Below are 576,716 nucleotides of genomic sequence, written 5' to 3'. Positions count from 1 at the left end.
GTCAGCTCTAACCCCTGCCCTTCTCAAATCCTGGATGTCAGCTCTTCCTTGCTTATGTGACCTACTCCAATATCTTTCCAGTAAACTCCTCTTTTTGGCTTAAACTAGTTCAAATTGGGTTTCTGTCACTTGTAATTAAAAGATTCCTGTCTGCCCAGCTCAACTGGCATAACATAGTTTATAAAGAAAATGTTCTACATCCTACTTTAGTGAGTAGCATCTGGGGTCTTAAAAGCTTGTGAGTGACCATCTAAGATACGTCTACTGTTCCCATATTATCTGGAGCAAGGGAGAATGAAGAAAACCAAAGACACAAGGGAAAGATTAGTCCAAAGGACGAATGGACCACAACTACCACAGCCTCCACCAGCCTGAGTCCAGCACAACTAGATGGTGCCCACCTACCACCACTGACCGTTCTGACAGAGATCACAATAGAGAGTTCTGGATAGAGTGGGAGATAAATGTAGAACAAAATTCAAAGTCACAAAAAAAGACCAGACTTACTAGTCTGACAGAGACTGGAGAAACCCCAAGAGTATGGCACCGGATACCCTTTTAACTCAGTACTGAAGTCATTCCTGATGTTCACCCTTCAGCCAAAGATTAAACAGGCCTCCAAAACAAACAATAGCACATGTAGTTCAACCATGTGTAGGATATTCAATGTTCACATCAGCCCAGGAGCAAGGACAAGAAGGCAGGGGAGGACACAAAAGCTGGACAAATGGAAATGGGGAACCCAAGGTCAAGAAGGGGAGAGTGTTGACACATCACAGGGTTGTCAACCAATGTCGTGAAACAATATATGTATTAAATGCATGATGAGAAACTAATATGCTCTGTAAACTTTCACCTAAAGCACAATAAAAATATATGTATATATTAGAAAAACTAATACAGTTACTCTATTCAACAAGCACAAAAAATAAAATAAATAAAAAATTCCTAATTAAAAATAGGCTCTCCTGTTATACTCCTTAAAACACCCTGTGCTTTTCCTTCATAGCCCCTACCAGATTTATAAGCATGTATTCTTTTGTATGCTTATTTGTTTAATGGCTGTGTCCCCTGTCATGTTTGGTAGAGGGTCAGCGAAAAAGAGAAAGACCTTCAATGAGGTGGATTGACACAGTGGCTGCAACAATGCACTCAAACATAGGAATGATTGTGAGGATGGTTCAGAACGGGATAGTGTTTCTTTCTGTTGTACATAGGGTCGCTATGAGTCGAAAGCAACTCAATGGCATCTAATGACAACAACTTCCATAGTTGATAGCAAACCAAACAAACCAAAGCCAGTGCCATCGAGTCAATTCCGATTCATAGCGATCCTATAGGACAGAGTAGAACTGCCCCATAGAGTTTCCAAGGAGCGCCTGGCGGATTTGAACTGCCGACCCTTTGGTTAACAGCCGTAGCACTTAACTACTACGCCAGCAGGGTTTCCATAGATGATAGAGAACATGTTAATTTTGTTCATTACCTTTTACCCAGCACATAGTGTAGTCTTTACCTATAACAAATCCTCAGTAAATATTTGTTGAATTAATGAGTAAATGAATAAATGTGATTATTGACAAGATATAAAGGGGGACCAGGAAGGGGGGAGGCTTAGGATGGCTCCATATTTTCTGGCTTTACCAAGAGGGTGGGAGATGACATCACTCACTCATATTGGGGGCATATGTGGAGAAGCCAATGTGGGAGAGGAGGATATGAGTTGAGTTGTGGACATGACTTTAGGATGCCCATGTATCTACAGTGGAGCTTTCTAGCAAGTAGGGGTCTCTCTGTCTCCAGTTTAGAAGAGAGGCCTGGGTTGGATATCTTATTTGGGAGGCCTCAGATAATAGAAGTAAATGAGATCCTCCAGGGAGCATGTAATATAGAAGAAGAACTGAGGACTTTAGGAAGGGGCCAGGAGAAACAAACCCTCAGGTAGGCTAGGTCCAGACCTGTTCAGTGGTCCTCGGGGTCTGCTTCATTCCTGGCTTCCAAGTGGGCCAGAAAAGCCTCTTAGTCTAGTCCTGGGTTTGAGGGAGTCTCTGAAAGAAAGGGGATGTCAAACTGAGTCCAATATCCTGGACCTCTTTGGCAGATTGAAGCCTGTAGAGCAAGGCAAAGCTGCCCACCTAGACACATAGGCTCCTGGAGCTGCTCAGAACCATGCATCCTCCATCCAGGAACTTCCCTAGGGCATCTGACACATGCCAGGAGCTTTTAAAACATTTCCATATAAGATCTCATTTAACCTTTAACCCTCTGAGGTATGAACTATTATTATGTTCATTTTACAGAAGAAGGATCAGAGACTTGGGAAGGTAAAATCCTTGCCCCAGGTCCAGCATCTAGGTAGTGCTCAGGCCAGGATTTGAGCAACAAGATCTTTCCATGTTCCAGGCTTCCTCCTCATCGCAATTTGTGCCATATGGAAAGCAAATCTGTCACACAGAGCTGTAGGAACAAAAAGCCCCAGAAGGCAAAATCAGCAGCCTGAATATTAACTGACTGCCAACTCTTGCCAAACCCACCTCTCATAGGAGAGTGAGGTCAAGGCCTGTAAGCCCACCTGATGCTGGAATCACTCCCTTCAGTGCTACCAGCTAGATTATTAGTATGGCAACTCCCAGTGGCCCCTGCTTCAGGGCAGGTCCTCTGACTAGGCCTCCTTCTCCCTAGCTTTCCAGGCTTCTCACTGCTAGCTGGCCTTTCCACAGCACCTTGGGGGATCTCCTTGGTTTCCTCCTGGGAAGATCATGGAAGATCATGGAGATTGGGCACTCTGAGCTGAGCTGTGCTAATTCTGGGAGTTGAATCATTTAGCTAGAAAAGCAAAGTTTCTGGAAATTTAAACACAAAAGACCAAAAAAAAAAAAAAAAAATCCTTTTAAAAGAAAAAAAACAAGCAAATTTAGGAAAAATTAGCACACTTTCAAGTTCTTTTTGGATACCATTGCTGATCTAAAGCCATTTTATTAGTTTGGAGTCATAAACCATATTATGTATAACTCAGTTTGCTCCAAAAATTATCACATCTGGTATATTTGGAGACAAGCAGACCTGGAAAAAAGTGGACAAAATACAGGAGAGAGAATGGGGATTCCCACATTTCCCCTTGAATTTTCCGAGAAAACAAAAATGATTCTCAGAAAAAAAAAGTTTTCCCCCCACATTTTCCCAGCATTTGTTGTGACCCAGAAAAGTATGCTCACAAAAGCTATCTCTCCTAGTCAAAGCCTGCCACATATTTCCACACCGAAGGGAATATTATGCCATTCGCTTCCTCTCCCCCTTCAATAAATTCATATCCTTATTTTATAGAGTCATAATTCGACAAACATTTACTGGTTTTCTTCCATGCTAGGAGCCAAACTAAGTGATGGAAGTGTGACGGTGACTGGGCCACAGTTCTCTCCCTGAAGGAGCTCATGGACAAATGGACGACACTAACGAGCAGAATAGCAGTGCTGGTGCAGGGTGGTGAGTGCCGAGGTGTAGGTTTGCACAGGAGGTTCCCCCTGCATGTAAACCTGACAGGGTGCAGTGGGGTGGAGTCATGGAAGACTTCCTGGAGAAGATTCTACCTGAATTGAGTCCTGTTAGATCAAAAGGAATTAGCCAAGCACATTGGAGAGAAGGGCATTCCAGGCAGAGGGAGCAGCAGGTCAAACTAGAAATGAGCAAAATGGGGTGCACTTGGCACTTTCTGGTGCTCTAAGTAGATCAGCACGACTTGAGCAATCAGAGTTAAGAAGGGAAGAGTAGAGATGAGGCTGGAGAGGAAGGCAATGTCCTCATGATGAAGGGATGGAATTGTTAAAATTTATCCTATAAGTCAGGGGTCATCAAACTTCTGTAAAGGAACAAATGATACATATTTTAGGCTTTGTGAGTCATACAATTTCTGTCACAGCTACTCAACTCTGCCGTTGTAGCATAAAAACAGCCATAGATAATTTGTAAATGAGTGGGCGTGGATATGTTCCAATAAAACTTTATTTACAAAAACAGGCAGCGGACCATACGGGCCAGCCAACTGTGGTTTTCCGACCACTGCTGTAAATCACTATCACCCAGAAACAGGGTGACCAATCCCTCCAGGTTTGCCTAGAATTTTCCAGAATATAGCACTAAAAGCCCTGTGTCCTGGGAAACCCCTCAGTCCCAGGCAAACCAGTACAGTTCGTCACCTTACTTAGGAAGATTGTTAAAAATACAGAGTCCTGACCCCACTCCTGACGTCATAAATCAAAATTCACTAAGGTGGAGAGAGCTATAGGTGATGGGGCCCCATCTATAGGCAAAAGAATGAGAAGGCCAGATTGCATCTCAGACGGTTTGCCTTCAAGGCAGGAATATGCACCCAATGCCCCCACCCCAGAGGGCCCCAGAACAAAGTCAACAGGGCCCTTTAAGAGGATAGATTCAGCCCGGTAGCAGAACCTGGGCTAAGACTGGACATTGACTAGATTATTCAAATCGTTTTTTCTCTGAGTAATCAATCAATCGCTCCCCTCTGGGGATGGTGGGTCCACAGATTCCAACTATCAAGACCCTTGGCCAGATCATAGGAGGGTAAGGACCAGAGGAACCTCTCCCTTTGGCTCCCCCCAGCAAAGGCCAGGGCTTACCAGGCCAAGGGGAGCCTCACTGTTTGCCTAGAGCAGCCACACCCAAACCAATGACCCTTCCAGAAGTGAAGAAGGGAGTGAGTCCTGGATGAAAGTCAGAATCCAAGTTTCCAGCTAAGGCACGCGTACAGATAAAGAAAATAAGCAGAGGGAAAGATAAACTTTTGGGCCCAGATGTTAATTTTTGGAAGCTTTTCATGGTCAGCCTTTATCAGCAATAGCTCTGAAAAGCGAAGTCTGAAATTTTCCTTTCTGAAGCAACAGGTGTTTGACTTCTGCTCAGAAATGGCGACTGTTTGGCTTGGGCAAACAAAGAGTTTGCACTAAAAGGACTAATAGCACTCTCTTTACTTTCCTTAATCAGTCCCTTTTTAACTTCACAGCCATGGGGGAATTTTCCATTTAATTGCAACTAGGGCTCATTCTGAACTGCTCATTTCCAAAACAGGTGGGTCTTGCTCCAAAAACATCAATATATGAAACCCCATGTTCACAGTAAGGGTAATTTGAACTACATAAATATCCTTAATGCTTAAAGTAGATGCTCCTTACTACACCATAAAGTTTGTTTATGAATCATTAAGTCTGTTAACCGTTTGGCCAGGATTCTCCAGCAATTGCCAAATGAAGACCAAACAGAAATTAAGATAAAAAATATTTTTAATCCAACAGGAAAAATAAATAGCCTTGTAGTTTTAGGCACCAGAGTTGGTGGTTAAATGAAGCAGCTCTTGAGTCAAATTGTCTCAGTTGGAATCTCTGTTATGTGACGTTGGGCATATTAATTCATCTCGCCAGAGCTCAACTTCTTCATCTGTGAACCAAGAAGGCTGATAATACTTACCCAGAGAGTTGTTGTGAGGAATAAATAGGGTAACATGTGTGAAGTGCTTACCATAGTAAGCACATCATAAATGCTACCTGTTCTTACTGACATTAGGCAAGTCATCTTCTCTCTGTGGGTCTAGGTTTTCTCATTAGTGAAACGAGGGAGTGGACTTCTAAAGCCTCTCTATTAGTTACCAATTCCAGCCAAAAAACAAACAAAAATCAGATGCTGTAGAGTCAATTCTGACTCATTGAGACCCCGCATGTGTTCCAAAGGGTTTCTAATGGCTGATTTTTCAGAAGTAGATTAAAAATACTAGACCTTTTTTTGAGGTGCCTCTGGGTGGGCTTGAACCTCCAACCTTTCAGTTAGCAGCCAAGCACATTAACCATTTGCACTACCCAGAGACTCCCAATTCTCCACTACGTGTAGAAAAATCAGCAAAGAAGGGAGTGCAGATTATGTGGGTACAAAAATTCCCTCTGAAAAGCAACAAGGTGTTAGGAGGCTATATTCACAGGGATGGAGTATTTATCTGATAATAAAAGGAGAGCAATTGCGGGGATTTACTACATAGTGCCTTGCCAGAAGATGGACATAGATATTTTCCTAGTACATATTTTAACACTATCTCAGAAGTTAAGATATTAGAAATGACTGGGAGGTACCTCTGCTGGATATCTCGTTCTGCTAAAAGGGAGGCATCTGAGAAGTCTCCAACCTACTTCACTGGCATTTTTATTGTATAGAATTTGGATACATTAGCAAAGGTGACTAATATACTGGACTTCACTCATCATTAAAAAGAAACATGTTGGTGCTACCAAAATGGAAGGAATTTTGGGGAGAAAATGCCTGTCATCTCACAAAGTTATAATCACAAAGGAAAGGAATGCTGTGCATTTAAGACAGTAATCCAAATAATGGTGATTTAAACATGAAGTTGTACAATAACAAATTCTACCCGTGGGGAAAGAGAGAGTATGAGTGTTGTTGCTGGTACTAATTTACTTCAGGCATTTATTGAGCACTTGCTACATACTGGAGAAACAGATTAAAAAAAGACCCTTGTCCCAAGGGAGCCCATAAGTTCACACAGAGTATAGTTTATGGGGATGACAGTCACATACACAATTTTAATATGGTTTCATTTTTGCTAAGATAGAGGTATGCGTAGGCTGCTATGGAAGACTTGTGAGAGGCACCTGGTCAGACTGGGAGTGGTCAGCTCTTCCGCTACAACTTCTACATCAATATTTGGTTTCAAACTGTACCTGACATTTTAATTCAACTCAAGTCAATTAATACAATGTTCATTGAGTGCATATAGTTTTGAGGCAATCATTTCGCTGAATTGTGAAGGATGAATAGAAGTTAACCAGGTAAGAAGGAGGTTGGAAGTGTTCTCATTCCAAAGAAACAGTGTCTGAAAGAGATCATAGTAAAACCTAGAAAAAATTTGCTGTTAGTTGCCAGCAAGTGGATTCTGATTTATGGTGACCCCGTGTGTGCAGAGTAGAACAGCTACATTGGGTTTTCAAGGCTCCAACCTTTCAGAAGCAGATCTTCAGGCCTGGCTTCTGTGGTGCCTCTAGATGGGCTTGAACTGTCAAACTTCTGGCTAGAAGTCCAGTGCTTAACTGCTCGCACCACCCAAGAACTCCCAGAAACAACTTAGTATTTCTCTAAGGCTGAATTTAAAGTAGAAAATGAAGGGAGATGAGCCTGGAGAGGTAAAGAAAGCCAGGTCATGGTGGGCCTTGTATAAGGAGAAACTTGAATAAAGGCCTTGCTAATTTTTAACGAGCTTAGATGTTATTCTGCAGACAGCAGACACACAGAAACTTTGAATCATGAGAATGACATGGTGTAATTTATATTTTAGCTCTGTGGTATTGTGCAGGATGAATTTTATAGGATCAAGGCTGCAAACAAAGAAACCAGTGGTGATGGTGTGGCAGAAATCTAAGAGATATAAATTAGGGAATGGCAAGGAACTAGAGAAGAGGCAGTGTATTTAAGTGATTTTAAGGAGGTAATTCATTGAAGTTCATAGGTGGTGCACATCGTTAATGTGCTCAGCTGCTAACTGAAAGGTTGGTGGTTTGAGACCACCCAAAAACTCCTTGGAAGAAAGGTCTGATGATCTATTTCCAAAAAATCACCCACTGAAAACCCTATGGAACCTAGTTCTATTCTGACACACATGGGTTTTCCACGAGTCAGAGCCTGTTTCCTATTTTTTTGGGGGGGAGGTAAAGTTGACATAATTTTGTTATGGATTTGATATAGGAGATAAGGGAGAGGACTTAATGCTAATGATAACATAAAGGATACGTTGATAGTTGAAGATATAAGAGTAGGTGAGATGGTCCAGTGAGAGCAGATGAAAAGAAAATGGAGAAAATGGAGAGGAACAATTCAAGAAGAAGTAGTCCAGTCAGTAAGAAGAAAGCCAGAAAAGAGGATTGTCATAAAAATCAAGAAAGAGAAGAGTTTCAAGTAGGAAGTCAACAGTGTTTAAGTATTGGACTTAGCAATAAAGAAGCAGTGTTTGATCCAGTAAACAGCAGTGTCCGTGGAGTGGTGAGGACGTAAGCCAGTTAACATGGGAGGTGAGCATGTAGAGACAGAAGATGGACTGTTCTCAAAAGGCCTGTCTGAAAAAAACAGGCCATATTGAAAGATGTCAGAATGAAGAATAAATTTTGTTTAAAACATAGAAAGACCTGAGCACATTTATATGGAGAAGGGAAAGAGTCACCTGAGAGGGAGCAGTTAAAAATAGAGGCTGTATATAAGGGATTGCTGCCTGGCCATGGCCCCTGCTCCCGCACAAAGGAGTGAATGCTATGTCATTTTTAGAGCAGACCCTCTGTTGGGGACGCTAGAGCAAGGGCTCTTCCTTGGATCAGCCTCCCTCAACCCAATGGAACTGTCTTACTCTAAGGTTCTTCATGTTAATATCATCTTTCTTGTCTGTTCGTATTGCCATACACTGACCCAGGTGGGAGTTTAGATATATTGAAGCTACATCATGGATTAAATCATTCATTTCTACAGTAGTGGCTATTGACCACTTGGACACTTCACAGCTCTCCCTGATTCAGAGATCAGAATGGCTCATCTCAGGAATCCTTCAGCAGAGAGGTGGTCATCAGGTAAGCCATCTCCTTAGGTGGAGCCTGGGTGAAAAACCTGGTAAGGCCACTTTTCTAACTTATACAGCAACATCTGACTTCAACTTCTACCTTTCATTTTAATTTAACTCAACTCAAGCCAATTAATCCAACATTCATTGAATACTGTTTGCCAAGCTGTGTGATGATAAGAACATTGTTCCTGCCCTCTCTCTCACCCCAAAACTCAGTCCTTCCCAGTTTTTGGCCTTTTCTGAGAACTGAGTTAAAGAGGACTTAATATAACCACCAGGGTAGTGTTTTTCAAATTATGTTTATAGAGCCTGTCTTAGTCATCTAGTGCTGCTATAACAGAAATACCACAAGTGGACGACTTCAACAAAGAGAAATGTATTCTTTCATAGTCCAGTAGGCTACAGGTCCGAATTCAGGGCATCAGCTCCAGGGGAGGGCTTTCTCGGTCAGCTCTGAAGGAAGGTTTTTGTCATCAATCTTCCCCTGGACTAGGAGCTTCTCTGTGCAGGAAACCTGGGTCTCAAGGATGCTCTCTGCTCCCAGAACTGCTTTCTTGGTGGTATGAGGTCCTCTCTCTCTGCTCACTTCCCTTTCCTTTTTATCTCTTGAGAGATAAAGGGTGGTACAGATCACACCCCAGTGATTACATTGGATCAGGGACATGACCTTAGTAAGGGTGTTACATCCCACCCTAATCCTCTTTAACATAAAATCACAATCACAAAATGGAGGACAACTGCACAATAGTGGGAATCAGGGCCCACCCAAATTGATACACACATTTTTGGCGGGACATGATTCCATCCATGACAGAGCCCTAGAGCTGCAAGGAAGTGTTCCGTGACCAAGGAAGAGGGTGGAGGATAGGAGAGGGATAGGTTCCAGGTCTTCGCATCTCAGCTTCCATTCAAACAGGTCCACTATCATTTGTTTATATATCGGGCTGTCAGAAAATTTTTGTTTGTATCAAGAGTTCCACTGCTAGAGAAGATTAAAGCCTACCAAAGTAATGCATGCCGATCATACTTAAATACTAAGAATTACCAAAAAAGGGGATCAAAATCATCAAATAAAGGGGTTAATATGGTCTTCTTAAATGCTATTCATGAATTGATTTATCCAAAAAACAAATGTTGAACAGCAGATATTGTGCCAGTCACATGTTTGTCATTGGGAAAACAGAGGTGAAGAAAACCTGGCCTCCGCACTCTGTCCAGTAAGGGAGGCAGAAGGGAAAATGATCACTCTCTGGGGAAACTCTATGGGGCAGTTCTACTCTGTCCTACAGGGTCGCTATGAGTCAGAATCGACTTGACAGCACTGGGTTTTACTGGGTCTGGGGTAGTAAGCACTACAGTCAAAATGTGGATTAAGGATGGTGAGGCCACTGAGACAAGAAGGATCAACCTTGTCTGAAAAATAGGGGAGAGAGAATTCGTTAGGGAAAGCTTCACAAAAGACCTCTTTGAGCTGAGCCCTAAAGGATGTCTAGGGTTTTCCCCAGAGAGGGAGGAGAAAGGGCTTTCCAGGCCCTGGGAAGCTCATGTGCAAGCCCACAGTGGACTGAGTGAGCAGAATTTTCCGTTCCTATGGCTGGAACAGGGGGTGCAGGCAGAGGAAGGACAGGTGATGGCCAAGCGCTGGTGCTTAGTGAATGCGTGGGGACAAGCTGAGTGAGCAATCCTGGCAGTGTCCCTGAACATGGGCATCTCTGAGGCCATAAATTCTTCAGAACATGTCGAGAGCTCTGGCCCTGTGTCCTTCAGGCTACTGCCACCTAGTGGCCATCTTCGATTCTCACATTTCCCTAGAGAGTCTTGAAATCTGGATGTGAATTTGGAGTCCTCTCTGACTTCCCACTGATTTTAAAGTTGAGGAAACAGTGGCCCAAAAAGGACAAGTGACTTCCTGGCACGTACAGTGTCTAAAAGCTAGAGCTAAAGTAGAACCAAACTCTTGTGACTCCATGACCAGGTCTGGTATGACCTAGTTTTTCCCAGGCCACACTCAGGCTCTGGCTGACTCATGTTGAAGGTTGTGTGAGCCTCAACTTAGCGACCTCCTGGGGAGTACACCTAAAACCCTCATCCCAGACTTTGATGGGTGTGGGGACACTTTCAGAGAGAAGGAACTTGGGAATAAGTATCTGAGCCAGAAAGAAAGGAAGAGGACATATTCTCCCCACCTGCCTCTACCTAGCCAGCCCTCAAATCTGTCTCCACAGTGAGAAAAGGTAGCTAGTGATGTTCTGGGGATGCATCGAAATGGCACACTTCAGGCTTTGAGGAGCCACGGTGTCAAAGAGAGAAGGGGAGAGGGCTCTCCAGTTATCTCCTTTCTGAGGAATGGGTGGGGGTGGAGGAATCCTATGGCTAAAGGCAAAGGAGAACAAAAGCAGATTCCCAGAGATAGGGCTAAAGTCCTCTGAAAACACCTGTCAGCTGCTGGATGCCCAAAAAAGTGCATTCAAATAAGATTCTCTGTTTAAGGAGACTATTTACATGCATCTTGTTTCAGAAGCCCATCTGGGGCTCCAGAATCCACTGTGGTTTCAATCTATCCTGTGACAAAGCCATAAATCAACTTTCTTATGTGTATGTGTGGACATGATGCATGCTGTTTGAGCATGTGAAACTCACCCACAGCCATCGAGTCGATTCCAACTCGTAGTGACCCTATAGGACAGAGTAGGTCTGCCCCATAGAGTTTCCAAGGAGCACCTGGAAGATTTGAACTGCTGACCTCTCTGTTAGCAGCTGTGGTACTTAACCACTACACCACCAGGGTTTCCTTGAACATGTTATATCTGTAAAATATGTATTTTGCATAAGTAGGTATACATATATATATATATATGTACACATACATGCATATGGAAACTCTGGTGGTGTAGTGGTTAAGAGCTTGGCTGCTCACCAAAAGGTTGGCAGTTCAGATTCACCAGCCGCTCGTTGGAAACTCTATGGGGCAGTTCTACCATGTCCTATAAGGTCACTATGAGTTGGAATCTACTCAACGGCAACACATTTGATTTTTTTTGTTTGTTTGTTTTATATATGTATATAGGATCCCTGGGTGGCACAAATGGTTAGGCACTTGACTACTAGCTGAAAGATGGTCAGTTTGAACCTACTCAGGGGTGCCTTGGAAGATAGGCCTGGAGATCTGCTTCCAAAAGGTCACAGCCTTGAAAACCCTATGAAACAGTTCTACTCTCTACACACGTGGGATTGCCATGAGTTGGAATCAACTCGACAGCAACTAACAAGACGATTATATATATATCAGATATGTATATACAGACACGTATATATGATTGTTTTGTACCTAGAAGCTAATGGAATATGGATTTTAAAAAGTTTACAATAAAATTCATAGAAACAGCAAGACTAATGTGATTCACACAGCCAAAAAAAAATAAACAGGAACTAGACAGGAAAGGGAATGGGAGAAGAAAAACTGTATATTAACTGGGGAAGCCAGCACAACTTGTCCAAGGTGAGGTCGTGGAAACTCCATAGACACATCCAAACCCCCTGAGGGACCAAATTACTGGGCTGAGGGCTGTAGGGACCACGGTCTTGGGGACCATCTAGCTCAATTGGTGTAACATAGTTTATAAAGAAATTCTTCTATATTCTACTTTGGTGAGTAGTATCTGGGGTCTTAAAAGCTTGTGAGAAGCCATCTGAGATACCCCACTAGCCTCACCCTGTCTAGGATAAGAAAGAATGAAGAAAACCAAAGACACAAAGGAAAGATTAGTCCAAAGGACTAATGGACCACAACTACCACAGCCTCCACCAGATAGTCTAGCACAACTAGATGTTGCCCAGCTACCACCACCGATTGCTGTGACAGGGATTACGATAGTGGGTCCCAGACAGAGCTGGAAAGAAATGTAGAGCAAAATTTTAATGCACAAAAAAAAGACCAGACTTACTGGGTTGACCAAAAATCCATTGCCATCGAGTTGATTCTGACTCATAGTGACTCTGGGGGCATAGAGGTTAAGAGTTCAGCTGCTAACCAAAAGGTTGGCAGTTCGAATCCACCAGGTGCTCCTTGGAAACCCTATGGGGCAGTTCTACTCTGTCCTATAGGGCCGCTATGAGTCAGAATTGACTCACCAGCACCGGGTTTGGTTTTTTTTCAACAGTCCTGACAGAGACTCGAGAAACCCTGAGAGCATGGTCCCTGGACATCCTTTTAGCTCAATAAGGAAGTCATTCCTGAGGTTCATCCTTCAGCCAAAGATTAGACAGGCCCATAAAACAAAACAAGACTAAATGGGCACACCAGCCCAGGCGCAAGGACTAGAAGGCAGGAGGAGACAGAAAAGCCGGTAATAGGAAACCCAAGGTCAAGAAGGGGAGAGTGTTGACATGTCATGGGGCTGGTAACCAATGTCACAAAACAATATGTGTACTAATAGTTTAATGAGAAGCTAGTTTGTTCTGTAGACCTTCATCTAAAGTACAATTAAAAAAGAAAACTATACATTAAATAGCAACAACTTTGGGCAGAGGAAGACTACAAGTTTGAAACTAAACTTTGTTCTCAGCATTCCGTCAGCCTGGGAGAGAATGTTCACCAGACATTCTGGAAGCCACTTTCCATACGCTATTGCATAACATACTATCAGGTAGGAAGAAACCGAGGCTCATAAGGGTTATCTGAATTTTCAGAAGTCATAAAGCTATGACATAGCAAAGTTACTCTATGAAATGGTAGAGTTTTAAAGTATTTCATTGGCACCCCCATCTGTTTATCTCCAAAACCCTGAGCTTTCTCCAACTCCCTCTTGCTTTTTTTTTTTTTGAGCATCTTCAGCTTGAAGGCTTCTGGTACAAGGACAGAATGTTTTCGGGCTGGAAGTGGGACAGCTGGGCATGCCGATGATTCATGAGAGAGCCCTGGCCAAGGTAGGCTCACAGAGGATTTCTCTTCCTCGTCCCTAACCAAAAAATTCCTGAGTTGTTTCTGAATGTCCCATAATTGTCTCATTCATACTTGGATGGCATGACTTGGGATCAAAGCCCTGGAACCTCTCCTCCTATCCACCGAGCTAAACTCACAGACAGAGGGAGGGAAGAAGGGAGGAGTGACTGGGGGCTGCTTCTGATTAGCCTTCTTTCTATGCCAAAGTGAGATGTCCTCTGTCTGTGGACAATTAAATGGTTCTCACGGACCCACCATCTGGGCTCAGCAAAATGCAGAGTGGCTGCTCTTACTCTCCACCCTACCCCACCCCTGGCTCGAAGGCCAGGCCAGTAAGATTCAGAGAATCTAGCCCTTTCCCCATTGTCTACACTTCCTCCCTTCATAGGATAGCTGCTGCAAACACAGTCCTCCAGCCTACCACCTCTTAGTGGGTAAAGCCAGCCCAGGGCTACAACCCTCTCGGTGGTCCAAAAAAGAGACAGGGAGCCACCACTGTCACTGTTTTGGGTCTTGGAACAAAGATTGGCAACTTCAAAGATGAAAGAAAGCAGCATTAACTTCCTTAGCCCCTCCCAGGGAAAAAGTTCTTGGAGAAGTCCTGACTCAGTCGCAGTTTGCAGAACAGACTCTTGCCTTCCTGTTGTTGTGTTGTAAGTGGATAGACATATGGGCTGTGGAGAAGGCCAGCAATGGAATGTGCCAGCAGAGCCAGACTCTGACAAAATCATGAAATAGGGAGCATATGACTCTATTGTCCCTTCTTCTCAGGCCTAGATTTCCTCACCTTCAGTCCTTGGGTCCATCAAACATTTACTTTGCTTATCTACTGCAAGCTAGGCACTGCCCCTGACCTGGAAGATCTCCTGCCAGGGAGGGGAGACCCCAGGTAGATAGACAGTGAGACATCTGTTTAGATTTATAGAGCGAGTGCTATGAGAACACGGAGGGGAGGTGCCAGGTCTTGAAGGTGCAGGGGAGTTTTTCTGGTTCAGAAAGGGAGAGAAAAGTACAAGAAGACAAAAACATAACAGCTGCTCGCTTGATAAAATGCTTTCTCCTAAGTAATCTCATTTGATTCACTAAAGAACACTTCTAAGTAGAAAGGAAAGTATAATAGTTCTGGCCCTTAGTAGAAATCTCATAAAAGTTTTTCAAATGAGCAGTTCTCCCTGTTAGAGGTGAGGAAACAGAGGCTCCAGAGAAGGGAAATGCTTTGCCTGAGGTCATAGCAGGAAATGAAGAGCCCAGCTCTTCTGACTCCGAATGTTGTGTGCTTCCCACCTCGTCAGTGGTTTTCAGTCTGAGGTCCACAGACCCTTGAACACCTCTTAGAGGGACATGAGTTCTCATTTTTATTTTTTTTTTACATTAAAAAAATTTTTTATTGGACTTTAGATGAAGATTTACAGAGCTAACTAGGTTCTCAGTAAAAAATTAATACACATATTGTTTTGTGACATTGGTAGCCATCCCCACTACATGTCAATACTCTCCCCTTCTCGACCTTGGGTTCCCCATTACCAGCTTTTCTGTCCCCTCCTGCCTTCTAGTCCTTACCCTTGGGCTGGTGTGCCCATTTAGTCTTGTTTTGTTTTATGGGCCTGTCTAATCTTTGGCTGGATGGTGAACCTCAGGAGTGACTTCATTACTGAGCTATAGGGGTGTTCAGGGGCCATATTGGGACATGAGTTCTCTGTGACACTTTTCAAATGTGTTTATTTCATTGATAATTTAACACATAAATGTAGATATGTTCTGGGTCAACACGATAGCACTTTATGACTGAGAACACACAGGGTTTCAATGCTGGCATTGAAATCAGAGACAGCAGGGAGTACTCCAGTAATTGCTAATGAGAAAAAAAGAAGTAGACTTAATGCATAAATGAAGCCTCCTTACCCCCCAAAGTTGAGTACCCCACTATACAGCAAATGTTTCACAGGAGTTTGAATAGAGAAAAATGGTAGAAGTAGTACAAGGGTGGAGTCTGTGTGTGGTACAAATGTTTATGGCACTTGGCTGCTAACCAAAAGATTGGCAGTTCGAGTCCACCCAGAAGTACTTCTGAAGAAAGACCTGGTGATCTATTTCCAAAAAATCAGCCATTGAAAACCCTAAGGAGCACAGTTCTACTCTGACATACATGGGGTTGCCACGAGTCGGAATTGACTCGAATGGCAACTGGAATGCAAGAGTAACACAGGCATGCTGAACTCATAAAGTCTGTACCATAGCAGTAAATAATATATTTATGTGACAAAGGACATTTTAATTTTTGCAAAACAACATAATCAGTTACTTTAAATTAACTTGAACAGGATTAAACAAGAGAGATTTTTTTTTTTTTTTCCACATAACTGAAAACTGCCAAGGCATTATGGCCTTCAGGAACAATTTGATCAGGTCTCCAGCTCTATTTCTCTGTAATACTCTTGGCTCTGCCCTCTTCTGTGTGTCTACTTTGACCTCAGGCTCTCTCTATCATGATTACAATATGCTCACTAGTAGTAACTGGGCCATGTGCTTCTTTATACCCACCTATAAGAAACCCTGGTGGCATAGTGGTTATGTGTTATGGCTGCTAACCGAAGGGTCAGCAGTTTGAATCTGCCAGGCGCTCCTTGGGAACTCTGTGGGGCAGTTCTACTCTGTCTCTACTCTGTCCTATAGGGTCACTATGAGTTGGAATCGATTTGATGGCACTGGGTTTGGTTTTTTTTTAATAAGAAAGAGAGAGAGGAGACACCTCTCCTCAAATATTGAATGAAAGCCCTGAATTTTACACTAATTGGACCACACCGAACCAATTCCTGTGGTTGAAGGAATGCCATGAGCTGATTGATTCAGGCCTGGCTACCTGAACCAATAATTATAGCAAGAGGGATGGGTTTAATCTTGGTTGGCATAAACCAAGCAGGGCCACGCTTACCTCAGGGCAATAGTCTCAGGGGTTCCTCTAGTCTGTACAGGTTCAGTATGTCTAGCCTCTTTTTTTTTTTTTTTTTAAGAATTTGAGTTTCATTCTATAATTTTTTCCTGTTCTACTTGACACCATCTACTGACACAATACAACGGTCAGTAGTGGTAGCCAGGCACCATCTATCTAGTTCAGTGGCGTCACTAGGGTTGGTGTCAGCTAGTGTAAGAAATTCATGGTGTCACCACCCTCACCATGGACCTCCTCCCGTACCAGACTATTTGGGATCCTTAGTAATGTTTGTTGTCAATTTTAATCATAGAATAATATGTGATAGTTAAATATTGCTTAAATATAATATTTCTTAGATTGTATGAATACTAACAACAAAATTGTTTTGTAAAATCTTTCTACATTGAGTTGCAACATTATTAGGTACTACATTATCAGTAACTGAGCAGAAGCCTTTTCTGATTTTTGTCCTTTTTCTTTAGTTCGCCATTTATGTTGGTGAAAGAAGGTATTTGCAATGAAGAAGTCGTTGGTCTTGCAAAATTCTATCATTCAATCCCCAGCATTTTTTCTATTACCAAGGCCATATTTTCCAACTATTGATCCTTCTTCTTTGTTTTCAACTTTCTCAGTCCAATCACCAGTAATTATCAATGCATCTTGATTGCATGTTCGATTAATTTCAGACTGCAGCAACTGATAAAAATCTTCTATTTCTTCATCTTTGGCCCCAGTGGTTGGTGCGTGAATTTGAATAATAGTCATATTAACTGGTCTTCCTTGTAGGCGTATAGATATTATCCTATCACTTCAAGATAGATCTAGAAATGTTCTTTTTGACGATGAATGCAACACCATTCCTCTTCAAGTTGTCATTCCCAGCACAGTAGACTATATGATTGTCCAATTCAAAATGGCCAACACCGGTCCGTTTCAGCTCACTAATGCCTAGGATATTGATGTTTATGCATTCCATTTCATTTTTGATGATTTCCAATTTTGCTAGGTTCATATTTCGTACATTCCAGGTTCCAATTATTAAAGGATGTTTGAACCTGTTTCTTCTCATTTTGGGTCATGCCAGTTCAGCAAATGAAGGTCCCGAATGCTTTACACCAACCACATCATTAAGGTCGACTCTACTTTGAGGCAGCAGCTCTTCTCCATTCATCTTCTGAGTGTCTTCCAACCAGGGGGGCTCATCTTCCAGCACTATATCAGACAATGTTCCACTGCTATTCATAAGATTTTTGCCAGCTAATGCTTTTCAGAAGGACACCGCCAGGTCCTTCTTCCTAGTCTGTCTTAGTGTGGAAGTTCACCTGAAACCTGTCCTCCATGGGTGATGCTGCTGTTATCTGAATACTGGTGGCATAGCTTCCAGCATCACAGCAACACACAAGCCCCCACAGTACAACAAACTGACAGACAAGTGGGGGATATCATTGCTGATCTCAGATGGATCCTGGCTGAAGGCAGAGAGTACCAGAAGGATGTTTTCCTGTGTATTATCGACTGTGCAAAGGCATTCAACTGTGTGGATCACAGCAAATTATGGATAACATTGCGAAGAATGGGAATTCCAGAACACTTAAATGTGCTCATGAGGAACATTTACATAGATCAAGAGGCAGTTGTTTGGACAGAACAAGGGGATATCGATTGGTTTAAAGTCAGGAAAGGTGTGCATTATGGTTGTATTCTTTCACCATACCTATTCAATCTGTATGCTGAGCAAATAATACGAGAAGCTGGACTATATGAAGAATGGGTCATCAGGATTGGAGGAAGACTCATTAACAACCTACGTTATGCAGATGACACAACCTTGCCTGCTGAAAGTGAAAGGGACTTGAAACACTTACTAATGAAGATCAAAGACCACAGCCTTCAGTATGGCTTGCACCTCAGCATAAAGAAAACAAAAATCCTCACAACTAGACCAATGGGCAACACCATGACAAATGGAGAAAAGATTGAAGTTATAAAGGATTTCATTTTACTTGGATCCACAATCAACAGCCATGGAAGCAGCAGTCAAGAAATCAAGAGATGCATTGCATTGGGTAAATCTGCTGCAAAGCACCCTTTAAAGTGTTGAACAGCAAAGATGTCACCTTGAAGACTAAGGTGCGCCTGACCCAAGCCATGGTACTTTCAATAGCATCACATGCGTGGGAAAGATGGGCAATGAATAATGGAGACTGAAGAAGAATTGACAGTTTTGAATTGTGGTGTTGGCGAAGTATATATTGAATGTACCGTGGACTGCCGAAAGAATGAACAAATCTGTCTTAGAAGAAGTACAACCAGAACACTCCTTAGAAACAAGGATGGTGAGACTACATCTTACATACATTGGACATGGTGTCGGAAGGAATCAGTCCCTGCAGAAGGACATCATGCTTGGCAAAGTACAGGGTCAGTGGAAAAAAGGAAGACCCTCAACAAGGTGGATTGACACAGTGGCTGCAACAATGAGCTCAAGCATAACAAGGATTGTAAGGATGGTGCAGGACCAGGCAGTGTTTCGTTCTGTTGTGCATAGGGTCGCTATGAGTCGGAGCCGACTCGGCCGCACCTAACAACACAATTTCCTTTAATTACTACTTCATTCTCAAAAAAAGTTTTTGATATAGTTTTACAAATACTAATTACCACAATATTGTAGCTAAGGCACCAGAAAATTTGACAAAATCAGCAAGCATAAAAACACCAGCAGCAACAAAAACAACACTATGTGCTTGTAGCAGTGCAGACAAAAACCACGATTTCCTTTTTTTAAATTGTGCTTTAAGTAAAAGTTTACAGTTCTAGCTTCTCATACAAAAACTTATACATATGTTGCCATGCGACCTTAGTTGCTGTCCCTATAATGTGACAGCACACTCTTTCCTTCCACCCCAGATTTCCCGTGTCCACTCAACCAGCTCCTGTCCCTTTCTGGCTTCTCATTTCACCTCCGGACAAGAGTTGCCCATTTAGTCTCATGTATCTACTTGAGATAAGATGCGCACTCTTCACAGGTATCATTTTATGTCCAGTCCAACTTTTGTCTGAAGAGTTGGCTTCGGGAATGGTTTCAGTTCTGGGTTAACGGAGCTTCCAGTGTCCCTCCAGTCTCAGTCAGGCCATTAAGTCTGGTCTTTTTACTAGAATTTGAGCTCTGTACCCCACTTTTCTCCTGCTCTATCAGGGACTCTTTGTTGTGTTCCCTGTCAGGGCAGTGATTGATGGTAGCCGAGCACCATGTAGTTCTTCCGGTCTCAGGCTGATGGAGTTTCTGGTTTATGTGGCCCTTCCTGTCTCTTGGGCTCATAATTACCTTGTGTCTTTGGTGGTCTTCATTCTCCTTTGCTCCAGGTGGGTTGGGACCAATTGATGCATCTTGGTTGGCCACTCCCTAGCTTTTAGGACCCAGTGCCACTTACCAAAGTGGGATGCAGAACATTTTCTTCATAAACTTTGTCATGCCAATTGATCTAGATGTCCCCTGAAACCATGGTCCCCAGACTCCTGCCCCTGCTACCCTGACCCTGTATTGTGTGTTGTCCTTCCCTTCATCTAGGATAATTCATATCTACTATCTAGTTAGTGAATACCCTTCTCCCTCCCTCCACACATTCAAAACCATCAAAGAATATTTTCTTCTGCGTTTAAGCCTTTTTTTAAGTTCATATAATAATGCCCTCACTCAATATTTGTCCTTTTGCAACTGACTAGTTTCGCTCAGCATAATGCCTTCTTGATTCAGCCATGTTATGAGATGTTCCACAGATTCATTGTTGTTCTTTATCATTGCATAGTGCTCCATTGTGTGAATATACCATAATAGGTTTAGCCATTAGTCCGTTGATGGGCATCTAGGTTGTTTCCATCTTTTTGTGAACAGTGCTGCAATGAACATGGGTGTGCATATATCTATTCGTGTGATAGCTCTTATTTCTCTAGGATATATCCGAGGAGTGGGATTGCTGAATCCTTTGGTACTTCTATTTCCAGCTTTTTAAGGAGGTGGCAAATCAATTTCCAAAGTGCTTGTACGATTTTACAATGCTAGTGTCTAAGTATTCCAGTCTCTCCACAACCTCTCCAACATTTATTATTTTGGGTTTTTTTGAGTTAATTCTAGCCTTGTTGGGGTGAGATGGTATCTCGTTGTAGTTTTGATTTGCATTTCTCTAATGGCTAATGATTGTGGGCATTTCCTCACGTGTCTGGTAACCACCTGAATGTCTTCTTTGGTGAAGTGCCTGTTCATATCCTTTGTCCGTTTTTTAATTGGGTTATTTGCCTTTTTGTTGTTGAGGTTTTGCAGTATCTTGTAGGGTTTAGAGATTAGAAGCTGATTGGATTCGTTGTAGCCAAACATTTTTTTTTTCCAGTCTATATGTTGTCTTTTTACTCTTTTGGTGAAGTCTTTGGATGAGCATAAGTGTTTGATTTTTAGGAGCTCCCAGTTATCTAGCTTCTCTTCTGGTGTTTGTGCATTGTTAGTAATGTTTTGTATTCTGTTTATGCCATGTATTAGGGCTCCTAGTGTGGTCCCTATTTTTTCTTCCATGATCTTTACCGTTTTAGATTGTATATTTAGGTCTTTGATCCATTTTGAGTTAGTTTTTGTGCATGGTGTGAGGTGTGGGTCTTGTTTTATTTTTTTTTTTTGCAGATGGATATCCAATTATGCCAGCACCATTTTTTAAAGAGACTGTCTTTTCCCCATTTATCGGACGTTGGGACTTTGTCAAGTATCAGCTGCTCATAGATGGATCAATTTACGGCTGGATTCTCAATTCTGTTCCATCGGTCTATGTGTCTGTTGTTATACCAGTACCAGGTTGTTTTGGCTATCATGGTGGTAAAATAGGTTCTAAAATCAGGTAATGTGAGGCCTCCCACTTTGTTCTTCATCTTCAGTAATGCTTTACTTAGCCAGGACCTCTTCCCTTTCCATACAAAGTTAGTGATTTTTTTCTCCATCTCGTTAAAAAATGCCATTGGAAGTTGGATCAATATTGCATTGTATCTATAGATTGCTTTGGGTAGAATTGATATTTTCACAATGTTGAGTCTTCGTATTCACGAGGAAGGTATATTTTTTCACTTATGTGGGTCTCTTTGGTTTCTTCAGTAGTGTCTTGTAGTTTTCTTTGTATAGGTCTTTTGTCTCTGGCTAGATGTAGTCCTAAGCATTTTATCTTTTGGAAACACTGGTGGCATGGTGGTTAAGTGCTATAACTGCTAACCAAAAGGTCGGCAGTTCGAATCCACCAGGCACTGCATGGAAGCTCTATAGGGCAGTTCTACTCTGTCCTATAGGGTCACTATGAGTCAGAATTGACTCGCCAGCAATGGGTTTGGTTTGGTTTTATTTTATCTTCTTGGGGGCTATTGTAAATTACATTGATTTGGTGATTTCCTCTTCAAGTTCCCTTTGTTGTGGTAGAGGAATCCAACTGATTTTTGTATGTTTATCTTGTATCCTGATAGATACTTTGCTGAAATCTTCTATTAGTTCCAGTAGCTTTCTTGTGGACTTTTTGGGGTTTTCTGTGTATGAGTTCATATCATCTGCAAATAGAGATACTTTTACTTCTTCCTTACCAATTTGGATGCCCTTCTTTTCTTTTTCTAGCCTAATTGCTCTGGCTAGTACCTTCAGCTCAATGTTGAGTTAAGAATGGTGATAAGGGATGTCCTTTTCTGGCTTCTGTTCTCGAGGGAAATGCTTTCAGACTCTCTCCATTTAGGATGATGTTGGCTGTTGGCTTTGTATAAATGCCCTTTGTTATGCTGAGGAATTTCCCTTCTATTCCTATTTTGCTGAGAATTTTTTTTTTCAGTAGGCGTCGGACTTTGTCTAATGCCTTTTCTGCAGCAATTGATAAGATCATGTAGTTCCTGTCTTTTGTTTTATTGATGTGATGGTGTGATGGTTAAGGTTGTGTGTCAACTTGGCTGGGCCACGATTCTCAGTGTTTTGGCAGTTGTATAATGTTGTGATCAGTTTCCCATTAAAATTTGTTATGTGATCACCCCCATGGTTGAATCTGTGGAGTGGTACCAGTGGAGGTGGTGCCTGTGGCTTCTCACTGCCCCCTCAGCCTTCATCTCTACACCTTCTGCCAACTACTTCCTTCCTGCTCACCTTGCAAATGTTGTTGGCTTGTTCTGGATCCAGCAGCTGTCTCTTGTCTGACCTTTGGTCCTTGGGACTTGAGCTAGCAGCTTACCTGTCCATCTTGGGATTCGCCGATCTTCACAGCCTGAAAGCAAGAGTCCTGCTCCCTGGCCAGCCTGTCTTGGGTTCACCAGCCCCTGCAGCTAAGTGACTCAGGAGAAACCCTACGGTTTTGCCTGCCGACCTTGGGGATTCCTCAACCGGTACAAACTGCGAGCAGAATCCCTGCTCTCCAACCCTCTCATTTTGGGTTCACCAGCTTCTGTGGCTCCATGAATTGGGAAAGGACTATCCTGATCCAAGGACTGGGGACATTCCAACCCCTACAATCATGTGAGCTGCTTCCTTAATATAAATCTCTCTGTATATATTTATTCGCATTATGGGTTTTGCTTCTCTAGAAAACCCAGCCTAAGACAGATGGGTTACATTGATTGTTCTTCTCATGTTGAACCACCCCTGCATACCTAGTATGAATCCCACTTGGTCATGGTGAATTATCTTTTTGATATATTGTTAAATTCTATTGGCTAGAATTTTGTTGAGGATTTTTGCATCTAAGTTCACGAGGGATATTTGTCCGTAATTTTCTTTTTTTGTGGTGTCTTTACCTGCTTTTGGTATCAGGGTTATGCTGGCTTCATGGAATGAGTTTGGGAGTATTCCATCCTTTTCTATGCTCTGAAATACCTTTAGTAGTAGTGGTGTTAACTCTTATCTGAAAGTTTGATAGAATTTTCCAGTGAAGCTGTCAAGGCCAGGGCATTTTTTTTTTGTTGGGAGTTTTTTAAATTTCCTTTTCAATCTCTTCTTTTGTTACAGGTTTATTTAGTTGTTCTACCACTGTATGTGATGGCACTGGGTTTGGTTTAGGTAGGTGGTGTGTTTCTAGAAATGTGGCCATTTCCTCTAGGTTTTCAAATTTGTTAGAGTACAAGTTTTCATAGTATTTTGTTAATGATTCTTTTTATTTTAGTTGGGTCTCTTGTGATATTGCCCATTCTCATTTCTTATTCAGGTTATTTGCTTACTGTCCTGTTTTTCTTTTGTCACTTTGGCCAACAGTTTATTGATTTTGTTTGTCTTTTCAAAGAACCAGCTTTTGGTCTTGTTAACTCTTTCAATTTTTTTTCTATTCTCTATTTCATTTAATTCTGCTCTAATTTTTGTTATTTGCTTTCTTCTGGTGCCTGAGGGCTTCTTTTGCTGTTCTCTTTCTATTTGTTTGAGTTATAGGGTTAATTCTTAGATTTTGACCCTTTCTCCTTTTTGGATGTGTGCATTTATTGCTATGACCTCCGAGCACTACTTTTGCTATATAACAAAGGTTTGGGTAGGACATGTTTCATCCTCATTTGATTCTGTGAATTTCTTTATTCCGTCCTTAATTTCTTCCATAACCCATGGTTTTTTAGCAAGGTGTTCAGTTTCCATGTGTTTGCTTTTTTATTTTCCTTCCTTTTTCTGTTATTGATTTCTACCTTTATGGCTTTATGGTGAGAAAAAAATGCTTTGTAATATTTCAACACTTTAGATTCTGTTAAGTTTTGTTTTATGGCCTAATATGTGGTCTATTCTGGAGAATGATCCATGTGTGTTGGAAAAGAAAGTACACTCAGCTGCTGTTGGATGGAGTGTTCTGTATATGCTATGAGATCAAGTTGGTTGATTGTGGCATTTAGATCTTCCATGTCTTTATTGAGTTTCTGTCTGGATGTTCTGTCCTTCACTGAAAGTGATGTGTTGAAGTCTCCTACTATTATTGTGGAGCTATCTATCTCTCTTTTCAATGCTGTTAGAGTTTGGTTTAGTGTTTTGGAGCCCTGTCACTGGGTGCATAAATATTTATTATGGTTATGTCCTCCTCCTGGTATAATGACCCTTTAATCATTATATAGCATCCTTCCTTATCCTTTGTGGTGGATTTTACCTTAAGTCTATTTTGTCAGAGATTAATATTGCCACTCTTGCTCTTCTTTCATTGTCGTTTGCTTGATATGTTTTTTTCCATCCTTTGAATGTTAGCTTGTTTGTGTCTTTAAGTCTAAGGTATGTGTCTTGTAGACAGCATATAGACAGATCATGTTTTTTTATCCATTATTCCACTGTCCGTCTCTTTATTGGTTCACTTGGTCTATTTACATTCAGCATAATTATTGATAGGTATGAGTATAATGCTGTCATTTTGATGTCTTTTTTTGTGTGTGTTGCTGACAGTTTCTTTGTTCCTCTTAATTTTCTGTGCTGAATCATTTTTCTTTATGTATTTTCTTTTCATCTTTTTCATTGTTGTTGATTTTGTATTTGCTGAGTCTGTATGTTTTTCTTGTTTTTTATTTTGCTGTATAGGATTGTTCATTTCCTTTGTGGTTACCTTAATATTTACCCCTATTTTTCTAAGTTTAAGCCAGTCTTTTATTTCTTTATATCGCCTTTGCTTCTTCTCTACATGAAAGATCTATGGCTATATTTTTTGTTTTACCGTTGTCATCTTTTACATATTGACATCTCTGTTTCCCTATTTTCAGCATTTTAGCTTTATTTTTGTAAATTCTCTTTCTGGGTGTATATCTGATTGCTCTGTCCTGTTGTCTAGTCTTGGATTGTTGTTATCTGATGTTATTGATTTTCTAACTGGGGGACTCCTTTTAGTATTTCTTGTAATTTTGGTTTTTTTTTTGTAAATTCCCTGAACTTCTGTTTATCTGGGAATGCCCTAATTTTGTCATCATATTTGAGGGGCAATTTTGCGGATATATATTTCTTGGCTGGCAGTTTTTTTACTTCAAGGTATTATATATGTCATCCCATTGCTTTCTTGCCTACATGGTTTCTGCTGAGTAGTCCGAGCTTAGCCTTTTTGACTCTCCTTCGTAGATGACTTTTCATGTATCCTTAGCTGCTCTTAAAATTTTCTCTTTATCTTTAGTTTTGGCAAGTTTGGTTATAATATGTCTTGGTGACTTTCTTTTGGGATCTACCTTGTGTGGGGTTCAACGAGCATCTTGAATAGATATCTTCTTATCTTTCATGCTATCAGGAAAGTTTTCTGCCAACAAATCTTCAACAATTCTCTCTATATTTTCTGTTATCCACTCCCCACCCCCCATTGTGGTAGTCCAATCACTTATAGGTTATTCTTCTTGATAGAGTCCCACATAATTCTTTGGGTTCTTCATTTTTTTAGATTCTTTTGTCTGGTTTTTCCTCAAATAAGTTGGCATCAAGTGCTTTATCTTCTATCTCACTAATTCTGACTTCCATTGCCTCAATTCTGCTCCTATGACTTTCTTTTGAGTTGTCTGATTCAGAAATTTTATTGTTAAACTCCTGGATTCCTGTTTGCTGTCTCTCTATGGATTCTTGTAACCTGTTAAATTTGTCATTGTGCTCTTCTATAATCTTCGTAATTTCCTTTATTACTTTGTCTGTGTGTTCCTTGGCTTGTCCTGCATTTTGCCTGATCTCCTTCCTGATCTCTTGAAGAGTTCTGTATATTAATCTTGTGTATTCTACCACCAGTAATTCTAGGAAGTTCTCTTCATCTGGAAGATTTCTTGATTCTTTGTTTTGGGAGCATCCTGAAGCCATCATCATCTGCCTCTTTATGTGATTTGATATTAACTGTTGTCTCTGAGCCATCAATAAGTTATTACATTTATTCATTTTATGGTTGCTTGCTGTGTCCTAGTGTCTTGTTTTGTTTTGTTTTGATACACCCAGATAGGCTGGTTGTGTGAGCTACTTGATTATTGGTGTTTTTGAAGCTCTCATGTCCTGTTACCAGGTGGTTAGAGCTGTTACTAGGTATGTGAGTCCAGGAGATCATTCACCTCTCTTGCATGTACTCAGCTCAGGTGTTCAGGTAGTCAGTCACCAAGTGTGTGGTGCATGCTCTCACCCACAGCTGTAGTTGGGCAGGAGTGATTGGAGTAGGCACAGGTATCTCGCTGCAGTAGGGGGTCAAATGCTGAGCAAGGTAGGGGGCTGATGGCTGCCCCTGAGTGTCTGGGAGGAAAGCGTGTCCCTATTCCCTAGAGTTTGTAGCTGGGTGGATTTTTTCAGCTGGACTATGGGCACCCAAGGCTGTTGTTTGTAAGGACTGATAGGCACCACTTATTCTTGGGCCCCTGTCTCAGGTGACTAGGTGGCATGAGTGGGACCACCAGTCCTCAGACCCCTGGAGTGGGTAGGTGAGGACACTTCTTAATGGACAAAGGGATGTCAAATGTTACGAACCTACCACTCCACCATATAGCTGATACAATGTTGCTCCTGCTGAATAGAGAACAATTGTACCTTGGATCACTGCTTACAAGCTTTTAAGACCCCAGACACTACGAGACAAACTAGGAGACAGAACAGAAACACAACATGTTATTAGGCCAATTAACTGTGATGTTCCATGAAACCATGACCCTAAACCTCCGAATCAAGAAACCAAATCCTATGGGGTGTTTGGTTGTACATAAGCAGCCTCAGTAACTACTCTCTTTTGTTGTTGTTGCTGTCATTATTGTAAATATATCTATCACACAACTTTTGCCAATTCACCCTTTATAGGTGTACAGCTTATTAACAGCAATTACAGTAATTGGCTATGCAACCCTACCCTTAACCAATATAACTTCTCCATCACCGTTAACAACCATTTTCCCCCTCCTTCTCACCTGTGGTTACCATTAATAAACTTTGGTCTCTATACATTTGTCTTTTTATATAAGTGAAGTCATAACAGTATTTGTCCTTTTGTGATTGGCTTATTTCCCTCAGCATAATGTCTTCAAGCTCCAGCCATACTGTAGTATGTATCAGGATTTCATTTCTCCTGTTGGCTGAGTAGTATTTCATTGGATGCATGTCCCACATTTTGTTTACCCATTCATCTGTTGATGGGCATTTATGTTGTTTCTACCTTTTGGCTGTTGTGAATAGCGCTGCAATGAACACTGGTATACAAGTCTCTTTTTAAGTCTCTACGTTCAAGTTTTCTGGGTATATACCTAGGAGTGGAATTGCTGGGTCATATGGCAGTTCTGGTGGCACAGTCGTTAAGAGTTTGGCTGCTAACCAAAAAGTTGGCAGTTTGAATACACCAGCTGCTCCTAGGAAACCCTATGGGGCAGTTCTACTCTGTTCTATAGGGTCACTATGAGTCGTAATCAACTCGACTGTGAAGGGTATGGTAGTTCTATTTTCTTTTTTTGAGGAACCACCACACTGTTTTCCACAACCGCTTACTATTTTGCATCCCCATCAGCAATGGATAAGGGTTCCAATTTCCCTACATCCTTGCCAACATTTGTTACTTTCTTTTTCCTTTTTTTTAATCTTAGCCATCCTAGTGGGAGTGAAACGGTAGAGCTCATTGTGGTTTTGATTCACATCTCTCTGATGGCTAATGACACTAATGACGCTGAGCATCTTTTCATATGTTTGGTAGCCATTTGAATGTCCTCTTTGGTGAAATGTCTATTCAAGACCTTTGCCCATTTATAATTGGCTTATTTGTCTTTTTGTTGTTAAGTTGTCAAAAGTTTTATATATATTTTGGTTATTGGATTCTTGTCAAATATATGTTTTCTGAAGATATTCTTCCAGTCAGTAACTTGTCTTTTCACTTTTTTTGGTAAAGCCTTTTGTTGAACAAAAGTTTTTAATTTTTATGAGGCCCCATTTACTGATTTTGTCTTTTGCCATTTGCACTTTTGTTATTATATTAGATAATTCATTGTTGAAAGCTAGGCCTGACAGTGTTGCCTCTCATTGTTCTTCCTAGAATTTTTTGGTTTTAGTTTGCACACTTAGGTCCTTAATCCATTTTGAATTTGTTTTTGTGTATGGTGTGAGGCAAGGGTCCTGTTTCATTTTTATGAATGTGGAAATTCAATTTTCCCATCACCATTTATTCAAGAGGCTCTGCTTTCCCTGTCAAATGAACTTAGCACCCTCATCAAAAACCAGTTGAGCATAGATGTGTGGATTTATTTCTGGACTTTCAGTTCTATTCCATTGGCCTGTCTATTTTTATACAGTAATCAAAACAGTGCCAGGCTGTTTTGATTACTATAGCTGTATAGTATGTTTTAAAATCAGGAAGTGCAAGGCCTCCTACCTTGTTCTCCTCTTTCAAATTTATTTTAGCTATCCAGGGCCTCTTGCCCATCCACATGAAGTTGATCTTTCTATTTCTGTAAAGAAGGCTGTTAGAATTTTGATCGGAATTGCTTTGAATCTATAGATTGCTTTGGTAGTATTGATAGCTTAACAATGTTAAGTCTTCCAATCTACGAACACGGAACATCTTTCCATTTATTTAAGTCTTCCTTAATCTCTTTCAGCACTGTTTTATAGTTTTCATTGTATAAATTCTTCATGTCCCTGATTACATTTAGTCCTCGATATTTTATTCTCTTAGATGCAGAATGACTGGCTTTTTGTTTAAGATTAGTTTCCTAGGCTGCTTTGATCTCAGTTATTTTGACCTAGTTATTTCCAGCTCACTTTCATAATTATTCTCCATCCTCTTGAGTAGCCTTCTTGCCTGTTGGTGTGTGTGCCTTGACCCTAGTTGATGTCCTTTGCAAATTTTCTTGGCATTCACTTGTTCCTACTTTCAAATCATTAGCAAAGATGTTAAATAAAACCAGACCTGACCCTGCTCTGGTCAGCCCCCCACTCAACCCCCCACTTCCCCCGCTGGAGCTGTTTCTGGGCTCTTATATCACTATCCTTTATTTATGACCTTTCACCAAGTTGTAGAGTCCATTGTGACCATGTTCTTTTCCAAGGCAATCTGAACTGTCCGTAGAGTAGAAATGGCATGGCATGCTGAGCAAAATCCTTTACCCAAGTTCCAAATCCTTTACTAAAGACCTGGCTGTGCTCTGACTTTCTCCTCTGCCAAGTCTCTTGAACTCACTTCTTTCCATAAATTCTTTGTGATGTTATCCTTTCCAGATGTTGATAGATTTTCACTGTTAACATCTGTTTTTATTACTAGGACTATCCAATGTATTAACCAGTAATTTCCACAATTAGCTTTCTTTTGCTTTCCTTTTTGAATATTAGCACCATATTTATGGCCTCCTCTCACTCTGTGCCTTTGATTTTCAACTCCCTCTTTGGTTTGCCAATAGTTTTTCAAATGTTTATGTTTTAATCCAGGATGGTGATGACTAATGGTCCACCTCCTTGGGGGCACATTTGAGCCTCAGAATTGAGGTGTGACTTAACCTGAGTCTGGAGCTATTGTTACTTAAACCTATGTCACCAGGAATTATCCTGGTTTTTAAAAATCTTATCCAGATAAAAAGAGATAGGAATAATTGAGATGATGGCAGGAATAACAACTACTATCCAGAATTCAGAGTCCTGGTGGTGCAGTTGTTAAGAGCTATGGTGAGTTATGGCTGCTAATCAAAAGGTGGGCAGTTCAAATCCACCAGCCACTCCTTGGAAACCCTATGGAGTAGCTCTACTCTGTCCTATTAAGTTGCTTTTAGTTGAAATTGACTTGATGGCAGTAGGTAGGTAGGTATCTAGAATCTACTTGTTCAGTTTATCAGGAGGTATCTAGAGTGTCACAAAAACAAAACCACCCAAAAAAACAAAAACAAAGACACAAATAAAAGCAGAAACAAACAAACAAAAAAAGTAAGCAAAAAGACCACAAAGAGGTTAAAAAAAAAAAAAAAGGACGTGACGAAGTCCATACACTGAATAATACCAAACTTCCACACTTTGAGTTCCTAGATCTAACATTAGAAGTTTTTCTGTGTCCTCCATGGAGAGCAATGTACAGGTTCTCTCTAGTTTTCAGAGGCATTACATCTAGCAGCACCCTGGTAATCAGGTATCTACTTTGGTGTCTATCAGGCCTGCCTGGCACCATAAGATTTTGAGTCAGAGAGAAGTAAACCTGGTAGTATTACAACTCCATTCAGTTAAATCCACTCTAGTAAATCCTTAGTCCACATAGCTGGTAGCATTTTTTTTTTTTTTAACTCCTGGAATTCCGTTCTTCCCATTTCCATGTCATGAATCCTATTTATCATTTGAGACCATTTGACTTCCTGATGATATAATTAACAATAGGAGTAAATTAGAGGGAGGTGGTGGTTGCTGTCAGCAGTAACAACAAGAAATAGCTGCCGGGGAGAGATAAAAGACCAAAAAAAAAAAAAAAAAAGAACAAAATCCAAAAACTCTGGAGGCTTATCCATTTAGTGTAAGAGCAAATAACTCTGTAAAGTTTTAACTTCCTCAGTTAGAACCATGCTATTCAGGAGCAAGACAATAAGTAACATTTATAGTGATGAACTTAATTCAGAAAGGAAGGTTAAATTATGTTCAGCAACTATATTTGAAAAAATAGTGAAAAAAATAGTGAAGTGTATCATCAATTTTAAATTAATACTGAACATGGTTCAAAATTCAACTGGTACAAAAGGATGCCTAGTGAAAAGTAGGTTTCCCTTCCACCTCTATCCCCAGACCTCTCAGTTATTTCCTTGAATGCAACCACTATAACCAATCACTTTTGGAATTTTGCAAAGATACTCTAAATGTCTTTAGAAGAATGTGTATTGTAAATGCGTTCTAAAATTTTGGATTCTAATAAGTAAGGTCCAGTGATCTGGAAAATTTACTTAGGTAGAGCTGCTTATTTTCCAACAAAGAGGGTGAATTATGCATCACTGAGTTTAGTTTTCTAATTTTTTAGGGTCTTGGGGCAGAAAAGGCTATTGTAGGCCTTAGAGAGACTAGGAGAGGACTGATCTTACCTGCCGCATGAAAGGAAAGGTACTAACTGCTACCACTGATAGCTAGAAAGGCTGTTTTCTCAACTTTATTCCCCCCAAATTTTATTAACCTTACTCTGTGGAAATGCAGGGTGATTGGAGGGAAAATGCAGGGCTTTAGGTGCATGATGAGATACAAAGAAGAATAAAATATGATCCCTGTACATAAGGTACTTGGAATTTAATTGAAAAAATGCAAGACATGCACAAATTGCCATAAATTTAAGGTATGATTTTTGCTATAAAATTTTTTTTGATGCTATGAGAAGAGATTCCTTTGAGCTGAAGGAATCTCAGAAAGCTTCATGAAAGAAGCAGCACTTGAGATAACCCTCGAAAGAAAAGTCAGAATTGAACAGAAGAGGAGGCAGAGAGAATTTGAGGAAGAGTAAAAAGGTCTGGGCAAAATTGTTAATAGAATGATGGTTTGGTGTTCATTCATTTCCTTCTCTGAAACTTTTCAAGCCTGTTTCCAGAGTTTGATATTAGAGATGGGAGTGGACTTAGGCCTGCAGACCCAAGTGACATCTTTGGGAAGGAACAGTGACGACCATGTCTAATAAGGCAGGGAGAATTTAACTGATAAGTTTGCAGAACAAGCCAACAGTCTCCCCCACCCTGACTCCAGCAAGTCTGCTTGTGGGGACAAATGCCTTTTTGTTGGTCTAGTGTCCCTAATCCACAAATCTAGAAATGATTCCTTGTTTTCCTGGAACAGTCCTTCATTTGTGTGGTAGTTCTTGGAGGAATATGCCTAGAACGTTCCCAGAAAGCCAGGCCATCTGCTCACTCTCACTTGGATTGGCTTAAGGCTGTCTCACTTTCCCCCAAAGCAGAGTCCCCGAAGTAGTATCCAGAGCCAGAGGAAGGAGACAATGCCAGAAGGTGAACTTTCCTGGAAATGGGTTTACATTTTCTGACATATTCCCTTCCAAGCTTTCCTGGGGGTAAGATGGTCTGAGAGCATGCGTTTGACATTTCCCTCTGGCAGACACTGGCAAGAGCTGTCATGTGCAAGACGGATTTGATTATTGAGGGAGACAGGCAAATTCTTTTGTTTCAGGCCAGAAGGGTGCTGTTGTAGGTGTCAGAGTTCTTTATTCATTCACACTCAGTCTACCATTGTCAAGCCTCAGACTGGGAGGCACAAGAGGAGCATTGCCTTATTAGAAGATGGAGTTTTTTGTTGTTGTTTTGTTTTTCCCCTTGAATATAGATTTATTAACCTCCAAAAAAGAACTCTAAGGTCATCTAGTTCAAATCTCTACTCAGTGTAGAAATCTCCAGTATTCTGGACATGCTACTAGATTATAAGGCCCAGGAGAACAGGGGCTATATTTGACTTCTTTACCGCTGTATTTCTAGTGTCTGGTTCATGGCAGGTGTTCTGTGAATAAGTGTTGAATAATGATAGTCTAACCAACCACCAACCAGTTGTCATAGAGTCGGCTCTGATTCACAGTGACCTCATGTGTGTCAGAGTAGAATTGTGCTCCACAGGCTTTTCGATGACTGATGTTTCGGAACTACATTGCCAAGCCTTTCTTTCAAGGTGCTTCTGGCTGGACTTGAACCTCCAAAGTTTCAGTTAACTGAAAGTATGTTAACCATTTGTACCACCCTGAGCTCTGAAAATTAGTCTAGTCTCTCTCTGGAATGCTTCCAGGGACTGAGAATTCATGCTCTTCCAAAAAAGACCATTCGATGTTTTTAACCATTCTTTTTCATGTGATGGGGAAAGTATTTTGAAGTTAATAAAATCTTGTATCTTTAATTTCCTATTATAATTAATCATGTTTCCTTGCAGCCACCATTATTGTTCTAGGGAAACGAGGAAGCAAAATGCCATCTTGGCAAGGTGGAGAAGATGATGCAGTAGGGTTTTCTGTTAGACTGAAATAAAAATGAAAGGAAAAAACCCAGATTAAGGGCAGGGGTGTGGAGGAGAAAAATGTTGCATATAAATTTTGAATCAGCATGTCAACTGTCAACTTCTACAAAATATCTTGCTGGAATTTTGACTGAGATTGTGTTGAATCTATAGATCAATTTGGGGAGAATTGAAATAATAATGATATTGAATCTTCTAATTCATGAGCGTGGTATATCTCTTTAGTTATGTAGGTCTCTAATTTTGCCCAGCAGTGCTTTAGAGTTTTCAGTGCACGGATTGCACATATTTTGTCAGATTTATTCCATAAGGAATAAATTGCATAATTTTGATGCTATCATAAATGGTATTTTTTATTTCAGTTTCTGATTTTTGTTGTCGTTAGGTGCTGTCAAGTCAGTTCTGGCTCATAGCAACCATATGTACAACAGAATGAAACATTGCCGTTCCTGCGTCATCCTCACAATCGTTGTTATGCTTGAGCCCATTGTTGCAGCCACTGTGTCAGTCCATCTCCTTGTGGGTCTTCCTCTTTGTCACTGACTGTATTAATCATCTAGCGCTGCTGTAACGTAAATACCACAAGTGGATGACTTTAATAAAGAGAAGTTTATTCTCTCACGATCCAGTACGCTAGAAGTCCAAATTCAGGGCATCAGCTCCAGGGGAAGGTTTTCTCTCTCTGTTGGCTCTGGAGGAAGGTCCTTGTCATCAGTCTTCTCTTGGTCTGGGAGCATATCAGTGCAGGAACCTCAGGTCCAAAGGATGTGCTCTGCTCCCGGCACTGCTTTCTTGGTGGTATGAGGTCCCCAACTCTCTGCTTGCTTCCCTTTCCTTTTATTTCTTGAGAGATAAAAGGTGGTACAGGTCACACCCCAGGGAAACTCTGTTTACGTTGGATCAGGGATGTGAACTGGTAAGGGTGTTACAATCCCACCCTAATCCTCTTTCACATAAAATTACAATCACAAAATTAAGGACAACCACAGAATACTGGGAATCATGGCATAACCAAGTTGATACATACATTTTTGGGGGGACATAATTCAATCCATGACTCTGACCCTGTACTGTACCAAGCTTTGATGTCCTTCTCTAGGGACTGATCCCTCCTGATAACATGTCCAAAGTATGTGAGATGTACTCTAGCCATCCTTGCTTCTAAGGAGCGTTCTGGCTGTACTTCTTCTAAGACAGACTTGTTTGTTCTTCTGGCAGCCCATAGTATATGCAACATTATTCACCAACACTGTAATTCAAAGGCATCAATTCTTCTTCAGTCTTCCTCATTCATTGTCCAGGTTTTGTATGTTTATGAGGTGAATGACAACACCATGGCTTGGGTCAGGCGCACCTTATTCTTCAAAGTGACATCTTTGCTTTTTAACACTTTAAAGAGGTCTTTTGCAGCAGATTTGCCCAATGCAAAAAGTGTCTTTTGATTTTTTGACTGCTGCTTCCATGGGTGTTGATTGTGGATCCAAGAAAAATGAAATCCTTGACAATTTCAAACTTTTCTCCATTTATCATGATGTTGCTTATTGGTCCAGTTGTGAGTATTTTTGTTTTCTTTATGTTGAGGTGTAATCCATACTGAAGTCTGTGGTCTTTGATCTTCATCAGTAAGTGCTTCAAGTCCTCTTCACTTTCAGCAAGCAAGGTTGTGTCATCTGCATAATGCAGATTGTTAATGAATCTTTTCCTTCAATCCTGATGCCGAGTTCTTCTTCATATAGTCCAGCTTCTTGGATTATTTGTTCAGCATATAGATTGAATAACTATGGTGAAAGAATACAAACCTGACGCATGCCTTTCCTGATTTTAAAGCACGCAGTACCTCCTTGTTCTGTTTGAATGACTGCCTCTTAGAAAAACAGCAGATTTTTGTAAATTAACCATATATACTACAAACTGGATAAACTGACTTATTAGTTCCAGTAGTTTTTTATTATTATTTAAATAGTTTCTTCAGGATTTTGTACATGGGTGATTGATCATATAATTTATGAATTAGACAGCTTTACATCTTTCTTAAAAGGCAAACTCTATGCCGTTTAGTTATTTTTCTCATCTTATTGCACTAGGTACAACCTCCACTACAATGTTGAAGTAGTGGAAGAGAATAAGTCTTATCTTTTCCCCAGTTTCGGGGGAGAAGCATTCAGTCTTCTACCGTTAAGTAAAATGTTTGCTGTATGTTTTTGTAAATACTCCTTTCAGGTTGAGGAAGCTCCCTTCTATTCTTAGTTTGCTGGGAGTTTTAAATCATAGCTAGATGTTAAATTTTTTAAAAGCTTTCTTTGTATTTATAAACATATAGATTTTTTAGTTTAATATTATGAATTACAGTAGTTGATTTTCAAATACTAAATCACCCCTGCATTCTTGGGATAAACCTTACTTCATCTTGCTGTATTAATATTTTAATATATTGTTGCTAAAATTTTGTTAAAAATTTTCTATTTATGTTTGTGAGGGGTCTTGGTATGTAGTTTTCTTTTCTTATAGTGTATTTTCCTGTTTTGTACCCAAGTAATGTTGGCATTGTAACATGAATTGGGAAGTATTCCCTACTCTTCTATTTTTCAAAAGAGTATGTATAAAATTGGTATTATTTCTTCCTTAATTATTTGGTAGAATTCACCAGTAAAGCCATCTGGGCCTGGAGTCTTCTTTGTGTGGAAGGTGTTAATGGCAAATTCAATTTCTTTAACAAATATAAGGTTATTCATTTTTCTTCTTAAGTTTTGGCAGCTTGTGTCTTTCAAGGAATTTGCCCATTTCATCTAAGTTGTCAATTTATTTGCCATGAAATTGTTCATAATATTCATAATATTCCTCTATCTTTTTAATATATATAGCATCTGTAGTGATATACCCTTTTTCCTTCCTAGTTGGTATCTTTTCTCTGTGTGTTTTCTGAGCAGCCTATGAATTTATCAATCATAAGTAACTGATTTTTGGGTTCCTTGATTTTTCTCTATTGTTTTACCGTTTTCTAATTTATTAATTTCTGTTTTTATCTCATTATTTTCTTTGTTCTTCTTACTTTGGGTATAATTTTCTCTTCTCTTCCTAATTTCTTACTCTGGAAATTAAGTCACTAATTTTAAACTTTTCTACTTTTCTAATATAGCATTTGATGCTATAAATTTTCCTCTAACCACTACTTTAGCCTTATCCCATGAATTTTGAAATGTTGGGAATGTGAGACAGCTTGCCATATGCAAAATTTATAAAGGAAATGATCAAGAATAAATTTCACAGCTCACAAACTTCTCATTGACTTAAGAGTCTAGAGCAAGTAAGGAAGAGAAGATCTGTGAGATTTTCTTTGGAGAGATCTCCAAAAAATTGTAGTTCACTTTTGGATATGAATCCCCACTCTCCTTTAAGGAGGAAGAGAATTTTAGTCTGTTAGTATGGTAAATTATATTGATTGACTTTTGGATATTAAACCAATTCTGCATTCCTGGGCATATTAGTGTTCTACTGTGGTGTAACAAATTGCCACAAATTGAGTCACTTAAAATAGCACAAGCCTATTATATTACTGTAGGTCATAAGCTTGGGTGTGGCTCAGTTGGATCCTTTGCTCAGAGTCTCATAATGTTATAATCAAAATGCTGACTGGGTTGCATTCATATCTGGAACTTGGAGTCTTTTTCCAGGTTCACATGGTCGTTTGCAGAACTCAGTTCCTATGGCTGTAAGAACTTGGGCTGAGTTCCTCATTTTTCAAGGTACGCTTTTTCTTGCTGGCTGTTGGCTGGAGGCCACTCTTAGTTCCTAAGGAAAAAAAAAAATTAATTCTTTTCCACAAAGCCCTCTCACAGGCTCTTTTACAACATGGTAGCTTTCTTCTTAAAGACAGAAGAAAATTTAATCTCTAGTTTGCTAAGAAAGGAGCCCCAATGGTGCAATGGTTAAGCACTGGGCTGCTCGGCAGTTAGAACCCACCAGTGACTCCATGGGAGAAAAGAACTGGACACTGGACATCTGCTCCTGTAAAGATTGTGGTGGTTGTTATTGTTATGTGCCTCAGAGTCAATTTCTACTTATAGCAAGCCCGTGTGACACAGTAGAACTACCCCGTAGGGTTTTCCTTAGCTTTAGTCTTTGTAGAGCAAGATCTCCAGGTCTTTCTCCCATGCCGCTGCTGGGTATGCTCAATCTGCCAAATTTTCAATTAGCAGCTGAGTACTAAACCCTTTGTCATGGAGTCATTTTCAACTATATGACAGAGTAGAACTGCTTGCCCCACAGGGTTTTCAAGGAGTGACTGGTGGATTTGAACTGCCAACTTTTTGGTTAGCAGCCAGCTCTCAGTCACTGCGCCACTAGGGCTCCATGTAAAGATTACAGAAAAAAAAAATCCTGTGGCACACCTACTCTGTCACATGGGTTTGCTATGAATGGGAATCGAGTTGATGGAGCCCAACAACAGCAACAATTGGCTAAGATAGTCTCACAGCACATAACATAATCATGGGTATAAAAATCACAACACCTTTGCCATACTCTATTGGCTAGAAACAAGTTACATAGTCTGCCTACACTTAAGAGAAAGATTATAAAGGGTAGAGCTCTGGTGGCAAAGTGGTTGACAGCTCAGCTGCTAACCAAAAGGTCAGCAGTGTGGATCTGTCAGCTGCTCCTTGGAAACCCTATGGGGCAGTTCTTCTCTGTCCTACAGGGTTGCTGTGAGTCGGAATCAACTCAATGATGGCAACCGGTTTGGGGTTTTTTTTTTTTTTTTTGGACACCAGGGAATGGGATATCCCGGACTTAGAATCTACAACACTGAGATAACCCCACTTAATCATGTTTTCTTTTTTTATGTATTATTGTTTTTCATTTGCTTAAATTTCGTTAAGAATTTGTCTGTGTTCATGAGAAATACTGATATTCGTTTGTTGATTTTCTTTCTCTGCCTTTCATTTACGTCATGTTTGCTTTGAACATTTTTACTTCTTTATCTTATTTTCATTCTCTTAGTTGTTTTCATGCCTTTTGTTTTAAATGTGCTTTATCAAACTTTCATTTGAATCTATTTTCCTGTGGCCTATCTTGTAATTTGTCTATATTTCTGAGATTTTTTTTCTGTAATTTCTTTCTATTTTTGTCAATGTCTCTTCCTCCTTCCTGAATTTTTGATTCAAGGTATTTTCTCATACTTCCAAACACTTGTTTGATGATATTTAGTTTAGAGTATTATGTCTCATTTTCTTTTTCCTTTGTGTTTTTATTTTAGTGAAGGAGGGAGTTTCATTACTTAAAATGTTTTGATTTTTGTTTTCTTTTTTAAAAACAGTAGTTTCCTATAGCTTAAGACTGCTTTTGTTTATTTTATTGAATTTTGTTGAATTATTTTGTGTCAGTTGTGTTTGGGGTGGTGTATAAGAGCTCTAGTTCAAGAACACTCTTCTGTCAGTGTAGTAAAAGTGCAGTTTTTTTTGTGTGTGTGTGCACAAGCACGCTAGGTGAAACTTCACAGCTCTATTTCTTATTCAAAAATTTATACACATATTGTTTTGTGACATTGTTTGCAATCCCCACAATGTGACAGCATGCTACCCCTTTCCACCCTAGGTTCCTTTTATCCATTTATCCAATTGCTGTCCCTTTCTGCCATCTCTTCTTACTTTTGGACAGGAGTTGCCCATTTGGTCTCATGTATTTGGTTGAACTAAGAAGCATCTTCCTCACATGTGTCATGTTTTGTTTTGTAGGCCTGTCTAATCTTTGTCTGAAAAGTGGGCTTTGGGAATGGATTAGCAGAGCAATCAGGAGCCATAGTTTCTGGGGTTCCTCCAGTCTCTGTCAAACCAGTAAGTCTGATCTTTTTTAGTGAATTTGAATTTTCTCCGGCTCTGTCTGGGACTCATTCTCTCTTGTGATCCTTGTCAGAGAGGTCCTTGGTGGTAGCTGGGTGCCATCTAGTTCTTCTGGGTTCAGGCTGGTGGAGTCTCTGGTCCATGTGGTCCTTTAGTCTTTTGAGCTAATATTTTCCTCACGTCTTTGGTTTTCTTCATTCTCTTTTGCTATGGATGGGAGGGGACCAATAGATATATCTTAGCCACTTGCAAGCTTTTAAGACCCAGGTGGCACTCACCAAAATGGGATGTAGAACATTTTCTTTAGGAACTATATTATGCCAATTGACCTAAATGTCCCCCAAGACTATCGTCCCCAGCCCCCAGCCCCAACTATTTGGTGTCCCTCCAAGTGTTTGGATGTGTTTGGGAAACTTTTATGCTTTTGTTTTGTCCAGTTGTGCCGAGTTCCACTATATTGCTCGTTGTCCTTTCCTTTACCGAAGTGACACTTGTCTACTATCTAGTTAGTGATTTCCCCTCCTGCTTTCTCCTCACCCTCATAACCATGAAAGAATGCTTTTTTTCTGCCTGAAACATTTTCTTGAGTTCTTATAATGCTGGTATCATACAATATTTGTCCTTTTGTGACTGACTTATTTCACTCAGCAAAATGTCCTCCAGATTCATCTATGTTGTGAGATGTTTTGAGGATTCATCATTGCTCTTTATTGTTGACCTGTATTCCATTGTGTGTATGTATCATATTTTTTTTTAACCGTTTATGTGTTGATGGGCTTTTAGGTTGTTTCCATCTTTTTGCTGTTGTGAATAGTGCTGTAATGAGCATGGGTATGCATATGTCTATTTCTGTGACAGCTCTTATTTCTCTAGGGTATACTATTGCTAGGAGTAAGATTGCTGAATTTTATGGTATTTCTATTTCTGGCTTTTTAAGGAAGCACCACATCACTTTCCAAAGTGGTTATACCATTTTGCATTCCCACCAGCAGTGAATAAGTGTTCCAATCTCCCCACAACCTCTTCTACATTTGCTATTTTGTGTTTTTTGGATTAGTGCTAGTATTGTCAGGGTGAGATGACATCTCAATGTTGTTTGGATTTGCATTTCTGTCATGGCTAATGATCGAGAGCAATTTCTCATTTGTCTGTTAGCCACTTGAATGTCTTCTTTGTTGAAATGTTTGTTCATATCCTTGGCCCATTTTTTAATTGGATTGTCTTTTTGTTGTTGAGGTGTTGCAGTATCTTGTAGATTTTAGAGATTATACCTTTATAGAATATGTCACAGCCAAAAATTTTTCCAGTCTGTAGGTTCTCTTTTTACTCTTTTGGTGAAGTTTTTTGATGAGCATAAGGGTTTAATTTTTAGGAAACCCCATTTATCCAGTTTCTCTTCTGGCATTGTTAATTATGGTTTCTATCCTATTTATGTTGTATATTAGGGCCCCTATTTTTGTCCTCTACCACATGTCTGTCAGTTTGTCATACTGTGGTGGCTTGTGTGTTGCTGTGATACTGGAAGCTTTGCCACTGGTATTTAAAATACCATCAGTGTAACCCTTGGCGATAGGATTCAGCAAAGCTTCCAGACTAAGACAGACTAGGAAGAAGGGGCTGGTGGTCTACTTGTGAAAAAAAATGACCAGTGAAAACCTTATGAATTGCAGCAGAACATTGTCTGATGTAGTGCCGAATATGGAGCCCATCAGGTTGGAAGGCTCCCAAAATATGACTGAGGAAGAGCTGCCTCCTCAAAGTAGAGTCAACGTTTATGATGTGGATGGAGTCAAGCTATTGGGACCTTCATTTGCTGATGTGGCACAACTTGAAATGAGAAGAAATAGCTGCAAACATCCATTAATAATCAGAACATGGAATGTACAAAGTATGAAGCTAGGAAAATTGGAAGTCAGCAAAAATCAAATGGAGGATGTAGGGCCAAGATAGCAGAGTAGTCAGATGCTTCCTATGGTCCCTCTTATAACAAAGACTCAAAACAACAAGTGAATCAAGTATATATGATAATCTAGGGGCCCTGAACATAAAAGACAAAGCTGAAGAATCAGACTGAGCAGCAGGGTGGGGAGAGATGGTTTAGAAGCAGCAAGGAGTTGCCAGACCTGACCTGGCTGGAACCAGGACCCTGAAGGCTGGATCGGCTGGCACAAGCAATGAGGCAAGCAGTGGCACTCAGGATGCATTCTCCACATAGAGAGAGACCGAACAGCAGAGAGTCTGCTCAAATCTGCAGAACCAGTGAGAAATGGTGCTCAATAAGTGACAGGTAAGTACAAGTGCCTAACCTACTGCTTGGATTAAAAAAAGCAAATAAATAAGTAATTCCCTTTTGGGAAGTACCTCTCTCCCATTTACCTGTCCCCTCCCCACTCTACTCCAGGTTCCAGTCTACTTCAGCAATTGCTGCTCTCTCTGGACTGGAAGTAGGACTCATCATGTGTCCTGAGTCATTCTACCAGCTTTGGAGAGGGAACAAATTAACAAACAGGAAAAAATTATCTGCCAGCAACCTTAAGCTGGGAACTCAGGGCAGGCGCAGCCCCTTTACTAGGCACAGGCATAAGGGGTCCTTGGACTTTGAATGCCTTTCACCCCTGCATAGACATGTGTAGGCCCATTTCAACAGGTTAGGCCCTCATTATCACAGTGTAACAAGGTATATGCCTAAAGCACATTTTCATCTGTATCTGCTATAAGGGGGAGTGGCAGATTCATGCATTTTGACACCACCTTGCCCATTAAGCAGGGTCCTCACTTACACACATCAAGGGCCTGAGGACTGGTGGTTCCACCCACTCCACTGAGCCACCCACGACAGAGGCCCAAGAATAAGTGGTGCCTCCCAGTCCTTACGCTCAACAGCATTGGGTGCCCATTGTTTGGCTGCAAAACCCAACTACCTATGCGCTCTAGGGAACAGGGATATGCCTTCCACTCGACACTCGGGGACAGCAGTCAGCCCACTGCCTTGATCAGCGCTTGACCCACTACTGCAGCCAGATACCTGTGCCTACTCCAATCACCTCTGTCCATCTAGGACTGTAGGGGAGAGCCTGCACCACATGCTCAGGGACAGACAATCTGGACATGACCTGAATCCACACAAGAAAAGTAAACAAATTCCTAGGCTCACATACCTAGTAACAGTTCTAGTCATCTGAACACAGGACTAAGGGCTTCAAAGACACCAATGATCAAAGTAGCTCAAATGACCAGCCTATTTGGCCATATTAAAACAAAACAAAACAAGAAGCTAGGACATGGTAAGTAAACATAAAATAAATAAATATAACTTATTGATTACTCAGAGACAACAATCAGTATTGAATAACATAAAGAGGCAGACCATGATGGCTTAAGCAAGCCACCAAAACAAATATTCAAGAAAACTTCTGGAGGAAGAATATTTCTTGGAATTACCAGAGGTAGAATTCAAAAGACTAACACACAAACATCCAAGAGATGGGGAAGGAGATCAGAAAAAATGCAGAATAAGCCAAGAAACACACAAAGTAATAGAGGAACTTAAGAAGGTTATACAAGAGCATGATGACAAATTTAACTGGCTACAAAAATCCATAGAGACACCAAACAGAAATCCAGGAGTTAAACAATAAAATTTCAGAATTAGACAACTCAAAAGAAAGTCATAGGAGCAGAATCAAGGCAATGGAAGTCAGAATTAGTGAGACAGAATTTACAGGACTTGACACCAACATATTTGATGAAAAATTGGGTAAAAGAATTTTTTTAAAACGAAGAAACCCTAAGAATTATGGGGAACCCTATCAAGAGGAATAACCTATGAGTGATTGGAATATCAGAGCAGGGGGATAATGAAGAAAATTGTTGAAGATTTGTTGGCAGAAAACTTCCCTGATATCGTGAAAGTTGAGAAGATATCTATCCAAGAAACTTGCTGAACCCCTCGCAAGGTAGATCCCCCAAAAAAGTCACCAAGACATACTATAATCAAACTTTCCAATACCAAAGATAAAGAGAGAATTTTAAAAGAAGCTAGATAAACAAAAAGTCACCTACAAAGGAGAGTCAATAAGACTAAGCTCAGACTAATCAGCAGAAACCACACAGGCAAGAAGGCAATGGGATAACATATATAAAGCCTTGAAGGAAAAAAAAATTCCAGCCAAGAGCTAAATGTTCAGCAGAACTGTCTCTCAAAAATGATTGCAAAATTAGGGCATTTCCAGAGAAACAATTTAGGGAATTTGTAAAAATCAAAAGAAAATTACAAGAAATGCTAAAAGGAGTCCTCCAGTTAGAAAATCAATAACATTAGATAACAACCAAAGACTACAACACAGGACAGAACAACAAGATATCAACCAGAAAGGAAGTCAAAAAATAAATCAAAGCTAAAACACTGAAAATAGGGAAACAGAGACATCAATATGTAAAAGATGAGAACATTAAAACAAAAAAGAAGGACTAAAAAATGTAGTCATAAATCTTTTATATGGAAAGGAAGTGAAGGTGATGTAAAGAAATAAAAGATTCATTTAAACTTAGAAAAATAGGGGTAAATATTAAGGTTGCCACAAAGGAAACTAACAATTCTACACATCAAAATGAAAAAAAAAAAAAGTAAAGACTCAACAAATACAAAATCAACAACCGTGAAAAAGATAAAAAGAAAAAACATAAAGAAAAATGACTCGGCAAAGAAAATTAAGCAGAACAAAGAAACTGTCAACAACACATACAAAAAAAGACAAAAATAACTTATAACTATCAGTAATTACACTGAATGTAAATGGACTAAATGCACCAATAAAGAGACAGAGAGTGGCAGAATGAATAAAAGAACCAACCCATCTATATGCTGCCTACAAGAGACACACCTTAGACTTAAAGACACAAAAAAACTAAAACTCAAAGGATGGAGAAAATATATCAAGTAAACACCAATAAAAAAGAGCAGCAGTGGTAATATTAATCTCTAACAAAATAAACTTTAAAGCAAAACCTACCACAAAAGATAAAAAAGGACATTACATAATGATTAAAGGGCCAATACATCAGGAGAACATAACCACAATAAATACTAATGCATCCAATGACAGGGCTCCAAAATACTCAAAACAAACTCTAATAGCATCCAAAAAAAAAAAAATAGACAACTCCACAATAATAGTAGGAGGTTTCAACACACTGCTTTTGGTGAAAGACAGAAAATTCAGAAAGAAGCTCAATAAAAACAGGGAAGATCTAAATGCTACAATCACCTTACTTAATCTCATAGACATATACAGAACACTCCACCCAACAACAGCTGAGTATACTTTCTTTTGCAATGCACTTGGAACATTTTCCAGAATAGGCCACATATTAGGCCACGAAACGTGCCTTAACAGAATCCAAAACAATGAAATATTACAAAGCATCTTTTCTGGCCGTAAAGCCATAAAAGTAGAAATTAATAACAAGAAAGCAAGGAAAAAATCTCAAGTACATGGAAACTAAAAACACCTTGCTCAAAAACTATCAGGTTATAGAAGAAATTAAGGTCAGAATAAAGACATGAACAGAATTAAATGAGATTGAAAACATACCCTACCAGAACCTTTGGGACACAGCAAAAGCAGTGCTCAGAGGTCAATTTATAGCAATAAACGCACACATCCAAAAAGAAGAAAGGGCCAAAATCAAAACACTAACTCTACAACTTGAACAAGTAGAAAGAAAGCAACAAAAGAAGCCCTCGGATACCAGAAGAAAGCAAATAATAAGAAATTAAAGCAGGATTAAATGAAATAGAAACCAGAAAAACAATTGAAAGAGTTAACAAAACCAAACACTGGTTCTTTGAAAAGATTAACAAAATCTATACACCATTGGCCAAACTGACAAAAGAAAAACAGGAGACAAAGCAAATAACCTGAGTAAGAAATGAGGTGGGCAATACCACAATAGACCCAACTGAAATTAGAAGAATCATAACAGAATACTATGGAAAATTGTACTCCAACAAATTTGAAAACCCAGAAGAAATGGACAAATTTCTGGAAACACATTACCTACCTAAATTAACACAAACAAAGGTAGAACAATCTGATAGACATATAACAAAAAAAGAGATGGAAGAGGTAATTTAAAAAACTCCCAACATGAGAAAGCCCTGGGCATGAAGGCTTCGATAGAGAATTCTACCAAACATTAAGAGAAGAGTTAACAGGCATTTCAGAGAATAGAAAAGGAGAGAATACTACAAAACTCATTCTATGAAGCCAGAATAACCCTGATGACAAAACCAGGTAAAGACACCACAAAAAAACTGCAGACCAATATCTCTCATGAACATAGATACAAAAGTCCTCAACAAAATTCCAGCCAATAGAATTCAACAACATATCAAAAAAATAATTCACCATGACCAAGTGGGATTCATACCGGGTATGCAGGGATGGTTCAACATTAAAAGAACAATCAATGTAATCCATCACATAAATAAAACAAAAGACAAGAACCTCATGATCTTATCAATCGATGCAGAAAAGGCATTTGACAAAGTCAACACCCATTCATGATAAAAATACTCTCAGCAAAATAGGAATAGAAGGTAAATTCCTCAACAAAATAAAGGGCATTTATACAAAGCCAACAGCCAAAATCATTCTAATTGGAGTCTGAAAGCATTTCCCTTGAGAACAGGAACCAGAAAAGAATGCCCTTTGTCATCGCTCTTATTCAACATTGTGCTGGAGGTAGTAAGCACACCAATTAGGCTAGAAAATAAATACAGGGCATCCAAATTGGTAAGGAAGAATTAAAAGTATCCCTATTTGTAGATAATACGATCTTATACACAGAAAACCCCAGAAAATCTACAACAAAACTACTGGAACTAATAAAAGATTTCAGCAAAGCATCAGGATACAAATAAAACATACAAAAATCAGTTGGATTCCTCTACACCAACAAAGGGAACTTTGAAGAGGAAATCCCCAAATCGATACCATTTACAATAGCCTCCAAAAAGATAAAATACTCAGGAATAAATCTAACCAGAGATGTAAAAGACCTATACAAAGAAAGCTATAAGACACTACCGCAAGAAATCAAAAGAGACTTACATAAGTGGAAAAACATAACTTGCTCATGGATAGGAAGGCTTAACATTGTGAATATGTCTGTTATACTCAAAGCTAGCTACAGATACAATGCAATCCTGACCCAAATTTCAACATTTTTTAATGAGATGGGAAAACAAATCACCAACTTCGTATGGAAAGGGAGGAGGCCCTGATAAGTAAAGTATTACTGAGAAGAAGAAGAAAGTAAGAGGTCTCACATTACCTGATTTTAGAGCCTAATATACTGCTACTGTAGTCAAAACAGCATGGTGGGGGCCAAGATGGCTGACTAGGTAGAAGCTACCTTGGATCCCTCTTGCAACAAAGACTCGGAAAAACAAGTGAATCGATCACATACATGACAATCTATGAACCCTGACCATCAAACACAGATCTAAAGAGTTGACCTGAGTGACAGAGACTGAGAACGAACAACCACGGGGAAGTAGTGACTGTTTTCGGAGCCTGAAGCCAGCTTCCCAGGCAGGAAACCTTGGTGCCGGGCTTTAGACTGGGCACAGGGTAGCTAAGCATGGCATCCTGAGACGGTGCAAACACGGGGCACAGCCCTAGCCCCCTGAACTGACCTCGGGGGAAGCCCAGCCAGTGCACGCAGGCAGTGCAGCGACGTGGCTGAGAGGAGGAGAAGTCACCGGGAAGCAGCGACAGGTTTTGGAGATGGGAGTGTGGCGTCCCAGCCGGGGAACCTTGGCGCTGGGCTTTGGACTGGGAGAGGAGGAACTAACCGCGGCTTCTGAGATAGCACAAGCACGGGATGCGGGCCTGACCCTCAGGGGCAATCTCTACCCAGCCAGCGCACACAGTGGACGCACCCCTCGGGAATCTCAGATAAAACAGTCATCCCAAGCAAGATAAGTAACTTTGTCTATATTCCGGGGTGCTACTCTCTCCTATTTGTCTGAACCCTCCCCTCCCCTTCCCAAGTGGCTTCATTAACATTGGAATTTCCTGAGCCAGAGAGTGAACTGTTTGCGGTTTCTCTTTCTTTTCGGTCTTTTCCTAACCCATTCTCCTGGCCTGAAAGAAGCAGCTATAAAAAACTCAGGGACCAAAAATCCTTCCCTAATTGGACTAAAAACACAGAACCAGCTCCAGCCAAGCATATGTGATCCACAGTCTCGGGCTTTCATCCCTACAGGGGACAAGGTGGCTATTATAGTGCAAAGGCATTTCTGATAGGGATCTGACTGTAATTGTTTTAGCGGATTACTGGAAAGACAAGTTTCCCAGGTCTGATATCTCTGCATATTCAACAGAGCCCTCGCTGACCCACAACAGGGAACTGAGAGCTGAAGCTCCCCTCAGACCACCTAGCCTCCTGCCTTAGGGGTCTAAGGAGGGTGACACCTACCAATCTGTAGAGGTACTTGCATTGGGGGCCTAAGGTACAGCTGCAGAGCCCACCCACCAAAGTGCTTTAGGAATAGAGACACACCTACCACACTGGCACTTGAGGGAAGCCTGTCAGCATCCTGCCCCCCCCTGGAGTGTGAACTCCTGCTGCTACTAGAATCTGGTGCACACAACTATCACCACTACTTCTCTAGAAGGATAGGTGACAGCCTGCTCTACACACTTGATGACCCAAAATCAGATTCTACTCGATAATAGTGAAAGGACTCAGGCTTATATATCTGGTAACAGCCCAAACAAGCTGGTACTAGGACATAAGTGAGTCAACGGCTACAACAATCAAGAGAGCTCAATCTAGTAGCCCATCCACGTATACTGAAAGAAAACAAAACAAGATAAGACTGAGTGAGCAAATATAGAATAAATCACTGCAATATCTTAGTGATGGCTCGGAGACAGCAGTGGATATCAAACCACATAAAGAAGCAGACCATGATTGCTTCTACAACTCCCCAAACTAAAGAATCAAAATCTTTCCCAAATGAAGATACAATCCTGGAATTGCCAGATACAGAATATAAAAAACTAATTTACAGAATGCTTCAAGACATCAGGGATGACCTCATAAAGGAAATATGGCAATCTACAGAAAAAGCCAAGGAACACACTGATAAAGCAGTTGAGGAACTCAAAAAGATTATTCAAGAACATAGTGGAAAAATTAATAAGTTGCAAGAATCCGTACAGAGACAGCATTCAGAAATCCAAAAGATCAACAATAAAATTACAGAATTAGACAACGCAATAGGAAGTCAGAGGAGCAGACTCGAGCAATTAGAATGCAGAGTGGGAGATCTGGAGGACCAGGGAATTTACATCAATATAGCTGAAAAAAAATCAGATAAAAGAATTAAAAAAAAAAAGAAGAAACCCTAAGAATCATGTGGGACTCTATCAAGAAGAATAACTTGCATGTGATTGGAGTCCCAGAACAGGGAGGGATACCAGAAAACACAAAGAGAATAGTTGAAGATTTGTTGGCAGAAAACTTCCCTGACATCATGAAAGACAAAAGGATATCTATCCAAGCTGCTCATCAAACCCCATTTAAGATTGATCCAAAAAGAAAATCACCAAGACATATCATCAAACTTGCCAAAACCAAAGATAAAGAGAAAATTTTAAAAGCACCCAGGGATAAAAGAAAGGTCTCCTACAAAGGAGAATCAATAAGAATAAGTTCAGACTACTCAGCAGAAACCATGCAGGCAAGAAGGCAATGGGATGACATATAGAGCACTGAAGGAGAAAAACTGCCAGCCAAGGATCATATATCCAGCAAAACTCTCTCTGAAATATGAAGGTGAACACAAGCTTAGAGAATTTCCAAAAACCAAACCAAAGCTACAAGAAATACTAAAGGAAATTGTTTGGTCAGAAAACCAATAATATCAGGTACCAGCACAACACAAGGTCACAGAACAGAACATCCTGATACCAACTCAAGTAGGGAAATCCCAAAAACAAATTAAGATAAATTTTAAAAAGAAAAAAACGCTCAAAACAGGGAATCATTGAAGTCAATATGTAAAAGATCATAATAGTCAAAAAGAGGGACTAAATACAGGTGGCATAGAACTGCCATGTGGAGAGGGATACAAGGCAATACAGGACAATACAACTTAGGTTTTTACTTAGAAAAATAGGGGTAAAGATTAAGGTAACCACAAAGAGGTATAACAACTCCATAACTCAAAATAAAAACCAAGAAAAACATAATGACTCAGCAAACATAAAGTCAAATACTATGAAAAAGAGGGACGCACAATTTACAAAGAAAAACATCTCAGCACAAAAAAGTAAGTGGAAAAATGAAATTGTCAACAACACATATAAAAAGGCATCAAAATGACAGCACTAAACACATACTTATCTATAATTACGCTGAATGTAAATGGACTAAGTGCACAAATAAAGAGACACAGAGTCTCAGACTGGATAAAGAAACACGATCCATCTATATGCTGCCTACCAGAGACACACCTTAGACTTAGAGACACAAACAAACTAAAACTCAAAGGATGGAAAAAAATATATCAAGCAAACAATAAGCAAAAAAGAAGAGGAGTAGCAATATTAATTTCTGACAAAATAGACTTTAAAGTTAAATCCACCACAAAGGATAAAGAAGGACACTACATAATGATTAAAGGGACAATTGACAAGGAAGATATAACCATATTAAATATTTATGCACCCAATGACAGGGTTGCAAGATACATAAAACAAACTTTAACAGAACTGAAAAGTGAGATAGACACCTCCACAATTATAGTAGGAGACTTCAACACACCACTTTTGAAGAAGGACAGGACATCCAGTAAGAAGCTCAATAGAGATACGGAAGACCTAATTGCTGCCATCAACCAACTTGACCGCATTGACTTATACAGAACACTCCACCCAACTGCTGCAAAGTATACTTTTTTTCTAGCGCACATGGAACATTCTCTAGAATAGACCACATATTCGGTCATAAAACAAACCTTTGCAGAATCCAAAACATTGAAATATTACAAAGCATCTTCTCAGACCACAAGGCCATAAAAGTGGAAATCAATAACAGGAAAATGAGGGAAAAGATATCAAATACTTGGCAACTGAACAATACCTTGCTGAAAAAAGACTGGGTTATAGAATACATTAAGGAGGGAATAAAGAAATTCATAGAATGCAAAGAGAATGAAAATGCTTCCTATCAAAACCTCTGGGACACAGCAAAAGCAGTGCTCAGAGGTCAATTTATATCGATAAATGCACACATACAAAAAGAAGAAAGAGCCAAAATCAGAGAACTGTCCCTACAACTTGAACAAATAGAAAGCAAGTGACAAAAGAATCCATCAGGCACCAGAAGAAAACAAATAATAAAAATTAGAACTGAACTAAATGAATTAGAGAACAGGAAAACAAATGAAAGAATTAACAAAGTCAAAAGCTGGTTCTTTGAAAAAATTAACAAAATTGATAAGCCATTGGCCAGACTGACTAAAGAAATACAGGAAAGGAAATAACTCGAATAAGAAACGAGATGGGCCATATCACAACAGACCCAACTGAAATTAAAAGAATCATATCAGATTATTATGAAAAATTGTACTCTAACAAATTGGCAAACCTAGAAGAAATGGATGAATTCCTAGAAAAACACTACCTACCTAAACTAACACAATCAGAAGTAGAACAACTAAATAGACCCATAACAAAAAATGAGATTGAAATGGTAATAAAAAACTGCCAACAAAACAAAGCCCTGGCCCGGATGGCTTTACTGCAGAGTTCTACCAAACTTTCAGAGAAGAGTTAACACCACTACTACTAAAGGTATTTCAAAGCATAGAAAATGACGGAATACTGCCTAACTCATTCTATGAAGCCACCATATCCCTGATACCAAAACCAGGTAAAGACACCACAAAAAAAGAAAATTACAGACCTATATCCCTCATGAACATAGATGCAAAAATCCTCAACAAAATTCTAGCCAATAGAATTCAACAACATATCAGAAAAATAACCCACCACAACCAAGTGGGATTTATACCAGGTATGTAAGGCTGGTTTAATAGTAGAAAAACCATTAATGTAATCCACCACATAAATAAAACAAAAGACAAAAACCACATGATCTTATCAATTGATGCAGAAAAGGCATTTGACAAAGTCCAACACACATTCATTACAAAAACTCTCAGCAAAATAGGAATTGAAGGAAAATTCCTCAACATAATAAAGGGCATCTATACAAAGCCAACAGCCAACATCATTCTAAATGGAGAGAGCCTGAAAGCATTTCCCTCGAGAACGGGAACCAGACAAGGATGCCCTTTATCACCGCTCTTATTCAACATTGTGCTAGAGGTCCTAGCCAGAGCAATTAGGCTAGACAAAGAAATAAAGGGCATCTGGATTGCCAAGGAAGAAGTAAAATTATCTCTATTTGCAGATGACATGATCTTATACACAGAAAACCCTAAGGAATCCTCCAGAAAACTACTGAAACTAATAGAAGAGTTTGGCAGAGTCTCAGGTTATAAAATAAACATACAAAAATCACTTGGATTCCTCTACATCAACAAAAAGAACATCGAAGAGGTAATAACGAAATCAATACCATTCACAGTAGCCCCCACGAAGATAAAATACTTAGGAATAAATCTTACCAAAGATGTAAAAGACCTATATAAAGAAAACTACAACGTACTACTACAAGAAACTAAAAAGGACCTACTTAAGTGGAAAAACACACCTTGCTCATAGATAGGAAGACTTAACATAGTAAAAATGTCTATTCCAGCAAAAGCCATCTATACATAGAATGCACTTCCGATCCAAATTCCAATGACACTTTTTAAAGTGATCGAGAAACAAAACACCAACTTCATATGGAAGGGAAAGAAGCCTCGGATAAGTAAAGCATTACTGAAAAAGAAGAAAGTGGGAGGCCTCACGCTACCTGATTTCAGAACTTATTATACAGCCACAGTAGTCAAAACAGCCTGGTACTGGTACAACAACAGGCACATAGACCAATGAATCAGAATTGAGAACCCAGATATAAATCCATCCACGTATGAGCAGCTGATATTTGACAAAGGCCCAGTGTCAGTTAATTGGGGAAAAGATAGTCTTTTTAACAAATGGTGCTGGCATAACTGGATATCCATTTGCAAAAAAATTAAACAGGACCCATACCTCACACCATGCACAAAAACTAACTCCAAGTGGATCAAAGACCTAAACATAAAGACTAAAACGATAAAGATCATGGAAGAAAAAATAGGGACAACCTTAGGAGCCCTAATACAGGGCATAAACAGAATAGAAAACATTACCAAAAATGACGAAAAGAAACCAGATAACTGGGAGCTCTTAAAAATCAAACACCTATGCTCATCCAAAGTCTTCACCAAAAGAGTAAAAAGACCACCTACAGATTGGGAAAGAATTTTCAGCTATGACATCTCCGACCAGCACCTGATCTCTAAAATCTATATGATTCTGTTAAAACTCAACCACAAAAAGACAAAGAACCCAATCAAAAAGTGGGCAAAGGATGTGAACATGCACTTCACTAAAGAAGATATTCAGGCAGCTAACAGATACATGAGAAAATGCTCTCGATCATTAGCCATTAGAGAAATGCAAATTAAAGCTACGATGAGATTCCATCTCACTCCAACAAGGCTGGCATTAATCCAAAAAACACAAAAGAATAAATGTTGGAGAGGCTGCGGAGAGATTGGAACTCTTATACACTGCTGGTAGGAATGTAAAATCGTACAACCACTTTGGAAATCTATCTGGCGTTTTCTTACAAATTTAGAAATTCAACTACCATAGAACCCAGAAATCCTACTCCTTGGAATATACCCTAGAGAAATAAGAGCCTTCACACAAATGGATATATGCACACCCATGTTTATTGCAGCTCTGTTTACAATAGCAAAAAGCTGGAAGCAACCAAGGGGTCCATCAATGGATGAAAGGTTAAATAAATTGTGGTATATTCACACAATGGAATACTACACATCCATAAAGAACAGTGACGAATCTGTGAAACATTTCATAACATGGAGGAACCTGGAAGGCATTATGCTGAGTGAAATTAGTCAGAAGCAAAAGGACAAATATTGTATAAAACCACTATTATAAGATCCTGAGAAATAGTATGAACTGAGAAGAACACATACTTTTGTGGTTAGAAGGAGGGGGAGGGAGGGAGGGTGGGAGAGGGCTATATACTGATTAGTTAGTAGATAAGAACTACTTTAGGTAAGGGGAGGACAATACTCAATACATGGAAGGTCAGCTCAACTGGACTGGACCAAAAGCAAAGAAGTTTCCAGGATAAACTGAATGCTTCAAAGGTCAGTGGAGCAAGGGTGGGGGTTTGGGGACTATGGCTTAAGGGGACTTCTAAGTCAATTGGCAAAATAATTCTATTATGAAAACATTCTGCATCCCACTTTGAAATGTGGCATCTGGGGTCTTAAATGTTAACAAGCGGCCATCTAAGATGCATCAATTGGTCTCAACCCACCAGGATCAAACGAGAGTGAAGAACACCAAGGTCACACGATAACTACGAGCCCAAGAGACAGAAAGGGCCACATGAACCAGAGACTTACATCATCCGAGACCAGAAGAACTAGATGGTTCGTGCCCTGCCACAACTGATGACTGCCCTGACAGGGAGCACAACAGAGAACCCCTGAGGGAGCAGGAGATCAGTGGGATGCAGACCCCAAATTCTCACAAAAAGACCAGACTTAATGGTCTGACTGAGATTGGAGGAATCCCAGCGGTCATGGTCCCCAAACCTTCTGTTGGCCCAGGACAGGAACCATTCCCAAAGGCAACTCATCAGACATGGAAGGGACTGGACAACGGGTTGGAGAGAGATGCTGACGAAGAGTGAGCTACTTGTATCAGGTGGACACTTGAGACTGTGTTGGCTTCTCCTGTCTGGAGGGGAGATAGGAGGGTAGAGAAGGTTAGAAACTGGCAAAATTGTCACGAAAGGAGAGACTGGAAGGGCTGACTCATTAGGGGGAGAGTAAGTGGGAGTATGGAGTAAGGTGTATATAAGCTTATATGTGACAGACTGACTTGATTTGTAAATGTTCACTTAAAGCTCAATAAAAATTATTAAAAAAAAAAAAAAAACAGCATGGTACTGGTAGAACAGCAGATACAGAGACCAATGGAACAGAAATGAGAATCCAGACATAAATCCATCCACTTATGAACAGCTGATATTTGACACAGGCCCAAAATCTGTTACATGAGGAAAAGACAGTCTCTTTAACAAATGGTGCTGGCATAACTGGATATCCATCTGTGAAAAAAATGAAACAAAACCCATACTTCATACCATGCAAAAAACTAACTCAAAATGGATCAGAGACCTAAATGTAAAATCTAAAAAATAAAGAACATGGAAGAAAAGATAAGGGCAACACTAGGAGCCCTAACACATGGCATAAACAGTACACAAAACATAACTAACAATATAGAAACACCAGAAGAGAAACTAGATGAGTTCCTGAAAAGCAGTTATTCTCATCAAAAGACTTCACCAAAAGAGTAAAAGGACAACCCACAGACTGAAAAAAAATTTTTGCCTAAGACAAATCTGATCCACATCTAATCTCTAAAATCTACAAGATACTGCAAAACTTCAACAACAAAAAGACAAATGACCCAATTAAAAAATGGGCAAATGATATGAACAGGCACTTCGCCAAAGAAGACATTCAGGCAGCTAACAGATACATAAGGAAATGCTCAAGATCATTAGCCATTAGAGAAATGCAAATGAAAACTACAATGAGATATTATCTCACCCCAATAAGACTGGCATTAATCCAAAAAACACAAAATAATGAATGTTGGAGAGGTTGTGGAGATAATTGAACACTTGTACACTGCTGGTAGGAATGTAAAATGGAACAGTCACTTTGGAAATGGATTTAGGGCTTCCTTCAAAAGCTAGAAATAGAGCTATTACACCATCCAGCAATTCCACTCTTTGGAATATATCCTAGAGAAAAAAGAACCATCACAAGAATAGCTATATGGACACCCATGTTCATTGGAGCACTGTTCGCAATAGCAAAAAGATGTAAACAACCTAGGTGCCCATCAACAGATGAACAGATAAACAAATTATGGTATATTAACAACACAGTGGAATACTATGCAATGAAAAAGAACGAGGATGAATCTGCCAAACATCTCATAACATGGATGAATCTGGAAGGCATTACACTGAGTGAAATCAGTCAGTTGCAAAAGGGCAAATATGGTTCAAGACCACTATTATAAGAACTCAAGATAAGGTTTAAACACAGAAGAAAACATTCATTAATGGTTACAAAAGTCTGGGGTCTTAAAACCTAGTGAGCGGCCATCTAAGATACATCAATTTGTCCAACCCACCTGGACCAAAGAGAATGAAAATACCAAAGACACAAGGAAAATTTTAGCCCATGAGAAAGAAAGTCTTCCAGCACAATGTTTAGTAAGAGTGGTGATAAAGGGAACAAAGTGGGAGGCCTCACACTACCTGATTTTAGAACCTATTATACCACCATGATAGCCAAAACAGCCTGGTACTGGTACAACAACAGACACATAGACCAATGGAACAGAATTGAGAATCCAGACATAAATCCATCCACCTATGAACAGCTGATATTTGACAAAGGCCCAAAGTCAGTTAAATGGGGAAAAGACAGTCTCTTTAACAAATGGTGCTGGCATAACTGTATATCCATCTACAAAAAAATGAAATAGAACTCATACCTCACACCATGCACAAAAACTAAATCCAAGTGGATCAAAGACCTAAACATAAAGACTAAAATGATAAAGATCATGGAAGAAAAAATAGGGACCACACTAGGTGCCCTAATACATGGCATAAACAGAATACAAAACATTACTAACAATGCACAAACACCAGAAGAGAAGCTAGATAACTGGGAGCTTCTAAAAATCAAACACTATGCTCATCCAAAGACTTCACCAAAAGGGTAAAAAGATTACCTACGGACTGGGAAAAAAAATTTGGCTACGACAAATCTGATTGGTGTCTAATCTCTAAACCCTACAAGATACTGCAAAACCTCAACAACAAAAAGGCAAATAACCCAATTAAAAAACGGACAAAGGATATGAACAGGCACTTCACCAAAGAAGACATTCAGGCGGTTACCAGACACGTGAGGAAATGCCCACAATCATTAGCCATTAGAGAAATGCAAATCAAAACTACAATGAGATCCTGTCTCACCCCAACAAGGCTAGGATTAACCAAAAAAAACCCAAAATAATAAATGTTGGAGAGGTTGTGGAGAGGCTGGAATACTTAGACACTAGCATGGTAAAATGGTACAAAACACTTTGGAAATTGATTTGGCACCTCCTTAAAAAGCTGGAAATAGAAGTACCAAAGGATCCAGCAATCCCACTCCTTGGAATATATCCTAGAGAAATAAGAGCCATCACACGAATAGATATATGCACACCCATGTTCATTGCAGCACTGTTCACAAAAAGATGGAAACAACCTAGATGCCCATCAACGGACTAATGGCTAAACCTATTATGGTATATTCACACAGTGGAATACTATGCAATGATAAAGAACAACAATGAATCTGTGTAACATCTCATAACATGGTTGAATCTGGAAGGCATTATGCTGAGTGAAATTAGTAGCGAAAGGACAAATATTGAGTGAGGCCTTTATTATAAGAACTTAAGAAAAGGTTTAAACACAGAAGATAATATTCTTTGATGGTTTCGATTTGTGGGGAGGGGAGGGAGGGGGATATTCACTAACTAGATAGTAGATATGAATTATCCTAGGTAAAGGGAAGGACAACGCACAATACAGGGGGTCTGGGGACCATGGTTTCAGGGGACATCTAGGTTAATTGGCATGACAAAGTTTATTAAGAAAATGTTCTGCATCCCACTCTGGTGAGTGGTGTTGAGGTCTTAAAAGCTAGGGAGTGGCCATTAAGATGCATCAATTGGTCTCAACCCACCTGGAGCAAAGGAGAATGAAGAACACCAAAAACACAAGCTAATTATGAGCCCAAGAGACAGAAAGATTCCATCCCACTCCAACAAGGCTGTAATTAATCCAAAAAACATAAAATAATGAATGTTGGAGAGGTTGTGGAGAGACTGGAACACTTATACACTGCTGGTGGGAATGTAAAATGGTACAACCACTTTGAAAATCGATTCGATGCTTCCTTAAAAAACTAGAAATAGAACTACCATAAAAAAGATTCAGTAATTCCATTCCTTGGAATACATCCTAGAGAAATAAGAGCCTTCACATGAACAGATATATGCACACCCATGTTCACTGCAGCACTGTTTACAATAGCAAGAAGATGGACGCAACCAAGGTGCCCAACAGATGAATGGATAAATAAATTATGGTATAGTCACACAATGAAATACTACACAGCCCTAGAGAACAATGACAAATCCATGAAATGTCTCATAACAGGGATGAATCTGGAAGGCATTATGCTGAGTGAAACTAGTCAGTTGCAAACGGACAAATATTATATGAGACCACTATTATAAGAACTCAAGAAATAGTTTAAACACAAAAGAATATGCTCTTTGATGGTTATGAGGATGAGGAGGATGAGAGGGAAAAGGGTATTCACTAATCAGATAGTACACAAGAACTATTTTAGGTGAAGTGAAAAACAACACACAAAACAGGAGAGATCAGCACAACTGGACTAAACCAAAAGCAAAGCAGTTTCCTGGATACAACCAAATGTTTCAAAGGCCAGAGTAGCAGGGATGCGGGTCTGGGGACCTGGTTTCAGGGGAAATCTAGGTCAAATGGCATAACAAAATGTATTAAGAAAACATTCTGCGTCCTATTTTGGAGAGTGGTATCTAGGGTCTTAAACGCTAGCAAGTGGTCATCTAAGATACATCGATTGGTCTCAACCCACCTGGAACAAAGGAGAATGAAGAACACCAGAGACACAAGGTAATTGTGAGCCCAAGAGACAGAAAGGGCCACATAAATCAGAGACTACATCAGCCTGAGACTGGAAGAACTAGATGGGGCCTGGCTACAACCAATGACTGCCCTGACAGGGAACATAACAGAGAGTCTGAATGAGCAGAAGCACAGTGAGATGCAGACCTCAAATTCTCATAAAAAGGCTAGACATAATGGTCTGATTGAGACTAGAAGGACCCTGGAGGTCATGGTCCCCCGACCTTCTGTTAGCCCAAGACTGGAACCATTTCTGAAGCCAACTCTTCGGACAGGGATTGGACTGGACTCTAAGACAGAAAATGATACTGGTGAAGAGTTAGCTTCTTGGCTCACGTATACACATAAGGCTATGTGGGCAACTCCTGTCTGGAGGGGAGATGAGAAGGAAGAGGGGGACTGGAGCTGGCCCAATGGACATGGGGAATACAGGGTGGAGGGGAGGAGTGTGCTCTCTCATTAGGGGGACAGCCACTAGGAGTACATAGCAAGGTGTATATAAATTTTTGTATGACAGACTGACTTGATTTGTAAACTTTCCCTTAAAGCACAATAAAATAAAAATAAAAAGAGTTGTGATAAAGGGCATCCTTGTTTGTTTCCCATCTCAAGGGTTATGTTTTCAGTCTCTCTCTGTTTAGAATGATGTTGGCTGTTGGCTTTGTATAAACACCCTTTATTATATTGAGGAATTTCCCTTCTATGCCTATTTTGCTGAGAATTTTTATCAGGAATGTGTGATGGACTTCATCAAATGGCTTTTCTGTGTTGATTGATGAGATGATGTGGTTCTTATCTTTTGTTTTATTTATGTGGTGGATTACATTAATTGATATTCTAATGTTGAGCCATCCCTGCATACCTGGTATAAATTCCACTTGGTCATGATGTATTATTTTTTGGATATGTTGTTGAATTCTATTGGCTAGAATTTTGTTAAGGATTTTCACACCTATGTTCATGAGGTATATTGGTCTGTAGTTTTCTTTTTTTTGTGGTGTCTGCCTGGCTTTGGTGTCAGGGTTGTGCTGACTTCAGAGAATGATTTTGGAAGTATTCCTTCGTTTTCTATGCTCTGAAATAGTTTGAGTAGTATTGGTATTAGCTCTTCTCTGAAAGTTTGGTTGAATTCTCCCATGAAGCCATCAGGGCCAGGGCTTTTTTTGTTGGGACTTTTTTTTACTACTTCTTCCATCTCTTCTATTGTTATGGATCTGTTTAGTTTTTCTACCTCAGTTCATGTTAGTTACGTAGGTAGTGTGTTTCTAGAAATTTGTCCATTTCCTCTAGGTTTTCAAATTTGTTGGAGTAGAATTTTTTGTAGTATTCTGTTATGGCCCTTTAAATTTCAGTTGGTTCTGTTGTGATACCATCATCTCATTTCTTATCTGGGTTATTTGCTTCCTCTCCTGTTTTTTTTTTTTTTTTTTGCCAGTTTAACCAATGGTTTGTTGATTTTGTTGATCTTTTCAAAGAACCAACTTTTGGTCTTCTTGATTCTTTCAGTTGTTTTTCTAGTCATTTATTTCTGCTCTAATATTTATTATTTCCTTTCTTCTGGTGGCTGAGGGCTCCTTTTGCTGCTCTCTTTCTGTTTGTTTGAATTTTAGGGTTAATGTTTTGATTTTGGCCCTTTCTTCTTTTTGAGTGTGTGTGTTTATTGCTGTAAATTGACCTGTAAGTACTGTTTTGGCTGTGTCCCAAAGGTTTTGGTAAGATGTATTTTCATTCTCATTTAATTCTATGAAATTTTTTTATTCCATACTTGATTTCTTCTATTACCCAGTAGTTTTTAAGCAAAGTGTTGTTCAATTTCTATGTATTTGTTTTTTTTTTTTTCCTTGTTGTTTCTGTTATTGATTTCTACATTTATGGCATTATAATCAGAGAAAATGCTTTGTATTATTTCAATGTTTTGGCTTTTGTCAAGGCTTCCTTTTTGGCCTAAAATGTGGTCTATTCTGGAGAATGTTCCTTGTGCATTGGAAGAGAGTGTACACTTCACTGCTGTTGATTGGCATGTTCTGTATATGTCTATGAGGTTGAGTTGGTTGGTTGCAGCATTTAGATCTTTTGTATCTTTACTGGGTTTCTTTAGATATTCTGTCCTTCACCAAAAGTGGTGTGTTGAAGTCTCCTACTATTATTGTGGAACTATTTCTCTTTTCAATGCTGTTAGTTTGTCTTATGTATTTTGGGGCCCTGTCATTGGGCATGTGTATATTTATTATGGTTATGTCCTCCTGGTATATTAACACTTTAATCATTATATAGTGTCCTTTCTTATCTTTTAGGGTGAAGTCTGCTTTAAAGTCTATTTTATCAGAGATCAGTATTGGCACTGCTGGTCATTTTTGGTTATTTACTTGATATGTTTTTTCCATCCTTTGAGTTTTAGTTTGTTTATGTCTTTGTGTCTAAGGTCTGTCTCTTGTAGGCAGCATATAGATGAATCATGTTTTGTATCAATTCTGCCAGTCTCTGTCTCTTTACTGGTGCATTTAAGCCATTTACATTCAGTGTAATTATTGATAGGTATGAGTTTACTGCTGCCGTTTTGATGTGTGTGTGTGTGTGTGTGTGTGTGTGGTGTTGATGGTTTCTTTGTTCCACTTAGTCTTCTGTGCTGGGTTCTTTTTATTATTTCTTTTCATCTCTTTCATTACCATTTGGTTTTGTGTTTGCTGAGTCTTTATGTTTTTCATATTTTTTATTTTAATGGGTAGGTTTGTTAGTTTACTTTGAAATTTACCTTTATTTTCTAAGTATAAACCAGTCTTTTATTTCTTGATATCACCTTGACTTCCTGTCCATACAGAAGTTCTATGATTACACCATTTATTCCCTCTTTTTTGTTTTGACTTCATCATTTACATATTGACCTCTCTGGTTCCCTATTTTCAGTATTTTAGCTTTGACTTGTTTTTGTGAATTCCCTATCTGGACTGATATCTGATTGATCTGTCCGGTGTCCTAATCTTGGATTGTTGTCTGATGTTGGTTCTCCAAATGGAAGACTCCCTTTAATGTTTCTTGTAATTTTGGTCTGGTTTTTACAAATCCCCTTAATTTCTGTTTATCTAGAAATATCCTAATTTTGGCATCACATTTGAGAGACAATTTTGCAGGATATATAATTCTTGGCTGGCAATTATTTTCCTTCGTATATTTCATCACATCACTTTCTTGCCCGTGTCTTTCTGCTCAGTAACCTGAGCTTAGTCTTATTGGTTTTCCTTTGTAGGTGACTTTTTGTCTATCCCTAGCCACTCTCAGGATTCTTTCTTTGTCTTTGGTTTTGGAAAGTTTGATTGTGATATGTCTTGGTGACTTTCTTTTGGGGTCTATCCTGTATAGGGTTTGTTGATTTTGGATAGATATCTTCTTGTCTTTCATGATATTAGGGAATTTTTCTGCTGGCAAATCTTCAACAATTCTCTCTGTCTTTTCCATTATCCCTACCATGCTCTGGTACTCCAATCATTTGTAGATTTTTCCTCTTGATAGTATCCCACATAATTCTTTGACTTTCTTCATTTTTTTTTTTTCACTCTTTTTTCTGATTTTTTCTAAAATTGGTATCAAGGGATTTATCCTCAAGCTCACTAATTCTGACTCGCATTGTCTTGACTCTGCTCCTATGACCATTTATTGAGTTGTCTAATTCTGAAATTTTATTGTTAATCTTTTGGATTTCTAGTTGCTGTTTCTGTATCATTTCCAGCAGCCCGTTTATTCTGTCATTTTTTTCTTGTATTATTTTCCTCAGTTCTCCTATTGGTTTTTCTGTGCTACTTTGTATGGTCTGTGTTTTCCCTGATCTCCTTCCTCATCTCTTGGAGAGCTTTGTATATTAGTCATTTGAATTCTTTCTCAGGTAGTTCAATTTTCTTGTCTTCTTCCAGAAGGTTTTCTGGTTGTTTATTTTGGTGACTTGCGGGAGCCATCTTGTCCTGCTTCTTTATGTAATTTGATATTGACTGTTGTCTCCAAGGCATTAGTAAGTTATATTTATTTACTGCATTTTTGTTTACTGTGCTCTTTATTTTTGTTTTTCTGCTTTGCCCAGTCCACTGTTAAACCCAGCAAATGAATTATTCATTTCAGATATAGTGTTTTTTGCAAAGGGTAATACAGCTTTATGTGCACTTTTTTTTTTTTTACTTTGTATGATTTATACCTTTCAGGTTAAATACTAACCAACAAATTCAATCAGGGTGCAGAAGAAGACAAAAATCATGGTTACAGAAAGTACTTAAATATCATCTTTCCATCTCTCACTTTTTTTAAATAATTTTTATTGTGCTTTAAGTGAAAGTTTACGAATCAAGTCAGTTTCTCACATATAAACTTATATACACCTTACTACATACTCCCATTTACTCTCCCCCTAATGAGTCAGCCCGCTCGCTCCTTCCAGTCTCTCCTTTCGTGACTGTTTTGCCAGTTTCTAACCCTCTCTACCCTCCTATCTCCCCTCCAGAGTGGAGAAGCCAACACAGTCTCAAGTGTCCACCTGATACAAGTAGCTCACTCTTCATCAGCATCTCTCTCCAACCCATTATCCAGTCCCTTCCATGTCTGATGAGTTGTCTTCAGGAATGGTTCCTGTCCTCAGCCAACAGAAGGTTTGGGGACCATGACCGCTGGGATTCCTCCAGTCTCAGACCATTAAGTCTGGTCTTTTTGTGAGAATTTGGGGTCTGCATCCCACTGATCTCCTGCTCCCTCAGGGGTTCTCTGTTGTGCTCCCTGTCAGGGCAGTCATCAGTTGTGGCAGGGCACCATCTAGTTCTTCTGGTCTCAGGATGATGTAAGTCTCTAGTTCATGTGGCCCCTTCTGTCTCTTGAGCTCATAGTTATCATGTGACCTTGGTGTTCTTCATTCTTGTTTGATCCTGGTGGGTTGAGACCAATTGATGCATCTTAGATGGCCGCTTGTTAACATTTAAGACCCCAGATGCCACACTTCAAAGTGGGATGCAGAATGTTTTCATAATAGAATTATTTTGCCAATTGACTTAGAAGTCCCCTTAAGCCATAGTCCCCAAACCCCCGCCCCTGCTCTGCTGACCTTTGAAGCATTCAGTTTATCCCGGAAATTTCTTTGCTTTTGGTCCAGTTCAGTTGAGCTGACCTTCCGTGTATTGAGCATTGTCCTTCCCTTCACCTAAAGTAGTTCTTATCTACTAACTAATCAGTAAATAACCCTCTCCCACCCTCGCTCCCTCCCCCCTCTCGTAACCACAAAAGTATGTGTTCTTCTCAGTTCATACTATTTCTCAGGATCTTATAATAGTGGTTTTATACAATATTTGTCCTTTTGCCTTTGACTAATTTTCGCTCGGCATAATGCCTTCCAGGTTCCTCCATGTTATGAAATGTTTCACCGATTCGTCACTGTTCTTTATTGATGCATAGTATTCCATTGTGTGAACATACCACAATTTATTTAACCATTCTTGATGTTCTTTTTGTTGATGTAGAGGAATCCAAGTGATTTTTGTATGTTTATCTTGCAACCTGAGACTCTGCCGAACTCTTCTATTAGTTTCAGTAGTTTTCTGGAGGATTCCTTAGGGTTTTCTGTGTATAAGATTTTTTAAGATCATGTTATCTGCAAATAGAGATAATTTTACTTCCTCCTTGCCAATCCGGATGCCCTTTATTTCTTTGTCTAGCCTAATTGCTCTGGCTAGGACCTCTAGCACAATGCTGAATAAGAGCGGTGATAAAGGGCATCCTTGTCTGGTTCCCGTTCTCAAGGGAAATGCTTTCAGGCTCTCTCCATTTAGAATGATGTTGGCTGTTGGCTTTGTATAGATGCCCTTTAGTATGTTGAGGAATTTTCCTTCAATTTCTATTTTGCTGAGAGTTTTTATATTGAATGGGTGTTGAACTTTGTCAAATGCCTTTTCTGCATCAATTGATAAGATCATGTGGTTTTTGTCTTTTGTTTTATTTATGTGGTGGATTACATTAATGGTTTTTCTGATATTAAACCAGCCTTGCATACCTGGTATAAATCCCACTTGGTCGTGGTGGGTTATTTTTTTGATATGTTGTTGAATTCTATTGGCTAGAATTTTGTTGAGGATTTTTGCATCTATGTTCATGAGGGATATAGGTCTGTAATTTTCTTTTTTTGTGGTGTCTTTACCTGGTTTTGGTATCAGGGATACGGTGGCTTCATAGAATGAGTTAGGCAGTATTCCGTCATTTTCTATGCTTTGAAATACCTTTAGTAGTAGTGGTGTTAACTCTTCTCTGAAAGTTTGGTAGAACTCTGCAGGAAAGCCATCCGGGCCAGGGCTTTGTTTTGTTGGCAGTTTTTTATTACCATTTCAATCTCATTTTTTGTTATGGGTGTATTTAGTTGTTCTACCTCTGATTGTGTTAGTTTAGGTAGGAGTGTTTTCCTAGGAATCCATCCATTTCTTCTAGGTTTGCAAATTTGTTAGAGTACAATTTTTCGTAATAATTTGATATGATTCTTTTTAATTTCAGTTGGGTCTGTTGTGATATGGCCCATCTCGTTTCTTATTCGAGTTGTTTCCTTTCCTGTATTTCTTTAGTCAGTCTGGCCAATGGCTTATCAATTTTGTTAATTTTTTCAAAGAACCAGCTTTTGACTTTGTTAATTCTTTCAATTGTTTTTCTGTTCTCTATTTCATTTAGTTCAGCTCTAATTTTTATTATTTGTTTTCTTCTGGTGCCTGATGGATTCTTTTGTTGCTTGCTTTCTATTTGTTCAAGTTGTAGGGACAGTTCTCTGATTTTTGGCTCTTTCTTCTTTTTGTATGTGTGCATTTATCGATATAAATTGACCTCTGAGCACTGCTTTTGCTGTGTCCCAGAGGTTTTGATAGAAAGTGTTTTCATTCTTGTTGCATTCTATGAATTTCTTTATTCCCTCCTTAATGTATTCTATAACCCAGTCTTTTTTTGAGCAGGGTATTGTTCAATTTCTAAGTATTTGATTTCTTTTCCCTGATTTTTCTGTTATTGATTTCCACTTTTATGGCCTTGTGGTCTGAGAAGATGCTTTGTAATATTTCGATGTTTTGGATTCTGCAAGGGTTTGTTTTATGACCCAATATGTGATCTATTCTAGAGAATGTTCCATGCGCACTAGAAAAAAAAAGTATACTCTGCAGCCATTGGGTGGCATCTCTCACTTTTTAAATGTACTTACTTAGTCTCTAAAATTAGATGACGCATGTACATAGAAAAATATTCAAAAGTGCAAAAGGATTGACAAGAAAAAGGAAGTGTTCCTTGCATACCAGTCCCTCAGCCACCTTATTTCTCCTTCCCAGAAACGATCAATTACATTTTCTTTTCATAGACCTTACTCAACAGAAAAGGAAAATTAGTGGGCAGGGAGACCTAGCTCTGTGTTTGGGGATTCTCAATATTCCAATCCGTCATGCTAGCCCGTGTGCACTGCAAAGAGATTAGCTGGTTTATCATTGTCACAGCCAAGTACCTTTGCCTGTGGCAGCTCACTTCTTAGCCCAGCTCTTTGCCCAAGTACAGGGAATGCCCCCAGAGATGAAATCAGCTTCCAGTCTCCGCTCACTTACCAAAAAAAAAAAAAAAAACAGTTGCCGTAGAGTCGAGGCCAACTTATGGCGATCCAATATGTGCTAGAATAGAACTGCATTCCATAAAGTTTTCCATGGCCAATTTTTTGGAAGTAAATCACCAAGCCTTCTGATACACTTCTGGGTAGGCTGGAACTTCCAACCTTTCAGTTAACAGCCAAGTGTGTTAACTGTTTACACCACCCAGAGACTCCCTGCTCATTTAACCAAACCAAACCCATTGCCATCAAGTCATTTCCAACACATAGCAACCCTGTAGGACAGAGTAGAAATGTCCCATAGGGTTCCCAAGGCTATAAATCTTTATGAAAGCAGCTGACTGCCACATCGTTCTCCCAAGGGCAGCCGATGGGTTTGAACTTCCGACCTCTCAGTTAGCAGCCAAGCACTTAACCACTGTGCTATCACGGTCACCTAGGAAAGCCTTATTCCTTGCTGGGATTTAGTTCCTTTGGATTTATTTGCGTCCTTGGTTGCTTTAATAAAATGTACGACTTTTGCATTTATCAGGTATTTATTATTTTATCTCGTAATGTGAGTAGTGCAATTATCTTCATCCCCAAAGAAGTGGAACTCTGCTTTTTCATTTTTAATTTTATTACATGTTTTTTTATTTGACTGTCTTTGAATTTCCTCCTTCATTTTAACCTTTATTTTCCTTTTGGTTTTCTTGCTTCTGTATTGTAGAAGCCACATCCTCCTGTCTTGTATAACTTCCAAGATTTTTTCTTCTGAGAAAAATCATTTTACTCCGTGCCTTCACAAGTATGTTCTATTTTTCCTTATAATGAAGTAACTTTTCACAAGGCAAAACATATTTTGCTTTCCTCACTGTCCTCTTGGCAGCTGGCAGCTTCCTTCTTTTAATTTTAAGCCTGAAAGTCAGGTTGATGCTCACAGTGCCCACTTCAATCTGCACTGCCTAATAGGAATTCACCCAGCGAGGTCAGCTAGACTGAGTGTGAGTCTTCTCCAGCTCCCACTCTGTTAGTTTTGGGTGAAACTAGAGTATCAGATGCAGCTTGAACTTGAAAAGGCTTTATAGAATGAACTGGTCAATTCATAGCATATTTTATTAGTTTCTAGGAATGCCAGGTTACAATTCAGCCTTTGCTTCTCTCTCTTTACTCACCACCTTATTGTTACTCCAGGAGTGGGCTGAAGGTAACAGTAGGTTGAAGACTGAGTGGAATGTAGTGAAAAGAAAAATTCTTTCAAGATGCTGTCTACAATATTAGGTGAAAGTGGTGACAGAGTTAATTGCCTGGTACTTCTCTTGACAATTCCTATTGAAATATAATGCCAGAAGCTCACAACTAATGAATTGAAGAGAAGAAAAGTGAACATCATGTCTAGGAAAGTTTCTTGTCTAGGAATTAATAATGGGGAAGAGTTAAGAATAACAAGGCCCAAAGAAGTTCCTCAAATATACCAGGCATGCTCCCATCTCAGGTCGTTTGGTGTTCTCTTGCATAAAACAATTTCCCTCCTCTCTCCCCCAGATATCCATGTGACTCACTTCCTTTATGGTGGTGAGGCCTTCCCCAGCCATCCTATCTAAAAATTTAACACACATACTCACACGTACACAATATTCCCCATTGTACTTCTCTGCTTTACTTACCTCTTTAGCATTCATCATCTAAGGTATTGTGTATTTTGCTTATATTTATCTTATTTATTGTCTGTCTCCCACCAGTGGATGTAAGCTCCGTGACGGCAGTGGGCAGTGTGTTAAAGTATAGATACTACACAGTTATTTTAGTAAGAGCTCATTAGACTTTTACATTGCATTTTAAACCTTATTAGGAATACAAAACAATTGTTAAAGTTATAGTGTGTTTATACCACAATCTGTGTCCTTTGCAAACAAATTTGGAAAAACTACCTAATCTGAGAATTGCTTAGTTCTGGAAATAGTAAATTTAATTTTTTTTTTTTCATGATTAGTCTTATCTGTTAAGTCCAAGAACTATAAAAGAATTTCAAAATGTTATGGGACAAAGGCATTAAAAGAAAAATCTAGTAGTGAAGGTATGGTTTTCTTGACTGAAAGGTACAAGTCAGAACAGAAAGACAAGATGGCATAAGCTTCAAGTGAATTTTGAATCAGGTTTGGAGGAATACTGCTTTAGAAGGGGCAGCAGGGGAATAGGAGGATGCAAGTTCTGATTCCCAGCTCTGGGAGCCCTAGAACAGGAGAACAAGTTGCATCTCTGTGAAGGTGGCTAGGGAAGCAGTGCCATCAGTGAGAAATTTGGTTATTTATGACACGGGGGTGTTAGAGCAATATCAAGAACAGGTTTAAAGTGAAAGAAAGTGCTAAAAGCGTGGAATGCAAAGAACTGTAATGGAGGTCCATGGTGGCAGGAGGCCCAGGAGGAAATAGTGGAAAAAGGAGCTAATCTGAATGTGAATGAAGAGTGTATGGTTCGAGAAGTGACATCATACAAAATGGCTGAGTAGAAAGCTCTAGTGGGCAGCCCCTCAACCCAGAAACCACTGATCAGGAAAGAATGATTGGAATCAACACTTTAGGAACTCTGGAACCTGATTAGACACTTATAACAACACACAGGAGTGTGTGATGAAGGAAGAGACTGCTGTTCTTTGCTAAGAGTGGCTTGCTCAAACCATACAGATTCAATGCAATTATCAAAACCCCTATGGCATTTTTTGCAGAAAGAGGAAAACCCATCCTAAAATTCATACAGAATTTTAAGGGAACCTGAAGGGTCAAAACAATTCGAAAATGAAGAATAAATTTGGAGAACTCACACTTTGTGATTTCAAAACTTACTACAAAACTGCAGTAATCAAAACAGTGTATTAGCATAAGGATAGACAGATAGGTCAATAGAATAGAGAGCCCAGAAATAAACTCTCACATACGTGTCAATTGATTTCAACAAGGTTGCCAACAATATTCAATGGAGAAAGGACAGTCTTTTCGACAAATGGTGCTGGGGAAACTGAATATCCACATGCAAAAGAAAGAAATTAGACCCTTAATTTCCACCATATATAAAAATTAACTTAAAATGGATCAAAAACTTAATTTAAGAAGAATAAAAAAAAAATTTTTTTTTCCCCTTGGGGAAAATCTTCATGACCTTGGATTTGATAATAGATTCTTAAATATGACACCAAAAGCACAGGCAACAAAAGAAAAAATAAATTTGACTTGATCAAAATTAAAACATTTATGCATCAAAAGGCATTATCAAGATTATGAAAAGACACCCCACAATATGGGAGAATATATTTGTAAATCGTGTACGTAATAAGGGATTAATATACAGAATATTTAAAGAACTCCTGTAACTCAACAACAAAACAACCCAATTAAAAAATGGGCAAAGGACTTGAATAAACCTATCTCCAAAGAGAATATACAAATGGCCAATAAACACATGAAAAGTTGCTCAACATCATTAGTCATTAGGAAAACGTATGTCAAAGTCAAAAGGAGATCCGACTTTACACACACTACGATGGTTATTATCAAAACGAAACAGAAAATAACAAATCTTGGTGAGGATGTGGAGAAACTGGAACCCTAGTGCATTGTTGGTGGGAATATAAAATGGTACAGTTGCTGAAGTTCTTAAATGAGTCGTACGTAGGGTTACTATTTGACTCACTGATGCCATTCCTAGGTATATACGCCAAAGAATTCAAATCAGGGTCTTAAACAGATGCTTTTACAGAATGTTTATTGCAGCGTTATTCACAATAACCAAAAGGTGGAAACAACACATGTGTCCATCAACAGAGAAATGGATTAAAAAAATGTGGTATATACATACAACGGAATATTATTTAACCATAAAAGGAATGAAATTCCAATACATGCTACAAAATGTATGAACCTTGAAAACATCAAGTAAAGTGAAATAAGCCAGAAATAAAGGGATAAATATCGTATGATTCCCTTTATATGAAATATCTAGAATATGCAAATTCGTAGAGACCAAAAGTACCTTAGTGGTTATCAGGGGCCATGGGGAGGAAGGATTGGGGAGTATTGCTTAATGGATATAGAGTTTCTGTCTGGGGTGATGAAAAAATTCTAGAAATAGTGGGAATGGTTACACAACATTGTCAATATAATACCATAACTAAACCCTAAACCATGGCTATCAAGTCGATTCTGATTCATAGCTACCCTATAGGACAGAGTAGAACTGCCCCATAGAGTTTCCAAGGAGTGCCTGGCAGATACCGAACTCCTGACCCTTGGGTTAGCAGCTATAGCACTTAGCCACTACGCCACAAGGGTTTTTGCATAGTATCATATCATCTGCAAAAAGGGACAGCTTAACTTCTTTATTTGTATGCTCCTTATTTCTTTTTCTTGCCTTATTGCTCTAGCTAGGACTTCCAGGACAATGTAAAATAGAAGTGGTGATAAAAGCCAACCTTGTCTTGTTTCTGTTCTCAAGGGGAATATTTTCAGCCTCTCTCCATTAAGAATAATGTTGGCCATTGGTTTTGCATAGATGCCCTTTATTATGTTGAGAAATTTCCCTTGTATAATTTTTTAAAATTTATTTATCATGCTTTAGGTGAAAGTTTAGAAAATAAGTCAGTCTCTCACACAAAAAGTTACACACACTTTGCTGTGTACTCCTAGCTGCTCTCCTCTTAATGAGATAGCACATTCCTCCTCTCCACCCTGTATTCCCCGTGTCCATTCAACCAGCTCCTGTCCCCGTCTTCCTTCTCATCTCTCCACCAGACAGGAGCCGCCCACATAATCTCATGTGTCTACTTGAACCATGAAGTTCACTCCTCATCAGCATCATTGTCTATCTTATAGTTCAGGCCAATGCCTGTCTGTAGAGTTGGTTTTGGGAATGGTTCCAATCTTGGGTTATCAAAGGATCCAGGGACAATGACCATCAGGGTCCCTCCAGTCTCAGTCAGACCATGAAGCCTGGTCTTTTTACGAGAATTTGAGATCTGCATCCCACAGTTCTCCTGCTCCCTCAGGGGATCTCTGTTGTGTTTCCTGCCGGGGCAGTCACTGGTGGTAGCCAGGCACCATCTAGTTCTTCTGGTCTCAGGCCAATATAGCCTCTGGTTTATGTGGCCCTTTCTGTCTCTTGGGCTCACATCTAACTTGTTTCTTTGGTGTTCTTCATTCTTTGCTCCAGGTGGATTGAGACGAATTTATGCATCTTAGATGGCCACTTGCTAGCATTTAAGACCCCAGACGCCTCTCACCAAAGTGGGATGCAGAATGTTTTCTTAATATATTTTGTTCTGCCAATTGACCTAGATGTCCCCTGAAACCATGGTCCCCAGTCCCCCTTGCTGCTACTCTCGCCTTTGAAGCATTTGGTTGTATTCAGGAAACTGCTTTTGGTTTAGTCCAGTTGTACTGACTATCCCCGTGTTATGTGTTGCCCTTCTCTTCAACTAAAAATATTTTGGTATACTCTCTACTTAGTGAATATCTCTCTCCTTCCCTCCCCACCCTCATAACCATCAAAGAATATTTTCTTCTGTGTTTAAACTTTATCTAGAGTTCTTATAATAATGCTCTCATACAATATTTGTCCTTTTGCAATTTACTAATTTCACTCAGCATAATGCCTTCCAGATTCCTCCATGTTATGAAACGTTTCACAGATTCATCGTTGGTCTTAATTGTTGTGTGTATTCCATTGTGTGAATATACCATAATTTGTTTATCCATTCATCTGTTAATGGGCACCTTGGTTGTTTCCATCTTTTTGCTAAACTGTGCTGTAATGAACATGGGTGTGCAATAATCTGTTTGTGTGAAGACTCATTTCTTTAGGGTATATTCCAAGGAGTGGAATTGCTAGATTGTATGGTAGTTCTGTGTCTAGCTTTTAAGGAAGTGCCAAATCAATTTCTAAAGTGGCTGTACCATTTTACATTCCCACCAGCAGTGTATAAATGTTTCAGTCTCTCCACAACCTCTCCAACATTTATTATTTTGTGTTCTTTGGATTAATGCCAGTCTTATTGGGGTAAGATGGAATCTCATTGTAGTCTTGATTTGCATTTCGCTAATAGCTAATGATCATGAGCATCTCTTCATGTACCTGTTAGTAGCCTGAATGTCTTCTTTGGTAAAGCACCTGTTCATATACTTTGCCCGTTTTTTAATTGGGTTATTGAATTGTAGTTGAGTTTTTAGATTTTAGAGATCAGACGCTGATTGGAAATGTCATAGCTAAAAACCGTTCCCCAATCTGTAGATAATCTTTTCACTCCTTTGGTGAAATCTTTGGATGAGCATAGGTGTTTGACTTTAAGAGCCCCCAGTTATCTAATTTCTCTTTTGGTGTTTGTGCATTGTTAGTAAGGTTTTAAATACTGTTGATGCCATGTATTAGGGCTCCTAGCACTGTCCCTATTTTTTCTTCCATGATCTTTATCATTCTAGATTTTATGTTTAGGTCTTTGATCCATTTTGAGTTCTCTTTTGTGGATGGTGTGAGGTATGGGTCTTGTTTCATTTTTTTGCAGATGGATATCCAGTTATGCCAGCATCATTTGTTGAAGAGACTGCCTTTTCCCCATTTCACAGACTTTGGGCCTTTGTCAAATACTCATAGGTGGATGGATTTATGTCTGGATTCTCAATTCTGTTCCATTAGTCTATGAATCTGTTGTTGTACCAGTGCCAGGCTGTTTTGACTGCTGAGGGGCTATAATATGCTCTAAAATCAGGTAGTGTGAGGTCTCCCACTTTGTTCTACTTTTTCAGTAATGCTTTGCTTATCTGGGGCCTCTTTCCCTTCCATATGAAGTGGGTGATTTGTTTCTCCATCTCATTTAAAAATATCACTGGTATTTGGATTGGGATAGCATTGTATCTGTAGATTGCTTTGGGTAGAATAGACATTTTTACAATGTTGAGTCTTCCTGTCCACGAGCAAGGTGTGTTTTTCCACTTACGTAGGTCTCTTTTGGTTTCTTGCAGTAGTGTCTTATAGTTTTCTTTGTATAGGTCTTTTACGTCTCTAGTTAGATTTATTCCTAAGTATTTTATCTTCTTAGGGGCTATTGTAAATGGTACAGATTTGGTGATTTCCTTTTTGACATTCTCTTTGTTGGTGTAGAGGAATCCAATTGATTTTTGTATGTTTATCTTGTATATTGATGCTCTGCTAAACTCATCTATTAGTTTCAGTAGTTTTCTTGAGGATTCTTTAGGGTTTTCTGTGTATAAGATCATGTCATCTGCAAATAGATACATTTACTTCTTCTTTGCCAATTTGGATGTCCTTTATTTCTTTATCTAGCCTAATAGCTCTGGCTAGGACCTACAAAACAATGTTGAATAAGAGCGGTGATAAAGGGCATTCTTGTCTGGTTCCTGTTCTCAAGGGGAATGCTTTCAGTCTCTCTCCACTTAGGATGATGTTGGCTGTTGGCTTTGTATAAACGCCCTTTATAATGTTTAGGAATTTTCCTTCAATTCCTATTTTGTTGAGAGTTTTTATCATGAATGGGTGTTGGACTTTGTCAAATGCCTTTTCTGCATCAATAGCTCAAATCATGTGGTTCTTGTCTTTTATTTATGGGATGGATTACCATGATTATTTTTCTAGTGTTGAACCATCCCTGCATACCGGGTATGAATCCCACTTGGTTGTGGTGAATTATTTTTTTGATATGTTGTTGAATTCTACTGGCTAGAATACTGTTGAAGATTTTTGCGTCTAAGTTCATGAGGAATATTAGTCTGTGATTTTCTTTTCTTGTGATGTCTTTACCTGGTTTTGGTATCAGGGTTATACTGGCTTCATAGAATGAGTTTGGAAGTATTCCATTGCTTTCGATGCTCTGAAATACCTTTAGTAGTAGTGGTGTTAACTCTTCTCTGAAAGTTTGGTAGAATTCTCCCATGAAGCCTTCAGGGCCAGGGCTTTTCTTTGTTGGGAGTTTTTAAATTACATTTTCAATCTCTTCTTTTGTTATGTTCTGCCTCTGTTTGTGTTAGTTTAGGTAGGTAGTGTGTTTCTAGAAATTTGTCCATTTCCTCTAGGTTTTCAAATTTGTTAGAATACAACTTTTCATAGTATTCTGTTACGATTCTTTTAATTTCAGTTAGGTCTGTTGTGGTCTTGCCCATTTCATCTCTTATTTGGGTTATTTGCTTCCTTTTGTCAATCTGGCCAATGGTTTATCAAGTTTGTTAATCTTTTCAAAGAATTAGCTTTTGGTCTTGTTACCTCTTTCAATTTTTTTTTCTGTTCTCTACTTCATTTAATTCTGCTCTAATTTTTTATTATTTCCTTTCTTCTGGTGCCTGAGACTTTCTTTTGTTGCTCTCTTCCTATTTGTTCAAATTGTAGGGATAATTGTTTTTGGCCCTTTCTTCTTTTTGTATGTTTGCATTTATTGATATAAATTGACCTCTGAGCACTACTTTTGCTGTGTCCCAAAGGTTCTGATAGGAAGTGTTTTTATTCTCATTGGATTCTATGAATTTCTTTATTCAGTCCTTAATTTCTTCTATAATCCAGTTGTTTTTGAGCAAAGTGTTGTTTAGTTTCCATGTGTTTGATTTCTTTTCCCTGATTTTTCTGTTATTGACTTATAGTTTTATGGCTTTATGGTCAGAGTAGATGCTTTGTAATATTTCAATGTTTTGGATTCTGTTAAGGCTTGCTTTATGGCCTAATATGTGGTCTATTCTAGAAAGTGTTCCATGTGCATTGGAAAGAAAGTATACTTGGATGCTGTTGAATGGAGTGTTCTGTATATGTCTATGAGTTCAAGTTCGTTGATTGTGGCATTTAGCTCTTCTGTGTATTTATTGAGCTTCTTTCTGGATGTTCTGTCCTTCACTGAAAGTGGTGTATCAAAGTCTCCTAATATAATTGCAGACCTGTCTATCTCACTTTTCAATGCAATTAGAGTTTGTGTTATATACCTTAAAGCCCTGTCATTGGGTGCATAAATATTTAATATGGCAATATCCTCCTGGTATATTGTCCCTGTCATCGTTATATAGTATCCTTCTTTATCCTTTGTGGTAGATTTAACTTTGAAGTCTGTTTCGTCAGGAATTAGTATAGCCACTCCTCCTCTTTTTTGATTGTTGTTGCTTGATATATTTTTTCCGTCTTTTGAATTTTAGTTTGTTTGCGTCTTTAAGTCTAAGGTGTGTCACTTGTAGGCAGCATATAGATGGATCATGTTTTTTTTTTTTTTTAATCCATTCTGCAACTGTCCGTCTCTTTATTGGTCCATTTAGTCCATTTACATTCAGCATGATTATATATAGGTATGAGTTTAGTGCTGTTATCTTGATGTCCTTTTTTGTGTGTTGTTGACTGTTTCATTTTTTCACTTATTTTTTTGTGCTGAGTAGTTTTTCTTTGTAAATTGTATGTTCTTTTTCATTGTTGTTGATTTTGTTTTTACGGAGTCTTTATGTTTTTCTTGAATTTTTTTTCTGATGTGTAGTGCTGTTAGTCTCCATTGTAGTTACCTTAATATTTACCCCTATTTTTCTAAGTTTAAAACTAACTTGTATCTCCCTATATCACCTTGATTTCCTCTCCATATGGAAGATCTATGACTGCTTTATTTAGTCCCTCTTTATTGATTTAATGTTGTCATCTTTTATATAATGACATTGCTGATTCCCTGTTTTGAGCATTTTTTTATCTTGATTTATTTTTGTGATTTCCCCATCTGAGTTGATATCTCGTTGCTCTGTCCAGTGTTCTAGTCTTGGGCTGATATCTGATATTATCGATTTTCTAACCAGAGAATTCCCTTTAGTATTTTTTGTAGTTTTGGTTTGGCTTTTGCAAATTCCCTAAACTTCTGTTTATCTGGAAATGTTCTAATTTCACCTTTATATTTGACAGACAGTTTTGCTGTCTTCACTTTTGGTTGGCAATTTTTCTCCTTCAATGCTTTATATATGTCATCCCATTGCCTTCTTGCGTGCATGGTTTCTGCCTAGTAGTCCAAGCTTATTGTTATTGATTCTCCTTTGTAGGTGACTTTTCTTTTATCTCCAGCTGCTCTTAAAATGTTCTCTTTATCTTTGGTTTTGGCAAGTTTGATTATAATATGTCTTGGTGACTTTCTTTTGGGACCTATCTTGTATGGGGTTTGATGAGCATCTTGGATAGATATCCTCTTATCTTTCATGATTTCAGGGAAGTTTTCTGCCAAGAAGTCTTCAACAATTCTCTCTGTATTTTCTGTTATCCCTCCTTGTTCTGGTACTCCAGTCACTCATAGGTTATTTCTCTTGATAGAGTTCCATATTATTCTTAGGATTTCTTCATTTTTTTCCACTCTTTTATCTGATTTTTCTTCAAATATACTGCTGCCAAGTGTTTTATCTTCAATGTTGCTAATTCTGATTTCCACTTCCTCAGTTTGGCTCTGCTGACTTTCTACTGATTTGTCTAATTCTGAAATTTTATTGTTGATGTTCTGAATTTCTGATTGCTGTATCTTTATGGATTTTTGTAGCCTATTAAGTTTGTCATTATATTCTTGAATAATCTTCTTAATATCCTTGACTGCTTTATCTGTGTGCTCCTTGGTTTGTTCTGCATTTTGCCTGATCTCCTCCCTGATGCCTTGAAGAGTTCTGTATATTATCTTTTGTATTCTACATCTGGTAATTCCAGGAATACATCTTCATCCAGAAAAGTCCTTGGTTCTTTGTTTTGGGAGTTTGTTGAAGCAATCATGGTCTGCTTCCTTATATGATTTGATATCAATTGTTGTCTCTATGCCATCTATAAGTTATTGTATCAACCTATTTTATGTTTGCTCACTGCGTCCTAGTTTCTCATTTTGTTTTGATATACTCAAATACGCTACTACAGTGAGCTAACTTGAGTATTGGAGCCTTTGAAGCACTAATGTCCTGTCACCAGATGGCTAGAACTGTTACCAGGTACATGAGCCTAAGAGTCCATTCACTATTTTATATAGATTCAGCTCAGGTGTCCAGGTAGTCAGTCACCTGGTGAGTGGTCCAGGCTTTCACCTACAATCTTAGAGGAGCAGTAGTGATTGGTGTATGCACAAGTTTCTGGTAGCAGCAGGGGGTCACAGTCTGTGGAAGGCAGGGGGCTGACAACCTTCCCTCAAGTGTCTGTGAGGAAGGTATGTCCCTGTTCTTTAGAGCACTCTGGTGGGTGGCCTCTGCAGCCATACTATAGGCACCAAATGCTTTTACCTGTAAGGACTGGTAGGCACCACTTATCCTTGGACCCCTCTCACAGGTGGCTAGGTGGTGTGGGTGGAGCCTCCAGTCCTCAGGTCCCTGCTGTTGGTAGATGAGGGCCCTGTTTAATAGAGTGGTATCAAACATCAAAAACCTGCCTCTCCACCACACAGCTGAAAGAGTTACAGTCAGACCTCAAACAGACTCATCCTTGCAATATAACAGCCACATCCTATCCGCTGTAATGGGGCCACCTTGACCCATGCAGGAGTGAAAGACAAAGTCTGGGGCCTGCTTGTGCCCAGACTGGAGCTGCTTCTGCTCTGAGTGTCCAGTTTAGGGGAGTCGGCAGAGTATTTTCCTGTTTGTTAATTTGTTCCTTCTCCAAGGTCAGGAGAATGGATCAGGGAGCACAGCAGGACCTATCTCAGGCCCAGGGAAATCAACTGTTAATGAAGCTGGCTGGAGCAGAGGGAGGAGGGATAAGATAGATAGGAGAGAGTTCTTTCAAAAGGAGAAGCTATTAGATCCGCCTGGTAAATTAGACAAAATCACTTATCTTGTGCTGAGAGCACTGTTTGATCTCAGATTTTGGAGGTGTGTGTAGATTGTATGCGCTGGCTCAGTCAGCACAGCCGTCTCCCCAAGGGGTAGGGTCTGTGCCACCTCACTTGCCTTCTTTTGTTGAAGCAGCCACATCCTAAATGCCACCATCAGCCCCGCTGCGGTCACACCAGGGAATCAAGCGTGCGTCACTTTGTTTGCCATCTTTCACTGAAGGAGCTGCGTCCCGAACACTATTGTCAGCCCTGCCACAGTCGTGCCAGGGAATCAGGGCTGACATGCTGCCGCCGACTTGGCAATGCCCTCGCTGCTTCTGCACTGTCACTCCCACCCCCTGTCACTCAGCCCAATTTCTTAACTTTGCCTTTGATGCTTAGAGTTCCTAGCTTGTCATATAGATAATTGATTCACTTGATTTGTTGGGGGGGTCTTTGTTGTAAGAGGGACCACCGGAGGCGTCTGACTACTCTGCCATATTGGCCCCGCCTACTTGTATAGTTATTTTATTGAGAGTTTTTATCAGGAATGGGTGTTGGACTTGCTGAATGCCTTTTCTGGGTTGAGATGATCATGTGATTCTTTTCTTTCCTTTTATTTATGCGATGGATTATTTTGATTGATTTTCTAGTGTTGAACCATTCTTGTATACTTTATATGAATCCTATTTGGTTGTGGTGCATTTTCTTTTTTTTTGATATGATGCTGAATTCTATTGGTAAAATTTTGTTCAGAATTTTTGCAACTATATTTACGACAGATATTGGTCTCTCATTTCCTTTTTTGGTGGTGCCTTTGCCTGGTTTTGGTATCAGGGTTATGCTGGCTTCATAGAATGAATTTGGATGTATCATTTTCTTTTCTACGTTCTGAAATAGTTTGAGAAGTACTGGCATAAGCTCTTCTCTGAATGTTGGGTAGAATTCTCCTGTGAAGCCATCTGGGCCAGGGCTTTTTTTTGTTGAGAGTTTTATTTTTTTTTTTTGTACCTTTCCAATCTCTTCTCTTATGGGTTTGTTCAGATTTTCAACATCATTTTGTGCTAGTTTGGGTAGGTAGTGTGTTTCTAGAAACATGTCCGTTTCCTCTAGGTTTTCAAATTTGTTGGAGTATAGTTTTTCATAATACTCTGTTGTGATCCTTTTTATTTCAGTTGGGTCCTTTGTAATGTCCCTCATTTCGTTTCTTATTTGATATATTTGCATCTTCTCCTGTTTTTCTTTTGTCAGTTTTGCCAGTGGTTTGTTGATATTGTTGATTCTTTCAAAGAATCAACTTTTGGTTTTGTTGTTTGTTTCTGTTGTTTTTCTATTCTCTATTTGATTTATTTCTGCTCTGATCTTTATTATTTCCTTTCTTATGGTGGCTATGGGATTCTTTTGCTGTTCTCTTTCTATTTGTTCAAGTTCTGTATCTAATGTGTTCATTTTGTCTGTTTCTTCTTCTTGATGTTTGCATCTATTACTATAAATTGACCTCTGAGGACTGCCTTTGCTGTGTCCCAAAGGTTTTGGTATGACGTGTTTTATTCTCCTTTGATTCTAGGAATTTTGTGATCCCATGTCTGACTTCTATTACCCAGTGGTTTTTAAGCATGGTGTTATTTAGTTTTCATGTAATTGATTTTTTTCCCTTGCTCTTCCTGTTGTTAATTTCTACTTTGATGGTATTGTGCTCAGAGAGGATACTTTGTATTATCTCAATGTTTTGGATTTTGTCGAGGGTTGCTCTGTGCCCTAAGATGTGGTCTATTCTGGAGAATGTTTCATGTGCTTTGGAAAAGAATGTGTGCTTTGCAGCTATTGGGTGGAGTGTTCTATATATGTCTATGAGGTCAAGTTGACTGGTTATGCCCTTTAGATCTTCTGTATGTTTGTTGAGTTTCTTTCTAGATGTTCTGTCCTTTACTGAGAGTTGGATGTTGAAGTATCCTACTATTATTGTGAGACTGTCAATTTCTTTTTTCAGTGCTGTTAGAGTTTGTTTTATGTGTTTTGGAGCCCTGTCACTGGGTGTGTAGATATTTATTATCATTAAGTCTTCATGATGGATCATCCTTTTAATCATTTTATAGTGCCCTTCTTTGTCTTTTATGGTGGCTTTTGTTTTAAAGCTTATTTTATCTGAGATTAGTATTGCCACTCCTGCTCTTTTTCGGTAGTTATTTGCTTGATATAATTTTTTCATCCTTTGATTTTTGATAAATTTATGTCTTTGTTTCTAAGGTGTGTCTCTTGTAGACAGCATATTGATGGATCCTGTTTTTTTATCCATTCTGTCACTCTGTGCCTCTTTATGGGTGCATTTAGGCCATTTAAATTCAGTGTAATTGTTGATAGGTGTGACTCTATTGTTGTCATTTTGTAGTGCTTTTCTTTTTTTGGTGCTGACATTTTCTTTGTTCCTCTTACTCGCCTGTGCTGAGTTCCTTTTTTTTGTGGATTTCTTTTGTTTTTGTAGATTTTGTTTTTATCGAAACTTTGTTTTCCTTCTTTATTTTGATGAGTAGGTTTGTTAACTTTCTTTGTGGTTACCTTGAAATTTATCCCTATCTTCCTAGGCTTGGACCAGTCTATTATTACTTGGTATCACCTTCCCTTCCTGTCCATTAGAAAGTTCTATACCTACACCGTTTATTCCCTCTTTTATTGTTCTGACATTGTTGTCATTTACAGATTAACCTCTTTGGTTCCTTGTTGCAAATCTTTTGGTTTTCGATAGTCCTTGGGAGTTCATTTCCTATGTTGGTATCTGGCTGGTACAATCTTGCATCCCAGATTCAGGCTGTGATCTGATGTTGTTTGTTCTCAGACCAAAGTACTCTCTTTAATAACTCTTGTAAGTGTGGTTTGGTTTTTACATATTCCCTTAATTTCTGTTTATCTGGAAATGTCCTAATACCATCATCATATCTGAATGAAAGTTTTGCAGCATATATTATTCTTAGTTGGCAATTTTTTTCTTTCAAGAGTTTATATATGTCATCCCATTGCCTTCTTGCCTGCATGGTTTATGCTGAATTATCAGAGTTTAGTCTTATTGTTTCTCCTCTGTATGTGACTTTTTGTTTCTCTCAAGCTGCTTTCAGGATTTTTTCTTTGTCTTTGGCTTTAGCGAGTGTGATTATGATATGCCTTTGTGATTTCTTTTGTGGTCTATCCTATATGGGGTTCATTGGACTTCTTGGATGGTCAGCTTTTCATCTTTCATGATATTAGGGAGGTTTTCTGTCGGTAATTCTTCAATGATCCTCTCTGTGTTTTCTGTTTTCTCCCCCTGTTTTGGAACTCCCATCACTTGCAAATTTTTGCTTTCAAATATATCCCACATAATTCTCAGGGTTTCTTCATTTCTCTTCATTCTTTTTTCTGATTTTTCTTCAATCAGAATTGTACCCAATTATTTGTCTTCAGTTTTTCTGATCCTTCTTCCATCATTTCAGACCTGCTCCTCAGCCCTTGTATGACACTGTCCATTTCTGAAATATTGCTCTTTATCTTTTGGATTTCTAATTGTGGTTTTTGTATGATTTCTAGTTGTGAATTTATTTTGGCATTTTGCTCCTGTATTATTCTCCTGGATTCTTCCATTTTTTGCCTGTGTTTTCCATGAATTTGTCTGCCTTTTCTATAAATTTGTCTACTTTTTCCCCTCATTTTGACTGCTTTTTGCTTTAACTCTTCAGTAGCTCTGAATGTTAGAGATTTGAATTCCCTGTCAGGTAGTTCTACTGCCTTTTCTTGCACTGGAAAGTCATCTGGTGTTTTATTTTGGACTTTTACTGGAACCATCCTGTCCTGTTTTTTTATATCTGTTTTCATACTGCCTGATGTCTTCAGGACATTCAGTAGTTATTTTCTTCCTTTATTGATTGTAGATCTGTTTGTTGTTTTGATTTTTTTTTTTATTCATTTATTGATTGTAGATCTGCTTTTTTGTTTTATTTGGTTATGTCTGAGCAGGTGGGCTGTGTGATCTTTGTTGTTTGCTATTATGTGGTCACGATATTTTCACCTCCTTGTCCAATGGGCATGGCCAGTCACTCAGCTATGGTGCAGCAGGGCAGGTCCAGCTGAAGGGGAGGGGCTGGGACGAATTTTTTTTGTGACACATACTAGAGCTGACAGGGAGGGCCAGGAATCAGTGCTGGGCAGGTTTGGTAAGCTGTGCCTGTGCTGCTTGGGAGTGGGATGTTCAGCACATTGTGCAGGTAGGCAGGAAGGAGGGGGGAGGCTGTGATGTGTGGAGCTAATATGGGTATGGAAAGAGGAGAGAGAAAAATGAGCTATAAACAAACAAAGAAAAAAAAGAGTGCTAATGGGGCTTACCATTGGTGTAGAGAGATGAGAAACCAAGAAATGGAGAAAAACAAAAGGAAAAAAGAAAAAGGGGAAAAGAAACAAATAAGGAGATCAAAATTTGGAGAAAAATAAATGAAAGAATAGCCCCCAGGGGTCCCTCCTGTGTGGCTGTGAAGACCGAAAAGTGGCTCCCAGGCTGCACAGTATAGCCTGGCTAAAGGGCATATAGATGTCATACAGTGTTAGGTGTTCAGGAGACAGGAAAAGAAGGTAATTATAGAGAGATGAAAACTGAGAAATTAAGAAAGACAGAAAGGAATAAAGAGGAAAAAGAAAGAAAGAAAGAAAAAGAAATGCTCCCAGGGATCCCACTAATGCAGCTGTGCAGACTGGGGAAGTTGCTCCCAAGCCATGCAGTGTGGCCTGGCCAGAAAGGACTCCCAAGCCATGAAAAGAAAAGGAAAGCAAACAAATAAAGCAGACAAAGTAGAACAAATCAAAACAAAGCAAAAAAAAAAAAAAAAAAAAAAAGCCCCAGGGATCCCTCCAGTGTGGTGTCCTGTACCAGGGGAGTGGTTCCCCAGTTGAGAGGTACTTCACAGCCTTTCAAGACGAAGCAAAGATGGCACACAGAGTTAGGTGTTTGACAGAAAGAAGGGGGAGGTGGTGGGAGGCATGGAAGAAACCAAAAGAAACAGAAAAAAGCAACATCACTAACAGACAAGTGGCATTCAAGAAGTCGGCCAGTGTGGGCAGGGTGAATCCAGGTGGCCTGGGGCTGAAGCAGTTGCCTCCCAGCCAAGAGACTGCAGCTGGCAGGAAGCAGAGGCAGCCGAGGGGGATGAGGGGAAGAAGAGTGTGAGGGTTAGGAAAGTGTATATGCTGGTTACTGGATGCTCTGTCTCCTGCTGGGAACTTCATGAAGCTACTTTCCCTTATGCCCTGTCTGCTGATCTCTGATGTGAGTGGGGCAAATCTAAGCCACCACTGCCAGCCAGGAAGTATGGAGAGAGGATGGGGGTAGGAAAGTGTGTATCACTGGTTACCAGGTGCTCTGTTTCCTGCTGGGAGCGCTGTGAAGCTCCTTTCCTGTGCTCCCTGTCCATGATCTCTGATGGGAGTCCAAGATGGTGAATCGGTGCTGGGTTAGCTGGTAGGGGACCTCTGCTGGTAGCTGTCCTCGCTCTCTGTTCTCTGTCAGTTTCTTATTCCATTTAGTGCTTGGCTGAATTCTTTATCTCTCCATTTGACACTTTGGGTTCCAGGGTTGATGTTTGTCTCTGTTTTACTTATTTTGGGGGTCTTTGCTGCTGACGGATGGTGTGGTGCTTCTGTCTCTAGTGCCATGTTGGCCAGAAGTCACTTTTTAAGACTTTAAAGAGGTTTTTTTGCAGTAAATTTGCTCAATGCAATATGTCATTTGATTTCTTGACTGCTGCTTCCATGGGCATTGACTGTGGCTCCAAGTAACATGAAATCCTTGACAACTTCAATATTTTTTCCATTTATTATGAGGTTGCTTATTGGTCTCATCATGATGATTTTTGTTTTCTTTATGTTGAAGTGTAGTCCATAGTGAAGGCTGTATTTTTTGGTCTTCATCAATAAGTGTTTCAAGTCCTCTTCAGGAAGCAAGGTTGTGTCATTTGCATATCACAGGTTAATGAGTCTTCCACCAAACCTGATACCCTGTTCTTCTTCATATAGTCCAGCTTCTTGGATTATTTGCTCAGCATACAGATTGAATAAGTATTTTGGAAGGATAAAACCCTGATGCACACCTTTCCTGATTTTAAACAGCACTGTATCCCCTTGTTCTGTTCCAATGACTTCCTCTAGGTCTACATACAGGTTCCATATGTTTTAAGTGTTCTGGAATTTCCACTCTTTGCAATATTATCCACAATATGTTACAACCCACACAGTCGAATGCCTTTGCATAGTCTGTAAAACACAGGTAAACATCTTTCTTGTATTCTCTGCTTTCAGACAAGATCCAACTAACATCAGCAATGTTATCTTTCATCCCACATCCTCTTCTGAATCTGGCTTGAATTTCTGGCAGTTCCCTGACAATGTGATGCTACAATTGGTTTTGAATAATCGTCAGCAAAATTTTACCAGTGTGTAAGATTAATGATATTGTTTGATAATCCTCACTTTCTGTCGGGTCACATTTCCTTGGAATGGTGGTCTTCCAAATTTCTTAGCATAGACAAGTGAGCACTTCAATTGCTGCATCAGTTTGTTGACACATCTCAGCTGGTATTCCATCAATTTCTGGAGACTTGTTTTCCGCTAATTTCTTCAGTGCAGCTTGAACTTCTTCCTTCATTGTCATCAATTCTTGACCATATGTTATGTACTCAAATGGTTGAACGTTGATCAATTCTTTCTGTCTGTGTATCCCTTCCATCTGCTTTTCATGCTTCCTGAGTCATTTAGTGTTTTGCCCATAGATCCCTTCAATGTTGTAACTCGTGGCTTGAATTTTTTCTTCAGCTCTTTCAGCCTGAGAAATGCTGAGCACGGTCTTCCCTTGTGGGTTTCTAACTCTGGGTTTCTACAAATTTCATGATAATATTTTACTTTGTCTTCTCCAGCTGTCATTTGAAATCTTCTGTTCAGTTCTTTTACTTCATCATTTCTTCTGTTTGCTTTAGCTACTGTATATTCAAGAGAAAGTTTCAGAGTCTCTAATGACATCTATTTTTTGTCTTTTAAATGGCTTTTTTGTTTTCTTCATGTATGATGTCCTTGATGTCATCCCACAACTCATCTGATCTTCACTTATTAGTGTTTAATGTGTCAAATCTATTCTTGAGATAGTCTCCCAACTCAGGTGAGATATATTCAAGGCTGTATTTTGGCTCTCATAAACTTGCTGTAATATTCTTCAGTCGACTTGAACTTTCATATGAGCAATTGATGATCTGTTCCCTAGTTGGTCCCTGGCCTTGTTCTGATATTGAGCTTTTCCATTGTCTCTTTCCACAGATGAAGTCGATTTCATTCTTGTGTATTCCATTTGGCGAGGTCCACATGTATAAAAAAATATAGTTGCCTTTTATGTTGTTGGAAAAAGGTATTTGCAGTGAAGAATTTATTGGTCTTGCAAAATTCTATCAGGCTATCTCTGGCATTGTTTCTATCACCAAGGCCATGTTTTCCAACTACGGATCTTCTTTGTTTCCAACTTTTGCATTCCTATCACCAGTAATTATTAATGCATCATGATTGCATGTTTGATCAATATCAGAATGCAGAAGTTGGTAAAAATCTTCTTTCTTCATCTTTGGCCTTAGTCGTTGATGCATAATACTTGTATTAATTGCTCTTTCTTGTAGGTATATGGATATTATCCTATCACTGATGGCATTGTACTTCAGAAAGATGTTAAAATATTCTTTTTGACAATGAAGGTGAGGCCACACATCTATGTCATTTCCGGCATAGTAGACTATATGATTGTTCAATTCAAAATGGCCAATAGCAGTCCTTTTCAGCTCACTAATGCCTAGGATACCTTTATGCTTTCCATTTTATTTTTCACGGCTTCAAATTTTCCTAGATTCATACTTCGTACATTACACATTCCAATTATTAATGGATGTTTGCACCTGTTTCTCCTTATTTTGAGTCATGTCACATCAGAAGATGAGGGTTCTGAACGCTTCACTCCATCCACGTCATAAAAATTGACTCTACTTTGAGACAGCAGCTATTCCTCTGTTGTGTTTTGAGTGCTTTCCATCCTGAGGGGCTAATTTTCTAGCACTATATCAGACAAGACGGAAACCCTACTGGTGTTGTAGTTAAGAGTTTGGCTGTTAACCAAAAGGTTTGAATACACCAGGCACTTCTTGGAAACCCTATGCAGCAGTTCTACTCTGTCTATAGGGTCACTGTGAGTTGGAATCAACTCAACAGCAACATGGTTTTTTTTTTTTTTTTTTAAGTCAGACAATGTTTTTCTGCTATTCATAAGGTTTTTCACTGGTCAATTTTTTTAGAAGTAGATGGCCAGATCCTTCTTCCTAGTTTGTCTTAGCCTGGAATCTCTTCTGAAATCTGTGTACCAAGAGTAACCCTGCTGTATTTGAAATACCAGTGGCAAATCTTCCAATATCACAGCAACACACAAGCCACCACAGTATGACTAACAGATGTGTGGTGGCAGACAACAAAAGGGGCCCTAATATATGGTATAAGTAGGATACAAACCATAATTAACAATGCCAGAAGAGAAACTAGATAACTGGGTGCTCCTAAAAGTTAAATAATTATGCGTATCAAAAGGCTTCACCAAAACAGTAAAAAGAGAATCTATAGACTGGAAAAATTTTTGGCCGAGACAAATACGACAAAGGTCCAACCTCTAAAATCTACGAGCGACAGCAACACTTCAACAACAAAAAAGACAAATAATTGAAAAATGGGCAAAGGACATGAACAGACACTTCAACAAAGAAGACATTTAGGCAGCTAACAGACACATGAGCAAATGCTCATGATCACTAGCCATTAGAGAAATGCAAATCCAAACTGCATTGAGATACCATCTCACCCTGACAATACAGGCACTACTCCAAAAAACACAAAATAACAAATATTGGAGAGGTCGTGGGGAGATTGGAACTATTATGCACTGCTGGTGGGAATGTAAAATGGTACAGTGACTTTGGAAATAGATATGGCTCCTTAAAAAAGCTAGAAATAGAAATACCATAGATCCACCTATACTACTACTAGGAATATACCCTAGAGAAATAAAAGCTGTTACACTAATCAACATATACATGTCAGTGTTCCTTGCACCACTATTCACAATAGAAAGAAGATGGAAACAACCTAAATTTCCATCAATAGATGAATGAATAAACAAATTATGGTGCATACACATAATGAAATGCTATGCAACAATAAAGAGCAATGATGAACCCTCGAAACATCTCACAACATGCATGAATCTGGAGGGCATTATACTGAGTGAAATAAGTCAGTCATCAAAGGACAAGTATTGTAGGAGACAAATATTATAAGAACACAAGAAAAGCTTTACAGATTAAAAAAAAAACGTTTTTTGAAGGCTACAAGGGTGGGGAAGGAGGGGAAGGGAAAATCATTAACTAGATAGAAGATAAGTGTCAACTTCAGTGAAGGGAAGGATAACACACAATATAGGGGAAGTTAACACAAATGGACCAAAGCAAAAGCATAGAAGTTTCCTAGACACACCCAAACACTTTGAGTGACTGAGTAGCTGGGCTGGGGCTTGGAGATCATACAGGTTAATTGGCATAACAAAGTTTATAAAGAAAATATTCTACATCCCACACTGGTGAGTAGAATTTGGGGTCTTAAAAGCTTACAAGCAGCCATCTAAGGTACGTCTACTGATCCCATCCCATCTGGAGCAAAGGAGAATGAAGAAAAACAAAGACACAAGGAAAATATTAGCCCAAAGGACTAAAGGACCACATGAACCGGAGACTCCACCAGTCTGAGCTGAGAAGAACTAGATGGTGCCCAACTACCGTCAACGAACACTCTGACAGGGATCACAACAGAAAGTCCAGGACAGAGCAGGAGAAAAATGTAGAACAGAATACAAATTCATGAAAAAGACCAGACTTACTGGTCTGACAGAGACTGGAGGAATCTCCAAAACTGTGGCCCCCGGATGCACTGCTAACCCAGAACTGAAACCATTCCTTAAGCCCAACTTTCGGACAAGGAATAGAAAAGCTTACAAAACAAAAATAACACATGTGAGGAACATGCTTCTTCGTTCAATCAAATATGTGAGACCAAATGGGCAACTCCTGTTTAAAAGCAAGACAAGAAGGTAGGAAGGGACAGCAGCTGAACAAATGGGTACAGGGGACCTACGGTGGAAAGGGGGAGTGTGCTGTCACATTGAGCTGTAAACTTCCACTGCTGTCACATTCAGCTGTAAACTTTCACCTAAAGCACAATTAAAAAAAAAAAAAAAAACACTGCACTTTGCTACACTGACTGAACAGTGTTCTTGAACTAGAACTCTTATACACCACCCCAAACACAACTGACAACAAAATAGTTCGACAAAAATCAACAAAGAAGCTATAGAAAACTACTACTTAAAAACAAACAGACAAACAAACCCATTGCCGTCAAGTTGATTCCAACTCAAAACAACCCTAAGGACAGAGTAGAACTGCCCCATGGAGTTTCCAAAGAGCACCTGGTGGATTTCAACTGCCCACCTTTTCGTTAGCAGATGTAGCTGTTAGCCACTATGCCACCAAGGTTTCCATTTTTAAAAAAAGAAAACAAAAATCAAAACATTTTAAGTAATGAAAGTCCCTCCTGCACTAAAATATAAAACACAAAGCAAAAGAAAACTGTAACATAATACTTTAAACTAAATTAAATATCATCAAACAAGTATTTGGAAGTATGAAAAAACACCTTGAATCAAAAATTCAAGCAGTGTGGAGAGAAACTGACAAAAACAGAAAGAAATTACAGAAAAAAAAAAAAATCTCAGAAATATAGACAACAAGCCAAGATAGGCCACAGGAGAATAGATTCAAGTGAAAATTTAATAAAGGACATTTGAAACAAAAGGTACGAAAGCAATTAAGAGAATGAAAATAAGAGAAAGAAGTAAAAATAGTCAAAGAAAATATTTAAATGAAAGACAATTAACAGGTGAATACCAATATTCCTCATAAACACAAATTCTTTTTTTTTAAATTGTGCTTTAGATGAGGGTTTACAGAGCAAATTAATTTCTCATTAAACAGTTAATGCACATACTGTGACATTGGTTGCCAATCCCACAGCGTGTCAACACTCTCCCTTTCTCATCCCTGGGCTGGTGTGCCCATTGAGTCTCGTTTTGTTTTATGGATCTGACTAGTCTTTGGCTGAAGGTTGAACCTCAGGAGTGACTTCAACACAAAGCTATAAGGTTGTCTGGGGGCCATACTCTGGGGGTTTCTCCAGTCTCCATCAGACTAGTAAGTCTGGTCCTTATATGTGAGTTAGAATTTTGTTCTACATTTTTCTCCAGCTCTGTCCAGGACCCTTTATTGTGATCCCTGTCAGAGCAGTCGATGCTGGTAGCTGAGCACCATCTAGTTGTGCTGGGCTCAGTCTAGTGGAGGCTGTGGTAGTTGTGGTTCATTAGTCCTTTGGACTAATTTTTTCCCTTGTATCTTTGGTTTCCTTCATTCTCTTTGCTCCAGCCAGGATGGGACCAGCAGATGTATTTTAGATGGCTGTTCAGAGTGTTTTAAGGCCGCAGACAGTACTCACCACAGTCAAATGTAGAACATTTTCTTTATAAACTGTGTAATGCCAACTGAGGTAGATGTCGTCCGAGACCGTGGTCCCCAGCCCTCAGCCCAGTAACTCGGACTGTCAGGGAGGTTGGATGTGTCTGTGAAGCTTCTATGACTTTGCCTTGGTTAAGTTGGGCTGACTTTCCCAGCAGAGTATACTGTCTTACACTTCACCAGCATTACCACTTACCTGCTGTCTAGTTCGTGTTTTTAACTTCTCAATCCTCCCCACCCTCGTAACCATCAAAGATTCTTTCTGGTGTCGTTTCTATCATCAGGGCCATATGTTCCAACTGCAGATCCTTCTTCTTTGTTTCTAACTTTCACATTTCAATCTCCAGTAATTATCAATGCACCTTGATTGCATGTTTGATCAATTTTAGATTGCAGAAGTTGGTAAAAAGATTCAATTTCTTCATCTTTGGCATTAGTGGTTGGTGCATAACTTTGAACAATAGTTGTATGAACTTGTAGGTGTATGGATATTATCTTATCACTGACAGCATTGTACTTCAGGATAGATCTTGAAATGTTCTTTATGATGATGAATGCGATGCCATTTGCCTTCAATTTGTCATTCCCAGCACAGTAGGCCATACAATTTTCCTATTAAAAATGGCCAATACCAGTCCATTTCAGCTAATTACTGCCTAGGATATCGATCTTTAAGCATTCCATTTCATTTTTGACAACTTCTAATTGTCTTAGATTCATAATTTGTACATTCCATGTTCCAATTATTAATGGATATTTGCTATTTCTTCTCATTTTGAGTCATGCCATATCAGCAAATGAAGGTCCTAAAAGTTTGACTCCATCCACACCATAAAGGTCGAACCTACTTTAAGGAGGCGGATCTTTCCCAGTCGTATTCTGAGTTTCTTCCAACCTGAGGGGTTCATTGTCTGACACCATATCAAACAATATTCTGCAACAATTCATAAGTTTTCACTGGCCAATTTTTTCAGAAGTAAACTGCCAGGTCCTTCTTCCTAGTCTGTCTTAGCCTGGAAGCTCTTCTGAAACCTGTTTGCCAAGGGTGACCCTGTTAGTATTTGAAGCTTCCAGTATCACAGCAACACGCAAGCCACCACAGTGCCAAAAAATGACAGCTGCATGGTGGAAATGCATGATAAGTGGAATAATTTTAGGAGTCCTTAGTTGTTGTTGTTAGCTGCCCCAATTCATAGTGACCGCATGCACAACAGAATAAAATGCTGCCCAGTGTTGTGCCATCCCCATGGTCTGTTGTGGCTCCAACTACTATGGTCTATAAATTTTTACTGACTAATTTTTGGAAGTAGATCATGAGGCCTTTCTTCCTAGTGCATCTAAGTCTGGAAACTCCACTGAAACCTGTGCAGCATCATAGCAACATACAATCCTTCACTGATAGACAGGTGGTGGCTGTACGTGAGGGACACTGGTTGTGAATCGAACTTGGGTGTCCTGCACGACAGGGGAGAATTCTACCACTGAACCACCATTGCCCCCATGAAGTCTTTTAGGGACTAGTTATCTCCCCATTTAAACAGGCAGAGCAGAACCTGGAAATCTAATGAAGGCATAACAATGTGGAAGAAAATTGTTGCCCTATTAATGGTATTTACCAATCCAAGGTAAGAAAGGTTAACAGAAGGAGTTTAAAGAAAGAGGAGACGAAAAACTGTGGCTGCCATGCATCTCCAACGCTCAGTCTCTGGTGAGTTGGAGGTGGATGCAGCAGGCATTTGGAACTCCAGCTCGCTCCCTGGCTCCAGTTCCATTCTCATCAGGAACTTTCTGATAATGATTTGGTATTCCAGGTAGACTTTCCAATAATGTAGAGGTTGTACTGGCCAGCTAACATGGATATTCTGATTTTATTTCTCACTGAGAATATATATACATTGGTATCTCATTTCTTGTGGTTGTTGGCATAATCAGTCCCCCTGAGCCAATCACCTCTGTGTGAACTAAAAAGCTTTTTTTTTTGGATCTTGCAAAGCTGAGGACCAGACCTAGATTATGGAATGAAATTGGGCCAACATGGCACTCTAGACAGATGCAGCATGCAGTCCCTCTGCAGCAAAGACTTGAAAAACTAAGTAAAACATAAAAAAAATCAATCCTGGAACCCTAAACATCAAATGAAGGGATAAAGAAAAGATCAAACATCAAATGGAAGAAGAAACTGAAGGAAAATAGGGAACAAGGAGAGAAATGAAGTGGATGTCCCCTGTCAAGTAACATGGCACAGCATCACCATCTTGGAGCACAGCCATCAAAAACCCCAAACAGGGAGTATGGGAAGGCAAATTCACAGAGCTCCCAACAGGAGACAGAGTACTCGGTAACCAGAGAAACATGCTTTCCTACCCCTCACCCGTTTGCCCTGTATACCACCCCTCCCCACAGGCCATGTAGAGCTGCTTTGGCTAGAGAGTGACCAGGCTGCCTCCAGCCTGGTGCCTCCCCATCCCTACCCACCAGCTCCTAACATGCCATTTTTTCCTTTCTTTTCTCTTTTTTCCCTGCCTCCCACCTAGAGGGTATCTCACCTCTACTCTTTATTGCTGGGCCATGTTGCACTGTCTTGGCTAGACAAGGCTAGATAGACACTGGCCTGCCACCAGCCCAGGTCTGTCCCACCCCACTCACAGGCTCCTGACATGCAATTTTTTCCCCTTTCCTCCTTTTCTTTCTCGCTCCTATCCAGCCTGTACCTGACCTCTACCTCTTCCCACCAGGCCATGCCACGCCACATTGGCTAGAGAGACATGGCCCCACTGCCAGCCTGAGGCTGCCCTGCCCTCTCCAGCCAGCTCCTGCCATGTCATTTTTTCCCTTTCTTCCTTTTCCTTCTCCCTCCCACCTAGCCCCGTTCACTATCTCCCCTCTCTTCCAGCTGGCTCCCAGGTCCACTCTTCCCCCACCTGCTAGCTACCTCCCGTTTGTTTCCTTCTTCCTTCTATCTCTTTTCTTTTCTTTGTTACTCCCACCTAACTCTGTACACCACCACCTCTTCCCACTGGCCCTCACTTGCCAGCAGAGCTAGAGTGTCCCTGGCTCAGACCCATCACCACACCAGGCCCACATTACTGCTCCCTTCCCATCCCTCAACCAGCTGCTGAATGGAAGGAAGCAAGTGCATACCACTCCCCATCTGACACCCCTACTTATCTGGCAAGGGGCTGTGAACACTCCCACACTACTGGATAAACATCAGGAGGCAGACAGCACCCATTCAGTCCACTCTCAGCCACCTTGCCAAACCAAGGGAGAGCAAAGCAGGCTCTCCCTGCTTGCTGCTACCCTGCTCACCCAGACAAGATTGTGAGAGCTATCATGCCCACGGATGAGCAAGCAGCAAAGCATAACTGGCCCATCCACCCTGGCATCTCAAAACAAAGAAGCAGGACAAGACAAATGAACATACATTCAATAAATAAAGAAAATAATACCATAATATCTCAGAGACAGCAGAAAATATCAAAACATATAAAGAAGCAGGATAAGATGGCTCCAGCAAGTGACCAAAATAAAGAATCAGATGACCTTCTGGTAGAAGAAAAGGCAGTGGAACTACCTGATATGGAACTTAAAAGACTAATGTTTAGGGTTCTCCAAGAGATTAGGAAAGAAATCAAGGAAAATACAGACAAAACCAAGGAAAAAGTAGACAAAATCATGGAAAACACAGACAAAACCAACAAAAATGAAGCCCCAAACAAGGAAAACACAGTCAAAGCAATAGAAGAGTTCAGGAAAATAATACAAGAACAAAACATCAAAATAAACAAACAATTGGAAATCATACAAAAACAGCAACTAGAACCCCAAAAGATAAACAACAAAACTTCAGAAATAGATAACTCAATAGAAGGTTTTAGGAGCAAATTTGAAGCAATGGAAGACAGAATCAGTGAGATTGAAGACAAATCCATGGACACCATATTGTTTGAGGAAAAATCTGAGAAAAAAATGAAGAAAAATAAAGAAAACCTAAGAATTATGTGGGACACACTCAAGAGCAAAAATCTGCACATGTTCAGAGTTCCAGATGGGGAGAAAATGGAAAACACAGAGAGTATTGTTGAAGATTTGCTGGCAGAAAACTTCCCTAATATCATGAAAGACAAAAAGCTGACTATCCAAGATGCTCAAAAAATCCCATATAAGATAGACACCAAAAGAAAGTCATCAAAACATATCATAATCACACTTGTCAAAACCAAAGACAAAGAAAGAATCCTGAGAGCAGCTTGGGAAAAATGAAAAGTCACTTCCAAAGGGGAAACAATAAGACTAAGCTCTGATTACTCATCATAAATCATGCAGGCAAGAAGGAAATGGGCTGGTGTGTATAAAACATTGAGAGAAAAAAACCGCCAGCCAAGAATAATACATCCTGCAAAACTCTCAAATATGATGATGAAATTAGGATATTTCCAGATAAACAGAAAGTAAGGGAATATGTAAAAACCAAACCAAACTTAAAAGAAATATTAAAGAGAGCTCTTTGATTAGAGAACCAACAACATCAGACAACAACTGGAGTCTAGGACACAGGACAACATCAGCCAGATACCAACCTAGGTACAGACCTAGATTACTGTCACCAAGCGCAAAACATGGCAGGTCTCCTCAAGGATATGTGGTGTCTTCATTCTAACTTGAACACCTTTGTGTACCCAGCCATGGAAGGGATTAAATAAAGGGTGGGTTTGTGCCATGCCTTTGTGTTAAATTTACTGAGAACTAATGACCTATAAATTTTATTTTCTATAGTAGAGTACCTAGAACCGAGTAATTATTTCACACAATTAAAGAAAAGCCAGAAGCTGCTGGAATTTTCAAATTCATTATTTCTGTATTTTAAGGCCTTTCTCCCTTTCCCTGGTCACCTTTCTTCCTTTTTGGTCTCCCTTTCTCAGCTGCAATGAACCCTTCTACAACATTAAAACCACTTGCCCGTCAAGTCAATTCCAACTTATGGCAGCCTCATATGTGTCAGAGTAGAACTGTGTTCCATGGGAGTTTCTATGTCTGATTTTTCAGAAGTAGACCACCAGCCATTTCTTCTGAGGCACCTCTGGGTGGACTTGAAGCTCCAACTTTTGATTGGCCACGTGCATTATCCATTTGCACCATCAAGAGTCTCCACAACATTAATATATTTAAACTCTTTAACATAATAATTAGATCTGGCTCTAAGGAGTTAAACGAAAGTACAAGCCATGAGTTTTCTAATTGTTCTTCCACAGGGAAGACTTTAGCCTGTGTCCTTAAACATACCACATCCAGAAAGTAACGCACATACTTCACAGATTTACATGCAATTGCTGAGTGTGGCAATATTTCTCCATGTAGGAGTAATACTGAAAACTATAAAAGAAACTGCATATTTTTAACCATGTTACTTAATTTAATTGAGCATATGTTGAGAAACTTGCTTCAGGATCTGATTCCCAAGTCAGGGTGGCAGTTGTTCACACTTCTTCACCCTATATCAGACTATTGACTTGTGCTCAATGGCCATAATCAATGGTTCCAGCTGGTTGGAGCATGGGAAAGCCTTTCTTGGACTTACAAGAAGTCTGGGAAGTTGGCCTGGGGGCTGACCAAGAGCAAAACAGAAAAACCACTAATAAGATTCAGCTGGAACAAACAGCCTTTATTTAGTTTAGGAAATTAATGATATGTCAACAGGACATGTATGTAACCTTAATGTTTCCAATTGGACAGACCAGATTTGTGAGCTGTAATTCAAAGCCAGGGTCATGACTCTTCTGCTGGAAAGCAAAGTTATTTGGTTTCTCTGCCTCACTCTTCAGGTACACCTTGCTTTAAATAATCACTTTATCTAGAACCTCACATTTCAAGTACTGGAAGTTAATTGAGGCTACTTATTTACATAAATAGAAATCAGAATTTGATAGGTTTTCAAGAAGTGACACGTGATGAGTTTCATGATAATAAAATCATCTGACGTTGCTCTTTTAGAAGCTGTAATACTCATCCATCCTAAGGAAGAAGGAACCAACATTTCAGTGGAGAAGAATTGGGGGCAAGTAGGCAAGTGAGGCACTTCTTTAATCTTGGTCTGAGAAAACACATGAGGGCTAAGAAGATGAAGGGCTGGGGGATTACTGGCACAGAGAGGAGGCTGCTGAAGGAGAAGCAAGTCATAAAAATAAGCAGACCTGTCTGAGGTGGGTACTATATCAGCACACACAAGAGCTGTTTCTGCCTAGCTATGTTTGACAGCACAATTGGCCTCTCCATTTCCCTTCCAGTGTTTTCTTCTGCTATATATATAAGGTCTCCGTGAGTCAGAGCTCACTCAACGTCAACTACTGACAACAGCTGAAGCAGAGTGCACTTGTTAATTTGTTCAATCTTTACAACAACCCTATGAGCTAAGCACTATTATTAGCCACATTTTACGCATAAGTAAATTGAGGCACGGAGAGCTTAAGTTCACCCAGCTGATAAGTAATGGAGTTGGACTGCAAAGCTGGACAAGCTGGTTCCAGAGTCCTACTTTTAACTACCGTGCTACAGCACAGAAACATCAGTTTGCTATGTAAAGGCGGCAGAAGCCACTGAACTGCCAGTTATTGCCGTGTGGGAATATGAGTCTAGTTTTACTTGCCATTCTTTCTTTTTTTTTTTCTATTAAGAGAACCTAGAGATCTGAATTTTTGTGTGTGTAAAATCTCCTGTTGTTTCTAACATGGCTCATTTTTAAAAAATCTCTGGGAAGCTCAAAGAGAACACATCTCTGGGCCTCTTTTGGCCTGCAGGCCATAAGCTTACAAGCTCTGCAAACACCAGCTGAAACCAAACTCGTTGCCACCAAGTCGATTCTGACTCATAGTGACCCTATAGGACAGAGTAGAACTGCCCCATAGGGTTTCCAAGGATGTAAATCTTTATAGAAGCAAACTGTCACATCTTTCTCCGGGAAGAAGCTGGTGGGTTCAAACCACCCACCTTTCAGTTACCAGCTGAGCGCTTTAACCGTGTCTCCCTGATACAGCCTAAAATTTGAGAACCATTGCCTTAGAATATCTTTTATGGAAAGGGAGCCAAGACTTGATGGGAAGAGATGGTCATCCCTGCTCCTACAGAGTTGGCCAAGGAATTGATGGAGAGAAATCTCAAAAACACTAATGGAAGGACTACTTGGGGAGAATATAGCTTTCTTGTGAGGCCATCAGGATGAAATTTAGCAAATTATATGCTTAATTAGCTAAATTACACTTTCATTTGTCGTCATATAACTGACATGCTTCCTATAGTATGAGTTCAGTTAACATTTGGAGTCCATCTGCTCAAAACAATGATCTTAAATTTAAAATAGTTGTTATTTTATGGCAATAGTTAGGTAAAAGAGCCAATTATATACAGAGCGCAGTAGAAAAGAGAGCAAATACCCACGCACTCTGTGTGGCAGGAAGCTGGCATCGAGGCGGTTAAAATGCTGCCTTAAATAATCACAATCTGTAAGATCTCTGGATGTAATTGACAGAAACCCAACTTAAACTAGCTTAGCAAAACAGGGATGTTATAGAAATCATTCTGACCACATATGTTGTGTTAGGTGCCATCAAGTTTGTTCCGACTCATAGCAACCCTACGTACAACAGAATGAAACACTGCCCCATCCTGGGTCATCCTCACAATTGTTGCTGTGCTTGAGAGTATTGTTGCAGCCACAGTGTCAATCCATGTGGTTGAGGGTCTTCCTCTTTTTCTCTGACCTTCTACTTTACCAAGCATGATGTCTTTCTCCAGGGACTGGTCCCTCTGGATAACATGTCCAAAGTATGTGTGACCAAGTCTTGCCATCCTTGCTTCTAAGGAGCGTTCTGGCTGTACTTCTTCCAAGACAGGTTTGTTTGTTCTTCTGGCAGTTCCTGGTATATTCAATATTCTTTGCCAGCACCATAATTCAAAGGCGTTAATTCTTCCTCAGTCTTCCCTATTCATTGTCAAGCTTTCGCATGCATTAGAGGCAATTAAAAATACCATGCTTTTGTTCAGGTGCACTTTAGTCTTCAAAGTGACACCTTTGCTTTTTAACACTTTAAAGAGGTCTTTTGCAGCAGATTTGCCTGATGCAATACATCATTTGATTTCTTGACTGCTGCTTCCATGGACGTTGATTGTGGATCCAAGTAAAATGTAATCATTCTGACCACATACAAGTCTAAACAAAGAAACAAAAAAAAAAAACCCAAACCTGTTGCCATCAAGTAGATTCTAATTCATAGTGACCCATAGGGTTTCCAAGGAGTGGCTGGTGAATTCAAACTGCTGATCTTTTGGTTAACAGCTAAGCTTTTAACCACTGTGCCACCAGGGCTCTACGTATATATCTAAAAAATGAATATGTTTTCTTATAAACTAATGGTGAACCACAGATAATTTTATATGGGTCAATAAGATCTAGTCATAAGAATGTTTTTAATTACTAAGTCTGAATTCCTAATAAGGAATTGAGTCAATCCTATTAGATCCTTGCTGACTTGGCTGGACCTGAGGACAAAGTGAGCCAGTGAGAGATAAACCCCACTCGTGATATTACAGCCTTAGAGGAGAAGATCCAGGAAAGACCCAGCCCTGCAGGAAGGTAGTAGAAACAGGGAGGAGACACAAAATATAAGTCTAAGGCTTGGTCATAGGCCAGGCTCTTGCTAGTTGGTGTATCATACATCCTGTCAGGGTTATGTTTAGACCCAACCCCACTTCTCTAGTTCTCCTAGGATGGAGATTTGGGGACCCTCTGGGAGGAAACATTAGCACACTATCTGCTGTAGCCAAATTCATCTTGGGGGATGAAATGCCCAAGCCTTGACAGCATTTTGCAAGAGGGAAGTAGGGTGACAAGTAGTGTGCCACTTCATTCTCTTGGATAAATGTTGTTGTTAGCTGCTGTCATAGTGACTCCATCACAAGGGACTAAAACGCTGCCTGGTCCTGAGCCAACACCACAAGCAGTTATGGCTCTGACCATTGTGATCCACAGGGTTTTCACTAGCCGATTTTTAGAAGTAGATGACCAGGTCTTTCTTCCTAGTCCCTCTTCATATGGAAGCTCCTCTGAAACCTGATCAGCACCGTAGCAATGAAAACGGCAAGCCACCACTGATAGACAAGCGGTGGATGTGCATGAGATGCACTGGCCAGGAATCAAACCAGGGTCTCTGGCATGGAAAGTAAGAATCCTACCACTGAACCACCAGTGTCTCTGGGATTAATACTACCCAATAAAAAGTAAAATAAATTCCCCCTCTCTTTTTAAAGAGTGTGGCCTAAAGAATGTTTAATTCATTTGAAACTTGTGAGCAGGCCAAAGGATATTTGGTTAAGCCGGTCCAAATCGCTATCTGACGAATGCATATTAATGAATTTGGACTTTATTCTGAGGACAATGGGAAACATTGAACAGTTTTTAGAAGAGGAATGACATAATCCAATGTGGGTTTTAGAAAAATCAACTCTGGTTGCAATGTGGAGACTAAAACTATTGTAGTGCTTAAGGAAGTAGTTGATGGTGGTCTGAAAACAGTTCTACATTATTTCTTAATAGATCCTGTTCCCTAAGTAAAATATCAGATGGACAAACCAAGACCTATAATTTGTTAAAGAGTAAATTTGCATGAAGCTTCGTTGAAATATCAGATAAGCTAATGGTCTACAGCACAAGATTGTTTACTTTTTAAAAGTATGATAGCTTATGTCTTTGTTCTATAGAATTAGATTCAATCCTATGGAGTTAAACAAACTAACTGGAAAAGATCAGAGCCCACCAGTTAGATACAACCTTTGAATAGTTTCAGTGGCAAAAACATTCTGATTATTTAATAAATGTATAATCTAGCCTATTGACATATATAAGGAAGTGTTAGTGGGTCCCCAGCCATATGAGTTTAGGACCCATAACATTTAAGGCAATGGCCCTAGAGCTTTAGAGCTGAGAAAAATAGGCCTCCCAGGCAGAAGCTTGTATGTGTATTTCTATGACCTCTTTCAACTAGAGTCATGCCTTGGACGACGGCCCTAAATGTATTCTCACTGATGTTGTTAGCTGCTGTTGAGTTGGCCCTCAGCTCCTGGCAACCCCATGTGTTAGAGAGTAGAAGTGCTCCACAGGGTTTCCTTGGCTATAATTTTTATAGAAGCAGATCACCAGGTCTTTTGTTCTGCGGTGCCCCTGGGTGGGTTTGAATCGCCAACCTTTCAGTTAGCACTTGATCGCAAACCACTTGTGCCATTACAAAACCAGGCCTTTGACCTCCTAAAAGTATTTATTACACCCAGTTGGTCCCAAAGCATTAAGAAGTTTATAATAAGATTTAAATTTGGTAAGTTCTTTTTTACCAGCCTGCTCCTCTAGGTAGAGTTTTTTTTTTTTTTATTTGTTTGTCCTTTGGATTCTTAATTAAAAAAAAAAAAAGTTAAACAACAACAAAAAAGCAGTTGCCATGGAGCTGATTCTGACTCATGGCGATCCCATGTGTGTCAGAGTAGAACTGTATTTCATGGGGTTTTCAATGGTTGTTTTTTCAGAAGTAGATCACCACGCCTTAGTTTTGAGGTACCTTTGGTTAGCAACCAAGCATGTTAACCATATTCCACCCAGGGATTCAGCAAATGGGAGATTAAGACACACTTGCCCAAGAATGGAGCAGAAGAGGCTGGATCCAGCTTATTAGCAGATTATTTGTAAGAGAAAAAGGAGAATGACTCCTCTTCCAGGCTAAGAGACTGAAAATCAAATGAGTAATCAGGGGGGTAGACCATGGTGTACTCTATGAATATTGGAAATTGTTATAAAGATAGTATTGCATAGGAAACTTTTAAGTCTTTGAGGATGAGCTGTTTTGCCTGCAACATCCAAGCCAGCTGCAGCAGGTAGCAAAGCAGCCTCACTGCATTCTTTGTATGTCAGACCCCTCTGGAGTTGAGATCTTGGCCCTAATTAATAATGATTTTTTTATTGTACTTTTGATGAAGGTTTATAGAACAAACTCACTTCTCATTAGTTAGTACACGTATTGTTTTATGACATTGGTTAACAGCCCCACAACATGTCAACACTCTCCCTTCTCAACCTTGAGTTCCCTATTACTAGCTTTCCTGTCCCTTCTTGCTTTCTAGTCCTTCCCCTTGGGCTGTTGCACCCCTTTAGTCTCATTTTGTTTTATTGGCATGTCTAGTTTTGGCTGCAGGGCGAACCTCAGGAGTGACATCATTACTGAGTTGAAAGGATGCCCAGCGGCCATACTCTAGGGATTTTTCCAGTCTCCTTCAGACCAGTAAGTCTGGTCTTTTTTTGTGAGTTAGAATTTTGTTCTGCATTTCTCTCCAGCTCTGTCCAGGATGCTCTATTGTGATCCCTGTCAGAGCAGTCAGTGGTGGTAGCCAGGTACCATCTAGTTGTGCTAGACTCAGTCTGGTAGAGGCCATGGTAGTTGTGGCCTATTAGTCCTTTGGACTAATCTTTTCCTTGTATCTTTATTTTTCTTCATTCTCCCTTGCTCCCAAAGGAGTGAGACCAGTGGAGTATCTTAGATGACTGCTCACAGGCTTTTAAGGCCCCAGCCACTACTCACCAAAGTAGAATGTAGAACAATTTCTTTATAAACTATGATATGCCAATTGAGCTAAGTGTTCCCCAAGACCAAATTACGGCTTTTTAAATGTTCCTAAATCAAGTCCTTCGGGAATCTTGCAGTAAATTTCGTTCTTTGCTCTTGCCTCTCAGTATTGGAGGCTTCAGGCATTCCCAGACTTTCCTGTCCAGCTGGTCCCCTTAAGGATACTTGCACAATTCTTCCTTTTGTTTACCTCTTCTCGTAGAAAGTCCTTGCTTCCTCCAGGACATCTGTGTTCCCTCCGTATCAGAGAAGAAAATTTTTGCCCTTTACCCACACTCAGGGCTGGAAGGGGTAAGTTCACAGCAGGACAACCGGCTGTTGAGTCATGCAATTCAAAATTACTAGGTACTCAAATTAAACTTAGACCAGTGAAATACAAAATATGCTCTCGTATTTGGCATTATATAAGTTTCTATTTATCATAGGACTTAGATTCTTGTAGAATGGCATAAACCATAAAATGGAGGACTGAAAAGTCCAAACTAACTTGGCATGTTTGAGGTGACCAAGTATGTGACACTAGTAAGGCCCAGCAAGGAGTGGCCAGCAGGTTTCTGCATGGGACAGGCTCACACAGGGCCTCAGTGGTATGCAAACTCTGCTTACAGTGATGCAAACTGGATATACGTTTATTTCAAAGCCAAGAGTTGTCAAATAGACAGTCCATATGGCAAGCCTATGATTTCCTGTCCTAGAGTATGAAAAACATTCATGAGCTACGTAAATTTCCAGCTTGCTTTCCCAAGTGAATCATAACGACGTTGGATGGAAAGGATTTGTCCAGAGACGTGAAAATGTCCCAAGTCACTATTAATTAAAAGGGAATTAAAAAAAAAAAAAAAAAAAATTTTTTTTTTTTTTTTTTTTTGTACTAGGACATATATCACTTTGGCTAGAAAGAAATCACATTCCTACCCTGACTTCATCACAGGGTCTGCCAGCTCTGAGTGGAAACTAAACCCATTGCCGTCTTGTCGATTCTGACTCATGGCAACCCCATGTGTTGCAGAGTAGAACAATGCTTCATAGGGTTTTCAAGGCTGTGATCTTTTGGAAGCAAATCACCAGGTGTTTCTTTTGAGGCACCTCTGGGTTGGGTAGAACCACCGACCTTCCAATTAGTAGTACAGTGCTTAACCATCGTGCTTAGCCAGGGACTCCTACTCTCAGTGTAAAGGGATATTAATTTTCTCCAGATTAGGCCTAATCATAGAAGTGTCCACCTGCCCTGAGCTGTTTTCAGACTTCAAAGAAAATGATGTGGGAGAAGAACAGTTAAGGTGAGAATGGCCTCAGAGCAGTTTCCTGAGGTCAGCATTGCCATGCTGAAAGCAGTGAGATTTATCTTGACAAGCAAATTAAAGATCTATTGAGAATGGACTCATCCAGAAGCTTAGCAAATGGGCACAGTAAGTTGGCAATAGTGGGCAATGGTAGTTCAGTGATAGAATTCTCACTTTCCATGTGGGAGACCTGGGTTTGATTCCAGACCAATGCACCTCATATACAGCCACCACCCATCTGTCAGCAGAGGCTTGTATGTTATTATGATGCTGAACAGGTTCAATGGAGTTTCCAGACTAAGACAAATTAGAAAGAGAGGACTGGTGATCTACTTCTGAAAATCAGCCAATCAAAACTCTATGAATCACAAATGGGGTTGCCATGAGTCAGGGGCTGACTTGATAGCAGCTAACAACAACAACAAAGTAGTCAGTAAGAAGTGAACATGGTATTTTGGTCAATTCTTTGTCAAGAGTCTACAGAATGATATGTGCTATGTCTTGCTAACAAAGGCCAGGCAAGATTAAGGAATGGGGTAAACATGTACTGAGCCAAACCCTCTCCAGATAGGGTGAGCAGGGTTGGGCATGCTCTGCCTGAGGGGTAGGAGGGGGCTACAGTGCAGATCCACATGGTGTACCTGCAGTAAACAAGTAAGACTGGACTAATGAGTTTAACTCTGTGAATTATAGGATTATGGAATTAGAACCATATGAGAATGTTTATGCAATAATTTGTTATGTATAACCAATAATTATTCTGTTCTTAAATCTGCTACTCACAATTTCCTGAATTCAGGTACTCATTTTCTCTTATCCGCCTTTTTAAAATAACTTCCTAAATTGCTTTCCCACCTAAGGACTCATGTCAATAGATTTGGTGAATAATGACTTTCAAAAGAACAATTTAAGTAGAGAGGGTACAATATAGATCATAAGACATGATAATAATCACTAGAATTTACTGAGCTGAATTTTTACTTGTCTTTTTTCCCTTAATCTTTATTAGAATCCTGTAGAATTATATCCGTTTTATAGATGAAGACTCTGATGTTCAGAGTAATCGAACAACTCATTCAAAGGCCCCAGATGTTGTGTCAGAGAGAGTCCTAGCAGAAGGCAGAATTTTACAAAGATGTTCAAATGAAAGAGATTTTAATGAATAGGCCACTTTCCAAGGTGTGCACAGGGTTAAGGAAACCAAGAAGGAATGTCAAAATATTCAGAGGCTAAAAGGAATGAGAAGCCATTACTACCCCTATATGGGGACAGGTCCCTGGGTGACAGAAACATTTAAGCACTTGACTACCAGCCAAAGGATTATCTGTTCCAACTCAGGCAGAGGCATCTCAGAAGACAGGCCTGGTGATCTGCTTCTAAAAATCAGTTCTACTCTGCACACTTGAGGTTGCCTTGAGTGGAATTGACTAGATGGCAACTAACAACAACATGTGAAGGGGCAAAGGAAGGAAACAGATTGGAGCAAAGTGAGATAGTTATGGGATTAAGACCATAAGAGATCATTTATACACTGAGGGGAAGAAAGTATTAATTAGAAAAGGAGAGTTATAGAAGGGGTAATTAACAGGATATAGGCTGGAGAAAAAGAAATGAGTGAGAGCAAAAACACAAGTGGAGAAGTTATGGTTAGAAAGGAGAAAAAACACATCTTCCTATGAGTCAGGAGAGAAGAATACAAAAGGAATGAAGGAAACATCATCAGTTTGTCTGTAGAGAGTGAGGCTATCTTCGGGGAGAAAGGAGCGTGGATGCTATAGGAACTAGAGAAGAGTTGACACAGCAGTTGTACTAGTTTGAAAGGAACTCAGCTGAGGATGGAAAAAGAATTAGTGCATGGTGCTGCAGACCACACAAATGCTGCTTAGCCCAAATTGTAATATATTCAGTCAGCATTGTTACAGAGCAAGCACAACGGAACAAGTCTTTTTCTGATTACATCATTCTTTAAGAAAATGCTAACCAATGACTGCCCTGACAGGCAACACAACAGAGAACCCCTGAGGGAGCAGGAGAGCAGTGGGATGCAGACCCCAAATTCTCATAAAAAGACCAAACTTAATGGTCTGACTGAGACTGGAAGGACCCCGGAGGTCATGATCCCCAGACCTTCTATTAGCCGAAGACAGGAACCATTCCCAAAGCCAACTCTTCAGACAGGGATTAGACTGGATAGAAAATGATACTGGTGAAGAGTGAGCTTCTTGGATCAAGTAGACACATGAGACTGTGTGGGCAGCTCCTGTCTGGAGGGGAGATGAGAGTGTAGAGGGGGTCAGAAGCTGGCCGAATGGACATGAAAACAGAGAGTGGAGGGAAGGGGTGTGCTGTCTCGTTAGGGGGAGAACAACTAGGAGTATATAGCAAGGTGTATATAAATTTTTGTGTGAGAGACTGATTTGATTTGTAAACTTTCACTTAAAGCACAATAAAAATTAAAAAAAAAATGAAAATGTTCTGACAGGTTTGACATGGTTAAGAAACCACTTAAGAGACTTACTTCTGAAATTATGACTGCTAGTATTGTGAGATACCTTTCTCTGCAGAAAAACTAGATTCTGGAAGAGAATGCATTCTTAGAGGTATTGCTGATTTCTCAAGAGATAAAGGATGCCTTTGAAGGACCCTCTGTCCATTAAAAAAAGACAATGTGAGCTATAGCTGTGGCAGCCAAGTGGGGTGGAGTTGCCCTGAAGATAAATCCCAATAGGTGCACTGAAATCTAGATCACTGGTAAAGCGAAGGGAGTATATAAACAAAATACAGTGCTTACACAAATAATGCAGGCTTTCTCCATTTGTTCACATTTAGTAAGCACATTATACTAATTTTTTACAGCAACACATAAAAAAATTAGCATAGTGTCACTTATGAAAATACCTGCCAAAAGAACATAGTTAAGAAGAAAATTATTTAAACACAATCAATACACTTAATATATAATATATAGAACTTTGCTCCCCAAAATTCGAGAATCACTTTCTTCTCAGTTTAAAAAAACTGTTCATAATCTAGACTGTTAAACTTGCTGCAATAAATTTTATAAATGGGTATCGTAAAGACCACATTCTCTGACAAAGGTACGCTTAAGCTAAAGTCAATAAGAGATAAATACAGTCATGCACTGTATAACATCTGTTCGGGAAATGTCTGACCGCAGAGATGTCCGTGGGTCCACAAAGTTATGACACAGTTCAGAAATCCCTATTGGAGAGTGGGATGTAGCAGATATAACAGGACATAGTGAACACAACAGCTTCCCGCATGCGACAAGTATACCTCATATCTTGTATACAAAGTGATTGTACTGCCAGGCATATAATGGTACAGTGTATATATAATCTATAATACATATATCTTGATAGTCAAAATAAACACCCATATTACTAGCTTATGTAGGTACTGTACTTTCTTTTTTTGAAATTGTTCTTTAGATGAAGGTTTACAGAACAAATTAGTTTCTCATTAAACGACTAATACACATATTGTTATGCGACATTGGTTGCCAATATCACATGTCAACATTGTCCCTTCTTCACCTTGGGTTCCCCATTACCAGCTTTTCTGTCCCTTCCTACCTTCTCATTGTTGCCCCTGGGCTGGTATGCCCATTTAGTTTCATTTTGTTTTATAAGCCTGTCTAATCTTTGGCTGAAGGGTGAACCTCAGGAGTGACTTTAGTTTTCAGTTAAAAAGGTGTCCAGGAGCCATACTCTCAGGGTTTCTCCAGTCTTTGTCAGACCAGTAAGTCTGGTCTTTTTTTGGGTTTGATTTTTGTTCTACATTTTTCTCCAGCTCTGTCCGGGACCCTCTATTGTGATCCTTATCAAAGCAGTCAGTGGTGATAGCTAGTTGTACTGATATACTATACGTTCTATCATTATTTTAACGTGAACTTCCACTGCTTACAAATAAAAAGTTTACTGCATAACAGTGTATGCTTCAACTCATAGTCAGCAGCATCCAATTCTGTGTTCCCACAATGTCCAAATCACGTAACACCCTATTTCACAGAACATATCATGGATGTTAAGCAACGTATGACTGTTAATATATATATATATATATACATACATACATTTGGAAAACTAAAAACGTCCTTCTAAATAACTCGCAAGTCAAAAGACCAAATCAGATTAGATATGAAATTACTCAGATCTAAATAATAATGAAAACGATACATATCAAAACCTGTAGGATGCAGCTAAAGAAGAACTTGGAGGGCAATGTATAGCCATAGATGTTTATTTTAGGAAAGAAGCCTGAAATGTAATAATCTTAGTATGCAATTTAAGAAACAAGAAAAATAACAGCAGAAAAAATACAAAGAAAGGAAATAGTTAATGAAGGTAAGGAATGTCATGGATTGAATTGTGTCCCCCCAAAATACATGTCAACTTGGTTAGGCCATGATTCCCAGTATTGTGTGGTATTCCTCCATTTTGTGATTGTAATTTTATGTTAAAGAGGGTTGGGGTGGGATTGTAACACCCTTACTAAGGTCACATCCCTCATCCAATGTAAAAGGAGTTTCTCTGGAGTGTGGCCTGCACCTCCTTTAATCTTACAAGAGATAAAAGGAAAGAGAAGCAAGCAGAGAGTTGGGGATCTCACACCACCAAGAAAGCTGTGCCAGGAGCAGAGAATGTTCTTTGGCCCGGGGGTTCCTGCCCTGAGAAGCTCCTAGTCCGGGCGAAGATTGACGAGAAGGACCTTACTCCAGAGCTGACAGAGAGAGAAAGCCTTCCCCTGGAGCTGACACCCTGAATTTGGACTTCTAGCCTACTAGACTGTGAGAAAATACATTTCTCTTTGTTAAAGCTATCCATGTGTGGTATTCCTGTTACATCAGCACTAGATGACTAAGACACAATATGTATCAAAACTTGTAGGATGCAGCTAAAGAGGAATTTGGTAGGTAATATATAGCCATAGATGTTTATTTTGGAAAAGAAGCCTGAAATGTAATAATCTTAGCATGCAATTTAAGAAATGAGAAAAATAACAACAGAATAAATACAAAGAAAGGAAATAGTTAATAAAGGTAAGAGTAGAAATCAATGAAAGAAAAAACAAATATATGATAGAAAGAGTCAAGAAAGTAAAAAATTAAATCTTTGAAAAGGCTAATAAAACTGATAAACTCTGGCAATATTGATCAGGGGAAAAAAAAGCACAATTAAACAATATTACCTATGTGGCAGTGATTAAAAAAGAGATCATGAATGACTTTATGACAATGAATTTGAGAACATAGAAGAAATGGAAAAATTACGAGAAAAAATACAACTCAAAACTTACTCTAGAGGGAATATAAAGCCCTAACAGTCATATCATCATACAATAAGTTGAAGCAGTAGTTAAAACTCTTCACGTAAAGAAAATAGCACAGCCTATAGTTGTATAGGTGCATTCTACCGTATTTTCAAAGAACAGGTAATTTCAATCTTAAAGAAGTTCTATAAAATAGAAGAAAAAGGAAGTCTCCCCCATTTATTCTCTGATGCCAGAATAATCTAAATATGAAAATCAGACAAGAGCAGTACAAGAAAGTAAAATGAAAGCACCAAATTACACAAAACTCTTAAAGGAAATATCAGCAAGCTAAATCCATGTTTTTTTTTAAAGAGAGAATGTGAGGGGATTGACTGTAAAAGGAAATCAGGGAATATTTTAGGGTGATGAACACTGGTTCCGGTGTGTTGATTGTGGTGGTGGTTACATGACCAAATGTTCTAGAATAAATTCTGTCTCCTGAAAATACGTGTTGTAAACCTTAAACTCTGTGTCCATGGGTATAATCCCATTTGGGAATATGTTGTCTTTGTTATGTTAATGAAGTAAGATTAGTATAGGGTGTGTCTTGAGTCAATCTCTTTTGAGATATAAAAGAGATTAAACAAGCAAGCAAGCAGAGGAGAGATGGGGTAAGATAGATGGCAAGACACATGGAGATCTCCAAGGAATTAGGAAGCAGAAGCTGAAGAGACAAGGACATTCTTCCAGAGCCAACACAGAGAGAAAGCCTTCCCTTAGAGCTGGCACTCTGAATTCAGACTTCTAGCCTCCTAAACTGCAAGAAAATGAATTTCTGTTTCTTAAATCCAGTCACAATGTTATAGCAGCACTTGATAATTAAAACAGAATTTTATACCAGCAGTGAGTTGCTGCTCTAACAGATACCAAAAATATGGAAGTGGTTTTAGAATTAGGTAATGGGTTGTGATGATTAATATTGTGTGTCAACTTGGCTTGGCCATGATTCTCAATGTTTATATGTGACCACTCCCATTATGGAATCTGCTGTGAGTAGCCAATCAGATGAAAAGGATTTTCTTTGGGGGTGTGGCCTGCATCTGAATATAAGGAGATGTTCTGGCTTTTTGCCCACTCTGGATCCTGCAGCTGCCTCCTGTTTATCTGACCGCTGGCTCTTGGGACTTGAGTTATCAGCTTATCTGCAGATCTTGGGATTTGTTGATCCTCACAGTCTGAGAGTGGGAGCCCTGCTCTCCAATGTGCTGACCTTGGGTTTGCTAGCCCCTGCAGCTATGTGAATCAAGAGAAGCCTCTATCCTGATCCATGGACTTGGGACTTTCCAGTCTCTACAACCACATGAGCGGTTTCCTTGATATAAATCTCTCTTCATATATATTTTCAGAAACCCTGGTGGCGTAGTGGTTAAGTGCTACTGCTGCTAACCAAAGGGTCGGCAGTTTGAATCCACCAGGTGCTCCTTGGAAACTCTATGGGGCAGTTCTACTCTGTCCTACAGGGTGGCTATGGGTCGGAATCAACTCGACGGCACTGGGTTTTTTTTTTGACGGCACATATATATATGTTTATACACTTTACTGGTTTTGCTTTTCTAGAGAACACAGCTAAAGACATGGGTAGAGGCTAGAAGAATTTTAAGGTGCTTTTTTTTTTTTTTTAATAGTAAAAGAGAGCCCTGGTGGCGCAGTGGCTCAGAGCTCAGCTGCTAACCAAAAGGTCAGCAGTTTGAATCCACCAGCTACCCCTTGGGAACCCTGTGGGGCAGTTCTACTCTGTCCTATAGGGTTGCTATGAGTTAGAATCGACTTGATGGCAACAAGTTTTGGTTTTAATAATAAAAGCCTAGATTGCATTGAAGATACTAAGGCAGTTGGTAGAATTAAGGATGCCAAAGGCAATTCTGATGAGAGCTGAGAAAGAAATGTGGAGAGCAATAGAGAAATCTCTAACATCTCAGAGAATACATATGGCACCAGCGACAGAATGTTGCCAGAAAAGTGGACATTAAATGTGCTACTGGTGAGGCTTTAAAAGAAAATGATGAACATGTCATTGGAAAACAGAGGAAGGGTGATCTTTTTATGCAGTGGCAAAGAACTTATCTGAATTGTTTTCAAATGTTTGGTGGAAGGTAGAACTTGTAAGTGATGAACTTGGATGTCTGATGCATGAGATTTCTAAGCAAGATCTTAAAGAGGCCATGTGGTTTCTACTTCCTGCTTCCAGCAAAATGTGCGAGGACAGAGATGAGCTTAAAAATGAATGGTGCAATAAAGAGACAGAGAGTCTCAGACTGGATAAAGAAACACAATCCGTCTATATGCTGCCTACAAGAGACACACATTAGACTCAGAGACACAAACTAAAACTCAAAGGATGGAAAAAAAATATCAAGCAAACAATAAGCAAAAAAGAAGAGGAGTACCAATATTAATTTCTGACAAAATAGACTTTAAAGTTAAATCCACCACAAAGGATAAAGAAAGACACTACATAAGGATTAAAGGGACAATTGACAAGGAAGATATAACCGTATTAAATATTTATGCACCCAATGACAGGGCTGCAAGATACATAAAACAAACTTTAACAGAACTGAAAAGTGAGATAGACACCTCCACAATTATAGTAGAAGACTTCAACACACCACTTTCGGAGAAGGATAGGACATCCAGTAAGAAGCTCAATAGAGACACGGAAGACCTAATTGCTACAATCAACCAACTTGACCTCATTGACTTATACAGAACACTCCACTCAACTGCTGCAAAGTATACTTTTTTCCCTAGCGCACATGGAACATTCTCTAGAAATAGACCACATATTCGGTCATAAAACAAACCTTTGCAGAATCCAAAACATCGAAATATTACAAAGCATCTTCTCAGACCACAAGGCCATCAAAGTGGAAATCGATAACAGGAAAATGAGGGAAAAGATATCAAATACTTGGAAACTGAACAATACCCTGCTCAAAAAAGACTGGGTTATAGAAGACATTAAGGAGAGAAGTAAAAAATTCATAGAATGCAGCGACAATGAAAATACTTCCTATCAAAACCTTTGGGGCACAGCAAAAGCAGTGCTCAGAGGTCAATTTATATCGATAAATGCACACATACAAAAAGAAGAAAGAGCCAAAACCAGAGAACTGTCCCTACAACTTGAACAAATAGAAAGTGAGCAACAAAAGAATCCATCAGGCACCAGAAGAAAAAAAATAATAAAAATTAGAGCTGAAATAAATGAGTTAGAGAATAGAAAAACAATTGAAAGAACTAACAAAGCCAAAAGCTGGTTCTTTGAAAAAATCAACAAAATTGATAAACCATTGGCTAGACTGACTAAAGAAATACAGGAAAGGAAACAAATAACCCAAATAAGAAATGAGATGGACCATATCACTACAGACCCAACTGAAATTAAAAGAATCATACCAGATTATTACGAAAAATTGTACTCTAACAAATTTGCAAACCTTGAAGAAATGGATGAATTCCTGGAAAAACACTGAACTAACACAATCAGAAGTAGAACAACTAAATAGACCCATAACAAAAAAAGAGATTAAAACGGTAATCAAAAAACTCCCAACAAAAAAACCCCTGGTCCGGATGGCTTTACTGCAGAGTTCTACCAAACTTTCAGAGAAGAGTTAACACCACTACTACTAAAGGTATTTCAAAGCATAGAAAATGATGGAATACTGCCTAACTCATTCTATGAAGCCACCATATCCCTGATACCAAAACCAGGTAAAGACACCACAAAAAAAGAAAATTACAGACCTATATCCCTCATGAACATAGATGCAAAAATCCTCAACAAAATTCTAGCCAATAGAATTCAACAACATATCAAAAAAATAACCCACCACGACCAAGTGGGATTTATACCAGGTATGCAAGGCTGGTTTAATATCAGAAAAACCATTAATGTAATCCACCACATAAATAAAACAAAAGACAAAAACCACATGATCTTATCAATTGATGCAGAAAAGGCATTTGACAAAGTCCAACACACATTCATTATAAAAACTCTCAGCAAAATAGAAATTGAAGGAAAATTCCTCAACATACTAAAGGGCATCTATACAAAGCCAACAGCCAACATCACTCTAAATGGAGAGAGCCTGAAAGCATTTCCCTTGAGAACGGGAACCAGACAAGGATGCCCTTTATCACCGCTCTTATTCAACATTGTGCTAGAGGTCCTAGCCAGAGCAATTAGGCTAGACAAAGAAATAAAGGGCATCTGGATTGGCAAGGAGGAAGTAAAATTATCTCTATTTGCAGATGACATGATCTTATACACAGAAAACCCTAAGGAATCCTCCAGAAAACTACTGAAACTAATAGAAGAGTTTGGCAGAGTCTCAGGTTATAAGTTAAACATACAAAAATCACTTGGATTCCTCTACATCAACAAAAAGAACACCGAAGAGGAAATAATCAAATCAATACCATTCACGGTAGCCCCCAAGAAGATAAAATACTTAGGAATAAATCTTACCAAAGATGTAAAAGACCTATATAAAGTAAACTACAACGTACTACTACAAGAAACTAAAAAAAAAAAAGAAGGACCTAGTTAAGTGGAAAAACATACCTTGCTCATGGATAGGAAGACTTAACATAGTAAAAATGTCTATTCTACCAAAAGCCATCTATACATACAATGCACTTCCGATCCAAATTCTAATGACATTTTTTAATGTGATGGAGAAACAAATTACCAACTTCATATGAAAGAGAAAGAAGCCTCGGATAAGTAAAGCATTACTGAAAAAGAAGAAGAAAGTGGGAGGCCTCACTCTACCTGATTTTAGAACCTATTATACACTCACAGTAGTCAAAACAGCCTGGTACTGGTACAACAACAGGCACATAGACCAATGGAACAGAATTGAGAACCCAGATATAAATCCGTCCACAAATGAGCAGCTGATATTTGACAAAGGCCCAGTGTCAGTTAATTGGGGAAAAGATAGTCTTTTTAACAAATGGTGCTGGCATAACTGGATATCCATTTGCAAAAACTGAAACAGGACCCATACCTCACACCATGCACAAAAACTAACTCCAAGTGGATCAAAGACCTAAACATAAAGACTAAAACGATAATTATCATGGAAGAAAAAATTGGGACTACCCTAGGAGCCCTAATACAAGGCATAAACAGAATAGAAAACATTACCAAAAATGATGAAGAGAAACCAGATAACTGGGAGCTCCTAAAAATCAAACACCTATGCTCATCTAAAGACTTCACCAAAAGAGTAAAAAGACCACCTACAGATTGGGAAAGAACTTGCAGCTATGACATCTCTGACCAGCACCTGATCTCTAAAATCTATATGATTCTGTTAAAACTCAACCACAAAAAGACAAACAACCCAATCAAGAAGTGGGCAAAGGATATGAACACACAGTTCACTAAAGAAGACATTCAGGCAGCTAACAGATACATGAGAAAATGCTCTTGATCATCAGCCATTACAGAAATGCAAATTAAAACTACAATGAGATTCCATCTCACTCCAACAGGGCTGGCATTAATCCAAAAAACACAAAAGAATAAATGTTGGAGAGGCTGCGGAGAGATTGGAACTCTTATACACTGCTGGTGGGAATGTAAAATGGTACAACCACTTTGGAAATCTATCTGGCGTTTTCTTAAAAAGTTAGAAATAGAACTACCATACAACCCAGAAATCCCACTCCTCGGAATATACCCTAGAGAAATAAGAGCCTTCACACAAACAGATATATGCACACCCATGTTTATTGCAGCTCTGTTTACAATAGCAAAAAGCTGGAAGCAACCAAGGTGTCCATCAACGGATGAATGGTTAAATAAATTGTGGTATATTCACGCAATGGAATACTATGCATCGATAAAGAACAGTGATGAATCTGTGAAACATTTCATAACATGGAGGAACCTGGAAGGCATGATGCTGAGCGAAATTAGTCAGAGGCCAAAGGACAAATATTGTATAAGACCACTATTATAAGATCTTGAGAAATAGTATAAACTGAGAAGAACAGGTACTTTTGTGGTTATGAGGAGGGGAGGGAGGGAGGGTGGGAGAGGGTTATTTACTGATTAGTTAGTAGATAAGAACTACTTTAGGTGAAGGGAAGGACAATACTCAATACACGGAAGGTCAGCTCAACTGGACTGGACCAAAAGCAAAGAAGTTTCCCGGATAAACTGAATGCTTCAAAGGTCAGCGGAGCAAGGGCGGGGGTTTGGGGACTATGGCTTAAGGGGACTTCTAAGTCAATTGGCAAAATAATTCTATTATGAAAACATTCTGTATCCCATTTTGAAATGTGGCGTCTGGGGTCTTAAATGCTAACAAGCAGCCATCTAAGATGCATCAATTGGTCTCAACCCACCAGGATCAAACGAGAATGAAGAACACCAAGGTCACACGATAACTAAGAGCCCAAGAAACAGAAAGGGCCACATGAACCAGAGACTTACATCATCCGAGACCAGAAAAACTACATGGTGCCTGACCACAACCGATGACTGCCCTGACAGGCAACACAACAGAGAACCCCTGATGGAGCAGGAGATCAGTGGGATGCAGACCCCAAATTCTCATAAAAAGACCAGACTTAATGTTGTGACTGAGACTAGAGGAATCCCAGCGGTCATGGTTTCCAAACCTTCTGTTGGCCCAGGACAGGAACCATTCCCAAAGACAACTCCTCAGACATGGAAGGGACTGGACAATGGGTAGGAGAGAGATGCTGATGAAGAGTGAACTACTTGTATCAAGTGGACACTTGAGACTGTGTTGGTATCTCCTGTCTGGAGGGGAGATAGGAGGGTAGAGAGGGTTAGAAACTGCCAAAATTCTCACGAAAGGAGAGACTGGAAGGGCTGGCTCATTAGGGGGAGAATAAGTGGGAGTATGGAGTAAGGTGTATATAAGCTTATATGTGACAGACTGACTTGATTTGTAAACGTTCGCTTAAAGCTCAATAAAAATTATTTTAAAAAAATGAATGGTTCAAAATGAAAACAGAATTAAAAGATTTGGAAAATTCTGTTGTACAAACTGAGGACACATGTCCTAGAATGTTCATCAAGGACTTGGCTACACAATCTTTTGTTAAAGAGATTAAGCCGGTAACTGATGAATCTAATCAACTGCCACAGCAGAAAACCCACCATCTTAGACTGAAAAGGGAAGAGAAAGAAAGAAAGGAAAGAATGCTTTCTGCCTCTTGGAGTTCTACTGGTAGGAAATGAGCCAAAGGTGCTACATCTGTTGTCCCCCAAGAAAAGAAAAGGACCATCCTTGGAGCAGTTTGGAGATCAGAAGAACTGTTGGAAGGAGCACGGGAAGCAGGGCCTTCTCAGTTTCAAAGGGTGGAGTCATGGTCTCCTGGATCTTAAAGGGTGGAGTCACAGCCTTCTAGGTATCAGAGTTGGATCTTAGCCAACTCGGTTCCAGTGTGTGGTGCTGCTGTTTAGTTGTGCCAGGAGTATGGGGCCACCACCCAAAGCTGAGGGGGAGGGGTTGCTCTGCCCAAGGGACAGAAGAATGGGGCCTGCTGGGGCCAAGGGAGGGGTTGCCACTCAGATGGACTAGGAGAAAGGGACTGCCCAAAGCTGAGAAAGCAGAGTTGCCATTCCAGTTCCCCTGGAAGGTGGAGCTGAAACCAAGGGACAAAGGGCCTCTACCCAGAATTCAAAAAGCATGGCCAATACCCAGAGTCTGCCTAGATATTCTTAGAGAACAGAGAATTATTTTCAAGCCTTGAGAGCTGATGTAGTTTGTTCTGCTGGGTCTTGGACTTGTTTGGTGCCATTATCCTTTCTTTCCTCCTAATTTCTCCCATTTGTAATGGAAATGTCTGCCTTGTGTCTGTTCCACCATTGCATTTTGGAAATGGATAAATTGTAGTCTAGATTTCACAGATTCACAGATGGATAGGAATTTTGCCCCAGGATGGAATACGCCTGAAGTCTCACCCATATTTGATTTAGATGATTCAGAAGATGAGATTTTGGATTTGGAATTGATTTAAGACTTTTGGGATGATGTTATGGGGTGAATGTGTTTTGCATGTGGTAAGGACATGAATTTTGGGGGGCCAAAGAGTGGCATGTTATGGATTAAATTGTGTCCCCTGAAATATGTATTGTAAATCCTAACCTTTATGCCTGTGGTTATAATCTCATTTGGGAATGGGTTGTCTTTATTATGTCAATGAAACAGGGTTAGTGTAGGGTATGTTTTGAGTCAATCTCTCTTGAGATATAAAAGAGATTAAACAAGCAAGCAAGCAGAGGACAGATGGGGTAAGATAGATGCCAAGACACAAGGAGAGCTCCAAGAAACCAAGAAGTAGAGAAGCTAAAGAGACAAGGACTTTCCTCCATAGCCAACAGACAGAAAAAGAGCCACTACTCTGAATTTGAACTTCTAGCCTCCTAAACTCTGAGAAAATGAGTTCCTGTTTGTCAAAGCCATTCACTCATGGTATCTGTGTTATGGCAGCTCTGGATAACTAGGATATCATATATTTATCAGAATTCATCTAACTGTGCACATTTAAAAGGTGAATTTTATTGTATGTAAATTACACCTCAATATACCTGACTTTTTTAAAAAGAGACTTTATAGAATTCAATGCCCATCTCATGATAAAAATCCTTAGTAAATTATATGAATAAAAGAAAACACTCTTAGCCTGACAAAGACCATTTGCCAGAATTTACATCAAACATCATTCTTAATGGGGAATATTAGAAACATTAGCTTTAAAATAAGAAAGAAGAAAAACTTGTCCACTATTAAGCCCTGTATTCATCATTGTACTGGAGATTGCCAATGTAGTGAGACAATGCAAAGCAATTAGAGGCTTAAGAATGGGGAAAGAAGAAACAAAAATTGGTATTTCCAGAGAATATCATCTGTACTGAAAAGCCCTGGGGATAGAATTAGAAATGATATGAGAATTTAGCAAGGTGACTGGAATAAATTGTATATGTATTTTTTATGCACCAGCAACAAAAAAAACAATTTGAAAAAGGAAAACATTTATATCAACAACAGCAACAACAAAGTAACACACTTGAAGAATAAATCTAGCAAAAAAGATGCAAGACTTGTATACAGATATTTTAAACTTGTATTGGAAGAAAAGGAGGCTTAAGTACAGAGATTTCTTTTGTGCATGAATGGAATGATTCACTATCATAAAGATGTCAAGTATCTTCAAGTTGATTGATTGGGTCCATGCTGTTTCAATCATACTTCCAACTGGTTTGGAACTTGACAAGCTGATTAAAAAATGCTTATATAAGAGCAAAGAGATGAGAAAACGCAAGACACTACTCAAAAAGAAGATGTTGGGGTCTTTGCCCTATTGTTATTAAGACGTATTATAAAACCATAGGAATAGACAAGTAGATAAATAGATTACTAGATTAAAATAGAGAACCCAGAAATAAACATACACACACACAGAGTGTAGATACATGGTATAGGTAGCAAATCAGTGGAAGAAGGAGATACTATTCAACAAATAGTGCTAAGACAATTGATTATTCATATAGAAAAAAAAGTTAAATTGAATTCCTAATGTATTCCATACATAAAATAAATTCTAGATGTATTGTGAAATCAAACGTAAAAGCCCCGAATTAAAAAAATTTAAATAAAACATAAAGAATATCTTTCTGATCTTAGGGTAAGAAAGAACGTCTTAAGACAAAAAGCTCTAACCATAAAAGGAAAGATTGGATATATTTGACCTTAAAATTTCATGGTAAACAGAAAAAATTGTTTGAAGTTGTCAAGCATTTCATTTTAACTTAATCCACAGTCAACAACCATGGAAGCAGTAGCCAGGAAGTCAGACTACATATTTCATTGTGCAAATCTGCTGCAAAAGACCTCTTTAAAGTATTAAAAAGCAAAGATGTCATTTTGAATTAAGGTGTACCTAATCCAAGCCATGGTATTTTCAATTGGCTCATATGCTGCAAAAACTGGACAATGAATAAGGAAGATCGAACAAGAATAGATGCCTTTGAATTATGATGTTGGTGAAGAATATTGAATATATCATGGACTGCCAGAAGAATGAACAAATCTGTCTTGATAGAAATACAGCCAGAATGGTCATTAGGAGCAAGGATGGCAAGACTTCGTCTCACATACTTTGGACATGTTATCAGGAGGGACTAGTCCCTGGAAAACGACATCATGCTTGGTAAAGTAGATGGTCAGTGAAAAAGAGGAAGACCCTTAACGAGATAGATTGACACAGTGACTTCAATAATGGGCTTAAGTATAACAATGATTGTGAGGACGGCGCAGGACCGGGCAGCGTTTCATTCTGTGTGGCTTAGGGTCACTATGAGTCAGAACTGACTCAACCGCACCTAACAACAACAACCATCTTTAAAAACTTCTCTTAATCAAGAGAAAATGAAGACACAAGCCACACTCTGAGAAAATATATTTTCATATAACATACACATAAAATTAACCCAAAACTAGTGTCTAGCATGTATATTTTTAAAACTCTTATAAATCAGTAAGAAAAGAGAGAAATAATCCAGTTGTAATTTAGGCAGAAGATATAAACAGGCATATCACAGAAAAGGGAAGAAACACACATGGCCAGTAAGCATATTTAAAGATGCTCAATAACAATGTGGGAAAGGGAATGGATTTATTTAGGGTAGCACCAGATTGCCTACCATGGTTCAGTGAAAGGAATCTACAGGAAGGCAGATTTTCTTTCAGCAAAACAAAATAAAACAAACCTTTCTAATAATCAAAACTATCCAAAGCCTGACTAGCCTGCTTCCTACAGAAGTCAGTTCTCCATAACTGGGAGTGATTAAGCAGTTCTGGGTGTCGTAGGGAGAATTCCACCACTGGGTGGAAGGTTTCGCTGCTGAACAACCATCAAGATCTTTACCAACTGTTAAACCTCAGTAAACTACACCTACCCCTTACCAAAAGCTCTCAACCATGCTCCTGAGACGGTATTTGAAAAACATTATCTGGCTCTCACTTGACTCTAGGATCCGCCAGGCGCTCCTTGGAAATTCTATGGGGCAGTTCTACTCTGTCTTATAGGGTCACTATGAGTCGGAATCGACTCAACCGCACTGGGTTTTTTTTTTACTCTAGGAATCCATCCGAAAATTACCGTTGCTTCTGGGAATAGTGAGCTTTAAGCAGTTAGCACAAAACCCTGATTGAATTTATCAAAGATTGGCAATACAGTGATTCAAAAGTCTGGAGAGAAAGAGAAAGAAATAAGAAAAATATTACTTTTATTAACAAAACATGATCATAATAGCTGCAAAGGAATTTTTATGGCAGGAAAAGAAGTCACCCTTGCCCTATTGTATTAATACTGAATTTGCTTTGACATAATCCTGTGCTCCATTTGTCCCTATGCATATTGGGGTCTTTAAAAAAAAAAATTGGGGTAGTCAGAAATGTTTTGATGGGAGGAGGCTGGAGGAACAGGTTTAGAGTTAACATGCTTTCAAAAGCATTTTAGAGCTTCTTATTGGATTATTGCTAAGGAATGTTGGAGGCAGACCTCTAAAAGCCTCAAAGAGAAGAGGTGGGGAGGCTGAAATAAGAATTGGCTGGGCTAAGGCATAGAGCAGAGCAAAGTTCCTGTTCTTGGGTAATGATTCTCTACCTGCTGGGTCTTGCCTTGATCAGATTGAATGGCTGCTCTCTCCTCAGGCAGAAGCACGTACCTCTCCCTCCCCAGTGATGCTGCCTCTGCTGCCCTTGCAGCCTCTGCTGTGCTGACTCCTGGACCCCTTCCTGCAGAGAAACCCAGCCAAGGGAGCCTCCTTTTTCTGCAATAGGACCAGAAACGCTCCCAGTTCCAGATGTTACTGGCATCCGTTGAATAAGCCTCATGAAAACCATAAAGCCAAAGCACAAACCCAGATGAACTGTTTTAGATGTTTTCTATTTCTGAGAACTGAGACAGGGGTCTCATTTTTCTTCATGCCTCTCTCAGTTAAAGCTATGTGGGGTCAGATAAAAGTCACAATTTTTAACTAGTTGTTAATCATGATTATATAAAAATAGGGTAAGGTCCAGTTGCGTCTAGTGATCCTTGCCAAGGACCCAGAAGGGCGCTCATTCCAGTTCAGAGCTGTGGGCCTGGTGGTCTAATTTTCCTAGAGGCCGCGGTGCTTCTGGCAATGTGACAAGAAGTCATTTTGACTCAGCTTAAGGTAACAGGACTCATAAAAGTGGTATATACAAATATCCCCCAGCTAGTGAAAGGGCAAACCCATGCCAGGGTTAAGTGGACCTACAGCCTGTGTCAGGGCATTAGAAAGAGGAAAGCATGGTGCCATGGTGGTGCAACACCAGCATTCTGCTTTCCCAGGCACAGTCTGTTCTGAGGTCCCATAGGGGGAGGGTGTCTCCTGTGATGCTCACTTCTAGTAGGACCTGGAGCCTTGGGCACTATGGGTACATCTGCAAGCCCTATTGAGACAGATAGGGTTAACTGTGCTGGTGGCTGAACAAAAGAGCTTTTAAAAGATTATCATCTAGAAGTTGGGTAAACAGGAACTACACCCTATCGTGAGACAAATAGGGTTAACTGTGCTGGTGGAACAAAAGAGGTTTTAAAAAAGGTTACCATTTAGAAGTTGGGTAAACAGGAACCCACCCTGTCAACATGAGATAGGATTGGGGCAGCCCATGAATTACTAGCTCCTTCTTAGTGTCTTTCTAGTCCCCTCCTCCTTTGCAGGCTCTGTATGAGCAGAGGAACAGAGTGTGACTGCTGTTTGACCTTCCTTAGCCCTCTGAAGATGGTGATGTAGTGCCAAAGATCAAGTGTGCCTGCACTATATCCCATAATAAGTGATGCCAAGGGCTGCCCAGAGGACTCCATCTTGAATATCAGAGGGTGACATCTTAGATTCCAGACGTGTGCACAACCTAATCAACGTAAACTGCCATTCTGAGAAGACCCTGCCCCTTGAAAGAAGCCCACTAAATTTTCCTTACTCTATTGTCTCCACCAAACCCATATAAGTCCTAGTCTTGCTTCCCTTTTTGAGTCAGTCTTTTGGAGAGGCTTAGATCCCTGCTGACTCCTTTTGCTTGACTCAAGCAAAATAAAGCTTGCTGAAGATAAAGACAAGGACCCTCTGTGTCAGATTGGCGATTGGTAACAATATTTCACCAGCCAGCCAGGAGACTATGGGCTCAAATTAGCCCCCGGTTAGGGGACGCAGACTAGAGGCACCCAGCCTCTGGAACAGACCCCTACTCAGAGATAAGCGGCTGCCCGGACGTTTTTGTCTGGTGTGTCTTTGAAGCGGTAAGTTCGGGTGACTACCCCCCTCAGTCCTCCTTCCCCCTTCAGCAATCTTTATTATCTTTTTTTTCCTGCATACCTTGTCTCCATTTCCTTTTTTTTTCTCTCCTTCTTTCCTCTTTCCACCGAACAGGTTGTGAGCCCCAACGAAGGGGGTTTCACAGAGAGTGTTCCAGTCGTTTGGCTTTCCTGAAAGAGTTGGGGAACAAGGAGTGATTCCTTTTTAGGGGCTGATCACCCCATATCCCAAGGGCAGGTCACAGACCTCGGACAGAGCGGCAGAGAGAGCCCGTCGAGTGGGTAGTGAACCCCATCAGAGGGTCGCAGAGAGCACTCAGTAAATTGAGCAGTTTGCGAGCCTCTGATAAGAGAAGGCCGGACAGTACTCCAGAACAGGTCGTGTACCTCCAGCAGGAGGTCTCGGAGAGTGCTCCGGTAGTCTACTTCCTTGACTTTTTTTGTTTTCTTTGCTTTCGTTTTTAAACTGTTCTCTCAGGAAGCCCTTCTATTGGTTTCTGGTACTCCAATTTTTTTTCCTCCCTTCTTCTTCTTTCCTCTTTCCGCTGAACCGGTCACAAGCCCCAAAGAAGGGGGTTCACGGAGAGCATTCCAGTCATTTGGCTTTTGCAAAAGAGAATTTGGGGACGAGGAGTGATTCCTTATTAGGCACTGATCACCCCATACCCCAAGAGTGGGTTGCGGACCTCGGACAGAGTTGTGGAAAGCGCCCTCTGAGTGGGTCACAAACCCCATCAGAGGGTCACACAGGGCACTCTGTAAATTGAGTGGGTCAGGAGCCTCCGACAGGAGAAGGCCACAGAGAGCACTGTGGGTTGGCATACCCCCAGCAGGAGGTCCTGGAGAGCGCTCTGATAGTCTACTTCCTTGACCTTTTCTTTTTTCTTTCTTCTTTCCTTTCGTTTTTAAACTATTCTTGGTCTTGGTGACTCAAGAGTTTTGGCAGGCGTATGAGTGTGTGGCAGCTGTCATTTTTGTGTGTCTGGATGTTGTCTATCTCTGGTTGGTGCACTCTGCTTCTGGGGAATGGATGTAAAGGTCTCTGTTTAGACTGAGATTGAAGCCCCTCCATTTGGAATTAGAGATAAGAAGTATCTAGAAGATGGAAGTGGAGATTCAGATATTCCTAGTAAGGTGTTAGACCTCACTAAGCCCTTTCTGACTTGTCTGGCCTGAGCGCTCTCAGTTTGTTTGTCTGATACGTGACCCGGGCTGTCTGGGAAGGTTGAAACTGTGAGATTATCTCAGTCGCCTCTGTCTGTGTCTTATGTGTAATGTGTGTGTTGCATAGAAACTAATTGGTGAAGAGAAATTCAGATTGAATTGGAACATGCTTGTGAAGACTCCTAAAAATTTATTGATTGGGCTGTTTACTGAACAATTGGTCATCTTTTGGTCTAGATAGTTTAAAGAAAAAAGATAATTTTGTCTTAAAAGAAAAGTAACAGTTCCAGAATATCAAAAAAAAGAAATTGTCATCTTTTGCCTTTCAAAATGTCTGGAATTGGTATGACTCCCTCCAGCCTCCAGTCTCCCTGGCTAAGAATTAGACTCATTTACAAAATTGCTAAAGGGCTTTGGTATTTACTGGGTAGAGAGCCTTTCAAAATGCCTCTGTATGTAAATGAATCAGAATGAGCTAATCTTGTCTTCTACCTTGAGTTAAAATATAGGTAGGGTGGGGCAAAATCAGGCCCCCTTAGCACCCAGCCCCCAGCTGCCAAGGTCGAATAGAAATAATAACGAAATGGCCTGGAGAAATGTTCAGTTAGTCAGTTGAAAAGAAACATTGTGATAAAATTAGATTGGAAAAATATGAGAAATAGTAAAAGTCAGATGAAAATTTGGAATATTTAAAGAAACTTTATTTCAATTAGTTATGTTTTATGGTATACAGGCTTAAAATAATTTCTAAGATCTTTTAGGTAACTTATTGATGTTAAATTGAATCTGCTTCAAAGACAAAGGCTCAGTCTGTCATTAGAATAAGATTCCTGAGTCGAAAACCAAGCCACATGGCTTTAAGAAAAAAGCTAAAGTTTTTTTATTTTAAGATCATTGGGTTAAATAACTAAAGTATTGTTTCTTGGTAACTTATGATAAACTGACAAGTTTGAAAGCCACAAAAATTTTTGTAAAGAAAAAGTGCTAAAAGTATTGTTTCTTGGTAACTTATGATAAACTGACAAGTTTGAAAGCCACAAAAATTTTTGTAAAGAAAAAGTGCTAAAAAGGTTTATTTAACATGTTATAAATTACATAGGGCATGTTGCTAAAATCATGATAAGTGCCTGATTTTTTCTCTTTGGCTTAAAATTTATGTATTAGTATTTCCTCTTGTGTTTTTGCCTAATATTAGACAACAAATGCCTAATATTATGTCACCTTAATTGCTAACTTGGTTGCAATTGTATTTATTTATTTTTTGAATCTAACATCATTAAAGCCAATAGTTTGGAGAATTCACATCATTTACCTATAAAGTTATTTTTGTTGCTGTTCAGGTATTTGGAGACTTGATGGTCTTGGTATATTCTTGATATATCCTGACTATATGGTATTATATTTCAAGATTATTATGTGTTACATCCAAAGTTCTTTAAAAATAAGGTTCTAAAACTTTTTTTAATTGATTTTATTTGGCCTTTGTGTTGTGCTTGTAATTAATTTCTATCAGGTCTTTCACCATTAAGGATTATATTTTTAAATTAATCATGACTCTATTAAGTTTGTCATCTACAGATAAGTTTTTACTTTCTGAAAACATTTGACCAGAATATCTCAACAAAAAAAAGATGAACTATGTTGGACTTATGAAAGAGACTGTGACTAGACTCAATCAAAATTTCCAAAATTCTTGTGTAAATGCTGATGGGTTCACAGACTGTGGTTGATCCAGTATCACATGGAGCAGAAGTTAACTACATAAAGCTGAGTAAACGATATGATACTGGTGTGGGTTTTATGTGGGAATATTACTGATGTTTCAAGGTTTTTCTTTCTGGAAATAAATGCTTTAAGGTCCTACTTTCTGGAGATAAGAAACCATATTCCTCTTTTCTTCTAAATTATCTAACAAGTGGGTTTAGATATCGTAGCTCTTGAATTAACCTTAGGTGTGGCAGAAATGTAGTTGTTGCTGAGGCGCATGAAAAGCAGCTACTGATGCTGCTTATGCAGAAACAAACACCTCATGAGATTTGTTTCCTGGTTCAGAGACCTTAGGGTCATGGTTTCCTTGGTTATTTCAGGCAATTGACCTAATGTTAATGTTTCTATCCTACCTCCTGATTTGCTGTATGGTGCCTGAGATCTTAAAAACAGATAGTGATTGAGCATTTTTGATCAAAGATTCTATAACAAGATCATAATCCAAAAGAGAAAACCATGAGAGAGTTGTATGTAATTCTCCCAGATTCTAGATTTCTGGCTTTCGTAGAGGTTGGGGCAACCCACACAGGCCATCACCTTTGGGTGTTCTTTTGAACCTCGAGCTTTGGGAAAAAAAAAAAAAACACCTGATTCCTGAAGCCACTTGAAAGTAAACAATTGTCCAGATAAACTAACAAGACTATTTTTGCTCTGGGCATTGTGTTTTTTTTTAAAAAGAATTCGGTCTGTTTTGAGAAACTGACTTCCAAGATCAGTAAATAGAATTATGTTTAGGGTAAATCAGTAATCGGTTTAATCAGTCTTCAGGAGAATGTTGTATGAAATACCTGTCTAATGTTTATAATCAAACTCTCACCCTATTGCAATACAGAAAATTATGTATCTTAAGAAAACCAGGTTCTCAGAGGAGATTGATCTCATGAGTCAGACTGTATTTTGTCTTAAATTCTACTTCTGCTTATGAAAAAGTGATCCCTGACTGTTAATAGGTAAACCAAGGAGGGGCAGCTTGCCCTCAGGGAGAATATTTAGTATGATTTAGAGAGATTAACTGGAGACCTCAAACAGGAGAAGTCCATCTTGTATTATCTTGCTAATCATGAGTTCTCTAATGAAAACTCAGTTGTCACATGTAAGTTTTTCTATATTGTCTGTTTTCTCTGGACAAACTTTGTGTGTTCCTTCTAGATATGTTTTTTATGTGATATATTCATCTATACTAGTTTAGATGATCCCTTTCCAACTGATAGTGAATTTATGTAGACAATTTCTTGTTTAAACTCCTGATAAATGCATAGACAGTACACTTTGGGAACTTCAAGATTATCATAAGATAACCATAGTAAATATTAGAAATGTAATGTTAAATTTGTTACCCATTGTAAAACGAGAGTTAGGAAAAAAAAAAAAGCCCATTGGTCCAACACTCAGGGTATGGTGGGTAATTTTAACTCTTATTTACAGTATATTTGAATTGGAGAAATCTTTAAGAAATTTATCAATCAGTATGGGACAAATAACAGCCGAAGTTGCTAGTGGGATGGATACACAACAGTGATCTCTGGCCTCATTAAGCCAAGGTGACATGACATAACAGAATAGCCTTAGATTTTTATTTACTGGTCCAAGAAAAGTGTAGCCTGTATAGTAACAAATACCTCTTGTTAAATAACACAAGGAAAGTAGAATACGTAGAACTAGACGACAAGCTACTTGGTTACACACTGTAACACCCTTACAAACACCAGATTTATTGGGTTGGTTACTATCAAGAATAAGTACATGAGCTAGGTCACTACTGCAAAGGATAGTTCTGATAGTATTAGACATAATAAAATTTATCCTCTATTTTCTTACACACTTAAAAGGCAAAAGAAAAGCCTCAGGCTAAAATGTTGATGTACATTGAGTCTGCAGTTGATGAGAACTTTGCCCTTACTTAAGATCCTGGTGAAGAAACAGATGGTATCCAGTGGAAAGCCAGTACCATGAGTTTAAAAAGCCTGCAGTGGTCGCCATCTAGGAGCTCAACTAAGTCCAGGTATTGATCATCAATATGTTCCCTGTCCTTGAGCATAGAGAATGTAACCCAGCAGGAGCTGGGCTCACAAGGACTCACAAAGACACATCAACTGAGCCCTGAGATAAAGACAATAGATTAGACAATCCTGAAAATTATCTTTTAGAGAACTTTTCACATAAAGCCAATCAAACAGAACGCTATTACTATTAGCATTTAGTAAATACAAAAATTTTTGGACCAATAAACCCCCCAAAATCCTGACAAATTGCCAGCCAATAATGCAGCCCCTGGAATTGATCCACAGCGGGACTACTATTCAAAGGAAGAACAATTCCAAGATGATGCAGGGTTTCCAGACCATTCCTGAAAGTGAGACAGCCAGTCCTTACAAAATTTTAGGCCAGATAGGGAGAGATTTCTACTCTGCTAGGCAGGCCAACAACCTGGTGTCAGATTGAAGAAGCTACAGAAGAGTCCTCTGCCCCTACACCCTCATAAAGAATCATGAGTATGAAATCTCTCAGGGGGTATTGAGACAGATAGAGTTAACTGTGCCAGCAGCTGAACAAAAGAGATGTTAAAAGATTGCCATCTAGAAGTTGGGAAACAGGAACCCACCCTGTCAACATGAGACAAGATTGAAACAACCCAGGAATTACTATCTCCTTCTTAGTGTTTTTCTAGTCCCCTCCTCCTTTACAGGCTCTGCATGTGCAGAAGAACAAAGTGTGACCACTGTTTAACCTTCCTTAGCCCTCTGAACATGGAAATATAGTGCCAAAGATGAAGTGTGTTTGCGCTATATCCCATAATAAGTGATGCCAGGGGCTGCCGAGAGAACTCCATCTTGAATATCAGCAGGTTCCATCTTAGATTCCAGATGCATGCACAACCTAATTAGCATACACCCTGCCATTCTGAGAAGTACCCACCCCTTGAAAGAAGCCCCTAAATATTCATTACTCTCTCCACCGAACCCATATAAGCCCTAGCCTTTCTTCCCTTTTCAAGTCAGTGTTTTAGAGAGGCTTAGATCCCTGCTGACTCCTTTTGCTTGACTCAAGCAAAATAAAGCTTGCTGAAGATAAAGTTTATCTTTCACGTGTATTCTTACTTGGAAAAAGACAGGACCCTTTGTGTCAGATTGGCTGTTGGTAACACCATAAGTCAAGGAAGAGGTACGTATACCTTTTTCAAACCCCTCCTTCTCTCTTGAGCCTCTGGGCAATGTATTGCTGTTCTTCCTGCCTAAAATTTAGTCTGTCTTAGTTATCTAGTGCTCGTACAATAGAAATACCACAAGTGGATGGCTTTAACAAAGAGAAATTTATTTTCTCACGGTCTAGTAGGCTACAAGTCCAAATTCAGGGTGTCATCTCCAGGAGAAGACTTTCTCTCTCTGTCGGCTCTGGAAGAAGGTCCTTGTCATCAATCTTCCCCTGGTTGAGGAGCTTCTCAGTAGAGGAACCTTGGGTCCAAGGGACATGCTCTGCTCCTGGCCCTGCTTTCTTGATGGTATGAGGTTCCCCACTCTCCTCTTGCTTCCTTTTCCTTTTATCTCTTGTAAGATAAAAAGTGGTGCAGGCCACACCCCAGGGAAACTCCCTTTACTTTGGATCAGGGATGTGACCTTAGTGAGGGTGTTATAATCCCACCCTAATCCTCTTTAACATAATCTAATCTTGCCTCATTAAGCACAGGTGGAGATCAGGATTTACAACACAGGAAAATTACAATCACAAAATGGAGGACAAGCACACAATACTGGGAATCATGGCTTAATCAAGTCACATATTTTGGGGGTACACAATTCAATCCATGACACCATCCCTATCCTAGATCTCTTTGCCTGGCTCCTACTCATCCTTTAAAATGAGTCTCAGATGTTAGCCTCTTAAGATACCACCTAGAACCATCACTTCCAAGTCTCAGTTTCCACAGCACCCTGTGTTCTATTACTGTGTTACATGCTGTCTCTGTTACATCTAGCCTGCAGGATCCTCTGAAGTCAGTACTGTGTCTTTTTCACTTTAACCACATAGAAAGTGCTCAACACTCTTCTTTGAAAAAATGAATAAAGGAACAGAATTTGGAGATTCTGAGTAAAAACAAGCAGCAATAGTCATAGAGATGTTTGAGATAGTACATTTTCAGAAAGGAGCAGCGAGGCTTTTCCCAGACACCCCAAGACCAGCTGCTTCCATCCAGGGACAAGGATGAGAAGAGCGTAGAGTGTCAGTGAAGGCTTGGAGACCATCATGCTATTAGAATTGAATATGCAGAGTGACAAAGCAGTTTAAAGGCAACTTCCGCAGCAATGACGATGAAGACGTGTTTTAAGTTATGATGGCACCAAAACAGCATTGGGAGGGGTCCCTTTAGACAGCTGAATACTGCAGTGCCTCAGAGATGCTTCTAGAGCAGGACAAAGAGGAACCTCAGTTGTCCTGTGTTCTGTTGTAAGCTACAGGGTGGCAGTGTCCAATCAGCCATGAAGACAGACATCGTGATAGGGAGGGGGATCTTAAAGTGAAAAGGAAGGTAGAATCTGGCACTATTTCTAGTCAGTCAAGTTGCCATACATGAAGTAAAACCCATAACTGCTGCCAAAGTAAATTCCATATACAGGAGAATAGTAGTGGTAGCTATTGTATCATTTTAAATATTATTATCAAGCCAAAAATTAAAATGACTTTAACACTAAACAGTCATTTATGTGTGAGTGACAGGGTTGACAATTCACTGCCCAAATAGTTCCATTATGAGATGAAAAGAACAGGGAGCAAATGGAAGCCATGCACCCTAGACTGGACTTGGTCATCAAAGGGTTGTGGGAATCCTTAATTTGACCAATCGATATGTTCCAGTTTAGACAAAGGTTACACAGATTTGTATCAACGGATGACTGATCAGCTTACATTACACTTGTTCTCTTGTTTCTGTCCCTGTGACAGCAAGAGGGTTTTGCTGAGAGGAGCAGTGAGGGAACCGAAGGGAATATTACTCAAATTTATGCCCCAACCACTAATACGAAAGATGAAGAAATTGAAGGTTTTTACCAACTTCTGCAGTCTGAAATTGGTCAAACATGCAATCAAGATGCTTTGATAATTACTGGTGATTGGAATGCAAAAATTGGAAACAAAGAAGAAGGATGGTGTCCATGGATTGAATTGTGTCCCCCCAAAATATGTGTCAACTTGATTGGGCCATGATTCCCAGTATTGTGTGGTTGTCTTCCATTTTGTGATTGTAATTTTCCTATGTGTTGTAAATTCTAATCTCTGCCTGTGGTTAATGAGGCAAGACTAGGTTATGTTAAAGAGGTTTAAGTTGGGTTGTAACACCCTTACCAGGTCACAACCTGATTCAATGTGAAGGAAGTTTCCCTTGGGCGTGGCCTGCACTATGTTTTATCTCTCAAGAGATGAAAGGGAAGTGAGCAGAGAGTTGGGGACCTCACACCACCAGGAAAGCAGTGCCAGGAGCAGAGCACATCCTTTGGACCTGGGGTTCCTGTGTGGAGAAGCTCCTAGTCCAGAAGATTGATGAAGATTCCTCCAGAGGTGACAGAGAAAGCCTTCCCCTGGAGTTGATGCCCTGTAGCCTACTAGATTGTGAGAAAATAAATTTCTCTTTGTTAAAGTCACCCACTTGTGGTATTTCTGTTATGGTAGCACTAGGTAACTAAGATAGATGGGTAGTTGGAAAATATGGCCTTGATAGAAATGACATCAGAGATCGCATGATAGAATTTTGCAAGACCAACGACCTATTCATTGCAAACACTCCTTTTCGACAACATAGAGAGTAACTATACGTGTGGACTTCACCGGTTGGAAAACACAAGAATCGAATCCACTACATCTGTGAAAGAGATGGTGGAGAAGCTTGATATCATCAGTCAGAACAAGGCCAAGGGCCAGCTGCAGAACAGATCATCAATTGCTCATATACAAGTTGAAGTTGAAGCTGAAGAAAATTAAAACAACTCCATGAGAGCCAAAGTATTACCTCGAGTACATCCCAACTGAATTTAGGGATGATCTCAAGAATAGATTTGGCAATTTAACACTAAACTGAACACCTGACGAGTTGTAGAATAACATCAAGGACATCAGATATGAAGAAAGCTAAAGGTCATTAAAAAGATAGGAAAGAAAGAAAAGACCAAAATGGATGTCAGAAGAGACTCTGAAACTTGCTCCTGAACGTAAAGTAGCCAAAGTGAACAGAAGAAATGATGAAGTAAAGAGCTGAACAGATGACTTCAAAGGGCTATTCGAGAAGAAAAAGAACTATAATGAAATGTGCAAAGACCTGGAATTTGAAAGCCAAAAGGGAAGAACACACTTGGCATATCACAGATTAAAATAACTAAAGAAAAAAATTCAAGGCTTAAGTTGCAATATTGAAGGATTCTATGGGCAAAATCTACCACTTCTCTGTCATCTTGTTATACTGCAGTGGTGTGTGTTACTGTAATGTTGGAAGCTATGCCACTGGTATTTCAAATACCAGCAGGATCACCCATGGTGGACAGGTTTCAGCAGAGCTTCCAGACTAAGACATACTTGGAAGAAAGATCTGGCAGTCTACTTCTAAAAAAAAATGGGCCAATGAAAACTTTATGAAGCACAGTGGAACACTTTTCTGATATAGTGCTGGAAGATGAGCCCCTCAGGTTGGAAGACACTCAAAATACAATTGAGGAAGAGCTGCCTCCTCAAGTAGAGTTGACCTTAGTGATGAAGATAGACTAAAGCTTTCAGGACCTTCATTTGCTGGGGTGGCACAACTCAAAATGAGAAGAAACAGCTACAAACATCCATTAATAATTGGAACATGAAATGTATGAAGTTTGGATCTGGGAAAATTGAAAGTCCTCAAAAATGAAATAGAATGCATAAAGATCAATATCCTAGTCATTAGTGAGCTCAAACAGACTGGTATTGGCCATTTTGAATCAGACAATCATATGGTCTACTATACTGGGAATGACAAATTGAAAGAGGAATGGCATCATGATCATCGTCAAAAAGACCATTTCGAGATCTATCCTAAAGTACGGTGCTGCCAGTGATGGGATGACATCCATATGCCGGCAAGGAAGACAATTAATACAGCTATTATGCACATTTACACACCAATCGCGAATGCCAAAGATGAAGCAATTGAAGTTTTTTTTTTTTTTTTTTACCAACTTCTGCAGTCTGAAATTGATCAAACATTCAATCAAGATGCATTGATAATTACTGGTGATTGGAATGTGAAAACTGGAAACAAAGAAAAAGGATGAGTAGTTGGAAAATATGGCCTTGGTGACAGAAACAACATCAGAGATCTCATGATAGAATTTTGCAAGGCCAATGACCTATTCATTGCAAATATCCTTTTTTAACAACATAAGTTGGGACTATATAAATGGACCTTGTTGGATGGAATACACAGGAATCAAATGGACTACATCTGTGGAAACAGACAATGGAGAAGCTCAGTACCCTCGGTCAGAATAAGGCCAAGGGCCGACTGGGAACAGACCATCAATTACTCATATGCAAGTTCAAGTTGAAGCTGAAGAAAATACAAACAAGTCCATGAGACCCAAAGTATGACCTTGAGTATACCCCAACTGAATTGAGAGACCATCTCAAGGATATGACACATTGAATATTAGTGACCAAAGACCAGACAAGTTGCACGATAACATCAAGGACATCTTATATGAAGAAAGTAAAAGGTCATTAAAAAGATAGGAAAGAAAGAAAAGACCAAATGGGTGTCAGAAAAGAATCTGAAATTTGCTCTTGAACGTAGAGTAACTAAAGTGAAGAGAAGAAATGATGAAGTAAAAAGACAAACAGAAGATTTCAAAGGGCCGCTTGAGAAGACAAAGTAAACAATTATAATGAAATGTGTAAAAACCTGGAATTAGAAAACCAAAAGGGAAGAAAGTGTTTGGCATTTCTCAAGCTGAAAGAACTGAAGGAAAAATTCAAGCCTCAAGTTGCAATATTGGCAGATTCTTTTTTTTTTTTCTTTATGGGCAGAATATGGGAAATCCTGGTGGTGTAGTTGTTAAGTGCTACGGCTGCTAACAAAGGGTTGGCAGTTCGAATCCTCCAGGCACTCATTGGAAACTCTATGGGGCAGTTCTACTCTATCCTATAGGGTCGCTATGAGTTGGAATGGACTCAATGGCACCGGGTTTGGTTTTTGGTTTTTTATGGGCAGAATATTGAATGACGCAGGAAGCACGAAAAGTGGATGAAAGGAGTACACAGAGTCACTGTACAAAAAGAATTGGCCAACGTTCAATCATTTCAGAAGGCAGAATATGATCAAGAACCGATGGTACTGAAGTCTAAGTTGCACTAACGGCACTGGTGAAAAACAAGGCTCCGGGAATTTATGGAATACCAGTTTAGATGTTTTCACAAACTTATGCAGTGCTGAAGGCACTCACTTGTCTAGGTCAAGAAACTTGGAAGACAGCTACCTGGCCAAGCGACTGGAAAAGATCCATATTTGTGTCTATCTTAGTCATCTAGTGCTGTTATAACAGAAATACCACAAGTGGATGGCTTTAACAAAGAGAAATTTATTCTCTCACAGTCTAGTAGGCTACAAGTCCAAAATCAAGGCATCGGCTCCAGCGGAAGGCTTTCTCTCTTGGTTAGCTCTGGAGGAAGGTCCTCGTCATCAATCTTCCACTGGACTAGGAGCTTCTCTGTGTAGGAACCCTGTGGGTCCAAAGGACGCACCCTGCTCCCAGCACTGCTTTCTTGATGGCATGAGGTCTCCCCTCATTAACATCATAGAGGTAGGATTTACAACACAAAGGAAAATTATGTCAGATGACAAAATGGTGGACAATCACACAATCCTGGGAATCATGGCCTAGCCAAATTGATACACATATTTTTGGGGGACATAATTCAATCCATGACAGTGCCCATTTCAAAGAAAGGTGATCCAACAGAAAGTGGAAATTATTGAACAATATCACTAATTAATATCACACTCAAGTAAAATTTTGCTGAAGATCATTCAAAAATGGTTGCAGCAGTACATCCACAGGGAACTACCAGAAATTCAAGCCGGATTCAGAAGAGGACATGGAATGAGGGATATCATTGCTGATGTCAGATGGATTTTGGCTGAAAGCAGAGAATACCAGGAAGATGTTTACCTGCATTTTATTGACTATGCAAAGGCATTCAACTGTGTAGGGTAACAAATTATGGATAGCACTGGGAAGAGTAGAAATTCCAGAACACTTAATTGTGCTCATGCAGAGCCTGTACATAGACGAGGAGGCGGTCGTTCGAACAAAACAAGTGGATACTGTGCTGTTTAAAATCAGGAAAGGTATGTGTCAGGGTTGTATCCTTTCACCATACTTATTCAGTCTGTAGGCTGAGAAAATTATCCAAGAAGCTGTACTATATGAAGAAGAATGTCGCATCAGGATTGGTGGAAGACTCATTAACAACCTATGATATGCAGATAACACAACCTTGCTTGTTGAAAGCAAAGAGGACTTGAAGCACTTACAGATGAAGATCAAAGACTACCACCTTCAATGTGAATTATACTTCAACATAAAGAAAACAAAAATCCTCATAACTGTACCAATAAGCAACATCATGATAAGTGGAGAAAAGATTGAAGTTGTCAAGGATTTCATTTTACTTGAATTTACAACCAACACCCATGAAGACTGCAGTCAAAAAATCAAAGGACATATTGAGTTGGGAAAATCTTCTGCAAAAGATCTCTTTAAAGTGTTAAAGAGCAAAGATGTACTTTGAGGACTTAGGTGTGCCTGATGCAAGCCATGGTATTTTCAATTGCCTCATATGCATATGAAAGCTGGACAATGAATAAGGAAAACTAAAGAAGAATTGATGCATTTAAATTATGATTTGGGTGAAGAATTTTGAATACACCATGGATACCAGAAGAACAAACGAATCTGTCCTGGTGGCTCAGTGGTTAAGTGCTCTGCTGCTAACTGAAAAGTGTTGGCTCAAACCCAACATCCAAGCCTTGAGAGGAAGACATGGCAGTCTGCTTTCATAAAGATTACAGCGTTGGAAACCCTGTGGGGCAGTTCTACTCTGCCCTGTAAGGTCACCATGAGTCGAAAGAGACTGGACAGCAACTGGTTATGGCCAAAAGAATGAACAAATCTGTCTTAAGAGAACAGCCAGAATGCTCCTTAGAAGCGAGGACGGTGAGACTTTGTCTCACGTGCTTTGGACATGTTATCAAGAGGAAACAGTGTCAGGAGAAGGACATCATGCTTCGTAGAGAGTGAGTGAAAAAAAGAGGAAGACTCTCAGCAAGTCTGACGGACACTGTGGTTGCAACAAGGGGCTCATACATACGTACAAATATTGTAAGAATGGCCCAGGACCAGGCAGCATTTCGTTCTGTTGTTCCTGTAGTGGCTGAGTCGGAAGTGACTCCATGGCACCCAACAACATTTGTTAGGGAAGCTACTTTTGCCTTAACTGATATATCTGGTCAGCACACAGAAAACAAAGCTTCTTTTATCCTTAGAAGCCCCAGCCAGGAAATGGTTGTAAATAGTTAGAGTTTATATACATTTTCCATCACAGTTTCATTATTCTTATCTGACTTTCCCACCCTTATTTAAGACTGGGACTTGCAAGATAATATTAAGATGCCTTTGTAGACAGGGAGACACTGAGTGGCTCATCCAATCTGGGAGAGTGCTTGGGGTCAACTGGTTCTCACCAGAGGACCTCAAGTGGAGAAGACAGGAGTTGCTTCAAGGCAGAGTCCTTCATTCACACACAAGAAGTAATCAAGGCTGCTGAATACAGGGAGGAATGCTTGCAAATTAGCACCACACCAAGGCCTCACACCAAGGGCTGGATCACTGACTTGGAGACCAGCACACGGAAAGATTGACAGCGGATGGCAGAAAAGAAATGGGGCCCTGCCAGGTGAAACTCCAAAAGACCAGGGCTCAAAGGCCAAACAGGAAAACCCTGCCCAACTCCGCATTCCTGATGGCTATAGCAACAGGGTGGGGCTGGGGCATAGCCCTCTCTTCCTCCTTACACAGGCCACCCCCAGTCGGGTCCCTTTGGTGACATCTTTTCATCTTCCAGGGCTGTCCTTTATGCCTTCTGTGACCTTAGTATGTAGTGTTACTTTGTATATTATTTGTATTTTGTATCTTAATTGTGTATTATTGTGTACGTATGCGTGTGTGTGCATATACATATATAAAAAAACCTATTGCCATCAAGTCGACTCCAACCCCTAGTGACCCTATAGGACAGAGTAGAACAGCCCCATGTGGTTTCCAAGGAGCAGCTGGTGGATTTGAACCACTAACCTTTTGGTGAGCAGCAAAGCTTTTAACCACTGTGACACCAGGGCTCCACATATACACACACATATATATGTATGTATGTACATATATATGTAACCCATGGGTGGTACAAATGGTTAATGTGCTCAGCTGCAAAGTGTACGCTTGGAGGTTCAAGTCCACCCAGAGGTTCCTCAGAAGAAAGGCCTGGCAATCTACTTCTGGAAAATCTGCTATTGGAAACCCTGTGAAGCATAGTTCTGCTCTAATACATACGGTGTTGGCATGAGTCAAAATCAATTGGGTGGATAACTGGTAAGCAACCAAAGGGAAAAAAAAAACCTGTTGCAGTCCAGTCGATTCTGACTCATACCAACCCTGTAAGACAGAGTAGAACTGCCCCACAGGGTTTCCAAGGAGCGGCTGATGGATTTGAACTGCCAACCTTTTGGTTAACAGCTGAGCTCTTTACCTCTGAGCCACCAGGGCTCCAACTGGTAAGTATGTATATGTATCTGTGTATTTTCTATAATATGTAATGCTGGGTAGTGGAAAGAAACATGGAGTGTGAGCACACAGAGCGTTTGTCAGTAGTTGGGTGTCTATACACCATTCTCCCAGCTTCCAATCTAGACTTAGATGCTCTAGCTCATCACCCTGACTCAATTGGTCAGTGGTATCAGGTATTCATTCATGTGTACGTTTGTTTATTTACCAGACATTTCCTGACATTCCTTTGTAACTGGAATTGTATTAGGTGCTATGGGACATAGAGAAAGGAAGAGGTCATGATCAATGTCCTTAAAAAAGAAAAACAGAAACAGAGAGATGGGAGCAGCAGCTTATGATTAAGTGTCAAAGTCAGTGGCAACAACCTTCTGACAATTGTGTCTGAGAAGACTGGCGATTTGGTGGAACCTAGAGATCTGGCAGGACCTTGGATGCTCTGGGGCCTGTGGTCAAGAAAGACGAAGTCTTTGGCAGTGGCTGCTCCGTCTCCCCCAGGGCTGGGGTTGTGCCGATTGGCACCGTGTTAAAGCAAAATGAGAAGGAGCACCAGAGTTCAGTTGGCCCTTCCAGAGCACTAGGGACTCGGCTCTGGCTAACTCCAAACAGAGACAACACTTCTTTCTCCAAAGTTAGTTGGAACAGCCCCAAAGAACAACAGAAAACCTTCCTTGGAGACAGGCGCTCGGGTGCACTTTAGTAGTCAGACCTAGCTCTTTCCCTTCTTTGCTTCTCTTGCTCTCAGTTCATTGGCCCCACGGCCAGCAGGGCAGGTAGAACAATGGGCAGACCTTCCCAGACCTGTTTGGCCAAAGAAAACCTCCATGGTGCACTCAGGGGAGGCCAGCACACCTTCTCTAGTGCTAGAGAATGAACTTGCTGTGCGTATGTGTGTGTGGCGGGGGGGGGGGTCCCAGAATCCTCTGGAGAGATGCTGGGTGTTCACTCCGTTACTACCCCTTTTCTCTTCTCGGAAAGGAAATCAAGCAGGCTAGTTTTTCCACAGGGCACTGGGGAGGCAAAACCAGTTAGAAATTCATTTGAGATCTAATCCTGAGGCAATTCTCAGGACTGGTGTCTCAAGGGCTTGAGTCAAGGTCCACAAACATGCAGAGGAAACACCTAGTGTTTCTTCCCTACAAAAAGGTAGAGATGAAATGAGAAGACTGGGTGAAGGAGGAAAATTCCAACTCCATCCAGTCTCTGCAGGTAGTGTGCAAGCAGGCTTCAGGTAGGCTTCAGGTATGCCGGCCTACTGCCCTGGCAGGTTCCAAGCCTCTGAGACAAGCTCTGCAGGGAGCAGCCTTTGTCCACCACAGTCTCAGATGAAAAAAAAAAAAAAAAAATTTATGAAGATAACTTTATTCCCCATGTAAACTAACCCTCTGAGCATGATGTCTCTCTTAGTCAGCCTCCAAAACCAGAGATTATAGAACCTGCCTCTTGAATGTTTGTTCCACAGAGACCCATAGATTCCCACAGGGAGCCAGCCCAAAGCTCATTGATTAGATACCTGTCAGCAACTCTTCTCAAACTCTTTCCATCCTTGCCTAGTCCTGGACAGACAGCATAGCCCCAGAGTTCTTATGTACCATGTGACAAAACTGTGCTTCCCCATGGCCATTCCCTCTGGTGTGAGATGTTTGCTTTGTGTACTCATTTAAATTATGCTGCTAGAGATAGAATTGCCAAGGGTCCAAGGGTCTTAGTTAGCTAGTCCTGCTGTAACAAGAATACCACAAGTGGGTGTCTGTAAAGTAGAGAAATTTATTTTCTCATAGTTTAGGAGGCTAGAAGTCTGAATTCAGGGTGCCAGCTTTAGGGGAAGTTTCTGTTTGTTGGCTCTGGGAGCAAATACTTGTCTCAGCTTCTCTAGCCCTGGCATTCCTCAGTTCCCTCAGTCCCTTGGAGATCTCCATTTGTGCTTACTTGCCTCTGTATCATTGCTACTCTTTATATTACTCGGGAGTGATTAGATTTGTGACACACCCTACACTGATATGGCCTCATTAATATAACAAAGATATTCTATTTCCAAATAGGATTATATCCACAGGTATAGGGATCAGGACTCCAACATACATCTTGGGGGAACACATTTAATCCAGAACAGTTGCCATGATCCAAGGATTTGTCTTCAGCTTGGCCAGTTTGGGAACTTAATTCCATCATTTCCTCAGAGATGAACAGGCTATCGGTATTTGATTCTCTAAATAAGAACCTGATTGGTAAATTAGATAGAGGGCACTCCTGAGGATAATCCCACTCAGGATACTGAAATATAAGGCAAATATTCTTGATATGGACAAAAGTAGGGTAAAACTTGAAGAGTGTTCTTGTTCTTAAGGAATAGTTCATCACCGTAAGGTAGCTGGATGAACTCCTCTTCTGTAGTCCGGAGACATTTCTGGATAAACGGTGCTGGTTCTCTGAATTAGAAGGCTCCCACCCTGGCACAGTGCTTAAGAAGCACTGACCAGTTTTGTGTAAATCCATGCAGACCACCTCCATCTATCATGCCATCCTTGTCTTGGATATAACAGTGTACAAATGAATAGACAACCTTCTTTATAAGCTAGTGTTTCCCAACTCTTTCTATATTATGGCACCCATATACAATAACAACACCTGTATACCGTACTGGGTTAAACTGACAGAGGGATCCCAGCCATCCTAAGTCCTGTTCTGCCACCCTAAGGTCTGAAGGTAGGAAAATTTCCCCACTCTGTTTAGCTAGTGATTGTCCATCAGTGGGCCTTAGCACACCTGTTGGAAAGTTCTGTCACATACTGTGGTCTTCTTGACTAGTTTTGAAAGACACTCTTGGTGTATTTAATAGAGATGATAAGTACTCTAGTCTCATCAGCAACAAACCTTCTTTCCGGTTGTGTTATATCTGATTCTTTTAATGCTGAGTTTTTTTGGAGGGAGAGGGAGGAAGGGAGTTTGCTTTAATTTCAGCAAGTGAATGTTATTTTGGTAAAAATATATATAACAAAACATTTGCCTCTTCAACCTTTTTTTACACGTAAAATTCAGTGACATTAATTAGGTTCATCATGTTGCGAGTGGATTTTTCTGTCCCTACTTCCTCTCCCCTAAATCTGGAATGCCTTCCTGATATACTCTGGAACTTGGAAGTATCTGGAATGAGGATGATTTTATATTCTGCCCAGACCTCCTCTCAGGGCTGACACAACCATCCCCCAGCTGGTAGGGGCTAACGGCTCTGTCACTTACTTGGTGAGCAGTGCCCTTGGCAGGGAATTGCCTAGCCTAGGATTAAGGCCCCTCCCAGGGATGGCTTGCAGCCAATGACTGTCAAATGCAGCTCTACAAAGATTTGTCCCCTCCACTTCAATTGAAGATGAGCAATTTTGAAGGCTCTTCCCAGCTTCAGAGCTCCTGTATGGAGGGTCAGCTTCTCCCTATGGCCAATCCTGTAGATGTATCTCCCAAAAGTACTCTCAATAAACCTTCTGCATGCGATTCTCTGTCTCTCAGTCTGCTCCCAGGAAACCCAGTTCAAGTCACACTCTCCTTGAGGTCTCCTTGGCGTTTTATGCACTTAGTGCCATATACTTTTTGCTGCATAAAATGACCAGGTTTATATAAACAAGTGGTACATTGAGTGAATTGTTAAATGTTAATTGATAATGTAAGGGCTAGTGAACAGCTAGAACTTCTGGCAAAGGGCAATAAGAAGAAAAATCTGAGCTTCCCTGTGGGAAAGGAGGCAGAGCCACAAAAGTTTTCCTGTTCTCTTTGTCTTCTAGGACCTCCTGTCTCTGAACCTCACTGTCTTAATCCATCATACCATCAAGTGATTGCTGCCTGAGCTCCCTTCTGCTCAGACTTGCTGTGATTCTATACTTCTCTGTTTCTCTAAGGCAGTTCTTCTCAAACTCCAGCATGCATCAAGACTTCTTGAAAACTTTATGAACAGGATTTTATAATCCAATGAAGGGCTTAAGGAGCCCTGGTGGCACAACGGTTAAGTACTTGACTGCTAACTGGAATGTTGGTGGTTTGAACCTACCCAGTGGCTCCGTGGGGGAAAAATCTGGCCGTCTGTCTGTTTCCATAAAAATTACAGCCTAATAAGAATCTGGCGGCACAGAGGTTAAGAGTTCAGGCTGTTAACCAAACAGTCGGCAGTTAGAAACCACCAGCTGTTCCTTGGAAACCCTATTCTGCCCTATAAGGTCACTATGAGTCAGTGTCCACTCGATTGCACATAAAAACAACTCTGTTGCACAGGGTTGCTATGAGTCAGAATCAACTTGATGGCACCCAACAACATTATAAAATGCTTGTTATAGCACAGATTGTTGGGTCCAGCCCCAGGAGTGTGTGGGGCCTAACACCTGCATTTCTGACACATTCCAGGCGATGCATACGCTAATGATGTTGAGCCACACTTTGAGAACCACGGCTAACAGTTTCTAGGTTCTTCCTGAGGGCTGTTTGTTCTCTCAGATGGAAGAAGCACCACTTCAAACATTATAATGTAATGATGTTATTACTCCAGTGACTTTAAAGGGTTAATTCAGTCTCTTAATTTGCTTAGTGAGAAACTCACCATTAAGGGAAAAAATTGTTACGAGGGAGAATTCCCAGCCCAGTTGAGGCCTAACTATCCAAAGCTAAATCTTAGGTGAAAAAGAGGTCACTTTTTCCAAAAGAGGCTGCAAAGATTGTAAACCAGATAGATTTGGATTAATGGCAAGCTTCCCAAAGCAAAAGAGAGGGAGGAAAGAGATTGCCTTTTGGAGAGGGTTTCCTTGAAGGCCCTTCCACGTGATCATGATCTGACATGCTGACAGGGCCTATGCTGAGCTTTACTTGTGCTTAAGAACTCAGACTCCAGCCCCCTGGGATTCTGGGGAAAGTGCTATAACCTTCCCAGGCAAGGCGTGTTCAGTGCAGGCAACAGTCATCTCCATAGGGCCCCACTGCTGGAAGCACTTTCTTCTGGCCCAGGGCCTTGCCACCCAGCATGTTTTTACTGGACATCTCGGAGGTCTGAGAACCCAAGCCTCAGGGCACTTCCTTCTTCAGAGTACAGTGTCTGGGATGCTGAACCAGGCCCTCCAGTTCCCATGCATGCCTCCAGGCCTTGATGTAGCCCTGCTGGCTTGAGGAATGCAGGCTTTGCCTGTTCTCATCGAATGTTTGGTTGGAAGATGCCCTAGAACTGCCTTCTGGAACTGTCTCAGTGCATGGGTTCAGGAAAATCTTCAAATAAATCTTTTCCCTTTTCCTGATAAGGGATAAAATCAAAACAGAGGCATCTGATTTATTTATAAAACAACTGAACTAACTCTAAGAGCTCAATGTAAACTCTCCCCCAGACTCTACTTTGTTGCCTTAGGGACCAACCCCTATTACCGTTAAGGCAGTAAGTTTCTTTGTGGTCAGTCTAAAGAATGTGAATACCTCGTGGAAACTTACTTGTTCTCTGATGGAATCTCTGTGTTCCCAGTCTCCTCCGCAGATCGAAGCTCCGAGCAAGGTAACTTTTAACAGACCACTCCCGAAAACTTCCCTCACGTCATTGGCTTTGTAATCAACACGAACCCCTCTCTCCTTGGCCCCATGTTTTTCAATTTTGTCTTTATCCAATCAGTGTATTCATGTAACCAATAATGTCAAAGATTTTGCTTTACTTTGTCTCGCCTTTGACTGACCTCAATCACCATAAACCAGTCAGAATATTGTGTTTAATACTTCTTCCTCCAGCCCTAGAACCATGTACCCCCAACTTCTCCCCCTTGGATTCGTGTGCTTTACTTGCTGGGACTCCACATTTCCCTGTTGCAATGTTCTCTTGTGCTGCGGCTGCCTCTATTCCCTCCATAAAGCTCTTTACTTTCCATCTTAATCAGGCTTTTTGCTCTATGACATTCCCAGAGACGGTTTACCCATCTTTAGAGCCTCAGAAGGTCTCAGGACTCAGAGGGACCTTGAGAGACCATCTAGTCCAACGCTTTTTAATGATCATTAAATCCTGTTAATAGTAATAATGATGATAATATTTTACAGTTTACAAAGTGTTTTCATATATGTTACATTTTTCCTTATACACTACATCTATTAGAAAGCCCTGTTGGTTCTTCCTCAGAAATATGCCCCGTATCTCTGTCTACTTCTCTTCATCTTCTCTGCTACCACCCATTCCAACATGATCTCTTACCTGGACCCCAGCATCAGCCTCCAAACATGTTTCTCCTTTTCGATTCCTGCTCCCCCACCATCCATTCTCCACGTAGCAACCAGCACGGTCTTTTGAAAATATAAATTGGATAGTGTCATGTCCTGGCATCAAACCCTTTGATGCCTTCCCATTACTCTTAGAATAAAATTCAAATTCTGCCAGGGCCTACCTGATGTGACCCTTGCAACCTTATCAACTTCATGCCTGCCCTAATGCTTTCTCTCACCTATTTGTTTCCAAAGAGACCTGGTGGATTTCTCAGGTTGTAATCTTCATGGAAAGGAGCCTTGGAGGTACAATGGTTACATACTCAGCTTCTAACCAAAAGACCAGTGATTCGAACTCACCAGCCATTCCAAGTGAGAAAAAACATGGAGATCTGTTCCTGTAAAGATTGTTGTTGTGCGCCATTGAGTCAATCTCGACTCATAGCAACCCTATGGGACAGAGTAGAACTACCCCACAGGGTTTTCTAGGCTATAATCTTTGTAGGAGCAGATGACCAGGTCTTTTCTCCCGTGGAGCTGCTGGGTAGGTTTGAACTGCTCAGGTTAGCAGCTGAGCACTTAACCATTGCATACAAGGCTCCTTCTTGTAAAGACTACAGCCTAGGAAACTCTATGGGGCAGTTCTACTCTGTTCTGTAGGGTCACTGTGAGTCTGAATTGACTTAACGGCATACAACAACACTCTTGTTTCCTGGCACACCGACTTCCTCCATGTCCAAACACTCTGAGCTCCTTCCTAACCTAGAACCTTTGCATTCGTCTGTCTATAACATGCTTTGCCTAGATCCACCCAGTCCAAAGAAGTGGCCCACCTTGTCACTGACAACATCCTGTTTTTGTTCATACCCGGTTTAACTGTTCATGTCTCCTGCCCATAGAATGTAGGTTCCCTGAGAGACTTTCTCTGCTTCCTTCAGTGTTGTATCCACAGGGCCTAGAGAAGTGCCTGACTCAAAGTAAACAAAAAAAAAAAACATTTTTCCCCAGTCGATTCCTACTCATGGTGACCCTGTAGGACAGAGTAGAACTGCCCCATGGGGTTGCCAAGCCTGTAATCTTTATGGATTCAGACTGCCACATCTTCCTCCTGTGAGGTAGCTTGTGGGTTTGAACCATTGACCTTTCAGGTAGTAGCTGAATGCTTGACCGCTGTACCACCAGAGCTCCTTTGACTCGTAGTAGGTATTCTATAAAGGTTAATTGAATTATCTAGTTTGATGTTGGAAATGCTGTGAGGTAGAGATTACTAGTCCCAGTTCACAGGTGTTTCTGGAGAAAGGCAGTTAACTGATTCAAGTTTAAGAACATTTAGCTGAAGAGTGGCAAAGGAGAAACTAAGCCCATTCTTCCACCATCAAGTATAGTGCTTGCTTTAACAATCTGTAATGTACTTTGTATAAACATTTTCTAGTTAATATACCAAGTAGAATTGTATCCAGAAAGTTACAAGTCTCTTAACCCTTCTTTCTAGAAGTTCTGTCTTATGTTTACAAAAATCTTCCTGCTAGGACAGTGGGCAAGAAGTTGTGAGTCTGAAGGAACAATTGTGATGCCTTTGTCTAGGACTCAATTCTCTTTGTTTGGTGCATGTTTTTGTTCCACATCTGCTCTGCTCTAAACAAGCCAATTAACAACTCATACAAGGAAAGGAAAAATAAAAATCCACCTTCTCACTCTAGCCCACTCTGTTAAAATAGCTACTATGTGCCAGGCAAGCCTACAAAATCAAACCAAACCCACTGTCATCCAGTCGATTCCAACTAATAGCAATCCTATAGGATAGAGTACAATAGCTTTATAGGGTTTCCAAGGCAGTAAATCTCTACAGAAGCAGATTGCCACATCTTTCTCCTGAAAAGCGGCTGGTGAGTTCAAACTACCAAAGTTTTGGTTAACAGCCAAGTGCTTTAACCACTGCACCACCAGGGCTCCTTCCAAGCAGCCCTACCAAACTCATTGCCATAAAGTTGATTCTGACTCATAGCAACTCTCAATGCTAGGTATTAACTCCATTTTTCATTTGAGAAAATGGAGGGTCAGAAGATAATTAACTTGCTAAGGTCACAATATTTTAAGTGGCAAGACAGATTCAAATCTACTCAGTGACCCAAAATTATAGTCATCTCGCCACACTACAGAGCCTCTTCTAGGAGGTCACATATGGGACTCTGTGCTGTTTATTCATTGCACTTGATCCCCCTCCCCATTCCTTTCTATTCCTCTGCCAAAGGGAAGGAGTGTGGCATAGTGGATAGACCACAGGCTCTGAAGAGAAGAACTGGGCCCCTTCCAGGCTATCTGAGCATGTCATTTGGTCTCTTCATTATTCTGCAGCTCATCATCTCTAAAAGAAAGAAAAAAAAACACCATTCAGATAAAAACAGATGATGTATATGATGTTCTCTGAGGACTCGAAAGTGCTGTATGTGTTAGCTGGTATTGTTATAATCTATGTACATCATTTCTTTATGACTCTGAAGTAAAAACTTAACTTGCACGAATCCTTTTTTGATTAAAATAAGCCTGTTTAATTACTCTCTTGATTCATGTGCCTTGAACATTAGCAAGCAATTATGGGCTCATTCTCAAATCCGGTGTTTGCTTTGTCTCATCAAATGGACTGTTCATGGATGGCAGGGATTGAACTTTCTATTTTTTTGTATCCTCTTATTATGGTGCAGTGGTTAAGAGCTCAGCTGCTAACAACGTGGCAGTTCAAATCCACCAGCTGCTTCCTGGAAATCCTGCGGGGCAGTTCTATTCTGTCCTATAAGGTTCCTATGAGTCAGAATCAACTCCATGGCAATGGGTTTTATTATGTCCAATACAAACCAAACCAACTGTCTAGTGGATTCTGACTCATAACAACCCTATAGGATAGAGTAGAACTGCCCCATAGGGTTTCCAAGAAGCAGCTGGTGGATTTGAACATTTATCAGGTGCTCAATAAGTCCAGGTTGCAGTATTGATGCAAAAGAGTTTGTGGGAAAAGTCAAAAGACATCTGCTCTAGGGGAGTGTCTTGGTCATCTAGTGCGGCTATAGCAGAATTATCACAGGTCGATGGCTTCAACAAACAGAAGTTTATTCTCTCACAGTCTAGGAGGCTGGAAGTCCAAATTCAGGGTACCAGCTCCGAGGGAAGGCTTTCTCTCTACTTTCTCTGGAGGAAGGTCCTTGTCATCAATCTTGCCCTTCTCTAGGAGCTTCTTAGAGCAAGGACCCTGGGTCTAAAGGACAAATGCTCCTGGCTCTACTTTCTTGGTGGTATGAGGTCCCCCTGTCTCTCTGCTTGCTTCTTTCTTTTGCATCTCAAAGAAGATTGGCTCAAGACACAACCCAATCTTGTAGATTGAGTCCTGCCTCGTTAACATAACTGCCACTAATCCGATCTCATCAACATCATAGAGACAGGATATACAATAGGTAGGAAAATCACAAGCCAAGTTGACAGATATTTTGGGGGGTCCATCATGTATCAATTTGGCCAGGCCATGATTCCCAGTATTGTGTGATTGTCCACCGTTTTTCATGTGATGTGATTTTCCTGTGTGTTGTAAATCCTACCTCTATGATGTTAATGAGGTGGAATAGGTGGCAGTTATGTTATGTTAATGAGGCAGGACTCAATCTACAAGATTGGATTGTGTCTTGAACCAATCTCTTTTGAGATGTAAAAGAGAGAAGCAAGCAGAGAGACAGGGGAACCTCATACCACCAAGAAAGCAGCGTGGGGAGTAGAGCGCGTCCTTTGGACCCAGGGTTCCTGCGTGCAGAAGCTCCTAGTCCAGGGGAAGATTGATGAGAAAGACCTTCCTCCAGAGCTGACAGACAGAGAAGGCCTTCCCCTGGAGCTGACACCCTGAATTTGGACTTCTAGCCTACGGACTGTGAGAGAATAAATTTATCTTTGGTAAAGCCATTCACTTGTGTTATTTCTGTTGTGGAAGCACTAGATAACTAAGCCAGGGACACAATTCAATCCATGACATTCCACCGTTTAGCCTCGAAAAATCCATGTCTGTGCCACATGTAAAACACATTCACCCCATCATATCATAGCAAAAGTCTTAAATCAACTCCAAGATCGAATTCCATCCTGGGGCAAAATTCCTCTTCATCTGTGAAATCTAGGATATAATTTACCTGCTTCCAAAGTACGATGGTGGAGCAGGCACAAGCTAGACATTTCCAATTACAAATGGGGGAAATTGGAGGGAAAAAATAACAGGCACCAAGCAAGTCAGCCAAACACATCACATTACCCTCAAGGCTTAAAAATAATCCTCTATTCTCTGAGATCATTCACACAATGGCCCGGCCCTCCAGACTGTTGGTATTGGCCGTACTCCCCGGATTCTGAGTGGAGGTCTCTCAGCCATGGGCTTCAGCTCTGCCTTCCAGGCCCACTGGAATAGCAACTCTGCTCCCTCAGCTTTAGTAGCATCATCCTCCTAGTTTATATGAGTGATGACTCCACCCTTAGAAACTCCAGAGGCCATGGCTCCACCCTTTGAAACCCCAGAGGTTGTGGCCGTACCCTTTGAGGCTGAGGCAGCTCTGCTTCCTGTCTTCCTTGTCTTTTCAGCTTCTGCTTCCTGGTTCTTTGGCCTCTCAGCCCCTTGGGCCTCACCACCTATGATTGCCCTGCTTAGGCAAGTGTTCCAAAACTTTGTAGCTCCACCAGTAAGTGCCTGGAGGTACTCTACTCCACCAGGAAGCCTCCTGTACAAAGGCACTCAGCTCTCTCTCCACGGGTCAGCTCCAGTGCTATTTCTTGCTGGTCTCCTGGTTCTACTGCTGCCAGTTCTTTGCTGCTGCTTCTTACCATCTGTGCTGTCTCCAGTGTAACAGATCTCCTCACTTCCTTCTGAGCCCGCACTGGAATTGTCCTTGATGTTCATAATTCCACCAATAGTCTCTTCGAGGCAATCTAGGCTTTTACTATTTGGCACTTTAAAACTCTTCCAGCCTCTATCCATTCACAGTTTCAAAATCGCTTCCACATTTTAGATATCTGTTAGAGCAGCACCCCACACTTGGTACCAAATTCTGTCTTAGTCATCTAGTGCTGGTATAACAGAAGTATCACAAGTGGATGGCTTTAACAAGGAGTGAGACATTTGAAGAAAACCAATCTGATGAATCCAAAAAGTGCAAACTAAGCTGGAAAGGGACATATGACCCTTAGTGGTTTAGCAAAGAATAACAGGAACGTTGTGAGGGAGTTAAGCCCTGAAATCCCTCCTGACGCTTACACATTTTGAGAAGATGGATCTTGATTCTTTCTGTTTTAGGGTTGGCGTGATACAGTGTAAAACTTACTAAACTAGAAGCCAAAAACCTGGGTTGTGGTCTAATATTTGGCAGGTCACTCAACATCCCTAAATCAGTGTTTTAATTTGTAATATGATAGTGCTGAACTAGATTGCTGTAAGGTTATCTCCAGCTCAGAACTGTTCTGATATCACAGACAAGTGGCTAATTTTTTAAAACACATAAAGACCACCTACAAAATAATTTTAAAAAGCTAGCCATCCAACAGAGGGTGAAGAATATAAGCAGACAGTTCACAGAAAAGAAAATATAGGCATCTTTTAAACAAAGAAAGCAATGCAAATTAAAACTACAAATAGACGCAATGTTTTCTTCTTTAATAAGTTCCATAACTTTTTAAGCATTATTAGAATATTTTCTTTTTGTTGTTCTTGGGTGCTGTAGGGTTGATCAACTCATAGAGACTCCACGCAACAGAGTAGAGCTGCCCCCTTATGATTTCCTAGGGTGTAATCTTTATGGAAGCAAATCATCAGTTTTTCTCCTACAGAGCAACTATTGGTTTTGAACCGCTGACCTTTCTGTTAGCAGCCAAGTGCTTAACTGTTTGTGCCAGCAGGGCTCCTTTTAGGAATATTCTCTAGGGAGGACAATTTGGTGATTACTACTAAAATCAAAAATTCACATACTCTGAAGTGGAGATTCCAGTCATAGGCACCTGTCCTAAAGATCGATGGCAACAGGGGTTATACGTTCACTGCAGCATTGTTCATAGTATCAAAAGATTAAAACAATCTAAATGTCTGTCTATAGTTGTTATTGAAATAGATTATAATATACTATTTTTTAATAAAATGCTGTGATAGATAATCTATAAAAAGAATGAGGATTCTCTATATGTACTAATGGAGCCCTGGTGGTGCAGTGGTTAAGAGCTTGGCTGCTAACCAAAAGGTAAGCAGTTCGAATTCACCAGCTGCTCCTTGGAAACACTATGGGGCAGTTCTACTCTGTCTTACAGGGTCGCTCTGAGTCAGAATCGACTCAACCGCAGTGGGTTTGGTTTTTTGGTTTTGGTTTGCATGTATTAACATTGAGACAGATCTTCCAGATATTTTGTTTAATGGAAAAAGCAAGGGGCAGGACAGTGTGTATAGTATAATGGCACTTGAGTTATTAAACAAAAAGGATAAATATATATTAAATAACACACATGACTTTTTCTTGGTAATAATTTAAAACTTACAGAAAGTTGTGAAAATAAAAACAGCACAAAGAACAACACCTATAATACCTTTCAACCAGATTCATCTATTTTTAATGTTTTACCCCATTGCTTTATCATTTGAATATGCATACTTTTAATATCTTTGGAAGCTACCCTAAGAAACTTGTAACAATGGCTACCTCCAGGGAGGGAATTGAGTGGCTGGTGGCAGGGGAGGAAAACTGTTTTATTCTATGCCCTCTTGAGCTTTTTGAGTTCTGTATTATATACAAAACGTTAAATTAAAAACTATATGAGGATCTCTGCAGAAATTCTGGGGTCTGTATCTTTGGAGGAAAGATTTCAGTGAAGGGAGTCAGATATCTGAAAAGGCAAAAGGGTTAAAAGGAAAGTCAAAAGATAGCCCAGAGTAACCATATAGTGATGAGGGATAGTGTCTCTTTACAGTATTCTAGCTGATAAAGGAGGAAAGAATGAGAAAACTAGTTTATCAGCATTTGCAACCTCCAATGTATCAGTGCAGCCCTGGCGGTGCAATGGTTAAGCATCTGGCTGCTAACCGAAAGGTCTGCAGTTGGACTCCACCAGCTGCTCCTTGGAAATCCTATGGGGCAGCTCTACTCTGTCCTATATTGTTGCTATGAGTTGGAATCGACTCAACAGCAATGGTTTTAATGTATCAGTGGGGAGCCCTGGTGGCACAGTAGTTAAACATTCAGCTGCCAACCAAAAGGTTGTCAGTTTGAATCCACCAGCAGTTCAGCTCTGTTCTATAGTGTTGCTATGAGTCAGAATCAACTTCATGGCAATGGGTTTGGTTTTTTTTTTTAATATATCAGTAATGGAGCCCTGGTGGTACAGTGGTTAAGCACTCAGCTGCTAACCAAAAGGTCAGCAGTTGGATCCCACCAGGCACTCCACAGGACAGTGATGTGGCAGTCTGCTTCCGTAAAGATTTACAGCCTTGGAAACTCTATGGGGCAGTTCTACTCTGTCCTGTAAGGTCACTATGAGTCGAAACTGACTTGACAGCAACGGGTTTGTCTTTTTTTTTAACAGTGGACCTAGACAATAGTCAATAACAGCTGTTAATACACACACACACAAACCTACTGCTGTGGAATCAATTTCGATTCATGGCGATCCCAGGTGTTACAGTGTAAAACTGCTCCACAGCATTTTCTTGGCTATAATCTTTATGGAAGCAGATCACCAAGTCTTTCTTTCATGGCACCGTTCCGTGAGTTCAAACTGCCAACCAGTTCAGCACAAACCGTTTGCAATACCTAGGGACCTTCCACCAAAAAGGACATTTATATTTACATGCCTCCTGATGAAAGTATACAACACTGCCTGTGAAGGAGTCATGCCAAAAAAATTGATCCTGAGTTAGATCATCTTCTTGGCCTATCTATCAATTAAAGGAATTACAGGGGCCAGAGGAACATGACACTGCCTGTCCCTAGGCAACAGTCAGAAAGGCAGAAAACAGACTTATGCTAAAGAAAACACAAAAATTAAGAACAAGAAAGGGGAATTAACTATAAATATAGGAAGGATTTTAAGTGGTAAAATATAACACACGATTTTATGCTAATAATTTGAAAACTTCAGTGAAATAGGTGATTTTTTTGGAAAATATATTCAGAATTGACCCAAGAAAAACTGATCAGACCAATAAAAAAGAAAAAAAATTTGAAAAAAGTTGCTAAATATTAATTCAAAAAAAGGGTCTGACCTGTGACTTGGGGTGCTGCCTTGGGCCCTCAGCTCTCAGCCCTCAGATCCACTTCTCACCCTTCCTCTGCTCACCACTATCCTTGGGAGGCCAACTCCTGCAGCTTATGCTTCCCAGGCTCCTGTGTCAGTGGGCTGTTGGTTGAATCAGGCAAGGTACTGGCAGGAAGCTGGAGGTCAGGGGAGGAGAGAATCAGGGTTGTTTGCTTCGATAAACAGTTTTTAATTCTCCTGGAATCCAGATTTCTGGGGTCCACAAAGTTAGGGTGACCAGCCTAGGCCATTTGCCTTTAGATGTTCTTTTGAACCTTGAGCCTTGAAGAAACAGGTTTCTAAAAGTCACCTTTGAGTTAAAAAAATGGTCTAATTAACTAGTAAAACCATTTTAGCTTGGGCATTGTGCTCTTTTAAAGAATTCAGTCAGTTTTCTTGAAACTAGAGACCCCAAAGGTCTGACAGGGAGCTATGTTTTGGGGTAAATCAGTAATTTTTTTTATTGTTCTTCAAGGAAATGCTGTATGAAATCCTTCATGACCACAAATTGTTCATCGGTTCTGTTCCAGCCCTTTTTCTATGGAAATGCCGATAAGTTCAGGTATCAGAGTCTTTAGAGGTTCTCTCACCTTTGGAACATGTTTGATTCTCTAGTTGAAATGTTATCCTAGTTTGCAAATCATATATTAAATAAGCTTCAATTGATTTCTATTTTTGGCTTAATTTTGTTTGTTTCTTTAAACAGCCCCTATCCTACGCTGCCACGGACAGGGTTTCCCTCACTGATTGCCTCTTTTCTGTAGCTTCAGCTCCTTCTGGACATACCAACATGGCTCCAGTTCCACCTCTTGACTGGCCTTTGGACTCCAGGAACATCACCTCCTCCCTCTATGCCTTCCAGGTTAGGAGTAGGAGTGCTTTTTGCTATTGTTAATTTCATGTGGTTGACCTTTTAGCTCCTTCTATCACCTGTGTGGAAACCCTGGTGGTGTAGTGGTTAAGAGCTACAGCTGCTAACCAAGAGGTCAGCAGTTCAAATCTACCAGGTGCTCCTTGGAAACCCTATGGGGTAGTTCTACTCTGTCTTAAAGAGTTGCTATAAGTCGGAATTGACTCGATGGCAATGCGTTTTTTTTTTTTTTTTTTTAAATCACCTGTGTCCCCCATGTGTCTGTCAGTTTGTTGTACTGTGGGGGCTTGTGTGTTGCTGCGATGCTGGAAGCTATGCCACCAGTATTCAAATACCAGCAGGGTCACCCATGGCAGACAGGTTTCAGGTGAGCTTCCAGACTAAGACAGACTAGAAAGAAGGACTTGGCAGTCTATTTTTGAAAAGAATTAGCCGGTGAAAACCTTATGAATAGCAAAGGGACATTGTTGTCTGGTATAGTGCTAGAAGATGAGCCCCTCAGGCTAAAAGGTACTAAAAAGACGACTGGGGAAGAGCCACCTCCTCAAAGTAGAGTCAACCTTTATGATGTTAATGGACTAAAGCTTTTATGACTTTCATTTGCTAATGTAGTGCAACTCAAAATGAGAAGAAATAGCTGCAAACATCCACTAATAACAGGAAAGTGTAATGTAGGAAGTATGAATCTAGGGAAATTGGAAATCATCAAAAATGAAATGGAACTCATAAAGGTTGATATCCTAGACATTAGTTTAGTGAGCTGAAATGGACTGGTACTGGCCATTTAGAATCGGACAATCAGATGATATACTATGCCGGGAATGACAAAATGAAGAGGAATGATGTTGCATTTATCGTCAAAAAGAACATTTCAAGGTCTCTCCTGAATTACAACACTGTCAGTGATAGGATAGCATCCATACGTCTACAAGGAAGACGAGTTAATGCAAATATTATTCACATTTAGACACCAACCACTAACGCCAAAGATGAGGAAGTTGAAGATTTTTACCCACTTCTGCAGTCTGAAAGGAAACCCTGGTGGCATAGTGGTTAAGTGCTACAGCTGCTAACCAAAAGGTTGGCAGTTTGAGTCCACCAGGTGCTCCTTGGAAACTCTATGGGGCAGTTCTACTCTGTCCTATAGTGTCACTATGAGTCAGAATCAACTCAGGGGCAGCGGATTGGGTTCGGTTGGGGTTCGCAGCCTGAAATTGATCAAACATACAATCAAGATGTATTGATAATTACTGGTGATTGAAATGTAAAATTTGGAAACAAAGAAGAAGGATCAGTAGTTTGAAAATATGGCCTTGGTGATACAAACAATGCCGGAGAGCTCATGACTGAATTTTGCAAGACCAAGAATTTCTTCATTGCAAATACCTTTTTTCACCAACATAAATGGAAACTATACATGAAGACCTCTCCAGATGAAATACACAGGAGTCGAATTGACTACATCTGTTGTAAAGAGACAATGGAAAAGCCCAATATCATGAGTCAGAGCAAGGCCAGGGGCCTAAGGAGGAACAGACCATCAATTGCTCATATACAAGTTCAAGTTGAAGCTGAAGAAAATCAGGGCAAGTCCAGAGATCCAAAGAATGAACTTGAGTATATTGCACCTGAATTAAATTTAGAGACCATCTCAAGAAAAGATTTGACCATTAAACACAAATGACCGATGAGCAGATGAGCTGTGGAATGACATCAAGGACATCATACAGGAAGAAAGCAAGAGGCCATCAGAAAGACAGGAAAGAAAGAAAAGACCAAAATGGATGCCTGGAGGCCCATCGACTTGCCCACCACGAGCAGGGCCCGGTGGATTTGCACTGGGCTCTGCCTGGGCAGCCCTGCAGTCACTGCCCACACACCAGCCTGGTCTCCCAGGAGCTGCCTGGGGACCCCCGAAGGCCCAGGCCCCGGGTCGCAACCGTGCCCCACTGATCACCCTTCTCACTCCCCCCCACGGGGCCCTGGTGAGCCCACTCACCCAGCTCTAGGAGGTAGAGCAGCAGCGGCCTTGGAGCCAGGTGCCCCATGCTTGCCAGGCTGGAGCGACTCTCCTCCTCCTCTGCTGCCCCTGCTGCCCCTCCTCCTCCTCTTCCTCTTCCAACCTTTCTATTAAAATTCTAATTATTTTCACGGCCCTGCTCAAATGTCATCTCTTCAACAAAACCAACTCCAGATCTCGAGTCAAAATGAATCATCCTCTTCCCGGCTACCCACCAGAACTTGGTTTCCGCATCAGGTATTTCATTCTGTCTTGTAGTTAGCCATTTTGTTATCTGTCCACCTTTCCCTCTGTCCACTCAGTAAGATGCCGAACTTGCTCTAATGTGTGTTGTGGGCACTCAAGAAATACTGTATGGAATGAATGACAAAGCAGGTCAGACACAGGCAACAGAAGTTAAAACCTGCTCTATGAAGCTGAGTGGGTTCTGGCATGACTGTGGTAGTGGAAGTGGTTAGGAAAGACTCATGGAGGACATGAATTGCAGGGAAAAAAAGGAAATACAGAGCCAACAGGAGGAAAGCAGGAGGGCCCATTCCAAGACCATGACAAAGGGCAAAGCCAAAAGGTTCAAATATATCCTGTGTAAAGGACAGAAGAGGTAACCTAGGATGAAGTTTCTCAGCCAGAGAGAAGACCAGGGGGAGAACACGAGGGGCAACATTTCCTTGGAAGAAAAACATAAGGAACCAATGAGCAAAGGTGGGACTCCCCAAACATGATCCTATAGGACAATGATGAACTTAGAAAAAAGGCTGGAGGAAAAAGCCAAGCAGGAAGATAACAGAAGCTATCTGTGTGGGGATTTGTCAGGGCCTGGGCTAGGACAGTAGCTGCAGAAACAGGAAGTCAGGAGGGCACCTCGAGTCTGTGCGGTAGGAAAACCCATAGTACTGAGGGACCATGTGACGGTGAAGGTCAAAGAGAACAGTGATACCAAGATTCCGCTCAGGTTGCAATACAGGAGGAAAGATGATATTCCTTATCCCCATATTAAGTTTCAGGAATCAGTACAGTGCTAAAAAAAAAAAAAGTGCTAGAGTGGTGTAAAACAGGGAGTCTTTCCCAGAGGTCAGGCTGCAGGCACACCAAGTGAGCTTCTGTGGGGCAGTTATTGTGTTGAACATCAAGTTCAGGGAACTGTTAGGGGAAAAGGCATTGGCAGCCAGGGCGGGATTCACTGTGTACAACCAAGATATCCCAAGCTGTGCCTTCCCTACTTTTACTTTTTTTTTGCCAGGCTCTCTTTGCCCCCCTCCCTTTTTCTTCCTTCCTGCAGTTACTCAGGGGCATTCTTTTCAAACTTCTACCTCCCCCCACCCTCTTACCTGATGCACAGGCTGTGAGCTGCCCAGCTCTAGGCAGAGTCGTCACATAAACCATGGAATGAATGGCAGCTCCTAGAGTTGTGCAGTGCACAATCCCACAACCACAGGCCATGGCCTACTTGACCTAGACACGGAAACCAAATGGATGGGTGTGGAATCCATGTGCACCACGCTGAGAATATACACGCGTCCGTGGTCAAAGGGAAAGACTAAAAGCACTAGGATCAGAGACCACAGAGACGTTACAAAATTAAGTGAGAGATCTGGGAGCTTTCTGCACACAGGCTGCAGCTGAAGCAGTGAGGCTGGATGAGCTTTCCTAGGGAGTCAGTTTGAAAAATCCCCTCAGAGGTGAAGGAAGAAAACACAGCAGCAGCTAGACAGGCAGGGATCACAGGGATTGGGACACATGGGCCCTGGTGCCAGCAGGAGGGAGTGGCTGTGAGAGGCCTCCACTGGGACCCTCTGGCCATAAGTGCAGAATGTTTACCCTATGTGTAGCTGGGGCCTGGCTGGGGCGGCCGCCATACTCCATGTAGTCTGTGAAAGATTCAGAACTGTCTTCCCTAGAGATTGGGAGAGAACCTGTAGTCACTTCGGAGGATTCACTGACCAAAAGGATCCAGGATTATCCAAGCAGTTAAGGATCAGCCCTCATAGTGGGCACTTAATAAATACGTGTATGTCTGTGGCAGGTTAAGATAACCACATGTATTTAATATGAAGAGGCTTTTGTGTGTATGGAGTGTAAAATGGAAAAAAAAAAAAAAAACCATGAAAGATCCCTTGGGTTGGTGACAGGGTGCTGGGCCAAATGTTCAAGAGGCACCAAGGATTTCCAGGAAGGTGGAAGACAAGGGATAGAAAGAAAGGGAAAGTAACGGGTAAAAAAGTTGGAGAAGGCTCTTAGGTCTTTGTGTATAAATATGGTGCTTCAAGAAAAGCTAAGAAATGGCTGAAGCAGATCTAGCCACAACTAAAAGGACAGAAGGATGCATACCCTCATTTTTATTGTAACGCTCTGGATTCTCTCGCTTCCCTGGAAAGGCTCCTTGTAGTGGGTTTGTGTGTGTGAAGAGCGATTTGGCTGGTAGCAACTATGGTTGGCCATATCAAAGACTCATATTTCTGCTCTGCAACTGCGGACATGGGCCAGGGACCAGAGGCACCTTCCGGGCCAGGAGTTCAAGGTGAGCCGGGCTCCTGGCAGCAAACAGGTAGGGAGGGCTTCGTGGGAAGCCTGCCACCAGCCACTCCCCACCCCCATGCTCTTGAACATAGAGTAGCTAAAGCAAAAGGGAGAAATAATAAAGTAAAAGAGCTGAACAGAAGATTTTGAAAGGTGGCTCAAGAAGTCAAAGTAAAGTATGTGTAAAGACCTAGAGTTAGAAAACCAAAACGGAAGAACATGCTCAGCATTTCTCAAGCTGAAAGATTTGAAGAGAAAATTCAAGCTTCTAGTGATGATACTGAAGGATTCTATGGGGAAAATATTGAATGATGCAGGAAACATCAAAAGAAGATGGAAGGAATATACAGAATCACTGTACCAGAAACAGTTGGCTGACGTTCAAACATTTCAGGATGTAGCATATGATCAAGAATCAATGGTGCCGAAGGAAGAAGTCCAAGCTGCACTGAAGGCACTAGCAAAAAACAAGGCTCCAGGAATTGACAGAATACCAGTTGAGATGTTTCAGCAAATGGATGCAATGCTGGAGACACTCACTTATCTAAGCCAAGAAATTTGGAAGGCAGCTATCTGGCCAAGTGACTGGAAGAGATCAATATTTGTGCTCATTCCAAAGAAAGACCATTCAATAGAACACCGAAATTATTGAAGCATATCATTGATGTCACACACAAGTAAAATTTGGCTGAAGATCTTTCAAAAGTGGTTACAGCAGTACATCCACAGGGAATTGTGAGAAATTTAACTTGGATTCAGAAGGGGGCATGGAATGAGGGATATCATTGCTGATGTCAAGTGGATCTTGGCTGAAAACAGAGAATACTAGAAAGATGGTTACCTGCTATGCAAAGGCATTCAACTGGGTAGATCATAACAAATTATAGATAATATTTTGAAAAATTACAATTCCAGAACACTTAATTGTGCTCACACGGAACCTGTACATAGACCAAGAGGCAATCTTTTGAACAGAACAAGGGGATTCTGCATGGTTTAAAATCAGGAAAGGGCTGCATCAGGGCTGTATCCTTTCACCACACTTAATCAATCTGTATGCTGAGCAAATAATCAGAAAGCTGGACTATATGAAGAAGAACACAGCATCAGGTTTGGAGGGAGACTCATTAACAACTTGTGATATTCAGATGACACAACCTTGCTTACTGAAAATAAAGAGGACTTGAAGCACTTATTGATGAAGATCAAAGACGACAGCCTTCAGTATGGATTACACCTCAACATAAAGAAAACAAAAATCCTCACAACTGGGCCAATAAACAACATCATGATAAATGGAGAAAAGATCGAAGCTGTCAAAGATTTCATTTTTCTTGGATCCACAATCAACTTCCATGGAGACAGCAGTCAAGAAGTCAAACAATGCATTACTTCGGGCAAATCACCTGCAAAAAACTCTTTAAATTGTTACAAAGCAAAGATGTCACTTTAAAGACTGAAGTGTGCCTGACCTGAGCCATGATGTTTTCAGTTTCCTCATAAGGATGTGAAACCTGGACAACGAATAAAGAAGATCGAAGAAGAATTGGGAGCCCTGGTAGTACAGCGGTTAAAGCAATGAACTGCTAACCAAAAAGGTTGGCAGTTCAAAACCACCAACGTCTCCATGGGAGAAAAGATGCTTCTGTAGAGATTTACAGCCTTGAAAACCCTATGGGGTCACTATGAGTAGGAATCGACTCAACAGCAGTGGGTAAATGGGTGGAAGAAGAATTGATGTTTTTAACCTATGGTTTTGGTGAAGAATATTGAACATACCACATACTGCCAGAAGAGCAAACAAATCTGTCTTGGAAGAAGTACAGCCAGAAAGCTCCTTAGAAGTAAGGATGGTTGAGACTTCATCTCACATACTTTGGACATGTTACGAGGAGGGACCAGTCCCTGGAGAATGACATCATGGTTGGTAAGGTAGAGGGTCAGTGAAAAAGAGGAAGACCCTCAACTAGATGGATTGTCACAGTGGCTGCAACAATGGGCTGAAGTATAACAACAATTGTTAGGATGGAGCAGGACTGGGCAGTGTTTCGTTCTGTGTACATAGGGTCACTATGAGTCGGAACCAACTCGTCGGCACCTAACAATAACACTGAGTCGGAAATTAACTTGATGGCAATGGGTTAGTGGATTTGGGCAGGCAAAGATTTTTTAAACGACAAAAAAAAAAAAAAAAAAAACACTAAACAAAAGAAAAACTTAATAAATTGGTCTTCATTAAAATTAAGAACTGTTCATCAAAAGACAACATAAAGAGAGTGAAAAGGCAGGCCACAGGCTGGGTGAAGATATATATGTACATCTTATATATCTTTATATATACAGGAAGTCCCCAGCTTACAAACAATTTCCATTCCTAAATCTGTCTTTAAGTCAAATTTATACTTAAGTCAGAACATTTAGGTATTGTTTGTATCTAACACCAGTTAGTCAAGTGTTTGTCTTAGTACATAGTATATAGTGTACCTTTCTAAGCAAAAAAAAAACATTAAAGAAACAGTTCCAGATAAAACATCTTAAAAAAAAAAAACCACTTTTTTTTTAAGATTTAACATAATAATAATAATGTTTTGATGCATGTCACAAAGTAGCACCGGTTTGTTATTAAGAACCATTGTTATGTATCTCAAATTTTTAATGTAGTAGACTTAACAGGGATTGGTTCATAACTACAGGTTGTATGTAAGTAGTAAGTAAGATGTTCATAACCCAGGACTGCCAGCATGCATATATATATGTTACTGTCTATATGTATCAGTCTATATCTATGTCTATGTCTCTATATCTATACCTATATATCAAGAGACTTATATTCAAAAAATGTAAAGAACTACAAAGCAAAAGATTAAGATTCCAATAGCAAATGTGGAAAACACTTGAAATGGACACTTAAAGAAAGAGGATATTCAAATGACCAACGAGCATGTGAAAAGTGCTCATAACCAGGAAAATCCAAATTAAAACCACAGTGTGATACCACTACATCAAATGGCTAAAATTTTAAAGAAGTAATAAGACCAAATATTTGCAAAGATGTGGTGGACAACTAGGATTCTTATACATTGGTGATGGTTCCCAGAAGCACTTTCTGGACTCAAGAGATTTTTGTCAACAAAATTTCCTGCGGAAAATATGGAGAGCAGTCACTTCCTATTCATGCATGCCTTGCTCACACTTGCAGCTAAGATGTGTAAAAATCTGACTCGGGAGTGCCCATAAGAATGCTCTCAGACATGTTTAAAAATTCACTCATATTCAACATCTTCCCAAATCTGATTCTTTCTGGGAAACCTTTGCAAGGTTGTACCTCTCTAGAAACATGACCAAATAAGGACATCCTAAAAAAAAAAAAAAAAAAAATTCTTTTTTTTATGTAGCATGAGTCAGACTTAATCTCTTTGGGATAGCTCCAAATTCAAATAAAGTTCTTTTCTCTTCAAATGCTTACTTGCAACTGTCAAACCATGTTCCAAAGTTGGGGGAAAAAAGTGTTATAAGACAAGAAAGTTGTTGTTGTTAGGTGCTTTCAAGTTGATTTCGACCCATAGCAACACATGTGACAGGCAGAACTGCCCCAGTGAGTTTTCTAGGCTGTAATCTTTATGGGCACAGACTGCCAAATCTTTCCTCTGAGTAGCTGCTGGGTGAGTTTGAATCCCCAACCTTTGGTTAACAGCCAAGCACTTAACTCTTGCGCCACCAGTGCTCCTTTTAAGACAGGAACGCACAGTCTAATGTTTCTGCCCATAGGTCACCAAGCATATTATGCCTTGAATAAAGGCCAGGACTAACAAATCTCTGCAGGAATGTGCTCGTTTTCAACACTCCACAGCAAAGTGAGATTCTTAAAATAAGATAGTAATAATCTTATTGCTGGTATGGAGATGGTCTCATCTCCTGGCTTTTATCTTTGAACGCAATGTTCTATCTACCCCAACTCATTCCATGACCTATCTGATTGAGGAATCTTGACATTTTCGTCACTTCTTTTCTCCATCTCCCACCTCCAGATTGGTTGCCAATGCTTGTTAACGCGGCAACAGAATGAAGTCATTGACCAAGACTCGTGGGACTTTGTTAACTGCTTCTGTTGCACTGTGTTCTTTTTAGGAATTTGCCACGGCAAAGTCCTTGCATTCATTATATTAGACTTGGGCTGGCAGAGGCCATTTTGGTAAATCCTTAATCCAGGGTAAAGGGTTTGGTCTTCATTTGCAAAAGATGTGGTAATGATGACACTTTACTAGTTTACCTTCAGCTACATTTTGAGGGAATAAGGTATAATTATAGGAGAAGAATGAGACCTAGAGATCGAGGCACATGGGTAAGAAAACTGAGTAACTGGGGTTCAAACCCAGGTCTTCTGATTTCAGAGCTCATGCTCTTTCTGCAATACTCTACCAAGTTAATTGCTATAAACAAGCAAGCTGAGAAGGAGAGGGAAAGAAGGAAAAGGAAAAGGAGGAGAGGGTAAAGGAGGAAAATAGAAGGAGGAGGAGGAAAAGAGGAGAATGAAGAGGAGGAGGAGGAACAAAAAGAGGAGTAGGAGGACAAGGAGAAAGAGATCAAGAAAAAGAGTTCAGAGCCCTTAAAATATAGCACAATACTAAGACTTTCTTTCTAAATTGGAACAGGCACTATCTCATTTGCCAAAAAATATATTTTTGGTAAAACATATTCATCCTTTCTATCTTCTTTACAGATGACTCAATACTGGAATTCATGTCAACTCCTCCCCTTCTATTTAGATACTTAGAAAAGGACCAGACATTGATTTTCCTGTCTTTTCATCTCCCTAACTCCTCCACCCCTAGTTGTAATGTATGACTTCGTAGATACCTGCTTAATTGTTTTTCATGAGATTATTACAGTATAAAGTCAAGAAAAATATAAACATGGGTGTAAAACAGTTAAGTACCACCCATATGCCATTTGATAACGAGGCCATTTTTTAAAATTAGTACAGTCAAGAAGCACATGTTTATGTGATATCGGAAGTAACTATAAAGGGCAAGGCTTTCAATTAGTGTGAGAATACCAAGTAGTAATTATCCCAACCAATCAGTGAAAAAATACACATTAAGTGCGACAGTGGTGTTAGAGTCCCTAGGTGGAGCAAATGGTTAAGCTTGTGGCAACTAACCAAAAGGTTGCTAGTTTGATCCCACCCAGGGACACCTTCGGAAAGGTCACAGCCATGAAAACCCTATGGAACACAGATCTACTCTGCAACACATGGGTCACCATGAGTCAGAATTGACTTGACAGCTATGGGTTTTGAAAAAGATTCTGCACAGTTTGCCCTGCTGGAGTTACAGTCTAGGTGGGAAGCTGTTACCTTTCACCAAGACACACCTGGAAGGCTAATAGAACCATATAACTCCCCTTATTACTACAGCCAGACAAAGAAAGTATTTTGTAGCCGGCAGTACCCAAAGCCTATTTGCAGAATGGGAGAAAAGCAGCAAATCTGATGATTGCAAAAATTGCCCAAGTAGCAAATAGGTAGAGAAATGATCACAGTGATAGAAATGCAGCTGCTAAAGATTCTGTACTTTGAAGCCTGAACTTAGAGCGACTGCCCAGAGTGACAAATGACTCTCTGAAATTAGTTGCTGTGTCACAGGAAGTTCACCAGTCTCTAGCAGACAAGAGGGGTCCCAGACTAACCTGGATCATACAACCAAATGGATGGTACAGGCCAGCATGAAGAAAGGAAAGGATCTAGATGAAAACAAGGCTCTCATAAGTTCTGTATTAGCCTCCTGATGATGACATTCTGCAAGGAGAGGGAGCGTTCAAGCAGGGACTGAATCATCATAAATACAAGTGGGGAGTTGGTGGCTCCCCTTCTGAGGATGGGCATCTGGTCCCAAAACAAGTTCAAAGGGGGCAGATGTTAATATTTGAAGGAAGATGCAGAGTGCAGCATGGGAAGTTCTGGATGGGGTGATTCTCAGAATCATAGGGGAAGGCAATTAAATGCTCAGCAAGAGGGTCTAGAATCATGGTTTTTCTCTGATTAGGTAGAAAGTCTTTATCACTATGCTATAAGTAGACCAACGACTCTGTCTGTTTCCAGGCATTCAAACATCAGATTCAAACACAGCCCTGGCTAATTAGGCAAATGTATAAAAAACAAGCTATTAGTATTAAATTTCAGCATTTTTTCTTGCTCAGCCCAGAAAGGGCATCATGGTCATTCTTTATCTAGTGCTGTCATAACAGAAATACCTCAAGTGGACGGCTTTAACAAAGAAAATTTTCTCACAGTCTAGTAGAGTGGAAGTCCAAATCCAGGGCATCAGCTCCAGGGGAAGGCTTTCTCTCCGTCGGCTCTGGAGGAAGGTCCTTCTCATCAATCTTCCCCTGGACTAAGTGCTTCTCCGTGCAGGAACCCTGGGCCCAAAGGGTGCATTCTGCTTCCGGGGCTGCTTTCTTGGCGATGTGAGGTCACCCCTCTCTCTACTCACTTCTCTCTTTTGTATCTCAGAAGAAATTGACTCAAGACACAGTCCAATCTTGTAGATCGGGTCCTGCCTCATTAACATAACTGCCACCTATCCCACCTCATTAACATCATAGAGGTAGGATTTATAACATATAGGAAAATCACATCAGATGACAAAATGGTGGACAATCACACAATACTGCGAATCATGGCCTAGCCAAATTGATACATATATTTTGAGGGAACACAATTCAATTCATGACACTGGGAAAGGATCTAGTAACATGTTCCTATCAAGATTCACATCAGATGCAGGACTGAGTGAAGAGGAGCCTTCAGGGGGCTGATCATATTTTAGTGCAGATAGGAGAAGGACTGATATGAGAAAGAACTGACAGAATAGACATTTCCCTAGTCCCTCTAGGCTAAGGAGTCTGTCATATCCTGTTTGGGAGAATTGGTTATTATTATCAGATTCATACCATGTCTTACAATGTTTGTAAGACATTTTTAAAATTTATTATCTGCACCAGAGTATAAGATGTGTCATAGTGAAGCATCAGTCTTACAGTCTGGTAGAGGGAACACAAAGAGTTTTATTGAAAGGTAGAGAGACCTATGAATCACGAAACATACTAACACCCAGGCAGGGTACTACAGTGTTCCAAATTGGAAGAAGAGAGCGAGATTTTTTATCAGTGGAGTAACTAATAGGCTACGTGCTCATAGCCACAAGGGGGGTAAGTGACAAAAAGTAACAAGGAGGTTGTTAAACTATAATCTTTCTTAACATTATTATTTCTATTTCTTAACCTTCTGGGACAAGCAGACCAAGGTATTCTTCTTTGATTAAGCTGTGTAGACACTTTCAACGAAAATTTTAACAAACAATCGTTCACACAAACTAAAACTTTTGCCCTTGCTCCTTTTGGGTTATAAGCAGTTAAATTTTTCAAGAAGCTGAATTGTCTCTGCAGAGTAGCAAAAGCAGAGTTTTTAGGCCACGTTACAGTTTGATTCAAAATGGAGTTTAATTTAGATCTGGGACAGCCATTTAAGTCATGCCAAGTGCCTTGGTTTTGGGGCTCACTTATACAGATGAATGGCACTGAGGACTATGATCATGTTCTGCAAGACAGTGTATAGTAGCTGCTTAACAAGTATTTCTAGAGCAGATAGCAAACCTGGGTCTATTAGTTCTTTAGTTAGACATGTACAGACAGCAGTGTGGGTTCATTTGGTCTCAATTAGTTACTTTGCTGTCCTGAGGAAGAAAGAACAGAACCTGTCTGGCATTATTAAGAGAATTGGGCCCAAAAGGTAGTTTATCCAGGTGCCCAGCAGGCCCCTGAGAAAAATGGGGCCTGATTATTTTAATATGAGGATTGTTGTCAAGAGACGGAAGAGACTGGGAAGATGACTGTGGAATTAAATAATCACCAAATTGTGAAATGCTATGCTTAGTGGCTACTCCTTCAGCCTTGAAAAAGGGAAATTTACAACAAATAGAAGATTATATGTCACAGAGTAAAAATAAAAAACGAGGTGGCATAGGCTGGAAATAGCTTCAGAAGTTCAGGGACATTCACAGGTGTCTCTTAAGGAAAGGCAGAAAGCATTAGAGAAATTTTTAGTAATGCGGTACACTGGATTTTCTGGATTCTGCTAAGGCGATGTGCAATGCACATGTGTTTCTGCTCTGTTTGCCAGCTTGGCAAGGAGACAGACTGATGATGGTACCCAGGTTTGTGTAAGTGAGCTTTCCCTAAAGGTAGCTCCATGGGTAGTGTCTTAGTCACCTAGTGCTGCTATAACAGAAATACCACCAGTGGGTGGTTTTAACAAAGAGAAGTATACTTTCTCACAGTAATGTAGGCTGAAAGTCCAAATTCAGGGTGTCAGCTCCACGGGAAGGTTTTCTCTCTCTCTTTCAGCCTTCTCCTCAGTCTTCCTCCAGACTAGGAGCTTCTCTGCGCAGGGACCCTGCGTTCAAAGGACACGCTCTGCTTCCGGCACTGCTTTCTTGGTGGTATGAGGTCACCCTGTCTCTCTGCTTGCTTCTCTTGTTTATGTCTCCAGAGATTCCCTCAAGAAAATCCAATCTTGTAGATTGAGTCCTGCCTGACTAACACAACTGCCACCCATCCTCCCTCATTAACATCACAGAGGCAGGGTTTACAACATATAGGAAAATCACACACTACTGGGAATCATGGCCCAGCCAAATGGATACACACGTTTTTGGGGGGACATAACCCAATCCTTGACAGGTAGATGCTAAATCATCCATCAGTGCACACTGTTTTACTTTCAGGTGGTAGCTGGGTGTGTGCAGAATCCCAGCTCTGGAAACGACAGGAACAGTTCTTGCCACTGAGGTTTTGTAGCTAACCTTAGGTATTCTGGGTAACGTAGTCTCCATCATCACAGAATTCTGTACAAACTCCTCAGCAAGATTGCCTCATCACCTCAGAGCCTTCCCACATGCTTCCAGGCCTTGTTGGTTTAAAGTGTAAGATGCTTAGTCTGCCTCCAGGGTTAGTAGTTGGTTCTTAATAAGGTAACTTGGGACTTAAAACACAACCCCTGGCATCTATTCAGATTGCCTGGGAAAAGGCAGATTACTAAGCATTGACATTGTGAAGCAAGGTGCTAATATAAGGAAAGAATATTAGGCTATCCACAGATAGGTATTATATACCAAAACCTGTTTCCATTGAGTCAATTCCAACTTATAGCGATTCTATAGGACAAAGTAGAACTGCCCCATAGGGTTTCCAAGGAACAGCTGGTGGATTCGGACTGCTGACCCTTACGGTTAGCAGCCAGCCTCTTAACCACTTTGCTATTTAAATCATTTTACTTGGATCCACAATCAACGCCCATAGAAGCAGCAGCCAAGAAATCAAATGATGTATTGCATCTGCTGGCAATGACCTCTTTAAAGTGTTAAAAACGTAAGACGTCATTTTGAGGACTAATGTGCACCTGACCCAAGCCATGGTATTTTCAATTGCCTCATATGCATGTGAAAGCTGGACAATGAATAAGGAAGGCCAAAGAAGAAATGACACCTTTGAATTACGGTGCTGGTGAAGAATATTGAATACACCATGGACTGCTGCAAGAACAAACAAACCTGTGTTGGAAGTACAGCCAGAATGTCCATTAGAAGCAAGGATGGTGAGACTTCAACTCACTTATTTTGGACATGATATCAGGAAGAATCAGTCCCTGGAAAAGTATATCATGCTTCATAAAGTAGAGGGTCAGAGAAAAAGAGGAAGACCCTCAGTGAGATGGATTGACACAGTGGCTGCAACAATGGGCTCAAGCATAGCAACAGTTGAGGATGGTCCAAAGCATTGGGCAGAGTTTTGTTGTGTTGTACGTAGGGCCACTATGAGTCAGAACAGACTTGATGGCACCTAACAATGACAACAAAACATAACTTGTGTCTTTCCTGCTGTTATGACTTATCAGTGGTCCCCAAATCCTGAGTGGTCAATGGTTCTCAGGTGGTTCTTCTGTTTGAGATTTCATTTCTTTGATACCACAAGCATTTTCTCTTCCAACAATTATTTGAGAGCCTACTACAGGGACTGTACAAGGAGGCACTGGGGATACTGCAGCGAACAAAACAGTCTATGCCTCCAGTCATTCATTTACACACACACGCACCCCACACACACACACCCCCCACACACAGAATGCTAAATATGTGTGATATTTAAAATATTTGACAATTGATACAGCAGTGACTAATCAGAAGAGATGCTGGGCTTCGAAGTCTTGGACTGTTGTGAGCTGTTAACCCTTTAGTTTTTGCATTGTGTGGTGGCAAGAGGTAGGTTAGCAAAGAGCATTTGGAGGGCTCTGGACAGCAGCTGTTTGGCACAGTGGATAAGAGCTCAGGTGCTAATCAAAAAGTCTTCAGTTCTAATCCAGTCTACCAGCTGCTCCTTGGAAACTCTACAGGGGAGCTCTACTCTGTCCTATAGGGTCACTATGAATCAGAATCGACTTGATGGCAATGGGTTTGGTGGTTTTTGTATGGAAATATTTCAGCATTTTTAACAAATGATGTACTTGAGTACGAGCCCTGGTGATAACTGCCGAGAAGAAAAATGAACTGGCCTGACTTGAACAAAGTATGAATACAGTGACTCGTCCCAGGAATGGTGAAAGAGAATAATCAGGCTTTAGAATGGACTTTTTGGGGGGGAGGGTGCAGCGAAAGAAAGCGAGAAGGGGTTAGTTGGTGTGTACAGTCCGTTGATATTTACTAAGTCTCCATACTGTACCGTACCCATTGCCGTCGAATCAATTCTGACTCATAGCAACCCTATAGGACAGAGTAGAACTGCTCTATAGAGTTTCCAAGGAGTGCCTGGTGGATTCGAACTGCCAACTTTTGGTTAGCAGCTGTAACACTTAACCACTATGCCACCAGGTTTTTCATAAGCATAAGTCTCCATAAACAACAGATTTGTTTTTATAGCATTCTGCGAAAACAAAACACCCTTAATCTCACTATTTACCTGGACTGAGTCATGATCTCAAGGTCCTAATATACATGATAAGGACATGAAAACAACAGATGCTTTATGGGAGACAAAATAAAAGCCAGTTCATCTGAATTCAGGGAGGTTCTTGGGCATCCCTGCTCCTGGATTTGACAGGATGCCTTGGGGGAAAGGGGTAAGGCTGTAGGCAAGTGACAGAAGCAGAGACAGCAGAAGTCTGAGTATCGATCAGACTTGTTTAGCCCTTAGGTGGTACAGAGTGCCTATTTTTCTCATAGCTGTATTTCTGAAGACAAAAAAGTTGCACGTGAGTCTTAATAGACTAACTTCTACATTTTGAAGCAACTTGGATCCAATAAAAGTCATTTTTAAGTAATAATTTTTGAGAAAGTGATTTTTAAAAAATATTGTATGAAGCTTTTGGTGAAAGTTTACACAGCAAGTTAAATTCCTATTTGTCAATTCCTACACAAATTGTTCAGTGACAGTTAAATTTATTACAATCTGTCAATACTCTCCTTTTTTTTTTTTTTTGAACTGTTTCTACATGGACAATTTAGTGACATTGATTACATTCTTCAAGTGGTGCAACCATTCTTGCCCTTCTTTTCTGAATTGCTCCTCCCTTATTAACATAAACTCACTGCCCCTAAGTTTTCTATCTAATCTTTCAAGTTGCTGTTGTCAGTTTGATCCCATATAGATAGTTATTAAAAGAGCATAATGCTCAAAGCAGACCTTTTTTTTACTAGTCAAGCTAAACTATTGTTTGGTTTTAAGAAGGATTCAGGGAATATTTTTGGTTTAAGGTTTAAAGATTATCTCAGGGCAATAGTTTCAGGGGTTTATCCACCCTCTATAGTTCCAGAAAGTCTGAAGTCCATGAGAAAGAGATTTTTAAAGGAACCAAGAATTTTTTAAAAGTGTGCCCATGAGCTATGAGCAAACTAGACAAGGAAGCATTTTAGACATCTCATATTGCCCCTCATATAATGATTACAAGAAGAGGAAAGAAGCAAGATGCCTCCAAATCCTGTTTCCAAGCTAATGGAAAGGTTTCTAATTGATATTTCTCAGAGTATATGACCAACATCTTCTTTCAAAGCCTTAATACCAACCCCAAGCCAAACCCACTGTTGTCGAGTCAGTTCTGACTCATACCAACCCCATAGGCTGTAAATCTCTACGGGAGCCGACTGCCTCATCTTTCTCCCGAGGAGCTGCTGGTGGTTTCCAACTGCCAACATTTTGGTTAGCAGTCGAGTGCTTTAACCACTGCACCACCAGGGCTTCCTATCCTTAACACAAGGCTTCTCAATTTGAGATTTGACTTATCTGGAGACATGGTCTGTAACTATAAATTGTTCCTGGAAGGCATCCTTGACCCAAGACAAGATTAAGAACCACTAGCATAACGGGAGTATTCATTCTTTCATTTATTTAACAAGCATTTGTTGAATGCCTACCACATGCATTGAATGCCTACCAGGTACCATTCTAGGTGCTGGGGTTATAATGTAGAACCAGTTCAATGAGGTCCCTACTTTCATGGAGCTTACATTCTATTGAGAGGGTTGGTTTATGGGATTTTGAGTCAAATACTCCTGGGTTTACATATTAGTAATGTAACCTTAAGTAGGTTATTTTACTCTCTGAGCCTTCATTTCTTCACATGTAAAATAGAACTAAAATGATGCAAATATTTAGCACCAGGTAGACATTCAGGTAAGTTATAATTACTATTGAATTCCCTTCGGCAGGAGTAATATTAAATTTGAGAGGTGTCACTACTACATTTTTATGGAGAAAAAGGTTAAGCTCAAAAGGGTTGTGTAAATTGTGTTAGGCAAAGGAGTGTTTAGTATAGCTGATCTGGGCTAGCTAGTTCATAGACTGGTTGGCTCTTGATTTTTTTTCCTTCACGCTTCTTTTTCCTAATTAGGGGTCTGCTGATTTATTAACCTTAAAGAACTATTAGATTATTTAAAATAGGGGTTGAGAAACTATGGTTCACTCCGTGTTTGTATGACCTGCAAGCTAAGCATTTTTTACATTTTTAAACGGTTGGGGAAAAAATCAAAAGAAGAAGTGGATTTCATGACACATGAAAATTAAATTTCAGTCTTTATAAATAAAGTTTTATTGGAACACCATCACACACATTTATTTACATATGGTCTATGGCTGCTTTCATGCTACAACAGCAGAGCTGAGTAGATATACAAGAGAACATATGGCCCGCAAAACCTAAATTATTTAATAGCTGGCCATCTGCCAAAAAATGTCCTCCAACCCCTGATTTAAAAGGTCATTTTCTCTTGAAGGAAAGACATATCAAATATACCACACATCTACTGAATTGGTAATGTGCCATATTTAGCATTAAAAAGTCAAGTCTATCTGGTAAGTTTGCAAAGTGAGACACTTTGATCACAGCAATCAGAATATTTAAATAATACAATAGCTAATATTTATGAGAACATTATAGAAGCATTAAGCCATTTGATCCTTATGACAGCGCTAAGAGTTAAGTACTCTTTACCGATGAAAGAACTGAAATTCAAGGTTAGGAAACTTGTCCAAGGCCATACCCAAACAAAACAAAACAAAACAAAACAAAACAACAAAAACCAAATTCGTTGCCATCTAATCAATTCTGACTTTTGGCGACAGAGCTGAGCTGCCCCATAGGGTTTCCAAGGAGCAGCTGGTGGATTTGAACTGCTGATCTTTTAGTTAGCAGCTGAGCTCTGAATCACTGTGCCATCAGGGTTCCACCCAAGGCCACAGAGCTAATAAATAGCTGAGCTGCAATTTGAATTGAAGCCCAGGCTTCTCTCCACTAGACCAATGCCACCTAATGGGTATCCCAATAGTTTAAGAACCTTTGTGTAGGTAGGTCTATCTCATTTTCTCTGCCTTTCCAAAATCTATTCCCTGATGTTAACTTATGGCCAGTTTCTTTATTTCTCTAAGATTATTTCTTTTTTCTTTCTGTAGAATGGGAAAAATACCTAGCTTGCCAGGTTGTAAGGACTAAATATCTCTAGTTACATATTTGCAGAGCCTAGCATCCTGATCCAGCTCCTGTTATTTCATTGTTATTGTTTAGGATAAGTTTTCCTGATATATGCACGGCAGACCTGCTAAGCCAACTCTGGAGACAGGGGGAGGTGGTAGCTATGACAGAGGCAAAGCTTTTAACTATTTTCCGTACTCCCTGAAAGGTTACCCTGTCAGCCTCAGGCTGCCACTGGCCCACACTAGGCAGCTTAGCCTCCAGGAGAGGGTTTCTGCACCATGGTGAAGGAACGAGCAGCAAACACTGCTGAAGTTGGGAAGAGCAGTGGTTTCTTACAGCTTTTGGACAGAGCTCACTTGTATACAAAGTGTGGGTCCTATGGTAAGAATCAACATCAGCAAGCAGAAATAGGAGAGGCAGCAGTTGTAAGACACTCTAGAAGTCTCTTTTTTGGAGAGAGGAAACAGGAGAGATTAAGACAAAGTGCTGTGCGATTACTTGGAATCACTAGGTTGATGACCAGGGAAAATATCTGCTACCAGATTAAACCAAACACCAAACCCAGTGCCGTCAAGTCGATTCTGACTCATAGCGACCCTATAGGACAGAGTAGAACTGCCCCACAGAGTTTCCAAGGAGTGCCTGGTGGATTTGAACTGCCGACCCTTTGGTTAGCAGCTGTAGCACTTAACCACTACACCACCAGGGCTACCAGATTAGAGACTAGAAAAAGAGGAAGCCTCTTCAGGTTTCTCTTCCATGGATGAAAAATACTAAGTTCCTAGGAGGGGTCCGGCACTGTGCCAAGTGTTGTGGTCATATTTTCTCAACTGATTCTCACGACCACCCTTTGAAGTAGGTATTGCTATCTCCCTTTTATAGATGTGAAAACTGAGGCTCAGAAAATACCTAGCAACACCCAGACCAACACTGCTGGTAAGCATGAGAATCGAGAACTACTTGTCAACTGCCACCCATGGTTAGTGACCTATGTAGATACTAGTTCATCAACGAATATTTATTAAGACCCTTGGAAACTCTGGTGGTGTAGCGGTTAAGTGCTATGGCTGCTAACCAAGAGGTCGGCAGTTCAAATTCACCAGGCACTCCTTGGAAGCTCTATGGGGCAGTTCTACTCTATCCTATAGGGTCGCTATGAGTTGGAATTGACTCGATGGCAGTGGGTTTGGTTTGGTTTGATTTTCTTTTCTACCACAGATGCAACGTGGAGAAGTGTTCTTCCAGGGAGCAGACATTGGAGTGACACCTACACGTAGGAAGAAGGCTGGGGAGTGTGGGAATGAGCATAGGGTTTTCTTTTGGGATGTTCAAAGTGTTCTAAAAGCGGTTTGTGATGATGGTTGCACAACTCTGTGAAAATATTAAAAACCACTGAACTTTGTACTTTAAAATGGTGTATTTTATGATACGTGATTATCTCAATAAAGCTGTTTAAAAAGAAAAAAGAGGGGAAAAACAGGAAAGGGAAACCAAAAATGAACATACCAAAAACGTATATACTCCATAATATTAAAATAGATTATAGGCGTATGCCATCTGGGTCCTTACATTCAAAATGAATATAATGTAGGATTGCCATATTATATTATCATTTGATTTTGGTGCATGCCACAAAAATTATTATAAATACAAAAGCAAAAATCCAGATGCAGAGTGGTCTCATGCTGTGCCATTCCACACCTGAGAACTAAAAAAATGGTATTCTTAACTCCCACATCTTGTGGAATTCCACTGGGGCTGTATGAAGAGCAAATGTGGATTTACCAGGACACATTTTTCCATCCATCAAGGTGGATTCAACAAGAAAATGCTGAGCACCTCTTAGTTCTGCTTTCGTACTACGTGCTATCCGAGAAAACACAGCGCTGCTCTCCTGGACTTCATGCTTCAGCCTTTAAGTTGATTTCTCAGGGGGTTGAGAAGCAGAATCTGAATGCAGAGGGGTATATGAAAATTAAGGCTTAGGTGGAAACAGAAAAGAGTTGCTTTTTAATTTGAAAAGTTCCCATTGATTGATGATTTCAACCATCTGATGGTATAGTTCAACAACTCAGGTTAAATTTAATGCCTTATTCCTATTTGAACTCAAATGTGAATGGTGCTAGATTTGCTCTTTTTCTTGAGTGAAAGCCATAAGATAGAAAAAAAAAAGGCCTTTCAATTTCTGTCCCAGTTTTAAACAATTGATGAGACTAAAATAAATCATCTTATAACATCAGTAAAGACACTTTAATTAAACTGGAATTTTAAAATTAAAATTTACTTTAGGAGAAAGAGGCAAAAGACAAGCAAGCTGATACTAGGAATTTACATTGACAGTTCTCCAAAGCCCCAGATTGCACTTTTAGGGCAGTACAGATTCAGCCCTGTTTCTGATAACCTTCTACATCACCCACAAAAGTATGAAGAGAAATGGGATTACAAGGATGAGCCTGAGGCCCTGAAAGATCTGGATGTGCTTTCTAAATCATTAAATAAAACAAAAATTAGTTTTAGTAGATTATACTTACTAAATGAGGCACACAGATTATAACACTAAAGCACATTTCTAAAAAGGCTGATACGGGTTATGTTCTGGTTGAAAAAAAGTGTTCAATCTGTAAATATTCCATTTCTCCCATTCCAATTAATCTAGATTTTATTACATTCTATGGCATTAAGTAGTTAGTGTCTTTCAGGGTTCAACAAATTAGGAGATTATTTCTGTGTATACTTTTAAATTTCCAACTGGGTAATTCATTTATTGAAGTGATGGGTGATGTCTGTATTGGGGTAATTAGGACACAAAACATTTACTGGCTTTGGAGAAGTTTGTTTCTCCTGTGCTTACTCATCTCTAAAGAAAAAAGAATAAACCATATGAATAAAAAACCCTCCCCACCATTTCAGTGGACTGAAATCCCTTACTGTGGCATAAGTAAGTTAAGGGCTGAAAGAGGATGAGTTCAAATAGCTGCATCTCGTCCAGTTACTTTTAAAAATACTTAGCATGTGAAAACAGCCAATGCTTACTATGTGTTTAATATTTGTGTGCATTGTGTACTTTAATAAGTACTGTTAAATATTTGTATACATTATCTCTAGGGCAATAGGTTCGAGTCTTCCATGTTTTATAGGTGAAGAAATGGAGTGTCAGAGAGAACAAGCAATCTGGCTAAGGTCACACTGCTAGTAAATGCCAGAGTCAGGATTACAAAAGTGATTCCTAAACTCTACAACCACTATGGAAAATGGTATGGCACTTCCTCAAAAAATTAGAAATAGAACTACCTTATGATTCAGCAATCCCACTCCTAGGTGTATATCCCAGGGATCTAATAAAAGAGACGTGACAGACATATGCACATCTATGTTCATTGCAGCACTATTCACGAGAGCAAAAAGATAGGAACAACTTAAGTGCCCATCAACAGATGAATGGACAAACAAAATGTGGTCCATACATACAACGAAATAATACACAGCCATAAAGAATAATGATGAGTTCTTGAAACATATTATAACATGGATGAATCTGGAGGACATTATCCTGAGTGAAATAATTCAGTCACAAAAGGACAAATATTGTGTGGTAGCACTTTTTTTTTTTTTTTTTTAACTTTTATTAAGCTTCAAGTGAACGTTTACAAATCCAATCAGTCTGTCACATACTAAGTTTACATACATCTTACTCTGTAGTCCCACCTGCTCTTCCCCTATTGAGTCAGCCCTTTCAGTCTCTCCTTTCGTGACAATTTTGCCAGCTTCCCACTCTCTCTATCCCCCCATCCCCCCTCCAGACAAGAGCTGCCAACACACTCTCAAGTGTCCACCTGATATAATTAGCTCACTCTTCATCAGCATCTCTCTCCCCTCCGCTGACCAGTCCCTTTCATGTCTGATGAGCTGTCTTCGGGGATGGTTCCTGTCCTGTGCCGACAGAAGGTCTGGGGAGCATGGCCGCCGGGATTCCTCTAGTCTCAGTCAGACCATTAAGTCTGGTCTTTTTATGAGAATTTGGGGTCTGCATCCCACTGATCTCCTGTTCCCTCAGGAGTTCTCTGTTTTGCTCCCTGTCAGGGCAGTCATCGATTGTGACCGGGCACCAACTAGTTCTTCTGGTCTCAGGATGATGTAGGTCTCTGGTACATGTGGCCCTTTCTGTCTCTTGGGCTCCTAGTTGTCGTGTGACCTTGGTGTTCTTCATTTTCCTTTGCTCCAGGTGGGTTGAGACCAATTGATGCATCTTAGATGGCCGCTTGTTAGCTTTTAAGACCCCAGACGCCACATTTCAAAGTGGGATGCAGAATGTTTTTGTAATAGAATTATTTTGCCAATTGACTTAGAAGTCTCCTTAAACCATGGTTCCCAAACCCCCGCACTTGCTCCGCTGACCTTTGAAGTATTCAGTTTATCCCGGAAGCTTCTTTGCTTTTAGTCCAGTCCAGTCCAGTTGAGCTGACCTTCTATGTATTGAGTGTTGTCTTTCCCTTCACCCAAAGCAGTTCTTATCTACTGATTAATCAATAAAAAACCCTCTCCCTCCCTCCCTCCCTCCCCCCTTCGTAACCACAAAAGTATGTGTTCTTCTCAGTTTTTACTATTTCTCAAGATCTTATAATAGTGGTCTTATACAATATTTGTCCTTTTGCCTCTGACTAATTTCGCTCAGCATCATGCCTTCCAGGTTCCTCCATGTTATGAAATGTTTCACAGATTCGTCACTGTTCTTTATCGATGCGTAGTATTCCATTGTGTGAATATACCACAATTTATTTACCCATTCATCCGTTGATGGACACCTTGGTTGCTTCCAGCTTTTTGCTATTGTAAACAGAGCTGCAATAAACATGGGTGTGCATATATCTGTTTGTGTGAAGGCTCTTGTATCTCTAGGGTATATTCCGAGGAGTGGGATTTCTGGGTTGTATGGTAGTTCTATTTCTAACTGTTTAAGATAACGCCAGATAGATTTCCAAAGTCGTTGTACCATTTTACATTCCCACCAGTAGTGTATAAGAGTTCCAATCTCTCCGCAGCCTCTCCAACATTTATTGTTTTGTGTTTTTTGGATTAATGCCAGCCTTGTTGGTGTGAGATGGAATCTCATCGTAGTTTTAATTTGCATTTCTCTAATGGCTAATGATCGAGAGCATTTTCTCATGTATCTGTTGGCTGCCTGAATATCTTCTTTAGTGAAATGTGTTCATATCCTTTGCCCACTTCTTGATTGGGTTGTCTTTTTGTGGTTGAGTTTTGACAGAATCATATAGATTTTAGAGATGAGGTGCTGGTCAGAGATGTCATAGCTGAAAATTCTTTCCCAGTCTGTAGGTGGTCTTTTTACTCTTTTGGTGAAGACTTTGGATGAGCATAGATGTTTGATTTTTAGGAGCTCCCAGTTATCTGGTTTCTCTTCGTCATTTTTGGTAATGTTTTGTATTCTGTTTATGTCTTGTATTAGGGCTCCTAGGGTTGTCCCAATTTTTTCTTCCATGATCTTTATCGTTTTAGTCTTTATGTTTAGGTCTTTGATCCACTTGGAGTTAGTTTTTGTGCATGGTGTGAGGTATGGGTCCTGTTTCATTCTTTTGCAAATGGATATCCAGTCATGCCAGTACCATTTGTTAAAAATATATATGTGTGAGGTATGGGTCCTGTTTCATTCTTTTGCAAATGGATATCCAGTCATGCCAGTACCATTTGTTAAAAATATATATGTGTGAGGTATGGGTCCTGTTTCATTCTTTTGCAAATGGATATCCAGTCATGCCAGTACCATTTGTTAAAAAGACTATTATTTCCCCAATTGACTGACACTGGTCCTTTGTCAAATATCAGCTGCTCATACGTGGATGGATTTATATCTGGGTTCTCAATTCTGTTCCATTGGTCTATGTGCCTGTTGTTGTACCAGTACCAGGCTGTTTTGACTACTGTGAGTGTATAATAGGTTCTGAAATCAGGTAGAGTGAGGCCTCCCACTTTCTTCTTCTTTTTCAGTAATGCTTTGCTTATCCGGGGTTTCTTTCCCTTCCATATGAAATTGGTGATTTGTTTCTCTATCCCCTTAAAATATGACATTGGAATTTGGATCGGAAGTGCGTTATATGTATAGACGGCTTTTGGTAGAATAGACATTTTTACTATGTTAAGTCTTCCTATCAATGAGCAAGGTATGTTTTTCCACTTAAGTATGTCCTTTTGAATTTCTTGTAGTAGAGCTTTGTAGTTTTCTTTGTATAGGTCTTTTACATCCTTGGTAAGATTTATTCCTAAGTATTTTATCTTCTTGAGGGCTACTGTGAATGGTATTGATTCGGTTATTTCCTCTTCGGTGTTCTTTTTGTTGATGTAGAGGAATCCAAGTGATTTTTGTATGTCTATTTTATAACCTGAGACTCTTCCAAACTCTTCTATTAGTTTCAGTAGTTTTGGTAGCACTTTTATAAGAAGACAAGAATAGGTATATATACAGAGATCAACATTCAGTGGTAGTTACCAGGGGTGGGAGGAAGGGGAAATCACTCTCTAGCATGACCAAGGTAAATGTTGCCACTAAGAAACACACAAGAGAAAAGAACATTTTTCATAAAGTATAAAACATATGTAATTTTGCAACATCCAGAAAAACCAAAATGTGTGTGGTTACATATGTATGTATATATGCATATATGTGTGTGGGAATATATATGTGTGCACGTACCTATACACATATAGATTATCTATATGTATATATAAGTATGCTGTGTATGCATATATATTCATATATATATATATAATAAACCATATAGGAGGGCACAGTTATGGATACTTATTAGACATAACCAAACACCTTGCAAGTTTGGTTTTCTGGGGTTGAAGTCCTAGGACCATAGTCTCGTGGGACAACTTCATCGATTAGCATAATAGGGTTCATAAAGTTTATGTTCTACATTCTAGTTTGGTGAATAGTGTCTGGGGTCTTAAAAGCTTGCAAGTGCCCATCTATGATACAACTATTGGTCTCTACTCATCTGGAGCAAAAGACAAAGAAGGAAACCAAAGACTCAGAGAAAAAACTAGTCTACAGGGCTAATAGCCTACATAAACCATGGACTTATCTACCCTGAGACCAGAAGAACTAGACGTTGCCCAGCTGCCACCACCACCATTCTGAGCCAGGTCACAATAGATGTATCCTGATAGAATGGGAGAAAAATGTGGAACAGAACTCAAATTCTTAAAAAGTCCAGACTTACTGGACTGGTTAAGACTGCCGGAACCCCCAAGATTATTGCCCTGAGACATTCTTTAAACCCTGAACCAAAAGTATCCCTTCAGCTTATTTTTTAGCTAAATAACAGAGTGGCTCGTAAATAAAGAATATAAACTGAGAGTACTGCACTCCTTTAAAAAACCGCCTATATGAGACCAAATGATCAGCAGTTGAAACGGCAAGGAGGCAAGGAAACCAGATTACTGGAAATGGAAAAACCAGAATGGAATTAATGAGAACGTTGACACATTGTGAAAAATGTAACTGAATAATTTTTCTAGAAATTGTTAAATGGGAACCCAATGTGCTGTGTGAACTCTCACTGAAAACACAATATTATTTTTTAAAAAAAAACAATTCTCAAACTTTAATGTGAATGCAAATCACCTGGGAGACTTAATAAAATGCCAAGTTTGATTCTGTGGCTTTGGGGCGGGACTACATTTCTAACAAATCAATGCTCCTAGTTCATAGGCCTTATTTTAAGTAGTAAAATATTACAAGATTTAGTAAAAGGCATCTATTCTGTATTACATTTGGTAATAGAGGTTCTGGACACTAGGAGCTTCAGAGTTTTCAGGTACACCCAAGCTATGCCAAAGGGATTTTGTTCCAGGCAAAGCTGTGATCATATGCCAATTTCCTTCTCTGGAATGATGCTTGATATATCCCTACATACCCCTAGAAGGGTCACTATGAGTCAAAATTGCCTTGACCGCAATGGGTTTGGTTTGGTTTTGGTTATAGCTCTAGTGTGGTATTTCTTTCGTTACACAGTAATTAGTGTCACTTGGCTAGAATATATCTTTTATAATTTTATGTTACCAGAGCCTAGCATATCACCTGGATTGTTGCAGAAAGTGTATAGTTGGGCACCAACCGCCTTACGCTCTTCTTCCAGGCACAGTTAGACTACATTGCTTGACCTCCTAGCCAATGACTGTGTTCTACACAATGGAATAGGAATGGGGGTGATACGCCCCACCTTCAGGTCCAGCATATATACACCTTGTGTACAAGTACTTCATGCTGTTTCTTCATCTGCTGGCTTGAAACAAAAGCATGGATCCTTTGGAAGTCACATGTTGAAGACAGTGGAGCCACAAAATTGAAGGAGCTTAAGTCTCTGCATCAGAACTTGGAGAAGAGCTGTCTGCTCACCAGGGACATCTGTTTAGGTGTTTTGTGAGAAATCAGTTTCTATTGTGTTTCTTTGCACTTGAGAGCTTATTACAGCATCTAGCATTAACTCATATATAGATCTTTAGTAACTATTTCCTGAATGAGTGGAAGAAGGATAGTTTCTCTGTAGAGTGTTCTTATTCATTTGATAGAGGGACAAGCTCAAGAGAATTTTTATACTATAAAACTCCGTGTCAGAAAAATGGGCTCCATGGAAGAATCTAGTTTCTCTTAGGAAAGGGTCCATAACTTTAGCATCGATCCTACCTTGGCACCTGATAGGGTAGCACAGCCAAAGTCTATGCAGTTTTCTAGGTGGCTTAAGTTCATCATATTCAGAGCCACATTTTGGCAGTGTTTTCTGGCTACCAAAGAGGTGGTTTTAAATGTCATCTTTTTTTTTTTTATCTTTGCTGTAAGGAGGATTTTAATTTTTTAATTTAAGGGGTAGGATAGTGAATAGATAGCTGGGCAAAAATAAAATCCCAAACCATTAAATTAATGCCACCCACCCCGTACACGCCCCCATTTTTTCATGTTTCCTGACTGATACTTCCTAACTTCTGCTGCTGGTTCCTGAACTCTGGTCTCTCCCCTGGGATATGACTGAGCCAGTGCAACTTAAATAAAGAAAAAATGGTAAATAATAAATTTTAAAATCCCACCTCTTTAGAGGACATAAGAAGGACTGTCAAAGTCAAGCAGCTATGCAAATAGTTATCAACAAAATAGCTCTACCTATAGGTGGCAAGGTCATCCTGAAGCTACCCAGAAGTTAGGTGATCTGGCTATTAGTCCAATCTGCCTTAACTTGCCTGGGTCTCCGTTTCTTCATATGTAAAATGAGAGGGTTGTACTATGTCAGCCATTCTCAACCCTTTGAGAATCAATGTCCCCTTTTGTAATATATTTTTAACAACTGCTTTACTATTAGATACAAAATTCATAGATACTATAACCCACCTCGACAGCAATGGGTGTGGTGTGTGTATAACCCACCTACACACAATTAAAAACCAATATGATGTTATAACTTATAATCAAAACAAAGAACCAAACCCATTGGCATTGAGTCTGTTTTGACTCATAGTTACCCTATAGGACACGGTAGAACTGCCCCATAGGGTTTTCAAGGAGCAGCTGGTGGATTCAAACTGCTGGCCTTTTGGTTAGCAACTGAACTCTTAACCGCTGTGCCACCAGAGGTCCATAATTTATAATAAGCATTCCAAAATGTACATGTCTAAATTAGAACACATGAAGAGTCATATGCCTATATATCTACTTAAAAAGAATATGTTTGGATATTAGAAAAGCAAAAGACAAGGCACCAATCCATCCAAGTAGTAAAGGAAATATAATAAGAAACCAGTTTATTTGTATTGAGAAAAAGGAGAATAAGCTTTAACTGAAGTTAAACCCAAGTTAAACCCAATCTAGAACCCAAGTCTGCCTTGGGTTGAGAAGACTCCATTTTAGACTGCTGAAACGGAGAAAATCAGGAAGATAGTCTCATATCTTATCTGTAAACATGATGCCAAATCAATTTCCTTATGCTGCAATGACATGGAATGAAGCAGTGATAAAATGTCACAGAAACATATCTTCTATTTCGATGTCCCACACGTATGGAGAGGCACACACTCAGTGAACTTAAAGACCTTGGAGATGGGCAAAAGAAACTGGCTTAGAAAAAGAATCAGTAATTTTCACAACATAGATTATAATTATCATGCAATTATATAGCATGAGATGTAGGAAAATATTTCTTAAACAACCTTAATTAATGAAACTCAATAGCAGCCTCATATTTCATGTGTCTCTACTACTTTAATAATTTGTGCAAAGGTGCAGTACAGTGAATTGCTTAATACTGCCCTTCTAGCCTTAGTCTTTGAAACTCCCACCAAATGAATGGGTGGGATTATGCACATGAAGTGCTTGTGCCCCACCAAGCAGATTGGAGAGCTTGCTAATACTGTAAATAAGATGCGTGGCACCCTTTGGGGGTTAGGGCCATGCAAAAAATGTGTATGAAACCCTAACAAGGGAATTGGTCAGTTTTGCCATCCTGCTAGGCTTAAAGGGAGACACTGAGAGAGGGAGAGAGGAGCTGTAACACAGAAGACAGCGAGAGAGAGTGGTATGAGATAGCAGGAACCAGGAGAACAGTGCGAGATGGCTGCTGTGGGGCTTGCTGACCCATGGAGATAAGAGTTGTAATACTTGTCCAAGAAGGCCCCCAGCAGGGCTGGTTGGCAGGAGGCCCCCCAGCAGGGCCTGGCAGCAGAGGGCAAGAAGAACTGTATTGGGAGTTGTTTCTGACCCTGATTCTGAATCGTACCCTGTTATTTCCCTAATAGACCACTTAATGGTGGTTTATTAATTTATTGTGCTTTAAGTTTACAAATCGTCAGTCTCTCATACAAAAACTTATACACACCTTACTATGTACTCCTAGCTGTTTCTCCCCGAGACAGCACACTCCTCCTGTCCACGGTGTATTCCCCATGTCCATTCAACCAGCTCCTGTCCCCCTCTGCCTTCTCATCTCACCTCCAGACAGGACCCGGGACATTTGGGACATCTCTAACCTCCGCCTCATAGGAACCAGCTTTGTGCTGATCCTTATATTCATTTAAAAGGTTTTCTTAAGTAGGAAAAATTTTAAATTGGATACGTACTATCTGGTGGCACAGTGGTTAAGCTCTAACTGAAAGGTAGGTGGTTTGAACCCATCAGCTGCTCTGTGGGAGAAAGATGTAGTGGTCTGCTTCCATAAAGATTACAGCCTTGGAAACCCTAGGGGGCAGCTCTACTCTGTTCGATAGGGTCACTATGAGTCAGAATTGACGTGAAGACAATGGGCTTATTTTTGGGTGATGCAAATGGTTAAGTGCTTAGCTACTAATCAAAAGGTTGGTGGTTCGAATCCACCCAGAGGAGCCTTGGAAGCCTGGTGATCTACTTCCTAAAAATTACAGACGTTGAAGCAGTTCTACTCTGAAACACATGGGGTTGCCGTGAGTTGGAATCGACTTGGTGGCAAATGGCTTGTTTTTGGTTTATCTTTGTTTATACACAATTGTGAGTTCATCTTGCAACTCTCTCCTGGTATTAAAAGGAGTCTCAGATCATTTGTTACACATTGTTGTATTGCTTCTGCAAGTGCACTAATATACTGAATCCCTTTTCAGTAAATGTCTAAGTGCTATAATACAATGAATAGACTGAATGTATGCAGTAAATTGATAATTTTGAAGCAATGTTTTTATTCCATTTACATTTCCATCTTCATAACAAGTTTCTCTTACTGAGCATTAGTGCATCCTCTTGTAAAAATCTTTTCAGTACTACATATTAAGGTACTACTGACTTATTTCAAGTGGGTTTAGTTTCAGTGGGACATTTCAGTCATGTGAGATAATCTAGAATATTGCAGGATGTCTAGCACTCTGGCTTTGCCTACTAACGGGCAGTGGCATTCTCTACACAATCATTTTGACAAGCGTAAAACACAACCCAAAATGCCTCTGGCAGCCGAGCTCTTAACCACTTTGCCACCAGGGCCCCCAAAGGGCATCTGCTCCCCCGTCAGGGAATCAAACCCCAGTCTCCTGCATGACGGGGGGGAGATGCAGCACTGTACTGACGAGGACAGCGGTACCCAATCATTATGACAAACTTAAAAAACCACCCAAGTCTCCTAAGGAGGGGCACTAGGCCAGGGATGGATTACCCAATCAGCAAGTTACCCATGGGCTTAATTGTGCTTACTTACTAATCTGGAGTGCACAATTTCACCTGTTTTCACGACAGCTGTAAGCTGGTGTATACCGTGCTTACCGGTTAATGTGCCCTGCCCACTACCCGCTCTGTGAACCCTAAGAATCTGTCAGAATCTCTAGAATCTGACAACTTTTGATCATAAGTCTCAGGTACTTGTCTGGTGATGGTTGGGGGTCCCACCGTGCCTTTCACAATATGCAGAAGCAATTCCTAGTGGCTATAAACTCCAAGGCTACGTGTGATTCTAGAGAAAAAGGAGCTTTTTTTAGATGTGATTTCCAGAATATAGGATTACAAACTCAGAAACTACTCATACATTCATTCATTAATTATACGTCAACTCAACCAAACGAATTTGTGCAAATTTCTTTTATTAAGTGGGGAAAGAATTTGATACATGCTATCTAATTGATAAGTCATTTTGAGCTCCTCTTGCATCCTTCTCCGGGTATCTTCTCCCATCACACAGTTTGACCAAAAAAAAAAAAGGCAAGACAAAACCCCAGCCTATGGATATGTTTGTTCATTTCTTCAGAACTCCAAAATTTTAGAAAATTAGGAAGAGTTAGAACACTTATTAGTAACTACTTTAAAGGACTGGTAAATAATTTTGTTAGATGTTTTACAGATGAAAATTAAGAAGTTGGTATATAATTTTAAGGATCTACAAAGGAATATGGAAATCCTGGTGGTGTAGCGGTTAAGAGCTATCTACGGCTGCTAACCGAAAGATCGGCAGTTTGAATCCACCAGGTGCTCCTTTGAAGCCCAATGGGGCAGTTCTACCCTGTCCTATTGGGTCACAATGAGTCGGAATTGACTCGACGGCGACAAGTTTTTTAATAAAGGAATATAGGGATAATAATGATGGGCAAATTCTTCCGGAAAAAAAAAAAGCTGTATTTTGTCAGGGAGAAGCTCATGTTATTACTAGTTACTGACCATAAACGTACAAGTGAATAATAGGCACAGTTTGAGTCAAATGGTCCTAATATCCCTTTGCTGTACCACAACCTAGCAGGACAGCCTTTAAGCAAAATTTATAATTATTTTGTGTCAACTGGGATATTAACACATAATTGTAGGCTTTTATAATTAAACGGAATCTTAGCCATTTTTTCCCTTCAAAGAAAGTCAATTTTATAATGTTAGAACATACAAGATTTAAAGAAATCTTTTTTCTGTATTTAATTTTTTTTTTTTTTTTTAAATAAATGTATGAGTTTTGGAGTCAGACTTGGATTGAATCCTGGCTTTACCACTTAATATATAAGGTAATACATGTAAAGAGCTTAGTGAAGTTCAAGGCACATAGTAGTCCTCAAATGTTGGCTATTATTTCTAAACAAAGCACTAATAGCTACTATTTATACTTACTGTGCATGTCTTATGAATATTATTGTATTTATTTTTCCTCATCATTCAATAAGTATTATCATCCTTGATTAATACACGAAAACACTGAGATTCAGAGAGGCTGAGAAACGTACCTGAAGGCCTCAACCTGGGTGTTCCAGAATCCAAAACATCCAGGCTACTAGCCAGTAAATTGTTCTTAAACTAAGGTCCACTAATAATCCTGCTGGAGTGTGAGGAGAGGTGCCCATAAGTTTTCTATGAGAATTCAACATTTTTCAGGTTAATGAAAATTTAAAAGACAATTAACATGCATGTTCTGAAGTATCTGGGCGGCTGCCTTAAAGCCAACTATAGCCAGAACATTTCAATGTCTATGTTTATGTTCGTATTTATTTCCATGTTAAAAGCCCAGTTCTGCTCTAGTGGTGGAAGGCTTATGGAGAACAGAGGCAGACTTGACAGGGAAATGATGCTTTCATGCTAAATGAAGATGAAATAACATCACTATGTGCTGAACAAATGAAAGTAATAGTCTGCACAGAGAGGAAGTGGGAGAACTGAGTCACTACATAGCATATGATAGTACATGCATGCTAACTCAAAAGACCCTGCACAACAGCACTCAGTACCATAGTCACATTACAAATGACAACTTAGTTTTGGCAAAATACCACCATCCATCATATTCAAGTAAGGTTATTTTAAGTTTTGTTTTTAGTTTTACTTGTGTCTAATCTGTAAATTTTGGTTTTACACTTGTGCAAGAGCTATAAACATAAGGTATTCACATCTAGTTTTATGGTTATATATATTCAGGTAACATCATAATAAATATAATTGAAGTAAAAAACCAGGCGCTAAGAGAACTTTCCCTTATGAAAAGGGCTTCTGTATTAGTCAAGTTTGAGCAGCACTGCTCAACGTTTGTGTGTGTGGCCTTCAGCAGGTCACTTAACATTCGTTCGGTTACCACCTACCTCACGGGACCCGCAGCAGGATTAAGAGAACGTGTGAGCACAACTGGCCCACAGAATTAAAATGATAGTTCTGTCTACTTTCCCCAAAACAGAGAAAATAGGGAAGCTAAATATAGTCTAGGCTCTTGTTATGCCAAGAGTGGTCTGGGGACCTAGAGTATTGATATCACCTAAGAGTTTATTAGAAATCGAGAATCCTGGACCCCATCCCAGACTGAACGACTCAGAAACCTGCATTTTAACAGTATCACCAGGTGACTTAATATGTGCAATGAAAAGTTTAAGCAGCACTGATCTAGGTCTCAGAAGGAATGTTGACAGTAAAACTCACTGCATTTTGTATCACTTTTTAGGTTCAACTCTGATGACTAGATAAAGGCATGGTGTAAATGAGTACCCTACCCTGGGGTTTAATATAAATATGACCATTTTACTCTTGGTTCTTTATAGGCTATATGAGCATGGAGGAAACCCTGGTGGCGTAATGGTTAAGTGCTATGGCTGCTAACCAGAAGGCTGGCAGTTTGAATCCGCCAGGTGCTCCTTGGAAACTCTATGGGGCAGTTCTACTCTGTCCTATAGGGTCGCTATGAATTGGAATTGACTCGACGGCAACAGGTTTACAGGTTTTATGAGCATGGAGTGGGACTCCCATTAAAAGGGATCTAACTTCTAACTCAAAAAGACCAAAATATTTTTTAAATACAAAACATTCACAAAAGCCTTCTGAATTTTGAATAAACAAATTTTAAGATCGTGTTAATTCTTTACCCAATAGTAATTAAAATTATTTATGTATGTTAAGATCTTATTTAAATATTTTAGCCCAAAAAATCTAGTCTGACAAATTCCTGGCTCAGTTTATGCTGACTGTGTGCTTAGAAGAATGAAAAATATTTCAAAACAAAAAAAAGTGATTATGTATATGAAATGTGCTAGCTTTTACTGTGCAACAAAAGTACTAGATCACATTCAGTAGTTATGATTTTGTTAATGTAATTCACCTAAGGAATGTCTAGGCTTTTCTTCTTGAACCCAGTGGTTCTATACATTTAAGGCTTAAAAACCAAAAAAAAAAAAACAAAAACACAAGAACAACAGTGCTGTCCAGTCGATTCTGACTCATAGTGACCCTATAGGATGGAGTAGAACCGCTCCATATTGTAATATTTAAGGGGGAGCCCTGGTGGCTTAGTGGTTAAGAGCTCGGTTGCTAACCAAAAGGTCGACAGTTCCAATTTACCAGCCGCTCCTTGGAAACCCTATGGGGCAGTTCTGCCCTGTCAGGCACCTAACAACAATGACAAGTAAGGGAGCAGACTACTACATCTTTCTCCCATGGAGTGGCTGGTGGGTTCGAACTGTCAACCTTTTGGTTAGTAGCTGAGCGCTTTAACCACCAGCGTTTACTGAATTTAACAAGACCCGAAGATGCTGTCCTCAGACGCAGAGAAACAAAGTTAACAACTAATATTCAAGAGAACCATTAATATTTAAAATGATCCTGATACCATCTGTTTAAGGACTATTTCAGTAAAAATCAAAGCTTGAAGTGTGTTATTTATTGCTCTATATTCTTTAACATGGACCACAGAAATCATACTCTCAAAGAGGGTAAAACAAGGCAGATTATGGTGTGAGTGTGTGCGTGCATATATATACATACATATTTATATATAACCATATATATGGTTAGAGCTAGTAGGCAACTCTTACCATCTCTGGGTTTATGATATGACCTAGATTATAGGAAGAACTTCTCTTCATCCTCCTTCATGATCTCAGGCAACTGCAAACCAAGAGTCAATCATGCGCCGTAAGACTGCATTAGTGCCAGCACAGTGGAAGCACCCAGCTGATTATGATGACTATAACTTGAGAACTATTATCTGAAACATACCTGGCTAACCCAATTTTAGAGGTTATCTTGTAGTCTTTTTGATCTTTAATACCATCAATCCACTGTTCCCAGAACCATACAAGTCTTCTCTTTCCAATACTTCAAATCTAATAATTTGTTTATATACTAATTAATTTAAACTCTCTGTACATACATACGGAAACCCTGGTGGTACAGTGGTTAAGTGCTATGGCTGCTAACCAAAAGGTCAGCAGTTCAAATCCACCAGGCACTGCTTGGAAACTCAATGGCAGCAGTTCTACTCTGTCCTATAGGTTTGCTATGAGTCGGAATCAACCTAACGGCAACGGGTTTGGTTTTTTTGGGGGGTACATACATACACAATGTATCAAGGGAGACACAATGGGTGATCTTTAGCTTAGACTTAATATTGCATTTTTTCATTTTCCTGTTAATGATTTCAAAGACAACTAAATGATTACCTATAATTTGAATGCATTAAATGATAGCTAATAGAAGACAAACAGAAATAGGCAAGCCATATTTTTCTACTAAAGTAATTATCTTCATCTTTCTCTAGAAAGGGGAGACATTTTATCCCTTTTAGACTTCAGAAATTTCATCAAAAATCTACATCCATTTTTCCTACCAAAAATATTCTAAAAATCCTGCATTGATTACTCTCAAAAAACTGCAGATGGATTCCTTTGAAAACAGAAACCGAGCATGGGCCAATGAAATAAGATATATATTGAAGAAAATAATTAACATGGACTGCTTGCTCTCTAAGTCTGAGCTTTTTTGAAGAGATCATTTTCACTATCAAGCAACTTGGACATAAATAAATTAAAAAGAATTCAAATATATGCCGAAGTTAGAAATGTACTTGTGAAAATCATACTATGCCTTGCATGAATTAATGAACTTAATATTTTGTAAGCTGTGTCTTCAGCAATTCACCTAGCAGTTGGCATTAATTAAGTTCAGGATTTGGTGGCGCTCTGAATTAACATCAGATGCTAACGGTCATCTCCACCCAGCCGCCCCTTTATCCTCTAATATGTTTTTGAAAACGTTGTGAGTTATCCAGGCTATCTAGCCTTTTGGCAAAGGCAGATATATACTGAACATGACTTAATCTTTCCAATTTCATGGTCACTATGTTTCTCCTCCTAGGATTTGGTACACTGAAATAACTTCAATACCTATACTTCAGACAATTATAGAAACATGAATTTGGTCCCATATCAAATTCAGTTTCACTGAGAGGAGAGACCCTTATTTGTAGTGACCATTAAATTAGGAAATGCTACTGATATGTATATAGTCTCATACCAGCTGTATACTCTAGGGGATCAACTGCACAAGAGTCTCGGCGTACGCAGAATCCTGCTTTTGTTACTAAACATGCAGTATGAACATAGCAAAGGAACATCTTTTCAAAATTATTGCCTATAAGAAACTATATATAAATTTGCTTCCTTTCAAATGTCAAAGTAGCTTGTATTCTCCATTATTTATAGACAGAAGTGGATTATGCAATAAGCAAGGTGAGCTCGGGCTTACTTGTGCTTACTTACCAATCTGTAGTGAACAATTTCACATGGGTTTCACTTTAGCTTCAGATTAGTAAGCACAAGTAAGCCCGTGCATACTTTGCTTACTGGATCATCCACCCTTCTGTGGAGGAAGTGGTTCAGGACAGATGCCGACTTGAGGCCCCCTAGTTCAGCTTTAACACAGAAAAGTTGGCATATGTTAATAGCTGATTCTAGTGAAGAAGATACCTCAAATATGATCTACCAATTGACAGGATGAGTTTAATGCTCCAGGTTTTTAAGGCTCAAAGCTCAAGGGGTTAAAAGAGTACTATTTGAGGGAAAGCTTAACACCTGACACTTGATTGTTTGCCTGGACCTAATGGCCTAGGAAACAAAACAGGAAGACCTTAACATAAGCATATACAAGGAACAAGTGATTTTGATTTCTGACACAAAGCAAATGCATCCAATACCTGTAAAAGTAAAAGGTGCTTATTTAAGAAATGTAAAACCCCTTCTCGTTCATTCCGGGAAAATAAGGGATGGGGTTAACACAAATATAGGGGGATTTTCCTATCATAAACCAAGAGAAGTGTGTTTCTTTTCCCCTCACTGAGGAATTAATTCGGGCATAGGGCAATGGGATTCTTGGAAGCACTGATCCTGAGCGCAGTGTAATAGAAGAGTTCCATTTTTCCTTCTGTGAACTGCCAGTGTACATGACGGGGTGAGGGAGATGGGGGTGGGTGTAGGAATCAAAAGGAATATGAAGACACATGGATGGAAATGATAACAGTTTGACCTTAATTCAAGAAGAAATGTTTAAAATGGCTAACAGATGCCTCTCGTTAAAGTGTAGCACTCAGGGAGGAGTGAGCCAGAAGAAATTCTGGACAAAGGAAGAGGTTCTCATGTTTGGGATTTTGAACTAACAGCTCTTGTCCCAAGAAAAGAAAAATCACTTCAAAGGTGCCAAGGACAAGAGGAGTGGCTTGTAGCACTCCCTCATGCATATTTATTCCCATTTAAAAACTAACTAAAGACAGTCCACCACACAAACTTCTCTACTGTTTTATCCAAAGATATCAAAACCCTTTCTAAATGCTATCCTTGGGGTACCTCTTTGAGGTGGGTAGCATAATTCTAATTTTTATTCATAAGTGAGCTAAGGCACAAATAGAGCCTGAGTGACAAAAGTGGGCTGGAAAAAAGCCAATTATCAGATCCCTGGCTCTGTTCACTGCAACACACTTCCTCCATATTAAAGTATACAACACAAGAGACTCTTCTACAAGATGCTCTTAGAGGTGGCAGCACTAAGAACCAAACAATATTATTCATGAGTCTGGGAAGACAGCACACTCTTTAATGGTCCTCTGATGGAGTCCTGGAAGAAGCTCTTCACTTAAGAGCACTAGTATGTGCAGCCCTTTTGAATAAGGATACCAAGTCCCCCATGGTGACAGGACAAAGGCTGAAGATACAGCCTTCTTATTCTCCCCCATTATTCGGACAAGAACAGTGGCAATCTTAACAAATCATACAATTCAAGGAACTAAGACTGGTGCTGTAAAATTCCAGGTCCTATATTTGGTAACAATTTTGCTTTTTTTGATCAGTCAGATACATTTCCACATTCTTGGTCCCAGACAATTCTCTTTTATCATAACCAAATTATCTGTATAAAATGTAAGTGGTATTAACACCAGGATCTGAAGGAAATGATGCATCTGGTCAGCGCACACTGATTCTATGTATTTTGAGAAATACTTCAGTACACAAGAGAAGCGTGCAATGTTAATGAGATGATGCGAACAATTGTGGTGGCTTGTCTAATGGAGAATCCAGTGTCTTTTCAGGAAACTGAAGATACTCAAAAGTTGCTCCCCAATTCTATTAACAACTTTCTAAAAATGAACATTTCCATTTGATACAAATATACAAATTTAAAATAACTGTGTAGTTCCAAGTGGCCTACCATTTTTAGACTGCTTATGTGCCAGAAAATATACAGTCAATAAAAAAATACCAGAGAGGCGGGGACAAAAGACTCTCTGGATCTGTACAGCAAAAACGAATATCACTTCAATAGGTAGCGAGTCGTGGAGAAAGTGGCATTCTTGGAAACCAGCAGCACTGAAGGATGGTAGGTCACAAATCTGGTGATGGGGGATAAGGTGTATAGTAAGGCCCGTTTTCCTGTGGAAGGGAAAAAAAAAAAAAAGAACATTAAGTAATAAGACCAATTTAACCGGGAATGTGAACGAGCAATTCATAGTCAATGCGATAGTGTATGTAAAATTTCTAGCCCATGCCTGGCAGCGAGCAGGCCCTCAGCCATTACAGCAGTTGCACTGGGGCCAGTCAGAGTTGGTGCTAATGTAGGCAGGGGCAATAAGGATGGTAATATTTTGAAATTACAATACCACTTACAGAAATATTCTAGATGCCAGGCACCTTAAAGGCACTTTTCTTTCATTATCCTTTTAAATCCTCACGTAATGCCATGAGGTGGGTGTCAACCTCATTTTACAGATGAAGAAACTAAAGATCCCAGACTGCATAATTCACCTGAGGTCACCTAGCTACTAACCAACAGGGCCTGAATTTGAATCCAAGTTTATTAGAATCTAACACCAGGTTCTTTTTTGTTAGACCATATGGTCTTACCGTGTGCTAAGTCTTAATATAGAATTATGAAACAACACCAAGTATCTGAGGAATTTAATAACTATAACTGTTTTTGCAAAAAGGACTCTCCTATGAGATGCCTGAGTGGCAAGCATTGTATCAATTATCGTTCTCAGGGCACTTCATTCCAGATCAAGATGGAGAATTAAATGCCAGAACATTAATGTCAAGTAGAGAAGGCAACAACTCAGTATAAGGGGAAATTTTGGGCCCTCATTTTGGCTAATTTTATCTTAACAAAAACCAAGACAGTTAACTTTATGGTAGAAGGTTCCTGGATTAGATTTAAGAGACCTAAGACTGGTTTCTCATTTTTAAGGAAGGTACTTCTTTGACAAAGAACTTGTTTTACAGTAAACCATAAACAGAAAATGTTTAGCATTAACACGAGACAATAGTTAGGAATGGGAAATGAGAAGTATGATGAAAATGGCATTGCTTTATGGTATACTTACAGTTCTCAGGGAGCATTAAGCCTTAAGCTATTGGGTCTTGAACACAGTAGGCAGTTAAACACTATTTGAGTCACTAAGTGAATCGGGAGCTACGCCCCTCTTCAGAGCAAGTGCCCTGGAGCAGGAACTGAGAGTGGGCCATAACCGGGAAAACAAAAGAACACCTCAGAAAACCTACTTAAATCTGATCAGTATCAAAGTGATGTTTTTTAAAACTCAGGTAGAGAAAAATCCTCCAACTGGCTACATTTCTGAAAACTTGAAAAAAATTAATGAAAGCAATTCTCGTCTGTAGAATTCCCAATCAAGATCTGTTTCACCAACCAATCCTGCATCCTCAATACGCAGGAGGTTAAGCTTAGGGCAACATGCCCCGAAGAGAGAAATCTCTTGTGAAGCACATTTGAAAAGAAGCAATTCACTATCATCTTTAAGATTTCTCTACTCCACCAACATCTTTTTTGAGGCTTCTTACATCTACATTAAACTGTGTTAAACTAAGAAGGGCAAGTCTAATACTTAATGCTTTGAAACAGAGTTTCTAACATTAATCACGCACTGTGCAAGAAACTGCTGAACACTGAAATATTTTCTCTATTTCTGGAAACAATCATAGAAATCTGATGAACTGTTACCAGGCAAAACTGTCTACTCTCTCTTTTGACTATATTTATAAGAACGTTGACTAGCTCTGTTTCTGGAATGGTTCCAGCATCATTTTTACCTAGACAGATGAAAATTACCTTCAAAGGACCTTTATAATTCTATAAAATTTCTGTTACTACTCTAAGTCACATAAGTCCAGAAAAATAGAAGCCCACCAAAACTTGCTACCAACCAACACCACTCCATTCCTTCATCAAAAAAAGAATCTAGGTGCAAGGCACAAATGAACGTGAAAATAAAATTAATCAACTCCATATTCATTTTCTTTCTCCAATCGAATTTTTAATTCTTCTTATACCTGTTGTCATCCAGTTAATTCCAACTCAGTGACCACAGAGGACAGAGTGGGACTGCCCCATAAATTCTCCAAGGCTGAAATCTTTATGGAAGCAGACTGCCACATCTTTCTCCCATGGAGCGGGTGGGTTCAAACAGCAGGCCTTTTTGTTAGCAGCCAAGCTCTTAACCACTGTGCCACCAGGGGTCCTTTATTCTTCTTAGCAAAGGAAACTGTTTCCTTGCAAGGTAATACCAATTGCCTATCGGTATCTCTGCCTCAATGCCCCAGGGGGCATCTCAAATCTAAAGTGTTACAAACTAAACGTAACACCTGTCTCTTCCCCCACACTCCTGGAGGCCTTTACTTCTAAATTGCCTCCTCGGAAAGGTGGAAACACCACCAAGTCTCCCAAAGCAGAAACTCTGGTAGTCACCTCAGGCTGCTTTTCTCCTTCATCCCTAATCACGACTCAATCACTAAATCCTGTGAATTTTACTTCCTAAACCGCCTATTTCTACATATCTCCAAAATCTTCAAATCCTGGCCATTATTACTACCACTGCCCTCACTCTAGGGCTCTCCTCTGACTGGCCTTCAATAATAGCCTCTTCTTGTCTCCCTGCCTATAGTCTTATCCCTCTCCAGTCATTATCTAAGCTTTTATTATTGTCGACTTCCTAAATGGGAATCTAAGGACCATACTCCTTTGTGTAACACTCCCCGACAACTACAACGCCAGAGTTCTGCAGCATAGTATGTAAAACTACAGTGTCCAGTGATTTGCCCTCTTTCTGTCCCTTCCACATCTCCTCCTGACACTTCTTTTGTTTCCTCCCCATTTTTATTCCTCTTTGGCCTTTATATATAGATAAATATCCCAATTTTAGAAAACTCGGGTAGTATACAGGAGCCCTGGTGGTACAGTGGTTAAAGCACTCAGCTGCTAACCGAAAGGTCGGTGGTTCCAACCCACCAGCTGCTCCATGGAAGAAAGATGTACCAGTCTGTTTCCATACGATTTCAGCCTTGGAAACCCAATGGGGCAGTTCTGCTCTGTCCTATAGGGTTGCTATTAGTTGTAATCCACTCAACGGCAGCGGGTTTTTTGTTTTGTTTTGTTTAGTATAGGTATAAAGAGGTGATCCAATGAACCAAGTGTTAGATTACAGGTTATTTAATGTGACTAATCACATTATCAATTAGTTTTATATTTGACATACAAAAACACAATAGAAAGCTAAAAGAAACATACAAAGAAAACAAAACAATTAACCCAAGCTTGACTGTGATAACGTTATAGTTGATATTTAATGAAAATCTGCTGTATAGACTCTTAAGCATATAGAAAACATGCTAGCTTAAAACAGTCCGCTGGGTTTTCTAATCAACACAAATTGGGTATTATTATCCCAGAAGGTAAATTATAAATCCAAACACTAGCTTTGAATTGTCATTCAATATTTTTACTATCAAAATGCCTTTTACTGCCTTTCACATTTCCTGCTATTAATTATTTAAGTATTAAAAAAGGTGATGTATAGTTCAAAGGAATAACAGTAAGGTCATTTTTTACTCCAGTAAATACAAACTTATGTCCCCCCCCCAATATATTCAATAATCTTTGTATCTTTGATCCAGCTGCTCCAATTATTAAGTCTCCGTGCAACAGCCAAATGTGAACTTTTATCAGCCATTAGAACACATTACTTTTCACACACAGGGGAACAGAAATCATAGCTGAAGTTAGAGAAACGCTGGAGAGAAAATGTGTTGCGGGATTTAAATTTTACTGCATACATGTTGCACAATAATTAAAAAAAAAAATTTTTTTTTTTTTTTAGGGAGGAATAATTCATTTCGAACTTAATATAACCATCAAATACATTCCCTCACTCATGCATACGGATATTTAATCAGCATCAGTTGTATGACTAGCCTGATGAGCTTTTGGCCAAACACGTTACTTACTTTTTTAAAAAAATTACTAAGGTGATACTGTGAGTATACACAATGGGACAGAACTCTGATGAAATTCAAAAGTAGCTCGTTGATTAGTGTTTAAGTAACATCATAAATGCATCTTTAAGTAATACCAATACTAATATTAGTTGATGCTCTCAAAAACATTCTACTAACTTTTAAGAAAAAAGAAACATTTAGACTAAGATAAGTTACCCGATTTATAATTAATGCCGAAAGTGGGCAACAATAAATTCTTCTGGCTCTACTTATGGAGATGAAAAGTAATCAATCTTGAGGAAATTAGGCAGAAGGATCTGTCCCAAAGGTGGTAGAAAACCAACATTATAACCAAAGACTGGCTTTAAACCCACAGCCAAAAAAATCTTCCACTGAAAAAGTATGTTTTAGCTAAAAGTCCTCTCCTGGGGCAAAGCTTTTTCCTATAGTTACTGTAGGAAAAGAATGTTACAATGATACTATCAAGTATACTAGAACACACTTATTTACATTAACAGAATCTTGTAACGAAAGGCCGCTGTGCTCATAAGCCCTACTCCACAGAATAGTTGTGGCGCTACCCCAGGTGAGGGAGAACTCCCAGTACTTCTTACCCTGGCATCGTATTCAAGGACGAAAGGAGGAAAGTCGATCTGTTCTGGAGAGATGGCAGAAAACAGCTGGTGGAGGCTGTCCACATGGTGGATTTTGTCCTTCAGTCCTGAGACAGAAAAGGTGGTGAAAAACCATGTTGACACCTGATTAATAGAAGAGGAAAAAAGAGTTTAAGCCAGTGGCCAGAACTAGAAATAAAAACACACTTTTGAATAATTATAATAGACAAAAACTGTATTTCAAAACTGAAATTGATGCCAGGAGAATCTTGCAATAGCCATTGTTTTCAAAACTGTAGTAGTTGTAATCCATTAGTGAGTTGTAGGATCAATTTTGTGGATCCTGAACAACATTTGAAAAAAAAACAAAGAAAAGAAACAACCTAGAATAACAATTACTAGGGAATATAGTAAGGGTGAGTTTTGCTTTATGAAGCTTTTGTTTCTGATGTGTGTATATATGCTCCTATGTGTGTACTATGCCATGAGCACTATCTTAATTTTTTTTTTTTCATTTTAATTCTATATAAAACTAAACTCACTTGCCGTGGAGTCAATTTTGACACATGGTAACCCTTTGTGTTTCAGAATAGAACTGCTCAATGGGGTTTTCTTGGCTGTAATCATGATGGAAGCAAATCACCAGGCCTTCCGTGGTGTTGCTGAGTGGGTTTGAACCGCCAACCTTTAGGTTACTAGCCGAGTGCAAACTTTGCGCTACCCAGGTACCTCAGTTCTATATAGCTTAGTGTTTAATTTTCAATTGTTTATAAGTCATAAATACACATTAATTTAGGAAAACTTGAATTACTCAAAAAAGATCTACTTTTTAAAAAAAACAAAGAAAATTAAAAATTTGAAAAAAAGCTCCTGTGATATTTTATGAATGCTAGAGATTCTTTAAAAAAAAACCCAGCGCCATTAGAGATTCTTTTCACCCAATTATTTACATATGCAAAGCCGAGAACACAAGATCATAAAATAACATAAATAGGAAAAGACTGCTCATACGTGTACACTTAAGTAATTGCTAGAGCCAGAATCAACAACGGGTTTAAATTCTACTAGTCTGCACTCTACTAGTGAGCTTCAAAGAAGAAAAGGAATAGTGGTTTATACAAGCAGTCAATTTATTATCACTTTGGGTGCAATGGTCTGGAAAAGACCTGAGGGGTACAAAAATCAGAACAGTATGATTTGATTGTTTTATTACCCAATGATGTCATCTCATTATTTTACAGTTACAAACACTCCATTTACAGTTTTTAATTTACTATAAAATAATAGTGAAGATTTTATTATACACTGATCTTATTCTCTCCATAAACCTACCCATTGTCGTCAAGTCAATTCTGACTCATAGTGACCGTATGTGACGGAGTAGAGCTATCCCACAGGGCTTCCAAGGCTGTAATCTTTATGAAAGCAGACTGCCAAATCTTTCTCTTGGAGCGGCTAGTGGGTTTGAACTGCTGATCTTTCAGCTAGCAGCTGAGCACTCAACCACTGTGCCACCAGGGCTTCTTTTATTCTAATATGCCATCATTTTCCCCATCTCAAAAAATTATGAGGTAATATAATGAATTTCACTTGGTACGTCTTGTCTCCTTCAGCTTCTGCCCAAATACAACATTTGCACTGACTCCTACCAATTCCAATGGTGTGATGGCCAAGGGTGTTTATCCATTCTTAACACATGGAGGATAGATATTTATTGCCTCTTTAGTGTAGGAGCCCTGGTGGTGCAGTGGTTAAGCACTCAGCTGCTAACCCAAAGGTTGGTGGTTCAAATCCAGAACCCACCAGCTGCTCTGCGGGAGGAAGATGTGGCAGCCTTCTTCCGCAAAGATTTATAGCTTTGAAAACTCTATAGGACAGTTCTTCCCTGCCTTATAGGGTCGCTATGAGTCAAAATTGGCTCCACGGCATTGTTTTTTTTTTTTCCTGCTGTTTCGTGGAAGGAGCCCTGGTGGCGCAGTGGTTAAGTGCTTGGCTGCTAACCAAAAGGTTGGCGGTTTGAACCCAGCAGCTGCTCCAGGGGAGAAAGATGTGGCAGTCTGCTTCTGTAAAGATTACAGCCTTGGAAAACCTATGGGGCAGTTCTACGGTGTCCCATTGAGTCACTATGAGTTGGAACTGACTTGACAGCAATGGGTGTTTTGCTCTTTTGACAAATGCACACACTCAGGTAACCAAACCTCCTGTCAAGCTACAGCACATTTTCATCATCTCAGAAAGCTCCCTACTGCCCCGCTTCCCAGTAAGTTAAGTTTCAAAGAAGCCAAGGTGAAGTGCTTCAAGGAAGAAGTGACCCACTGTGTCTAAGGCTATAGGGAAAACAGGTGAGATAAAGACAGAAAACTATCTGCTGGGTGTTGTAACAAAGAAATTATTGGTGATTTTGGTGTGAGTAGTTTCAGCAGCACGGTGGGATTAGGACCAGATTAGAGTAGGTTAAAATCCACGAGAAACTGGAGGTGGTAAAAACAGAACAGAGGTTACACTAAAAATTTGGTTCTAAGGTGGGGAGAGAGAAACATAGGCTTTAGTGTGTTTAGAAGCTGGTGGGGTAGATCTAGCAAAGTGGGAGAAGAAACAGAGGATAAGTGCTGAAGAGAGGCTCCTGAGGAAATGAAAACACAGCGTGTAGTTAAAAGTGTAGGCTCTGAGGGGGTTAGAAGCTGGTGAAATGGACACGAAAAGAGAGAGTGGAGGGAGAAAGCCGGCTGTCTCATTAGGGGGAGAGTAATTGGGAGTGTGTAGCAAGGTGTATATGGGTTTTTGTGTGAGAGACTGACTTGATTCGTAAACTTTCACTTAAAGCACAATAAAAATTATTAAAAAAAAAAAAAGTGTAGGCTCTGGGATTAAATTGCCTAGATTCAAATCAAGGTTTTGCTACTTACTAGTTGGTTATCTTGGGAAAGTTACTTAAGGTCTCTAAGCATCGGTTTCCTTAGCTACAAAATAGGAATACTATGACTATAACATCTCGGACGAGGTACAGCCAGAACGCTCCTTGGGAGCAAGGATGGCGAGACTTCATCTCATGTACTTTGGGCATGTTATCAGGAGGGAACAGTCCCTAGAGAAGGATTATCATGCTTGGTAAAGGAGAGGGTCAGTGAAAAAGAAGACGACCCTCAAAGAGATGGATTGACACAGTGGCTGCAATAATGGGCTCAAGTATAACAATTGCGAGGATGGCACAGGGCCTGGCAGAGTTTCGTTTTGTTGTACGTAGGGGTTGCTATGAGTTGGAACTGACTCAACGGCACCTAACAACAACAACTCTATCTACTTCATAGGTGTACTGTAAAGATTAAACAAGCTGATGCAGGGGAAGAACTTGGTACACTGCCTGCACACAGTGCTCAGAAAATGTGAACTACCATTATTACTATGAGACAAAAGCACAGGCAGAGGGACTGTCCTTTGTTTAAGAAGGAACACATTTTTGTGACAGAAAAAGGAGGCAAATGACAGGAATACATGGCAGGTAAGTTTGCAGGTAGGAGGGAGGATGACAAGAGCTTCCTGAATGATGGTTTCTATTTCTTGGAGGGAAGGAGGAGGCACAGCCATCTTCTAGAAGTGAGGAGGAGATGGTTAAAACAGGGGAATGAGGAAGTGGACAGCCACTCTGGAGCACCGATGACTGAAACATCAAAGGACCTCTAGGCAGCAGTGAAGGGCTGTTCTGTCTGCTGAGGATTCCAAATTTCACATAGCTGCATGCCTTCTTTGGCAGTGCTCAGCAAACCAGATACAGGAGTGGAGAAAGTAGAACAATGCATTGTCTAAAGATTAAATTTGGATGGACAGCTATGATGAAAGGGTAAGAGGTTACAAGGGATTTTAGGTGTTGACAAGAATGGCTGAAGTGACAGAGCTCAGGTTTTAGGCTGGATAGGAGAGAAAATAAAGACAAAAAGATGACATTTTCAGAAAAAGTAAAAGAATCAAGGGACTAGACTTCTTGATGAAGTCGAGGTATAGGATTAAATACTGGGTGTCATGGATTGAACTGTGTTCCCCAAAAATCTTTTGACTTGGCTAGGTCATGACTTCCAGTACTGTGTGATTATCCACTGTTTTGTCATCTGATGTGATTTTCCCACGTGTTGTAAATCCTATTTCTATGATGTTGATGAGATGGGATTAGCGGCAGTTATGTTGATGAGGCAGGACTCAATCTACAGGATTGGGTTGTATCTTGAGCCAAATTCTTCTGAGATATAAAAGGCAGAAGTGAGCAGAGAGACATGGGGACCTCATAACACCAAGAAACAAGAACCAGGAGAGCAGAGCATCCTTTGGACCCGGGTCCCTGTGCTGAGAAGCTCCTGGGACCAGGAAAGATTGATGACAAGGACCTCCCTTCAGAGCAAACATAGAAAGTCTTCTCCTGGAGCTGGCACCCTAAATTCAGACTTCCAGCCTATCAGACTGTGAGAGAACAAACTTGTTTGTTAAAGCTTCCACCTGTGGTATTTTTGGTATAGCAGCACCAGACAGCCAAGACACTGAGGATATAATTGTGAGAAAGATAGCTACCTTCTAGCCCTTACAGATCTCACAGGCTAATATATCAGGCACAGACATTAAACAAGCAATTCCAATTAAAAACTGTTATGATAGAAGAATGCAGAATCTTACGGGACACATCAGAGGAACATCTACTAGCTGTAGGACTGGTCAAGGAAAGTTTTCTATAGAAAATAACTGTTGAGCTGAGATCGAAGGACAAGCAGGAGTTGACCATGAGCAGGGGAGAGAAAATGTGTTCCGTAGGAACAGCATGAGCTGTTGAGGCCAGGTAAAGAGCATGAAGAGGCAAAGACTGAGAGGCTACTGGCTTATAAGGGTTGTCCCCACAGATGCTGGAGTCCCATAGGCCCAAAACTGCAGCCACAGTGATGATAACAACAATTAAGATGTTCAAATATATCTTAATATTCTGGCATGAGGTGCACTTAAATTCTAGATTTAGCCAAAAGAGAAAAATGACGTACCTTTGAACGAAATGTCGGATGAACAAAATATACAGCTTTCAGATTCCTTTTGTACCTGATTCAAAAACAAACCAAAAAAAAAAAAAGGGTCAGTGTAAGTCATAGCTAAAACCAGTCACCATTATGGACAAGACAATTTACTCTTTGCTTGAGTACATAAATGCATTCACACAGGAAAAAAAATTTTTTACACAGCTCTATTTTAGATATTAAGTTTTAGGTGAAATGTTAAAAACAACTGAGAGAACATTTCATTATTTAAAGTATCTGTTTTATAGGTGACATTAAGCATTTCTGTCAACTGGGATGGAGCCACTTACAGGTGGACAAAATTAAATTCAAATTTAATAAACATTTATTGTGCGCCACTTTTTTTCATGAGGCACTAGAATCTATGGGATCATATATACGAATTAGACAGTACAATAATTAAAATTATAGTAAAAATCAGAAACTAAGAGTTCCAATGTTCACAAATAATAATAGCAACAAGCACTTAGGACAGTACTAAGGCTTTATACTCAATTCTCATAACAACTCTATGAGGCAAGCACTATTATTGCCTTCATTTTAACCTGCCCAAAGTCACCCTGTCAGCAAGTGGTAGAGTCAGGAATTGAACTCAGGCATATGGCTCCAAAATTCATGCTCTTATTCACTACTCCATTTAGCCTCTCCAGGTAGAACATAAATAAGAGGGTGTTGCTGCTGTGTGCAGTAAAGATAATTCCAACTCATGGTGACCCTATAGGACAGAGTAGGACTTCCCCCATAGGGTTTACTATGTTGTAAATCTTTATGGAGACAGATTGCCAGGACTTTTCTCTCAAGAAGCCTCTGTGGGTTAGAACTGCCCACCTTTTGGTTAGCAGTTGAGTACTTAACCAGGATAAACCAAAAATCCAAACTCACTGCACTGGGTCAAATTCTGACTCATAGCGACCTATAAGACAGAGAACTGTCACAGGGTTTCCAAAGCTATAAATCTTTACAGAAGTACGCTGCCACACCTTCCTCCCCCAGAGCTGCTGGTGGGTTCAAACCCCTGACCTTTACGTTAGCAGCCCAGCACTTAACTATTGTGCTACCAGGGCTCCTCTTGCCCAGGATAAAAACCTGTTGTCGTCAATTCTGGCTCATAGCGAAGCTATAGGACAGAGTAGAACTGTGCCCCAGGGTTTCCAAGGAGCCACTGGTAGATCTGAACTGCTGACCTTTTGGCCGGCAGCCATGGCTCTTAATTACTATGCCTCCAGGGCTGCCTTAGTCAGGATTAAAAAAAAAAAAAACCAAACCCATTGCCGTTGAATTGATTCCAACTCATAGAGACCCTATAGGACAAGGTAGAACTGCCCCGTAGAGTTTCCAAGGAGCACTTGGTGGATTCGAACTGCTGACCTTTTGGTTAGCAGCCATAGCTCTTAACCACCAGAGCTCCCTTAGCCAGGATAGGCAGCATTTATTTAGCTAATGATGGGCCTGGAATTTTTTCAACAGACTAGTAGCCAGCATTGGTTCACGTAAGGTTAACTGAAGAGCACTTCACATGAGTAGTACAAACCCCTCATTTCACAGATGAGGACTGTTCCGAGTGAAAGAGCTGGTTACCAAGAGAGACAGAACTACAGTAGAGTGAAGCTTTCTTACACATATACAACCCACATTCAGAGAACTAAAAAGGTGGCTATTAGGTAATGAAAACTTAAGTATACCTAGATGAGATTTAATGGGAAGAGTAAGATAGCTGGAAATTTAAGGTAATTTGCCTTCTTCGTACCTTAACTGTAAAATAGATTTTTCAATGCAATTCTTTAAGGCACTCTGATGCTACAAATAACAAAACAGCTATGAGGAGGCCAGACTGGTATTTTTATTTAGAAAATAAATTATGAGAATGAATGTAAAGCATTACATTTATCTTTGCTGTAGTGAGGTGTCATTTATTTTCCAGTTAAAATCTCCATTATCACGTCAAAGGAAATATGCTTCAATGAAAACAATTTGCAGGTTCCAAGTCTGCAGCCTGGATTCAAGTCCAAATTGTTTATTTACTGTTGTGTGACTTTGGGCAACACATTTAATCCATCAGCGTGTTGATATTCTATTTTTTAAATCTAGGGCAACACATTTAATCCATTAGCGTGTTGATATTCTATTTTTTAAATCTAGATAATCTCTCTCCTAAAAAACTGACAGGGTCACTGAGATTAAATATTATAAATGTATTTTGACAAATGTAACAATCATATAAGTAGAAAGTACCATTTTTATTTTATACACAAATATTTGTAATGTCCCTAAACCTTTCCCAAGGTGTTTAAAAGGAGGAAAAAAGGGTACGTTGACTTTGCTTTAATGTAAAATAAGTTTGGGTTAAGGAGGGCCTATTATTAAAATATCTATGCATAATAAACATCTTTGTTACACGAAATATGCTTTTATAGACTGCACAATGTTTGCTACTGCTCAATATTAGAAAAGAAAGAGCCTATTCCCCCCCTTCATAATTTGTAAAAATAACTAACTTGATATCAACAACATCGTAGAGTTTCTTCAGGAAATCAGAGTCTAGGTGATTGTATTCACTGGTCAGTGTGTGAAAATATACTAATACATATTCCTTCACAGCAATGTGATCCATTACATGGATAAAATACAGGAGTGCCTAAAAGAAAATGGAGAAGGAAAGGTAAAGATCATTTGCCTGAGGAAAAACCCAGAAGGTTAATCTACAGTCTACACCCCCATTACTGCAGATGACATCTCGGACTAATGAATACCAGCTCTCTTTAAAAAGAGAATCATCCCAGTGCTTACTAATTCTCATAACTGCCACAGTACAATCCCTGTGGTCTTTTCTAAGCACTAGAGGGGATCAATCACTATCCTCTGAAACAAATCTTCATATACTCGAAAGAGTTCTTGAGTCAACTATCAGATTCCTCCTCTCTAGGATAATGGTATCAATACCGTTAAAAGTAGAATTTCTAGATTTTTAATCATTCTTGAAGTTTCTATCTGAATTCAGTCAAAGTCTCTGCAGTCTCAGACACAGTCTCATGGCTCTCATGAAATGGAGAATTACTATAAAAAGGACAACGAATGCTGTCTCACATGGCTCACTTTGAGGGCTTATTTTCTTAGCATCTTTAACGCTGATCTGAGTGAGGAAATTGAGAACAGGTTTAGTTTGCTGAGGGCAGTAGGCTGGGCAGCATTTCTAGAGCTCTGAAAGACTGAAATTTAATGTGACCCAGATCAGTTAGAGAAATATTCTATTACAAGAGGGTTGAAATCTAAGAGAACCACTGAAAACAAAGCAGAAATACAACAGAGGTAGGGCCAGTATGACCCAGTAATTTAGCTATAAACAAAGAGGAAGCTAAGTGGTAAAAACTGAAGGATTACTATAATACAGGCCATTTTCCAATTCCTCCTCAGGTGAGTCCATGGCATTAACATGACTGAATTAGCATGGATTAGGATCCAAATGCTATGGGAACAGGCAGAGGAGGGGATTAAGAAAACACATTATCTTTCCAGTTGTTAACTACTTTGGACCTTACAATATACCTCATTATTTTATATGAAATAATATGGCATGAATATCCAGAACACCATGCAAGTGCACATCAAAATTAAATGCAGAGATTTATGTGTTTATTGGTATCAACCATATTACTGATGATGAGAATGAATGTCACATTGATTATTAAGAACACAAAACAAACTACCGCAAATAGAAACTCATCTAATTTGCATCTGTTGGGTTCTCCCTCTGTGTATACGTGTACTTTTATTCTTATTTCTGTTCTTGCCAGATTCCCTCTTGGTCCTCTTCCTATCCATTCCCCACCCCCGCCTCAGGGCAACTTAGATACCCTTTTTGGTTTTAAATTCTCCATCGTTAACTGGGTTCTGGGTTTTATCGTTAACTTACAATTTTTTTCATTATAAAAAAGTATTAGTCACATAATAGAAATATTTGGAAAACAAATTCTCCCCAAAACCATGAAATACATTTTGGGATATTTACTTCATGTTTTTACCTTTGCGGAATTTCTTAAACAATTAAGGTTGCTGTATATACAATTTAATGTATCACTGCTACCCTTATTGATATTATCTCATTAACACTTTTCTACAGTACTTGCCTCTATAACCATAATTTTTACGGGCCACAGAACATTCCACTTGTGGATGGACCATAATTACCTATTAGGAATTTAAGTTATAATTTTTTTTTTTTACTATAAATAGCCCTGTGAACAACATGACAGGCTGAATGCTTTCATAAATTTTTTACCCGAGCATCAGTGACCCAGGGTCTGAGGGCTAGAAGCAATCATCTGTGTTTGTATAACTGTGTTTTATCTTAAAATTGTGTGAATCTTTAATATTTAAGATCATAATATTTGAATATGGTTTAGAATGACTTATCAGTTGAAGTAATTCTCCTTTGCAGTTCTAGGGAAGTAATGTTCTAGAAAGGTCTATATATTTACCTTGTCGATTCAAGTGTCCCTTGCATGAGTATTCATATTAGTGCAGTTTCAAGTTTCAGTGCCTGTATCTTGGGTTAGCTAGATCTCTGGCTTCTTTTTTTGGATAGATGCTCAACAGTTTTTATATATATATATATATTTTTTTTTTTTTTTTGAGGAAGGCAGAATTTGATTGGCAACACAATCATAATACAGAACAATTTCAATCAAAAGCTTGTCAGTTACACAATAATCACATTACGACATTGCAGTATTCTTGTTTCTCCTACAGAGCAAAATCAGACGCTTAACTTACTGAAATGATACACACTGGCTCAGCCAGCCTGGGCTGCTACTCTGCCAGACACACAAGTCTGTCTCATCGCATATTCTGAGCCCTCATTCCAAACTCATACCCTACTTATTTTTAAATCAACATTATTTGTGAAACAGAGCCTTTTTAGGGCTTACCTTGTCCATATCTATTAATGTTACAGGAATGTTTCTTCCAACTACCACCATCACTGTGCGACCACAGTTATCAACACCTATAAACAGGAAATGTAATCAGCACCCAGAATCTTTATTTCAAGAATATTTGTCCTGGGCTCTGAACTTATAAAAATATTCTACACAAATTTAAAAGACTGAAACCCAAGAAGTGTAAGTTTATCAGATTTCATCTTCAGATTTTTTTTCTGCATGAGAAACTTTTTTTTTTTAAACCTCATGGGGTTTTGATCAGTGCCCTTACTTTTAAGATAAGATCTCTTAGAAGGTTTTCAAATCAAGGATAGCCAAAGGTAAGGTTGCAGCAAAAGTCTTTTAATAAGCAGCTTTTTGCTTAAGTTCACTGCAACTTGCAATAACATTAGTGATCAAAAACAAAAACAACAAACAAAAACCTCAACAAATCTAAATGACACTGAAATCTGAACATTAACAAGCACTGTCTGAAAAAGAAATATAATTTAAGGGGAAGAATAGGAAGCTGGGAACTTTCAACGTCTACATTACATATGCATATTAAGGCTTGAATTTTGTATAGCAAGGAAACAGTACTTTTAAAAGCAGAAAAGCTTTTTTTTTTTTTAAAGATAAGGAAAAGGATACTACATAGAGGCTACGTATTTAAAGTTTTACAGGTTGAGATGTTGATTTTTAACATTTTGATGATGGGCAAAACCTACCTGCATTAGTACAAAAACATCTTATTTGTATATATAGACTGGAAGAAATCAGAGAAAAGTGAAGTCTCAAGTAGCATGCGGGGTAAGGTCCTTAATGAGTACAAGATAAGTTACCGCACCCTTAAGCTCACCTGTTTGGTATAAGGCTTTTAGAGAAGCAATATCAGATAGATCCTCAGATCTTGCTTGACATAACCAGCGATTATAACTAGAGAAATAAGGGATATATAGTTATTATAATAAACCCTTATAAATTAAATTTACAAATGGGATCTGTTTTTAATACCTTTCCCTGAACCTAAGCAAAATGATGTTTCCTGCTCACGAGGAAGGAGCAAGAGGCTATTATACTACCAGCCTACCATATGTTAAAAAATGTTGGCGATGAAATAATATGAGTATTGAGAAAGGAAGTGTTTCGTGGTGCATGATTTAAAAAAATCCTCTATGATCAAATGAAGGCTACAATGACAAATAGCTAAGATACCCAATATTCACACTAACATTTATTTTAAACACTATTATTTCTCTTTACTAAAAAATGCAAATAAACTAAAGAAATGCTAAGTCTCTAAAACAAACGTTCACTCATTCAATAAAAATTTATTGAGTGCTTACTATATGACAGGTATTGAGAATACTGTAGTGAATATATATGCGGTCACAAAGTAGCCATTAATTTTATCTGGGAAGCTGAGGCATATTTAATGGTTAGTCAAACTAGCTGTACTGAATATCCCATATGAGGTCACATGACTGCAGTTTGGCTTTGACTAAGAGGATGTTAAAAGCTTGAAGAGATACTAAAGATCTCAAAGACAGGAAATGACTTGTAAGAGAGAACTCAGCCAGTTAATGGTAACGGTTGACTTTGAAGTTGTACTGAGGTCTCCAGATTTCTTGAAAGGTCAGTACTTTCTCTACTATATCATACTGCTTTCTTAAAATTCAAAGTATCACACATTATAAAAGCTTTCACAATGTCTAAATACATAAAAAGCAACTGTTACGTACCTAGGTCATAGAGGGCAACATCCCTTACCAAAAAATACTAAAGTAGGAGAGGAGAGACTTGGGTTCTAACCCTATCATTTTGTGTGTGACCAGAGAAAAGTTGTTTCAGCTCCATGGATCTCAGTTTCTTCATCTGCAAAATGGTGTTTGTGTAGGACACCTTTCAGCTATAAAGTGCAGCTACATAATTAATGGTATTCAATGGAAAGACTGTCACAGATGGGTTGTAATCAACAAGTGATAGGCCTGCCAGTTTCATAAAACTTTTTATTGCTCGTGAAAACAAACACTTGGTATCACATTAGTTCTACAAGTTGTCTTCTTAAATTTGGTAACCTGCCCACTAATGCAAATTGAAAAAAACCAAAGACAATAGTTTTTAATTTTGGTTTAAAATATAATTCAAAAGTCAAGAAAAGATCTCTGCTTATTGTAGTTCTCCCTACTTCATATACACAATCCCGTATGTTCACATGGAGTCATTTCCTAGTTAATCCTTAACTGTACTGTCTTCTAATTGTTTTATGATTTGGTCATCTCCCCAACAAGACTAAAGCTGAATAACTTATCTCAAGTATCTTATAAGTAGCACAGGTCCTAGCACAAAGCATCTAACAGGAATTCAGTAAATACTTGTTAATCTCCATTCTCTATTCATATATTCATTATTTTTCAAAGGTTTATTGCATAAATGCAATGCCTGGATAATAGTAGGGACTCAAATCTTCATTGAATGAACTAATCAACATAAATGAATATTACACAAATGTATTTTGGGGGCCCAAGATGAAAAACAAAAGGCCCCTGGCTTCAAAAGAGTTTAAAATTGAATATACGTGACATAGACAATTAACTTTGTAATATGACAGAAAGAGACAAGCAATCAAACAGAAGTCTAAGTATTCTATCGTCAAGTAAGTATGTTAGGAAGAGGGCTGAGAAAGGAGGGATGGAGGGATGGGGTGATGGCATAGACGCAAGTCTCAGACATGTAGAAACAAACGTTCCCTTCTTTTACCCTAAAGACTTCCACCATAGCATTATAAGGCTTTGCCCACTTACAGCAATGTCTGCTTTTATGTTATCAGACCACAAGACAGGGAATATGTCTTACTTGTCTATTTTCACGTAGTTCCTGACACTCAGTAACTATGTGTTGAATGAATTCTGAAAAAAAAATTTTTTAAACTAGAATGGAGGTACACAAAATAGAATTAATCATGGTTCAAAACACTCTCATCACTAGTACATGCATGGCCTGCTTAAAATAACTGGTTATCTAATTTGTTATTCTTAATGAAACAATAAAAAACCAAAGCCAAAACTAAAGCCATTTAAAGAAACAATAAAAAACCAAAACCACTGCAGTTGAGTTGATTTCTACTCATAGTGATCCTATAAGACAGGGTAGAACTGCCCTATAGGGTTTCCAAAGCAGTAATCTTTATGGAAGCAGACTGCCACACCTTTCTCCCATGGAACAGCTGGTGGGTTTAAAACACTGACCTTTTGGTTAGCAGCTGAGTGCTTTAGCCACTACGCCGAAGCACCCAAAAACCCATCACCCGAAACAAGCTAACACATCATAATAACCTACATCTAATAACATAATCATCCTCCCCCAATTCCAACCTTTACATTGCCTCTTCCTAGCCATCATCCAGAATCCCAGGCTCATCATTTTCTTTCTATCCTTTTTTTAACCAAAACACACCAAACCCAGTGCCACCGAGTCAAAAAAAGTTATTTTTTGGTTTTAATTATATAAAAAAAAATCATCATGGTGCATGTAATTTTCAAAGCTTTATTTTTTGATTTATATTGTTAAGATTAATCCATATTGTTGGGTGTCAATGTGTTCATTCATTTTGACTACTCTGTATAATGTATTCACAGCATATGAAAATTACATTTTATACAAATAACATGCACCTTCTATGTTTGTCAATGTTCCCTCCTCCGTGAGGTATTTTCATAAGTACTCTATGCTTTTTTTTTCATAGCAACATGTAAAAAAAATTGGCATAGCGGTGCTTACGAAAATCCCTCACGGAGGAGGGAACAGTTGGCAAACATAGAAAACGTGTCATTTGTGTAAAAATATGGTATAGTAAGAATCAGTTTAACATTTCTCTCCTCTGCAAAACTCTAAGCATCATGAGGGCAGGTGCTGTATCTGTCTTGCTTGTCAATCTACCACCAGTTTCTAGAACAATACTTGGTATCTTAGTAAGGTCTCCATAAATATTTAATAATGAATGAGATAAAGTTTTAGCTGTGACAAATGATATATGAGTGACAGTTGGATCTTAAGCCAATCAAGGCACATTAGTGGAAAGAAAAAAAAGCTACTATAAAATAATTTTAACCATGAGTTTTAAAAGCTGGATTTTTGAAAACAGGCATCTAGTTTGCTCCCTAATTGCTATACGTCAGCCAACTTCTATCTTAGAACACCCCCAAATCAGTGCGACAACTGGGCAGAAGATCTGAAAATACTGATGCGAGAATTAGACAACGTGTCTAAATTTTTCATGTGTTAAAAAGAATTACTTCAAAGAGATACCGATGTGGCAAGGAGTGTTGCACAGTGCTATGAAAGAAATGATATAACCCGACTGCCAATTCATGTGGACCTTTTGTTTTGTTATTGATGGAAGAATTGAAGGCTTCTAAAAAGATAACACTAAAGACTTACTACCCCAGAGATTAAAAAAAAAAAAAAAAAAAAGTATCATTTGCTCAACCTGAACAACTGACATAATCAATAGAAACCAAACTCAGTATGTGAATAAAAGTTTGATTTAGAAAGAGCTGTTGTGTGATGTCAAGTAGATTTTGCCTCATTGTGACCCTACTGGACAGAACAGAACTGCCCTATAGGGTTTCCTAGGCTGTAATCTTTATGGGAGCAGGTTGTCAGGTTTTTTCTCCCATATAGCGAATGGTGGGTTTTAACCGCCACCTTTTCTATTAGCAACCAAATGCTTAATCATTGCGCCACCATAGCTCTTCTTTGGAAAGAATAAGAGAAATTTAAAAAACTAAACCTGCAATCTCACACATTTAATGCATGGCACAGTATGCAAACAGATGACTTACACCTCAATTTTATCATACACTCCTCAACAAGCAGTCACCTATACTTGTGCTTTTTGGTCTGAGGACCCTCTTATGTTTTAACAAATTACTAAAAACCCTAAAGATCTTTTGCTTACATCAGTTGTATCTAACAATATTTACTGTAGAATATCAATAATTACTGTAGAAATTAAAACTGAGAAATTAAAAAATAGTTTATTAATCTAAAAACAATAAAAAACCTATTTTGTGAACCTAAATAACTTTTTTTTAAATGAAAAAAGCTCTGTTTAAGGGGAAGAGTTGCCCTCTTTTACATTTTTTGCAAATTCCTTTAATTTATGCTACATTTCCACATCAACTTCTGCATTTGCTCTATTGCAATATCACATGTCAACTAGCCTCTGGAAAACTCCACAGACCTTCACAGAACACTGTTAGGGAATTAGAGTGAAAAAGGCAAGTAAGTCTTTAAAATATTATGAAATAGTTTTTACCTCACAGATCCCTTGAAAGGGTTCTCTGGCCCATCCTTTGAAAACCGCTGTTATCACTTTGAAGTATTTTGCAATACAGCTATAAGACCTCATCTTCATTATCAGACACTGGGCAGATAAATGGAAAATCAAAAAATCTTTTGACTCAGATATGGCTTATTACTTGAAGGAACTGAGTGGCAGAGGTGCTAAGCCCTTTGTTTCCTGGTGCAGGCTTCAAATTGTGCTCTTCTCCATTTCTACAACTATGTGTTGACTGGATGTGCACAACAATCTGATGTTCAGAACATCTGTTGTTATGGATTGAACTGTGTCCCCCAAAAGTGTGTTATCAACTTGGCTAGGCCATGATTTCCAGTAAACTGTGGTTGTCCACCATTTTGTGATCTGATGTGATTATTCTATGTGTTGTAAATTCTAATCTCTGTCTGTGGTTAATGAGGCTAGATTAGGTTATGTTAAAGAGGATTATGTTAAAGAGGGTTAGGACTCAGGTCACAGCCCTGATCCAAAGTGATGGGAGTTTCCCTGGGGTGTGGCGTACATCACCTATTACCTTACAAGAGATAAAAGGAGAGAGAAGCAAGTCACCAAGAAAGAAGCTCTGGGAGTGGAGCATGTCCTTTGGACCCAGGGTTCCTGTGCTGTGAAGCTCCTAGACCAGGGGAAGATTGATGACAAGGATCTTTCCCCAGAACCAACAGAGAAAGAAAGCACTCCCCTAGAGCTGGCACCTTGAATTTGGACCTCTAGCCTCCTAAACTGTGAGAGAATAAACTTCTGTTTGTTAAAGCCATCCATTTGTAATATTTCTGTTAGAGCAGCACTAGATAACTAATACATTTGCCTCAATATGCCCCAATACCCTTGACATCTGAAGGTAGTGTGGCTCAATAATGAGTTTTCAGAAGATAGGAACTACCTTATTTATTTCTGTACACTTCAGTATCTAGAATATTACCTTATAAGGAGTAAGGGCCCAATGTTTCCTGAATTAAATGCAAACTGTCAAATGTGTAACAAATTTGAATCTCAAGATCAAGGCCCTCCACCAATACAAAGCACAATCCTTTACGTGCTGTGTTCATATGCCCTCCTTGAACCTACCCCTTGGATGGGGCTCCTTTCCAATGGGTATGGACTCAGTGAATATAGATACATTTTAATATCAGCTTGAGCTAGTCATTATTACGTGAAACAACCAGCTTCATTTGAAAAAAAAAAAAAAAAAGAGATACATCTAGCTCAGAGGCAAGCTTTAAAAATTCTAGATTATCTGTACTATTTATGGAGATGTGAGAAAGCTATGTTAAAGAGGATTAGGACTCAGGTCACAGCCCCAATTCAAAGTAATGGGAGTCTCCCTGGGGTGTGGCGTAGATCATCTACTATCTTACGAGAGATAAAAGGAGAGAGACGCAAGCCACCAAGAAAGCAGCTCCAGGAGTGGAGCGTGTCCTTTGGACCTGGGGTTCCTGTGCTGTGAAGCTCCTAGACCAGGGGAAGACTGATGACAAGGATCTTCCCCCAGAACCAACAGCGAAAGAGAGGCAACAGCCTGAAAACCTCTGTTGGCTCACATGGCTGCAGGGTCTGACAACCCCAAAATCTGCTGGTCAGGCTGCAGGCCAGAGAGAGGGAGGAGGGGAGCAAAGGAAAGGGAAGAGGTTGAGTTACTGATTTGAGAATTCTGGTGACAATGCTGTTCTTTGTATGTGAATACAAAAAATCTCTTGCTTTTCCCAAACTTCTCTAAAGTTGTTTCTGTAATTGAATTAAAGACAGCGGTGAGAGGGGAGAAATGCTGCAGTAGCCTTCAAAGTGGCTGCAACTCTGGGCAAAACACTCTCTGGGATCAATTTACCCATTTGTAAAGTAAAGGGGTCATACTAGATCAGATACTTAAGGCACAAAAGAATCATCTAAGAAACTTTGGAAGGAAGCCCCTCCCGAAGAGGTTGTGATTCAACAGGTTTGGTGTGGGTTCCCAAAATTTTAATGAGCGCTCCTGGTGATCCTACTACTTATGGACTATGCACTCTACTATAGGAAACTGTATCAGGTGATTACTAAAATACTTTCCAATCATAAAGTACTGGTGAGAAACCATAAAACCAATGGTTCTCAAACTGTGATCCGTAGATCCCTGAAAAGGTCCCTGAGACCACTTCTGGGAGTCTGCAAGGTCAAAACTATTTTCATAATAACACTAAGGCATTATTTGCCCTTTCCACTGTGTTGACATTTGCAGTGATGGTGCAAAATCAACAACATTTTTCATAATAAAATTTGAACCTTAAAAAGAAATATATGATTTTCAGAAATTTGTATCTGTCAATAGAAGCTTGACAGTTCCTAATACTTAAAGATTCTCAGAGGATACTGGTGGTAATATTAACAAATATAATTATTTGATATTGTGTAATGACATGTTAGGATTTGGAAGATCTGAAAAATTAAATGACTCGGTATTTCATGTTATAAAATCATTCATGGGTAAAAGACCTATTCAAATTACAGGGTAGGTCAATGGATTTTAATATAACAGACTACAAAAATTCATGAGTATGGTTTTAGATTTCACATTACAACCAAACTTTAAGAAACTACCACTTATCTACCATATGATCCAGCAATTTCACTCCTAGGAATATATCCTAGAGAAATAAGAGCTGTCATACAAATAGACATATGCGCACCCATGTTCATTGCAGCATATTCACAATAGCAAAAAGATGGAAACAACCTAAATGCCCGTCAACAGATGAATGGACAAACTATGGTACATATACACAATGGAATACTATGCAACCATAAAGAACAATGATGAATCCGTGAAACATCTCACAACATGGATGAATCTGGAGGGCATTATGCTGAGTGAAATTAGTCGCAAAAGGGTAAATATTGTATGAGACCACTATTATAAGAACTCAAGAAAAGGTTTAAACACAGAAGAAAGCATTCCTTGATGGTTACAAGGGTGGGGGGAGGGGAATTCACTAACTAGATAGTAGGCAAGGATCATCTTCAGTGAAGGGAAGGACAACACACAATACAGGGGAAGTCAGCACGACTGGACCAAAGTAAAAGCGAAGAAGTTACCTGAATGGATCCAAACAATTTGAAGGACAGAATAGCTGGGGCTGGGGCCTGGGGGCCAGAGTTTTGGGGGAAATCTAGATCAACTGGCATAACAAAGTTTATTAAGAAAAAGTTCTTTATTCCACCTTGGTGAGTGGCATCTGGGGTCTTAAAAGCTTGTAAGCAGCCATCTATGATGCATCAATGGGTCCCAACCCACTTGGAGCGAAGGAGAATGAAGAACACCAAAGACACAAGAGACAAAAGGGCCACATAAACCAGAGACTCCATCAGCCTGAGACTAGAAGAACTAGATGGTGCCCAGCTACCACCAATGACTGCCCTGACAGGAACACAACAGAGAGTCCCTGACAGAGCAGAAGAAAATGCAGGGCAGAACTCAAATTCATGTAGAGAGACCAGACTTACTGGTGTGACTGAGACTGGAGGAACCCCCAAAGCTATGGCCCCAAGACGCTCTGTTAACCCAGAAAAAAACCATTCCTGAAACCCACTTTTCAGGCAAAGATTAGATTGGACTATAAAACATAACATCGTACTCATGAAGAGTGTATTTCTTAGTTCCAGCAGATTTATAGGAGACCAAATGGGTAGCTCATGTGCAGAGTAGGATCAGAAGGCAGGAATGGACAAGAGCTGGTTGGATGGACACAGGAAACCTGGGGTGGAGAAGGGGAGTGTGCTGTCACATTATAAGGATTCCAACTACTTTCACAGAATAATATGTATATAACTTTTTATGTGAGAAATTAACTTGAGCTGTAAACTTTTACCTAATGTATAATTTAAAAAAAAAAAACAAAAAATGAGTTGAGTTTGCCAGTGAACCAGAACTAATTTGAAAAAAGGAAGAAAAAACAATCTTTGATGGTTATGAGGGAGGGGAAGGGTGGGGATGGAAAAACACTAACTAGACAATAGGTAAGTAGTACCTCTGGTGAAGGGTAAGACTGTACACAATACTGGGGAAGTCAGCACAACTTGACCAAGGCAAGGGCATGGAAACTTCACAGACACATCCAAACTCCCAGAGGGACAGAATTACTGGGCTGAGGGCTGGGGATCATGGTCTTGGGGAACGCCTAGCTCAATTGGCATAACACAGTTTTTAAAGAAAACGTTCTACATTCTACTTTGGTAAGTAGCATCTGGGGTCTTAAAAGCTTGTGAGTGGCCACCTAAGATAGTCCACAAGTCCCACCCCATCTGGAGCAAGGGAGAATGAAGAAAACCAAAGACAGAAGGGAAAGAATAGTCCAAAGGGCTAATGGATCACAACTACCACAGCCTCCACCAGACTAAGTACAGCACAACTAGACGGTGCCTGGCTAACAACATCGCCTGCTGTGACAGGGATCACAATAGAGGGTCCCGGACAGAGCTGGAGAAAAATGTAGAACAAAATTTTAACTCACACAAAAAAAGACCAGACTTACTGGTCTAACAGAGACTGGAGAAATCCTGAGAGTATGGCCCCTGGACACCCTTTTAACTCAGTACTGAACTCACTTGTAAGGTTCACCCTTCAGCCAAAGATTAGACAGGCCCATAAAACAAAACAAAAATAAATGGGCATACCAGCCCAGGGGCGAGGGGACAGGAAAGATGGTAACAGGGAACCCAAGGTCGAGAAGGGGAGAGTGTTGACATGTGGTGGGGTTGACGACCAATGTCACAAAACAGTATGTGTATTGTTTAATGAGAAATTAATTTGCCCTGTAAACCATCTAAAGTAGAATAAAAAAAAAAAAAAAATTGAACAAAACAAAACAAAACTACCCTTTGAGTTCTGATGCAGTATCAGGAGTCCTGGAATTCCCATTTCCAGGGAATGGGAATTACAGAACACTTACTTGGGCTCATGAGGAAGCTGTACATAGATCAAGAGGCAGTCATTCGAACAGAACAAGGGGATACTGCATGGATTAAGGTCAAGAAAGTGTGCGTCAGGATTGTATCCTCTCAACGTACCTATTCAAACTGTCTGCTAAGCAAATAAGTTGAGAAGCAGGACTATATATATGAAGAAACTTGGCACCAGGATTGGAGGAAGACTCATTAACAGACTGCGATATGCAGATGACACAACCTTGCTTGCTGAAAGTGAAAAGGACTTGAAGCACTTACTGATGAAGATCAAAGGCTATAAACCCAAAAAAAACCCACTGCCAACGAGTCGAAGACTATAGCCTTCATTATTGATTATGCCTCACCATAAAGAAAACAAAAATCCTCAGAACTGGACCAATAAGCAACAACATACTAAATGGAGAAAAGATTAAAGTTATCAAGGATTTCATTTTACTTGGATCCACAATCAATACCCATAGAAACAGAAGTCAAGAAATCAAAAGACCCATTGCACTGGGCAAATCTGCTGTAAAAGACCTCTTTAAAGTGTTGAAAAGCAAAGATATCAACTTGAGGATTAAGCTGTGCCTGACCTAAGCCATGGTGTTTTCAATCATCTCATACGCTTGCGAAAGCTGGACGATGAATAAAGAAGAAAGAAGAACTGATGTCTTTCAATTGTGGTGCAGACAAAGAATACTGAATGTACCATGGACTGCCAGAAGAACGAATAAATCTGTCGAGGAAGAAGTACATCCAGATTGCTCCTTAGAAGCAAGGATGGCGAGACTACATCTCACATACTTTGGACATGTTATCAGGAGGGATCAGTCCCTGGAGAAGGACATCATGCTTGGGAAAGTAGAGGGTCAGAGAAAAAGAGGAAGACCCTCAGTGAGATGGATTGACACAGTGGCTGCAACAACAGGCCCAAGCATAACAATGATTATGAGGATGGTGCAGGACCAGGTAGTGTTTCGTTCTGTTGCACATAGGATCGCTAGGAGTCAGAACCTAGTTGATGTCACCTAACAACCACGGCAATATCAGGATCTCTGCCATCAGAAGCACCATGCCATCTTTCCACAGCGAAGACCCAAAAAACTAAGTAAAACAGAGACAAATGTCATTCCTGGAACCCGAAGTGTCAAATGAAGAGATAAAGAACTCTGTCAAACACCGAATGGAATAAGAAACTGACATAAGACAGAGGGTGAAGAGAGATACGTGTGGAGGTCCCCTATCAGTTAACGCAGCATGGATTCGCCATCTTGGACTCCTGTCAGGGATCGGTGGTCAGGAAGCATGGGAAAGGAGCTTCAAAGAGCTCCCAGCAGGAGACAGAGTACCCGGTAAACAGTGATACACGCTTTCCCGCTCCCATCCTCTCCCCACTGTTCTACCTCTGAGCTTCCAGGCTGGCTGTGGTGGCTCAGTCAGCCTGGAAGCATGGTACTCGTGCCACTTGGACCAACCCAATCCGCACTGGTGATCAGCAGACAGGGAGTACAGGAAAGCAGCTTCACGAAGTTCCCAGCAGGAAACGGAGCATCAGGTAACAAGTGATATACGCTTTCCTAATCCCCACCCTTCTCCCCCATCCCTTCAGCCTCCTCTGCTTCCTGCCAGCCTCCGTCTTTTGGTCAGGAGGCAACTGCTTTGGCCCTGGGCCGCTTGGATTCGCCCTACCCACACTGGCCCTCTCCCTGAATTGGTGGTGTTTCTTTCTGTTTCTTCCCTGACTCCCACCACCTCCCTCTCCTTTCTCTTGAACACCTGGCTCTGTGTGCCACCTTTGCTTCTCCTTGAAAGGCTATGAAGTCTCGCTCAACTGGGGAACCACTCCCCCAGCCCGTGACACCATGCTGGTGGGATCCCTGTAGCTTTTTTCTTTTTTGCTTGTTTTGTTTGTTTTCTTCTCCTTTTCACAGCTTGGGAGCCCCTTCTAGCCAGGCTGCAGTGTACAGCTTAGGAGCCACCCCCTCAATCTGGGCAGCCATGTAGGTGGGATCCCTGGGGGCATTTCTTTTTTTCTTTCTTCTCTCTTTTTCCCTTGCTGTCTTTTTTCATTTCTCAGTTCTTGTTTCTCTACACTTACCTTCTTTTCCTGTCTCCTGAATACCTGGTACTGTGTAACATCTACAACCTGTCTAGGCAGGCTCTATTTTGCAGCCTGGGAGCCACTTCCCTGGTCTTCGCGGCTGCACTGGTAGGACCACTGGGGGCTTTTCTTTTCCAAATTTTTATCTAGCTTTTTTAAATTTCTTTTTCCCTTTTTCTCCATTTCTTAGTTTCTTGTCTCTCCATTTCAATGGGAAGTTGCCTTAGCACTTTTTTTTCCCTTTGTCTGTTTTTGGCTCCTATTTCTCTCTCCTCTTTCCCATACCCATATGAGCTTCACACATCACAACCTCCCCCCTCTTCCCTGCCTACCTGCACTGTGTGCTGAACATCGTACCCCTGAGCAGCACAGGCATGGAAAACCAAAGCCTGCCCAGCACTGATTCCTGGCCCACTCTGATGGCCCTAGTACATGCCACAAACAATCCACCCCAGGCCTTCCCCTTCAGCTGGACCTGCCCATTGAGCAAGAAAGTGAAAAGTATGGTGACTACAGACAAGCAAACTACAAAGACTTCATGGTCCGCCTGCTCAGACATAACCAAATAAAACAAAAAAGCAGGACGAAACAAACAAATCTACAATCAAGAAATGAAAACAACTGCTAAAAGCCCTGAAGACAATAGGCAATATCAAAATATATTTAAAAAAAAAAAAAGGAAAGGATGGTTCCAGTAGGTGTCCAAAACAAAACACCAGATGACTTTCCAGTAGAAGAAAAGGCGGTAGAACTACCTGACAGGGAATTCAAAGCTCTAATATTCAGAGCTATTGAAGAGTTGAAGCAAAAAGCAGATAAAAATGAGGAAGAAATAGACAAATTTATGGAAAAGGCAGAAAAATTCATAGAAAATATGGACAAAAAATGGAATAATTCAGGAGAATAATACAGGAACAAAATGCCAAAATAAACTCACAACTAGAAATCATACAAAAACAACTAGAAATCCAAAGGATAAACAACAAGATTTCAGAAATGGATGATGTCATAGAAGAGCTGAGAGTAATAGAAGATGGGATCAGCGAAATTGAAGACAAACACTTGGATACAACCCTGAGGAAAAATCAGGAAAAAAGAAAAATGAAGGAACCCTGGGAATTACGTGGGATACAATAAAAAACAAATATGTGTGAGTGATCGGAATTCCAGAACAGGGGCAGAAAACGGAAAACACAGAGAAGATCACTGAAGAATTCCTGACAGAAAATGTCTCTAATATCATGAATGACAAAAAACCGACCATCCAAGAAGCCCAACGAACCCCATATAGGATAGACCCCAAAAGAAAAACACCAAGGCATATCATAATCACACTCGCTAAAACCAAAGACAAAGAAAAAGTCCTGTGAGGAGCTCAAGAAAAACAAGAATTCACACACAGAGGAGAAACAATGAGACTTTACTCTGATTATTTGGCAGAAACCATGCAGGCAAGAAGGCAGTGGAACATATATAAAACCTTGAAAGAAAAAAATTGCCAGCCAAGAATAATATATCCTGCAAAACTCATGTCCAGATATGATGGTGAAATTAGGACATTTCCAGATAAACAGAAATTAAGGAATATGTAAAAACCAAACCAAAATTACAAGAGTTGTTAAAGGAAGTCCTTCGATCTGAGAACAAACATCAGACCACAGCCTGAATCTAAGATGCAAGATTGTAGCAGCCAGATACCAACGTAGGAAACAAACTCTCAAGGACTATCCAAAGCCAAAAGAACTGCAACAGGGAACCAGAGAGGTTAATCTGTAAATAACAACAACATCAGAACAATAAAAGAGGGAATAAGCGGTGTAGATATAGAACTTTCTAATGGAGAGGAAGGCAAGGCGATACCAAGTGATAATAGACTGGTTCAAACCTAGGAAAATAAGGGTAAATTTCAAGGTAACCACAAAGAAAGTTAACAAACCTACTCATCAAAATAAAAACACAAAGTCTCAATAAAAACAAAATCTACAACAACAAAAGAAATCCACAAACAAAAGGAACTCACCACAGGAGAGTAAGAGGAACAAAGAAAATGTTAGCACTGCAAAATGACAGCAATAAACTCACACCTATCAACAATTACACTGAATGTAAATGGCCTAAATATACCTATAAAGAGACACAGAGTGACAGAATGGATAAAAAACCAGGATCCATCAATATGGTGTCTACAAGAGACACACCTTAGAAACAAAGAGATGAATGTATTAAAAATCAAAGGATGGGAAAAAATGTATCAAGCAAATAACTACCAAAAAACAGCATGAGTAGCAATACTAATGTCAGATAAAACAGACTTTAAAACAAAAGCCACCATAATAGACAAAGAAGGGCACTATATAATGATTAAAGGGATGATCAATCATGAAGACTTAACTATAATAAACATCTACGCATCCAATGACAGGGCTCCAAAATACAAAAAAACAAACTCCAACAGCACTGAAAAGAGAAATTGACAGTTCCACAATAATAGGTGTCATGGACTGAATTGTGTCTCCCCAAAATATCTGTCAACTTGGCTGGGCCATGAGTCCCAGTATTATGTGATTATCCACCACTGTACATGATTTCTCTATGTGTTGTAAATCCTATCACTATGATGAAATAAGATGGATTAGTGGCAGTTATACTGATGAGGTCTACAAGATTAGGTAGTGTGTTAAGCCAATCTCTTTTGAGATATAAAAGAGAGAAGTGAGCATAGAGACAGGGGATCCTAATACCACCAAGAAAGCAGTACCGGGAGCAGAGCGCATCCTTTGGACCTGAGGTTCCTGCACTGAGATACTCACAGAACAAGGGAAGATTGGTGAGAAGGATCTTCCTCCAGAGCTGACAAAGAAAGAAAGCCTTCCCCTGGAGCTGATACCCTGAATTTGGACTTCTAACCTACTAGGCTGTGAGAAAATAGATTTCTCTTTGTTGAAGCCATCCATTTGTGGTATTTCTGTTACAGCAGCACTAGATAACTAAGACAGTAGGAGACTTCAACACACCACTCTCAGTAAAGAACAGAACATCTAGAAAGAAACTCAACAAAGATACAGAAGAGCTAAAGAGCACAGTCAGCCAACATGACCTCAGAGACATATAAAGAAATCTCCACCCAACAACTGCAAAGTACACACTCTTTTCCAATGCACACGGAATGTTCTCCAGAATGGACCACATCTTAAACCACAGAGCAATCCTCAATAAAATCCAGAACTCTGAGATAATACAAAGTATCTTGTCTGACCACAACACCATCGCAGTAGAAATTAATAACAGGAAGAGTAAGGAAAAAAAAAAATCAATTACATGGACACTGAATAACACCCTGCTTAAAAATCACTGGGTAATACAAGAAATCAGACAGAATCAAAAAATTTCTAGACTCAAACAAGAATGAAAACACATTATACCAAAACCACTGGGTAATACAAGAAATCAGATAGGATCAAAAAATTTCTAGACCCAAACAAGAATGAAAACACATTATACCAAACCTCTGGGACACAGCAAAAGCAGTCCGCCAAGGTCAATTTATAGCAATTGATGTACACATCAAAAAGAAGGGACAAAATCAAAACATTAGCTACACAACTTGAACAAATAGAAAGAGAATAGCAAAAGAAGCCCATGATCACCAGAAGAAAGGAAATAATAAAGATCAGAGCAGAAAAAAATGAAATAGGGAATAGAAAAACAATAGAAAGAATGAACAATACCAAAAGCTGGTTCTTTGAAAGGATCAACCAAATTGATAAACCACTGGCCAAACTGACAAAAGAAAAACAGGAGAGGATGCAAATAATCCAAAAAAGAAATGAAATGGGAGACAGTACTGCATTACAAAGTCCAACACCCATTCCTGATAAAAACTCTCAATAAACAACATATAGAAGGGAATTTCTCAATAAAGGGCATCTATGTAAAACCAATGGCTAACATCATTCTTAATGGAGTGAGGCTGAAAACATTCCCCTTCAGAACAGGAACAAGACAAGGATGCCCTTTATCACCATTCCTATTTAACATCATGTTGGAAGTCCTAGAGAGAGCAATAAGGCAAGAAACAGAAACAAAGAGCATCAAAATTGTTAATGAAGAAGTTAAACTGTCCCTATTTATGGATGATACACTAATACATAGAAAACCCAAAAGACTCCATGAGAAAACTACTGGAACTAATAGGTTCAGCAGAGTAGCAGGATACAAGATAAACATAAAAAATCAGTTGGATTCCTATACACCAATAAAGAGAATGACGAAAAAGAAATCAAGAAAACAATACCATTTGTAATAGCCCCTAAAAAAATAAAATACTTGGAAATAAATCTAACCACGGATGTAAAAGACCTATACCAAGAAAACTACAAAACACTACTGCAAGAAACCAAAAGAGATCTACATAAATGGAAAAACATACCATGCTCATGGATAGGTAGGCTCGATATTGTGAAAATGACAATTCCACCAAGTGATTTACAAATACAATGAAATCTCCATCCAAATACCAACAACATTCTTTAAAGAGATGGAAAAACTTATCATTTACAAGGAAAGGGAAGAAGCCCTGGATAAGTAAAGCACTGATGAAGAAGAAGAATAAAGTAGGAGGACTCACACTACATGACCTCTGAACCTACTATACAGCTACAGTAGTCAAAACATCCTGGTACTGGTACAATGACAGATACATTGACCAACGGAACAGAACTGAAAATCCAGATGTAAATCCATCCACCTATGGTAACCTGATCTTTGACAAGGGCTCAGAGTCCATCAAATGAACAAAAGATAGTCTTTTTAACAAATGGTGCTGGCATCTGCAAAAAAAAAAAAAAAAAATGAAACAGGAGCCATAGCTCATACCACACACAGAAACTAACTCAAAATGGATCAATGACCTAAATATAAAGCCAAAATTATGAAGTCTACAGAAGAATAAATAGGATCAACACTAGAGGCCCTAATACACAGCATTAACAAGATACAAACCAGAACCAACAACACATAAGCTCCAGAGGATAAGCTAGATAACTGGAATCTTCTAAAAATTAAACACTTATGCTCCTCAAAAGTCTTCTCCAAAGAGTAAAAAGGAAACCTACAGACTAGGAAAAAATTTTTGTCTATTATAAATCAGACAAAGGTCTAATCTCTAAAATCTACAAGAAAATCCAACACCTCTACAACAAAAAGAGAGATAATCCAATTAAAAAATGGGCAAAGGAGATGAATGGACACTTCACCCAAGAAGACATTCATGCGGTCAACAGACAACATGAGGAAATGCTCATGATCTCTAGCCATTAGAGAAATGCAAATCAAAACCACAATGAGATACCATCTCACTCCGGCATTACTGGCAAGAATCCATAAAACAGGAAATAACAAAAGCTGGAGAGAGTGCAGGGACATTGGAATTCTTATGCACTGCTGGTTGGAGTGCAAAATGATACAACCATTTTGGAAAATGATACACTTCCTTAGAAAGCTAAAAATAGATATACCATATGATCCAGCAACCCCACTCCTAGGAATATATCCTACAGAAATAAGAGTCGTCACACGAATAGACATGTCCATACCCATGTTCACAGCAGCATTTTCACAACAGCAAAAAGATGGAAACAACCTAAATGTCCATCAACAGATGACTAGACAAACTGTGGTACATACACACAATGGAGTATTACACAATGATAAAGAACAACAATGAATCTATGAAGCATCTCAGTCTGGATGGCATCATACAATAAATCAATCACAAAAGGATAAATGTTGTATGAGACCACTACTGTAAAAACTCATGAAAAGGTTTACACACAAAAAGAAGCAATCTTTGATGGTTACAAGGGAGGGAAGGGGAGGGATGGAAAAACACTTAACAGATGATAGATAAGCGGTAACTTTGGCGAAGGCTAAGACAGTACACAATACTGGGGAAGCCAGCACAACCTGTCCAAGGCAAGGTCATGGTAGCTTCATTGACACATCCAAACTCCCCAAGGGACCGAACTGCTGGGCTGTGGGGACCAAGGTCTCAGGGAACATGTAGCTCAACTGGCATAACATCATTTATAAAGAAAACGTTCTACATTCTACTTCTGTGAGTAGCGTCTGGGGTCTTAAAAGCCTGTGAGCAGCCATCTAGGATACTCCACTGGTCTCACCCCTTCAGGAGCAAGGAAGAATGAAGAAAACTAAAGATACAAGGGAAAAGATTAGTCCAAAGGTCTAATGGACCACATCTACCACGGCCTTCAGCAGACTGAGTACAGTACAACTAGATGGTACCCGGCTACCACCACTGACTGCTCTGACAGGGATCATAATAGAGGGTCCCAGACTGGGCTGGAGAAAAATGTAAAACAAAATTCTAACTCAAAAAGGAAGACAAGACTTGCTGACCTGACAGAGATTTGCTGGCCTGAGAGTATGGCCTCCGGATACCCTTTCAGCTCAGTAATGAAGTCACTCCTGAGGTCCACCCTTCAGCCAAAGATTGAACAGGCTCATGGAACAAGACAAGACTAAAGGAACACACCAGCCCTTGGGCAGGGACTGGAAGGCAGCAGGGAACAGAAAAGGTGGTAAAAGGGAGCCCAGGGTTGAGAAGGGAGAGTACTGACATGTCATGGGGTTGTTAACCAATGTCACAGAACAATGTGTGCAGTTACTGTTTGATGAGAAACTAGTTTGTTCTATAAACCTTCAGCTAAAGTACAAAAAAAAAAAAAAAAAAAGCCCTGGTGGTGGAGTGGTTAAGAGTTCATCTGCCAGCGAAAAGGCTGGCAGTTTCAATCCACCAGTCGCTCCTTGGAAACCTTACGGGGCAGCTCTATTCTGTCCTATAGGGACGCTATGTGTTGGGATCAACTTGACGGCAACAGGTTTGTTTGTTTTGGGTGTACTATCAAAGAAGAATATACCCAATTATTTGAAAAAGCTATTAAAATACTCTCTTTTCCAACTGTATATCTGAGGCAAAATTTTCTACATATATTTCAATCAAAACAACTTATTATAACAGACTGAATGCAGATACAAGAATCCAGCTGTCTTCTATTAAGCCAAACATTAAAAAATTTGTAAGACTTGCAAAAATGTAAAACTGTGCCATTCTTCTAAGTTTTTTTCATAAAAACATAATGGGTTTATCACTATTAAATAAATCAGAAAATAAATTCTAATATGGCAAATACTGATAGACATAACTCATGTAAATAAAAGCTCTTTGGGGTCCTCAATAATTCTAAGAGTGCACAAAGGATCTGAGTCCATAAAACTTGAGAGCCACTGTCCAGATCAAAGGAGGCCTGGTGGTACAGTGGTTAAGTGCTTGGCTGCTAATTAAAAGGTCAGCAATTCATACTCACCAGCCACTCCATGAGAGAAAGATGTTACAGTCTGCTTCCCTAAAGATTTATAGCCTTGGAAACCCTATGAGGCAGTTCTACTCTGTCCTGTGGGGTTGCTATGAGTCAAAATTGACTTGAAGGCAGTGGGTTTGGTCTGGCTTGGGTCTAGATCAAAAGAAGTACCCAAATCTAGCAGCACAAGGACACGACATGAAGAAGTTTTAAAATATATATAGATGCCAAGGTCCCACCCTAGTCATGTGAGAGGGAGCCCAAGCAATGTATTTAAAAAAATGTTTGCCAGATGATTCTTACACATGGCCAAGTTTAGAAACCACTGAAACTATCATCTGATTTTGACAGTGAACTTTGAAAATGCTGTTCACTGGTGCCCTCTAATGGCAAATCTGCTCTAATTTATGAAAATAAAATCAGAATAAAGAGAAGACCATGGACTCAGGACACAGAATTTTAACTCTGTAAGGGACCCTGGGGATCATGTAGCCCAACTTCCACTTTATAGATGGAGACTAACGACAACCAGACATCATCAAAATATACGGCGATAAATGCCACGCTGCACTTTGGGCAGGTACAGGCTGTTAAGGCAGCATACAGGAGACATCTATTCCAGATGCAGGAGATAGGTTTCCAGAGGCAACTGTTTCTGAGCTGAAACTTGCAGGATGGGCAAAAATTGAAGGATGAGCATATTTCAGTCAAAAGGGTTGGTATGTACCAAAACTCAGAGGTAAGAGAGGTCATGAATTTGCTCAGTACTAAAGAGAAAAGCAATTTTAAGAGCTTCCAAGTACTAGGTGCTGGCCATGCTGATTATATTGTTTCATGCTCATCACGACCCTATGAGATGTTACCTCCTCAGCTAATCCTACAAATCAACTGTTTGTAGTTTATTACTTTTTTCTTTTCTTTAATTTTTTAATTTTTAAAGCATCTAGCTTTACAAGAACTGTTAACCCTTGGAAAAGCTTACCTAGAGAGGTACAGAAGCTATTCCGTGTTTTAGAAAACACCTGGAAGAAATGGAATGGGCCAGATGCCTTCTAAGGTCCTTGGCTTAATTCGGGGAGAAACAAACCTCTTTTAAATGGAACGCAACTGTAGATTACACTTTAATCATAAACATAGTAATGTTAAGTAAAAACTTTGCAACTCTGCCTTTCTCTTTGTCCTTCTTGTGCCCAGTTTCTATTCTTGCACTAAAATTCTCACATGGAGGCACTACAATATGGTAGACAAAAGAGTTGTTGTGTGTCATTGAGTCGATTTCAACTCAGAGTAGAACTGCCCCACAGAGTTTCCAAGGAGTGGTTCGTGGATTTGAACCGCCTACCTTTTAGTTAGCAGCCTGAGCTCTTAACTGCTGCGTCACCAGGACTCTGGTAGACAGAGTACGACCTCTGAAATCATACATGTATCTGAATTATTAGCTTCAACACATATTAACTGTGACCACTGATAAATTACTTTGAGTTTCTGCATCTAGCAAATGGGGACAACTATCTTCCTCACTGGATTGTCACAAAGCAAAAATTAGAACACATATGTATACACGTAGATGCATTTAGCAGATGCAAGGTCCGTTTCTTGTTTCTCATGCCTTGTGTATCTATCAATCCAAAAGGGTTTGCCTTACTTTCTTTGATGCTGCTTCTGTAGGGCTGCCTCTGATAACTGTCCCTGAAGGATCAATCTTCTTTGCTTATCAATATCTCCTTCCATTCGAGCAAAAGCATGAGAGCCAATGAAAGAGAGATCAACTCCCAAGCCTTCATCTTCCTCTTCTTGGCTGTCTGTAACAAAAAACACCGCTATCAACAGAGCGCTTATGACAAAATTTGACAGACTGTGAACGCTGTAGTGTGGGATGGCTGTGAGGTGACTCCCAACACTGGGGTCAGATTATTCTTTGAGAATGAAAATGAAATCATATTTAGGCATTTGTAGAACTGAAATAATGAAAATCACCTGTCCATGTATGATATGAATTTTAGGAATACATGAATCAATCAAGGTGACCTGGGTGTAATCTTAGGAGAGGAATGGAATCATACTCAAAAAGACAGAAGTAATTATATTATACTGGGGTTTAGGGATGGATTGTTGCTGAGTATCTAACCAAAGTATAAATAATAAAAGTTTAGGAGCATTTATCCAGCATTGTGTGACTGACTGGCACATAACTTCAGCCCCTTTGGCTGGAAGATGGATGGATCAGGATAGTGGGGTATAACCCATGTTCATTAAGAAACATTCTGATCGTAATTTAGTTTCCTACATAGTTCTCTACACTGGTCATGCCAACATAAACATTCTGGTCCATAGGAGTTACAGTTCGCACTACAAATTAGCAAGCTGATATTCTGATTTAACCATATGATCACTGTGAGTTTGGCTCATGGAAGCCAGTCCCTTAGGAACAGATCATCTCTTAGAGTGGTGCCCCCTGCCTTATTGGGTAAAAGGAAAAAAATAAAAAGAAAAAAAAACCCTGGCCCATGGGGAGCTCCTAAAGGCAATGCCATCACTTGAAGGACTTCCCCAAACTTATTTAGTGCCCCCTTCAAGCCATGACAGGCCAACAGCTTAGAAGAGTCTGCTTTCATTTAAAAACAAAAAACAAAAATCCCATGAATTATTCTTCCTTCAAACCTGAAAGTAAAGCTGGTTACATACACTTTAATAGATTTAGCATACTACTGAAAATATTTATGAACGTTAGGGGCTATATCTAAGCAGCCTTGGTGGCATAATAGTTAAGAGCTGGATGCTAACCGAAAGGTTGGGTGTTTGAATCCATCAGCGGCCCCAAGGGAGAAAAGCTCTGGCAATCTTGCCCCTATAAAGATTTACAGCCTAGGAAGCCCTATGGGGGCAGCTCATATGGGTTGCTATGAGTCAGAATCAATGTGACGGCACAAAACAACAACAATAAGGTCTGTATCTGTGAGGAAACAGTATTTTTCTGAGACATGAACACAAATCAAGCACTCTTTAAGAACGGTAGATTAAAGGGGATCTCTTGGCTAATGGGTTAGTCTCGTCTATTGTCCAGCACTGCCATCTCATATTGGTTTTGCTATTCACTACTCCTTGTCATACTAAATGCATTTTATGGAGGAGAAATATGCTATAGTGGTGGTCATGAGCCTGAGGATTTCCAAATGACTGGGCCTATTTCATGTAGGAGAAAGATATGGTGGCCTATTTCCACAAAGATTACAGTCTTGGAAACCTTATGGGGCAGCTCTACTCTGTCCTGTAGGGTCGCTATGAATCAGAATCGGCCTGGTAGCAGTGGGTTTGGTTTGGTGCGACTATTTCAAGAGTCACTCTATTGGAGGCTCCCCAGTGTGTATGGTGCCCCTCCCAGCACAGTGTGGTTCACAGACATTTCCTGATGCTACACCATTTATAATTTCCTGATGCTTGGCCTTTATGTTGTGTGAGTCTACATACTACTGATAAAAAGGAGTAGCTTTCTACAAATTTTAACCTGATGCTCATTTTTAAAAGAATTGTTCACAGTAGGAACGTCACAGTAATTCCCTAAGCCGCTAAATTTCAGCATCAAGTCCCAGGATTGAAGCTTGTCAGGCGTGCCTTCACAGAAAGGGTTTATAACCTTAAACAGGTACTCATGAGGTCAGAACAAGCTGTCATACAGGACAGATTCAGATGGGCTCCTGTCCTAACAAGCTTTACTGAATACTTCAGCCTGCATGAGTTTGCAAGCTAAGGAAACAAAATAAATGGTTATAAAATTCTTGTCTTAGTGTTTAATATTGTAAGTTGCCGTTGGGCTGATTCTGACTCCTGGCAACCCACGTGTGCAGAGAAGAACTATACTCCAAAGGGTTTTCTTGGCTGTGATCTTAATGGAAATGGAAGCAGATCACCAGGGCTTTATTTCTGCAGTACTGCTCGGGGGTTCCAACTGCCAACCTTAAGGTTAGCAGCTCGGCGCAAACCATCTGTGCCACCTAGTGGCTTCCTATTTTATGTTGGGTATGGCTTTTAGGGAGCCCTGGTGGTGCTGTGGTTAAGAGCTTGGCTGCTAACCAAAAGGCTGGCAGTTGAATCCACCAGCTGCTCCTCAGAAACCCTATGGGGCAGTTCTAGTCTGTCTTTTATAGTCATGATGCGTCGGAACTCATTCGACAGCAAAGGGTATATGGCTTTTAGAGGTCACTGTTGAAGCTGTTAAAATTTTAGGTGAGAAGGTACTTGACTACTGTTTTAACAGTCTTCTCCATGAGACTATAAGCTTTGTGAGGGTGAGAATTTTCTTATATCCAACACTGAACCCCAATGCCTAACACAAATCTGACGTAGCATACGAGTATGTATATGTATATATCTTTTTTGTAAACAAAACAAAACAACAATAGGACTCTAAAACTTGTAAACTGGTGTTGATTCTAGTAGCATATCAATAGAGAGCTTCCCAAAAGTCAAGCTGAACTTCCTACTTCTTTGGTGATTGGTGTTTTATCAGTACCTTTGCTTTCTCAAAAGGGAAATTAAAAAAAGGAAAACTCACCCTCTGGAGCACCAGGTTTTTCACTTATCCTAATCTGCCGCTCAGGTACCACGGGCTCCCCTTCTGCATTTCCAATATCTGCAGGAAGGTACGCCAACGACTGACTCTCCTCCTTCAATGATCTTGGGAAATACAGAGGTAGCAGCTTTTGGTAGGTAGCCTGTGTCAGAAAAGCAAGATATTTTGTGAGAAATAAAGAAGTAGCAAAGCAGACATCAGTGATGCTTGGTGCTGCTTCATACAGTGTTAAGACAGCCTCCACCAAGAATTAAGACCTCACTACTCTGAGCTCAGGCCAGATGCTGAGCTTGTGTTGTTGTGTCACAGATCAGGATATTGCTAGCCGGTCACGTAAAGCATGATTCCCATCCTGGTAATCGCAGGTCACTTAAACAGGAATTCCTAAGTCCTGCCACTCTTGTCTCCATCCCCTACCTTTATCGTACCAATGATCTGTCAACATTCAGCTCAGCCGCCGCCTCCCTAACCCCCAATATGCCACCAGCGTCCACTGGATGAAGGTATAGTTTCTCATAATTATTATTAAACAATTCTTGGTGTTGTATTCTATGACCATGGCCAAATTGCTAGCCTAGACCTCACTACTCAGCTTCGACTGGTATGAACAAGGGCCTGCTAATCATCTGCTCTTGATGCTTCGCTAGCCCCTAAGACTCAATACGTACAAAAAAGAACCTGTCTTCATCTCCTTTGCTCCTCTCCCCAAAATCTTTTCCCCTTTCTACTTGCGGTGTCATTGGTGGCATCATTGTTCTCTCACTCAAGTCAGAAACCTAGGATTTATCCTTCATTCCCCTACATATTCTATCAATCACCAACTCCAGTTGAATTTATTTCCTAAATATTTTAAAAATTTCAACTGCACCACTGCCCTAGTTCAAACCTGATAATTTCTCATTTGGACTATTACAACCACTTCTAATCTCTTCTGCTTGCCACCAGTTTTTATCTTTCCAAACCATACTCTACATAGCTACAATACAAATTAGACCACATCATTTGTCTACTTAAACACTCTTCTACGTTTCTGTGATGCTTAATTGATAGAGTTTAAGTTCTGTAGCATATGACACAAAGACTTGTGTGACACTGCCCCTGACTAGTTTTTATTTTTGCCACTCCAGTTTCACATTTTATGCAACAGCAACACATTCACCCTATGTATGAAAACTCTTACTTTACATGCTTGGAATGACTATTGCCACGTGCCGTTCCCTTGGCAAATCCATCCTTTAGAATGAATTTAATTCACGTATCACCTCATACAGGAAGTACTTCCTAAGATCACGACTGGCTGGAGTTAGTGTTGCCATCCTTCCCATTTCTCCATCAATACATTCATCACAATTTGTCTAAACTGTCTGTCTCCGCTAATAGACTATAACTTGTTTTCTGGACTATCACCAGAATCTAATATAGTAAATTCAACATAGCGTAGGTGCTTAATAAAAGTTCACTGAAAGAATGAATAAGTAAGCCCAAACATGAGAAGGTAGCAAGCAAAGAATATGCACCTCATTTCATCAAATTCAAAAGTGCTTACATATCATTATTCATGTAGTTACACATACTGGGAATAGATACTTCACATGTATTAACTCGTTTAATTATCACAGATATCCTGTGATTACATATCATTAGTATTCCTATTTTCTCTAGCACACAGACATTAAGTAACTTGCCCAAGGGCAAAAAAGTGAGAAATAATTGACGCTGAATTGGACAGAGCTCACTAAAACTAAATACAGCTTAGCAAGACAAAAATTAAGAATGATTTTCTAAAATGGCTCTCTATTAAATTGAAATATACTAACCCTAACTACATATAATAAAATATATAAAGCTCACAACCTACTCAGTGCTAGCCCCTAGGCTGGGCTGTCACTTGTTTCCAGGTCATGCAGACAGCAAAGCTCTGCTAGCATAGCGGCAGTTTTCCAATTACACTTCTCAGACATCCAGTGCTTAGGTTCTCAGGTGATGCCCTGAGTTACCTTGAGAGCTAACACAGGGGTGCAAAGCAGATCAACTCTCCTTTGTAAGATTTCACTGGAGGAAATAGTTTAACAGTGAAAATATGAACAAATGCCCCTCCCTGAGCTGTTTTTCATCTGTCATATACAGTTCTTCCCAGTGAATGATTGTAAAAAAAAAGAAAAAGATTGTAAAGCCCACTCTATATATATGTACATATGTGTGTGTGTGTGTGTATATATATATATACACACACACACACACACATATATATATGGAATTAGGATTTTCCCACTGGCAGTTCAGTAAATATTAATAATGAGAAAAAGATAAACCCAACTAAAAATAAGATTTAAAGAATGCAACATAATTAGTAAAATACCTCTTCAAGTTCAGAGACGGCAAACACTACTTTTTCAATGGTCTCCCCGTGAATCTCTAGAAATCTCCTTACAGTACCTAAGAAAATAATAGAAGAATTAATAAATAAGAAATTACTTCTGTGTAAAGAGAAATCAAGTTCTTCAAGGTTTTATTTTTGTAATGGATCATTCCCTCATTTCATTAAGTTTTCTGCTTAGTGATACCTTATCTGTGAAGCCTGCCCAGCCCACTATAAAGACCCTTCCTCTATTTGCTTTCCTCTAGAGCACCGATCACAGACGTTTTATGGAGTTTTTTATTTATTGTCTATTCTCCTTGCCCCTCTCTACCCCAAGCACTAGAACGAAAGCCCTGCAATGGTTAAGATCTTTATCTTATTTACTGCTATATTTCTAGCACCTAGAACAGTGCCTGGCCATAGTTTTCCCTTATTCGGCATATTACTCTTATTTCCTGGGGCCTCTCTCTTTGGCCAGAATGATCTAGCACAACTGTCTTTTCAATGATTCAGTTACAGTATTAGGAGTCCTGTTCAGCTTTTCATTACCCTCCAAAAAACCCCACCAAATCAAAGCTAATTATTTATTATTTTTAATTTCTATGTTATCCTGATTTTTTTCCCCATAAACTTCCTAGTAATAAGTCCCAATGGCCTATTCTCAGTCTTTTAACTTTCTGGAGATCGACCTAGCTTTAGTCTATAACCCTCGTGCCCCTACCTTTTTTAAAATGTTGTCCTCCACATCTTCTTAAATATCTGTTTCAACATCTTTTATTTTCTTGATGTACAAACTCTCTTTAGCTCAGTAATTTGCTCATTAGGTATCACCTGAAATGCTGATGGCTCTCAAAGCTTCATACTGTTTCCTGAACAAAAGGCCTGAATTTCCTACTGCCTACTAGCATATCCTCCCAGATAACCCACATATGCCTCAAACCCAACGTGTCCAACCTGATCTCGATAGGCCCAAACTTGAGCCCTGTCTTCTCTCCCCCAAACCCCCTCCTTTACCTTATTCTTTAACTCAGACACACAGCAACATCCAAATAGTCACCTAAGTTAGAATTCTGCATGTTCTTTGATACTTGTTTCACCTCTTCTTCAGCCCGCACTTTCAATGGATTCCCATGTCCTGCTAATTCCATTGCTAATATTTTTAACATCTATTCCCTTTCATTCCAGTTGCCTTGGTTTAGGCTCTCAGTTGTCACAGAGACTTTGACAATAAGGTCTCCTTGTTTCTTTCTTTTTCAAGTCTACATATTCACTGTTGCCTCACTTGCTGCCTTATGCTACCCTCCTTACTAAACACTTCTGATGGCTCTGCTCTGCTCACAGGTTAAGATTCGAAGTCCCTAGCACAGCTCTCCACACTCTGACTTCAACTAGCTGTCCCCCTCCCACCTCTTAGTCCCATTTCCAATCATTCCTCTCATATGCCTTATGCTTTAGCCACATTATCTTCTTCACTATACTCAGAACACGCCATAAACTTTTACGTTGCCCTACCTCTGCTTACACGGTTATCTTTGACTAAAATACCACTCATCCCTCCCACCCCCCAACCCCATTCTTTTCTCTTAGTGAATGCTTACTCATTTTTCAAGACCCATTCAAAAGCTATCTCCTTTGTGCAGAACTCCACTCTTCCTTGTGCACCCCTATAACCTTTTAAACATGCCTGTGTTAGTGAACTTTTCACAATGTATTATAAGTACACTGTGAGCTTTTTGAAGGCCAAATATATTTTATACTAATATCACTAGGGCCTAGCACATACAAGGAATACGTCAACTAATCCTGCAAATTTAGTTATCTACATATTGCTGGCCTTGTTCACAGCTGTATCTTGAGAAGCTAACAGAATAGACCCATTTGCTGAAGAACTAAACAAACGTTCATAACTCTTATACTGTTAGATAAATTCATTTTTCACTTCTCCCTCTATTCTCCTGTAATAATTTTTTTTAGAATAACCTTTCAAAATTGGATTTTCTTTTATGCTATTTACTTCGATGCCACACATAACAGTTATAATATTCGCACACAAGAGCTGGTTTCCCAGCATATTAACTGTGGCATTTCCTTTGGAAGAGAAAATATAATGCCAGATAGTAGCCAAACTGAATTCCCTTGGTAGAGCTCATTAAGAAAAGTAATTTTGCACGTGGTAAAAAAAAGATATGGCATGACTATAGAGTTTTAATACTGACTGCCAGTCCAAATTGCTGCTCTAAGCAGTCCAAGGTTTCATCTGTGCACCAGTCTCTGCAAGCAACAAGAATGCCAGGCACCTAACATTTACTGGATACCCTTTAACTGGTGAGAATGACATCTGGGACACTAAAATTCCCAACTTGGAAACTCAACAAGAACAAACATCGTCACCTTTTTTCCCTCACCACTATATCCTTTTATATACAGGACAGAGCCTAACACACGCTAGTCACTCAAAGTTTTGTTGAATAAATAAATGACCTGATTAATTTTATTTCAATGCAGATGTTTCTTTAGACTTCTTCTGGAGAATGCATGCACATGAACTAAGAAAAAAAAAAGACAGAGAGTCTTGATACATCTATCAAGAAGAGATTAAGTTTTAATGAAATAAATTTCTGTTAATAGTTTAATAAGTAAGGAAGCTTTTGATACTAAGAACTTAAGAGCTACATCATTAGATTTGTTCTTGACCCATATATGCTACAAAAGTGTACATGCCATTTGTTTTCCAAATGCTTGAGGGTATGTGAGCAAAGGGCAACATTGTCTGGGTGTGAATGTGTATGTATTTTTTAATGAGACGTAGTTGTGCTACTAGATTTAAGGTGTAATAAGTCAAATAGCCCTTAAAAATTATAAGTTAATTTGCTCACCTTAAGAGCTATACATTTCCTTTTGGCTAAGTAAATTTCTAGAAATTACTCCATCAAAGTCTCTCACACTCACTTGTGTTCTTTATCTGCTGTTCCCAATTATTACTCAAGTTTACCCCTTATGGTACTCTATTATGTGACTGAGCTAGTGTTGGATTGGTAGAACTGGGATTAAAACCCAGTCTTTCTGACTCCCTAATAAAGCCATGTCTACAACATGATTCTGATCTTTAAATTCTAATCCATACGATTACTTTAAAAAGAAATGGAGACATAAAAGGCAGCTTAACTCAAGCTATGAGATGACAGGGTAAGGACTAAGTAGTACTAAGACTGCTGAGGCTGTTGAAGCCTGCCAGGAGACATGACAGAAAGGCAGGAAGTTTGCTTTGGTGAGTCATTGTTTAGAATATATACAGACCCTGGTGGATCAGTGGTTAAAGTGCTCAGCTGCTAACCAAAAGGTCAGTGGTTCAAACACACCAGTCACTCTGCAGGAGAAAGATGTGGCCTCTGCTTCTGTAAAGATTTACAGCCTTGGAAACCCTATAGGACAGTTCTACTCTGTCCTACAGGGTCACTACGAGTTGGAATTGACTTGGCAGTGGGTTTGGTTTTGGTTTTCTAACACAGTAGTCTACCACTGAAATAGTTGTAATTCAAAAATAATGAATTATTTGTTATAACAGACAGGTTACTGGACTTGGGATTCAGAAGGCCTGGATATATGTCTCAAGTCTACACAACCCTTGGAACATGAGAAACTGCTAAGCCTCTGTAAAATGGATAACCTACCACCTAAAGGAGCCCTGGTGGGTTGTCAAGAAAATTAAGTGTTTATTTGTTCCTTTATTTAATACATATTTCTCGAGCAAGTACCATATGTCAAGCATTCTTGGCATATGGAATCAGTGGAAACACAAAGATGAAAAGATAAGCTCCCTGTCCCCAGGAAGCTCATAGTCTGTATAATGTATGTGCAAGAAAAGTGTAACTATAAAAGCAATATATAAATTTACTAAAAAATCCTTGAACAGAAAGAATCTTAGTTTTAAAAATAGGTATTTAAGACTGATCAATTCCTCACTCTAAATTCTAGGCTATATAATAACAATAATTCTATATGTTCAAATATCTTTGGAATTTTGGATTGGTATAAGACTTTCAGATTCTCGTCTTTAAATTTTGGAGATACAAAGCGTTCTTAAAGATTTTAAAGATCATCTAGTATAGTTTCCCTCCCAAATGAGGAATGTTTTCTGTAATACCTGCATTAGATGATCAACTAGCCTCTGCGTGAACGCTCCCAGTAACAAGAAATTCACTAAAAGAATACCTTTGTATTACAGATAGTCCTATCTCAAATAGGAACAAATTGTCCTCTTTGTAACTGAGTCTCAGATCTGCTTCTAAAGCTGGAGTTCGAATCCGCAGTCCTTACAAGGATCTGTGAACTTTCTGAAATAACACGCACATTCTGTACACATGTACATTCTTCTAGGGAAATGGTCTGTAGCTTTTCTTCCGTCAGATACTCAACGCAGTTAGGAACTGTTGCTCTAAAAGAGCAACACAGGATAAATCCATGAGACTCCTTCAGATGTCTGAAGATGGGCATCATATTTGCTAAAAGCACGCTTTTCTTTAGGAGAAATAGCACTAATGTTTCAAATGGCTTGCTCTCTAGTTTGTCAGTGTCTCATGAGATACGACACCCAGACCTACATAGAAAGCTCCAGATGTGGTCTGAACTTACACATAATATGATGAAATTATGGCCTCTCTTGAGATAAACACCATATTTTTATATCATATATATCACACGTAGGTTCAGAATGGCTGGGCCAAGATGTTTTTTAAACCTAAATGCAGGGTGTTATATTTAAACAGCACATATGAAAGCTGCTGTTTAAACTGCAAAGTGCTACACAAATATGATATCATGGAATTTGTTCTGATTTCATTAATTTAGTCTGTTAAGATTATTCTGAGTTCTGACTCAACTATGCACTGAACATAATTCCCAGGCTGGGACATTTTCCAACCTAGTAAGCAAGTCTTCTAAGCCTTCATTCAAGTTGAAAAAATGTTATCCCAAGAAAGTAAATTGAGAGCCCTGCCTATTATCAACAGAAACTTCCCTCCAGGGTGCCGTGATCCGTTAGTCTACCTTGGCTGTAACTATACAGCTATTGTTATTGGCTGCCGTCAAGTCATGTCCAACTCATGGTGACCCATGTATGCGGAGTAGAACTACTTCATAGGAGTTTCAAGGTTGTGACCTTTCGGAAGCAGATCATCACCAGGCCTGTCTTCCAATGCACCTCAGGGTGGGTTCAAACTGCCAACTTTTTGGCTAATAGTTGAGTGCTTAACCATCTGCGCCACCTGGGGTCTCCTAACTATGCAACAAGTGATAAATAAGATTTTAAGACTCAATTTATGCACAGCATCTCCAATATTACTTACGAAGTGCTATGTGTGTTGCATCCTCTAAAGGATAACCTCGTTTTGCAGAATTTATGACACAGAATCCAACAGAAGACATTGACTGTTCTCTGCAATCAAACAGAAAACAGCGACACTGCAACCAAAACATTCATAATACACGCATAAGTAACTAATTTCAAAATGAAATTCAATTTCTCCTTCCTTATCCCTTCTACCTTCCCCCGCTGAAAAAAAAAAAAAAAAACCCGGTTGCCATTGATTCGATTCTGACTTATAGTGACTCCTTCAACAAATCTATTATAATAGTTAACCTAATTATACTATTTAATAATCATATTAACGTATAACTTAGTTGTACTACTTTGGGGATATACACATATTAAAAAAAAAACACCTTTGCTCTCAAGTCAATTCTGACTCATAGTGACCCTATAGGACAGAGTAGAACTGCCCAATAGGGTTTCCAGCGAGTGGCTGGTGGATCTGAACGACTGACCTTTTGGTTAGCAGCCTGAGTTCTTAATCACTGTGCCATCAGGACTCCACGTATATATATGTATACATATATTTATATCTATGTGTATATATATTCCAAGTAAATACTGTGTAAAATGGAAACAGGTTACGATGTCAAACCATCCGGATCTATTCCATTTATCCTGCTATGTATAAAAAGATAATTTTACTTACAGGGTCCCCCTAAATTATCCAAGTCCCCAAAAATTCAACTTTCATAGCTAGGTTTCATCATTAAAGCCAGGGCCTTTACTATGTACGGCATGAGACGTCCAGGAGATGAGGAAACTTACTTTGCCAGCTGAAGCACATTTCTGTAGCAGCTGTACAGGGAGCTCTCTGCTGCTGTGCGGTAGCGGCTCTTGTACTTAGGTCCCACTGTGTGAATGATGAACCGGGCAGCTAGATTAAATCCTTTGGTCAATTTTGCTTCACCTGTCCGGCAACCTGGGAACAATGGAAGCATAAATAAGTCATGGAGATGTGAAAAGAAACAATAAAACAAAGCATAAACTAGACAAAGTATTTAAGAACTTTGAGAAATTTCAGTTGAAAACATGGGATTGAATACAAGTGTTGATCTCTGTACCTTCAGTTCCCAAAATGACAGTGAAGAAACACAACACGTATAAACATAAAGACAAGGAGAATAGGAGAAAAAACATGAAGCAGAAAAGCAGTATCAAAATTTTGGAAGGGAGGAAGTCCATGGACTAATAATAACTGATTTAGCAGCGAAGAGGATCCTAGTTGCTTCCAGGAATGGGGTAACCAACATAAAGCAAGCTGGACTATACTGAAAGGCAGTGTAGGATTCAAGAAAGGCTGTTTTGGTTCAAATCCTGAGCCCAAGACACTCCTGCTGGGATACTGTGGGCAGGTGCTTGACCTCACCATGCCTCAATTTCCTATTTAATGATGATATCACCTGTGCTTAATTTGCAGGATTAAATAAGCTACTATATGCAAAGACCTAAATGTTTATTAGCTATTATTACTGTTGCTGTCATTACTATTACAGAACACCAGGAAGGTTCAGACACTGGAGGTCCTAAATATCTCTAAAGGTCATATGTGAAATGGGACTAAAAACAGGCTGCTGGGCTAAAAGTATGTATAAAAACAGTCAAATTAGCAACAACTACTTGCTCAGCCAGCACAGCAAGGTGATGATTTCTTCACAACCATAGAGGCAGGAAGGAAGTTTACTCTCTGGATACTAGGATAGAATTTCCAGACTCCAGAATCCTAGGTGCAACTGAAAAAGGGGATTTAGTTAAAGCATTACACCCAACAGTGAAAGCTCTGGCCCTCTGTCATTAACTGGCTTCTAAAACACACACATCCAGGCTTATAACCCTGGAGGATTCCTCTCCAAGAAACTAAGAGGTCCAGACCAAAGGAGCTACAGATTCTGATAACTGAGGGAGGTTTCCCAACAAAATAACAGGGCTCTAGCTCTATTACCTACTTCAAAATCTACGCACAGCAGGGCTACTGCTGTATCACCTGCTCCAAGATCTGCTGAGCAATAACCCTTGCTCATGCACACAAAGCGTCCCATTAGCCTTACAGTTCCTCTCTTGCAAATACAGCTGGACAGCCAAGGATAACCAGGAAGTAGGAACGACTCTAATGAAGACAAAAAAGGGGCAAAATAGATAAACGCTCAAGAAATAGTGCAGGTAACAGAAGGAAACATTAAAATCAAACAAACAGAAAACTCAATACAATTACTAGTCTCAGAGACGATGTAAACCAAAAATCCCCCCCAAAAACCGAAACCCATTGCTGTAGAGTCAATTCCAACTTATGCGGCCCTACAGGACAGAGCAGAACCGCCCCACAGGGTTTCCAAGGAGTGGCCGGTGGATTCAAACTGCCAACCTGTTGGTAAGCACTCATAGCTCTTAACCACTGCGCCACCACAGCTCCAGAGCAGAATGCTATAAAAAAGGAATATTCAGAGAACAAGAGACAGTACTTACATAACTGTTACAGTCAAATGAAAAATATGACAGTAGAAACAAAAAGTTCAAAGAAGGGTTAGAAAATTGAGGAAATCTTCCAGAAAATAAAACCAAAAGGTCGAGAAAAGATGAGCCATTTGGAGGATCAAACAAGGAGGTACAACATCCAAAAAGAGTTCCTAAAGAGAGAACTGAGAATACAGAAGGAAGAGGTTACGTTTTCCAGAAATTAAAGACATGAGTTTCTACACTCAAAGAGCCCACGGAATACCCAAACCACACCAAGGCACATCAGTGTGAAATTTCAGAACATCAGGAATAAAGACGAGATCAGAAGGCTTCCAGAGATGAAATAAGTAACATACAAAGGATCAGGAATACGAATAACTTCAGACTTCTCAACAGTAATAATGAAAACAGAAAGCAGTGGGGCAATGCCTTTTAAATTCTGGAAAATGACTTCCAAACTAAAATTCTGATTCTAACCAGGCTACCAATCAAATGTGAAGGTAAAAGTAAGATCTCAGTAGTTTTGCCTCTTTGCACCCTTCCTTAGAAATCTCCTGGTAGATATACTTAAAAAAATGAAGGAGTGTACCAAGGAAGAGAAAGTCATGAGATATAGGAAATGGGGGATCCAATCCATGAAACCCAAAAAGGATTTCCCAAATAATGGTTTAAAAAAGTCCCACGACAATAACTGGAGCAGGCACAGTCCAGAGAGGAAGGAGAAGATGGATGGGTCTAGGAGGGATCTTGTGAAGAAAAAATGGAACTGAAAGATAACCTTTAGTGTTTGCCTTTATTGAGAGAAGGGCTGTAGTTGTATTTAAGTTTGGGACTGAGTTAGTGATTACAAAAAAAAAAAAAAAAGCTGCCACTGAGTTGATTCTGACTCTAGCAACCCTATAACAAAAAAACCGAACCTGCTGCTGTCGATTTCAACTCATAAAAACCCTATAGGACAGAGTAGAGCTGCCCACATACAGTCTCCAAGGCTGTAATCTTTAAGGAAGCAGAATGCCACATCTTTCTTCTGCAGAGCTATTGGCGGGTTTGAACCATCAAGCTTTTGCTTCACAGCTGAGCACTTTAACCACTGTACCACCAGGGCTCCTGAGTTAGTGATAGGTAGGTACATAGAATATTAAGTAAATAAAAAAATCAAATTAATTAACAACACAGAGGGAAAAAAAAGTTGTACAAAGAGATAACTTATCAGCTGTGAGCATTTCAGTAAGAATAACACTAACACTGAATATTACTTCAATCAAAACTTGTGACAGAACAAGGTGGGAAGATAATGAAAAGAGAAGGAAATGTGAGATTACTGTACATATGTAAAAGGGGAGAGAAGGTGAAAGAGTTTAAAATCTTCAGCTTCCACAGTACAAAGTCAATAGATAATGAATAAAATGGAAAATCTCGAGACATAACAGTTTTAGCATAGTAATTGGAAATAGTAAGTAAATAGCTCATGTAACTTAAAGGTTTGAAAATATTTTCCCTGGAAAACAAGAATCAAGGTAGGGAGTGGAGAGTCAGAGGGTTGCTACTTTACTTCATAAACTTTGGCACAAAATTCTTTGACTTTCAAAACTGCATGCATTGAACCAACAAAAAGCTGTTAGGTACACAATGATACTAAAAAAAGAGAAAGCAAAACAAACAACCCTCTGTCACAATTTGAGGCAGCTATTAAATCCTTGTTTTGGAAATTGACAATTGAAAGAATTAAGTATTTATCCTGCTTCTCCAACAGAAACTAAAATTCAGAGTAAACAAATAATCCCAGTTAATGTGTAAAAAGCTCTACTTCAGAGAAGGATGCAAGCTAAGAAATATAGAACAAAAGGTTTAGAAAAACAGAACTTCATAATTTTAATGAAATTTTAGATTCAGACAAAGATTATCAATTGGTGTTAAAACCATCAGGCAAATGCATGATGGGGTGCTGGGCATTCATAGAGCAGAAACAGTACATGGATTACTTTTTAGTTGTGAAGAGTAAAACGTAACTACACCAATGGAGGGATTGAACTGTCATCACCCAAATCCAGGGGGCCATCTTAGCATCAGTAATGGCCCACTAACGGGTCAATCAGATTTTACAGATCTTCTAATATGATGAAACACTAAGAGTACAATACAACATCACCTATGAAATATTTTATCTAAAACTTGATTTCCGTAGCCATAAACTTCCCGTTTATAGGAACTACAAGGGATAAAGCAACAAACTAAATGGCACCTCAGCCAGAAAAATTCAGAAGATGGGACAGCTTGGAAAATAATTGCCCTGGTTGACTAAACAACTGAGTGTCATGAAAAAGGGGCTGCCAGATTAAAAAAAAAAAAAGATTAGAGGGATATAGCAACTAGGTACAACATGCGATCCTGGATTAGAAGCTGGTTTGGATAAAGTAGCTGCGAACAGCATTTTGGGTCAACTGGAAATTTTAAATATGGTCTGAGTATTAGATGAGGTAATTTCCTGAAATCAAATAGATAAAACTGAGCTTTATAAAAATTAATAACTTTTGTGATTCAAAGACACCATCAAAAAAGTGAAAAAGACAATTCACAGAATGGGAGAAAGCATCTGCAAATCACATATGTGATAAAGAACTTGTACCTAGAATGTATAAAGAACTTTTACAGCTTGATCATAAAAAGACAAATAAAAAATGGGATAAGGATCTGAGTAGACATTTTTTCAAAGATCACATATAAATTTTTTTCTATTTTTTCTTTTGTTGCTTGTGCTTTTGGTATCAAATTAAGAAACCACTCCCTAATCCAAGGTCATGAAAACTTATCCCTACGTTTTCTTCTAAGAGCTTTATACTTGCAGCTCTTACATTTAGGTCTCTGATCCATTATGGGAGCCTTGGAGGTGAAGTGGTTAAAAGCTCAGCTGCTAACCAAAAGGTTACCAGTTCAAATCCACCAGTCATTCCTTGGAAACTCTATGGGCCAGTTCTACTCTGTCCTATAGGGTTCCTGTGAGTCAGAATCGGCTTGATGGGAAAGGGTTTGGTTTGGTTTTTGATCTCTTTTGAGTTAATTTCTGTATAAGGTGTGAGGTAGGGGCCCAACTTCATTCTTTTGAATGTGGCTATCCACTTGTTCCTGTACCATTTGTTGAAAAGACAATTCTTTCTCTATTGAATGGTCTTGAAACCCTTGTCAAATATTAGTTGACCTCAGATGCATGGGTTTATTTCTAGACTTTCAATTTTATTCCATTGATTTATAAGTCTATCCTTTTGCCAGTACCACACTGCCTTTATCACTGTTGATTTATGGTAATTTTTGAAACTAGGATGGGTGAGTGCTCCTACTTTGTTCTTTTTCAAGATTGTTATGGCTATTCTGGGTCCCTTGCAATTTTAGAATCAGCTTGTCAATTTCTACAAAGAAGTCAGCTGGGATTCTGACAGGGACTGCACTGAATCTGTTAGATGGCTTGGGGAGTAGACATCTAAGCCATCCAATTCATGAACATGGAATGTTTTCCCCTTTAGTTACTAATACTAATTTCTTTCAACGTTTTATAGTTTTCAAAGAACTTCTTTTATTAAATTTATTTGTAAGCATCTTATTCTGTTTGATGCTACTATAAATGGAACTGCATTCTTAAGTTCATTTTTGGATTGTTCGTTGCTTAGTGTATAGAAATACAATTTATCTTTGTATATTGATCTTGATTCCTGCAATCTTCTAGTATTCATTTGTCTTTTCTAATGATTTTTTAGTAGATTCCTTAGGGTTTTCTACATAAAAGATCATGTCAACTGTGAATAGAGGTTGTTTTACTTCTTCCTTTTCAAGCTGAGCACCATTTCATTTCTTTTCTTGCCTAATTGCCCTGGCTGTAACCCACGCAATGTAGAAAAGAAGTGGTAAAAGCAGACATCCTTGTTTTGTTCCTGATCTGAGGGGGAATGCATCTAGTATTCAACTATTAAATGTGATTCTAGCTCTGGGTTTTTCATAGATCCCTTCACTGGGTTAAAGAAGTTCTCTTCTATAGGTAATTTGTTTAGTATTTTATTATGAAAGGGCGTTGGACTTCATCAAATGCTTTTTCTGTGTCTTGTGAGATGATCCTGTGAATTTTGCTTTTTATTCCACTGATGTATTACATTAGTTAATTTTTGAACATTAAACCAACCTTGCATTCCTGGGTTAAATCCCATCTGGTCATTGTTAGGGACTGAATTGTGTCCCATCAAAAATGTGTTATAAATTCTAACCTCTAAGCCTGTGGTTGTAATCCCATTTGGGAATGGGTTGCTACGTTAAAAAGACAGGATTACCGTAGGGTATGTCTTGAGTCAATCTCTTCTGTGATATTAAAGAGATTAAACAAAGATGCAAGGAACAGAGACGGGGGAAGAAAGATCCCAAGTTACATGAAGATCATCCATCCAAGAGTAGAAGCTCAAAAGAAACAAGGACCTTCCTTCAGAGCCAACAGAGAGAGAAAGGCTTCCCGTAGAGATGGCACCCTGAATCTGGACTTCTAGCCTCCTAAACTGTGAGAAAATAAATTTGTTAAAGCCATTCCCTTGTGGTTTTTCTGTTATAGGGGCACTAGATAACTAAGAGTCATGGTGTATAACTTTGTATACATTGCTGCGTTCACTTTGCTAGTATTTTGTTAAGGGTTTTCATTCCTTTTTATAAGACATATTGGTTTGTAGTTTTCTGTTCTTGTGATGTGTTTGTCTGGTTTGGGTATCACATTAATACCGGCCTCGTAAAATGAGTTGGGAAGTGTTCCCTTCTGGTTTTTTGGGAAGAGTTTGTGAATAATTGGTATTACTTTTTCTTTAAATATTTGATAGAATTCAGCAGTGAATTTATCTGGATCTGGGCTTCTCTTTGCAGGTTTTTTTTTTTTTTTAATTCAATCTCTTTTCTTGTAAGTCTATTCAGATTTTTTATTCCCTGAGTCAGTTTCAGTAGTTAGTCTCTTTCTAGGAATTTGGCCATTTCATTTAAATTCTCTAATTTGTTGGTGTATAATTCTTTATAGTATTCCTTTATAACCCCTAATTTCTGTAAGGTGGTGTGATGGTTAAGGTTGTTTGTCAACTTGGTAGGCTCATGAGTTCAGTTGTTTGGCAGTTATGACGTAGTTTGGCAGCTACGTAATGATGTAATCACCTCCACAATGAGATCTGGTATAACGTGATTACCTCCATGATGAGATCTGCTATGAGCGGCCAATCAATTGAAAGGGAGTTCCCTTAGGGGGTGTGGCCTGCATCTGATATATGTGGACTTTCTGGCAAAGCTCGCTTTTGCTCACTCTGGATCCTGCAGCTGGCTTGGCATCTGACTTTCTATTCTTGGACTTGAGTAAGCAGTTTATCTTCAGATCTTGGGATCTGTGGGCCTCTGCAGCCTGTGAGCCAGAGGCCTGCTGTCTGACCTGCCGATCTTGGGTCCATCAGCTCCTGCAGCTACTTCTGTCAGGAAAAGCCTTGAGCCTGACCTTCGGACTTGGGACTTTCCACCCTCTGCAACTGTGTGAGCCATTTCCTTGATATAAATTTCCCTCTCTCTCTCCATGTATATTTATGTATATGCTTCACCAAATTTGCTTCTTTAGAGAACCCAGCTTAAGACGTGATAATGACCCCCTCTTTCATGTCTAGTTCTAGTAATTTGAGTCTTCTTTTTTTCTTGATCAATTTAACTAAAGGTTTTCCAGTTTTGTTGGTCTTTTCAAGGAGCCAGCTTTTGGATTCATTGATTTTCTATTTTTCTATCCTCTAATTAATTTCTGCTCTAATCTTTATTATTTCCTTCCTTCTGCCTGTTTATTTTTAGTTTGCTCTTCTTTTTCCAGTGTCTTAAGGCAGATAGTTAGGTTATTAATTTCAGACTTTTCTTTCTTAATGTAGACATTTATAGCTATGTTTTCCTCTAAACCCTGCTTTAGTGCATCGCATAAGTTTTGGCAAGTTGTGTCTTGATTTTCATTTACCTCAAACTATTTTCTGATTTTCCATGTTATTTTTTTCTTTGACCCATTGGTTATTCAGGTATGTATTTTTTAATTTCCACTTTTTGTGAGTATTCTAAACTTTCCCTGCTATCAATTTCTAACCTCTGAGAACATACTTTGTATTATTTTTATTCTTTTAAACTTACTGAGGTTTGTTTTACAGTCTAGCATATCCTGGAGGCTGTTCCTCGTGCATTTGAGAAGATGGATATCCTGTTATTGTTGGATAGAGTGTTCTGCAGATGTCTGTTAGGTCTAGTTAGTGTGTACTGTTGTTCAAGTCTTATACTTCCTTACTGATCTTCCATCTAGTTGTCCTATCCATTACTGAAAGTGGTTATATCTCCAGCTATTACTGTTGAATTGCATGTAATTTACAAAATTCACATTTACTGCTTTAAAAACAATTATTTAAAAGCAACCATATAAATGTATTACCTAGATTAAAAAAAAAAAAAAAAGGGCAAGCAGCACACATGGATTTGAGAAGTCAGTTTGCTGACTCAATCCTGAAGGTCTCAGGTCAGAGTTCAGAAAAGAAAAGGAGTTTCAGTGTTCTGGATATTTTGGTTTTGGATCACATCTTTCCCTTAATAATGGTTAACAAAAACTCTGGGCCCTGCAGACTAGAGAACCGTGGTCATAATAAGTACTCTTGTATTGCTTCTCAATCTTTCACTTGTTCTTTCTAGCCCAAATTTCTTCTTATCCAAAAGCTTGAATCATTACAAACATTTAAAATATATTCCTTAAAGTATTTTTAATTCTTGAAAAATAATTACAAATTCACTGAATAAAAACATCTCTGGTCATACTCAGTATCCAGCATAACTTTTATACTGGGATAATCCTTTACTTTAATCCTTTTATCCTTAATTCTTTCCTAAGAAGCACTGTTGCAATGATAATTCCATTATCTGAGTATTAAAGACTAGTTAGAACTTTTGAGTTCACTTACTATTTTTCTTCAAATCCTACCATCCACATTAAAAAACCCAACAGCAATTAATGATTTTACTAAAAAGAATGTACCTGTACAAGAATCAAGCCACACATTTAAATACTGCATAACACAGAATATGTAAGCAGCAGAACTGTTTGGTGATCCTACTGAAGGAGAAGATATTTCTCTCCTTACTTTGCACATGCAGATACTTAAGCCCATGTTTATTTGAGTCTGAAATAGACATACTCTTACCTGGAAGCAAGTAGACAGGTGGGTTATGTCTTTCAGGCTGAAAAGCATCTGTCAATCTAATCCTCTCATCATATATCCTTTACCACAACAGCAATAATGACAACAGCAAAAAAAAAAAAAAAAACCCTTCTATCTCTAGTTTCAAAAAAAAAAAAATTAAAAAATTTTCATTTTTTTAATCTCTAAAAAATAATATCTCTACACTCAAAGAGTGAATGTAGGATGGATTTTTTTTTTTTTGAAATTTGGATACAATAAGCCAACTCTGCCTGTTTCATTTTTAGGAGCTCTATTTCTTAAAATGTCTCCCTAACTAAACTGAAATCAACTTTTATGTATCTTCCTGTCAGTGATCCTAGGAATACAACAAAATTATCTTTCTTCAATGTGATACTTTTGTCAAGCATTTCAGAAAAATTGTTTCTCCCAAATGTTCTCTTCTCTATGCTAACCCTAGCTCTTTAAGCTGTTCCTTTAAATAATATTGTTTCCACACTATCTACCATACTGATCATTTTCTTTCAGGTGTACTCCAGTTTATCACTCTTAAAAGGTAGTAATAAAAAAAATGAATACAGTACACCATGAGTTCCTACCAGGACAAAATAAACTAAGGCCTCTCTTGAGTTTGATGCTATACTTTAACGAAACAGTCTGATATTGTTAGTTTTCTTCAATAGAAACAATGCATTATCAACTCTAAGTCTATTTAATTAAAATCCCAAGAAATTTCCATTCATTCATTCATCAGCTACTTTAAGGGTGCCTTCACTGTTCTCAGTATTGGACACAAAAGGCCAATCGGTTGTACAGTTTCTGTCCACATGGAGTTCACAGTTTAATGCAGGTCACACCAGAAATCACATACACAATTTACTAAATTACAATTGTGATAAGGGTACAAAAGTACTGGAGGTAAGAGCATGAACCATGGGGATATTAATCTACTCTTAAGAAAAAGGAAACAGGGCTTTGAGGAAGAGATTCAAGCCAAGACTTAAGAATGAGTAAGGGCTGACAAACCGAAAGAAAGAACAACAGTAAATGCAAAACTGAAAAAGAACTTGGCTGACAATGCACTAAGAGGAGATCACTTGGGCTCCAGTACTGTGACGAAGGAAAACGGGCATGGTTGAGCCTAGAGATAAGTGACTGAGTTCTTCTAAGTCTTTGGAGACATGTTTAAGAAGTTAGGATTATATTCTAACCTGAATGGGAGGCCACTGAAGGGTCCGACGCAGGAGAGCAATAAGATGGACTCTACAACTGAAAAAGCAAAATACTTACTGCTTAGTGTGTTAGTATGGTTTTAAAGAAAAAACAAAAGTGGCTGTAGGGAAATCAGTTGGGAAGCTATAGCTATAGTCCAGGCAGATGATGGGTGCACAGACTAGGAAGAAGGCAGCAGACACAGAAAAAAATAGATTCAAGATATATTTAGGACTTGATGACAAACTCTATGCGGGGGATAACGAAGAGGGGTGTGTTAACACTAAGGTTTCTTGCATGAACAATGGAATGGATGACAATGCCATTTTACTGAGATGGCAAATCTTTACTCCTATAAGACAGGTTGTCAAACTGGGCTCCCTCATCCTGAGCTTGGGTAATTAATGTTTTGAAAGCTCTACAAGACTTTTATATTCATCCCTGTAAACTTTTTCATTTTTTTGGCTCATATTTCTAGTCAGTTCAGATATTTAAAAATCTTTAGTCTATCATCCAATGTCTTCTCTTGCTCCTCCCAGCTTTCTATCGTCTACAAATTTGGTAAGTCACACTTTACATTCATTATTAAGTTATTAAAAAAATGTAAAAATGGGACAGGATGAAGTGCTCAGCTGCTCAGTGCATCACTAATAAACTCTCTTCAAGTTGGCACTGATTCATTAAAAAAGACATGAAATGCCCAATAGTTAACACCAGCAACACTATTTGTTCAACATTCAGGATGTGCCAAGCACTTAAAGTCTATTTTATATTTAGTCCTCACAAATTCATTTTTCCATCCCTTACATATTTACTGAGCTCTTGCTATGTGTCAGGAATTGAGGTAGGTACTATTACTACATTATCTCAGGAATGAGGAATTTCAGGCTCAGAGACAAAGTAATTGGCCATAAGTCACACAGTTAGTAAAAGATTTAAAATACGATTCCCATTTTGAAGTCTCTCAAACACATGCTGTTACTCTTGAGGTTTTATTTGTACCAAAACCCAAAACCAAACATGTTGCTGTCAAGTCGATTCCGACTCACAACAATCCTACAGGACAGAACAGAGCTGCCCCATAGGGTTTCCAAGGCTGTAATCTTTATAGAAGCAGATTGCCACATCTTTCTCCTGTGGAGGGGCTGGTGGGTTCAAACCCTAGCCTTGTGGTTAACAGTCAAGCACTTTAACCACTGCACTACCAGGGCTCCTCTCTTATTTGCACGCTTGTGTTAATTTTTTTTTTTTATCAGTAAGTATAGCATTAAGGTATACATGAAAATGTTGTGTGCTGTACAGTTGATTCTGACTCACAGTGATCCAGTAAGACAGAGTAGAGCTGCCTCATAGGGTTTGCCAAGCGGTAATCTTTATGGGAGCAGATTGCCAGGTCTTTTCTCCCGTGGACTGGCTGGTGAGTTCAAACCACCAACGTTTCAGTTAGCAGATGAACTCTTAAGTGTTGTGCCACCAGGGCTCTTTGTATGTGAAAACACATGTAAACAAACATAAAGCTAGTATACCTTTTTCCAGACCAGTGTTTCTATTACTTTTACTGACAAACTTCTCAGTACAATCTCTAATATCCTTTTTAATTTCTGCATGTTCCTCATAGTATTTTGCTTTGTAGCTGAACTGAGGGCTTTTACTTTTCCTCTGGAGTCCCTGGGTGGTGCAAACACTTAACACGGTTGGCGGCTAACTGAAAGGCTGGTGGTTTATGTCCACCGGAGTCACCTCGGAAAGGCCTGGCGATCTACTTCTGAAAAATCAGCCACTGAAGAGCCCATGGAGCACACAGTTCTACTCTGACACACATGGGGCCGCCCCGAGTCAGAGTTAACTCAGTGGTGACTAGTCGTTTTTCCTGCCCTTGCAAAATTCAGTTTATGAAATCCTTCTCTCCTCATCCCTTTCTTTCATGCAGCTGGCACAGGAAGTATTCCTGTTCAAATTCTAATCTCTTTTTTAGATTAAATACCACTTGTCAGTAATAAACGGAAAAAGTCAAGGAAAGCCAGATTTTATACAGGTAGGATTTGCTGTCTACATTTTAAGAAATGTTGTTTTTCAAATACACTTTTTATAAGTTGGGAAGATTGAATTTCCTAATATTCCATTTGGGCTCAAATAACCATAACAAGGGTTGTTAAGTTGGCGATTAATAACAAATGAATGCAAGTAGGGGGAAATAAGATTCTGAACCAACAGGACTCTTCCTATTCCCATTTCCTAAGGAATACTCCCAGAAGAATGTTCTCGTAAAAATATGCAAGTAGAAAATTGAAAACATATCTGCTCTTACGGTGCACTGGGGTTTTATCAACAAGATATTTTAATTCCAGATGTGCCACAGTCCATGCATGTCCAGAAGTATATAAAACATTCTCTATCAGTATCATATCATAAGTTTTTTTAGTTTAGACGGACATGAAGGAATGCAGTTGTTTTATAAGGTTTATCAGTATAAGAAAGCATATACCCAGGAATATGCTACCTAAGATCCAAGTGGCTACAATGATTGCCACTTGAAAATTTTAGGAACACGATGGAGTTTAACTGATAGCAGGGTCTTGGAGTTCTGCTTTTAACACACTGTGGAGTTTTCAAATGCTGTTTTTCTTTAACTTGAACAAAAGAACAACAACTACATGTACAACATTTTCTCTTTAAACTCAAAACATGCTTTTTCAAGGCAGAGGACATCCAAATAAATGTTTCCTAAGCAATAATATGGAAATCCTGGTGGCATAGTGGTTAAAAGCTAAGGCTGCTAACCAAAAGGTCAGCAGTTCAAATCTATCAGGTGTTCCCTGGAAGCTGTAGGGGCAGTCCTTCTCAGTCCTATAGGGTTGCTAGGAGTTCGAATTGACTCAACAGCAGTGGGTTAAAGTTATCATACGGCTAAGAAGATATACTCACCTTTAAGTTTCTGGAGGTCCTCCTTCAAATCTGGCCCTGCGAGCATGAAGATACTTTCTGACACAGGATTCTTATCAGTGAGACTCTCATTGCTGGTATTTACAATGGCTGTACAGTTTAGTATTGCCACATCTCCTTTCCTGAAGAAACACGATAAATAAATAAGTAAAGAGCCAAATCCCAAACCAAACCCAGTGCCATCAAGTCGATTCTGACTCAGCAGTCCTATAGGGCAGAGTAGAACTGTCCCACAGAGTTTCCAAGGAACGCTTGGCAGATTTGAACTGCCAACCCTTTGGTTAGCAGCCATGGCACTTAACCACTACGCCACCAGGGTTTCTAAGTAAAAAGCAGGTATGGGGAAAAGGAGGAAGATAAGAAAGCTAGTTTCTACTCCTTCCAAAACATCTTATCTACATGCCCTTCCCAACCTTGGTTTTACTAGTTCACAAGCAAACCAAGAGCAGAAGAGAAAGGACTCAGAAAGATTCATCTGGCATTTTAGATCTTTAATGCAATTGCTACAACCACAAATTTCACAAAACTGTCATTATTCTTTTATGTCTTACCTATTTCTCTTTCACTCTAACAGAGTGACTATTTATAGAGCTGAAAGTAATCAGTTTAACAGAATTTAGACAAAGCAGCATTATTTATAAATGTTAAAAAGTAGAAACAACCCACATGCTCCACTGATAAACAAAATGTAGTATATCTGTACAATGGAATACTATTCAGCCATAAAAAGGAACGCAGCACTAAAACATGCCACAGCAGGAATCTTAAAAACAATGCTAAATAAACAGATCAGTCACAAAAAAACACATATTATATATTTACAGGAAATGTCCATAATAGGCAAACATATAGAGACTGTGGTTACCTAGGGCTGGAGAGATTGGGGAAAATGCTGAGTGACTGCCAACAGGTACACAGTTTCTCTTTGGGGTGATAAAATGTTCTAACATTGTGATGATGGTTGTACAACTCTGTGGCTATACTAAAAAACACTGAATTGTACAATTAAAACTGGTGAATTGTATGGTATCTGAACTCTATCTCAATAAAGCTGTTAAAAAAAACGAACTACTAATATATGCAACATTGATGAATACTGAAATAAGTACGCTGAGTGGAAGAAGCCAAACACCCCCCCCCACCAAAAAAAGCACATGATTTCACTTATGTAAAACTCTAGAAGATGCAAACTAATCTATAGTGATAGATAAGTGGTTGCTTGGGGCAGGGAGGGGCAGGAGGGACGATTACAAAAGGACACAAGAAAACTTTGGGGGTGTTGGATACGTTCATTAGCTAGATTGTGGTGATGGTTTCATGGGTGTGTGGGTATGTCAAAACTTACCAAATTGTATATTTTAAATATATGCGGTTCATTGTATGTTATTTACACATCAGCAAAGCTGTGAAGGAATATATACAAAGCAGTACTTCAACAATTCTAGGACTTATAAGAAAAACAGAAGAAATTATATGAAAGTGTTATCACATCATGCCTATAGGGTCACTATGAGTCAGAATCGACTCGAAGGCAGTGGGTGGGTTATCACATCATGCCAGAATATAATCAAAGAGTTACCAAAGAACCACTTTTCCGCTGATATCCTTATTATAAGGAAAAGGTGATCTAATAATGTCTTCCTGTGATTTTTCAGCTGCAGTGTCAGAAGAATCTAATTCATCTTCACATGAGTCACCCCAACTTGGTAGTGTATCCACATCCACAAACTGGGAAGGTGCACCCAGGGGATCCATGGAACGGAAACTTCAGCTGTCTTTTCCCAAATTCCTCAGCAATTCAGTATTCACTGGAGATGTCAGCTTAAGAGAAAAGGGAGGATTGTTTTAACAGAAAAGCACAGATATTAGTTTAATTCTATTGCAGCAAAAAAATAAAACCCTAGTGTGAAATACTCCAATAATACATTACAGGATTATAGTCACTTAAATAGTCCATAAAAAACTATGTAAAACAAAGAATTGTTATAGTCTTTCTAAAGCAGGAAGAAAGGGGGCTTATTTAAGCATAAATTATTTTTAAAGAATTACAGTCATTAAAATAATCACATGGCCCACCAGTCCTATTTTTCAGAAATAAACAACTATTCATTCAACATTCATTGAGTGCCTGTCTTTAAAACAACAAAAACAAAAACTGCTGCAACAGATACAGAGAAAAATAATATCTACAAAGTTCAATCTGATGATAATGTAGAGGATGCAACGAGTAAGACAAAAAGGGAAGCAGGGACATTACTGCAATCAAGTAGTAAGAGATGCTAAAGGTCTGAACTCAGAAGAAAAGGCGATGGAGAAGAAGGCATGGATTTGAGAGTCAATATACAATAGAAGAAGCCCTGGTGGCACTGTGGTTAGGAGCCCAACTGCTAACCCAAAGGTCAGCAGTTCCAATCCACCAGCCGCTCCTCGGAAACCCTATGGGGGCAGTTCTACTCAGTCCTTTAGGGTTGTTACGAGTCAGGATCGACTTGATGGCAATGACAATGGTTTATACAATGGAAGTAACAAGATTTGGGAACCTATAGGATATGGTATGTGATATTGCTGTAGTAGTTGACTGTACAAGAATACAGAAAACAGAAGAGAAGAGTAATGGCAAAGTACATCGTGTCAAGTACTATAGAAAGGTTACAGAAAACTTAACATGAGAAAAGGATACTCAGTTTGTCAATAAGTTAGACAGCTGTTTTCATTAAAATGGTGGATTCATTCACCCAGTCAATCTTTGTAAGCATCCACTAGGTGTCAGATATTGTTCTAGGCAGTGTCCCTGGGTGGTGCGAATGGTTAACGCACTTGGCAGCTAACCAAAAGATTGGTAGTTCCAGTTCAGCCACCCAAAGGCATTACCGGAAGCTTGGTGATCTACCTCCAAAAAATCAGCCACTGAAAACCCTATGGAGCACAGTTCTACTCTGACACACAGGGGGTTCCCTTGACTCAAGGGCTACTGGTTTTGGTTACTGTTCTAGCCACTGGGGATTAAGACAGAATAAATTCCTGCCCTTATGAAGCTTATGCTTCTATGGAGGGGAGAGATGATAAACAACAAACAAACACACAGATATCTAACAGAATGACTGAAAGCGGTAAGTATTATGCAAGAGAAGTATGACATCTCAGTAAAGACCTAAATGAAGTGAAAGAGCAAGCTCTGTGATGCTCTAGGGAATATTTCAGGCACAGGAAATCGTAAAGTGCAAAGGCCAAAAGGGCAGCAAAGGAGCCTGGTGTATTCCAGGAAGAACAGGAGGTAGGTTTGGCTAGAGTGGAATAAGCTAGGTAATGAGTGGTAGGTGATGAGGTTGGTGAGAGGGAAAGGGCAGATGATACAGTTTGTAAGCCATGGTAAGGAATTTGGATCTTATTCTAAATATGATGGGAAGTTACAGAAGGATCTTGAGCAAGATAATAACAGGAGAATCAACATTTCAAAAGATTACCCTAGCTATAATAAAACTGAGTAAGGGCAAGAGTAGAAGCATAAAAAAAGTAGTCCGGGTGATGGGGGTGATGACAAAGGTGGTGAGAAATGGTTAAACCTGGAATGCATCTGAAAGGTAACAAAACTTAAATGAATATGAAGGGTGAGGGAAAAGAGCAGAATCAAAGATAACACCTAGGTTTCTTACTTAAGGGGAAGACCGGAATAGGTTGTAGGGTGGAGTCACAGGCTTACAGCAAGCAACGTATGCACAGGTTTAACTGTGTTTACTTATTAATCTGTAGTGTACAATTTCACATGCGTTTCATCACATCTTTAATTAGGTAATCTGTCCCTGGGTGGAATGATAATCAAGGTTTTTTCTCTAATCTTTATGAGCAAGCTAAGTATAAAATGCCATTATACAGCCAAGTGTTTATGTCTAACATTTAACTGGTTACATAAAGCTAAGGCTCAGGGGAGAGGCGGGTCTAAAGAGATACACTTGGAAGTCTCAGCATATAGATGGTATTTAAAGGTATGGGAACCGCGTGAGATGGCCCAGTGAATACATGGAAGGAGATCTCAGGACAGAGTCCTGAAGTACTTCAAAATTTAGAGGTTAGAAGTAAGTCTGATAATGAGACAGAGAAGTACTGGTAGGAAAGGAAGGAAAATCAGGAAAGTGTGGTAGCCTAAGAGCCAAATGAAAAAAGTAATTTAAGGAGTGCTCAAGAAGTATCTAAGGCCAATAAGCTAGGGTCTGATGATGCTGAAAGGTTAAGTAAGGGTGTTTGGTAAACTGAAGATGGCTGGTAACACTGAACATACGTGACAGCAGACAGATGATCAGGAAATGAGGACTGGCATGTCAGTTTTTCTTTTGAGAAGTTTTTCGGTATGACCTTAATGTTTATTGCTATCAAGGAGAGCAAGCATGCCCTTCTACAACTAATTCCTTGATGTTTCTTGCTGGAACATGGGATATGAACTGGAACAAATCATGGATCTTGCATAATATGCTAATTTCTGCACTGTGAGATAAGAACTGTGATCATTTATGTAATAATTTTGGAAAGGCCTTGTAGGTTATAAATGATGAAATTGTAGATGACTATTCTTATTTGATACTAAAAAAACTCAGCTTCATAGGGTTTTCAAGGCTGTGGCCTTTTGGAAGCAGATTGTCAGGATTGTCTTTGGTCTCCTTTGAAATTATTTTGAAACAAAGAAACTAATTCTGCTAGTCCATCCCACTGGCCTTTAAGGAGGAGGGGGCAACACATTTATTTGTTCACAAAGTATCCAAACTGGCAAGATGATTGAACAGGGAACAAATGGAGACTACACTCATTTTCCATGGCAATGAAATTATATTTTTCAGAAATTCATAATTAAAAACAAAATTTGTAATTTTTTAACCATGATTCATATTGAAGTTCTTAAATTCCATTAAACATAAACTTAGTTTTCAGTTTGCAAACTTGAAGGCCAACTTTCTGGAAAAAAAAATTACTTCTTTAAAATAAATTTTCTCTCTGACTCTAAGTAATATTTGCTTATGGAACATTTCGAAGATACTAAAAAATAAGGGGAAAAAATCCACTGACTTTTTTATGTAGTTCCTACCTCTTTTTCTGATAGGTAAAACCACACAAAAATGTACAATGTTCAAAAAAACCCTAATTTTGAATCCTTTTTCATTACTATTTTAAGGAAAACATTTCTATATGTAATTACACTGTGAGGCCCAGGCAGTATGGTACTATAAAAGCTTAGGCTTTGATATCAGAAAGCCTGAGTTTGGGTCTAGGACCTACCACCTAACAGTTGTGTTATCCTTGACTCTAAACCCAAGTTTCCTTATTTCTAAAAATAAAAAACAAAACACAAATCCATTGCCATCGAGTCGATTCCAACTCATGGCAACCACACAGGACAGAGTAGAACTGAACCCATAGGGTTTCCAAGGAACAGCTGTTGGATTCAAAGTGCTGATCTTTTTGGCTAGCAATCATAGCTCTTAACCAGTGTTAATATCCTAAGGTTATTGTAAATATTAAATGAGATAATCTGTGTCACTGTCTGGAAGAAAATTTGTTTCCACATGTAGCAAAGAGCAAAACACTGTCAAAGACTCTAAAGGGCACCAAACCAACCAAACACAAATTGCTAAATTAAGATACACTCTTACCTACTCAATGTTACGACTTCACTTGTAATAACCTTGTTAATCCCTAACACCTCCATCAACTAAATATCTGTTTTCTGTGATTCTCCTCCTGTGACACCGGCGGGGGGGGGGGGGAATGACATAATTGTCCTGCCTATTGCCAGAACAAATTATGCCTTCCCCTATCAGCTAGGCTCACTCTCAACACTATTCATCAATTCTTTTAACCATGCTTTGTTGACTCTCTGAGCTATTCTATATAGCATCTGTGGTAGCCAATCCTCAAAATGTCCTAAATGATACCCACCTCCTCAAATTCAAACCCTGCATAGTTGCCCTGCACAACGACTAGAGCTGGCCTATGTAACCAACAGGATATTGCAGAAGTGACAGGGTGTGACTTCCAAGGCTAGATCATAAAACATGTTGTGCCTCTGCCTTGATCTCTCTTGAGCTGCTTGCTCTGGGGAAAGCTAACCACCATGACCTGACAATACTCAAGAAGCCCACGGCAAGGCTCCCAAGAGGAAAAACAGACTTCTTAGCAACAAACAGCATCAGCTGCCAGGCACGTGAGTAAGCACCCTGGAAGCAGATCCTCCAGCCCTAGCTGGGCTTCAAATGATGTCAGCCCTGGCAGGAATCTTGATGGTAACCTCATGAAAGACCCTGAGTCAGAGCCACTAGCTAAGCTGCTTCTGAATTCCTGACCCATAGAAACTTCAAGATAATAATGTTTACTTTTGTTTTAAGGCTTTAAATTTTGGGATCGTTTGTTATGTAGCAACGGGTGACTACATGGCATCTTTCCCAAGAAGCTCATACTCCCCAAGCTCTTAAACATGTTCAATTTATTTTCTAAAGATAATAGAAAATATTATCTACTGTGTCCAGGTAATTTACAGATTCAAGCACTCTTCGGTGCTGAGGCCCTGCTAATGAAGGAGATGGACCCACAAAAATCACACAAAACATATAATCACAGAAATGCATATACAGTTAAAATCCCTAAGGGTGCCACACAGAGTAATAAAGGAATTTAATTTAGATTGAAGAGTCAGAGAATGTCTCCTCCAGAAAGAGACATTTAAGACCAAAAGTAGCAGAAGAGTTACAAATATGATTTGTAATTCTCCCAATAATCCCACAAAGTAGAACTCTCATTTTATAGTAAGGGCATCAAGACCCAGAGGTTCAATAACCTGCTGAAGGTAACACACCAGTAAATGAACTCCCTGAGATCCAAATCCAGGACCAAAACCAAAGCCATTGCCATTGGGCTGATTCAGATTCATAGCAAACCTCTACGTCAGAGTAGAACTGCCCCACAGGTTTCCAAGGAGCATGTGGTAGATTTGAACTGCCGACCTTTTGGTTAGCAGGGAAGCTTTTAACCACTGTGCTACCGGGGCCCCAAATCCAAGACTAGCTGGCATGAAAATCCATGCAGTACATCATATCACATTGCCTCCCTTCTCTTCCTGCTGCTCTAAGAAAGCAGAAGTCGTCGTTCAAGTTAACTTCCCTCTAACTCGAAATCTATTTTCATTTGCTCTTCTCAGCTTCCAAGTGACTTAAGGGTGGAATCTACACTTTTAAGCCCGCCAAAACACTCTCCTTCATCTAAGCATGTTACTTCACCTTACCAGGTCTCCTCTAAGACAGTGTAAGAATATCCACTACTCCTTTCCAACGTTTGATCTCCCCAACCCCACTGGTTCTTCCCTGCAGTCCTCCCATTCTCCAAAACGTTTCCTACTGCGTTTCTTCTTCAGAGGATCAACCAAACTCCTCTTCTTCACCACTTTTTTAAAGTAATTTGTTTTGCAGTTCTACTTCCTCTTCTTCATTTATTCAACCTACTGCAGTTTTGCTTCCATCTCTCTCTGTAACAATGCAAAGCTGGTCTTTCAAGGTCAACAATATCTTCCTAATTGTCAAATCCAAGAGCTAATGAAATTTTAGTTGCATTTACCATTGATCATTCCCTCCTTGAAACTCTATTATATTTCTTGGACAGGACACTCTGGTGGTTTTGCTGTATCTCTGATCACATCTTATCAGTATACTTTTTTGGATCATCTTCCTAGATCTCATGTCATTGTGACCCAGGAGACATTGAGTGTCAGAAGATTATTAAGTAATGCTTATTTTTTTTTTATAACTCTTACGGAAACCCTGGTGGCGTAGTGGTTAAGTGCTACGCCTGCTAACCAAAGGGTCGGCAGTTCAAATCCACCAGGCGCTCCTTGGAAACTCTATGGGACAGTTCTACTCTGTCCTATAGTGTCGCTATGAGTTGGAACTGACTCGACGGCACTGGGTTTCTGGGTATAACTCTTACTGCAGGGCAAAGTTTAATGGCATCATATGGAAAACATCAGGGCAATTTAAAAAAGCTGAATTCTTTTTCGGTTCCATCTCTCAACAGAAATTGCTTTTTCTCACCACAAAAAGATGTAACCTCTTCTCTCCCCCAAGACACAGATCCTAAATAAAGCAAATGGAGTAGCAGCAAAGCCAAGCTAGGCAAGAAAACCTGATCCCTGATCTCTAAAGTGGTTCTTAAAATTCTCTGGGGTCACAGACACCTCAGCAAATAATATGAAAAAAAAAAAAAGACCCTTTCACTCCCTACTATGTGCATAAGCTCATGCAAACACAGGTTTGCAAATACTGTATTCCCCCCAAATAACGTGCTCACGTAAATAACACGCACAAACATATAATGGATGGAAATAACGAAATTTAAGTAAACCAATTCTGGCATAGCACACCCCATACATATGTCATGCATATCTTGTGATATTTCTAGAAGTGAATTTTGGCCTCATTTCCCTGTCCTCCCACATTACAGGTAAATCATATTGTTCTCTTCATTTTCTTTACCTCCTGCTTATGTATAAGAAAATAGTTCAAATATGTTACTTTTGATCATAATTGTATAATAAAGCATAAGCCACAGCCAAGAAGTCATGGATCAAGTTTGGTAGTCCCCTAGTAACGGGAAAACAATCAAAACTGTGTGCTCATTTCTATTAAGTTGATAATTACAGTACATTAGCTCAACAGTTGAGTGTGAAAACTTTATTAGATCATCTTAAGTGAAACCATTAGGCTATGTTAGGTCTGCTTATTTCATAGTTTAATTATGTCTTCTTAGCAGCAATTGAAGTCAACACATGTAAAAAAAAAATTGGCATAATGTGCTTCTGAAAATAATGCATGGGGGGGTTGTGCGGTTGGCAAAAAAAATAACACGTGTTATTTGTGGAAAAAAAATACGATAAACATGAGAGGGTCCCCAGACTCAGATTAAGAATCCCAGTCATAGAAATAGTGTAAATGGAGTGTTGGGGAGACCTTCAGTAATCTATTAACCAAAACCAAACCCTTTGCGGTCATGTCACTTCCAACTCCTAGCTACCCTACAGGACAGAGAAGAATTGCCCCATAGGATTTCCAAGGCTGTAATCTTTATGGAAGCAGACTGTCACATCTTTCTCCCATAGACTGGCTGCTGAGTTTGAACTGCTGACCTTTCGGTTAGCAGCTGAGGGCTTACCCACTGTGGTACCAGGGCTCCTTAACCTATAGCTACAGCCAGCATCTTGTATAACGTTAAAGGAGTTTCAAGACTTTACACTGAAAATCAATTGATAAGGCTCAGTTTTGTCCTTCGAATTGGTACATAAGCAAACAGTAAGACTCGGTAAAAAAGGCTCCTGAAGCAAGACATTAATGTTCCAGTACCAAAAAACCTACATGGAACAAACAGAAGATTTTGGAATGGATCAGATCTTTTTCCTTAGACATACTATCTTAAGGGTTATCCTCAGTACAGGCAGTCCCTGGATTAAAAACGAGTTCCATTCTTAAGTCTGTCTTTAAGTCGAGTTTGTACGTAAGTTGGAACAGTTATGTATGGTTTGTATCTAACATCAGTTAGTCAAATGTTTGTCTTACCATACAGTATATAGTATACCTTTCCATGCATTAAAAACATTACAGAATTTCTTCCAGATACACTAAAACAGCTTTAATGTAATAGTACAGTAATAATAATGTTTTGATGTGCACTGCAAAGTAGCACCCATTTGTTATTAGGAAACATTGTATGTACCTCAAATTTTTAACATAATAGGCTTTATGGGGGTTGGTTCTTAATTATTGGTTGTACATAAGTTGGGCGTTCATAACCTGGGGACTACCTGTACCCAAATGGAAAAGAATCCACAGACAGAGAACTCACCATGTACGCACAGTGAATGTAAGCAGTTCTCGTTACAGTGCAGCTTCTGTGACTTTTAAAAAACTTGACACCTTTTAGTTTAAGAAGTCTTGTAAGTATTGCTTTATGAAAATAATTGGATTGCCTAGAGATGTCAGATTTTATTGCTCAAGACTGGGAAGAATCAGGCAGTATGCCTTGAAAAAAAATAATTTTTGTCTGGATAAAAAGAAAATGTTACCATTTAAAAAAGAAAAACAGGAACTTTTAACCTGCTTACATTCTTTTCAAAACGCTTACATTGACTACTCAAAAAACCCACTGCTGTCAAGTCAATTCTGATTCATAGCGACCCTACAAGACAGAGGAGAACTGCCCCACAGCATTTCCAAGGAGCGCCTGGTGGATTTAAACTGCTGAACCTTTTGGTAAGCAGCTGTAGTACTTAACCACTACGTCACCAGGGTTTCCAATTAATAGTTCTATTTCATTGTTTTTGAGGAAATAACAGGTTTACCATTCTTTATGTCTTTGTTCAGTATGCATTAGGATACCTGGAAGAAAGGCCTAGAGATCTACTTTGGCAAATCTGCCCGTGAAAACCCTATGGACCACAAGGCTCCAGATCTGTACCTGATCAGGGGATGACACAGGGCCAGGTAGCATCTCATTCTGTTGTATGTGGGGTTGCCCTGACTTGGGGACTTACACAAAGGCGGCTAACAATAATACTCCCACCTCAACACCAAACCTATTAAATTTAAGAATCATGTTATACAATCACTTGCATGAAGAATGGCTTTTTTTTTAAGTTGCTTAGATGGAAAAACAAGCTGAAGCAGTCAACTATGTCAACGATAAATACAGTTATAACAAAAACATTTGTAAGCCCTATCATCAGTCCAGGTCAAATTTTAAATTATTGTTCAAAAACACACAAAGCATATGCTCGGTAGGTTAGTAGTACCACTTTCATACTTACAAAAAAAAAAAAAAAGACCAGTTGCCATCAAGTCAATTACAACTCATGCCAAATGCATGCGTGTGAGAGCAGAACTGTGTTCCATAGGGTTTTCAATGGCTGATTTTTTTCAGAAGTAGATCACCAGGCCTTTTTTTTGAGGCACCTCTGGGGAAGCACCGGCGGGTAGACTTGAACCTCCTACCTTCTGCCATTTGTACCACTCATGGACTCCAAGAGAACTATACTATGTTTCAACTAGTTTCTAATTCATATGTGGAGCAGTTTAAAATTTAAATAAGAAACTAGAGTTAGACCCTTGAAATACTGCATGTGGACTGTTATAAAGTGCATAACCTTAACACACAATCACTGTTGCTCTGATACCAGTTCTTAAAATTCTTTTTTCCATCTGCAGTTGTCACTTCCCATTAAGTTTAATAACATTAAAAGAAAAAAATTTTTTTTAAAGAAAAATCATGAGATACAAACATAGGATGAGCACATGTTAAAGAATTTAACGCAGAAGGGGATCATGCTATGACAGGATAAACGGAACCCCAGGAACAGACCATTAATAGAAGTGGAATTCTGAAACGAATGTGCAAAAGGAGGCAAAACTGGGTTTCTACAGGTGTAAAGAGAAGTCAATGGAATCTCCAACTGAACTTTTATGGGATAGGATGCAATTTGCACGTCTATAGACAAGAATTATTAAGCAAGGGTATCAGTTATCCACAGTTGTAAAACTGCTTTCATAGAATCAGATAATCCAGTCCGAGAGGTGGCATCTAGACACACTCTAGGCTACCGAATTTTCCACTGAAGTACACCGTTTTTTCCCTACAACGATACAACGTACATCACTTACCGGAGATATTAACCATACACGTCCAAATGCTCCCTTTCCCACAAAACACCTTGAAAGAACAGTCTGCTACCTCACAATTTCCTCCCTTCTCACTCATCCAACCCACCGTGATCTTGATTCAAAACGCCTATACCACTACAGCTATCTACAGTCTCGTCACACCCGTTCTCTACTACTGCAGTTCTCTTGAATTTGGAATACTAGCTGAACAGATCAACTCAAGAAACGTCGGATGAAAATCAAATAATGTAGATAAAAGACATGCTCTTTAAGGCTAATTTCTAGGCTGGGAGATAGTCTTGCTCAATAAGCGAAAGCTGGGACTAATTTCTTTCGTACAATTATAATTTCCCACAACTAACAGAACTCATTTCTAAACACTTTTATGCAGTCCAAGAATAAAAGTGAGCAGAACTGCAAGGGAAAAAATCTCATTCCCACCCGGTGGTAGAGGACCTGAGCCTTAGTCACCACCGTTCAAGGAGAAAGCAGCCTTGGTCACTTCCCCCTCAAGCGGCCAGGGAGTGGAAACACAAAGCCAGGTCAATGTCACTCCAGGGACTGCGGGAACCCAGACAACTCAGCAGCCCGGGCTCAGCGCCTACCCAGCCCTGATCCGAGCTCCTCTCGGTTCGTGGAGCGAACCAGGCCACAGGGGCGGCAGCATGGACTCTACTTTGGTAAACTGGCTCGCTACAACTGGCAGGGCCCCCAGCCGTAGTTATTTCACCTGCACCCGAGGGCGCGCCCCTCCTCGGCTATCGCCCCACTGCCCCTTGTTCTCATCTCTGCACACCCTCTCTTCTCGCCGACACGTCGTCCCCCACAACACTTCGGGCGAGAGGAACTCAACCAACAGCCCGAGGAGAAGTGCCAGGCTCGTTCTGCCAGAGAACGGACAGAACTAAGCCTCTCTGCCCCCACCCGTGCCACGGCCGGGTCCCGTGCGCCTCCGGCCGCACCCCCGGCCCGCTCGGCTCCGCCTTCCCTCCCAGCCTCCGTCCCGCCTCTCACAGCACTCCGGCGTTCCCATCCGGGCGGCAGGCGGGCGGGTTAAGCTCCCTGGAGAAGGCAGCCGAGCAGCATCACCGGACAACCCCTGCCAGGAGTGCGGCGGGGAATGCAAGTCAAAGTCGAGAGAGGCGGGAGTGACCAACAGCGAAATCTCTGGGCTGCGAAACACCGGTTTCCGCTCTCCGCCAGCGCTCACCAGTCAGAGCCCGGCTTTCTCCGTCATTTCCTCTTAGAAGGCAAAGGGAACGCCTGGCGGAAGGGGTTTTGGAAGCGGACCCGGAAGGGGCGGGCCCCGTGGGCGGGGCCATTTGGCCCCAGAGCCTCGTGGAGGCCTAGGTGAGTTCCTGGGTTGCGCTGCGCCTGATCGTGATTGCTACGCGGGTGGGGTTTGGCTGGTACTGGTTGAGGCCTTCGTAGTGTGAGCACGGCCAAGGCCGGCGTATTTAGGGCCGGTGGCTAGGAAGAGAGATCCCGGGCTACTGTAGTCGTCCCCATATTAGTACCCGGAGGCCACCTGGTAGACTATCCCGGAACTAGCGCGAGCCAGGTAGAGCTGCCCGAGCTGGCGGCGCTGTCGCTTCTTGTCTGTGCACGGCCTCGCCTGAGGATGCTCCAGCGGTGCTCGGTGTTCGGAACCCCCTTCATCCTCTCCTAACTGAAGGGAGACTCGGTTTAGGGACGTCTGACAGGTCTGTTACCACGGCCCAGCCCTTCAGCTCACGGAAGCAATGTGTTTTGGAGGGTTGTGGGTTAGGAGAGGAAGCCCTGGTGGCGCAGTGGTTAAGCGCTCGGCTGCCAACCAAAAGGTGGGCAGTTCAAATCCATCAACCGCTCTGCGGGAGAAAGATGTGGTAATCTGCTTCTGTAAAGATTACAGCCTTGGAAACCCCACGGAGCAGTTCTTCTGTACCTTATAGGGTCGCTTTGAGTTGAAATCCTCCTCAAGGGATTTTGGGGGGGCGGAGGGGGTAGATGGGTTAGGAAGCACGGTTGGTGTGGGCATGGAGAAAGATTAGGTCGTGAGCACTCTCTAAAAGGCGTCAAGATCAGAGCACAAGAAGCAAAAATGACAGTGCCATGTAAAATATGTAAAAGGGATTATAAGCGGCCCAAGTCTAATGTGAAGAACAACAGCGTTAAGGGGCTAGAAGAATAAGAGGATTTGGGGCAGAATTGATCAACCAGCCTAGCCTAAGAACATTATCACTGTGTTAATATTCTCTTTTCTTGATTTCTGACTGGCCTCATGTTGATTTCTGTGAAAAGACAAATAAGGTCAGTAAATACTTATTAACAAGATATTAGCAGTAACTGAATTTTTTTTTGTTGAGATTAAAACTTCAGGTTTAATATAGAAAGAGACCCTGTAGAGCTAAATCAGCCAAACAAAAGCAACAACAAACGGCTCTATAGAAGCCAGTAACTTTGGTTAAATATACTATAGTGCTTTTTTTTTTTAAGTTGCCTGGGTTTTGAGGGGATACTTTTTATTCTTCCATGTCAAGAGCAGACAGACTTGACTAATCTTCACCTTGTCCCTTTTATCTATAGCCACTGTTTTCAGCCAATTTGATATAGTGTAGGAACTCTGACATCTTTGAAAAATAGTGTGAATTGCCCTACCATTTTTCTATGCCAAGGAGAGGTGACTGCTCTGATTTTGAAATCAGGGCAGACCTGCGTGTGTTAGAATAGTTAGAATAGTAGGTCTTAAAGTGTGGTCCAGAGACCATACTTGGGAACTGGTTAGAATGGAAAATCTTGGGCCCTACCCCAGACTTAACTGGGTCAGAAATGGGGGGAGGAGGGCAGCAATCTTAGCTTTCGTAAGGCCTCCAAGTGATTTCGATGCACGTGAGGGTTTGAGAACCACTGTACTAGTATGTAAGCTCTGTGAGGTCAGTGGTTTAGTCTATAATAAATATTCACTGATAAATATTTTCAGTCACAGACTGCCAATCTCAGTGTAAAAATTTTGATGACGACTAGGCAGAAGTGAGTTGTTCATTTGCACTGAGGCGGTAATGTCAGATATTGGCCAGGTAGGCATGACAATGTAACCAGTTTGAAGCTTGGGGAATGAGAGATTACGTGTTGAGTCAGCAATGCACGAAAAACCAAGTTGCCTGTGTATTTTCTGCCAGTGATTTAGTCACAGTGAATAAAGGTTGAGAAGCCACAGGTTAATATGCTTTTAACCACATGATAAACAGTTGGTGTTCTCTGCCCTAACAGAGCTAAGGTATCCAAAGAATTGAGTTTTCTTTGTATGCATGCAGATTGCCTTGCTTGTGGTATCGGACATCAAAACATGGGGCTTACCAAGCAATACCTACGCTACGTTGCCAGTGCAGTCTTTGGCCTGATTGGCAGCCAAAAAGGTAATATTGTCTTTGTGACGCTTCGTGGTGAGAAAGGGCGCTATGTGGCAGTACCAGCCTGTGAACATGTTTTCATCTGGGACTTAAGGAAAGGAGAAAAGGTGAGCCAGGAATCCACTAGGTTGATACTGATTTATGGGTATTTGAAGCTGGAAGGGCAGAAGTGGGAGGGCTGTGATTTCTCATGCACAATTTTTTTTCCATCCCCCTGGAAGAGAAATCTTTTTCCTTTGGGTCTAGGTATCCAAGCATCAGGTTCTATTGTGTTTTTTATACTAAATTATGACAAGCAGTATGAAATAGCTTAGCTCTCAGATATCAAGAAGGTAATCATTTATTTTATTAATGATTAAAAACCATTATTTTATTCCTGGCACTTTTTCCCCCTCTTTTTACCAGTTCTCCTTATTTTTCAAGTTCTCCTTGCCTGATGGCTAGTTATAATAGGAGCCCTGGTGGCACAATGGTTAAGTGCCCAGCAGCTAACTGAAAGATGGGCAGTTCAAACCCACCAGCAGCTCCTTGGGAGAAAAGACCTATCTGCTCCCATAAGAATTACAGCCCAGGAAACCCTATGGGTCCCGTAAGGTCACTGTGAGTCAGAATCAACTTGATGGCATCTAACAGTCACTTAAAAACAATATTACTCTGCTTTGTTAACCAAATCTTTTGGGCTTATACAGATGAGGCCCAAAGGTCAATAAACTAGGCTTTGATAGTTTGCATGACTGTGAATTCCCTAAGCCCACCACTTCTTCCAAACCAAACACAGGCATTTCGATCTTGTCCACTCCTTATGTGACTCCCAAGAGACTAATACTTGGATACTTGTTGCCTCCCAGAGTCCTTTGGTGATAAAACTGCTATAGCACTCTTGTGCCATGCAAGTTGGTTTCTCCATAAAATGGGACTCAGTTAAAATGAGGATGGTTTTATAATACTTTATTGAAAATTATTTGGTGTTAACCAGATGCCTGGGGAATTTTTATGAGGATTAGGCTGTTGTAGACCTTTGGAGAATATAATTTTACCTTGTGTTGAGTGTTTCAGTGGCCAGTACAAGTATTTTTTATATTAAAGAACTTGAGATGGATTGTGGAATTTTGTTATTATTTCCAAGAGTCATTTGGGATTATCAGCGCTCTGATTTTACTGTGCCCAGACTTTTCCTTTGATGACATGCTTGACTCCTCTGCTTTGTTTTTGCTTCTTACATTCCAGATCCTCATCCTTCAGGGGCTTAAACAAGAAGTCACTTGCTTATGCCCCTCCCCAGATGGGCTGCACTTAGCAGTGGGTTATGAGGATGGGTCTATCCGAATCTTCAGTCTCCTGAGTGGGGAAGGAAACGTGACCTTCAATGGACACAAAGCTGCTATCACTACCTTGAAGTATGATCAGCTAGGAGGCAGGCTGGTATCTGGGTCCAAGGTGAGACCTGGAATCGGGTGCCCAAACTTTGATATATTAAAGCAGTGTAAGGCTTATGCTGGTGCCGGGTGTTCACAAAAAAATTATGGCATGAGACAATGGGCTGTCAGTGGCACAAAATAGTACAGATGGTGAAAACAGAATGAAGAGGATGAGTATGAATTGGGAAGTTCATTTTGTTTCCTGTCATGGTCTCTGAAAAAGCTTAAAATATAAGAACAAGAGGAGGATATCTTTGGGAACTATTATATGACATTTTGGAAGTGCTACCTAAAACAGGAAAAGAGAGAGACTGGAAAAGAGGAGAGAAAATGGTATTTTCCAATGACTTCGGTAACATCAGTAGCTTTCCTATGTCTGAAGTCTTCAGTTTGGAAAATTATAACAAAAAAGATTCCATTCACAATAGAATCTTAAGTAACAGGCATGAAAATACCATGAATATTTCCTCAAGAATGTAATAGAAAACTTGAGTAGAGACACAAACCATATTCTTGAATAGAAAGACAAAGTGCTAAAAAGGTGCTAGTGTTTTCTAATTATATAAAATTATATAGTTAAAACAATTTAAATAAAAGTTCCAAAGGTTTTTTGTTTGTTTGTTAGAACTTGACCAAATGATTAGAAACATGTAGAAAAAGGAATGAATCAGAAAAACCAAGATTTTGGAAAAGAATAATAAGAAAAGGATATTTCAGAGATTACAGTGCATTATAAAACTTTAATTTAAAAAGCTTTGTATTGATGTAGTACTAACACGAAATAGATTATTGCAAACGAATAGAATCCCAGAAACAAATCTGTTTTTATATTCCTAATTAACATGTTTAAAAAAGATATTTTTGATGAGTAGAAAAATGATGCATTATTTATAAAATGGCACTTAGATAGTATTCTACATCTTACTTCGGTGAATAGCACCTGGGGTCTTAAAAGCTTGCGAGAGGCCATCTAAGATACAACTCTTGGTCTCTACTTGTCTGGAGCTAAGGAGAAGGAAACCAAAGACTCAGTAAACTAGTGTGCAGAACCAGTAGTCTACATGAACAGTGGCATCACCTACCTGGAGAACAGAAAAACTAGATGGTGCCCAGCTATCACTACTGACTGTTCTGACCAGGGACCTAATAGATGGTCCCAGATAGAATGGGAGAAAAATGTAGAACAAAACTCAAATTCCAAAAAAAAATAAAAAGGCCAGACTTACTGAAGTGGTAGAGAATAGATGAACCCCTGAAACTATCACCCTGAGATACTCTTTAAACCTGGAACTCAAACTACTCCCAGAGATGAGCTTTCAGCCAAATGATAGATTGGCCCATAAAATAAATAATATCACCCATGGGTACAGTGCTGCTCAAAATAACCACCTAGATGAAACTCAGTGGTCGACATTTACCCTAGACCAGAGATGAGAAGGCTAGGGAAGAAGCTAGACTAATGGAAATAGCACAGCCAAAATGAAACTAATGAGAATGCTGGTAAATTGTAAAGAGTGTAACCAGTGTCACTGAAAAATAAGTATAAAAACCAAACCAAATCCCTTGCTATTGAGTCTATTCTGACTCATAACGACCCTATAGGACAGAGTAGAACTGCCCTGTAGGGATTCCAAGGAGTGGTTGGTGGATTTGAACTGCCGACCTTTCGGTTAGCACCCGAGTTCTTAACCATTGTGCCACCAGGGCTCCTGAACAATACGTATAGAAATTGTGAAGTGAAAACTTATTTTCCTGTGTTAATTTTCACCAAAAAATTAATAAAATATTTTAAAAATGCCACTTAGACAATTGGCTAAGTATTTGGGGGAACGTTTTTACCTCATACCAATACCAAATTGAATTGTAGATTAAAGGCTTGAAAAGTGACATTTTAAAAAACTAGCAGTAAATAATTATTTGTTATCAAGGTGGAAAAGGACTTCAAATATATCGGCAAAGAGAGAAATTATAAAGGAAAAGATAGATTTGAATACTTAAAATTTAAAACATTCATACATTGAAAAAAAGCTGAAGAATAATGGAAAAGGGATAGTATTTAATATTTTCAAAATACAAAGGATTAACATTCATCTGGAACCCTGGTTGTGTAGTGGTTAAGAGCTCGGCTGCAAACTAGAAGGTCAGCAATTTGAGTACACCAGCCGCTCCTTGGAAACCTTATGTGGCAGTTCTACTCTGTGCTGTATGGTCGCTAGGAGTTGGAATCAACTCAAAGGCCAAGGGTTTGGTTTTGGTTTTTTAACATTCATCTATTAATAATTTACAGTCAAGTAAAAGATGACACCCAGAGAAAGATACACAAAAGACATGAACTGGCAGTTCACAAGACAAACATAAAAAATTTCTCATTGGAATCAGAAATGCAAATTCAAATAAATACTGAAAGTTTATTTTTTACTCATGAAATTGACAGTAGTTATTGAGAAAACTGGTGATACCCAGTGTGGAGTGAACGGGGAATCGAGCATTGTCATACATATCTCTGGTGAACCTAGAGGTTGGTGCATTGTTCCTGGAGATTGTTTTGATGATGTGACTCAGAAACTTTAACATTAGATGTAATCTTTTAAGCCAAGAATTCTCCCTTTTTAATATTCTCATCAGAGGTGCATAGAAGGATTTATATGTAAGAATGTTCATTTTGGCATGTTTATAGCAGCAGGAGTCCCTGGGTGGTAAAAATGGTTATCGTGCTTGGGTAGTAAAAATGGTTATCGTGCTTGGCTGCTAACCGAAAGGTTGGAAGTTCAAGCCCACTTAGAGGTGACTCGGAAGAAAAGGCTGGTGATCCATTTCCAGAAAATCAGCCACTGAAAACTGATGCACCGTTGTACTCTGACACGTGGAGTCACCATGAGTTGGCGTTGTCTTCACGGCAACTTTATTTTTATTTTTTATGATAGAAAATTGACATCTACCTAAATGTCTAAAATAGAAGATTGTTTATATAAAGTATGATGTATCTTTAGGATTGACTGTGATCATTAAAAGTGAACACTGGAATGACATGGGAAATGGAAATACATAAAATGGAAAAAAGATTATAAAATTGTAGGGATAACAGGATCATAGTTTTCTAATAGGAAAACAACAACGTGGATACATATATAAAGGAGATTGGAATAATATAAAACTATGGTGATTATTTTTGGATTAAGGATACTTTTATTTCCTTCTGTGCTTTTCTGTAGGCTTTCCAAATTTACTACAAGGACTGTTTTGCTTTATAATGAGAATATTACATCCCATTATTGGTCAAGATAGGCCTTATGTGGTGGGAAAAATTATTTTTCTTCTGTATTATTTGATCCTTTTAGGACACAGATATTATTGTGTGGGATGTAATCAATGAGAGTGGCCTCTACCGTCTGAAGGGGCACAAGGATGCCATCACACAAGCACTGTTTCTACGAGAAAAGAATCTACTAGTTTCTAGGTAAGGAAATAACGGTCCCAGTTCTAGTTCTTTTCTAGGGTGACTCACTGGAGACGTTTTACAGGCGGGAATTTGCAGCATTCCTTACCCGTTTCTCCACAGTGTACTTCTGTGCTAGTTTTCCCTCTGCGTTCCTCTCCTTCCTTATTCTCCCACACAGTATCATAGGAGCCGTTCAGGGTTATTTATAGCATTTTTATTCTCTTTTCTGATTTCTTATACCTGTTCCCTGGTACCAGCTTTCCCTTGCTCCTCAACTTACTGATATACTTTTTATAGAGTGATCTCTGTCTACCTTCCGGATCCCCAGAGAGTCAGGAAAGCCGAATGTGGAGTGTGGGCAGGTGTGAATACCAAGCATTTATTTGATTTAGCCTACTTTTTGAGAAGAGATGTACTCCATATTTGGGTCCTCTGAACATCTGTTAGATTGAACTTTTTGAAATTTTATCTGTGTAGGTTAAAAATGGTCAAATACTAGTGATTTAATGTGCTTAAACCTGATATAATTATAAGCGCTCAACTACTACCTGAAAGCTTGGCAGTTTGAACCCACCCAGAGGAGCCTCTGAAGACAGCCTGGTAATCTGCTCCCCAAAGATTACAGCCTTGAAACCTCTCTGGAGCAGCTCGACTCTGCACATATGGGGTTGCCACAAATTGGAATCGATGGCAGCTAACAACAACGAATATGGCTGCCCAGGAAAGGCTGGGGTCATAAGGTTTGCCAGGCATTAACTGAAGGAACCATAGTAATGACTTAAAAGAAGTCGTGAAGGAGCACTAAATGCTGGTACAGTGGCGGATTTGTTTCTATGAGCTAGGATGCAGGTACATTTGTGTGTCTTGTTCAGATGCATAGATTCTGAAAGAATGATTCCCCAATTCTGATAATTACATGTTACATCTTAGGGAGCATAAAAGAAACAGCACCATGAGGTGGTATTTATGGGAAAGACTTTGTAAATCAGGTGCTTTTGTTCTCATTTTGGTGGGGAGGAGGATTATACTAGATTTATGTAGGGAAGAGGTGGGACTGAGGCATTTGAGGCAGGAGGAAAAGAGCGCGTTGTATTGGGAGAGGAAGTGCCAGTTAATGGGAATTTATGAAAATAGTGCTGAAGAGCCAGGTTTTGACTCTACAGAGAACGTTGAGCCAGTACAAATTAAAAAAAGAGAGAACAGGAGTGGACAAGGAGACCGGATAAGGAACTGTTTAAATAATTAGGACAGGGGGCCTTAAACTCAAGATTTGTGTACAAAAATTGTTGGGAGGATTCAAGGCTGAAAGACTCCACAGAGGAAGCCTCTTCAAGACATAAAGGCAATCTTATCTGGACATGGAGGTAAAGAGCGGGAGAAGTCTTAGATGTTCTCAAGTTAGGCAGTCTGAGGGAATTGTGATGCTGGAAATGGTAGGAAGAAGGGGTGGCAAATCAAGTTCTTTGTTCTTTGGTACTCTGAATGCTAAGTCATTTTTGTGCTTATAGGTGAAATATTTTATTTTCTAAATAAAAAAGACCACACAGAAGAGTTAAGATTTTTACATTTCAGAAAAGTGAGGTAGAATAGTAAGTTCAGACAGTACTGCTGTGTATTTTTAAAGCAACAAATGAGTCCTTGATCTTCCTGTTAGTTTAGTGATTCTTCCTAAATGTCACTTTTTGCCCCTTATTTCTTCTGTTAGTGGGAAAGATACCGTGGTGAAGTGGTGGGATCTTGATACTCAGCACTGCTTCAAAACAATGGTTGGCCACCGAACTGAGGTAAATATAGGGTCATGAGTCCAGGGAAAGGCTGGGCACAAAGGGAGAAGATGCTTCTCAGACTTTTATGTTCTTCATTTTAACTGCTTACAGAAACCGTGTGTTGTCTTGAGAGACAGTGAGTTTGGTGTGGTTAAAGAAGTGCCAGCCATTGGGACAGACAACTGCTCTAGCACTTAGTAAAAACTGACCTTAGATAAGCTTTTAATATCCGAGTTTCATCATGTTTAAAGGATAAATGTCCACTTTTATGATTGTAAAGAAGTTTAATGATATTGTGTGCACAGTGCTTGGCCCAGTGACACATAAACAACAAATCATAACTGTTAATCCTAATGGTTACCTGAACCTAGGCCTCTTCAGTGGATTTCAGGGAATGTTTTACACATCTTGGCATCCTTCTCAGTGCTAAGTTTATATCAGGCCTTCAAAACGTACCTGAAATTAATAAGGAGAAAAGCTGAGTAGATTCTTTTTCAATTTGCAACAGTATTTTCATTTCCATTGTTTAATACTTAGAAATTTGAGGCTGTAAATTATGCAATAGACTTTATTGGATACCTTGTATTTACTAGGCACTGCTGAAAGCAGAGAAGTGGACACTTCTTAAAATCATCATTTGAGTGGATCCCAGAGTTAGGATTTATGCTGAACAGCCATTATCTAAGTTTAAAAATCAGAAACCACTAATATAAGCAACAATTCTACCATTTTTCTCTCTAAAAGTGAGATTTCTCTTAGTATATTTTTAAAGGGTTACCTTCATATGCCTTCTCTTAAGACTTTGAAAATGCCAAGGGAATTTCACTATAATTTACTCAGACTTTTGGAATGTCACATCATGTAAGCTGGAATCTCATCTCATAGTATCTGTATCTTTTTGTGCTGTAGGTGTGGGGGTTAGTTCTGGTGTCAGAAGAAAAGCGACTCATCACGGGGGCCTCAGACAGTGAACTGAGAGCTTGGGACATCGCCTATCTGGAAGAGGTATTCCTTCTTTCTGATCATAGGCAGTGTCCTGTTTTAGCAATTTCATAAAAAATTTTGAATTTAGAATCAGATGTAATTATTAAGTACTTCATACATTACTAGAACGAATTCTATCACACTGATAACCTGCAATTCCTAAACAAATTTTTTCATCCTTATGTCCTCCTTTATGCTCTTTTATTTGAGTTCAGGAGAATAGCTTTAGGTTTCTAGCTTCAGTAATGCTAATACTGCAGTTTTGGGGGCTCTTTGCTTGGTATTCCTGGACCTCTGGGTGTCTATGGATGGACTTAGAGTATCTGTTACCCCTTTCCTCTCAAAAATCTGTGGGAAGAAGATCTATAATTTTTTCTCAGATCTTCAAAGAAATTTGTATGGAAAAAAGGTTAAGGACCCTCTGTTTAATGGGAGTTAGGTGTGTGGTGTTGTGTCCAGTAGCCATTTTGATGGGCTGTATGTTACTAGACTAGGGTTTATCTTTTCTTTATTTGAGGAGAAAGTGTTACCTCTCTTGGAGTTCTTAATGCCAGTTTCAGCTTTCCCTCTGGAATATGGTAGACCTTTAACTTAGGAGCAGAGAAGATTTTGAAGTTAATGAAGATTGGGCCATTGTTTTACTTTGTTAGTAAATAATACTTTTTATTCTGTGGAAAGTCATTGGAGATAGTATAACGAATAATGTTTTGCTTGTATTGATATAGCCAGTTTTTAATGTATTCTGGTATGTGCTCTGCCACAGAAGCAATTTGGTCAGAGAGACTACTAATTAGAAACTATTCATGACTCTAAGAAAAGGTTTTTAAGTCATCAGGGTTAAAAGTCACTTCTGGAACACATTATTTCTGCTTTCACGTCCCCATTTTTATCAAACAGATCGAAGACGTGGAAGAACCAGAGCCCAAGAAAATCAAAGGGCTTTCCCCAGGAATGCGGGACAGACGTGAAGCAGAGGATGGTACCCTTGAGCTGGACGAAGTTCCTGAGGATGTAAATCATTTTTATTTCTCATCTTCAATAGAATTGAATTGTGAGAAAAGGGAGATTGCATGTTTTTAAAGTTGCATTTCTTACCGTCATTTTGGGAAATAACTTATCTTTGCCACCTGCATTTCTTGACAGCATGTCTTTTCAGAAGTTCAGCAGAACTTGCATTTAACCTTCCTCTTCTGTTTGCATTCTTCTGTAGCGTATCCTTTCCTGCCAAAAAGCTGGTTCCATCATGCGGGAAAGAAGGGACAGAGTTGTGAACCTTGCCATCGACAAGACAGGCAGAATTCTTGCTTGCCATGTGAGTAACCAGGCTTACTAGAAAATAACAGGGGCTAGGCTGTTCCTTTCAGGTACTCATTCTGCTTTCATATGCAGTGTAGCAATGATTTTTTTACTTGATCCTGTTAATTCATTACATGGCACTACGTGGGCTTGTAATCCCTACCTTCTATTATCATAACAACAGTAATAATCACTATTGTTGTTCTGTTATTAGCAACCATTTATTAAATACTTGCTTTTCTAAGCAATTTAAAAATGTTTAACTTCCTAGGTAGTGTTCAGAGCGACACTGTCGTGGGCTGTGGCAATCCCCATTTTATAGTTGAGAAAACATAGATTGTTGTCCAAGTTCATGTAGCTAGTAAGGGAAAAATAAATAAACATTTTTGTTTAGTTCTTACAGAGAATAAGCTAAAATAAAAATTGCCTATCATGGACTCACATCAGTGTTTTGCCTTTCTAGGGAACTGATTCTGTGCTAGAAGTATTTTGCATTCTTTCCAAGGAGGAAATTCAGAAGAAAGTGGATAAGAAGATGAAGAAAGCTAGAAAGAAAGCAAAGTGTGTTTTCTTAATAATGAAGTATTGTGGGTGGGTCACACTTTACTGATAGGAAAAAGGCTTTTTCAAGGGTATATTTACTGCATTACCAATTACTGTTAAAAGTCAGAAGAATCTGTGGTGTACTGGTGATCCAAATTTTCAATTTCTGCTCTTTAGTACATCTTCACAGCTTAACATATTTTTGAGCCATAATGTCAAAGCCACACAGAACTAGCAAAAATGTAGATTAAAAAAAGGAAAAAAATAAAAAAAAAAAAGACTTCTAAACTGCTTAGCTTTCAGAGGGTGGCAGTTTTTAATGGCAGCTGCCTATAAGAGGAAGGAAGAAGTTAAGCTGGGTTGCAAAATATTAACCTTGTGGACTGTGAGAAGAAAGACTGGACATAATGTAACGGGAATTTGGGGACAGTATAACCTTGAAATAAGTCATTATAACCATAGAAATTCATTTCTCAATTGTCGAAATGTATCAAGTCTCAAAGAAATAAAAAAAAAACATCTGACTTGGCAAATCTTTTGAGACCTACTCTGGTTTATTTCATAATCTGGTGACATGTTTGGATTTTTATGTCAAGGTTACTGAGTTTTCTAAAAAGTCCTGAAGTTAGAAAAGTTCATCAGAAACATCTTAATGAAATAATTGGAATTACAAAGACCTGTTGTGGAAAATTTTGTGTGTATTGAAGTTAGAATCTATTTATTGAGAGTAGTCCTTAAATGCGGGAAGACTTTGCATGACACTATAGTTTGCTTAGTGTTTCTACATGCACAGTGTTGTTTAATTCTCTTGGTAATTCTGAGTGCTTAAGTTAACTTTCCTAGGATCACACAACTTATTGGTCTTAGAGCCAAAAACTTGAACTCAAGTAATAACAAAGCTGCTGTTAGAAAAGTGATATCACAGGACTTTTCTTTTCTCCCATCTAGATTAAATTCTAGCAGAGGGGAGGAGGAAGACCTTGAAATCGATGTCAAAATGAGTCTGCAAGATGAAATCCAACGGGTGACTAATATCAAAACTTCTGCCAAAATCAAGTGAGTACAAATCAAGTGTCTGAAGTCATTACAGAGGTAGTAAACTACAAAGCTTTACTGGCCTTTTCAGGATACTTATACCTGCCTGGATCAATTTCATATTTGGAAACAGTGTCACACTCTGTACCTACTGCCCTCACCATAGGCCCACTTACTCATCCTCTCAGGTTTATTGTAATATGCTTTTAGTTATTCATTATTCTGTTTTTTCCTGCTGCCAATGTGGATGTCCACGTTCAAAAAGAATTTAAGGTCACTTACAACAAATACATATATTAAAAACATATACGTCAGAACCAGGACCTCAGCCCATGTTTGTCTTAAAAGCCTATATTTGACTACAGTACTATAGTCAGATCGCTCTTTGATTTGTTTAAAATTCCTTATACTTGCTTAGACTTCCTGAAAATTGAGCACATTGCAAAGTAGTCTTTCCCTAGAAGAAGTTAACGTGAGCCGAGGTGGTGGCTAGAACATTCGATGTGCCTGTTTTCCCACACAGATCCTTTGACTTGATTTATTCATCTCAAGGAGACTTAAAGGCAGTCTTCCTGCTGCAAAACAACCTGGTGGAATTGTATTCACTGAATCCATCTGCAGCTGCGCCGCAGCCTATCAGGACAAGCAGAATCACCATTGGGGGTCATCGCAGTGATGTGCGGACCTTGGCATTCAGCTCTGACAATATTGCCATCCTTTCAGCAGCAGCTGATTCCATTAAGATATGGAACAGGTTTGTGAAGTGATGTTTCCTGTGGTTTCATCCAACAGTATTTTCTACCCTTTGGACTTGATGGCTAGTTATTAACTTTCTAAGACCCTAAATATAGTTCTCTCAAAATGTATCTGCCGGGCATTTTGGCCATAAGCTTGTGGAGCTTTAGGGTAAGAAAAGTTGCCTTTTCAAATTTGGTGCAAAAAAACGCCAGCTTATTCCGTGTCTGGAACTTGTAGCTGTACTTAGCTAGAAAAAAACACACAGCCGTACTGCCTACTTTTTGAATTCAGATAGGCTGTTAGTGCTCTCCAGAAATTTTTGCTGTATTTCTCATTCACTCTTACTTTCCTAAATGACTGGTTTATATCTTCTCCTCTCTCAAACCTCAGATACCTCCAGCACCTTTAAGTAGATGACCTTGCTTCCAAGTTCACTGAAAAAAATACACACATTTAGAAGATTGTGCACTCCCATCACATCACTATGAGTTGGAATCAACTCGACAGCACCTAACAACAACAGTCACTTCTATACCCACATAATACGCCTTTCCTCCTATTACCAGGTCGATGCTCTTACCCTAGGCTAATGACAGCTTACACATGAGCTGCTTTCTCCATCCTGTCTAGCAGTTTCCCTCTGTTGGATCATTACTATCTGTCTTAGTCATCTAGTGCTGCTATAACAGAAATACCACAAGTGGATGGCTTTAACAAAGAGAAATTTATTCTCTCACAGCCTAGGAAGCTAAAGTCTGAATTCAGGGTACCAACTCCAGGAAAAGGCTTTCTCTTACTGTCGGCGCTGGGGGAAGGTCCTTGTCATCAGTCTTCCTTGGTGGAGGAACTTCTCAGCACAGGGACCCTGGGCCCAAAGAATGCACTATTCTCCTGGCTCTTGTTTCTTGGCAGTATGAGGTCCCCCGTCTCTCTACTCGATTCTCCTTTTTGTATCTCAAAAGAGATTGACTTAAAACACAACCTAGTCTTATAGATTGAGTCCTGCATCATTAACATAACTGCTTCTAATCCTGCCTCATTAACATTGTAGAGGTTAGGATATACAACACATAGGAAAGTCACATCAGATAACAAAATGGTGGACAGCCACACAATACTGGGGGAATCATGGCCTAGCCAAATTGATACAGTTTTGGGCGACACAATTCAATAATCCATGACACCATCATTATGGAGATTGCTATAATATCTCTCATTTTAAATAAGTAATAACCCTCCATCATCCCCACATCCTTCTCCAGTTAATTCCCCATTCTTATGGTCTCTCACTCTCTTTTTTCATTTAAGTTTTCATCTGTCTCCCACCAGGCTTTTGCCCCCGCCATTCCACCAAAACAGCTCTTATCATTTCAACAGTGATCTTCATGTTTTTAAGTCCAGTGACCTATCAGCTGTTTTTACTCTCTCCTTGAATTGATAACTTTCTCCTTTTTGAAACTGCTTATCTGACTTTCAGTACTTCCTCTTCCCCAGCTGGCTCTTTCTTCCTGGCCTTCGATGGAGCCTTATCTTCCTGACTTCTAAACATTGTCGTGCTTCAGGGTAGATCCTTGGGCCTTGGCTCCACTACACTCACTCTGTGATCTGCATGCTGATGATGCATAAATTTATATCGTAAGCCTTAGTCTGTCCTGTGAACGCTGGACTTGTATCCAGTTACTTGGTATACTATTTGGATGTCTAATTAGGCATCTCAAACTTTTGTATGTCCCAAACTGAGCATATGTTCTCCAACACTCCCCCCACCTGCTGTTGCTACAGACCTCTCCATCTCAGTAAATTGTCATTGCTTCCTTCCACTTGCTTAAGCCCAAAACCTTGTAGCCATCCTTAACTCCTCTCTCTCTATCCCACATCCAACTCACTAGCCCATCCTGTCAGCTCTACCTTCAAATCATACCCAGAACCCAGCCACATCTTGCCACCTGCACTGCTGCCACCCTGATTCAAAACACCGTCATCTCTCATCTGGAGTATTGTAACAGCCTCCTAACTTGTCTCTCTGCTTCCTTGCTTGCCCCTCTGTAGTCTTTTGTCAACACAGCAGGCAGCGTAATCTTTTTATAATGGTCCTTATAGACTTTATCTGTCACTACTCTCCCCGTCTGTTCTCCAGGAGCCACACAGCCTTCTTGCTGTCCCTTGAACACAGCAAGCATGCACCTGCCTCAGCTATTGTGCTCACTGTTTTTACTCGGAACGGTCTTCCCCAGTTTGTCTACAGGCTTTCTGCCTGTTTTTTTATCAAGTAGCAATACTGCCATCCTCCATGTCCTCACCCCAGCATTGTGTTTCTTCAGAGCACTTACTATCATTTCATATAGCAGACATTCACATATTTAGTTGTTTATTGTTTGTGTCCACTCCTCTTGCCAAGGAATGTTAAGCTTTATGAGGTTAGGCACCTTTGCTATTTTGTTCACTGTTATATTTCCAGTACCTAGAAGAGCTCCTGGCCTGGAGTGGGCTTGCAGTAAATGTTGAATGAAGTGGGCACTTAATATATATTCCTTGAATGAATGAATGTTTATGGTTCTGTAAAATGAACTTTGCTGGTAGGGATATGCTAATTTGTCCTGGAATCTCACTGGCTTTCTTGCTTCTTGGCAGTGTTACACTGGCCCCTATTGAGCCCAGCAGATGCTGTTCTCTACCCTGCCTGTGTATAATCTCATTCCTTAGGATTAGGAGGCCCCTACAAAGAAAATAAAGTGCAGTTTAATGTTTTCTTCCTTGACCGTAGTTGGGTCTGAGCCAGGGGCTCTCAAGCCTTTTGTCTTCCCTCACGTTGATCACTCTGTCTACACCTCTAGGATAAGGAAGCATGTTCTCTTCGCATATGAGTTCTTTATGCTTCTTTCTCACAGGTCTACACTGCAGTGCATTCGCACAATGGCCTGTGAATATGCACTTTGCTCATTTTTTGTACCTGGTGATAGGCAGGTAGTCATCGGAACAAAGGTAAACCAAAACTTATTCTTGGATTTCTGGGACTTTTCTGCTTAATATTGAAGTTATTTGAGAAATCAATTCTTTTTTTAAACATTTTCTTTATTGGTTTTGAAAAATATCAAATTGTATGTAAAATTAAGAGGAAGGAAATTAAAGTCATGGCCCTGAGATAACTACCGTTAACATTTTGGTGATCATTCTTTTATGCATCTTTGTATGAGTACACATGTAATTGGAGACCTGGTGGCAAAATGGTGAAGGGCTCTGCTGCTAACCAAAAAGGCCAGCGCTTCAAGTCCACCAGCCGCTCCTTGGAAATCTTAAGGGGCAGTTCTACTCTGTCCCATAGAGTCTTATATATGTATTTATAAAATTGTGTTTTGGGTAGATTAATGATAAAGTATATTTAGTACCTCTCATTGTGCTTGGTGGAAGAAGCATTTGATAAAGGCAAACTGACCAAGTCCTCATCCCCAGCTGCTAATCAGGTTGGGTGACAGCCATGTGGAAATAGGCAGCTTAGAATTTAGAGCAAGAAGGTACGGATTTGGATCCAGATTCTCCCCCTTACAAAATGGATCATTTGGAGCAAGCCACTAACTTCTCTTAGTGCTTTCTTCATCTTTATAATGGGATGATGGTGCTTGCTTTCTGACAGTGGCTTTGGCACCAGACTGGCCTAGGTTTAGATCCGGCTCTGCCACTCAATTTCTATGTGACCTTTGGGCAAGTTACCGTTAGCCTTGGTTTTCTCATGTAAAATGATGTTAATAACCTAGATCACCAGGATGAAGTATGCAAAGCACTCAGCCCAGAAACTGGTCCACAGCAAATAGCCAACGAGTGTGAGCTGGTAGAAGACATAGGAGTCCTTGAGTGGCGCAGACAGTTAAGCACTTGACTGCTAACGGAAAGGCTGGCCGTTCAGACTACCCAGAGGCACCCCAGAAGACAAGCCTAATAATCTGCTCTTGAAAGGTCACAGCCTTGAAAACCTTATGGAACAGTACTATTTTGCACACATGGGTTTGCCATGATTTGGAATTGACTCGATGACAACTAACAACAAAAGCAGAACTAGCAGTAGTGATAGTGAAAAGAAAATGAAATAATGATTTCTGGAATGTTTTGGAAAGTGCTTTGCAAGTATTTCGTATCATTATTCCCATAAACCAATGGTATATGTGGATGATTTTATCAGAAAACCTGTGAATCACAATTGATAGTTCTTACCCAGCAAAAAGTGTAAAATAGGCTGGAGAGATTTTAGGGCCCCTGTCAGGGTAATAGTGTTAACTTTTCCATCAAAAACGTCCCTCGTTTTTCATTCATTCTTTCAACAGAGGTCCATCGAATATTTGCTGTTGAGAAAGCATTTCGTTAATTGCTTTGTATACTACCTGTATGACTAAAACACAGTCCCTAGCCTAGTCACTCTGCTAGGCACGTAATACACGTTATCGCAGCCAGATTGCTTCTTAGAAGCGAGAATGCCGAGACTCTATCTCGCTTACTTTGGACATGTTATCAGGGGCCAATCCTGGGAGAAGGACATCATGCTTGTCAAAGTGAGGGTCAGTGAAAAAGAGGAAGACCCTCAGTGAGATGGATGGGCACAGTGACTGCAGCTGTGGGCTCAAACATGGCAATGATCCTGAGGGTGGCGCAGGACCAGGCAATGTTTCGTTCTATTAAACATAGGGTTGCTATGAGTCAGAGCCAACTCGACAACGCCTAACGTAACATTTCAGTTAATCCCCATAACAGCTTAGAGAAGTTGGTGATACAAGCTCCACTTTACAGGTTTATGGAGATGAATTCACCAATGGTCACAGGATTGGGAAGAGGAAGACCTGGGATTCAAGTCTTCATGTTTGCACTCTTTACACCACATTGTACAGAAGCTCACTATAGACGAGACTTTGCCTCTGTGTGTGTGTTACATGCTGACACCATGACCATGGCATCTACAAAGCTCTCAACAGGAGCTGTGGAACCATTGTTTTCTAAGCTACTGTGATTTTAGTTTGTAGTTCATTGTCCTCCCTAGCATTGTAGATAGCTCTGTATTTATCTGTCATTGTCAAGGTGTTATAGAGGAAGCAATCAAAACTAAATGGAGAAGAGTAACATGCCAATAAGTAGAGGATAACCCACTTGAAACCAAACAAACCAGTTGCTGTGGAGTCGATTCTGACTCATGGCGCCCCCATGTATCAGAGTAGAACTGTGCTCCATACAGTTTTCAATGGCTTATTTTTCAGAAGTAGATTGCCAGGCCTTTCTTCCCAGGCACCTCTGGGTGGACTCAAACCACCAACCTTTCAATTAGAAGCCAAGTATTTAACCACTTACACCACTCAGGGACTCCTATCCCACCTAAAGGATTGGTTAAACTTTAAAGGTTTTCATGTTTATCATTTGCAATTCTGCGTATTCTCATTTGCCTGTGGCCATGACACTTCCCTTTCAGAGTTTCCCTTCCAGAGTCCAGTACCTCAAGGTTGTATGTACTGCGCCATAGTCATGCAGTGTGGCAGCCCTGCCAGAGTTAATGCAACTTGTCAGGAAGGGAGTTAATGTTATTGACTAACATAAGGAATACAGAGCACGGAGCTGGAGGTCCATTTCCTAAGCAACTGACCATATTTTTGTTGCTTGGTTATGCAAGCTTCCAGGTCTTGTAGGCATGAATCAAAGAGGTTGTAGGTGTGCTCATGAGAGGTGTACTCATTTTGTGTGCTGTTAGACAGGGAAGCTGCAGCTTTATGACTTGGCCTCTGGAAATCTGCTGGAGACGATAGATGCACATGATGGAGCTTTGTGGTCCATGTCCCTCTCTCCAGATCAGGTACCCAAACTACATGTTAAACATCTGGACTTCAGCATTCTGGCTGCATTTCTCAGTTTTTACATCAAGGTTCTACGGCTGCTTAAGAAAGATTTCACTCAGAATTTCTTTTTTTTAAAAAAAAACAAAACAAAAACCTTGCTTTTTGTGTAACCTTTAGGCTTCAGCTATGATGCCCTCTCATATACCTGCTAATGTGATTAGCTGTATTTATGAAATGAACTCTTGGCTCAGCTGCTCTTGATCGTCAGCTAACATGACATCACATTGCTTACCCTTACGATTTTTTCCTGCGATTTGTGATACTTCTTAAGAAGTATTTTTTTGGGCAACACAAGGCAGAGAGTAGAATAGACTTTTCTGTTCTCTGAAGTTTAAACATCTATGATAATATAAGACTGGTATTTTTAACAAACATGCCAGCCCTTACAAATCAATAAAAGTGTGCTCCCCTTCAAAGGAGCCACCCTATTTGAGTAACGGTGCTGTCGCTCAGGACACTTTGAGTTTGTTGTTGTTTTTCTTTTATTGTAAGACTATCACCTGCTTGTTTGAATATTCTCAATGATGGCAAACCGTTGGTGGCCAGATTCAGTGAGGGTAGATACTGTTTATGGAAAAAATACATCCAGAATTTAGAGTGGGTAGTGAATGCTGTTTGGGGTCCAAATAACTGTGAATTTAAAGTAGTAACGATGTCTCGCATTTATGTAGTGCTCTACCATTTCCAAAGTATTTCACATCTATGTCATTTATTATTTTCACAATGGTTTTATAAACTAGGTAATTTTTCTATATTTGTTTCCAATGTTATATATCCATAAAGTGAGTGAATAGGTATCTGAAGTCCAGTTCTCTGACTTCGTGTTTTATTACCTTTGCACTAACGCTGTAATGTATTGAGACTAATTTTCTTGTGATTTGAAAACTGTTACAAACCTGTTTTAAGCAGGAACAGCATTGTAGGAATAAATTTATACCTTCTGAGGTGAATACTTTGATCAAATTTATTTGAAGTATCCAGTGTATGTATATTTGTTAAACTCGTTTTACTGTGTTTGGTAGTTGTCTTCTCAAGTGGAGCAAAAAACCCACAATGTTCATTAAGCATGTTGCTTTCTGATACAGAGCAAAGTATAACTAGGGCTTTTCATTCGTTATTATCTATCTGTATTAGTCTGTGCTGGGATTTCTCATGTAAGGTCTTGGGTAACAGCTCCAGATAGCAATGAATGGGGTTTAAGGACAAGCCACAATTTTAATTCTTACCCCATGCCATTAAAATCATTTTTTTTTTAAAGAATGGTTATGTCTTTTTATCAGAGTTTCTGTGCTACCTAAAATAGTTTTTAACTGAAATGTCATTTGATTTCCAGCGTGGCTTTGTGACAGGTAGTGCAGATAAATCTGTCAAGTTCTGGGATTTTGAGTTGGTGAAAGACGAAAATAGTACCCAAAAGAGGTAAGTGGACATTTTTTATTGGTGTCCATTTTTTGGGAAGCCATTGAATGGCTTTTTAACATATGTACCTCATAGGACCCTTTTGTAATAAGTTGAACTCAGAAGTTTTTTTGCAGGGGGGTTTGTATGTATGTATGAAAATATACCCAGTAAAACATATGCGAATTCAACAATTTCTGCATGTACAATTCAGTTACATTGATTAAATTCTTCAAGTTGTGCAACCATTCTCACTGTCCTTTTCCAAATTATTTCGCCACCATTAACATAAACTCACTGCCCCCTGAGCATCTCATCTGACCTTTTGGGTTGCTGTTGTCAATTTGATCCCATGTAGAAATTCTTTACTAATTAAGCTAAACTGTTGTTTGGTTTAAAGATGGTTTCAGGGGATAGTTTCGGTTTAAAGTTTAAAGGTTATCTCAGGGCAATAGCTTTGAGGGGTCATCCAGCCTCAGTGGCTCCAGAAAGTCTGGATTTCATGAGAATTTGAAATTCTGTTCTGCATTTTCTCCCTTTTGATCAGGATCCTTTTATAGAATCTTTGATCAAAACTGAACTCAGGTGTGTTTTTAGAATTGTCTGTTTATAGAGTACTCATTTATTTTTTCTTGGTTCTTTCTATGATGCTAGACTTTCTGTGAAGCACACCCGAACCTTGCAACTAGATGAGGATGTCCTGTGTGTCAGTTACTCTCCCAACCAAAAGCTCTTGGCTATGTCTTTGCTGGACTGCACTGTGAAAATTTTCTACGTTGACACTCTGAAGGTACAGTGGTTATGCCCGAGTATTTCCTTTCTTTCTGACTGACCCTTAGGAATTTAGGTTGAGACTATACGGAAGTAGCCTTGACTGTGCCCAGCAGTACTATGGTTCTAAAAATTTGCATGTGAATCAAACCATTTTGTATACACTAGGGAAGCTCAATTTTAAAAGAATCCTGTGGGTCATAAATTTTGTTCAAAGCAAGTTGTATTTTATATATTCAGAATTAATGTGCCTAGAAGGTCCTCTAGTAGCCACTAGTTTTAAGAGGATTAATGGTTGTTCTGGCTGTGATTCCACACATCAGGATCATTTAGGTTGCTTTTAAAATTCTAGATTACTGGGCCCTACGTCCAGAGAGTCTGTCCTAGGACCCAGAGAGCAGGACTGGGTTGGACCTGGGAATATTTTTTGTTCAACAAGTGCCCCAGAGTCTTTTCAGCTGAGATCCAGAGAACATCTCTCTGTCACAATCTAACTGAGGCAGTAGTAGGCTCCTATGGGTGGCCTTAGCTCCACTACATCGCAGTATTCTTGCCAAGTGCATACACGATCCGTATAGTGGGCACAAGTACTCTTAACGGGCTGCCGTCAGTGGTTTTGTCTTTGAAAATATCACATAAAGCAATCCAGAATAGTGTTTAAAGTTTTAAACTTATATTTTAGACCCACATGCAATAAATCATGTTTTTTTTTTTATACCTTGCAAACAAATGTGAATTAATTATTTATATTCCTTTTTTTTTTTTTTAACGTTTAGTTTTTTCTCTCATTGTATGGACACAAACTGCCGGTTCTATGCATGGACATCTCTTATGTAAGTAAAATTTAGGTGGTATCTCAGTAACAGTACATTTCCTAAAGGAAACCTTGTCTCGGTTCTTGGCTTGATATCCTTCATGTAGAGTATTTCATTATCCTGGTGTATATCTGACTTCTCCAAAAATAGTTGTAAAATAATATGTATTGTGATCACGCCTTAAATACATATGCTACTTCAGTGTTTTCAGAATGCTTTTACAAATATCTCAGTTCTCATAACTAACGCCCTTTGGTGGCTTCCCCAAATGATACTTTACTCTCGAAAATACTGTAACTGGTAGAGCGCCTTGAAATATGCAAGACAGTCGAAAAGGCATCCCCCTCTGTTTTAAAGGATAGTACTGTTGAGGGGAATGGAACTTGGCTTTGTATTTAGATATTTTTAATGCTTTGCACTGTATATACTTTGTGTTTTTACCAAATCACATTTTTGTAAGATGTCTAGTTGTGATTGGCAACGTGTATGTTAAAAACCATCTGTGATCTGTGTGAAAGTAATTGAATTCATGTTCTAGCTGTCTGTGATTAGTGGCACTAACAGAGCAAGCTGCAGAATTAAAAATATTTCCAGTTTTTTATGTTGACAACCATCTGAACTAGGCATTGAAATACAAAAGATAACAGAAACAGTGAAGGAAGCAGGATAACAGGCTAGGTTATAAACATTCTAGCAGACTTGGAGATACTAGAGATTCTTTACCTTGTCTGTTTAACTAAGTAAATAAATAACCTACATTAAGGCATATCACTGCCCTCTGGCAATACAAAAATATTTAAGCCACAGAATTCTTGGTTTCACTTAGCAAGTTTTTTAAATAGCTCTGTAGAAAAAGCAAATAATTAGATGCTCTTGGTAGAGAGATGAAATTTTTTTTTTTGAGCATTGATTTTAATTAATGTTTTTGAAAGAAATGGGTTAGATGTTCTGGTTAGCTTTTCTTTATCTAAGTTACAGTGTTCAAATAACCAAGTAATGTTTCACTCCTCTTTGTTACAGGATGGGGCACTAATAGCAACCGGCTCTGCTGATAGAAATGTGAAAATCTGGGGCTTGGACTTTGGGGACTGCCACAAGTCTCTGTTTGCACATGATGACAGGTAATTGTGGTCTTTTCAAAGGTCTCCCTGTGAGTCACTATCACTTCCCTTGGGTATCTGTGTCTATTATTCAGTGTTCTAGTGATAAAGTGAAAAGTTCTGCAATGTAAATAGTCTGACACTCCAGAACTAGCTATTTAAAAGCTATACCTGGAAACCTTTAGTGTCTATAAAACTCTTTTTACTAACCTGGACTTCGATGACATTTGAATACTTCTCTCACTCTTCAGTGTGATGTACCTACAGTTTGTACCCAAGTCTCACCTCTTCTTCACTGCTGGGAAAGACCGTAAGATTAAGCAGTGGGATGCAGACAAATTTGAGCACATACAAACTCTGGAGGTAAACTCTTAGCGGCTTTGCTTGATCAGTACTTGAAGGTTAAGTGTTAATCTCCCACTAATGTAAGTAAGTAGTGGTCTGTGAAGTATTCTTATTCAGGGTTTTTTATTTTATTTTTGCCTTTTCTTTCTCTAGGGGCACCACCAGGAAATATGGTGCTTGGCTGTTAGCCCCCGTGGCGACTATGTTGTGTCATCATCCCATGACAAATCTCTGAGACTTTGGGAGAGAACAAGGGAGCCACTTATTCTTGAGGAAGAAAGGGAGATGGTGAGAATTTAGGCTTAGGTACAGATATGCTAGTGGGTGTTGGGCAGGCTGTGTCAGCTGAAGTTTTCCGTCAGTCACACCACATTCAAGAACCTCCAAGAGATGTGCTCCAAGACCAGTGTCACCCATTTCAGAAGCCAGCAGAGACGAAGATGTCATTAGTGGATTATATCTTGGAAGAAGCAGCTTCTCACTGCTTCCTTTTCACTTCACATAGCGACCAGGTTTTTCTCTCATATTAACTTATATCTGTCTCTTGACAGCAAAGGGAAGCAGAATATGAGGAGAGTGTGGCCAAAGAAGACCAACCAGCAGTAAGTAAATCTTTAGGGGCCTGAGATTGTTCCTTGTTAGCTATCTTATTGAAATTTACTACAATCTCAAGAATTTCTAATGGAATTAGAATTGGGGCTAGATGCTAAAGCCATGACCAGCTAATATGGTGAAGAGTCTCTGTAGTGCTTTTTATTTAACTGTATGTCCTGATTTTAGGGGACAAGTGATTTTTTTTTTGTATTGGATACTTGTCATTGTGGCTTTTTTTTTTTTTTAAGGAGGATCGTGCTTTAGGTAGTTAAATTAATTCACTGTAGAACTGTAGAACAAAAGAAGAAAGAAATTTGAGGAATTGGATGTTCTCTTTAAACATTTGTACCAGCAGGATATGCCTATGATAATGCATATAATAAATACTTAACAGTGTCTGCAACTTAGGGTAGCATTCAACTCGTGGTAGCTGATAATACTGTTATCGTTATTGTAAAATAAAAGTGCCTTTTCTTTTACAGAGGTAGATTAATTCCTTGGCTCTTTAATTCCTGTCAACAATATTATTCAATGATCTCTTTGTTTCTGGCAGGTTCCAGGGGAGACTCCAGGTGAGAACTACTTTACTGGAAAGAAGACTATTGAAACAGTCAAAGCAGTAAGTTGATATATAATGTAGTATCTCATTTCTTAATAGAACCCCAATGGGATCTCAAATTTTTAGTAAAAACCTTACTCTTTATCAACCAAACACCCCTTTTGTGTCAAAAAGTTGATGAAATCTAAAGACGGAGATCATAACCTCTGTGTTTCTCCCTTACAGCCAGGGATAGTTACAGTCCTGAGTCTGTTTGATCGATGCATGGTTTCTAGAAAGGAAAGCTGAGCTGCTCCTGAAAGTAGCACCTTGCAGGTGTTCTGTGAACTGCGCTACTCAGGGTGTCCAGATATGGTTCCACCCAAGTCCATCACACTTAGTCTCCTCCCCATAAAAGAAAAACCAAAGACTCATTTAAATACTGTTTGACACTTTTAGCACATCTTTATTAAACTGAATCAGCCTACTGCTTTTGGAAAATTTCTAATCAAGCCTTCTAGTTGCAGCGTCCTAGGGTTTGTTTTTTTTTAGGGTGATGGAGTGTGTTGTGATGATCGCTGTCCTTTGTCATCTGTAGGCTGAGAGGATCATGGAGGCTATAGAGCTATACCGAGAGGAAACTGCAAAAATGAAAGAACACAAAGCCATTTGTAAAGCTGCAGGGAAAGAGGTAAATAGTCCCATTAAATTATGCTCTGGGAAACAGTTATAAATAGAGACAATTCCTGAGAAGGAAACCACCGTTTCAGGGTTTATTAAGTTACACCAGGAAATAAGACAAATGTAATAGAATCTCTTGTAATTCAAGTATTAGAAAAAGGGAATAGAAGAGCTGTGGGAAGAAGGAAGCTTGGTCTTCAAAGGGAAGGGGAGGACGTTATAGATTGAGGTGATTATTGTACTGTCAGGTACACACTGGTTTAATTGTTGGTTTGGGGATGGGGCAGGGTAGCCATTTCAGGAGTTTAGTATTGCCCAGCATTTTGCCCAAACTCATTCCTGAGTACTGTAAAAATTAAAGAGCCTGATAATTCTTTTACACTCTTAGTTTTTAGGGTCTCTAGTTTTTTCAAAATTGGAAAATACTGTTATCACCCTGCCTGTAATAAGCACTATCAAAAGTCTTGTTTTTTAGTGATTTGGTTTAATAATTCTTCATAGGTTCCTCGTCCCCTCAACCCCATCCTGATGGCCTATGGCAATATCTCAGTGAGTAGAATGTCTCACCGTTTCCCCTTGGTTATTCACAGGTTATTTTCAGGGGCAAGAGAGAAAACGAAGAGGCATTGTGATTTGGGGGACGGGTATGTCGGGAAATGTTGTTGCTTTCAAAATCTCTCTTGAACGGTGGTATCTTCTAGGATATTTTGTATCTCAAAAGGACCACTTTAGCGTAACTTCCAAGTGAGCCTTTTTGGTGGTACTGTACTGGCATTCTCTGTTTTCAGGTGTTAATTTATGTGCAGTGTTCAAAGCACTCAAGATTTTATTAACCTAAATGAACTTTGAAATTGAAGTTTTTGGAGGAGAAGTTGACATAAATCAGTCAGATAAATGAGGGGCAAGAGAAAGAAAGCAATGAATGGACATTAACCTAGCAATATCTAGCTGCTTGGTATTTGACTCACACGTCTTGCTGATGTTCATGATAATCATGTAAATCAGTGTGTCTTCATTGTATACATATGGAAACGGAACTGACTTACAGGTACAAAGTAACATAGCTGCTAGGTGACAGAGCTGGAGTGTGAACCCAGATATGTCTTCGTTGTATACATATGAAAACTGTACTGACTTACAGATACAAGGTAACATAGCTGGTAGGTGACAGAGCTGGAGTGTGAACCCAGATGTGTCTTCGTTGTATGCATATGAAAACTGTACTGACTTACAGATACAAGGTAACGTAGCTGGTAGGTGACAGAGCTGGAGTGTGAACCCAGATGTGTCTTCGTTGTATACATATGAAAACTGTACTGACTTACAGATACAAGGTAACGTAGCTGGTAGGTGACAGAGCTGGAGTGTGAACCCAGATGTGTCTTCATTGTATACATATGAAAACTGTACTGACTTACAGATACAAGGTAACATAGCTAGAGTGTGAACCCAGATCTGATTAATTCCAAAGCCCAGTCTCTTCTTGCCATTTTAGAACACTATTTCTCAAGTGAGAGAGGGGTCCCTGTCCTTTAGGAGATGGAAATTAGAGTGCTTCAATAGAAACCAACGAAGAGAATCACTAATGGTGTTTTCCTTCCTTTGTAGCCTTCAGCTTATGTATTAGAGATTTTTAAAGGAATCAAGTCAAGGTGAGTCCTAGTGCACAACTAATATAATTTGGTCAGCTAAAGACATTTATCAGATGCTTATTTGAGTATATTTTGGAAAGAATACTGAAGTGGGGGAATAAAAGAAGTTTTTTGTAATTGACAGTTACCTCCTTTATAGATTTAACTATGTCAAAATCTTGATGGAAAATAATTTCATTATAATACCTTTTTGAAGTGCTAGAGCATGGAGACTCCTGAAGTGTAAAGGGACAAATGAAGGGTGGTACTCCTTTATGTGATAGGTAACAAAGTAATTAATTTGATCAGAAGTGCCACCTGTTAACATTTTTTTTTTATATTTCCTTAGGCATATTTTGTATGTACTTATACAACTGGAATCATACTATATAGTTTTCTATCCTCTTTTTCGCATAATATTGCCTGCGCAGTTACTCATTTTATTAACACTCTTCAAAAACCCATCATTGAATTAATCCCAAATATTCCGTTGCATGAATAATACTGTTGGATGTGTCGCGTTCTTTTTTACTGTCTAGAATACTTCAATGAAAACCTTTACACATAAGTCTTTGTGTAGCAGTCTAATAACTGGTCAGCAGGCATGAATTTTTTAGACGTTTAGATTGCTGAATTGCCTCCCAAAGTGCTTTCTACTAGTTTCTACCAGGATTTTAAAAATTCTTTGCCAGTTTGAAAGGCAAAAGGTAGTGTTGTGTTATTTTCATTTCTCTTGATTATTGGTGAAGTTAAAGTTTTTATCTTATTTATTGGCCATTTCTATTGATTTTTATGAATTTTTAGTTAATATCTTTTTTGTGCTCTTTAGGTTTTAAGAATTTGCTATTTTTTAAGAATTCTTTATGTGCTTTGTCATATATTTTTAAAAATAATTCTTTCTTGTTTATGATTTAAAGGGCCCTGGTGGCACAGTGGTTAAAGTGCTGAGCTGTTGACTGCTAGCCACTCCGCAGGAGAAAGATGTGGCAGCTTCCTCCCTTAAAATTTAAAGCCTTGGAAACCTTATAGGGACAGTTCTACTCTGTCCTACAGGGTAGCTATGAGTTGGAATTGGCAGCCACGAGTTTGGTTTGGTTCGATTTGGTGATTTACCTTTTGATTTTTAATTCTGAGTTCCACCCACTAAAGGTTATCATTTTTTATAACCATAATATCTAAATATATCCCTAACAAGAAATAAACAGGACCTATGTGAGAAAAATGATGAAACTTTACTAGAGAAATACAAAAGAAACCTTAGAGGAATGGAGACATACATACACATTACTAAATGGGAAGACTTGTAAATACTTAATTTTTCTTAAACTATAGGTTTGTAATTCCAATCGGAATTTCTAATTCGAATTGGTGAAATGGTACTAGAGAGTAAAACAGTCCAGAACTAGTAATAAGAGGGGGAATAATCACTCTCCCAGATCAAAAAGCTACAAGACCAGCAATAATTACCGTAGTGGGGGATTGGTATCAGAATCAACAGATCGTCAAAACCGACCCAGCAGTTCTGAAACAGACTGTGTTATATATACGGACTCAATATACGGTAAAAGAAGTGAGACAGGGTGGATTGGTCAACAAAAGGCTTTGCAGAAGTCGGTTATTTGGAGGGGGAGCAAGTTAAGATTCTCCCACCAAGCCATGGACCGGATGTGTTCTAAATAGATTTAAAAATTAAATATTAAAAAAAAATCTATAATACAGATGAATATTTAACTTAGAATAGGCAAGATCTTTTCAAGTATAAAAACAGTAGGAAAAATATTAAAGGGAAAGATTTAGAAGTTGACCATACTAAGAAATGTGGCATTTTTTCAATGTTTATGTTTTTCCCTCCCTCAGCGAGCTGGAGGAATCTCTGCTTGTGCTCCCTTTCTCTTACGTCCCAGACATTCTTAAGCTCTTCAGTGAATTCATGCAGCAGGGCTCTGATGTTGAACTTCTGTGTAGGTGCCTCTTCTTTCTCCTCAGGTAACGCCCCTTTCCAGAGAACACTGTGTGTACTCAGCATGTCTGATTCTGGTAGGAAGTTAACTGAAGCTGCTGCCAACACTTCGAGACGGAGAAATCTTATGATTCAGTTTCAGAGACTGTTCCACAGAATTTCCGTGCTGCCTGACATAAGCTGTTTCTCATCTTTGGGAATCAGTCTTGCCCTTAAAACAAAATTAGTGATGACCCACCTCTTTGATTAATATGAGGTAACATAGGAATGGAAACCCTGGTGGCGTAGTGGTTAAGTGCCACTAACCAAAAGGTCGGCAGTTCGAATCCACCGGTGCTCCTTGGAAACCCTATGGGGCAGTTCTGTCCTGTCCTGTAGGGTCGCTATGAGTCAGAGTTGACCTGATGGCAATGGGTTTTTAATATAGGAGTGCTTCATCATGGGCCTCAAGGTCACAGTCTGGTTCTAGTCAGTTTGCTGAAAGCCACTTTCCTGAATGGTCAGATTACTTAAGTTGTCGTTTCTTTTCAACTATTTAGTTTAAGCTAAATGGTTTTTGTCTCATTTCCATAACAGCATTTTAAGAAATGCTCATTTATTTCTCCAGGTGCAACGGGAAAAGTAGGGCATATAGAGAGAAAAACTAAGGAACATAAAGAGAATGTTATCATGAGATTATATTAAGTGTGAAAGATTCTTGCTAATGTGTAATTGAAAAGGGTATGTTTACAAAGACTTAAGAATGTAGTCTTCTCATCTCCCATTCTTCTTCCCCTCTGTCTTAAGCTGTTGTAGCAGGGAACAGGAATAGGGACAAACTGAACATCCCTTAAAATGTTGTTACGGAGACAAAATAAAACTGGCCAGTCAATACTATATAGTTAAAAGAAACAGGTATATTTAGTGACTTGACTGAGTTTTGGTGATTCTCAATCCTTTATTCCTTGTATTTTACCGGGTTAGTAGCAAAAGAAGAATAGTGATATGTTTATATTATTTTTTGCAATATTTATATTTTGGGCAAGTTGTAAGGACAAATTTATACTCAACAATACTTCTGTAATTTCTTAATGCCATGGTGTGTGTACTGTTGAATAGGGGTCACTGATTGTAAAAGAAACACCAAGAATACTCTAGCATATCAGAGAGTTGTAGATGGGTTGTTGGTGTCAGGTGCAGTCGAGTTGGTTCCAACTCAGCGCCCCTGTGTACAACAGAACAGAAGACTACTCCTGCACCATTCTCACAATCGTTGTTACACTTGAGCCCATTGTTGCAGCCACTGTGTCAATCTATCTCATCGAGGGTCTTCCTCTTTTTTGCTGACCCTCTACTTTACCAAGCATAATATCCTTCAGAGACTGGTCCCTACTGATGACATGTCCAAAGTACGTGAGACAAAGTCTTGCCATCCTTGCTTCTAAGGAGCATCTTGGCTATATTTCTTCTTAAGATAAATTTGTTCTTTTGGTAGTTCATGGTATATTCAATGTTCTTTGCCAACACTATAATTCAAAGACATCAATTCTTTTTTGGTCTTCCTTATTCATTGTCCAGCTTTTTTGCATGCATATGAGGTGATTGAAAACACCATGGCTTGGGTCAGGCACACCTTAGTCTTCAAGGTGGCATCTTTGCTTTTTAACACTTTAGAAAGATGGGTACTACCTGACAAATTGGTATGGCAAGGTTACAGTTGAGAGTGAACATGGAGATTAAAGGAGCATGAATTTTTCAAGTGCACCTTGGTATTCCAGGTCAGAGTATCACTCTGTCTTTTTTCTTTGCTGCGACTTCATCAGAAATTTTAATATATCTTTGTTGAGTTAGCACTTCTCAGACGGCTCATTCTCTCTCTGAGCTTTCCATAAAATAGCATTGTCAAAATCTCTGGCTAGCTGGTAGATAGCTAGGAAAAGAACATTGTGAATGAGTTGAGCATATCACAAAGTTTATTTTTAAAATTGTCAGCAGATAGACCTGAATAGTAGGGAAACAGACTTCTTTAGCTTTTTTTGCTAGATACATTTTTACACCCCGTTTTGTTTTCATATTGTTTGTAAGGGTACGCTTACTATTTCTAGAAGAATCAGATCCTTCTTTACAACATGGCTCTTTTTTATTTTTCTATAGAATTCATTTTGGGCAGATCACTAGTAACCAAATGCTTGTGCCAGTGATTGAAAAATTAAAGGAAACAACTATTTCAAAAGTCAGCCAAGTCCGGGTAAGTATTTTTGTAGAGGTACAATAATGAGAGAAAAATATATGTGACTTAGTAGCACTGAAGGCTGTGCCTTGTCTTTGGCAGTACTGAATAGGCATACAAGTGCATTTGAGAAGAGGTTTTTTTTGGAGCTGCTGGGAATAGAGAAACCCAAGAAAACATCTTAGAGAGGGAAGGTGAAATAATAAACAGTATCAGTTCCCCTGACTCAAACACGCTACTGTATTGAACTGAGGTGGGAGAAAGTTTAATGTCTTTTGTATTCCTCTCCAGGATCTTATTGGCTTCAATTTGGCTGGTCTTGATTATCTCAAGAGGGAGTGTGAGGCAAGAAGTGAAGTTATGTTTTTTGCTGATGCCACAAGCAACTTGCAAGAAAAGAAAAGGAAGAGGAAAAAGAGGGAGAAGCTAATTTTAACAGTGACTTAGAAATGAAATGTGGTGCCTTTTTCTACTCTTTTCTTAAAAGGACTTCTAAACTGAATAGCAGTAGAGTTGGCATAAAAATACCAAATAACGGAGGATCATGTTGCAGAAGATTTCAGGATGTGGTTCCCAGCTTTGCATGAGGGAATTCCAGCAGGGGACTATGGGCTCCATTTCTTGGGTTCAAAGGCATGATTGGTGTAAAAGTCCTTGTGTGTTCTCAAACTCCTGCAGAAGTTGTTCCCTTTATATTTCTAGCAGGAAGCAAAGACTTTTTAAAATTAGGTATTTACTTCACTAGAGTTGAAATTAATATTTCATTTCTTTTATAGCAGATGATTTGTTGGATGACTTATTACCTCTTTGTACTAATTAGGCTTTACCTCTTATTGAGACAGGCTCATAATTGATTGCCCTTTGCCCATAAACACAGTCATGCACTTTACAGCTGAAAGAAGCTGTAAAAAGTATTTAGAAGAGCCTTCCTACACATAACCCCTTGCAGATTGTTTTATATCTGTATATATAAAAAAAGATTGTAATTGCTGTTTATTCTTCTCTGAATGAAATAGTTGTTTCTAATTAAAGAGTAGTCAAAGTGAGATAGATGTCTTTCTGGACTTCTGGGTAATTAATATACTATATGAGTATATATAGTTATATATCTGCTAGGGATTTGGGGAGTTGGGATTGGTTTGGGAAAAGAGATCGACTTTTAGGTGTCTTTTTGGTCCTAGGCATTTCTTTGCGGGAAGTTTTTAAATTACTAATTCAATCTCCTTATTTGTTACAGGTCTGTTCAAGTTTTCTTTATCTTCTTGAGTCGGTTTTGGTAGTTTGTGTCTTTCTATGAATTTATTTCATCTCAGTAACTGTGTTACAGGTGTTACTATTTTCTTTCCAGGCTCAGAGTTTTGGCGGCTTGGCTCTCTGTGTCCCAAACCTTGCATCTGTTAGTGTTCCCAAGCATAACACAACCACTGAAGTGAGATAAAGGATACACCAAAAAACAAAACCCATTGTCATCAGGTCAGTTCTGGTAATAGCGATGCTCTAGGACAGAGTAGAACAGACCCATAAGGTTTTCAAAGAGTGGCTGGTGGATTCGAACTGCCGACTTTTTGATTAGCAACTGAGCTCTTAACCACTGCGCCACCAGGACTCCAACTGCCAGATAGAACAAGAGGAAAGAGAATTTTGGCATAGCTTTCCTGAGGCTTAACTATGAAAAGGTAAGAGAATAGATAATAAAATATATTCTAGGTGTTTTCCAATCTGACCAATCAACTTTTAGGTGGCTGTTGTTGCTACTAGGGAGAGGAGTTGCTTAATTCTCAAAATATGTCTCAACTATTGATTAAAGCAGAGGCTGAATCCATATCCTGTTTGTGCTTCTTGGAGATGCACATCAAAATCTAAAAAAATTGAAGCATCTCTCCTGACCATTTTTATTGGTTTCCAGACCAAAACGAGTTCCAAGAGGTCACTCTAAATGGTAATTCCTTTTATGTTTCAAGATTGCTGCTCATTAAGACTCATTAGATTTGAAGGTGCTGCTGAAAGTATTACAGCAATCAAAGGGAAGGGGAACTTGTGACACATGAAGTGATGTGTGCAATTAGTAACCGGGCTGCCTACATCTTTTGGTCAAAATACATGAAACTCCTTACTACTAAAGGTTTAAGGTTAACAGGTGAGCAAAAAAAAAAAGCGTTTTAAAGCAAGCAGGCTTCTATTCATTAAGTCAGCGTTTATTGGCTTAGCCAGCCATTGCCTAGGTACAATCCGGAGTACAGAAATCATTTAATGAAGGCAGCAACTTACCTGTAACTCTTCAAATGTTGTATTAAGTTACCTATAGAATCCTGTAATGCAACAAAGAAAGGCCTCATAAATGGTTTGTTAGGAGTATTACATTAAGTGTATTTAAATAAATAAATATATAATATACATTTAAAGAAGATACACCTAGTAATTTTGAGATTCCCTAGCTGGAAGTTAGGTGCTTGGTGTATTTGGTAGTCAGTGGTTTCTCAGTGACATCCCATAAGAAATCTAGCAAATCTGTAGCAGAGAATAAGAACAGATCCCAAATCTGTAGCAGAGAATAAGCAGTGGTGTCAGTCCCTGGGCCCAGGACTATCTAGGCTTCTACTCACCTGTTTGCTGTAATTGATAAGCCTGGCCAAAGCAGCCATTCCAGGCCAGATCTCACCTGAGAAGGAGAGGGAGGGCATGGATGGGGCCTTAGGAAGAAGCTACCTGGGCTGCACAGACCATCCATAAGCCATTCTCTTTCCTCACAATTTAAGATCCTGAGTTTTGAAAATAAGTTTCTTGAGGTCAATACTACCTTGTATTCCAAGTACTTTCTCATTTTTTCCAAGGTCTTTTTGGGATCCAAGCAGTCTGAGACTAATTGCCCTTGAGTGTGGGCTGGACCTAATGACTGGCTTCTAATGAATAGAATACAGTTAGTCCCTGACTTACAGTGGGGTTCTGTTCCAAGACTCCATCGTAAGTCGCTTCAGATGTAAGTCAAATAGCTCATTTTTCTCCTTTTTTTTAAGTTTCAATTATTATTGTGTTTTATTATCAGTATCTTTATAAATCCAATCTTTATTTGTCTTTGTGGGTTGGAAACATTACATATAAACTTCAGATATATTTTAACATTGTACTTGTATCTGTATATAAAGGTAGTGTGAGGATTAGATATAACGTATATAAAGAGGTAGCTGTTGTAGTTAATGTAAGCAGATATTTTCATTCAACCAGGCCAAGTGTCTCACTGGTTTCTGGCTGTAAGAAGATGACAGCAAATCTGAGGTCTAAGGCCTCACCTCTGAATGGTTGACATTCAAATTCCCGTTTATTACTTACTGGGTCTAATGTGGAGAAACTTGGTGAGACATGAAGACTCCAAGTGTAGAGGAAGAAATTGTAGAAGTCTTCTGGACCATGGGATTTTCTTTTCCCTGAGGAATATCTTTTGGTCTTTTATCATAATTGCTGCTTGTTAAAACTGGTAAAGTACTTGTTAAGGAAAATGATTTTCATGGCTACATGATTGGTACATACTAACCTAAATAACATTTTAGAATCATAAAATCTATTCTCTAGCGTCATTAGCCCAATTTTAGTAACTCTTCTGTCTAATGCAAATTCTTCACGTTGAGGCTTAGGGGTGAGAGGATGGACACTGGTCTTTCAGAATTTCTTTTGACTCCCACCACCTAAGTGTATGCTTCTCTCCCAACTGTGACTGGTCCTTCTGTAGAGGCCATCACCATAACTGGGTCCCAAACCATGTCACCATCCAGATTTTAGTTTTTTTTTTTTTTTTTTTTTGAGGGAGAAAGGGGATGGTAGATCTTGGGAAATAGGCTATGGAAGTAGATAAAAGATCTGATAAAACTTGTTCCCATCTATCTGTGCTTAAAAGATGGACTCTAATCTATCTCTGATAACCTGTGTAAAAAGGTTTAAGAGGGCTTGACGTAATTCTCAGAGGCAAAATGGTGCTTTGGCTAATTTCCTTCTGTCACATTGGAAAAACCCTGCCCTCACTACTACAGGAGGAAAAAAAAATCACGTACCCAGGAAGTTCTTTCCTCATCACTGTATTTTAAATTGCAGTCCTCTCTAATGTTCCCTATTTCCCCGTTTTGAAAACTGTTTTTCTCCATTGCACTTATCACCATCATAGTTTGTATTTTACTTTTTTGTTTATTGTCTACCCTCCCCCATCCCGCCCCCAGCTGGAATGTAAGCTACATAGGGCAGGGATTTTTGTCTTATTTTGTTCAGTGTTGTGTTCCCAGTGCCTAGAATACATTAGAGGCACTCAATAATTTTGAAAAAATAAATGAACAAATGAATGATTTCATCTCCATTTCTACTGAAATCAAGGTCATCTTACACAATGTCTCCTAACTTTCTCCTTCACCTGAGAATGTCTCGATCTGTAGTCATCTTCTTCCTCTCCCTTACCTAGATTAACTCTTCAACTGTTCTTGATTATTCCCACTTCTGGAAATTCCTGTCTCAATTACTTCCTCTCATTTATATTTTAAATGTCTCTCTTCTGATCCATTCTCTTCAGCCTACAAATATACTTAAATCCACACTAAACTAAAAAACCCTCCTTTTACTTTGTTGCCTCCTTGAGGTACCGTATTCTCTTGGTCTTTCTTTTAATAATGTTTTTTTGAAAGACTATCCAAACTCGATATTTTCTGCTTTCTTCAATACCTAGTCATTCTTTATCCTTTGGAATAATTTTGCCCCAATCAATCCTAACAGCCTTATTTGAATTCGAGTTCTCTTTGACATCTCTATAACATCCGTTAACTGTGTCCATCCTTTGCTTGAAATTCTCTCTATGGCTTATGTGATACTAAATGGTTTTCTAACTCCTTATTCTGTCTCCATTGGCTTCTTTTTCTCCTGTTCCTTAAACAAATCCCAAATTTCTGCTCCTTTCCCATATCTTCAATCATTACCTCTCTGTGGATGATTCTTAAAATTGTTTTTCTCTAGCTCTGACTTCTCAACTGAGATCCAGTCCTGCATATCTATTGTCTTAGACTGGGTTCTCTAAAGAAGCAAAACCAGTAAATGTATATACATATATGTGTGTGTGTGTATATATACGTACACACAGAGAGAGAAAGAGATTTATCTCAAGGAAATGGCACCTATGGTTGTAGAGGCTGGCAAGTCCCAAATCCATGGATCAGGCATCAGGCTGGAGGCTTCTCTTGACTCATGGAACTTCAGAGGCTGATGAGCCCAAGATTGGCAGGTTAGATGGCAGGCCACTGGCTCATGGGCTGCTGAGGCTGATGAATCCAAGATCAGCAGTAAGACAACAGGCTGCTGGCTAACAGACTGCAGAGGCTGATGAATCCCAAGATTGGCAGGCTATACGACAGGCAGCTGGCTTGAGTCTCAAGAACCAGAGGTCAGATGATGACAAGCTGGATACAGAATCCAGAGCAAGTGAGCAGTCTTTGCCAGAATGCCATATATGTATTGGATACAGGCCACATCCCCAAGGAAAATCCCTTTACAACTGATTGGCTGATCACATCCAATCACATCATGGAGGATGACTACATCATTACACAATTGCCAAACTGCGATCATTGCATTACTGCCAAACCACTGAGAATCGTGGCCAGCCAAGTTGACACACAACCTTAATCATCACATCTATGTTTCTTTACCTGAGCTTAAAACCTTGAAGTTGTACTCTGTGTCTTACCTCCTTCCATCAATAGGTACTACTTCAGATTTTATATTTTTAGTTCTATCTTTCATCTATTGTTCTTTTCCATGTCCACTGTTGTCACCTATAGTTTTTCTTGTCCTTAGCATACTGAAATATAATGATTCTTTGTATCTCCACTTGCTCTTCAGTATATCCTGAAAAATAACACTGAATTCATTCTTACAAAGGTATACTGATCATATTACCCACTGGATCAGAAATCTTCAATAATTTACCGTTGCTTAAATAATAAAGTCTAAGCCAAAGGTTGAACTTCCACAACTTGACTCCAACCAACTTTTTTGCCACTATTTCCTAATACTACCTAGGCTCTCAGCAAATTGAAGCTACTGCTAATCCTCTCACACACCCAGAACTCTCCTATTGCCAAAGTTTTATTCATTCTTCTCTTAAAGTGCCCTTTCATCAATAGTTTCTGCATTTTTTATGACCCAGTTCAAATATCAAATATATATGGATATGTAAGTGTTTAGTTATCTAGTGCTGTTGTAACAAAAATACCACAAGTGGGTGGCTTTAACAAACAGAAATAAATTTTCTCACAGTAGGAGGCTAGAAATCCGAATTCAGGGTGCTGTCTCTAGGGGAAGGCTTTCTCTCTGTTGGCTCTGGGGGACTGTCCTCGTCTCTTTGAGCTTCTGCTCCTAGGAGATCTTCATGTGGCTTGGCATCTCTCTTCAACCATCTCTGCTTCCTTGTTTAATCTTTTATACCTCAAAAGAGATTAGCTCAAAACACTCCCTGCACTAATCCTGCCTCATTAACATAACAAAGACAACCCATTTCCAAATGGGATTATAACCACAGGCATAGAGGTTAGGATTTACAACACATATTTTGGGGGGACATAATTCAATCCATAACAATATGTATATATACACACACGTCATTAGATGCTGTTGAGTTGGTCCCCAACTCATGGGAACCCCATGCATGATGAGATTAGACTTGTGATCATGTATCTGTAATGTAGAGCAGTATATGATTCATGTCATCGGAGAAGTACACAATGGTAGAGAAGTCAAGTGTAGAGATTTTATCTCCATTACTAGATTATACAATGTCCTTTAAGATAGAGTCTAGTTTTCCATTTTTATGTGTGGTAAGATTTCATACTGTCCCTTGTATATAATAATAAAAAAAAATAATAGGTACCACACATCTATTTGATATCTATATAGCTAGAATGCACAGGTACTGAACGAAGGAATGCATATGTAATTTAGTGAATGTCCAACCTTTGTAATAAATCATCGACCTTAGTAAGATTACAAGTTTAATTGGTGACAGAGACTTGCGTTTTAATTTTTATTCTCACTGCCTGATGCCTCAGAGATAGCCAATATTGTTGGTTTTATTCCATTTGCAGTTATTGCGCATACACTATGTCTCAGGCGTTTTGCTAAATCCTTGCAAGGAGGAAGACACAGTCTTTGCTTTAAGACATTTAAATTTATGATCTTAAAGATAGAATTAAGGGGATTAAAAAATAGCATTTTGACTCTCCGTGTTTTCCTGGCACAAATACAATACTTGCCCTGTGTGTGATTACTGAGATTGCACTGTCAAGGATATTTGCTTCCACAGGTAAGAAGAGAACATCATGCTCAGTCATTATCTCAATATTGTGAGAGATGTGTGCTGATCCCTTGGCTCCGTCCTCTCCAGCAGCCATGGCAAACAACTCCACTTTTAGTTCTGCCTGCAAACCAGCTGCTACCTATAAGACACAAGACACAAAGCTTGTTAAAAAGTTGTTTGTTTTTTTGGAGGAGCAGGGCATAGTGACAAAGGCCCAAATTTGTTCTGCTTTTCAAAGGCTCTGATAATACCACAATCCAAATCCTGGCACACTAGAGTTCTCCAGTAGCTAAAATAGAGTGATCTCCTTCAGTGAAAACAGGTCCTCTTGGGATTTCTCCTTGTAATAAATGGTAGGTGACATGATGATAGAGGTAAGTTTTTCCTTAACTTAAGCCAATTTTTTTCCCCCAATAATAACACATTCAAGAATAGCAGTGATAATGGAACCCTACCAATAAGATGACAGAGAAACAAGTATATTACGTTAAGGAGTTCTCCCAAGTACTCAGGAAGAAAAGTGGAATCTACAAGCTTTCAAATAGCATATCCAAAGTACAGCAGACAGGGAACACTAGATTGTGATACTTCTCTTTCCCCCGCATTTCCCCTGAGCTGCAGACTCAAATAACCAGTTACCTTCTCAACCTCTCCACATGGCTATGGAATAGTATTTTCAACAAAACTTACGTCCTCCTCCACCCACACACCTTGATCCTCCCCAGGCCTTCCCTCCATGCCTCCCGCCATTTGCACCATTATTCGTTTAGTTCAATCAAAAATCCTAGGATTTTTTCTGTTACCTCCGAGCTTCTTCTCCCCCTACCCAATATATTAGCAAGTTTTTCTGGTTCAACCTCCATAATATATTAACTATCTATCTCCACTATCATGTAGTCCAAGCCACCGTCATCTCCCACCTGGATCTTTGTAAAAATCTGAGACAAATCTTACCCCTTATAGTTCATTCCTCACACAGCAGACACAGGAATGTTTTTAAAAATGTAAGTTCAACCATCTTACCACGTCTACTTTTCTAAATTTTTTTTTTCTAAAATTTGAAGTCTTGCAGTGGTCTTTAACGGACATCCATGATCTTAGTCCTTCATACTTATCTGACCTCATTTCCTACCTCTCTTGTTCTTGCTCACTGTGCTCCAGCTATACTGACCTTTCTGTTCTTCTAACAAACCACGTTTGTTCTCTCCATGCCTCACCCCACACCTCAGAGCCTTGCTATACTTGCTGTTCCCCCTGCCTGGAATATATTCCACCAGGACTCTGCTGGATTGGCTCCTAATTCTTCCGACTAGATGTAAGCTCCATAAGGGCAAGGACCTTCTCTGTCTTGTTCCGTTTGTTATCCCCAGCAACTAGGCCTAGAACTATGCCTGGAAAGTGTAAGTGCTTGATAAATAATTGTTGGAAAGTTTTGGATAAAGAAATGAATGCTGATAAAATATGCTCGTGTATCATATATGCTTGGAGAATAATAAGGTACATCAAAGGCCTTAAGAAATCCTGCAGTAAAACCAAATGAAACCCTGTATAACTTGGCTTAATACTGTTACCAAACTTATTTGTTTGAAACTTTTTTTTTTTCTTCTAAGTAACACCCATTAAGAGTCCATGGAAATATTATTAGAACTCACACTGGGAAATGCTGTTTTAGGTCAACTCAACTCATAAACCCATTGCCATCGAGTGGACTCTGACTCATAGTGACCCTGTAGGACAGAGTAAAACTGACCCATTAGGTTTCCAAGGAGCAGATGGTGGATTTGAACTGCTGACCTTTTGGTTAGCACCCTGAGCTCTTAACCACTTCATCAGCAGGGCCCCAATGGGTCAACCCTACAGCAGCCACCTACTTACAACCAGGTGTTAGGGACTCCCCACCCCCAATCTCCACCACAAAGAACCAATGTTCTTAATGTTATCCCACTTCTGGTGCCTAGCAAGGTGCCTGATACGTTGTTGGTGCTCAAGAAGTGATGAAGTGCTTCTTTTTACTGTTGTTCTACAATAAAATAGGGGCAATGAGGTGACAGTATATGTAGACGTCAAAGAACAATTATTAGCTATCTAGTTCAGGAACAAAACTGTTGGGTCCTGTTGCCAAGTCCTTGACTTTGTCCTTTCTCTTCAGATTTACAACATTAAAACAGTAACAACACCACCAAAAAATCCCAAAACTGTATTAATTTATTTTTATGTGGTGCTAAACTTGGTGCCTTATCAAGTAGTAAAAATGTGATACTCTTCCCTGAAAAAAAAATTAAGTATAGATATATGTATTGGAAGAATAGTGTTTTGAGGAGCACATTTTGGGAAATGCTATTGTAAACATAAGGCTAAGAAAACAAGCAAATCTAGTTAGTATTTCACATGTTGGAGATAAATGCAACTCTTAAGGAACTCAACCATTAAGCAAATATTTGAGTGCTTACTAGTTTGAATCAATGGAAGTGAAACAGTTACGGATGCTGAGATAAGAAATTCTGACTTAATGGTGTTATTGAGAGGGCACTGTCAAACTAATGGTGGATTAAGAGATTTTTCTACCCATTTTAAGGATTTATTTTATGGCAAATGAAAGAAGATAAAGTATGGGTCAAAAGTCAAAGTAACAGTGATAGAAAATGCTCTTTATTGAAATAAACTTAATCTGTTATTTTTCTCCATCCTCTCTGATTTGGCTTCTGACCTGATGTAATATGTGCCAGGAATTGCCAAGGCACCGTGAGTAGAAAAACAAATGAAGCACAGTCTTTGCCATCAAGGAATTCAATGACTAATGGAAGAGAGAGGCATGAAAATATAAGTGCTCCGCTAGTAGTAAGTACTCTGAAAGGGTATCTACGGGTTGCCGTAGCAGCATGGTAGAGAGAGGTCTTAACTTAGCTTGAGCTTGGGGGGCAGGAAATGGGGATAGTGTCTTACTTATCTAGTGCTGCTATAACAGAAATATCATAAGTGCATAGCTTGGACAAAAATTTATTCTCTCACAGTCTAGGAGGTTAGAAGTCCAAATTCAGAGTATAAGCTCCAGGGGAAGGCTCTCTTTCTCTCGGCTCTGGGGGAAAGTCCTTGTCATCAATCTTTCCCTGGTCTGGGAGCTTCTCAGTGCAGAGACCGGGGGTCCAAAGGATGCACTCACTCCCAGCTCTTGTTTTTTGGTGGTATGAGGCCCCATGCCTCTCTGCTTACTTCTCTCTTTTATATTTCAAAAGTGATTGACTTAACATATGACCTAATCTTGTAGATTGAAAACTCCCTCATTAACATAACTGCCTCTAATCCTGCCTCATTAACATCATAGAGGTAGGATTTACAACACATAGGAAAATCACATCAGATGACAAAACGGTGGACTATCACACGGTACTGGGAATAATGGCCTAGCCAAATTGATACACATTTTTGGAGGACACAATTCAATCCGTAACAGATAGAAACAATGATAGGAAGCTTCCTAGAAGATTGATTCCAGATGGATATCGTGGTGGTTTTAAAACATGCTCACAAATTTTTTTTGCACTCCTCCCTTCAAGAAGTGAAACTTAATATCCCTCCCCTTGATAATGGGCTAAACTTAGTGATTCATTTCTAACAAAAAGAAAATGCAGAAGTAATGATGAATAACTTTTACAGGCCATAAAATTCATGTGGCTTCCTCATTCTCCCTCTCTTCTCGTATCACTTACTTTTAGGGAAGTCACCTATCAATCTCATGGGGACACTGAAGTAGCAGTGTGAAGAGGTCCACATAGTAAGGAACCGAGGCCTCCTCCATAGTCAACCAGCAACTGAGGCCTTCTGCCAAAGCTGTGTGAGTGAACCATCTTGGATATGGACACGCCAAGCCTTCAGATGACTACAGTCCAGGCTGATGTCCTGACTACAATGATGTGAGAGAACATTATCCAGACTCATCCAGTTAAGCCACTCCCAAACTCATGCCCCACAGAAACAATGAGATAGTAGATATTTGTTGTTAAAATCTACTAAGTTGTGGGCAATTTGTCACTCACCAATAGGTAACTAATATAGATTTTGGTACCTGGAAAACTGTGCTACTTAAAAAAAAAAAGACGTAAAATGTAACGGGGCAGTGGGTAGAAGCTGAAAGAACTTTGAGGAAGATGTATATGAAAGCTTTAGGATCCTTGAAGAAACTTCACAGAAGCATGGCGGCTTCTGAGGAGGGCTTTTATTGAGACACTTATTGGAGAAAATCCTTTTGGAAAAAAAAAGGGGATCTTCATTGTATAGTAGCAGACATTTAGCAATACAGTTGCTTGCGGTAATGTATAAAGTAGAAAATATGTCTAATGAACTGGGTGATCCAGCTAAATATATTTCTAGGCATAGCATTGAAGATGCATCCTGGTTTCTTCTTGCAGCTTATACTAAAATATAAGGAGACTTGAGCTGAAGTAAGGAATGTTGAACAAAAAGGAGCCAGGACTTGTGGGGTTTGGAAATTCCCAGCTGCTCCAGATGGCAATTGATACTAAAACTAACAAACGTCTTCCAGGCAAAGGTTAAACCCAGCGCACTTCCAGAAAAACATGGTCTAAAGATGAATCCGAGGTCATGGCTATAAAATCCAGTGTTAAGACCTCAGAGAGACTGAAGACGGTGCCTCCGAGAACCATCCAAAAAATAGGGTTTCTAAGAAGCTTAAGGATGATATCCTTCCTCAGTCTCAGCAGAAACCCAAAGTAGATTTGTTGGTGTGGCTTTTGTCCAATGGAGTGAACCTCAATAAGATTTATAGGAGACTCACAAAAAAATTTTTTTTAAGAATTATATTGGCAGAAATATCACCAGCTTGTATTGAAGGGAACCACAATAACACAAAATCAAAAGAGGCCTCTGGACCACAAATCCTACTGGCAGGAAGCAGGCTACAAAAACTACGCAGCTGAAAACATGGGCTATCTTTTACGGAAAATGAAAGATGAGTCAAACGGTAGAAGAAAGAACTCAAGGGAAAAACCAAGAGCCATGGAGAATCACCCCATAAATTAGTTAGGTAAATTATATTAAGTGAATGGGACCTAGGATAAATTGTTGAAGGGGCAAACCAGGTGCTATTTAGAAAAAAAGGATAAGGACACTAAATGCCAAGGTGTTAGAAATGGCACTGAAGGCAAACTTTTGCAATACCCATAATTTTGCTATTTCTTGAATGTCAGTAGTGAATTCCTGTCTCCTGGCATCCTTGCAGATACAGTAAATTTAATCTAAATAAAGATAAATTTAATCTAAGAAATTGTGTGAATCCCCATAACATCCCTGCCCTGCCCTTCAGTGGTTCCTCATACAAGACTTTAAAGTGACAAAGCCAGTAGAGGGAGGCAGAATTAGTTTAAACGCCAAAACTGCTTAGATCTGAAAACTACATGGAAGAGGTCTGCACCAACTGAGAAACCGGATCTGTAACGAAGAAGAAACCCAGTAAGGCATGGGTTTCTTGCCTTGTTCGCTGAAATGAACACCAGCCAGGAAAGAAAAGTTGTTTACATTCTGAGCCTTTCTAAGTTGTTTTTATGTTTCTAAGGAGGTTTCTAAAAAATAGACTTGGGAAGAGTTATCTGGAAAAAATAAATCAGAAACTCCCACATGGAAAGCAATTAGGTAGGGATGGGATTTTTTTTTTTTTTCCAATAATACTTTCATAAATAAGGGGACCAAAAAATGTTTTAACTTTTTGAACAATGTGCTTATGAATGTATGTATACTGGAGGGGATCCAACAGCTCCGTTTCTAAGAATCAGACCCTTCGTCCTCCAAGCCCCACAATTGGAGCAGGGCTGGGTAATGACGAAATTCTGCATGATGGGAGCTGGAATATTGCCATTGTACAGGTTTACTCAAGCTTTGAGCACATTCCTTTAGCTCTGGCAACTAACCAAGCTGAACAGTGGTTAGATTTACATTTGGGGAAGTCTATAGACTATATTTTTGCCAGACCCAAAACCTACCGTCAAAAAGAAAAAAAAACTAACAGTATAGAGTGAGCTTCAAAGAACACATGCTGTTTTTTTTAGTACCTATAGAGGTTGATCCAGCACTCATTTCGGCTTTTGGCTTAATCCCTACTTGAAATTAAAATGAGATTTTCGAACTTCCCAGAACAGTGGAAGGGGGGCTTGCTTTGTTCTATGCTTTATGTTGTGAAGATGCTGAAATCTTGACATAGTACACTGATGAATTATTTCAGAGAGGTACTAGTGTGTTAGTAAATTTAATCCCAAAACATATATGTTTGGAGTTTCCACCTGCATACTACTGTTTTATAAATAGGATAGTAGAATAGGAGGGGGGCTAAGAAATGACCTGGTCCGAAGCTCTTTTTTTTTTTTTTTTTTTTACAGATGAGGAAAACAAGGCTCAGAAGATAAATTAATTACCAACACTCCTGAGCTGCTTGGTGTCATGGTCATAAGAAGAAGCCTCTTGACTTTCCACTATACCAAACTGTCCCCTTCTGCATCAATGTGTAACAACTGTGGCTGCATTAAGATCCTCGGACTCAGCACTGTGTGCTGCTGTTGGGCTTTGTGCCCTTCCTGCGCGCGCGTTCGCATCAGCCGAAGCATGTGACCATCTGTGATGAATGGTCCTTGTATCTACCAGGCTTCCTCATTTCATTCTCTTGCTCAATCACACATCTCTTGACTACCCACTATGTGCCCATCTCTGTAAACTCCTTATGTGTCTTACTCATTTTTAACATCCTGTGTACCCTGGCCCTGTCAGTGGCATATGGGAGGAAACGGAACCCTGTTTATTGAGGGGGTATTAATGCAGCCAGATGCAGCACTGTCCAAGACGGAATCTGCCTCGAAACAAATGTTAAGATTTACATGAGTGATTTTATCATACATTGAGACGAACTTTTGTTTACATCAGATTATATTTCTGAAATTACAATTTAAAGTAAGTGGGAATATACAACTAATATACTTTTGTTTTTTTACTAAACATTACATTTTTGGCAATGTATTGAATAAAATCAGAACAAGTTGAAATATTTTTACTTGTGTTTTCAGAGATCTCTGGAGAAATTAGCCAGCTTTTAACTTTAATAAATATACTATTCTTAGTATGGCATTAAACAATATTCTCTGGCAAATTCCAAGACAGAAAACCAGATTTACATACAATACAAAGAGTAGAATAATGATTTGTTTCTCAAAACGCTTTTTTATTTTGCAGAAGGATTTATTACAGGATAACTTCAAGTAATCAGCTTTTCAAGTGCATTTTAAGTCATATTCAAGTTTTAAAAAGGACATTTTCATCCAACTGTACAGGAACACTACTCTTGCGACAAGTGAGTTGAACTTCAGAAATGTTCCCATAGCTGGAAGTTTCAACTCTATTAACACATAAGATCTGTCTCATGATTATTGCGTGAACATTATATGAAAGGAAACCCTGGTGGCGTAGTGGTTAAGTGCTATGGTAGCTAACCAAAGGGTCAGCAGTTTGAATCCGCCAGGCGCTCCTTGGAAACTCTACGGGGCAGTTCTACCCTGTCCTGTAGGGTCGCTATGAGTCGGAATTGGCTTGATGACACTGGGTTTGGTTTTTTTGGTTTATAATATGAAATGAGTCACATTGTGTCAATACTGAATACCTGATATCAGTACCAGAAATCTTTTGTTTATACTACCTTAAAAATTGTACTTCTACGTGCTTTAAGGCACCCTGGTGGTGCAGTGGTTAAGTGCTTGGCTGCTAACTAAAAGGTCGACAGTTTGAACCCACCAACCTCTCTGTGGGAGAAAAGACCTGGTGATCTGCTCCCGTGGAGATTACAGCCTAGGAAACCTAGGGTTGCTATGAGTCAGAATCCACTCTGGCACACAGCAACAACACAACATGCTTTAAACTGAATGGGTAGAATAATTAAAAAACACACTTCATTGGAAACTTACACATGTGCACACACAGACACAGACACACACAACATGAAACACATAGGACTTACAGGCCCAGGTTTGTAAGTCACTTTCAGTCCTGTGCTGGGTGGGGGCTGTTTCACTCTAAACCTAACAGGCAAAAAGATGGGAATAAATTAATGCCGTAATGAAAAACATAAGCAGTGAATGAACTGGCAAGCTGTAAAATCAGAAAGGTGTTAATATTCACTACACAGGAGCAAGGGGTCCATATCATTAGGAAAAACAGCTTACTATTCAATTGGGAAAAGAATCTTGGGCCCATTTCACAACTACCTTTTCAACAGTTTTCATCAGAGTAAAACTGACTCCAACGTGAGTCTTGATGCTTTGTTACTGGCTGCTGACGAATGGCTTGGGCCTGGGCAGAGTGTTGTGAGTGTTTGGCTGGTGTGTGCATTTCAGCGTAGCAGTCAGCGTGAACACAAATATTGGCTGCCAGACCATTAAGCTGAAGAATAAAGGCTTCTTTGGAAAGCAGTGGAGCATGGGAGCCAGCCTTGGTATGGGGTTTGCATGTTTAGGGAGAGGAGAAACAGAAAGAGCTCAGAAAACATTGAGGAACTTGAAAAGCTCTGCGCTCACACATGGTGCCTATTGCTCTCTTTCCTTTCCTGTGGTTTGTGGGTTCTGCCTGAAGGTTAAAGACCTGGAGTGAATTAAAATGCCAAGGAAAGCCTACCTCCACTCTGACCCTCAGCCCCACTCCCTCTGCCATGAACTTTGCTGCTCTGCCCTGTAGTGACTGAATTTAATGAGTTGTGCAGTGATATCTCTAAAACTAACCATCTACACTGGGTAGATAGGATCTGCCTGGATGGGTTTTATTGGTATGAGGTTCACTGTCTATTTCTCCCACCCACTTTGTTGGCAACAACCTGAAAAATCAACAATGTCTGATCTAGTGGCCTAAGTCCTTCATCAGGTCTGTTTCTGAGACAGCAAACATTATTCCTGAAGTTGGGGGGGTTCTTCCTGAAGTGGGGCAGTGATCTTTTAAATTGAATGCACCCATAGTTTTGCTCCATTTAATTTTCAATTCTGAATCCAGGATCAAAATCTTGAAGAATGTGCCACTTACACTGAGAATAACTCTGCAATTGAAATAAACATTTATTCTATTTTTATGACAAAAATAAAACAAAATCCTACATGATGCTTAGGGTTTAATTCACAATAGGACAGGGAGAGATACTGTAATTGGGAATGGTCATGACTATAGATACAAGGTAAGATTGACCTGAGGGAAAGGACTGAAATCTCACACAAAAATGGTGACCACACTTGTGATAATAGAGATGCCTCAGTGTAGTGGAGATAGCAATGAACTGGTGCTTCCAAGACCTTGTATCTACCCTCTCTTTGGCCTCTACAAGAGCTTAAAACAAAATACTCAATTTCTCCCATTGGAATAGTCTCTAAGGCCTCTGATCTTGATCTGGAAATTAGGGATTTACTGTTTTTTTCTTGTCATTGAATGCCAGATATAGTATATTTTCAACTGACAGCATGGACTGTGAGTGTGGGTATTTGTGATTATTTCTACGTCAGATCTTCATAGCTTTGTTATGTTTTTAGGTGCTGTTGAGTGGGTTCCGACTCATAGTGACCCTATGTACAACAGAATGAAACACTGCCCAGTCCTGTGCCATCCTCGCAATCATTGCTATGTTGGAGTCCACTGGTGTAGCCATCTCGTTGAGGGTCTTCCTCTTTTTTGCTGACCCTCTATTTTACCAAGCATGATGTCCTTCTCCAGGGATTGGTCCTTCCTGATAACATGTTCATCTTTATAAGCTAAATTGATCTTAATGGCTCTGCCTCAATTATGCAGAAATAATGTAATTGAAAGCACTTTTGAGATTCTAAAGTGCAAACAAATGTCAGCTAGCATTATGATAGCTTGTAATAGATTTGAGAAACAGACTTTCAAGTTTTATGCTTTAGTTATTATTTTCCCCTTCATTTTTTGCTAGCACAGATCAGGCCTTGAGTTGCTTTTACCAAAGTATGAACAATGATTAACGGGAGGGCAAAGAAGTAACTATAACTACCACATAATTGTGGTTTGATAAATATCAATTTGTTGAAGACTGAATGAATGGATAAATTAGTGAGTAAAGGATTGAAGAGTATGAAGATTTAAGATTCAAGGCGTGATTATAGTTCAGTTCAGTAAACATTCACTGATTTAGGCAGCCAAAGGCAAGTCCCATAGAGCAGGGGGAGGTAACCTGAGCAGAATTTGGGGGCCTTGGCCTCACCTGCAGAAGTCCACTCCAACATTCTTGAGCTTTACGATGGTTGCATAGGTGTGTCCTTCCTTAAGAACTCCAAAGTTTACTGATGATGGGAGGAGATGGAATCCAAAAGGGGATGAATTTACATTATGAATGGCGGCAGATGCAACAGAGGATGTGTTCACTTTTCCTCCAACAGAATCATGTGCCTTCGCATTTAGGAAAAATTAATAAAATAAACTGGTTTTACTTTGGGTTCCCAGATAAGTAAAAGTCCTTGTCACCAAAGGAAAATACCTGCCTGGCTGGGGGAGGGAATGAACATTTATGGTCTCGTATAATCCTTACAACGGCCTTATAAGGACGGTATTTTAGGCTCTGTTTTAAGGATACAAAAGCTCAGGTGGTAAGTGGCAGAGTAAAGCTTCAAACTCAAATTTGCCTGATTCTAAAGTCTGTGCTCTTTCCTTTATGCCAGTGGTTACCAAGCTTTAGCTCTCATCAGGATCACCTGGAGGGCTTGTTAAAACACAGATTGCTGCACCCCTCTGAGTTTCTCATACATTAGGTCTGGGCTAGGGTCACAATTAGCATTTATAACAAGTTCTCTGGTGCTGGTGCAGTTGCTGCTGGCCAGGTAGTCACACTTTGAGAAACATTGCTGTACACCCTTGTCATTCCCCACATCAGCAGCACTGATGTCACCTGGAAATTTGTCAGAAATGCGGAATCTCAGTCCCAACCCCAGACCTACCGAACCAAAACCCATATTTTAACAAGACCCCCAGATAATCCATATGCACGTTAGTTTGAGAAGCACTTCTATCACGTATCAGCTATATACACTGCAATAAATCTTTGACAGCAATGGACACTGTGACATGAAATCATCAAATAATAATTATTAAAATATAACTCTTCGGCTCATGGAAGGGTTCCCAACAGAGCTGAGACAGAATCTTAAAAGCTCTAAGGAAGGAAGGAAGGAAGGAGCTTGGTTCTTTTGAAGACCTAAGGGAAACCCATGGTGGCTGAAGTACAGTGAGTATGGGACAAGCAAAAGGAGCCATGTCATGTGAGCCTTGTAGTTATGGTAAGCCATTTGGATTTTATTCTAAGAGTCATGAAAAGGGTGGCCAGTGAGCTCTCTACCAAATAGTGTGCTGGTAAACTGGCTGTCTGAAAAGAAGAAACTTGATTTGCAACAAAAAAACCAAAACCAAACCCACTGCCGTGGCGGCGATTCCGACTCAGTGTCTGCCAGTTTCTGTGGTGTTAGTACTCCCAGCATGGCTGATGTCAAGCTACCAATGTTTTAACAACTGGCTCATAAAATTTCTCTCATGAGGCTGTATGAACTGGGCTCCAGCACACCCTTAGCTTGTCTCTGTGTGACTTAAAGTCCTTCGTGGTGAGATGGTAGGCACAGTGAACAGCAGTACCCAGTGGCTGGAAATAAACAACTTCAATGAGTCGAGATTATAGAAAATGTCGATTAGCTCTGGAAACTTTGTTTCTATGTCTGTTTTACCTTTGGGAGAGGATGAGATTTGGGCTTGGAACTCAGCAAATAATGAGGCAACTTCACTTTATTTTTCCTTACTTGTCCCATAACATTCTGCAGCAATGACTGGGTTGGAATTTTCACGGGCACGTAACATTCTGGTTCTGTTAGAGAAAAAATTTAAATTATACCAAATTGGTATTTTATTCCAAGACATTTGAGGCAATACCAGAAATACCAGAGTATTTAAGAACATAAACCAACTTGGGAAGCCTTTTTTTAAAAGAGCTTATTTAAAAAAACAAAGGCTTTTATTAATTATAATTTTATATATTTACATTTTACATGGCAATTTTACATACATTATCTAATACAGGGCAGGGCACATGCTGTTAGCATTACCTTTTTTTTTTTTTAAATAAATGAGAAAAATAAGATTAAGAGGTTAAGTGACTTGCCTATGATGAACTGAACTTAAATCCATGTCTTCAGTGTTCTTTTTATTAAATCGACAAGGAACAATACAATAAAACATTGATGATTAAAGCTTTCTTAAAAATAGTGAGTGCAATATCAAGAATTTTTTTGATTCTACAGCTATATTTATAGTTCAAAAAGTGATATAGTGACTATAGATAAATAAAACCTAGGAATTAAATCCTCAGATCACTAAATGTGGTAATCGTTCTTTTCCTCAGTTACGTGAGTGACTAAGCAAGGGTAGATATCTATGTAGCTGCAGCTGTGTATATTTGTTCCAAATATCCAAGAGGTTAAAATAAGAATTTGTGTTTTAGATCATCATATATAAACATTCTTTCTTGTATTTAAATCATCAAGAGAGGAAAGGGAAAAGGACCTGTCATGTATTGAACTGTATCCCCCCAAAATACCTGTCAGCTTGGCTAGAACATGACTCCCAGTATTGTATGACTGTCTACCATTTTGTCATCTGATGTGATTCCCTAAGTGTTGTAAATCCTATCACTATGATGTAATGAGATGGATTAGTGGCAGTTATATTGATGAGATCTAGAAGATTAGATAGTGTCTTAAGCCAATCGCTTTTGAGGTATAAAAGAGAAGTGAGTGGAGAGACATGGGGACCTCACACCATCAAGAAAGCAGGTGCCAGGAGCAAAGCACCCCCGTAGGACCTAAGGTTCCTGCGCTGAGATGCTCCTAGACAAGGACCTTCCTCCAGAGCTGATAGAGAGAGAAAGCCTGCCCCTGGAGCTGGCGCCCTGAATTCAAACTTCTAGCCTGCTGGACTGTGAGAGAATAAACCTCTCTTTGTTAAAGCCATCCACTTGTGCTATTTTGTTATAGCAGCACTAGATAACTAAGACAGGATCCGTATATGAGCAACCACTCTCTGCAGGGGAGTACCACACTTGGTTTGTAAATATAGAGTTTTGCTCCATTCTCATAAACTCTGAGCTAGGGGGCTATGACAACTATAACCTATGCTCAGCACTCTCCCCATCCTTCACCTCCACACTCCTATATCGGGGCAGATTAACCAGTAAGCACAGTATGCACTGGCTAGCACTGAGCAAGGTATGGACAAGCTTTTGATTGTATTTACTTGAGAATCTGTGGTGAGCAATTTCACATAGGTTTCACCACATCTTTGATGTGATGGGAGACAGGTGAAATTGTGCACTGCAGATTGGTGGGAAGGCACAATTGGGCCCATGGGTAGCTTGCTTCTGCATATCTTACACATTTCTGGTACCAGAACATTCCTGGTCCAAACCACCAGGATGGTACTTGGCCCAAACAAAGCCAAAGCTGACAGGGATGACTCACTCTTGCCTACTGGCTTATAGATCTGGAGGAACTGGAATCTTGAGCCTCTATGGTTATGGCCCCTGTCATACGGAAATAGCCTGTCCTTCGTAGGAGAGGACAAGAAAGGAGAGCAAGATAGGGGCAGGGAGGGTGTAGAAAGACAGGCATTCGACACAAAGACACTCCTGAAGAGGCTAGATAGAGTGCCTGAAGCCAATCGGTCCTGGCTAGCACCATAGCCACTGTTTCTTTAGTTTGGTTTTGAGAAAACCCTTCTCCCTCCTCCCCGCCTCCTTTTTTTTTTTTTTTTTTTGGTTAAATTAAGTTTGAGTTTTATCAGTTACAATAGAATCCTGAATAACACAGCAGTATTGTCTCCTTTTTACAGATGAGGAATTGGAAGTTCAGAGCAATTAAATAACTTGCCCAGGACACTGTAATGAGTGGAGGGCTGGAATGTGAACCTAAGTGCCTGACTCCACAAAAACATACTCCTTTACCACCCAATGGGTCTTAACCCATCCGTGCATCATAATCCCCTGGGTTGCTCCTGGACAAATAGGGATTCACAGGTCACATGACAGACTAGGCCCTATTCCAAATCGAAACTGAAAGAATTGAAGAAAAAATTCAAGCCTCGAGTTGCAATTCTGAAGGGTTCCATGGGCAAAATGTTGGCAGTTCAAATCCACCAGGTGCTCCTTGGAAACCCTATGGGGCAGTTCTACTCTGTCCTTTAGGGTCGTTATGGATTGGAATCGACTCGACGGCAATGAGTTTCGTTTTATGGGAAAAATATTGAATGACACAGGAAGCATCAAAAGAAGATGGAAGGAATACACAGAGTCACTATACCAAAAAGAATTGGTCAATGTTCAGCCGTTTCAGGAAGTGGTATATGATCAAGAATCGATGGTATTGAAGGAAGAAGTCCAAGCTGCACTGGAGGCACTGGCAAAAAAACAAGGCTCCAGAAATTGAGGGAATACCAATTGAGATGCTTCACTAAATGGATGCAGTGCTGGAGGTGCTCACTTGTCTATGACAAGAAATTTGGAAGACAGCTACCCGGTGAAGCAACTGGAAGAGATCTATATTTGTGCCCATTCCAAAGAAAGGTGTAATGCATTGAATTGTGTCCCCCCAAAATATGTGTCAACTTGGTAAGGACGTGTGTGGTTGTCCTCCATTTTGTGATTTTCCTATGTGTTATAAATCATAATCTCTGCCTGTGGTTAAAAAAAAGATTAGGGTAGGATGTAACACTCTTGCTCAGGTCACATCCCTGATCCAACGTACAGGGTGTTTCACTGGAGTGTGGTCTGCACCACTTTTTATCTTATAAGAAATAAAAGGAAAGAGAAGGAAGCAGAGAGTTAAGGACCTCATACCACCAAGAAAGAAGTACCGGGAGCAGAGTGTGTCCTTTAGGCCCAGGGTTCCTGGACAGAGAAGATCCTAGTCCAGGGTAAGACTGACAAGAAAGACCTTCCTCAAAAGCTGAAAGAGAGAGAAAGCTACCGTGAATTTGGACTTCTAGCCTACTAGACTATGAGAAAATAAATTTATCTTTGTTAGAGCCATCCACTTGTGGTATTCTGTTATAGCAGCACTAGATGAGTAAGACAAAAGGTGATCCAACAGAATGCAGAAATTATCAAACAATATCCTTAGTATCACACACAAGTAAAATTTTGCTGAGAATAATTAAAAATGGTTGAAGCAGTACGTTGACAGGGGACTGCCAGAAATTCAAGTCGGTTTTAGAAGAGGACGTGGAACAAGGAACATCACTGCTAATGTCAGATGGATCTTGGCTGAAAGTAGAGAATACCAGAAAGAAGTTCACCTGTGTTTTATTACCTATACAAAGGCATTCAGCTATGTGGGTCATAACAAATTATGGATAGCATTGCAAAGAATGGGAATACCAGAACACTTAATTGTGCTTATTCAGAACCTGTACATAGACCAATAGGCAGTTGTTCGAACAGAACAAGGGGATACTGCATGGTTTAAAATCAAGAAAGGTGTGTGTCAGTGTTGTATAATTTCACCATACTTATTCAATCTGTATTCTGAGCAAATAATCAGAGAAGCTGAACTGTATGAAGAATGTGGCATCAGGAAGACTCATTAACAACCTTCAATATGCAGATGACACAACCTTGCTTGCTGAAAGCGAAAAGGACTTGAAGCACTTACTGATGAAGATCAAAGACTATAGCCTTCATTATGGATTACACCTCAACATAAAGAAAACAAAAATCCTTACAACTGGACCAATAAGCAACATCATGATAAATGGAGAGAAGGTTGAAGTTGTCAAGGATTTCATTTACTTGGATCCACAATCAATGCCCACGGAAGCAGCAGTCGAGGTATCAAATTACGTAATGCATTGGGCAAATCTGCTGCAAAGGACCTCTTTAAAGTGTTAAAAAGCAAAAATGTCACTTCGAGGACTAAGGTGCACCCGACCCAAGCCATGGTATTGTCAATTACCTCATATGCATATGAAAGCTGGACGATGAATAAAAAGGACTGAAGAAGAATTGGTGCATTTGAATTATGGTGTTGGTGAATAATATTGAATATACCATGTACTACCAGAAGAACAAACAAATCTGTCTTGGGAGAAGTACAGCCAGGATGCTCCTTAGAAGGGAGGATGACGAGACTTCATCTTATATACTTTGGACATGTTATCAGGAGGGACAGTCCCTGGAGAAGGACATTGTGCCTGGTAAAGTAGAGGGTCAGTGAAAGAGAGGAAGATGTTCAATGAGATCTATTAACACTGTGGCTGCAACAATGGGCTCAAACATAACGATTGTGAGGATGGCGCAGGACCCAGCAATGCTTCTGTTCTGTTGTACATAGGATCGCTATGAGTCCGGATTGATTTGAAGGCACAACAACAACTAGGTGTAATTAATCACTCATATTATTATTATTAAATACTGATATGTTCCTTATCATGTGCCAGGCTCTGCTGTAAGCATTTTTCAATTTATTAATGAATTTAATTTTTGCAACAATTTGACATATGTACCATTATTTCCCATTCACAAAACTGGAAACTAGAAGAGATCGAGGGGTTAAATAACATGCCCAATGTTATACAGCAGTTTTACAGGAGCCAGGATTTGAACCAGGGAGAGCCTATTCTCTTAGCTCTGTGCTATACTACACTGCTTCCCATGATAAAGACAGCTTATTATCCCACTGAGGCCACCCAGGGCTTCACTACGGATGGGGCTAAAGAGGAAGGGGAAACTTGAGGAACATGAAGAATTGGCTGGTCCACTGTACCAACTGGTATGGAGGAACTTGAATATTTTAACAAGTGGTATGGTCCTACTATGGAACCCTGGTGGTGCAAGAGTTTAGTGATCAGCTTCTAACTGAAAGGTTTCAAGTTTGAACCAACAAGCTGCTCCTCAGGAGAAAAGACCTAGAGATCTGATCCTATAAAGGTTACAGTTTAGAAAACCCTATGGGGACAGTTCTACTTTGCCATATAGGGTCTCGATGAGTTGGAATGACTCAAAGGCACACAATAACAATAACAACAACATGATCCTACTAGTGCATGTCATCTGAATATTTCTACGAGGCATGACACAACTGGAGAATATGTAATGGTTCCCTGTTACCATGCCTAAGTAGATTTTGTATATTCATAATTACTCACTTCCTTTCTCAGCATGGCTTCCCAGCAGGTGGAGTACATTCCTCTGCCCCATGGACTTTGAGCTGGGTCATGGGACTTGCTTTGACCAACGTATGTGGAAGCGGAAGTGCACTAGTTCTGAGCAGACACTGTTAGGGCAGCATGTGATTTTGCTTGCCTCACTTGAGCTTTGATCCTCTGCCATAAGAACCGCTCACCCCAGATGGTGGTTGCTTTTAGTCTGGGACCCTTGGGATATATCTGAATTGTATCTGGTCAATGCTGGCCAATGTTTAACAATGAGGACTCTAGGGGAAAAACCAACCTGGTTTATAAAATTTGCTCATTTGTGGCATTTGGTGGTTTCCCACTATGGCCTATGCAATCTATCGATGGGATGTCACTGAATGTGGAGTTGGGAAGTGGTAAGCACAGTCAGCTCTCTGGAACAAGGGAGCAGACTCCTGCCTGTAGCCTGGAGCAGAGCTGCTGCAGTCGAGGCCCAGGTCCACTGGTTGTTATGAGCCACTGCAGGATTTCGGGGTTGTTTTATACAGTATTATCACAGCAAACACTGAGAAACACACATTATTATTCCGCAAAATCCAACCCTTCCCTAGCTGACCCTATTGTATTTTCCAAACATTATCTTTTACTATTACCAAATGAAAATCTCTGATTTAGTCTGGTTTCTTTTCTATCTTTAAGTCTTTGAGCATACTCTTTTATTTATTTTTTTTGGCAGGGGGAGTGAATAAAATATACTTTTCTGTTCCCTTTGTCTGGAATGTAGGAGTTAAGAGAATTAGGAGTTAAGAAATCTGTTTTCTAGCCCTGGCTCAGTCACAAATTTGCTGTATAACTTAAGATGAGTCTCTTCATTTCTGTAGAGTTTCAGATTCCTCAAGGAAAATGAAGGCTGTCTTTTTCTAAATTCTAGGAAATTCTACTTAAAGGTGAGACCACCTTTCTCATAAATCTTTCCTAACTACCTTGGCTTGGGTCAGGTGCACCTTAGTTCTCAAAGTGATATCTTTACTTTTTAACACTATAAAGAGGTCTTTGGGAGCAGATTTTTGCAAAGCAACATGTCGTTTGATTTCTTGACTGCTGCTTCCATGGGCATTGATTGTGGATCCAGGTAAAATGAAATCTTTGACAATTTCAATATTTACTCCATGTATCATGACGTTGTTTATTGGTTCAATTGTAAGGATTTTTTTTTTTTAACGTGGATGTGTGATCCATAATAAAGGCTTTGATCTTCCTCAGTAAGTGCTTCAAGTCCTCTTCACTTTTAGCAAACAAGGATATGTCATCTGCATATCATAGGTTGTTAATGAGTGTTTCTCCAGTCCCGATATCGTGTTCTTCATATAGCCCAGCTTCTCAGATTATTTGCTCAGCATACAGATTGAATAAGTATAGTGAAAGGATACAACCCTGATGCACACCTCTTCCTATCTTAAACCACGGCGTATACCCTTATTCTGTTTGAACAAGTTGCTTGATCTATTACAAGTTCTGCATGAGCACAGTTAAGTGGTCTGGAATTCCCATCTTTTGAGAAACTGAATTGTAACTAGATGTTATTCTATATTATTCCATATTTCAATTTCTGTCACCCTAATAAGATTATATGTTTTCTAAGAAAGAGACTACATGTTATATTTTCCTCCTACCACCTGCAGGACCAAGAAAGTACTGGAACAATAGATAAACTTAAGTCTAACTATCAAATTATTGGCTTCTCAAGAAAAGCTCCCAGGCTTCTAACCGTCAGTAAATCACACAATCTCTCAGAATCACGAGGGATAAAATAAAATAAAGCAAAGCAAAATAACAAATCTAAAAAATGCATTTATAATTTCTTCCCTTCAGCCTAGGCCTTGTAAATCATTCTTAAAATAGTTTTCGAAATACATTGACATGCTAAAAAGCCTTACAAAGTTCCACAGCTCTAGGCTCTATGATGACCCATTTGAATTTTTCCCAAAACTGTGAGGCACACCCACAGCCCCTTTTGCCATCTCGCATAGACCTAAAAGACATAATATTCAGTTTTGAGAAACAATGAGATAAAGTAAACGAATGCCATACCTTTAGTAGATTTTGTTAAATTTTCAGGTTGTTTCTGGCTAGTGGACTCATAGATAGCCACAGGACTCTCTGATTTTGGAGGGCTAAGCATATCTGAGGATTCCTGTTCTGAAGCCTTATGTGGCCTGGAATCTAGAAAACCAAAACAAATATTATAAATCAATGTTTTGGACAATGACACAATGACTACTAATGCTTGTACTATTCCTTACAATGAACAAGGTGCTTTTCCCTGTCCTCTATAGAAAACTAAATATAAGAAAGCCATTAAGAGATATGGATTCTTCATTATATGATGCAATGCTTGCCATTAACAAACATGACAATATCCGCAAATCTCACACTCCCAGGAGCTACACAGTTCTTTCTGGATGTTCTGACCACATAGTAGCATTGTTCACCTTCTGTTTGAAGTTGTTCACCTTTACTATGTATAAAAAAAAAACAAAAAACAAAAAACTATATATGAAGCATAAAAACAAACAAACAAACAAAAACCCACACCACAGAGTCAATTCCGACTCACAGCAACCCTATAGGACAGAGTAGAACTGCCCTAGAGTGTTTCCAAGGAGCAGCTGGCAGATTCAAACTGCGGACCTTTTGGTCAGCAGCCAAGCTCTTAACCATTGCGCCACCAGGGCTCCATATGAAGCATAGGTCAAGGAATTTGACTGTACTATCATCTGGCAAAGGTAACTGAGATAGGACTAAATATAAATTTCCCACCTTAAGTCCATTCATTACTATGAAAACGTGTCTATTAAAATGTATTTCTTTAAGAAATCTGTGCAATAGGAAACATATTAAGACTGGGGAGGCAAATGCATTTCAACTTGTGTGCCAACTCTGGTTGAATGGTGGTGGCTGTCCCATTTCAAGGGGAAAGTAGGCTGTGATTGATGAAGGTCCGCCATGAGGGCAGGCAGCCTGAGTGGCAGCACAAGGGTCATCAATTTGTGATCTCTGATGTCTCCTCACCACATTTAGAAGTCATTGTTTCATCTTAATCTTTGGTTTGCAAACTTTGTCTTAATTTCCTAGAATTAGATGTTTTCTTTGACTGTACTCGTTATAGGCAGCTGGACTTTAATCCACTAGAAAGTTCCCCTATCTAGATATTTTACTGGATAATCAATATGTTAAAGAGAAGCACTAAATTTAATTTCATCCCTAAATTCTTCAGCCTACACCTCCTGAGAATGAAGACATTCCCCTGCATATCTACAACACTATTATATCCAACATAATAAACAATCATTCCACAATATCCTCTAATCAGGCTTCCAAAACCCTGGTGGCATAGTGGTAAGTGCTATGGCTGCTAGCCAAAAGGTTGGCAGTTCGATCTACCAGGCACTCCTTGGAAACTCTCTGGGCAGTTTTACTCTGTCCTGTAGGGTCTCTATGAGTTGAAATTGATTCAATGGCAACAGTAATCAGACTTCTGAAATTTCTCTGAAGTATCTTTTATAGCTGTTTTTTTTTTTCCCCTCAATATAGAACCCAACAAGGTTTATGTATTACATTTAATTTTTATGCCTCTTTTATTTCTCAATCTAGGACAATTAGCCTATATTTTTTGTTTCAATGACGTTAACTTTTTTGAAGAGTCCATGTCAGTTGTCTTATAGAATGTCTACCCATTACAGCTATACTGATTCTATAGGACAGTGTAGAACTGTCCTATAGGGTTTCCAAGGCTGTAATCTTTATGGAAGCAGATTGCCACATCTTTCTCCTGCGGAGTGGATGGTGGATTTGAGTTGCTGACCTTTAGGTTAGCAGCCGAGCACTTAACCACTGTGCTACCAGGGCTCCTGATAGAATGCCTACATTCGGAATTTGTCTGGTTGTTTCCTTTTGATTAGATTCAGGTTAAAGATTTTTGGCAAGAATTCTTCATACCCAGTACCCAGTGAGGTAATATGTACTTCTTATTGCACTGCACGAGAAAACATAATGTTATGTGGTTGATCACTTTGTTAAGGTGGAAATTGCCATATTTCTCCATTGTAAAGGTTTTTGTTGTTGTTAGGTGCCGTCGAGTTGGTTCCGACTCGTAGCAACCCTATGCACAACAGAACGAAACACTGCCCGGTCCTGCGCCGTCCTTAAAATCGTTGTTATGCTTGAGCTCATTGTTGCAGCCACTGTGTCAATCCACCTTGTTGAGGGTCTTCCTCTTTTCTGCTGACCCTGTACTCTGCCAAGCATGACGTCCTTCTCCAGGGACTGATCCCTCCTGATAACATGCCCAAAGTATGTAAGACGCAGCTTTGCCATCCTTGTCTCTAAGGAGCATTCTGGCCGCACTTCTTCAAAGACAGATTTGTTTGTTCTTTTGGCAGTCCATGGTATATTCAATATTCTTCGCCAACACCACAATTCAAAGGCATCAACTCTTCTTCGATTGTAAAGGTACATTTTTCCTTTTTTGTAATTAGTAATATGTGGTTACCCACAGCCTTTTATTACTCCCTTGATTTTTAAATTAGTCAGGTCTTCTGAATATTTTTAGCTAAATTTTAAGCATACAAGGGGGGGAGGAAACTAAATTTTATTTACAGATTGGTTTCCTTACACAATTTAGCCAAATCTTCATAGTAGGTTATGCTATCAACTAGTACTGAGACAAAAGGTAATAGGAACTAATTATGCTGTAACAGAGAACATAGATATTATTCTATTAAGCACATACAACAGGAGTAAGAGCTACACTAATGTTTTACCTGGAGGGCGATTAGATGTATTTTGAACACATGTTTCATTTGCATCCTCATGTTTCTTTGTCAAAGGAGGCAGTTTTTTGGAAAGGCTCTCCAGATAATTAAACTTAAAGAAAAAGAATGGAAGACACTTTAGACTTACACATGGCTGAAAGGCAGTGCCACAAGACAAGCGTGTTAACTTGATGAGTAATGATCAAAGCATATTTTTACAGCCCCTCAAAATAAAGTTTGCAAACTAAAAGTTCTTTGATTTATTACAAATTCACAATTTACTATAATCTCTTTTCAGGTAGTCTCTGATTTTTTTTTTTCTGATTAATAACAGCACCTAGATTTTTATAGAAACACAAGGAGTTGTGAACACATGAAAATATCCACTTGGCTCAGGGTTTCAGTGAAATCCCAGCTAGCGAGAGGAAGGTTGGGTTTCCTGTGGCTCCAGTTCTAGCCTCACGTGGAAGGGGAGTGCAGTGTGCTGCCTCTGTGGGCTTTCAGGAGCTCACAGTGTCACAGTGCTGGCTTAGCAGCTAATGGGAGATGGGATCTTAATGGACTAAAAACTACAAGACGTGTTTATCAAAGGAGATTCGGAGATACAAAGGATTTGACCAAGAAACAAATCTTAAAATAGGTGAGAGAGTGTAATTAATGGGGATCAGGCAAGGTGGGAAAGAAGGAGCGGTAGCACAACATTAATGGACAATCTACTTAGGTGCAAGACCGGACATTTGTCTTCCCTTTTAAACGCTTGCCAGGAGGTAGATTTGAAGGGTACTGATTAGTTAGTCAGAGTCTCTGGGTGGTATAAATGGTTAACACGCTTATAAATGGTATAAATGGTTGCCACCCAGAGGCACCTCAGAAGAAAGCCCTGATGATCTACTTCTGAAAAACCAGCCACTGAAAACCTTATGGAGCACAGTTTTACTCAGACACACATGGGGTGGCCACAAAAGGGGATTGACCCTTGACAGCAATTGGTTGGGTTAGTCAGCCAGGGGGATGCAGGAAAGAATTAAATAATATTAGGAAAGATAGGTTACATAATAGCATATGCATTGCATCAACTTTTATAAAGGCTCTAATTCAATTATAGTTGATTACATTCAATTACCTGAGACTGATATAATGAGCTCAATTCAGATTTGAAGTAGGGTGGTACTGTTTTGTTCCTGATTTCTGTTAGATAGTTTTTCATTTTTTCAATATCATCCCTGGTTGATATTTCCATAATAATGCAAAAGAAAACAGAAAGAGTTAAAATGTTATTTGCTTGGAGCCAGGAATAAAGCCACTTTGATCAATGCTCTAAGTTCCACAGAAAATCAGTGGGCTTACTAGCAGTAAAGCTGATAAGAATCAACTAATCAGACATTTTAGCCAACTTGTTTTGGTTCATTTTCCACTTCTTTTAGAATCAGTCACATTTGCCTACTTCAAAATCAGATTCTCATATAAGATAGGAAATAATGATACCAAGAGTTAGTTTGGTTTTGCAGTTGATCTCAAATAACTAAAACCCACATAACTCTACAATGGTTTACCTTTTTGCATGTCTTCCAATTTTATCTGAAGTTGAAGTGTTAGCTAGAATCTACTGATTTCCACAATTTCAGAAGCAGTGGTTATAATAAAACAAAAACTGAACAGTTTATGGTTAATGAGATCAGTGGTAACAGGGTATGATAAAAGCAGTCATGATAATCCTGCTAGTTATCTTTCCAATACCAGAACCCCAAAATTGGAGAGGCATATACTGAGCTAAAAGCTACACTTCCCAGCACCCCTTGTACACAGGAATGACCAATGAAATGTAAACCGAAGTCAGTAGATGAGACTCCAGGAAAGCTTTTAAAGAGGGTTGACTCAGCTGGGAGACTTCCCCTTTGTCCTTGCTTCATCTCTTTTCCTACTTCTTGAAATGAGGTTGTAATAAGGTCCATCATTTTGCAACCATGAAGCAACCTTGAGGATGGAAGTCCTGTGCTAACGATGATGTAACAAATAACAAGAAATAGTCTGAGTTCCTGGTGAGGTTGTGGAGCTGCCTATCTTGGACTGCCCATTTCTGATTTCTTTTACATTAGGGAAAATAAACCACTTCCTTTTAAAGGCACTGTTTTTGAATTTTCTATTAAATGCAGCTGAACCTAATCCTAACTCGAATAATTCCAATATTTAAGTGCTTATTACCTGCCAGGAACTTTGCAAAGTGTTTCACATTTAATCTTAAAATAACCCTATGAGGTACTATTATTACCCTCCAGTTTACTGGTCAAAAAAATCAAGGTTTAGAAGGTTAAGTAACCTACCCAAAACCATATAGCTCATAAAGGTTGGAGTCTAGATTAAAACCTGATTCCAAACCCATGATCTTCATAACTGCACATGCTAGTCAGCAATCAGTCACCCAGTGTGAGAGCAGAAAGTCACCCTCATTTTATAGAAAACCAAACTGAATTTTTAAAAAATTTTATTGCACTTTAGATGAAAGTTTACAGCACAAATTAGTTTTTCATTAAAAAATTTTTACACAAATTGTTTTGTGACATTGGTTGCAATCCCCACAATGTGTCAGCACTCTCTCTCTTTCCTTCTACACCTTGGGTTTCCCATGCCTTTTGTTAAGTTTTCCTGTCCTTTCTGCCTTCTCGTCTTTGCTTTTAGGCAAATGTGCTGCCCTTTTGGTCTCATATATTTGATTAACCTAAGAAGAAGCCCATATACTCAATACACTTATTTGGCTTCCTTTTTTATAGTGAATGAACTGGGGTTGGAATCCTCAGCAAGGACTGAAAGGCAACCAAACTGGATAACGTTTAGAGCACATTCCTCAGGTGAATTATAAGAATTCTTGCATGCTTCTGACTATGTTCTACGTTATTAGTCTGTTAGAATGACCAAAGCACAGAGTACCTTAAGAGCTTTCTTGCTTAGAAGAGACAGAGGATCTACCTAACAGTTAAATGGACTTCCTCAACAGACAATTACATGGTCACATGGCAGCTGAAGGACCACTTGGCAGAAATGTTGGAGAAGAGATTCAAATAATATCTAGGAGCCTGAATGGTAGGACCTTCCGGCCTATCCCCACTCTAAGATAATACGACTTTACAATAATGGCTTTTCCACTCACTTATGTACACTTCAGGGTAGAATTACCTCTTTTGCTGTATCTTTTCTTTCCAACGCTTTGATGCTGTTGTATGCCTATGTGAGAGGAAAGGAAAGTATGATGAAAAGGGGAAAAGGGATAACCCTTTCAGCTTACACAATAAAAGAAAAAAGCAACACTGTATGATAAAGTGTTAATGGTCTGGGAGGTGAAGGGCTGTGACTGTTAATGTAGTCACCCATAGTGATGACCCTGCATCTCTCTATTTCCTAGTCATGGTACACTTAATACTAACTGGAACATATTACTGGATCAGCTTACCTCCATTTCTTTTCAAAGAAATCTTTAGTAAATGATTCTGATGGACATTGTGGAGTTGTAGTCAAAGATTGCTTGTATAAATTGGACAGGTGGGCTGCAACTTTAAAAAGAGATGCATTTAACTTTTATCTTCATTTCTTTACAGCACAAAACGCAGTCAGTACTCAATTACTCATTTGAGTTGCTTTTTTAAGAGCCTGTGTTTCATGTATCAGCTGTTTACTAGAATTTCCATGACCAAGCTGCAATACAACACTAAACCTGATGATGTTTGTGAAATACCCTACTAGACAATACATCTTACAGTCAAAATGTTGAATTCAGTAACACCTCAGCATTTAGGGGAAGCCGTATTCTACCTAACTAAATTTCCTCATATCTGAAACATCAAAACTTAAAATGAAAATGAACCATTTAATTGAAATTGTTTTTCTAAACATTTGCCTGCTCCTTGAATCTAAGGATATGAATGTTTCACAATGGTTGTTTGATAATTTGAGCAGTGTTTCCCAGAGTTTATTCCCCAGAACATGGTCTTGGTGTGTTGTTAACAGAAGATTAAGAAAATACAAAGTTCCATGTTTCATGGTTATATGAGCTTGGGAAACACTGGTTTACACAAAGTTGAATACACTTAGTGACTGTAGGACTTTTTTGTGCTCTTACGTGTGTGTGGCTCTTTAAGAAACTAAGACAGTATATAGCATTATCCAAACTTATTCAATCACAACACTCTTTTGGTGGAGTCATACCATAAACTGATATTTTAGGAAACACTTTGGGGAATGTTGATTTAGGATCACCACTATTAATATGTCAGGAGCAGGTGTAAGTATGCAAGTGACTGTCTACCTCGTGCATCTGTTTGTTTATTTATTTTTGTTTTACACTTTTCTTTAGTTTGTTCTTCACTATTGGGCAACTTGTGTGTTTACCTCTATTGTGCCTGCTCCCTTGTGGCACAGCTTACAAGTTCAAATGCCCACAGGGTAGGGTTACCAGAGAAAATATAAAGCACCTAGTTAAATTTGAATTTTGGATAAACAAGAAATAATTTTCTAGCATAAGTTGTCCCAAATGTTTTATGGGGGCACTTTTGAACTAAAAAATTATTTGTCGTTTATCTGAAATTCAAATTCAACTGGGCCTGCTGTATTTTTATTTGCTAAATATGGCAACCCTTACTAAAGGGGCCACCCAAGTAAAGCGGCACAACAGGGTGTAACAGAGAGACACTGGAGGTTGTGATGTACTCTTCTGGCGTGGTTATTCTAAAAACAGGCAGCTGCCGATCATTTTGGCCAAATATCACCACATGGTAATGCTACATTTTAAGAGGGGAAAGAAACTAGATTAAATAAAAACAGCTCAAGAATAACTACAAAAGCAACTATGGAAGTTAACATTGTGGAGGACACATGAAATACATCTGTGGGCCAAACAAAGCCCATGCCTGCCAGATGTCAGAGGAACTTTGCCAGCCAAAAGGAAAAGAAAACAAAAAACTTCACTGCTTGTCTGCTCTGGGATATAAAACCATACAACCAAGTTCACTGGGGCTGTGTTTATCCCCAAACAAGTATGCTTTGAATGACAATCTCTTCCAAGAGTAAACTGCCTAAGCTACATAGTGTGTAGAACAGTGCAAGGACTGGTGATAACTTTGTGGTTGTTCAAGTTTTCTGTGTGTGTGTGAGGTGGGTTAGTTCATTGTTTCCTTCGTGTAGCTTTGCTGTTTCTAAATAATCGAGGTTAACAGAAAAGCAAACGTCAAATTTTTTCATTGAACAGATTAAAGTTACAGAAAAATTAGAGGTGATCGCGATTCTCCAGGATCTCACAACTTAGGCAGAGTCAAACCTGTAAACACATCATTACAATACAACATGGCCAACACCAGAATGGAGATGTGTATACATGGTGCTTTGCTATCAGGTGAGAGAAGGACTGGTAACAGCGTTTAAGTTCTTCCCTTTTGAAGTTTGTAAATATATTTTAGAAAAATATTAAAGGCCAATTACCTTCAGTAACATGACTTTTTGTAGTTTCCTCCATTTTAGGGAAAGACTGAAATGAAAACAGAATTTCTTAGTGATGATGATTATGTTACATACAAAGTTCACTTTGTTCAGAAGAATTCTTTCTATGCTCAAATTGGTCTTTTATGGAAATTACTATAAAATAAATTAGTTCTTTAATGCCAATACAAAAATGGATTTGATTTCTTTCACTTAAAGAATTTTAAAAAATGGGAATCATTTTGAGTTGCGGAAATTCCTTTTCCTTACCCCATCCTTACTATTTCATTCAGTCGTTCATCATTTCAGTGAATTAAATTTCTACAAAGACAATATAAACTTCTTTTTAAGGGCCTTCAGAATTATTTATTACCAAAGGAAGAGCCTAAAAAGCATCTGGCAAATTCAATATATAAGGAATTAGATTTCTTTCCACAGAAATGAGAAATTATAAGGAGAGAGCAGAAGTTCCAGAAAAGTGGCAGAAATGGCTACTACTTACATTTTTGTCTTGAAACACCTAATATTGAAACAAGAGTAGAAACATTGGTATATAAAACATTTCTTTCTCACCATAACTAACTTGAGGAGATCTGCCGCATTGCCTCTCTCCTCCTCGGTTCTGGAATCTTTAACTGCCATTTCCTGTAACTCATCTTCTTTCTTTAAAATATGGTTTATGTAATCCTAGACAGGCAAAATAAAATGAATTAAAAAACCATCTAACAAAAACAAAACAGGAATAAGGAAGAGAGATACACAAAAGTATTCCATATCAACTTGAAATATTACAAAGAGGTTAAGAATATATACGCTCACAATGCTCAACCACCAGTTACTGCTCAAGCAACCTGCAATCTTTATCTTAATATGGTAATAAGACAAAAGACCTGAAAAGTCCAAAAACAAAGCCTGAAGAACCACAGGATATTAGAATTGTGTGGAGACCTCAGAGAGGGCTTGCTTTTCACTCTGCACTTTAGCTTCTTTATCAATAAAATGGACAGAGTTGAATTAGATAATTTCTAGGATCTTTTCCAGGTCTAATATTTATCATTCTATCTATAAATATAAGTTGCTTAGTCCATTCTTTTGCTTGCAGGAAATGTACATTTCAACTTTTTCCACAAAAACTTAATGATTCCCTGCTCTATACCAGGTGCTGTGTATATAAAAATAGACCAAACATAAACTAGAGAGTGAGATGTTATACAATTAACTATACATTTACAAATACTTAGACCATTTCCCAAAACTTTTTCTCCCAGTAACCCTTTTCTTTCACAGGCAATTATCAGATTAATATATGGTTTTATTTTTTCCCAGGGGTATTAGACCACTTTTCCATATAGCAAGAAAGAAGGACTCCATCCAGCAATCATATATAAAGATTACTTATCTTCTCAGTGTCTTTTGGGTCTCTTAATGTTTCCTACAACTTATGTGAACCATTAAATATTTTCTATCTCTCAACCTTCTAACCTCTGAGAGACTGACATTCATGCATTTCATTGGATAAATATTGGTAGAATTACACAATTTCAGTTTCCTCAGGAAACTGAGAGGAATAATTGCCCTGTTCCTGATTCTTTTGGGTTAGGTTACCTGAATTCCATTACCTTAAGGGAAACCTGCAGTCTTAGTTTCAGCTCATTCTTTATGACCTCATGCTGGATGAACTGGCGGATCTGTAGCACATTGGGACTCTTGTGTATAGGGGCCGGGGCACATACTAGCTGTTTGGACCCAATGCAAAGGCCTTTCCAAATCTGAGTGCCAAATGGAGGCCCTGGAGTTTTTTTCTGTTAACAAAACAAAACAAGCACCAATGAAATCAGAATAGTTTAACAATAGATTTTTTTTTTTTAATCTGTTGCCATCTAGTAGATTCCAACTCATAGTGACTTTATAGAAATTTTTTTACTAAGTACTTATTAGGTAGAGACTACATTAGGAACCATTTGTTAGGGAATACAACAGTGAAAAAAAAAATGATCCCTGTCCTCAAAAATTTCCACAAACTATAAGGAAAAATTTATAACTGTACTGGAGAGTTTTCTCCTGCAATACAGGATAAAGTAAATAAAATTGAGATTAAACAGTCAGTCTATGTCCCTTGGGAAACCCTGGTGATCTAGTGGTTAAGTGCGATGGCTGCTAACCAGAAGGTCAGCAGGTCGAATCCACCAGGCGCTCCTTGGAAACTCTATGGGCCGGCTCTACTCTGTCCTATAGCGTCGCTCTGAGTCAGAATTGACTCGAAGGCAGTGGGTTTGGTTTTTTGGTTTATATGTCCCTAGGAACCCTGGTGATGCAGTGGTTAAGAGCTTGGCTGCTAAACAGGAGGTCAGCAGTTTGAATCCACCAGGTGCTCCTTGGTAACCCTATGGGGGAAGTTCTACTCTGTCCTATAGGGTCACTATGAGTCTGAATCGACTCAACAGCAATGGGTTTGGCTTTTTGGTTTGGTATATGTCCCTAAAATTTGATCACCACATCTATAAACGTTAAAATCTTCAAATATACAACTCCTTAAACCCATTAAAATTTTACATAAAAAGGATGAAAATTTATAAATATATAGGAGAAGACCTGAGACTCTGGTCCACTGATGAGTGAATATGCAAAAAAAATGCCTTTTCAGCAGGAAAATGTATACCTCAACTGGGGGAAATGTCTCCCATGACCTTGACTGGAGATTAGGAGGAACAATTGTATCTAATTCTTTCTTCATTAGCCATGGCGATGCTTCCTGAAAAGGGCGAAGGACGGTGATGCTCAGGGCACCTGGTTCAAAGACAGTTATTGGAAGATCATTTTTACATCAAAATGATTCTGAGAAACTCAATAGGTATTCATTAAGTTCAACAAGCACTTTTTGAACTTCCTTCTACATAGTGATGTAAATGAGACACAGTGATTATGTTTAAGGAGTTTACAATCTAAGCAGGATGAGGCTTATAGTCACTACAACACCCGGAGGCTGGATTTAGCTCACTTAGGAGTATAGACCGACACTTCACTGTCCTTCAACAACTGCATCCTACCCATAACCGATGCCATCAGTTCTGCTACTAAGCATTTCTTGGGTCCATCCACTTCTCTGTTCTCTGTTGACCCTATCCTAGACTAAGGATAGAGAGATCCTGTTTTAGATTATAGCAACTGTTAGCTTTTCTATTAATATTTACTCTGTGAATGAGCCTCCCTCTGAAACCAGAATGACTAATTATGTTAGTTCATGATTAAAACTCTTCTTTGGTTTCCCATTGCTTATGGGAAAAAACAGAAATCCTTACCCTTTTCTGGCGTCTGACCAACTTGCACCATTCTCCTTCTCTGTGCCTCAGCTACTTTGTACCGCCTTTCTTTTTTCTGTTCTTTGAATGCTTTATGCTTCCTCATATGTATTCCTTCTTTCAGAAAAGTTCTCTTGCTTGCTTTAATTAAGCCCTACTCACCTACCAACTCTTGGCTCAAGAATCTTCAGGGAAGCCTTCTAGAATTCATTGGGTTCCTCTGTTAGATACTCTCATGGAACCATGTTTCTTTCCTTCACAGGCCTTATCCCAATTTATAATTATACAGTTATTTGTGTGACTATTTAATTAGCACCTGATTAGCTTATGAAACTGGAAGCTTCATGAAAGCAGGCTCCATGTCTGTCTTAGTTCTCCATTGTATTCCTAACACCCAGTCAGTGTTTGGCACATGGTGGGTTGTCAAGTGGATATTAGTTACATGACTGGCTGACAAAGCAGTTTGAAATGAATTCTTATTCTTGCACAGTTCCACACATGCCCTGCGTAGCCAGCCAGAGCCATATTCACGAAGAATGAGGTATATTATACTGTGCATGCACACTGAGATGCTATAAGATATAAGCCCCCAGAGATGCAGGCATATTAGTGAATGCACACAAAATATATCCCATCAAACAGAGAGAAGATAAAAACAAGCGCACACATAAACCTAGACACAGCACATTGTTTTTTGTACACAGACAACATGCAGGTGTGTGTGTATACATATATGTTTAAATACACACATTATTATATACACTAATGGTTTCCCTATGTCTCTATAACCTCCAGCCACACTGATTTTGCTGAAATAGATTAAGACAACATAAGATGCCCAATGACTATAACTTACATAACACCTATTTCGAGTTGGCATTCTAGCATACATATCACATGCACTTTCCTATTGTATTAAATATCATCAAGACAATGCCTTTAAAGGGCCAGTGAACTTACAAGAGATACCTCACTTTGCTTTTTTCCCTCTACGATAAAATGAACACATAAATAGGCATCTACGTATATGCCAAAACATAGACAGAAGTCTGCTCATAGATGGGAAAAGCACTCATATACAAAAAGTTTATATAGGTTGATGCTCAGATATAGCTTGATATGAACATAAATTCAAGCAACTACATGAATAGGTCAACATGGCTTGATAGGTGGAAAGTGAAGTAGAAAAGCGAACAAAGGGGAAAAAGTACAGAAGATGATGGATTGAATCATAAGGGGGATGAGAATTGGCGAAGTGAATTCCAGGTAGTATGGCTTTTCTACCTGGCTGTTCCTGTACTGGCTCTTGAAGAACTACAGTCATGGATTCTCCATATGCCAAGGACAGATATTCCTCTATGTCACTGTCTCGAAGGAGTTCCACTCCTGATCCATCAGCATAGATAATAAAAAACCTGAATAAATTTGAAGAATAAATATCTAATCACTTGACATATTCTGTTAAAATACTTTTTTACCTTGGAATTAAAAAAAAAAAAAGGTCTTATTATTTACCTGGGGACATGTTCACCATAGATTTGCAGATGATTCTTCTGGAGGTGAAGAGATGATAAACTCTCATAGCCTTCAGTATTTGAACTTACATCCTCTTCAAGGTTTTGATTAGGTAACACAGTTGATGCACTACCATCAGCCATGACCTAAGGGACAAAGTGTATAAGCAGCCAAAGTGGGTGGGGGGAATGCCATAAAGCTTACATATCTGCTGGTCCAATTTGAGAGAGCAGACAATCTTTTCATATACTCAGAAAATCAGAGATGTTTACTTGCAAGGCATTTTCTCACTAAATATGAAATAATGCATAAACTTGCATTAATAAAAGTGAAAACTTAAGAGCACATCTCTAGTTATAATCCACACCTATGATGTGGAAACAAACTGAGAGACAAAATGTAACATAGTCAGAGGCAGAGAAAGGTGACTCACATGGGGCGGGGACTCAAAACCATATCCTCTGAGGATTATTTAAAGGAATTGGAATTTAAACATAAAGGAGAGGATATTTATATGACGTTGTTAGCTGCCTTCAGGTTGTCCTCCAACTCATGGTGACCTGATGTACAATGGGATTGAACCATTTTGATCCATAGAGTTTTCACTGGCTAAGTTTTAGAAGTGGATCTCTAGGCCTTTCTTCCTAATCTGTTTTAGTCTAGAAGCTCCATTGAAACTTGTTCACCCTTACAGCAACACTCAAGCCTCCACTGACAAACAAGTGGTGGCTACACATGAAGTGCAGTGGCTGGGAATAGAACCTGGGTCTCCTGCATGGAAGGCAAGAATTCTACTCACTGCTTTACTCATATGATTGTTGTTGGCAGCTGCCATGGAGTCCATTACCACTCGTGGTGAACCCATGTATGCAGAGTAGAACTGCGCTTTCGTAAGCAGATCACTAGGCCTGACCCAAGGCAGGGTTCGAATTGACAACCTTTCAGCTAGTAGTTGAGTGCTTAACCATTTGATCCATGTCTTACAATATTTAAAAGACAATCACATGGGAAGAGGCTTACCCTTTGTGATTCCTAGGACAGTGTTAGGACTCATGAGTAGGTGACATATGGAAACGGACTTAGTACCAATATCAGAAAAAATGTTCTAGCCATCAGAGCTGTCCAGATATGCCATGGGTCTCTTCAGAAAGGAGCGTGGGTCAGGCTAAAGACCACTGGAGGAATGTCCAAGAGGAGGGACAAAGCATGCAAGAATGCTTGGATTGGACGACCCATACATTTCAACGCAGAGGGTTTTGGGCTTAAAGTTTCTACTTCAAATTTATTGTAAATTGAAATTTGTTAGCAGCCTGACTTCATGCTGTGAACAAATCTCATTTAGTTAACAAAGAAAAAATAAGGTGGATCAGTGCTTGTCTGTGTACCAAGACAAAGCTGGGACTCCAAATTTGTGGTACAGCTCCAAATCTAAAAAAATAATTTCTCTACCTGGTAGCTGACACATGAAATTCTTCTGTTAGGTAAGGTGTGAGGTGGGGGGAAAAGATAAAGAGAGCCTAGAGCAAGGGTTGGCAAATGTTTTTTTTTTTTTTTTTTCTGTCAAGAACTAGATAGTAAATATTTTAGTGTTTGCTGGCCATAGAGTCTGTTGCAACTATCATGCAAAAGCAGCTATAGATAATATGTAAACAAATGAGCATGGCTGTGTTCCAACTAAACTTTATGTAGTAACACTGAAATTTGAATTTCATAATTTTTATGTCGTGTGATATTCTTCTTTTTCTGATTTTTTTCCCCTACTATTTAAAAATGTAACCTCCCTCAAAAAAAAAAACCCACTGCCATCAAATCGATTCTGACTCATAGCGACACTATAGGACAGAGTAGAATTGCCCCACAGAGTTTCCAAATGTAACAAACTATACAAAAACAAGTGGCCACAGGGCTGTGATTTGCCAATGCCTGGCCTACAAGCGGAGTTCCTGGGTGGTACAAATGGTTAAAGTGCTCGGCTGCTAACTGAAAGGTTAGAGGTTCAAGTCCACCCAGGAGTACCTCAGAAGAAAGATTTGGTGACCTACTTCTGAAAAATCAGCCATTAAAAACCCTATGGCACACAGTTCTACTCTGATACACATGGGATGGCCATGAGTCAAAATCAACTCACCAGCAACCGGTTGGTGGCCTAGAGGTAAGGGGATAGTCATGGTGCAGATGGATAGAAGAACAGAAGATAAAGCTCTAGCATGGAATAGCCGAGCACCTCTTCAGGCTTTCTACCTCCCCAACTGCAGCCCAGCCTGAATTCTCATTAATTGATATTTCTGACCATGAACTCTGACTGATCAACAACCTCATCTGCTGCCCCATGTATCTGCTCTCACTTCAGCCTTAGTACAAACCATTCTTACGTCATTCCTTTTTGTCGGCATTATTTTTAATATCTGCTTATGTTTCTTCCTTTCTGTTCTGATGATTTATTTGGCTTTAGCATTTCTATCACCCCAACTGGTGGGCTTGCCCTCCCCTGTGGAAGCACATTTGAGAATCAAAGAAAAGAAACTAACACTCATTATGGTTTGCCCAACATCTTGGCAGTAAGTGAATGATTAATCCCAAGGGAATTAAGGTAAAAAGCTGTGGAAGCTGTCTGGTGTGAAATATCTCAAAAGCAAAGTCACAGACTCTCTCTTCATATTAAAAATTCACTTTACCTGGAAAGTGTTTCCCTCAGGATCCATGACCTCACAGACAACCTCTGATGTGTGCTTCATGATGTACCTGCTAGCTCTCAGCTGTTCACGCTTTTGGAAAGGATGGTATATATCACTGCTTGATTCATGGCTATATATAGCTGAACAATCTCTATCAATATAAAGACAGCCTGTGTTTGGAGGTAACACCTGGAAGGGTAACAGAAAGGGGGAATTTAAAAAAAATTCTTGTTCAATTTGAGAGACTTGGAAAACCATTTTAGGAAAAAAGGTTAATTTTTTTTTTTTTTTTATAGATCCTAGCCACAAACTTAGTGCTTACTGAAAGAAAGCATTATCCAAGAAAGGATTTAAGGTTTAGGAAGGACTACGTTATATGGAGACAAACTGAATGACCAAGGTATAATTTCTCCTGTGTACTCACATTTTACCTACTCATTTGGGTGTCTCTTCTAAGTAATTGCCCTGTGTCCTTTTATTTCAGATATTTCATATATTTTGACTGAGGTGAAGACACTTAGCCTTATTCAAAATATTTGGTTTCTTTATGTTCTTGGGCAAGAACCATCTCCAAGAGGGTCAAAAGCCATAGGACAAATGCCCTCAGAAGTTCTTACTTGTTGTCACTCCTCTGACACTATCCTAGAGTAATAACTTCTGTATAAGGATGTCTGGATCAGATAGACCATTTTAAAATTGAGATATAACCCACATATTATAAATTCATCCTTTTAAAGTGTACAATTCAATGGTTTTTAGTATATTCACAATGTGTAAAACCATCACCACTAAGTTCAGAACATTTTCACCACCCAAAAAATAAACCCTGTACCATTAGCAGTCACTCCTCATTACCTTCACTGCCTAACCCCTGGCAACCACTAGTCTACTTTCTTATCTTGATGGATTTGCCTATTTTGGACTTTTCAGATAAATAGAATCATACAATATGTAGCCTTTTGTGTCTGACTTCTTTCACTTAGCATAATGTTTTTAAGGTTCATTCGTGTAGTAGCATGTATCAATACTTCATACCTTTTTTATGAACAAATAATACTCCATTGTATATCCATTAATGAGTTGATGGACAGTTGGGCTGTTTGTATAGTTTTGCTATTATAAATAATGCTGCTATAAACATCTGTGCACAAGTTTTTGTGTGGATATCCCCCCCCGGGGGTGTATACCTAGGAATGGAATTGCTGAGTCCTACGATAGCTCTATGTTTAACTTTTTAAGCAACTGCTGCACTGTTTTCCATACTGGCTGTACCATTTTACATTCCTACCAGCAATATATGAGGGTTCTACTTTCTCCAAATCCTTGGTAATACTTGTTATTGTCATCTTTTTTATTATAGACATCGAAATTTGCATTCCCTTAATGGCTAATGTTGTTGAAAATCCTTTCATATCCTTGTTGGCCATTTGTGTATCCTCTAAAGAAATGTCTATTCAAATCCTTTATCTATTTTGTAATTTAGTTATTTGTCATTTCATTACTGAATTGCAGGAATCGTTTATATATTCTGGACACTAGGCCTTATGAAATAGAATACATAAAGATTGATATCCTAGGCGTTAGTGAGTTGAAAAGGGCTGGTATTGGCTGTTTTGAATCAGAAAATCATATGGCCTGCTATGCTGGGAAGGACAAATTGAAGAGAAATGGCATCACATTTATAGCCAAAAAGAACATCTCAAGATCTATCCTGAAGTACAATGCTGTTAGTGATAGGATAATATCCATATGCCTACAAGGAAGACCAGTTAATACAACTATTATTCAAATTTATTCAACAACCACTAATGCCAAAGATGAGGAAACTGAAGATTTTTACCAATTTCTGCAGTCTGACATTGATCAAACATGCAATCAAGATGTATTAATAATTATTGGTGATTGGAATACAAAAATTGTAAACGAAGAAGGATCGGTAGTTGGAAAATATGGTCTTGGAGATAAAAACAATGCTGGAGATCACATGACAGAATTTTGCAAGACCAATGACTTCTTCATTGCAAATATCTTTTTTCAACAACATAAACAGCAACTATACACATGGACCTCACCAGATGGAAAACACAGGAATCAAATCAACTACATTTGTAGAAAGAGATGATGAAAAAGCTCAATATCATCAGTCAGGACAAGGCCAGGGGCCAACTGTGGAACTGACCACCAATTGCCCATATGCAAGTTCAAGTTGAAGCTGAGGAAAATTAGAACAAGTCCATGAGAGCCAAAATACAACCTTGATATTGAGTCCACCAAGATGGTGGATATTGAGTCCATCCCAATAATAGATTTGATGCATTGAACACTAATGACCAAAGACCGGACGAGTTGTGGGATGACATCAAGGACATCATACATAAAGAAAGCAAAAGGTCATTAAAAAGACTTGAAAGAAAAAAAAAGAAGACAAAAATGGACATCAGAAGAGACTATGAAACTTGCTCTTGAATGTAAAGTAGCCAAAGTGAATGGAAGAAACAATGAAGTAAAACAGCTGAACTGAAGATTTCAAAGGACAGCTTGAGAAGACAAAGCAAAATATTATAACGAAATGTGGAAAGACCTGGAGGTCTTTAGGAAACCAAAAAGGATAACATCCTCAGTATTTCTCAAGCTGAAAAAACTGAAGAAAAAAATTCAAGCCTTGAGTTGTAATTTTGAAGGATTCTATTGGCAAAATATTGAATGATGCAGGAAGCATCAAAAGAAGATGGAAGAAATACACAGAGTCACTGTACCAAAAAGAATTGGTCAACATTCAACAATTTCAGGAGGTAGCATATGATCAAGAACAGATGGTGCTGAAGGAAGAAGTCCAAGGTGCACTGAAGGCACTGGCGAAAGGCAAGTCTCCAGGAATTGACAAAATACCCGTTGAGATGTTTCAACAAACTGATGCAGCACTGAAGTGCTCATCCTTCTATGCCAAGAAATTTGGAAGACAGCTACCTGGCCAACCGAGTGGAAGAGATTCATATTTGTGCCTATTCCAAAGAAAGGTGATCCAACAGAATGTGGAAATTATCAAGCAATACCATTAATATCACACATAAGTAAAATTTTGCTGAAGATCATTCAAAAAATGGTTGCAGCAGTACAGAAACTGCCAGAAATTCAAGCTGGATTCAAGAGAGGACTTGGATTTTTGTTTTTTTAACTGACATGTAATCCTCACAACTGGACCCATAAGCAACATCATCATAAATGGAGAAAAGATTGAAGTTGTCAACAATTTCATCTTACTTGAGTCCACAATCATCAGGAAATCAAATGACGTACCGCACTGGCAAATCTGCTGCAAAAGACCTCTTTAAAAGTTTAAAAAGCAAAGATGGCACTTTGAGTACCGAAGCCTGACCCATGATGTTTTCAATCACCTCATATGCATGCGAAAGCTGGACAATGAATAAGGAAGACCGAAGAAGAATTGATGCCTTTGAATTATGGTGTTGGCGAAGAATGTTGGATATACCAAGAGCTGTCAGAAGAAGAAATGAGTCTGTCTTGGAAGAAATACAGCCAGAATGCTCCTTGAAAGCAAGGTTGGCAAGACTTCATCTCACATACTTTGCTTGGTAAAGTACAGGGTCAGCGAAAAAGAGGAAGACTCTCAAAAAGATGGCTTGACACAGTGGCTATAACAATGAGCTCAAGCATAACAACGATTGTGAGGATGGCACAGGACTGGGCAGTGTTTCATTCAGTTTTATGTAGTGTCGCTATGAGTAGGAACCGACTCCAAGGCACCTAACAACAACAGGCCCTTATCAGATATGTGGTTTTCAAATATTTTCTCCCATTCTAAGGATTGTCTTTTCACTTTCTTGGTGATATACTTAGAAACACAAAAATTTTTATTAAATCCAATTTGTCTATTTTTTCTTTTGCCTCTTGTGCTTTTGGTGTCATATCTAAGAAATCATTACCTAATTCAAGGTCGCAGACATCTTTGGCTATGTTTTCTTCAAAGACTTTCTATTTTCAGGTCTTACATTTGGATCATTGACGCATTTCAAGTTCGTTTTTGTGTATGGTGAGAAGTAGAGTTCACTTCATTTACCATATGCTGAAAAGACTATTCTTTCCCTATTGAATTGTCCTGGTATCTTATAAAAAAACCAATTGGCCATAAGTTGATGGTGAATTTACTCTCATTTTTTTCCATTGATCTATGTTTATCCTTATTCTAGTACCACAATGTCTGAATTATGGTATATTTGAAATTGGGAAGGGTTAGTCATACAATTTTGTTCTTTTTTAAAGATTGTTTTGGTTACCCTGGGTCTCTAGCATTTTCATGTAAATTTTAGTATCACCTTGACAATTTCTTCAATAAAAGCAGTTGAAATGTTTATAGGAGCTTTACTAAATCAGTAGATTAATTTGGAGGGTAATGCCATTTTAGTAATATTAAGTCTTCCAATTCATAAACATGAGATATCTTTTCATTTATTTAGGTCTTCTTTAATTTCTTTCAGCAGTGTTTTGTAGTTTCAGTGTACAAGTCTTGCACTTCTTTTGTTAAATTTATTCCTAATAAAATGGAATTTGAAATTAAATTGTTTAATATTATTTTTGGATTGTTCATTGCAAATGTATAGAACTACATAACAAAAAATCAATTTTTAGATATTAATATTGCATCCTGCAACCTTGATGAACTTGTTTATTAGTTCTAATAGGTTTATGAGTGTGTGTGTGTAAATTTTCTAAATATACGATCATGCCATATGCAAATATAGTTTTACTTCTTTCCAATATGGATGTCTTTTATTTATTTTTCTTGCCTAACTGCCCTGGCTGGAGCCTTAAGTAAAATATTGAATTGAAATGGTAAAAGTAAACATCCTTGTCTCATTCTTGATCTTAGGGGCCAAGCATTCAATCTTTCACCATTAAGCATGATGTCAGCTGTGGATGTTTAGGAAGTTTCTTTCTATTCCTCGTGTATCAAGTGGGTAGTTTTTAATCAAGAAGGGGTGTGAAATCTTGTCAAAAGCTTTTTCTGCATGTATTGAGATGAGCATGTGTTTTTTTGTCTTTTATTCTATTAATACCGTGTATTACATTGGTTGATTTCTGTATGTTGAACAACTTTTCATTGCTGGAATAAATCCCACTTGGTGATGGTGCATAATCTTTTTTATATGTTTCTGGATTTGGTTTATTAGTATCTTATTGAGAATTTTTGCATCAATATTTAAATGGGAGAATGGTTTGCAGTTTTCTTTTCTTGTAATAACTTTTCTGGTTTTTGTATCAGGGTAATACTGGCCTAATAGAATGAGTTGGGAAGTAGTCTTTCCTCTCCTATTTTTGAAGAGTTTATGGAAGATTGATTATGGTTAATTCTTCTTTAAATGCTTGGTGGAATTCACCAGTGAAGCCACCTGGGACTGAGGTTTGCTTTGTGGGAAGTTTTTTTTTTTTTTTTAAGTTACAGTAGAAGTTTGCCTTATGAGTTTGAATTGTCTTTAATGAGGTCCCTGAATGGTATAGTTTGTGCTTGACTACTAACCTAAAGGTTGGTGGTTTGAACCCACCCAGTGGTGTTACCGAAGAAAGGGCTGGTGATCTGCCTGTAAAGACTACAGCCAAGAAAACCCTATAGAGCAGTTCTATTCTGTAACACATGGGGTCACCACAAGTCAGAACTGACTTGGCAACAACGGGTTTAGTTTTTGTTTTTTAACATAGTCATTTACAGCATTAATCTTCCTTCTAAGTAAGCTTTTGTTGTACTCCATAAGTTTTGGCATGTTGTGTTTTCATTTTCATTCATCTCAAAGTTATTTTCTAAATTCCCCTTTGATTTCTAATTCATTGATTATTTAGGAGTGTGTTTAATTTCCGCATGTGTGTAAATTTCCCAAATTTATTTCTGTTATGGTTTTTAATTTTATTCCATTGTAGTGGGAAAACATACTTTGAATGATTTAAGTCCTTTTAAATTTAGCGAGTGGTTTTGTGATTTAGCATATGATGTATCCTGGAGTATGATCCATGTGTACTGGAGAAGAATACATATTCTTTCTTGTTGACTGGAGAGTTCTATATATGTCTGTTAGGTCTAGTTGATTTATTGTATTGTTCAAGTCCTCTATTTTCTTTCTGATCTTCTGTATAGCTCTTCTAACAATTACTGAGAGTGAGATATGAAAGTCTCTGACTATTGTTGTCACATTGTCTATTTCTCACTTCAATTCTGCTAGGTTTTGCTTCATATGTTTTAGTACTTGTTGTTAGACACATATATGTTTATAATAGGTATGTGTTCTTGATGGAGTAACCCTTTTATTATTATAACATGATATTTTTAATATTTCATATCTTTTTCTCTGATAACATTTTATCTTACAGTATGTTTTGTCTAATATTAGACTAACCACTCCAGCCCTCATTTTGTTACTGTCTGCATGCGTATCTCTTTCCAGCTTGTAATTCCATTTGTGTATTCGAATCTAAAGTATGTCCCTTGTAGACCGCATAGAGTTGGGTCATGCTTTTTCAATCCATTCTTCCAATCTCTGCTTTTTGGTCAGAATGTTTAATCCATTTACATTTAATGTACTTCCAGTGGGGTAGGATTTACATCTGCCATTTTCTATTTGTTTTCTATACATCTTGTCATTTTTCCCCTGTATTTTTTTTTTTTATTCCTCTATTACTGCCTTCTTTTGTGTTAAATAGTATTTTAACACACTTTTATTCTTTTGTCATTTCTTTTACTCTATACTTTTTAGTAATATTCTTAGTGCTGCCCTGAAGATTACAATTAATTTCTTAATTTATAACAGTCTAGATTGGATTAATATCAACTTAATTTCAATAGTACACACAAACAATGCTCCTGTTTAGGCCCATTCCATCTTGCCTCCTTCATCCTATTAGTGTCACGAAAATTATATCTTTATATGCTATAATCCCATCAACACACTTTTATAAGTGTTGCTTTATGCAGTTGTCTTTTAAATGAAAAAGAAAAAAAGTGAGTGACATCACATGAAATGGCAGAATAAGAAGCTCTAGAGGTCAGTTCCTCCCTCAAAATAACTTTACTAGAAAGAGCAATTGAAACCAACTATTTTGGAACTCTGGAGCCTGAATGAACACTTAAACCAGTCGGTGGAGTTCTTGATAAAGGGACAGGGCAACTTTCCTTCCAGGAAGTTTACCTGGAAACATCTAAATCGAAGCCTACAGACTCAATCTGGCAAAAATAGCATATCCTTTACTAGATATTTCCTTTTACTAACCTGAAAGCCAGTTAGAAAATAAAGTTCCACAATTTGACAAAACTGTCCTACTCAGCATTTATTATAAAGCTTGCCTCTTTCAACCGATATAACATGCCATAAGTAGAGGATAAACCACCTTGTGTTATGACATTTGTTTATGACACTGCTAATAAAGGGCTCTTGAAGTCCTTTTCAGTAGTACTGTTATAAATGATTTTTTTACATTTCCATATCTTCCTCAAAGGAATCACTTAGGCTAAATCAGTCTCATATAGAAGAGTAGTTAGAAAGCTTATTCCAGCATGTGTTTGTTTTCATGATTCAAAACCCCTTTGCCCTTATAGTTGGAACCATTAGGGCTTGGTGGGATCTTAAAAATAAGGCAAAAGCAAGCCTCATCACAGAATCTTAACAGATTCTAATGATGTCTGCTAGGACATATGGGGCTAGGATATGGATGCTTCCAACCTGGCTAAAAAATGGACATTCAGAAGTTTAAAAAAAAAAAAAAGCACCTTCTTCCGGGTTGTGCAAATTATTAAACATGCTCAGCTGCTAACCAAAGGGTTGGAGGTTGGAGTCTACACAAAGGCACCTTGGAAGAAAGGCCTGGTGATCTACTTCCATAAATCAGCCATTGAAAACCCTATGGAGCACAGTAGCCACTCTGACACATGAGTTCATCATAAGTCAGAATTGACTCAACAGCAATTGGTTTTTTTTTTGGTTCTCCAATTGCAACATTTCACAGTCATCTCTCAATTTCAGCATCTTCCTTGCCTCATAACAATCTAATTAGATGAAAAGGGATTAGAATAACAGTATTAGGAGAGATAGGAGAAATAAACTGCCTTCAGTAACTTTCACAGTAACAAATGTTTGTTAATGAGGTTTTATCTATTATCTTCTTGGCTCTGAACTCTCAGTATTTTGTGACATTCAGTGTGACATTTTGGTCTTGGCTTCCCTGCTCCAGCAAGTGGAAAGGCAAAGTTAAAAATCCTCCCAAGACTGAAGGGACTGCAGGCTGACAAGGGGTGATTGTCTTTAATAGGGAAGTACACGATGGTGGAGGGAGGTACGTGTAGTGCTCTCCTCCCTCCTTCCAAGGACAAAGCTTTGCTTCAGCTAGGCAAGCTGAGCTGCCCTCCTCCATACACACCGTATGCTCCCTCCCACCTCTCCATCTACTCTGAGGGGATTAGGGGATTAGGTAGAGTGGGAATGGACTGGAGAGTAAGAATGAGGATAGAGGTGGCAGGAGATGAAGCTGGTCTGGTAGGCATGAGCCAGGTTATGAACGTGCTTATAACACTCACAGTGGCAGCATATAAGGGACCCTCTGCAAATATGTTTTGGTTCATATATTTGATTCAAAGGTATTAAATTCTTTATAAAACAAACAGGGCAATGTCTTTCTGAAATGACTTGTAAAAAGAGCCTTCACAGATAAAAAGAGAATGACAAGAGAAGTGTATTTTAAGATCAGGTAAGAAAAAGAGACAATAGCTGTCTACATTGCAGGGCTTTCCATTGCCCTGAGAGGTGGGCTTTTCTTAGCAGAATGGATACTTATCTTTGGCCCTCCTCATTTTTCTCCTACACCTACCTGGTATGTTCCCTGTGGCTTTGCGATAACAGACGTTCCATCCCCAAAGGTGGCACAGCAGCTACTGTCCTCGCAGTTGGTGATGACAGTGGCATAGTGTGAGCTCTCTATCCGCACGCACTTCACCTGCCTGGTGACACTCTGAAGACCTTCGGCTATGAGCAAATGCAAGGTTAGCAGATCTGCTGGGAGGCATTTGTTGGGAAACAGGCCTCAGCCTGCTGATTCTGCGGCTGTCTCCTGGCTGGGTGGCCCTCCCGTGGAAATAACACAATTGGAAAGTAGAGACCAAGTGCTGAGAATTCCACAGGGTTAGAGTGTGGCCTACTCTCTTTGTCATTTTAGAGGAAATCTTTGGACTTAATTTAGTGTATTGTCTTGTTCTCACTACTTTTTCTATTTTGAGAAATTTAAAACATTCGGAAAAGCATGAAATATAATTTGACTACTCATGTATCCATCAATCAAAATTTATACTTGGTAACATTTTGCCATATTTCCTTAAAAAATTTTAATACATATATATGAAAAAAATTATAAACTTGAAATTCACTTTTATCCTTATCTTTGGGTTTATTCCCCTCTCTCACAACCCATTTTTATCTTTTATAAAATATATGTACGAAATATTTTAAGTATGCTTTAAATTCACATAAATTATGTATTTATGTATCATTCTACACCTGCTTTTTTCACTTAACAATGTTTTGAGACCTCTGACCACCTTGACAGGAGCACTGGTGGTACATAGTTAAGTGCCCGACTACCAACCAAAATGTTCAAACCCACCGGCTGCTCCATGGGAGAAAGGTGTGGCAGTCTGCTTCTGGAAAAAGTACAGCCTTACAAACCCTATGGGGTAGTTCTACTCTGTCCTATAAGGTCGCTATAAGTAGGAATCAACTTGACAGCAATGAATTTGGAGCCATCTTAATGTATGTTGTTTGTATATATGTCTGTGTGTGCATATTCCTTTCAACTGCTATATAGTATTCTTTTGTAAGAATATACAACATTTTATTGTTTCTATTCTGCCACTGATGAACATTTACATTTTTTCCAATATCTGAATTTTATACCTGGTACCTTGAGGAACACCCCTGTATTTGCTTGTGCAAATACCATATTTTTATGCAATTAATGCACGCATCATAATTTTTGCCAACTGCACCCTCCTTCCACGAAGTATTTTCATATTAGCATAATGTGCTTATGAAAATACCTTGCCTGGGGAGGGTGTGGTTGGTAAAAAAAAAAGTATAATGCTTGTGTTATTTGTGTAAAAATATGGTACGTAAGAGTTTCTTTATACATATACTCAGAAGTAGGGTTAATGTGTCATATGGTATGCACATTTTCAATTTACTAGATATTTTTAAACTATCCTTCCAAATGGCTGTTTTAATTTCCACTCTAGTCAGTGCTGTGCGAAAGTTCCCCTTTTTTCACTAACTTTCCAATTTCGTTGCACTTAATTTGGCATTGCGGCATTTAATGCACTAAGCAAACTTTGGTGTTAAAGAAAACAGAGTCAAGGGGATAACTTTTCTCTAAAAATCTTGTTTAAATTTGGGTTAGGAAGGACAGTAGGCTTTTAGGTTATCTGAGCAGGTTCCAGTTAATTAGCAGCTGCAGCTTTCTTTTCACACATACAATCTTCCTGACAATGAGGGGCACGCTCAGATTTAAGGAAGACCTATAGGTGGTCACCTATTTATGCAAATGAGATGCCTTAAGGATCCAAAGAAACAAGTCTGAGGGATGATGTCCAGGACAGTTAGGGCACAATTATTAGCTTTTAATCACCATCAATCTGGACCATAGAACTTTAGCGGTGAAAATTCGAAAGACGTTATTACTCTCCATCAGCCTATCAGAGCCATCATCACTCCAGTCTCTACTGAGGATAAAGACCATAATAAAAGGTCCTCTTAGACCCCACTTTGGAATGCATAAATTCTACTTGATTGACATCATTAAAAAATTTTCTTCTTATATGTGTGTTCAACAATAGTGAGGATTCTGTGTTAAAGATGTATAAAATACTGTCAGAGTCTTGAAAAATTAAACTTACTTGTTTCTTGATCATCTGGAGGAATACAATCTTCATAAACTTGAAAGAAGGTTGTGATTCTGGTGCCGTCAGCATGATCCACTATACGAGTACCATCTTTCTTCTCAACGATGACCACTTTGTCTTCTCGAGTTGTCATAACCTGAATGTGTGAAGGCAGAGCATTAGCATTTGGCCAGGTGGTTAGTCCTAAGTGTGCTTATTTTTGTGCCCCACTTAAGACAAAAATGGTACCATCAAAATCCTGACTATCAGTGAAAGTTTTATCTCATAGACCCGATCTAATTCTTGCAAGAAGTCTGGGAAGCAAGAAGCGGCATCCCCATTTCGCAGATGAGGAAACTTAGGCTTAAAGATGTTAAGAAACTTGCTCAAGATCATTCAACAAGTAAGAGCCAGACTGGTATTTGGATTAAGAGCTGACAGGCTTCCAAGCTGGTGCCCCTTCTACTTCAGCATATTTGTGAGTAAAAAGTTAACATCAGGACTGGGCTGATCCAGGTCTATCTGGGGAAATGACCATAGGTCACATTTCCTTGGAAACGGAGTTGAGATAAATGTGGTATCTTTCCTGCTGTAAAGCCCCTGATCTGCAGGACTGACCTGGATGGGGAGAACTGTGGATTCACATGCAAATCTTGGGCCTAATGTCATCAAAATAGTATGTCATGGATTGAAGTGTGTCCCCCCAAATATAAATAATATTGTAATTATAATATAATAGATTGGGGAGGATTTTAAGCCATATTAAGGATTTTGGATTTTATCCGAAAAGCGAAAACAGCACTACTGAAGAGTTTTAAGTATGTGGGCTAGAATAGGAATCACGGAAAAATTTCAGTTAGAACTGGCAAGTGCTCCAATCTGAAAGAACAGTCAGACAGGTCCTTAAACACTAGCTAAATCATTGACTATTTGGAGCTGTAAATCCACAGGTGTGTGTGTACATGTGGTGGACATGGAGACATGCAATTCAGATCCCACTTCAAGAAAGAACTTGATTATCTCCCTCATATGAGTAAGAAAACCTAGCTTAGAAACCTGCCCTAAATCATATGTCTAATCAGGAGTGGAGTGTGACTAGGGCTCAAACCACGTCTGCCTCACCCCGAGGATGGTGCCTATTCCTCTAAAATGTGTTACTTCTTGTCAGGTGTGGGAAAAAACACATCCATTTTCAAGTTCGTCTCCAATGGTAATGTCAGATTCTTGGTCCTATTTGCATGGTGGTTAAGCACACAGGGTCTGGAACGCAGCCTTCTGAGGTCTGCATTTTGACAACTACTGAGCTGTGTGATCTTGGGCAAATTACTTAACCTTCTCTGAAACCTAGCTGCCTCATCTGTAAAATGGAAATAACAATTGTTTTGTGTGTGTGTGTGTGATAATTAAATGAGTTAGTATGCAGAAAGCACTGAAAACACGGTCTGGCACCCAGTGAGTACTCAGTAAATCATTATTATTATGTTGGTGCTTGGTGTTTAACTCACGCTTGAGTCCAGACTTTTGGATGTTGGCTTATGCTTCCATAATGGTGGTAGAGATTAATAAGAAAGTTTAAGAGTTGTTAAATAAAAAATGTTGATTAAAAAAATACCAAACAATTTACATCAGGGACTAAATTTAGGAGACTTATTTGAAGTGATCACAAACAAACAAAAATCCAGCTTCCTGAGATGTTTCGTACTTTGAGTCTCACAGAAAAAATGACTAGCAAACAAGGTAAGAAATTCTGAAATTACTTCAGAAGTAGGCTGAAGAAGAAAGGAAAACATATTTGGCTGGAAGATGTAATTCATCTCAATAGCAAGCAGATATTTGGCCTGTGACCAGCAGCACATGGTTATAAACAATGGTAGGAGTCCAGAAGCTAGAGATGAGGCACCCTGAAGAAATTCTGCATCTTGTTTAGATCCAGAGTGTGCTGGGAAGCTTCATATATGATGTTAGAGGGATAGCTGAGGAATGGGGGGAGCTGTTTTTAGTCACCAACAACTCACTCTAATTCTGGCTCTACCATCTCCTACATACGTGCTCTTGACCACATTACTTAATTTGCTGAGGCTTAGTTTCCTCATCTGTGTAATAATATCCACTGAGGTGAGGACTGAATAAGATAATGTATGCAGACTTCCTAACTGAAAGCCTGGCACATAGAAGTTTTGATTAGCTATCACAATCAAAATCTTTTTTTTTTCATACCACTCATTTGCTACCTATTGTTATGCTACAAATAAAATCTTTTTTATGGTTGCTCTGTGGTATTGAATTCTTCAGTTAATTTGAGCATGTCTTAACTCCTTCCATACACCCTAAGTTTCTTGAAGTCAAAGATCATGAACACATTTCTATTATTCATTGCAAGTGAACATAAAGAAGCAGGAATAAGGCACAGCCTTCTAGAAGATATGATATATACACAAATACATTCAATGTAAGGAAATACATGACGTCATTAATCATATATGTCTTAAAAGTGGTATAGAAAATTTGTGACCTGCCTCTTAAAGAATTTTATGATATACTGTCTAGAGCAAAGGATAATGAAGGAAACCAGACACAAGGGAAAGATTAGTCCAAAGGACTAATGGGTCACAACTACCACAGCCTCCACCAGACTGAGTCCTGTACAACTGGATGGTGCCCAGTTACCACCACTGCCTGCTCTGTCAGGGATCACAATAGAGGAACTCAGACACAGTGGAAGAAAAATGTAGAACAAAATTCAAACTCACAAAAAACAGGCTAGACTTACTGATCTGACAGAGACTGGAGAAACCCTGAGAGTATGGCCCCCAGAAGCCCTTTTAACTCAGTACTGAAGTCACTCCTGTGGTTCTTCCTTCAGCCAAAGATTAGACAGGCCCCCCAAACAAACAATAATACATGTAGCTCAACCATCTATATAAGACTAAATGGGCACACCAGCCCAGGGGCAGGGACAAGAAGGCAGGAGGAGACAGGAAAGCTGGACAAAATGGAAATGGGGAACCCAAGGTAGAGAAGGGGAGAATGTTTGACACATCGCAGGGTTGGCAACCAATGTCACAAAACAATATGTGTTTTATTGTATAATGAGAAACTAATTTGTTCTGTAACCTTCATCTAAAGCACACACATGCACACATATTCACAGAAGAATTATGATACATTATGTTGGTCAGATAAGCCACATGATGTTTTAAGATTTGAGAAGATAAATCCATCTATCCATCTATCCATCCATTAATCCACCTGTCCATTACATAACAAATATTTATTGAAAATTTATTGTTTGTCAGGCACTTTCTATGTGCTGTTTCAGGACTCTAGTGATTTAAAAAAAATTGCAATAATAAAATAGTTTGCCATACCGTTCCATTGACAGGATCTGTGGCCTTAAAGGACAAAAGCGGGGTCAGGTCTGCTATTCTTTCTAATCCTTTGGTGCCAATCCGATTTCCTTCAGGTGTGGTTGTAAACCAAGTGCCTACGTGAACCTCCACAGGAGTCACTGTTTGCGCTGTCTCTGGGGGAGGTTCATGGATTTCATTCTTATGTGCCACTGATGACTGATTTTTGTGACCTTTTCCTGTGGAAGTCCAAGTAAAATTAAATACAACAATATGACTATAACATCAATTATATAAATCATTAAGTTTTGATACAGTGAATACTATACCTCAGACGTTATGGCATAGGCAGTACTAGCTGGTATTTCATCAATTAAATTATTTCTCAGCAAAAAAAAACTATCAAGTTATGACTATCTGAATATTGGCTGGACTCCTGTCATACACCCTAGTCTCCAACGCATACGTACAGGTACAGAACTGTCTATGGCACAACAATATCTATTCTGGTCAATTTCTGTATACTTCTGAGTCTTGCTTACATCTCTCTGGATCTTAGATTTTGGGTTCTGTACCCTGGTTTTTAAAGCTTACTTTTCTCCCCATATATTTGACAAATACTCATAATTTCTCTTTTGACTTACTGGACTCTGGAATTTTACTAGATTTTTAACTCTTCATTTCCCTAATTTTATCATTTTGTTAGCCATAAATAGGAAACACCTTCCTTCATTCCTAGATCTGGAGAACTTTACTTGCCAGGCATATCTATAACCTGTCACTAGGGAAGAGGAATTTGTACAATTTAATTATGACTTTGCACCATTTGATACATCCTCCTCTATCTCCTCCCCATCCCTTTGGAACAGAAAAATGGAACTGAAGATACCTTCACGGAATTTAGTTAACTGTATCTCAATACTTCTATCAAGGTAGGTTTACTACATTTGCATAATGATGAGTAATCTGTAGATGATAATTGCTGGTGTTATCAATCTCAGTGATGAAGTAAACTCAGACCCAGAACTGAATTGCAAGAAAACACGATAAAAGATTGTTAACTCCAGGAAGATTTTAAATTCAGGGCATGGATCTCAGCTTACAATGCACACTTAAATAATGGGGGCAGGGAGGGTGACCAGTGAAGCTAAGCCTGTCCATTTCCCTAAGGTTTCATTTAGGTCCATTTACATTTCCAGAGCATTGATGGAGAGCAAAAATAGTGTCACTTTCAGAATAAGTTGAGAGAAGATCCTCCAGAATGGGTAGCACGTGTTTCAAGAATTATTTTTCTACTTTCTTCCTTTTCTTTTTCTTCCTCTGCTTTGTCCTTCTCTTCTTATTTATTTAATTATTTTTTTCAAGACAGGTAAGCTATGAAAAGGCCATTCCAGCACATGCAATGGCATAATAAATAGAACAGTGTTGAGGAATAGCAGGGTATTTGCAGACAACTACTAGCAGGCCAATGTAACTGGAGGACAAATTTCAAGCAGATTTTGGTTGAAAGAAGAGACTGTAAAGGTAGGCACTGGTTAATTAAGCAGGCCTCTATGGTACGTTAACCTGGACTTTATCCTATAGGTGATATTTAGAAATTAAAGAGTTTTAAGAGTGATAGTGATGTGGGTAGATTAGTTAGATTTTTTTGCAGGAATGTGGAGAATTGATAGTAATGAAAGCAAGCAAAGCAGTTAGGAGGTTATGGAAGTAGTAGAAATGAAAGACAGCAATAAAGATAAACAAGTATAGTTTTGGTACAGTGTAGACTGAGGGACAAATTTGAACATAAAAGGATGAGGATGGATATGGGAGGTGAATAGAAGGAAGAAAGGGTGACATACAGATATATATATTCTGAAATCTTAACTATAATTTTCCATTTTTAAGTACACAGGCCAATGAAGCAAAGAGAACTGGTCAAGGGTAAGACCAATGGCAAGAGGAAAGAAACAGGCAGTTTTAGCAACATGGCAGACTAGATATTCAGGATTCCACTGAATAACTAAAACAACTGGATAATATCTTTTAACAATCTTCTTGAATGCATTTGTGATCTGTTTAACTATGAGTAAGGTCAACTCAAGCTAAGGACTGATTAAAATTGAGAACCCCCCCAAAGGTACAAAAATAGTACTGAAGCTGGCTTTAGCCCTGTGGGTCTTTGTCAAACTGGGTGATTTTGAGCATTGGTTTTCCCAACCTTGTGGGACTTAGGGAGAGATGAATGCCAGAGCCTGCCCAAGCTGGAGGAGAGTTTAAATAAGAGCACTCCAAAATTTCCCACCCAAAAAGGATATTCCCTTGGACTAAGGACAATTATTAATAGAAATAAGCCAGTCCCTTCTCCCACTAGGACTGCTAGAAAAGTTGCCAGTGTTAAAACTTGGTGCTAAGCAGGGAGGGCAAAAAGTCCTTTGAAAATGTACAACCATAAGCAAACCCTTAAGTAGATTTGCAGCTAAAATCCACATTGCTTGGGTGGCACCCCCAGAAGTTCCTTAAATTAATAATTTAAAGTAGTCTGAGACTATTGGTTCTCCAAACACCTGCAAAAATCATTTCTGAAACCAATATTCTTTCTGAAGAAACTTACCTTTACACCAGGTCCAAAGAATTTAGAGTTAAAGCACTAAGAAAGAAATGATTATTTCATAGTCAAAAATCACTGAAGACACAATAAACAAGGAACTTGACGTGAGAGCCAACAAAAACAACAGAAAGTAGAATTATTTAGATATTGGCATTAGCAGACACAGAATATAAAATATGTGTGCTTAATATGATTCCAGAAATAAAAAGGAGCCTGGATATATGACTAAAGAGAAGGCAGTTTGGAAAAAGAAAAAAAGAGAAATTTTAGATAGGAAAAAATAACTGATTTTAAAAAATTAACACAGGTTTAACAGAAGATAAAATTCAGTTTAAAAGAGAATTGAAAGACAGAACTGAAGAAATTACTTAGAATGAAGCTCAGAGAGTTAAAGGAATAGAAGCAATGAAAGAGAGGTTAAAAAGACTCTAATTTATGTTTAACTGGAATTCTAGAAGAAGAAATGGATCAGAAACAATATTTGAAGAGATAATGATTGAGAACTTTCCAGAATCAGTGAAAGAAACGAATGAAGAGATTCAAGATGTCAAATGTATTTCCACTTAGATAAATAAAAAAATAATCCACACCCCTAGTTAAATCATATTGAAATTATAATAAATGAAAGATAAGACTATTTTAAAGGGAGTTTATTTTCAAAGAAGCAACAGTTAGACTGACAGCCAACTTTTTAGCAGGAATATTGGAAGCCAGAAGCATATGAAGGATTATTGTCAACATACTGAGGGGAAACATCTGTCAATCTAGGATTCTATACCCAGTGAAATTATTTTTCAAGGATGAGGACAAAATAAAGACATTTTCAGAAAAACAAATATCAAGAGAGTATGCCTCTAGCAGGTCCCAACCACTGAACTCTTTTTTCAAAGAATGAACTTCATGCAGAAGGAAGACAAAAGTGCATGAGGAAGGCCTGAGATGTAAGAAGAATTGTAGAGAAAAAGAAACTGACTATGTGGATAAATATGAAGAAGCATTAACTATACAAAACAAAGATAATACAGTTTCATAAAGGCAAGATGGTAATTAAATATATGACCATACTAGTATAAAAGTCAGGGGAGTGTAATTCAAATTAGTTTTCCAAGGTCCAAGATGTTTTTGGAGGAAGATAAAGGGACTGATTAACTAAAAACTTTGCTATATTATGTATGCATGATAAAATTTCCAGGGCAACATACAAAATGAATAGAAATATTTGAATATAACTTTTAAACTGGTAGAGAAAAAAAGGGACAAGAAAAAACAATCAATCCAAAAGAAGGTAGGAAATATAAAAAATCCAAACAGATCAGTCATGAAATATAACCAAAAAAAAAAAAAAAAAAGCAAAGCTGTTGTGGTTGAGTTGATTCCAACTCATAGCGACCCTATAGGACAGAGTAGAACTGCCCCATAGAGTTTCCAAGGAGTGCCTGGTAGATTTGAACTGCCAGCCTTTTGGTTAGCAGCCATAGCACTTAACCACTACACCACCAGGGTTTCCAGTCATGACATACAGAAAGCAAAAAATAAGATAAATGTATCCAGATATATTTGTTATTCAATAAATGGACCAGTTGAAAGACAGAAATTATCTAATTAAATGCTGAAAATATTCACCTATATGCTGCTTGCAAGAGACATATTTAAACATAAACCACAGAAAATAAAATAGGAGTGTGAAAAATTAAATTGTGAAAGTATTAAATAATAGCAGATATAGCTGTAAAGCAAAGATGTTACTTTGGAGACTAAGGTATGCCTGACCCAAGCCATGGTATTTTCAACTGCCTCGTATGCATTCTAATGCTGGACAACGAATAAGGAAGACAGAAAAAAAATTGATGCTTTTGAATTATGGTGTTGGAGAAGAATATCGAATATACCACGGACTGCCAGAAGAATGAACAAATCTATCCTGGAAGAAGTACAACCAGAATGCTCCTTACAAACAAGGATGGAGAGACTACGCCTCACATAATTTGGACATGTTATCAGGAGGGACCAGTCCCTGGAGAAGGACATAATGCTTGGTAAAGCAGAGGGTCAGCAAAAAAGAGGAAGACCTTCAGTGAGATGTATTGACACAGTGACTGCAACAATGGGCTCAAGATCGTGAGGACAGGACAGAACAGAGCAGTGTTTTTTTCTGTTGTACATAGGGTTGCTATAAGTCAAAACTGACTCAACAGCACCTAAAAACAACATGTAAGAGTATAAATAAAATGGATATTAAAACAAACAAAAAAAGAATTCTAGAAAAGTCATTGCAGAATCATAAAAGGTAATTATCAACATTGAAATACAATGATTCTAAATTTGAAAGCACCTAAAACCATCGCCTCAAAATACATAAAGAAAATCTGACAGAACTATAAGAAAGGCAGAATCGCCTCAGAAATAAAGATTAAATTATGAGGAGCACAGGGCGGAACAAACCGTTCTATCCTTATAGCAGGACATTTAAATATATTCTGTTAAATAAATTAATATAGTAGATTTAAAAAATGTGTAAGGATGTAGAATAAAGCCAAGCTGATGGCCATCGAGTCTATCCCAACTAATAGTGATCCCATAGGACAGAGTAGAACTGCCCTGTAGGGTTTCCAGGGCTGTAAATCATTACGGACACAGACTGCCACATCTTTCTCCCAAAGAATGGTTGGTGGGTTTGAACTGCTGACCTTTTGGTTAACAGTCAAGCACTTTAACCACTGCACCAACAGGGCTCCTTGGATGTACAATAGGAGTTGGCAAACTTTGGCCTGTGGGCCAAGCATGACCTGCTGTATGTTTTTGTACGGTTTGTGGAGCAAAAATGCTGTTTTACATTTCTAAATGCTTGAAAAAATCAAGAGTAATATTTCATGACAGATGAAGATCATGAAATTTAAAATTTAGTTCAATAAATACAGTTTCTTTGGAACGCGGCCATGCTCATTTGGCTGCTTTCACGCTGAAACGGCAGAACTGAGTAGTTGTGACGGAGGACATATGGTCCACAAAGTCTAAGATATTTACTACCTTATCCTTTACAAAAAAGTTTGCTGGACTTGGATATAGAGCTGGACATACAACCAACAAGTTTTGATCTAACAGATATGAAAACAACAATGTATCCAAATAATTATAGGAAATATGTTCTTTTTAAAGCACATACAGAGCTTAAAAAGGATAAAATAGAAAAACTTGACCACATATGAGGCTATAAACCATGTTTCAAAGAATTAGTTAAAAATCAATTATAAAAACAAACTAGAAACACCCTACACATTTGGAAATTTTGAAGCAAGTTTAATTAGCTCATAGGTCAAAGAAGAAGTCATAAGGAAATCAGAAAATATTTAGAACTGAGAAATAATGAAAAAACTAAGTATTGAATCTTGTGGGATGGGAGAAGTACTTCCAGAATGGCAGAGTAAAGGCCGCCAAAAAACCTGATCCTCCACCAATGCAGTGAGAACGCTGGAAAAAAATTGTCCAAATTAACTTTTTCCAAACTCTGGAAATTAAGCAAATGATTGCAACAATCCAAGAAACTATTCAAGAAAAATGGCTGAATCTCAATAAAAACAGAGGCTTTGTGATGTTATAACTTGCCCTACTCCCACCCCTCCTATTCCAAGTTCTGCAGTCACCTTGCCTCACAAGCACAGGAACTGAAAACCAGCAGCCTAGCAGTCACTGGAGGGAGCACGACAGGCTTGGAACACTCCCAGGAAGCCCCATTTGCAGAGAATTGTCATTATTTGATCTGTCTGGCAACTCCCTGGAAACCCTGGCTTTGGCCTGACTCAGAACTCAACGGCTATTTTTTGGAAGTAGGTTGCCAGGACTTTCTTCTGAGGTGCCTCAGGGTGGACTCCCACCTCCAACCTTTCATTTAGCAGTAGCACCCTGGGACCCCATAATAATGATAAAAAATGAAAATGGTAATGGACATTTATTCAGCTCTTGAAGACTATTAAATCCATTACATATTGAAAGGCTTCCATCTTTACCTTTCTTGGTGATGACAGTCTCAGATGGCACTGTTTCTGATTTTTGCTGAGAGAATGAGTCCATCAAATCTCCATTATGAGGGCTTGCTGGCATTTCAGGAGGAGAACAAATAGGACCTGAATCGGGGCTACTGCTCACAGCTCCATCTGCAAAAAGAATCTGAAGGAAAATAAACATTTCTCAGATTCTCAGGAGCGAGGAAGAGACTGGTTAACAATAAACACCATGTGCCAAATTGAAATGCATTAAAAATAATCCAAAAGAGAAAAAATATCATTTGCAGGTTCCCAGCCCCAGCATTACAAAGCATATTATAAAAGAGTGGATTCGGAACTCAGAGACGATAGCTTAATAACCAGCACCATGTTTTCCATTTACCTTCCTTTTCCTTTCCATTTCCTGCCTTTTGTTGGATTGATTTGAGTTTTACTTTTTTTGCCCCATTCTTCACCCTTCCTGTATGCAGTTGAGAAATTATCAATTTTATTTCAATTGTCCTGATGTTGTTGTTAGGTGCTGTGGAGGTTCCTACTCATAGCAACCCTATGTACAACAGAATGAAACACTGCCCAGTCCTGCGCCATACCCACAATCATTGTTATGTTTGAGCCCATTGTTACAGCCACTGTGTCAATCCATCTTATTGAGGATCTTCCTTTTTTCTGCTTGCCTTGTACTTTACCAAGCATGATGTCCTTCTCCAGGTTCTGATCTCTCCTGACAACATGTCTAAAGTATGTAAGACATAGTTTCCCCATCCTTGCTTCTAAGGAGCATTCTGGTTGTACTTCTTCCAAGACCGATTTGTTCATTCTTTTGGCAGTCCATGGTATAGTCAATATTCTTTGCCAACGCCACAATTCAAAGGTGTCAGTTCTTCTTCAGTCTTCTTTATTCATTGTCCAGCTTTCACATGCATATGATGGGATTGAAAATATCATGGCTTGGGTCAGGCACACTTTAGCCTTCAAGTCTTTGCTTTTCAACACTTTAAAAAAGCCTTTTGCAACAGATTTGCCCAATGCAATGGTCTTTTGATTTCTTGGCTGCTGCTTCCTGTTCATTGTGGATCCAAGTAAAATGAAATCCTTGACAACTTCAACCTTCTCTCCATTTATCATGATGTTGCTTATTGGTCCAGTCGCGAGGATTTTTGTTTTCTTTATGTTGAGGTATAATCCATACCGAAGGTCTTTGATCTTCATCAGTAAGTACTTCAAGTCCTTTTCACTTTCAGCAAGCAAGGTTGTGTCATCTGCATAATGCAGGCCGTTAATGAGTCTTCCACTAATCCTGATGCCCTGCTCTTCTTCATATAGTCTAGCTTCTCGTACTATTTGCTCAGCATACAGATTGAATAGGTATGGTGAAAGGATACAACCCTGACGCACAACTTTCCTGACTTTAAACCACGAAGTATTCCCTTGTTCTGTTAGAATGACTGCCTCCTGATCTCTGTACAGGTTCCTCATGAGCACAATTAAGTGTTCTGGAATGTCTATTCTTCAAAATGTTATCCATAATTTGTTATGATCCACGTAGTCGAATACCTTTGCATAGTCAATAAAATATAGCTAAACATTTTTCTGGTATTGTCCGCTTATGGCCAAGACCCACCTGACATCAACAATGATATTCCTTCTTTCATGTCCTCATCTGAGTCTGGCCTGAGTTTTTTGACAATTTACTGTCAATATACTGTTGCAGCCGCTTTTGAATGATCTTCAGCAAAATTTTACTTGCTTATGATATTAATGATATTGTTCAATAATATCCACATTCAGTTGGATCATCTTTCTTGGGAATAGGCATAAATATGGATCTCTTCCAATTGGTTAGGCAGGTAGCTGTGTTCCAAATTTTTTGGCATAGATGAGTGAGTACTTCCAGGACTGCATCTGTTGAAACATCTCAACTGTCCTAATAATTACTCTTAAAGTTTAAGCACACATATTCAAATATTTAGTTTCTGTCAACATCTATCTAGTGTCTGAAATACCTACAGGTACTGTCATGGATTGAATAGTGTCCCTGCCAAAATATCTGTCAACTTGGCTAGACCATAATTCCCAGTACTGCGTCGTTGTCCTCCATTTTGTGATCGGATATATTTATCCTATGTGTTTGTCATGGATTGAATTATGTCCCCCCAAAATATGTGTATCAATTTGTCTAGGCCATGATTCCCAGTATTGTGTGATTTCCACCATTTTGTCATCTGATATGATTGTCCTATATTTTGTAAATCCTATCACTATGATGTTAATGGGATGGACTATTGGCAGTTATGTTGGTGAGATCTACAAGATTAGATTGTGTCTTAAGCCAATCTGTTTTGTGATATAAAAGAGAGAATTGAGCAGAGAGACAGTGGGACCTCATACCACCACGAAAGCAGAGCCAGGAGTAGAGTGCATCCTCTGGACCCGGGGTCCCAGCACAGAGAAGCTCCTAGTCCAGGGGAAGATTGACGACAAAGACCTTCCTCCAGAGCTGACAGGGAGAGAGAGTCTTCCCCTGGAGATGATGCCCTGAATCTGGACTTCTAGCCTACTAGACTGTGAAAGAATAAACTTCTGTTTGTTAAAGCCATTCACTTATGGTATTTCTGTTACATCAGCACTAGATGACTAAAACAGTGTGGTAAATCCTAACCTTTGTGATGTTAATATGGTAGGATTAGGCAGTTATGTTAATGGGGCAGGACACAACCTATAGGATTAGGTTGTATCTGGAGTCAATCTCTTTCAAGATATAAAAGTGAGAAGTGAGCAGAGAGGAGGGGGACTTCATGCCACCAAGAAAGATGCACCAGGGAATGGAGTGCATCCTTTGGACCTGGGGTTCCTGCACTGAGAAGCTCCTAGACCAGGGAAAGATTGATGACGAGGACCTTCCTCCAGAACTCACACAGAGGGAAAGTCTTGCCCTAGAGCTGGCATCCTGAATTTGGACTTCTATTTTCCTAGACTGTGAGAGAATAAATTTCTGTTAAAGCCATTCACTTGTGCTATTTCTGTTATAGCAGCACTAGATAACTAAGACAGGTCCTATAGATACATCTATCTAGTGTCAGTATCTATAGCTTTCCAATAAACATGAAAAGAAAAACCCTGACTTGTACCATCTATGAGAAGACTAACATCTGTTACTTATTCTTTCCTAGGTAACTGGTTCCCCTCAGAAAGCTTTTGGGATGTCTTTTTATCCTTGGAGTCCTAAAATGCACTATGACATATCTAAATGTGAATGTTTTAAAGATAATTAGTATCAGCCCTGATTAGCATTTGGTAGCCCTGTTTAATCAGAAGCATCTTTTTTCTTTTAGCTCTGGGAATTTTTCTTATTTCTTTCATTATTTTCTGCCTTCATTCTCATTATTTTCTTCTTTAGGAAATTCTATTATACAGATTTCTCCTTCTAGTCTGTTAGCTTTTCTTTCTCTCATAATCTCACCACCCTTTGATTTTTCACAATTGTTAGCTTTTAATTTCTATGAACTCTTGATTTTTTTCCATAGCAATTTTCAAAAATTATTTAATGGACTTATGATTTCTCAAGTATTTATGCATGTTAATTTCACACACTTTCAAGTTTTTCATTTAACTATTCATCCTTATTTTTAGGTGTTATTTCTTCTGTTTATTGCATTTTGCACTTCATTTTCATGAGGTTGATTTTCCTCAGACGTTGATGATCTTGGGCCAGTACTTACATTTCTTATTGAGAATTCCTTTTCCCTTCTAGGTGGACATTGTGTCTTGTCATAGGAGCTTCTCCCCTGTGATTACTGGGGCAGGGTGGAGCAGGAATATGGCTTCTGGATATTTGGCTTCTGGTTCTCATTCTTCAGGCAGTAGTGAGTTACCTGGGGTGTTACCCTGATTTTCTGAACCCAGTGTGCTCCATTTGTGAAATGTCTATGTTAGAACTCTCATTTTGATTTTCAGTTTCACAGCAGGTTTTCTCTTGCATGTGTTTTAAACTTTGCTCTTTGTCTTAGTCATCTAGTGCTGCTGTAACAGAAATACCATGAGTGCATGGTTTCCACAAAGAGAAGTTTATTCTTTCACAGTCTAGTAGGCTGCAAGTTCAAATTCAGGGCATCACCTCCAGAGGAAGTCTTTCTCTCTCTGTTGGTTCTGGAGGAAGGTCCTTCTTATCAATCTTCCCCTGGACTAGGAGTTTTTCTGTGCAGGGACTTTGGGTCCAGAAGACAAGCTCTGCTCCCAGCACTGCTTTCTTGGTGGTATGAAGTTTCCCTGCCTCTCTGCTCACTTCTCTCTTTTATATCTCAAAAGAGATTCTTTCAAGACACAATCCAATCATAACTGCCGCAAATCCCATCTCACCAATATCATAGAGATAGGATTTACAATACATAGGAAAATCACTTCAGATGACAAAATGGTGGACAATCACACAATGCTAGGAATCATGGCCTAGCCAAATAGATACAAATATTTTTGGGGGACATAATTCAATCCATGACACTTTTCTTCTTTCTCCATCATTCTGATCCCATCTGACTTGTGTTTTCTAAAAATTCTCCAAATTTTCTGATCCATTAATAATATACCTTTTTGTTCTCATGTTGTTATAAATTTATTATTTACAGGGTTTTTTTTTTTTTCTTCTTATTTTAAGGTGCCTTGAGAGGGAGGGAGGTAAACACTGTGTCCAATCTGAACTCTGGATTGTGTGTAGAAATGACAAGTTTATTTGTATCCTGTATTTGCATAAGTAGTGGTTTTTTTTTTTAATAACCATAGTATAGTCTTCATTTTTCATTTTAAAGTATCATTCCATTTTCAAGTGCACTGTTCCTCTTTCCCACTACAAAATTGTCCCTCACCCATTTTACTTGGCAGCAGAGAAGAATAATTTATCCAACATATTCTTTTACCTGTGTGGAGCCATCCAACATATATTTGACAACAGTGCCTTGACTGGTGATAACTCTCGATGCCTCCTGCTCCACTGGTGGCATTACTGCTTTATAGAACTCAGAGTGCTTCAGTCTCTGCGGGTAGCTCTGTCGGACCATGATGTCCCAAGAAGGTTCCTCATCCATGACATACTGATCTTAAAATAAACAAACAAATAAATAAAGTCTTACTGTGGACTGGGCAATGCTCTGAGGCTTGGGTTTTATCTTCTTGCTTTGATTATTTTCATTCTTTTGTCTGCATATGGATAATAGGGTCATTTCCACGTCCTGGCAAATGGCTCAGAGTACTGGTCCTTTGATGACCTTGTCACATTCAAGTATAGTGAATAAAAGGCATAACAGGTGCCTTTTCTTTGACCAAGTCAATCTCTCTAATGAAGTTCAGGACATCTCGGGGCAAAATAATGAAGGAAGCAGAGTTTGCTGTCTTAATATCCTCTTACTTCCCCTTTGGTGCTCTTCACACACCTTTGAGTAATCTTTGTCCCTGGTGCCCAATGGTACCCTTGTGTCTCCTGGTTACTAAGAGTCCCTGGGAAGTCACTCACACTCAGGCTTGCCCTTCCTAGACAGTTTATCATCTTTCCAGTTAATATAATCCTCTCACTTCTAACCAAGATCCTTATCATACCATACCGGCTGCCGTCAAGTCGATTCCAACTCATAATGACCACTATAGGACAGAGTAGAACTGCCCAATAGAGCTTCCAAGGAGTGCCTGGTGGATTCGAACTGCTGACCTTTTGGTTAGCAGCTGTAGTGCTTAACCACTACAACACCAGGGTTTCCAAGATCCTTACATCTCTGCTTTTAGCTGGCAATTAAAGAAAAAAAAGCACCTAGTAAGCTCTTTTGAAAAGGAATAATTAAGAATTTCTGGTATATAGTAGCTACTCAGTTTTTGCTAACTGAATAATTTCTTTTTCTCAACTTATAAAGTACTTTCTTGAATTATTCTTAATAAAATAATTAATGTGTAATGGTGGTATTTCAAGGACTGTATCAGGCTAGTGGAAAAAATATTTTGGAATGAAGGCCCTTCATAGTACCCTTCAAATTACAAGAGAAATAACAATGATTAATGATAAAGTAGTAAACATTTATTGAGATATTTCTACATGCTAAATGCTTTATATTATTCAGTCTACCTCAGCAATCCTGTAAGGTAAATGTTTTCACTTTCCAGAGTTTTCAGATGAAGAAACGGAGGCTTAGGGGTAGGGGTGGGGGTTAGAACTTCCCCAAGGTTACACAGCCAGTATGTGGCAAAGCTGGGATTTGAACCCAGTCTCTGTGTCTAACCATTACCTTATACCGGCAAAACGACCATCACTATCACAACCAAAAAACTAACATTTGAATAATATGTTCCAGGTTAGAAAATGTTTTCTCAAAACCTATGGGGTTATAGCTTGTCCAAAGTCACCCAAGAAAGAAGTCAGTCTGGGCTCTTTCTTCTTACCCCATGTGCCTTTCTCTCCTTATGTCCAAGACTGATCCTGATGAAGATACTACTTCTTTGGCAAGTGTATTGTAATTATGTTCAGATTTGAATGAGGATATCTTAACATACGGAAGATTTAAAAAAGATTATGTGTTCCAGGCAGAGTTATCATTAGCCACATTACCTAGCCTGACAGAATGATGAAAATATAGGGTAAACAATGGAACTAATGGAAAGCACAGGTGGAATAGGTCTTCAGCTGGGGTTTGGTAACAAGACTAAGAAAATAAATAAATAAACAAGCAAACAAATAGATCCTTGGATGTGAGCACACTATCCCTCTCAGTATACTCATAGCACCTTACACTTTAGAAGATCTGAGTGACCATTTAGCACAGTGGGTCTCATCATGGAGAACCTGGACAACTAGAGATCCTTGGAAATAAAAACAGAGGCTCATAGTCTATTAATAACATAGAACACCTAGTGAAAAGCAAAATCAATCTGAGGTAAGACAACACAGATTAACTGTAATATTTAGTTTTGTGTCTTTTGGCTGGCAATAAAAAAATTATTTTTAAATAGTCATTTTTCTTTTTTTAATGGGCACACTCTCTTCAAATATGGTGAAATAAGGGAATCTTAGCAAAGAGGATACTTGGTTGGAAAAACTTTGGGATCCTTTTATATAATTAGCATTTATCAGATGAGGAAACTTGGTCCAGAGACAGTGAGTAACTTTAAAAGGCCATATCATTAGTTTATGCCAGAGCCAACTTCAGAACTTGGGGTCTACTTTAGTGCTTTGTTGCATCTTTTACTTCAACTGCAACAGAGGGCTCCATTTAAATGGCATTCAAATTGAATCACTAATATGGATGTCCCATCAGGTTAGTTAAAGAAGTTCTGCTTGTACTTATTTATACAGCTTAATGCGGCAGTGGTGGTTCAGTGGTAGAATTCTCTCTTTCCATGAGGGAGACATGAGTTCAACTCCCGGCCAATGCACCTGTTGCCCAGCTGCTACCTGTCTATCAGTGGAGGCTTGCGTGTAGCTATGATGGTGGAAAGGTTTTGGCAGAGCTTCCAGAAGACAGCCTAGGAAGAAAGACCTGGAGATCTACTTCCAAAAACCAGCAAATGGGAACCCTGTGAAATCAGAACAGTCTGATCTGCAACTGATCATGGGGATGGCACAGGACTGGGCCGTGTTTTGTTTTGCATTGGGTTTGCCTTGAGTTGGGGGGGTGGACACTAAGGCCGCTAACATCAACAATAATAGGTTAGAAGTCATATGTAGAAGCAACAGAATATAAAATTATATACTTAGGTCTGGAAATGATGACTGATTTGGGTTTTCTTCATCCATTTAACCTGCATTTATCTATATTTACTTTGTGCTCACTGTCCTTTGTTTTGATCAGATTTACAAAGTACAGTACCTATGGCTCTTGTAGAGACAGGAAGTCAGGGCTGCACAGTAGTTGTTAAGATCACTGGCTCTGCCAACACTGGACCAGGAATGGCATCTTAGCTCTGCCACTTAGGAGCTGGGTGACCTTGGGCAAGTTACTGAACCTCTTAAAACCTCAAGTTCTTTATTTTGTAAAAGGAGTTATTTGTACCTAGCTCATAGCACTTGTATTTTGTTTTTTTGATATATATATTAAGTACTTAAAACAGTGCCTGGCACATAATAAGTGCTCAAAATATGGTAGTTATTATAATTATCATTATTTAAAAATAACCTTGTTCATTATCAACGACGAGTATGTTTAACTGGTAGGAAAATGCACACTTTTCTATGGTTATTTAACCGTTTTCTATATTTTTTGCCCCCTGCCTCCCTGCTCCACCCCAGCTAGCACTTACTTGCAGACTCTTGCCCAATGAAGGTCAATAGCAGCCCACTGGGGCAAGATACATTTAGGTTTTGGAAGGTGGGAACAAAAAGAGTCTCTTGTACAACAGGTTCTGGTTCTACTTCTTCCTGTAAAATAAAAAAGTTAGCATGTGAATAATTGCTTCTCATTTGCTAAATGAGCTCTTGATTTATTTTGACTGAACACTTGCTGAGTCTTTAGGATGTGACTTGCCCAGGGTGAGGTGTGCAATAGACCTGTGAGGATGCATGTGTCTCTGCCTTTGTGCAGTTTATGTTCTACTTGTAGAGTGAAACACAGACATGTGAAACAGTTAAACAACAGTACAGATGGTTGGCAGTCTTTCCTCAGAAAAGGGAGAGTTCAAAGTTAATGAGAATAATTGAGAAAGGTTTCAAGGCCGAGTTGGGGCTTGAACTAGGCCTTTAAAGACACCTTTAATCGAATGTCTAGGTTTAGGGTAGGGTACATGGGAGAACAACATCCCGTTGCCTTCTTTGTGTAATTCTTACAGTGAGATGCTAGAGATATTATACTATTAAGATATGTGTCCTTATTTTTCTGTAATGAGCATGAACTCCTTCTCTAGGAATTAAAAACAATAAAGACACAATATAAGAAGTTATTTATAAATTAACGAGGATTTGGATGTGTCTAATAAAGTGCTTGGGTGCTAAGCAAAAAGGTCGGCGGTTCTAACCCACCAGCAGCTCTATGGAGAAAGATGTGAGAGTCTGCTCCCATAAAGGTTTACAGTCTTGGAAACCCTATGGGGGCAGTTCTCCTTTGTCCTGTAGGGTCACTATGAGTTGAAATTGACTTGCTAACAGTGGGCTTAATTATTCTAATTAATTTTGTGCCAGCTATGCCCGAATTCTTGTTTGGTTATGTGTACTCAAGAATGAAAGTTATGAAGAACTGAATTACTGGGCTGAGGGCTGGGGACCATGGTCTTGGGGGGATATCTAGCTCAATTGGCATAGCATAGTTTGTAAAGAAAATGTTCTATGTCCTACTTTGGTGAGTAGAATCAGGGGTCTTAAAAGCTTGTAACTGGCCATCTAAGACACTCCACTGGTTCTGCCCTGTCTGGAGCAAGGGAGAATGAAGAAGACCAAAGACACAAGGGAAAGATTAGTCCAAAGGACTAACGGACCACAACTACCACAGGCTCCACCAGACTGAGTCCAGCACAACTCGATGGTGCTCAGCTATCACTACCAACTGCTCTGACAGGGATTACAATAGAGGGTCCCAGACAGAGCTAGAGAAAAATGTAGAACAAAATTCGGACTCACAAAGAAAGACCATACTTACTGGTCTGACGATATGGCCCCTAAAAGAATCTTTTGACTCAGTACTGATGTCACTTCTGAGGTTCACCCTTCAGCCAAAGGTTAGATAGGCTTATAAAACAAAATGAGACTAAGCGGGCACACCAGCCTGAGGGCCAGGGACAGGAAGGCAGGAGGAGACAGGAAAGCTGGTAGCGGGGAGCGCAGGGTTCAGAGGGGGAGTGCGCTGACATGTCGTGGGGTTGGCAACCAATGCCACAAAACAACGTGTGTATTAGTTGTTTAATGAGTAATTTATTCTGTAAATCTTCATCTAAAGTACAAAAATAATTAAAAAAAGAATGGACATAGATGCCAGTAATGAGTGACCACATATTTTATGCTTCCTTTTATATGAAAAGGCCAGAATAGGCAAATATATTGAGACAGTAGATTAGTGGTTGCCTAGGGCTGGGGGAAGATGAAGAATAACTGCTAATGGGCATGGGGCTTCTTTTGGGGGTGATGGTTGCCCATCTCTGGAGTATTCTAAAAAGCCAAATAATTTAAATTGGTTTTATATGAATTATATTTCAATAACGCTGTTAAAAAAAAAAAAAGAAACAAACAAAAAGAATGGAAGTTATTTGGTTACTTGCAACCAATCTGCTATTAATAATCATTTCAGTTTTTCCACTTGGTTTTCCTTTGGTAGCCACTAAAATTGATCCAACTGATCCCTCATCCCTGGACATTGAGTTTATTCTAACTGGTCTTCTATTGTTGATCATTTAGGTTGTTCTGATTGTTTTTTTGGTCACTAACAGAGGAAGAATATGAATAATTAGCTGAAAATGAATTAAAAACACAAAGCAAAATTAAGTGAAAAAATCAAGTGGAAATTCGGTAAAATGAACAAAAATGCTCAAAGACACAAATCTCATTACATACAAAACCAGTAAGCATTTCCCCATCCTCCTATTATCATCAGTTTTCAAAAGCGTTGGGTGAACTAGTTGGTTTGCTACCAAATTCTTTTCAGCCAAATTAGTTTTAAAGAGATTACCTGGAATCACTCCGTTCAATATTTGAACATTTTTACTTCATAAGGGTCAAGTGGGCTGACATGAGGCAACTTATCTAGTGTAGCCAAATAAACACTGTGCTGAGGCTGAGTAACATTTAAACACCTAAATTGTAAAGGGTCAGAGTCTAAAATCCAATTTCCTGAGCACTTTTTAACACATTTTTTTCTTCTGATTAAAAGTCAAGTATTTGTACTTGTACAAGGTTTGATGAGTCGTTTCCTTCTTGTCCTTCTTTTAGAGTCCTCTTCTGATCTGTGTTTTCTCTATTAGAAAAGTATTTAAAGTCAAAGCTCGTGTTTGTATTTGTGTGTGTGTGTATGAGGTCTGAGGATAGAAGGTGGAATGATCTTTAATCATAAGTGTAAGTTGGACTGGCTGTCTCTGAGTCTTGCTGGATTCTTAGCACATTAATATCTATCAAAGTCTGCCATTGTTTAGTTATAGAATCTCCTCTTCCAGTTGTTATCTCAAGCTAAATAAAGTTTAAAAGTAAGGAATGGTGGAAGCTGAACCAATCAAAAGTTAAGAAAAACTAAGAACCAGGGTGGGAAAAAGGCTGAACTAGTTGTTCTGAGCTTAGAATGAATAACCTGAAACAATCTGCATAAAACAGTGTTTCCTAGAGTGTGGATCCAACCTCTGCATCCAAATCTCTTCTTGTCCATTCAGAGTTGAAAATAGGAAGAATGTTAATGCAGCTGTACAATAAAATTCAGGAGCACAATTGAAATGCACTGTAATAACATTATTGACATAGTCCCAGAGTTTTAAAGAGTAAACATTGAGGAAGAAACAAGAGTTTGGAAATCCATGGCAAGGTTCATTTACCTTTTTCTCTTCTTCTTTTGGGTGCTCTTCTTCTTTAATGGATTCTTTAGGCTTTTCTTTGCCTTTTGTTTTCCCTCCTTTTGCTTTGCCTTGAGGAATAGTTGCTATTACAGGGATTATTGTTGGAGTAAGTGCTGAAGGGATATTCAACATTGTTTCCAAATTATGGTCCTTATCCTCTGTAAATAGAAGAAGGGGAAAACAAGAAAATGAAACATTCATATTTGATATGCTTGTTAAACAAAATTTACATTACAAAATTTATCTAAGTTCAGCAATAATTTGATTATCAGCTGGATAGATTCCAGGGGTAGTAAACTGAATTTGAAAATACTTATAAAAAATTTATAAAATATGGAGTACTTAATACTTTAATATGGAGCCCTGGTGACACGGTGGTTAAAGCGCTCAGCTGCTAACCAAAGGTTGGTGGTTTAAAGCCACCTGCCACTCCACGGAAGAAAGATGTGGTAATCTGCTTCTGTAAAGATTATAGCCTTGGAAACCACATGGGGAAGTACCTCCTTAGCTGTCTATACCCAATTACAGGGAATGCAAGGATTGAAATTTTCTTTTGCCACTAGCAGATACAAGTTCTTAAATATCAATGTTTTATGTATGCTTAAGGAATTTTTAATGTATTTTTAAAAAGACACATACATTTAATTAAAAAAAAATTCAGGCAGTAAGACATTACTAATTATTTACTATGAACATTTTCAAATGGAATGCTTATAGCCTGAAATTCGGGACATTTGTTTTAAATGGAATGATCACATATAAATTTAAGGATTAAATCAAGAACAAGGAAATCACTTAGGAAGCAGGAGCAATACAATTGATAGAGAGTAGACTATAAATACCTTAATCTAAAATAGTGATAATCTGCTCAGAGGAGATAGAAATTCTTAGTTAGCATGCAGTGACAATGGATTTTAATAAATAATTTGTTAGACACCAAATAATTTCTTCAATTGTTGGCTTAAAACAATTCAAATACAAAATTAAAAGACCAACTCCCAGATAAAGCAAAATCGTTAACAAATTTAACCGACTTTCTAACTCACTGGAGTACTAGGCTATTTGGCACAAGAGAAGGTACGTGATTCACGGGAATGGTGTCTCTGCACAAAAGGAACTACCTGGTAAAACAGACAATTGGATCACCATGATCTACACTAACACACAAATGATTTAATGTAGCCTTAGACTATACAGCATAGGGATTACCTTTTGTTTTTGTAATGCTTTTTTTTTGTTGTTTGATTTTGCTGTGTTGTGGTTCGATTCCTCTAAAAAGCATTAGAACCCACAAGATTTCCTAAATGGTCCTTGGTAAAGTGACATACTATTTCATGGTATGTAAGAAAATAGCTCCCAGTTGAGAATGATGTGTTTATTGGAAGCAGGGTAGAGAAATTCTTTAAGATGTCCAATGAATGGCTCTTTTAAGACTAATGTCCTGAAACACGCTAAGTAATTCCACAATCATAGGATCCATAAAAATATTATTTTGTAGAAAACTAAGAGGGTTCCTTGGCAAATCATGTTTTCTTTGGCACCAACTAACAGGCTTATATTCATGGGCTAGTTAACAAAGATAACTGGAATACATACATATGTGTGCGTGTGATTTCATTATGTATATATATTTATATATAAGATTACATATATATAATAAATGATGTTTAAACTTCAAAGCATTATTTTTTATTTCCTATATATATAAACCCCTTGCAGTCGAGTTGATTTTGACTCACAGAGACCCTATAAGAAAGAGTAGAACTGTCCTATAGGGTTTCCAAGGAGTGGCTGGTGGATTTGAGCTGCCAACCTTTTGTTTAGTCACAGAGCTCTTAACCATTGCACCATCAGGGTTCATATATATAAACACATATATTCACACATATATATGTATGTATATCTTCCCCTCCCACACACACACACACATACACGCATCTTATATCCTCACTATGCACGAAAAGCTCTGAAGGGCATTAAATCAGAATATGTTTATCAGTAAGCAGGTGTGGATTAACCAGTAAGCAAGGTATGAACAGGCTTACAGTAAGCAAGGTACAGGCTACTTGTGCTTACTTACTAATCTGTAGTGCATGATTTCACTTTAAAAACAGGTGGAATTGTGCACTACAGATTAGTAAGTAAGCACAAGTAAGCCCGTGCATACCTTGCTTATTGGGTAATCTGTCTCTGTCAGTAAGTGTGAAACAGATTGAGGATGGGCGGGCACCCCTTATCCTTTCTGTTGCATTTACTTCACCTGGAGCCATTCCACTGGATCCATAGTAACTTATTGAGAGGCAGATTCCATTTTCCAAGGTGGCAGAAAAAGATCCAAACTTGCTTATAGCTTTTTTCTTGACATTTGATCCTTCTAAAAGAAAAAAAAAAAAAAATTAAATGACGGACATTCCCATTTTATTCAAAAGAAAAGTAAGCAAAACTCAGCATGAAGGCTAGGAATGAGGATCTTAGTTGGTCTATGACAATCGACTCAAAAATAATCAGTTTAACCCTTACCACGCATCAGGGCTGTTAAAGGGAAATTTTGTGACTCTTGTTTTAAGGGGTTTAAGTTAAAATGAAGAGAGGAAGCAAATTGGTTGATGGCATAGCCATATGCAAGTTATTCATATGACAGATTATCCATGTGAATTTTAAAATGAAAACCATCAATTCTGTCTCAATTTCCCACATTTTAAAAAGCATTCTAAAATCCCTACATTCAAGATTCCTTACATTTTAAATCACATTTTAAAATGGTTTCAGTCAAACATAATTTAAAAGCAAAATCTGTTTAAGCATACATTCTTAAGGTATATGTGAAGAATCTATGAATTTTCTGTTTTGTGGTTTTTTTTTTTTTAGTTCGCCATTCCCTCTATTATCATAGATAATCAATATGGGGCAATACTAATTTAAAATATTCTGATCCATGAAGAGATCATTTTTAGACAGGGAAGTACAAATGACAAATGGAACGAAAGGTAGTATTTAGTGTTGATCAGGGTGCTGGGAAATGTTGTTAGTTGCTGACAAGTCAGCCCCCAACTCATGGCAATCCTATGCACAATGGAACAAAAACCTTGCCTGGTCCTGCATTTTCATTTCATGATCTGTTTCGGATTGAACTGTTGTGATCCATAGGTTTCTCACTGGCTGATTTTTCAAAGTAGACCTCCAGGCCTTTCTTCCTAGTGTGTCTTAGTCTGGAAGCTCTGTTGAAAGCTGTTCAGTATCATAGCAACAGGCAAACCACCACTGACAGATGGGCGGTGGCTGTACGAGGTGCACTGGCTGGGAATTAACCTGGATCTTCTGCTTGGAAGGTGAGAATTCTATCATGGAACCAACAATGTCCCTCTACAGGGAAATAGGCACCTTCATACAACATTAATTTGAGGGTATGGGCTTAGAAATTTGAGGGAAAGCACTTTGAAATAGCTCATCTAAGAGGGGCCTAGTGGACAGAGGGTTAGCTATTGGAAATCACCTTAATATGCAAAATATATATATATTATTAAACAAATTATGATATATATATATTTACATACATTGTTGTTGTTAGGTGCTGTCGAGTTGGTTCCGATTCATAGCGATCCCATGCACAACAGAATGAAACACTGCCTGGTCCTGCACCATCCTCACAATTATTGCTATGCTACATAAATATATATGTATATATAAATATATCTGTTTATTTATTTAGGTGAAAGGTCACGTAAATATGTAAAAGCATGAAAATGATTAATAAATGTTATGATATACATATATACCAATGAAATATGATGAAGCCTTAAAAAAGCTTGTTTTCAAAGAATAATGAATAGAAAAATGATCACGATGATAAAGTAAAGGAAAAATACACTAATTATAACCATAGCTATTACTGAGGTGGCAGAATTATGGGCAGCTATTACCTTCTTTAAATATTTCGATGTTTTCTAATTTTTTATAATAGTTTATATACTTCTACATCAGGTAAAACAAAGTAAAGTAATTAAAGGTTCTGTTGCAAAGTTCTTGGTTACATTCATACTTGTCAGACTTGGTGTTTCTACCTTGGTTTTGAAAAATATTGTTTCTGTAACTAAACTTGTAAGAGTGATTTAGTTATTGATCTTACCACTAATGTTGAGTCCAAAAAGCTTTATTAATTAACTGATCTATTTCTGCAGGTATAACCCATAACCCATTGGGCTGGAAGCAACTAATTTATCCAGGTGGTGTTGTCTGAGGGTGTTAAATGGTGCTGCCAGGAAGTTTCATGGTGTTTCTCAGTGGAAGACCCATTTGTAGCTCACCTTCAAACAGGTAGAGACTCTCATTTTCCCTTGTCCTTGCAACCTAAGAAATATGGTGCTACAGAGAGAACTAAGTAATAAAGACTGCATAGAAAGAAATCCCATGATTTGGAAAGAATACTGGAGTAAAGCTAAACCTTCAGTAGGAACCAATTAATGGAGACCTGAGTCCTAGAAGGAGTCCCTGAGTGTTGCAAACAGCTGCTACCAAAAGGTTGGAGGTTCAAGTCCACCCATGGGCATCTTGGAAGAAAGACCCAGCAACTTACTTCCAAAAAGCTGGCCATTGAAAACCCTGTGGAATACAGTTCTACTCTGACACACATGGGGTTGCCATGAGTTGAAATCTACTTGATGACAACTGGTTTGGAGTTCTAGAGACTGTACTTGGTACAAGTGTTAAACCTAAATTAAGGCCAAAACGCACACTGCGATCTCAACATTGCTACATACAAGGTTGGGTAGATTCTGTATGACAACTGGAATCAAGAGCTGGGTGGGCTAACCAAGTGAGCTGCCCACTACAGATTGGGCTTCACTACATACTACATTAAGGAAAATGCATGTAAGCCGAATGGCAGAATACCTCAGTCACTATCTAGAAAACTCCCACGTGTTGAGTGCAAAGGATCCATCTGTGTTTTTGCCAAGTGGATGGGTTTGCTGGCACAGTAGTTCGGTATTACTCCCCACTGTCACCAAGATGGAGCCGCTTACCTGTTTCAGACCCTGGCTCCTCATTTTTTTCTTCTTTCTCTTCTTCTGAAGGGTGATCCTCTTCTTTATCTTCCTTTCTCTCAATTGTTTTAGGGTCTTTTAAGTGAATTATAAAACTGTGCTTATCCTTTTTCACTTTCACTTTGACAAAAGTTGGGCCTAAGGAATAATCATGGGATAGAAAACAGGCTGAATGGGATGCCACATCAAGCTGCTTGACAAGAGGTTAACGCAGCACAGAGTTTAAACCAGACACTGGAAATAGCTAGGAGTATCAACATCTTTATAAGACGATGTCTAAAGAACTCAAGGACGGTGGAATTCCAGGAATAAATGGTAGACGGATTAGGGAGATACGTGCAAGCCTTCTAGTCACATCTCAACCCAAATTACATAAGCCAATCGATTAGAAGAGAAAATAAATCGGCTGAGGTTAATGTACACCAATAGTCAGCACTGTGATTAATTAAATGAGAGTATGTGAAAGGCCTTTGCAACTTATAAAGAATTACATAAATGTTAGTTATAAACCCATTGCCATTGAGTTGATTCTGACTCATAGTGACCCTATAGGACAGAGTAAAACTGCCCCACAGAGTTTCCAAGAAGCGGCTGGTGAATTCGAACTGCAGACCTTTTAGTTAGCAGCCGTAGCTCTCAACCTGACCTCTTCACAGCTCTCAGAGTCCATTGCCTCCCACCAGATGATAAGTTGTCAAATAAAGCACAGCTCCCCAAACCCACCTGAGGGATCCTTAAGGCACAGTCAAAAAAGTATGCTTGTAGGATGCCCCTAACAGCCTCCCTAGAGCCCGGGTCCTGCTCTCCCCTTGGGAAGAATGAAGCATTTTCTCTCGGGGTTTTACAGACTAGTTCCTCCTCAGTTCTCCTGCCAAACGCCTTTCCCACTTAAAGACTTTTTAATCCAAAGGCAATTTCTCAGTGGTTGAAATAACTAGCAGGTCCCAAGCTGTGTGCTCCAGAGTCCAAGTCAGAACAAAATCATAGTATGCCCTTGGTTTCTGAGATAACAGAATACGTTGTGATTAATATTATTAGCTACTGTGCTCATTGCAGTTACTATTATACTATTTATCAGTAGTATGGGAGTATTTTAATATTTTAACATTGGGTATTGTTATATTAGTGTGTCCAAGCTAAACTCTCAGCTTACCAATGCCTTGTAGAGTCCATTATGATAGAAGAATTTAAAGTCTGACACGTAAATGAATTGCAGTGGGCACACTGCCATTCTCACTTATCACACTCAGGAAGTGCTCCAAAACCCCATGATGGTTTGAAATGAGCTAACACCGTTCAAGCCAATAACCAGCTGCTTTCGAAATGTACCTTTTTCAAACAATATCTTTTCCACTTCAATAAGTCCTCCATCCGAAGGATACAGATAATAATTTGTTCCTGAGATTTGGATGGGTACATCTCCCATATTGTATCCTCGAAACTAGAACAGAAAACATCGTGTTTTGAGTGAGGAACTGCAATTGACAAAAATCAACTCACTAGTGTTGGCCAATTAAAGTTGCCATAAGCTTAATTTGTGCTAATTTTTCTGTCACTTTGTAGACCCATGACTCATGGGCCTCTGTAGACCACTGACTCATGGGCCTCTGTAGACCCCTGAGGACTTCCCCATAGTATCTTTAGCCCCTCCTATGGTGTTACAATGAGATGCATGACTAAAGGAGGTCCAAGAGGTTAAACTCTATTCATTAGGGCATCCTCATAACCTAGTCTAAATCAAATCATAATATTGCCAAGGTAGTGGGAGAAGAAATTTAATTGGATGTTAATTTTCTGCTTAAAGTGAACTGTTATTTTGAGGGGCAGTGATACTATACTTTAGAAGGTCATATCTTAAAGGAATTTTTTTTTTTAATAAAGTGTTAATAGAGCTCATTTCATTAATTTCTAATTTTTAGGGAAAATAGGAAGAAGGGTGGAGGCCCTTGGGTGATAAGACATGAACCTACTTCTGAGAGGCAGAGAGAAAGAGGGGAGCTTAGGTCAGTGGGTCTTTTAGTGTGGTTTCACCTGGGAACTTGTTAGAAGTGCAGATTCTCTGGCCCCAGCCCAGATCTACAGATCAGAAATCCTGGTAGCTGGGCAAAGCAATTTGTGTTTTAAAAGATGTCCTGGTGATTCCACTGCCTTCTAATGCCTGAGAACTACTGGCTTCAAGTAAAAGATGGAAAGAAGGGCAGGGACCGTGAAATTTTTTTCTATTCAACCACACTAGGTTTTCTTAATTGCTGTGTGAGGAAAGGGAAGGTTTCTCTGCATGGCAAAGTTTCACAGAAGCAGACAGCCCTAGAAACTTGGATGTCTGCACAGAGGCAAGCAAACATACTCAGCAAATTCTATCATCTGAGACAGATAAAGACTACACTTGTGTCTGTGTTAACCTATCACAGCTGCCCATTACAGACACCTTAATGGATGCTTTTATGTCAAATTAACATCTTTACTGCCTCTAGTAACCTAGCTTCACGGTACTCAAGAAAAACTGACCTGAGAATATTCCTGTCTTGGTGATTGGCTACAGGAAGTTTCTAGCTACCATAGGACGGACTACAGGTCTGAGCTCAGCTATACAGGAAGAACCCCAAAGCCTTGGCAGTGAAAACTAGGGAACTGGCTGTGTTTCCATAGAAGTTGTGTTTTCCCCAAACAATTAGGAATAGCCCCAAGAAGCTTCTTAGAACATTGATTTTACCGGGTAAACTATCTCAGGTTCTAGTTGCTGGCCGGGCTCCTCTGTTGGTTCTGGGACCTTTGTTTGCTCCTCTTTACTTCTATCCTTGAGAGAAGATTTTTTCTTTGGAGCCTTACTATCTTCCTTCTCTTCCTTATCCTTGCCTTTCTTTTTACCAGCTTCTTTACTCTTCTTTTCTGCTTTTTTTTCTTCCCTTAAGCGCTCTTCTTCTGCTAATCGGTCTTGTTCTTCCTTCCATGCCTGTGAAAACATTTAAAAAATACATTTAACAGGACTTTGAAACAAATTAAATATGAGTTCCATTCATGTTCATTTTGGAGAACATTTAACCTGATTTTTATAAATATCACTTCCGACAAATCAGAAAACTGCAAGCAGAAACCTTGGAGTCCTCTTCGATTTCTCTTACCTATCTTCCGTATACTAAATCATGTCAGTTCTCCTTAGAGATCTCTCTTCATTTCACCTTCTCTCACACCCTGTTACAATTGCCTTAATGAGGTCTTTATTACCTTTAGCCTAGGCTACTGTGGTGCAGTGGCTAAGTGTTCAGCTGCTAACTCAAAGGTCGGCAGTTCGAATCCACAAGCTGCTCCTTGGAAACCCTATGGGGCAGTTCTACTTTGTCCTATAGGGTCACTGTGAGTTGGGCTCAATTCAATAATGGCAATGGGTTTGGTTTTTGGTTTAGACCAATATAGCAGCCTCTTAGCTGGTTTCCTTGCCTCCTATCCTTCTCTACATGAGCCCGACACTCAATTTAGGTCCTAAAGATAGAAAGATTGAGAACAGACAAATGTGTACAGACCAAAGGTTATTAGTGGTTACCAGGGGTGGGTAGGAGAGAGAGGTGAAAGGGGACTCACTGCTTAGGAGATGCTAAAACTCTACTAAGGGTGATAGAAAAAGTTAAGAGGAATAATGGTGATGGTTGCAAAACATGGTGAATACAATTAATGTCACTGAATCGTGCACGTGAAGAATGTTGAAATGGAAAATGCTTTGTTACACATGTATTTACCATAGCAATAATAAAAAAAAAAAAAGATGGTTTACCAGCAGTATGGCAGACTAATGTCCAGAGAAACATTCCTGGCTGAACATAATAAAAAATGGTGGATAAAACATAAAATGTATCATCACAGTACATGGCAGGGCTGGAAGAAAAGTAAAGGATATGAGAAAGCACCAATTCAGTGAGGTAGATGATCCCTGAAGACAGTATTTTCCCAGTATTATCTGTCCATCCCTGGTAGTCCAGAGCCTGGGTTTTAATGGATCATGTTTGACAGACAAGTGACATGCCTGGGAAATAAGATTAGAGACCTCTGAATAAAGATGGTAATTTTTAAAATGACACCTTCATTTTAAAATGACACTAGAAAAAAAGATCTTGAGACTACTAGCCTGCCTCCTTGACCCTAGGTAGAAGGGAAAAAAGAAAAAGTCTCTTCTGAGAACTCCTAGCCACAAGCCTACCCTTAAATAGATTTGTGGCCAAAATGCACATACCCTTAAATTTTTATTTTGAGGCAATCCTGGATTGGTAGTGCTTCTTGGTGCCCAACAGAAGCCAAATCAAATATTCTAGAGACACAAAATGTAAATCCTCAAACAATTCCGAAAGTTACAATTAACATAAGCTCACAATAAAAATCACAAAACTTGAGGAAATAAACCATTTTGAGCAAGAACCTGAAAAACAAGCTATGGAATTATACCTACAAAGACTGCGGATCCTGGAATTATCAGAGAGAGGATATGAAATAAGCACTTTTTAATATGCTTAAATAAAACAGGTATCAAAAGTATAAGAAATAAAAGAGTGTCAAAATGACAGGTGAATTTGAAGGAACTCTTGAAAATGAAATAGAACTTTTGAAAAGGCAGTATATGAACAGATAATGGCTATGAAATTTCCTGAGTTGATAAAAGACACTAATCCTGACATTCAGAAAGGCCCACGAATCAAAAGCAGGAAATAACACTGGTATGCTGGACCCAGCTCATACTGACTTGCAAGAATTTATTGTTAAATTCTCAGGCATTTTGTGATCCAGTTGTTAATCACAGCCATTATTAAAAATTCAATTATATTGTTAGGTACTGTCGAGTTTGTTCCGACTCATAGTGACCCTATGTACAACAGAATGATACACTGAATGGTCCTGGACCATCCTCACAATTGTTACGCTTGAGCCCATTGTTGCAGCTACTGTTGTAAATCCATCTTGTTGATGGTCCTCCTCTTTTTCGCTGACCGTCTACTTTACCAAGCATGATGTCCTTCTCCAGGGACTGGTCCCTCCTGATAATATGTCCAAATATGTGAGACCTAGTTGCCACATCCTTGCTTCTAAGGAGCATTCTAGCTGTACTTCCTCCAAGACAGATTTGTTTGTTCTTCTGGCAGTCCACGATACATTCGATATTCTTCACCAGCACCACAATTCAAAGGTGTCAATTCTTCAGTCTTCCTTATTTATTGTCCAGTTTTCCCATGCATATGACGCGATTGAAAACACTACAGCTTGGATCAGGCTCACCTTGGTCTTCAAGGTGACATCTTCACTGTTTACCACTTGAAAGAGGTCGTTTGCAGCAGATTTTCCCAATGCAATGCTTCCTTTGATTTCTTGACTGCTGCTTCCATGAGTGTTGATTGTGGATCCAAGTAAAATGAAATCCTTGACAACTTGAATCTTTTCTCTGTTTATCATGATGTTGCTCATTGGTCCAGTCGTGAGGATTTTTGTTTTCTTTATGTTGAGGTACAATCCATACTGAAGGCTGTGGTCTTTAATCTTCATCAGTAAGTACCTCAAGTTCTCTTCACTTCCAGCAGGCAAGGTTGTCTCATCTGCATAAAGCAGCTGTTAATGAGTCTTTCTACAGTCCTGATGCCCATTCTTCTTCATATAGTCCAGATTCTTGGGCTATTTGCTCAGCATACAGATTGAATAAGTATGGTGAAAGCATACAACCCTGACACACACCTTTCCTGAATTTAAACCACACAGTATCCCCTTGTTCTGTTAGAATGACTGACTCTTGATCTATGTACAGGTTCCTCATGAGCACAATTAAGTGTTCTGGAATTCCCACTCTTTGCAATGTTATTCATAATTTGTTATGATCCATACCATCAAATGCCTTTGCATAGTCAATAAAACACAGGTAAACATCTTTCTGGTATTCTTTGCTTTCAGCTAGGATACAAATGACATCAGTAGTTATATCCTGGTTCCATGTCCTCTTCTGAATCTGGCTTGAATTTCTGGCAGTTCCCTGTTGATGTACTGCTGTACAGCCATGTTTGAATGATCTTCAGCAAAATTTTACTTGTGCGTCATATTAATGATATTACTTGGTAATTTCTGCATTCAGTTGGATCACTTTTCTTGGGAATAGGCATAAATTTACATCTTTTCCAGGTAGTTGGCCAGGTAGCTGTCCTCCAAATTTCCTGGCATAGACGAGTGAGCAAATCCGGCACTGCATCCATATATTGAAACATCTCAACTGGTGTTCCATCAATTCCTGGAGCTTTGTTTTTTGCCAATGCCTTTACACCATGGCTTGGGTCAGGCTCACCTTATTATTCTCCAAGGTGACATCTTTGCCTTTTAACGCTTTAAAGAGGTCTTTTGCAGCAGATTTGCCCAGCGCAAAGTGCTTTTTGATTTCTTGGCTGCTACTTCTAATAATAACTTCCCTGGATGTTGATTGTGGATCCAAATAAGATGAAATCCTTGACACCTTCAGTTTTTCTCCGTTTATCATAATGATCCTTATTGGTCTAGTGGTGAGGATTTTTGTTTTCTGTATGTTGAGGTATAATCCATACCGAAGACTGTGGTCTTTGATCTTCATCAGTAAGTGAGTCAAGTCACTTCTTCCTTCAGTACCATCAGTTCCTGGCCATATACTACCTCCTGAAATGGTTGAACGTTGACCAATTCTTTTTAGTATAGTGACTTTGTGTATTCCTTCCATCTTCTTTTGATGCTTCTTGCCTCATTTAATATTTTCCCCGAAGAATTCTTCAGTATTGCAACTTGAGGCCTAAATTTTTTCTTTAGTTCTTTCAGTTTGAGAAATATGGAGCATGTTCTTCCCTTTTGGTTTTCTAAGCCCAGGTCTTTGCACATTTCTTATAATACTTTACTTTGTCTTCTCGAGCCATCCATTGAAATCTTCTGTGCACCTCTTTTACTTCATCATTTCTTTCTTTTGCTTTAGTTACTCGACGTTCAAAAGCAACTTTCAGAGTCTCTTTTGACATCTGTTTTGGTCTTTTCTTTTGTTCCCGCCTTTTTAATGACCTCTTGCCTTCTTCATGTATGATGTCCTGGATGTCATTCCACAACTCGTCTGATCTTCAGTCATTACAGTTCAACGTGTCAAATCTATTCTTGAGCTGGTCTGTAAATTCAGGTGGAATATACTCAAGGTTGTACTTTGGCTCTCGTGGGCTTGTTTTAATTTTCTTCAGCTCCAGTTTGAACTTGCTTACGGGCAAATGATGATCTGTTCCACAGTCAGCCCCTGGCCTTATTCTGACTGATGATAGTGAGCTTTTGCATTGTCTCTTTCCACAGATGTAGTCAATTTTGTTCCTGTGTATTCTATCTGGAGAGGTCCATCTGTGCAGTCGCTGCTTATGTTGTTGAAAAAAGGTATTTGCAATGAAGAAGTCATTGGTCGTGGGCAAAATTCTATCATGTGATCTCTGGCATTGTTTTTATCAACAAGGCCATATTTTCTGACTACCGATCCTTCCTCTTTGTTTCTAACTTTCACATTCCAATCACCAGTAATCATTAATGCATCCTGATTGCATGTTCGATCAATTTCAGACTGCGGAAGTTGGTAAAAACTTCAGTTTCTTTATCTTTGGCCTTAGTGGCTGGTGAGCAAATTCGAATAGTTGTTTTAGCTGGTCTTCCTTGAAGACATATGGATATTACCCTATCACTGATGGTGTTGTATTTTGGATAGATTTTGAAATGTCCTTTTTGATAATGAATGCAATGCCATTCTTCTTCAAGTTGTCGTTTCCAGCATAGCAGACCATATGATTGTTTGATTAAAAATGGCTAAAATCAGTCCATTTCAGCTCACTAATACCATTTCATTTTTAACAATTTCCAATTTTCCTAGATTCATACTTCATACAGTCCATGTTCACATTATTAATGGATGCTTGCAGCTGTTTTCTCTCATTTTGAGTTGTGCCACGTCAGCAAATGAAGGTCCTGAAAGCTTGACTCCATCCATGTCATTAAGGTCAACTTTACTTTGAGGAGGTAGCTTTTTCCCAGTCATCTTTTGAGTGTCTTCCAACCTGAGGGGCTCATCTTCTGACACTGTATCAGACAATGTTCTGCTGCTACTCATAAGGTTTTCACTGGCTAATTCTTTTCAGAAGTAGACAGCCAGGTCCTTTTTCCTAGTCTTTCTTAATCTGGAAGCTCAGCTGAAGCCTGTCCATCATGGGTGACCCTGCTGGTATTTGAATACTGGTGGCAAGCTTCCAGTGTCACAGTAACACACAAGACCTCACATTATGACAAACTGACAGATGCATGGGTGAAAAATTCAATTATATAAATGTACAATTAAATGAGATATTGAAAGCAAAGGTAAGGAATATTCAGAACTCACTATTGCCTAATTATTTTACTACATTTCACTATTATTTATGTTCTTGAGATTGTTTATATCAGTTGTATCTCTATAATGGAAATACTACGTAATGGTGTGCTACTGCACACAGAACTCCACATTCTGTGACAATATATTCGTAGTTTGATAATCAGTCATGGTGGGAGTATTTACACTACAGAAATCAGCAAACGCTACAAATCAGGGCTTGATTGGCTATTTTGTTGATTTTCTAGGCTTAAGAAATTGATGGAGGTAATGTTAATAATGCAGACTAAACTTACAAATGTGTATGTCTACAGCTGCTACATTGTGACTAGCACAAAAACTGAGGATATATTCTGCCAGTATTAAAACACTATTATCTGATTGAGCAAAGAAGTTGTTCACATTACAGGTGAATAACTGCGACATGTCTTTCTTGTTTTGCTTTTATTGTTTCATTTTTGTCTTCTTAACATAAATGTTTATATTGGAACTGCGCTCATTTGTCAATTACAACCATAGATTGGCTAAGCATACAAGAGATCAGCAAAAATCAGTGAAAGCACTTTGTGAGAATTAATTGGCTATACGGAATTTACAATAAGGAATACTTTATATTTTATTATTACTTGTAAATTGTGTGCTAGACATGCTTTGTATCAACAGAATATACAACAAACTTATGTGTGTATGTATACATTCACAGTTTTTTTTTTTTTTTTCCTGTAGGGCCATTGCTAAACATTTACTAGCACACTGCTGAATATTTTCAAAGTCACTAGAGAGCAAAAATAAGGTGTTTAGCAATGGCAAATTAGATTGACAACTTATTAATGGCCAGAATGTCAGCCAGGAAAAAGGCGGAAATAGCTTTAGAATGCTCAGAGAAAATTTAAAAAGTAAACAAAGAATTTTATAAATGACAACTATGTTTTGTGAATGAGAGTAGAATAAAGCCACTTTTTTTTTTTTTTGCAGATAAATTCTGCTCCTTGGAAACCCTGTGGGGCAGTTCTACTCTGTCCTATAGGGTCACTATGAGTCAGAATTGACTCAACAGCATTGGGTTTGTTTTGTGGTATATTTTCCTTCTTGTTAGGTATTTTATGTTCTTCAATAATATTTTGTAATTTTCTCCATAAAGACTTAAATTAATAAAGAGTACATCTCTTATTAATTTGTTTCTCTTGGTACCTGATAGTTTTGGTTGTTCTTGTGAATGGTATTTATTTATTACATTTTCTAGATGGTTTTTTTTTTTTTTTTATTGCTACTGTATAGGAAGTCCCATGGGTTTTTTCCAAGTTGATTTTGTATACAGCAGCCTTAATGAACTTTCCCAATTCATTTTAAAAGCCAACATAACCTTAATACCATTTGACTGTTAAAAACAACACAAAAGCCTATAGACCAAGATCCAAGTATTGATTTCTACTCATCTGGAGCAAAATAGAATGACAGAAATAAAAGACTCAAAGAAGAAACTAGTTCACAGGAATAATAGACCACAAGAATCATGGCATCTTCTAGGCTGAGACCAGAATAACAGCTACCACTAAGGAGCATTCTGACCAGGGACACAATAGAAGGTCCTGGAGAGAATAGGAGAAAAATGTAGAGCAAAATTCAAATTCCTAAAAAATAGGGTAGACTTACTGGACTGATAGGGACTAGAGAGCTCCTGAGACTATGGCCCTAAGAGACCATTTGAACTTGTAACTGAAGCCACTCCTGGAGGTCACCTTTCAGCTAAATAATAGATTGGCTTATAAAATAAACAATTTCACCTGTCAGTAATGTGCTCCCTTAAATAATTAACTACGTAAAATACTATCAAATCAAACCTACTTGTTCATTAAAACAATGATATACCATCAAAAATAGTGCTATAATTTTTCATCTATAGTGTACATACAGATGATCCCAGGAGCTTATTAAATGTCTAAATTCCTAGGTTCTACTTTCTAAAGATTCCGATTTAGTTAGACCGTGAATGAGGGTTTACTTTATTAATGAAGTCCTCCTTCTCTCACTCTAGGCCTCCCTAGGCAAAGGATATACGCAGTTATGTGGGTTGAGGACTAAACCTGAATTGTATTCAGTTATAAAAATACCAAAGAGTGTTTGTTACTAGAATGCAAAGGTGATTCATTTGTTAATTATCTACTTCCATAATTCAATATACCAGCAAAATAAAGAGTAAAATGAACAGATATTAGTTTCAATACCAATAGATAATGAAAAACAATTTGATAAAACTCAGTACAATTAACAATAAAATTCTAAACATTTACTATGTAATTATCTTTACCATTAAGATCAAGAAGCCAGGGAGGTTCACCAGAATTATTCAACATTGTTTCCAAGCTTATTGAATACTGATGGGGAATGGGGTGGGCTCTTGTCTACCCAATATTAAAGCTTACAACAAAACTGCTAAAATTAAAAGAGTATATTACTTGCATAACAATTTTATAAGTAGTAGCTGAAATAGAATACAGCATTCAAAAATGGATTCAAAGACTATATGATATTGGGGACATTGGTGGTTCTGTGGTAGGATTCTCACCTTCCATGTGGAAGACCTAGGTTTGATTCCCAGTCAATGTACCTCGTGTGCAGCCACCATCTATCTGTCAGTGGAGGCTTGCATGTCGCTATGATGCTGAACAGGTTTCAGTGGAACTTCCAGACTAAGATGGACTAGGAAGAAAGATCTGGCGATTTATTTCCTAAAATCAGCCAATGAAAATCCTATGGATCACAACTGTCTGATTAACAACTCATCATTGGGATAGTACAGGGCCAGGCAGCATTTCCTTTTGTTTTGGGGTCCCATGTATGAGCCAGGGGTCGACTCGATGGCAGCTAACAACAACAAATACATGATGTAGTTGACATCCCAAATCAGTGGGGGAATTAATGTTATGTTTAATTAAATGGTACTAATAAAATGACAGGCCATCTGGACCAAAAAAGTAAGACCTTTATACTGTGAACAAAATAAATTTCAGATAGATTAGATATCTGAATCAAAAAAAAAAAAATCTATGAAAATATTCTAGCAGAATATAGGTATAAATGTATAACATCAGGGTGGAATCAGCCTGATGGAATCAATAACACAGAAAGCCCAGAAACCGTAATGGAAAAGAATGAAAGTTTTTTTTAATAAAAGTTTTTTTTTTTTTAATAAACTATAACAGTCATATAAAAGAAGCACAAATTCTAAGCAAGTAACTGAGTGAATTACCACAAAGTAATCACTCCTGTAACCACCACCCTGATTAAGAAATAGAAAACTTCCAGCTTCCCAAAAACCCTCGATCACTACCCGCTGTCACTGTCTCAAAGGCAACCACTTTCCTGACTTGTAACATTTTATTTAGTTTTGTCTGTTTTTAAACTTTGTAGAAATGAAATCACACGTGATGTATGCATTCTTTGGACTCTGTCTTTTTTGCTTAACAAAATGTTTGTGAGATTCACCCACACTGCTGGTGACGGTAGGACGTTCATTTCCATGGCTTCATAGTATTTGCTCATATAACTATTTAATTTAGGCATTCTACTGATGAATATTTGGATTGTTTCTTGTTTGGAAGAATTACAGATAATGCTGCAAGAGCAATTTTGTTCATGCGTCTTGGTGCACAGGTGCTGGCACTTTTATTAGGTATATACTCCGGAGTGGAAGCTCTAGGTTAAAGAGAAAGTGTATGTTTTACTTCAATAGATACAGCCAATTTTCTAAAGTGAAAGTACTAATTTATACTCCAGGAAGAAGTGTGTGAGAATTCATATTACTTCACATCCTTGTCATAATTTGGTATTGTCAGTCTTTTAAATTTTTGCCAAAATGATAGATTTGACTACACAAAAATGAAATATTTCTATATCTATAGAAATACAATGGGTGTCTATTAATAAGGCAATTGTTGAATAAATTATGGTATCTAAAAATTATGGACTAATATATCACCATGAAAAATTAGTTAGATCTCTATATACTGTCCTGAAGAGAAATTCATGATATGTTAGAAAGAGAAAAAAAGCAAGTGGCAGAGTAAAAAATCCAACTGAATCTAAAAGAAAAAGAAAACAAAACAAAAATCCCACTGTATATTTGTGCATATGAGCTTGTATGAGCATAGAACATGCCAAATTATTAATATTTCTTATTTTAGGGGCTTTTGATTCATTACAAAAGCATGCTTTACTTTTGTCATTAAAAATTCCAACCAAAATTATGCAAACAAAAACAAACAACTGCAGTATAAAAAAAAGTGTATACCAAGTCTGAACAAGGCACTTCCCTAGATGGTGGTTATATAAAAATTAATAAAACACAGCTTTCCTTAAAGGCTTATCATCTGGTAGAGAAGACAGTTTGGCAGAGAGACTGTTCTTTCATTGCAGATTCAATTATCCTTAGGGCTTAGCAAAAAAAAAAAAAAAAAAATTTCCTGTTACGCCACACAAACTTCCCATCACAAAATAATTTTGGATTTGTGATTACTTTGTATCATTTGTCTTCCTTGGATTACCTTGAGAGAGCCTTCTAAAATGAAAGGAATCTTTTCCTTCTCTTTTTCTTTCTCTTTTTCACTCTCTGATACCTCTACTTTGCTGATTCCTTTGTTACCTATAAGCAGAGAAATTAAACTTTCAGTAACTTCCTAAAATAAGATGGTATAGAAGGACCAAAGCTATGGGCTGGAGGGGGATATCAAAGGCTATCAGGTTCAACTCCCCGGTAACTCATCACTGAATCCTTTCTACACCATCCCTAGTGGACATCTGAACTGGGACTGAGCTCCTTCAGAGACTAGAAACTCATAGCCTCTGGGCAGAGTGCGTTCCATTCTCATATAGTATGTTGCGATGTTGCAGCTCTAATAGAACTGGAATCTGTCTTTGTAAATCTTTCATCAAGTTACCCTAGTTTAACCCCTTGAGTCCACACAGAACAAGTCTAACTTTTCCTTCCGTATTGCAATCTCCTCTTGCCATTGTGATCATTCTGTTTACATCTTTCTTGACTCGAAAGCCCTCAAACAGAATGAAACACTTAGCTGGCGTATTTTGACCCCAAGGTGAACGTTTTCAGGATTTCTGCAGGCACCTAGATAGTTATAAACCTTTTGGTTCTGTTCAGAAGCAGAATAAAGAAAAGGCCATCAACTCACAATCTTTCCTGCTAATAGGCAAGTGTGGCCCTAGATACGATTGTGAGAGAGTGAACTTATCTCTCCTTTTTGTGCAGTCGCATTCATTACTCTAGGTGCCTAGTGCTTTTCTAAGGAGCCCTGGTGGTGCAGTGGTTAAACACTCAGCTGCTAACTGAAAGGTTGGCAGTTTGAACCCGCCAGTGGCTCCAGGAAGAAAAGACCAGGCAATCTGCTCTTGTAAAGATTACGGCCAAGGAAATCTTATGGTGCAGTTCTAGTCTGTCGTATAGGGTCGCTATGAGTCAGAATTGATTTGACAGCACACAACAACAACCGTGTTCTTCTGTTGGACCCTCATCAGGATAAAGGTAGAGCTTCGGTGGACAGTAAATAATTGATCATTAACTTGGTTTTGTAAGTTTTATTTTAGAATCAAATTCACTACAGACTCCTCTGGTGACTGACAAGAGTTGCAAAATCTTGCTTCTTTATGAGAAATCACGGTCAATTTTGGCTATCAGAAATACTGAACATTATTTACATGGAGTTTACTCTCCTGGCACCAAAAAAAAAAAAAAAAAACCAAATCCTTTGCCGTCTGTTGGCACAAACCCAGTGAAATATTATTTTCAAAACAAATTACCTCATTGTTTCACTTCTTTTCTTTATCAAGTATCCTTCTAAAAATCTACTTCACTCTCCCCTTAGCACCTCTCCTCCCTTTCCTCCAGAGCATTAAGACCATGGAAATGAATAACAATAAAAGCAAAGATATGTGTATTAATCCAAGATTCTGTCAAGTCCCTGTTACAGGCCACCGAGAATCCTTCTTCCCTTTATCTCTCATTTTGTACCCCCAGTTCATCTTGGGACCATCGGCTTGCTGTTCTAAGGAAGGTCGTCTTTTGATCTCACTTTTGGAATCTGTAATTATTTTAATAGAGACCAGCTGACTCTGAATTTACCTCATATATTGTCAACAAATCTATGGTAGCTGAACCAAAAAATCCTATCAAAATAAAGACATTTGACATTTCCCTAATACATCACATTTGACTCACACCACAGATAAAATCTTCCTGATCAGGCAGAAAGTGGGGTCAATATAAGACAAATATTCCATCATCCCCAGTCAGGCACATTCTCATAATATTCTATTTATTAGAGGAAGCGAAAAGTCACAGGAATTTTGTGGGTAACTCTTTTAAATCCTGAAATACTCACAGTCTTGATTAAATTAAGAAATAGGAGACTATCTAATGTCTTTTGGAATTTACTCTAGGTATAAGTTGAACGTAAACCCTGGTGGCGTAGTGGTTAAGTGCTATGGCTGCTAACCAAAGGGTTGGCAGTTCGAATCCACCAGGTGCTCCTTGGAAACTCTATGGGGGCAGTTCTACTCTGTCCTGTAGACTCGCTATGAGTCGGAAAGAGTCGGAATCGACTCGACGGCACTGGGTTTGGTTTTTTTGCTTTTATGAGTTGAACAGGTTACTTACTTTTAGATTTTTTAGGAGAATAAATTTTGCCAGGAGAAGAAACTTTGCCAGAAGATTTGAATTCTGCATCAGTCTTGGTCCTAGCTATATCCTCAGCCATTTTAGATTCTTGATATATAGCTTCTTCTTTTGTGATCCAATCTTGAATGGATTTCGCAACAAGTTCCAAATAATTTCTAAGAAAAGCAAGGGAGAGCAGATGACAATTGAGTTACTATTAAAGTAAAAATATACGTAAGGTACTGACTGCAAATGAACTGCTTGTGAAATAAATAGACTTGGAGATATCCTAGATGAATTTTGTACTGAGTAGTCAAGCACAAATATACAGTGAGCATATGAAACATGCCCAACTTCACTCACAGTTAAAGACATGTAAATTAAAAATGAGATATCATTTTCATCCAAGTCAAGACTTAAGAAGTTTGATAACACCGAGAGTTGATTACGATTTGGAGAAACAGTATCTCTCAAAAACTCTTGGTTGGAGAGTAATACGGTGTAATTTTGGTTGGAGAGTAATAAGGTACTTTTGTAACCTCGTAGAAACTCTTGTAACTGACCGCCAGCTAGTTGACTCACTAGATTAACTAAAAACACTCCAGTCTTGCTATAAAACATAGTGGCCTTGTGAGTATCCGCACCCTAAATGCTACTCTCTAAGCTGCTTGGGCATTTATGCTTATATCAGTGAGTTGTTGCCTACCAAGAATCAGTCATATTTGCTCCCAAGTTTGTTCATACTAGTTATCCTGATTATTGTAATTTTTAAAATTAAATGTTGTATACACGTATCACATATGAATGTCCAAAGAGAGTTGTTTCCCAGGAAATGAGCTGAAAGATTTAGGTCTGAAAATAAACATTAGTTTTTTGTCAAGTTAGGAGTCCCTGTGTAGCACAGACAGTTAAGGGATTGGCTACTAATCGAAAGGTTGGTGGTTTGCATCAATTAGAGACACCTCAAAAAAAAAAAAGGCCTGGTGATCTACTTCCAAAAGATCATAGCCATCGAAAACCCTATGGAGTTCAGTTCTACTCTGAAACACATGGGGTTGCCATGAGTCGTAATCGACTCGACACAATAGTTTTGTTTGGTTGTTGTCAAATTATGTAAAAGTGAAGCCTAACATTTTGAAAAAAATAAAGATAGACGGAGTCTACACTCAGGTTGCTTTGTGATTTTCTTTAGTTCTTGATCCATTTTAAAGAAATAAACTGAAAATTGTAGCCTATGAATCATGGGTGCTCAATATCTTTGGAAAATAATTGATTTCTTAAACTCAACGTGTCCCCAGATGAGCTACTGATCTTCCACCAAATTGCTTGATCATTCAAAGTCTCAGCTGATGGCAAGTCTACACTTCCAGTTGAGGAGGTGAAATATCCTAACGTTATTCTTTTTTTTTAATTTATTCATTTATTACTTTTTAAAAAACTTACTGTGCTATAAGTGAAAGTTTACAAATCGTCAGTGTCTCACAAAAACTTAAATACACCTTGCTATGAACTCCTAGCTGCTCTCCCCATAATGAGACAGCACACTCCTCCCCTCCACCCTGTATTCCCTGTGTCCATTCAACCACCTCCTGTCTACCCTGCCTTCTTATCTTCCTTCCAGATATGAGCTGCCCACATAGTCCCATGTGTCCACTCGAGCCAAGAAGCTCACTCCTCACCAGCATCATTTTCTATCCTATAGTCCAGTCCAATCCCTGTCTGAAGAGTCGGCTTAGGGAATAGTTCCTGCCTTGGGCTAACAGAAGGTCTGGGGACCATGACCTCTGGGGTCCCTCTAGTCTTAGTTAGATCATTAAATCTGGCGTTTTTTATGAGAATTTGAGGTCTGCATCCTACTGCTCTCCTGCTCCCTCAGGGGTTCTCTGTTGTGTTCCCTGTCAGGGCAGTTATCGGTGGTAGCCAGGCACCATCTAGTTCTGCTCCCATTCTGATGTAGTCTCTGATTTATGTGGCACTTTCTGTCTCTCGGGCTCATAATTACCTTGTGTCTTTGGTGTTCTTCATTCTCCTTTGCTCCATGTGGGTTGAGACCAGTTGATCCATCTTAGATGGCTGCTTGCTAGCGTTTAAGACCCCAGACACCACTAAGTGGGAGGCAGAATTTTTTTTAACAAATTTTATTATGCCAATTGACCTAGATGTCCCCTGAAACCATGATCCCCCCAAAATTAATATCGCCACTCCTGCTCTTTTTTGATTGTTGTTTACTTGATATATTTTTTTCCATCCTTTGAGTTTCAGTTTGTGTCTCTAAGGTTTGTCTCTTGTAGGCAGCATTTAGACAGATCGTGTTTTTTTTTTAATCCATTCTGCCACTGTCTCTTTATTGGTGCATTTAGTCCATTTACATTCAGCATAATTGTGGATAGGTATGAATTTACTGCTGTCACTGTGATGTCTTTTTTTGTGTGTGTGTTGTTGACAGTTTCTTTTTCCTACTTGATTTTTTGTGCTGAGTAGTTTATCTTTATATATTGTCTTTTCCTCTTAATTGTTGTTATTGATTTTGTTTTTGCTGAATATTTTTTTCTTCTAGTATTTTATTTTGATGAGTAGGATTGTTAGTCTCCTTTGTGATTACCTTAATATTTACACCTACTTGTCTAAGTTTAAACCTAACTTTTATTTCTTTGGATTGCCTTGTCTTTCTCTCTATACAAAAGATTTATGACTACATTTCTTAGTCCCTCTTTAGTGTTTTAATGTTGTCTTCCTTTACATAATGACATCGCTGTTTCCCTGTTTTGAGCTTTTTTAAATCTTGATTTATTTTTGTGATTTCCCTATCTGGGTTGACATCAGGTTGCCCTGTCCTGTGTCCTAGTCTTGGGTTGATATCTGATATTATTGGTTTTCTAACCAGAGAACTCCCTTTAGCATTTCTTGTAGTTTTAGTTTGGGGTTTATGAATTCCCTAAACTTCTGTTTATCTGGAAATGTCCCAGTTTTGCTTTCATACTTGAGAGACAGTTTTGCTGGATATATGGTTCTTGGCTGGCAATTTTTTTTCCTTCAATGCTTCACATAAGTCATCCCATTGCCTTCTTGCCTGCATGGTTTCTGCCGAGTAGTCCGAGCTTATTCTTATTGGCTTTGTTTGTAGGTGACTTTTCATTCATCCCTAGCCACTCTTAAAATTATCCCTTTATCTTTGGTTTTGGCAAGTTTGATTATAATATGTCTTGTTGATTTTCTTTTTAGATCTACCTTATGTGGAGTTGGATGAGCATCTTGGATAGATATCTTTTCATGTTTCATGATATTAGGGAAGTTTTCTGCCAATAAATCTTCAACAGGTCTCTCTGTATTTTCTGTTCTCCCTTGCTGTTCTGGTACTCCAATCACTCATAGGTTATTTCTCTTGATCGAGTCACACATGATTCTTAGGGTTTCTTCATTTCTTAAAAAAATTCTTTTATGTGATTTTTCTTCAAATATATTGGTGTCAAGTGTTTTTATCTTCAGGTTCACTAATTCTTCCTTCCACTTCCTCAGTTCTGCTCCTCTGACTTTCTATTGAGTTATCTAATTCTGTAATTTTATTGTTAATCTGAATTTCTGATTGTTGTCTCTCTATGGATTCTTGCAATCTATTAAATTTTTCATTATGTTCTTGAATAACTTTTTTAATTTCTTCAACTGCTTTATCTGTGTGTTCCTTGGCTTGTTCTGTATTTTGCCTGATCGCCTTCCTGATCTTGTTCCAGATGTGTTGAAGAGTTCTGTATATCAATCTTTTGTATTTTGCATCTGGTAATTCCAGGAAAACACCTTCATCTACAAGATTCCTTGATTCTTTGTTTTGAGAGTTTGTTGAAGCAATCATGGTTTGCTTCTTTATGTGATTTGATATTGCCTGTTGTCTCCAAGCCATCTATAAGTTGTTGTATTAGTTTATGTTTGCTTACTGTATCCTAGCTTCTTGCTTCGTTTTGTTTTGATATACCCAAATAGGCTGCTTAAGTGAGCTAGCTTGATTATTTTTGCCTTTGAAGCTCTAACGTCCTGTCACCAGATGGCTAGAGCTGTTACCAGGTATATGTGCTTAGGAGTCCATTCACTTTTCTTGTATGGATTCAGCTCAGGTATCCAGGTAGTTTGTTATTAAGTGTGTGGTACAGGTTCTGTGCTATAGTCTTAGAGGGCAGGGGTGATTGGTGTAGGTACCAGTATCTGGTTGCAGCAGGGGGCTGACTACTGTCTCCCAAGTGTCTGTGAGGAAAGAGCATCCCTGTTCCCTAGAGTGCACAGGTGGGTGGGTTCTGCTGCTGGACCATGGGTACCCAATGCTTTTGGTTGTAAGGGCTGAGAGGTACCCCTTATCCTTGGACCTCTGTTAGGGTGGCTAGGAGATGTGGGTGTAGCCACCAGTCCATAGGCCCCCGATGTGGTTAGGTGAGGACCCTGTTTAACAGGAAAAGCAGTGTAAAACATCAAACGACAACCTCTCCACCACACAGCTGAAACAGTTGCAGCCTTCCAAAAAGGGTCTATTCTTCTGAAACGGACCCACACAGGTCCACGCAGGGGTGAAAAGTATTCAAAGTCCGAGGACTGTTTTTGCCTGGACAGGACCTGCCTCTATCCTGAGCTCCTCACCTTAGTGGAGCTGACAGATTATTTTTTCCCCCAATTGTGAATTTATTCCTTCTCCAAGGCCAAGAGAATGGCTCAGAGCATGCAGGAGGGCCTATCTCAGGCCCAGGGAGATTGACACCCACTGAAGCCAGCTTGGGGCCTGGGACCATGGTAAAATATGTGCAAGTACTTAACTTTTGCTGAGAGTGCCATTTTTCTCTGGTTCTGGAGGTGTGAGTAGGCTGCGTGGCTAGCTGTCTCTCCCTGAGGAAACCATGTCCTGAATGCTACCACCAGCTCCACCACAGTCGCTCCAGAGAACAGTGCCTGAGGGTTCCCGGTGATTCAGGTTCGGCAATTGCCCTCCACTTCTGAACTTTTTTTTTTTTTTTTTCTGAACTGTCTCTCCCTCCTTTTTTGCGGCTCGGTCTGTTTTCTAACTTTGCCTTTGATGCTCAGGGCTCCTAGCTTGTCATAAATATAATCATTTCACTTGTTTTTTTCTGGTCTTTGTTGTAAGAGGGATCACCAGAAATGTCTGTCTACTCTGCCATCTTCACCCCACCTCCTGAAGTTATTCTTGACTCTGCTTATTTTCCCACACCCCCCTCCAATCTGTCAGGACATCCAGATTGTTTTTACTTTTAAAATATATGCAAAATCTGATCACTTCTCACCTTCTTTACTGCTATCATCCTGACCTAAGCCACTACCATCTCTTGCTAGGATTGTGGCAACGGCCTTCCAACTGGTCTCCTTGTTCCTATCATTGACCCCATAACCCTTTCAATTCTTAAGTCAGATCGTGTCCCTCTTCTCAGAATCTTCCAATAATTTTGCATCTGAATAAAAACAAGAGTCCTTAGAGTGACCTACAATGAGGGAACACAGGCTCATATGTACAACCAAATTAGTATTCTTATGAAAGGACAAGATAAAGAATATTAAAGAATGAAAAGATTTAGGATTCTTACCACCCACAGATACTTTCTGAATAAATTATTTACAAATGCATTCTAGCTACATTGAAAAATCAAATAAATTCAGGAAGGAAGACAACACGAGACGTAAGTAAAAGAATTGAGGAAAAAAGACAGTAAAATTTATAATTAAATGCAAATAATTATTACTATTTATTTGTGATTATAAAATATTACAATCAAAAACAAAATTTCTAGATAATCTCAAAATGGAGGGCAGGGATATTTTTTGGGAAAGTGAATGTATGTTAAGGTTTTAAGCATTTTTGGGAAATTAATTAATGCTAACCATGACATTAAAAAAGTGTTTATAAATATGTGATTCAAAAGGATAAATGTAACCTCTAGAGGAATATAAATAGAATGGATAACTTTTTTAAAAAAAATCACATGCTAAGAATGAGCTAAGAAAATTCAGTCAAAAAAAGGAATGAAAAGGATTAATACTAAAATACAAATATGTTTATAAAATTAATTGGTAACAGCAAAGTCAAAAAGATTATCAATAAAAACGAAAATGAAAGGATCAAATTCTATTAAAAAGAGGCTCCCAGAATGGCTAAAAAAATAAATTCTAGCTACTGTTATATAGGGATGTGCCCCTGACAAAAGAAAAATTATGCAGAAAAATTAAAACGTGGCAGGTAGCTGAATCGGAAACTAGAAGAAGCCTGGGTCCTCGGTAACCACAGTAAGTAGCTGCACTGTCCGTGAAGCAAGGCCTGACTCCACATTTCTTACTACATGAGAAGAATAATCCTCTTATTTGTTTAACAACTGTAGTCAGGTTTCCATTAATATAATGAAACGCAATTCCTAGCTGACACATAAAATGATTGAAACTTATATCAATAAGTTCTTACATAAAGAAAGAATGTTCAATAATATCAGATATGGTTAAACTCAAGATGCAAAGCATTAAAAGGAACACAGAGGGCTATCTTATATTGATAAAAGTTACAATCCATTAAGGATACATCTAAAAACACAGATTCAAAAATAAATATACACACACACAGTATACATGTAGAACTATAAACAAAAGAAATGGATAAATCCATAATCATAAAGAGAGACAATAATACACCTCTCGGAAACTGACATTTTTCATGAGAATACTGTGTTTAATTTCATGCCAATAGACTAGAAAATCTGGATGTCATGCGTGATTCCCTAGGAAAATATAAATTACTAAAATCAATTCAAGAAGAAGTAGAAAATCTGAATAAAGGATTACCCTTAGAAGAAATGAAAAGATTGTCAATGATCTATTCATCATCCCTTAGCACTAACATCTCTTCCCTTGGGTCCTGCTGTCCAGCCCTCAGGAAGCCACTAACTTGAAATGATTTTCCATGTGAAATGTATCATCCTCCTAAAAATAGATAATGCACTATATGATGTAAGCTACTGTATACATGAGTAGAGCGTTAGACAGACCTGGGAAAATGACCTTGTTGTCCAACTTCCAACAGTGTCATTTTTGGAGAACTACAGAGTTAAGATGAATGTGCAATATTTTGACTGCCTTGCTTGCTGTGAAACCTCATATTTGTGGGACTGCACTTTGATGAGACAGCTGAGAGTTGATGTTAAGGCCTTGGCATGCAGGCCTTGGCGAGAAACGGAGGCTGTGGCTTTTCTGTGTGAAGCTGACTCACACGTATTTTGACGCTCACCTTCAGCAGTCATATACAACCAGCGTGGGTGAACAAAGCAAAAGACATTATACACGGGGTAGCTGCTGAGTCATCTGATGAGATGAAGACTCTGGTCATGTTGTATTTCCTGCCCTGTATTATTTTAATAAGGAGCCCTGGTGGCCCAGTGCTTAAACTTTCAGCTGCTAACCAATAGGTCAGCAGTTTGAATCCATCAGCTGCTCCATGGGAGAAAGATGTGGCAGTCTGCTCCCATAAAGATTACATCCATGGAAACCCTATAGTGCAGTTCTACTCTGTCCTGTAGGATTGCCATAAATCAGAATTGACTTAGCAGCAATGTGTTATTCTTTCATAAAGTTAAGCTGATAGAGGACTGGACTAAAGCCTATTGCATCTTGTAAATCTAGCTGTCAATTTCGATGCATGATTACCCTGTGCTGGAATGCCAAATCATAAAAAAAAAAAAAAGTAATTGTCATTTCATTCCATGAGGCTAGCATAACAAAGTCATAAAAAAAAAAAGAAGAGCCCACAGCCAAAATGTTTACAATTAAATTCTTATTTCTGTATAACCCATGAGTCAAATTAGAAATCATATTGGAAACGAAAAATGAAAGATAATGAACATATTATCAATCAGGTCTTTTGGGATGTTGCTAAAGTGGTATTGGGGAAAGATTTTTCCTTACATGCTTATACTATAAAGAAAAACAAACAAACAAAACCCCAGAAAATCAAGAGATAAGTTTCTAATTTAAGAAGTAAAAGAACCTCCGAACAGTCCAAGGAAATTAACTGACATGAAATAATAAAAATGATAAAAAAAAAAAAAACCCAGTGCCATCGAGTCGAAACCACTATGCCACCAGGGTTTCACAAATAAAAATGATAGCATAATGAAATGAAATAAAAAGGGCAGAGAATTGGAAAGCAAGAGTTAGTAGTTAGTTCTTTAGACATACTAATAAAATCGGCAACCCTGTTAAGATTTATCCACAAAAATTCAGAGAAATCACAGATTAAAAATATTAGAAACTAAAAGGAATACAGTAAAATGTAGCACAAATTAAAAAGGTTAGAGAATATTTGCATCAAATTTATGCCAATTAACTTTACAGACAGGTGAAATGATCACAGTCCTAGAAATACATAAATTATCAAACCTAACTCAAAAATAAGTAGAAAACCCGAAGAGTCTAACAGTCACAAAAGAAATTATAAATTAGTAATTAAACATCTCCCCAAACCTAGATGGTTTTATCTGCAAGTTCTATCAAACACCAAAGGAACATATATCTTAATCTTACATAAATCTTTTTGGAAAATCAAAAAATAGAAGTAAAAAAGGAAGAAAATTTCTCAATTTATGAGGTTAGTATAATCTCATTACTCAAACAGGACAAGAACAGTTAAAAAGGGGAAAATTACAGCTGAATCTTGCTCATGAACACAAGGCAAACATTCTAAACAACGTATCAGCAAACCAAATCCAGCAATATACGTATACTAACATAATGGCCAAATTGGCTTTATCCCAGGAATGCAAGTTTGGTTCAACACTAGAATATCTATTAATGAAATTCAGCATGCTAACCAATTAAAGGAAAGAAATATGAACACCTGAATTGGTGCAGAAAAATAATTTGATAAGATTTAAAAACCATTTATGATTAAGAACTCGTAGCAAACTAGTAACGGGAGAGAACTTTACTAACCTAATAAACAGTATCTACATAAACTGTACACCAAAAAACACACCTAATGGCTAAATATTCAAACATTCTCTTTAAAGAAGACGTGGACGCCATCTCAAAATTATATTGAAGGTCCTCGTCAGCAACTAAGATCAGAAGAAATATGAAAATCATAATTATTTGCAATGAAGAAACAAAACAAAGAAAAATACAGATTAGCAGTTCGACCTCTTGATGCACCTATTATATGACTTAACTTAAAAAAAAACAAAACCATTTTATGACTTTAGTGTGTGCGTGCACACCCTATTCCCCCAATTATTCTGTAAATCCATGCTCTGTATCTTTCTCCAGCCCTTGGAACTAAAACAGTGATATACAAATAAATAATAAACATTAAGCAAAGAGCCCTGGTGGCACAGTGGCTAAGTGCTTGGCTGCTAACTGAAAGGCTGCTAACCCCCAGCTGCTCCATGGGAGAAAAGATTTGGCAGTCTGCTTCTGTAAAAATTACAGCCTTGGAAACCCTATGGGGGCAGTTCTACTCTGTCCTATGGGGTTGCTGTGAGTTAGAATCAAATCAACAGCAACAGTTTTTTGTTTTTTATACATTAAACAGTAGGAGAAAATAATGAAATGGCCTCGTTATTAATGAGGAGAGATAAAACAGTTCTAGGAAAGCAAAGAAATCACTAAGGAGCTGGGACAGGAAAATAAAAACAAAACAAAACACAACACTGGTTCCTAGAGATCTCAGCTTGCTGGAAACTTGACTGTTATGTTGGTATGTCACTCAATTGCTCTACTTTTCATCCTCCCAGATCAAGTGGAGTTACCCAAAACCAGCATGCTGAATGTCGTTGAAATCTTTCAGAGGCAGTCTTACTGGAGCCTAAATGAATAAAATGTAATTTAACATCCCCACCGGGCTTCATGAGAGCAAGAACAATGTCTGTGTTTTTCAGTGGTACGGCTTCAGTGCCAATCACAGTGCCTAGCATACAACGGACATTCAATCTGGTGAGTTGAATTGGATCTATCGTACCACACAAATGTTCTTATTTGAATTGAACCACCTAGTTTAGCCTAAGGAACTAAGAAGGAAATTAAGTAAGAAGCTAACTAAACTAAACTAACTAACTATATAGTTAACTAAGCTAAGTTGGTTACCTGAATCCAACGTTGGAGTGAAGAGCAATATTCCAACATTCGCGATGCAGACGTTGTGTGTTCATTGGGTTATGAAAGACTAAGAGCAGAGAGTTGTCTTGGGTATGGTAATAGGAATCGATACACCTGTACTGCTGATTGGCTTCTTGAAGAACCTGGAAATAGAAATAATGCAATTGTTATGCCTTTTTTTTCCCAAGAGGGTGCCTCCTGCTAGGGCATTTCTCTGTTGCCCTTTTCTTTGTCCCCTTATCTCCACATTCTTAGTTTAGATTCCCAGAGGATTGTCTCCTAATTGCTAGAAACTGGGAGCATAAATGGTATATATTTTTCTGGGCATTTAAGCAACTCTTATAGAAAAATAAATGATAAGTTCTAGGCATACAGGAAACCATGGTGGCATAATGGTTAAGAGCTACAGTTGCTAACCAAAAGGTCAGCAGTTCAAATCCACCAGGCGCTCCTTGGAAACCCTATGGGGCAGTTCTATTCTGTCCTATAGTGTCACTATGAATTGGAATCTACTCGATCACAATGAGTTTTTTTTTAAAGCATACAGGCAAGGAGCCCTGGTGATGCAATGGTTGAGTGCTCAGCTACTAGCCGAAAGGATTGTGGTTCAAACCCACCCAGCAGCTAGCTCTGTGGGAAAAATATCTGGTGATATGCCCCCATAAAGATTACAGTCAAGAAAACCTTACGGGGCAGTTTTACTTTGTCACATGAAGTCACTACGAGTTGAAATCAACTCCATGACACCCAACAACAACAACAGGCATACAGACATTTCCTCAAGGGCTCTTCCTTAAGGATGAAAAACCAAAACCAAACCCGTCGCTGTTGAATTGATTCTGACTCATAGCAGCCCTACGGGACAGAGTAGAACTGCCCCGTAAGGTTTCCAAGGAGCAGCTGGTGGGTTCGAACTGTTGACCTTTTGGTTAGTAGCCAAGCTCTTAATCACTGTGTCATCAGCGCTTATAAATAATAATTAGGTCAAGCAGTTATTTATTCAGCGTTTTCCACGCCTTCATATAGATTATCTCATTTTATCATTATTAAAAAACCCAAATGAATAGATATGATTACTTTTCCCATTTTAAATTGTTGTTGTTGTTGTTGTTAGGTGCCTTCGAGTTAGTTCCAAATCATACTGAGCCTATATACCACAGAATGAAACACTGCCCAGACCTTAGCCGTGCTCACAACCGTTGTTATGCTTGAGCTCATTATTTTAGCCACTGTGTCAATCCATCTCATTGAAGGTTTTCCTCTTTTCTGCTGACCCTGTACTTTAAAAAGCATGATGTCCATCTCCAGGGACTGATCCTTTCTGACGACATGTCCAAAGTATATAAGATGCAGTCTCACCATCCTTGCTTCAAAGGAGCATCCTGGTTGTACTTCTTCCGAGGCAGATTTGTTTGTTCTTTTGGCAGTCCATGGTATATTTGATATTCTTTGCCAATGCTGCAATTCAAAGGTGCCAATTCCTCTTCAGTCTTTCTTATCCTCTGTCCAGGTTTCACATGCATATGATGTGATTGAGAATAAAATGACTTGGGTCAGGCCCACCTTAGTCTTCAAGGTGACATCTTTCTTTTTCAACACTTTAAAGAGGTCCTTTGCAGCAAATTTGCCCAGTGCAAAGCATCTTTTAATTTCTTGACTGCTGCTTCCATGGGTGTTGACTGTGGATCCAAGTAAAATGAAATCCTTGACAACTTCAGTCTTTTCTCTGTTTATCATGATGTTGCTCATTGGTCCAGTTGTGAGGATTTTGTTTTCTTTATGTTGAGGTGTAATCCATACCGAAGGCTGTGGTCTTTGATCTTCATCAGCAAGTTCTTCAAGGCCTCTTCACTTTCAGCAAGCAAGGTTGTGTCATCTGCATGTTACAGGTTGTTAATGAGTCTTCCTCCAATCCTGAAGCTGCGTTTTTTATTCACATAGCCCATCTTGGGTTATTTGCTCAGCATACAGATTGAACAGGTATGGTGAAAGGAAACAACCCTGACACACATGTTTGCTGACTTTAAACCAGGCAGTATCCCCTTGTTATGTCTGCATAACTGCCTCTTGATTTATGTACAGGTTCCTCAAGAGCACAATTAAGTGTTCTGGAATTCCCATTCTTCGCAATGTTATTCATAATTTGTTATGATCCACATAGCCAAATGCCTTGGCATAGTCAATAAAACACAGGAAAACATCCTTCTGGTATTCTTTGCTTTCAGCCAGAATCCATCTGACATCAGCAATGATATCCTTGGTTCCATGTCCTCTTCCGAATCTGGCCTGAATTTCTGGCAGTTCCCTGTCGATATACTGCTGCAGCCGCTTTTGAATGATCTTCGGCAAAATTTTGCTTGTGTGTGATATTAAAGATATTGTTAGGTAATTTCCACATTTGGTTGGGTCATCTTTCTTGGGAATAGGCATAATTATGGATCTCTTCCAGTCGGTTGGCCAGGTAACTGTCTTCCAAATTTCTTGGCATAGATAAGTGAGCACTTCCAGAGCTGCATCTGTTTGTTGAAACATCTCAATTGATAGCCTGTCAATTCCTGGAGCCTTGCTTTTTGCCAATGTCTTCCGTGCAGCTTGGACTTCTTCCTTCACTACCATCGGTTCCTGATCATATGCCACCTCTTGAAATGGTTGAATGTCCACCAATTCTTTCTGGCACAATGACTCTGTGTATTCCTTCCATCTTCTTTTGATGCTTCCTGTGTCATTTAATATTTTCCCCCATAGAATCCTTCACTATTGCAACTCGAGGCTTGAATTTTTTTCTTCAGTTCTTTCAGCTTGAGAAATGCTGAGCATGTTCTTTCCTTTCGGTTTTTTATCTCCAGCTCCTTGCATATGTCATTATAATACTTTATCTTCTCCAGCTACCCTTTGAAATCTTCTGTTCAATTCTTTTGTTTCTCGTTTCTTCCTTTTGCTTTAGCTGCTCGACGTTCAAGAGCAAGTTTCAGTGTCTCTTCTGACATACATTTTGGTCTTTTCTTCCCTTGCCATCTTTTTAACGACTTCTTGCTTTCTTCATGTATGATGTCCTTGACGTCATTCCGCAACTCATCTGGTCTTTGGTCACTAGTGTTCAATGTGTCAAATCTGTTCTTGAGATGGTCTCTAAATTCAGGTGGGTTATACTCAAGGTTGTACTTTGGCTCTCGTCGACTTGCTCTAATTTTCTTCAGTTTCAACTTGAGCTTGCACATGAGCAGTTGATGGTCTGTTCCACAGTAAGCCCCTGGCCTTGTTATGACTGATGATATTGAGCTTTTCCATCATCTCTTTCCACAGATGTAGTAGATTTTGTTCCTGTGTATTCCATCTGGTGAGGTCCATGTGTATAATCACCATTTATGTTGGTGAAAAAAGGTATTTACAATGAAGAAGTTGTTGGTCTTGCAAAATTCTATCATGTGATCTCTGGCATTGTTTCTATCACCAAGGCCATATTTTCCAACTACTGATCCTTTTTTGTTTCCAACTTTCGCGTTCTAATCACCTCTAATTATCAATGCATCCTGATTGCATGTTCAATCAATTTCAGACTGCAGAAGTCGGTAAAAATCTTCTTTGGCCTTAGTGGTTGATGTGTAAATTTGAATAACAGTCACTTTAGCTGGTTTTCCTTCTAGGCATGTGGATATTATCGGTCACTGACAGCACCGTACTTAAAGATAGATCTTGAAATGTTCTTTTTGACAATGAATGCAACACCATTCCTCTTCAAGTTGTCATTCCTAGCAGAGTAGACCATAGGATTGTGCAATTCAAAGTGGCCAATACCAGTCCATTTCAGCTTACTAATGCCTAGGACATCGATTTTATGCATTCCATTTCATTTTTGATGATTCCAATTTTCCTAGATTCATACTTCTTAATTCCAGGTTCCGATTATTAATGGATGTTTGCAGCTCTTTCTTCTTATTTTGAGTTGTGCCACATCAGCAAACGAAAGTCCTGAAAGCTTGACTCCACCCACGTCATTAAGGTCGACTCTACTTTGAGGAGGCAGCTCTTTCTCAGTCATCTTTTGAGTGCCTTTCAACCTGGGGAACTCATCTTCTGAAACTATATCAGACAATGGTTTGCTGCTATTCATAAGGTTTTCACTGGCCAATTCTTTTCAAAAATAGACTGGTGGATCCTTCTTCCTAGTCTGTCAGTCTGGAAACTCGGCTGAAACCTGTTCACCATGGGTGACCCTGCTGGTATCTGAATACCAGTGGCATAGCTTTCAGCATCGCTGCAACACACAAGCCCCCACTGTACAAGAAATTGACAGACACGTGGGATTTAAATTGTTAGAATTATTATTAGAATCCTCATTTTCAACATATTGGGGCTGAGAGAGTATAAGAGGCTTGTCCAAGAGCACAGAGTTAGTAAGTGCTGGTGCCAGGGCTCAGGCCAGTCTTTTGACCCTGAAATCTACCCTCTCCCACTTCACAGAAGCTCTCCAGTGAAACAAATGAGTGGTCTTTCTGACATGCATGGTTTCTATTTGAATTTTCCAAAACATGCCACCCTCTAACAGCAGCACCAATAGAGGGCTGCAGTGGGCAGCTGGCAGTCCTGTTTCCTGCTCACTGCCAATCTACAGAAGGAAATATGTCCATAGGAAAATCAGTTCGACAGCTGTGGGTTTTTTGTTCTGTTTTTTAATATTAATCTGGTGTGGGCAGCTCTCAGCTCTCTACCGTTTGGATGGTCTGAAGGCATGGAATTACACATTATGTTAGGAAAGGGCTGTTTTCTTTTGCTTTCAATTGTACACTGGTAGCATAATCAAAATAATACATTTGCTTCCTCAATCCAGTCCTCTGTATGAATGCCTTTACGGAGTGGCACTTAAACTCTTACATCTGTTCCCTGAGGATCAATACAAGAAATACACATGTGGTGAATATCTTAGCATTTAAAAAAAATTGCTACACAGGGGTATTATCCATTACAGACTTTTTTTTGAAAGGCAAATTCCTCTGAGTATAAACCCAGAAAACAACTGTGCTTTTTTCTAGTAAACATATATTCTCCTTTCTATCCAACAGTGAAAGATCACAATCTTTGTGTTTTCATATGAGTATATTTGTGCTAGCCAGTAGGAAATACAGCACTATGTTTCTCAGGGCTATAGCTTTTCTTAAAAAGTGTTTGAAAAGTTTTCGTATAATATCATTCTTGTCTTATTTCACTACTTGGCTTGTGCCCTTTATTCTGTACCAATATTATTAGTATCGTTGATTAGTTAGTTAATTCTTTCATTAGAAATGAGCACCTACTATGTGCCAAGCACCATGCAGGTACTGGGAAAACAACAATGAACAAGAAAGGCAAGGCACCTGTTTTAGGGGTAGTCTATATTTTGTTAGGGAGCCAGTCAACAAAAAAACATACACATACATACTATATATAATACAAATTGTGATAACTGCAATAAAGGAAATAAAGAACAGAAATGAGAATAGTGTGACTAAAGCATAATGAACTGGGGGAAGTGATAAAAAAAAAAAGAGTTTGGCTATTATCAGGTTTTACAGGCCCTGGGAGGGATTTGAATGTTCCTAAAAAATCTGATTAAATTTTTTATAGATCATTTTGGAGTTAGAAAGGAGCATATAAGAAGATGAAATTGATGGAATTTCTGATATGTGGAGAATGGGTTGGTATAGGGAAAAGTGAAAGCAGGTTAACAATTAGGAGGATATTGCAGTAGAAGGAAAAGATAGTAGTTTGATTACTGTAGCAGCAGTGGAAAGAATGAAGAGATTTCAGATATATTTTGGAGATGTACCCCTCAAAACTCAACGATGGATCAGATGTGGAGCACAAATGAAAGGCTGGAATGGAAAATGAGTCTTAGCCTTTTGGCTGGAGCAGTTGAATAATGATTACATTTTCTGAGAGGAAACAGGGAGAAACATGCTTAGGTTGGACAATCACCAGCTTTATATGGGACACTAAGTTTGTGATATCTATCAGAAATGGAAGTGGAATGTGGAGTTAGGTAGATGAACGTGGAGCTCAAGGGAGGGAGGTAATTTGGAAGATACAAATTTAGGAGCCATCAGCTTTATAATAAATGAGATCATCCAAAGAGGGTGGTTACAGAGAAGAGAAGATGGTCCAGGGCTGAGCCTTGATGAACTTCAAAATTTAGATATTGAGTGGAGGAGAAGTCAACCAAATTCCAAATGAAGCACCGAGGAGGAATACAGTGTGGAATGCTGGAAATCAGAGGTAGAAAATAGAGTATATAAAAAAAAAACAAAAAACTCATTGCTGTCAAGTCGATTCTGACTCATAGTGACCCTATAGTACAGAGAAGAACTGCCCCATAGGGTTTCTAAGGAGTGGCTGGTGGATTTGAACTGCCTACCTTTTGGTTAGGAGTCAAGCTCTTAACCACAAAAGCAGAGAGTATTTCATATGGAAGTGATCAACTCTGTGATATTGTTAAAGGTCAAGGAGGATAAGAAAGATAAGTGTTCACTGGATTTAGAAAGACAGAGATTATTGATGACCTTGAAAAGTGCAGTATTATGGTATGATGAGGACAGAGCCAAATTGAAATACAATAAATTCTGAAATGCACTTTCACTTAAAGAAGGAATACAAAACACACATTCCCTGATATCTCACTAAAGGATGAATAAAACTATTGTTCTTTAATATCACAAAGTTGAAGGCTACAGAAGAGACAAAGGAAACAAAATTTTAGAAGCTGGAAAGCAGAAGGATAAGTGTTAACTGACTCATCAGAACTTAGACAGCTGAATTGTAAGATTAATTTTTACCACATATCTGTCAGTTGTCTTACTTTGGTGGCTAGGGTGTTGCTTTGATGCTGGAAGTTATGCCACCAGTATTCAAATATCTGCAGGATCACCCATGTTGGACAGGTTTCAGCGGAGCTTCCAGACTAAGATAGACTAGGAAGAAAGACCTGGCGGGTCTACTTCTGAAAAAATTAGCCAGTGAAAACCTTATGAATAGCAGTGGGACATAGTCTGATACAGTGATGGAAGATGAGCCCCTCGGGTTGGAAGGCACTCAAACTATGACTGGGGAAGAGCTGTCTCCTAAAAGAAGAGTCAGCCTTAACAACATGGATGGAGTCAAGCTTTCAAGACCTTCATTTGCTGATGTGGCATGACTCAAAATGAGAAGAAACAGCTGCAAACATCCATTAGTAATCAGAACGTGGAATGTACAAAGTATGAATCTAGGAAAATTGGAAGTTGTTCAAAATGAAATAGAACACCTGGAGATCAATATCCTAGGCATTAGTGAGCTGAAATGGGCTGGTATTGGCCATTTTGAATCAAAAAATCATATGGTCTACTATGCTGGGAATGACTAATTGAAGAGGAGTGGTGTCACATTCATCATCAAAAAGACTTTTCAAGGCCTATTTCCACGTACAATACTGTCAGCGATAGGAAAATATGCACACGCCTATAAAAAGTAAGGAAGACTAATTAATATCACTATAATTCAAATTTACCCATGAACCACTAAGGCCAAAGATGAAGAAATTGAAAATTTTTACCAACTTTTGCAGTCTGAAATTAATCGAACATGCAATTTGGATGCATTGATAATTTATGACAATTGGAATCTGGAAGTTGGAAACAAAGAAGAAGAAGGAAAGTAGTTGGAAAATATGGCCTTGGTGATAGAAATGATGCTGGAGATCACATGATAGAGTTTTGTAAGACCCCAGACTTCTTCATTGCAAATACCTTTTTTCACCAACATAAACATCGACTATACACATGGACCTCGCCAGATGGAATACACAGGAATCAAATCAACTGCATCTGTGGAAAGAGATGATGGAGAAGCTCAATATTATCAGTCAGAACAAGGCTAAGGGCTGACTGCAAAAGAGACCATCAGTTGCTCATGTGCAAGTTCAAGTTGAAGAAAATTAGAACAAGTCCACGTGAGCCAAAATATGACCTTGAGTATATTGCACCTAAATTTAGAGATCATCTCAAGAATAGATTTGATGCATTGAACACTAATGACTGAAGACCAGACGAATTGTGGAACGACATCAAGGACATAATACAAGAAGAAAGCAAAAGGTCATTAAAAAGACAGGAAAGGAAGAAAAAACCAAAATGAATGTCAGAAGAGACTCTGAAACTTGCTCCTGAACATACAATAGCTAAAGTGAAAGGAAGAAATGATGAAGCAAAGAGTTGAACAGAAGGTTTCAAAGGGCAACTCAAGAAGACAAAGTATTAAAATGAAATGCACAAAGAGAAGAACACGCTTAATATTTCTCAAGCTGAAAGAACTAAAGAAAAATTTTAAGCCTTGAGTTGCAATATGGAAGGATTCTATGGGGAAAATATTAAATGACGGAGTAAGCATCAAAAGAAGATGGAAGAAATACACAAAGTTGCTGTACCAAAAAGAGTTGACTGATGTTCAACCATTTCAGGAGATAGCATATGATCAAGAACTGATGGTACTGAAGGAAGAAGTTCAAACTGTACTGAAGGTGTTGTCCAAAAATAAGGCTCCAGCAATTGACAGGCTACCAATTGAGAGGTTTCAACAAATGCATGCAGCACTGGAGGCACTCACTCATCTCTGCCAAGAAATTTGGAAGACAGCTAATTGCCCAAGTGACTGGAAGATGTCCATATTTGTGCCTATTCCAAAGAAAGGTGATCCAACAGAATGCGGAAATTATTGAACGATATTATTAATATCACAAATGAGTAAAATTTTGCTGAAGATCATTCAAAAGCCATTGCAACAGACAGGGAACCACCAGGAATTCAAGCTGGATTCAGAAGAGGACATGGCATAAGGGATATCATTACCAATGTCAGATAGATATTGGCTAAGAGCAGCAAATACCAGAAAGATATTTACCTGTGTTTTACAGACTATGCAAAGGCATTCGACTGTGTGGATCATAACAAATTATGGATAACATTGCGAAGAATGGGAATTCCAGAACACTTAATTGTGCTTGTGAGGAACCTGTATGTGGACCAAGATACAATCTTTCCAATAGAACTAGGAGATACTGCATGTCTTAAAGTCAGGAAATGTGTGCATCAAGATGGTATCCTTTCACCATATTTATTCACTCTGTATGCTGAGCAAATAATCTGAGAAGCTGAACTATATGAGGAAGAATGGGGCATCAGGATTGGAGGAAGTCTCATTAAGAACCTGTGATATGCAGATGACACAACCTTGCTTACTGAAAGTGAAGAGAACTTCAAGCGCTTACTGATAAGGATCAGACTACAGCCTTCAGTATGGATTATACCCCAACATAAAAAAAAAGAAAACAAAAATCCTCACAATTGGACCAATAAAGCAACATCGTGATAAATAGAGAAAAGACTGAAGCTGTCAAGGATTTCATTTTACTTGGATCCACAATCAATGCCCATGGAAACAGCAGTCAGGAAATTAAATGACATATTGCATTGGACAAATTTACTGCAAAAGACCTCTTTGAAGTGTTAAAATCAGAGATGTCACTTTAAGGATTAAGGTGCCCCTGACCAAAGCCATAGTGTTTTCAATCACCTCATATGTGTGTGAAAGCTGTACAATGAATTTGGAAGACTGAAAAAAATTGATGCTTCTGAATTATGGTGGTGTTGTCAAAGAATATTGAATATACCATGGACTGCCAGAAGAACAAACGAACTTGTCTTGGAAGTACAGCCAGAATTCTCCTTAGAAGCAAGGAGATTTGTCTCATGTACTTTGGACATGTTATCAGGAGGGACGAGCCCCTGGATAAGGACATCATGCTTGGTAAAGTAGAGGGTCAGCAAAAAAGAGGAAGACCCTCAATGAGATGGATTTACACAGTGGCTGCAACAAGGGGCTCAAGCATAACAACCATTGTGAGTGTGGTGCAGAACCAGGCAGTGTTTCATTCTGTTGTATATAGGGTCACTATGAGTTGGAACTGCCTTGATGGCACCTAACGACAAGAAGATTACTTCGGGAAGAGACCCTATTTGCATGCAGAAAAGACAGTACTCTCTATTTCTGAAAGTGAGGTAAAAATGGGGCTGAAAATAGGAAGATTATTTAAAGTGTTTTTAGGAAGCAGTTTGGCCCCCCAGGTCATTTTGACAGTTTCCAGTGGTCAGATACCTACCTGCCTCTTTCCCACTTCCACAGAAGAAGGGAGGATTATTATCTACAGAAGCTAAATCAGTGACTTCTATGAACAGGAGACCTAGACACAGATGAGGGAGAGGTACAGCACAGAAGGGAATTTTACAAAAGCCTAAGTCAGCGAGATCCTATAGAAACATAAGGTAAGCCACAAATGTGAGCTGCATCTGTAATTTTAAATTTAATCTAGCCACATTTTAAAAAGTAAAAAGAAACCGGTAAAATTAATTTTAATAATATATTTTACTTAGCCTGATATATCCAAAATATTATCATTTTAATATGTAATGGATGTAAAATTATTAATGAGATATATCACATTCTTTTTTTTTTTTAATTAAGTGCTTGAAATAAAGGTGTTTGTTTTTATGTTACAGCACATCTCAGTTTGGACAAGCTACATTTCAAGTGCTCAGAAGCCACAAGTGACTGCTGGCTATAGTACTGGGCAGTGCAGGTCTAGATACTGAATGGTAAGAGGCCTAAACTCCTCCCCCAACCTATCTCCCAAAATCCTAACAGGCAAGTTTATGCCTTTCAGAAAGGAGATTAGATTTTTTTTTTTTTACTATAAAATCTAAATGGTCCAAGAGAACAGATCTAATATGCCAAATATTCATAGATCTCCCAAGGAAACCACCCAGCCAAATCACCCTACAATGAAGGGCAGTTATTGACAACCTCCCTCTACCTCATATAGACTGTCCCATAATAAAAAGTGTCTGATTATTAATAAGAGCGAAGAGGCAGGTCGGGGGCCAAGATGGCGGACTAGGTGGACGCTACCTCGGATCCCTCTTGCAACAAAGACTCGGAAAAACAAGGGAATCGATCACATACATAACAATCTACGAACTTTGAACAACAAGCACAATCTTAGAGACAGAAAACGAACAAATACGGGCAGACAGCGACCGTTTTCAGAACCAGGAGCCAGCGTACCAGGCAGGTGACCTTCGGAGCCCGATCTGGGGCAGAGCCCAGGGGGGCAGACGGCACAGAAGGGGGGCCCACCCCTTCCCCCCCCGAACCCATCCCGGGAGGAAGTCTAGCTGGTTGGCGCGGGCGGCGTAGAGGCGCAGCCGGATGGAGAAGCACCCGGGAGGCAGTGACTGATCTGGGAGTGGGGAGAACAGCTCCCAGCGGGGGAGCCGTCCCGCCGGGAGTTAGGCGAGAAGCAGGCGGGGCGCGAGCGGGGGAGGGGGTCAGCTATATTTCCCTAAAGTGACCCCGGGGCGGGGCCCACACGCTCGTGCGGGAGGACGCACACCCAGTCCGCGCGTGTGGCGCGGCACACCCGTGGGAGAAATCCCCGGAAGTGACTGGTCTCGGAGCGGGGAAAGCAGAGTCCCAGACAGGGAGCCATTCCGCTGGGATTTGGGCGCGTGCGCAGGCGGGGCGTGCACGCGGGCGGGGCGTGAGTGCGGGGTCCATTTTTATTCCCCTGAATTGACCCAGGGGGCAGGCCCACCTGGCCGTGCGGGTGACGCCTACCCAGTTCGCGCGAGAGGTGTGGCGCACTGGAAGGAGAAGACCCCGGGAGGAAGTGACTGGTCCTGGAACGGGAAAGCAGCGTCCCAGCAGGGAAGTCGTCCCGCTGGGATTTGGGCGCGTGCACGGGCGGGGCATGACCGCAGGGCCCAATTATATTCGCCTGAATAGACCCTGGGGGTGGGCCCAACCATTTGTGCGGGAAACGCCCACCCAGTGCGCGCGAGCGGTGCCGCGCACAGGAGGCAGAAGTCCCCGGGAGGAAGTGACTGGTCTCCGAGCAAGGAAAGCAGCGTCATAGCCGGGGACCTGTCCCGCCCGGATTTTGGTGGACAGGGGCGGAGCGTGAACGCGGTGTTCGGCTCTATATTCTGTGGTGCTACACTCCTAGCTCTCTGATCCCTCCCCCACCCTCCCCAGGCAGCCCCATTAACATCCGAATACCTGGAGCCAGAGGGAGAATTCAGATAGGGATCTGACTGCATTTTTTTTTAGCTGACTACCTGGAAAATCTAGTTTCCCAGTGATGGCTCGGAGACAGCAGTCCATATCAAACCACATAAAGAAATAGACCATGACAGCTTCTCCAACCCCCCAAACAAAAGAATCAAAATCTTTCCCAAATGAAGATACAATCCTGGAATTATCAGATACAGAATATAAAAAACTAATTTACAGAATGCTTAAAGATATCACAAATGAAATTAGGATAAATGCAGAAAAAGCCAAGGAACACACTGATAAAACTGTTGAAGAACTCAAAAAGATTATTCAAGAACATAGTGGAAAAATGAACAAGTTGCAAGAATCCATAGAGAGACAGCATGTAGAAATCCAAAAGATTAACAATAAAATTACAGAATTTGACAACGCAATAGAAAGTCAGAGGAGCAGACTCGACCAATTAGAATGTAGACTGGGACTTCTGGACACCAACATAGCTGAAAAAAAATCAGATAAAAGAATTAAAAAAAATGAAGAAACGCTAAGAATCATGTGGGACTCTATCAAGAAGGATAACTTGCGAGTGACTGGAGTCCCAGAACAGGGAGGGGGGACAGAAAACACAGAGAAAATAGTTGAAGAAATCCTGACACAAAACTTCCCTGACATCATGAAAGACGAAAGGATATCTATCCAAGATGCTCATCGAACCCCATTTAAGATTGATCCAAAAAGAAAAACACCAAGACATATTATCATCAAACTTGCCAAAACCAAAGACAAACAGAAAATTTTAAAAGCAGCCAGGGAGAAAAGAAAGGTTTCCTTCAAGGGAGAATCAATAAGAATAAGTTCAGACTACTCAGCAGAAACCATGCAGGCAAGAAGGGAATGGGACGACGTATACAGAGCACTGAATGAGAAAAACTGCCAACCAAGGATCATATATCCAGCAAAACTCTCTCTGAAATATGAAGGAGAAATTAAGATATTTACAGATAAACACAAGTTTAGAGAATTTGCAAAAACTAAACCAAGACTGCAAGAAATGCTAAAGAAGATTGTTTGGCCGGATGACCAATAATATCAGGTACCAGCACAATACAAGGTCACAAAACAGAACGTCCTGATATCAATGCAACTCAAATAGGGAAAGCACAAAAACAATCAAATTAAGACTAATTCTAAAAAATAAATAAATAAACAAAATAATACACATAACAGGAAATCATGGAAATCAATAGGTAAACGATCACAATAATCAAAAAGAGGGACTAAATATAGGAGGCATTGAACTGCTAGATGGAGAGTGATACGAGGCGATATAGAAGGATACAAGTTAGGTTTTTACTTAGAAAAATAGGGGTAAATAAAAAGGTAACTACAAAAAGGAATAACAATTCCATAACTCAAGAAAAAAGCCAAGAAAAACGTAACGACTCGATAAACACATAGTTAAACATTATGAAAATGAGGATCTCACAAGCTACTAAGAAAAACGTCTCAGCACAAAAAAGCATGTGGAAAAATGAAATGGACAACAACACACATGAAAAGGCATCAAAATGACAGCACTAAAAACTTATTTATCTATAATTATGCTGAATGTAAATGGACTAAATGCACCAATAAAGAGACAGAGAGTCACGGACTGGATAAAGAAACACGATCCATCTATATGCTGCCTACAAGAGACACACCTTAGACTTAGAGACACAAACAAACTAAAACTCAAAGGATGGAAAAAAATATATCAAGCAAACAATAAGCAAAAAAGAAGAGGAGTAGCAATATTAATTTCTGACAAAATAGACTTTAGACTTAAATCCACCACAAAGGATAAAGAAGGACACTATATAATGATAAAAGGGACAATTCATCAGGAAGACATAACCATATTAAATATTTACGCACCTAATGACAGGGCTGCAAGATACATAAATCAAATTTTAACAGAATTGAAAAGTGAGATAGACACCTCCACAATTATAGTAGGAGACTTCAACACACCACTTTCAGAGAAGGACAGGACATCCAGTAAGAAGCTCAGTAGAGACATGGAAGACCTACTTACAACAATCAACCAACTTGACCTCATTGACTTATACAGAACTCTCCACCCAACTGCTGCAAAATATACTTTTTTTTCTAGTGCACATGGAACATTCTCTAGAATAGACCACATATTAGGTCATAAAACAAATCTTTCCAGAATCCAAAACATCGAAATATTACAAAGCATTTTCTCAGACCACAAGGCAATGAAGCTAGAAATCAATAACAGAAAAACTAGGGAAAAGAAATCAAATACTTGGAAAATGAACAATACCCTCCTGAAAAAAGACTGGGTTATAGAAGACATCAAGGAGGGAATAAGGAAATTCTTAGAAAGCAACGAGAATGAAAATACTTCCTATCAAAACCTCTGGGACACAGCAAAAGCAGTGCTTAGAGGCCAATTTATATCGATAAATGCACACATACAAAAAGAAGAAAGAGCCAAATTCAGAGAACTGTCCCGACAACTTGAACAAATAGAAAGTGAGCAACAAAAGAACGCATCAGGCACCAGAAGAAAACAAATAATAAAAATTAGAGCTGAACTAAATGAATTAGACAATAGAAAAACAGTTGAAAGAATTAACAAAGCCAAAAGCTGGTTCTTTGAAAAAATTAACAAAATTGATAAACCATTGGCTAGACTGACTAAAGAAAAACAGGAAAGGAAACAAATAACCTGAATAAGAAATGAGAAGGACCACATCACAACAGAACCAAATGAAATTAAAAGAATCATATCAGATTACTACATAAAATTGTACTCTAACAAATTTGAAAACCTAGAAGAAATGGATAAATTCTTGAAACAATACTAACTACCTAAACTAACACATTCAGAAGTAGAACAACTAAATAGACCCATAACAAAAAAAGAGATTGAAACGGTAATCAAAAAACTTCCAACAAAAAAAAGTCCTGGCCCAGACGGCTTCACTGCAGAGTTCTACCAAACCTTCAGAGAAGACTTAACACCATTACTATTGAAGGTATTTCAAAACATAGAAAAACACGGAATACTACCCAACTCATTCTATGAAGCTACCATCTCCCTGATACCAAAACCAGGTAAAGACATTACAAAAAAAGAAAATTTTAGACCTATGTCCCTCATGAACATAGATGCAAAAATCCTCAACAAAATTCTAGCCAATAGAATCCAACAACACATCAAAAAAATAATACACCCTGATCAAGTGGGATTTATACCAGGTATGCAAGGCTGGTTTAATATCAGAAAAACCATTAATGTAATCCATCACATAAATAAAACAAAAGATAAAAACCACATGATCTTATCAATAGATGCAGAAAAGGCATTTGACAAAGTTCAACACCCATTTATGATAAAAACTCTTACCAAAATAGGAATTGAAGGAAAATTCCTCAACATAATAAAGGGCATCTATGCAAAGCCAATAGCCAATATCACTCTAAATGGAGAGAACCTGAAAGCATTTCCCTTGAGAACGGGAACCAGACAAGGATGCCCTTTATCACCGCTCTTATTCAACATCGTACTTGAAGTCCTAGCCAGGGCAATTAGGCTAGACAAAGAAATAAAGGGTATCCAGATTGGTAAGGAGGAAGTAAAGCTATCACTATTTGCAGATGACACGATCGTATACGTGGAAAACCCTAAGGAATCCTCCAGAAAACTACTGAAACTAATAGAAGAGTTTGGAAGAGTCTCAGGATATAAAATAAACATACAAAAATCACTTGGATTCCTCTACATCAACAAAAAGAACACCGAAGAGGAATTAACCAAATCAATACCATTCACAGTAGCCCCTAAGAAGATAAAATACTTAGGAATAAATCTTACCAAGGATGTAAAAGACCTATACAAAGAAAACTATAAAACTCTGCTACAAGAAATTCAAAAGGACATACTTAAGTGGAAAAACATACCCTGCTCATGGATAGGAAGACTTAACATAGTAAAAATGTCTATTCTACCAAAAGCCATTTATACATATAACGCACTTCCAATCCAAATACCAATGTCATACTTTAAGGGGTTAGAGAAACAAATCACTAATTTCATATGGAAAGGAAAGAACCCCCGGATAAGCAAAACATTACTGAAAAAGAAGAAGAAAGTGGGAGGCCTCACCCTACCTGATTTCAGAACCTATTATATAGCTACAGTAGTCAAAACAGCCTGGTACTGGTACAACAACAGGCACATAGACCAATGGAACAGAATTGAGAACCCAGATATAAATCCATCCACGTATGAGCAGCTGATATTTGACAAAGGACCAGTGTCAGTCAATTGGGGAAATAATAGTCTTTTTAACAAATGGTGCTGGCATACCTGGATATCCATTTGCAAAAGAATGAAACAGGACCCATACCTCACACCATGCACAAAAACTAACTCCAAGTGGATCAAAGACCTAAACATAAAGACTAAAACGATGAAGATCATGGAAGAAAAAATAGCATCTACCCTAGGAGCCCTAATACAGGGCATAAACAGAATACAAAACATTACCAAAAATGATGAAGAGAAACCAGATAACTGGGAGCTCCTAAAAATCAAACACCTATGCTCATCTAAAGACTTCACCAAAAGAGTAAAAAGACCACCTACAGACTGGGAAAGAATATTCAGCTATGACATCTCCGACCAGCGCCTGATCTCTAAAATCTACATGATTCTGTCAAAACTCAACCACAAAAAGACAAACAACCCAATCAAGAAGTGGGCAAAGGATATGAACACACATTTCACTAAGGAAGATATTCAGGCAGCCAACAGATACATGAGAAAATGCTCTCGATCATTAGCCATTAGAGAAATGCAAATTAAAACTACGATGAGATTCCATCTCACACCAACTAGACTGGCATTAATCCAAAAAACACAAAATAATTAATGTTGGAGAGGCTGCGGAGAGATTGGAACACTCATACACTTGTGGTGGGATTGTAAAATGGTACAACCACTTTGGAAATCCATCTGGCGTTATCTTAAACAGTTAGAAATAGAACTACCATACAACCCAGAAATCCCACTCCTCGGAATATACCCTAAAGATACAAGAGCCTTCACACAAACAGATATATGCACACCCATGTTTATTGCAGCTCTGTTTACAATAGCAAAAAGCTGGAAGCAACCAAGATGTCCGTCAACGGACGAATGGGTAAATAAATTGTGGTATATTCACACAATGGAATACTAAGCATCGATAAAGAACAGTGACGAATCTCTGAAACATTTCATAACATGGAGGAATCTGGAAGGCATTATGCTGAGCAAAATGAGTCAGTTGCAAAAGGACAAATGTTGTATAAGACCACTATTATAAGATCTTGAGAAATAGAAAAAACGGAGAAGAACACATACTTATGTGGTTACAAAGGGGGGGGGAGGGAGGGAGGGAGAGGGCTTTTTATTGATCAATCTGTAGATAAGAACTGCTTTGGGTGAAGGGAAGGACAACACTCAATACAAGGAAGGTCAGCCTAATTGGACTGGATTAAAAGCAAAGAGGTTTCCGGGCTAAAATGAAAGCTTCAAAGGTCAGCGGAGCAGGGGCTGGGGTCTGGGGAACTTGGTTTGAGGGGACTTCTAAGTCAACGGGCAAAATAATTCTATTATGAAAACATTCTGCATCCCACTTTGAATTGTGGCGCCTGGGGTCCTAAATGCCAACAAGCGGCCATCTAAGATACATCAATTGGTCTCAACCCACCTGGAGCAAAGGCAAAGGAAGAACACCAAGGTCACACGACAACTAAGAACCCAAGAGACAGAAAGGACCACATGAACCAGAGACCTACATTAGCCTGAGACCAGAAGAACTAGTTGGTGCCCGGCCACAATCGATGTCTGCCCTGTCAGGGAGCACAACAGACAACTCCTGAGGGAGCAGGAGACCAATGGGATACAGACCCCAAATTCTCATTAAAAGACCACACCTAATGGTATGATTGCGACGAGAGGAATCCCAGAGACAATGCTCCCCAGAACTTCTGATGGCACAGGACAGGAACCATCTCCGAAGACAAATCATCAGGCATGAAAAGGACTGGTCAGTGGGGGGGAGAGAGATGCTGATGAAGAGTGAGCTAATTAAATCAGCTGGACACGGGAGAATGTGTTGGCAACTCTTGACTGGAGGGGGGATGGGAAGATAGAGAGAGAGGGAAGAAGGCAAAATTGGCACGAAACGAGAGACTGTGGGGGCTGACTCAATAGGGGGAGAGCAAGTGGGAGAAGGGAGTAAGATGTATGTAAACCTACATGTGACAGACTGATTGGAATGGTAAATGTTCACTTGAAGCTTAATAAAAAAAAAAAAAAGAGCAAAGAGGCAAATATCATCAGACATTAGACTCTAACATGGAAAATGGAGACCCACAAAATCAAGCAGAAAAAAGAAAAAAAGAAACCTGGAGGAAAAATAGACAATTCAGGAAGAAGACATCTTCCAAGGACTGATATTTTTATAGAGATAAGAGAAGATAGTGCATCCATGAACAGAACGATACAAATAGATAATTTAGAATTATAAAAATGACTTTTTGTTTTCATTAGGTGCCATCAAGTCAATTTTTAACTCATAGCAACCCCATGTGACAGAGTAGAACTGCTCGATAAGGTTTTCCAGGCTGTAGTCTTTACAGGAGCAGATCACCAGGGCTTTCCACCATGGAGTGACTGGGTGGGTTTGAGCCGCCAACTTTTCAGTTAGCAGCCAAATACTTAACCATTGCCTCATCAGGGCTCCTTAAAAAGGACTCTGGGAAATTAAAATGATGATAGAAACAAAAAGCTCAATGGAAAGATTGGATGACAAAGCTCAGCAATATTCCCAGAATAAAAAGACAAAGTGATAAAAAAAAAAAAAAGGAGGGAAAAGATAAGGCAATTAGAGGCTTAATCAGGGGGTCTAACATCAGAATCACAAGAGTTCCAGGAAAAAAGAACGGAGAAAATAGAGGCAAGAAAATTCTCAAAGAAATGATTGTAGAAATGGAGGGACACGAGTTTCTAGATTGAGAGTGCTCTCCAGGAACAAACACAGAAATAAAACCACACCAAGGCACATCAACAGGAAATCCAGAGCACTGGAACAAAGAGAAGATCTTAAAATCTTCCAGAGTGAAGAAGGAAAAAAAACTCAAACAACTGATTAAGAATTATAATTTTATTGCTTTTTCACAAGGACAACCCTAGAAGCTAGAAAAGTACTGAGGAATGTCATCAAAATTTTGAGGAAAAATTATTTTTAACTTAGAATTTTACAAAAAGCCAAACTGTCAGTCAAATGTAAAGGTAGAATTAAGATGGTTTCAAAAAGGCAATGTTTCAAAAATTTGCCTGCCATGTACCTAATTCAGGAAGCTACTGGAAGTGATGCTTCTCTAAAAAGAGGGAGTAATCCAAGAAAGAAGAAAACATGGGATTCAGGAAACAAGGTATTTAACTGGAATGAGAGCTGAAAGGTGTGGCCAGGATGATGGTAACCGGAAATCCCAGTACCACAGCTGTACAGCAGGTCTAGAGAGCAAGCAGGAAGGAGTTCAGAGCATTGGGGAGAGATACTGCTAAGAGAATAAAATTGACAGAATACTTGTTAGGTTTGACTGTATTAAGAGAAGGTTTACTCTATGGTAGAGAATTTGGGGACTAATTCCTGAAAAATGCATAGCAAACTAAACAAAAGAAAAAAAAAGGCAATTATTAATTCCCGGGAAAACAAAAAATGGTGTCAAAAAAGAAATGAGAATTACAGAATATTAGATAGTTCAGCTGTGAATACCATTTATATCATTGTAATAAAGTAAATATTGAACATTTAACCAGAAATTACGTTGTGATTAACAATGACAGAGAAAGGTAAGAAGTGCTTGTGTGAGTGCAGGTGCGTGTGTGGTTGGTTAGGGATGGGCAGAGCTAACTGTCTTTTTTTTTTTTAATTAACTTTTATTGAGCTTCAAGTGAACGTTTACAAATCAAGTCAGACTATCACATGTAAGTTTATATACACCTTACTCTGTACTCCCACTTGCTCTCCCCCTAATGAGTCAGCCCTTTCAGTCTCTCCTTTCGTGACAATTTTGCCAGCTTCCAACTCTCTCTATCCTCCCATCCCCCCTCCAGACAGGAGATGCCAAAACAGTCTCAAGTGTCCCCCTGATACAAATAGCTCACTCTTCATCAGCATCTCTCTCCTACCCATTGTCCAGTCCCTTTCATGTCTGATGAGTTGTCTTCGGGAATGGTTCCTGTCCTGGGTCAACAGAAGGTTTGGGGACCATGACCGCCGGGATTCCTCTAGTCTCAGTCAGACCACTAAGTATGGTCTTTTTGTGAGAATTTGGGGTCTGCATCCCACTGATCTCCTGCTCCCTCAGGGGTTCTCTGTTGTGCTCCCTGTCAGGGCAGTCATCAGTTGTGGCCGGGCACCAACTAGTTCTTCTGGTCTCAGGATGATGTAGATCTCTGGTTCATGTGGCCCTTTCTGTCTCTTGGGCTCTTAGTTATCGTGTGACCTTGGTGTTCTTCATTCTCCTTTGATCCAGGTGGGTTGAGACCCATTGATGCATCTTAGATGGCCGCTTGTTAGCTTTTAAGACCCCAGACGCCACATTTCAAAGTGGGATGCAGAATGTTCTCGTAATAGAATTATTTTGCCAGTGACTTAGAAGCCCCCTTAAACCATGGTCCCCAAAACCCCGCCCTTGCTCCACTGACCTTTGAAGCATTCAGTTTATCCTGGAAACTTCTTTGCTTTTGGTCCAGTCCAGTTGAGCTGACCTTCCATGTATTGAGTATTGTCCTTCCCTTCACCTAAAGCAGTTCTTATCTACTAATTAATCAGTAAAAAACCCTCTCTCTCCCTCCCTCCCTCCCCCCCTCGTAACCACAAAAATATGTGTTCTTCTCAGTTTATACTATTTCGCAAGATCTTATAATAGTGGTCTTATACAATATTTGTCCTTTTGCCTCTGACTAATTTCGCTCAGCATAATGCCCTCCAGGTTCCTCTATGTTATGAAATGTTTCACAGATTCGTCACTGTTCTTTATCGATGCGTAGTATTCCATTGTGTGAATATACCACAATTTATTTAACCATTCATCCATTGATGGACACTTTGGTTGCTTCCAGCTTTTTGCTATTGTAAACAGAGCTGCAATAAACATGGGTGTGCCTATATCTGTTCGTGTGAAGGCTCTTATTTCTCTAGGGTATATCCCGAGGAGTGGGATTTCTGGGTTGTATGGTAGTTCTATTTCTAACTGTTTAAGATAATGCCAGATAGATTTCCAAACTGGTTGTACCATTTTACATTCCCACCAGCAGTGTATAAGAGTTCCAATCTCTCCGCAGCCTCTCCAACATTTATTATTTTGTGTTTTTTGGATTAATGCCAGCCTTGTTGGAGTGAGATGGAATCTTATCGTAGTTTTAATTTGCATTTCTCTAATGGCTAATGATCGAGAACATTTTCTCATGTGTCTGTTAGCTGCCTGAATATCTTCTTTAGTGAAGTGTGTGTTCATATCCTTTGCCCACTTCTTGATTGGGTTGTTTGTCTTTTTGTGGTTGAGTTTTGACAGAATCATGTAGATTTTAGAGATCAGGCGCTGGTCAGAGATGTCATAGCTGAAAATTCTTTCCCAGTCTGTAGGTGGTCTTTTTACTCTTTTGGTGAAGTCTTTAGATGAGCATAGGTGTTTGATTTTTAGGAGCTCCCAGTTATCTGGTTTCTCTTCATCATTTTTGGTAATATTTTGTATTCTGTTTATGCCTTGTATTAGGGCTCCTAAGGTTGTCCCTATTTTTTCTTCCATGATCTTTATCGTTTTAGTCTTTATGTTTAGGTCTTTGATCCACTTGGAGTTAGTTTTTGTGCATGGTGTGAGGTATGGGTCCTGTTTCAGTTTTTTGCAATGGATATCCAGTCATGCCAGTACCATTTGTTAAAAAGACTATCTTTTCCCCAATTAACTGACACTGGGCCTTTGTCAAATATCAGCTGCTCATATGTGGATGGATTTATATCTGGGTTCTCAATTCTGTTCCATTGGTCTATGTGCCTGTTGTTGTACCAGTACCAGGCTGTTTTGACTACTGTGGCTGTATAATAGTTTCTAAAATCAGGAAGAGTGAGGCCTCCCACTTTCTTCTTCTTTTTCAGTAATGCTTTGCTTATCCGAGGCTTCTTTCCCTTCCATATGAAGTTGGTGATTTGTTTCTCCATCACCTTAAAAAATGACATTGGAATTTGGATTGGAAGTGCATTGTATGTATCGATGGCTTTTGGTAGAACAGACATTTTTACTATGTTAAGTCTTCCTATCCATGAGCAAGGTATGTTTTTCCACTTAAGTATGTCCTTTTTAATTTCTTGTAGTAGTGCTTTGTAGTTTTCTTTGTATAGGTCTTTTACATCTTTGGTAAGATTTATTCCTAAGTATTTTATCTTCTTAGGGGCTACTGTGAATGGTATTGATTTGGTGATTTCCTCTTCGATGTTCTTTTTGTTGATGTAGAGGAATCCAAGTCTAACTGTCTTTTAAAGTAAAAGACAAGTAATAATCATGCCCAGAACTAAAACTAAAACTTAACAAACTGTACTTTGTTATTTAGTGACAAAAGAGTTAAGTGTCAGAAGAAACAGGCAAATGCTTTTAAGACTTTTGCCTCTAGGAATTGAGGCACGGTAAGGCAGGGGGACTACTGTTTTTCATAATAAGACTCTTTGTAGAACTTTCTGGCTTTTAAAATATGTCTATATAAAACTTCAATAAAAATAAAATTCAGATTAAAGGGAGAAAACAAAAACAGTATAGATTTTTTGCATAAAACCCCAAACAATAAAAGGAGTTCATTTTAGGATTACTCGTTATTTTGCCTAGTGGTTAACAGCACACACTCTGGGGCCAGTTTCCTGGTTTCACATTCTGACTCTGCCACTTGCCAACCATGCGACACTGGGCAAAAATTATTATTGGTTTAGGTGCCTCAGTTTACTACTACTTAAGTAGTTTCTACTTCATAGGGATATTGTGAGCTAGTAATACATGTTGAACACAGCTTAGAACATGGCAAGTACTCAGTAAGTGTAGCTATCATAGCTACCATTAACCTGTTAATAGCATCAGAAAACATTTGGAAAAGAAGTGAAAACTGAGTAGGACTGACAGGCAATATGGGAAAAAAAGAAGTTGCTTCTCATTAATGTCTCACTTTTTTTCTAGAAAATATGTGCAACAGTTATGTATATTTCTCTTAAGAGGTTTTATAAAAACATCCTTTTGAAAAGTATGTTTTAAACTATTTGGCGCTTCCCTGGGAGTGCCTAGCACAACCTGGGAATAAATTCATTTTATACCTGAAGTAAATGGGAATATTGATCTGAACTAGATCTGAGAGAATAACCTAGAAGTGAACTGTTCTAAATCACCCCATGACTCCCCAGACCCATCCGACCGTCTCGAGACGAGTCACAGTCCATAAATACCTGAAGCAGTACTTTTGGTTTAAAATGTTCAGTGAAACTCCAGTCCATTAGACTGCGCTGCTGCGTTTTCTTTATGTCCTCTAAATTTGCTTCCACTGTCATCTTCTTAGGTTTCTAAGAAATTGAAGAAACACAATTTCAGCTTAATTTAAGTCCAAATGGAGCCTTTTGGACTCCACCAACTCACCAGCATGCACTCCATCTAATTGGGGAAATCTGCATATGTATAAAATCCATATGGCAACATTTTAGGAGAACTGCTGCCAGAAAGAGTATGCCTTTGACTTTTTTTTTTTTTATGGGCAACATAATCTAAATATTTTTATTGTTAGGTTATACTCTTCTGAGTCCTGTTAGCAATTATAGGCAGGTTTTCTGAACTCGCTTCAAGACAGCATTAGTTGTACATGGCTGTATGGTCAGCAGGTGTTTGTGAAGATGCCAAGCCACACTGTCTAGAGAGAAGCGTGGAGTTTGGAAGTTTTGCTTGAGCTGGCTAGTAAAATTAACCCCTTTCTCTCCAGCTGGAACCAGTCTGGGGAAGCCTGAATAATCTCTCTCCCCTACCATCAGCATTGTTCTCTAAGCATCTCCTTTAGCGTGTATTTCTCACTCTGGGCCATGGTTTTCTCAGATCATCTTACTTGTCATCTACACTTTAAAGAAAATCATTCCTTACCTTTTCAAGAGAATCAGCCATCGTAACTGCTTCATCTTTGATCTCACTGTCCGTAGTCTGCTCTGTAAATCAAAAACACCAACATCCAACTGTGTTCGGGCTTTGTTCTTGCCTTGGTCAGTGCTGTGCCTTTTTGTTGCCCATATGATCTATGTTTCCGTGTTGAAAAGGCAATTCCTGAAAGGCATGTTTCATGCCTCCAAAGCGGGTGTTTGTGTCAATAATCTTAAATAAGTTTCTACCTACAAAAGTTTCACTGAATTCTCCGAAAAGAACCCAGCTTGCTATATTGAATTTATATCATAGCAGGGATTCTGTCTTCAGACTGTATCACTCTCTCTGGACAATGTAGCTTTACACATTGGAAATATGGACTGCTTAGTATGCACCCTTTGTCTTGTCATGCCGGCAGACCATAACAAAGTCTTTTCAAATTTTTGTGGTCCTGTCTGGTGGGTGACAGTGGGGGGTGTGTACAGAAAGAAAAACTACCAGATAAATGCACCTCCTCTTAGAAAATGATACTAATTCTTCATCCTGCAGAGCCCTTCTTTCATTCACTAATCCTTTATTAACCTAAAAACCACCTATTGAGCATCTGCAGTTTTATAGATGGCATTTAACAAAAACTGGTTTAAATGAACAAATGAAGGGGTAACTGGACTCTAAGGCACCATACAACGGACCTAGATAAGTCACGCACATCTGCTTTCCGTGTGACCAATGACTATACCTATACAATGGCTGGGACTGCAATATCATCCTTGGCTGTGGAGCAAATAACCATGTGAATGAGCAGGGGGGAACAAATTCATGCTATTTGTGTCTGCACCACCATGCTTTAGTAATTCCTAAAATTAATAAGTGTTGCACAGAAAGAGTTCCATGAAAAGTAAGTTTAACATGAACCAACAGATATCTTTACTCTGAATATCTCAGAACAAGTAACATGCTTTTGCGATTGTGAATCTTTAACAGAGGAAAGGATAAAGTTTATAACATTTTCCAAATTTGAGCAAAGAAAGAGAGTGAGGATGGTGAGTCCTGTAGGAACACATTTGTGAGACTGCTGAATAATTGAGCCAACCTGACTTCTCATCACTATTAGAATAATAGCAAAGTCCTAACCATGTCCTGGAAACCCTGGTGGCATAGTGGCTAAGTGCTACGGCTGCTAAACAAAGGGTTGGCAGTTTGAATCTGCCAGGAAACAACTCTATGGGGCAGTTCTACTCTGTCCTATAGGGTCGCTATGAGTCGGAATTGACTCGACGGCACTGGGTTCTGGGTAACCATGTCCTACAAAGTCACATATAAGATGACCCTGGCTGATTTTCCAAATGCATCTTCTTTCACTCTCTCCCTTGCTCACTCCACTTCTGACCCACTGGCTTGCTTGTGCCTGGGGGCTTTTGCACTTGCTCCCTCTGTCTGGCATGCTTCGTCCCTAGGCAGTCACCTGTTTCAAATCTTTACTTCATTCAGAGTGTTGCTCAAATGTCACTTTGAGAATCGTCTGACTCTTATGCTGCTTTATTTTTAATCACAGCATTTGTCAGTGACTGATACTGTTTATTTGTTTATGGTCTGTCTCTCTCTCCCAGCCCCCAAATGTAAATTCCTTGAAAAAGGGAACTTCGTCTTATTTTCCTCACTGTATTCTGAGCACCCAGCACGTGGTAGGAACTAGTACCTTTTTTTTTTTTTTTTTTAACATCTTACATACATCTTATATTGAAACTGGAAACGAATAAGAGCCATGTAGAGTCAGAATATGGAAGAGAACCTACAACAAAAGCTTATTTGGGGGTAAGAATAAGATTTAACTTCTCATTCTGTGATAGAGAACCATACTGGGACTTCTAGAGGGAGTACTTAATTATGCCTACCAAGGACAGACCAATGTTTATCTTTCTTTTAGGAACATAGCTACTTAGATTTTCGCTTCTAGTTCCATCTTGTGTTGGTCTGGTGAAGGTGACATCGTGAATGCTCCATTTTGATTTAGAGGAAAACTATAAAGCCAATTAAGTTCAGTATTTATAAAAATACATCCACTAAAGAGAAAACTCAGGCCAACTATAATGCTAAATAGACCGTGATATCCCATGTGTCCTCGAAGCAATTGATACAAAATCTGTGGAATAAAAATTACTCTATTCTGTGGTCTGCCAGATTTCCGGGAGATTTGATATTCCCTCCTGTGTCTAAGGATCTAAAAGAGAAAGTCTCCAGTTTAGAAAATAATGTTTTAAAAATTGTTCATCAATTATTTTGTCAAAGGAAAGAGTATTCTAAAGCTAATCTGAGTCCTTTATTTAATAGTGTGGTAAAAATCAAAAAATTTTTTTTCTTTCTGATTTCTGCCTTCACCCACATAATCCTTTGACAGTGTGATTCAGTAGTTTTTGACACATCTGGAAAGGGATGCTTTCTCATCCCTTTGAAAAACAGCTTTCCTAATCTGTTTTACTTTAGAGATAACAAGATCCCTCTGCAAAGCAGTTACTTTATTAAAAAAACACCCAACAAGCATAAAGGGCACATCTAAACCTATAGCCTCACGGTTATCAACTCTCAGGTTTTTCATAAATATCCAATAGGCCCTGTCAAGTTCAAAAACAGACTCAGATGGAAATCCAGAGTTTGGTTAAGAAAAGCACAAATATTCAGCCCTTCATGTCCAGGAACAGGTTTTATATGTATTTGATGCTAACACGGTTGTGTAGGAGATACATGAACAATTTCTGCTTTGTTTAAAGATATCTAAAGTGGCTGCTCTTGCAGTAAGTGTGACTTAGAGTTGGGGTGGGGGCAGGAAGCAAGATCAACAATAAACAAATACATAACTCCCACACACACAATAGCCACAGTGACACACAGAGGCTCAGCTGCCCTCATCTATTAAAAAGTAGAGGGAGGCCAACGTGCACCCTGTGGGATCCCTTACAGGTCCCAGGTGCAGCTCTCAAGGCCACACAGCTTCTAGAATACACTCTCCATTTTAAGATTTTTAGTCCTGACAATTGAGGGAGTTGCTACAATTATCTACTTTCCACCAGGATCCAGAATGCAAATTTACGTGGTTTGACCACCAGGTGGCAAGAGTTGCCTGAGGAAAACTACATACCAGCTGCTTTAAAGAAAAATAAAATAGAAAAGCTCAGGTCTTATATCTCTCCTGGCTTATTCTGGCTCCATATTACCATATTACCTGTATTACTGACTTATTTGTTAAACATCTATATTCCCATAGGATATACTAATGCCGTAACACCTAAGGTTTGGCTTAATTTTGTGAGCTAGGCTAACGAGTACTGCGGGCAGAGAAATGGGGAATCTATCCTATGGGGAAGGAAGAAAGGAAAACTCAAAAGAAAAAAATGAGGATAAGAATCAAAGAAGAGACTACAAATATGCTAGACCATCAGATACATCACTAGGAATTTTTGGAACTGAGGAAGCCACAAGACACAGTGAGGAAGCATTGGTTTGGAGTTACATAGCCCTACTTGTATCTTGTTGAAAAATTTACTTAACCTCTCTGGATCTTGGTTTCCTGGTTTGTAGAACTGAAACGACAGTGTCTTTCTCATAGGCTTGATGCTTATATAAACTACTAGTTTTATATATACATAAAATACCTTGGCATAGTGCTTGGAATAGAAAAACAAACCAAACCCATTGTTGTCCAGTCGATTCTGACTCATAATGACCTTATAGGATAGCATAGAGCTGCCCCATAGGGTTTCCAAGGAACAGCTGGTGGATTCAAACTGCCAACATTTTGGTTAGCAGCTGAGCTCTTAACCACTGTGCCACCACGGTCCTGCTTACTTGCCCACTGGTAGAGCCAATAAGTGAGGGTGAGGGAGACAAAGGGGGGAAGGAGATAACATTTATTTAATATTGCCCTGTATTAAATGTTATCTCCTCCCCTCTTCTGTCTCCCTTACCCTCACTTATTGACTCTTCCAATGGGCAAGCCACTCTGCCCTAATTCCACTCCACTGCACTACTTACTTCCTCTTCCAATCTCATCTAGATAAATAAAAATGGTAAGATGGCCATTCGATCAATACTAATTTAACACCTACTCTCTTGTGGCACTTACCAGTTTTTAAAAACACTTTCTTAAAATTTTGAAGTATAACACATACAGAAATGTACATAAAATATAAATGTTCAATACAATGAATAATTGTTTTAAAAAAAAAGTGCCAGCCCCTCATATGTCCTCTTGTGTGTCTCTTAATAATCATAACCTTCTTATCAAACTCTTGTATTAACTCTAATTTTTTTTAGTGTGGATTGTTTTGGGTTTCTATACACACAGTGTTTTAAAATAATGACAGTTTGGTTCCTCTTTTTCGAATCTTTATATTTTTTAACTCCTTTTCCTGCCTTAATGGGTTGAACAGCATCTCTAGTGCAATATCAAATACAAGAGCTGATAGTGGACATCCTCCTGACCTCAAACGGAAATTTTTCAACTTTCACCTTGGTTTATGTTTGTTGTGGTATTAAAAGAATATATATCCTTCATAAGATTGAAGAATTTTCCTTCTATTCCCAGTTTGCTAAGATTTTTTTTCATGAATTGTTATAGAATTTTATCAAGTGCTTTATCTGTATCTAATTGAGATGATTGTAATTTTTTATGACTGTGTTAATCGATAGATTATATTGATGTTCCAATGTATATATTTCTACTTCCATTACAAACAAAACTTGTTTGTGATGTATTATTATCCTCTCATATATTAAAAACCCATTGCCATCGAGTCGATTCCAACTCATAGCGACCCTATAGGAGCGAGTAGAACTGCCCCATAGAGTTTCCAAGGAACGCCTGGTGGATTCGAACTGCCGACCTCTTGGTTAGCAGCCTTAGCACTTAACTACTACACCACGGGGTTTCCTCTCGTATATTACTTACGTTTTATTTAGAATTTTTGCATCTACGTGCATGAATGGGTTTGATTTTTAATTTTCTTTTTGCACTATCCTTACCAGTTTTGTTATCAAGCTTATCCTAGAGTCACAAAATCAGTAGGGAAGGGTACCCTATTTTTCTGTCCTCTGGAATAATTTTTGTTAGCGTTAGAATTGCTGATTTTTTGAAAGTTTGATAGCACTTGCCAATGACATGATTTGGACTTGGAGCGTCCTCCCGTAAACCCGTTGCCGTCGAGTAGATTCTGACTCATAGCGACCCTATAGGACAGAGTAGAACTGCCCCGTAGAGTTTCCAAGGAGCTCCTGGAGGATTTGAACTGCCGACCTTCAGGTTAGCAGCTGTAGCCCTTAACCACTATGCCACCAGGGTTTCCTGGAGTGTCCTACGTTGAAAAATTGATTACCATTTTTTATTTAATGATTACCTTATAATCATTTTTATTTAAATAAAATATGTTTTCAAACAACTTAACCTCTCTGAATCTTGGTTTCCTTGTTTGTAGAAGGTACTAGCATGATAATTTTATATATTTAAATGGTGACAAGATTATTCAAGTTTTCTACTTTTTTTTTGAGTCATTGTTAGTAAGTGATACTTTTGCAGAAATTTCCCCATTTCATTTTCAAATTTAATGGAATAAAGTTGTTTTTATCCTCTTATTATGTTTTTAATTTTTATGGGATCTTAGAAAAGACCGCTGTTTTATTCTTGAGAAGGTTATCTATGCCTTCTCTCTTTTGTGATCAGCCTTGTATTAAAAAAATATTAATTTTGTTCATCTTTTCAAAGAATACAGTTTTGTATTTTTGTTCTTCTCTATCACATCACTTTCCTATTTCATTGATTTCTACTCTTTTTTTTTCTTTCCTTGTTATTTGGATTTTTTAAAAAAAATTATATAACTGCTTGAGGATAGCTTATTACTTTTAACTAATTAATTTCAGCTTTCTTTTAAAATACACTTATTTAAAGCAATAAACTTCTCAGTATCGCTTGCTTTAACTCTGTTCTACAAGTTTTGATATTCCATATTTTCACTACCATTCAGTTCAAAATTATTTCCTGATTTCTATTCGAATTTTTTCTTTGATGCAGGTGTTAGTTTATTTCTGAGTTTTGAAGACTTTGGGAATTTTCTTCTTATCTTTTTTGTAATTGATGTCTACCATAACTTCATGTAGTATGAGAACGTACATTGCATAGTTTTTTTTTTTTAATCTTATTGTGTTTTAGGTGAAAGTTTACAGTGTAAATTAGTTTCTCATTCAAAAACTTATAAATAAATTGTTTCTATCACATTAATTGCAATCCCTGCAATGTGTCAGGACTCTTCCCCTTTCCTTTTCCACTCTGGGTTCTCTGTGTTCATTTGTCCAGATTTCCTGTCCCTTCCCTCCTTTTCATCTTTGCTTTTGGGCAGGTGTTGCCCATTTAGTCTTGTATTGGACTAAAAAGCACATTCCTCATATGTGTTATTGTTTGTTTTATAGGCTTGTCTAATCTTTGGATGAAAGGTGGACTCTGGGAGTGGTTTCAGTTCTGAATTAGCAGGGTGTCCAGGGGTCATAGTCTTGGGGGTTCCTCCAGTCTCTGTTAGGCCAGTAAGTCTGGTCTTTTTTTGTGAATTTGAATTGTGTTCTACATTTTTCTTCTGCTTTGTCTGGAACCCTTTATTGTGATCCCTGTCAGAGCAGTCGGTGGTGGTAGGTGGGCACTATCTAGCTCTTCTGGGCTCAGGCTGGTGGAAGCTGTGGTTCATGCGGTCCATTAGCCCTTTGGACTAATATTTTCCTTGTGTCTTTGGTTTGCTTCATTCTCCCTTGCTCTGAATATGGTGGGACCAATAAATGTATTTTAGATGGCTGCTTACCAGCTTTTAAGACCCCGTATGCTACTTATCAAAGTAGGATGTAGAACATTTTCTTTATGAACTATGCTATGCTAATTGACTTAAGTGTCTCCCAAGATCATGGTCCTCAGCCCTCGGCCCCAGGAACTCAGACCCTCAAGGTGCTTGGATGTGTCTAGGAAGCTTCTTTGGCTTTGCCATGGTCAGGCTGTGCTGACTTCCCCTATATTGTGTGTTGTCTTTCCCTTCACCAAAGTTAACACTTTTTTTTTACTGTCTAGTCAGCGATTTCCTCTCCTCACGCCTCCCCTCCCTCATAACCATCAAAGATTTTTTTTTCTTTGTGTAAACCTTTTCTTGGGTTTTTATAACAGTGGTCTCATACAACATTTGTCCTTTTGTGATTGACTTCTTTTACTCAGCATAATGCCCTCCAGATTCATACATATTGTAAGATGTTTTGTGAATTCATCATTGTTCTTTATCATTGTATATATTCTGTTGTGTGTATGTGCCATAACTAGTTTATCCATTCATCTGTTGATGAGCACTTAGGTTGTTTTCATTTTTTGCTATTGTGGATAATGCTGCAATGAATCTGTATAGTTTTGACCTTGTGACTATTTATCGAGACTTGCTTTATGGTTTAGTAAACGGTTAATATTTTTAAAAATAAACATAGTTATGACCTCAAATTAACTATGGTATTATAGAGACATTAGTAGAAGCATATGAATAATTTGAAATAAGAAGTAGGAAACGATAATTAATTGCCATAAGGTAGATATAACAAATTATGGTCATGCAACAACTAACAGAGGCATTTCTAGAAATTGTGGAGGTGCCACTAAAACCTATTTATAATAGAAAAGAGAGCTCTGGGTGGTAAAGAGTATTGTGGAGAAAAGGCACAGAGATTGAAAAGAACAGGCTGTGAAAGTGAACTAGGACCTAATTCTGTTTGGCTAGAGCACCAGATGAGTGAGGTACTAGCAGAGAGGCAAGTAAAGCAGGTCAAGGAGTTGAGCTCCACTTTGCAGGTAGGCGGGCCATTGAAGGTTAAAAAAAAAAAAAGATTTTTTTTTTTAACGAGCAGAGAAATAACAGAGCCATATTTTAGATTAAGTTAGCTGTGTGTAATGTGGCTCAATACAAAATTAGCTTAATATTCTTCTAACTTCATATGTCAATATTTATAATGCTGTACTGTACAGTGAGAGCATTGACATCTGCTAGAAGAGGAGGGGAGGGAATTCGTGTTCATTGAGCACTGATTTTGTACCAAGCATTGTACTTGCATTTCATTGTTATTTCAGATGATATTTTATAATTTTTGCATGTAGTCACAATAACTCTGTGAACTATTACTGATTAACATTTAAATTGTTTTAACTGCACTAAATTAACAGAGATAATAATTGCTATTCTATGTAGCAATATTACTGATATAAAGATAAAATGAGGTAACTGTATGTACAATGCTTAACATATTGCAAATCATAAGCCTATATTATTATTGTTATTATATATTATTTTATTATGTATTATTACTGTTGAGTAATAATAGAAGATAAGAAAGTGGACTAAGAGGCATTAAGATGTTTTGAAAGCAAGGGCTGAAATGAGGAGGAGGTGCTGAACGTCAACACTCAGCTACTAGTAAAGTTTAACCAATTACTTTAGATATTAAACAGTTTTTCACTTGAAATAGGAAGACATTTAAATTTTAAGAATGCATCTTGAATCGATTTCATATTTTATGCATTCTATAACAGTGTTTTTCACAGATTCAATTTTTATTAGTAATTCATTCATTCAACAATGTGCTAGGCATGAGCAACTCAACAGTAATAATACATAATAAAAATAATATAACAATAATAATAATATAGGCTCATCACAGTTTGCAATTTATGAAGGGTTCTACATGCAATTATCTCATTTTATATTTATACCAGTGATATTGCTACATATGATAGCAATTTTTATCTCTGCATTATATATTTAAAGAAACTAGATTCTAGGAGAGGTAAGGGGTTTGACAGGTCTAATAATAAGTAAATGATGGAGCCTAGATTGGAACCTGGATCTCCTGGTTTATAATGTAGTGTTCTTTTTTTTAAAAAAAAATTAATTTATTATTATTTTTTAATTGTGTTATACATATATAATATGTGTGTGTGAAAAATCATTTGCCTTCACAGTACAATTCAATGATATTAGTTACGCTTATCATGTTGTTCAACCTTTGCCATTATCAGTTTCTGTATTTTCCCATCACCCTTAACAGAAGCTCAGTGTCCCCTAAGCAGTGAGTCCCCTTTTTCCTCCTCCCTCCCACTCACTCCGGTAACCACTAATAAACTTTGGTTTCTGTACACTTGCCTATCCTAGATAGTTCATATAAGTGGAATCAAACAATATTTGTCTTTTTGTGACTGACTGACTTCCCTCAGCATGATGTTTTCAAGGTGCATCCATGCTGTAGCATGTATCAGGACTTCTTTCCTCTTTACGGCTGAGTAATATTCCATTGTATGTACATACCACATTTTGCTTATCCACTGATCTGTTGATAGGCATTTAGGCTATTTTCTATACCTTTTGGCAACTGTGAGTAGTGCTGCAATGAACATGTAATGTTTTTCCTATTTCACTTACTTTACCATGAAATATGTAAGTGAATTGCATTAGGTTTCACAATTTAAGTAAAAGTAATGATTAATTTTTTATTACTTCATTCCAGCTACCTCTACACATCAGAGGCTTTCTGAAGAGTTTTTTTTAGAGCTTTTCCCCATTCCACTGCTTACTCCAGGGCTTACACATGCACACACACACACACGCACACACATGCACACACACACACACGCACGCACACACACTTTTACTTACCCAAAGACTCAGGTTGAGTCTGACTCTTCATGCTGCTGCTCTCCTGCTGGGACAGCTCTCTGTTATCAGGGTCTGAGGGTTTTGTACTACTTGAATTAGAATGCTTCACATCACTAGCATCAGGCTGATTGGTATCTGAAAGTTCTTTGGTCTCATCATCTTGCATAGACTTTAACCAAGCCTCATCCACAAATATTATTCTGTCTTTGGTTTCAATATCTAGCCAATGTAAAGAGGATCCATGAGGTACAATACTAGAAAAAAAAATCAATTATAAAACACAAGAATGCCTCTCCTTTCCTCCATGCAGTGTACCTTTTGGGTGCCTGGCCTTTTGACTGTTCATTTTCATGATGTGTTGCTGCCTTATCTGTTTAGCAAATCTGGCAGGGTTGTCCCACGGTATGTTGAGGAGCTCAGAATCTGTTCCACACATCATCCCAGAAGGCTTCAGTTTTCCTGTTTCATCAACCTCAGAGAGTTTCAGGCTCTCAAATGTAAATACCTTGAAGGCTCGTTCTACTTCATTCCAGCTCAGGACTTCTGCAAGAAAGAAGAATTCGTGCTTCTAGGAATATACTTACTACCACACGGTACAAGGTTTGCAGGAGGACAACCGGGGAGCTTCTCAGGCCAGACAGACAAGGAAGTCACACTGTGATGGGTATGCACCTGACTTTAAACACTGGACCCACAATTCCACATCAACTATCAAAGGCATCTAGTAATCAAACAGCTACACAATCAAGATATAATTTTTCAAGGCAATGCTCCCAAACCACCTCATAGCCTAATCAATATTAGGTGTCCAGATTAATATACATGGATTTTCCAGGGTACCATATTGGTTTAAAATTTAACATTTTTGAGTAAAAGTACCCTTTGCTGCTGTAATAATTTGAAACAGAGAAATTATTCACTTGTGTCTAACATAGACTGTTATATTCAGTAGATTTTCCTATTCATTAGGGCTCACAAAAGGCCTCCTCCCACCCACATGCACAGGTGTGGAACTTTCCATAATTTCACTTCAAAGTTTATCAGCTTTCAATGGACTCTATTTATTTGTGCATTTATTCTCTTACAGTATTCATTCTTCTATTCACTGATTATTGTTTTCTATGTATCAGACTTTGTCATCCAAGCCAAAACCCATTGCTGTCAAGTCGATTCCAACTTGTAGAGACACTATAACTCAGAATAGGACTGCCCCATAGGGTTTTCAAAGGTGTAAATCTTTATGGAAGTAGGAGCGGCTGGTGGATTCTAACCGCCAACCTTTTAGTTAGCAGCCAAGTGATTAACCACTGTACCAACAGGGCTCCTTGTGGCTTTCTCACAGGTACCTGCAATACAAAGAAAATTCAAGACTTGTTTCTTGCATACTAGAAGTTCAAGGTAGAGGGTGGGAGGTAGAGATTACCAAATGAACATGAACTTTAATGAGAGAAACTAAATCAATCATGGCAGATCAATGATTCAGATTCAGAGGTTACCTCTTCTTTTCAACAGAGTTGAGGGCAGTGAGAGGGCTCCTTTCAGGGAAATACATAGGGTGATTCAGAAGGGAGACAGGGAAGAGGCAAAAGAATTACAGAATAAAGGTTGTTGTTCTTAGGTGCTGTCGAGTCCTTTCCAACTCATAGTGACCCTATGCACAACAGAATGAAACACTGCCCAGTCCTGCACCATCCTTACAATCATTGTTATTCTTGAGCTCACTGTTGCAGCCACTGAGTCAATCCACCTCGTTGAGGGTCTTCCTCTTTTCCGCTGACCCTATACTCTGCCAACCATGATGTGCTTCTCCAGAGACTGATCTCTCCTGACAACATGTCCAAAGTATGTAAAACACAGTCTCACCATCCTTGCCTCTAAGGAGCAGTCTGGCTATACTTCTTCTAAGACAGATTTGTTCATTCTTTTGGCAGTCCACGGTATATTCAATATTCTTCGCCAACACAATTCAAAGGCGTCAATTCTTCTTCGGTCTTCCTTATTCATTGTCCAGCTTTCACATGCATAAGATGCAATTGAAAATACCATGGCTTGGGTCAGGCACACCTTAGTCTTCAGGGTGACATCTTTGCTCTTCAATATTTTGAAGAGGTCCTTTGCAGCAGATTTACCCAATGTGATGGCTCATTTGATTTCTTGACTGCTGCTTCCATGGCTTTTGATTGTGGAGCCAGGCACACCTTAGTCTTCAGGGTGACATCTTTGCTCTTCAATATTTTGAAGAGGTCCTTTGCAGCAGATTTACCCAATGTGATGGCTCATTTGATTTCTTGACTGCTGCTTCCATGGCTTTTGATTGTGGAGCCCAGTAAAATGAAATCCTTAACAACTTCAATCTTTTCTCCATTTATCATGATGTTGCTCACTGGGCCAGTTGTGAGGATTTTTGTTTTGTTTATGTTGAGGTGCAATCCATACCAAAGGCTGTAGTCTTTGATCTTCATCAGTAAGTGCTTCAAGTCCTCTTCACTTTCAGCAAGCAAGGTTGTGTCATCTGCATAATGCAGGTTGTTACTGAATCTTCCCCCAATCCTGATGCCTTGTTCTTCTTCATATAGTCCAGCTTCTCGTATTATTTGCTCAGCATACAGATTAAATAGGTATGGTGAAAGAATACAACCCTGATGCACACCGTTCCTGAGTTTAAACCAATCAGTATCCCCTTGTTCTGTTCGAACAACCGCCTCTTGATCTATGTAAAGGTTCCTCATGAGAGCAATTAAGTGTTCTGGAATTCCCATTCTTCGCAATGTTATCCATAGTTTGTTATGATCCACACAGTCGAATACCTTTGCATAGTCAATAAAACACAGGTAAACATCCTTCTGATAGTCTTTGTTTTCAGCCACAATCCATCTGACATCAGCGATGATATCCCTGATTTCACGCCCTCTTCCGAAACTGGCCTGAATTTCCGGCAGTTCCCTGTCGATATACTGCTGCAGCCGCTTTTGAATGATCTTCAGCAAAATTTTACTTGCATGTGATAATCATGATATTGTTCCATAATTTCCACATTTGGTTGGATCACCTTTCTTGGGAATAGGCATAAATATGGATCTCTTCCAGTCAGTTGGCCAGGAAGCTGTCTTCCATATTTCTTGGCATAGACCAGTGAGCACCTCCAGTGCTGCATCTGTCTATTGAAACATCTCAATTGATATTCCATCAATTCCTGGAGCCTTGTTTTTCGTCAATGCCTTCAGAGCAGCTTGGATTTCTTCCTTCAGTACCATCAGTTCCTGATCATATGCCACCTCTTGAAATGGTTGAACATCGACTAATTCTTTTTGGTATAATGACTGTGTATTCCTTCCATCTTCTTTTGATGCTTCCTGCGTCGTTTAATATTTTCCCCATGGAATCCTTCACTATTGCAACTCGAGGTTTGAATTTTTTCTTCAGTTCTTTCAGTTTGAGAAATGCTGAGCGTGTTCTTCCCTTTTGGTTTTCCATCTCCAGCTCTTTACACATGTCATTATAATACTTTACAGAATAAAGGAGAGTTTGCTAATTTATTCATTTCAAAATATTTTTTGAGCAACTAGTGTCAGTGATCATAAAGCTGGGAGCACAGCAGTGAACAAAGCAGTGAACATATTCCTGCTCTTATGGAGTATCCATTCAAGTGGGTAGGAACAGATAGTAAAAGTTAAGTGTAAGATATATTAGAGAAGATAAAGAAGAACAAAGCTGAGTGAGGGGATAAAAAGTGATGATGGTTGGGGGAGGGGCTTCTATTTTATATAAAGTAGTCAGAAAAAAAATCCTCTGAACAACTAAGCAAAAACATGAAAGAAATGGGGGCAGGGGTCAAGCCATATGGATACCTGGGAGAAAAGTATCTGCATAGAAGAAATAGCAAGTCCAGAGGCAGGGGTATTCTTGAAATGTTCAAAGAATTGCAGAGATGCCAATGCAGATAGAGTGCAGTGGAACAATGAGAGATTGACAGGTGATGAACTTTAAAAGTGGGTAGCAGACAGCTTGGATTTTACCCTAAGTAAGATAGGAGGCCACTAGTGGGTTTTGAGTTGAGAAAGCACATGATCTGACTAATATTTTAGAAGGGCAATTCTGGTGGTTGGGTGAAGAAAAGATTGTAGGTAAAATGGTGGAAGCCAGTAGACCAGTTGGAAAGCTATTGAAATAGTCCAAGTAAGAGCTGATGGTGGACTAGGATGCAATGGTAGTGAGGGATGTGGTGGGGTCAGTTATGGGGTGGGGAAAAAAAAAGGAATCAAGGGCGACTTCAAGATTTTGGTAGAAAATAGTTGCCATTTACAAAAATAGGGAGGACTGTGAGGGGACAAATTTGAGGGGGAATCAAGAGTTTGGTTTTGGACCTGCTAAGTATGAGGTGATGAAAGAGGAAAAGAGGGAGAGTCAAGGGTTTGGCACAGGGCATGAAGGTGTGATATGTGTGGTGTTTCAATGGTGGCAGCAGAAATAAGAACCATGCGCTGTATGTAGAACTTGAGGGGGGAAGAGAATGGAATCATATCATAATACCAAAGGAGAAATGGAGTGTGGCAGGATAAAGGGAAAGGACAGACTTTCTGAGGTGCATTAGGAAGAGTGTAGCTCTGTAAACATCAGACCCAACAAATCCAGGTCCACTAGACTGTACCCTGCAATTCCATGAGGTGATGGCACAATAGTATTCAAAAAATTCTGGCTTTTTCCATTACTAACCCTACTTAAAAATGGATAAAGAAATCAAGATAGAAATTTTTGGCAATTTGGTTAGCGTTAGAAATGAAATGAGAAGGAAGAATCTGTATACGCTTTTCTCTTTTCTAGGTCAAATGCTTTCTTGCCAAACTAAGATGTCCATATGATTTGACATTCCTTCTTTTAGGGGGAAACACATCAGAATATTGCCTCAAGGAGGAAATAGAATTAGTTTTTGGATATGATGGCCCATATCATAAAATCCTAGGGAACTCTATGTCAAGAAGCTGATTCCAGATGTTCTTAATGACCTTTCCTCCCATTGTCCTTAAAGAGTATAAAATGAGCCTTCCAGTTGTAAGGGAAGGTTACCTTGAATCAACTCACTGTCAGCACCACACCAGTAAGGGGCTCTCTAATAATCTTCGTATCCCCAGGCCTAGGGCCAATTACAGCATATTGAAGGTACTCACTACATGAAGACTGGACCATCAGATCTCTACTGTGATTTTCTTCCCCTATCCTGCTCTTCGATACAGGTGAGGAGTGCTTGACTGGACATCAAGAAACCAGAATGCTAGTCTTGGCATTTCCACTATTGTTATAATTTTATGGCAAATGATCTTTTTTTAATTGTCCTTTAGATGTAGGTTTATAGAGCAGATTAGTTTCCCATTAAGCAATTTATACACATATTGTTGTGTGACATTGGTTGCCAACCCTGCAACATGTCAACACTCTACCCTTCTCGACTTTGGGTTCCCCATTTCCATTTGTCCAGCTTTCCTGTCACCTCCTGCCTTCTCGCTCTTGTACTGCACTGGTATGCCCATTTAGTCCCATATACATGGTTGAAGTATGTGTATTTTTGTTTGTTTTATGAGCTTGTCTAATCTTTGGCTGAAGGGTGAACCACAGGAGTGACTTCAGTACTGAATTAAAAGGGTGTCTGGGGGCCATACTCTCATGGTTTCTCCAGTCTCTGTCACAGCAGTAGGTCTGGTCTTTTTTTGTGACTTTGAATTTTGTTGTACATTTTTCTTCAGCTCTGTCCAGGATCTCTATTTGTGATCCCTGTCAGAACAGTTGGTGGTGGTAGCTGGGCACCATCTAACTGTGCTGGACTCAGTCTCCCGGAGGCTGTGGTAGTTGTGGTCCATTAGTCCTTTGGACTAATCTTCCCCTTCTGTCTTTCATTTTATTCATTCTCTTTTAGGGCAAATAATTTAACCTCCCAGGATTTCAGATATCTTATCTGAAAACAGATTTGGACTAAATTAATTCCAAGGTTCCTTTTGGTTAGAAAAATTTATGGTTCTGTGATTCATCCTTCATAAAAAGTTAATTTCTGGATATGAATATTATTCTCAGAATTTGACCTCAGAGTTTCTGTGTAGCATAAGCTACAAAATATCCACATCTGCTTTCTAGGTCAAATTATGTCTTATTTACTTCCAATCCGTCTGTGTGGAGGTGGTCAGAGTAAGTGCTGACGTTAGTTTTAGCCCTGGTGAACATTTCTGCCAAATTCAGATTATCTGGGCCTTCTTTTTCTCTTAGAAAAGTAAAGGACTATAGAGAGAAGGAAAAGGAAGAGACAGAGAAAAAAATCCTTAATATAACATTTCCTTCATAAATATTAAGAGGGACTTAGTTGGTAGTGGGGGTGTTCTGAATCAGGTACTTTGTAACTACCTTTCTTGTTTCTCTCACTTATGAAGTTTCCAGAACAGAATATGTGAGGCAAGGAAGTATAGGGAGAGCAGACAAGAAAATCAAACTGACAAAAGAGAGATTTACTTTGAAAAAGAGCTCTCCCACCCTTCCTGTGTTCTCACTCTCTGATTCTAATCATTATTTAACCTCTCAGCTAGTGAAAAAGCAGCTAGTTTCTAATGAAGACACCACGCTTTTGCGTTATACTCTTATAACCTGGATGCCAGAAAAGTGTGTCTCAGAGCAAAGTTTTCCAAACTTAGATTTTGTAAAAGTGGCGTGGGGATGGTGTCTGAGCTCCTCTGACTTCACAAGCGGGAATGAGAATCAAGATCAACAGCCCAAGACTGATTCTTACAAGGCAGAGGTCAGACATGCCTCCACCTTCCAACCTTTTTTGCCAATTCTGAGACCCAATGTCCTTCCCATGGCACTCTACTTCTCTGCTGAGTTTGATAATTCATTGCAAAGGCCACAAAGAACTCATAGACAATACTGACGATTCTGGAGTTAATCAGGGAAGTAAAAGATTACAATTCAGGAATGCTCAGGGTAAAGTTCTTTGCTTAGGACAGCCTCTTCCCAGCTGCACCCATAGGCATGCCTCTCTCTGGCCCCTCCACCTCTGCCCTGATCAGGGAAGTGTTACAAAGCTCTTTTAGCTTTGCTGATAAGTGCCCTGATGCACCACACTCCGCCAGTAAGCCTTGGCCTGAAGGCACTTAGGTCTAGCTCCTTGGGTCACCCAACTTAGCTTCATCAAGTGACCAGAGGCACCCTACTCCACCAGTAAGCTTCCTGCTCAAAGGCACTCAGCTTTCTCACTCTGTGGGCTGGGCTGTCTTCCGCCAGTCTCCTGGTTCTACTGCTGCTGTTTCTCTGCAGCTGCTTCTTGATGTCTTCAGCGTTACAGCTCTCTATCTCCTCAGTCTCCTGGTTCCAGAAGTTTTTCAGTGCAAAGATCCCGGGTCCAAAAGTTGCACTTTGCTCCTGGATTTTCTTCCTTGGTGGTGGTGAGATCCTCTTTTCCCCCCTCTGGGATGACTCATTTTAAGCCTAGTGGGGTGGTAAAACTGGCCAGTTCCCTTGGTGGGCCACAATTACCTTATTTGCACAGTCCCACCCAATCACCTGAGTGCGAGTTATAGGACCATGGTGAGAAAGGCCACACCGAAGTGATCCATCGCACCATAGATTTCCTTACCTCAGAGAAATAAGTAAATATCAGAGTCTAAGACGTTGCCACAATAATTTGTTTAATTTTGCTTTGTTTTAAATTTTGTTGAGTATGGAAAAAATATATAACCGTCTTTGGACCCATGATTAGATCAATAAGAAAATGGTGATCCAAGCCATAACAGTCAATCAAAGGGGAGATATACAAAGTTTCCTCTTTAAGAAGCAGTGGTCTCATTGAATTAGTGGTTCTTCCGCTTTGTTCTTCAAGATAGGGTACTGTTAGTCTTATATCATCATAAGTGTCCTAATCTGCTGCACAGGACCACTCAACAATTACCTTTTGCATTGAAATATAATCCTTTGATCTTTTTTTTTTTAATAGGTGTACACACACAGAGTGGCACAAATGGTGAAGCGCTCAACTATAAAACAAAGGGTTGGTGGCGCAAACCCACCCAGAGGTGCCTCAAAAGAAAGATCTGGCCATCTGCTTTTGAAAAGTCACAGCCTTGAAGCCTCTATGGAGCACAGTTCTATTCTGACACACAGGGGATTTGTATGGGTCAGAATCGACTAGATAGCAACTGGAAAAAAATGTATGTAAAATTTAATGTTATATCTCATCTACTGATTAATATATATTTTACTGATTAAGACTGGATATGAGGGAGGGTGCGTCAAGTAACCTTTGAGTGCCAAAATCCTTCTGGAACTTTTTGTTGTTGCTATTATTTGTGGGTGTGGCTGCCTTGTGATAAGAGAAACCAAGGGTTTACTAGAAGAATTTAAGATGAGAATTCAGACAGATATCTCTGAATGGGGCAAAGATGCATTATCAGGCTTGCTCTTCCTACTTTCCGGATTATGTCTCTGCAATGTTATTGTCATACTTGTGGGATTTTCAATGATGATAAAGGGGCAGAGTGAAGAGGCAGTGAAAGGGAGTAGGGCATTGTCCTGGGAAATGATTGTGCTGTGTTGGGATGGGAGGTTTTTTGCTTATTTATTTTAAAAATATGTTATTTTTAAAATACATGAAACTTCAATCCTCTTAGCTAGGACAGAGATTACCACACCAACTCCACCAACGTCAATGGGGAGATGTGGTGGGGAGGGAGGGAAAGAGGAAAGTATTCTGATTGTGGTAACATAGTGGAAAGGAAACCCAGTGAATCAAATTGAAGAATTATGTTATGCATCATAGCTATCATACCATTACTAATGACATTATTCGAGATAAGAAAGTTGTAGTCAGTCAGAACACCTACCTCAGCGTCTGAAAGGTCTTTCAATAATCAAAAAGTAGTTTTTGCAAGTAAAAGTGCAACATTATGAAGCACTTCTGACTGTTAATGAGTGAGTTTAGCCTAAGACAAAGGAATGTACTCACCACTTGTACAAAAGTGCATGAGCTCATGAATCGTAGCTAGACGTTTAGTGCTGTTCCATGGTGGGGGCAGTGGGAACTGAAGGAATTCCCACAGTGGCAACTTGGACTGCATCTCCTGCTCAATTTGAACTGGGTCAAAATTCTTTTGGTCCTGATGAAAAAGAGCAACATGACAGAAGACATTAAAGTAAGCCATCAAGTGCCTTATGCATATGGAGAAGGCTAAACATGATACCCTCACTCTCATTATTTGGGAACAGGGGAAATCAATGGTAATTGGGGAAGACAAACTGTTGGTATTTTGCTGAAGGTCAAAAAAGCTAGTTTCCACTTTGCCAGAAGTTTCTGGTGCACTGAAATGACTGGTCCTTCACTCCCAATTGCAAACTGCCAAGTCCTTATCTGTATTCATCTCTCCTTTCTGAGATTCTTTTCTGTTCTCCACCACTTTTTAGGATAGTTAGTGATACTTAAAGCCAATAACTATAAGGTTTTAAAGGAACTTTGGTGGTAGTCACAATTCATTTAGTGGCTAATTGGATTCTACAATAAGGCATGTTTTTCTATGCTGACCTAATTTCTCCCTTATTCGTCTCCATTTTCTCTGATATCCCACTTTTCAAGGAGGTATCCATTTTGGACAGTGCTTTTAAGTAGCGTTAGTTAAGTTGATCTAATTAAGATTTTTTCAGTTGAGGGGCGGGGCCAAGATGGCTGACTAGGTAGAAGCTACCTCGGATCCCTCTTGCAGCAGAGACTCGGAAAAACAAGTGAATCAATCACATACATGACAATCTACGAACCCTGACCATCAAACACAGATCTAAAGAGTTGACCTGAGTGACAGAGACTGAGAACAAACAACCACGGGAAAGCAGCAACTGTTTTCGGAGCCTGGAGCCAGCGTCCCTAGTCAGAAAACCTTGGCGCCGGGCTTGGGAATGGGTGCAGGGGAGCTGAGCTCGGCATCCTGAGACAGCACAAACATGGGGCACAGCCCTAGCCCCCTGAACTGACCTCGGGGGAAGCCCAGCTAGTGCACACAGGCAGCGCAGCGACGCGGCTGACAGGAGGAGAAGTCACCGGGAGGCAGCGACTGGTTTTGGAGGCGGGAGTGCGGCGTCCCAGCCAGGGAACCTTGGCGCTGGGCTGTGGACTGGGAGCGGAGGAACTAACCGTGGCTTCTGAGACAGCACAAGCACGAGACACGGGCCTGACCCTCGGGGGCAATTTCTACCCAGCCAGCACACACAGTCGATGTGCCCCCTCAGGAATCTCAGATAAAACAGTCATCCCAAGCAAGATAAGTAACTTTGTCTATATTCTGGGGTGCTACTCTCTCCTATTTATCTGAACCCTCCCCCCAAGGCAGCTTCGTTAACATTGGAATTTCCTGAGCCAGAAAGTGAACTGCACTGCGGTTTTTCTTTCCTTTTTTTTTTTGTTTTTTGGTCTTTTCCTAACCCATTCTCCTGGCCTGAGAGAAGCAGCTACAAAAAACCCAGGGACCAAAAATCCTTCCCTAATTGGACTAAAAACTCAGAACCAGCTCGAGCCAAGCATATGTGATCCACAGACTTGGGCTTTCATCCCTACAGGGAACAAGGTGGCTATTATAATGCAAAGGCATTTCTGATAGAGATCTGACTGTAATTGTTTTAGCGGATTACTGGAAAGACAAGTTTCCCAGGTCTGGTACCTCTGCATATTCAACAGAGCCCTCACTGACCCACAACAGGGAACTGAGGGCTGAAGCTCCCCCCAGACCACCTAGCCTCCTGCCTTAGGGGTCTAAAGAGGGTGACACCTACCAATCTGTAGAGGTACTTGCATTGGGGGCCTAAGGTACAGCTGCAGAGCCCACCCACCAAAGTGCTTTAGGAATAGAGACACACCTACCACACTGGCACTTGAGGGAAGCCTGTCAGCATCCTGCCCCCCCTAGAGTGTGAACCCCTGCTGCTACTAGAATCTGGTGCACACAACTATCACCACTACTTCTCTAGGTGGATAGGTGACAGTATGCACCACATACTTGATGACCCAAAATCAGATTCTACTCAAGAATAGTGAATGGACTCTTAGGCTTATATATCTGGTAACAACCCAAACCAGCTGGTAATAGGACATAAGTGACTCAAGGGCTACAACAATTAAGACAGCACAATCTAGTAGCCCATCTACGTATACTGAAAGAAAACAAAACAAGATAAGACTCAGTGAGCAAATATAGAATAAATCACTGCAATATCTTAGTGATGGCTCGGAGACAGCAGTCGATATCAAACCACATAAAGAAGCAGACCATGACTGCTTCTACAACTCCCCAAACTAAAGAATCAAAATCTTTCCCAAATGAAGATACAATCCTGGAATTGCCAGATACAGAATATAAAAAACTAATTTACAGAATGCTTCAAGACATCAGGGATGACCTCAGAAATGAAATAAGGCAATCTACAGAAAAAGCCTAGGAACACACTGATAAAGCAGTTGAAGAACTCAAAAAGATTATTCAAGAACATAGTAGAAAAATTAATAAGTTGCAGGAATCCATAGAGAGACAGCATTCAGACATCCAAAAGATTAACAGTAAAATTACGGAATTAGACAACGCAATAGGAAGTCAGAGGAGCAGACTCGAGCAATTGGAATGCAGAGTGGGAAATCTGGAGGACCAGGGAATTGACACCAATATAGCTGAAAAAAAATCAGATAAAAGAATTAAAAAAAAATGAAGAAACCCTAAGAATCATGTGGGACTCTATCAAGAAGAATAACTTGCGTGTGATTGGAGTCCCAGAACAGGGAGGGATAACAGAAAACACAGAAAGAATAGTTGAAGATTTGTTGGCAGAAAACTTCCCTGACATCATGAAAGACAAAAGGATATCTATCCAAGATGCTCATCGAACCCCATTTAAGACTGATCCAAAAAGAAAATCACCAAGACATATTATCATCAAACTTGCCAAAACCAAAGATAAAGAGAAAACTTTAAAAGCAGCCAGGGATAAAAGAAAGGTCTCCTACAAAGGAGAATCAATAAGTTCAGACTATTCAGCAGAAACCAGGCAGTGAAGAAGGCAATGGGATGACATATATAGAGCACTGAAGGAGAAAAACTGCCAGCCAAGGATCATATATCCAGCAAAACTCTCTCTCAAATATGAAGGCGAAATTAAAACATTTACAGATAAACACAAGCTTAGAGAATTTGCAAAAACCAAACCAAAGCTACAAGAAATACTAAAGGAAATTGTTTGGTCAGAAAACCAATAATATCAGATACCAGCACAACAAAAGGTCACAGAACAGAACATCCTGATATCAACTCAAATAGGGAAATCACAAAAACAAATTAAGATTAATTTTAAAAAGAAAAAAATGCTCAAAACAGGGAATCATTGAAGTCAATATGAAAAGATCACAAAAATCAAAAAGAGAGACTAAATACAGGTGGCATAGAACTGCCATATGGAGAAGGATACAAGGCGATATAGGACAATACAAGTTAGGTTCTTACTTAGAAATATAGGGGTAAGTATTAAGGTAACCACAAAGAGGTATAACAACTCCATAACTCAAAAATCAAGGAAAACATGATGACTCAGCAAACATAAAGTCAAATACTATGAAAATGAGGAACATACAATTTACAAAGAAAAAGTCTCAGCACAAAAAAGTAAGTGGAAAAATGAAATTGTCAGCAACACACATAAAAAGGCATTGAAATGACAGCACTAAACACATATTTATCTATAATTACGCTGAATGTAAATGGACTAAACGCACCAATAAAGAGACAGAGAGTCTCAGACTGAATAAAGAAACATGATCTGTATATATGCTGCCTGCAAGAGACACACCTTAGACTTAGAGACACAAACAAACTAAAACTCAAAGGATGGAAAAAAATATATCAAGCAAACAATAAGCAAAAAAGAGCAGGAGTAGCAATATTAATTTCTGACAAAATAGACTTTAAATTAAATCCACCACAAAGGACAAAGAAGGACACTACATAATGATTAAAGGGACAATTGACCAGGAAGATATAACTATATTAAATATTTATGCACCCAATGACAGGGCTGCAAGATACATAAAACAAACTTTAACAGAATTGAAAAGTGAGATAGATACCTCCACAATTTAGCAGGGGACTTCAACACACCACTTTCAGAGAAGGACAGGACTTCCAGTAAGAGGCTCAATAGAGACACGGAAGACCTAATTGCTACCATCAACCAACTTGACCTCATTGACTTATACAGAACACTCCACCCAACTGCTGCAAAGTATACTTTCTTTTCTAGCGCACATGGAACATTCTCTAGAATAGACCACATATTAGGTCATAAGACAAACCTTTGCAGAATCCAAAACATCGAAATATTACAAAGCATCTTCTCAGACCATAGGCCATAAAAGTGGAAATCAATAACAGAAAAATTAGGGAAAAGAAATCAAATACTTGGAAACTGAACAATACCCTCCTGAAAAAAGACTGGGTTATAGAAGACGTTAAGGAGGGAATAAAGAAATTCATAGAATGCAATGAGAGTGAAAACACTTCCTATCAAAACCTCTGGGACACAGCAAAAGCAGTGCTCAGAGGTCAATTTATATCGATAAATGCACACATACAAAAAGAAGAAAGAGCCAAAATCAGAGAACTGTCCCTACAACTTGAACAAATAGAAAGTGAGCAACAAAAGAATCCATCAGGCACCAGAAGAAAACAAATAATAAAAATTAGAGCTGAACTAAATGAATTAGAGAACAGGAAAACAATTGAAAGAACAAAGCCAAAAGCTGGTTCTTTGAAAAAATCAACAAAATTGATAAAGCATTGGCCAGACTGACTAAAGAAATACAGGAAAGGAAACAAATAACTCGAATAAGAAACGAGATGGGCCACATCACAACAGACCCAACTGAAATTAAAAGAATCATATCAGATTATTACGAAAAATTGTACTCTAACAAAATTTGCAAACCTTGAAGAAATGGATGAATTCCTGGAAAAACACTACCTACCTAAACTAACACAATCAGAAGTAGAACAACTAAATAGACCCATAACAAAAAAAAAGAGATTGAAACGGTAATCAAAAAACTCCCAACAAAAAAAAGCTGTGGCCGGGACGGCTTTACTGCAGAGTTCTACCAAACTTTCAGAGAAGAGTTAACACCACTACTACTAAAGGTATTTCAAAGCATAGAAAATGACGGAATACTACCTAACTCATTCTATGAAGCCACCATTTCCCTGATACCAAAACCAGGTAAAGACATCACAAAAAAAGAAAATTACAGACCTATATCCCTCATGAACATAGATGTAAAAATCCTCAACAAAATTCTAGCCAATAGAATTCAACAGCATATCAAAAAAATAATCCACCATGACCAAGTGGGATTTATACCAGGTATGCAAGGCTGGTTTAATATCAGAAAAACCATTAATGTAATCCACCACATAAATAAAACAAAAGACAAAAACCACATGATCTTATCAATTGATGCAGAAAAGGCATTTGACAAAGTCCAACACACATTCATGATAAAAACTCTCAGCAAAATAGGAATCAAAGGAAAATTCCTCAACATAAAAAGGGCATCTATACAAAGCCAATAGCCAACATCACTCTAAATGGAGAGAGCCTGAAAGCATTTCCCTTGAGAACGGGAACCAGACAAGGATGCCCTTTATCACCGCTCTTATTCAACATTGTGCTAGAAGTCCTAGCCAGAGCAATTAGGCTAGACAAACAAATAAAGGGCATCTGGACTGGCAAGGAGGAAGTAAAATTATCTCTATTTGCAGATGACATGATCTTATACACAGAAAACCCTAAGGAATCCTCCAGAAAACTACTGAAATTAATAAAAGAGTTTGGCAGAGTCTCAGGTTATAAGATAAACATACAAAAATCACTTGGATTCCTCTACATCAACAAAAAGAACATCGAAGAGGAAATAACCAAATCAATACCGTTCACAGTAGTCCTCAAGAAGATAAAATACTTAGGAATAAATCCTACCAAAGATGCAAAAGACCTATACAAAGAAAACTACAAAGTACTACTGCAAGAAACTAAAAAGGACCTACTTAAGTGAAAAACATACCTTGCTCATGGATAGGAAGACTTAACATAGTAAAAATGTCTATTCTACCAAAAGCCATCTATACATACAATGCACTTCTGATCCAAATTCCAATGACATTTTTTAAGGTGATGGAGAAACAAATCACCAACTTCGTATGGAAAGGAAAGAACCCCCAGATAAGTAAAGCATTACTGAAAAAGAAGAAGAAACTGGGAGGCCTCACTCTACCTGATTTTAGAAACTATTATACAGCCACAGTAGTCAAAACAGCCTGGTACTGGTACAACAACAGGCACATAGACCAATGGAATAGAATTGAGAACCCAGATATAAATCCATCCACATATGAGCAGCTGATATTTGACAAAGGCCCAGTGTCAGTTAACTGGGGAAAAGACAGTCTTTTTAACAAATGGTACTGGCATAACTGGATATCCATTTGCAAAAAAATGAAACAGGACCCATACCTCACAACATACACAAAAACTAACTCCAAGTGGATCAAAGACCTAAACATAAGGACTAAAACGATAAAGATCACGGAAGAAAAAATAGGGACAACATTAGGAGCCCTAATTCAAGGCATAAACAGAATACAAAATATTACCAGAAATGACGAAGAGAAACCAGATAACTGGGAGCTCCTAAAAATCAAACACCTATGCTTATCTAAAGACTTCACCAAAAGAGTAAATAGACCACCTACAGACTGGGAAAGAATTTTCAGCTATGACATCTCCGACCAGCACCTGATCTCTAAAATCTATATGATTCTGTTAAAACTCAACCACAAAAAGACAAACAACCCAATCAAGAAGTGGGCAAAGGATATGAACACGCATTTCACTAAAGAAGATATTCAGGCAGCTAACAGATACATGAGAAAATGCTCTCGATCATTAGCCATTAGAGAAATGCAAATTAAAACTATGATGAGATTCCATCTCACTCCAACGAGGCTGGCATTAATCCAAAAAACACAAAATAATTAATGTTGGAGAGGCTGCGGAGAGATTGGAACTCTTATACACTGCTGGTGGGAATGTAAAATGGTACAACCACTTTGGAAATCTATCTGGCATTTTCTTAAAAAGTTAGAAATTGAACTACCATACAACCCAGAAATCCCACTCCTTGGAATATACCCTAGAGAAATAAGAGGCTTCACACGAACAGATATATGCACACCCATGTTTTTTGCAGCTCTGTTTACAATAGCAAAAAGCTGGAAGCAACCAAGGTGTCCATCATCGGATGCACAGTTAAATAAATTGTGGTATATTCACACAATGGAATACAATGCATCGATAAAGAACAGTGAAGAATCTGTGAAACATTGCATAACATGGAGGAACCTGGAAGGCATTATGCTGAGTGACACTAGTCAGAGGCAAAAGGACAAATATTGTGTAAGACCACTATTATGAGATCTTGAGAAATAGTATGAACTGAGAAGAACACATACTTTTGTGGTTACGAGGCGGGGAGGGAGGGAGGGTGGGAGAGGGTTATTTACTGATTAGTTAGTAGATAAGAACTACTTTAGGTGAAGGGAAGGACAATACTCAATACAGGGAAGGTCAGCTCAACTGGACTGGATCAAAAGCAAAGAAGTTTCCAGGATAAACTGAATGCTTCAAAGGTCAGCGGAGCAAGGGCGGGGGTTTGGGGACTATGGCTTAAGGGGACTTCTAAGTCAATTGGCAAAATAATTCTATTATGAAAACATTCTGCATCCCACTTTGAAATGTGGCGTCTGGGGTCTTAAATGCTAACAAGCAGCCATCTAAGATGCATCAATGGGTCTCAACCCACCTGGATCTAAGGAAAATGAAGAACACCAAGGTCACACGACAACTTTGGGCCCAAGAGACAGAAAGGGCCACATGAACCAGAGACTTATATCATCTTGAGACCAGAAGAACTAGATGGTGCCCAGCCACAACCGATGACTGCCCTGACAGGGAGCACAACAGAGAACCCCTGAGGGAGCAGGAGATCAGTGGGATGCAGACCCCGAATTCTCATAAAGGACCGGACTTAATGGTCTGACTGAGACTAGAGAAATCCCAGTGGTCATGGTCCCCAAACCTTCTGTTGGCCCAGGACAGGAACCATTCCCGAAGACAACTCATCAGACATGGAAGGGACTGGACAATGGGTTGGAGAGAGATGTTGATGAAGAGTGAGCTACTTGTATCAGGTGGACACTTGAGACCGTGTTGGCATCTCCTGTCTGGAGGGGAGATAGGAGGGTAGAGAGGGTTAGAAACTGGCAAAATTGTCATGAAGGGAGAGTCTGGAAGGGCTGACTCATTAGGGGGAGAGTAAGTGGGAGTATGGAGTAAGGTGTGTATAAGCTTATATGTGACAGACTGACTTGATTTGTAAACACTCACTTAAAGCTCAATAAAAATTATTAAAAAAAAAAAGATTTTTTCAGTTGAATAATCACAAATCTGCTTTCCTGTATCAGTTGCCGTTAAGGTAACCTCATTCCTGTTACCTTTAGTGCATACTTCTTGTGGGCAAGTGCATCATGGTAGTTCAGTAGGAGAGGGCCTTTGGGCACCGCTTTGCTTTCATTTTCTTCTCCGGATAAGAATACCTCGTGGAGATTCTATTTAAATTGAAATAATAGCACTTTAAAGAGGGAATCCATACTTTTTCAAAGCATGAAAGCTCTTGGATATCTCATGCCCCCTGACCTTTTTCTCCCTCTCTGAGAGACAGAGAGAGGGCAGGATGGAGACGATGTGGGCTGCGATTCTGTGGTCTAAGCCATCTGCTCTGTGGAGCGGCTCCATCAGGCTGGGGAGTACAAGATCTTCTTCAGTTGCCACAACCTGTTGAGGAGAATTGGCTTAATGTCAGCTCTTTACTGATACTCACATATTTCCATTGCTCTTAGGGAGAACAAGCTGATTTTTATCGGTGAAGTACTAGTGATTATACAAAAATGTCAAAGTATCAGTGATTACCAAAGTAAAAGGGAAAATGTTTGTGATCCGTGCATTAAGGTAGATATAATCTTAGTACATGATCCCTCCTACAGTTTGATTTTTCTGCTTCCTATGCTCATTTTGTAATTATAATATCTAATCTCAGCTGAATCCTTAAATCAGTTTTCAAGCATTTACCTATTTATTTTGAAAAAGTTAAAGCTTAAAAGTTGAACTATAATACAATGAATATCTGTAAATCCTTCAGCTAACCCATTTCCGTCGAGTCGATTCCAACTCATAGCGACTCTATAGGACAGAGTAGAACTGCCCCATAGGGTTTCCAAGGCTGTAATCTTTACAGAAGCAGACTGCCATATCTTTCTTCCTCAGAGCAGCTGGTGGATTTGAACCACCGACCTTTTGGTTAGCAGTCGAGTGCTTAAGCACCCCACAATGAGGGGTCCTTACTCTTCAACTAGATTTACTAATTGTTAATATTTTCCCACATTTGTTTTGCTCTATCCATGTATTATTATTACTGGTGAACCATTTGAGAATAAGTTGTAGGTATCATGACCCTTCACTCCTAAATATTTCGTCATGTATCTCCTAAGAATAAAAACACTCTCTTACATAACAATGACCAAAATCAGGAAATTTAACACTGATAAAATACTTTTACCTAGTATACGGTCTGTGTTCAAATCTGTCAATAGTACCAGTAATATCCTTTATAGCAATTTTGAAAATCTAGATTTTAGTCTAGGATCATTCATTGCATTCAGTTGCCATGTTTCTTTAGCCTCCTTTAACCTGGAATAATTCTTTAGCCTTCTTTATCTTTCATGACATTTTGGAAGAATACACTTTAGAATGTCCCTCATTTTAGGTTTATCCGATTTATTTCTCCTGATTATATACACGTTATGCATTCTTGGGAGGAATTTCATGTAAATTCCTCTCACACTTTACCAGATCTGTAACCTTAGCATGCATCAGCATGCATCCAAAGCAATACTCAACAGGAAATTTATAGCCTTAAGTACATTTATTAGAGGGAAAAAAAAAAAAAAGGCTGAAAATAAGCTTTCCATTAAAAAATACAGAAATTAAAAGGCAATATAAGCCCAAAGAAACCAGTAAGAAGGACATAATAAAGATAAATGAATAATTTAGTGAAATAAAAAATAAAAATTTGATCATTGAAACAAAATGCTGGTTCTTTAAAAAAAAAAAAGGCAATAAAACAGATATACTGTTGACAACCATGATCAAGAAAGGAGAAGGCATAGATAAACAACATCTGTCATAGAAAGGAGCCCTGGTGGTTAAGAGCTACGGCATGCTATGGCTGCTAATCAAAACGCTGGCAGTTCGAATCCAGCAGCCGCTCCTTGGAAACCCTATGGAGCAGTTCTACTCTGTCCTGTAGGGTCGCTATGAGTTGGAATTGACTTGACACCAACTTTTTTTTTTGTCATAAGAAAAGAAACATAACCAGATAGAGAGGAAATTTAAAAATTCGTATATGTGAATCGTATAAAGAACTTTACACCATATTGTATATTGATCACCAAATATTTATAAGAAAAATACTCATGACTAGAACTGCCCTGAAAATTAGATAAACCTGATCACATCTTTGTCTACAAAAGAAATTTTAAAAAGAAATTTTAAACCTGATCAAGGAGTCCCTGGGTGGCACAATGGTTAAACGTTCAACTACTAGCCAAAAGGTTGGCGATTCGAACCCACCTAAAGGCGGCTCAGAAGACAGGCCTAGGGATCTGCTGCTGAAAGGTCACAGCCTTGAAAGCCCTATGGAGCCATTCTACTCTGCACACATGGGGTCGTCATGAGTCAGAGTCTATCGAAGCTAACCAACAACGTCAAAAGACCTAATCATTACCCCACCTCCTTTGCCAGACTCTCCTTCCTCTCCCGTCTAAAACAGCACCAGTTCCAGATAGTTGGAAGGATATAGTCTACCAAAACTTCAGAGAATGTTGTATAAACTCTTCCAGAGCATAGCAAAGGAAACGAGGATGGAGGCTGATGATTGAAGCAAACTTTAGTTTTATCTGAAATGCTTTGATCTTTGTAAAGAAGAATGAATTCAGGTATTATGTGTGCAACTTTTACATAGTTTTTTTTTTTTTTTAAGCAAAGCTACAAGGGGGGAAGTGACTTACTCAGGTCACCCATCTGAACAAAAGCTTCTATACACCCACCTGCTCAAGCATACAGTGCACTATCAGGGGGACAGAAATGAATTCCTCTGGAACTGGATTCAGCAAATCATTATAATATCTCATGTCCACTTCAGTTGTGATGATGAAAGTCACTGGAAATATAGAAAATACCATTGTCCAATTAACACGTGCTCTCCATTTCTTCCAGCAACATTTCATTCACAAATTCAAACTATACTCATGCAGTAATAAGTGGAGAAAGTGTAGGTCTAAACACAATATAGAGGACATTCATCTTTCCTTAAAGCATCAGCTCACGGTGTTGACCCTCCAGCAACAGATTTCACACATGCCTGGTGGTGGAGCTTGTGGTTCTTCATATTGTGTTTTCTTCTTTCCAGCTGTTGGAATAACAGGTTGTGGGGCCTAAAAGAAGAATAATTAAAAAGAAATCACTGGGATATCCAGCTGAGAGATGCTTTCAAGTGCGGGTATAAAAACCTTCAACAGAATTCTGAGGTTGTCTAATTCCGTTCACACCACGAGATCATCTGTCAGTCTTGGGATCAGAGAGAAGGGGTTTTTGTCTAAGAAAGGGAAGAAAATAGTAGATATGGACACGTCCCAATTTTCCCCGACAAAGCTCACTGAGCGATCCCAGGGAAAATGATGGAGGTGATGGGCACTGAGAGTCAGAAAGTATTTCTTCCCTGGTCACTCAGAACCCTGCCACTCTCCGTCTTACAGTCCTTCAATTGTTCCCCTGTCGTCTTCAGAATAAAACTCAAAGGCTTTAGCTTAGCACAAAAGGACGTTCCTGACCTAGCTCCTGCCTCTCCAGCTTTAGTTCATGTTGCTTTCCACTTTGCACATATGCCTTAGGAACACTGACCTACTCTGTGGTCCCAGCATGGGCCATGATACTTCTTTCCTTCCACCTCCTATTTTCATATATCTTTGTCCCTTTCCTGAGAATATTGTTCTGACCCTGTCCCCTCTCAGACATTTCACACTCAACCATCTTACCATCACTTTCCTTAGTAAGACGTTCTTGTCTTCTCTCTACCCTAGCCCTCCCAGATCAGGTTAAGTGCCTTTTTTTCTTTTTTTTTAATTGCTTCTACCCTGGTCTGAGTTGTCTGTTCTCAAAGCACTCATGACTTTATGCTGAAAGTATTTGTTGACTTGTCTGCTTCTCCCTTTAAACATTAAGCTCAGTGGGGACAGGGACTGAGTCTTGTTCATTATTGTATTGTTGGCACCTTGCACAGTGCTAGAATGCCAGTTTTAACCAGCTGCCATCAAGTCATCTCCAACTCCTGGCAACCCCATGTTTGTCAGAGTAGAACTGTGCTCCATAGGGTTTTCAATGGCTGATTTTTTTGGAAGTAAATGGCCAAGCCGCCTGAGGTACCTCTGGGTAGACTTGAACCTCCAATCTTTTCATTAGCAACTAAGTGCATTAACCATTTGTACCGCTGTCTTAGTGACCTAGTGCTGCTATAACAGATATACCACAAGTGGATGGCTTTAACAAAGAGAATTTATTTCCTCATAGTAAAGTAAAGTAGGCTAAAAGTCCAAATTCAGGGCTTCAGCTCCAGGGGAAGGCTTTCTTTCTCTCTGTCAGCTTCTTATCAATCCTCCCCTGAACTAGGACCTTCTCCATGCAGAACCCCGGCACTGCTTTCTTGGTGGTATGGGGTCCTCCTCTCTCTCTGCTCACTTTTCTCTTTTATATCTCAAAAGAGATTGCCTCAAGACCACTAGTGAGTCCTGCCTCACTAACACAACTGCTGCCCATCCCCCTCATTAACATCATAGAGGCAGGATTTACTACATATAGGAAAATCACACAATACTGGGAATCATGGCCCAGCGAAACTGATACACAAATTTTGGGGTGACATAATTCAATTTATGACAACCACCCAGGGACTCCATGCTATCACACCAACTACCCATTATTGTCAAGTTGGTTCTGACTCATAGTGACCCTGTAGGACAGAGTAGAACTGCCCCATAGGGTTTCCAAGGCTATAAATCTTTACGGGAGCAGATTGCCACATCTTTCCGTGTGGAGTGGCTGGTGGGTTTGAACTGCCAAGTGCTTAACCACTGTATCACCAGGACTCCTTTGCTGTTATACCACCAAAAAAAAAAAAAAAAAAAAAAAAAACCGTTGTCGTTGAATCAATTCTGATTCATAGTGACCCTATAGGGCAGAGTAGAACTACCTCATAGAGTTTCCAAGGAGTGGCCACTGGATTTGAACTGTCAACTTTTTGGTTAGCAGCCTGAGCTTTTAACCACTGTGCCCCAGGGCTCCACTGTGCTATCACACCTATCCAGTCAATCCAATCCCATTGCCGTCGAGTCGATTCTGACTCATAGTGATCCTACAGGACAGAGTAGATCTGCCCCATAGAGTTTCCAAGGAGCGCCTGGTGGATTTGAACCACTAACCTCTTGGTTAGGAGTCATAGCACTTAACCACTATGCCACCAGGGTTTCCGTGCTATCACACAGCAGGTGCTAAATAAATATTAGCCAAATAAATAAATATGTAGTGCTGTTGTGATTAATTTATCAATATTTCTCCTTGTCCCAGATGTTATTCATCATACCATGTACTAAAAAGTGGTTTCCATCCTTGCTTTTGGGAGTGGCAGGTAGCTGGGGCACTTCATAAAACCCCATCACACAGTCATCCTCCTTTCACACACTATACATATTAAATTCTAGCAGGCAGTATTACCTCACTACTAGTATTTAGGCAATTTCTTTTCTTCATACATTTTATAAATGTGAAAATTAGGTTGTTTAGTTAGTCACTGAACGCACCAAAGATATTCAAACATGTGCCTACCTCAGAAACCAATGAGGCTTCAAACGTAGGTTTCTCATGAACCACTTGCGGGATGTTAATAAGCTGCATATTTTCCAAATAGTGCTTGTGCTGCCTTTTCCAATCCAGGGTGTCATACATCAAGCAGGCAATATTTTCAAAAATAAAGGTACCCAATTCCATCTATAAGTGAGAGAACTGACAATTAGTTATTAGTTTCAGATCTTTGGAATCAGATATATAGTTTATGTTTACCTTAGCAGACAAATGCACCAACTTTTTATAAGGAAGCACTTCTCCAAACTATTGAACCCCAGTCTTGATGACTGAGTATTTATCAGTGAACCCCTCTTGCCCTCCTTGTTCACTACTTGTTCTGTTACTTTTGGAGGGCTTAAAGCTGCCTAATCTTGTTATTGTTAGGTGCTGTTGAGTTGATTCTGACTCATAGTAATACAATATGATGGAGAAGAGCTGCCCCATAAAGTTTCCTAGTCTGTAATTCTATGGAAGGAGATCTCCAGGTCTTTTCTGCTACAGACCTGCTGGGTAGGTTCGAACCTCCAACTTTTTGGTTAGCAGCTGAGCGCTTAACCAATGTACCACCAGGGTTCCTTTACTTAATATTATAAGAGCTTAAACAATGCTTCAACTAAGTAAAAAACACCCGATCCATTAGTTTCAGCACTATGACCTATATTTTTGGTATCTCAATTCCTAAAATAAATGCTTTGCTTTAAATGGGTAATATCAACATCCTTGGTGAAAGACAAGCTATGGATGATTTCTTTCTTTCTTTTTTTCTTGATTTCTTTATTATTGTGTTTTGCTATATTTTTTTAATTGTGCTTTACTTAGATGGAGGTTTACAGAGCAACTTAGTTTCTCATTAAACAATTAATGCACATATTATTTTGGGACATTGGTTGCCAACCCTATGACATGTCAACACCCTCCCCTTCTTGACTTTGAGTTCACCATTTCCATTTGTCCAGCTTTCCTGTCCCCTCCTGCCTTCTCATTCTTCCCCCTAGGCTGGTGTGCCCATTTAGTCTTGTATACATTGTTGAGGTATGTGTATTATTTGTTTTACGGGCCTGTCTGATCCTTGGCTGAAGGGTGGACCTCAGGAGTGACTTCAGTACTGAGTTAAAAGGGTGTCCGGGGGCCATAGTCTCAGGGTTTCTTCAGTTTCTGTCAGACCAGTAAGTTTGGTCTTTTTTTGTGAGTTTGAATTTTGTTCTACATTTTTCTTCAGCCCTGTCCGGACCCACTGTTGTGATCCCTGTCAGAGCAGTCACTGGTAGTAGCTGGCACCATCCAGTTGTGCTGGACTATGGATGGCTTCTTGCTTGGCCATTCAAGAATCACAATGGAAACCAACTGCTCAGCTTTGTGTATCGTCCATCCAAGTATGCTGCAGTATATGTGTAATCAATATTTCTTCCTTTTCCTCTCTTCCTCCTTTTTTTTCCTTTTACCTGTAACCTTTGGGGAAAAACACTAAGAAATTCTGATAAGACTACAGCTTTTTTAATATCCACAATATTTTATGAGCTGGCAAGCAAGTTATACATTGGATATCCCTATTACCTGGCCTTAATTTTCAGAAGAAGGAAAGCACTGTGACCACTAGGTCTATCTGCTTGACACAAAGGAGGATTAAATAGCTTATCCTATGCCTGAGATGGAGTCAAGATGTGTTGAGATAGCTTCTTGTGGGGCCAGTAAATCACATCCTGGCAGGAGTCCAGTGAAGTAGGCAGCTCTGCCCATCATTAGAGCAGCGTGGTAGTCTGGGCTTCATGCGCCCACTCTAAAACTGAGCATTCTTCAATTACGTTTCAACTCAGCATTCCTTGCCTAAATTCTGGCATATAAACACTTTTTGTTTGCTTGTATTTATGTGAAATATGGTAAAGCTTCTGCCAAATGATCTCTTGGTTTAACCTAGTTAATTCACTTTTAAATCAAACAGCAAATTACACGTTAAAAGCCAACAAATTATTCAGCAACCAAGGCCTTAACTTGAGATGCAGCAGATATCTTACATGAGTGGTTAGCACTTCTTGATGGGCATTTATTTGATGTAAAGCTTTCATTACCTTGGTTCAACATAAATACAGTCTGCTTATTTGCAGCCAAAGTTCTTAATGCTTTCCTCAGACTGCTTGGCTTGCCCTACCTTAGATATGGGGCCATTTTCAACTTACAGACATATGGGAAGCCTGTGACAGGTTTAAAAGTTCACTCAAGAAAATGTTAATAGGGAGCAAGGAGTTCTTCACTTTTACAAAATATACTTAGTCTACCTCTATGAGAAGTAATTTATCACCTTTATGTTTACTAAATGATCCTAAGTTTAAATTGAACTTTGATCTTAAAAATTAAATACAATGGCCTTTTCTTCTGGAATACAACCTTATTACTGAACCATTCTCAAGACTTTCTTTCGCCATTTTCCTCAATGCCAGCTCCTTCCCTCAAACCTCAGCTTGTAGAGGCATGTCTGAGGCTACTGTAGTTGGGCTGGAGGACAATCCTGGCATGAAGAAGCTGTTAAATAAATACTTGTTAATTGACTGATAGTAGATGTGAACAGCTGGGCTGCACAGTCCTAAATGGCTCCTTAGAGAGCTGAAAGTTTTCAATGCTGACAGTTACTTTCATGTCCTAATTAAACACACCCTCTACATTTTGGCTCTTGTCAGCCTCTACCTGGGGAGTGGATAAGACATACAGAAGGGAGCCCTAGCTAAAGCAGGATCAAGAGGTACTTCATTTGAAGCTACCTCAGAAGATTCTTTTTGTTATCACCTCTGAATTATGGTTCAGTCATTATATATCCGGGATCTCCTAGACTGTAGGGGAAACAAAAATGAAGGCAAGTTCTTGACAGGGTATGCATCCAGGCCTTGGCCCAAACGAAAGAAGGAGTATTTCTCGGAAACAGAAATTTGTGGATGTGGGTTTACTTTAAGGCAGATTTCATGTTCTTGAGAAAGGAAGAGTCAGAAGATACATTTGAGGTTGGATTTCAAAATTCCAAGAAAATAGCCTCTTCCTCAGCCTCAGACATATCTCACATTTGTTGAGTGTAACCCAGAATTCCAACAAAATAAGATGGGATATCTTTGGGATAGGGGAACATACTGACCCAATTTAACATGAAGCAATAAGGACAAATGGCAGCAGATCCTTTCTGGAGATTGGATTTAGGAGGCAGGAGAGTAAAAGACAAAGCAGGAAGGCTGAACATATCTAGATGAAGGAGGGGCAAGAGGCAAAGCAAAGGGAGTGTGAAGTAACTGATTTTGCCCAGAGCTAGCTCTGCCTTCAGCCACAGCTTTTGTATGTTCAGCTTCATTTTCCACATATAACCCAGTGCTATCAAGTCAATTCTGACTCATAGAGCACTAGGCTAATATTTGTTCTTGCTGTTGACAAGATATCAAACTTAAGTGTTCTGCTTCTACATAAAAACCCAAAACCTATTGCTGTCAAGTCAATTCCATCTCATAGTGACCCTACAGGACATAGTAGAATTGCTTTATATAGTTTTCAGGGAGCACCTGTTGGATTCCAACTGCAGACCTTTTGGTTAGCAGCCCTAGCTCTTAAACCACTTCACCACCAGAGTTTCCTGCTTCTATGTATTGACATTTAATGCCTATGTTGCAAATCTTTAATAACCCAAATGAATCTATCCATTGATCCCCTTTGCCACTTACTCAAACCCTGTCCATTCTCCAAGGTTCAAATTTGGGCCCTCTTCCTCAATATTTACCCTTACTTCATAAAGTTTACATCCATCTCAAGGTAACAAAATCAGGGCCTCTCAAAGTCAGAAGTGGCCATGCGCCAGCCCATGGCTATGGGAACCCTAGTCTTTGGTTCAGAAACTGATCCAGGCTCTGATCTAATTCTCCTCTTAGACCATCCACTTTTTTTTTTTTTTCTCGGCACCTACAGTCACACCCCTCCACTCCTCCAGCCCACCTTGCCACCTCCCTGTGACTCTGCTTTCAGTTTAGCTCCTTGATACTGAAATATATACACCAGTGGGGGAATCAACACCCCTGGCCCTCTGTTTTCTGAGACAAGGGAGTCAATCAGAAAGACACCTGAGAGGTTTTCAACAACAGAGGGATGCCTGAGCACCTTCCACAACATCTGTGGTAAGTTGTCACTTAACCTTCTTTTTATTTTTTAAACAGCCCCACATATCTGGCATTCACTTTTTTTTTTTTTAAAGTTTCCTAATTCTTCTTTCTCTGAATTAATATAAAACTTAGAGATTATTTCACATAACTGAGCACTTAGTTCTATACCACCTGGACTGTTGCTTTTCAATTTCGTGGTTTTAGTCTTGCCTCTCTGCAAGCTCCTCAATAGCAGAGTCAGTAAATGCTCTCAGGAAACGCCTGCTGATTGATGGGCTGAGGTCAAGTCAGTCTTATTAGATACATCTTGTTGGCCAAATATATTAAAAAAAGATGATTCTGGCAATAAAAGCAAGGGCCTAGAAAAATGTTATTAACTGATATATGTATATATATGAAGACCTATTCCATTGCTGTTAAGTGGATTTCCACTGATCGTGACCCTAGACAGACATGTATAATTTATTACTTGCACCATTAATATATTATACGTTATTACCCTAACCACAACTAGAACATTGTTTAGGTATGAGACAAAGCCATGTGTCATTAATAAAAAATTACCATCCAGCATCTTCATCTATATCTTTTATTAATTTATTTTATTATTCTTGTTGAAATATGCACAGCAAAGCACACACCAATTCAACATTTCTACATGTACAATTCAGTGACATTGATTTAATTCTTCAAGTTGTGCAGCCGTTCTCATCCTCCTTTTCAGAATTATTCCTTTATCATTAACATAAACTCAGGGACCCCTAAGCTTCCTATACAACCTTCTGAGTTGCTGTTGTTAAATTGATCTCATATAGATAGTTCTTTAAAAGAGCACACTGCACAAGGTTCACCATTATCTTATTCTTTGTCACTAACTCATGCCCTAATAGCTAAAGAATCAGGCTGAACCCATCACTGGGTATTCAATGCTATCATTGTTCTGAAGATAAAAGAGCCTAGCATAAAGATAAAAAGTGTAGCACCTGTCCATAGTTAAAAAAAAAAAAAAAAAAACAACCAAACCCACTGCCATTGAGTCGATCCCAACTTATAGCAACACTATAAGACAGATTAGAACTGCCCCATAGATTTTTCAAGGCTGTAATCTTTACAGAAACAGACAGCCATGTCTTCCTCCTGTGGAGCAGCCTTTCGGTTAGCAGCCAAGTGCTTAACTACTCTACCACGAGGACTCCTCTGTCCGTAGTTAGTGCTCAAAAAATACCTGTGGAATGAATGAAAGTGGTAAGTAGAGCCAGAGCATGCCATGGTGGAACCAGTCACTCTCACTAACGTGTGTACTGACCATCATCTCACTGTCTGCCCAGTCTGAAGGAAAGTCTCTTGCTTTGACAGTGTATTCAAGTCGGGCAACATCGAAGAGATTCGTTTCAGGTTTCTCGTTATTCAGGATTGGATCCAAGTACTTCCAGAAGATTTCAAGTTCTTTTACGGTATTCTCTTTCTTCAATTTTTCAGCTTGTATATCTAATAATATCAACATATTTATACTAAAAAATGAGAGTGTGAATTTATTTTTGCTTTGAGTAGACGTGGTCAGTCATATGCATTGCAAGATGTTTGTACAGTACCCAAAAAATGCAAATAAAGAGACATAACTTGGAGAAGTTTTTGGAACTGGACTATACAATTTTGAAATCAGAGGATTTTACTTTGGGAATGGATATTAAATATGAGCTCGCCTCATCTCTTCATTTTATAGTTGAGGCCCAGAAGAATTATGACAAGGTCACACAATTTGGGAGTTAAAAATGTTGAGTATTCCCATCAGTCTTAGACTATATTTACATAGGGCAGTAGATCAGTTTTTCTGCTATATCACTTTTTGACCATCTTAGCGTCTGTTTTCTACATGACTGTGAGACATGCAGTTAACCCAGTTCTTTTCTAATGGCTTCACACAGACTAAATCAACCATTTATGTTTCAGTTAACTTTTGGTAACATTAAAATAACTATAGGCTTCTCTGGGTATTTGGGTTATGACTATAAAACAATAACAGACTTCTATAAAACTACACATGCAAATCTGCCTGAAATATTTATATTTATCATATCTATATCTCAATAGTAGACTCTACTACTAAGATCTCATTACTCTTAAGTGAAGTCTATCATTTATATTTACTTATTAAATATTTTTATAGAGAGCCTATGTTTGAAGCTTAGGCAGCATTTTCTCACTGGCTTCAATAATAAATTATTTAAAAATTTAACTGTCCTTTGAGGTAGTTGGAAATAGGCTGGGTTTGAATACCAAATCTTTGACATAACAGCTGCCTCTAAGCTGAGATTCTTTTTGGCAAAATGGAAATATTTCCTAGTGTTGTGAAAATTACACAAATCAATGTACTTAAAGCCCTTAGCATTGAGCCTACTTCCAAGGCATATGTCCAGTAATGATACCTATTATTATTATCAGGGATAGCAGTTTCTAACTTTGAACAGCCACTGAAAAAATGGGGATGTGGCTGTGTAAGTCACAAAGCACTATGCAAATGATATGATTAATAAATAACAATTAAAGGGACAACATACAGCAGAAAGAACTTGGACTTCTAGTTGGAAAGGTTTACACCGAATACCAGTTCTATTATCTAAAGTATACGGTAGCATTTTCTTCCCTTCCCACAGAAGGAGTCTAGCACAGTTCCCTTAGATAAAGACCCCAGGCTTAAAAGGGCTGAATGGTAGCATGATCAGAACTTCATCCCACAACTTGCTAGTTTAAGGCAAGGAAGATAAAATCTTCTCTCTGACTTATCACAGATAAGCCTGCATTAGAGCAGGGTAAGAATCCAAGGCTCTGACCTCTGTTGGGCCATTTGGTGACTGTGGCTTCTGGAAGAACAGATTAACTACAGTTGCTCCATCCAGCCCATGCTCTAGATAAAAGCTATGGATCAAATGTTCCTGAGAAATGTAGTTGGATAACCAACTTTCTGACCTTCAGTCTATGTTCTCTGTGGCTACACAGGCATAGTAAGCACAGAGTATGATTTTAATTTGCAAAATTTACAACACTTGGCTAGTGCAAGCAGAATAAATAGCAAATCAAAGTCTTGAAAGGATTTAATAATGTGTGTATTATATGACTATGTTTTGGAAGAAAATAGTATTTGTAGTTTAAAGATAGTGGGTAATATCGAAGGATTCAACTTTAGAACAGTAAGTTGTATAGCAGACTGCATACCTTCTGGCTGAAGAAAAGCTTCCTGCTGCTGGCTAACTGCTGCCAGGTGTGTCTGCAGAGGTTCATAATTCTCTGAAGATATTTTAATCACGCTGCTTATGGGAATGCCAAGCTCAGTCATAATTGCTAAGAGTTGAGGATTGTTGAAGCCCACAACTATAATGTAATGCTGGGCACCATCATCTGGCTCATCGTCTGTTCAAAATACCATACAGAAGAGCAGTCATCATTTAAAAGGAGAACAGGTTACACTTAGCCAGTTAGCCAGTTCAATGGCTATATACATTATGCAAGCATTTATAATCCCTCTGGCTTGCCAAAAACCATCCAGTTGGCTGGAATGCCGTCACGTTGACTGCTTTTCATTATTGCCCTTCCAGTAAGAAGGCTGTGGCCTTTGCACAAAATGTTAAATCACTTTTGCAAATGAAATGTAGGCGTAATAGGAGGACAAACATACACGGGCCCTGTGGTCATGGAAAATGTGCGCTTGGGTCTTTGTCAAAGTTTAGGCTGCAACTTTTTTTTTTTGGTTCTAATCTTTTTTGAGCAACATCTGGCTTTACTCCTGAATTACAAGTACCTGCAGCTTTGTGGTATTTTATAAATAGAGGCGTTTACAGGACAGGGAAATATTGAAAATGGACGTGTGCCCTACAAAAAGACTGCGTGTTTATGTCAATAGGTATGGGTGCTGAGTATAGTTCATGTAACAACTATGTCTGTATTGCATTAAATTTTAAAAAATTATATTGTGCCCTTTCCTAAAAATTTTATCCCCTGTTTTACCCTGGCTATACTGTTTTATTAATATTAAAACATGAATTTAACTTAAAATGTGATATTCTGGGGGATGAGAATAAGGTTACTTGTAGTTATACTTCAACATTGATAGTACATCAAAACATTATATTTCACAATATCCTGTTAAGATCACCTTATAAACAGTGTGACAAAGGCATAAAGTTGTAGTGATTTGTCTTTTATCTCTAAATAAACCAGTGCTGATATGACCCATGAATCCATAATGTCTCTTCCTAAGTCCGGTGGGTTTAAAGCAGAGATATGTGAGAGGATTCAATTGGTAAAGGGTGTGAAAATCCATCTCATGTAAATACAATACAGATAATAACAGGCAAGTCCATTTGGGTTCAAGGGATGGGGCAATGAATTACTTATAGCTGCCTAGGTTGAATCGTTTTTATATCAATAATCTAAAAGGAAAAATTTCTAGTTACTTTATCTAGTACACATTGATAGTGGGAAAATTTAGGGTCAGGAAGCTATGTGTTCAGCATGAGCCCAAAACGAGTTGGTCTGATTTTATTACACTGAATCTGTATTTCTCTCCTGACAAGAATTACTTAGTATTCTAATTATGCATACATTTCTTTTATGTCCCCAACAAGATACTAAGCTTCTTGGGGGCACAACTGACTTGCTATTTCCTCCTTTATTTGCACTACGTAAATGTGCCTAGCAAGACACATGCTAAATAAATATTTGTTGAAAGCATAAAAGAATTGCAAATAGAAATATTTTTCTATTAGGGTGTCATGGGCAGTAAGAGATTTATGGTTTTACACAGAGTGAAAAGGCTGGAAAAAATTAAGCATAGTTATTGGAATGATTTCCCAAGTTATTTCATAGGTCGTAAAGCAAGAAGTTAAAGGTAACCAACATGGGAAGCATCTTACTGACCAATGTAACTTTTGGTGTCATCTTCTTCTCCCCTCCGTTTTAACTCAGTGGTCTTTTTCACTGTTGCATTTGCCTCAGGCTGATCCTTTCCCTTTCCTCCTCCTCCTTTGGCAGCCTTGGCACTTGGGACCTTCTTCTCTTTGGGAGATTTTCCTTTTCCTTTATCCTTTTCTAACTTAAATCTGTCTTCCACCACCTGGAAAGAGAAAATAATTTTTTTGTTTTTTTTTTCTCCAAATTATGCAGCAAATAAGCAATGGCTTTTCTACTGCCAAGTGATTAATTCTTTCTATATTTCACTCAATCAGTTGTTTATTCACTCATTTTTCATTTATTATTCTCCGGGTGAGGATAGCAGAGATTGCAGTTTGAGCCCAAGTTGTCCTACATTTGTACGTGAGGACTGGAGGGGTGGGTACCAGGAGGTTGTTAACATAAGGAGCCTTCTGGGAGAGAATTCAACCTAAGGGAGAGTTACCTAAAACAAAACAAAACAAAAAAACAAACCCGTTGCCAACAAGTCAATTCCAAATCATAGCAGTCCTATATGACAGAGTAGAACTGCCCCACAGGGTTTCCAAGGAACAGCTGGTGGATTCAAACTGCAGACTTTTGGTTAGCAGCCAAGCTCTTAACCGCCATGCCACCAGGACTCCAAAGAAAAGTTAAGTGTGGCCTAATAAACCACTTCAGTTGTTTGGTGGAAGGGGAGAGAGGAGGGAGAATGATTCTGAATACATTGTGGTGTCAGGGATTGAGATTTATCTTTTGGCCTAACCCTGGGGAATTCTTGTCTGAGTCTTAGACATGGGTGGGGTTGTTCATTAAAAACAAAACAAAGATTAAAAATAAAATGAAAACAGGAGCAGCAGTTTTCTCTAAAATCTCCATGATAAAGTTTTCCATAGTTGAGTAATGCACTGGTCATTTTTAAAGGTTAAAAATTATTTTGGAAACCCAGCACTAACTTTTTGTTATAATGCTACTTACACATGCACAGATATAACCTATGGTTGCTAGTCAATGCATTCAAAGATGGGCCTGGCACAAAACATCAGTTGGCAACATGGGTTCCCTACTCACTGCGCTGGAGGATACTTAGATTGCTGTAAATACCTAATTTCCCATTAGATTTTTCTTTACAAACAATTGCCAAAAACTTTGTGCAGTATTTCATAATGTAATTAGGCTTTCGATCAGTGTATTTATAAATACAAATAGGCTGTGTTGATTGAAATAATGGGGCAGTACTTGATCATAAGGTGGCCATCCAGAAGACCCAGAACATGCCTATATTGTTATTATTTCCATACTCAACAAAATAGAAAACAAAACAAAATTAAACAAATTATTGTAGCAACATTTTGGATACCTACTTCTTTCCCTGAAGTCGTGAAATCTAAGTTCGAAAAACTCTGCTTTAAGATGTTAAGGGGGCCAGTAGAAGACATATTGCTTTGGCACCCAGCTAACAGAGTGTAACACAGAGAAGACAGGGACATTTTTCCTACTCCATGTGGCCTCTGGATGTTGAGAGCTCTGGAGAATTCAGTTCTGCTTTGGCACCCAGGGCTAGTGTCAGTGGTGCCCATGCATTCTCCACCTGCACCTAGCCCTGTTATGAACCTGCACCACCCCTAGTACCTATTCCTCAGCAGGAGAGGGAAACATGAGCAGAGGCTAGAGGTGTCACTCCCAGTTGTAGGGTGGAAGCAGGCACAGAACCATGAAAGGACCTCATCAGTTCTAGAAAAGAAAGAGCAGTTCAGTGTGGACAGATAATATGCCAGTGGTAAAATGAACACCTTAGCAATGCTGAGGTGGAGAGGGGGGAAGGAGGGGGAGATAAAAAGAATATGTACCTGAGTTGGAAGTGGAAAAAAAAAAAAAAGTTGGAAGTGGAGGTTAAGGGCAATAGCTCTGTGCCAGATTGCAAAAGAGGGGTTAAAAGGGAAGGAGGACATTGTCAAAATCAAGCTTGCCAAACTTCCCTAATGTCTCTGGTAGCTTAGCCCCGCGACACAAATGAATAATCTCAACCATAGGGTATTAGAGAGAACAGAAGTTCTGAAAATGTGTGGGATATCAGTATTCATTTATTCACTCGTTCATTCAATGCCTATTTCTCAGAGCTTCAATTGCCTTGCCAGGTTTCCTCAGCAACAGAGGGGAACATCAGCAGGAGGTGTCACTCACAGCCTTGGGGTGGAGGCAGAGAGGAGAGTACAGGGTAAGGTGCAGTACTATGAAAAGGCCCCAGTATTTCTCTCTGTACCAGGTATAAGTTAGTGCATAATGTGGGCTGGGCTCTGCCCCCTTGAGCTCATGGCCTGCTGGGAGAGAAAGATAAAAACCACATAAACAAAAAGATAAAAATATAATTAAAATTTTTAATGGATGTAAGGATAAATTACAATGTAATAATAGAAACACAGTTGTGGAGGTCTCCCCAGATAGGTTGGTGATGGAAGGCCTGTCTGACAAGGTGACGTTTGAACGAAGACCTGAAAGATGAGAAGTCATCCATTTGACAAGCAGGGCAAAAATGAAGTGTGTATGTGCAGGACCCGAGGCATAGAGGAACTTGGAATGTTTAAGGAACTGAAAGGATATGAGTGTAGGAGGAGAATAATGGGCAGGAGAGTGATACAAGATGAGGTGGAGGAGGCAGGGCATAAACCAGGTCATCCAGGGATTTGGAGGCTGAGGAAACAAGTTTCCGTTTTACTAAAAATGCAATGGAAAGATCTTCAAGGGTTTTAAGTTGGGGGATAGTACAGTCTTGCAAAACTGGAAACAAGAAAGCCAGTAAGAAAATTCTAGCTATAGTCCAGATAAGAGCTAACAGTGGCTCAGATTAAGGTGTTGACAGAGTGGAAAGAAATGAAAGGACTTGAGAAGTATGTTGGATGTTGAAACCAGGGCTTAGAACAATTCCCCACCCTCCTCCCACCCCTGTTCGACCCTCTGCTGAGACTTTGCATTTCTACCGCAGATATACTGAATCAGAGCCTACATTTTAACAAGATCTCCAGGTGATTCTTATGTATACAGAACAAGGTATACGCAAGAATACATAAAGTATGTCTAAATTTTAACAAGATCCCAAAATCTACATTTTGACATGATCACCAGGTAATCCTTATGTATACATAAGAATACATAAGTATACATGTGTGCACATAAGAGTCACCTGGAGATCTTGTTAAAATGTAGATTCTGCTTCAGTATACTGGGGTGGAAATGCAAATTCTCAGCAGAGGGTCAAACTGGAATGAACTGCTTGGAAGCCCTGGTTGTAACAGCAGGAGTTGCTGAAAGATCAGATATAAGAAGTGAATTAAGGAGGCAATATCAAAGATAATGCCCTGGATTTTAGTTTGAACAACTGGTGGTTGATGATGCCACTTATGGAGATAAAGGCAAATGATTTTCCACTGGTCCCACTCCATCTGGAGCAGGGGAGAATGAAGAAAACCAAAGACACAAGGGAAAGATTAGTCCAAAAGACTAATGGACCACAACTACTACAGCCTCCACCAGACTGAGTCTAGCACAAATAGATGGTGCCCAGCTACCACCACTGACTGCTCTGGCAGGAATCACAATAGAGGGTCCCAGACAGAGCTGGAGAAAAATGTAGAGCAAAATTCAAACTCACAAAAAAAGACCAGACTTGCTGGTCTGACAAAGACTGGAGAAACCCTGAGAGTACGGCCCCTGGACACCCTTTTAACTCAGTACTGAGGTCACTCCTGAAGTTCACCCTTCAGCCAAAGATTAGACAAGCCTATAAAACAAATAATAACACATGTAGTTCAACCATATATACGAGACTAAGTGGGTACACCAGGCCAGGGGGAAGGACAAGAAGGCAGGAGGGGACAGGAAAGCTGGATGAATGGAAATGGGAAACCCAAGACTGAGAAGAGGAGAGTGTTGACACATCACAGGGTTGACAACAAATGTCACAAAACAGTATGTGTATTATTTGCTCAATGAGAAACTAATTTGCTCTGTAAACCTTCATCTAAAGCACAATAAAAACAAGTAATAAAAACAGAAATTTTTTTACTTAAGTAGGTGGACTATTAAGAGTGGTCATGTTAAATTTGAGATTCTCATGAGATGTCAAGAAGGCAGTCGAATACATATATTTTCTTCTCAGAAGAGGTATTTCGCTGGAGTTACAAATTCAGATGTGGGTAACATAAAATATTAATTAATTGCATGTAAAGAGAAGCACTCACCTTGGGTAAGAGTTCTTGAGAAATATGAGAATTTAGGCTGGGATCAAGCCCTGGGGAAATCCAACATTTACCAGTTAGGTATAGGAAGAGATTCCAGCAAAAGAGAAAGAGAGGCCAAAAAGGTAAGATAGAGTGTAAAGCCACAGAACGAGGCCAAAAAGGTAAGATAGAGTGTAAAGCCACAGAACTAGGGGCTGAAAAGGGCAAAAACAAGCACTGAAAGTTGTAGGTAACAATGCCAAGAACAGTTAAGGTGGGGGCAGAAGCAAGTCTGAAGTGAGCTGATGAGAAAATGGGATATAATGATAGGAACCACTTGTGTGGACAACTGTTTTGAGAAGTTTGGCTGTGAAGGGGAAGCAGAGCTCTGAGTTCTTCAGTGGATGTGAGGCAGTGTGTGGTTAAGGCCTATCTGTATGTATGTAAAGTTAGGTGATGTTGTCTTTTGAGGCTGATGGAATAATCCAGGAGAGAAGGAGACAATGAAGGCATGGGAGAGACTAAAGACTTTGGGGAGGGAAGATGGGGAAAGATCAAGAGCATGTGTCAGTGACCGGTTTTTGATAGAGGAGACATTTTCTCAGTTTAATAAGAGCAAGGAGAGGAAGGGTGGCTGGGAGCAGATACAAGAAAAGGAGTGACTTTCATGATGTTGAGAATGTTGAGGAAGTATTTAAATTTTCTGAAGTGACTCTATGAGGCAAAGTCATCAGCTTAGGATGGTTAGGTAAGAGGTTTGAATAAACAAGAAAATGCAGTCATTTCAGAGAGTGGGAGAGCAAGCATACCATAGAAATATGGAAGGACTCTGCCAGTGTTAACAGCTTATTGGAAATTATGAGACTGTGAATCTTAAAATAAAACCAATAGCAGGAGGGGACAATGGATCCATAGATCCAGTAGGATCCATAGAAAGGAGGTTACGATGTAGCTGAAAATATTTTGTGGGGGAATATTGGATCATACCCAAGAGGTAAGGATAAGAAATTGCCAAGATTAGAGAAATGTGGCATCTCAAGATTTTGGAGCTGATGGGGGCTTTGGTAATAACAAGTTTCAAGTTGCAGCCATGGGAGTGAGTACCTGAGGTGAAATGGAGGAACTGACCATTAGAGAACTAGAGGCTAGTAGAAAGATGACTGACTATCAATTAAAAAAAAAAAAAAAAAAAGAAGTCAGAGAGACCGAGAACGGCAGTGCACATTCAATATTGTCTTGGTGGATTGAAAGGAGGGTCTGGGAAGCCTGAAAAGTATATTCCTGTGGCCAGGTGGCTGCATCAGGTTATCAGAACAGCAAACCATGAACTAACACCCCTAGTTTAGTCTTGAGGTTCTCTACATAACTTTCTGATAATTTTACTTCCTATGTACAGTTTGTTTATAGGGAGAAAATATTCAGTTATGGCTAATATGTCAGTTATGTAAAATTGACAGTAATATTCACAGTAGTGAATTAGCAAACAGCTATTCTAATCATCACTGTCATTGTTGTCATCATCATCATCATCAACAATCTTCAACATCACAGTTTCTACTTATTGAGTTCTTACTATATACTAGCTATTTTATCTCATGAGGAGTTCTGGTGGTGCAGTGGTTAAGCGTTTGTCTGCTAACTAAAGGGTGGCAGTTTGAATCCACCGTCGCTCCTTGGAAACCTTATGGGGCAGTTCCACCCTGTCCTATAGGGTCACTATGAGTCAGAAACAACTTGATGGCCATGGGTTTGGTTTGGTTTATATCTCATGAAGTCTTCACAACAACTACAAATGGTAGAACGTGATTCTCCTTTTTCAAACGAGGAAACTGAAAATCATACAGGGCACTCTAACAGCCATGCCTTGGATCACGGCAAGTTCACTAAAGTGAAATACCCTGTGCAGCTCCTAGCCTTGCCACAGAGAAACTCAACTTGGCCTCAAAATCCACAAGTAACTTCCACAACTTCAATGTTAAATAAAATCTAAGGATGATCTTTTGAGCTCAAGAGAAGAAGCCATTTTAACTTAAATTATTCTAAAGTTCATCAGCAAGAATAAGAACTTATTCATTTATACATCCATCCTTTTATTCCATCAGTCATTCTATAAATATTTGCTAAAATTAAAAAAAAAAAAAATTTTTTTTGTAAGACCATAAGGGAGTCAACTCATCCTACAGACTTATCTAAGCAGGATATGAAAGTCTGTACAACCACGTAATTCTCATTCCTTTTCAGCCTCTTTGCAAAGGTTAAAGTTCTATAAGGGCAGGAACTCCCTGAGCCCTTTCTCCTGTGATGTTTCTTGGCATCCAAGAGCGAGCAGAGCTGTACAAAACCAAAATTTCAAAGTAAGTGGCAAATTCTGATAGCAGAGATAAGCTCTGCAGTAGGACTGATGCTTTCTGGACATCATCTTCTTTAATTTGATCTTAAAAAGCAACCTGAAAAATGGCAAATGTTATTCCTATTGTATACATTAAGACACCCAGCTTGCCCAAAGACACTCTGCAAAGGTAGAGTCAGGGTTTCAACATAAGCTGGTTTGACTCCAAACACTAAACTCATTTTCTTTCTATGGTTTGCCTTCTAGTTTCAGTCTTTGACACTGTTCCAACTTCTTTCCCAGGCCTGTTTATCCTTCTTCTACTCTGTCTTTCCAAGGGCCAAATCATACTTGCTGATCACTCTCTTGTTTCTCCATAGTGCTCCACCTCCCTCAGCTACTCTTCCTACATCATGCCTTCCTCACAAAATAAGTCCTTTCTCTCTTTCTTTTTGTCTTTGCATTCCCTTAGAGAGGCCAAACTTGGGACACTGGAGAAAAAATCTTTTAAACTAATTTCTATTCACATTGAAATGATCAATCTCTACCTCCCTTTTAAAGAGGACCCTTAAACATCCCGACTTATTTCTTTAAGTAATTTTTATGATCATCATCATAATAATTACTGTTGAAAAAAATTAGAAAAAATATTTTAAAAACTTAAAAAAGTTACCACAACTCCACCACCTAGAGAAATTGGGTGAAGAAGAAAACAGTGCATTTTTTCAAAGTATTTTTATATAATTTTTCTCTATATATAGCTTAGTGTCTTGCATTTCCCATATAACACTACTGTATTTTGTAGAATTGGTAGAATTTCAGGAAGTACTACTATGTGAAGAATTTTGGGGGTAGAGAGAGAATTCTCTGGTGCAGGGAAACCACACCACAAAGAGAAGCTCCAGGTCCAGAGAAGGCCTTGGTGGATCTCTGAATATGCTCCTTCCCCTACCCAGTCCTTCTGTTCCCCCACGATGACTTCAGTATATGGTCTGTTTCCCACTTCCTTGACCCTCCATACTCAGGCTGTACCAGGACAGTCTCTTTGTCCCTCTGGTTGTAGACAGTGATTGGCTGGTTGGTCCCCAGAATTCTATCCTGGCCCAAAGGTGAAACATCTTTTTCTACCAAGTCTCAATCATAGGAAAATTGCCTTCTATCTCTTCTTTCCTTCCCCTCTATTCACTTACATTCCCAAACATGGGTTTAGTCTTGAGATTGGTGGGTGGGTGTGGGGTTGACCAGATTAGCTGAGAATTCAGCAAAGTTGACCCTCTCCTAAATCATAGTTATGGATTGAATTATGTTCCCCCAAAAATGTGTGTATCAACTTGGTTAGGCCATGCTTCCCAGTATTCTGTGGTTGTCCTCCATTTTGCGATTGTAATTTTATGTTAAAGAGGGTTAGGGTGGGATTGTAATACCCTTACCAGGTCACATCCCTGATCCAATGTAAAGGAAGTTTCCTTAGGATGTGGGCTGCACCAACTTTTATCTCAAGAGATAAAAGGAAAGGGAAGCAAGCAGAGAGTTTGGGACCTCATACCACCAAGAAAGCAGCACTGGGAGCAGAGCTCATCCTTTGGACCAGGGGTCCCTGCGCCTGAGAAGCTCCTTGACCAGGGGAAGATCGAGAACAAAGACCTTCCTCCAGAGCCAACAGAGAGAGAAAGCCTTCCCCTGGAGCCAACACCCTGAATTTGGGCTTTTAGCCTACTTTACTATGAGGAAATAAGTCTCTCCTTGTTAAAACCATCCACTTATGGTATTTCTGTTTTAGCAGGACTAGATGACTAAAACAATCATCAACTAAACTTTGTTCACACAAACTCTTTCTTTAGTCTTTCTTGCTTTTACATAACATAGCATGTGTGTTCCCATATTACAGTCATCTACTCAAAACCTAAAAAAAAAAGAAAAGAAAAAGAAATTCCTGCCAGTTGCTCAAAACCAAAAAAAAAAACAGAAAGAATTCTTGCCAGTTGAAGGCAAGAATGTTGGAGGGTTGCATCCAAAAGGCCCTTCTCTCCACCATGTTTGGGGAACACATGTTCCTCAGCATATGAGAGTCGAGTTTGTTACCGAGTGCATTTTCTTTAAAATACAGTGTGTACAGCAAACATCTGGATGCCTCCTACTGTGAGAAATCTTTGAGTAGGCACTGAGATTTCTTAAACAGTTAAGTCACAAAGCAGATGTGGGGGTCAGCATTTCACATTTTCAATTGAGTATCAAGTGACAGTTACCTAGAATCATTAATCTCAAATTCTCATTTTTAAATGGGAAAACCACAAAATTCTCCCTTTCTATAACCATACAATCTAATTATTCATACCTCAAATAATTTCAGGTCTTATTTTATTTCTAAATGACTTCTTGATATCAAACTTCAGATATAATTGATAGGCATTCATTCTGCTATTTCTGACAATGAGAGGGAAAATGGTAAAATTGATGATAAATAAGTATACTTCATTTTTTTCTTATAAATAATAAGGCATCTACATATTTGTGTAGAACTTTGTGTTTCATATATGATCTACCGTAAGAGTATCACAATTATTGTGAATATAAATAAGACAACATGTTCATGGAGGCTAAGTGACTAAGGTTACTCCATTATTATGTGGTGTATGAGGAACTAGGTCTTCTGAGTGCTAGTCTAGTTCTCTTTCAAGATATCATTCTACCTCAAAAGCAGTCTATTCTGTTGATTCCAGATGGCGGGAGGCCAATAGATAGGCTAAAAGGAAATGTATGGAGTCAAGCAGTATGGGAAACAGTAGGTTAAGTTAAACATTAAACAGGTTTCTCTTTGCAAAACTCCCCTGTCTTTGATAAGCTAAGGTGTGTTGTAAATCTCCAAGAAGAGTATACAATGCACAATGATTCCCAAGTACATTTGACCAGGGGACCATTTTTTTTTTTCATGGAGACCCAAGTCTAATAGTCACAGAACATACTCCAGGAAACACAAGCTTATTGGAACATGTTTGGGCCCTATTAATCCATTTCTATGAGTTTATGCTAAGGAAGAGCAAGTTGCAGCAAGTTGCAAACTTGCTCTTGAACATCAAGTAGCTAAAGCTAATGGAAGAAATTATGCACTAAAAAAGCTTAACAGAAGGCTTCAAAGGATGGCTTGAGAAGATAAAGTAAAGTATTATAATGAAATGTGCAAAGACCTGGAGTTAGAAAACCAAAAGGGAAGAACACGTGTGGCATTTCTCATGTTGAAAGACCTGAAGAAAAAATTCAAGACTTGAGCTGCAAAAATGAAGGATTCTATGGGAAAAATAAGGAACGATGCAGGAAGCATCAAAAGAAGATGGAAGAAATACACAGAGTCACTGTACCAGAAAGAATTGGTCAATGTTCAGCCATTTCAGTATGTAGCATATAATCAAAAACTGATGGTACTGAAGGAAGAAGTCAAAGCTGCACTGAAGGCAATGGCAAAAAACAAGGTTTCAGGAACTGACGAAATATCAATTGAGATGTTTCAACAAACAGATGCAGTGCTGGAAGTGCTTACTCATCTCTGCCAAGAAATTTGAAAGACAGCTACCTGGCCAACCAATTGGAAGAGATCCATATTTATGCCTATTCCCCAAAAAGGTGATCCAACCGGATGCCGAAATTGTCGAACAATATCATTGATATTACACACAAGTAAAATTTTGCTGAAGATCACTCTCAAGCAATTGTACCAGTACATTGACAGGGAACTGCCAGAAATTCAAGCTGGATTCAGAAGAGGATGTGGAACCAAGGATATCATTGCCGATGTTAGATAGATCTTGGCAAAACTGAATGAATGGTGTTGAGTTAGGAGTTGCTATGGTGTAGGAAATACACACCTAGGAATGTTCTGGATTCACTTAACTAAATGATGCAAACTTAGAGCTCTGCAGAATGTTCTAGGGTGCTGCATTGCCATTTCCAGGGTGCAATTCTTGACCCACAGGATCTGAACAAGCCATGACTGTGAGTGGTGGTAGTGAGAGGGGTGGGCCTGATGCCTGTCTGCTGTCAGTCTCCAATCTCCATGTGACTCCAAGCGACTTTAGCACCAGGTTAGCCAATGTTATCTGACCTCACCATCCAGAAAGAGAGGGAGATGGAGTGGGTGTGTTTGGAATAATCTCAGGAAGTCTAGTTTTAAGAAGATTCTCCCAGAAACTCATAATTTTGGGGCAAGGGGGGAGGGCTGGAAATTAAGTCAGGATTCCCTTGGGAATTGTCGCTTGGTAGCTCAAGTCCATCCTTGGGCTTTGCTACTTTCCTTGACCATTGTCCCCGCATTTAACCTCACAATGTTTTATGCAGTGCAATTAGTGGGACCATATGAATGTTGGTAGATCACTGAGCAAAGCCATTGCTCTTATAGAGAATATCTCTGGGCAGGCACTCAACTGATTGTGAGTCTATAGAGTAATTTTGCATAATTTTTTCAGACACTTAAGGGGTAAGTATAGTGGCTAATAACATGGTCTCTGGAGTCTAAAAGTTTTGGATTTGAACCCAGTTCTACCACTTCATAGCTGTTTGGCCTTTGGAAAGTTACTTAACTTCTCACATTTTCAGTTTCCCCATCTGTAAATTGGGAATAATACTCGACCTCATAAAGTTATTTCAAGGATTAAATGATATAACATATGTAAAAACTTCATACAGTGCCAAGCAGTCAGTAATGGTAGCTAACTATTATTATTAGTTGCTATAACTCTATAACTAAAAATACTACTCTGTTTTAAATATGCACGGTTCTTTAAAATATTCCTGAAGTTCGTAAAAAGTTGTCATTAATTAGAAACAATCTAATTAGGAAAGTACTAATCTATTTTACAGATAAACTAGCCAGGGAGTCATTTATTATTTCCTCCGAATTGCTGGGTTTTTGTAACTCCTAGCTCCAAAAGTCTTGTTGGCAGTATCCTCATTTTGATAATCTAGCCTCAAAGAATTCCACCGGTTAGCGAGGCAAGTTATTTCTTTCCTGAAACCACACGGGTTCCTCTAAACTGAGTCCCTGCTCTTCCTCTGTTTGATTTCTTAAAATAGTTTCTGAAGATTTTAACCACAACTGAATCAAAACTAACCAGCCTGTAATTTCCTGGTATGTCCCTGTTGCCTTTCTTTTAAAATAAAACACGCAAAAAAAAAAAAAAAAAGGCATTACTTTGGATAGTTTCCAGTATCTCAGGGTTTCAACTAGAGCAAACTGGAAAACGTCTGTGAAAGCTTCTCTAATTTCACTTCGTTCTTCCTTGGGAGGAGGCTCTGGGTTATTTGTGGCTTCATTATGATGTATTCTCAAATTTAGGCACTTTTAATTTCGAGTTGTTTTAAGACAAGTTTACCAATACCATCTCTCCGTAGTTCTTTACTGCATATCACCCTTCTTTTCAATTCTAGCACATTAGAAAATAAGGCAACTGGTACTAAGGATATAAATTAGAAAAAGAAAGAAGTGCTCTCTAAAAATACCTAGGAAGATACAGATTAGTTTTTGAATCCACGTATTAAAGCACAGTGCTCGCTTTGGCAGCACATACACAGATTAAAGCGAAATGGGAATACTATGCATTCGGACCTTCTCCTAAAGCCTATGCAAATGTTCTGAACTCAACACAGACATACAAGATAAGATTTAGTTTGGTAGATTATTTAAATGGTTAACATTTTTTTTCTATTATAATCATTTTTCATCTTTTTTTTTGGTGATTAAATGTTTTCTTCCTGTTGAATTCTTAATATAATTTAAATATTTTGGTTCACAATGAGATGTTTTGGTTTTTTCATAAAATGTTTATAATTAATATATAATATAGAAGCTGGAGTTAAAAAAAAGTAAAAAATAAAATATTCAGATAATGACCAAATTAAAATATGGATTAAAATAGAAACCTAGGAATTCATTTTAAAATTACCATGAACATTCCAGGAATATAAGTGCTCAGTACATTGTAAAGTTTCAATAAATACTTGTTGAATTAATGATTGAACAACAGATTGATAATCATAGCATTTTTTCTTGCTAAAAACACTGAATAAATGTTGAGATAATGTTGATGTGTATAAGAAAAACTCACTTCTAAACATAATATCCTCTTATCAAAATTTTAAGATAACAGTAAAATCTAACTTATTTGGGATTAATTGCATGAGAGTCATATTCAGAAGTTCTGAGAAGCGAAAACGTATTTATAGAAATACAGTACATTTTCTTCTCGGTGTGCATATTTGCAAGTAATCAACAAGGTATTTTGAAACAGATAACTGTTTTCAAATAGATTCAACTCATTTTCAAAGACAGGCAGGAATTTGCACCCTAGAAATTCATATGCTAAATGCTTTAAAACTGTATTCTTATAAAAAATACTTTTCCTTGCATTATTATTTATAATATTAACTGGCTGGCAAGGTTTCTTCATGGACAAAGCAAAAACAGTCTTAAGCTAACATATTATACATTGTTAAAGTTAGTGGAGTCTAAAATAGTATTTTTATTGAAGTTCACAATTGAAACTATTCTATGTACCATTACTTTTAAGAAAATTTTGATCGATTCAAACAGGATCAGCTATACAGGGATATATCACATTTGTTCCACTGCCCACACCTTCTCCCTAGTATTTTCTATAATTATGGCTATGGATATTTTTAAGCGTTCATTTTAAAAAATGGAATTCCAAAAATTAAACATAAAAGATACTTTTTGAGTTATACAGATATAGGAAATAAATTAGCATTTGAAAGAAAACATCTCTATAGATCTCAGAATTTCACCCTAGATTCAGGAAAGAGGAAGAGACTAGCGAAACACTTTTCTTTTCCATTTTCTAATCCACAACATGGTATCAGTTCTACATACTTTATACTTATTTTGCTTTCTGCCAAACTCTCTGGCTGACAAGCATTAACCTTAATTGTTCCAACTGACCCATTGAACAGTGTTGTTGAAATGAACATAGATTATGTCACTCCTCAAACAACTTCCTTAATCTTGCCTTTACCAAATGCATTTTCTGGAAAGGACTCTATTCCAATCTCTTTTCATCAATTTATTTAGCACTTACTCATATGTTTTCAAGTCATATTTGGAGGTGGTGCTTTGAGAACCCAATCTAATGAAGACATCAAATCAAATTAGATTACGCAATTGTTGGGTCTGAATTGCTTAAGGGGTTCTCTTACTACATCTATTAAGTGTTTTTTTTTCTTTTCTTAATATCCAAAATTCAAGTCTCAATTCCTATGACTCTGAAATTTTTTCAGCATAATTAATAACTAAGATTATTTCCATGTCTTCAGAATCTCATAACTGTATTATTTATTATAGTTCACATTTCAAAGAAACGCTGTGCAAAATAATAGTGCAGGGATATTTTTAAATTGTTGCTCGCTTAGAAAACTTTTCCTGAGCTGCTGGGATATTCGACTTACTGTTACTTACAATTTGTTGACTCATATCTAAAACCTTCTCCTCTAACAATTACTGACTAAAAATAGATGTCAAACAAGAAAATTGATACTCTTCAGTACACTAGGTGTACTTGTAAGTGCTGTGGGAAAGCACAGAGCAAACAGAAGGTGCCGGAATTTTTGCAGAAGTCACAGTCTAGTTTTCATAATCCAGATTCCCATAGGACACTGGAATTTAAACAGGCAAGAAAAAATGTTTCAGTACAAGTTTCAAATTTTCCAATTTTCCTTCTGCCAAGTCTTAACTTCCCTGGGTATTTCTTGAGGTATAATTCTTCTGTAGAGGGTGGAAAGAGCTTCGATAACTGAAAAACTACACCGTTGACTGTGTCTATGTGAGTAGAATTTTCCGACTGTGTCTATGTGAGTAGAATTTTCCTGGGGACAACACGTGCTATCCTAGTAAGATATATGGGAAATCTCACTGAAAAACATAAAGCACCATATTACAAATAGAAGGTGGTATTACTATTTTTTTCTATAATTATTCTGTCAAAAGTTCAATTCAAACAGGAAACTTAGATTTGGGGGTCTTACAAAGGTGAAGAAGGTATTGCTGGGATATTTTCACTTTTTCTTCTTCCATAAATGATTTTGCCTCTTCCACCTAAAAGCCTAAAGAAATAGCTTACATGTAAATCCATTTCATACACTCTCATGTGTGTTCACACGTTACATGTATACATGAAGAGGCATTTTGCTTTCTGAAAATATTTCCGGATTATTTGGAAAATACAAAACATCATTTATCTTGAGTGATAGTAATAGGAAATGGATATGAACTTGTCCAAACTTTACAAAAAGTATTTAAAAATATTTTTCAGATACAAATATGAATCTTTGGGAAATGCACAGGTTGATTTCCACAGGCAAATTAAATAAGAAATCCACATGTGAAGAAATAAGCAGGTGTGCAACGTGGGAGCAGAAATGATCAATTGATTGCTGCTAAAATATTCAGATTATTATGAAGGTGCAGATGTAGCCTATTATTTTTAATAGGCATTCCTCTCAAATATCCTATAAAATGTTTTAAATAGTAAGACCCTGACTTTGAGGGTCTTTTGTTTCTCTCTCTTTTTATGTTTACTTATCCTGACTCCCTGCTACTTGTCTCTTCCTTGATTCTCTTCTTTGTTACTATTACATGGCCACAATCTCCTGGTTATTGTCACTATCTATATATAAGGAAAATATTTTTAATGGATTTGTCTTTGATAAATCATAATTCTTCCAATAGATTTCTGGGTAGCCTTTTCCGTAAGATGTTGAGGTGACAGCTAAATTTGTCAGGTGACACTTAATGGTAGGATTATGAGGAGAGGACAAACCCCTGGGTGAAAGCTGGCTCGATTTCACTCACTGCTTGTTCTCTTTAGGAAACCCACTATGCCGTGGCACAGTACCTTCTTTTCATTTTCCCGTCGCTGCTGGTCCTTAAGTTTAACCTGGAGAAGCTGAAATTTTAAGAGTTTCCCTATCAGTGGCAAGGTTAATTTCTCTCCACTGTCCATAATTGCTTTTGCTGCCATTAGCACCTGTGAAGAAACACAATATTAGGAAAAGTGACATTTTAGTCTTTGCCACAGTCTATCAATGATGAAGAGATAACATGGGATTTTACATTTTGTTCTATTTGTCTTATTGCAAAAGTGCCTCAATGCTGGCCAAAAAAATTAGGAAAAAATGCTGCAAAGCCATAGGGAGCGGCATTTACCCTTTTCTTTAATTAAATTGGGTTGTCTGACTTCTTTTTCCAATAAGGCAGAGAGTGCTTCCCACAGCAGTGTGAGGCTCAGGCCCCCCAAAAGAGATAGAGGAAAGGCAGGCAGGGCTGGCTCCATTTTAGGATGACCAATAGGTCAGCTTCATGCTACAGAAAGTCTATTGTTGTTTGGCAACTCTGACTTATTAGGACATTATAAACTAAATAGGGGTTTATAATAATGAAAATGGCCATGTTACCAGTCTTTTACTTCTTGGTGACCAAATTCAAATGAAAGACATAAGTTGCTTGACGCGGAGAAGCCATATGTATGCTGCCTCCTAGCCTCCCACAATTTAACATTGATCCTGTTGGTACGCAGCCTAATTGGGGTGAAATGAGGTTACTGCGTTTTCTTTGGGTGACGACAGCCACTAGGAACATACAGCTGTATTGTCCAGATGTGTGGCACTGACAACCTGTTTTATGACTGTGTTTTTTACAGCTTGTTTCCCCTAAATTTCGCACAACTCTCTAACATCTGGGCCCTTTTCCTTGGAGCCCTATAACCACTTTATTCACTGCAAAAAAAAAAAAAAAAAAATGATAATAATAAAATCACGTAAAATATACCATAAAAAGTTGCTACATGTTTCTCTTTATTCACGTTATCTCCCTAATAAAGTTCACCTATGCCGGAAGCACTGTCACAAAAGTAATCTAGTCCAAGTAGTTTTCGACTTTTGTTTTTAAGCAAGCATCAGACTTATTTATAACCTTGGGATGAATTAGGTGTTACTAAAATGTTCTGACATGTTGCTTTTCTCCCCCCTTGGAGCAATTATTCGTTGGGGCGCATATGGTGTCAATTTCAGACCCTCCGTCTCAGACAATGACCCTGCACACTGCATCTCGCTGAGCTGTGTCTTGTCTGAGGTTTATACCAGCTCTTGGTCAGGGCTTTCCTGACTGGTCCAGTTCCTTATGACTTTCCACTTTGCCAAGGGAAATAGCCCAAAGAAAAGGGGGTTGCTATTTTGCTTCTAACTGCAGAAGGTTCTGTGGATTCTCTCTTGCCAAAATGTAACTGGAGCTCTTAGAGACCACGTTGGGGTTTCCTGCATTGCATTGCATTGCAGAAGGTGAAAATCAGGGAGAGGACTCCTTTCAAGCTGCCTTTTCTAAAACCAAAGGAGCAGACCAAGCATCAGAAAGCTTTGCCTTATCTAAGCAAACACCCTCCATGAAACAGAGCTCTTTGCTCTTTATTGCAGTTCTGCTTCTGCAAACATGCTTTAGGGAAAGGGACACAATGGCTGTGATGCCTGGGAGCAGAAACACATAGCAATGTACCTGCAGAACTTTGCCTTTTAATGATGGCCAGATTCAACACTTCAGGGACTCCTGAGGGGACCACAGGTCACACATTTACTGTAAAATGAAAGCTGTCTGATTGGGCTCAACCCCAAGGGTAGATGTCAGTGTTTGGTTTGAAAGGGCATTTTTCAATACCAGTTAAACAGTGTGCTGACAATCCGGCTGCTTTGTGACATCTGGTTCAAAATATTCAAATTTCATTTTTTAAAGCTCGTAGCAGCCTAGTATGGGGTGTTTCCTTGCCAGCCAAATATAATGAAAGTGTTGAAGGGAAGTTAACACTGGACTAGATTACTGAAGGGTGGTTGTGGGTCTATTTTCCTGATGACCTGTGAAAACAGGATATTTACCTATGTCTGGGGTGGCTTGGGTGAAGCCTGTCTGGCGTCATGGTGATGGATGGGACGTCTCTGGAGTTGCTTTCCAGCCCTGTGTTTCTGTGAGTCTGTGACTGTTACCTCACTGTGTTAAAATGTACTCAAAACACAACAAAACATCCCAAGAGAAAGGCATTTTGCTGGCCATAAAAGTTATTTCTGGACCATCTGAAATTGTCTGTGGAGTGCTGGGTTTCAAACAAAAATCTAGCACAGCACCAGAATAACAGCAATATTCTGCTCTGAGGTGGGAGTCGGGTGGGGCAATGGGGAGATGTGAGGAGCTGGTATTGCCAGGTACCCGTGTTCTCATGATACATGGGCTTTGCGAGTTAGAGCAGTGGCAGCATTGAGGACAGTCTTGTGGTGGCTCCCTCCACCCCATGTAGCCTCAGGACGGCCCAGGCGGAGGGGGCTCCATGCCCAGTGCTTGTGGAGACAGACATAGCGGTGCATGTGGGCACACTTGTTCTCCCCCGGAGTGCTCCGAAGAGACTTGACTCCAAAGAAAGCCACTTTCTTTCCTTCCCCAGAGGGAATGCTACTGTGAATCCCTGGATGATTAATGAAGATGAAAGTCTGTCTATGCCGAACTCAAAATCTGAGACTAAAATATGTGGGTCCTCCCCAGGAGAGGCAGAGCAAGAAGGATATTTACAAATTAATTACAGTGAAAATTCTTTCTTCTCACACTCCATAATTCAGAAGTCCACCCAATCAGTAGCCAGTGTGTGGGGGGGTGGGGTGGGGGTGGGGTGGGCTGAAGATATTGGGCATGGGGGATGAATACCCAAATCAAACCAAACCCGTTGCCATCAAATGAATTCCTACTCATAGTGACCCTACAAAACAGAGTAGAGCTGTCCCATAGGGTTTCCAAGGAGCAGCTGGTGGATTCAAATTGCTGACCGTTTGCTTAGCAGCTAAGCTTCTGACCACTGAGCAACCAGGGCTCCTAGGGGATGAATGGTGAGGAGAAAATGAAAGCGGTGAACTGGTAGCAGTTGGGGAGTAATAATTAGACAAAAACCTAGGTTCCCAGAACTAGTCAGAAAAAGAGTCCTAAAAAAAAAATTTTAAATATGGGTACTCACCAAGACAAAATACCAAGTAAATGTGCCTGGCATGAGTTAGAAACAAACAAACAAAAGAATCCCAAGTTTTACGTGCAAATGAGACTCATTAAAACCCTTGCATTGCTATATTTTTTCTCAAATTTTTTTTCTTTTTTTTTGATGGCATGTTTTTTTAGTATTGGAATGCACGCTTACTAATTGAGTGGGTTTAAATTTTTGGTTGGTAACATGGATTTTGAGAAATGTGATCCGGTAATACAAGCCACCAATAAGGTGAGTGGCAATGTGGCACCACCGATCTGTGGCATGACAGTATGGCAATAGGAACTGCATATATAATTTATTGCAAGTGCCTTTCTACTAGGTTACATGGGCGACCTCTGGTTTTCCAAATATGACACAGAAAAACCAAAAACAAACCCATCAGGGCTCCCTAACTATCATACAGGAAAGCCATAATTATGTTAGCAAGCCTTATCTCACAGAAATAAAATGGAAAAAAGACAAAAGTTTACAAAACTAACACACCCAGGAAGCATGGCCTAATAGAATGCTCAACCTGCCCAACAATGAAGCTCCAACTCCAGTTTGCTGAGTTTCATGCGTTTCAAAAGGGACCTATGTTGACACTAAATGCATTAGAACCAGAATAATGTACTACTTAAGAGGTCCAGAGGCATAAAGTGGCTGTTATACTGTTAATCCAATAGTAACTAAAGAGTTGAAATGGAGAAAAACTGTTTTGCTAGATGAGGTTTGCAAGCGTCTTCTTGACCAACTCGGTTCAGGTCGCCAGGCAGTGGGCCTGGCAGGCTGGGTGGAAGGGTTTCAGCCAAGCTACCAGAGTTGCTAGGTTCTGGGATACAGCAGGAAATTGAGCTTCAGACTGCAGCTGAGGCAGGAGGAAATGTTTATATTTTAGTGTGCGAAGATCTTTATTTTGAGAGTATGGATGCCCTGTTAGGAAGTTCATGATTTTGAGCACACTAGAAAATAAAAACAGTTCCCTCCTTATTACTGCCCTGGCTCAAAGGCTTACGTCATATTTACCAGCTAAATGATCTGATCGAACACTAATATACCAAATGAGCCAAATTCTTCCTTACCTGGAGATTAGGCCTACCCACAAATACTAGTGCTCTTCCTCTCCCCTCTAATCTTGCCACTTCTCTGTAGTTCCTCCACCCAATAGTAAGCACCAGCATCTGCCTGAGCAAGAATTTAGAATGGCTCCACAGATTTCCACGGAAATCAAATCACACATGCACATATGTATCATACGTATATACATACTTACACATATTTGATAGATAGGTATGTAGGGAGGTAGACAGATAGAAAGAATGGATTCTCATGAGGTCTGCTGTCTAATTTCCACGGAGTGCTTAGGAGGAGGTATACAGAACAGCTTTAGTCACTGTTCAACTCGTTGCATGTTTAATCCCAGGTGAGTTCTGAGGAAGTGTGATGATCTTGGATCCTGGTTTCTCTTGCCTGGAATAGACCTTGGGGATGAGATGGTGGAGGAGAGGGCAAGGTGTGGTTGTGTGAGGCAGAGAGGGGAAGATGAGGGGAAAGGGATGGGCAGAGGAGACTTTTCCTTCAGGAGCTCCAAATAGCCACCACTTCCCCTCAAAGAATCCTTTGGTTTCAAAGCCTTCCTTGGGGGTCCATGAGTTGTAGTAACTAATAATTCACAGGCTTTAATCTCATATTTAATACATTATTCTTGGGCTAATGACTTAGGGTTGGTTCGGATATATAAAGATCTCAGCAAACAGGAGCCAGCTCCATAATCTAGAGTTTGACTCAGGCTAGACTAGCACAGGGCTGAGCAAAGAGGACGTTGACACAGGTAAGACCCAACTCCTTTTCTTCCTTTTTTTTTTTTTTTGTACCACATTCTTTTGGGGTAGCTCATTTCCTTAGTACATTAATATATTTCCTTAATATGTGAGTGATTAAATAACCATGTAGTAGTTCCTCATCATGGTAAAAAGTCCAAACAGTACATAAGGGTGTATGATGAAAGAAAATGCCTCTTCAACCCCCTCCTCCACTTCCTCCTTCCAGAGGTAATCACTGTTAACTAATTCTTGTATATCCTTTCATAATTTTTTCTATCTCTATTTAAACATATGTATTTATAGCCTTTTTAGATCTTAATACAAATGGGATTTTGCTATTCATGTTAAGTGGTTTGTGGTTTGTGTTTCTACATAAAAACATATCTGAAATAGCTATCTGTGTAGACACACATTACTTATGTTTACTTATCATTCTTTTAAAAACAGAAAGCATAGTTTTCTGTTTTATGGTGTTTTGGTCATTTATTTAACAAGTTCCATACTGATGGATATTTAGGCCATTTCAGTTTTTTCCATTGTTAAATGTACATGCATTTTTAATATACTTATATATATACTGTCAAAGAGGTATTTGAAATGTTTTGTAACATTTTGCTCCCACCAACACTATATGATATGAAAGAATCTGTTTCTCCAGCCCCTTCACCAACGCTGGGTATTCTTCAACTTTTCTATTTTTATGTCAGCGTTGATAGATCTTCCTGTGATGATGAACATGTTCTTTATCTGCATTGTCCAATATGGTAGCCGCTAGCCACATGCCGCCATTGAGTACTTGACATAGCTAGTGTACTGAGGCTAGCGTGACTGAATTTTTAATTGTATTTTTAAAAATGATTTAAATTTAAATAGCCACATGTGGCTAATGGCTACTGTATGGCTCAAGGCAGGTCTATACTATAGTGGAAAATGAAAAATAGAATTTAATTTAAAATTATGTTTATACTTAATCATCACTTTGACTCTATCACAAAACTGAAAGTGCCATCCTGTTTGGTATCATCCTTAGCAAATTTCATTCACGTAAGAGATGCTTACATATGTTTATTAAAGAACAACGGTGTATCAGATTTTACATAGCACTCAAGGTGAAAAATAACTGAAATCTACGGCTTCCAGGTTAAGATATTTGTTTCTGCCACTTGAGAAACTTGTCTTTGTATGGATGAAGATAAACAGGGTTGGTTTGGGGCAAAAATGGGAAGGATACAGAGTTTGCTTCTGGCATACTCTTTCTGTTACCCCCCTTCTCCTTTGTTGGGCCCCCTCACTTCTAGATACCCAATGGCTTTTTGCTTTCTGTAATTGTTAATGTTGTGTGTCAGTTTGGCTGGGCCATGATTCTCAGGGGTTTGGCAGTTATAATGTAATTCGGCAGTCATATAATGATGCAATTACTTCCATGAAGAGATCTGATTTAATGTGATCATCACCATGATGGGATCTGCTATGAGTAGCCAATCAGCTGAAAGGGAGTCTCCTTGGTGGTATGGACCGCATCCAATACAGATGGCCTTTCTGGCAAGGCTCAAGGGCTTTTGCTCACTCTGGATCCTGCAGCTGGTTCCTGTTCATTTGACCTCTGGTTCTTGCGACTTGAGCTAGCAGCTTACCTGCCAATCTTGGGATTTGTCAGCCTCCACAGTCTGTGAACCAGTGGCCTGCCAGCTTCCCTGCTGATCTTGGGATTTGTTGGCCTCCATAGCCTGTGAGCCAGAGGCCTGTTGCCTGACCTGCCCATCTTTGGTTCACCAGCCCCTATAAAAATGTGAGTCAGGAGAAGCCTTCAGCCTGACCCACAGACATGGGACTTCCTAGCTTCTACAACTGAGTGAGCCATTTCTTTGACATGAATCTCTCTCTCTGTATATATAAATATACACAAAGACGCTTTGCTGGCTTTGTTTCTCTAGAGAACCCTGCCTAAGACACTTCCTAAATCCCCTTGCCACTAAAATAAAAAATATTTAACTTGGTAACTCACCTTTAATGAAGTTTTTTTATACCAGCGGGTTAGTTGTATTTTGAGATTATATCCCTTAATTATTGAATGAAAAGGACTAGCGACTGACCCAGAGGAACCTCAGAAGAAAAGCCTTGCCATCTATTTCTTAAAAATCAGCCATTGAAAACCCTGACACACAGGTTGCCATGGGTCAGGATTGACGGCAACTCGCATGGTTATTGTGAGGGAGGAGAAAAGGCAAAGGAAACTCTGGGGGTAAGATCTGGGACTTTCTGTGTGTGCATATGTGTGCGTGCATGTGTAAGCGTACATGCATACACAATAGTATGTATGTTTATGTGCACAGCTGCCTTTGGTATGATTAGGATTATTAAAAGATACCCAATATCTCCAAATACTGTCAAAATTGAGATTGTGGATATTGAAGAATTCATAAGAAGAGAAGAATACTAACATTTTTGATTGACACATTAAAAGTAATACTAACGAGTATCATTTCTATCTAATTATCATGCATCATACAAGGTAGTATGTTTATTGTTAACCACCTGCCAAACTGAATATGTATAATTTATCCATCACAGTAAACTGTGAAACTACACGTCTCATCTTCAAAGTTTATCGCTTTGTTAGCATGACTGTTAGCTTATGCATTCTTGTTATCTACTTATAACATAAAATTGGAGCAACTATTCTGCCCCTCCCCTTCTTTTTAACACAAAATTTTCACTGTTTAGAGTGAACGGTAGCTTTAGGTGAATCTGATTTTGTATGTTTGATGATGCAAAATATGGAAAAGTAGAAAATTTACAAATGATTAATAAGGGAAATTTTATTGAGATCTCCTCACATTAAAAGATTCTTATTGGGAATTTTAGCTCCTTTTGTACAAAGGACAATAAACCAGCTCCTGAAGCTTTAACTGCTTATCTGCTACATAATATAAAGGACAGGCCTGGATTTGAACTCCAGTCCTCCCAAATACCAGCTGGATGGTCTTGGGCCAGCTACTTAACTCCTTTAAACCTCAGCTTTTTCACCCACAGCAGAGTTTTTCAAAAGCAGCAGTATTGGCAGGGTGGGCCAGATAATTCTTTGCTGTGAGGCTGTCCTGTGCATTGTAGGATGTTCAGTGGCATCCCTGGGATCAACCCTGTTGTGATAAGCAAAAATGTCTCCAGACATTGTCAAATGCTCCCTGGTGGGCCAAATTACCCCTGGTTGAGAACTACTGATCTGCAGACAGATAATATGAAGTGCTGATCTCATAGGGCTATGGTGATACTGAGAATTAAATGAGATAACGCATATAAATGGAGCCCTGGTGGCGCAGTGGTTAAGAGCTCCACTGTTAACCAAAAGGTCAGCAGTTTGAATCCACCATCCACTTTTTGGAAACCCTATGGAGCAGTTCTACTGTGTCCTACAGGGTCGCTATCAGTCGGAACCAACTCAACGGCAAAGGGTAAAGGGTTTTTAATGCATATAAAGACCTATCATGGTGAGTGATATACACAGGGGAAACCCTCAGTAAGGTTAGCTCTTCTTGTTATTATTCTTATATCCAAGGCAGAATCAAAATTCATGAGGGCTAGGAAACCCAGGCTAGGAGGGAAGTGAAAAGGAATGGAGTGAGGACTAGTAGGAAAGCAGGAGATAGGACCTTCATTTGATATCAGCTGGTGGTAACCTGGTGCTCCTTTCATTTACCCCTTTGTTTATCCTGACAAGGACAAATCAAGATCTGTTTAGAGAAAAGCAGAGATTAACAGCGAAAGTGTTAAAAAAAAAAAAAAAAAAAGTATTTTGTTACTATGCTGTAGAAGCAGAGAAGAAAATATGCTATTCTTGGTGGCAAAACAATCCATGATAACAGCATAATGCATTGCTAGTACACATCTAAAGAAAAGCCCTGATCTTTCTATGGTATTCTTCTATATACTATCACGTTCAGCTTCAAGTGCCTTTATGTATTTTGCATGTATACAGATACCAAAACACTTCATAATAAAAAGAAAGTTTTGCTCTTTTCTCCTAAAATGAGATGAAGGAATTTTATGAGGAGGGTTCTGCAATTCTGCGGTCTCATTTTCCTCTTCCCTCCTCTCCCTCCCCTCCTTCAGTCCTACTGCATTTACTGAGTGCCAACTACATTGTAGTCATCGCACGACGTGAACCCTTACATGGCTGATCTCTTTAATTCACCTTCTTTAAGTAATGAACAATTTCCAAGGCGGCATAAATGGAAAAACAGCTGGAGGGATAAGGGTAACAGTGAGAGAGGGCAATGGAGAGAAACGGAAAGGGAGGAAAGAAAAATGGGGATGACGGAAACATTTGCTCACTTTGAGAAGAGGAAGAGAAAATAATCAAGCACTATTAAACTGTCTGTACATAAATGTAAAGGTGACTGGAGATATAGGCTCCATCTAGGTCATACTGCCTGTCTAGAGCAAATGGAGCGGTATGAAAGTGCTCAGACCACAGCTTGGTGAGAAGTCCGTAATGATGACAAATATCCATAGCAGGTGACTCCCAGATCATTTTCAGCTGTCCATAATTAAACTGGTATCCATCTCTCCGCAATGTCAGGGCTGTAAAATAATTCCAGTCATTGGACCCCTTACATCTGCGCTGAAATGAAATAATATTTGGCAGTAACAAGGAGTCACTGAAACTAAATAAACAACCCCTTTCAAGACTGCATAAAAGTCGGTAACATAATAATGTCTGACAGGGATTAAGACCTCTTTGGGGCTGTAAGGAAGTTTCAGGAGCAGCAATAACAAATATATGGAAGATATAACAGACCTATGCTTTAACAGACATGTATAATTTGAAATGTGATGAATCTCCCAAGAGATACGTGCATTTTGAACATCCAACGTGCACGTCAAAAAGCATGGGGGTTGATTTTAGAAACGTTTGCTGGGATTGCTCTTCAAAGATGTGAAAAACAAAGCTTCCTTTTTATTATGTGGGTTTTTTGTTGTTGTTTTCTTATTATGAAATATTTAGTTTTTTATACCTGAAAAATATATAAAGATACATGTTGCAGAATATGACAATATATGGAAAAGTGACATACAAAGATCAGGGCTTTTCTTTAGGTGAGTACTAGCACCCAACCACCCAGTGCCGTCTAGTACTAGCAACACATCACTCTATTATCATGGCAATTTTTTTTTTCAATCAAGATCTTTTCCTTAGTTTCAAGATGCTCCCACTTCTCTGAAGTTATCCTTGATTATTTCAGCTTGTAGTGACCTTTCCCTTCTCTGAACAACCCTAGCACTGTTTTTACATACATTTCCTAAGGGATTTAGCTTTCTCTTACATTGAACTTATTTGTGTACAGGGTTTGTCTATTCTATGAGCTTGGAAGGGCAAATCCTTTTCCCATTCATCTTTCTAAATTCTCTCACAGAATCCTATATATATGTAGACATACAGTCTACTCATTCATTAAATAAATATAAGAATGGTATCTTTAGGGTTATTTACTGTTTGGCTTAGATTTTAGAAATGATTGTGAGGATGCTGCAAGAATGGGCAATATATTCTGTTATACATAAGGTTGCTATGAGATGGAACCAACTCATGGCTCCTAACAACAGCAACGACTCTGTTTGCCTTGCCAGGTGTTTTCAAATATTTACACTATAATCCAAACTCTAGAAGGAGATTGCGAGAATGCCCTCACACTCAGTAATGTGCAAGTGGTTACACAGCACACACTGTGTACTAGAAAAGGACAGTTGCAACCCTCACCAACTCTTTGAGGTGGGTACTATTATCACCCCATTTTATACATGAGAAAACTGAGGCCCTAACAATTCACACAGCTGGTAATAGAAGAGGTGGGATTTGAACCCAGGCTGTCTGGTTCAAGATCCTGCTCCTAATCACCACCCTCTGTGGCCTCACAGTCAGAGTTTTCACCTCTTAGCTGGAGCTACTGGACGCCTATCTAGTGCTCCAGTCCCTCTCCAGACTTCAGACCCAATCCTGATTTTAGCTGGAGGGATTTAGGGCTTTTTAGTCCAAACTTTATGTCGAAATACTCTTGCTACTGGTTTTGTCTTTACCTGGTACCTTAAGTCTAAATAGCTTAGGTTTTTTTTTTTTTTCTTCCCTGAGACCTAGTGGGAAACTGAGACTAGAGATCTTTAGTCCTGTTAGCTCCATCCTAATCTTAGAAACTACTCAGGCTGGTAGCCATCTCTGTTTTCTACCTTCCTCCTTAAATCCTAAATCATTTTAAAATTCTGCCTTCAGTCTGTGTCCAGTGACTGAGACTTTTTTGCAATCTCCTGAGTTTGACCCTGCTAGCCCTGGTGGCGCATTGGTTAAAGAGCTACGGCTGCTAACCAAAAGTTCAGCGGTTTGAATCTTCCAGCCGCTCCTATGGGGCAGTTCTACATTGTTCTTAAAGGGTCACTATGACTTGACAGCAATGGGTTTTTTAGTCACTGACTTATGTTACCTCCTTAGACATTGGAATATGGCTGGTCCCCGAAATTCCTGTATCCCAGCACTGGAACACTAGACACACAGTTCACCATTTGGTTTGCACACCAAGCTCTACCTCTCGACTTGACTGCCTGCAGGTATTAGAGATCTCAAACCATTGTTGGTTGCCTGCTCAGAATTTCCCCTCCTTCCTAGGAGAATCTGATTTATTTCGAGCATTCACTCTTCTCTCATTCAGTTCATGTGCCTCAGGGGAACCAGAGCTCTATGGGTGAGTCTCTTTGGACTAAAATTAATATCCTAAAACCCCTGTCCATGACTGGTTCAGCCCATGATCCAGTTTAGGTCAGTGGGATGTTAGGAGTGGTTTTCTGGGGCTGCTGGTTGTAGTTTCCTCAGTCAGGATGGAGTTTGGGAAGAGGCATGAAGGATGGGACTACTGCAGCCATCTCAGCTCCAGCAGAGAGCTGCTACCACACAGATGAAGAAAGAGTTAAAAGCACTACAGGAAATTGAGCTGGTGCCCCAGGATTAAGCTGATGCTGTAGCCTGCCTACATAGACTTCTAGTTATATAAACCAGTAAATTTCCTTATTCTTTAAGCAAGTTTGAATTTCTTTTTAATGTTATGTGTAGAAGTAAGGTAACCAAGCTGATACAGATATGGTGAGATTCATGCCTTCCAATTAATACCTTTTTTTTTTTCCCAACCAATGGAGTCCCTAGTTGGTGCAAACTGTTAACATGTTCAGCTGCCAACTGAAAGGCTGGAGGCTTGAGTCCACCAAGAGGTGCCTCAGAAGGAAGTCCTGGTGACTTACTTCTGAAAATCAGCCACTGAAGACCCTGCGAAGCACAGTTCTGCTTTGACACCATGACCTGTCAGCAACTGGTACTTTTTTTTTTTAACCCCTGAATTATCAAAGTATGTTTCCCAGACCAGTAGCATCAGGAATGTTTATTAGAAATGCTAATTCTTGGGTTCCACTACAAAACCAAGAACCAAACCCTTCGCCCAGGAGTCGATTCTGACTTGTGGTGACCCCATTGAATTAGAAACTGAGGGAATGGGGCCCAGCAGCCTGTACTTTAACAAGCCCTCCAGGTGATTCCGACGCACTCGTAGGTTTGAGAACCTCAGCTTTACACCTGGTTTTATTTTAAGCCCTTCTTAATATTTATCCCACATGTTAGTTTTGCCTGTGAGGCCCTTACTAACTCTCAGTTTTGTGCATCTATACTGCTGCTTTTTATTTAGAGTCACCAAACTGCCTGTTTCAGACAATAGTCTGGAGTGGGATTTCTGCTATTGCCCTGCTCGGTAAAGAGTGTATTCACTCTAGTAGCCCTTTCCTTTCTTTTCCCTGTATACTTGGTTCCTCCACAATTGTCAAACAGTTGTACTGTTTCTCTAGCTTGACTTTGAAGCTTTGTATTCTTCAAGGCTGTTGTGGCCTCCTAACTATCAGTCCTTAAGCAAACCTGTCCCAAAATGAGGTCCCTGTTCTTTGAGTTTCCTTTTCCTCTCCTAATCTCTTTGACTCAGTTAGCCATGAGAGGAATAGGGAACATTGGTGTTTCCTGGCTGGCTACTGGGAAAGCCCTTGAACAGAAGACGGATGCTGGTGGTTTCCCCTTAAGGCTGTGTTTCTCAAGGGTGCCCTATGGACCCCCCACTCCAGACCCTGATTAGTTAAACAGAACTACCAAATTTTGAGGTGAGGACCTAGAATATAAAAATTTAACCAGCATTCTATTGTTAGTTGCTGTCGAATCAGTTCCACCTCATAGTGACTTTATGTATAACAGAACAAAATGTTGCCCATTCCAGTGCCATCTCCATGATGTTTGATATGTTTTAGCCCACTGTTAAGGCTATTATGTCAATCCATCTCATTGAGAGTTTTTTTTTTTTTTTTCCTTGTTTTCACTGACCCTCTACTTCACCAAACATGAAGTCCTTCATTAGTGATTGGTCTTTCCTGGTGACATGTCCAAGGTAAGAAAGATGAAGTCTCACTATCCTACCTTCTAAGGAGCATTCCAGTTGTATTTTTTCTAAGATTAAAGCAGTGTTCTAAAAACCTGTTGCCATTGAATTGAATCCAACTCATAGCAATTCCTATAGCACAGAGTAGAACTGTCCCATAGGGTTTACAAGGATCAGTTGGGGGATTCCAACTGTCAACCTTTTTGTTAGCAGACAGATGCTTAACCATTGTGCCACCAGGGCCTTAAGGACTATAGCAATGGTATTTACATTTTGACAATACGATGACCAACTGATGGGCTTCCAGGACTTGGTACTTTCAGTGCTACAACTGGGGAAGTCCCTGGCAGCCAGGACAGTTGGTCACCCTAAAATGGTAGATTCAAGGTTAGCCATCTTGAATGGTCAACAATACAGTGTGATTAGTCCTACTCTATTCCCCTTGATCTGCTTTCCAGTTTTTCCAGCTCATCCACTGAAGGCCTTACCAGAGACTCATGTTCACCTCAGTTTCTGAGCTACTCCTGTCAGGGGCAACAGAGTTTCAATCCCTCCTCTGGTGGGATCAGGAATTGGCATTTTCAGAAAGCTCCCCAGGCGATTCTGAGGTGCATGTCTTTGAGGAACCACTGACTGACACAAAGAAGCAAGAAGACGCTAGAAACTGGAGGGGCTCACACCAAAGAGGTTCCTGCATCAACCCTTCCCAGATTTCCTCCTTTGAGACTACTCGCTCTGGGTCCCAGTTCTTGCTCATACTTCCTCTCAAACCCTCCCACAGTGGAGACCTTATTGCAGCCTTGGTGTGTGTCCTTCTCTTGCAGTATGTTATGAATGTGTGCAGGACCCAATTATGGCTTATTCCTTTTTGTATCCCTCACAACACCTAGAATCCATTTTGAAATAATGTAAAACAATCATTTCCAATCTTGACTTTTAGATGATAGAGTGTCCCGTCCATGATCTCAAGCGTTCTGAAAACAGAATTACATAATCACTTCACTTTAATAAATCCCATACTCACAAAACAAAACATAGCCAATACAAATATGATTAACTGTTCAACCTTATAATTTTTGCTTATCAAGTTGACTAAGATAAAAAAAATACAGTGTGCAAGAGGGTGTGGTTAAATTGGAACTGTTAGGAGGAATGTAAATTGGCGCAAATTTTCTGGAATGCACTTTGACAATATGCATCAAGAGCTTTAAAAAGATTTATATACTTTGACCTAGTAATTCCACTTCTTGAATTTTTTTGCGAGGAAGCAACGAGGGTCATAACTATTGGTAAACAGCTTAAAGTTAGGAAAATAAGGAGTAGTTAAATAAATTATGTATTGAATAGAAACATGCTTTTTACTATATAGACACTGAACATGGATTTAGAAAAATGCTAACATCTAATAATGAAAAAGATACAATATAAACCATATATAATTCCTATTTTGCAGAAAGAAGAAACATCTATCTCTGAGTGGTGGAATATTCCACAGATACTTTTTGAGCACCTACATGTTAAAAAAAACAAAAACCGTTGCCGTCCAGTCAGTTCCGACTGGTAACAACCCTATAGGGCAGAGTAGAACTGCCCTGTAGGGTTTCCAAGGAACAGCTGGTGGATTCAAACTGCAGATCTTTAGGTTAGCAGCCGAGTTCTTAACCATTATGCCACCAAGCCTATACTTTTTCTCTAAATTTTCTACAATTAACATGTATTGCTTTTGTAATAAAACAGCATATATACATAAAAAAATATACATACAAAAAAAACTCAAACCAGTTGCCCTCAAGTCAGTTCTGACTCATAGCGATCACATGTGTTACAGAGTAGAACTGCACTCCACAGGGTATTCAATGGCTGTGACCTTTCAGAAGCAGGTTCTCAGGTCTTTATTCTGAGGCTTCTCTGGGTGGGTTTGAACTGCCAACTTTTCAGTTAATAGCCAAGTGCTTAATCATTTGTGCCACACAAAACTCCATCTATCTACCTACCTACCTATCTACCTAGCTACCTACCTATCTACCTATCTACATACATACACACACACACATATGCTTTAGCTCTTAACCAGTGCACCACCAGGGCTCTGGGGTGTGTGTGTGTATATATATATGTATATATATATAAAATATGTATATGTACACACACACATATTTTAAATGTTATACAGCAATTGACTTGCTTTTAGTTGTGCTACTCCTACACCCGCCCACAGATTTCTTCTTCCATGTAGATTCTAATCTCCACCTATCATATTACTTTCCTAGTCAGAATTCCTCAGTGGGTCCCCATACTTAAAGGACAAACTGTACACTCTTTAGCAAGACATACCATTGCCCTCTATGATCTGGCCTTGACCCACTTGTCCAGCCTTGCTCCTGGTCATTCCTTCCAGTTTTCCTCCTTATATATCCTGATACCCACCATTTGTAGTTCCTTGGCTGTATCATGATGTTTCAGGCCTCCTTGACTTTGCATGGGCTGATTCCTTTGCCTGGAATTCCCCCTCTTCCTTCTTTACTTCATACATTCCCCATTCAGCTTTGAAGCTATTTTCCTACAACTTTCCCCTCAAAACTTTAGAAGATTTAGGCATTGCTTTGTACACTTATTGCAACCTTTTAAAGTTCTGCGTCGTCATATGGTATTAGAATTGCTTATTTACCCATCTGTTTTTCACTAGACTGGAAACAGGTGGAAAGCTGGAATCAACCTTGTGATTTGCACAACCAATAAAATATGTGCTGAATAAAAGAACAGCACACAAACCACACAGATTAGGTGGTGTTACCAGAACCCTAGCAAATGTCATGCAGATTGTGCCCTGTAAAAGAGGCCGACATCTAGCCAGTCCTCCTCTAGCCAAGCTGGGCACTAGTTCACTGATTTAGAAAATGACTTGTGTCATGGTAAGTGCTCAATGTGCCAAAGAGACTGTATATACAGAAGAAGGTACATTCAGGCATTCACCTATTCAAAAAACCTTCATTGTGTTATGCCAATGTGATGAAATCAGTGTCTTTGCTTGAGAAAGTACATCCCTGAGCATTTACAAGACTATTTACCAGGAGGGGAAAGAAAATATTAGAACTTGTCATTATATTTATTCTTGTTTCATCCTTTTTTAAACTTCTATTTTAAGGACGCTCTGTTTCATATATATATATGTACATATTTTTTTATATATATACATATATATATATATGGAGTCCTAGTGAGGCAGTTGTTAAGTGCTTGGATGCTCACCAAAAGGTCAGCAGTTGGAACCCACCAGCCTCTCCTTGGGAGGAAGATGTGGCAGTGTGCTTCTGGAAAGATTTACAGCCTTGGGAACCCTATGGGGCAGTTCTACTCTGTCCTGCAGGGTCACTATGAGTCAGAATCGACTCGATGGCAATGAGTTATGCATGTAATGTACATGGAATGAATGCTCAAATTTTATTTTATTTTTTAGCTGATGAGACGTGTGATCAAAAAAGCTTGGGGATTGTTGGCCTAGAGCGCTGGGGTTATGGTGATGAATAACACATGGCCTCTGATGCTCAGGTCATTCTCTATAAAGTAGGAGGAAGCAGATAAAAACCAACAGTCACGGGATAACCTAGCAAGATTCATTTTGCGCAAGGGATTCAAAGAAGATTTCACAAGAGATGGGATTTGAACAGGGTTATTTGGCTGATAAATGGAAATTTTACACAATTCTGTTCAGCTCAGTTGACTCTGCTTTATTGAATAAGGAGTTTAAAGTGAATTACTACCATAGCTAAAAAGGGAATGAGCTAGAGTTGCTACAGAACTGGGGCTCCTCAGCTAAAGAGACAAAGGTGGGTGTGTTCAGTTCCAGGGTAAAGTAGATCTGCTCTGATATAGAAATCCTAGATTTCACAGTCACTTCATAACGCCTGATCAGGTTCTACCCACACCTTCATCTGCACTCACAATCCCCTTAAACCCCATGGACCGCAAGTGCTTCCCCAGTTACTGTCTACCAATCCACATTTTTATTTCCTCTAACTTGATTTATTGTTGCATTTTACAACTTTGTGGGAAGTGGTCAGTATTCTAAATGTGGGATGTTTTTGGCCTGGGAAATGACATGAATGACTGGTTAAATTCAACCTGAATTTCTGAAGCCAAATGTGAATGAGCAGAAGTCTGTGCTTGGCCCAAGGCTTTCAACCCGTTGCTGTGGAGTTGATTTTGACTCAGAGGGACCCTAAATGTGGGAAAGATGAAGGGAAGGTTTCCTCAGTCATATCACATGCCCCCCAGAAGCATGCTCTTTTTTTTTTTAAGTGAATAACCATAAATGGGAAAAAGTTAATGGTCATCTCCTCAAGTGTAGGGGCTGTCTCTTAAAGTGACAGGATGAATCTTGGATTTGGAGTCAGAATGATGGGATTCAAGTGTGGGTTCTGCTGTTATTAGCTGTTAGGGGAGGAAAAGTTACCTAACCTCTTTGAGATTCTTTCCTCACTGTGACACAGGGATAGTAACACTTGTTTAGACTGCGTCACGGTCTGTTGTTAGGATCAGATTTGACATTGCATGTGTAAGTGTTTTGTATTCTAAAAAACATCTTCCAAATGTGAGTTGTCGTTATTATTTTGGTATTTTTAAAGGTCCCAGCAAAGAGCATTGCCTATTTGAGAAAATGTTGTGTTCCAGAAAATATTGATTCAAAAAGTCTGACTGACTGAGATTGGGAGAAGTTTAGTTTCAACAAACTCACCCACCACCATGCAGAAATTGCTTCCTGTGACTTGAGTCATTACCCCAAGCCTCCAACCTCCAGACCTCCCTAAACCCTTTCTCTGACTTAACCACACAAACATACGTGCTCTCAGGAGATCTTATCTCTGATAAAGAAATGCATTCTGAAATGATAATGGATATAATGGGTTAACCTTCTGAAAATGCAATTTCATTTAAACTTGTGCTTTGGGAAACACTGTGCCTGAACTTACCAGGTGGGTGCAGGGGCTATTTTTGGACAGGCAGAACTTCCAGCACCTCTTAAATCACATCACAGGGTAATTGCCTGCTCCACCTACACAGGTGGGCCTACATACATCAAACAAGACGATGGTCCAGGATGAGACCGAAAAAACTTTTCTCCATCTGATGACTAATACTTGCCTCTGCTTTCAGAAAGGGAAAACACCATGCAAAAACCTTACCAGTACCTTTTCCTGTGTGTGTGTGTATACATATATATACACACACACACACATACATATATCCCCTATATTCCTCCAATGATTGAAGAATCCTGAAATGAACCTCTATAGGAAGGCCTTGACAATGTTCTGTGGATGGTTTTGCATGGGGAATTGAAATAAGTTGGCAAGAAGAAGAATTCTTTCTGCATAATTCAAAGCAGACATTTTGCTGGGAGAAAAGCAAATCAGAAATTTGCTGTCAGTGCTTGAAATTTTATTAGTTACAAAAAGTAATATATTAGCCCCTTGCATTAAATCCAGATAGGACTTAACCTTTTTTTTTTTTTTTCCTCATTGATATTGCTGAAACAAATCTTTGAATGTGCAATGTGAGACCAGCTTGTAAAGGAGGGAGGGTTTAGCAGTGGTGGCCTGTGACTATGTCACATGTTATCAGGCTGTGCTTCTCTGCAGCTCCCGAGATAGAGGAAAGGATATTATAAGACCCAAGGAAAAGTTTAAAAAAAAAAAAATTAGATGCTCCTCTTGATAAAAACGTTAACCTAATTAAAGATTTCCTGATGAGTAAGCCCACAAAGAGTTGTTTTTTTTTTTTCACTTAAATTCTTGGTAAAGGCTAATTGTTGTTGATAGTTGTCACTGAGTCGGCCTCCAACTCACGGGGGGCCCCACGCACAACAAGATTGGACCCCAGTGGTTCATAGGGTGTTTACTAGCTGGTTTTTCAGGAGTAGATTGCCAGGTTTTTCTTCTTAGCCATCTTAGTCTGGAGACTCTACCGAAATCTGTGCAGCATCATAGCAACACACAAGCTTCTACTGACAGATGGGCGGTGGCCGTGCGTGAGGTGCCTTGGCTAGGAATTGAACCCAGGTCTCCTGCATAGAAGGTGGGATTCTAGCACTGAACCACCACTGTGGATAATGGATAATGGTAAATTTATTAATTTTGAAGTGTTTTGTGTGCAGGGGCCTATGCAGGGTACCTTGTTGGTCTAGCTTACCATCAGAGCTCAGTGGATGTTAAATTGTTTTTATGAGCATTGTAATACAAATACATGGAGTTGAAATATGACATTTTGAAGGAACAGGTTTATTGAGCAATTTCAATTTTTCTGGATAAGAATTTTTGTAGGATTATTTTCCAAAGTTTCAAAATACCAAATTTGTAATTATAATCTTTTTTTCTGTATATTTCTTAAAGCAACATAGAAATCACATTTTAGTTCACTTACATCATGCTACTTCTTAAGATTTGATTTTTTTAAATCTAATCATTTTTTTTAATCATGTTTGTGAAATAGAAGAATGAATGGATTTAATATATAATAAAAAATATATATATATATAATAAAAAAAATACCTGCCTCAAATTCATTAATTCAGTATATACTGATCAGGTGTCTAATAAGCACAGTAGGTTTTCAATAAATATAAATCAATTTATGTTCAACAGTCAATTCTCCTAGTCTTTACCCACCTCTGGTTTGATATTTCTTCCCCCTTTCCTTGCAACCAAAGATGGAGGAATTAGTTAGAATTCCAGAAAGAGAGGTCATATTAAAAACATGTAGAAGCATGAAAATTGTTACCATACTTCAATTCCTGCTATACTGAACTTTTCTCTCCCTCTAAGGAAACAAGGACTTCTGTATCTTTGTTGCATCTTTGACTTTTTCAGTAAGTGTGTAGCCCCTCTCTCCCTCCTCTTTTCCACATACTTTGTCTGGTGACTATTACTCTTTTGGCTGAAAGTTGTGAACAATAAGTGAGGTCAGCCATAGGGCTCAATGAAGAACAGATCCAATTATAACTAGGGCTTAAATATATAGCTTTCACATCTTGCTACAAGGTATTAAAATGTCATGAAAGAGCAGAAAACAAATATATTGTTTACAGGATTATAGACTATTAGCTCTTGAGGGTAGAGATCATGTTTTACTCAATCTTGTACCCATTACCATTACCGAGCATGTAATAGGAGCTCAATAAATGCTGAGTGAGGAAAGAGCTGGGATGAGTATCTACTGTGTTCTTCACTCTAGGACTAGAGCAACTGAGAGAGAGGAAAATGCAAAAGAGAGGTAATGCAAAATAGGTTTAGCGATTCATAACCAGTTGCCATCAAGTCAGTTCCAACTCATGACAACCCAATGTGTGTCAGGGTATAACTGTGCTCCATAGGGTTTGTTTGTCTGTTTTTAAATAATATATATACTTTTTTTTTCGGTGAAGGTTTACACAGCAGTTTAGGTTCCCATTCAATAATTCCTACACAAATTGTTCAGTGACATTGTTTACATTCTTCACAATGGGTGAACATTCTCATTATTACTCTTCCAGTTGTTCCATTTCCATTAATCTGGCTTCTCTGCCCCCTTACGTTAAAGGTTTGCAGTTTTGACGAAGTTAAAGTTATTTATCTTTCTTTTAGGGATTGTACTTGGAGTAATATCTAAGAAATCTTTGTTTAAGTTCAAAAAGATTTTCTTCTATGAACTTTATAGTTGCACTTTTACATTTAAATCTATGATCAATCTTGTGTTTTTTTTCTATATGGTGTGAGGTAAGGGTCAAGACACAGGTTTTCCAAAAATATTCAGTTGTTGCAATATAATTTGTCAAGTGCTTAGGGTTTTCAATGGATAATTTTTTGGAAGTAGATTGCCAAGCTTTTTTTCCTAGGTGCCTCAGGGTGGTCTCAAATCTCCAATCTTCTGGTTAGCAGCCAGGCACACTATATTGAAATCAACTAAATTTATTTGTGCCTCCACTGGTTGTGACATACAGTTGGGAAAACACTGTACAGAATATGGAACCAATAAAGGGAAAATGGAAAAGACCAAAACTGCTAGTACCCAGGAAAGCACTACTGAACTGGATTGTTGAAATGGCCCATTATTTACTCCTTGTCATCTTTACCAGTAATACCTACTCAGTCCTTTGCCGTCAAGTCGATTCTGACTCATCACGACCCTATAGGACAGGGTAGAATGGTCTTGTTCGGTTTCCAAGGCTGTAAATCTTTCTAGAAGCAGACTGCTACATCTTTCTCTTGTGGAGCAGCTGGTGGGTTCGAACTATGGACCTTTCGGTTAGCAGCCCAGTGCTTTAACCACTCACCACTAAGGCTCCTTTTAATACTCACTGCTTAATTAATAAGTTAATTTGCTCAGACAATAGATACTTCTTTGATACTTACTGTGTACCAGCACTGGGAATTTAAAAAAATGGATGGGACCATAAAAAATCTGACCTGCTTCCTGCCATCTCCTCTGAGATGTCTCTCAGACATATCAAATTTAACCTATCTCAAACCTTACCTTTAAACCTCCTCCAAATTTAGCCTTCCTCCAGTTTTCTATACATCAGAAGATATTTTCATTCATTTTCTCAAGCCAGAAATGTGGGAGTCATTCCTGATACTTCTTCTCCCTCACTGTTCATACCTAATCAGGCATCGATCTGCCAATTTTTCCTCCTAATTATACCTTGATTCTGTCTGCTTTCCCCATCTCGACCTGGATGCCTGATGGCCTGGCCTCTCACCAAGCCTACCTGCCCTCATCCTAATTTATTCTTCACTGAGCAGACAGAAAATATTTTTTTAAAAACTCAGATTGTGTCACTCTCCTTTTTATAAGCCTTAATGGATCTCTATTTTCTATATAGTACAAGAGCAAACTCCTTAACAGGGCCTACCCAACCCTGAAGACCCTCCACCTGTCTCTGCTTTCCAGTTCTATCCTCACACATTCTCTCTCCTTTTTACGCTCCAGGCACAAGGGCCTCTAACACATGGACATCCTTCCTGCCTCAAAATCTTTCCCCGAGCTGTTCCATCTGCCTGAATATTTTTCTCCACCCTTGTCAGTTTGCTCTTTTTTGTACTTTCATTTATCTCCAAATACTCAGTCTAAATAAAGTATTTTCCCTTGTACTTCTCTCTGATGTAAAGCAATTACCCTAATTCGTAATAGCGTATTTGTTTGATTATTGCTCAATGGTTACCTCCCCCACTCAAATGTAAACTTCATGAGGGCAAGGAATTATGTTTGTTTTATTGAACAAGATAAACCCAACCACAGATCTGGTACAAATTTGGCACTCAAATATTTGTAGAGCACATGAAAATGAAGCATTTCCTAAACCTCATCCATTCGAGTATCGCTTTACGATTGCGGCAAAGCTGTGTATCACCTGTATTATAATGAACCTAATATTTTTCTTTAAACCATCTGTAAATCAAGTTTTAAAAAATAATTAGCTGTATCCTAAGTCACAAAATAGGGGAAACTGCAAGTTAATATGCTACGTTTATTTTTTCTAATGTAAATTAATATATATAATAAAATAAGAAAATTTTATCCATGAACCATCTAAAATCATCTTGTGGGAAATGAATGAACAAGAACTATTTAAGGAATGAGACTTGCCTTATGCTAGGTGTAGAGAAAGCCCTGGAATATTAATTAGGGGAACTCACATCGATTTTAGCTCTGCCTACACCTGGTGGCATAGTGGTTAAGTGCTACAGCTGCTAACCAACAGGTCAGCAGTTCAAGTCCACCAGGCGCTCCTTGGAAACTCTATGGGGCAGTTCTATTCTGTCCTATTGGGTTGCTATGAGTCGGAATCAACTTGACAGCAACAAGTTTGGTTTGTTTTTTTTATACCTGACTGGGTGACTGTCAGGTAATCATTTAAGTTTTCTGGGTTTCTGTCTCCCAGTTAACATGCTCAGCTCAGATAAAGATGTAAAGATTTAATGAGAGAGTGGTTGTGGAAAACTTCTTTTACATTTGTTGCTGTTATTGTTAGGTGCCATAGTGTAGGTTCCGACTTGTAGCCACCCTATATACAAAAGAACAAAACAACGCCCATTCCTGCACCATCCTCTCAACTGTTACTATGTTTGAGCCTATTATTGCAACCACTGTGTCAATCCATCTTGTGGAGAGTCCTCCTTTTTTTCGCTGATCCTCTACCAAGCATGATGTCCTTTTCCAGGGGCTGGTCCCTGTTGATAACATGTCCAAAGTACATGAGACAAAGTCTCATCATCCTTGCTTCTAGGAGCATTCTGGCTGTACCTCTTCCAAGACAGATTTGTTCATTCTTCTGGAAGTCCATGGTGTATTCAATATTCTTTGCCAACGCCATAATTCAAATATACCAGTTCTCCTTTGGTCTTCCTTATTCATCATCCAGCTTTCGCATGCATATGAGGTGATTGAAAATACCATGGCTTGAGTCAGGTGCATCTTAGTCCTCAAAGTGACATCTTTGCTTTTTAACACTTTAAAGAGGTCTTTTGCAGCAGATCTGCCCAAAGCAATGCATTGTTTGCTTTTATGACTGCTGCTTCCATGGAAGTTGATTGACAACTTCAATATTTTTCCCATTTATCATGATGTTGCTCATTGGTCCATTCATGTGGATTTTTGTTTTCTTTATGTCGAGGTGTAATCGTAATCCATACTGAAGGCTGTAGTCTTTGATTTTCTTCAGTAAGTTCTTCAAGTCCTCTTCGCTTTCAGCAAGTAAGGTTGTATCATCTGCATATTGAAGGCTGTTAATGAGTCTCCCTCCAGTCCTGACGCACTGTTCTTCTTTGTGATGGTTAAGATTGTATGTCAACTTGGCTGGGCCATGGTACTCAGTGTTTATATGTGATCACCCCCATGATAGGGTCTACTTGAGTAGCCAATCAGTTGAAAGGGAGTTTTCTCGGGCATGTAGCCTGCATCTGAATATATGTGGACGTTCTGGCTTTTGCCCTCTCTGGATCCTGCAGCTACCTCTTGTTCATCTGCCCTCTGGTTCTTGGGACTTGAGCTAGGAGCTTACTTGGTGATCTTGGAATTCATCAATCTTCACAGACTGTGAGCAAGAGTCCTGCTCTCCGACCTGTCAGTCTTGGATTCACCAGCCCCTGCAGCTATGTGAATCAGGAGAAGCCCTGTGGTCTTGCCTGCTGATTTTGGGATTCTTCGACCATCATAGCCTGTGAGCAAGAGCCCTGCTCTCCAACCTACTGACCTTGGGTTCACCAGCCCCTGCGGCTACATGAATCAGGAGAAGCCTCTATCCTGATCCATAGACTTGGGACGTTCCAGCCTCTCCAATTGCATGAGCTGCTTCCTTGATATAAATCTCTCTCTCTAAATATATACATGCTTTACTGGTTTTGCTTCTCTAGAGAACTCAGTCTAAGACATTCTGCATGTAGTTCAACTTCTCAGATTATTTGCTCAGTATACAGATTGAATAAGTATGGTGAAAGGACAACAACCTTGGTTAAAGGACATTGACCCTGTTTTTTGCCAACATCTTCAGTGTAGGTTGGACCTCTTCCTTTAGTACCATAGGTTCTTGATCATACGCTACCTCCTGAAATGGTTGAATGCCAACCAATTTTTTTTTAATAGTACAGTGACTCTGTGTATTCCTTCCATCTTCTTTTGATTATTCCTGCATTGTTTAGTATCTTCCCCATAGAATCCTTCAATATTGCAACTCGAGGCTTGAATATTTGCTTTAGTTCTTTCAGCTCGAGAAATGCTGAGGAAGTACTTCCCTTTTGGTTTTCTATCTCCAGGTCTTTGCACATTTCATTGTAATACTTTACTTTGTCTTCTCAAGCCACCTTTTGAAATCTACTGTCCAGCTCTTCTACTTCATTTCTTCCTTTCGCTTTAATTACTCTACGTTCAAGAGCAACTTTCAGAGTCTCTTCTGACATCCATTTTGGTCTTTTCTTTCTTTTCTGTCTTCTTAATGCCTTCTTGCTTTCTTCATATATGAAGTCGTTGATGTCATTCCACAACTCGTCTGGTGTTCAGTCATTAGTGTTCAATGCATCAAATCTATTCTTGAGATGGTCTATAACTCCAGGTGGGTACACTTAAGGTTGTACTTTGGCTCTTGTGGACTTGTTCTGATTTTCTTTAACTTCAACTTGAGCTTGCATACGAGCAATTGATGGTCTGTTCCATAGTTGGCCCCTGGCCTTGTACTGACTGATGATACTGAGCTTTTCTATCGTCTCTTTCCACAGATGTAGAAGATTTGATACCTGTGTATTCCATCTGCCCAGTCCACGTGTATAATCACCATTTATGTTGTTAAATAAAGTACTTGCAATTAAGAAGTCATTGATCCTGAAAAACTCTATCATGCAGTTTCCAGTGTCATTTCTATCACCAAGGCCATATTTTCCAACTACCAGTCCTTCCTCTTTGCTTTCAACTTTCACATTTCAATCACCAGTAATTATCAATGCATCTTGATTGCATGCTTGATCAATTTCAGACTGCAGAAGTTGATAAAAATCTTCAATTTCTTCATCTTTGGCCATAGTGGTTGGTGGGTAAATTTAAATAATAGTTGTACTAACTGGTCTTCCTTGTAGGCATATGGATATTATTCTATCACTGACAGTGTTGTACTTCAGGATAGACCCTGAAATGTTCTTTTTGACGATGAACACAACACCATTCCTCTTCAATTTGTCATTTTCAGTATATAGACCATATGATTGATTCAATATGGCCAATACCAGTCCATTTCAGCTCACTAATGCCTAGGATATTGATGCTTATGCCCTCTATTTCATTTTTGATGATTTTCAGTTTTCCTAGATTCATACTTCATACATTCCAGGTTCCAATTATTAATGGATGTTTGCAGCTGTTTCTTATGATTTTGAGTCATGCCACATCAGCAAATGATGGTCCTGAAAGCTTGACTCCATCCATGTCATTAAGATCGACTCTACTTTAAGGAGGCGGCTCTTCCCCTTGTTGTCTTTTGAGTGCCTTCTAACTTGAGGGATTCATCTTCCAGCACTATATCAGGCAATGTTCCCCTGCTATTCATAAGGTTTTTACTGGCTAATTTTTTTCAGAAGTGGACCATTAGGTCTGTCTTCCTAGTCTGTCTTAGCTGGAAGCTCAGCTGAAATCTATCCACCATGGGTGACCCCACTGGCATTTGAATACTGGTAGCATAGTTTCCAGCATCACAGCAACACTCAAGCTCTCACAGTACAACAAAAAGGTTAAAAAGATTAGATTAACTAATATCCATAAAGGGTCGCTATGAGACGGAATCGACTCGACGGCAGTGGGTTTTGGTTTTTGGTTTATAAAGCACCCAGCAAACAATACTTGGCATAAACTAAGTGTTGAATAAATGGTAACAATTATGATTATTCAGTTTTAGAAATAGGAATAGAATGTAATCTGCCTGATTCCTTGCCAGACATCCCTCCAGCCGTGGTGACTTGGCTATTGGAGACACTGCAGACCCCATTCTGGCTCAGGTCTGAAAGAGAAGCAGCAATGGCCGCTCTTCTTTAACTGAGCCTTGCTTTAGTCTTGTCTGCCACTGATATCCATGTCCTGAAATTCTTGACTGGATTCCCACCTTGTCCAGAGATTTTCCATTGATAGATTGTCCTAATCAGCACCCCAACACTTGGTGTGGGATTTCTGCTGCTGAATCCCAGGCTCTCTTGCATCTAGTGCCTCACCTCCCCAGTTTCCACCTCCCTCCTCCTGGACATCTGACTAATTGCCACTTGGGCTTGGCCAGCTGCCAGTTCCTGAGGTTGGAAAAGAGCTAGGGTGGAATTTGGATTTTTTTGAACCTGGGTTTTTTTTGAAAATCAAACTTCAGGTGTCCAATTTGAGAAGCAAATACATCACGCATTCCTAAAGCAATGAAGCCCTGACCTTCTGCCCACTCAGGGACTAGTCTGGACTTGGCTTTTTTTCTGCTGGTCTGCTCTGTCCTCCTTCAGAACCAATGATCCTCAGCATTGTTAACACATTTATTTGATTCCTCTTTTTTTCCCATCTTGACAAAGTTCATTTGGTTGCAACCTTTCATAACCCTTTACTCTCTAACCATTTCTAGCAGTGTAATTTCTCCTTGCCTTCCCTTCTTTGAATAAGAAGTGCCTTCAAAGTCTAGATTTTGGCACAATAACTCTTAGATTGTTTTTATAGTTCCAGTGTAGTGCTTCTTTGTTACAGCTCAATATTTCTAAGTTTTGTTCCAAGTCTCATTATTTTATATTTATAAATATCAGGTTGTATTAATTGGTTCCAGCTTTAAAAATGTTCCATCCAAGGTTATTTTCTGCTTGCTATTTTGACAGTGGTTTCTAAACCTGGAGCGCTGAGGCCCTGATGTGGGCCATGTTCTGTAGGCATCCCTGAAGGACTGATGTGGAGTGGAAAGGATACACAGATTCCGGGACTTGCTGTGTTCTTTGAAGACTGAACTGGCCATAATAGCTTCAAAGAATTTCAACAAGTTCCTAAGACATGACCTTCCCTTTCCGAAAAACCACGTTGGCCAGGCTTGCCTTAATCAAGCTGTGCTTTTCTAAGCATCCTTTTACTTGATCTCCTGCAGCAGTTTTTAATACTTTCCCTACAAGTGAAGTTAAACTAACTGGCCTGTAATTTCCTGGTGTGTCCCTAAGCTCTATGAAATAACGGCATTAGGTTGGCGACCTTCCAGTTCTTCCAGAAATTTTTTGTTTTGTTTTAAAACTTGAGATTGAAAAGGCCAGAGAATGCTTCCTGTCTCCCTTTCCCTTCATTTCTTCCATGACATACTGCTCTTTCTGTTCCCGGTATACCTGCCATTTTAATAACTTCTAACCTCTCAAATGTTTTCACATATTATTTGTTCCTATCTCTGAAGCATGAGTTTTATATTTTTCATTTTGGCAAGGGCCACCCCCAAAGTAAGGGCTTATGATTCTACTGAGTAGACTTGTTAATTCCAGGCACTGTTTAAGAAATGAAGCATGGCAACAGGGATTACAGTTAAGTCTGTGTTCTTACTTGGGAATTATGAATACATGTGGAGGAAAGACCTAAGAAATATGTCTATACACCCAGGAAATAGGAAACAAAAACTGGAACTATTGCACTGGGGGATACTATCCCAACGCACTAGCAAAGCATCTTAAAAATGCCATGAAAACTAATTCGATTTGAAAATGTAACATTTGCATCCTATATCTTATTAGCTGCATTTGGTTCATTAGTCTCAAATCGAATATCAGAAAAATCTTTTGGTATTTAATGACTTTCCATATGCAATAGAAAAGCCCATGAAATATTTTATCGAATATATATTCATTGAAAACATAAGTTACATTTTTACTGATAAGAGTAAAGAGGAAGATTAATAATTATTTGCATTTGTAAAGCTGCACCATATCGCACAATCCTAAGGATTATGCAAGTTCTTTATTGCATAAAAACTTTGATAATTGACTTTTTTTTTTTTTTTAAATAAATGACTTACCTAACTAGGACACTGAAACTATTATTCTTTAAAGATAAGTTTTGTTTTAGCAACTTTTCTTTCAGCAGGGGAGGGTTAGTAACCTAATTTGTCCTTTCTGAATATGTCATAGATAGGCACACGTCAACCGTGGTATGGTGGTCACCATCATAAAATGAAGAGAGACATGTAGTGAAATTGAAAACCTTTAAGACTGTTGACTCTGAGTTCAAATAAATTGGATAAACATACTCCCGCCCAACTGGTAACTTTTTCTTTCTAATTTATTAAAGATACATCGTCAAAGCCTGAAATTTACACATCTATCTTATAATACTGTTCAGTTAGCCCTGGTGGTGCAACCTTCAAGGGCTTGGCCGCTAACCAAGAGGCTGGTGGTTCAAACCTACCCAGCGGCTCCATGGGAAAAAGACCTGGTGATCTGCTTTCGTAAGATTACAGCCAAGAAAACCCTATGGGGCAGTTCTACTCCGTCACATGGGGTTATTATGAGTCAGAATCATCTCAAGGGCACCTAACAACTATGTATTAGATTTAATCACGAGGAGGAGAATCTTGGCATTTTGGTACAAATGGACCTCTCTCGTAGAGAACATTTCAGATGGCTTTGAATAACCCTTTATAGTTCCCTTTTGGAAAGGCCCGCGTATACCTGCAAATGAACAGGTCAAATTCTCTGTACAGGCCATTAAACATATGCACACAGAAAAATATTTGTGCATATTCAGTAAATGCATTTAAGTTCAGGCATGAGTCCAACATTTGGAATGTTTTCTCACAGATTTCCATCTTTAGAATTTTAAGGTTGTAATTAAAATGTATATGGGATGCTCAAATGTAGGGCCCTTTTCTATTTAGTGCATATTTGGACCACATAACTACAAATTTAGTACACAGTCAGCCTTTTCCCACTTCTGCACCTTTGTCTGAGCTGTTCTCTTCTCTTAGGATACTCTCTCCCACATTTGAATACCGAAACCTCCCCACCACGGATGAATATTTTTGAGCCTAGTAAAAGAGTACTGGATTTTATGGTAAAGTGAAAAAAACTTGAATCTATGTTTCAGGCAGAGTCCCTGGGTGGTGAAACAGTTAAGTGCTCAGCTACTAACTGAAAAGTTGGTGATTCAAACCCTCCGAGGGGTGCCTCAGAAGAAAGGCCTGGTGATCTACTTCCAAAGGATCAAACATTAGAAACCAAACCCATTGCCACAGAGTCTATTCCGACTCCTAGCAACCCTATTAGACAGAGTAGAACTGCCCCATAGGGTTTCCAGGGGGTGGCTGGTGGATTCGAAGTGCTGACCTTCTGCTTAGCAGAAGCTAAGCTCTTAACCACTGAGCCATCAGGCCCCCAGAAAGATCACAGCCATTGAAATTACTATGGAACACAGTTCTACTCTCACACACATAGTCACATGTGTTGGAATCGACTTGATAGCAACTCATATGTATGTATCGTGCAAAACTGTGCTTAAATCTAAGCTCTTTAATTTTCTAATTAGCAAACATCTTACCTCCTCTGAGCCTACATTTCCCTATGTGTACAATGGAGATATTTGTAGTTTCTTTTAGAATTGTGATGTGAATTACTTGGGATAATATATTTAAAGGATCAAAATTATCAGCCACTTCTTCCTTCTATTCCCAATGCCACCTCCTCTGCCAAAGTTTCTCTGGATGCCCTCTCACTTGGCCAGCCCTGGCTAATGGTACCCTCATCTCTTCTGAATTCTCATACACTTCACCTCATGGACTTCAGTGTCTACTTTCAGCATTGTGTCATTCATTCAGCACATATTTATTGAATACCTACTATGTATCACACAGATATAGAGACAGAGATATAAATATCCTTAACTAAGCCTTAAGCTTTTTGAGGTTGAAGTCTTTTAATATATTCCCTCCCACCCCACACTGTCTAGATAGTGTCTGGCACTAGTATTTGAACAAGAATATATTTGTTTATATTTGGTAAAACTGGCCATTATGTAATACAGACAGTATCTCTATACCCATTTTCATATGTATTGTTCATTGGAAATGAAATGTATCATTTCCAACACGTAATCAAATAGGAAGGAAATAGAGCTTATATGCAATGCCAGTGCCAGGGATCAACATCATCCTCATCCTCACTATTAAAAAAAATTATAAAATAATCACTAATACTCCTGAGAATATACACAAAGGAAAATATTCTCTTCCCATTTCCATATGCATTCTCAGAGTACTTCCTGCTACAGCAGAAACATGATTTCCCAAAACAGAAGGTGAATGAGCAATCAGGCTCTAGCTGTGTCTCTGTAGAAATACCCTAGCACAAATCTAAGCAGGTTTTCGAAGCACTGTGGTTTATAAATAAAGGCTCTCTCATATATACAACACCATGGCTGGATGAAACTCTAAGGCTTCGGGGGAAATTACACAATTTCAGAATGAGGCTGTGTGTACACAACACCAAGCCATCCAAATGAAAACTTAGCAAATCATTTAGGAATGTGGTCTTTGCTAGCCCAGACATTTAGCATCATTATTGGAAATATGTAATGTGGTTCTGACACTGTTTGACTACTCATGGATGAACTGCACCAGAGTAAAGTCTCACTTTAATTTGCTGCTTCTCCCAATCTACCACAGGCTAAGAAACCAGAGAGGCAAATTGGTTAGAACTGTGTATAAAGTAAAAATGACTAGGCTCTGCTTATGGCCAAAGAGAGAGCCCTTGAACAAGAAGTAAATATAAGTGTCTAAGCGTATGGCCTTTATGACATTTATTTTGAATTCTCCCTCAAAAATAGAGGTCTAAAAGGAATCAGAGCCTCTAAGAATTTCCCATATAACCCAAACAATTTTGTTAGATTATCATATCTTCCCCATTGCAAAATTTCCTTTGAGAAAGAAAAATTAAGGCTTCCTAAATAACCTTCGGTCAAGAAATCAAAAGATGCGTTGTGTAGGGCAAATCTGCTGCAAAAGACCTCTTTAAAGTGTTGAAAGGCAAAAATGTCACCTTGAAGACTAAGGTGCACCTGACCCAAGCCATGGTGCTTTCAATCACCTTATGTGCATGCAAAAGCTAGATGATGAACAAGGAAGACCAAAGAAGAATTGATGCCTTTGAATTGTGGTGTTGGTGAAGAATAGTGAATATACCATGGACTGCCAAAAGAACGAACAAATCTGTCTTGGGAGAAGTACAACCAGAATGCTCCTTAGAAACAAAGATGGCGAGACTACGGCTCACATACTTTGGATGTGTTATCAGGAGGGATCAGTCCCTGGAGAAGGACATCGTGATTGGTAAAATAGAGGGTCAGTGAAAAAGTGGAAGACCCACAATGAGATGAATTGATACAGTGGTTGCAACAAGGAAAGTAAGCATAACAGCAATTGTGAGGATGGCGCAGGACTGGCCAGTTTTTTGTTTTTTTTTTTTTCTCTTGTTCACCGAGTCGCTATGAGTCGGAAGTGACTCAACGGCACCTAACAACAGCAACAGCAACAAATAGCCTTCTGAGAAGTGCACCTGCAAGTGTCCCAGTTGCTACAGACCATGTGGGACATGAAACAGAAATAGACTTACAGCAGGCTGTCCCCATGCAACTCAAAAGTTCAGAGGTCCGAGAAGATTTTGACTTCTGAGCCTCTTCTGAGGCTGCCACTTACAGCTACCTAAGGTCTGCCTGTATGCATTGCCAGCGGCTTTTCAATTCATCTGGGTTGAGGTACGAGGTGACGGAGTTCCTGAACAGGACCTAAGTGTGAAGGTACTGAGACTGGAAATGGGCCCCACTTCTTTAGATGTGCAAACTGTTCTTGGCTGATGCTGACCAGGAGCCTGAATTTGCTTATGTTCTTTATCCATTTTTGCTACAGCAATTGACATTAATGAACGTCTGGTACACCCAAGGTCCAGTCTCCATGCTGCTCCACCCTGCCTTCCCTCTTCTTCTGGAACCATTCAGAAAAGGGTATGTGAGTGGGTGTGGGAGGCTTATTGCCCAAATGTTCCACTGGAAGAGTGTGGTAGAGCCAGATGTGAAACGGACCTCCCCTGAGTGAAGAATATGCAACCAAGAGTCGCAGCACATATTTGAGAGGAGTGGCTTTCTAACTTAACTCTGGAGTTGAAACATTGTGCTAGCCCACATCCAAGTCAAAATGCCTGTCCAGATTACACATCAAAACGGGCCTGTTATCATGTCTGATTTTTTACTGAGCATCTTTGAAGAAGAAAGAGTCCTTGGGTGGGGGTGTAATTGATCCCAGGCCTGAGAGTTGGACATGGATTTCTACGAACACTTCAGAAGAAAAATTCCAGTGTTTTAAATCCAGGTATCACATAATGTTTCAGCCGGAGCGCACACATTCAGATCATTGTAACAGAGATAGAAGGGACTTTATTCGACTCCAACAGCACAGAATAAGTTTGCCTTGATGGTGAGAGCAGCAGAGCAAGAGTTAATACTATAAAATTCACAGTACGGACAATCGTAAATAAATCCAATGAAACTTGTTCAGATAATACTCAGGCAACACTACAAAGCCTGTTATGAAATCATGCAAGACCTCAGACACATAAAAAGTTTATCAGTCATCACCGAAATAAAATGTAAACAAAGTTTGTCCTCTAAAGATCCAGAAAGTCTTTGTTTTAGGTCTGCAGGACCATAAAACAGTGCCTGACAAATTTAAGGGATCTTCTAATTAACCATGAGATCTTTATAGTTTCTTGCAAGCTGTAAGTTAGATATTAACAAGCCAGGGTGAGAGGAAATCCCCTTCAACCGAGCATGATTCCTAAGTCCTCTGCACAACCCCACTGGGTCAGCCAAGCCAGAGTTTTGAGTTAAGCAGCTGCTCGAAATGGAACGGACCATTATTCCAAGGAGTCTAGTTATTTTCACCTTGATTAAAGTGGGAGGTAAAACATGCACTAAGTTCGCAAACAGGATTCCAGTTACGCCTCCTTCTTGTACAGGAAATACATCCTGGGACATTTTTACATTGTATTTGGTAAAACCAACACTTTGTAAAAAACTAACATTATCACTTCCCTTTAACACCATCACGTACTCTGTAATTATCATTAAAAACTATGACCCAACATTTTTGTATGTAAGAAATTCTGATTTACGTTGGATATAACGATGGTGTAAACAATCTAGGACAATTTTATTCCAAGAGGGGGATTTTGTAAAGAGAGAGGCAGATTTCTCACATGCTCACCACCAGGAACAATCCCCCCGCCCCACCTGTCCCAAGGGGATTCACTTTCAAGAATGAATTAAATAAAGAATGGCTATAAAGTTATTAACTCAGTCCTAATTTTCTAGAAATTACAAAAAATTTCTTCAGTGATTGCTTTTACCTACCTCATAAAATAAGGGTGCACTGCTGCCTGCAGGCTTCTTTCCCTTCTTGGCTCCAGTTGCAACTGCATTTACCTCATTGATCTGTAAGGAATTAAATTCAACTAGAATGAAAAAGAAATGCTTACTTAACAAATACTTGGATATATGCGACTTTTAAATGCCTAGATGATTTGAGGGGATTGGAGAGCCTAGCAATAGGCAAGCATTCATTGACTGGATAATACATTAAAGTGTACAGGCTTGTACCAGCTGAAAGATCTTTTCTTAGTTATCATTCTCCTCTGACCACCAACAGCTATGATTCTCTGTAGACTCCATTTTCCAATTAGTCAGAGACTTCCCTGAAACCTTAACTAGTCTAATCTTTTATTATTATTTAACCTTTTCTTAAGTCATTCCTCACGGAACTTAGCATGGTACCTGGTATGGCCTCAGAAATTTTTGTCAAATGAATGAATGTTGAATGGGCAACATTCATTGATGAAAAAAGAATTGCTCCAGATTAAATGATTCAAATTTATTCTAACTAAATATCTGTTTAAAACAATCCACCAAAATTTAAAAAACAGGTCAAGAGTATAATAGTTTTATTTATTTTATTGTATTATTTTCGGGAAAACAGTCTTCAAAAGGCTTGGAGGTAGGAAGTGACAGGTACCTGCTGCAGAATGTCTTGCCATGATACCACACTGAAGAGCTTACGCTGAGGGACCTGGACCGCAAGGGTGAGGGCTCGGATGAGTAGATCGTCTTCAATCTGGTTCCCAATCACAAAAGCGATGGAGGCCTTCCAATCGTTCTGTTACAAAATCAGAAGGAAGAAGATTCTAAATTTTCCTGACTAGGTAATTTTGTGTCAAAGACTCCCACTGAAAAACAGGAAAACTATTCTATAAACTTTACCTTAGAGATAGAGTTGACTTTGTAGGTTATGTCCTTCTCTGATCAAATGGCCGCAAGGGGGAGATATTGTGCCAAATTTCCTAAACGCCAAACCAAACCCGTTGCCATGGGTCGATTCCAACTGATAGCCACCCTATAGCGAGTAGAACTGTCCCCTAGGGTTCCCAATGAGCGGCTGGTGGATTTGAACTGCTGACATTTTGGATAGCAGACAGGCTCTTAACTACTACGCCATCAGGGCTCCCTTTAAATCTCTTGCAGTCGAGTGGATTCCGACTCATAGCGACCCTATAGGACACAGTACAACTGCCCTAGAGAGTTCCAAGAAGCACCTGGTGGATTTGAACTGCCGACCTTTTGGTTAGCAACCGTAGCGCTTAATCACTATGCCACCAGGGTTTCCAGGGCTCCCTTTAGAAACTAAAAAACACAAACCAAACCCGTTGCCCTTGAGTCTATTCTGGCTCTTAGGATTCCGACAGAGTAGAAATGCTCCATAGGATTTCGGAGAAGCAGCTGGTGGATTCGAACTGCTGATCTTTAGGTTAGCAGCTGAGCTCTTAACCACTGTACCACCAGGGCTCCTAAGAAACTAGTAAGGTTTAATAATAATAAAACAAATTATCCACATTCACTGGAATGTTGTCCAAGGACAATTTGCTGTTGGAAAGCAATATGTCACAAATGTATATTGAGATATAATCTCCAAGAGGGCAGAAATATTTGTTTTTTTTTTCCTTGATGTTACCTAGGACTCTAAATAGTGCCTGGAACATCAAGAGACACTCAATAAACATGTGTCGAATGTTGAATAATATTGAATGAGTTGACAAATGGGCTATTGTATTATCTGAGGTAAAAATTCAATCCCCAAAGTTTTTGTATAGCACAGAACTAGAAAATATCTTTTCCTCCTAAACTAACAGAAGGATCTCATTGCTAATTAATAAATGAGTCCTTTCCATTCCCGAGAAATAGACTAAAAACTACACTTGGACATAAAATTTTGCATCAAATAATTTAAAGAAAAAAATTACTAAAATAATGTTCTTGTTTAGTAATCCCTTTTCTCTGTTCATTATAATTATCATTTCTTTTGGGAACAAGACATTCTTTGGGAGAGATTACAAGGGGAGGTCACTGAATTATCTGTTGTGTGGTGCTGAGGAAAGAGGTGAATTCATGCAAGTTAGAACTAGTGAACTGACTACTAACCTAAAGGCTGGCAGTTCAAACCTACCCAGTGGCATCAAAGAAAGGTATGGTGATCTGCTTCCATAAAAATTACAGCCAAGAAAACCTTATGGAGCAGTTCTACTCTGTAACGCATGGGGTCTCCGTGAATTGTTGTTGGCTCTATGGAAACTGGTTGTTTGCTGTTAGCTTTTGAGTACTAACAATCTTGGGAAATGGAATATAATGGAACCATTAGAAAAGAGACATAATATAATGGAGGGTACTGAAGCCATGTAAGCTCTCTGAATCTTAGTTTCTCCATTTATAAAATGAAGGAGTTGGGCAGGGCAATATTGAAGCTTCTCTAGCTCCACTGCAGTGATCCATTCAAATAGAGTAAAACTTCCTTTTGGTTGCTACCAAAACAATATTTAAGAAGGTATGAAAAGGTCACATGAATTTTATGCAATGCATAATTCTATGCAGCCCTCTCTGATTTCTGACAAGTTTATAATCAGGATGATGACACAACTAGGGTATAGGTGAGAGAAAAGACCTTAGCTCAAATTGTTCCTTACCATCAAGTAACAACTGTCCTTAAATTCCTCTTACTTCTCTCCATGGAAAACTTATTAACTGGGTAACAAAACCCACCCAACTTCTAAAGCTAAAACAAAAGCCACATGTAAAAGTATACCTGTTGCCATTGAGTCGATTCTGACTCATAGCAACCCTATAGGACAGAGTAGAACTGCCCCACAGGGTTTCCAAGGTTGTAATCTTAACAGAGCCCTGGTGGCGAAGTGGTTAAAGTGATCGACTGCTAGCTGAAAGGTTGGTGGTTTGAAACCACCAGCCGCTCTGCGGGAGAAGGGAGAACGATGTGGGAGTCTGCTTCCATACAGATTCATGGCCTTGGAAATCCTGTGGGGTCGCTATAAGTCGGAATCAACTTGATGGCAGTGGGTTTGGGCTGGATTTTGATTTTGGAGTCTTTATGGAAGCACACTGCCACATCTTTCTCCCGTGGAGCTGCTGGTTGGTTTGAACCACCGGACTTTTGGTTAGCAGTGGAGTACTTAACCACTATACCACCAGGGCTCCTCTGTAAAAGTATAAACATGTATATTTTACTTAGGGAGTGTGTCTGTGTGTGTGTCATGCATGTAGGTGTGGCTCTATTTGTGTTTTCCTGTTATATTGCATTTAAAACAATTTTTTGTTTGATAACTCACCACAGAAATAATGTTTTTTTAAATGTTCTGATCCTGAACAGTAGGCATGATATTTGCAAGGTATTCTTTAGAAAAAAGAATTCCAAAATAATAAATCGGTCATTCCTTTCATTGGATGCCTTTGGTTTCTCGTCTTTGCTCTGATTCAAAGCCACTACTATAAGAAGGAAACTCTCTTTTCATTCTCTCCATATGCATGGCTCCTGAACAGACAATACCTTGAAGGTTCTGGCAGTTACACTGAATAATTTAATGACCACCTCTACCCCCATACCCTGCTCCTTCAACAAATTTCCTTTCTGATATTTGAAAGCTAATGGTGACAGGAAAGGACCGCCTCTCTGCTCTTTTAGGGGTGATTCAGAAAGATGCAGTTTTAGATGAACCACATATTCATTAGTATCTGGTGTCGAAGGCAGGTGTTGACCAACTCAGACCAGAAAAAAGGAGACGGGAGGAGGAGGAAGAAACTAACAATTATTTTGAATCTGCCATGGGCTGGGCATATGTTATCTCATTGAATCCCTAAGTAACCCCCTGAAATAGGTGTACTTATGCTTTAAAGATGGAAAAATAGAGGCCCAATGAAATTAAATAACTTGTTCAAGGTCGTATTTGCAGAATCCCATGGAGACCACATACATAGTTTATAGTTTTGTGATAATTTCTAAAAGCTTTAAAAGCAAGTCTTTGGTGTCAGAATGCCTTTCCATAGACTTCGAATTGCATGGCATAGGCCACCTTGGCCACAGTAAAAGCAATAGATGAAGATTTATATTGCATGTTAGAGTTTATAGAGGCTTCAAAAATAGAATATGTATTAATCCTGAAGACACTGTGAGATAAATTTTTTAAATAATACTTTTACAAAAGCTGAAAGAGGTTAAGAAACTTTCCCAAGGTTTTCTCTTTTGTAGCTCAGTACTGTTGTTACTTTTGCCCTAGGCTTATATCTTAGCAGAAGACCCATTCCTCCAATTCATGGAGCTATACTGAGACTTCTGGCAACCCTGAAGTCATCCTCAGATAGTTTTCCTGGGCTAGAGCAGGTCCAGATTTGTTCAGGTTCAGAGCTTTCTACAAGGACCATTTGGTTTCCAGGCCTGTCTCTCCATCTAAAGGGGTCTTAAGAGGACAGCTTAGGTTTGGCTTCACGTCTAACCTTCCTGGCCAACCAAACCCCTGCTCCAGAAATTGAATCCAGTTGGCAAAATAGGACCCATGGAGGACTTCCTTGGAGCTATGCTTTAGTATCTAATCATATAGCCCAGATTAGATCCCTAATAAGTATGGAAAGGATCGCCAGACAATAGTAATGCCAACTTAGTGTGCCTACAAAGAAGGATGCATTCACTGGAGTTATGCACCAGGGGGCAGCAAGATGCTAGGGAATGCACAATAGTCAACTAATAAAGAATAAGTCACACCTCCAAGTCTAATTAGGAAGAATGGCTAAATAAATGATGTTCTGCAAATAAATAACAATTTTTGACTCTTTCTCTTAATATTTCAGGATAGTTACAGAAGTCAGAAGAAGAATTGATACATTCAAATTGTAGTGTTGATGAAGAATATTGAATATACCGTGGACTGGCAAGAAAATGAACAAATAAATCTTAAAAGAAATACAACCAGAATGCTCCTTAGAAGCAAGAATGGCAAGATTTTGGCTCACTTACTTTGGACCCATCATCAGGAAAGACCCATTGCTAGAAAAGGACATCATATTTGGTAAAGTAGAGGGTCAGTGAAAATGAGGGGAACCCCTAAATGAAATGGACTGACAAAATAGCCATAACGACGGGCTCAAAAATCCTAATGATCATGAGGATGATGCGGGACTGGGCAATGTTTCATCCTGTGATACATAAGGTCGCCATGAGTCAGAGTCAACTTGATGGCAACTAACAACAACATAGATTCCAGATTTCTACCAACTGGCAGCAGTTTAAAAATTGGCTAAGTTTGGCAAAATACTAGAACAACAAGCCTCCACCGATAATCTCACTACAACATATAGTTAAACAAAGTCCTTCAATCTGAGTTCACAGGGAGGCAAGAGAAACTCAGTTCAGAGAAAACAAAATGTTGACCATAGGGGAGAAATAAGAGTATAATGTGTGCGACTCCTAAGTACACTCGTGAGTCCTGTGGAGCTCCTACCTGGGGGTGAATTTGCTTAAGGCAGTTCCAGAAGTTGCGGTGTAATTTGTAGCATAAATCTAGAGAAGGAAAAGGTTAACTGTTTGAGAAAAACTACACTGGATGTATCCAACAGTGAGGGAAGAGGGGTTTGGTCTGGTACACCCCAAGCACCTTAGCAAATAATGCCAGTTCTCTATTACCTAGAGGCATATATGGTACATGATTATTGCTAAGTCTTGCCCTCTAATGGTTATTGATAAAATCATTGAAACGATGGAATGAAGTCATGTATGGACACAATCCATTACCTTTTATTTACTTTACAAGCCTCACCTAATTTGATGCCTGGCAGGAGGGCGTCTTAACCCAAACACTTACATACTAGTCTCCTAAGGCAAGAAAGTATTCTTGTAAATACAGAGAACCTGGCCGTCTCACACAAGTCTACTGTCCCAGAGACACAGAGTAGATTTATAACTATTTTTCTTTCATATATTGCAAAGTCTCCAGTTTTTACATAAAAACAAAACAAAACAAAAACAACCAAACTATTTGCCATCGAGTCGATTCCCACTCATAGAGACCCTAGAGGACACAGTAGAACTGCCCCATAGGGTTCCTAAGGAGCAGCTGGTGGATTTGAACTGCTGACCTTTTGGTTGGCAGCCATGGCTCTTAACCACTACACCACCGGGGCTCCAGTTTTTACTTAAAAAATTACTTAGGCATTCCCAAATTCTAATACGACTACAAAAAACACTTCTAAAACCAGTCAAAGGAGCTTTTGGATGATGGGCTTATGATTTCTGTCTTTCTATTTTCATATATAACAGGCTGGTATAAACCCCTTGCCGTTGAGTCGTTTCCCACTCATGGCAACTCCATGTGTACCTGAGTAGAAGAACTGTGATCCATAGGGTTTTCAATGACCAATTTTTCAGAAGTAGATCACCAAGCTTCTTTTTCAAGGTGCCTCAGGGTGTACTCGAACCTCCAGCCTTTCAGTTAGCAGCCAAATGAGTTAGCTGTTTGTACCATCCAGGGATTCCTAGACTTGTATGAGCAAATGCAACAGTGGAACACACGTGCCCTCTTCTGCTGACTTTGCTAGCAGCTCAGGGGTACTGCTGCCCTGAAGGACCTAAGAAGAGACTCCTACAGTCCTTCATCCAGAACTGGTCCGAGCTCATAAGCTCTAGGAGTCAGTAGTGGTCACCACCTTTATTAGGAGAAATTGTATTAAAGCCCCAAATAAAATCGATGCAACATTTAAAAAGTCAGGTTTTATTAAGAGTTATTTAACACTGTACAGATATGCAAACCCATATTTTATGTCAGTACTCTGCTGAAAGGATAACCTTTTTGTTAAGTAGATTTACTGCCAAGTGGATAGGGATTTGTGAATGTCTTTCTCATACAGGGTTTTTCCTTCAAAAGGAGTCTTGGATCTGCATCAGCAAAGGAGTGTTAGTACGGGCTGTTGGCCAGCAGAAGAAGTATTTTTATTACATAGACCTGGCTGCTACAATGGTATTTGTTAAAAAGGGGTTCTAACTGTAAAATAAGTTGAAAATGTAGGTTAAAGATTGGTACATATTGTTGTATAATAAATAAGACGATACAAACAACCAGGATATGCACTTACCTCATATATTTTACTGTCTTTACCAAACCCCAAACTCACTGCCATGGAGTTGATTCTGACTCATAACAACCCTACAGGACAGAGTAGAACTGCCCATAGGGTTTCCAAGGTTGTAATCTTTATGGAAGCAGACTGCCACATCTTTCTCTCATGAAGCACCTGGTGGGTTTGAACTACCTACTTTTCAGTTAGTCATTGAGTACTTTAACCACTGTGCCCCCAGGGCTCCTTGTCTTTACCAGACAAGTACTTAACTATAGACTATTTCTAATTATCAGTCCCTCACAAAGTATCATAAACAGTATAGTTTGACATATTATTATCCTAAGGTTATAAGTAACTCTTATTTAGGAATTGGTTCGTGTGGCTGTTCTGTTCTCTCATCTAGACTCTTAATCTCTTTAGATCAGAGATTATGTTGCGTATGTTTTTGCACCTCATGGAGCTCAGCAGTGAATGAGAAATAGAGCAGGGCTCTCTACACAAATATCTGTTGCTTGATAGATTAAAGCAACAGAGAGTGCACTTGGATGCTGAGAGAATTTTGACCCTCAGAATCATATGCTGCTAGAATGTACCATGTCAGGAGACCGTGCGGGCTATGCAGCCCACCACCCTGGAGTTCTTTAGGAGGAGAACAGACTATATCTGATCTAATATAGCTCATCAGACCAGGATCAGTAAGCCGGATTTGGGGAATTAGGCCCCAGAGTGATTCCCCTACTAAGGCAGGTTTGCTGGAAAGTGACTCAGACATGCAACTAGAGGAAGTGGCTTTTCCAGATAGTAGGGGAAAAGCCAAAGACTCACGTACAACATACACTGACTATAAAACCAATCCTCCCATCTTCTTTCCACTCTCTCCCATCAAGAAAAAAACAGGTAGGCCTGTTCCCTTTTCCCTTCCACCTACTGCCTTTAGGCTCCCTGTTATATGATTCCTTTCTCTTTCAAGCTGCTGTTAAAATTCTTATGAGCTTGATTTTATGGTGGGAGATGGAGTGAAGCAGCACATACTATGAGTTGCCCAAGTCCATCCCAATCTTCTGACCCCTGTCCAGTGGGGTGCTGGAGCCCTTCCCAACTCAGTCATGTTGCCTTGGTAATTTGAAATTCGCCATGGCAAGGGTAATTGAGTCATGCTAGTGGCAAATGCTACCAGTCACAGCTTTTCTCCTTGGAGAGCACACTGCTGCCTCCATCCCAGGAAGGCCTGAGTGATTCAGGCTGACTTGGAGATGATTTTGATTGGCAAGGCCAGGGATGTCCTTGAAAAAACATTGAAGAGGCCAAAGAAGGTTTTCACCATCTATTCTGCCCACTCCTCCCAAATATACACTCTGCAGCAATGCTCTGTGTAAATTGATAATTAAGTGTTTTTGCATGCTGATTCAGGTATGGCCCAGCCTTAAACACTGTCCTTTAAAATGGGCTCCATGAAAACCAGGTGACAACATACTTACAGAGAGGCCACTGTGGGAGGAACAAAAGCAACCCATTCTAGGGTCCCCCTTTTCTTTGGATTATCTGTATATTTCCCCACTCAGGTATCTGCACACGGGACACATTGCTGTGGAATGTTTCTGAACACACCTTACCCACAGGTGACTGGGTTCCCTCTCACACTCAGCGGCACCTTGGAGGAGTACAGGTCAGTGTGGCATAGTAGTTAAGAGCCTTGGCTCTGTGGGCGAATCCAGACTTTCTGGATTCAAATCTCAACACACAGTGTGTCCTTAGGCAACTTACTTAACTTCTCTGTGTCTCTTGTGTAAATGAGGATAATGACAGTACCTACCTCTTCGGATTATGGGGATGACTGACTGAGAAAACCTACATAAACCACCTCTGAGCACAGCACCAGCAGTAATCATAATCGTCATCACTGATATTACTTTAGGAGGCTTCTACTTTTGCCAGTCATTAGAACAAACATGGTTATTCCACACACACACTGTCTTAAGTGTGGGGAGCTTGTAGGTGAACCAAGATATCAGAATATCAATAGTTGCATCATGAAAAAGCAAATATTAATTTGAATGCCAATCAATTTGCAAAATAAACTTATCTTTTGTAACAATAAACTTGTTTAATGACATATTTCTAAAATATTTTACACCCTTGGAAGAAAGCACCAGAACTGTGAATATATAGTGCTTAAAAATCTAAACGTATGTAATTTTTCAGAGCTATAGGAGAGGAGGTGAGAGTGTGGCAGGAGGTACCTTTCAATCATTTTAGACCCAGTGCAAGTCTGTCAGAGGTATAACCCCTTGCCAATCACAAAAAAAGTCATCACTTATAGTCAAACAAAAAGACATTGAGCTTTGGACTTTGTACACAGATTGATTAACGAGATGATGAGCTATGAGGTAGAGAGTGGTACAGAGGCTGGAGAAAGACAGCAGCACCTGACTAATTTTCATTAGATGGGGGCCTGCTTAAAAAATTGCCTTAAAAAAAATATATATATGTATATAAGAAAACAGATAGGCTGTTTGGTAGTTGAACTGCAAATATTAATCTTGTTAATTTCATGGATCCAGACCTAAAACACATGGCAGGAAGGACCAGTTCTTAAAAAGAGAGAGAGAGGGGGAGACAGGGAGGGAGAGAGGAAGGAAGAAAGGAAGAAGGAAGGAAGGAAAAAGAAAAGCTAATGGAGTTTATTTTTGATAGAGGGTCTTAGTGTACCCCTCTCCAGATAGGATAGGCTCCCTGGCCTGCTCCTGTATTCTGGTCTTTGTTTTCCACCTTACAGAACCTTTTTGATATCCATCTCCTCTCCTCCTTCTGGGTGGAATAAAATTTATCTAATCAACTCTTGTTCAACTCAGGGTCTTAATTGTTGATTTTCTAATATGATAAACAAATATACCCCTGAGGCTTTGGTGACTAGTACCATTTCAAAGTATTTCTTCCCTCAAGGCCATCTAGACTTCTTGACTTCTGCACTGACTCAAACGGAGGTGCTGCTAATGGTAGTACTTTATGTAGTGGGCTGGACCAGTGGAAAATGCTCCCTTGGAACCAGGCCACCTAGACAACTTCCTACTTTGCCCATGTGCCTGGCGTGTAAATAAATGTTTCTTGAACTTAGCAGCCAAAACCACACGCTTAAGACAATTTTTATACATGCTTAGTGTGGGAAGGCAGACTGAGTATGTGGCATTTTATCAGCCACACTCAGCATTTTGGAAGGAATCATGCATACCTCTGAATAACTGAGTATTTGAAGTAAAGAAGAGCTTATATCTTTGATGCGTAGACAGTGTTGCACATGTCTTATGTTCACTGATGAGAAGTACAGAAATAGCATGCACACACTATCTGGCTAGTTTCCTTTGCCTTAATGCATATTAAACATGATGACTAATTCAAATTATTGAAGTTCCGGTGTGAAGACCCAGAGCTGTGGGATGGTGTCAAATCCTGCCTCTGTAGTTTGTTAGCCAAATGACCTTGGGCATATTTTTTGAGTGTGTTCTTGCATTAAGGAAAAAAAAAAAAGGATCTAATAATATAACCTTGAAAAAATTCTCATGAGACTCCAATGAACAAATACAAGTAGGATCATTTTGTAAATTATAAAGCACCATGCAAAGGTAAAATATTAATATCCTCTCTTTTAAAAAGCTCTGCAAAAATGAGTTAAAAAAGATGATTGCTTCTGTAATTCTTAATTTAGATATTATCCTGAGGATCTTCTTTGAATAGTTTAGCCTTGGAGTTTAGGCCGTTGGATTGTTTTTCTTTCGTTTTTCGTAGAGTCCCTTGGCCCATCCCACCAACCTAGCACATGAGCCTAATTCGGTTTTTCTCCATGCATCAGAGAGTTTTAAGACAGCTATTAAAACACCACATGGAAAAGTTTTGCAGGGAATTCTGCTCCACAGAGAGACCACAGAAACCACTGCACACCTTAACTATCTCCCCACCCCCAACAGTTGGCTAAAATTACTGCTCCATTACGTTAGTACAATCCAACCAGTTTTATTGCTTGGAGCAAAATCTGAGGTCCAAAATGAACTTCAGAACATAAAAAGTAAAGCAAACCTCAAAAGGAAACAAGCTTCTTTGGGTTTTCAAACAAATATTACATATCAGAGACATTCTTCTAACGGAGGAGACGAAGCAAAGCCAAGAGGAGTCCCGCTAATTGCTCTACAAATGTAAAATTGGAATCAGGGACTCGCCCCAAAGAAAGGAAATCTCTTTTCATCATGTGATATTAAAGGCTACAACCTTTCATCAACTCCTTCCTTAGACATGAGACTGCTCCATTACCTTTCTCGAGTCCCTTCAATGTTCCGTTGCTATTTTGCACATTAGAAATTAATTTTTATTTTCAAGCCTCAGTATTAGCTCATTATTTGCCCTGCTGTAGCCTTTTATTTTTACTCCTTCTTTTCTCTAATTTTAATGTTATTTATTCACTAAATATTGTGATATATTCCATGAATTCACACAGCCATGGTGCTAGGGCTGCCTAAACCAAACCAAACCAAACCAAACCCAACCCAACCCATTGCCTTCCAGTGAATTCCAACTTATAGTGACCCTAGAGGACAGGGTAGAACTGCCCCATAGGGCTTCCAAGGAGCTGCTGGTGGATTCGAACTGCCAACCTTTTGGTTAATGGCTGAGTGCTTAACTATTCTGCCACCAGGGCTCCAATCTAGGGGAAACAAAATAACCAACCGACCAACACCCTTTCTAATGAGCCATCCATATAGCTGCTGTTTGGTTAATTAACTCTTATGGACAGCTCACTTTCTTCCAAATGTCCTCATGGATCATTTGTTTAATTCAAGACCACCAATAACAGTTTAATTTTTACATTCATCTTGAGTGAGTGCTAAATACCCAAAGGCTACTTCTGACTAGCACAAGGGTATAGGACTGTGTTGATTATACACACTCTGCCCATTGTTGTTGAATCAATTCTGATGCATAGCAACTCTATAGGACAGAGTAGAATGGCCCCATTCGGTTTCCAAGGAGACCGGCTGGTGGATTTGAACTGCTGACCTTTTGGTTAGCAGTCTACTGCTTAACCACTGAGCCACCAGGGCTCCATGAACATTCTTTTTGTCTCAAAATTCAATATTGTGTCAAAAAAAGTCCATATTTTGGCAAGCAAATTATATCCCCTGTATTGTCTATAATGGAAACCCTGCGGGCATGGAGGTTAAGAGCTATAGCTGCTAACCAAAAGGTCAGCAGTTCAAATCCACTAGGTGCTCCTTGGAAGCTCTATGGGGCAGTTCTATTCTGTCTTATAGGGTCCTATAAGTCAGAATCGACTCAATGGCAACAGCTTTGTTTTTGGTTTGTTTATTGTATATAATATTTGGACGTAGAACAAAAAGTCTTCATTTGATCTCTTGCCGTGATTCTTAGTTCTAAAATTATGGTCTTAAAATTATGGTGCAAGAAAAAAGGGGCATACAAGGATGATCCTGGGGCAGTTGCTGGACCTTCTAGATGCTTGAGTTTGTGTCTTGCTTGTAGGGAATGATGGAATCTATCTGACAACTCCCTGGGAGTGTCTCAGAAGAAATATGAGAACGTACCTTCAGCAATAAGTGTGTCAGCATATTGTGCCCTATCTCAATTCAATAAAAAGAGTAGCAGTCAACTTCAATTAGCATATTAATGCCTACAATGTAACAAACTGCAAAGAACACACAAAGATGAATAAGACAGGAGTGTGAAGTTGAGCAAATATGTGCTTATATTTCCAAAACAAATTCCTTAAAAGACTTTTCCTTGTAAAGCCTACTAAGCGATGTCAGTGGCACTGCCTGGCTCATCAAGGGCATTAAGATGTGCTGCTCTCCAGAGCTGGTGCTGTGCAGTGGCCCTGACTTTGCCAGCTGCCTGGGGCCCAGTTGTTCAAGGAAGGTGAGAGGCAGCGGAGCCATGTTTCTGAGTGAGGAAAATGGGTTAAGACTCCAAATCTACAAGTGGAGGGTAAGAAGTATTGATCAATGTTTATCAGCCATACTAACGGAGGGTAGGCTTGAGGGTACATGGGCATTTGAGGTAGTTCCTGAGACCTTTCTTCCTAAAGTGCTTAGAACTTTTTCCAGACCTCCACTCCACAGTCGCTTTTTCAGGGAAGAGAAGGGAAGGGTCTCTTAGGAGACAGACAAGCAGGTGAGGCAGAAGAGAGCCAGGGGGGAAGGTACCACTAAAGCCAGATGAGGAGTGGTGTATGTAGTCAAAGGCAAATAGAAGGTCACCAGTGACCTTAGGAAGAGCAGTTCCATTTGAGTGAAACTGTTTCCTGCTCATTCCTTTACTCATGCATTCCTATAAAAAAAAAATTCACGTATCCCCTTTACAATATATACCATGTGACAAAATAGTCCAAATCAATGATCATGATAGATTTCAAGCTCTAGATCTGGTTATGGTCCTCAATTTTCCCCAATTACACAGGTACTTGGAGTCTATTGGTTACATCAGGGCAGTAATTCATTATAATGATTCCTCTCCTGTTGATCCCCTAATACAGTCCTCATAATAGCTCTTTCAATGGTATAATAAAAAGAACACTAGATTTAGTGTCAGACAACCTGATTCTTGACGACATGATCTTGGAAAAACATTCAAATACTTAGAACCTGGATCATAGTAGACTAATACTTATAGCAGAGGGTCATTTATTCATTCAAACAAATATCTACTGGGTAGCTATTAACGCAGTCAACATTGAAATGGGCATTAGGAATAGAAGGGAGGACAAGGCATAGTCACTGCCTTTAAACAGCCTGGAGAGGGAAATAAACATGTAAATACACAAATAAAGATGGAAAGTGGTTTTATGTAAAAGCATTTCATAGCACTGTACAAAGTGTCCATTTCTATCATCATATTTCACCCTAGTTTATTAACAATTAACATTTACTACGTGGGTATCTATGTTACATGTACTATTCTAAAAATGGAGGACACAAGGATATGTGAGAGCAATTAAAAGAAATGAGCTAAATCTGTATATCCAAACATTGATGGACCTCAAAAACACGTTTAATGAAAAAAGACAAATTTCAGAATTGGCAAGTATAATATGGAACTATTTATGTAAATTTTTAAAATCATACATAGTTAAAAATACTAATGCAACAAATTCATAATAGTGTTTGCTTTGGGGAAAGAAGAGAAAGAAATGGAACTGGGGATGGGATAGAGGACAAAATGTCATTGAAATTTTTTCTGCATTGTTTATTTAAAAAGAAAATATATATACATATAAACTAGCAATTGTCAATTTTTCATGAAGGTACAAAAGAGAGTTTGTTATATTATTCTTTGCACTTTTCTGCATTTTAAAAAGAATTGGAAAAAAGTCTCTGCTCTCAAAAGACCCATAGTCTAGTAGGGGAGACAGAAGTATGAACAATTACAATGTAATGTAATCTGTATTATAATAGAAGTGCACTGCTCCATGTATCTTAGGAAAAGCCTCATGGGTAGATGTTAGTTGAAGAATTAGTGCAAAGAATTCTTCATCCACGTCTCTATCTTATCTACTTTTTGCTCTTTACAGTGGTCTTACTTCCACCTCCTGTTAAGATCAAAGTTCTCTTTCTTAGGTTTCCTCTTCTTTCTATATTTTCATCTCTTCATTTCTTCACCAGTGTCAAGAACATGCTCTTTTTTCTTGGTTTGAGAGATTCCAATCCCTTCTTTTGTGCACTAGAGCAAAAAACCCACCTTCCTTTTATCTCTTGTTACTTCAATTCTTCCATCTCTCCCTCTCCAGCTCTTTCAATCCCTCCCTCTTGTTTTCTCTCTATCGTATTTTACACATACATAGCCATCTTCACCTAACCCTAGTCTTTCCCTAGCCATTTCCCGTAATTGTTGTCTTTGCTTCAAATTCCCCCAAAGACATGACCTACATCTGAAGCTTCCACATCCTAATAAGCCATAACGTATTTAAACCTCATAGTCTTTCTCCTACCTTCCTGCCCAACAGCCATCACCACCCACCACCCTGTCAAGCTGTTTCCCTGAAGATCACTGATGATGTCCTCATTACCAAATCTGATTGCCTTGCCCTATTTTCCCTCACACTAGTGAACGTGGGAAACTTTGCCGTTTTGTGTCCTACCTAATCTGGCTTCCATGACACCACCCTGTCTTCATTCTGCCTTCAGTCTTTTGACTATTCCTTCTCTGATCATCATATTCATTCCCTTCCTCTGTCACATAAATGAAGACCATTTAGGTATTCTACACAACTTGGTTCTCTACCTTCTGTTCTTCTGTTAGCAGGCACTCTCTGTTAGATATTGTAGCTACTCCCATGGCATCCACAACAACCTCGCTACCTGCAATTTCTAAGTCCATGTCTCCAACCCTAGACTGTGAGCTACAGTCCATATTTTAGACTTTGTGCTGAATATTTCTACTTTCATGGTCTCCCATCATTTGAATCTCAGCATGTCTAAAACTGAGCTGCTCACTTCTCTCCTTACTGTAAGCAAAAACAAAACAAACAAAACCCACCACCATCACAAATAGTAAAAGCAACTAAGTTCATCCTACTGAGTGTCAGTTTCTGAGATTTTCCATTTTTACCAGTCATTATAACTTCAAATACTCTTCTATTCTCCTCTTAGATATTTTACTTCCTATTTGCTTGGCTATTCTCCTAGTACAGCCTAAAACTGTCTCAGATCTGGACTGTTGAAAGCGCTTTCTATAGGGTCTATTAAAGTCTCCAGTTTCTCCCATTTCCAATCTGATAATTTTCCTAAGATATCATTATTTAACCTTTCCCTCTCAGAAAATGTTAAATATATCCCTCTTGGTAAAAAAGGATAAGATAGCTCCTGAACTCCAAACTGGAATTCAAAGCCCTTTACATTCTCTTCCTAACATTTATAATACCTATCTCCCATTTCTCTTCTAAATTCTCACAGCTCTGAGGCAAGTTGCTCTGCATAAATTCTCTGAGCCTCAATTTCCTCATGTAAAGTGGGGATAATATTTTTTGGGTTCTCGTGAGGATAACCACTCCAATGTATGTAAAACATCTAATACAATGTCTACTTAGTAGTTAATAACGGTATCTCAAAAATGTTGTGTGTTTCACACTTCACTAAAGAAGATATTCAGGCAGCTAACAGATACATGCGAAAATGTTCTCGATCATTAGCCATTAGAGAAATGCAGATTAAAACTACGATGAGATTCCATCTCGCAATAAGGCTTGCATTAATCCAAAAAACACAAAATAATAAATGTTGGAGAGGCTGCGGAGAGATTGGAACTCTTATACACTGCTGGTGGGAATGTAAAATGGTACAACCACTTTGGAAATCTATCTGGTGTTATCTTAAACAGTTAGAAATAGAACTACCATACAACCCAGAAATCCCACTCCTCGGAATATACCCTAGAGAAACAAGAGCCTTCACACAAACAGATATATGCACACCCATGTTTATTGCAGCTCTGTTTACAATAGCAAAAAGCTGGAAGCAACCAAGGTGTCCATCTACGGATGAATGGGTAAATAAATTGTGGTATATTCACACAATGGAATACTATGCATCGATAAAGAACAGTGACGAATCTGTGAAACATTTCATAACATGGAGGAACCTGGAAGGCATTATGCTGAGCGAAATGAGTCAGAGGCAAAAGGACAAATATTGTATAAGACCACTATTATAAGATCTTGAGAAATAGTATAAACTGAGAAGAACACATACTTTTGTGGTTACGAGGGGGGGAGGGAGGGAGGGAGAGGGTTTTTTTACTGATTAATTAGCTGAAAAGAACTGCTTTAGGTGAAGGGAAAGACAACACTCAATACATAGAAGGTCAGCTCAACTGGACTGGACTGGACTAAAAGCAAAGAAGCTTCCGGGATAAACTGAATACTTCAAAGGTCAGCGGAGCAAGGGCGGGGGTTTGGGAACCATGGTTTAAGGAGGCTTCTAAGTCAATTGGCAAAATAATTCTATTACAAAAACATTCTGCATCCCACTTTGAAATGTGGCGTCTGGGGTCTTAAAAGCTAACAAGCGGCCATCTAAGATGCATCAACTGGTCTCAACCCACCTGGAGCAAAGGAGAATGAAGAACACCAAGGTCACACGACAACTAAGAGCCCAAGAGACAGAGAGGGCCACATGAACCAGAGACCTACATTATCCTGAGAACAGAAGAACTAGTTGGTGCCTGGCCACAATTGATGACTGCCCCGACAGGGAGCACAACAGAGAACCCCTGAGGGAGCAGGAGATAAGTGGGATGCAGACCCCAAATTCTCATAAAAAGACCATACTTCATGGTGTGGATGTGACGAGAGGAATCCCGGCGGTCATGGTCCCCAAACCTTCTGTTGGCACAGGATGGGAACCATCCCCAAAGACAACTCATCAGACATGAAAGGGACTGGACAGTGGGTAGGAGAGAGATGCTGATGAAGAGTGAGCTAATTATATCAGGTGGACACTTGAGACTGTGTTGGCATCTCCTGTCTGGAGGGGGGATGGGAGGATAGAGAGAGTTGGAGGCTGCCAAAGTTTTCACGAAAGGAGAGACTGGAAGGGTTGACTCATTAGGGGGAGAGCAAGTGGGAGTAAGGAGTAAGATGTATATAAACTTATATGTGACAGACTGACTTGATTTGTAAACGTTCACTTGAAGCTCAATAAAAGTTAATAAAAAAAAAAATGTGTGTTTCTCAGCTCTCTGTCTTGCTCAGCTTAGTCTTTTTATCCAGAATGCCCTCCTTCCAAGTGAAATTCTCACTTCATCCATGACTCTTTCCCTAAACATCCCATCCAACAGTGATCTCTTCTGTCTCGTGCCTATGAAAACCCATTGTCAATACTATACAAGTAACACAGTATTTACACTGTGGTCATTATATTAATGTATGTCTCAAACTTCAGCATACATTTAGCAGAACATACAGAGTCCATCTACATTTTCTGCCTCTGGGGTTTCTTGGGAAGCTGCTTTCCCACTGACAGTACTTGCTGCCAGCAGGTAGAGACCTGTGTAACTGTTTGAAATAGAAGAAATGGGAGTGTGCTGCAAATTAATGTTTTTACAGGGTATTGTATTAGGTGGTGTATCCTGGAGGTGTGATTGTGTAAAACTTTTCTTTTGGATTTTGTACAGCAAGTTAAGTCTTGTAAGTATATTTCCAGGTTCCTGTGTGTTCTTTATAGAAACTCTGGTGGCGTAGTGGTTGAGTGCTATGGATGCTAACCAAGAGTTTGACAGTTTGAATCCACCAGGCGCTCCTTGGAAACTCTATTGGGCAGTTCTACTCTGTGCTATAGGGTCGCCATGAGTCAGAATCGACTCAATGGCAGTAGGTTTGGTTTGGAATGTTATTTGGAAGTTGAATCTTTCATTCTACGAATCCTACCCCCAGAGTCCAGCGATACATACATGTCCCTCATAATATTATTCAAAACCCATATTACCTACCAAAAATTCAGACAAACTCAGTGATTCAGCATGCATTCCATTAATGACAAAACAAAAAATTAGAAGTGAAAAATAATTTGGTCTCGAATGGGTTAAAGCACAGATCACTGGGCTCTACCCTGAATTTCTAAGCCTAGGGTGGGGCTTCATAATTTGCATTTCTTACAAGTTTCCAGATGAAGTTGATGTTGTTGGTCCCCAAATTACACTTTGAGAACGTTTTCTCAGGTTGTAAGCTCTGGAACGACAGGAATGCTGTCTTGTTCTTTTTCCACTGACCAACCCCTCCCATTTTCATACACTCCAGGTAGTACATAGGGTAGTGTTTTAACATGGAAGGGGCCAATGTTTTTCAATTGAATTTAATTACTTAATGAAGCCATGTTCAAACTTCGCATTCACTAGCTGGCTGCACTCAGTCTTACCGTTCCCAATATTTAAATATCTACAAAAAGAGAATGCCTGAGTGATGGCAAGTAAAGACCATATAATTTGTTTGTAAAAACAAAACAAAACACAAATTAGTTATAGACATAGCCAGACAATTCTCAGTTCTTCACTCTACTGGAAAGATGTAAGATCCCCAGAAATTGAAAAAAGAAATTCATTTATATTTTCCTCTGGAATGCATTTTTAAATTTATATTTTGCGATGTGTCTGTCTTGTTGTTGTTAGGTGCCGTGAAGTTGATCCTGACTCATAGTGACCCTATGTACAACAGAACGAAACAATACCCGATCCTGCATCATCCCCACAGTCCTTGCTATGCTTGAGCCCATTGTTGCAGTCACTGTGTCAGTCCATTTTGGTGAGGGTCTTCCTCTTTTTTGCTGACCCTCTACTTTACCAAGCATGATGTCCTTCTCCAGTGACTGGTCCCTCCTGAAAACATGTCCAAAGTATGTGAAAAAAAGTCTCACCATCTTTGCTTATAAAGGATATTTTGTGAGTACTTCTTCTAAGACAGACTTGTTCATTCTTCTGGCAGTTTATGGTATGTTCAATATTCTTCACCAACACCATAATTCGAAGGCATCAACTTTTCTTTGGTCTTCATTATTCATTGTCCAGCTTTCATATGCACATGATGCGATTGAAAATGCCATGGCTTTTTAACACTTTAAAGAGGTCTTTTGCAGCAGATTTGCCCAATGCAGTCTATAGTTAATTTCTTTACTGCTGCTTCCATAGGTGTTGATTGTTGATCCAAGTAAAATGAAATCCTTGACAACTTCAATAGTTTTTCTGTTTATCAGGATATTAAGGAGCCCTGGTGGCATTTACAAATTTCATACCAAATATATTGAGTTACCACGGAAATAGAGGAAACATTTTGTCATAGTTAGAGAGCTGGTTTTAAGAAAATAGAAGGTTAACAGACAATTCTTCACTGGATGGAGATATGGTAACAGTGGGGAGCCCTGGGAATTATCTTTGGGTGGGTCTTATTTAACTGCTTTTTTTTTTATACAAGATATGAAAAATGGATGGCATGGTAAAACCTAAATTTAGAGAGGTTAGTGCTGGGAGATATATTCAATTTAGTTCAGCTCTTTCACTTAGCAGATTGGGGAAAAAAAAATCTATGACTTGGAAACTTGCTCACGGTGACATAGATAGCAAGAGGCATGTCCTGATTCCCAGACCAGAGGGCCTTGTTCTCTGCCACTCTGCCTTGATTTCGTCAACAGATGTTGTGATGCTGACATGGTGCTGTGGAGGCAGTTAAGCACTGTGGGGAGATTTCACAAAGCATTCTGAGTTGAGCCAGCATATAAATGTTGCTGTTGCTGTTAGCTGCCATTGAGTCAGCCCTGACTTACGGTGACCCCATGCACAACAGAAGGAAATGCTGTTTAGTCCTGTGCCACTCATATGACCTGTTGCAGATTAGACTATTGTGATCCATGGAATTTTTGCTGGCTGGTTTTCAGAAATAGATCACCAGGCCTTTCTTCCTAGTCTGCCTTAGTCTGGAAGCTTACTCAAAAACTGTTCAGTATCACAGTAACACATAGGCCTCAACTACAGATGGGTAGTGGATATGCGTGAGGTGCACTGGCCAGGAATCAAACCCAGGTCTCCCACATGGAAGGCAAGAATTCTACCTCTGAACCACCAATGCCCCCCATGATTTATATGAAGGTAGGTATTGACTTGCAAGATTGTAAATGTTGGTAGGGTTGTAAATATCCTATATCTTCATCTGAATGATGGATTATAGGGGTGTATCAAAATTTCTTAAGCTGGATATTTAATATTGTTGTTTGTTATACCTCAATAAAAAAGCAAGATAATGAGGGAAGGAAGGAAGACATGATTCAAAGGGGAGTGGTGTTGGTATAAGTAACAGGAAGGACTAATGCATTTATTTTGTCATTCCTTCCATTAAGATTGACTGAGAATGTCACAGGAACTATGTTCCCAAAGATAGTAAGACTTACCTCTTGTCCTAGAGAAATTCACAGTCAAGTGAGAGGACAGGCCCATAATAACTATAATAAACATGGTAAGTACCATCATTATGTGTGTATACATGTACTCTAGGAACTTGGCAAATTGAACATGGGAGATGGGAAGTTGTGGATAGTTTCAGAAAGAAAGCACATTTGACTTGTGACTTTAAGAATGAGAAAGAGTTCAACAAGTGGTGTTAGGGAAGGAAGGGTATTCCAAATAAAATATTCTATAGCTTCAAAGTAGCCCTGGTGGCTCCGTGGTTAAAGCACTTGGCTGCTAACTGAGAGGTTGGTGGTTTGAACCCGCCAGCCACTCTGAGGGAGAAAGATGTGGCAGACTGTGGGGCAGTTCTACTCTGTCCTATAGGGTTGCTATGAGTAGGTATCAACTCAGTGGCAATGGGTTTTTGGATATGCCTCAAAGCACAAAACAGCCTAGCAGGTTTGGGATGTTCAGTGTGACAAAAGGTTGGGTATGAGGAGGGAAGACAAGGCTGGAATGGAATTAGGAAGATTGGCAGGGGCCAAGTAAATAATAGTAAGAGTTGATACTGACGCAGGAAGTGGCACGATCATATTGGCATTGTAGAAAGAAAACCCAGGTGCCCTTGCAGAGGGTACATACAGGGGACAAGAGAAGGTGGTGCTGATAGTCAGCACACACACGGGTGGTGCCATGCTGGTGGTTGAAGTGAAATACATACTGGCTGGTAAGTGGTATAAAAGTAACTGTGGTTAGTGGTAAGATTAATTAATAATGTAAATTCTAATATAAACATGTTAGCACAAGCTGATTATTTTAGGATGTTACCACCATCGTTGCTAATTGGGCTTCTGGGCATTGTGACATTGGAGAAACTTTTGCACCATGGCTTTGAGTATGGGCTGAGTCACAGGGGGCAGCAAGACTGCACTGCACATCTTGTACTAAGCATTCTGGGTTTCCAGATGGTCACCACTTTATCATCCTCCTCCAGTTATTGCTTTTGAATTGTTTTGTTTTCACTTTCATTTTAATTATAGTGCACTCCAATTTTTATGTAAGTAGTAAGTGTTCAGTTTTCAATATTTATGATACAAAAATTTATGACAAAATATTTAAAATGAAAATCTACAGTGAGAGACTTAGAAGTCTGGGTGTGTTAATGTTTCTTTTAAGTATCAAACTAGTTGCTGTTGAGTCAATTCCAATTTATGTGACCCCAAGTTTGTGGAGTAGAACTGAGCTCCACAGTGTTTTCAAGGCTGTGACCTTTCGGAAGCAGATCACTAGGTCTTATTTCGAAAGTGCCTCTGAGTAGGTTAGAACCACCAACCTTTTAATCAGTAGATGAGCACTTAACCATTTGTTTTACCCAGAGACTCCCTTTAAGTATCATAAACGTGTAAATATTCTGATTTTCAGGAGATTAGAGAAGAAAAAAATTAATCAACAATAACCTGACACATGTTCTGATGCTGTACAAAATTCATCACAAAATAAATAAACAGCTTGATTTCCAAAAATGGAGCCCTGGTGGCATAGTGGTTAAGAGCTTGGCTGCTAAGCTAAAGGTTAGCAGTTCAAATCCACCAGCTGCTCCTTGGAAATCCTATGGGGCAGTTCTGCTCTGTCCTATAGGGTCACTATGAGTTGGAATTGACTCGACAGCAGTGGTTTTTTTTTACTAAAATGAAAAACAACTTGATTCTTTCAACATAAAAATTTGACAAACATTATTATTAGTGATATAAATGTTGGATGGAAATGGAGCTCAAAGGTTGTACTGTTAAAAGTTGAATAGGTGAAACACCTTTTATCAGAGTGGCTATCATGTTTTCTTAAAACTGTTGGTTTCAATAAAGAAATTGTGCAATTGTAAATAAAAAAAATTAAGAACATCATGAATCAGTTTCATGCATTAAGGTATTTTAGAATAAAAACTTTTTATAAGTGTGTCAATAAAGTAATTAAAAATATTTTAAAACGTATCATCAGAACTTCCCATAAATGAGCATTTTTCAGACCTGGATTACTTAGTTAAGCTTCAGAAAAAAAAGTGAACATGGGTGTATCACTGCAAACTAGATTTATGGTCTTAGCATGGCAAAACATTTATCTACTGAAATGAGAAGGAAACCTTTTGGAAAACATATAAATCAAAGTAGTAAAAACTTAACCAGTATTGATTAAGCTTCAAATGTTTCACCTAAAAGTGTTTAAATAAGGATTTTTATTTTATAATATACAAAGTTAAAGATGCTAAAGACAGTTAAATGTTTTTGTTGACCTAATGGAACTAGACGGAAACAGCATTTGTGATATCTCGAACTGTATCACTGGCAGCCAAGAAAAATGTTTTACTGAGAATTATTTACATAAAAACAGACAATGCCAGGGTGGTAACATGGAGAAAGTCCAAAGTTTCAGTTCAAAATTTTAGAAAAAGTTCCAGATGTTTTGTTTTGGCCCAAATTCACCAGATTTGATTTATCTAGATGATGCAATAAAAGATGTAAATCAAATAAATCAATACAAATGTTTCCTAAATGAATTTTCTATTTTCTACCATATATCATATAAACACTGGAGATAATTAAATAACATATCTAAAGAGTGATGGCTATTGAACATTAGAAAAATTGGGTTCTCAATGGCAACCTATAGTGCCAGAACTGGAAACACTCAGTGGAAATCATGCCAAATCTCATATGTTCATCTTAATATAAGTCATGAAATGGGAGTAGTTAAGCATTTGGAAAATAAAATTAATATTTAGAGATTTGGCTTTAATAAAATATTCTAACAGAAATGTCGATATTCTCTTTAGCTTTATAAGAAATGAAAACATGATTGCCCACATAAAATTAAACAAAACAAACTGAAAGGGAAGCAGAAGACAATAGAAAGAAGGAAATAAATGACACTTTAAAAGAAAACAAAATAAAGTATCAATTCTAAGAGAAAAACCATTAGATTGTATAATAAATTATACAGAAATAAGTTTATGATTTGATGACAAAAATGAAAAGTACAATGAACTTTTAACCTCCTTCAATTAATTCAATCCTAAAATTTAGCCACATATGTTTGCAAACAAAGCAGATTTAGGGTAATTGAAAATTTATAAAATTAAGCCAACTAATTAAATATGACATTCCAATATGTAAGATATAGCTCAATAATTCAAAAGCAGTAATTTTAGGATGTCATATTTTGATTCCTTTGACTTAGCTGTTAGGAGAGAAATTAAATATATAAAAATCTCAGATGGCATTATTTCAGTGTAATTACTAGAAGTTGAGCAAAAACTCAAAGAACTTTCAGCACAATATTGTTGATATTAGGAGAAATTCTCTATGTACTGAGACTACAAATTATGTAATATCAACTTAATGGAGCCCTGGTGGCCCAGTGGTTAAGTACTTGGCTGCTAACCAAAAGGTCAGTAGTTCAAATCCATCAGCCATTCCTTGGGAACCCTATAGGGCAGTTCTACTCTACTGTAGGGTGGCTATGAGTCGGAATCGACTCGATGGCAATGGATTTTGTTTAATAAACTTGAAAGTTCTGTGAAGAGTCTGGGGATGCTCTCCAGGTCACATCATGGTTCAGACAGGGGCATCATTTAGGAAACGAAAGCCATGTCAAGCCAAAGACCACACCAACATTTCTAAAAATCCACAAGTGGTTTTGAAATCATTAGAAAAATTTGATGAGTGGTATGTACTAAAAATTATATCAAACTACTGGCAAATAGTTTTATACAGTATACACAGTTTAGCTCATTGAGAGAATAGTGATTTTTAAATTTTTAATTTATGTGCTGATTTACTTATGACTGTGATAGTTAAAATCCTTATAACTTTGGTCCCTGAATAAGGCCAGGCAATGAGGGAGTTTAGAAGGCTATTTTAATGATACTAGTTAGAAATTATGGAAGGTGGAAAGGAAAGAACAGGAATAGAAAGGTAGAATCAGTAGACATTGCTGACTAATTTGATATTAGAAGGAAGAGGTCAAAGATGGTTTCTAACTTCAATGAACAGGACAGTACCAGCATCCAAGACAGGGTACAAAGGAGGAGGTGGAAATTTGTGGGGTAGGCAAATGGGTTCAATTTTAGACAGGTTGGGTTTGAAATACATATGTTACATCTATATGGAAATACATTTTTTTTAAAGTACAATATTTTTACATAGGGCTAAATAGCGTCACATACTTTTTCATATACTCTATTTGATTTGCACACTACCTCTATAAATTTATTAATATTACTACTACTGAGAGGTCTTCCTTATGGAGCACCCAGTATTCCTTCATTCAGCAAATGCTTTTTGAGTCCCTCTACCATGGTGGCATGGAAACCCTGGTGGCCTAGTGGTTAAGAGCTATGGCTGCTAACTAAAATGTCAGCAGTTCAAATCCACCAGGCTCTCCTTGGAAACTCTATGCGGCAGTTCTACCCCATCCTATAGGGTTGCTACGAGTCAGAATCCACTTGATGGCAATGGGTTTATTTTTTTCTTCTTCTTTTTTTTTTTGGTATATGCAATGCTAATCAACTTGACAGCAGTGTTTTTTGTTGTTGTTGTTGTTTTACATGCAGTGCCACAGGACCGCCACATAGGGACCTCTGAGGGAGACCTGACGCCCGTATTAGGCTCTGTGATGGACCTGCAGGCATGAGCAGGAGCCCTGGTGGCACAGTGGTTAAGTGCTCTGTTGCTAACTAAAAGGTGGGCAGTTTGAATTCACCAGCTGCTCTTTGGGAGAAAGATGAACCAGTCTGCTTCAGCGAAGATTACAGCCTTGTAAACCGTATCGAGCAGTTCTACCCTGTCATGTAGGGTCGCTATAAGCTGATATCAACTCAAGGGTACACAGTAATGTATGCCATACACTTTTAGGTGCTGGTGATATATCACTGAGCTAGACAACTGAGTGCCCTCATAGAGCTTACATTCTCATGGAGGGAAACAGGCAATAATGAGATAAATGTAAAATAGAAAGCCAGGAACTGAATCAGGTTAAGTGGATAGAGTGTGATGATGCAGTTTAAGTAGGGCAGCCAGGGAAGGCAATATTTGAATGGAATTCTAAGAAAGGGAGGGAGTAGCTCATGTGACTAGCTGGGGAAGGGTCATTCCAGGAAGAGGGCACTGCAAAAGCAAAGGCTTTAAAATGGCTGTGTACACTCTGATGGATTTAAGGGTCAGCAAAAAGGTCAGTGTGGTTACAGTGGGCTGAGTGAAAGGGTGAGTGATAGAAGATGAGGTCAGACTGGAATGGTTGGCAGAGGACAGACACACAGGGTCTTTTAGGCCATGGAAGAGCATTTGGACTTTATTCTATGTCTTGTGGATTAAAGGAACCACTGTGCCTGCTGTATGGAGATTAGATGCTGGGGCAGCAAGAGTGGAAGCTGGACACTAAGTTCTGAAGCTTTTGAGCACTTGTAGTTTAGGCAAGAGATGATGGTGGCTTAGATTAGGGTGGGGATGGTAAAAAGAGCATAGGCTTTAGACACATTTCAAATGTAGAGCCATCAGGATTTACTAAAGATTTGATTATGGGGTGAGAAAAAAGGACAGAATGAATGGAAGGTTTTTGGTCCTAGTGACTGTCTGGGTGAATGGTGACACCACTCAAGGAGAAGGTGCAGACTAAACAAAGAGCAGGTTTGAAGGGGAAAATCTAGGTTTGGATTTAGATGTATTAAGTTTGAAATACTATGGACTAGTATATAGTACATATGATATTTATTATTTAAATTTTCTCAACAGTCTTTTCCACGTATGCAAGGAAGATAGGATCACTGTGCCTGTTTCATGAAGGCAGAAACTAAAGCTTGGAGATCTCATTCCATTTAAGATCCCATGTCCAATGGGTTGGAAATGACTTGAGAGCTCAGGAGAAAAAATAGGCCAGAGGGCCGAGAAAGTAAAACACAGTCAGTGAGTCTCATCCAGTAAAAAAAAAAAAAAAAAAAAAAAGTATGGATTAATGCATCAATACTGTATAGGCTTATCACTGTTAGGCGTTGCAGGAGAGGAGGGAGGAAATTAAGAATATTAACCTTTTTGTACCCTCTAGGAACGTACATGCTGTTGGGAACACAGATAGAGTAGATGACACTGAAATCGTTGGACAGCAGGTCAAAGTAGGATACCATTCAAGTGAGCAATCTCTGAAGTAGTTTAGTGAAATGAGAAAAGTCAGCGAGGGCCAGGATGGTCTGACTTGCACTGCCTTCTGAAAGATATAGGGGAGGATTTTAATGAGAAGGAATTGGATGCAGGCAGGGAGATGTTCAGGCCAGGAAACTGTGTGAACAAAGGTAGGGAGGTGAGCACAGTGAGTGTGTGCCTGGGGATATCATAGGACTGACTGAAATAGAGGGAGATAAAGACTGATGGGCAGAGAAAGGCCAAATTAGGCAGGGCCATGAAAGGCAGGCACAAACCCTTGGATTTGATCCTGTATTGGGGAGCCAATAATAGTTTCTATGGCTAGAGCTGAAACCTGGTCAAAATTCACCATTTTTTTCAACCAACATTTTCCTAGGATGTTGCTAAATTCATATTGGCAACACACAGATTTTACTTATATTGGATATTTTTCATTTGCAATAAAAATGATCACATACAACATCTAGGTGGATATTTTGACATGTTAATTCCCTTTGGTTCCAAACTCATTCAAATAATAAGCTTTTGTCCAAAAGGAGAAATTACAATGTGAGGTTATGAAAAGTCCATTTCCCGCTTAATGTTCTTCCTAGCAATTCGGTTGTTTTCACTGGCTTTTATTAAAACAACCTTTGTGTGAACTGGCAATTTGTTTTGTAAATATCAGTGAAAGCATATTTCAGAAAATATAGTAAGAAAAACCAACCCAATTTCAGAAATATGCTTGCTGCCAGACATCAGTCTTCAGCTCATATTATAAGTATTTCCAGTAAGTCTTAAATACACATTAACATGAGAAATAGCCTACTGTTTAAGATCAAAAAAGTTGAAAAATCCTTCACTGCTTCTCAAAAATTGTTTGAGGGTTCTTTCTAATAAAATGCATTTCCCTTTTTGATAAAGTACATTTATAACGGTTTCAAGTACTTCAACTCAATTTAGAATTTTTTTCTCAAAAACTTACTAAGACTTAGTTTATTGTCATCCTATTTATATATTTTATAACTTATTTAAGAGGTCTGGGATATTAAAAATGTTCAACAATATCTATCTTGAACCCATATCCACTGTCCAAAGCTTTTACAAGAATTGTAAGCTTTGTTCAAGACTCCAAGGAACTTTTATTACCATTTGGCTATTGCCATTAATCTATGTTCAAAGACAGAAAAATATTATTCCTCAACTGAAATAAGGAGAGACTGTGAAATGAATGTTATAAAGAATTTTAACTTGAATGCTTCCTGGCTGGCAGATAAAATCTCTCTGAAAAGTGAATTAAAATCATTGCATAGGTGTTTTTCAGGACAATCTCTCCATCATCTGATATATCTGCTGTGGTACTTTTTTTGTATAAATGTTTCCTGTCCTTTCCTGTTCTCTCAGAAAAACATCTCATTCTACTAACTTCCTGTTCTTTATTATATAGTTTTCTTCATATTTCCAAGTAAATCAGTGAATTAATTCAATAGATATCCTAAGTGTATACCCTGTACCCGGAACCATCCAGTCATTGTGGGGTATACATAAGGAGTGTGAGATGTTCTTTTGCTGTGAAGTAGCTCACATTCTACTTGTGTTCTATAAAACATGAAATGAGAGCAAATAACTAAAGATATTCCATAATCAAGTAATAAATTATAAGTAGAGCTTAGAGCCAAGATGAGGGAAGATAAATATGGGTTACCGTGGTTAAGGAAAGTTTCCCACAAGCTCCAGGGGGGCTTCAAAGTATAAGACAAGGAGAGGAAAGGTAGACTTTCTTTTCAAGCAAGGAGACTAATATGAGTAGAAAGGAAGAAGGGAGAAAGGGAGGGGAACTCATTTACTGAAGGCGTGTTAGATTCTAGACACTCTACAAATGTTGTTTCTAAAATGAAATAAATATTTAATCTTCACAGCCAGCCTTTTAGGTGGCTATTATTATCTTCACTTACAAAAAGAGAACAAGTCTCAAAGAGGATAAGAAAGTTGGTCTAGGTCACCCATTATACATGTCAGAAACAGGATTCAATACTTAAGCCTTCTGGCCCCAGGGCTGGCCTTTCTTCAGCAGCTCACTGTGTTTGCTCTGTGGAGAGGAGACTGGCTTGCCTGTATGTAGCAATTCAGCTGAATAGTTAGATGGGCCAGATAGAGAGGGCTGAAGAAGCCAGGCTGATTAGTCTTTGTTGTAGGATATTAGAGGCTATCACTGCCAATTTTTGAGCTGGGAATTAACATGGTAGGAGCAGTGTTTAGGAAAGATTAATTAGTCAGTAGTTTAACGAACAGAAATAGGTGACTCTATAGTAGGTATGGAGTTTCTGGGTGGTACAAATGGTTAATATGCTTGGTTGCTAATAGAAAGGCTGGTGGCTCTATTCTACCCAGAGATGCCTTGGAAGAAAGTCCTGGCGATCTACATTTGAAAAATCAGCCACTGAAAACCCTATGGTGCACAGTTCTCTGGCATATATGGGGTCACCATGAGTCAGTGATAGCAACTGGTCAGCTGGTAATATTGAGTAGGGGTAAAGTGCTCTTGCAAAATTCCAGGGATAAAAAGATGTAGGCCTAGGTTAGAATAAAAGTGCGAATGGAGAGAAAGAGAAATGAAAAAATGTTAAAGGGAAAATCAGGAGGACTTAGAGACAGGCTGTATATGGAGGAAGAACAAGACCAATGAGTCATAGATGAGCTTTAGTGACTGTGAGAATTATGGTGCCATTCACTGACATCAGAAAGTTGGAAGATAGAGGTGGTCTGAGATTTAGATGAGCAAGTTTAGGTTAGTACAACCAGGAAATGGTTTGTCGGTATAATATGGCGTACTTCTGGTAGCAGAAGGAGCCATTTTTCTATACTTTTCTTCAAAGAGAAGAAAATATTTTTTTCACACTCAGAACATGCAAATATTCCTATTTGTACTACTTAGATGCTTTCTGTAAGAAGCCTAAGACTTGAATACATAAAAGAGACTAAGGCTTTTCTCTCTTCTAAATGTTATCAATGAGAGTAAAAGTATAAGAGAAATATTAAGGATGGAGTATGTTACTTCATGTAAAATAAGTACTGTTTGCACATTTATTTATTGGTTTTAAGCAACACTTTAATAAAAAAAACTTAAGTACTAACTTCAATAGACAGTTCTTAAATGACTTGTTCCATAATAATAACTACTCATAGCATTGATGTAAAGATTGAAATAAGACAGCAAATATTTAGGAACTGTGTTTTAAATTGGAAGGTCTACATAAAAAGTTATAATTATCAAAACTTATAGGTCTGTTAGGAGCCCTGGTGGTGAATGGTTAAGTGCTCAGCTGCTAACTGAATGGTTGGTAGTTCAAACCCAGCAGTCGCTCTGCTGGAGAAAGATGTGGCAGTCTGCTTCCATAAAGATTCCTATAAACCAAAAACCAAACTCATTCCTGGCGAGTTGATTCCAACTCATAGCAGCTGTATAGGACAGAGTAGAATTGCCCCATAGTATTTCTGAGGAGTGCCTGGTGGATTTGAACTGCCGACTTTTTGGCTAGAAGGCATAGCTCTTAACCACTATGCCACCAGGGTTTCCTCCAAAAGATTACAGCCTTGGAAACCCTACTCTGTCCAACAGGGTTGCTATGAGTCAGTATCCACTCAACAGCAGTGGGTTTCATTTTTGGTTTATAGATCTGTTATGGAGAAAGGATGGGCTACTGAAAATATCTAGGATCTGGTTCCTGCTGCACCAAATCACTGTATGTCTTTGGACTAGACTTTGAAATTCTTGAATCCTCAGTTTTATAAGAGGGACAGGTTAGCCCAGATACTCCGAGAGTCTCAATTTCTAAGTGTTGTAAAGAACGCCACTAACATCACTTTGTGTTTTTCCAGTACCTAGAAGTTATTATAGTGCAAAAATATTATTCCTTACTTGAAAAGGGGGAAATGTACATTAAGATTAAAAATGTGGAAAAAGGTCCTCGATATATTACATCTGATCTCTCAAATGCTTTGAAATCTGGAAGTGTTTATATTAAGAAAAAAATTAAAGGCTTAGTCAAGAATTTAAATCTTGATCATACACATAAGGAAAATGACAATGTGTGTTTATCCCTTTAGGTTGGGTATTAGAGACCTGGAGTCAACATTACAAAAGGACATCAGTGAATAGTAGACTTTTGAGACTGTGTTAAGGTGTGTGGGGGTTGCCACAAACTTTTTTGTGGAAGGTCACAGTAAGTGCATAGACTAACTATTATGCCAATAATTGGTCTCGTACGTATGGCTGCCTTTTTGTTGTAGGTGAAAATAAGACTTTAAACTGGGAACAAATGAAAAGAAACATGATCCTCAGATAATGTGAAAATATAAAAGTCTTTAACAAGCAAAATTAACAGAGCCTTTATAAACAACTCTATGCCCACAAATGTGATGTCTTAGGTAAAATCTGCCAAAGCTCACACAACAGGAGAAAAATATAATCTGAACAGCTGTATGTCTACTAAAGAAATAAAATTAACAATACCCTTCTAAAACAGAAAGCATTACACCACATGGTTTCACTGGTTAATTCCACAAAACATTTAAATAAGAATTAACATCAATTCTCAAGCTTTTCCAAAAGATGGAAAAGGAGGCCAGCATTACACTAAACTGAAACCAAATGAAGACATTCTAGGAAAGAAAAGTACAAACAAACGCCCTTCATGAACATAGATGCAAAAATCCTCAACAAAATGTTAGCAAATAGAACCCAATACTGTATGAAAAGAATTATACACTGTGACCAAGTGGGATCAATCAGAGATATGCAAGGCTGGTTCAGCATTCTTAACTGAATTACCATAATTCATCATATCAACAGGCTAACAGAAAAAATCATAGGATCATACCCATAGATGCAGAAAAAGCATTGACAAAACCCAACAACTCTTCATAATAAAAACTCTCAGCAAACTAGGAATAGAAGTGAATTTTCTCAACTTTAAAGAACACCTGCACACATACACACACACACACACACAAACAAGACAAACTAACAAACAAAACCTATAGCTAGCTAACATTATACTTGATAGTGAGAAACCAAATGCTTTCCCCCTATGATTGAGAGCAAGGAAAGTATGTCCCCTCTCACCAGTCCTATTCTGCATTCTACTGGAAATCCTAGCTAATATAATTAGACAAGAAAAGGAAATAAAATATATACATTATATACATATTGGGAAGGATGAATTAAAACTGCCTTTGTTTGCAGAAGATATAATTTTTTATGTAGAAAATCTCAAAGAATCAAAAGAAAATGAAAACCTCTTGGAACTAAAAAGTTATTATAGTAAGGTTGCAGGATACAAGGTTAATACATAAAAGACAATTGTTTTCTTATATACCAGCAATGAACAATTGGAATTTGAAATTATAAACATGCTGTATGGATTGAATTGTGTCCCCCAAAAATATGTGTCAACTTGGCTAGACCATGATTCCCAGTATTGTGTGGTTGTCCATCAATTTGTGATCTGATTTGATTATCCTATGTGCTGTAAATCCTGACCTCTATGATGTTAATGAGGCAGGATTAGAGGCAATTTTGTTAATGAGGCAGAACTCAAATCTACAGGATTAGGTTGTATCTTGAGTCAGTCTCCTTTGAGATATAAAAGAGAGAAGTGAGCAGAGAGGAGAGGGACCTGATGCCATCAAGAAAGAAGCTCTGGGAGTGGAGTGCATCCTTTGGACTCGAGGTCACTGAGCTGAGAAGCTCCTAGACCAGGGAAAGATTTATGACAAAAATCTTTCACCAGAACCGACAGAGAGAGAAAGCCCCTCCCTAGAGCTGGTGCCCTGAATTTAGATTTCTAACCTCCTAGACTATGAGAGACTATGAGAGAATAAATTTCTGTTTGTTAAAGCCATCCACATGTGGTATTTCTATTATAGCAGCACTAGGTAATTAAGACACATACCATCACTTACATTAGCACCAAAAAATGAAATACTTATTCTTACAAAATATGTATAAGATCTATATGAAGAAAACTACACTTCATTGAAAGAAACTGAAGGAAATATAAATAAATGGAGAGATACTCCATGATCATGGATAAAAAGGCTTAATATTATTAAGATGTGAAATATTCCCAACTTGATCTGTAGATTCAATGTGATCTCAATCAAAATCCCAAAATGCTATTTCATGGGTATTGACAAACTGATCCCAAAGTTTTTATGGAAAGGCAAAAGACCCAGAAAAGCCAATACAATACTGAAGAAGATCAGAGTTGGGGGACTGACATTACCTGACTTCAAGACTTACTATAAAGCTACAGTGATCAAGACAGTGTGGTACTGGCCAAAGAATAGATAAGTAGATCAGTGGGACAGAATAGAGTCTAGAAATAGATTCATGCAAATACAGTCAACTGATCTTTGACAAAGAATTAAAAGCAATTTAATGCAAAAAGGATAGTCTTTTCAGCAAATGGTGCTGGAACAACTGATATCCTCATGCAAAAAAATAAATCTAGACACAGAGCTTACATTCACAAAAGTTAACTCAAAATGAATCATAGACCTATACATGAGATTCAAAACTATACAGTTTCTGAAGATAACGTAGGTGACCTTGGGCTTGGCAATGACTTTTTAGATACAACATCAAAACCATGATCCATTAAAGAAAAAAATTGTAAGTTGGACTTCATTAAAATTAAATACTTCTTCTCTGCTGAAAGACACTGTTATGAGAATGAAAATACAAGCCACAGACCGGGAGAAACTATTTGTAAAACATATATCTGATAAAGGACTTGTATCAAAAGTATACAAAGAACCCTTCAAACTCGATGACAAGAAGACAAACAACCCAACTACAAAATAGCCAAAAAATCTGAACAGATACCTTACCAAAGAAGATACACATATGGCAAATAGGCATACGGAAAGATGCTCAACATCATGTGTATTCAGACAAAACCCGCTGCCTTCAAGTTGATTCCGACTCATGGCAACCCTATAGGACAGAGTAGAACTGCCCCACAGAGTTTCCAAAGAGCACCTGGTGGATTCCAACTGCCAACCTTTTGGTTAGCAGCCATAGCACTTAACCACTATGCCACCAGGGTTTCCGTCATCAGATAATCACACATTAAAACGATGAGATACCATTACACATCTGTTAGAATTGCTAAAATCCCAAACACTGATAAAACCAAATGCTGGTGAGCATGTGGAACAACAGGAATTCTCATTCATTGCTGGCAGGAATGGAAAATGGTACAGCCAATTTGATATACAGTCTTGAAGCTTCTTACAAATCTAAACATTGACTTACCATATGATCCAGCTGTCCCACTCCTAGATGTTTACCCAAATAAATTAAAATATCTGTCCACGTAAAAACCTGAACATGAATATTTATGAGCTTTACTCATAAATGCCAAAAGTTGGAAGCAACTAAGATGCCCTTCAATAGACGAAATGATAAACAATTTGTGGTACATCCATACAATGGAGTATTATTCAGCAATAAAAAAAAAAAAGAGCTATCCAGGTACGAAAAGGCATAGAACCCCCAGTGCCACTGAGTCGATTCCAACTCATAGCGACCCTATAGGACAGAGTAGAACTTCCCATTAGTTTCCAAGGAGCACCTGGCAGATTTGAACTGCCGAGCCTTTGGTTAGCAGCGGTAGCTCTTAGCCACTATGCCACCAGGGTTTCCACAAAAAGGCATAGAGGAACCTTAAATGCTTATTGCTAAGTGAAGGAAGCCAGTCTGAAAAGCTGTTTATTGTAAGACTCTAACTACATGAGGTTCTGGAAAAGGCAAAACTACAGGGACAGTAAAAAGATCAGTGGTTGCCAGGAGTTAAGGGGGAAAGAGGGAGGAAGGAATAGGGTGCTCTTCGGGCACTGAAATGATTCTGTGTGATGCTGTAATGATGGACATGTGTCAGTATACATTTGTCAAAACCCATAGGACTGTAGAACACAAAGAGTGAGCCCTAATGTAAACTATGGACTTTAGTTACTAATAATGTGGTAATATTGGTCCATCAATTATAACACCATCAATTATAACAAATGTACCACAGGAATGCAAGATGTTAACAACATGAGAAACAGTGTGCAGAGGGTATGTGAGAACTCTCTGTACTTTCTGCCCAATTTTTCTGTAAACTACTCTAAAAATTAAAGTCTATTTTAAAAAAATTAACAAAAGCCAAACCAAATTCTACTTGTGAGATATCCCAAGCAACCCAGACAAGCCTCCGAGGAACTCTGGAATTCTGAAGAATGGATTTTGGGGGAAAAAAGTCCAAAATAGCTTTAAAAGAGAGAGAGAGAAAAAAAAAAAAAAGATATGTACCTGGCTTCTGAATATTCTCTATTCTGGTACCATACTGTCACTTAACATAGATAGAACTGTGGGTTTTTTTTATTTTTCTGAGTTGATGCAAAAATTTTGATCACAACACAAAACACCAATTGAAATATGAAGCTCAGCAATTTTGAAGCTATGCGATAGGCCTAGTACAATCTGCAAGCTCCTAGAGAGAATAGGCATGTTGTTTGAACAATTGTGGAAATTCCTCCTAAATTGTCATAAATAAAGCTTCTATTAATCTCTCTTTCCCAATATCACCTGCCATATTATCGCATGATTATGATAGGCTTAAAAGAAATAAAAAAATCAGGATTTCAAAATATCTTAGACCAAAATGTAAATCTCAAGACAGACAGACACCTTCTGTCACTGAGTGTTCTTCATCTCACTGTAGCCAGTAAAAGCTGCCATGATGACTGCTGGAAAGATTTTAATTTATTGAATGCCAAACACCTTTGACTTCCAGTTCGATATCTGTGTCACATACAAGCCCATACTAAAGTGAAATTGTATAATTTCATTGCCAATACACCTAAATATTTTCTTTTTAATTCAACGTATGGTATTTCACACATATTAATAAACTAGATGTTTTGTTACATGAATAGAAGGGATAGTAAATGACCATTTGATTGTCAGAATTAATTTAAGGAGCAAGGTACACCCAGAGCTAGTCTAATCTACTATTTTCTCTCTCAGTATAAGTGTCCCAGACTTACTGAAAGTACGTACTGGTTTCCTTGCCTAAAATAATCTACCTTCAACCTGTTCAAATTCTACCTGATCAATTAGGACCCAGGTAAAGGCAAGTCTGTCACGAAGCATTTCCTGACTACCCCACCCACATTCATCTTCTTTACCTCTAGTCTGTATCTAAATCATTTAGCACTATACCTTATATAATTCACTATCATTTTATGTTTTAGAACCATCTAAAATGCACTAAATAATTGACAATTACTCCAGCCTGAACAGACAGTCCAAAATAGTGATATCAGTCAAATTCACTAAAATTGTGAACTTCTTTATTCTCCTTAAAGCCTAGTGTAGTCCAACACAAACATAAGTTCAAAGCTACCAATTGACTTGGATTCTCTAATCAGCCAGTTCTAAAATCTGGCTTATGGAAAACTAGGATGAATAACTTCCTCTCCCCAACCTCAACGCGTGCACACACACACACACACATTCAACCACACGCCCCAGAGCACAATTCTGTACATGAACAGCAACTGTACAGAAATAAACTCCTCGGGAACTAAAGCAATAACATTTTTTGAAAACTCACTACGTGCAAAACACACATCTATAGTGATCTTTAACCCAAATTCATAGTCTATTACATTGGCAGTCAGGTTCTGCCTCTGAGCATTGGGCTGCTAGGTTAATCTGGGAATTTTCTTCTTGGACCAGACATGAAACCAAGCTGAGAAAAAAATACGGGAGGAGGTGGGGGGGCGGTGGCAGTTGTCCCCCCCCGTAATAAAAAAACACATATTCCAACAAACCGAAGAAAATTGAGGTCACTCTTTGTAGTTAAAACTACATATTACTTCAAGTTCAAATTCCTTCTATTAAGACACAAGATTTATTGAAAGTATATTGTTTGAGTAGGACTAAGAAAGCTGAATATTATTTCAGGTTTGCAAGCCATAAGGAAAAATAGTGCCTTTAGGTTTTCCATTCAGCTAGGAAAATTATAGCTTCATATTTGCAACACTAAAGCTAATGCAGTGTCAGCACCTCCATCAAACCCCGTTGTTCAGCAGTTTATAATTCAGGCAGGAATGTTCACTCCAAGCCCAAACTTGGCCTACACAATGTCAAAAAAAAGACGGCAAAAAAATTATTTTGGCTAATGCTGAGTTATAAAAGCAAAAGAGAGGGTGCTTTTACAAAGTGCTTTGAAAAACATCTCTGAGAATTTGAGAATGTAACTGGGAATTACTGAGTTGACATCCTTCACTTCTAAAGTTATAGAAATGACCAAAAATTCCATGACATCGTGTCAGCATCAGTAGTATAACTACTTTCATGAAATTCTTCATTAGGACTAATTTCACTATCAGGCAGAATTACTGTTCATAGGGAAAAGACAATTACAGTAGAAAACAGGACAGATAGGTAGAAATTTTTCATGAGGGCATAACACAACTTTAGATTCCTTTTTACTTTAAATACTAATTCCCTAGTGTACTGCCCCCTGTACACATAAAATGAAACAATACTTTTTCCAGTTTCTAAAGTAGTTCAGAATGCCAGGCTAGAATTCCTAGAATCAACCTTCTTCCTCCCAAACAGTTATCCTGGAGTTGGAAACAGCTTAGTGTGGAAGTGGATTTCCAGGGGCAGGTGACAAGAGCTATTCACTCCCCAACTCACTGGAGGTGAGCGAATGTAGGTGGGGTGAGGAGCTAGTTAAGTCTAGCAATTTGAAGTCATGAAGCAGGTGGGCTGGAGATTGCCTGGTGCCTTTGTGGCATCTTACGGATGAGTCTGGCACCCAATCCCTGATTGTTTTCTGGTCTCCTACACCTTAAAAATATGTAAGAACCCTGGTACAGTGGTATCAGGGCATTATATAAAAAAGTCATCCTTTCCTATCTGCAGAAGGCTCACTTATACATTGCTGTCGTACCTGTAAAAACCAAACCAGTTGCCCTTGAGTCGATTCCTATAGGACCCTATAGGACAGGGTAGACTGCCCCACAAAGTTTCCAAGGAGCACCTGGTGGATTCGAACTATCGACCTTTTGGTTAGTAGCCGTAGCTCTTAACCACTACGCCACCAGGCTTTCCACATTGCTATTGTAGGCACTCCAAATGTGTTTCCACTCAACATTTACTAAACCCAGGCTACAGATGATTCGACAGAATTCGTGTCCTTCAGATGTCAGGTGGAAGCAAACAGTTCATGAAGACAACTTTCGATACAATTGTGAAGGGAACAATTCATGAAGACAACTTTCAGTACAACTAAGTGCCATCAGTACAATTTCAAGACTTCATTGAAAAGCGTCTTGAAGTGTCAGAGTGTCAGCTCTCCTCCCCACAGTGCACCCCACACCACCCTTTGAAATCGCATTAATTCCCGCCGTTTCCTTCTTTCTTCCCTCTAACGCTCACTGGCTCATCAGGCGTTCCCTGCGAATGAGACGCTGCGTCGTTTTTGAGTTGAAGGATCAGGTCTGGGTGAGCAGTACCAAGCACCACAGAGTTTTTTGAGGGAGGGCACTCGTGGCGGCGCAGCCTAGGAGGCTCTGGCCTCTTGTCTGGCACTGCTGGGGCAAAAAGGGCTTGAAGGGCCCGAGCTCACCTGATTGAAGTGTGCAGAGATGAGCGAGGGCTCCCATATCTTACAACTGTTGCTCACAGCCCCTCCTTTATCTTTCTTGGGTGCCATGCAGAGGACCGGAGCAGCATTGGCCTCTAAACTCTCCTCAGGCCCGCCTAAGCGTCTCGGCTGTCATAGTAACTGAAACCACGCCCAGCTCCTGGACGTATTGAGTTCCCCTCCCCCAAACCTGGTCTGAATCTTACGGTCAACCGCTTCCGTTGCCATAGCAACAGGTCTCTGCGCGCGCAAAGCAGCTTGGGAGGGATTCCCAGTCCCCCTGGTTACATCTGAGCTTTCCAGCGGGGCAGCTGCGGTAGTGAAGGGACTGAGCTCGACTGGCCTCCGCCTGGTCAGGCTACTTTCTTTCACACCCTTCGATCCTCTGCTTTTTCTTGCGTCCTCTCTGGTCCGAGGCATTGTCTAGAAACACAAAATCCCTGGGATCCCTCCCACGACTTCAAGTTTTTCTCCGGTCCGAGTAACCTAAGATGGAGCACTGACTCCTCAGGAGGCAGCCTATGACTTCTTCCAACCGCTCCCTAGTCTGCCTCAAATACTTCCTTATATGAAGCCAAATCATGCCTCCTCCTGCCCTCCACCGTCTGGTCTTAGATCTGTTTCTGAGGGCCTTACTAAACAAGTCCAAACACCTTTACACTTGATCCTTTATCAACTTGTAGATGAGAGTATTGTCTTTCTACATGGTCTAATCTGCATAAACAGCTCCAGTTCCTTTAAACTCTCTCCCATTGGCAAGTAGAGCCTTTATCTCCTTAACTTTTTCCCACTTTGCTGTCATCAATATCTAAAATTTCATGGTAAGGGAGATTCCTCAAAATAATGATAGTAATAATAATAAGAGCAACAACTGTCATTTCTCAACCACTGGCTAGTGTGTTTCATAGTCATTTCATTTAATTCTCTCAACAACCTTACTCCAAATCCTACAGGATACGACCCATGGCTCCAGTATTAGGATCCAGGATTACCTGAGCCCCAAATCCAGTATGCTTAATCTCTACAATCCTATGCTATCACTGTTTTTGGCTTGCCAAAATGTGGGATGCGCCTGCCCCTCCCCCCACTTTGGGGCTAAACTTACATTTATGTATATGTGTGAGTGTGTTTATTTATTTTTGCAATGAGATCAATGTGAGGATACCCAGCGGCAGAACCCAAGCAAAGAAGTTTCACTATCTCTTGAGTCCATGTATAGTACAGAGCTAACTGATGCTAAGACCCTGCACTTTTCCTGAAGGTGCAATGGGCTTGTCCCAATGGGTTAGAGTGACTGAGGTGAGACATACAGCCTAAAGCTTCGCTTTGGTCAGCATGTCCTGCCAAGTGACCTTCCAGAGAAGGCAGGTGGTCTGACCCTTTTATTGCTTGCTTTGAAGAAGAAAGTGTGGGTGGCGAGTGATAATTCAGTGACTACTCTCTTACTTCATTTGGGAGGCAAGTTTAACGGTGGTGTTTTTCTCAACTCTAATTCCTCATTTGGAACAATGGAAAGTTTTGGACCCCCCTTCTTACTTTAATACAATATTAAAGTATACTTTCCAGAAAAAATATTTCCATAGGAAATTTGAAGAAATTCTGAGATTTCCTTTCTTGTTGCAATATGTATGGCATATCTTCTGGGAGGGAAGAGACCTGTGCAGCTGAGCCACAAGTCACATCTGGAAACCCTCTCTTCTTGTCATGAGAATAAAAAGACTGATGCATGGTGATGCCAGAGGGATCATGCCAGAAAGGAATTTTCCTGAGGGTCTCCATAGCAACCACCTAGGCTGCAACAGATTCATTTCATAGGATTCCTCCAAAATTTTGTTCTCCCCTAAAACAGTCTTAGCATTAGAAGATGAAAATCGTGTTTATATTACGGCTTGAAAATAAAGAATCTCTAAACAATTATTGATTATATCATTCTGAATTTTGATCACAAATGTTTCCATGCATTTAAGCTGTTTGGGAAAAAAAAAAAAGTCCTGCCTTTTTATTAAAAAAGTAGTAAAAAAGTTTGTTGGTATTCCAGTTATGTTTATAAAAAATTTAACTAGAGGTTTATGCCTGGCATAATACATTACCAATTTTCTTTCTTCTTGGAAAGATAAAACATACTATGTGCAATCAATTCAGTCAAATCACTAGCAGATGATTAATAAAATAGGTTACAGATAAGGAAGAGGATCAAAGAGGAAAAAAAGGAAATAAGTAGAAAAAAATAAAATTGTTCCTTTAAAATTGTAGAGAAAGTGCCACTGTGTCTCACAAATCGTTGCTCAACCCTAGTTTTGGCAATGATAAAATGTTTGTGATATTTATTGTGGCAAAAACTGTCTAGCTATTCGTCAAAAATTTCCTTTTTCTTCCTTCCTACTATGGGAGTCTGAAACATTTCTCAGCCTGCCTTATCCTTAGGTGTGAACACACGACTGCATTCTAGCCAATGGAACATGAGTGGAAGTATGCATCGCCACATCCAAGCCTGGCCCTTAAAAACCTCTCCCAAGCATTGTTTATGCTCGTCCCCTATGTGCCTAGATATTGATACCTAGGGTGACATTGATAGCCTTGAATTTCTGTATTATTGCTGTGGTGCAGAGGTCTTCCCTTCCCGTGATTATCATCCCCCACCTCTACTCTCTAACCTACCCACCCCTATTCCTCACCCCTTCCCCCCATCAAAGAACATTTGCTTGGGGCTGTTACGTGGATGAGAAATAAATGTTTATTTTCTTAAGCCACTGAAATATTGAGGTTTGTTATAGCAACAAGGGTTACTCTGAATACCCTAACATGTATGATAATTTTTATTTAGGAATCAACTTTTAGTAAATCTAACAGTAGCCAGCCTTCCTGTAAGAAGACAACCTTGTTACTTTCAGGTACCCAGGACACAATGCTGGCCACTATGTGAGGCACAAAGATCTAATTCCTGCCCTTGGGGAGACTGCATCTAGTATTGTCCACCCTATCTCAAAGTTTACCTTGCCTTTCCACCAGCTTGTACAATATATTCTTTCACTTCTCGCTTTATCAAGTAAATATAGTTCTTGCTTTAAACAAGTGGTTTGCAAAATGTGGTACATACATATAATGGAATGTTACTCTGCCATAAAGGGAAATGATAATGCTACAACATGGATGAATCTTGAAAACATTATACTAAGTGAAATAAAAACCTTAAAAACCTGTTGCTGTCGCGTAGGAGTGAAATAAGTCAACTGTAAAAGGACAAATATTGTGTGATCCCACTTATATAAAATACCTAGAATAGGCAGATGTATAGAGGCCAAAGTCCATTAGGGGTTACCAGGAGTAGGGGGGGAGGGGAAAAGAAGAGTTCACTCCTTGGGGAGTATTGAGCTTCTATTAAAGGTGATGGAAAAATTAGGAACTGGATAGGGGTGGTAGTTGTACAACATGATGAAAGTAATTAACATCACTGAGGTGAACATTTGAAAAAATGCTGAAATGCAATTTTTTTGTTATATACATATTTACCACAATAAAAAAAAAAAGAGAAGGGTTGCATATTCAAGAAAGACAACCATCCCCGAGGACAACTCATCAGAAATGAAAGGGACTGGTCAGCGGGTGGGAGAGAGACGCTGATGAAGAGTGAGCTAATTATATCAGGTGGACACTTGAGATTGTGTTGGCAACTCTTGTCTGGAGGGGGGATGGGAGGATAGAGAGAGAGGGAAGCCGGCAAAATTGTCAAGAAAGGAGAGACTGAAAGGGCTGACTCAAGACGGGGAGAGTAAGTGGGAGTAGGGAGTGAGATGTATGTAAACTTATATGTGACAGACTGATTGGATTTGTAAACGTTCACTTGAAGCTTAATAAAAGTTATTAAAAAAAAAGGGAAGGGTTGCATATTCAAGAAAGACAACTAACTAGTCTGCTTATGTAACATACACCTATGAATATGTATGCCCATTTTTTAGAAGACAAGCCAACAAGATCCATTGCCTAGACATCTATCTGTCTATGTATGTATACATAAACTCTAATGTAATGAATTATTTAAAGATTGAACATTTTAAAATCTAAAAGTAAAGATCTCAGGATGGAACAAAGCATTTCCAGTATCTTCTTTTTTCCTTTGTGAACTCCTCTGGGAATAAATTTAAATACAGAAGGTATTTTGAAATTGATTTAAAGAATTCAACATAAAGGTTTTTCTTACAGGGTACCTTTTGCCTAGTTTTGGCCTTTTTGATTATTCTAGGAAAGTGGTACTCTAAATAATTTATGATGCAAAATAGGAAGATATTTTACAGCAACCAAATTTATAGAGGGTTTCATTGTGGAATTGGTCTGTTTAATTTCAGAAAATAGGTGAGAATGACAATGTTCATAGTTTTCAGAAGAGAAAGCCATTCAGCTAGAAAGGGACCTTGCCAAGAACAGAACAAAAAAAAAAAAAAGCATTACCATCTGTCATACATTTATGATTTGGGTATAATAAATTGTTTCCCTCACTAAATATAAGTTGAAACTTTATAAGCATATACTTTACTACATAAATTTTCCCATATGTCAGTGGCTAAAACAAAACTATACTATTTGGAGAATTTTCTTTCCCATTGGCAGAGTTTGCTTTAGTTTTGCCAGCAAGATTTTACGTTTGATATTGTTTAGCTCACCAAGGCTTGTCTACATCTCTATGTGTTGTTTGTTTAGGATACTATGATTACACAGCAAGTTTTTTTTCAAATTTTATACTTTGATCTTATGATTTTCAGTTTAATTCTTGTTCCGGTGTAAAGTCTACCACGTTATTTCTCATACCTGAGAGGGCCTAGCCAGCTATTGGTAAATAATATTTCCACTATTATTAGATAACATCGATAGCTATGGGTCGATTCACTTCCAGGTCAAGATTCCAAGTATTCAAAATCCATTCAGCTGCAGCAGCCTGCTTGCTTTGGGTTAAGAAGTCCTCATAGATGTCCACCCATTTCTCTAATTGGCATTCTGCACCTAGAAATACCTTTGGTTCTAGGTTTGCGTTATTCTCCACCATGATCTTTGTGTTTATAACCTTCACAATAGAATGTTATACTGCACTATCCTTGGGCTTTTATTGTGTGTGATGCAGAGGGCTAGATCTCTTTCAGCTACAGGATCCAAAACACATGGAGACTATTACACCTGCATTCTATGGTCAGCTTTAGCTTCCTATTCAGTCTTGAGTGCAATTTAAAGTGTTGACTTTAATCTTTAAAGCCCCTCATTGTTTAGAAGCTATCACATCTCTCCCTATGCATCACTGTGGCAATTAAAGTCAGCTGCAGTGCTTGCTGTTCGTAATCCCGAGTGAATTGTGGGGAGCCTGGGAGTAGATCTCTTTCTAAAGGAGAACTTCCCTAAGAACCTTCCCTTTCTGTCAATGATAAAAGCAATAGTCGACATTTACAGTTGTGGCCTCGAATGTCTTGTCATCTGTCCGCAGGTTTCTGGAATCATAATTAAGCACTCCTGATTTAATTTTTATGCTCTCTGTGCCCGGAGAGTTTAGAATACCAAATCTGTTTTTTAATGAATCAGAAAAAATAACAGTTGTAGATATTAAAAATAGACAAACTCAGATTCACCTGTTTCATATTTGTTAGTGTGGGAGTTTTTGCTTTAGTGTTCTCTCAAGTTTTTCCTTGAATCTAATTTTAAATGTCTTCAGTGAAGGGATTTGCCCCAAATCCTTTGGGGACCATTTCAAAATCCATAACTCATGGTAAGTCAATTCCCTAAATGCTTAGCTAAATGTTTGATTTCTTAATGTTATATCAGATGTCTGTTACTTATGGGTTTGTACTATGTTAAATAATAACTTTTTTACTGTATACAAGGTTCAAAGGCTATGGTTAAGGTGAACCCACTTCAGTCTAACAGACTGCACCAATTCCTGTAATGCCACACCATGGAGCAGTCTTCTGGGGAGAAAAGATGATTGGTAACAGGGCTTTGAGGAACTGGTAGCATTACGTGTGATGACTCCGACAAAAAGTATACTTTTCTTATTCTTCCTCCCCTACCCTTCTTGTTTCTGTATCCACTCTGACCTTTCCGACCCTCAGCCTTTCTTGAAAAATGCAGGTTAACACAAGAAACATGTCTGAATGACTTCCAGGGAAGTTTGTCTCTAACTATGATCTCACAAATATTAAATCTAACTACGCATAGTAACCGTTTTTTCTATCTTATCGTATATACCAATTCATGTTTCCGTGAATTGTTTTTGCTTTTGCAGGCTTCCATTTTTGTGTAATGTTCTGATGTTGAATGACCCAAATTAAATGCTGTATGTATAATATCATTCTGTCCCACTGAGGGAGTATCACTCGGTGCCAAGCTGCTTCATTTCCTCTACTATTTCAAACTCATAAATCACTGGTTTATGCAATAATTTTTAATATTCTTTTTTAGGTTTCTTCTGCCCTCCAAATGTAGTACTTTATATCATGTTCATTTATCTGAAGGAAAACGACTTTATCTGATTAAATAAGTTTTTATCTCACTGCGTGACTGGTGGTGGTGTTATTTATACAAATTGGAGTTCTAGAAGAAGTTTTTGGGAGTGGACAGGTGAGGAAATTATGACTTCAGTGTCAGACACCTTCAGTTTGTGTGTCCTTGTAAAAACACGAAAAGTAGGCAATTGGATACGTGGGCCTGGTGGTCAGAGAAGAGGTGTGGGCAGAAGATAGATACAAGTTCTTTATCTGCATATATGTAGCAGTTGAACCTGAGTGTGGATGAGTTTGCCTGGATAAATCCTTGAGCGACAAGGGGAATGGCCTAGGGCTGTTAGGAGACCAACAATCAATGGCTGTGAGGAAGAGGATGGGCTTGTGAGCAAATTCATGGTCAGAGAGGTAGGGAATCCAAGCAAAGGTTACGTCACTAAAACCAAAGGGAAAAGGTATTTCCAGAGTGAGGAGTGGCCAGCAGTACTGCATGCTACTGAGAGGTCAGCTAAGGACTGAAAAATGTCTGCTGGATTAGGGATAAGATCGTCAGTGGTAGTTAACTGCTTTAGTTTAAAGTCTTTGAAAAGTAGCAACTGTGTTCTTGATTCCTAAAAACAATTCACAAATGATAGATTGATCTTTCCCCACCCCAAGATTTTGAAAAGCCCAAAGAGTCTGATAGGAACACTGCTATTTTTGAGAAAAAGTGGAGACATTTGAACGCAGTTCCCATGCAGGTAATTTTTCTTACTGTTCTTAGGTCAAACTAAACCTTAAGAGTGCATTTTTTTAAAATTACGTTTCTTATAGTTTGATATCATTACTGAACAATATTATTAAATCACAAGCAAGTAAAATTTTGCTGAAGATAATTAAAAAAACAGTTGAAGGGTAACTGCCAGAAATTCAAGCTGGATTCAGAAGAGGACATGGAATGAGGGGTATCTTTGCTGATGTCAGATGGATCTTGGCTGAAAGCAGAGAATACCAGAAAGATGTTTACCTGTGTTTTACTGACTATGCAAAGGCATTCACCTGTGTGGATCATAACAAATTATGGATAACATTGCGAAGAATGGGAATTCCAGAACACTTTATTGTGCTCATGCGGAACTGTACATAGACCAAGAAGCAGCTGTTTGAACAGAACAAAGGGACATTGCATGGTTTAAAATCAGGAAAGGTGTGTGTCAGAGTAGTATCCTTTTGCCATATTTATTCAGTCTGTATGCTGAGCAAATAATCTGAGAAACTGGATTATATGAAGAAGAATTTGGCATCAGGATTGGAGGAAGACTCATTAACAACCTTTGATATGCAGATGATACCACCTTGCTTGCTGAAAGTGAAGAGGACTTGAAGCACTTATTGATGAAAATCAAAGACTACAGCCTTCAGTATGGATTGCTCCTAAAAGCAAAGATGTCACTTTGAGGACTAAGGTGCGCATGACTCAAGCTATGTCATTTTCAATTGCCCCATATGCGTGCGAGGGTTGGACCAAAGAAGAACTGATGCCTTTGAATTGTGGTGTTGGCGAAGAACGTTGAATATACCATAGACCGCCAGAAGAATGAACAAATGCGTCTTGGAAGAAGTACAGCTATAGTGCTCCTTAGAAGCAAAGATGGTGACACCTCATCTCATGTACTTAGGCATGTTTTCAGGAGGGACCAGTCCACGGTGGACATCACACTTGGTAAAGTAGAGGGTCATCAAAAAGAAGAAGACCCTCAACACTGAGGCGGATTGACACAGTGACTGCAACAATGGGGTCAAACAGCAACAATTGCGAGGATGGTGCAGGACTATGCAGAGTTTTGTTCTGTTGTACATAGGGTCCTGATGAGTCAGAACCAACTTGATGACACCTAACAACAACAACATAGTTTGATGTGCAGTGAATTATTTGATGTCATATTTATCATAAGCTATTATCACTAGAAAAAAGTTACACAGCTTTTATTGTATGCATTTTCTTATTTGAAATCTTTATCAGTAAGCACTGGCCTTTAAGTGAAGTATAAAGGAATATTCACAATACTTGCATCTTTTAGGTTTTCAAGAAGCTTAAAAGGGAATTTCATAGAAACCTAAACAGCATTTCCAGTACTTGCATAATAGGAAGAAAACCATCTTACTTAATCTTCTTTAATTATGTTTTTGTAAAGTCTCCAACCTGAAAGCAGAGGAGGAACTCATTTATGTCACCTTTCAAGGAGGATTTCACTCTATGGTTGATATAAATAGATAGAAGAAAAGAATGTGAGGAAAAAGAAAACACTTGGAGTCAGAGGTTTGAAAGAAAAGGAAAAGAATAAGAAAAAAACTTTAAAAATTAAAATAATTTCAGCAAATGAAGAAGTCATTCAGCAGAAAAAATACTGCTTCTAAAGGTCTTGTTAGAGGCAGCTGTCTCTATCTGCCTCACTCCATTTCTGAATGAATCTATTCAGGTCTTCCACCATTTCCTTTATGGGAGCCAACGGTTTCTAACTTTGCCTACCAAAATAAGGACTTCATTTACTTTTTCTTATATTTCAACGCTCTACTATATTAAACAAACAAAACGAAACCACATACTTTATTCTGTTATGCCTTGATCGGTGTGCTTCGATCTTTCCTTTTGTGCATAGCAGTACCTTCTTTAAGCTCCTGTAGTTCTTTTTTTCTTAGGCAGCTGTAATCTCTAGGCTTCTGTTTGACCACAATAAAGTTAAACAATCTGTCAATCATCCACATCTTAAAAATTTTATAATTCTTTTTGCATAACTGTATGGACTCTGCCTGAGCTAGCTGTCTTGATCCTTTACAGTGTGCCCATTTTCTCCACTATTCTTTTGGGTAATAACCGTTGCCAATTTATCCCACTAAGTAAATTCCTCGTTTTATTGAAACTGCTTGTATTAAGCTTAAGTTACTCACATTTATGCTCGTAATCTCTTTTCCCTCCCCCTTCACTCTGATAGAAGTTTGAAACCCTATTAAGCTATTTGCTAGCACAGTTTCCATAATTGCTCTTAATATTAGCTGTTTAACTTGCCATTTACTTCTTCAGCACAACAGAAGCTTATTAAAAATCAGAGTCAAATCGTAGAGCTGAGTGGCACTTCCAGAGATCATTTGTATTTACAGGACAAGATTATTCTGGCTTCAGTTCCCTGCCCCACCCAGTGGGAGGTGTGTGAGGACTTGAGCAGATTAGTGAACTCCTTTTTACTTCAATTTCTTTATCTGTGAAATGGGGGTAATCATATTTACATTACAAGTTTGGTGTAAAGATAAGATTAGTTAATGCATATAAAAATCTTAGAACAGTTCATAGTACATAGTATCTCCTTGATAAATGGTAGCTAATACATCATTTTAAAATAAACATTTTATTTATTTTTTAAAATAATTTTTATTGTGCTTTAAGTGAAAGTTTACAAATTAAGTCAGTCTCTCACACAGAAACCCATATACGCCTTGCTACACACTCCCAATTACTCTCCCCATAATGAGACAGCCCACTCTCTCCCTCTACTCTCTCTTTTCATGTCCATTTCGCCCGCTTCTAACCCCCTCCACCCTCTCATCTCCCCTCCAAGCAGGAGATGCCAACATAGTCTCAAGTGTCCACCTGATCCAAGACAAGAAGCTCACTCCTCACCAGCATCCCTCCAACCCATTGTCCAGTCCAACCCATGTCTGAAGAGTTGGCTTTGGGAATGGTTCCTGTCCTGGGCCAACAGAAGGTCTGGGGGCCATGACCACCGGGGTCCTTCTAGTCTCAGTCAGACCATTAACTCTGGTCTTATAAGAATTTGGGGTCTGCATCCCACTGCTCTCCTGCTCCTTCAGGGGTTCTCTGCTGTGTTCCCTGTCAGGACACTCATCGGTTGTAGCCAGGCACCATCTAGTTCTTCTGGTCTCAGGATGATGTAGTCGCTGGTTCATGTGGCCCCATCTCTTGGGCTCCTAATCGCCTTGTGTCCTTGGTGTTCTTCATTCTCCTTTGATCCAGGTGGGTTGAGACCAATTGATGCGTCTTAGATGGCTGCTTGCTAGCGTTTAAGATGCCTCTCTTCAAAGTGGGATGCAGAATGTTTTCTTAATAGATTTTATTATGCCAATCGACTTAGATGTCTCCTGAAACCACGGTCCCCGGACCCCTGCCCCTGCTATGCTGGCCTTTGAAGCATTCAGTTTATTCAGGAAACTTCTTTGCTTTTGGTTTAGTCCAATTGTGCTGACCTCCCCTGTATTGTGTGTTGTCTTTCCCTTCACCTAAAGTAGTTCTTATCTCCTATCTAATTAGTGAATGCCCCCTCTCACCCTCCCTCCCTCCCCCCTCTCGTAACCATGAAAGAATGTTTTCTTCTCAGTTTAAACTATTTCTCAAGTTCTTATAACAGTGGTCATATACAATGTTTGTCCATTTGCAACTGACTAATTTTACTCAGCATAATGCCTTCCAGATTCCTCCATGTTATGAAATATTTCACAGATTCCTCACTGTTCTTTATCGATGCATAGTATTCCATTGTGTGAATATACCATAAGTTATTTATCCATTCATCCATTGATGGGCATCTTGGTTGTTTCCATCTTTTTGCTATTGTAAACAGTGCTGCAATAAACATGGGTGTGCATATATCTGTTCATGTAAAGGCTCTCATTTCTCTAGGATATATTCCAAGGAGTGGGATTGCTGGATCGTATGGTAGTTCTATTTCTAGATTTTTAAGGAAGCGCCAAATTGATTTCCAAAGTGGTTGTACCATTTGACATTCCCACCAGCAGTGTAGAAGTGTTCCAATCTCTCCACAGCCTCTCCAACATTTATTATTTTGTGTTTTTTGGATTAATGGCAGCCTTGGTGGAGTGAGATGAAACCTCATTGTAGTTTTGATCTGCATTTCTCTAGTGGCTAATGATTGTGAACATTTCCTCATGTATCTGTTAGCTACCTGAATGTCTTCTTTAGTGAAGTGTCTATTCATATCTTTTGCCCATTTTTTAATTGGGTTATTTGTCTTTTTGCAGCTGAGTTTTTGCAGTATCATGTAGATTCTAGAGATCAGGTGCTGATCAGAAATGTCATAGCTAAAAACTTTTTCCCAGTCTGTAGGTAGTCTTTTTACTCTTTTGGTGAAGTCTTTGGATGAGCATAGGTGCTTGATTTTTAGGAGCTCCCAGTTATCTAGTTTTTCTTCGACATTCTTTATAAAGTTTTGTATACTGTTTACACCATGTATTAGGGCTCCTAGGGTTGTCCCTATTTTTTCTTCCATGATCTTTATCATTTTAGATTTTATATTTAGGTCTTTGATCCATTTTGAGTTACTTTTTGTGCATGGAGTGAGGTATGGGTATTGTTTCAGTTTTTTGCAGATGGATATCCAGTTATGCCAGCATCATTTGTTAAAAAGACTGTCTTTTCCTCATTTAACTGTTTTGGGGCCTTTGTCAAATATCAACTGCTCATATGTGGATGGATTTATGTCTGGATTCTCATTTCTGTTGCATTGGTCCATGTATCTGTTGTTGTTCCAGTACCAGGCTGTTTTGACTACTGTGGCTGTATAACAGGTTTTAAAATCAGGTAAAGTAAGGCCTCCCACTTTGTTCTTCTTTTTCGGTAATGCCTTATTTATCAGAGGCCTCTTTCCGTTCCATATGAAATTGGTGATTTGTTTCTCCATTTCATTAAAGAATGTTGTTGGGATTTGACTTGGAATTGCATTAAATGTATAGATCGCTTTTGGTAGAAAAGATATTTTTGTAATGTTAAGTCTTCCTATCCACGAGCAAGGTATGTTCTTCCACTTATCTAAGTCTCTTTTGGTTTCCTGGAGAAGTGTACTGTAGTTTTCTTTGTGTAAGTCTTTTACATCTCTGGTGAGATTTATTCCTAAGTATATTATCTTCTTGGGGGCTACTGTAAATGGCATTGATTTGGTGATTTCCCCTTCGATGTTCTTTTTGTTGGTGTACAGGAATCCAACTGATTTTTGTATGTTTATCTTGTATCCGGTACTCTGCTGAACTCTTCTGTTAGTTTCAGTAGTTTTCTGGAGGATTCCTTAGGGTATTCTGTGTATAAGATCATGTCATCTGCAAATAGAGATACTTTTGCTTCTTCCTTGCCAATCTGGATGCCCTGTATTTCTTTATCTAGCCTAATTGTTCTGGCTAGGACTTCCAGCACAATGTTGAATAAGAGTGGTGATAAAGGGCATCCTTGTCTGGTTCCCCATCTCAGAGGGAATGTTTTCAGGCTCTCTCCATTTAGGGTGATGTTGGCTGTTGACTTTGTATAAATGCCCTTTATTATGTTGAGGAATTTTCCTCCTATTCCTATTTTGCTGAGAGTTTTTATTATGAATGAGTGTTGAACTTTGTCAAATGCCTTTTCTGCATCAATTGATAAAATCCTGTGATTCTTGTCTTTTGTTTTATTTATGTGGTAAAAAAATTACATTAATTGTTTTTCTAATGTTGAACCATCCCTGTATACCCGGTGTGAATCCCACTTGGTCATGGTGAATTGTTTTTTTGACATATTCTTGAATCCTATTGGCTAGAATTTTGTTGAGGATTTTTGCATCTACATTCATGAGGGATAGAGATCTATAATTTTCTTTTCTTGTGGTGTCTTTACCTGGTTTTGGTATCAGGGATATGGTGGTTTCATAGAATGAGTTTGGTAGTATTCCGTCCTTTTCTATGTTCTGAAATACCTTCAGTAGTAGTGGTGTTAACTCTTCTCTGAAAGTTTGGTGGAACTCTGCAGCGAAGCCATCCGGACCAGGGTGTTTTTTTGTTGGGAGTTTTTTGATTACCTTTTAAATCTCTTCTTTTGTTATGGGTCTATTTAGTTGTTCTACCTCTGTTTGTGTTAGTTTAGGTAGGTAGTGTGTTTCTAGGAATTCATCCATTTCTTCTAGGTTTTCAAATTTGTTTGAGTATACTTTTTCATGATAATCTGATATGATTCTTTTAATTTCAGTTGGGTCTGTTGTAATATCGCCCATCTCATTTCTTATTTGGGTTTTTTGCTTCCTCTCCTGTTTTTCTTTTGTCAGTTTGGTCAGTGGTTTATCAATTTTGTTGATTTCTTCAAAAAACCAGCTTTTGGTCTTGTTAATTCTTTCAATTGTTTTTCTGTTTTCTACTTCATTTAGTTCAGCTCTAATTTTTATTATTTGTTTTCTTCTGGTGCCTGTGAGTTTCTTCTGTTGCTCTCTTTCTATTTGTTCAAGTTGTAGGGATAATTCTTTGATTTTGGCCCTTTCTTCTTTTTGGATGTGTGCATTTATTGATATAAATTGGCCTCTGAGCACGACTTTTGCTGTGTCCCAAAGGTTCGGATAGGAAGTGTTTTCATTCTCATTGGATTCTCTGAATTTCTTTATTCCATCCTTAATGTCTTCTATAATCCAGTCTTTTTTGAGCAGGGTATTGTTCAGTTTCCAAGTGTTTGATTTCTTTTCCCTGCTTTTCCTGTTATTGATTTCCACTTTTATGGCCTTATGGTCAGAGAAGATGCTTTGTAATATTTCAATGTTTTGGATTCTGCTAAGGCTTGCTTTATGACCTTATCTGTGGTCTATTCCAGAGAATGTTCTATGTGCACTAGAAAAGAAAGTATACTTGGTTGCTGTTGGATGGAGTATTCTGTATATGTCTATGAGGTCAAGTTGGTTGATTGTGGCATTTAGATCTTCTGTGTCTTTATTGAGCTTCTTTCTGGATGTCTTGTCCTTCACCGAAAGTGGTGTGTTGAAGTCTCCTACTATTATTGCGAAACTGTCTATCTCACTTTTCAATGCTGATAGAGTTTGTTTTATGTATCTTGCAGCCCTGTCATTGGGTGCATAAATATTTAATAGGGTTATATCTTCTTGGTGTATTGTCCCTTTAATCATTATATAGTGTCCTTCCTTATTCTTTCTGATGGATTTAACTTTAACGTCTATTTTGTCAGAAATTAATATTGCCACCCCTGCTCTTTTTTGATTGTTGTTTGTTTGATATATTTTTTTCCATCCTTTGAATTTTAGTTTGTTTGTGTCTCTAAGTCTAAGGTGTGTCTCTTGTAGGCAGCATTTAGACGGATCTTGTTTTTTAATCCATTCTGCCACTCTCTGTCTCTTTATTGGTGCATTTAGTCATTTACGTTCAGTGTAATTATGGATAGGTATGACTTCACTGCTATCATTTTGATGTCTCTCTTTGTGTGTTGACAGTTTCTTTTTCCCACTTGATATTATGTGCTGAGTAGATTTTCTTTATATATTGGCCTTTCCTCATATTTGTTGTTGTTCATTTTGTTTCTGCTAAGTCTGTATTTTTACCTTGTATTTTATTTTGTTGAGTAGGGTAGTTTGTCTCCTTTGTGATTACCTTATTATTTACCCCTATTTTCTAAATTTAAAACTAACTTTTATTTCTTTGTATTGCCATATCTTCCTCTCCATATGGAAGGTTTATGATTACATTTCTTAGTCCCTCTTTATTATTTTAACATTGTCTTCTTTTATGTAATAACATTGCCATTACCCTGTGCTGGGCTTTTTTTTTAATCTTGCTTTGTTTTTTTTGGATTTCCCTGTCTGGGTTGACTTCTGGTTGCTCTGCCCAGTGTTCTAGTCTTGGGTTGATACCTGATATTATTGATTTTCTAACCAAAGAACTCCCTTTAGTATTTCTAGTAGTTTTGGTTTGGTTTTTATGAATTCCCTCAACTTGTGTTTATCTGGAAATGTCTTAATTTCACCTTCGTATTTAAGAGACAGTTTTCATGGATATATGATTCTTGGCAGGCAATTTTGTTCCTTCAATTTTTTAAATATGTCATCCCATTGCCTTCTTGCCTACATGGTTTCTGCCGAGTAGTCTGAGCTTATTCTTATTGGCTCTTCTTTGTCGGTGACTTTTCGTTTATCCCTCGCTGCTCTTATAACTCTCTATTTATCTTTGGTTTTGTCATGTTTGATTATAATATGTCTTGGTGACTTTCTTTTCAGGTCTACCTTATGTGGAGCTCAATGAGCATCTTGGATAGATATCTTCTTGTCTTTTACAATATCAGGGAAGTTTTCTTCCAGCAAATCTTCAACATTTTTCTCTGTATTTTCTGTTATCCCTCCCTGTTCTGGTACTCCAATCTCTCATAGGTTATTTCTCTTGATAGAGTCCCACATGATTCTTAAGGTTTCTTCATTTTTTAAAATCCTTTTATCTGATTTTTCTTCAAATATATTAGAGCCAAGTGATTTATCTTCGAGTTCAGAAATTCTAGCTTCTACATGCTCAATTCTGCTCCTCTGACTTTCTATTGAGTTATTTAATTCTGTAATTTTATTGTTAATCTTTTGAATTTCTGATTGCTGCCTGTCTATGGATCTTTCGAGCTTATTAAACTTTTAATTATGTTCCTGAATAATCTTTCTAATTTATTCAGTTGATCTATCTGCGTGTTCCTTGGCTTGTTCTGCATATTGCCTCATTTCCTTCCTGATGTCTTGAAGGGTTCTGTATATTAAACTTTTGTATTCTGCATCTGGTAATTCCAGGAATGCACTTTCATCTGGAAGATCCTCGGATTCTTTGTTTTGAGAGCCTGTTGAGGTGATCATGGTCTGTTTCTTTATGTGACTGGATATTGACTGTTGTCTCTGAGCCATCTATAAGTTATTGTATTAGTTTATGCTTGCTTACTGTGTCATAGCTGCTTGCTTTGTTTTGTTTTGTTTTGGTATACCCCTATGGGTTGCTTGAGTGAGCTAGCTTGATTATTTTCACCTTTGGAGCTCTGGTGTCCTGTGCCTAGCTGGTTAGAGCTGTTATCAGGTATATCAGTCTAGGAGTCCATTCAGTTTTCTTGTATGAATTCAGCTCAGGTTTCCAGGTAGCTGATATCAAGTGTGTGGTACAGGCTCTGTCCTACAGTCTTAGAGGGGCAGGAGCATTTGGCATATTTAATGGTATCTGATTGCAGCAGAGGGTCACGCTCTGAACAAGGCAGGGGGCTGAGAACTGACCCCCAAGTGTCTCTGAGGAAAATGCATCTCTGTTCCCTAGAGCGTGCTTGTGGGTGGTTCTGCAGAGGGACCACGGGCACCCAAAGTTTTTGGTTGTAAGGACTGGGAGGTACCAGTTATCTTTGGACCCCTGTCGTGGGTGGCTGTGTGACCTGAGTGGAGCTACCAGTCCTTAGGTCCCTGATGTGGGTAGGTGAGGACCTTGTTTAATAGGCAAAGCAATGTCAAATGTCAAATACCAACCTCTCCACCGCTCAGCTGAAATGGTTGGAGTCTGCCGACAAGGGCCTATTCTCCTGAAATAGGCCCACACAAGTCCATGCAGAAGGGAGAGGTGCTCAAGGTCCACGGACGGTTTATGCCTGGGCAGGAGCCGCTTCTGTCCTGAGCTCCCCTGGTTAATGGAGCTAGCAAATTATCTTTTCCCCCCAGCTGCAAATTTTTTCCTTTCCCAAGGCTGGGAGAATGGCTCTAGGTGCTCACCAGGGTCTATTTCAGGCCCAGGGATTCAGCTGCTGAAGCCGGCTTGGGGGTGGGGGGGGGCATGGTAAAATATACTCAGGTACTTAGCTTTTGCTGAGAGAGCCGTTCTCCTCAGGTTCCAGAGGTGTGAGTGGGCTGTGTGGCTGGCTGCTTCTCCCTGAGGAAACTGCGGCAGAACGCTAGTACCAGCCCGCTGCCACCGCTGCCGCTCCAGTAATGGTGCCTGAGAGCTCCCCGCAATTCAGGTCCAGTAACTCCTGTCCACTTCTGAATGACCTCTTCGTCCCCTTGCCCCTCAGTTTGTTGTCTTAGCTTGCCTTTGATGCTCAGGGCTCCCAGCTTGTCACAAATATACTCGTTTCACTTGTTTTTTGGGGGTCTTTGTTGTAAAGAGGGCTTGACAGAAGTGTCTGTCTATTCCACCATCTTTGCTCCCAAGGTCAACATTTTATTTTATAACAGTTTTAGATTTACAAGAAAGTTGCAAAGATAGTACGGCGAATTCCCATGTAACTTGTACCCAGTTTTCCCTATCGTTAGCATTCTATATTAGTATGAAGCCCTGGTCTTTAAGAGCTTGCTGCTGTCTTAGGCTGGGCTCTCTAGAGAAGCAAAGTTAGTAAAGTGTATAAATGTATATACAGAGAGATTTGTCTCAAGGAAACAGCTCACACAATTGTAGAGGCTGGAACATCCCAAGTCTGTGAGTCAAGATAGAGGCTTCTCCTGATTAATGTAGCCGCAGGGGCTTGTGAACAGGGCTCTTGCTCTCAGGCTGTGAAGATCGGCAAATCTCAAGATTGACAGGTAAGCTTCTACTTCAAATTCCAAGAGCAAGAAGTCAGATGAACAGGGGGCAGCTGCATGATCCAGAACGGGCAAAAGCCAGAACATCTACTTATACTTGGATGCAGGCCATGTGCCCAAGGAAACTCCCTTTCAACTGATTGGCTACTCACAACAGATCCCATCATGGGAGGTGATCACATTTAAACAGTGAGAATCATGACCCAGCCAAGTTGGCACACAATCTAAATCATCACAGCTGCTAACCAAAATGTCGGTAGTTCAAATCCACCAGCTGATCCTTGGAAACCCTATGAGACAGTTCTACTCTGTCCTATCCATCCCTGTGAGTTGGAATCAACTCAAAAGCAATGTTTTGTTTTTAATTCACTAGTATGGTACACCTGCAACAACTAATGAACCAATATTGATATACTACCATGGTGACATACTGGTTAAGTGCTACGGCTGCTAACAAAAGGATCAGCAGTTGGAATCCACCAGATGCTCCTTGAAAACTCTACGGGGCAGTTTTACTCTGTCGTGTACGGTAGCTGTGATTTGAAATCGGCTGGACGGCGATGGTATTTTTTTTTTTTTTTATTAAGTAATAGTTTTTACCTAATGTTATTTTTCTAATCCAGGATTGCATCCAGGATACCATGTTACATTTAGATGTCATATTTCCTTATGCTCCCTTAGATGGTGACAGTTTCTCAGACTTTCCTTGTTTTTAATCATCTTGACAGTTTTTAGGTGGTCAGATACTTTGTAGAATGTCCCTCAATGTAGGTTTCTCTGATGTTTTTCTTATGGTAAGACTGGGGTTATGGGCTTTGGGGAGGAAGACCGCAGAGGCCATTTTCATCATACCAAGAGTGTATGTTATAAGCATGACTTATCATTGATGATGTTAACTTTGATCACCTGGCTGAACTTACTTTTTCCCTTCTTTTCCACACAGTACTCTTTGAAAGGAAGTCACCACATGCAACCCACACTTCAGGCGTGGGAAGTTATGCTCGCCCTCCTTAAAGGGGAGGTATCTACATAAATAATTTTAAATTCTTCTATATGGAATATTTGTCTATTTTCCCTCATTTATTTATTTATTCAATATTTGTATGGAGTCATGGATATTTTATACTTTAGGTTACAATCTAGTGCAACTTTATTTATTTTCTTGCTCAAATTGTCTCAGGTTTGGTAATAGGGAGCTCTTTCACTTGGCTCCTGTGACCCTTTGTCATACCCCCTTCCCTCATTGTTTTGTTTTTTGATCACTTTCTTACTTTCTGGCACTGCAAAATGCTCCAGGTTCATCTTGCGATTTCCTGTTCAGCCCTAGAATTATCCATTTCTCCAAAGAACCCTGGTTCCTTTTATTAGAAAATGATATCAGAAATCAAGATCTGGATGCTGGGTATGCTCATTGCTAGTACAGTATGTCCTACTTACCTAGTGGTGCCATAACAAAAAATATCACAAGTCAGTGGCTTTAAAGAACAGGAATTTATTTTCTCAAAGTTCTGAAGGCTAAAGTTCCATGAAGGAAATTTACTTATAATTTTCTTTTTCATTTAGTCCTGTTTGGTTTTTAGTAACAAAGTTATATTAGTGTATACAATTGATTGGGTAGTAGTTCCTTTTTTTCTGTTGCTGAAGGAGTTTATGTAAGATTGGAATGATAAATTTCTAGGATGTTTGAGAGAAATCACCTACAAAACTGGATGGGCCTGTTGATTTTTTTTTTTGTGAAAGGTATTTAACTATTGGTTTGATTTTCTTAATAATTTTTAACATTATTTAGGTTTTTTAGTTATCCTTGAGTCAGTTTTAGTGAGTCACATATTTCTAAGAATTTTTCCATTTCTTCTGTTTTTAAAATAGTAATATAAATACTATTATAATATTCTCCCATCATTTTTCGCATTGAAGGTTTGTAATTACATCGCCTTTCTTCATTCCAAAGGTTGTGTTTATGTGCCTTCTTCCTGTTTTTCTTGAGTAATCTTTCCAGGAGATTTGTCTATTTTATTAGTCTTTCCTAAGAACAACTTTGGCCTTTTTTGATCCTCCCTATTGTATGTCTCCACATCTGTCAGTTTGTCAACTCTTTTACTTCATCATTTCTTCCTTTTGCTTTAGCTACTCAACGTTCAAGAGCAAGTTTTAGAGTCTTTCTGACATCCATTTTGGTCTTTTCTTTCCTTCCTATCTTTCTAATGACCTCTTGCTTTCTTCATGAATGATGTCCTTGATGTCATTCCAAAACTCGTCTGCTCTCCAGTCATTACTGATCAATGCACCAAATCTATTTTTCAGATGGTCTCTAAATTCTGGTGGGATATACTCAAGGTTATACATTGACTTTTGTAGAATTGTTATAATTCTCTTCAGTTTCAACTTGAACTTACATATGACCAATTGATGGTCTGTTCTGCAGTCAGCCCCTGGCTTTTGTTTTCACTGACTATGTTGAGCTTTTCCACCATCTCTTTCTGTACATGTAGTCGATTTGATTCCTGTATTTTTTTTTTTAAGGTCCATGTGTGTAGTCACTGTATTTTGTTGGTTAAAAAAGATGTTTGCAATGAAGAAGTCATTGGTCTTGCAAAATTCTATCATGTGCTGTCCAACATCGTTTCTATTACCAAGGCCAAATTTTTCAACTACCAATCCTTATTCCTTGTTTCCAACTTTTGAATTCCAATCACCAGTAATTATCAATGCATCTTGATTGCATGTTTGATCAATTTCAGGCTGCAGAAGTTGAATTTTGAATCAGACTATCATGTAGTCTACTATGTGATGGTGCCATAGACAGAAGAACCAAGCCATCCTTACACAGCAAAGACCCCAAAAAGTAAGTAAAACAGAGACAAACATCATTCCTGGAACCTGAAGTGTCAAATGAAGAGATAAAGAACTCAGCCAAACACTGAATGGAATAAGAAGCTGACAGACAACAGAGAGTGAGAGATATGTACAGGGGGCCCCTATCAGCTAACACAGAATGGATCTGCATCTTGGACTCCTTCACAGAGCTTCCAGCAGGAGACAGAGCACCCAGTTACCAGTGAGACATGCTTTCTCACCCCCTCCTTCAGCCTCTCTCAGCTGCTCTACCTCCGAGCTTCCTGGCTAGCAGTGGTGGCTCTGCCGGCTGGGAAGTGCAGCATCCATGCTACTTGGATTCACCATGTCCACATCAGAGATCAGCAGACAGGGAGTATGGAAAGCAGCTTCACAAAATTCCCAACAGGGGACAGAGTACCCGGTAACAAGTAATACACACTTTCCTAACCTCCACCCTTCTTCCCCTCTCCTCTTGGCCTGCTTTGCTTCCCGCCAGCCACAGTCTCTTGGCCAGGAGGGAATTGCTTTGGCCTCAGACTGCTTGGATTCACCCTGCCCACACTAGCCGGTCTCCTGAGCTGGTGTTGGTTCTTTCCGTTTCTTTTGTTTTTTTTTCCATGCCTCCCACCACCTCCCTCTCTTTTCTCTCCAACACCTGGTTCTGTGTGCCATCTTTGCTTCTTCTTAAAAAGCTGTGAAGCTCCGCTCAACTGGGGAACCACTCCTGCAGCCTGCAACAGCATGCTGGTGGGACCCCTGTGGCTTTTTTCTTCTTTGTTTTGTTTTGCTTTGTTCTGTTTTGTTTTGTTTTCTTTTTCTTTTCATGGCTTGGGGGCACCTTCCAGACAGGCTGCACTGCATGGCTTAGGAGCCACTTGCCCAATCTGTGTAGCCACATAGGCGGGATCCCTGGGAGCATTTCTTTTTTTCTTTCTTATTTCTATCTTTTTTTTTTCCCTTTTCTCTTTTTCCCTTTCTTCATTTCTCAGTTCTTGTCTCTCTATGGTTACCTTCTTTTCCTGTCTCCTGAATACCTGGTGCTGTGTGACATCTATACCCTCTCTAGCTAGGCTATACTGTGCAGCCTGGGAGCCACTTCCCCAGTCTTCATGGTCCCACCAGTGGAACTACTGGGAGCTTTTTTTTTTTTTTTTTCCTAATTTTTTGTCTAGTTATTTTCTTTTTCCCTTTCTGCCTTTCTCCTTTTCTCAGTTTCTCCTCTCCAACCCAATGGCAAGCTCCCATAGCACTTTTTTTCCTTTGTTTGTCTTCTTTTAGCTCCTGTCTCTCTCTCTCCTCTTTCCCATACCCCTATTAGCTCCATACTTCACAACCTCCCCTCTCTTTCCTGCCTACCTCCATTTTGTGCTGATCACCACACCCCCGAGCAGCACAGGCATGACCTAACAGAACCTTCCCAGCACTGATTCCTGGCCTGCCCTGTCAGCCCTAGTGTGTGCCAAAAACAACCCACCCCAGCCCTTCCCCTTCAGCTGGACTTGCCCTGCTGCACCATAGCTTGATTCATTAGCCCTGCGCATTGGACAAGGAGGTGAAAAGTGTCCTGACTACAGATGAGCAGACAACAAAGAATGCATAGCCTGTCTGCTCAGTCATAGCCAAAAAAAAAAAAAAAAAAAAAAACCCAAAAAAGCAGCAGGATGAAACAAAGACATCTACAATCAAGAAGTGAAGAAAATACTACTGAATGTCCCAAAGACAGCAGACAATATCAAAACATATAAATGCAGGACAGGGTGGTTCCAGTAGGCATTCAAAAAAAAAAAAAAAAACCAAATGGCTTTCCAGTAGAAGAAAAGGCACTAGGACTACCTGAATGGGGATTCAAATCTCTAGCATTCAGAGCAATCCAAGAGTTGAAGCAAAAATCAGACAAAAATGAGGGGGAAAAAAAACAAACTTATGGAAAAGGCAGATAAATTCATGGAAAATACAGACAAAAAAAAAACAGAAGAATTCAAGAGAATAATACAGGAACAAAATGCTAAAATAAATTCACAGATATAAATTATACAAAAACAACAATTAGAAATCCAAAAGATACACAAGACTTCAGAAATGGACAGT

General features: G+C 39.2%; 3 protein-coding genes and 1 long non-coding RNA gene across 9 annotated transcripts; 2 read left to right on the top strand and 2 right to left on the bottom strand.

The window, feature by feature from the left end:
• Positions 1–188,919: 188,919 nt before the first annotated feature.
• GDAP2 (ganglioside induced differentiation associated protein 2) lies at positions 188,920–262,914 on the bottom strand. 3 transcript variants are annotated; one of them, XM_003409617.4, is made up of 14 exons: positions 262,765–262,914; positions 251,649–251,890; positions 250,052–250,191; positions 237,021–237,174; positions 236,230–236,318; positions 230,885–230,961; positions 228,508–228,667; positions 225,601–225,757; positions 205,059–205,135; positions 204,209–204,285; positions 201,779–201,918; positions 199,254–199,308; positions 194,239–194,382; positions 188,920–189,772 (listed from the first exon to the last, which is right to left on the bottom strand). In XM_003409617.4, exons 2-14 carry the CDS (start codon positions 251,822–251,824, stop codon positions 189,725–189,727), a joined length of 1,494 nt encoding a protein of 497 aa, XP_003409665.1. In that variant the 5' UTR covers positions 251,825–251,890; positions 262,765–262,914; the 3' UTR covers positions 188,920–189,724. The 3 variants fall into 3 exon arrangements, with proteins under 3 accessions (XP_003409665.1, XP_010587909.1, XP_010587911.1); XM_010589607.3 differs by lacking the exon at positions 262,765–262,914 and adding an exon at positions 261,751–262,701; XM_010589609.3 differs by lacking the exons at positions 201,779–201,918; positions 204,209–204,285; positions 205,059–205,135.
• A 62-nt stretch (positions 262,915–262,976) lies between these two features.
• On the top strand, positions 262,977–295,313 carry WDR3 (WD repeat domain 3). Of its 3 annotated transcripts, none has more exons than XM_010589610.3 (27): positions 262,977–263,100; positions 265,044–265,246; positions 266,367–266,576; positions 269,896–270,014; positions 271,702–271,780; positions 272,672–272,767; positions 273,644–273,757; positions 273,957–274,058; positions 274,506–274,603; positions 275,534–275,641; positions 276,144–276,374; positions 279,247–279,340; positions 282,081–282,182; positions 283,559–283,644; positions 284,278–284,413; positions 285,171–285,227; positions 286,230–286,330; positions 286,561–286,672; positions 286,808–286,942; positions 287,206–287,256; positions 287,802–287,867; positions 288,385–288,477; positions 288,969–289,016; positions 290,076–290,119; positions 291,956–292,084; positions 294,192–294,285; positions 294,559–295,313. In XM_010589610.3, the coding sequence occupies exons 2-27, from the start codon at positions 265,076–265,078 to the stop codon at positions 294,712–294,714; spliced, it is 2,832 nt and encodes a 943-aa protein (XP_010587912.1). In that variant the 5' UTR covers positions 262,977–263,100; positions 265,044–265,075; the 3' UTR covers positions 294,715–295,313. The 3 variants fall into 3 exon arrangements, with proteins under 3 accessions (XP_010587912.1, XP_023403274.1, XP_003409666.1); XM_003409618.4 differs by lacking the exon at positions 262,977–263,100 and adding an exon at positions 263,107–263,453; XM_023547506.2 differs by lacking the exon at positions 291,956–292,084.
• Positions 295,314–295,372: 59 nt separating this feature from the next.
• SPAG17 (sperm associated antigen 17) lies at positions 295,373–554,831 on the bottom strand. 2 transcript variants are annotated; one of them, XM_003409619.4, is made up of 49 exons: positions 553,970–554,831; positions 515,750–515,890; positions 515,092–515,172; positions 480,771–480,902; positions 465,319–465,514; positions 463,618–463,812; positions 461,711–461,892; positions 456,263–456,424; positions 453,747–453,819; positions 453,433–453,545; positions 450,965–451,102; positions 450,763–450,876; positions 442,140–442,290; positions 433,478–433,705; positions 433,163–433,381; positions 423,459–423,520; positions 422,780–422,893; positions 399,099–399,253; positions 388,992–389,167; positions 386,869–386,966; positions 376,670–376,909; positions 375,286–375,397; positions 373,936–374,094; positions 371,175–371,288; positions 368,894–369,072; positions 365,693–365,810; positions 362,332–362,510; positions 357,425–357,584; positions 350,849–351,066; positions 347,496–347,637; positions 345,422–345,576; positions 336,557–336,745; positions 333,882–334,027; positions 333,651–333,781; positions 331,727–331,854; positions 330,687–330,869; positions 329,641–329,754; positions 329,071–329,116; positions 327,050–327,149; positions 326,776–326,823; positions 324,728–324,827; positions 323,614–323,716; positions 320,882–321,013; positions 313,339–313,475; positions 311,832–312,016; positions 309,597–309,657; positions 301,583–301,727; positions 297,595–297,739; positions 295,373–296,576 (listed from the first exon to the last, which is right to left on the bottom strand). In XM_003409619.4, exons 1-48 carry the CDS (start codon positions 554,054–554,056, stop codon positions 297,600–297,602), a joined length of 6,681 nt encoding a protein of 2,226 aa, XP_003409667.1. In that variant the 5' UTR covers positions 554,057–554,831; the 3' UTR covers positions 295,373–296,576; positions 297,595–297,599. The 2 variants fall into 2 exon arrangements, with proteins under 2 accessions (XP_003409667.1, XP_064138436.1); XM_064282366.1 differs by having other exon boundaries at positions 295,373–297,739.
• Positions 301,948–313,637, top strand: LOC104845850 (uncharacterized). The gene is made up of 3 exons (XR_002785632.2): positions 301,948–304,426; positions 305,302–306,629; positions 307,975–313,637. It is a non-coding gene; the product is annotated as an uncharacterized LOC104845850 (long non-coding RNA).
• Positions 554,832–576,716: the final 21,885 nt, after the last annotated feature.

The sequence above is a fragment of the Loxodonta africana genome, chromosome 3, assembly GCF_030014295.1.
Source record: "Loxodonta africana isolate mLoxAfr1 chromosome 3, mLoxAfr1.hap2, whole genome shotgun sequence".
Classification (NCBI taxonomy): domain Eukaryota; kingdom Metazoa; phylum Chordata; class Mammalia; order Proboscidea; family Elephantidae; genus Loxodonta; species Loxodonta africana.
Note: the sequence above shows the minus strand (reverse complement) of the source record. Positions and strands in the feature narration are given on the sequence as shown.

Coding starts and splice junctions, on each gene's coding strand:
- SPAG17 (XM_064282366.1), bottom strand. CDS start 554,056: ATGGCACCCAAGAAAGATAAAGGAGGGGCTGTGAGCAACAGTTGTAAG. Junction 480,903..515,091: donor GTGCACCCTTATTTTATGAG/GTAGGTAAAAGC, acceptor GTTTCTTCACAG/GTGCTAATGGCAGCAAAAGC. Junction 376,910..386,868: donor TTTTAGAAGGCTCTCTCAAG/GTAATCCAAGGA, acceptor ATGTTTTCACAG/GCATGGAAGGAAGAACAAGA.
- WDR3 (XM_010589610.3), top strand. CDS start 265,076: ATGGGGCTTACCAAGCAATACCTACGCTACGTTGCCAGTGCAGTCTTT. Junction 265,247..266,366: donor ACTTAAGGAAAGGAGAAAAG/GTGAGCCAGGAA, acceptor CTTACATTCCAG/ATCCTCATCCTTCAGGGGCT. Junction 275,642..276,143: donor AAAACTTCTGCCAAAATCAA/GTGAGTACAAAT, acceptor TTTCCCACACAG/ATCCTTTGACTTGATTTATT.
- GDAP2 (XM_003409617.4), bottom strand. CDS start 251,824: ATGGATCCCCTGGGTGCACCTTCCCAGTTTGTGGATGTGGATACACTA. Junction 201,919..204,208: donor CATTAATAGATATGGACAAG/GTAAGCCCTAAA, acceptor ATTTTCTTTTAG/GCACTCCTGTATTTTATCCA. Junction 189,773..194,238: donor TCCTTGAATACGATGCCAGG/GTAAGAAGTACT, acceptor TCCCTTCCACAG/GAAAACGGGCCTTACTATAC.